Raw genomic sequence first — 538,179 nt, 5'->3', positions numbered from 1 at the left:
TCGTTTAACATGCAAAGCTCTAACTTTGTGTGTTAATATTGCTCGTAATTATAATCATCTGTAACATCATTATATCTGCGCTCATACTACTCCAAGTACATTAGGGCGGGTCGATTTAAAAATCGCTCATTGCTCTGTGAAAATCGTATTCTAGGGATCAAAATAAGAAACTTTTCCGAAGGAACCATACCTCAAAAACGAATTCTCATGTCCCCCTTTGGGTCGAACTTTTGGGTAGGGGCAATTTCAATTCTACCTGCTGTGTCTTGTAGTGGCTTAAAAAAAACAACACAAGCAATTTTACGATCTGCACTTGTGCCACAGTGATACCCTCATTTTTTAAAACGGTTGAATAAAAAAACCACACAACTATGTTTACGACATGCAAATGCATCACAGTGATGCCTTGGTTTTAAAAGGGGGTTGTAAAAACGCTAATTTCTAATAATTTTTTTATTTCTTTTCTATTACTAAGTTAAATTCATTTTTTCATTTACATATGTTCTGACTAAATAAATTTCTAAAGAGAAAAATAAACTCCAAAAAGAAGAAACATAGGCATTTCAAAGTGGGATTTTTCAAAATTTGCCCCTACGACCCAAAGGGGGGGGGGGCGTTTTAGAGGTATGGTTCCTTCGGCAAAATTTCTTATTTTGATCCCTAGAATATGATTTTCACAGAGAAATGGGCGATTTTTTTGCCTCCCCACAAATCAACCCGGCCTAAAGTACATAGTTATTTTATTCTACTCCATGCAGATATTGCGACAAAAAGTTATGGCATTAAAACGAAAACGATTTTATCAATTTCACTTAATTCGTTTGCACTGAGATGCCCCGTCCTTGTCAGGCAATTACACAGTTTGGCAGTTTGTGCTCGTCGAAATGACAGCAGCAAATAATAAAGCAAAAAAAGCGAAAATATGTTTTATATAGGAATATTATACACGCAGCTGAGGTTATCATGAAAATAAAGACTTTGTTTTTAATATAACTTCCAAGTCCCGGTTTTGTGAAATTTCGGCTTCGACCACCATAATAGGTAGAGTTGTGCAACGCTCAAGCCATTTTAAATGCAGTTCGTTCTCTAGAGAATGAAGGGTCATACTGAAAACATGAAAAAAGGTTATATTTTTTTCTAGTTTTGCAAACTGGCCATACAAACGTCCAAAGAACGATTCCACAGGATTAGAGAAAGTTCACTCCCTTCACCTTTAACTTTTTACTAGATGAAACGTTCATCTGCAAGACACGCAGCACTATTGGGCTGCTTGTCTCCCTTTTATACCCTCGTTATGATGTCTATCTCCTACACTCGCTCCTTTGGTTTAAGGCTCTCGATGTCGTTTTCTACTTCATCCTCTTTAGTGTGATATGATTGCTGCCCTAATGTCTTCACATTTCAGAGTGCTGACCCTCGCATTAGGTGGAGATATGCGCAGTATCATTCAATAATGTGGCGATATATTTGCTTCCTGACTCTGTAGAATGGCAGCATATTCCTCGACTTTGTCATGCCGCATGGTATCTTTACCTTGGTCTTGAGTTCATAGAGACTTATTTCTATCATCCACCTCAATCCGTGTCTCCGCCTTGCCTTTGGAGGTTAGAAACTCCTACTAGTCATCTCAAATTTGCTTAATTTTTTATAACCATTACTTTAACCCCGTTATAACAAGCCGCATCTATCCGAAAACTTTGCTAAAATCAATCAGCGTAACAATCAGCGGCTGCTGACCACTAAAGTCACCCCCTCGTAAAGATACAGAAACTCAGTATCATCTCCCTTTAGACTCTCCACACAAGTTTTAGTTTTGATGTTATCTCGTTTGGGTCCATCCATGCCATCTGTAGCAAGCTCTTCGACGTCGCTGGCATCTCACTATTAGGGTCCCACTGTCCTATAGATTTAAACCTACAAGTCTTGTCGATACGATTAGCCTAACTCATGATCATGGGGTTGGTCATTTCTCCCTCTAGAAAGTAGTGATGAACCTGTTCAGCCGATTGCTGCCTTTTTATTTTGCTCTGCTTCTTCTTCCTCATACTGATTTCAATACCAAGTAAACGTCATGTTAGTGACTGCATGATTCCATGAAAGGGCTCTGCAACTTTCTCTTCTTCGAACCCTTTCCCACTATTCTTCTATGTTTGGACCCATCTGACGTTCCATCCATTCTCCTTCTATACTCCTCCATATTAACGTTGTAAGGTAGCCAGATATTCATCTTTATCATCCGACAAGACCATCTCAGTGGCTCAATAATAAAGAAAAACATCGCCCCGAGCTATAATAAGCCCAACGTTAGTTCGCGACGAACTCCAATATCGAGAAGGCTTCGTTAAAAGAAATGGCCTAAACGACACAGTTGCAACTAGCTAAACTGATCGGTCGGGCGCTATGTAGTTCGGCTAGATTTTCCGTTATCGTTATCACGCTGCGGTTTCTTACTTCATATAATTTTTTTTTTTTAATCAGTGGAGACCATATTAGGCTTTCAAATTCAATAATGAATAGACTGTGCTTTCGTTGTCAATGTGAACCAATCAACGGAGGTAGGGAGAAAGAGCAAACTACACTTTTACAAAATATGGTTGTGTTGATTTAGCTAACACTGATTGGAATACTAATTTTTTAATAAGTGATACTTTAATTTAAGAAAATTAAGCTAAAATTTATACGCATATGGGTATAAAAGCTACAAAAAAAAATCACAATCAAAAACACACCACATATTTTTGGATTTTATTGTTTAAGTGTACGAAAGTAATAGAAATTTATGTTACAGTCCTAACTATTTTTTTTTTTCCTGCTCTTTTGTATGCTCCCCTCTTGTGTTACCTTTAAGTATGTAAGCTCTGCTGTTGGTTCAACGTGCTTTGAATTTTATAAAAACAACACGTCGAAATTATGTTGGTTATGGCCATAAAATTTTAATATGCGCACAGCTTACAAAAATCTGCTGAAGTACTTTTCAGCTCAAGGAATACCGAGTAATCCCTAATTGACATTCACAATTTATATTACAAAAAGATTTTTACTTTTATTTTCCATTATTATATTACACTCCGCTTTGGTGCGCGATTGTTTATGTTTTATTATCGTTTTTATGTTATTTTGAGTTCGAATATTTTACTAACCAACTTGATTGCCCATTTATGTATGAGAACACAGGGGAGCATGGATTTGGAACATGTAGTAAAGTAATTGAATTCTTACGAACTTCAGTGAAGTTTATAACTCGGAAAAAATTCAAAATAAAATCAACAAAAATCTGCAAGTGGGGAGGGGGGGTGAAATATTTACAAAGTTTCATCAAAACTTTAAAATTTCAGAATAAATTTTAAAGTAATTTTATGATTTAACAGCTTTGGGCAAAAACAAATTCCGCTAGGTGGCGCTGAGGTTGAGATACTTAAATAAATATTTAACTTGTTGTTTTATAATTTTTAATTCAAAGTAAAAAAGAAGAACCAGGCATTTCTTTGTTTGGGGCTTTCAGTTAGACGCAGCGGATGAAAGGCATTTGGTCAATAGTTTGGTGTCTAGTGATTAAGCTTGCAAGTTTTAGCAGGGTTGAGCCCACACAGAGATATGAGTGTTGAAGGCGTTGCTTCCACATTGCAATTGAAAAGAAGGTTGGTGTCACGAGGGGACTCGTAACAAATTGAACATACATTGGGTATGTCGGAGTTGATTCTCTATAAGTAAAAGTTTAACATATTACATATAGCAGTTGTGCCAGAGTGTGGGCGTCTCCCTGGTGAGATTGCTTTCCACGCCTGCGAGTTTCGGGTGTTTGATATTATTTAGAACAGGGTTCACCTACGGTGATGGCTGTAATGATGTAAGTCTCTGGGATTCACGGCCTCTTCAATCAGATATCTGTTGGGATTCCCAGGATTCTGGGGATTCAACAGAAGTCGTTTGTTCGGAGTTTCATTTCTCTTCTTTATGGGGAGGTCTCTAGCCTCGCTGGGTAAATGATATTCAGTTGACATAACTAAACCGCAGGTGGAAGCTCTGAGCGCTGTGTTTGGGCAAGCGTGCAGTTTCCTTCAGTGTGTTTCTTTTAAGCTCGACGACCATATCGAAGACGAGCAGCATACAAGCGGTTATTTAATTACTTAATAAATTTTTATGAGCTTTTTTTTGTTTTTGCCCCAAATGCTGCCAATTGGGGGTCTTGAGGAATTAGTTACAGGTCTGACATTTGGGTATGATTGAGGCTGTCTGTTCGCCAAAAAGTAGGCCCTGATTGAAAATCAAACCCAGTATTTTTGGGTTTAGGACAGGTGTAGTGCCACTCGGTAGTTTTTCCGACCAAGGGCTGCCATTTCAGTGTAGCCCGCAATAAAATTTATTGCAGCTGAACTGGTTCGTACTCTCTAGCTACGGGAAGGTGTTGAACCAAATGCCGGCTCAGAGAATCGGGTTTCCTGCGTGTGCCAGAGCCGAATATATGCTTACACCCATGTTACTGTGAACGTGCAATGGATGGTTGCATCGCACGTATTCTTCTGAGCTAGATACCAACATTCTCCCTCTAAAACTTTTATGGACCTTGCTGTTCCCGCCCCTGAGCGGTCGGTGGTTTGCGTCCTACTGCTGCGGTTTCGATATCGGCTTCAAAAAATGTAAAAAGCTATGCATAAAAATATCTACGTATATTCTATAAAATAAGCAAAATGCAAAAAATACGGATTCCTTGTATGACTAGACAAATCTTAATATTTGCTTACCCATAAAAATTCTAAGGTAAATTGAAAAGCTGAAGAATAATATCTTATTTGCTGTGAGAAAATATAATGCCTTTGTGTTTGACTTGATTGAAATGGTCATATGGACACATTTATTCACAATATCGTACATATACCTATATAAATTTAACAAATGACAAAAAATATGCTTAACAATATTTTTTCATAGCATTAACTAGCCTGTAGGGAAAATCTCTAGTTTTAAACCACTACTGTTATTTCTCTATCTAACTATTTTACGCGCTTTCAACCGGCGAATTTAATATGGCGATATCCTAGGCGGTGGAAATTCTCTATTTCCGAACCTTGCAAAACTTGTCTCTATTTCCCAACTAGATACAAATTTTTACTTTAAAACTAGTTGTTTTTTAGCACTTTTCCTATAGTTCTGAATTAGTATACAAACTTACAGCTTAGTTTTAGTTCATTTCTAGGTACTATTGTGTTGGCTCCGAACCGGATAGAAATGCTATGAAATGTTGCTTCTAGTGCTATATTACCCTCCTTTTCGACAGCTCCCAGCCGGTGGGAAAGTGAAGGAAAAAGGCTTACATAGTCTTTTATAGGGAGCCTATTTATTAAATATATATGAAATATGAACTATGAGAATCCAAACTGTAGGTTTTATAACTGTAGTAAATCAACTCACGACTAGTACTTATTTCATACTGTTACGAATATTAGCAAAACTAAGGGGTGCTGCTATCTCTAAGCCGATGCTAAACAGTGATATCATGCACATCCATAGATCAATCATTATGTATCTACATAAACGAAACAATAATTGCGTCTACACATATGTACCATGTACGTATACGAGCAGCGGAGAATCAATGCACAAACACATGCATATATCTTATCTGAATTGCTCACAAGAGACGGCAATAATTTGTGCAAGTATTACTCAAATGAGTAGTTATAAACGTATTTGTGGCTGGCGATTTTGTAGCTGAAACTAACTAGTAAGTTCTGGAATCGAAAAGCCTGGAAGTATGCAATGAGAAATCAAAAAGTATAAAAGGCGCGACAGTAGAGGCGAAGAGTGAGTTTTAGTTTGAGCTATCAATCAGTTTGGTTATTAAGCAAGCTATTCGTTGCAAAGTATAAGTGTTATTGTGAAGTACTTTAATAAAGGCCATTTTTCCATTATTCAATATTGGAGTTATTTATTCAACAGTTTAGCGATACGAACGTTGGCAGAAAATTGCAAATAAGGAGAATTGCAGTAAATTCGTTACAAAACTTTATGTCTAGTACCGAATTAGAAATTTGTGTCACTAGTCAGTGACTTTCCATCAAGGTAGGGACATGCAATGATATGTAGTAGAAGATCTCAAGGTAAATCTCTACACAAATAAAAACAACAAGCAGAAATCAATATAAATATTTGTAGTCGTACAACAACTATAAATTATTTCTCAACAGCATTCAATTTTCTTTTGTACCAATGTTTTCCATTCGGTTGTGTGCCTGAAGGTTGATACGAATTTCACCTATTCTTCCATGCTATTTTCTCAAAAAGGGAAGCAAGGTAAATGGCGCATTAGCCAAGCAACATAATAGACCTAATTGCTTCCGCTTTTTATTATTATTTTGGCGTTTTCTTTGGCCCTAGTATAATACCTTAATTTTTTCTTTATTATATTAAAGCTCTAATTTTACGTATTTTGATGGTTGAACGTCTGAAGAAACGTTAATCAGGTTAAGTGAGCATAAAGTCTCATGTTTAATTCACCACGTTATAATGAGGCATAATTTTTTGGCGCATATGTAAATAGTTTATTAAGTATGCAGTTATGTATATTAGGGTACGCACTTTTTGAGTTAGCAAATTTTTCTTTTACTTTATATTAATTTCAAAACACCTAACACCGTATTCTTATCTCTTTCAACTTATGGTGTGCTGTTACTTAATTTTTTTTTACACATTGGCGGACCTACATGTATATGGCGACTCCGATCGGAACCCGTTGAGAAGATTTTGATGGTAAAAACTCGGACGATTTGACAAGCAAGGGGCGGCCGCAAATAAGAAGGTTTTTTAAAGGCTTTTGATCTCAAATATTCCGTCGCTAATGTCGAGTAGCGCCAATTAAGTAAGTAAGTAAATAATGTCGAGTACCTTTGGTTAGTTAGGTCAGCACACTACCTCTGTAGGACGGCGACAGCGTACCTATCACTCGTTCACTCGGAAATAGTTTAGATGAGTGCTTTCCAACCTTCCGTTTGAACTAGTTCTGCCATGCATTTTAAACCGACTGCTTCTGTGTTGATTAGAATCACGTGCCCTCCAACAATTATATACGATCTAGAAGAGTAGGGACCCCCAGCGAGTTGGGGGCTTAGAATATTCGCGCGGCATTTATGCCTGTCGACTAGTTTCGAGTGGCGACTAAAATACCAAACTGATTTATGGGGTTGTGTAGCGCAACACTTTCCAGGGTTACCAGCACAATTTATAGCTTTTCCAACACAATTTTCTACCTCACCTTCCCGTGGCGATTCCTGTTCCTTTGCAGCCAAGGCTCTGGCGATCCCAAGTTCATCATGAATTCAGGGGGTAGTTGAGCGGGATGGCCTAGAAGTTTCCATGTGGTCATACTAAATCGTTTCCCAAGATGGTCGGGCTAGTACCTTAATAGTGCTTGTAACCGGAACGTACCGGATCTATATCCGGCAAAGAACCAACAACATCGATAACACTCCCCAAACCCCTTCTTGGTATTATACTTTTCAACAAGCATTTGGGTGAAGGGTCTTGTTCCTGTCAGGAACTTGAAGTCAGCCGAAAGTTTGGACTATATGACCACCAAGCGACAGTCGCCGTCATGAGTACGGTACACGGGATGCTATCCAGTATTTCATGTATTGAGGAGTTAAACATCCACTCGGGCAAACAGGTCTGTCCAAGCGCTGAGATCCAAAACTATGCTGTCGAGTGCAGTCGATGGGGGTCTGAAATCAGGAGAGGTCACAGCAAGCTACTTTTTAATAAAGACTACTTCGGTTTCACGGAATTCCCACATCCCAGGCAATTGTCCTGCGGATATTTTTGTTCGAGCTGGTACGTGTGAACTGGAAGTACATTACAGCAAGGAATTTTATACAACGTTTACCACTTGCAGCCTCCTCCTATAAGGGTGGGCTTTGGACTAGCTTAGCAAGCGCTGGGCTGACGGCAACTCTTTCAAAGGGGTGACGAAATCCTTCAGAGCGGTTGTTAATAACAAACACGCAGCGATATTACTAGATTGCACTAAGGCCCATCTCCTATATCCACTAAGGTGATTGGAGTCCGAGCGGTGCGAGTCAGTATTTTGGAAAACCCAAACTATGTTAAGTGCATCGACGATGACGAGATGGAGTCATCCAAACACTTCAAGCTTTACTTAAGGGCGTGTAAACCTCGTGGATCGTTGTTTGCCTTATGCGGGAGTATATCGTTGGTACCGTAATATGGTTTCAGAACGGAACTATAAAGTGTAAGTACACTGCTTCCCGAGTTTTAACAGGATTTGCTACAAAAATAAGAGAGGTGGGTCATATACAAAAATTTTTCTCATACAACTGGGTTTTCAGATCAGAAGATTTTCATTAAACCCTTTTGGGAGAATTTTCAATTAATCATGAAGCTATGTACACGTGCTTTGTTGAAGAAATTGGCAATACTTTATTAGTTCTTGGGAAATCCAATTTTTATTAAAACTGTTAGAAAAAGTATACCCTGATGTATGCACAAAAAATGTAGGGTTTTCAAATGCAAGTAAACAATATTTAGTAAAGCAGTTCAAATGAAATTAACTAAATGTCAACGCAAGCAAAATTGCGCATTTTCTTTTGTTTTGTTTTGCTTCGGAAAATTTTTCATATACCTACATAAGTAGTTATGTAGTATGTAAGTACCATTGCGGTAGTTAGCATTAATTACTTTGCTGCAATTTAGCAAAAACAAACGAACTACTTTTACATACACATATATATATTTAATTATGTATAAGAAAAAAAATTAATAAATAACTCAACTTTAGCCAAATGGATGTTCAACACGCAATAATTGTCGCTAATCAAATAAATTCTTACAGAGCACTAGAGCAGGGCTAACCGAAAACAAAAATGTAAAATGCGAACAGGTAGTGGTTTTTGGCCCATGCAGGTGGTTTATATATTTTCATGAAAGTTTTGTCATTCAAAAATATATCCAATTTAAAAAGAGGACGAAAGGTAAACAGACTAAGCTAACACATACCGAAGAAAATCTGACATACCCTTCGGAAAAAATTGTCAAAAATTAATGCGATTTTGAAAGACCTAAAATTGCTACACAGTCAGACTAGAATTGACTAGGCTACAAAACTACACACTCAGAACAAATCAGAGAATTTCGAATAAAAGGTTCGCGAATTTTCGAATTTTTTCGCAAACGTTTTTGCGATTGCTTTGCATAATTTCAATTACAAAATGCATAGACGTTTTCTCTTAAAATATCGAAAATAAAAAAAAACTATTTAATAATTTGGAAAAATTTAAACAAAGTAAATCCTTCCCAAATTATTAAATAAATTATAAATTAAAAATTGCTTCAAATAAATGTTTTCATACATTTAAAATCAATGAGAGCAGTCCCCGCTTAATTCATACATATAAAAAAGAATAATTAAAATAACGAATTTTGATAACCTTCAATTCGTTGTGTTACATACATACATGTAAGCTACGAGTATATTAAATGTTCTAATGCTCAGACAACTAATTAGATAAAAGCGTCAAGTCTTGGAATATGCTTAACAAGGCTTGATATTATTGGTAATGGACCAGCAATTCGTAGAGGTGTCTGGATATCTTAAAAATGCCTGTTCTACTCATCAATCCAGCGCCATATTTAGACAGTAACATCTAAAACTCAGATGTAGACAAAAATGCACCTAAATATATTGTGACGAATTTTAGCAGTGTCGATAAGTCACTATTACTTACTTACTTAATTGGCGCTTAACCGTCTAAACAGTTATGGCCGTCCAAAAAGGCGCGCCAGTCGCTCCTTCGCTCCACCAAACGGCGCCAATTGATCGCACCAATGGAGTTTAAATCATTTTCCACCTGGTCTTTCCAACGGATTGGGGGCCGCCCTCTACCTCTGCTTCCATAGGCGGCTTCCGATAGAAACACTTTCTTGGCCGGAGCATCATCTCTCATTCGCATAACATGGCCTAGCCAGCGCAGCCGCTGCGTTTTAATTCGCTGGACTATGTTGATGTCTGCGTATAGCTCGTACAGCTCATCATTAAATCTTCTTCGGTACTCGCCATCGCCAAAGCGTAGAGGTCCATAAATCTTTCGAAGAACTTTTCTCTTGAACACTCCCAAAGCCGCATCATCTGCTGTTGTCATGATCTATGCTTCTGCCCCATATAGCAGGACGGGTACGATAAGTGACTTGTAGGGTATGATTTTCGTTCGCCGAGAAAGGACTTTACTTTTCAATTGCCTACCTAGTCCAAAGTAGTATTTATTGGCAAGATTTATTCTTCGCTGGATTTCAGTGCTGATGTTGTTGCTAGTGTTGATGCTGGTTCCCAAATAAACAGAGTCTTTTACTATTTCCAAATTATGGCTGCCAACAGTAGCGTGGTTGCCAAGGCGCATATGCGCTGACTCTTTGCTCGATGACAGCAGGTACTTCGTTTTGTCCTCATTCACCATCAAACCCATCTTTACCGCTTCTTTTTCCAGCTTGGAGTAAGCAGAACTAACAGCGCGGGTGTTTAAGCCGATGATATCAATGTCATCAGCATATGCCAGTAATTGCACGCTTTTATAGAATATTGTTCCAGTGCGGTTAAGTTCTGCAGCTAGTATAATTTTCTCCAGCATCAAATTAAAGAAATCGCACGATAGGGGGTCACCCTGTCTGAAACCTCGTTTAGTTTCGAACGGCTAGGAGAGGTCCTTCCCAATTCTGACTGAGCTGGTGGTGTTGCTCAATGTCATTTGCACAGCCGTATAAGTTTCGCGGGGAAACCAAATTCAAACATAGCGGCCTATAGGCAGCTCCTTTTCGTACTGTCGAAGGCGGCTTTAAAGTCGACGAAGAGGTGATGTGTGTCGATTCTCTTTTCACGGGTTTTTTCCAAGATTTGGCGCATTGTGAAAATCTGGTCGATGGTAGATTTACCAGGTCTGAAGCCGCACTGATAAGGTCCAATCAGCCAGTTCACGGTGGGCTTCAATCTTTCGCACAATACAGGCAATAGCCTTGTTTCTCTCTGCCACCCATCGGCTTCGATTAAATTTTGAGCTACTGGAGTCCGCGAAGATTATTAGGTCAATTCAAAATAACTTTTCCTCACTTCCATAGACTTTTATATGTGAAGGAGGAAAATTTCCCTGGAAAACAATGTTTGGATTTGGGAATATCGCAGCTATTTTGTAGACCGTCCAACTCTATAAAATTTATTGTAACCCGTTAGATATTTAAACAAACTTTTATTATTTCAATTAGTTTCTTATTTTAGAAAATTTTGCGCTAAATTTCTTCATGCATTTTATATGGGAAATAAAAAAATCTAAAGCGTATCACCTTAGTTTTAGAGGCCTATTTCTAAACAAAACTGTTAAATTTTGATAATGCTCAAATGGATAGCACACTTAATACGCGTAGGTGAGCTTTGATATTTGGCCTGAATTTGTGGGTAGATATCAGTTTTGAAAAATGGTTTTAAGATCACAATCTGCTTTTAACCTACATAAGACGCCTGAAACATAAATCAAAAACCCAACTATTTTAAACTTTGAGTTCAAACCATAGACGCATCAACTCCATCATTCCACCCCACAATCGTACAATCAAAAATGTTTTCCCAAGTTGGAAATCCCAATAAATACAATTCTACTTTTATCACCCCAATCCTAATGTGCAATTGTAGCTATGCCTCTTACTTTGTACCTCATTTGCTATTGCATAGTTTTAGGCTTTTGAAACAAAACTTGAAATCACTATTGCTTCAAGCACCACCACATAATTTGCGTTTATTTGCTGCTTGTCAACAATTCATTTTACCGTTCCTTGGCCGTCTGCTTCGCTGAACCATAACTGCGCTATTTTCGCCACTAAATTTCCCATTTGGAAATTGTCGCCAAACCCCTCTACTTCATGTTGATATTAATTTTCATTGCTGCTATTATTGTTGTTGGCGCATTTTTGGATACAAATTAATGTTGGTATTGTTTTAGGTTTTGATGAATTATTTTTCCACTGATACTACAGGCCTTACACAAATTGGTAGTTATTTTGCTAAAGTTTTTGTTGTGAATGTTGTATGTGCTTTTATAGCCAGTTTCATTAGAATGCGAGGCATCTTATTATTAATCACATGAAAGCTGATTTTGACATTAAGAAATTTACTTAAATCTCTGGACTTCTAGATATTAAAATACTCGAAATTTCATAGAATCGATAGATGATGAGTAGGGGTAATTCAAATGTAATAACGCAATAAAACCATGTTTGCAGGGTTGGCCAGAACTGTTTAAAATCAAGTTCAGATAGGCCAAAGTATAAATCTTAAAGTTCTGATTTGTTGAAATATCGTTGCTGTGAAACCTCCGCCGCTATATATTTTTACAGCAGCCACCTATTTCTGCTCAATGAGCCTAACTAAACGCTTGGTTTACAAAGATAAATTTTGGGCCTTGGCACCGTATACCGTCAATCCCGAGTTTTCGTATTAAAACCTCCCAGATACTCATCCGAAACTTCATGATATTGTTCAGTATGTTTCCATATTCCTTAGCTGTGGACAATATGTTACTCTCAAGATCCAGCCATTCGATTACGTTGACTAAAACTTTTCCATTTCCGCTCAGGAAAAGAAGCTAAACCTTCCCCCAAAAGAAAATACAAACTACAGGCGTTATTTTCCTGTACGTTACTACATATTTCAGAAAGGCATTAATGTAATATTTCTTATGATACTTGGAAAATTAGTGCTGCAGATAAGTCAAGAAGCAACATTTAAATTTATGAGGGCGAGTATTGTCAAATGTGACTCCATTTTGTAATATTGACTTTACCTGTCACCGGCAGCTGAATCGTAACGTGTAAAATGATATAATTTTTATTTCAAATTACATTTTTGAACCCATCCACCAATCAACCATAAAAGATCTGGTAAATCACACATATTTTATGCATTTGGGTATACACTTATTTAATGTTTCACTTCAACGCGAACTTTTACCATTTTTTATTTTTCTGTTGTTTATATTTAGCTGTGTCCTTTTTATCTGCAGGTTGATTTATGTAATTTCTCACTAAGTGTGCTCTGTACAGGTGACCGAACAAATAAACCAGCGAGTCATGCTTAAATAAAGATGATGCTGAAAAATGTTAGAAATTAGGGGTGGCTGACCCTAATTATGAGGGTTTTTTAACAAACACTTTTGTACTGAATATGGAATTTTGAGTATTTTGCATAACAAAAACCAAATTAATATGACCTTTAATCTTAAAATATTACCAAGCTGCACTAGTACAATGATAAATAAAGACTCGCAGTAAATCAGTTTGTTTACTTTTGGGTGAAAAGTTGCACTGATGTAATGGCCCTAGGATTTTAATAATGGTCATAAGCAAATCATGCAGATATGTTAGTCTACTTTTGTAAAGCATTGCTTTAAAGATAACTTGAGCTCGCCTGGGCGTTGAAGTGTAACCACAAAAGAGGTTACTTTATCAGAAGCAAACAATTTCGGACTACTTGAGAGGAGCTTCATCGTCTTCTTATCACTAACTACCAATGCCGACAAGTTATTGCATTATTATCGGCTTATTATCAATTATTATCGTTCAGCTATCGGCTTATTATTGACTTATTCTCGCCGCGCCATCGGCTGCTTATTGGCTTCTTATCGGCTTCTTATCGACGGGTTATAGATGTGTCATCAATTTTATATTAAAGTGTAGGCGATATCTGTTTCAAACAAACCGATTCGTTGTCGATAACAAATCGAAAATATGCCTATAACAAATTGACAACACTCGGATAAGAAAACAATGACTTTACGCTAAACAATCGATAACTTGTTTACAACAAACCGATATCTTTTCTATAGGACGCCTTTTACACCGTAAGGCTCTGATAGCAAACCGATAACCTTTCGATTTCTTGCAGCTAACAACTTCGTAACGCTCCCATAACAAGTCGATAACTTTGCAATCGGAAACGATAACTTTTTTAAAACAAATCGTTAACTTTTCGATTAATAATATATAGTTTTCGCTGATAAATCGACAACAAACCAATAACTTGTCGATAGAAAATCGATAACCTTTTTTAATGATGGCAAATTTATAACACTTCGATAACAAATCGATAGCGCCTATAGCAGACCTTTGTCTTCTTTCCTTATAAGCAAATTTTCGAAAAGCGGACCATTCGATAATATTTCTATAGTTTCAAAAAATCTTTGGGGATTATTTAAAGAATATATCAGTACTACTTCAGCACCACTATGGGAATATTTTAAGATTTTGGACTACCGACTACCTATGGATCATTTCAGAACCATTTCAATATGATTTTAGGATCGCTTCAAAATCATTTCGATATTGTTTGATGGATCATAACGCCAACTAGACTAACTTTTTACCTATTTTGAGATTGTTGTTAATTGAATTTAGGAATATATGGAGACTGCTTCACGGATCGTAATAAAACTATACCGAAACTATGGCACGAATGTAGGCAAGTTTTTTTTTTTAATGGACGTTGTGGCAGCGCGCTGTCCTCAAGTGGCCCAATGTAACCAGACTAATCCTGTTCACGCGATCGATTTACCTATATATCTATATCATAACTTTTTTTTTTGTGTAGAGTCTTTGATGGACAGCGGCTTGTCAAGCGTCGAGATCTGAGACTGCTCAGCTACAGAAGACATGTCAAACGTAATGCTTAAAGAAAACCGAAGCAATCGTTTTATACATTAATTATTAAGAGTGGTGAGAACAGTCTTTTTTATAGAAAAACTGGAATCCGAGCTATCAAATGTGTTTGAGTGGGAGTTATAATCTTGGCATAAACACCGAAAAGGTTAATTTAGTTCGAAATTCGTTCTACATTGTTTCAGCAGGAGAGATTTGAAGTGCCTCGAAGTCCGAGAGGGAACACAAAAGCTCACTTGATTCATAAGGAATGAGCTTGAAATTGATCAATTTAAAAGTTTTGTCATAAATATTACACCAAGCATTTCCCTTCGACTAGCAAGAGTTGGAAGATTGATAAGCTTTAATCGCTTAGTATAAGGTTGGAGATTGTATAAAGAGTCCCATTGAAAATTTCTTAAGGGCAATAGAAAAAATTGTTTTTGTATTGATTCGAGATTATCTGCATGGACTTGATAACGCGGATTCCAGATTACTGAGCCATATTCTAATATTGGCCTAGCTAATGTTGCAAAAGTGCTTTAGTGACGTAAGAGTCGTTAAATCCTTTGACCACCGTTTAACAAATGCAAAAACACCTTTACCATTATTCACTGTAGCATTAATATTTGAAACTAGGTTTGGTATCCATCATGACTCCCAAGTCAACAAAACTATTTACAATTTCTAGACTATAGTTGTTAATTGTATATGAAGCTGGCGACGAAATTCTCCGAGAAAAACACATAACTTTTAAGATTGAGCGGCATCAAATTTGCATTGCACCAGGAAACCAAGTAATTTAAATCCGTTCGAATCAAGGAATGTTCCTCAACAGACGCGTATGATTTGACAAGTTTTACATCGTCAACGTACATCAAGATTTTTGAGTATTTTATTGTATTGGATAAACCGTTTAGGAACAACAAGAACAGAATCGGACCAAGATGGCTGCCCTAAGGAACACCAGAAGAAACATTGATGACCCCAGAAAGTGCATTTTTAAAGATAAGTTTTTGCGTACGATTACCAAAGTATGAAGAAATTCAACATATAAGACGGGGTTGAAAACCAAGTTGATTTAAGTTCATTTAACATTCCTTCTAAGGATCATATTAGTATTGCTTTACGGATTACAGTGGGAATATGTCGTGTTTATATCTGGATTGTTATCGACCTGAAAAGAGATTCTCATCAAGTATATAAAATGCTGGTATTTTACATTTTCTTCCTTCTTTTACTGGATAAATTGTACTTCCAAAATGGTGGTGAGCTTACAGTGAAAAGCTTTTGCTGAAACTTGTGAGACTTTTCGTGGGCAATCTTTTTCACTGAGTATACTCTTGGTGAATACTGTATTTTTAGTTCCGAATTTTTGGATGCAAGCGTTTGATTATTTCCTCATTCTTCAAGAAGTAAAGAACTTGTTTCTATATATGGAGATAAGATGACCCTAAACGACTGCGGCTGAGGTTCTTGTTTCGTCGAAATAAAGTTCAACCAGGGCGAAAGATTGGTTTGGAGTTTTTAGAAGATAATGCAAACATGAGGTTAAGTAGGATGTTCTTTTTGTTATTTACAATAGCTATTAAAACATACACTTTAGAAAAGGATCTTTTTGATCTCTTTCCTTGATGCGTATTCTCAAACCTTGACAAAAAATACTCTTGTTCATCGCGTTTACATATATCAACTTCACTTGTATATATGTAATTCTCTTGTAATCCAAATTATAATAAAAAAATGTTACATATACGCACCGTTACCCGTCTTATCAGGTGATGTGGATATGCTTGAGTGTAATTAGTTGGTTTTTAATAAAACTACATGCTTATTGATAAACTCACACACTGGCCTATATTGATGAACATTTCTAAGGGATATTGCTTTCCAAAACATAGTTTCACAAAAAGGAGTACCTTTATGTTCATACCTACAATCCTATACTAATATTTCATGCTCTACTGAAAGCTTTCCGAATTTAATAAAGGCGGTAAAACAGGATTGGGTTATCAAGTTTCCCTTTCTTATTGAAGAAAAACTATAAAATAATTTAGCTTTTACTTCCCTGCAGCGAATCGTACTAGTTTCGAACTAGCGCAGAACTATTTCATTACGAGACGGTGCTAGCTCTAATTCAAGTAATCGAGTGATTGCATACCTTTTAAAAGCGTTATTGTATGACTCAATCAGTTAATAGTTAGTGGCTCTGAAAGAGTAGTAATCAATTTAAATTCATGTAGCTCCAGATTGAAAGCTGTGGCTACCATAGTGTTACGAATGTTAGCAACACTAAGGGGTACTGCCATCTCTATGCCGATGCTAAGCAGTGACGTGAATGCACATCAATAATTAAATCATTATGTCTACACATATGTAGGTACACGCAGCTGAGAGCAACGCACAAGCACATGCAGATATCTTATCAAATGCTCCTAAAGGTTTGCAATTGTGATTGTGGAAGTGTCGCTCACACATACAAGCGAATGGCGTATGAGAGAAGCTAGAAAAATTATACATCTGTAGTTGTAGCTGAGAAATTTATAACTAACTAGTAAGTTCTGGAATCGGAGGTCGGACAGTATAAAAGGGCGACAACAGTGGAGGCGAGAGATCAGTTTCATTTAAGCTATCAGTCAGTTTGGTTATTAAGCAAGCTAGTTGCAAAGTATAAGTGTTATTGTGAAGTACTTTAATAAAGGCCATTTTTCATATTGGAGTTATTTCTTCAACAGTTTAGTTATTTATTCAACATTTTAGTGATTCGAACTTAGCAGAAGATTACAAATAAGAGGGTTTGCAGTAAATTCGTTACAATATGTTACGCTCTGCATCCGATAAGCACCAGTTCGGAGGTGATCTTAAACCTTTGGTGCGAAACTGGTACTTTGCGTGACTGTCTACCATTTTAGCTGCAGGATGGTCAATGGCCACCATCCAAAGTAGCGGATCGTCTATCCGTCTAGCTCCGTAAGTAAAGAACCAACCGACTTTAGGCATAATTTTGCAAGTCGGTATTAAAAAAATGAAAAATATATCTACTTTTTAGATTTGAGAGAAAATAAATATTTTGTCCACAGATAAGTATAGAAGTACACTTAAACTATAAACATAAATATCCACATATTCCATTTGATAATTGAACACTTAAATTTTTCTCTAACCCTTTAACCATTACATGTATATACGAGTAAGTATGTAAATACATACTTATAGTTGTTTTCGTTTTTGTTTGTTTCTTTAAAATGGTTAATCAATATTTCAGTTCATGGTCGATGTGTGTACGATGTCAAGTTCTTTGCTACATTTGTGCTGGACATTAGGACTCGTCGTCGTCCATTGCACGACTTCACCGTCGTCGTTAGTCATGGTCTATCAACGGTGTTTTTTGCCTTTTGCTTTGACCGGGCTACTTTAACACTTACTACACATACATCCACAATAAGTACAGTACTGTTAGCAGTAAAGTTATAAACAAAAAGAACAACTAACCAAGTGTTTTAAATATTCGTAGAATAGCTTAAAGTAAACGAAGCGGAATTCATTCTAGCAGTCGAATGAATTGGCATTGGTGGTCAGTTCGAACCTCACTCTACGTTATGAATTCTTAGTGTCAATGCCAATGTCATTTTTATAGTGCCATTGACAATTGCACTAGTGCAATATTATAAATTGCTCATAACGCCCTTCCCGCAAAAATAGTTAAGCTCTTGTCACGAAAGTTAAACAGCGAAATACGCTGTCAAGGTATGAGGTATGTTTTGCGATAATAATCTTATTCAAGGTAGATGGAAGAGATGATTTGAATTGGTGGATGAAAAGTGTTGTAACGCTAAATTGAAACTTTTAATTGAAAATCGATACAGAAATATTTGCATCGGTATATACTTTTAGCGGCAATTTCATAATTAGCTCACTCCCTAAAGAAATTTTTTCTTCAAAGTTTAGATACTGACAGTCTCCTTTTAATATTACATTTTTTTTAATTTACCACAAAACAAATACAGAGGTAAATATGTAGCAGTTATATCAAAAATATCTACCTTGCAAAAATCTGTATTTTCAATAGCGATAGCGGCCGAAGGGAAACTTCCTAAACCCTAATAATTCCTGGCACCTGACTGTGGTTCATACTGTAACGAATTTTGCGAATTTCTGATTACTATGTACTTTCTGTTAACTTTCGAATCGTTGAACTGTCGAGTAAATAACTCCAATGTTCAGTATAAAAAAGGGTTTTTATTTAGTACTTCACAAATCAAATTATCGCGTACTTCACTAAAGCGTGTTAAAATCAAACTGATTGATATTCCTCAGCTTGCCCTGCTTTTATGCTCTCTGTTGCCTCGTTCCCATATTTCTCGTAACGTCTAGACTTTTCACGAACATGCCTTCTAGAACAGTTGTATCTCGTACTTGGTTTTTTAGCTATACGCGTGTATGTGTGAGTAACAACTTCTGAACTTAGCTGATGATAACGTGATGTGTGATTGTTTCCCTTTCTTCTTCACTCTTACCCTCTGACGACATATGTGTATGTGTGGCTGCTTGCATTTGTGTGTTCATGTACATAAGTGTGGCTGTTTACTTTAATGTGTGCATGTACATAAGTGTGGTTGCTTTCTTTATTGTTGCTGTGCATTTATTTAGTAGCAGCGTAGTGATTTATAGAATTGCTAATATTCGCCACAATACGTTTGGTCATCAAACGAATTCTGGTAACACTTTGGACACAATCAGTCTATGTGAGATCTTTATTGGCCGACCAGTTCAACCTAACCTTCCTAGAAGAAAGATAACTTGTGAGTTTTTAGAAAACAAGTTTACTAGATTGGTAGAATTTGCATTCATCTATTGCAAAGCGGAAATGTACGTGGCTCCTGGTCTACAAAACTACCATCCCAAGCTCCGTACAACTAGCACCAATATCAAATTATTGCACAGTACTATACATATCTTCGCCTTAAACTCTCACATATATAAACCAATAGTTTTTCAAACCTGAAATTGATACCAAAATGCAGAAATACACGACATTGCTTTGTGATATCCTGTCAGCGAAACAAAATTTATGACATTAGAATTTCACTTAGTTTCGCCACTTTTTGTAAGACAAAGTGAAAATTGCCAAACAAAACGAAATATCAAAATAATTTTTTTTTTTGCCAGAAAGAAACTAAATGAAATAGGTAGATATGTATGTTCATATGTCTTTTTGCCTGAATTTAGTGTGCTGATATGGCAATTAGGTGTGCCATTAAAATAGTAAAAAAATTTACGTCAAACCAAATGTGGAATTTAAACGCAAATTTGGGAAACTCAAGGTCATAACCCCTGCATATATGAACAAATGTATGTCTTCATTAGAGCGTATCACTAAAAGAAATCAAAATTTTTTTATACCTTGTAAAAAAGTGAAATTATGTTTTTCTTCAAATTTCGTCTGTAGAAGCCATTTAAGAAAACGCAGCTTCTATCACCTATTTTTTGAAACCAGTACGCTTTATTTAAGAGCTTTTCGGAAAAAATATGTATGCATTCAAATAGAACTCTGGTTCAAATAAACTAAGCCGAAAATGAGATAGATAAACTATAATGAAAGGCTTAGTTTCACTGGGCAAAGTTGCAGAGTGCTGACTTTTTTGACACATCTTAGCCATCTTAGTCTTTAAGCCTTTGCGGCACGTTTTCAGATTTTTCTCCGAACGTCGTAGTATGTACTTTACCATGTATATTTAAACCTTATAGCTCCATAAAGTGTACTTATTGCATATGAAATCTCAAACTGCTATAAAACAAAATCAACATTTTACTCATAACCTCATACTTACTTACCTATCAATGTTTGTATATTTTCATTACCACTCCTCCAAGCACTTTCATAAACATTCTGATTTTGTGTAGATATGCATAAGGGTGGATAATTTTTTTTTCTTTGACGGTATACTTAACTAGCTAGACTTGACTCGACTTGACTCAACTTAATTCGACTTGACTTGGCTAGACCTGACATTACTTGACTTGACTTGATCTATGTGACTTGACTTGCCGGACTTTACTGACGTGATTCGACTTGGCGTAACTTGACTTGACTTTACTTGGTGGAACTTGACATTACTTGACTTGATTTGACTTGACTGGACTTGACTTAATTCGACTTGAATTAACTTGACTTGACTTTATATGACTTGATTTGACATGGCTTCTCTAGAATTGACATGACTTGACTTGGCTAGACTTGTCTTGATTGAACAAAGTTATAGCTTTCACAAATTTAAACACAATTCAGCCTGGTGCAAAACTTACTTCCAATCTTAAAATTGCCTATAAAACCCATATATGCCGTTTATGGCAAAAAATCCAACTAAAATGTCGCATGTACCCTAATTCATCATACAAAAACATATTTACATATTTCCTACAAGAACATTGTGTGAACACATCAACGAAATGGTAAACATTCAATGTCAACCTTTTATCGACGCTCTATATAGCGGTTTTGTGCCAGGTGGTCGTTGCGAAGCTACTTAGTGCACATATTGAAATCAACTATTTATGTACATACATACATATGTAAATACGTTCCTAACTACATACATACATATATAACACGTGCCTTCATAGGAATACAAGTAACAACAACAACTACAAAGGCAACAAAATATCACCGCCATTACTTACTTACACACATACCAGTTCGTGTTATTTGCTGGCTGGGAAAAATGAGTAAATTTTAACGAAGGACAACAGCAACCTGTTACAAGGCACAACACACTGTAAAAAGTACTAGGAAAAGCACAAAGCAAAAAAAATCAACAAATTGAAATTTGTCATTTGTAACAGGTAGTTTAGTTATACTTGCTGCTGCGCTTTGTTATTGTTCTTTTGTGCTATTTTTTTTGTCGAAAAATTTGCCGACTGTTGCTGTGGTCGAGTCGAGTCCTATCAATCATTTGCATGTAAACTTTTGAGAGCTTTAGAGCACGTTCTTAAATTTATAATTGCAATGAGGGTGATGCGTTGAGCATGAGCTTTTTCAATTGTTTACTTGAAACTTTGAGAACGCTAGAGAGCGCACGAAGGACGCATGATTTTAAACGGTGTGTTGATTTCCATAAATTTTTTCATAAAATAACTTAAAATTAAAATGACAAAAGCTTAGGCAAAGAAGCAGAATGTGCTGATAAAACAAGTTTAGGCATCACGATTTTTAATTTCATAACCTCTATCGAACACCCTAAGTTACTCTTAAGTAAAGCGTATCAACATTTCTAAGTTGATATTAAGAGTAATAGACTCTACGTATTCCGATAAAGGCAGTATGCAAATTAAAAATTTGTATGCTATGTTCAATATTAAGATTTGAACAAAAGTGAAGCTCTCAGACTCAAAGTGAAACTGTGGGAATGTAACAGAAAGTAGCAGGTTTGCACTATAATTATATAGTATACTGTTTTAGGAACATCACAAACAGTCGGAGCTGTATCTATTTCTACACACGTCCCTACTTTAAAAAGCGCTCAATAAGAAAATAAAGGCCATTAGAAAAGGCTGGAAGAAAAGTACATACAGGAGCTGAAGTCCAAATTAGGCCTGTCATTTTATGCTAGATACGTGGATGCCATAGCACGCCGAAACCGCTTTGTCACAAGCCCAAATTTGACAAGGGATGACGGAAAATCATTACAATATACGCCGTTAGACAATGTTAGTAAACACTTTAAGGCATTTCATTCGCGACACCTCGAGTGCGCAAACTTCTCAAATAGCTTATTATGACTTAAGAACAAATATTTACATGGCAAGGTAAAACTGTACCAAAAAATCTTGTGTGAACAAATCACTTCGTCCACTCTGGATAGCCACTCCGATTGCAGACCTCAGTCACCAACTAGATTTTGTGTATCACTGGTGTTGGAATGAATGCGACCTGCTCTTCGGCATCCGCCGCTACCATACTTACAAGGTAAGACCTCTGAATTAACAATTACCTCACCGTGCACCGATCCACCACGTAGCGTCGCAGCTAGTTAGAGAAGGCTATTTAGCCTGCTATCGATAAGTTCATAGCCTTTTCTCCGAAGCTTAATACTAAGCTACGCTATGAAATAAGTGCGATAAAAACACTGCCGCTTATTATAATATTTTTGCTGTACCAGCGAATTCTTGTGCTCTGCATTTGACCAATACTCCACAAAAGCTATTCCTGGCCACAGCGTTATAGGTTGCTCAAAGCCCAGTAATTTACGTTTAGAGTATATTCCTTTAAGTAAATATATAAATATTATATGTATCTTCCCCAAGATTCTAGGACTGAAACCATTTGTTACTCTATTTGTTTAACTATATAGAATATTGGTAAGGGTGCTCTTGATGGCCAGGAGTTAAGTCTTTCTTTTAGGGCCAAATATCTATGAGTCTTTTTAACACCAAAGCTGAACTGGAGGCTTAATACAGAACACAGATTCAAACGAGCCTACGGGGCTATGTATGCCTGCAAAAGAATGCTAGGTAAAAAGTGGGGTCTGAGGCCAGACCTCTTGGCCTAGATGTATAAGGCAGTTATTCGACCAATTCTGACATATGGGGCACTCGTATGGTGGAAGGCGGTAGAGGTGAAATACATAACTAACATGCTAGGGAAAGTTCAACGATCTGCCTGCGGAGCGATCACGGGGGCAATTAGGTCGTGTCCCTCGGAAGCTTTAAACGTGATTTGCAATGTTCCACCGTTAGATCTATTTATCAAGGAAACGGCATCTCAAGGGCCCTAAGGCTTCGGGAGTTGGGCCTTTGGAGGGAGCGTACATACGGGCACGGCCGTATCCTGCTCGATATTAACGACTCCCGAATTTTGTCAAAAACTGACTACATATGTCAAAGGAAAGTCTTCGACACAAACTACACAATTCTCTTCCCCACAAGGAAAGATTTGAAAGATGGGGGATCATTCAGAGATTCGACATCTCGGTTTTCACGGACGGATCCTAAATGGCTTGTGGAGTGGGAGCGGGAGTGTTTGCGACTGTCCCGCCCACTTCCTTATGTATAAGGCTTCCCGACTCGGCAAGTGTGTTTCAAGGTGAGATTTTCGCAATTCGAGAGGCGTGCAAAGCGTTAATGGATATCAAACGTAACGGTAACAGGGTAGCCATTTTCTACGCTAGCCAGGCGGCTCTTGGGGTACTCGGGTCAGAGACGATATCATCAGACCTGGTTGTGCAGTGTAGGGAGAGCGCCATGATTCTGGCGAGCAGGCAGATCGTTACCCTGATATGGGTTCCGGGATATCGAAACATACAGGGTAACGAGATGGCGGATGAGCTGGTACGGCGTGGAGCGGCTCTTGATGTCTCAGGAGCGAAGGAGGTATTTGCATCCCCTGGACTCATCAAGCGCCGCATCTCCCAGCACTGGTTGGGTGTGGCCAAACATAGGTGGAATCGGTTGCGGACCTGCAGAGTTTCCAAGAGCATGTGGCCACTAAATAACGAAAACCGATCGGTAGCTGTCCTTAAGATGAACAGAAGGGATATATGCAGAGTAGTTGCGGTGCTAACGGGGAATTGGACAATTGGGGTACATGCGGCACGGATGGGACTGGAACACAATACCTCCTGTCGCAGCTGCAAGCGTCCAGAGGCGGAAGAAATGGTTGAGCATCTGCTGTGCGAATGCCCAGCACACTGTCGAAGCATAATAAAGTTTCTTGGAAAGCCCTTTTTCAAAAGCCTCCCAGAACTCAAGGATGTTAGGGCGGGAGAGTTTCTCAAATTCATAAACTTCACGGGATGGACATATGGGGACGGGTTTTCCCTGAGGCGCGTGAAAATGTTCATTAGTATTCTTACAACACCCGGCGCAAGAGCGCTAATTGGAGTCAATAGGGACTCGCTACTCCAACCAACCAACCAACCAACCATTCTCATAAGCTATCAAATAGGTAAGGCCAGGTTGAAGTGGCTGCCCGAGGGCACACATAGGCCAGTGACAATTATCCCCGCGGTGATACCAAGAAAATATACAATTACCTTTCCTCTTTGAACTATTCCGAGAACCTGGTAAAGGCTACTAAGTCCTTGATGTCGTACTCCACAACCTGGTGCAGCGTATCTTGAAATGTGCTACTCAACGCCGCGCAGTTGCACATGTGGTCAGCAATATTTTCCTACTGCTCGTCTTCCTTATAACTCCTGTACCACTGACGATAAGACGATCTTACCCTTCTACATGGCTGTATATAAGGCAGTGCCCGGTTATTACTCCTACAAGTGTGGGAATTTTATCCCTTCTTAGGGTGTTAAAATATGGGGATCTTTTAGGATCCTATTTTGGCCACGTTTGCCATATTTCGCCGGCTTGACTATAGATGTGCTTTTTTAGTATTAGCTTTCATGTGGCAAGGGGCATACTTTATCGTTTTTTGCCAGGAAAAGTTTTCCTGGTCATACCCAGCTCGTCTGCAATGCGCTTTCCATCGATGTACCTGCGCCATGGAACCCATATGAGGTGTACACGGTTCGGTTGGGCCATTTTTGAAGAGATCGGCAACAGTTTGGTGGTAGCTCAGAATTGAGCGGGTAAAAGTCAAGTGATTTGATATCCATGTGATGGATATTATGTGTCCTTCCTGCCCTAACTGCAGCTTCTATGACGGCTGATGCTTCTGTCTGGAAACTTCTTTAATAACAGCATTTCGTCGTTTGAATTGTGAACACTTTTTAATGGGGCTGGGCTTCATCTAAGTTTCTCAGATTCTGCAGATTTTTGCATCATTACTAGGGATACCAAATCCGGAATCCCTGAACACTTCATATTGACAAAATTTCCTGATCAGTTAAAGCGTACTTTGAGTTGTATTAGGAATGTCTCCTTTTCTTATTTTAAATATCACATTGCATTTTTACATCTGGCACTCAACCAATTGAATCATAATTCAATATTATAGAATACTACTTAAGCCACATAACACTTTGTTTTTTTTTTTTTTAAATTGCATACATTTTAAGTATTTATGACAACAAAATTCTAATTTAGTTTTATTTTTTAATTAAATTTACAATTCAAATATAAAATTTATCGCACCATTAAACTTGTCTTCTTGCCATACCTGTTTATCAATTTCTGTCACCACAATAATGTCGTTAAACGTCAATGCACGTCTTCGTGATATAGAACAACAATCTGCTAGCTCATAATATAATAAAAAGTAGTTTGTTTGACTGGTGTGCGCAAGTGTAAACAATAACATACAGCAGTGCGATTGTATTTAACTACAGTATTGTGTGCAAATGTGGTAGTTTTTAAGTTTATATAATCGAAGAACTTTCCACAAGAATTGTTTAACTGTTATAAAAGAATTCTACCCATTAGCCACAGCAACTCATTGGTACTCTATAGATTTTTGATGAAGTTGGGGTCTATGTCCCTGCCTACCATAAGAAAGGTCTCATATTCTGTTTCCCGGGCAGGAACAACAGACTACTTCAGCAAATATGTTAAAATATGGGATCATGCCTCAGGAGGGGTCGACAAGCATACCCAATGAAATTGCCATAAGAAATTTCTTAGCGAAAAAGTATCCGTTCAATAAGATGCTATGCATAATTACATATGTGATGTCTATGCCATGAGATACAATGGAGGTCCCTGATATATGTCTGGTATAAACCAAATAATTCAACACTGTTCTGCCTGGAGTACCATTACAAACATGCAGTGTTTCATAAAAATAATATGAAATGAACGCACGAATGAATATGAGAATATCTCGCTAATTAATTAGAGATAATAATGTTCATATAATAGCGAACAGCGGAAGCATTGCCTATAAAGCTCTGCTAAAAATCCAATGTTACTAAGCTCTTGAAAGCGTGCCTATAAATATTCCACTTAATAATGATTAAAAAGATATATAATTAGTATGTACCTAAAGGTGCATAAAGGAATAGCAACAAAAAAACAATACTAGCGAGCAGCGGGGCATTCATATACATTAATATGAAGTATGAATGTTGGAGATTTCGATTTCAATACTCAGCTCCCGTGAAGCTAGCTGATGAAGAAGTGCAACTCAGAAACATATCCAAGTAACCATCGCCGTTTGTAAACTTTGTAATTTTTCTCTTATGTATATCAAGAAGGAAAGAATATTTGTAAGATACTACTACGAAATTAGGGCATTGTTTATTTGCTACCTTATGCTTCAAAAAAAGTCTAACTAAAAAATGTTGTATAATATTTCTCAATACTGTACACACATCAAATTTTACTTTATCTACCAACAACTTAATCGACAGTGACGCCTGCGCAACAAACTAAGCAAACCAGTCAGTATACAACTGTCCAATAATGCTTATAAATATATAGAAATCAAAACAATATAAAAGAAATAGATCTTGACATTTATATAAAATAAGTCAGAAATGTTATTGATACACTGAAAGAAAAAGACTGGTAAAATGAACCGAAATACGGGTCAATTCAACCGAAATGTTTGTTAATATTTATCCATCGCAACAATATGTTGAATCAACTGCGCACAAATCGTTGATTCGTAATTGACCGTTTTAGTAGTCAAATGAACAAAAAAGTTGTTGCGACAGCTTTGTATGAAAGTACCTATGTTGCCATATAAATAAATAAATGTAAGGCGCGATAACATCCGAAGATATCTAAGGCCGAGCTTCTCTTCCAATTTGCGTCGTGCTCCTCTTGATTTTTCCTACAAATTGCCACACGGCAACTACATGTTTTATGTTGACTTCGAACGGCATCTGCGAGGCAGATGAGTTTTCACTGAGAGCTTTTCATGGCAGAAATACTCTCGGAGCGCTTGCCAAACACTGCCGAGAGGCGACGCCGCTTAGAAAAATTTTCTTTTAATTGAAAAACCTTATGTCTAAAATTTTGATGTTGCTTTGCCGGGGTGCGAACCCAGGGCATACGGTGTGGCAGGCGGAGCACGCTACCATCAACCACGGTGGCACTTACTAACCGAACGTCAATTGGGCTTACATCAAATATGCTGGCACACATTAAACATTAGATATACACTTTATTATTTTGTTTTATTAAACGCACTTCACCAAATTTTATATTTTATAATTTGTTTAATTTATAGTTTTGAACTTCGCTTTGCAAATAGAAATGTAAATAGTAGTCACAAAACTCATTCTCAATTCTTTCGGTTGCAGCTCAACTCATTCTCAATTTCTTCTCTCGCATGTTGTTGCCACACTTGATTGCTTCGAACAAAACTTGTAGTATAAATGTTTGATATAACATTTTAAATAGAGAACTTGTAAGTTATAGAAAAGTAAAGAATCAAATCGCTAAAAGGTAATTCACCACTGGAGTAACTTTACATGTAATTCGGCAAGTTTAATTTTCATAACACTTTAAGTTGAAACGATTCCAAAACAACTCAAACTTTTATGTTGTCGAAAACATCAACATTAAAAAGGATATTTTTATTATCTTATTAGATTCGTTCGCGTGAGTGAAAATTCATAAAAACTTGAACAAAATGTTACTAACTGTGGAAAAATCCTGTTCGTTCAAACAAAACTTTTGCAAAAAGAGGGCGCAATTTTGCATTTCGCTTGGAGGAGAAGTTGCAAAATTGTACCCGATAAATAAGTGTCCCGGTATCTCATAAATGTTTGCACAGTAAATTCAAAAAAGGGTTTTTCGTTTTGTATTGATAACTGAAAAACTATTTTTTTGTTGTTTTCCCATTTTGTGTGTTTTTCGATTTGGTGGTTTTCTTATTTTGTTATTTTTTTTTTTAAACAAGTGGCACCATCATCATAAGTACAAACAAGAAAGCGCAGTGAGCGTAAAATTCTCTTTGAAATTTGCTCATGTATTGACTGTTGATCGCTGTTGAAATGACCAATGAGATCAGTTGTGTTAACAGAAAAATCAGTTAGATTGACCAAGAATCTGTCAATTTTACAGAATTTTGTTAACTTAAGAGCGACAATTTCTCTTCTGTTGAAATGACTAAACTAATGTGTTCGTTTGACAAAGAACTCGGTCGAATTAATCGTAATTCGATCAATTTCACCGAATATCCGTTAAGTCAAGAACAACAGAACCGATTTGTTGATTTTACTAGCACCATTTCTGTCACTGTAGTCTAGGGACTTTGTTTTTTTTTTATGACCAATACCTGCAAATCTTATTGTTCATATTTCTCTAAGTGAGCAACTATAGTGAACTAATATTACTAACTTTATTAATGTTTCTTAAAATGTTTATTGCATGTCTATTTAACCAAAAAAAAAAAAATGGTTGACAATGAAAATAAATTGCTCCAAGCGCAGAAATAAAATTTCGAAGCAAATAGTAACGACCAACTATCAATATATATTTTATTGTAGCATTGACACAATGGAATAATTAATTTTATTACAATGCATGATTGCACATCCAAATTAATGATCTAGTCAAGCATTTCCTGGTCTTAAAGTATTTGAAGTTAACTTCTTTGTTTTGTCAATCGCTTGTCATCCATATTTCGTTTTATTGTGCCATGGTTCTTCACACGATTCTATTTGGTTTTAAAAATATTTGTGTTATATTGCGAACTGGCACAATGATCTGTTTATACTTTCGGCAATGAAAGTATCAGCCAAACTCAATAATCGAAGCAGGGAGGACCTACGAACTCTCTACTATACGGAACACCTAAGTAAGTTAAATCTATCCGATACTCAAATTTGTCGTTTCTGTGAGCTAAAGGATGAAACACCGGTTCAGATTCTCTGCGAATATGTCGCTCTGGCAAGGCAGAGAATCTCCCATCTACGTGGCGTTACTCTTAGTCCCTATGTGATATGGAGTAAAAAGCCTGAAGAGGTACTTAAATATATCAAAAGTCTTATGTACGAACCCATTTGAATTCACAATATCTTATCTTATAACTTTAAACGAGCAATTCTTGTTTGTTTGTATAGCCGAACGATCTCGGGAACGGCTCAAACGATTTAAATAAAATTTGGCACAGGGATAACGTATCACCTTCTGAGACTTTCTACCTAGGTGTTGCCACTCAGTATGTCACAAGGTTGCCACCTATTCGGAATTTAAAAAAAATTGCATGAGATATGCCGATATGGGTTTTAAACGAAAGGTATTTCACTCCGCATTACAATAGGGACATTTTTGGCTAGGGTTGCCATTTAGGGTTGCCACCTTTTCGAAATTAAAAAAAATTGCATGAGATATGCCGATATGGGTATCAAACGAAAGGTATTTCACTCCGCATTGCAATAGGAACATTTTTGAGCAGGGTTGCCACCTATTCGAAATTAAAAAAAATTACATGAGATATGCCGATATGGATATCAAACGAAAGGCATTTCACTCCGCATTACAATAGGGACATTTTTGACTAGGGTTGCCACCTTTTCGAAATTAAAAAAAATTGCATGAGATATGCCGATATGGGTATCAAACGGAAGGTATTTCACTCCGTCTTACAATAGGGACATTTTTGAGCAGGGTTACCATTTTGGGTTGACACCTATTCGTAATTAAAAAAAAACAGCATGAGATATGCCGATATGGCATTACAATGGGGGCATTTTTGGTTAGGGTTGCCACCTTTTCGAAATTAAAAAAAATTGCATGAGATATGCCGATATGGGTATCAAGCGAAAGGTATTTCACTCCGCATTGCAATAGGAACATTTTTGAGCAGGGTTCCCACCTATTCGAAATTAAAAAAAATTGCATGAGATATGCCGATATGGGTATCAAACGAAAGGTATTTCACTCCGCATTACAATAGGGACATTTTTGAGTAGGGTTCCCATTTAGGGTTGGGGTAGTTAGACGAAATAATACTCTACTTACTCATGTTCTATTAAAGCTTTAAAGGAGAACATTAAAGTTAAAAATCTTCGTACAAAATCTTACACATAATTCGACTTAATTTTATATAATTTTCTTTTAAATGAATAAATCTCACAGATTACTATTAGAAAGATTTATCAGCACAACGAAACGTTGCCGAGCAAAGCTCGGTCGCCCAGGTACTATTGATATTAAATGAGCAAAATTAAATGATATATACGCCCACTTTTTCGAAATAAAATGTTCGAAAAATAAAAAAACGGTGCAATAACCTATTAGTAAAGACGGATTATGGCTCAAAAGGAAACTATGTTTTAAATTTGGAAAATGGGAGTGGCAGCGCCTAAATTTATCATAAGAAAACTTGAAACTAGAAGTCTTGAAAGCTGTTAATGAAAAGCCGGTGCTATTCTATGTATAATTTGAGAGCACACAGCTGGGTATATTATTTTCGGATTTGTTCGAAATTAGACTTGCTTAGATATTCAAATTATTATTTTATTTCTATTCATTGAAATAATGTATTTAAAAATTTGTTAAAATTATAATTAACTTAAATAATTTTAGGTGTTAAAATTAAAACATTGTTTGTAACAAATTTTGAAATGTGGCAGATCAATTTCCAGTTTTTATTTACGTAGGCCTAGTTTTTTTATATAATTGTTTTACCGACAGGTTTTTGTTTATTATCAAAATTTAATGTGTGGCTATATTTGTACCTACGAATATCTACATATTTATTGATTTCGTGGAGATTATTAATTTGTTGCTGTGCGCCAATTTTGCTTTCTTTAAAGCGAGTTTGTTGTATGCACATCTTTTATTTTTGAGCTTGTCTTAAGCAAATAATAAAATCAAAAATAAAAAAGTCACAAAAGCTTCAAATTAAAAAAATCTATTTAATTTTAAAATGTTGCCAAATGGTTGCCCTGCGCATCATTTGAATTTTGTGTTGGTTGTTGGCGTTTTTTTTTTTTTTTCATTTATCCAACTGTCGTTATGTAGTCAACCTTGGTAAATCAATCTGCCAACGCCAATAAATAGACAAAAAAAGTTTTTACTCATAACATTTTAACACTTAACAATATTAGCTTAATTAGACTGCACCTTTTCAGTAGCAAATGACAAAACGTGTATGTACGAGTCTTTTCTTTTCAAAATTAAATGTACAAACTTTATGATGCTCTTAAGCATTTATGAACTTGAAATTTTATATGATTTTGCATAACCTAAATAGCTTAAATCAATAAATAAGGCTATATTATATACGTATGTATGTCAGTAAAAATACAGTAATATATTTTTGTTACGGGTCACAGGCTGTCCGGTTTCTATGTATAACTAAGCAAAAAACCAAAAATGGAACCATTATTATCTAAATAAAATATAAGCTTCAAAAACAAATATTTTTTTGGATTTTTATAATAAAACTAAATAAAAAATAATTACATTTATCAATAGTCTATGCTTTAAGGAACCTATGAGTGTACCTCTTATGTAGGTATTATTACCTCTTTGGTATGAGTTTTTATACCTTTCATGAAAATGAAATGGTATATTAATTTCGTCACGAAACCGAAAATTGTAAGTCCTTCAAGGAAAATAGATAGACCCACCATTAAGTATACCGAAATAATCAGGTTGAAGAGCTGAGTTGATTTAGCCATGTCCGTCTGTCCGTCTGTCCGTCTGTCTGTTTGTATGCAAACTAGTCCCTCAATTTTTGAGATATCTTGATAAAATTTGGTGAGCGGGTGTATTTGGGTGTCCGATCAGACTTTTGTCGGAACCGACCGGATCGGACCACTATAGCATATATCCTCCATACAACCGATTTTTCAGAAAAAGAGGATTTTTGTAATATCTTACCCAGTTTAACAGATTGAAGCTTCAAACTTCACCATATACTTTCGTATATTGCACATATTGTTACCTGAAAAAATTGATGAGATCGGTCGTATATATAGTATATATCCCCCACAACCGATTGTTCAGATAAGGAACTTTTCGTAATTACTGCCCCATTTTAAGAGCTAGAGGCTTCAAATTTCAACGAATGTTTAGGTATATAGCATATATTGTTGTCTGAAAAAATCATAAAGATCGGTGGTATATATAGTATATATATGGTGGTATATATAGTATATATATATATATTTTCGCAAATTTTAGCCCCATTTTAACAGCTAGAAGCTTCAAATTTCACCGAATACTTACGTATATAGCATATATTGTTGTCTGAAAAAATCGTAGAGATCGGTTGTATATATAGTATATATCTCATACAACCGATTGTTCAGATAAGAAACTTTTCGCAATTTCTACCCCATTTTAACAGCTATAAGCTTCAAATTTCACCGATTGCTTACGTATATAGCATATATTGTTGTCTGAAAAAATCATAGAGATCGGTTGTATATATAGTGTATATCTCATACAACCGATTGTTCAGATAAGAAACTTTTCGCAATTTCTACCCCATTTTAACAGCTAGAAGCTTCAAATTTCACCAAATGCTTACGTATATAGCATATATTGTTGTCTGAACAAATCATAGAGATCGGTGGTATATATATTATATACTTCATATAAACTCTCATTTTTGCCCCTTTTTTGCTACCATCACACCACGGTGGCCGTTTTAACAGCTAGAAGCTTCAAATTTCACAAAATGCTTACGTATATAGCATATATTGTTGTCTGAAAAAATCATAGAGATCGGTTGTATATATAGTAGATATCTCATACAACCGATTGTTCAGATAAGAAACTTTGCGCAATTTCTGCCCCGTTTTAACAGCTACAAGCTTCAAATTTCACAAAATGCTTACGTATATAGCATATATTGTTTTCTGAAAAAATCATAGAGATCGGTGGTATATATATTATATACTTCATATAAACTCTCATTTTTGCCCCTTTTTTACGGCTAGCATATATTGTTGTCTGAGAAAATCATAGACACCGGTGGTATATATAGTATATATCCCATACAACCGATTGTTCAGATAAGAAACTTTGCGCAATTTCTTCCCCATTTTACCAGCTAGAAGCTTCAACTTTCACCAAATGCTTACGTGTATAGCATATATAGTTGTCTGAAAAAATCATTGAGATCGATGGTATATATAGTATATATCTCATACAACCGATTGTTCAGTTAAGAAACTTTGCGCAATTTCTGCCCCTTTTGAACAGCTAGACGCTTCAAATTTCACCATATGCTTACGTATATAGCATATATTGTTGTCTGAAAAAATCATAGAGATCGGTGGTATATATATTATATACTTCATATAAACTGTCATTTTTGTCCCTTTTTTACGGCTAGAAGCTTCAAAATTCATAACATTTCATCAAATAGTTACGTTTACGTCATATATTGTTGAAATACGTGATTCGTAGTCATAGTTTTTACACGCAGACCACAAAAAACCTGAAACTTTGCATCCTCACACAAAGTACCTACCTATTTTTTATTTTATATTTATCTTAAAAATCGTTTAGGTATGTAGATCTGTTCCTAGATATTTCTTATCTTATACATCCGATTATTCGGAGATTACGAACGGGATAAGATTATTGTTCAGCCCCATTCGGCATAGCCGAAGACAGTCCCGTCCTTACTTGTTTGGTTTACATTTTGACCAATTACCAATATGGACTATGTAAGATTTACTACTCCTATCAGTATTATATATACCCTTTCCAAAAATATCAAAAACTATCAACAGTGCGATTTTCCTTAGTCTGCAAGCATTATTGAACCATTTTTGAAATACTAACTTTTATATCATTGAAACTTAATATACATACGTGTTAAAAATTTGCGCCCAACGTGGGGCAGACTAATGTGACTTGCATCACGAAGAGCGGCTTGCTAATACAGTGAAAGAAATGCTGCTAGTAAAATCAACAAATCGGTTCTGTTGTTCTTGACTTTACGGAGATTTGGTGAAATTGATCGAATTATGGGTAATTCAACCGAGTTCTTTGTCAAACGAACAAATAAGTTTAGTTATTTCAACAGAAGAGAAATTGTCGCTCTTAAGTTAACAAAATTCTGTAAAATTTACAGATCCCTGGTCAATCTAACTGATTTTTCTGTTGACACAACTGGTCTTACAGGTCATTTCAACGGCGATCAACTGTCAATACATGTGCAAATTTCAAAGAGAATTTTACGCTCACTGTGCTCTCTACTTTGTACTTATGACGATGGTGCCACTTGTTAAAAAAAAACAACACCAAAACAAGAAAACGATCAAATCGAAAAAACACACAACATGGCAAAACAACAAAAAACTAGTTTTCAGTTATCAATACAAACAAAAAAACCTTTTTTTGAATTTACTGCGCAAAAATTATGAGATACCGGGACACCTATCTATCGGGTACAATTTTGCAACTTTTCGTCCAAGCGAAATGCACGGAAACGAATTTAATTAGAAAATAAAAAACATCCTTTTTTAATGTTGATGTTTCCGACAACATAAAAGTTTGAGTTCTTTTGGAATCGTTTCAACTTAAAGTGTTACGAAAATTAAACTTGTCGAATTACATGTAAAGTTACTCCAGTGGTGAATTACCGTCTAGCGATTTGATTCTTTACTTTTATATAACTTACAAGTTCTCTTTTTAAAATGTTACGTCAAACATTTATACAAGTTTTGTTCGAAACAATCAAGTGTGGCAACTACATGCGAGAGAAGAAATTGAGAATGAGCTGAGCTGCAACTGAAAGAATTGAGAATCAGTTTTGTGATTAGTATTTTCATTTCTATTTGCAAAACAAAGTTCAAAACTTTAAATTAAATAAATTATAAAATATAAAATTTGATGAAAGTGCGTTTAATAAAACAAAATAATAAAGTGTATAATGTTTAATGTGTGCCAGCATATTTGATGTAGCCCAATTGACGTTCGATTAGTAAGTGCCACCGTGGTGTGATGGCAGCGTGCTCCGCCTGCCACACCGTATGCCCTGGGTTCGCTGCCCGTCCGGCCAATTTGTAGGGAAAATCGAGAGGAGCACGACGCAAATTGGAAGAGAAAGAAGCCGGCCTAAAATCTCTTCGGAGTTTATCGCGCCTTACATTTATTTACAACTTTTTTTGTTCATTTCACTAATAATACGGTCAATTACGAATCAACGATTTGTGCGCAGTTGATTCAACATCTTGTTACGATGGATAAAAATTACAGAAATTTCGGTTGAATTGACCCGTATTTCGGTTGATTTTACCAGTATATTTCTTTCAGTGTAAGATTCATAATAGATGTTTCGTGGAGTACTTGCATGCACTTAAAATAGCTAATTTTGTGAGTGAAAAAAGAAAGTTAAACCCAATTTCCGGAAGTGCCACTGATATACGGGAGCCATACACGAAGCTTATGAGAAGTTTTACAGGGATTTCTGGTCTTGCATAGATCTCCAAAAATTTTAAGTTATTGCCTTTTCGCATACGCGCTGAGAGCACAATTGTTCAATGCTATGTAATGATAGTATATACATATGTAGTGGTGTGAGAGATAAGACAAAGAGAATGCTCTCCAAAATGTCAAGAGAAATTGGTAATATTTCTAATAGTAAGCGCGCATACCGAATCTGATTTGTTGCGAAAAAGAAAAGCCCATTATTTTTTAGATTTCTTCATTGAAATTTTTGGAAATTTGGAAAATCTTGATTAATTACGATGAAGAATTACGAAATTTGTATTTTGAAGATATGTAAATCTGCAATCATATGTAAGGTGTCTAAGCAAATTTTCTCCCGACAGCCGGCTTCCCCTGCCAAGTTTTGTAGTAACAGCAGTACCTAGTTTCGAGGGAGTACATGCATGGGCTGGGTTCTTTTGACTACTAAGGTAGCACTTAGGGCAGGTAGGAGGAGAATGTTTATAACAATAGCTGGGTAGTGCTATGCTAACGGTCGGCAGCAGCAGAAAAACGTTCACTGATAAGACCGAGTGGAGGGATGGGAATGTGTTAGATGACGTAGAAATGATGTGAGTTCAAATTTTGTGATACTTTTCGGCCTATGCCTATACACATCTCTGCAAACCGGACATCAGGCCAGGCAGTTCCAGCGGAGAGGATCTGCTATTCCAAAGCCTGCAATCCTTGCATGTTCATTATCAGCTGTTGGTTGTTTCTCGCTACCTATTGCTCAGCTGGCGTATATTTTCTGTGCTATTTTATTGTGATTTTAAGCGCAGGTGCGAATAGTACCATTGTAAAGCCATGCTACACATCCTTATTTAAAACATGGGAATTCCAAGAAGAGAAGAAGAAAATAAAAAGCGTTGAATTGTCAAGCACAGTTTCACAGGGAGATGCAACGGGGATGCTGCTACGCACATTTACTATGATTCATCTGGATTATTGAAATTTGAACTAAAATGTGAGCCAATATAGCCACAAATGGCAAATAATTAAGGGAAAAGGCTACCAAAAGAGTAGCTAAAATATATATATTTTGACAAGAAAACCTCTACTCTCTATTTTATTTATTTAATAAGAAACGTGTCAAGCCACTTATAATCGTCCCTTGTTAATTAACTTACTTCAAACATAATCCAATCATGCCTGCTTCTAAAAATAAACATCACTAATTTAAAACAAAGAAGTCGAACACATTTGTGCTTTGTGCGATATAACAAGACAGCCATTGCCAACAGCTAATCTGCATAACTTGCATAAAGAAAAAAGTCACAGCTCTCTAACGACAATGAGTACAGCGAAAATTCACCACACATATACAGACCTTCGTGTAAACACCAACGCGCGAAAAGTCCACAATTCCCCTGTAAACCAAATATATACATATTTACGTTATTAATCAAATTTACGCGCTCCCTCATAACAAACTCACCACAATTGAGAGCAGTTATTCTTAACCGGATTTTATACCAAAACCTATTGAATATAAAAGCGTGTTGTTGTGTCATAAGCTCTCTTATGCCAACACGACGCGACACGTAAGGAGTTTCGTAAAAAATTCGCGAAAAAAGCGTTAAAAATATTTTTTATTATTTCGTTGCAGTATTTTTATTGTTTTTTTTTTATAAAAAATTTTTTCTCAGACTTATAAAGGTACGGCAAAATTTTTTGTACGTTTTTTAGTGTGTTGAAATTGTGCATCGTGTTGAATATGCATAAATAAGCTACCACTTGTGGAACGAAAACCGTGACATTCTCATTTCCCCATACAAAAATCGTGGTGAAGAGTAGTTGTGTTGAAAACCAAAAGCTCCACAAACAAACCAGCAAGCAAAAGAGTTCAATATATTCACCACAGCTGCTGATCGTGGTGCTATGCAGTAAGCACTAGAAGTGTTAATTTGTTGTTGCAATCTTATTAAGTGTTGTTGTATTGCTTATAGTAGTAGCATTTGCATTTCATTTATTGTAATAAAAGTAGAAGAAGTCAGTCAGTGATTTCGAAGGCTGACAACACATTCGGTTTGGCCAACGCTGTTACTGTTTTTTTTTTCTTTTTTTTTTTTTTTGTTATTTATATTGAGTGTTCGTGTGTGTTTGAGTAGTACGACGTTGCTTCATTTGCTTGTTAGCGACAGTTGCTACGATCTTTGTGGTGTTGCGCTGGCGCAGTGTAAGTGGAACTTTGCTAGTGATCGGTAGGGCAAATTTTACTCTTGTGCGATTGCTCTTCTTCTACTTATTTATATTTGAAGTAAAAACACAAAATAAATTTTAGCAGTGACACTTTGTGCTGACCCTACTTTTTTCAATATTTAACACTGAAAGTTTGTGTGTGTTTTTCGAGTTATTGCAATTTCTTACGTTGATACGTGAATACCGTTCGTGAAGAGTTGCTGGTAGCGCTGATTGCTAGTGTTAAATATTTTCAACGCTAGTAAAAGTCAAAATACAAAGCATCAAACATAAACAGATTTGATAATGGCAAAACTCTTTGTAGTTTTTGCCATATTAGCTGTGGCTACTGCGACAGGTGAGTGTTAAAAAAAAATTATTGCAATATTTATTTGTTGTAAGTGTGTTAAAAATTTAATTGATAAATTGATCAGCTTAGTTTTTTACTCGCCAATTCGAAAACTGTGCTCTTTTTACCGGAGCTCGAATCTAACATTCGAAAATTGAAATGTTTTCATCTTTTCCAGAACGTAAAAAAATGTTATCTCAAATTTCAGTAAAATTAGCCAAATCGTGATTTTGTTTTATGACTAGAAGAAGCGTTGTCGAACTAAGAAAAATATTAAGTATAACGTAAATATCAATAGTTAGATCAAAAATCAATTTAAATATTAATATATATATAAAAAAATAGTTTTTTTTAATCAATTCAAGCAATTATTTCGAAAAAAACAAAAATTCCATTCCAACTAAACTTAAACTTTTGAATGAAAAAATTAGGATCAAGCAATTTTTTTTTTTTTTTTTTTTTTTTTTTTTTTTTTTTTTGATCGACACATCGGCCTTACATTTGCCGGAACAATTATAAAGATTAATTTGTTTTTGACTTAATTAAAAATTGAAAAACTTATTAAGATTAAAAAAAGAATTTGATTATTTATAAAAAAACAAATATAAATTTAAAATTGCCTTTTTATTTTAGTTAATAAATGTAAACGAATTTTTGACTGTAAAAGGAATTTTTTAAACACAAAAGGAAATTTCGAAACGATTATTTAGGATTAAAACAGAACTTGAGTTTTTGCTTAAACTTTTTACCTGAAAAACAAAACTTGAAAATGACTTATTGAATTTAGAGACAATTAAGACACATTTTTAACTTTAGTTTTGATTTAAACAATAAAAATAAAAATTTATTAAATAAATTTTATTTGATTAAAAAATAAATATCAGTTAAAAATATTTTTTTATTAAAAAATGTGTACATTTATTTCGAACATAAATTTACAGACAGATTTAGTAAAATTTTAACATTTACATATTTTTGATTTGGAGAATAACAATAAAATTTTGACTTAAAAAGTAACGTCGTAAAGTAAAATAAAAATCAAAGTTTGACTTTTACTTCTGATTGATAAAAGCATGGTTTAATTTTTATAAGTATATTTTTAAATTAAAATCACAATTTTATTATATTTGCATTTGATATTAAACAATTTTTAATAATCTCAGGAAAAATCCGCTGAAAGCTGAGATTTTGAAATATTTATCGAAAAGTTATGAAGTTTAATCAAATTTTATTAAAAGCAACTACTTTGTAATTTGGAATAAGTTTGTACATATTACATTAAACTCAAATTTAAATTCGACAAATTATTTGTATTTGAAATAAAAACAAAAACTAAATTAATCAATTTAATCGATATTCAGTTAATTTAAATAAAATGATTAGAACTGTATTAAACTAGTTTTATGAAAATTGTTTGAATGCCGTAATTTGAATTCAGAATAAAAAGCTAATTAAAAAATAAAACAAAATAAAATAAATTAACTTAACTTCTATTTAAACTAAATAAATTAAAATGACTTCAATTATATAAAACAAGTTTTACGCACTACAGTTTAATCAGTGATTTAGCTTGTTGAACAAAAAATAAATAAAATCAAATATAACCAAATTAAATAAACCAATTTAAATAAACTTTAGGTTTTAACTAAGGTCAGTAAATACAATGGTTAATTGAAACGTATGATAAAATAACATCACAATATATTTTTTTAAATTAATCAATTTAGTTTGAAAGTAAGTTCAATTAAAATCAATCAAAATCATAATTTTAATTTTGTAAAAAAAATATATTAACGAAAACCTTGCTTACGTTAAACTAATTCAGATTTCTTTCAATCAAATAAAATTACTCATCTGAATAAAAAACCTAAAATAGCAAGAAGTATATAAATCAAAAATAAATTAAGTAAATTTAAATAGTTAAAAGGCGACCACATTAGTGTGATGGTAACGTGCTCCCCTTAACACACCGAAGATCCTGTGATCATGCCCCGGGCAAAGCAACAACAAAATTAAAGAAACAAATTTTTTAAATTATAAGAAAATTTTTCTAAGAGGGCTCTCTCCCCTCTCTGTTTGGCAAGCACTCCGAGTGTATTTCTGCCATGAAAAGCTCTCAGTGAAAACTCATCTACCTTGCAGATGCCCTTCGTAGTCGGCATAAAACAAATAGGTACCTTCCCGCCAATTTGTAGGAAAAACTAAAAGAAGCACGACGCGAATTGGAAGAGAAGCTCGGCCTAAAATCTCTTCGGAGGTTTCGCGCTTTACATTTATTTTATTTTTAAATAGCTAAAAGATTTATAATCAATAATAACTTAGTTGCCTTTGATTATTTCAATCAATTTTAAAATGCGAAAACTAATCAATTGTTGATTACGACACCAAAATAAAACAGCAGTAAAGAGCTAGCACCCTTAAACTCCACATGCAATAAGGTTCGTCGAGGCTAAATCAAATTACTAGGGCTAGCTGAACGTTCTTATATCAGACAGCAATGCTGTTTCCAAAACGTTATATCCCAGAAAACGTTCCAAAAATGCTCTATTTCAGAATTTTTTTAAGAACTCCCTGTTTTAGAAGTTTATTCAAATATGCCCTATCTCAGAGTTTGTTTCAAAAAATTTGCAACTATGCCTTAAAATAAGTATGTGGGCATAGATAAGAGCAACTATATGGTTGGCTCATCTCTACAGCAACAACATACCATTGTTCAGATTGTCAAAATCGGCGTGTTAGTGTTAGGCGAATGGAATGGAATGAACACATAAAACTTAGCAGTTTTTGTGTGTTGTAATAAAATTGTGTCAATGTGTTGGTTTCATTTTGCGTTTTTCATCTCCATTGACAATCCCTACTCCGGTGAAATGAACAAAAATAAAATCAGCTGATGAGATGAGCCAACCATATATTTGATCCATTGATAAAAGCATGATAAAAATGCCTACAAGATATAATCTGACATTATTGACGTTTTCCGCAATGAAAAAAATTTAAGTTTGTTAATTGCACACATACATATTAATGTTTTCTCTCAAACAAAACCAAATTTAAATATTTTATTTTGTTTATTTTTGGTTTTTTTTTTTTGTGTTTTAAACACTAAATTGCACCAAAACTTCAAAAACAAAAGTATGACTTAGAGTAATAACTTCTGAAAATCTAGGCGATTAGTAAGTTTTATTCTGATGTAACTGATTATTTAACTTATATTAAAATTTCATAAAAATCGCTTACACGTGCGCAAAACTAATTAATAAAATTGTTTCGTGCCCTTACAAAACGTACTTGTAGATACTTTTAAAATTTGCCCTACCACTAACTTACATTATTTATAATAAGTATAAAAAATACAGCTGCAGCGTATACTTTTCCACATAACTCAGCATGTAAGGTGGTGCGGTTTTTATACAAAATTATCCAAAATTTTTTTATAATGGCGTCATTTGTCATACTTCATTCACCCACATCAACTAATCCACTCACGCATCCGCTACTTTACATACATACATACATATATATTATATACATATATCTTTATGTACGAGTATATGTAAGAGCATATGAATAATTAAATACATACATACATTCATTTAAGTAAATTTTGTGACGGTGCAAAACACCGGAAACACAGTTGCTTATGTCCGTACATATTCAGGTGCGCTTGCACTTAACGGAGTGCTGACGAATATTGTAGAAATTTGTTTAAGTATGCGCGTATGTAGACATAAAGTAGGCGTTAAGCGCAAGAAAGTCAATTTTTATACCTTTCGTGAACATCAAATGGTATATTAACTTTGGTCCGATGTTTGTAAGGTTGGGAAATATAGAAGATAGACTCACCATTAAGTATACCGAATTGATCACTGAGTTGATATAGCCATGTCCGTCTGTCCGTCCGTCCGTCTGTCTGTTTGAACGCAAACTAGTCCCTCAAATTTTGAGATTTCTCAATGAAATTTGGCACAAGGATGTATTTTTGTATAATATTAGACATTTGTCGGATCCGGTAGGATCGGACCACTATAACATATATCTCCCATACAACCGATAGTTCAGATAAGACGATTTTGGTCCTTCCTGCCGCAAGTTAGAAAGTATAAACGTGAAATTCGGTGATGTTTATTCTAATATATCATAGAAGATTTTCTGAAAAAATCACTTTGATCGGAGCTATATATAGTTATATCCCATACAACTATCGTTCAGATAGAAAGATTTTTGGCCATTTCTCCCTTAATTTAGAAAGTATAAACGTGAAACTCGCTGATATATATTTTAATTTATCATAGAAGATTTTCTGAAAAAATCACTTTGATCAGAGCTATATATAGTATATATACCATACAACCGATCGTTCAGATAAAAAGTGTTTTGGCCATTTCTCCATTAATTTAGAAGGTATAAACGTGAAACTCGGTGATATATATTTTAATATATCATAGATGGTTTTCTGAAAAAAATCATTTCGATCGGAGCTAAATATAATATATAGCCCATACAACCGTTCGTTCAAACAAGGGTGTTTTTTGCCATTTTTTATTTTATATTTATCTTAAAAATCGTTTAGGTATGTACATCTGTTCACTATATATTTCTTATCTTATACATCCGATTATTTTGAGATTACGAACGGGATAAGATTATTGTTCAGCCCCATTCATGAAACGCACAGCCGAAGACAATCCCGTCCTTACTTGTTTTCATTACCTCAAATAAATTAATAAACCTATAGGCTTGAATAAATTTTAATTGTTTCTCATTTGTTCATTTGTTGTTGTTTGTTTTTAGTAAAACTTCTTTAATAGGCAGAATATCAGTTATATAAATTATTAAATTTTGTGTTATTTAATGAATTAATTATGAAAATTATAAAAAATATCTTACTTTGTTTTAATGTCTAAATTATACAAATTTTTTCTTGCAATTGCATTATTATTTCGTTGTTAATAGTTTATCTACGTTCGACCATACCCTTCTGCTATTCAAAATTATAGAACATATTTCCGGCCTGATGATGCATTTGTTCTCTTGCACTCTTTTCTTGCTCTCCCTACCCCTTGAGTCAATATCCCCCTTAACGCAATCCACCTTCTCTATACCGCTATCGCCTTTCTCTTCGCTTTCTCTAAATCTTTCGCTTATTTTTTCTGACTCTCTTCTTATCATTGTTTTTATTTTATAATTTTCCCAACTGAATGTGATACTATTCTATGTTTCTTCTCTGTCGGTGATATTTTTTCTTACTATTTTCTTAATTGCCTATCACCATGATAAAAACAAGAACAAGGTATAACCGTTCTCTCTTCTGCTCGGCCATTACTTATTTATTGAAGATTTGCGCAATTTAAAATTTTAAAATCAATCTACAAGCAGAAGAAAATAAAAAATAAACAAAAGAAAACTATGTATTTAAATTTGTTTTTTTTTTTTTTGTTTTTTTTTTACCTTGTTAGTGTTTTTATCATGCCTATCACTTTTCAGTACTCTTAAGATACACAGCGTGCTTTGCACACAGAGCATATTAACTTTGATTGGATAACGGTTGGTTGTACAGGTATAAAGAAATCGAGATAGATATAGACTTCCATATTCAATATCATCAGTGTCGAAAAAAAAATTTGATTGAGCCATGTCCGTCCGTCCGTCCGTTAACACAATAACTTGAGTAAATATTGAGATAACTTTACCAAATTTGGTACACGAGCTTATCTGGACCCAGAATAGATTGGTATTGAAAATGAGCGAACTTCCATGATAACCACGCCCACTTTTTATATATAATATTTTGGAAAACACAAAAAACTGATTATTTAGTAAATAATACACCTAGAATGTTGAAATATGACATGTGGACTGATATTGAGACTCTTGATAAAAATTAAAAAAAAAAAAATTTAATGGGCGCCCACTTGTGATAAAATCAATTTTACAAATATCATTAATCATAAATCAAAAATCGTTAAACCTATCGTACAAAATTTGGCAGAGAGGTTGCCTTTACTATATTAACGATCTCGGTTAAAGATCACGCGCACTTTTATATAAAAGATTTTTAAAAGGGTAGTAAACGAAAATAATAAGCTATATCTTTGCAAAAAAGAGCTTTATATCAATGGTATTTCATTTCCCAAGTGAATTTGTAACAATAAATAGGAAAAACTTCAAATTTTTGAAAATGGGTGTGGCACCGGCCTTTTATGACTGTGCAATTTTCTAGGTTCCGGGAGCCATAACTTGAAGAAAAATTAACGGATCGTAATAAAATTGTGTACTCAAATTTTCCCTATAGTAGAAAATATTTTTTGTAAAAATGGACGGGATTGGTTAAAGATCACGGCAACTTAGATATAAAACAAATTTAAAAGGTTCGTAGACTTGAGTAATAAGCTATAACTTAGCAAAAATTAGTTTTGAATCAATGATATTTCACTTATCAAGTTTTATTGTAAGAGGAAATGGGGAGACATTTTTTTTTAAACGGGCGGTGCCACGTGTTGTGTAGAAAAGTAATTTATCTGAAATGAAATGTGCAATTTCGGTTACACCCGAACTTCGACACCTTTACTTGTTTTTTTTTTATTTTTTTTTTCTCTCGTCCTCTCATTTTACCACACATTATTCCGTTATATGGATCAACAATGAATGTACACGCGCGAGTTAGAACATTAAGAGCAAGTTGTTGTTGTTGTTGTTTGCTTTAAAACCATTACCAATAACGATTTTTTTGACCCACTCGAACATATGTGTCGTTGATTTTGTAGCCCCTTCCGACAATTATAAAACCTTTAACGCGCTGTGTGAGATATTCGTATCGATGATGCAACGCCTCTCCAGCCTTCAACGGAGCGGTAATTTTGTACCGTTAAAATCTTTCGATCCAGTTAATTTTTACTGGTTACTTTGCATGATATAGTTTTTAGCACCGATTACTGATCCTGTTATTCAGTACCAGGTAATTTTTCCGACCAATTACACTCTAGATGCTATCAGTTTATACCGGTTAGTTTCCCCGATCCGGTTATTTGGTACCTGTTAATTTTCCGATCTGGCTACTTGGTGCTGGTTACTTTTTCCGATCCGTTTATTTGTCACCGATTACTTTTTCTAGTCCGGTTATTCGACACCGACTTCCTTTTTGTTCCCATGATTTGAAACTGTTGATTTGAGCCGGTTGTTTTGTACCCGCTACTCTTTTGAACCGGTTATTTGTGCCGAATAACTTTATCGTTCCAGTTTTTTGTACATGTTTATTATTATTATTTGGTACCAGTTACTCTTACAGATCCGGTTTTTGCTACCGGGTACTCATCTATTAACTCCTAAAATTTTCGGACTTTGTTGTTTTCTGATATTTACTAATACGTAACTAATTACTTTATCGAATCAAGTAATACGTTACTTACTTACTTACTTAATTGGCGCCTAACCGTCTAAACGGTTATGGCCGTCCAACAAGGCGCGCCAGTCGCTCCTTCGCTCCGCCAACCGGCGCCAATTGGTCACACCAAGGGAGTTTAAATCGTTTTCCACCTGGTCCTTCCAACGGAGTGGGGGCCGCCCTCTACCTCTGCTTCCATAGGCGGGTTCAGATAGAAACACTTTCTTGGCCGGAGCATCATCTTTCATTCGCATAACATGGCCTAGCCAGCGCAGCCGCTGCGTTTTAATTCGCTGGACTATGTTGATGTCTGCGTACAGCTCGTACAGCTCATCATTAAATCTTCTTCGGTACTCGCCATCGCCAACGCGTAGTGGTCCATAAATCTTTCGAAGAACTTTTCTCTCGAACACTCCCAACGCCGCTTCATCTGCTGTTGTCATGGTCCATGCTTCTGCCCCATATAGCAGGACGGGCACGATAAGTGACTTGTAGAGTATGATTTTCGTTCGCCGAGAGAGGACTTTACTTTTCAATTGCCTACCTAGTCCAAAGTAGCATTTATTGGCAAGATTGATTCTTCGCTGGATTTCAGTGCCGATGTTGTTGCTAGTGTTGATGCTGGTCCCCAAATAAACGAAGTCTTTTACTATTTCGAAATTATGGCTGCCAACAGTAGCGTGGTTGCCAAGGCGCATATGCGCTGACTCTTTGCTCGATGACAGCAGGTACTTCGTTTTGTCCTCATTCACCATCAAACCCATCTTTACCGCTTCTTTTTCCAGCTTGGAGTAAGCAGAACTAACAGCGCGGGTGTTTAGGCCGATGATATCAATGTCATCAGCATATGCCAGTAATTGCACGCTTTTATAGAATATTGTTCCAGTGCGGTTAAGTTCTGTAGCTAGTATAATTTTCTCCAGCATCAAATTAAAGAAATCGCACGATAGGGGGTCACCCTGTCTGAAACCTCGTTTAGTTTCGAACGGCTCGGAGAGGTCCTTCCCAATTCTGACTGAGCTGATGGTGTTGCTCAACGTCATTTTGCACAGCCGTATAAGTTTTGCGGGGAAACCAAATTAAGACATAGCGGCATATAGGCAGCTCCTTTTCGTGCTGTCGAAGGCGGCTTTAAAGTCGACGAAGAGGTGATGTGTGTCGATTCTCTTTTCACGGGTTTTTTCCAAGATTTGGCGCATTGTGAAAATCTGGTCGATGGTAGATTTACCAGGTCTGAAGCCGCACTGATAAGGTCCAATCAGCCGGTTCACGGTGGGGTTCAATCTTTCGCACAATACACTTGAAAGGACCTTATATGCGATATTAAGAAGCCTGATTCCACGATAGTTGGTGCATTTTGCAGTATCTCCCTTCTTGTGGACTGGGCAAAGAACACTTAGATTCCAACCGTAGGGCATGCTTTCGTCCGCCCATATTTTGCTAAGAAGCTGCTGCATGCGCCTTACCAACTCCTCGCCGCCGAACTTGAATAGCTCCGCAGGCAATCCATCAGCGCCCACGGCCTTGTTGTTTTTCAATCTGTTTATTGCTATTCTAACTTCGTCATAATCGGGCGGGGGGACATATATTCCATGTTGTTGTTGTTGTTGTTGTAGCGATAAGGTTGCTCCCCGAAGGCTTTGGGGAGTGTTATCGATGTGATGGTCCTTTGCCGGATACAAATCCGGTACGCTCCGGTACCATAGCACCATAAAGGTGCTAGCCCGATCATCATCGATTGCGGGATCGGGTTCTTCATCTCTGCGCGGTGAATTGCTGCCTCCATTTAGGAGAGCAGAGAAGTGTTCCCTCCATAATCTAAGCACTCTCTGGACATCAGTTACAAGGCCGCCGTTTTCATTCCTACAGGAGTTTGCCCCGGTCTTAAAACCTTCCGTCTGTCGCCGTATTTTTTGGTAGAATTTTCGGACGTTATTCCTGGTGGCTAGCCGCTCAAGCTCCTCGCACTCACGCCTTTCTGCTTCTGCTTTTTTCTTCCTGAAAAGGCGTCTCGCTTCCCTTTTCAACTCACGATAGCGTTCACACACTCCTCTTGTCGCGCTCGCTTTTAACGTAGCCCTGTAGGCAGCGTCTTTTCTTTCGGTTGCAACGCGGCATTCTTCATCATACCAGTTGTTTTTTCGTGGCCGCCGGTAACCAATTTTTTCCTCGGCGGCAGTATGAAGTGCTTTGGAGATATGCTCCCACTGCTCCTGTATTCCTTCAGGATGAGTTGCGCCCTCAGAGAGCAGGTGTGAGAGTCGAGTTGCGAAATCATTGGCAGTCTGTTGTGATTGAAGCTTTTCGACGTCTAGCTTTCCTTGTGTTTTTTGTTCCTTGTTTTTAGCCGCGTTGAGGCGGGTGCGTATTTTGGCTGCAACGAGATAATGGTCCGAATCGATGTTAGGTCCTCGGATCGTGCGCACATCTAAAAGACTGGAGGCATGCCGTCCGTCTATCACAACGTGATCGATCTGATTGCGAGTATTTCGATCAGGAGACAGCCATGTAGCTTGATGTATCTTTTTATGCATAAACCTCGTGCTTGATATGACCATGTTTCGAGCACCGGCAAAGTCAATCAGCCTCAGTCCGTTAGGAGAAGTTTCATTGTGTAGGCTGAACTTTCCGACTGTAGGGCCAAAAACACCTTCTTTGCCCACCCTGGCGTTAAAGTCGCCAAGCACGACTTTTATATCATGACGGGGGCAGCGCTCGTATGTGCGTTCTAATTGTTCATAAAAAGTGTCTTTCACCTCCTCGTCTTTCTCCTCTGTCGGCGCATGGGCGCAGATGAATGATATATTAAAAAATTTTGCTTTTATTCGGATAGCGGCGAGACGCTCGTCCACAGGCGTGAACGCCAGCACTTGGCGACAAAGCCTCTCCCACCACGAATCCGACGCCGAAACTGCGCTTATTCGCATGGTCACTCCAATATATGTCACAATTTTTGATCTTCTTTCTTCCTTGCTTCGTCCAACGCATTTCTTGGATGGCGGTGATGTCAGATTTTGCTTTGACGAGGACATCAACCAGCCGGGCATCTGCACCAATCCCATTCAGGGAGCGGACGTTCCAGGTGCATGCCCTCAATTCATTGTCCTTCAAACGTTTTCCATGGTCGTCATCAATAGAGAGTGTAGTTATCCGAGGCTTGTTGTTATATTTCATTGGAGTATGGTTTTACGTGGCGGGTCCCAAGCCCAGCACACAACCCGCTCAGCGGGGGTGAAAATATTACTTGGCACGTTTATATAGCGAGCCGCTTGCTCCAAGACAGACGCCCGCTTTCAGCCGCACCTAGAGGTGTACAGACGCTGCCGATGAAATCTCCCCCGGCTAGCCCTTAAACCGATTATGTCAGAGTGGCCTAGCCAGGTTGTCGCCTTCTCACATTAGCTCACCCAGAGGATAATTGGCCGCAAGCGACCGGCAGTAGTGAGCTACTTGAACCGCATGCAAAAGAATCGCTCTGGCCATTCCCAGGTGAATGGCGGTCAGAAGCTTTCCCCACTTTCGTGGACTTCTACACACGGCCCCACCCTCAGTAATACGTTACGGGTACCTCATTTATTTTTGATAACGTCTTCTTATTCATTTTCGGTTACATTTTAGTTGCTTCGGCTATAATAATAAGTAATTCGAGAATGGTTTCGAACTTTGTTAATCAACGGTCTCAAAATTACCTGTACTGAACCAGAAAGGATTTCGTAAAGTTCCGCAATATATCGATAATCAAATAATCGATTTGAAAAGATCTCGTACTTACTTCCAAAACATTATCTAAAATTTTCCTATCTGAGCCTGGAACTGCTTCAAAATAGCACGAAAAAATTGAAAAATTGATATGGCACAGAAAGAGAATTCTAATTTACTCCGAAAATTTCCAAAAATTTCAAAATAAACCTTCATAGCATTCGTTTTTATTTATTCCAAACTCAAACCGAAAGGGCCTAAAAAAGTCTTAAATGTATCACCAATGCGAATTTGTCCAGCTATGCAGTTTCGATCACGGAAATAGCAGCAAAGGTGATAAACAAATTGGATCGAATATTTTCTCCTTTTCATTAACTTTAAGAAAAACTTCAATGACGTATGTAACGAATACAATGGAAAACCCCATTTTCAAAATGGGTTCAAAAAGTTTCAAAATTGTATTCTTTTCCAAATGGTGTTTGCATAATTACTAGCAAACAAGTTTATTTGTATAATATTTTGTTGCGAGTAGCGCAACACTGATTTCTTTATTACATTTCTATAAAAAAAAAAACTCCGCTTTTATCAAGCAAAATAAATAAGAAATATTTCAGTATGCACTAAATCATTATTTATTTCATATTTGGTAAAGAACGTATGTATGTATGTCGCAGCATTACTGTCATAGCCATAACACAACAAGCACGTTATTTTTGAGGGTGTTCTTTTATCCATAACTAACCAACTGATCGATTTCAAAAGACTTAAGAAACGAACTCTATTTGCGGTCACTTTCCATGTCATCATTCATTAAGTAGCGCCTAAACGCCAAATCGATTTTAAACCAGTTTCGCGATAGCTGACGACTTTCCATATATAATTCAAAATATTCACATTAAAAACAATATTTTGCATCCATCAATTTTGTGTTTCTGTTTTATTTGCCATTTTCTCAGTGAACTTTAATGTTTATCTGTGCAATAAAAATAGGTTTTTAGGGCTCATAAATTTTAAAGTTAACATGAAAAAACGGCCTATGTGCATTATTAGCTAAACATAAGAAAATGCATATATATATATACATACTTACACTGTTTAACACTTTCGATCAACAAATCGAACAATAACCTTAAATATTCGAACAATAACCTTAAATATTCAGCACATGTTGCTGAACTTTAGTTTTCTTTAGTTAACAAATTGACTTTAACTATTTCAAGGGCAACAATTCGTAATTCGCTACTCCCTTTTAAATAATAAGCATTACCAAGCGACCTTGCAAACTACCAATTTATTTTCCTACTGCACTGGCATTTAATAAAAACTGCATTTGTTCGGTAAGATGTGCATAGCATAACATACTTATTTTAGTACTACATATGCAGAGGTGCATACAATCCGGCTTTTAACTTAGTTTTCTTTCAATCCCCTTTCCCCCCTCTTCGCCTTTTTTTTCTATAAGTTTGCCTCATTAAGTCTACGCTTTATTTGGTTGCTTCAGTCAACCTTGACGACCGATTGTTGATTATAATTTTTTTTTTTTGCTTATTTGCAGTTTTGATTGACTGCAGAACTTTTTTGCTTAGTTTTTTTGTTGTAATTTTGAAAGACTGTTTTAAGTTTTTTTTTTTGTTAGTTGAATACGTATTACTAAATTAGCAATAATGCAACATATAAAATGTCTTGCAACGAAACACAATTTTTATAAACAAAAACCTCTCACAATAAGAAAAACTTACTAACAAAAATTAGTGCAACAAGATCCAAAAAGGCTTGAGCTGCAATTATAATTAGCATGAAAGTTGTTTCAGATTTATGGACCCTTAAAATATCAGTAAAGTATTAAAAAGTTCTAAGTTCCGAAAACTTTACAGAATCACTTCAGGCATATTTAAATTAACACGATTTATAAGGTTCCACAGGTACTACTTGAAGGTAGTGGCTCCCTGCTGTGCAGTAACCGCATCCTTTGGGATCCTTTTCTACTTCGGCAACAGCAAATATTATATTCCCGACGTTATTAGCTTTGTTAATAAGGTCAGCAGTGCCTGGTTTAATCGTCCGCTTAGTATTTATATAAAACGTCATAGGCGCCCACAGGCTGATGCTAAGGCGGTACTGCATATTTTTAAGAGTTTTGAGGCACTCACTGAATGCTATTTATTTCACAGCGCTAGGTAGTTTTTGGAAAAAATTGTATATTTAATATAGCACCGATGGTAAAGGGACTTAGAATATAACCGCGGCTAGGCAATCCTATCGTAAGGTAAGAATTAAAATCCGCAGACATCAAGGTACGAGAAGACAAAAAATAAGGTCTCCGCGGGAGTCGGTATAGTACAAGTAGGTAATAATACCGGAGCGTATAGAATCCACATCCAGAAAAGGCGGATATCAGTAGTACTTTTACATGATTGAATGACCTTAGGCGAGATTTATTGCCGAAAATCATGTATATCAAATGTTTCCTTAGCTACCCGGAGCACCACCTATCGAAGAGCGGAGTGCAACTGGCTTACAAAACATTGCGGTCATTACTGCTTGTATCTCATCTGTATTAAATTTAACAGTTTAGTTACCTCTTGGGTTGCTGAGCAAAAATTTGGCCGCCCGCTTATTGCCCGTTAAAATATAGTTAAATTTAATAAGAAAAGCTACCAAATATTGTGCTTAGACGCATTCGTTAAGAAATGTATATGTAATATCTCTAATCTCTCTAATTCTCCCTCGAGGCTATTTGTGTGGAAACCCTAGAAATTATGCCAGAAATAACTTCATATATTGCTGATTTGGGAAATAATGTTCTGGAGGATTTATACAATCCAAAAACAGCCTTATAAACTTCTTTGTAACCAGCGTTAAATGCAAGATCTCCTCACCGCAGTAACGTGAGCTTTTTCTTTTTTACTTAAGCGATGTTAAAAATCGAAATTCCTCGACCTTAGTTCCCAGCTTTCGGAATACAAATTTTCAACAACTATATAACTTAGATTTCTTATGAGTAGCTTTGGCAGGGCCTAAAATCAGCCAGTATAGTAAAATTTATAGTATTTAAACTCTTTTTGTAAAAGTAGTAAGAAAATACTGATTAACCTAAGCTGCTAACCAATTTTCATATCATTTGTAAAAGTTCACGCAATAATCTCTTTCTGCTAAAATGTAAGTGCAAAATACGAAGAAAAAGACAATGATTAACAAGTAAGGCTACGTTTGGGAGTAACCGGACACTACATGCTCAGCTACCAAATTACGGCTTGCAAAACTCTTAAATTACCTTCTTTTAAAAGTGGACGGTGCCACGCCCATTGTCCAAAAGTGTACTAATTTTCTATTCTGCGTCATAAGATCAACACACCTACTAAGAGCGATAAAGCTCTTTCGTAATGAATTATCGCATATTTCCGGCTTTTCGAAATTTTGGATACCGATTTCGTTCATTTTAAATAGTGATCTGAGATAAGTGCCCTGGAACTATGATAACAAATTTCATTAAAATACCTCAAAATTTACTTAAGTTATCGTGTTTACGGGCAAATAAATAAAAAAAAAAAATAAAAAAAAACTATCTCGTTTAGTTTATGCCGTTATGTGAACAAAATTAATATACTCTGTGAGCTCTGCTCCGCTAAGTATTAAAATATTAACACCAATCAAACTCCCTGTTTATAAACGGGCACAAATTGCTGTCAACAAATTTCTTTTCTTGCGATTATTGGGCGAGAGTGCAACAAGTAAGGGAGATGATTATGGGCAACTTCGTACTCGTTACCTTTCTTCTACGCCCTCTTGCCGTGCAATCGGCCAAAAAGTAATGTGTTGTCCATGCAGCAGGGCTCAAATCGCATCCTTGGAGAAAAATCAATAAAAAAATGGAGTACGGCATGATCGTTACAGCTATCGCTTTGTCCACTTGCTGAATGCGATTTTTTCTTAAATATTTAATTGAATAAAGGCGGTGACACAGTGACATTTTTCATATATGTAGATGCGTTTAACACAAACATGCATTCCAATAACATCGCCACAATCAACCAAGATGTGGCGTTTGTAAATATGAAGGAACTTCAGACTTGGCAATTGAAGTTTATTACGCCTTGCCCATTTACATACGAAATTTCGCGAAGCACTGTTGTAAACATTCTCCCTATACAACAAAAATACTTGATAACATATTTTGTGTCGTATTCGATTGTTATATTGCGGTTTTTAATTGTGAAAAATTTTAGAAAATTTACCAACCAGTGGGAAAAATAATTTCACTTGCAAAGTGTGCCAACACCCTTAGCCAAAGCAAATGTCAAATTCTTCTTCTTATGATTTGCTTGGAACAAAATTGGGGAGTTGGCTACTTTTCAATATCAGATGGCGCTAGTGTCGCTCATTCTACCGTTGCCCATAAAAATACGTGCAATCTACTCATAATGCAGAAGCTTGTGTTAAACTCATATATGTGTATGAAAAACTGCTTATGTGTCGGAGCTTTAAATGTAGCTCTTCACACTCATGCTCTATATACCCCAATTCAGCATATTCACTTTCATTTCATCTCATTGTCACTTTTACTTATTTCACATTCTGCTTTGTCTGGTCTAATTAACTGGTGTCTACAAATTTGATCTGCAAGGAAAACATGTTCTAGCAAAACACAATTTTTTTGCCACTTCAACTGTCAGCAATTACAAGTAATTGTTTTTTTTTTTTTTCTTTTTTGTGTTCTTTCGTTAAAATTTTTATACTTGTCATTTCAACTGGTACCATTCCGTACCATGTTCTCTATAAAATGTAAATCAGAAAAAAGTAGCAGCTAACCATCAGTAAGTACACCAACAACCAATGACCAATAACCGGCTACACAAGTTTTAATTTTACTACATCAAAATGAATTACGCTGGACCATTTACATCTTTACTTTTATTTGTATGTAGTAGCCGACGATATGGCCGGTATTTTAATGTTACAGAGACGATGGAAGCTTAAAGCTTTAAGAGTACACGTGTTTCCAAGCGCAATTGCTATTTTTAGCACAAATACCGATAGCTATGACAAGTAAATAGCCGAGTGCATAAATATGTCTGCATGAAGAAGGCATTTATTTACATGTAACATTTTTGACGTTTTTCAAGCAGGTAGCTTTAAACGGGGCGTAACTTGAAACCTAATTTTCGTCAACTTTTTAGTACTTAAGCAATTTAATCAAAAGCGCCTATATGGCATGTACAAAAAAACAGAGCTTAAGCTTGCGATTTTTAAAATTTGTTCGAGAATTACGCGATGAGCGGAGTTTTCGATTTCTCGAGTCTCGAAGTTATCTTTTGTGTCCGGGAATGCATCATAAGCTTTAAAAAACACTGTTACTTTTGGCTTAACCGGAATATTACTAGAATAGGAAAACGTTTTGGTCCGTATATGTATGTAAGGGTACCTAAAGGCAGTTTTTTTTCTTTTTGCCTCCGCCAGCTTCTCCCAATTTACCTTTTTCGTCATATTCCTCTTCTTTTTCTACATCTTCATCTTTTTTGTGTTCTTCTTTTTCGTCGCAGCTATTATGTGGGGCGAAACATTGCTACAACAACAACAAAGAAAAAAAATATGAGCAGGAAAGGAGGATAAAGAAAAAGAGGAAAAAGAAGATTCAGAAAAAAGAGAATAAGGGGAGACCACTATTCTCTTTTTTCTGAATCTTCTTTTTCCTCTTTTTCTTTATCCTCCTTTCCTGCTCATATTTTTTTCTTTGTTGTTGTTGTAGCAATGTTTCGCCCCACCTAATAGCTGCGACCGATCACAAATTGTCATCAATATCCTCTAAGGGGAGTCCCAGGAAACTTGCTGTTTCGACAGGGGTAGACCATAATGAAAGGGGTGTTAAAGGCGTTGGTTCCACATTACAATTAAAGAGATGGTTGGTGCATGTGGGGACACATTGCAAGCGGGGCATACATTTTGTATGTCGGGGTTGATTCTGGATATGTAAGAGTTTAACCTGTTACAGTATCCAGAACGAAGTTGAGCCAGAGTGACTCGCGTTTCCCTGGGGAGTCTGTTCCCTGAGTACTGGATTCACCGGGCAATTCCCGGCATAAAGTTTCGACGCCTCTTGTGGAGTTCACCAAGGACCTGCTTGTGTTTTTTTGCTTCATATGGCTGAGTTCTCAGGTGTCGTATTTCCTCAAAATGCTTACGGAGATGACTCCTTAAGTCCCTAGGCGGTGCTGGCTCATCAATCGGATGTCTGTTGGGATGCCCAGGTTTCTGGGTATTCAACAGGAACTGTTTGGTTAGCATCTCATTTCTCTCCCTGATGGGGAGTATTCTCGCCTCATTATGTAGATCGTGTTCTGGGGACATAAGAAGACAGCCCGTGGCGGTTCTGAGCGCAGTATTTTGGCAGGCCTGTAGCTTCTTCCACTGCGTAATTTTTAGGCTTGGCGACCATATAGGGGTCGCGTAGCACGCAAACCCATGTAACCCCATTTTCTCTTTGTCTTAATCTTTTATGTTTTCTCTTTTTCACCTTTTTGTTATTGTTATGCTTCGCACTCTACCTCTCTTCTTCGTTATTTGCTTTTTGCTTCGCCCTACCATCACCCTATTCCCGTCCCCCTTCTTCTTATGACGATAAGGTGACTCCCCGAAGGTGTTGGGTGCTTGTATCGCTGTTGATGGTCCTCTGTCGCAATGTTTTGATGTGATCTCGTTGTGCCTTCAATCCCTTCCCCCCTTCTCCTTCCCTTCTCCCCTCACTTTTCCATGATATACTTCCCGCAAATAAACTTTACACTCACACTTCCTAGTTTCTATAAAGCTATTCTGAAAATGTCCACCAGGCCTGAGTGCTTTCGTAGTCTATAGGCTGCATATATAGACTTATAGAGACATCTTCAACATACTAGCTTAGTTACTACATAGCATTTTAAGTAATTTAATTCTTATAGAACATAATTTGTGAACACTGGCTCGAGGTCAGGTGTATTAAAGAACATAACATTTTTTGTTTTTTTCCCGATATATTTCAATCTCCTTCGGAGCTCGTCTTCAGGGGCTACAACAAATATTCTACAAAGAATTTTCAATAAATATGTTAAACACTATCATTAACATATATATACATACATATATGAGATCAATTTAATTGTTCCCAGCAACCGCTTAGTTAGCCGTGCAATTTCGAACTGAGCTTCCAAGCGTCTTCGCAGAAGAAATACATATTTATGTAATTTAATTCTATCAAATATTCATTTATTTCCTTTTTTCCTTTAGCTTCTGCAGATCGTGTGAGACGGCAGGCATCAACAGAGGAGCCCAAAAAAGAGGAGTCCTTTGAGAAAGAGCTCTGCAAAGATAAAGATGCAGGTGAATGGTTCCGTTTGGTAGCGGGTGAAGGTGATAATTGTCGTGATGTCATTCAGTGTACATCATCGGTAAGTTAAGACATTTATTTGAAACTTGATCGACATAGAAATAAAGTAAAGGCTCAGTGAAAAAACCTTCAGAACCCAATGACAATTCAATTGGAAGTTTTGGGGTCCAGTTTTACGTAAACTCCCTATAACCTAGACACCTGAAACTTTGAGCATTACATAGCGATCGATTTTTAAGTAGCTTCTCATTGAACTAAAAACTTCAAACTTTATACCTAAGGTAGGGCACGGTGACAATGCAACCAAAGGGTTGAGGACATGGGGCGAGTCATTAAGAAAATTCATACGATATTTGGATTCTTGAGCACGATTTTTAAGTTACTTCTCCTTCTTACTTTGAGCAAAGTTTAGATTTATTCTACAATTTAAGAAAAGAATCCATTGACCCAGGCGTCGATATATTTAAAGATCATTGGAAAATCCTTACAGGGCATGTGGAATTTTGCTATCAATTTTTAAGTGGCGACTCATGGATCTAGAAACTTGAAATTTTACACTTAGATCAGTGTGACAACGTAACAAAAGGAAAAAGTTTCCGCTAGGTGGCACATAGATCGCAGTATTTAAAAAATTTATACGAGATTTGGAAGTTTGGGGCCGGTTTGTAAGTAACTTACTAATGAATTAAAGATTTTAAATTTCAAACTGAATTCAGGTCTCAATGACAGCTTAACATGTGACACAATAAGTTTCGTTAGGTGTCGCATGGATCCAGATATTTAGGAGAATCCTACTGATGGGACGGGATCTTGCGATCGGTTTTTGAAAAACTTCCCAATGAGCTACAAATGCAATACCTCACACGAAGTTGATAAAAAGGCATTAAATTAGGGGGAAATACGGATAGGTGGTGGCAAAGTCGAAATATATAGATAATACTATTTCCGAAGATGATCCCAGCTTTGATTTGGATTAGAGAATCGTTTTCATTGTTTAAATAAAACTTTATTTCAATATCATATCTATTTTCTTCCCTTCTCACTTTAACCTATTTTTTCCCTTCTCTCCTCAGGGCCTGCAAGCTATACGTTGCCCAGCGGGTCTGTACTTCGATATTGAAAAGCAGACTTGCGATTGGAAAGAGTCAGTGAAAAATTGCAAATCAAAGAATAAGGAACGACGTGTCAAGCCATTGTTACACACAGACGAGCCACTCTGTCAGGATGGTTTTTTGGCTTGTGGTGATGGTAATTGTATTGAACGTGGCCTCTTCTGTAATGGAGAGAAAGATTGCACAGATGGTTCGGATGAGAACACATGTGGTGAGTACAAAAAAGAAACATATTTATTGCCTAAACTTATTGCGCTAGAATGTGCGCTCAAGCGAAGGAATTTTAAAATTAAAACTAAATTAAATTTAACTAATGACCTCAAAATACTTTTAACGGTTTATCATTAGCAGATTGAGAGAACAAATCTTAAGCTTATCTAAAAATGTCAAAAACTTTTTTATAAGATGACAAATCGGCAAACAAGTAATTATGTTTGTCAAAATTTAAATCAAACTGGAAACTGGAATCCAACTGCGTTACTCAATTTAAAATTTGCGGAGTGTTTGCATTCCATTGAAACTCTCCTCACGTCACCTTACACGTCCACTTCACCGAACCCAAGTTCTTGTGCACTTAGCTTAAAAGTACATCAAAAAAGTTAAAAAAACGTTAAATTTTTGGAGTTGAACAGGAACCAGAGCTTAAGAGCTTATGATATTTAGTTTTCTTGTGTAGAAACATAAATATGTAAATATATTTAATTCAAAGTATTTTTTTCAATTATTGCATTGACGCAAAATATTCATAATATGTGCTTAGCAAAATCAACAAAATATTTTTTGTGCCACAGACACAAAAAAAAAAAATGAATGAGAAGCCAATAATAATAAAAAATGAACAAGAAATCAGAAAAACCAAAAAAAAAAAAAAAACATTCATACCGGTTTTAAGATTGTAGCAAAAGCCGAAATTTTTCGTTGTTGCTGCCATTATTTGTTTTTTTTTTTTTTCACTTTACCTAAATAACGAATTTTACCTTCTTCTTCTGCACATTTCGACACTTTTGTGGAAATAAAACCAACAACAAAAAATATTTCTTGCAACCTCAATATCTACCATTGCACTTTGTTCGGCTAAGTTAACCTGTGGTTGATTGCAGTTTAGTGAGGCGATAACAAATCAACATACACCGGTGTACCCAAAATACAGGGGATGCATGAATTTTATTCGTAAAAACAAAATGCACACAATTTTTTTCGGAACTCAAAACTATCAACTTAAAGTAACTTGTGAGGAAACCATCGATCGGGCTCCACTAATGTAGTTGTAGGGTAGACGCCCAAACGAGACGTACTAAAAACGGCAAGAGAACACCTTCGCAGATATAAAATCGTGTACGTAACTTCTACAAAACCTGTAGTCTACATCCTCAAAAATGTCGTTGAGATATTCAAAGATCGTAACAGTCATAGGGTTTATTACACAAATCGTTTTTTAATAATTATTTATTGAATTTTATTTTTCGCTCAGAAAATAAAAATTTTTTACTTCCTTTTTATTGAACCAATTTCATGTTTGTACGAAAATTTCAGTACAAAATTTGCAAATCTTGCAATCGATGTTAGAGCAATATCCCATGGATCTAGGGTTTTTGAAACTTATAACATTCTTCAGAGCTCGATGAAATAGCAACATGAGGGGAAAAAACTATCGCTAGGTGGCGCCGGAAATGTAATATTTAAAAACCTCATTCGAATCTAGGCAGCAATGTGACAATGCAGCAAAAGGAGACCCATTTTCGCTAGGTGGGGGACGGGAGGAACTAATTAATAATTTCATACGATATCATTAATCTTAAGATGGGCTTCCAAGTATTGTCCACAATTTATCTCTTTTGTCTACATTGGGATAGAATTGACCCTTCTCTTCCCTTTTTGGAACGGTTTTAATAAATAAGTTTAAAAATGTATGCCGCCAATTTTAAGGAGCAATAAAAAAACCGCAAGGATATGGTTAAATAAAAAAACCAAATATTTAAGAAAAATGTGGAGCCCCATACCGGACCTAAAATATTAATAACCTTTTTTTACCATCGTAGAATTTGGTTTGGGTTTATTTTACTACAATACGAACACGGAAAAGAATTAAAAATATTGCATAAGGGATCAAACAAATTTTAAGAGTTCACGTGCGAGTAGTATGAGGACTTCTCTGCAGTACCCCGAAGGCGAACAGAGAGCACCTCTCCGACAATACCTATAGCGGTAGGAAAAGGTTCTGTTCGACAGTAGCCTTAGGCGTACAAAGAGGACCAGTCGAACAGAACCCTTAAGAGCGTAAAGAAATGTAAAAACGGACCTGTCCTACAATACCCATTCAGGTATAAAAAGGCACATTTGGTCTCTCCATACGACATGCTCAAACAAAAGAGATAACTGCAACCAATATAAAGTGGCTATAGTCGCATGCTCCTTTGTGACTCATTTCCGGTCGGTAACCAATGTACCTGAATTTTGAACACAGCTTAGAGCCATATTGAAATGCTATGTTTCGATTCAAAAAATTAAAAACTTCTTATTGAGCTAAAAAGTCAGATCTCTCGTAAGTTTTGTGTTCCTTTCACAAAATATTTCCCAACGACAAAAGGGATCCCATTATCTACACATTCAACCTTTTCGCAGGCGCAAAGTTCAAAAGTAAAAAATTTAACAGAGCAACATAATAATAATATTTTTCTAGAAGAGATTAGGCCATAAGTTTCTGGTAGGTTGATAATGGTTCTAGATAATTGGAAAATTCATATTAGATTTAGATTCCAAATGATCGCCACCGTTTCTAAAGTAACTTGCCGGTGAGCTGGAGACCTGAAATTTTAAATGCCGTTCACAATCGTATGGCATTTCTTTCTGGGAAAAATGGGACCACCAAGCTGCACTTTTAAAGTTTAACTCTTGAGTTAGGTCATCTGACACTAGGCAAAACGGTTCTCTTTGAAAGAGTGAGACCCTTTTTCTTATCCTGCGGCAAATATTGTGTTAAAGGAACACACAAGCTGTAGGGAGAGCTGAGAAGAGCCAACAGGGCGTAATTATTTTCAGAAAACGCCATTAGTACGACATGCGCAGTCGAGACCCGATATCAATGCATTAAATAAAGCGACTATTTCCAATAGGTGGTGCCCGAGCGAAATATTTAGAGATTTAAATTTGTAAGCATATCTCACGCAACAAAAACTTCCTGTAGAGGGCGCGCAGACCGATGTATCTAATTATATCTTTCAAAAGGATGGGATCTTGCTATCAATCTTAAGAGAGTTGCCATTGCCATCGAATACATCGAACTAAATTTCATTACAAAAAGTTGGCATATATTACCGTACAGGAGCATTAATTCAACAATCACCCTGTACCACATCTCAAGGGTAATAAAAACAAGAAACGTAATATGAGGCAGACAAAGTGCGGAGTGTTAACTATGTAATTTGCACTGCAAACAGCTGACGAAAGTAACAAAAAAAAATTTGCAATGTGGTTGAATTTGCATGATTACATACATACATACAAACCTATATTATGAGTATAAAATATATATACTTATACGTTGTGTAAATTTAAAGAAATAATATTTGCAACAACAAATTACGTAGATACTTATCTGACAAACCAAAGTACTGGCGCAAAATAAAGTTGCACACGATTTTTGGCAATAATTATAATTTTTACTATAAACAAGAAGTTAAGCCAATGTGCTGTGGTTGTGTGATGTGAGTAATGAAGGAGGTGTGCAAAAAATAAAGGAGCAGCTGGCTTGAAGCTGCTATAAAGTGAACAAATACAAAATTTTTATTAGTTTCTTTGGAAATTGGGATATTTGTAAAATTCGTGAAATTGCTTTGTGAAATGCAGTAAATTACGAGGAAATGAAGAATATGCAGAAACGTGCAAAACAGCGAAACTTCCAGAGGTAAATAGGGGTTTAAAAAAAAACATAAAATTTATTTTCGTCATCTGTTGCGAATTAAGTAGTCGGTTAAGAGATGACATCCTAATTTGATGTATCTTTTCCATGCTGTCAGCTGGTACTACTCTCAATGTTTTACGCATTCTCATCTGTTGTAGCAACAAGTCGTTCATAGAATGCTCTCCCAAATATATAGCAATTGCGTTACACTCTGGAAACGTTTGAAGCTGATTCAAGTTCAAGTGTCACTTCTTTATAGGGAGAACTGAAATTAATTCAGCTATCGAAAAGGTAATATTTAGGTCATCGAAGTTTTGGCAACTTAATCACTTTCTTCTTAAGTTGATACAAATTTCGTTGATACAAATAAGCTTTCCAGGTGACTCTCTTGTATGACCACAACTAAGGAGCGTGGCTAACCTTTTCAACTGGAAAATGTGGCACCACCGCTTTCCGGGTGGCGTCAGATAGATTTTTGGGGTCATAGATGATACCAAACGTCAACATGAAAATACGTTGTACAAATGGAACAGCGATCATGTGAGTGCTTCCTAGTTCAGCCCATGACAATATTTTCTCAAATCGATCAACTTTTTGAGGTTATTTTTATAGGTAACTGTACTTGAATACAATGTGATATATCTTTAATCGGGTAACGGTAAGCTGTAGTAGTACATAATCATCAAACTAGATAAACATTTCATAATATCAAAACTATCAGCAGCCATATTCGTAAGTCGATAACTTGGGAAAAAATGTAGATATCTTTGCCAAATTCGTTACACTGCCTAATCTGAATCCGGAGTAGATTGGTATTGAAAATGTGAGAAATCAATCGTGAACAACCATGCCCACTTTTCAATAACTCAAAATGGGAGAAGTCCACTAAACTTACCAAATGCTGCTTACGTTAAGAAACTTGATGGGAGAAATTGACTCCAAGGAAATTTAATAAAATTAGAAAAATAGGCGTAACATCACCTATTCGATTGCCATGTGAAAACGCCGGAACTTTTGATTGATTTTGTTTATTTGGAGCAAGAGTTCGGACTAGCAGAAATTACTTTGTCACGACACAACACCAACCGCAGTCCACAACAAATCGATAACAAACCTTACCGGTCCAATAACAAATTAATAACAAATCGATATTTTTTCGAAAAGAAATCGACAACAATTCGATAACTTCCATGTGAAAAACCGATAACTCAGCGAGAATATTTTTTATCGTTTGACTTATCTACAACTCGTCTACACTTCGTCGAAAACACACCGTTAGGAAACCTATAACTCGTCAAAACAAACTTCCAACACTCACATAACTCTTCGGTTGCGGTTGTATTCGTTTAAAAAAAGCAGGGACTTCCATAACTAATCGATGCCTTGCCATCATTTCGGTTCCATTTTTCAGGTTTCCTCTTCCCATTTATATTTTTTACTTGTCTTCCCTTCTCTCTACTTTCCTCCTTCTTCCACTCCTGTAAATTACACCTACGCTTTTCCTACATTAATGGCTCTTTCTTTTCTGAAAATGGTGTCGCCCTGTTAGTTCTTTTCAGCTCTCCTGGTAGATTGTTTTTTTTTTCTTTCGCGAAATATTTCCCAGAGCGTCGGGAGATCTAGTTCAGTAGTTAGACTATAAGAGTAGATCATGAAGGGAACATTTTTTCACAGAAAAGAAAATTCCATTGCGTTCTGTATACATACATACGCTTACTAAGAAAAAGCCTCAACTTCTTAAATTTTGACTTTGCCTGTTGATGTCTGCATAAAGCCCGTACAGCTCATAATTAAACCTTCTTTGGTAATCGACGTAGCCAACGCGTAGAGGTCCGTAAATATTTCTAAAAACTTTTCTCTTGAACACTCCTAGAGCCGCTTCATCAAATGTTGTCATGTTCCAAGCTTCTGCACAAATGCGCTGACCCTTTGCTAAATGACAGCAGGTACTTCGTTTTGTCCTCATTCACCATCAAGCCCATTTTTACCGCTTCTTTTTCTAGTTAGGCCAATCTGCTCTTCCAGATTTAGTTGTGGTACTTTTAAATTTGCGGAACGGCCCCACATATTTCATGCCTAGCCAGGATGGCAAGGCTAAGGATTTTCGCTGTGAGGCTTTTCATGGCAGAAACACGAATTGTTACCACCATACTTTGGTCACTGCCCTCGAAACTTAAGTGCACTTATGTAAAGCACTGCAAGAAAACTGCAAAGCCTTTTTTCATTAAAATTATTCTGTATGTATCTATGAATATAAGACTATGCATTTTTAAAGGGATAAATGTAGCAATCGCATATAACTACAGACACATAACCAAATAAGTAAAGAAACACATAAAATTCATTTCAACTAAGTGTTTGACACACAAACACAAATGCGTAACAAAAGTTACATATGTCCTATAAATAACAATACAATTCGCCAGCTGCTTTGATAACCAAGCTTAACCGGTTCAATGATGACATAACCAAAATTTACACAGTTTTTGACTATTTTTGTTTTTTTTTTTTTTGATCTCTTTGTTATTTTTATTTTTTTCAATTCCAATAAAAGTAAAAATCCCTAAAATAAAAGCGCTATATATTTACACGGATGTACATATGTTGTGTGTGCCATGAATAAGAGCTGAAATAAGCATATACATAAATGTCCAAAAGAGAAACAAAAACTTGTCTACAAAAAACTTTGCTTTGTCCGTTGTGTCACTGGTGAAATAGAGTCTGAAAATAAGATATGGAATACAAGAGCTTTTTGAATACAAAACAGCATTCAGAAACGCATACTATCCCTACCGATATAATATATTGTTTGGTGTTTCAATTTTGTACAATAAATAAAAGCATAAATATGTAACTGAAAGAGATGCTGTAAGTGAATATATTCATATATTGTGAAAGAGCTACCGGAGCCAGATGGAGATTGTAAAATAACTTATAATATGTAAGGTAAAGGTTTGATTATACAATTTTATAGAGGCAGAAGGATAAAAACGAAGAAACTGGTTAAAGGATAGTATGAAGTGTGATTAAATAACAGTGATCCAGAGCAAAAGTATAAATGTGCATAAGTCAACATTGTATATTCGTGTAATTGTGATTTTGTCACATTGGCTCAACGATCCCGGTAAATCACAGCAGCAGCTTTTAACAACTTCCCTGTCCAATGAGTCATATGTGACTCACAAGAGCGTATTGAAATAAGTGCATGAGTCACATGTGACTCGTTTCTTTATACAACTTAAAGACGATTTCTTGGTATAAACGTGTCGTTTATATTTGTGAATTCTATGTGAGCGTATATCAAAAGACCTAAACTGTAGGAAAATGAAAGAAAATTTCGAAATTTTTTGTCTGATACCTTTTTCTTATTTCCTTCAATTTTTGTATATACTTCTAACTTCAATTAAACAAAAAAGCACACTAATACATGCTTTTGACCTTTATATATTAATTTACCGTTATTGTGATTCGAAAACTTTATGTTCACATGTGACTCATTGAACGTGGTAAACAAAATTGTTTTTGCTACTTCAGGAGTCACATTTGACTCCCAAAATAAAATAGCCAAAATAAGGTAAATATATCTCAAATTATTTATAAAAATAATATTTTATAATATATATATTCATATTATTCAATTAAGTAATACAAAAAAATAATGGGCGTGGGGCATTCTCAAAACGCTTTGTATGGGGATAGGGAAGTTGTTAAGACTGTGACGGCATCTGCATCTCGTGCGGTAGCAGATTCACCACTTATCACAATCATAGACCCAATAACAACAATATGAGGAAATGAACCTGTGATTTGTGCTCCAGTAAGCAACAGTAGTTGTGGCCTATATCCCGTAAATATTTTTAAAACTATTTTTCAATAATCCCCAAAAGATGGATGTCAAAATCATTTTGACTTCAAACTTCCGATATGTGCCTGAAATTATTCCGAAAGCAATATTTCCCAAAGTAGTCTCGAAAATTGTTCCGAAAAGTTGCAGAAAATAGGTACGAAATTCTCCTGAAATGGTTCCGAAAGATCTAAGTGCAATTATGAAATGTTCACAAAATGATCCCCGAAATGTTTCCAAAAATATTCCTGAAATTGTTTTGAAGTAGTCAATTTTAAAACAGAAATTGTATCAAAATAACCTAAAAATTATTTGGAATAATAGCCGAATTGATTGCAAAAATATTGATCACGTTAAACTTTCTAAAATTATTCTGAAACAGGCTACAAATAATTTCAAAATTATTTTGAAAAAAAAAAATCGAAAGGAACAAGAAATTGGGACGAAAACAATATTTTCAGAAGTTTCGGCCCAAAGCAAAAATATTAAACGTTTGCCTAAGAAAATGTTATAGATGTCAATCGAAGGCCTCATATGTACGACACAAAATATATTTATTCAATTATTTGGCTAATATAGAAAATATTAAAGGTTAATCAAATTTACTAAGTACTTTTTTTCTTTTTTTTTGATAAAGTGCAAAAAATAGATAAATAATGAGATTATCCATATGTTTGCTTAGAATGCACTATGTTCAGTAGGCCGGGTCGATTTGTGGGGAGGCAAAAAAATCGCCCATTGCTCTGTGAAAATCATATTCAAGGGATCAAAATAAGAAACTTATCCGAAGCAACCATACCTCTAAAACGAATTCTGATTCCCCCCCCCCCCCCCCTTGGGTCGTAGCGGCAAATTTTGAAAAATCCCACTTTGAAATGCCTATGTTTTTTCTTTTTGGAGTTTATTTTTCTCTTTAGAAATTTATTTAGTCAGAACATATGTAAATGAAAAAATTAATTTAACTTAGTAATAGAAAAGAAATTTAAAAAAATTATTAGAAATTAGCGTTTTTACAACCCCCTTTTAAAACCAAGGCATCGCTGTGATGCATTTGCATGTCGTAAACATAGTTGTGTGGGTTTTTTATTCAACTGTTTTAAAAAATGAGGGTATCACTGTGGCACAAGTGCAGATCGTAAAATTGCTTGTGTTGTTTTTTTTAAGCCACTACAAGACACAGCAGGTAGAATTGAAATTGCCCCTACCCAAAAGTTCGACCCAAAGGGGGGACATCAGAATTCGTTTTAGAGGTATGGTTCCTTCGGCAAAGTTTCTTATTTTGATCCCTAGAATACGATTTTCACAGAGCAATGAGCGATTTTTAAATCGACCCGCCCTAATGTTCAGTCAAAGTAATAATACAAGCCGAATTAAAATATAAAAGCTGAAGCATGAAATTTTTTCAAAATAAGTAATTTTTGCACGCGTTCGAATGTTAGTTTTTAACACTAAAAGGACTTTTCCACAAACACAAGCAGTCAAGGTTATAACGCTGTAACAAACTGGAACGTCTGAGTGCTTTTAGAAAGTTTGCTCTTATTTCTTTGTAAATTTATTTGAAACATATTTTCTCATATATGAGTGGTAAAATTAATTTGGCAAAATTTAATGCGAGATTCGGCATAAGTATGCAAATTTACAATAAAATATGAATATACCATTCGTTGTTTGCATTTAAAACTCAGGGTTTACTACGAAAAAATTAGAACGTCCGAACAGGAAAGTTCGAACAAGTTCAACTCCTATTTTTCAAAATACAACGCTGTAGTGAAATAAATTATGCAGTTGTAATCCTTGTATATTCTTTAATTTGCTATTCCTAGAACATTTTCGTACAGCATAAACGATTGGCCAAACTCTAAGAAAATATTATGTCACCTCAAATACGAGGTACGTTCTATTGTACTGGATCGCTATAAGGTAGCTATATATCGCTTGCGGAAAATATTTTTGAATAGATTGAGTGGAGTTCTACGAATGTCGTTTATAACAAAAGGCAATTTCTTGATCCAATCGTACTTTTGCTTTTATACCCAATAAAGTTTGCCAAGATGGAATGTCCGTAACGTTGGAAACACTGATATATTGCTACTCAGTCGACTATACAAACTTCTTCACTCGATAACTACTTCCCAACAAACACTGAAGTAAGATAAAGATAAAAGAAAGATTTGAAAACTACTTCCATTTTTGAAGCTCTGATCACAAGGAATGACTCAAATAGAATGGAACCTAATTACTAAATCGAAAAATATTATAGTTCTTCTAACGAGCTCTAATGCATTTCTCTAATGCGATTCTAATATGGGTTCAATTTTCAGTATTAAGTAGCCATTCGAGATTAGTTATCTAACGATCATATAAAAAATTGTCTAACGTTAGAAACTGTGTTTGCTGGGAAACACAAATCACAACTATGCCATAGTTTTTTGTTCTTCTGAGGCGAGAGTAGTGATTCTGAACTATGATTTAGATCATATACATGACTCTTTTATTGCTGATGAATCATAAAAAAAATAAATGTAAGGCGCGATAACCTCTGAAGAGATCTAAAGCCGAGCTTCTCTTCCAATTCCCGTCGTGCTCCTCTTGATTTTCCCTACAAATTGGCCGGACGGGACCTACATGCAAGGCAGATGAGTCTTCACTGAGAGCTATTCATGGCAGGAATTCACCCGGAGCGCTTGCCAAACACTGCCAAGGGGCGACACCGCTTAGAAAAATGTTCTTCTAATTGAAAAACCTTATTTCTAAAATTTTGATGTTGCATTGCCCGGGGTGTGAACCCAGGGCATAAGGTGTGGTAGGCGGAGCATGCTACCATCACACCACGGTGGCCGCCACATGAATCATAGTCATGGATAAAAATTAATGTGACTATCAAGTCCTAGTCACAAGTCACATTGTTCCTCAAATATCGCTTCGTATACCAGTTCTAAAACATTTATGCTTCGAAATTCGCTTGAAAAACACTTTTTCGCAAAATTATATTGAAAAAAAACTCTATCAGAAAAGACCTTAAAAGAGCATCGACTTTATCTGCGAAGTCTTGCTACCTATTGTTGTTGCTGTAGCGATAAAATAACTTGTACTGTTTCAGTTTTGAGTTTGGGTCATACGGGTTGGCTCAACAGACCGTTTCTAAAACGCAACTCCTAGACCCCAAATAGGACGATTCAAAGCGGATATTGGCCCAAAATATTGATAATATTTTACTCCCATTGCCAGAGCTCTGTTGCTGGCGAAACATTAAATATCAGCTGCTATTGTTCTCTCTACGACAAGGAGCTTTCAAATATTTAAATTAAAAAATATTTTGTATTTCTGCAAATTGAAAAGAGCTACAACCTAATACATATTCAATATTCAAGCAAAGTTTAAAGAAAAAAGCTGCTGGCAATAAAGTTTGTCTCAAAAATAAGCATTTGTTGATATCTACTCTTTGTAGGGAGCGTCTATTGATAGTAGCAATGGAACGTGTGCAGAAATTTAAATTGTTTAAAAGTGGCACTTAAAACTATTTTGTTTTTCGAGCAAATAGAAATCACAAAAAGAAATATATCTGCATAATTTATGTACCTTTCAAGCACCAGTTGTATAAGGCCTCTACATTGACAGACAAAACATCTGCAGTTTAGGCCATTACCATATGTGACGTTTAATATGAAACATCACAATTTTACTTAGCTGCAAATATTTTGCACGACACTTTAAGTGTGAATGGATACGCATAGCGTGCGACATTTGATTGGCGAATATTTTTGTTTCCTTTGATTTGTTTTTGCACTAATTCATTGAAAAATTTAACACGAAAGTGTTGCTAATTAGATTTTGACTAAGGCTAGCCTACGCCTCTAATGCAAATAATCTTCACCTTGTGCGAGTATATTAAATTTGATTGGATAACGGTTGGTTGTACAGGTATAAAGAAATCGAGATAGATATAGACTTCCACATATCAAAATCATCAGTATCGAAAAAAAATTTGATTGACCCATGTCCGTCCGTCCGTCCGTCTGCCCGTTAACACGATAACTTCAGTAAATTTTGATGTATCTTAATGAAATTTGGTATGTAGGTTCCTGGGCACTCATCTCAGATCGCTATTTAAAATGAACGCTATCGGACTATAACCACGCCCACTTTTTCGATATCGAAAATTTCGAAAAACCGAAAAAGTGCGATAATTCATTACCAAAGATGGATAAAGCGATGAAACTTGGTACGTGAGTTGAACTTATGACGAAGAATAGAAAATTAGTAAAATTTTGGACAATGGGCGTGGCACCGCCCACTTTTAAAAGAACGTAATTTAAAAGTTTTGCAAGCTGTAATTTGGCAATCGTTGAAGATATCATGATGAAATTTGGCTGGAACGTTACTCGTATTACTATATGTATGCTTAATAAAAATTAGCAAAATCGGAGAACGACCACACCCACTTTAAAACAAATTTTTTCAAAGTCAAATTTTAACAAAAAATTGAATATCTTTACAGTATATAAGTAAATTATGTCAATATACGACTCCAGTAATGATATGCTGCAATCAAATACAAAAATAAAAGAAAATTTCAAAATGGGCGTGGCTCCGCCCTTTTCATTTAATTTGTCTAGAATACTTTTACTGCCATAAGTCGAACAAAAATTTACCAATCCTTGCGAAATTTGGTAGGGGCGTAGATTCTAGGACGGTAACTGTTTTCTGTGAAAAAGGGCGAAATCAGTTGAAGCCACGCCCAGTTTTTATACACAGTGGACCGTCTGTCCTTCCGCTCGGCCGTTAACACGATAACTTGAGCAAAAATCGATATATCTTTACTAAACTCAGTTCACGTGCTTCCTGAACTCGCTTTATCTTGGTATATAAAATGGCAGAAATCCGACTATGTCCACGCCCACTTTTTCGATATCGAAAATTACGAAAAATGTAACATATGCCATTCTATACCAAATACGAAAAAGAAAAAAGGGATGAAACATGGTAATTGTTTTGGTTTATTAACGCAAAATATAACTTTAGAAAAAAACTTTGTAAAATGGGTGTGACACCTACCATATTAAGTAGAAGAAAATGAAAAAGTTCTGCAGGGCGAAATCAAAAGCCCTTGGAATCTTGGCATGAATACTGTTCGTGGTTTACATATATAAACCTTTATGGTGATATCATGAAAAGGCGTCCACCTATAGAAGTAAGGCCCACGCCCTTTTAAAATACTCATTAACACCTTTCATTTGATACCCGTATCGTACAAACAAATTCCAGAGTCAGCCCTGGTCCGCTTTTATGGCGATATCCCTAACTGACGTCCACCTATTGAGCTATGGCCCAGTCCCTCTTAAAATACTCTTTAATACGTTCCATTTGATACACATGTCATACAAACACATTCTAGGGTTACCCTAGGTTCATTTTCCTACATCGTGATTTTCCCTTATTTTGTCTCCATAGCTCTCAGCTGAGTATGTAATGTTCGGTGACACACGAACTTAGCCTTCCTTACTTTTTATTTTTTATTTATTAAGTATTTTAACTACAACTTTTACTTCACGCGCCGAACATTTGGCACTGCTTGATGAATAAAGATTGCTTTAAATGTGTTTTTGAATTAATATGTATATGGTAACGTTTAACAGGTGGTTACAATGAAATGAAGCTTTTTTTAAACCAGATATGCCGAGCGTACTACATATAATACACCGGTTATTTTCAAAATATTTCGTAAACAGTAATTTAAACTAAGTAAACAATCTGTCGCTGTATTTCTGTACAAAACAGGCATCATAGTTGGCTTTGAAAAAAAAATGTCTGTTGCAATTCCTTGATTGCCTTTTTTAATATCAAAAATGCGAGTTTTGTGAAATTGTCAAAAGTGTGAAGATGTCGCGTAATCGGTAAGAGAAAAATATTTAAGCCCATTTCGTTTTGTTCTGTTGTAGTTGTAGAAATTGAGGTACACCAATGGTGGAAATGTAAAACCCAATTATATGTGATTTTTGTTGATTTATTTGCTGGCGTGCTACATGTAGTACGCTCGGCACTAAAGTACAAAACAAATTTTAAAAACAACAAAATAGTAGGGGGACTCATGTAACCGTATAAATGCCTTATAAAGTGTGTAAACGTATAAATTTATCTAGTGCGTAAACGAGCTGTCAAATTTTGTATGAAAAATCATTTACAAAATTTGTATAAATTTACGCGCACATTTCATTGTGTAAACGCGGTAAACTCAAAGAAATGCAACCTTGCAGACATTACAGCAGGCATTTTCATCAGAAATCTCCAACATCAGCAAGTAAAGGGGTTTTAGTTCTGATTTTTCACTTAATCTTGGCATTTTTTTAATTTGTATAACAATCAAAAAACTTTTGTTTGGCAATAATACAGCTGATAAACAATCAAGTTTATCAAGAGTATTACTAAGTGGTTCATATAACCGCGTGTGTAAATTGATATAATTTTACACCTTATAAGTTTATATGCTTTCATGAGTCCCCCTAGTATTTTTTTCGGTTTTAGCTTTAAATGACATAATAAGTACTCTAGAAGAATAAAAACAAATTTTCCTATATAACCAAAAATTACTACTTCTCTTTTGTATGTGCCGAGCGTACAACATGTAGTACACCCTACAAAATCGGTTAAAAAATATTTTTATAATTATCTTAATTGCTGTAATATTTTGTGTTAAAAGAACGTTATTAACAAAAATTGTGGAAATTGCTCCACCAGGAGTTCCGTCGGCATATCTGGGTTAAAAAGGTGTGAAATAAAATAAAATTCAAAACCTCACATCAGCTGTTACAAAGCATTGGGCATTATGCCTCAAAAGCTCTGGTTTTTAAGTTAATAGCGATTTGTCTGACTTTGCTGCATAAACAAAATTGCCAGTTGTTACTCTTAAACTAGTCTCTGAACAAACGCTCTGTTTTGAGCATGGGGCCCATGAAGGCACTGGTGCCATGAAGTGTATTTATGCAACTTTTTAACATCTCTTTGATATTTATGAATAAAATTTTTGCTTTATTGACTTAGTTAAGTTGGTGGGGTCTCCAGCCCCGCATCGTTCATTGGATCTACACGGCAGTGGTGAGACCAATACTCTTCTACGCCGTCACCGTATGGTGGACGGCACTCGATATCGAATATAACAAGAGCAAAGTAACAAGAGTGCAGCGGATGGCGGCAATGTTTACTAGCGGTGCCCTTCCCTCGATTCCACCCAAAGCTCTTGCAATCATATTATTCCTTCTCCCCACCCATCTATATGGAAAATACTGTGCCTCCTGCAACGCGGCAAGGCTCAACGCATTGAGCAATGGAGGGGCTGCAGGTTTGGTCACACCCGGATACTGAAGCAGATCCCGGAAACCTTAAAGTTGGACCATACAATATCGTCTCCTTGCTGGGACAACAAATTCTCCACAAGAATCCCAGAGAGGAACGAGCGGGCAAACGGCAGGGAGCCTGGATCTCACGAAATCTCCGTTTTTACAGATGGTTCTAAACTGAACAACAGAATCGGCACCGGAATATACTCAGAGAAGCTCAATCTAAGCGAAAGCTTACGCTTACCCGACCACTGCAGTGTTTTTCATGCTGAAAGCTATCTGGGAAGCAGCCCTCTATCTTGCTAACCTGCAGGTCACCAATTCTATTTCAATTTTCTCGGACAGTCAGGCTGCCATAAAACCCCTGCAATGCAGCAACACCTCGTCACTAGAGGCGTTGAAGCGCATAGAAACCCTCAACAAGCTAGCTGATAAATGCAACTTGAGCATTATATGGGTTCCTGGCCAGTGTGATTGCGCTGCGGACGAGCTAGCTAGGCAAGGCACCAATCTGCAAACAATAACCTCCACTGGTTGGGCTTGCCCTCCTCTAAACACATCCAAGCACTGCTTGCGATTTCTATTCACGCATCAAGCAAACGCCAGATGGGCCATGGAACCTACATGTAGAATATCCTAGCAAATCTGGCCTAAGCAGGATGAAAAGAGATCGCAATCGGTGATACTGTTAAACCTTATCTATAAGCCCACTAGTGGGCCTTCTCACAGGTCACTGTCTCGTGGGCACTAATGTTGCCTATATGGGCCTACAAACAAATGACTTCTGACACAGCTCTAGGGACGAGGAGTAGATAGAAAGCGTAGAGCACTATATGTGCCACTGTCCCGCACTATCAGAAACCAGGTACTGATGCCTCCACATACACTGCTTTTAGGGTCTTTCGGAGCTTGAATCTGCACACACAAACATCTTGCGTTTTATCAGGCAAACGCGCTGGTTTAGCCTCACTGGGGTCTAAACATTCGTCGGAAGTAGGGAAACAGGAAATAGGGGACCCCGCGTGGTAGCACAACGGGCCACAATGGACTACGTGAGTCTCCGCTTGGACAGCGGAGGCAGCGGCTTCAACCTAACCTAACCTTACCTAGTTAAGTTGGAAAAGTAATATAAAAACTACATTTTTTTTTAGTTTAGGACATTTTTTTTTTATTCAGAGTAAGGGTAACACATTGTTCCGAATCATGATTCAATTACTAGAGGTTTGTTCGCCAATGATGACAGATCTTTGACACTCCCAAATTGAAAAATTTTGACGGGTTGCTTATACGAAGTAAGGAAAACGGGAAATAATGCAATCCCCTTAAGTGAAAATTGTAGTAGAAAAGTATCTTTGGTAGTATATTAGTAGTGATAATAAATTTGTAAATACCAAAAGTTTTTGGGGAATAATTCATTTTCTGCTAAATATTTCATGAATTGACAAAGTTAGGTTGGTTTGGTCATTCTTTCAGAAATTCTCTGAAGAATGCCGTACGTTAGAATTTTATTCAAAAATGCATTATCCCAAAATTTGTTTCAATAACTACCTATATGAGCATAATTTCAATGCATTTTGTCATAAGAGGGAGTTAATGAAAAGCATTATGAGATGAAGCGTTCTTCAATCGAACTCTAATATAGGGCAGTTTTGTGACAAATCTCAAATTGGGAAATTTTTGAAAAATATTTTGAGATAGCACGATTTTGAACAGGCAGCAGCCGACATGGGGTGATACTCTACTCAGCAGCCGTAATGAACTGACAAAAAAAAATAAAATAAAATGGCTTATTGCTTAGAACTTTATATTCCTACCTTGACTTTGACAGAAGAGTTAAGCTTTTGGGCGGCCCTGCTACACAAGTCGTATTCACCTTTTTATTCTGAAATTTCGGAAAGCTCTTTTCCGTTAAGTATTAAGTGGAAGCGTTTCGGATAAACCGTTAATTTAGAATATTCGGAATACGTTCATTTGATACTACCTCACGAGGTCCGAATATTCCACATAAGTATATACATAATATTCCAAATATAAAACGATTCCACAAATTCTTAAATGGAGACGTATGTTCCGAACATACGGAATGAATAAGTTAACGTGCTCAATTACTAATGACATTTTTACGCGAATCGGTTTACTAGTCGAGTTTTTGACGTTCAACGATGAATTTTTATTTGATTTAGGTTTCGTATGTTCATAGGTTTACGAAAGTGCACGATTCCTTGGTGTCAGTACTTTTCATAAAACCTATGTTCACCCACACTAATAGATCACGGCATAGTTAATAAATTCATCAGAAAATTAAAAAATGTTCTAAAGAATTATGCAGTTCAGTATTTATCGGGTATTTGTAAACTGATTGCTTCCTATTTCTACTACTAATATTTTTCGAAAATTCGCAAAGAAACAACACAGGTAACGAATGTCAATTCGATTCGGGAGCAAAATGACTGCAACTGTCAAAAAATGTGTGTCGAGCAAACCTCTTGTAATTGAATCATGGTTCCGAATATCCCTACAACAGTTGAGTGTTCGAAACGCTGACTATTATAGTATTTTTATTTTTTTATTTCTCTTTCGCACTGCCTATTGTTTTTGTTTATATTTACACATATGTTTACTCATATACATTCAATTATTTATTACCATTTCGTTCGTCGATTGAATTATGTTGGTTTCGTTATTTGAATAACAAATATCCACTTTCAAACTGTAAAGTTCATTGACAGCTATGTATTTATGTATATAGCTCCAATACCGCTATACCGACAATTGTAAACGCTCGTAATGTAAAAATTAACTGTACATACTTTTACAATTGCATTAGGAAAAGCGGTCAAAAAAAATATTTAATTGGTCATTGACTCAATGCAATGTGTAAACTGAGTGCATCAGCAGCAAACAGTGAAATCGTAAAATAAAGTATTGCTTTTACCCATCCTTACGGTAAAACGTATCTGAATGCATTAAAATCGGCACTTAAATGATGAAATTAAAAACAAATAACGGAAGTAAGAGAGCGATTTATAAATTTAAATTTTTTAAATCGAAGTACCTTTTAGGGTACTGCCATCGCTAGGTATAAACAATCCTAGGTATACCACTCTTTTTCGCACCATACAGCCTTCCTCTCTATCCCTACCCCTTCCTTCCTCCCCACGCAAATTCAAAGTACCTGGGCGACCGAGATTTGCTCGGCAACGTTTCGTTGTGCTGATAAATCTTTCTAATAGTAATCTGTGAGAAATTGCAATTATTCATTTAAAAGAAAATTATTTAAAATTAAGTCGAATCATGTGTAAGATTTTTTACGAAGATTTTTAACTTTAATGTTCTCCTTTAAAGCTTTAATATAATATGAGTAAGTAGAGTACTATTTCGTCTAATTACCCCAACCCTAAAGGGCAGCCCTACTCAAAAATGTCCCTACTGTAATGCGGAGTGAAATACCTTTTGTTTGTTACCCATATCGGCATATCTCATGCAATTTTTTAAATTTCGAATAGGTGGCAACCTTAAATGGCAACCTTACTCAAAAATGTCCCTTTTGTAATGCGGAGTGAAATACCTTTCGTTTGATACCCACATCGGCATATCTCATGCAATTTTTTTTTAATTTCGAATAGGTGGCAACCCTAAGTGGCAACCCTGCTGAAAAATGTCCCTATTGCAATGCGAAGTGAAATACCTTTCGTTTGATACCCATATCGTCATATCTCTTGCAATTTTTTTTTCGAATAGGTGGCAACCCTAACCAAAAATGCCCCTATTGTAATGCGCAGTGAAATACCGTTCGTTTGATAACCATATCGGCATATCTCATGCAATTTTTTTTAAATTTCGAATAGGTGGCAACCCTAAATGGCAACCCTGCTCTGTAATGCGGAGTGAAATACCTTTCGTTTGATACCCATATCGGCATATCTCATGCAATTTTTTTAAATTTCGAGAAGCTGGCAACCCTAAATGGAAACCCTACTCAAAAATGTCCCTATTGTAATGCGGAGTGAAATAACTTTCGTTTGATACCCATATCGGAATATCTCATGCAATTTTTTTTTATTTCGAATAGGTGGCAACCCTAACCAAAAATGCCTCTATTGTAATGCGGAATGAAATACCTTTCGTTTGATACCCATATCGGCATACCTCATGCAATTTTTTTTAAATTTCGAAAAGCTGGCAACCCTAAGTGGCAACTCCGCTCAAAAATGTCCCTATTGCAATGCGGAGTGAAATACCTTTCGTTTGATACCCATATCGGCATATCTCATGCAATTTTTTTTTATTTCGAATAGGCGGCAACCCTAAACAAAAATGCCCCTATTGTAATGCGGAGTGAAATACCTTTCGTTTGATGCCCATATCGGCATATCTCATGCAATTTTTTTTTAAATTTCGAATAGGTGGCAACCCTTATTGGCAACCCTGCTCAAAAATGTCCCCATTGTAATGCGGAGTGAAATACCTTTCGTTTGATACCCATATCGGCATATCTCATGCAATTTTTTTAAATTTCGGAAAGCTGGCAACCCTAAAGCGAAACCCTGCTCAAAAATGTCCCTATTGTAATGCGGAGTGAAATACCTTTCATTTGATACCCATATCGGCATATCTCATGCAATTTTTTTTAATTTCGAAAAGCTGGCAACCCTAAATGGAAACCCTACTCAAAAATTTCCCTACTTCAATGCGGAGTGAAATACCTTTCGTTTGATACCCATATCGGCATATCTCATCCAATTTTTTTTTTTTAATTTCGAATAGGTAGCAACCTTGTGAAATATTCTGAGTGACAGTCTTAGAAGGTGATACATTATCTCTGTGCCACATTTCATTTAAACCGGTTCAGCCGTTCCCGAAATCATTCGGCTATACAAACAAACAATAACTGCTCGTTTAAATTTATAAGATAATACTACATTTATGTTCTTTCTTTTTAACTCTCTCTTTCGTTACCCCAGATTTTCATTTTCCATAAAGATCGTTGTCTCTCAAACACTCCCAAACTACTCACATATCGAGCCAAAGCAACAAATTTATGTATGTAATCCTCAAACAAAAAATTTTCAGGAGAAGGTGTTCAAAGTTCCAGATAGTTCGAAGTAGCACTACTTCAAGGAAAACAGTTTGCATTATGCTTCTCAAATTTTTTTTCTTGGAACTTTGCAACTTGGAAACATCAGGAGGCTCCTTGTAAGCCTTCACCTGATAATTTTTTTTTTGTTGGATACACTTAATTATTAATCTCTGTTTCTTTTCTCTATTCGTCTCCATATTTTGTTCTTTCAATATCTACCTTTTTTAAACCCTTCCTTTTTTTCTTTCCTTGGATGACAATTTTCTTAGTATATCTCGCTGACCCTTTTTATCTCCCTAGCTCTTTCCTCATTCTCTTTATCTTCGCTCTAGATGTAGCTCAAATTTTGTTGAAATACTCGAATTTGATGGGTGCAGCACCAAAACTGTTTAAAATTAAAATAACTCTAGGAAATTTAGTCAAAGTATTTTCTCTAAAATATTTATCACATGAACAATAAATTTAAATTTAATTAAAATTACCAAGACTTTTCCAATTTCTTATACCCGTTTTGTTTTCTCTTTTTTTTTTTTGCAGATATCGACAATGATCCAAATCGTGCACCACCCTGTGATCCCACTGTTTGTGTACTGCCCGATTGTTTCTGCTCAGAGGATGGTACTTCGATACCCGGCGATTTGCCTGCTAAAGATGTGCCTATGATGATCACCATTACATTCGATGATGCCATTAACAATAACAATATTGAGTTGTATAAGGAAATCTTCAAGGGTCGCAAAAATCCTAATGGTTGTGACATTAAGGCTACCTACTTTATTTCGCATAAATACACAAATTATTCAGCGGTGCAAGAGACGGCGCGTAAAGGACATGAAATTGCTGTACATTCTATAACGTAAGTAAAAAAAAATGTTTCGACTCTTCAGCATTAAAATTGATTAACAGTAATGCCTCGATATGGCGAACATATTTCGATTCATAAAAAAGCTCTATTTCGAAAGCTTTCGACAAAAGCTTTCAATTTCCAAGTAAAAAAAGCAATACCTGCAGGCAATTTTGATTAGGAATTCACACAGACGAATATTCTCAAGGCAATGCCTCACATTAGTGGATGGCCAAAATAATTTTTGCTCAGTTAAATGTCAAAGTAACGGCCAAATATCTCGTTGTTAAACTTGAACTAGTTGAATAGACGGAGACTTTTTCTTTCAGCTTTTGAAAACTTCTGAGTGAACCTCTAGAACCGCAAGTTTTGGCACCCGGTGAAAGCTTGAAACTTAAGAGTGCGCAAAGATATTAACTATGGACCCAGACTTTGGTAACCAGCGATTCCTCAGTATTACAAACATATTTTAACACTAAAAAGCCAAATTTCAAAAGGTGTCTTTAGAGTCAAACAATTTTTTGGTAAATCTCTAACAGTGATTAATTTGCAGTAAAACTTTGCAAAGTTGTATTCCCAATACTATAAATATACGGGAAGAGATATAAACACAAATATGGCTACAATAGTCTTCCAAAGACACTCTGTGTATGAAACTGTTTTCAGAAACTCTATTATATTCCAAATAAAGGAGGTTGAATATTTTTCGAAAGGGGTTATTGGTGGATACCGGGGCGACTTTTGCTATAGTAATGATGAAAAGTTTCACACTAAACAAAAACAGTTAGAAAAGCTCAATTGCAAAGCTTTTTTCAACAGAATTTCAGAGTCGAAAAAGCTCTGATGTGAGTAAAGATTTGAGTAAAATTGCTTTAAACATTTTTAAGCCACCACTTTGGGTTCAAACCCCATCTTTTTACAAAATATCGGTTTTACGCTAGCCCAAGGAATTGCTGGTGTAAACTTTCGATAAAAGCTCTGAATCTCAAAGATTTGCCAACGATTTGTTTACAAAATTTGTGCTGCAAAACTAAATCTATCCTGCAAGTATTTCTATGCTGTGAAGAGTGCACAAAAAGTACTAACATTTTACAAAAAGTACTAACATTTTAACAGACAACCGATGTCAAGACATTTTTAATATTTTTTTTCCTTTCCATATTTTATCTCCTCTCTCTCTCTCGCACAGTCACAACGATGACGAACGCTTCTGGTCGAACGCCACCGTCGACGATTGGGCTAAAGAAATGGCTGGTATGCGTATTATTATCGAAAAATACGCCAACATCACCGACAACTCCGTTGTGGGTGTACGTGCGCCCTATTTACGCGTTGGTGGCAACAATCAATTCACCATGATGGAAGAACAAGCTTTCCTGTATGATTCAACCATAACGGCACCACTGTCAAATCCACCACTATGGCCATACACCATGTACTTCCGTATGCCACATCGTTGCCATGGTAATTTACAGAGTTGTCCCACACGTTCGCATGCTGTTTGGGAAATGGTTATGAATGAATTGGATCGTCGTGAAGATCCTGCTAACGATGAATATTTGCCCGGTTGCGCAATGGTCGATTCGTGTTCAAATATTTTAACTGGTGATCAATTCTATAATTTCTTAAATCATAATTTTGATCGTCATTATGATCAAAATCGTGCACCATTGGGTTTGTATTTTCATGCTGCGTGGTTGAAGAATAATCCTGAATTTTTGGATGCTTTCCTCTATTGGATTGATGAAATTTTGGCCAATCATAATGATGTGTATTTCGTGACGATGACACAAGTAATTCAATGGATGCAGAATCCACGTACTATTAGCGAAGCTAAGAATTTCGAACCATGGAGGGAGAAGTGTGTGGTTGAGGGTAAACCAGCTTGTTGGGTACCCAATGCATGCAAGTTGACATCGAAGGAAATTCCCGGAGAAACTGTCAATTTACAGACGTGTGTACGTTGCCCGAACAATTACCCATGGGTAAATGACCCAACCGGTGATGGTTTCTTCTAAGTCAGCGTAAGAAGTGGGCTCACTTTTATTATGTTTTTATTTTTACTTTTTATTTTTTTAAGTGTTCTTTACTGTAATAATTCTTAAGAGTTGCACTTTTGCTTTTAAGATGAAAAAGTCTCTCTCAATCACTTTACTTATTACAATTAATCCTCTTTAATACTTTGCATTTTGAGCTTCTTCATATTTTTATACTCTCCTTTTTGATTTCTTTTCTCCTTTTATTTTATCATTTGTAAATAGTTTTTAGCCCTATACAAGCAAAAAGCATAAATTTTAAGTTCTCAAAATGTTCAGTGTAATTCTTATTTTATTTTCTGCTTCTTTTTCCCTGTATTTTCGCAACTATTTCTATATTTCTGTCTCACTTTCTCCATCACACTATCTCTCTTTGCTCTAGTAATGCAAGACTTCTATTATTTGACTGACCTCTGAGCTGTCAAATAATTATTGGCAACTATTTTTCACACACACTTACACACGCACATAAACTTTTACATACATACTTTATATTTGCCACATACTTAGATAAATAAATAAATATTTGGCGCTCAAGGTCGTTGCTGTGTTAATTTTAATATTACATAAACCGAACAAAATGAATAAATACAAAAACACACAAAGAAACAATGAAAGTTGTTAAAAATATATTCAAAATCGTTATCAAATACTTGTATCAAAATACTCATAAAGCCACACACACACAACACATACCTACCGGACTCGTACACAAAGTGTTAAGGAAGGGAGCAATGTTGATGAGATACTCGTAATTGTACACCACAAAAGCATTAATTGCAACAAAAATGTTTAATTTGTAGTATCTATGTTTTATTGTATGTACGTATATTTAAATATTTTTTATTGCATAATTTTTAATGTATTTGAAACTTTCTATATATATTTTATATATCATTCAATTTAAAATGTTAATGTCAATTGTTTGATATGCAAATATATGAAAAAAAGAAAATAAATCAACTAAATTAAAAACGAAAAAACTAAAACCAAAAGTGTGTTTTCAATAGTTATGGAACTTTAAGGTGTTATAAATAAGTAAGCCTTAAAAATTAGACATGAAAATTAAGTATTCTCTTTCAAATTAATCACCGAACTTACATAAAACGTTAGGCTCAGCCTACAAGCTCCCTAAAATCTCACTCAGCGACAATAGCCCTTAAGAATAAACTAAAGTTATGCGAGAGCGGTCCCGTAGTAGGCGACGGTTCCAAAAGAAGGATGTTTTTTATTCCACGGACCCACGGTTGCAAAAAAATATAAAATAATTTTGAATATTTTGAAATCAACCCAAACTCAGCCAGCATTTTTTGAAATTTTTGATCAAAAAATATTTAAATATCATACCCCAAGATGATTAAAAACGTTCAAATTTAAAAGCATTTTCGAGAATTAACGTATCGTCGGCAGAAAAATGTACCATAAATGTGATTATTCTTGAATAATAATTTATGATTCCTATTTCGAAACGCTTTTTATTCATATTTGATATCATTGTAAAATTGAGCTTTACTATTTTAGAGTAATATTTGACTGCTTTTCACAGTCATTTTCTGATCATATTCGTGAATATATTTCAATCGTTTTGGTTGAAATTTTTGAATAATTTTTGAATGCCATTATAATGCATTTATTCTTCATATCTCATTCAAAATAGGATACTACGTAATAATCTTATTTCATCAGGGGAAGAAAGCATGCGAAAGTGAGCTATTGGAACCACTCGCAAAAAAACTTGACCGATATACACCTGCGACTACAACATCCAACGTCAGCATTATCGTCTGCATCTTAAAATACGGATACGATACGGGATGTTGAAGCCGTATCCAGGTATGTCAAGATAGTTTCACTTACCTGGGGTTCAAATAGCTCACAACCTATGTATTGTCCAATCATTATGTATTTTCTGGGAAGCTGAAGGGGAGAAATGGTTGGGGAAATCTTCGTTCACGAGCAGCATTACATTATTTTTGTCTTGAAGAATATCTTTTGCATAAATAATAAAAGTTTTATATATTTTTTCTTAGCTTCATGATTGAAAAAATATGTGTATGTGAAAAAAATAAAATTTTTAATGAAAAGTAAAATTTCAACAAGTATGAAATTCAATATTCAGTCAACAAATATATTCATAAAAGATTCAGAAAGCTGAATGAAAAATGATTATAAATTTTTGATCACCTAAAGTAAATACATTTGATTCAAATATGACTCCAAAATGTGACTGAAAAACTATATTCAGTTTGTGATCATCAAAGGTAAGCATATTTGATTATTCTTTTTGTTGGTTTTTATGAAATATTAAAATTTGGTCATTAAAGGACTTCAAAAATAATTCCAAAAAGTGATCGAGAAATGATTTTTAGTTTTTCATTATCAAAAGTATTCATATTTGATTATTATTTTTTTGTTCAATTGTATGATAACTCATTATTTAGTCAAAAAGAGTAATCAAATTGTATTCATATGTAGGACAATTCAAAATTTAATCACCTAAACGCTGAATGGGAAACATTTCCGAATTAGTCCCAATACAATCCCGAAGTAGTATTGAAAGCTGTTTAGCAATTATGCCATGCTCAGCCCGAAGTTATCCAGTAAACAGTTCCGAAAAGAATCCGAAGTGATCCAAAAAGAAGTGTGTAATGATTGAATGAATTTTGTTTTGTTGATTTTCCGACGGGGTGGATAAATAATGTATATTAAAACTATTTTCGACAAAGGATGACTTGTTCAATTTGATATTAAGACAAACCGGTTTCGGCGTTGTACCATCTTCAGTGCCGTTTCTCGTTTACGACTGTAGATGGCACAATGCCGAAACCAGTTTGTTTCCAAACCAAATTCGACAAACGGATGACGTAAAATTCTTTCAATATGAATGCCGTAATAATGTTGAAACAGCTACAAAGTAATCGTAAACTGTTCTCATAAATAGCATCTACATAGTTCCAAAATTATTCGATCTAAACCTCAAAGAGACTTAGACTTATAATGACATAAAAACCTTTTCTCCAACTTGCAGGCTAAACCACTCAGCAGAATTGAAATAAATTTCGCTAAAAACTGATTGCCTTCCTCATAAATGCCAACGCAATATTTTCTCCTTATAAAGCCCTCTCTGGGTAAAAAGTGGAGCTAATATGCAAGCTGGGTAGAAAGCGGAAATAACTTCAAAATTTGTTTACTTACTCCCTATTAATCTAGATGTGCGATATAATTTGGTTCATAAATCCTATCGTATTGAAACGAAGCCGTTTTTCTTAATTTCTCATATACTTAGATGAACAGGCCCAATGAGCAGAGGATTTAGGCAACCATTTTAAACGGCTCTTATTATTGCCTTGTATTAATTTTATATGAAGACGAACGGGAATGTATTTTTAAAGTGGAAATAGCACCACCCATGGACGTAAAATTTTGAGAATTTTATATTATTAAATATTGTGTTTAAATTGCATAAGTGGTCGTCAAAACTTAAACTTTGGCTCTGCTGGTTAGAGTAAAATCATCGTAGTCGTAGTGGGTTAGTCGTTGTTTTACGAGCAACGAGGCAAGTGAGTACGCCTTGCATGTTTGTTAACACTAAAAAAACAACTCGTGCTATAAAAATATTGAGTGTGATACCACAAAAAAACCTCATAACCTATCCGAACCATTTCGAGGACTTTATAAAGGCTGCCAACGCATGCCCCACGACCTGCTATAGGTTATGCAAAAAGCGAGCTCCCAAGCAACGTTGTCTGGTAAAGTGGTACCGGGTAGGGTCATATGAGATATTCCACTGTTTCCTCTTTACGACTACCACAGCATTGAAGATAGGGCACTCCTATTTCTGTGGATGCCTGTCAATAAGGCAATAGCCAGATAGGCCTCCTACAAGTATGGACATTTTATTTCTACAAATGGTGTAAAGGTGACGGGTTCTCTTAAGAGCGCTATTTGATTTCAAGGTGGATGTACCGTTTTAGCATCAGCCTGCCTTTATTTTCTTTGTCAGGAAGACTCTACTTTGTCATGCCCTGCCTAACAAGACCGTCTCAAATACAGTTTCCCTCTACACATAAAGTTTCTGTGAGACACAGCGTGACTCACGTAAGGCGTACACGGGGCTGCTGGGCCATTATCTAAAGTTATCAGCGACAGTTAAGTGTTAGTTTAGAATTGAAAGAGTGCAGACTAATGGATTTGATAGGCGCTTGGCTGTCGTAGAAAATAAAAATGTCCTAGCTGTTGATTTCCTTATCCAAACCGCGGCTTCCATGGTAGCTGATACTTCTGCCTGGAGATAATAACACAAACCAAGTAGTCTTGGAAGGAGTTTCAGGTCCATATCCTTTTAATGGACCCCTCTCTCCTATCCTATCATCTAATTTTGAATTATTGGCGTGTATGGAAATATTGCTGCGCGATGGCTTCAAAGCTTTGTTTGGAATCTCTTATTCACCACGTGAAATGAATTAACATTTGAAGTGATATAGTAGGTATAGGGTAAAATTTATAAATCATTTCTAAACGAAAACCACTCCCTATCATTTCAGTCCCAATCTCGTCCACGCATTCACCTACTAACTTATTTACAAAATATATTATTTTGTACCTCTTTAGCTCAACGAAACCGAATTTTCGAGTATTCAAACCTTCTTTTAATTTATTTCAGTTAACCCAAAGACCAATGCATATTTATGATATATTTGTAAATTAGTGTTCATAAATATGATTATTATAGCTTTTTTTTTTTATTGAAATGCTTTGTGTAAACTCCTAAATGACAGACAACAAAGAAAACCAGTCCCACCAGACGACAAGTTATGGCTCCAACGAAACAAGATTTTGTCGCCTATACGATTAACAGCTAAAAATGACTTTAGATGTAAATGAAATTGATTTTAAAATTTTAATTCTTCTTTTTATTTTGTTTAAATAAAAAGTGAAAAATTAAACAAAATGGCTAACATTAGCATACTGAACTATTGAAATGGTTTGCATATGAGCAACCAAATTTATAGGGTGATAGCGGTCGGTCGATTCCAATTTCAAGTTTTAAGCCAACTCGTACACCAAGTTTCAAAATTGTTTGACCACATTGTGTAAACAGCTTGCGGTTAGTATTGAAAGTACTAGTTACTTACTTATATATCTACGTTGATCAGAGCAAACGCTGGCGCCGTGATGGCATCAATCCGTTTGCCGGTCTAGCAGCCAGCCTACCCATGTATGTATGTAGGTGACTCCATTGTGTGGCTAAAATGTTAGTTTTTGATTATAATTTGCACACGAAATCGTGATTATACTAATTCTTTACCCAGCAGCATCAAGAGTCAATTAGGTTTAATTACGCTCATTTAGTATTCTTCAGTTGTTGCCGAAAAAATCAAAATTACTAATTTGTGATTCCAGATACTTTTTGTCTTTTTTGGGCTTAAAAACAAGTTCCATGAGTTCATAAAACAAATGAGTAGGGCAATTCACACAAAATCGATTATGCCTCGTAACAATATGGAGGATTGGAAACGCGTCCTTTTCAACCTCCCATTATATGTTGAGCTATGCTGATCGGAATCTTCATGCATTCCGACAGCGTCATTACTAAACAAAGGGTGATGGGATACCCCTTATTTCCAACATCCTAATTCAGGTTTGACTGTGTTGATCGGAGACTAATACATTCCGGCAGCTTAAAATACCAATTTAAGGGTATATGTTCCAAATTTTGCTGCCTTATGCTGGAAGCACTGGAGGATTGGAAACGTGTCCTTTCCAACTGAATTGGATGAAATAAATAGGCTGACTGTTTCGAATGAATTTAACAAGCTGACTAAAGAAAATTTTTATTCATTTTGACAACATTATAATCGTTTTGACAAAAACCATAAGATCATTTTCATTATTATAAAACAAGTAATTTTTCAGTAAGTATACAAAAATAACTTCAACACTCCCACTTAAAGAAAACGTACATAAATTTAAACCATTCCTAATTTTCCACAATGTTTCTGATGAATAATTTTTCCTAATGACTTTGTGAAAATATCAGCAGTATTTTCGTGTGAAGGAATATATTTTAAATCCATTATTCCACTCTGAAACACATCTCTAACATGATGAACCTTAATGTCGATATGTTTACTGCGTGAATGATATATTGGATTTCGTACAAGTTGCTGCGCGCCAATATTATCACCATACAAAATCGTTTCTTCCTTCGCTAAATTCTCAAAACCAAGTTGACAAAGAAGATTTCTTAAGTTAATAATCTCCTTCGCTGCTGAAGAAATGACCATATATTCAGATTCTGTGCTGCTCAGTGCCACTATTTGTTGCTTTTTCGATTCAAAATTTATTGCACTATTTGCCAATATAAAAACAAATCCTGTATATGATTTTCTGTCGATGGAATTTCCTACCCAATCAGCATCAGCGTAACCATGAAGAGGTTTTCCTGTACTTTTATAGAGAAGTTTGAAATCAATTGTATTGCTTATGTACCTTAAAACATGCTTTGCTGCTATCAAGTGTTCCATATGAGGATTCGCATTGAACTGAGCCAATTTACCCATCGAATGTAAGATGTCCGGTCGAGTACATAAATCAATATACATAAGTGATCATGCTAATGACTGATACTGTACAACGTCCACCTTTTTGCAGTCCATACATTCACTAGTACATTTTCTTAGAACTTCTCCTGGATCCAATGGTGTTGACACTTTTCTACAATTTATCATATTGTATTCTTCTAACAATTCAATAATAAGCTTCTTTTGATTTATAGTTATAGGACCGGTTGGTAATTTTCTTTCAATCTCCATCCCCAGGAAATAACCTACGGGCCCTTTGTCAACAGTTTCAATTTGTCCACTTATTTCCTCCTTAATATCTTTCAAAGTTCCCTCGTTTCAAGAGGCTATGAGTATATCATCAACGTAAACTATTAAAATAACCTTTTCTTCTTCTGTGTGCCTTGTATACGCACATGGATCAACTTTATTGCGAGAGAAATTCATTTTCTTCAGAATTTCGTCTAGCTTCTCATTCCATTTTCTTCCCGATTGCTTTAACCCGTACAATGCTTTCTTTAATTTGCAAACCTTATTCGGAAATTTTTATCTACAAATTCTTCTGGCTGTTCCATATATATATCTGTATCAATATCTCCATTGAGATAAGCAGCTCTAACATCAAGTTGGTGTAAATGAAGCCTATATTCTGCAGCTAAAGCTAAAACCAACTTTACAGTTGAGTATCGAGTGACAGGGGAAAAAGTTTCAGAATAATTAACACCATACTTCTGACTACATCCTTTCGCTACCAACCTGGACTTGTACTTCTCAATATTACCAAACTGAACTCGTTTTAATTTGGACACCCGTTTATTTTTGTTGATTGGAGCATCTTTTGGTCTATCTAACAAAACCCATGTTTCTTTTGACATTAGTGAATCAAACTCACATTTCATTGATTTTAACCATTGATCATTATCATCTCGTGACATTACTTCTTTACTGTTTCTGGATTGTCATTACATTTTAAATTGCTACTCAAATAATTATTTCGAACAATTCTACCGGATCTTAAAATTTTAAAATTTTGCTCATTTTGCACTTCTTCTCCTTTAGAAATAATGTTTTCTTCACAGGAGTTAAAATTACCACTTATTTTGGCAGTTTGGATCTGTTCTCCAAAATCCACCTCTTTGTTCATTTCTTCAATCACCTCTGCCTTTTCTCTGTGTAGTTTGAACAAGTTATCGTAACTCTCAATTGGTGAGTAATCCACGACATTCTCCAGAAATTTTACATCTCGACTCTTATGCAGTTTTCTTGTCTTTAAATCAACTAATCTATACGCTTTGGACTCTGTACTATATCCTGTCAGTACACATTCTGTTCCCTTTGATTCAAATTTTGATTCTTAAATGACTTACTGAAGGCTTGATGCCAGTCCAAATGTCAACTGGGGTTTTGTTATCTATTGATGTTGTCATACTTCGATTTCTTATATATACAGCAGTTTCGACTGCTTCCCCCCCAAAATGACTCATGTAATCCCCAACCAATCAGCATGCAACGCGCCATTTCTGTTATGGTTCCATTTGCCCTCTCGGCTACACCTTGTGTTGTGGTGTATACTCCACTGACAATTGCCTTTTAATGCCTAAATTGTCTAAATTCGTGGAAAATTTCTTACTTAGATATTCCTTTGCGTTGTCACTACGCAATAGCTTAAGTTTCTTTCCTGTTTGCTTTTCCGCCATTGCAATGAAACTACAAAATGCATTATAAATTTCACCCTTATTCTTCAAGAAATAAACAAACATCATTCTTGAGTAGTCGTCAATAAATAATGCAAAATATATAGCACCACCACACGATTTAATAGGCATAGGCCCACATATATCATTATGAACGATCTCAAGAAGTTCTTTTGCTCTATAGCTTGCCTTCTTGGGAAATGGTTCTACATGCATTTTTGCTTTATAGCAAGTCTCACATATTATCTTGTTCTCATTATTTCGTATATCTATACCTCGCACTGTATAATTTTTGGACATCTCTGATAAGCTCCTTTCATTTAAATGGCCAAAACGCTTGTGCCATAATAACATATCATCATTCGATGAATAACTACATCTTTCAATATCAGCCTCTTCATTTAAATTGCTACTACATACATTTAACTGGCCATGCTTTTTTCCTCGCAAAGCCACTCTTTCATCGTTTCTTAAAATAAACTCGTCCAGGTGAAAAAACGCCAATAACTTCTTTTCCACCATCTTGGTTATCGAAATGAAATTGAAAGCTAATTGAGGCACATACAATAACTCTTCAAGTAAAACTTCATCGCCCAATGAAGTCTTCAGCAAAACTTCTCCAATACCCTTAGAGTAAACAGCAAACTCCCCAGCCAATTCAATTTTTTCTTCATACGACTTGATTGAAAAAAACATTCTCTTTTCGCAGCACAAATGGCTCGTCGAACCACTATCGAAACCCCACATATTACGTTGTAAACCTCCAGTCTTCATACCATTCAGCATTGTTTTCGATCGATGCGTATCTTGTTTATAATGGGTATTAAACTTACCACAATCATTGCCTCGGAAACTTTTCTTTCGACATTCTTTCGCAAAATGACCAGCTTCACCACACTTGAAGCATTTCATTTTCGACTTATTACCTTTCAAAATTTTTTTATCACACGCCTTCATCATAAAAACCCCTTCTCTCTCTTGATTAACCATGTGATCCCTTCGTCTTTCAAAATCTTCTTACAATTTGATCTTGAGCGCTTCTAGTGCAGGCAGAATATCGCGTGACTTAATTGCAACCACAAAGTTCTTAAATTCGTCACTTAGGTTATTTAGTAACATAATTACCAGAAGAGATTCAGGAATATCTATTTCAACCTCGACTAATTTTTCCACGATTTCAGAGAAATTCCGAAGATGATCGGCCATCACCATTTTTTCAGACATTTTAACAGATAACAACTTACGAAAAAGCAGCAATTTCCTTGAAGGACCTTGCGGACATTATTTTTTATTTAAAATGATCCACGCCTCCCTTGATGTCTTGCAACTTTTTAACAATCCTAATTGTGATCGTTTAATGCTTAATAAGATTGCTGATAATGCTTTCTGGTCTTTGCCATCCCAATCCAATGAGTCTCCTGCTCCATCTTGTGCATTGCCTCCTGGTCTTAGTATTGATCCATCGACGTATCCCCACAAATCAAGATTGATGAGAACACAACGGATGTGTACCTTCCACCCATCAAAATTGTTTTCCTCTAGTTTCTCGATCTGATATAATGAAGACATCCTTAGTCCTAGAACCTGTGGCCCATAACCTTTGTAATGGATGAAATAAATAGACTGACTGTTTCGAATCAATTTAACAAGCTGACTAAAGAAAATTTTTATTCATTTTGACAACATTATAATCGTTTAGACAAAAACCATAAGATCATTTTCATTATTATAAAACAAGTAATTTTTCAGTAAGTATACAAAAATAACTTCATCACCAACCTCCCTTAAAAGAGTGGCTCCCAGACTCGTCCGTTTGCCACGCTAGTAAATATGCTGATCGGAATCACATGGCATTCCGACGGCATATTCAGTGGCACTAAGTGATTGTAATAATTAATTTTATTTAGTAGTTTAACTGCTAGGCCTAAACAGCCATAATAATCAATGTATAAATAAAAAAATAAATAGAAACCTCAAAAAAATTAGTGCAAGTTTGCAAGATTTGCACGGTTCACGAGCTTTGCCTAACCATCTAGACCATCTTGGCCAAGTTCTCGGAAATGATTTGGCAAACACTCCGAGTGTATTTCCGCCATGAAAAGCTTTTCAATGAAAATTCATCTACCTTGCAGATGCCGTTTAGAGTCGGCATAAAACATGTAGGTCCCGTCCCGCCAACGAGTAGGAAAAATTAAAAGGAGCACGACGCAAATTGGAAAGAGAAGCTCGGCCTAAAATCTCTTCGGCGGTTATCGCGCCTTGGACCTATTTATTTGAAAAAATCAATCTTCAATAGAATAGAGGCCTATTTAGGACGATGCTAACGATGAATGGGGATAAAATCTTGACAATGTTGTAATATCACAAAAGTTTTTCGAATTTGTAAATATGCTTCATATATAGTTCAGCTCCATTCGTATGAGTTCTACCCGAATATATAGACCGTCATATTTTTCTTTGCCTAAAATACTAGAATTAATTGATCGCTTTTTAATACAAGAAACACATGAAGCCGATAAACCAACGCCTAGCAATCTTATTTGATTCGGTTTTTTTTTAATTTTGATGTAGACGGGTGATTTCGTAGTCCCAACCGCCACTCTTGGAAAATGGTAATATTTCGCGTCAATTATACACCTGAGATTAATTTTTCATTACATTACTTTCAAAAGAGTCTTCATTCGTCTTTGAATGATGAAATTTCAAAACTACTATAATTACCAGTTAGATAGAAATTACGTAAATGTCTCACCTGTCACATGGATTGCCCCGTAAGTAAAAATATTGACGAAGAAATTTAATACGTGCTGATCTAGAGGTTTTAGGCTTCAAAGTTTTACTATTCCATGACCGATGACCTGATGCCCCTTGGAATGTAAGCATTCATTTGGCAGCAAGCACTTGGTGCTCTGAGGTATTGGTTGCATCTTGTAGTAAAAACCCCCGATTTGGGGTAATAAATATAAATTATGCCTTAGGGCTAGTTGCAAATCAACAGCCAATGAAAGAGACCAAAGAAAAATCTTCATCGTTTAAGTGATTTAACACCCAAAATCACCAAGAATGTTACCGATTTTTCATTTTTGAAACCGCAAGTCTTGATTTTTATATTTGCAGCCCCATATCAGTATTTGAATTAAGATAGGACTAACAGGCATGGCAAACGTTCAACTAGCCCAAGATCAACCTTCCTTATTCTATTGTTGTTGTAGCGATAGAGACACTGCCCAAAGTGTTTGACTGTGTTACCGATATTGATGGTTCATTGGCGCATATAGATCCATTACGTTAGGGTAAAAATAGCTAATAAGCATGATTTATTCTGACCACTTTGGACTTACTAGGTTGAAGTTTCGTTGAGAAACTATTCATGGCAGAAATACGCTCAGAATGTTTGCCAAATCACTGCCAACTTTTCTGATTCCTATCCTCTTTCTTCTCCTATTAATCTTTTTATTTTATTCTTTTTCTTTCCCGTTTCCTGTGTAGTCCATATTCTTCTTTTGTTCCTCTCCATTTAACTATTTTGAATAATATTTAATATTGCCATTCCTTTTCCCATCTACTCTCCCACTTCTCCTATTTCCTATTTCCATCTATCACTTCTCCTATTTTCTATTTCTCTTCAAATTCCTTTTACTTATTTCTATTTTTTTCAGTGATCACAAACTACAAATTTCAAAAACAACCAATTTTTTTCTGAAATCGGAACAGCAACTGAAACCGATATGAGACTCAAATAAAAACTAAAACCGGACCGAAAGTGAAATCGAAACCAGAACCAAATATTTAAAGGAATCACAGGTAAATTTTGGTTTTAATATCTAAGAATATGTCTTCTGGGGCTCCTCTGTGTAAGCCATTTTAAAATGAAGTTTTGTCTTTCCAGAACTGGTAAACTGTTTTAAATAGGCTTAGAACTACATAACTTACAGCCATATCAGACTGCAAAGGGGTATTCTAAATTTAAACAGCAATGGGCCAAGTAAACATTTCTTAGTCGTCTTTAACATATATAAAAAATTAAGGGTAATTTAACTCATAACCGACTTCCCGCTTTGATGCAATGCAAGTTTGATATAGTCTTCTAATAAGTTTGGGCATAAGGATAGCACCAAAGTTGACGAAACCCGAAAAAATTGTAAATAAAATATGTGCATTGGGAAAATTTTCACAGTTGTGCTATATTTTTCTAGATGTTAAAGCAATCGTTGAAAAGGTCTAAGTATCTTCTTGTAGAATCCGGAGAGAAACTCCTAATCGAATAATAGCCAACAATGTTATAGGCTTGCAAGATTCCAAAGGTACGAAAACTCGGTTTTTGCCCGTAACTCGATTTTGGGGATGACCGGGAAAATCTTGTGTGCATTCATTTTAAGATCTTCGAGATCAAATTGAAAAATTGTATGACTTCCTAAGTGTTTTCACTTTTCTCATTTTTGTAACACTGTGTTATCTATTTAAATAATAATCGGTATAAAAAAAAATCTTAATAGTTTATCAAAATGTCTTGTTTTTGGCGCCAACGAGTTAATTAAGGATTCAAATGCTAATAACAAGCTCTTTGAGCAAGAATGTGATTGCAATAATTCTAAAATGTTGTAATGCTCGCAAAGCCCAACTGTACAGTTATCCTATAATTAATCAAATTTAAATATGCTAACTGCACTGAAAGAAAAAGACTGGTAAAATCAACCGAAATACGGGTCAATTCAACTGAAATTTCTTTAAATTTTTATCCATCGCAACAAGATGTTAAATCAACTGCGCACAAATCGTTGATTCGTAATTCACCGTTTTAGTAGTCCAATGAACAAAAAAAGTTGTTGCGACAGCATTGTACGAAAGTATCTATGTTGCGGCATTTGCAAGGCAGGTGTGTTTTCACTGAGATCTTTTCATGGCAGAAATACACTCGGCGTGCTTGCCGAACGGTGCCGAGGGGCGATCCCGCTTAGGAAATTTTTTTTACTAATTGAAAAACCTTATTTCTAAAATTTTTATGTTGCCTTGCCCGAGGTGTGAACCCAGGGTCTTCGGTCTGCGGCCGCCATATACATACGTAAATATGTGCATACATATAGTACACAACATACATAAGTACAAAGTAGAGAGCGCAGTGAGCGTAAAATTCTCTTTGAAATTTGCTCATGTATTGACTGTAGATCGCTGTTGAAATGACCAGTGAGATCAGTTGTGTTAACAAAAAAATCAGTTAGATTGATTAGGAATCTGTCAATTTTACAGAATTTTGTTAACTTAAGAGCGACAATTTCTCTTCTGTTGAAATGACTAAAATAATTTGTTCGCTTGACAAAAATCTCGGTCGAATTAACCATAATTCGATCAATTTCTCCAAATCTCCGTTATGTCAAGAACAACAGAACCGATTTGTTGATTTTACTAGCACCATTTCTTTCAGTGTGTTTATTTCTAAATTTAATTTTTTGCATATTAATGTCGCGTTTATTTTTGATTCCTTTTTTGGTAATCAATTAGTGTGCTGTGATACCTGTTTTTGCAAATTATGTTTATGTTAAAGCTCAACATTTGTTGTTTAGTATGGACAAATTGGACAAGCAGAAAATCTCACCTTTTAAATGATATTAAATAAAATTTCAACATCAATTTTGCAAGCACTCAAGCGATCTACAAAACAGTAAACTAATGAATGTGTACAATTTTATCACTGTTAAGTTCTGTTTTGAAACGCTTGTAACCGGGATATAAAACTTACGAAGGCTACCTGGAGTCTATATTTGTAGCATTTCTCCGGCCATTCCAAGCGCGCACTCTCACGTCTGTTGGGTCCACCGCTGCCTCAAAGCGCTAGACAGTTCTTAATGTTATGGAAGGCCTTGAGTAAGCTATTAACAATAAATGAAAAAAATATGTTTCGACAAGTTGAAGTAAACAATATGATGAAAATCTTCAAATATTTTAATTGACTTAGAATTGTTATTAGGAAGCTGTTGAAAACTATGGGGTCTGTTGTTTACAAAATGTTTATTTAATTTTTTTTTTTTTTGCAAATTCGCTACAAATGTAGACTACCGGTTACATGAAGGTTAATCATCAAATGAATAACATAAATTTTAAGTAGTGAGCAAGAGATTGAATTTAAAAAAGTTCCAATAAAAATGGAAATAATTTCATATACGTGTGGTAGGAAAACATAGTTTTGGCTTAATTTCTAAAGTTATGCGTAACACAATTCTTAGAGTTAATTTCTAAAATACTAATTCTTTAGTTCGAATTAAACAATACTAAAATATGCGGAAGTTATGTTAATAGTTCAGTTGCTTTTAACTTCTGAGGGTCGTTTTCTCAATTAAACTTTAAGGTTTATCTGTCTGATAGAAAAACTTTTTGTGATCAAAATTTGTGTTTATAGGACAGATAAATTTTAAAGTTCCCATTAGAAAATGGTTCTTATTCATACAAAAAATATATTGAAAAATTGCATATAGTAGAACGTCAGCGAAAACACTTTGTTGTTTCTACATAAATTGCGACCATTCTTTTTAGTAAAAAATAGATTTAATGAGTATTTTATTTATATTTTGTATAAATAATTGGCTTTGTCCATACCAATCGGCGCACACTTATTCACTTCGTAATTTGTGTTGAATATTTGAAATTACTTTACAAATATGTACTTGCTTATATTGTAAAGCAAAAATACAATTAGGCTTTTGTTCGATATTTCAAATGTGAACAAAATTTTTGATCTAGCTTTTCAGTCTTAAATAAAACTTCATTTAACCAACTCACTGCGTATTTATACATTGGGAGCTTAATTCCCAATAGGTTATGGGCCATCGCATTATGTCGACCATTTGTAAGCTTAATGGCGAAAACTACGCTACGTGGAAGATTAAGATGGTGTTGCTATTAATTAAGGAAGAATTATGGAACGTTGTTTCACTCCCCAAGCCAGCGGATGCAGATGCAAACTGGGTCAAGCAGGATGGTCAGGACAAAGTTTCAAAAGACTCGAAAGGTTATAAGATCTGATAGAGGAGGAAAGTTTACTGAGTTAGCTGTTAAGCAGTACTTTTCAAGCCTAGGCGTGCAACAGCAGTTCACAGCACCATATACTCCGCAACAAAACGGAGTGGCCGAAAGAAGAAATCGCTATTTGACTGAAATGGTACGGTGTATTTTAGTTGATGCGGATTTGAGCGAGGAGTTTTGGGGTGAGGCGGTAGTTACAGCTAATTATATTCAAAATCATCTCCCTACAAGATCAAAAAATATTGTTCCTTTTGAAGCATGGGAAGGAGGAAAAGTTGATCTTCACATACTTGAACGTTTTGGCTCATAGGCACATGTCCTTGTACCCTCTCAAAAACCTAGTAAGTCGAACAAGAAAACATAAAAACTTATTTTTGTTGGGTATTCGGAAGAGTCAAAGGCACTTAGGTTTTTTAACAAAGAGAAGAAAACTCTTTTAGCTAGCAGAGATTACATTATCCTTAAAGAAGGCATGACAATTGACAAACAAGGTGAGGATATTTCAAAGGAAATGCACATACCACTTCAAAAGAGTAAAGAAAAATTTGTAGAAAGTAGAGAAGTTGACAAACGATGTGAAGATATTTTGGAGGAAATACCCATATTACTTCAAACTAGTAAAGAAATATATGTTAAAAGTAGAGAATTGGAAGATGATGAGTACTTTACAGCAGATGAAGATGATTCGGAAGACAAAGGGAATAGTACGGTAGAAGGTTCTAATGAGGACTCAAAGGACTCAATATATGATGATTCATATTGATGATACTATTGTTCCCGAAGAAAATCTTAGGAGATCAAAACGAATTTCGAGAGCCCCACTTAGATATGGCTATTTAGTTACAGAAGCGGATGAGCCAAGTGATTACAAAGAGGTTTTAGTTCGAAAAGATAATTCTAAATGGATGAAAGCTATGGACGATGAAATGAATTCGCATCGTAAAAGTGGAACCTGCAATTTAGTAGTTTTACTGAGAGGACGTAAAGCAATAGGTTGTAAATGGATTTATAAAATCAAGAGAGACGTATACGGAAATATATCAAAATACAAAGCAAGATTGGTCGCGAAAGGTTTTACACAAAAATATGGAGTCGATTATGATGAAGTCTACACTCCGGTGGTACGTCAAACAACTTTTCGGTTATTTTTGGCGGTAGCTGGTTCACTAAATTACACAGTCGAGCATTATGTTATTAAATTAGCATATTTAAATGGAGATTTACAAAAGGACATCTATATGCGTCAGCCACCAGGTTATGAAGTAAAGTCGAAAAATTCAGAAGTTTTAGTATGTAAACTTAATAAAAGTTTATAATGGGTTGAAGCAGTCTGCAAAATGCAAGATTTTTAGACGTTTTGCGTGCAGCAGGTTTCCATCATGGAGAAGCTGATTGCTGTCTTTTAAAGAAAAAGAGAGGTGATCATTATATATATTTATTAGTTTACGTTGATGACGTATTAGTTGCATCAAATGTAAACAGTGATTTCGAATATGCCGAAAAGATATTAGAAGGCAATTTTGAAATATCGCGACTGGGAAACATAAATTTTTATCTGGGTATCAAAATTGAGAGGGAGGAGTTTGGGTATTATTCTTTGAATCAAGAAAATTATATAGTAAATATAGCTAAAAAAGCTAGACTTCAAGATGTGAAATTTTCAAAAATCCCAATGGACGTTGGATACATAAGCTTAGACCATGGTGAAATGAAGTTGTTAGAAAATAATACCTTATATCATGAGCTTATAGGTTGTTTATTTAATTATCAACACTCGTCCTGATATTGCAGCTATTGTGTCAATTCTGTGTCGTCATGTAAGCAAACCAACTGAAAATGACTGGGTGGAGCTCAAGAGGCTAATCAAATATTTAATTGGTACGAAAGACTTCAAACTAAAACTCGTAAGCAAGCAAGCTGAAGTCTTGACGGGATATGTGGACGCTGTTTGGGCACAAAATCGTGATGACAGAAAATCAAATAGCGGTTATATTTTTAAATATAAAGGTGATTGTATTAGCTGGAGATGTGGGAAGCAAACTTTTGTTTCTCTTTCTTCAACAGAAGCGAAATACGTAGCATTAGCAGACGCCTGCCAAGAGGCCTTATGGTTACAAAAACATATTTTTGATTTTGATTTGACAATGTCAAAATCTATACCTATTTTTGAAGATAACCAAAGCTGTATAAAGCTTGTAGATAAAGAAAAGTTTAGTCGCAGAACAAAACATATAGACACAAAGTATCATTTTGTAGGTGATCTCAATGAGAAGGGTATCATAAATTTACAATATTGTCCAACATATAATATGGTTGCAGACTTACTTATTAAGCCGTTACACTTTATTAAATTGAACAAGTTTAGAAGCGAACTACTATTAAAATAAGTTTATATATTTGAGGAGAAGTGTGGAATATTTGAAATTACTTTACAAATATATACTTGCTTATATTGTAAAGCAAACAATTAGGCTTTTGTTCGATATTTCAAATGTGAAAATCAGCCTTAAATAAAACTTCCTTTAACCAACTCACTGCGTATTTATACATTGGGATCTTAATTCCCAATAATTTGTACTTTGATAAACAATCACATTCGTTTATTTTAATAAATTTGCTACATTCAATACATGAATGTATGTAATTGCATCTATAGATATCTATAAGTACTTATGTACATTTATATATGTATATATGCATGACATCCGTTGGCAAAAGTTATTAAAATTTAGTGTTAAAAGTTTTTCATGCGTTGTTACTTCTTCGCAATTTTTAGAGGACTTTTTTGTTTGTTTGCTCTGTGGTTCTTTTGTTCCCAATTAGTCGCACACCTTATTTCTTAAACACAAACCACTATGTATGTATTTTCATAGCTGCGTGTGCAAAAATGATATAAAAGTTCGTTGAGCAACTTTGAAGAAGATGTCGTAATTAATTATAGTTTTTGGATTTATCTAACAAAAGAGCGAGACTAGTCGTTTTATGACTGTTTCATGTAGTGGGCCTTGATTTTTTATTAACAAAGCTTATGTATTTTAAATTGGATACAAAAATTAATTTAATGATTATTTTTTTTTTTTTTTTTTTGTTTGTAGTTTTTATCATTTAAGATAAGTTTTAGTAGAGATATACATATATGTATACATATTTGTGTATGTAACAGATAAGCGTGCAACACATACAAATTTAATAAGCATACTAATTTTTATGCAGGTATGTTAGTAGAGTAGGTTTGGTCGGTACCCATATACAATTGAAAGTTGCAAAAGCCCTCCCCTTGGTCATGTGACATACGATTTTCAAAATTGGTGGGTCTACATTTCGATCTTGAGAGGTTATATACATAAATTGTTTTAATCATTTTTTTAGCTCTGCAGCTGTTCTTCCATAGTCCTTATTAATAGTTTCATGGTGACTCCAGAATCATACATTAAGGGGCTATGACTCTTTTAACAGACAAAGTTATATCGTCGAAACAATGCCAAAGAAACGAATGTGCAAATTTGATGCGTTGAGAAAAACGCGTAAGACATTGATAAAAAAGAGATTTAAATAAAACAGATTTAATTTTGTATTATTCAACCACTATTGGAAGGTTTACTTTTGTAAACCAGTAATGTTAATTGAAAAATGATTTTGAATTTTTTTTTTTTTTTAAATACACATTCGTTGTTTTGGCCTTGCATAATTTGAAACATATTATATTGTAACGAATTTACTGAAATTCCTCTTATTTGCAACCTTCTACTAACGTTCGAATCACTAAACTGTTGAATAAATAACTCCATTATTCAATAATGCAAAATGGCATTTATTCAAGTACTTCAAAATACTACTACTTCTCAACGGATAGCGTGCTTAAATCAAACTCATTCGTCGTGCCTCAACTGCTGCTGCTTTTATACTTTTTTTGGTTTCCTCGTTGACATATTTCTAGGCGCCTCTATTTCTAGAATTTACTACCAGCTATAACATAACTACAAATGCACGTTATAGCTTCTCATATGCGCGTGTATGTGTGAGTGATACTTCCACAGATAATTGCCTACTTTTGGGAGCATCGCAGATAAGATATATAAATGTGTTTGTGCATATCTCACCGCTGCGTGTACGTACATATGTGTAGGCATAATGATTGATTCGTTTATGTAGATACAAGTGACTGCCTGCTTTATTGTTGTTGTGGCTTCATTTACTTAGTATAAGACTAGTGATGTGAGTATCACTTAGTGTCACTAATATTCGTCACAATATCTTACAACTTTAAACGAGCATCTCTTGTATATTTGTATAGCCGAAAGATCTCGGGAACGGCTCAACTGATTTAAATGAAATTTGGCACAGAGATAATGTATCACCTTCTAAGACTTTCTGCCTAAGTGTTACCACTCAGAATGTTTCACAAGGATGCCACCTATTCGAAATTAAAAAAAAAAATTGCATGAGATATGCCGACATTGGTATCAAACGAAAGGTATTTCACTCCGCATTACAATAGGGACATTTTTTAGTAGGGTTGACATTTAGGGTTGCCACCTATTCGAAATTAAACAAAAAATTGCATGAGATATGCCGATATGGGTATCAAGCGAAAGGTATTTCACTCCGCATTACAATAAGGACATAGACGACGAAATAGTACTCTACTTACTCATATTCTATTAAAGCTTTAAAGGAGAAAATTAAATTTAAAAATCTTACAAATGATTCGACTTAATTTTCTTAATTTCACGCAAGCTAATAAAATTGAAATGCAATATCAAGGCACCGTGGCAAATTCTAGCAAAATGTATTTAAATGCATATTTTTGGCAAATATGAAATGAATAATTTCTTACAGATTACTATTAGAAAGATTTCTCACCATAGCAAAAAGATATCTCACCATGGTAATATGATGCTACCGTTGAACACTACAGGCATATGTTAAATTTGAAAACGACATATAACCATTTAACTACTTACCAACAGATGCGCTCATTCGTGAAATTTACAAGTTTTTGGAATGTAATATAATTGTGAAACTTTCATAGTGTATAAATAAAAAATGTTTGAAATTCATAATTCGGCGCATGAAGATAATCGACCTAAAAAACTTAGTTCTCGATTTCACTAATTGTCATAACAATCCCTTATACTATAGGCTGGAATTACCCATTTAAAATTTTTCATTCCTGTTCATTTTTCGGTTAGTGTTTGATATGTTTTTGAAATCTATTTTTAAGGAAATCAAATATTGGTAAGTGAAAATATATAATATATGTGCATATAAAAATAGTAGAGTTTGATTAATGAAGACATGTAGAACAAAGTATGTTATGCGGCATACTCGAATATTGCCGAGCAAAGCTCGGTCGCCCAGGTACTTTCGTTTAAACAGAAATGGCACATTCGTTTCTTTGGCATTGTACCGACGATATAGCAACGACGGTAAGAAACAAAACTAAACATTAATTTTTCCGCACGAACCCGAAACTCATTATGTGGCCAATTCAAAGAAACGACCTCTTTCCCTTATCTTCGGGTTTGAGTGCAGTCCGAATCGCAATTTTTATGCATGGCACTTATGAACCTCTTAAAAAACCCATATCATCTCTCCTAATAATACCTGGAATAACAACTATGATATACCTGCATGTTAAAATGGCCATGGCGAAGGACAGCCAACTACAAAAACAGTCAAAATTCAATACATGGCGGAAGGGAAGTGGTTGGTCAAGTTCTTCTGGTTTCAAATGAAACAAACTAAATTTTTTGTGAAAGGGCTAAGAAGCAACTTTGAGTCCCTTTATTTAAACTTTTCACTTCTTGATTTTTGCTTTGTTTAAGCTCGGGAGGTAGAATGTGGTTCTCGAGTTCTAGCAGTAGATCGCCACTAAACAGACCACTGACGAAGTCAGTGTCGAATGACGCCGTTAACTATATGCGTATGTATATCATCCAGAGGTATACTTAGTTCTGCACTTAAATGATGGATCTGGCTTCTCAAATATTCGAAATCAAAGGATTAATAAAATGGAATGGCCTGTTTTTTTCAAAATGCATTAGGTTAGCTTAGGTTGCACTGGCCGGTCCATGAGGACCTCACATTGACTGAATGAGTTCGTAGTGTTACCAGAAGTTTGTTTTAACGACCAAACTGAAAACCCCTATCAAAAACCAGGATCTATGTTATAAAATAACACCGTCCTCTTGACAAATACTAGAAGCTTCCTAGGACTTAAGCCACTTGCTCTTTCTAGATCTGACAGCTGTATCACTCCCAATAGCTGGAGTCCTAGCCTGGCAAGCGCAGGGCACGAGCACAGAACGTGCTCGATCATTTCCACCTCCAACCCGCACTACCTACATCTGCTATTACTGACCAAGCCTAATTTAAAAGCATGAGAAGCCAGAAGACAGTGTCCAGTCAGAATACCCGTCATGAGTTTACAGTCCTGTCTTTTTAATGATAGAAGCAACTTTGTTAGGCTAAAGGGCCCATTACTGATACTTAGCATAGGCTAAAGGGCCCATTACTGATACTTAACATAGACTTGACTTGGCGTAAACTTGACAACTTAGCCACGATTATACTCCACTTAGCGCATACAACCTGGCATCATAATCAGCTTTGAAATTTATTTTTAAATAAATGTCAGTTTGTATGACAAAATGTCAAAATGAATTGGGAACAAACAAATGGCATCTCAAAATGTAAACGTCACTTAGAACTTACATAGAAAATCAAAATTCAACAGGCTTCTAAGTCAAGTGTTGCTAAGTTTTGAGTAATCAGTAACATGCAATGTTCATTTAACAGAATTGTAAGTGACAGTTCTCAAGTCAAGTCAAGTCTATGCTAAGTATCAGTAATGGACCCTTAAGGCTGTAAAACCTACCCATAATTTTCGACACTGCAAAATGCATTGAATTACTCTGAATCTATTTCTCTGGTTTATTCACGAGCTGTGGTATAGAAAAAATGTCTGAAAAGACACCAAAAAGTACTCAGCCCTCCCCATCTCTGGATGATAACAGATACAAGGATTGCTTTCGCCTTTATAGAGACTTGCTGATACACGCTGTATACAAGCTTGTATATAAACAATGTGCTCATTGCCAGCTGAACGACTGGTAGAAATAATTGGAATGCTTCTTGGCATCCAAGCAAACTGGAAGTCCAGAAAAATTGAGAAAAAACTTCGATTTAGCAAGGAGTGATTTTCTTAATGGTGATTTTACTATCGTTATTTTCGAAATCACCATGATTTAACCGGAATCCTACAGTGGTGCTGCCCATATTATAGAAGTTAGCTGTCGATGAACGACGATTAAATATCAAGCACTGTGATTTGGCCATCACTGTGACAACATCACCAATACATATTTTTTTTATGTTTTTAGGTTAAATAAGTAGTTCACCCGAATTCTTCAACCGAAGATGTATTTACTACAAAAATATTCCTGTTTAGTGTTGTTGTTGCTTTCAATAATGATTTTGTTTCAATTTGTTTCCTTTCTGCGGAAAAACCAGTAAATCTTCAATATCCGGAGCAGTGTACTCATTGCTCCTGGCCCATTTCGATTACACAATTTAATTAAATTTCGCAACAACAAAAATAAGCTAAAACAAAACTTGAAAACTGCAACAGAGAAAAAACAAAATTATATAAAAAATGTAAAATAAAATACGTTGCGAGTTGTCTAAATGGTTGTTAAATGTGTAAAAATGATGAGTAAAGAAAAATTGCGAAAAAGCAATCGAAGGCAAATCAAAAATAACAAAATAATAAAAAAAATTACGGAAAAAAATCAAAATAAACTTGAAGACAGATTTTAAGTGCGAAGACATTTTTAGTATGTCGTGCGTGAGCGGACAGCCGGGGCCAAGACAAAAATCCGTGTTATGTTGCAGTTGATGATGATGACACCAACAAGAAATATGTATACATTCAAGTCTACATACATATGTACGAGGAAATATGCTGGTGCTCCTAGGCGTGTAAAGCTTTAGACTCCAAAGTTTAGAGTTTGAGGGTGTGGGTGCGGATTGGTGTTTTCTACTGTGGTATAAAAGCTTTAAGATGTACAAAAAATGTTGTAAAAACCCATTAATGTAAGCCAATGAAAGCGAGAGTGGATGATAATGGAAGGAAATACTAAATACCAAAAGCAAAATAACAAAGTGTAAACAACAAAAACCTGAGGCTTTAAGCTGAAGCCGCATTTAAGTTGTTTTAGTAATATTCGAAGAAGAAAATGAAAATTGTATTGCAAAAAGTCAACCAAAGGCATAACCAAAGTCAAATTGCATAAGAAACGATTGTTCGATGATGATCACGATGATGATGCCATGCAATGGCAACGCGACATAATGAACGACAACGAAGTGAGATGAGGTCGATGTGTCGGTATGTGTGGATGAATGCTTGCATGAAGCGTCAAAATCGAACAAAATCGAAGCCTGTACTTACTGATGCAAATACAAATATTTAAGTAAAATTGATCGAATGGAAACCAAACAGCGCAAGTAACTTGCTACCGAGCTCATGTATCCATGGAAATGCTTAGACTGAAACAAGTTGCATGTTGAAATGAAAAGATTGTCGTTGTGAAATGTCAACCTCGGCCTCTCCTGCTACCTCTCCCACTGCCACTGTCATTCCCACTCGTACTGTTCCCTCTTTCTTTCTTAATTTAGGGTGTTCTAAGTTTCTCAGTATTAATGTTCCCTTCAGCTTTAACTTGAGCCGATGCTCGCTTTATCGCTTTGATGTTCCTCATTTGCTGAAACTCATCACAACGAAACCTCGTTTTTGAATGCCTAGATCGTTAGGAGCTATGAAGTGTTTGTCAATAAGCGTAGAAGTAGCTAAATAAGACTGCGTTAACGCAGGATCATCGATGCAGGCTATGAATTTGGTTGCACGAATTCTAAGAGAAAGTCTGAATGCGCATGTTTCTTGAATAAACAATAACAAGCTCGCCGTGCAGCACATTACGATTGATCGACAGCTTTACTCAAAGTTCTACTGAACATCCGTGCCGCCATCATGATAGGTACACTGTACATTCTTAGACTGCAAGGCCAACCCTCAATTTTCATTTGAATTATGGTATGGTAGCTTCCTTATGGTGTCAGTTTTTTTAAACTTGGTTCTTGGATACGAAGACCCATTTTTCTTCAATTTGATCAACACGCTGGACAGACCCTTGAAAGTGAGTCTGTACGATGATTCTCTGCTCCTTATGTTATAACACTAAAGAGGCAGGTTTGAAATAAGGAGCACATGAGTTCCAACAATATAAAGAAAGACAAATAAAGCATCTTCCCTTTCTCTTCCCTCTTTCCTTAACTTCTAAGCTATCAGCTCAGCAAAAACTTACCACTTCCCATTTCTTGGAAAAGAAATACTTTATATGAGGCATTCCGAACAGCTATAGAGTAATACTTTATTCAAAATCGAAGTAAACCAAAAGCTAATTTTTCATGAATATGTAGAGTAGTAAATTTTGGTGGCAAAGTTCTCTGAAAAGTTTTAAAACCAGACATCCTCAGAATGACCTATTGCTTTCTGTTGAAAAATTTTACACATGGTATATATATTATATATATTATATATAGCTCCGATCGAAATGATTTTTTCATGAAATCTTCTATGATATATTAGAATAAATATCACCAAGTTTAACGTTTTTATATTGGAAATTAAGGGAGAAATGGCTAAAAATTTTCTATCTGAACGATCGATTGTATGCGACATATATTATATATATCTCAGATCGAAATGATTTTTGCATGAAATCTTCTATGATATATTAGAATAAATATCACCAAATTTATCGTTTTTATATTGGAAATTAGGGGGGAAATTGCCAAAAATCTTTCTATCTGAACGACCGGTTGTATGGGATGGATATATACTATATATATATAGCTCCGATCAAAGTGAAATCTTCTATGATACATTAGAATAAATATCACCAAGTTTAACGTTTTTATATTGAAAATTAAGGGAGAAATGGCTAAAAAATGTCTATCTAAACGATCGGTTGTATGCGACATATATTATATATAGCTCAGATCGAAATGATTTTTTCATGAAATCTTCTATGATATATTATTTATTTATTTATTTATTTATTTATTTAAGCCAATTAAAAAAGAATCTTATAGGCTAATTATAAAAGTGTAAAGTAGTTAATAATGAATAATAATATAAATTACCTTACTTATAAAAAGTATTTAAAATACTCAGAAAGCCATCTTTCGAACAAGAAAAATCTATCTCACAAAATTTAGAAATTCTATTGAACTCAATTAAGGCTCTAGTAATTGGAGCATTCCGCGCATAAAGAGCCCTGAGAACACCAATATGAAAAAACTCAGAAGCACGAAGAGCTCTAGCCGGTATATTAATGAAAATCCTCTCCAAGAGCACAGGGCAATCAACAACCCCACGTAACAAATCGAAAACGAACGACAACGATAAAATTGTCCTCCTGTCCTGCAATGATTTTAAGTTGATCAATAAGCAACGAGCTTTATAAGTCGGGACAGGATCCGAGAAGCGCAGACTGCGTAATGCAAAGCGTACGAATACTTTTTGGATTCGTTCAATTCTTGCAACATGGCAGGAATAATACGGAGACCAGATGAAACAAGCGTATTCAAGTTTGGATCGCACAAACGCAGAATATAAAAGCTTTAGCGTATACGGGTCACTGAAATCCAAGCTATGACGCCTAACAAAAGCTAGCATGGCATACGACTTAGCAATGCACACATTAATATGACTTGAAAACGAAAACTTCGTGTCAAATATTACACCCAAGTCCTTAATTTCACTAACCCGCAACAGGGGCGAGTTTGATATTTGATACACGGTATCAATCAAGTTGACACGCTTCGAAAAAGTTATTTGAAAGCACTTTTTTAGGTTAAGTGATAACCGATTATTATTACACCAGTTACTAAGTTTATCCAAAGCTTCTTGCAACAATACCGCATCATGAAGGCTATGAATAGGCAAGTATATCTTCAGGTCATCTGCATACAGCAAGAATCTTACTTTAGAGAAGCAAGAGCGAATATCATTAATAAACATGACAAAAAACAGTGGACCCAGGATACTACCTTGTGGAACACCGGAGGAAGCAACGAATGGACGAGACCTAACACCATATATTAGAATAAATATCACCAAATTTATCGTTTTTATATTGGAAATTAGGGGGGAAATTGCCAAAAATCTTTCTATCTGAACGACCGGTTGTATGGGATGGATATATACTATATATATATAGCTCCGATCAAAGTGAAGTCTTCTATGATACATTAGAATAAATATCACCAAGTTTAACGTTTTTATATTGAAAATTAAGGGAGAAATGGCTAAAAAATTTCTATCTAAACGATCGGTTGTATGCGACATATATTATATATAGCTCAGATCGAAATGATTTTTTCATGAAATCTTCTATGATATATTAGAATATATATCACCAAGTTTATCGTTTTTATATTGGAAATTAGGGGGGAAATTGCCAAAAATCTTTCTATCTGAACGATCGGTTGTATTAGATAGATATATACTATATACATATTGTTCCGATCAAAGTGATTTTTTCAGGAAATCTTCTATGATATATTAGAATAAATATCACCAAGTTTAACGTTTTTATATTGGAAATTAAGGGAGAAATGGCTAAAAATTTTCTATCTGAACTATCGATTGTTTGGGATATATACTCCGATCAAAATAATTTTTTCATAAAATCTTCTATGGTACATTAAAATATATATCACCAAGTTTCACATTTATAATTTCTAAATTGCGGCAGGAATGACAAAGATCGTCTTATCTGAACGATCGGTTGTATGGGAGATATATGTTATAGTGGTCCGATCCTACCGGATTCGACAAATGTCTAATATAATACAAAAATACATCCTTGTGCCAAATTTCATTGAGATATCTCAAAATTTGAGGGACTAGTTTGCGTTCAAGCAGACAGACGGACGATCGGACAGACGGACATGGCTATATCAACTCAGTTCGTCGCCCTGATCAATTCGGTATACTTAATGGTGAGTCTATCTTCTATATTTCTTAACGTTACAAACATCGGACCAAAGTTAATATACCATTTCATGTTCATGAAAGGTATCAATATAAACCACTGACATGGATTGAACGAAACGAAACAACAAACAACAGTGAAAAGTATTTAAAAAATTAGTTTGTGTTGGTGAAAACTTTTTTTTTTGGTATATACACAAACAATAATTTTTTCTGCTATTTTCGTGGTGTTTTCAACTTCCTAACCATGTGCGCTTGCCTCGAGCTTTGGGTTTGGTTAACGTTCGTAATGTGTGGAGGATTGTGAAATAAAAATAGTTGTTTTTACAATCAGCATTCATTGACTGTCACTCCCACAAATAATTAAGCAAACTTCTGCTTGCAAAGACAAAACTATTTTTGAGCAAAAATAGTTGCGTTTTTTAGTGTGAATCGTGCACAACCACACAAAATCTATTAGATGATCAGTTTTGTTCTGCGTGGCTTTGCCGCATGGCAACTTGTAGGAGGTGTTTTCATGTTAGTCGCAAAGAATAATCGAAATAATTTAAAAACAATATATTTTAGCACACCTTTTCGAAGCAAGCAAAACGTTAATTCTGATAAAAAAAAAAAGTAAATTAAAAAGTGCTAAAATGACTGCACTTCACGCATGACTCAACGGAACAGGGTATCTGATTAGTGTTTCAGTCAGTTTAAAGTGTTTCTTTATTAATTGGTATTGGTTGAGGTTAAATTTTAGTGCATATACTGACAGATTTGATCGGACAGACCGATTGGTTTTGGGAATTATCAATCTATGCAATGTCACAGTTGACAATATGAAAACGATTTTGCCATATAAATATCTTTTCTTATGACCCAACATCCAAGACGCACCAGATCAATATCCATCATCATCAATAATACTTCCCAAAACCTTCAGAGAATGTCTTTATTCTAACTGCAAAGGGTGGTGGTACACTATCAGATCTATATTGCCAGACCTCGGGTGCAAACCATCGTTTACGATACTAGTCCAAGTTTTCTTGGAGAAGTAAGTGAGCTGGATCTTTCGACCCGCTACTTGACAACCACGACACTCTCGCACTTTCGATCAGTCAATTCGGAGAGGAGTGTCGGAGTAAGCGGGCCGTTTATTAGCGTGCCAAATCTGGCATAATGGGACTTCCAATGTTCATCGAGTAAGCCATAACTGTTAAATCTATTGTTTTCAGAAAACTATCCCATCCATTGCCGTACATCGAAGGTTATAACTCATGTTTGGTGACTACTCTGCTTATGTCACGCGCTTTGATTTCAATTGTTCTGGCGCTCAAATGCTGACTCTAGCCTACCGCGTTGTTACGACCGGCTTGTATAACCAGCTTTATGGTCAATTTAGATGTGGAACAACTAATCTCATCATATCCGCTGCTCCCACTATCCCCAATTGTTGCTAACCACGATCATCCCACGATAGAGAAAATCTTCAACACGACAGGTTTTAAACTTCTCTTCCTAACGCTTTCCTACTATCTTGGTGCCGAACGCTACAGCAACTAACCACTCAGGCCGTCTGTGTGTGTGTCCTATATTAGCTCATAAATGCTGTGTTTTTACTTAGTGGGGCTATATTGCACATTTACCTGATCTTGGAGTGACTAAGTTCTATTTCAACCTCTGACAAAGCATCAAATTCACACCGTCACGCTTTCTTCCAGATAACCAACTCCAATTGGTAGAACCGAGGGCGATCAAGGTTTCCTTAATTTGTCTCCCCCAATCCAGGGAAAATTCCCCTCGCTTTGCTATCAAACATGAAAATCGATAGAAATACTTAAATACGTATATCCACACACATTACCTCCCAACACCATCCCCACCGTACATAAGGGCTAGCGTCGAAAGTGTGCCTGCTCAGTGCTCAGTGCACATTTGTATTTGGTTGACAACAAATATTGTCTAGGCTGGCATTTATTTCTCTCTTTTTTCTGGTTCCCAGGTAGGCGAAGTCCTCCATAGTTGTGAATTTCTATCCATCGACAGCTACGTGGCTGACATGGCGCCAAGGCGCTGTTTCTTTATTTGTTGGCAGAAAGTACTTGCTCTCGTATATGGCAAGACCCATTTTTTTCGCAGCTTCAACCAAGACAAAAAAACAGAACTTACGAAGTGTTCATAAAGGCTAGTGATAACCACCAGCACTCGCCGCAATTGTACACGTCAGTTTGTTTCTTTTGTTTAGTATCCTGCAGCTAATATGGGAGACATTCATGCAAAGCGACAGTTTCACACTACAGGTTGAATGACTACCTTCGAACTGGTGGTAGTCGGGTGACAGGTGGTAGGCACAGTTGTACCATCAACACTTAAGTCCGAGGTCTATAGATTTAATTAATCAGTTAAGAGCATCGATTATCCTAGAACCGCATACAACTCAACCAGTAAGAAACGTGTTCAAAAAGTCGTGAGCATCGCAATGTTAAAAGTGTCAGTTGGAAACATTCGAGGGCATATAATTAAAATTAGTACCGTATCTTAATGCGAGAGTTCTGTACTGGTACGAAACTAATGCGATTCGCAGCATATACCCTTCTTTTAAATACTGTTCACCCGGTTTCACGCGTCGTACTTACGGTATGCTTACATACATACATATGTACCTATTTTTAGATAAAGTTTGAGTTTTGAACAGCTTCACTTGATAATAGAGAAGGAAAATATCTATCGGATGATTTTTATATTTAGTTTATATTGTAACAAATTTTGTGAAACTCCGCTTATTTTACACCTTCTACTAACGTTCGTATGGCTAAACTGTTGAATAAATAATACTAGGTTCAAACACACACCAAATTGGCAATTTATACTATTTGGGCAATTTATTACGCAATTTGTCATATAATAAATTGTAATAATAATTGCCAATTTAAAAAAAATTGCGTAATAAATTGTTTCAAACTGCAAATGCAACATTGTAAAGTGTGTTTATTGAGTATATTTTAACGTCAGTTACGCATGGCTGAACTATGTGGTTGGCTCATCTCATCAGCTGATTTTATGTCTTTCTTTTCACTGGAGTAGGGATTATCATAAGAAGATGGCAAACTCAAAATGAAACCAAAACATTGAACACATTTTCTTACAACACACAAAAATTTCAAAGTTTTATGTTTTCATTCCATTTCATTCGCCTAATAATGTGCGTGTTCATTTTGACAGTCTGAACAAAGGTATGTTCTTGCTGTAGAGATGAGCCAACCAGCTATCAAATTACTATTGTGTAAGCTAAATCGAGTTGTATGAACAGCACTCAATTCAAATCGAAATTTCCGCAATTTATTTTTCTGTTTGAACATAGTATAACTCTAATATCCAATAATGCAAAACGGCCTTTATTAGAGTACTTCACAATAACACTGATACTTCACAACTGATAGCTTACTTAAATCAAACTGATTCCATGATTGCTCATCTTGCGCTCTTTTATACTCTTCGGTTTCCTCGTTCGCATACTTCTAGGCGTTTCTTCCTCTAGAATTTACTAGATCACTGAAGATTGTATACTTTCGTGAGTATCTCAGAAATATGCATGTGTATGTGTGAGAACTACTTTGCTGATAATAGCATACTTTTGTGAGTACCTCTCCGCTGCTGTATGTACATATGTGTAAACATAATGATTGATTTGTTTATGTAGATACAAGTGACTGCCTAGTATCGGTTTAGAGATGATAGTATGCCTTAGTCTTGCTAATATTCGTCACAATATTTTTATTATATAGCCATGACTGCACTTACTTTTATGAAATCAGGGGCAGAGCAATGGAATTTGTTTATAAGCATTATTATTACGTGTAAATGGAACTAGGATTTGTATAATAATCAGAAAAGAAATTTGCAACAAAAATATTTTCTTTCGTGTTCAATCAAATTGTCAACCCAAACGCTTCCTATGAACAGAGCAACCGAATAGCTACCTACCAATAAGCCGAATCCTTTAACAAGGAGGATTCCTTTTGAAATACTTGTTCCAGCTAATGTCCGCTAGAAATCTTAGTCGGTTTGGTTAGGGTTAGGGGTTTGGTTGGGTTTTCCAAGTTTCCTTGATTGCAATTACAGTCTTTTTTACTGTGGGTTAGAACACATTTTTACGAAAACCTTTTTATATTGTTCTGTTATATTATAAGCGCAGAACATACAACAGATCAAAACATGTGTATAGTTTATTTGCTTATATATGAACCGCATTTACCCAACATTCCTTCGCTCACCAGTTTATAAGGTATTTATTCATTTTACCTGTTTGAACACAAAGGCCCTGCATTGAGTTGCAATGTCAAGCAGTTTCTTGGAAAGATCAGTTTCCATAATGAAGTGTTAAAGTATTTTTAAATGGTGATCACTTATTGAGTGCAAATTCTTTTAACGTCAAAACAAAATACCTAGGTTGCGCAGAAAAAAATTAACTTTATTTTTACAGGTTTTATGAAATATTTCGCAAAAAGAAACCTAAAACTGCTGGCAGCTAAAGTGTGCTGTAACTCTTTCGTTTTTTTTTATTGCTTATTTATACGTTTGTTTTGTCAGATTGCTAAATGGAGCAGCAACAAGTAAGGAAGGCTAAGTTCGGATGTAACCGAACATTAAATACTCAGCTGAGAGCTTTGGAGAAAAAGTAAGGGAACATCACCATGTAGGAAAATGAACCTAGGGTGACCCTGGAATGTGTTTGTATGACATGGGTATCAAGTTAAAGGTATTAACGAGGGTTTTAAAATTGAGTGGCCCTTAGTTGTATATGTGAAGGCGTTTTCGAGATATCTACCAAAATGTGGACCATTTCTATAAGTAATACCACGAACAGTATTCCTGCCAAAATTGCAAGAACTTTTGATTTCGCCTTGCACAACTTTTTCATTTTCTTCTTTTTAATATGGTAGGTGTCACAACCATTTACAAAGTTTTTTCTAAAGTTATATTTTGCGTCAATAAACCAATCCAATTACCATGTTTCATCCCTTTTTTCGTATTTCGTATAGAATTATGGCATTTTTTTCATTTTTCGCAATTTTCGATATCGAAAAAGTGGGCGTGGTCATAGTCGGATTTCGGCCATTTTGTACACCAAAATAAAGTGAGTTCAGATAAGTACGTGAACTAAGTTTCGTAAAGATATATCGAGTTTTGCTCAAGTTATCCTGTTAACGGCCGAGCGGAAGGACAGACGGTGGACTGTGTATAAAAACTGCGCGTGGCTTCCACCGATTCCGCCCATTTTCACAGAGAACAGTTACCGTCATAGAATCTATGCCCCTACCAAATTTGAGAAGGATTGGTAAATTTTTGTTCGACTTATGGCATTAAAAGTATTCTAGACAAATTAAATTAAAAAGGGCGGAGCCACGCCCATCTTGAAATTTTCTTTCATTTTTGTATTTTGTTGCGCCATATCATTACTGGAGTTGAATGTTGACATAATCTACTTATATACTGTAAAGATATTAAATTTTTTGCTAAAATTTGACTTAAAATTTTATTTTTTTTAAGTGGGCGTGTTATTCATCCGATTTTGCTAATTTTTATTTAGCACATATATAGTAATAGTAGTAACGTTCCTGCCAAATTTCATTATGATGTCTTCAACGACTGCCAATTACAGCTTGCAAAACTTTTAAATTACATTCTTTTAAAAGTGGGGAATGCCACGCCCTTTGTCCAAAATTTTACTAATTTTCTATTCTGCGTCATATGGTCAACCCATCTACCAAATTTCATCGCTTTATCCGCCTTTGGTAATTAATTATCGCACTTTTTCGGTTTTTCGAAATTTTCGATATCGAAAAAGTGGGCGTGGTTATAGTCCGATATCGTTCATTTTAAATAGCGATCTGAGACGAGTGCCCAGGAACCTACATACCAAATTTCATCAAGATACCTCAAAATTTACTCAAGTTAACGTGTTAACGGACAGACGGACGGACGGACGGACATGGCTCAATCAAATTTTTTTTCGATACTGATGATTTTGATATATGGAAGTCTATATCTATCTCGATTCCTTTATACCTGTACAACCAACCGTTATCCAATCAAAGTTAATATACTCTGTTTGCAAAGCACGCTGAGTATAAAAATTGTTTAATACCTGCAGAACAGAACACAAATCAACCGATTTACATCGTCAAAGCCTGCATTTAGTTGCTGTAAATGAAGGTGTTACACATATACATAGTTTCTTTGTTTATACAACGATTTATATTTATTGGTTTTAAAGTTTATTGCTTTTACCTTAAACCAGGAATTGGTATGCAGAAAATATGTATTATGTCGTTTAAATTGTTTAACTTAGTAGATCTTGATTGGATTGAAATTTGTTTGAGGTATCAAACTATGACTTCTTGGCGCTCATGCTTCAATGAACAGCTAACAAGTAAACTGTCGCACGGTGGGGTATTTGATCAATCTAGCTGGCCAAAATTCGATTTTTCAAAATATTCCAATTTTTTTAAAATATACTCCCTGTCGTTCCTAGATGTCTACTGAGTAGTATACATACCCCAAAACCCATCTGCAACGTCAACGGAGCTAACCGTGCACATCTAAAATTGTATAAAAGTTGTGTGCATTTCGATTTATTTTTGGATTAAAAAGCAATACATATACCCCTCTAACCTAAACACTTGTTCATTTGTTTAGCCTTAATCAAATCTAGTTACATTTTCTTTTAGGACAGGTAAATGTGTTTTTAATTCATATGTTAGATTTTTTATATTGCATATTTTAACTGATTTATTCTACTTGTAATACTACTACTTGGCGGACATCGTGGTGCAATGGTACCGTGCTCCGCCTACCACACCGTATGCCCTGGGTTCACATCCCTGGCAAAGCAACATCAAATTTTTCGAAATAAGGTTTTTCAATTAGAAGAAAATTTTTCTAAGCGGGGTCGCCCCTCGGCAGTGTTTGACAAGCGCTCAGAGTGTACTTCTGCCATGAAAAACTCTCAGTGAAAACTCATCTGCTTTGCAAATGCCGTTCGGAATCAGCATAAAACATGTAGGTCCCGTCCGGCCAATTTGTAGGGAAAATCAAGAGGAGCACGACGCAAATTGGAAGAGAAGCTCAGCCTTAGATCTCTTCGGAGGTTATCGCGCCTTCTTTTATTTTTTTATTTTTAATACTACTACTTTTCAATATTAAATTCTTTAAAAACCTTGCAAACAAAAAGGTGTATCTTTTTTCATGTCATATTATGTCAGTAATTTTTTGGCAATACATGAGCCTGTGTTTGTTTCAAAGTTTAATACCAAAACGGCTGCGCATACCCGCGATTTTTTGAGTGGTGCCCCTACTGGCACAAGGTGGCAAACTATCCTCAGTGGCAACACCAAATTCAAAAGTCTTAAAATGTAATACTATATCGATGTAGCAAATATGATTCAAATCGGTTAAGCCGTTTGCGAGATGGTAGTGGATACACAAAGAAATAAAAAAAGGAGGTGAGGTGGCACCCCTATGTGGCAACCCTATGTTGCAACCCTACTTAAAAGTATCAATAGAAATGCGGAGTAAAATACCTTTCGTTCGATACCCATATTGACATACATATCTCATGTAATGCCAAAAAATTACCCCGGGCCCCATCCGAAACCGGTGGCTCGATCCATAGTAATTCTGCGCGGAACACCGTGAATTTACTATCAAATATTTCCTTTCATAACAATGAAGTGAGACAACTACTTTTTTAACAGAAATAACTGCTGTTTTAGTTTTGGCCAGCTAGATTGATCAAATACCCTACCGTGTGACGTAACGTTAAGCAAGTTAAATGTATTAACTAGCAATACCTTCATGCTTTTCTTCTTTGCACGTTCTTCATATTTCGTAAAAGTCATAGAGCGCGTTATTATACCTTTTCCAGTACTCGGCTTCGACAAACATACCAAGGGCTATCTCATCTTTTTCCGACTAAGATTTCCAGCCACACATCAACCAGGTATGATGCAGAAAGGCAAGTTAACTTTTTATTTTAAAGTCAACCTGACATGAAGGCTTAAACACATACATTTTTGAAACGTTTTTTGAATATACTTTGAACTAAAAAAAAAATAACTTGTCGTTTTCCAAGTGAGCCTTATAGAGCGTGAGTAAGAATTATTTTTCGTTTGAATTCTAGGCTGATATTGTGTGTGTTGTTAAAGTTGATTTACTATCCATGGTTCCCCAAGTGCCAGAGCTACTTTTCTGAATACTTTTTATAATCCAGAGAGCGCTGAGCTTACGCTGCTTTTGTTAGGGCCAAATGATATCGCTATAATGGGTATACGCCAGCAATTGAACGCTGTTATTATAGTAGATTGTATCATCGCGGCTTAGATCTTCTGTTAGAATCATCACTTCCAGCGTTGGGAGTCATTTGTTAGAAATTTGCAGGGAACTCTACTTTAGGTAAAGCAACATACATGCTATTTAGAGCCCGCTTTTCGTTACACACAATCTCGACAAATTGTATCGCTGAAATTTTGTCCTTTAATATATGCGTCATTTCAAATGTACATGGATTAGAAACTGAAGATGGATACAATTATACCGTACAAGAGAAAGTTTGCAATAAACTAGCCATGGGATCTTTCTGCAAGGTGACATCGCGGAGATACATTTTTCTGAATAAACTTAATGTCCGGCTCCTCTGGTGTACTTTTAATTCGCATTTAAAGATCCCGCTGGTCACAAGGTGTACTTTACCTAGTATTAAAGCTTTGTTTTCTAAAGAAGAGTCCTTATAAAATAAGTAACATTTAAACTTAACGCCTGGAAACTATCATTTCTCCTTCCGCCATATTTTCTGAATTATCTGCCGCAGGCCCCACATATTTATGCAACTTGTTTGTACAGATTTACTATGAATTTTCATTTAGGTAATAACTATGGAAGGACCAATTGTGGAGAGTTGAGGTGTACGATTAAAATATTAAACAGGAAGAAATGTTTTCTAGGCCACCAATGTGTATAGATTTGTTGCAACTTGATCAAGGGCCTCTTGTGACTTTTTAACCGTTAAGTGGAAATAAAAAATAGAGGTGTGCAGCGAAAATCATTTGTACAGAACGATTTTTCTGAAAAATACCATAGTTACTCTATTGAAAGAAAAAGTTCTAATTTTTTGGACTAAGTTATTAATAAACGTTAGGTTGGTGCTTAAAATTGCATATGTAAATTTGAATTAGCCAGAATTATTATAAATGATGATCTGCTTTAATGATAGGTTATAATTTTAGTTCTGTTCAACACTCAAGTTATTTATAACATAAAAAATTATTTCAAATTGAGTAATAATTTCTTTGTGGATTAAATATTATAATAGGCAGGTAAATAGTGTATTTATCATTAAGCCACTAGCACACAAATCAGCATTGCAAAAAATACTACACTGAAAGAAAAAAACTGGTAAAATCAACCGAAATACGGGTCAATTCAACCAAAATTTCTGTCAATTTTTATCCATCGCAACAAGATGTTGAATCAACTGCGCACAAATCGTTGATTCGTAATTGACAGCTTTAGTAGTGAAATGAACAAAAAAAAGTTGTTGCGACAGCTTTGTATGAAAGTACCTATTTTATCATATAAATAAATAAATTTAAGGCGCGATAACCTCCGAAGAGATTTTAGGCCGAACTTCTCTTCTAATTTGCATCGTGCTCCTTTTAAATTTTTCTCACAAATTGGCGTGACGTGACCTATTTGTTTTATGCCGACTCCGAACGGCATCTGCAAGACATATGAGATTTTTTACTGAGAGCATTTCATGGCAGAGATACACTCGGGGTGCTTCCCGAACACTGCCGAGTGGCGACTCCGAAATTTTTCTTCTAATTGAAAAAGCTTGTTTCTAAAATTTGATGTTGCTTTTCCCGGGGTGTGAACCCACGGCCTTCGCGATGTGCTAGGTGAAGCACGCTACCATCACACCACGGCGGCCGCCATATAAATACGTAAATATGTGAATACATAAATACTCATACTTGCTACATATACATACATAGTAGTCACAAAACCGATTCTCAATTCTCTCAGTTGCAGCTCAGCTTATTCTTCTCTCGCATATAGTTGCCACACTTGATTGTTTCGAAAAAAACTTGTAGTATAAATGTTTGACGTAACATTTTAAAAAGACAACTTGTAAGTTATAGAAAAGTAAAGAATCAAATCGCAGGAAGGTAATTCACCACTGGAGTAACTTTACATGTAATTCGGCAAGTTTAATTTTCGTAACACTTTAAGCTGAAACGATTCCAAAACAACTCAAAAAGGATGTTTTTTTATTATCTTATTAGATTCGTTCGCGTGAGTGAAAATTCATAAAAACTTGAACAAAATGTTACTAACTTTGGAAAAATCCTGTTCGTTTAAGCAAAACTTTTGCAAAAAGAGGGCACAATGTTTCATTTAGCTTGGACGAGAATTTGCAAAATTGTACCTAATAAATAGTTGTTCCGGTATCGCATAATTTTTTGCAGTGTTATACACAGTAAATTCAAAAAAGGGTTTGTTCGTTTTGTATGAATAACTGAAAAACTGGTTTTTTGCTGTTTTCCCTATTTGTGTGTTTTTTTCTGATGTGGTGGTTTTCTTATTTTGGTGATTTTTTTTTTAACAAGTGGCACCATCGTCATAAGTACAAAGTAGAGAGCGCAGTGAGCATAAAATTATCTTTGAAATTTGCTCATGTATTGACAGTTGATCGCCGTTGAAATGACGTGTAAGATCAGTTGTGTTAACAGAAAAATCAGTTAGATTGATTTTGCTCAAGTTATCCTGTTAACGGCCGAGCGGAAGGACAGACGGTCGACTGTGTATAAAAACTGCGCGTGGCTTCCACCGATTCCGCCCATTTTCACAGAGAACAGTTACCGTCATAGAATCTATGCCCCTACCAAATTTGAGAAGGATTGGTAAATTTTTGTTCGACTTATGGCATTAAAAGTATTCTAGACAAATTAAATTAAAAAGGGCGGAGCCACGCCCATCTTGAAATTTTCTTTCATTTTTGTATTTTGTTGCGCCATATCATTACTGGAGTTGAATGTTGACATAATCTACTTATATACTGTAAAGATATTAAATTTTTTGCTAAAATTTGACTTAAAATTTTATTTTTTTTAAGTGGGCGTGTTATTCATCCGATTTTGCTAATTTTTATTTAGCACATATATAGTAATAGTAGTAACGTTCCTGCCAAATTTCATTATGATGTCTTCAACGACTGCCAATTACAGCTTGCAAAACTTTTAAATTACATTCTTTTAAAAGTGGGGAATGCCACGCCCTTTGTCCAAAATTTTACTAATTTTCTATTCTGCGTCATATGGTCAACCCATCTACCAAATTTCATCGCTTTATCCGCCTTTGGTAATTAATTATCGCACTTTTTCGGTTTTTCGAAATTTTCGATATCGAAAAAGTGGGCGTGGTTATAGTCCGATATCGTTCATTTTAAATAGCGATCTGAGACGAGTGCCCAGGAACCTACATACCAAATTTCATCAAGATACCTCAAAATTTACTCAAGTTAACGTGTTAACGGACAGACGGACGGACGGACGGACATGGCTCAATCAAATTTTTTTTCGATACTGATGATTTTGATATATGGAAGTCTATATCTATCTCGATTCCTTTATACCTGTACAACCAACCGTTATCCAATCAAAGTTAATATACTCTGTTTGCAAAGCACGCTGAGTATAAAAATTGTTTAATACCTGCAGAACAGAACACAAATCAACCGATTTACATCGTCAAAGCCTGCATTTAGTTGCTGTAAATGAAGGTGTTACACATATACATAGTTTCTTTGTTTATACAACGATTTATATTTATTGGTTTTAAAGTTTATTGCTTTTACCTTAAACCAGGAATTGGTATGCAGAAAATATGTATTATGTCGTTTAAATTGTTTAACTTAGTAGATCTTGATTGGATTGAAATTTGTTTGAGGTATCAAACTATGACTTCTTGGCGCTCATGCTTCAATGAACAGCTAACAAGTAAACTGTCGCACGGTGGGGTATTTGATCAATCTAGCTGGCCAAAATTCGATTTTTCAAAATATTCCAATTTTTTTAAAATATACTCCCTGTCGTTCCTAGATGTCTACTGAGTAGTATACATACCCCAAAACCCATCTGCAACGTCAACGGAGCTAACCGTGCACATCTAAAATTGTATAAAAGTTGTGTGCATTTCGATTTATTTTTGGATTAAAAAGCAATACATATACCCCTCTAACCTAAACACTTGTTCATTTGTTTAGCCTTAATCAAATCTAGTTACATTTTCTTTTAGGACAGGTAAATGTGTTTTTAATTCATATGTTAGATTTTTTATATTGCATATTTTAACTGATTTATTCTACTTGTAATACTACTACTTGGCGGACATCGTGGTGCAATGGTACCGTGCTCCGCCTACCACACCGTATGCCCTGGGTTCACATCCCTGGCAAAGCAACATCAAATTTTTCGAAATAAGGTTTTTCAATTAGAAGAAAATTTTTCTAAGCGGGGTCGCCCCTCGGCAGTGTTTGACAAGCGCTCAGAGTGTACTTCTGCCATGAAAAACTCTCAGTGAAAACTCATCTGCTTTGCAAATGCCGTTCGGAATCAGCATAAAACATGTAGGTCCCGTCCGGCCAATTTGTAGGGAAAATCAAGAGGAGCACGACGCAAATTGGAAGAGAAGCTCAGCCTTAGATCTCTTCGGAGGTTATCGCGCCTTCTTTTATTTTTTTATTTTTAATACTACTACTTTTCAATATTAAATTCTTTAAAAACCTTGCAAACAAAAAGGTGTATCTTTTTTCATGTCATATTATGTCAGTAATTTTTTGGCAATACATGAGCCTGTGTTTGTTTCAAAGTTTAATACCAAAACGGCTGCGCATACCCGCGATTTTTTGAGTGGTGCCCCTACTGGCACAAGGTGGCAAACTATCCTCAGTGGCAACACCAAATTCAAAAGTCTTAAAATGTAATACTATATCGATGTAGCAAATATGATTCAAATCGGTTAAGCCGTTTGCGAGATGGTAGTGGATACACAAAGAAATAAAAAAAGGAGGTGAGGTGGCACCCCTATGTGGCAACCCTATGTTGCAACCCTACTTAAAAGTATCAATAGAAATGCGGAGTAAAATACCTTTCGTTCGATACCCATATTGACATACATATCTCATGTAATGCCAAAAAATTACCCCGGGCCCCATCCGAAACCGGTGGCTCGATCCATAGTAATTCTGCGCGGAACACCGTGAATTTACTATCAAATATTTCCTTTCATAACAATGAAGTGAGACAACTACTTTTTTAACAGAAATAACTGCTGTTTTAGTTTTGGCCAGCTAGATTGATCAAATACCCTACCGTGTGACGTAACGTTAAGCAAGTTAAATGTATTAACTAGCAATACCTTCATGCTTTTCTTCTTTGCACGTTCTTCATATTTCGTAAAAGTCATAGAGCGCGTTATTATACCTTTTCCAGTACTCGGCTTCGACAAACATACCAAGGGCTATCTCATCTTTTTCCGACTAAGATTTCCAGCCACACATCAACCAGGTATGATGCAGAAAGGCAAGTTAACTTTTTATTTTAAAGTCAACCTGACATGAAGGCTTAAACACATACATTTTTGAAACGTTTTTTGAATATACTTTGAACTAAAAAAAAAATAACTTGTCGTTTTCCAAGTGAGCCTTATAGAGCGTGAGTAAGAATTATTTTTCGTTTGAATTCTAGGCTGATATTGTGTGTGTTGTTAAAGTTGATTTACTATCCATGGTTCCCCAAGTGCCAGAGCTACTTTTCTGAATACTTTTTATAATCCAGAGAGCGCTGAGCTTACGCTGCTTTTGTTAGGGCCAAATGATATCGCTATAATGGGTATACGCCAGCAATTGAACGCTGTTATTATAGTAGATTGTATCATCGCGGCTTAGATCTTCTGTTAGAATCATCACTTCCAGCGTTGGGAGTCATTTGTTAGAAATTTGCAGGGAACTCTACTTTAGGTAAAGCAACATACATGCTATTTAGAGCCCGCTTTTCGTTACACACAATCTCGACAAATTGTATCGCTGAAATTTTGTCCTTTAATATATGCGTCATTTCAAATGTACATGGATTAGAAACTGAAGATGGATACAATTATACCGTACAAGAGAAAGTTTGCAATAAACTAGCCATGGGATCTTTCTGCAAGGTGACATCGCGGAGATACATTTTTCTGAATAAACTTAATGTCCGGCTCCTCTGGTGTACTTTTAATTCGCATTTAAAGATCCCGCTGGTCACAAGGTGTACTTTACCTAGTATTAAAGCTTTGTTTTCTAAAGAAGAGTCCTTATAAAATAAGTAACATTTAAACTTAACGCCTGGAAACTATCATTTCTCCTTCCGCCATATTTTCTGAATTATCTGCCGCAGGCCCCACATATTTATGCAACTTGTTTGTACAGATTTACTATGAATTTTCATTTAGGTAATAACTATGGAAGGACCAATTGTGGAGAGTTGAGGTGTACGATTAAAATATTAAACAGGAAGAAATGTTTTCTAGGCCACCAATGTGTATAGATTTGTTGCAACTTGATCAAGGGCCTCTTGTGACTTTTTAACCGTTAAGTGGAAATAAAAAATAGAGGTGTGCAGCGAAAATCATTTGTACAGAACGATTTTTCTGAAAAATACCATAGTTACTCTATTGAAAGAAAAAGTTCTAATTTTTTGGACTAAGTTATTAATAAACGTTAGGTTGGTGCTTAAAATTGCATATGTAAATTTGAATTAGCCAGAATTATTATAAATGATGATCTGCTTTAATGATAGGTTATAATTTTAGTTCTGTTCAACACTCAAGTTATTTATAACATAAAAAATTATTTCAAATTGAGTAATAATTTCTTTGTGGATTAAATATTATAATAGGCAGGTAAATAGTGTATTTATCATTAAGCCACTAGCACACAAATCAGCATTGCAAAAAATACTACACTGAAAGAAAAAAACTGGTAAAATCAACCGAAATACGGGTCAATTCAACCAAAATTTCTGTCAATTTTTATCCATCGCAACAAGATGTTGAATCAACTGCGCACAAATCGTTGATTCGTAATTGACAGCTTTAGTAGTGAAATGAACAAAAAAAAGTTGTTGCGACAGCTTTGTATGAAAGTACCTATTTTATCATATAAATAAATAAATTTAAGGCGCGATAACCTCCGAAGAGATTTTAGGCCGAACTTCTCTTCTAATTTGCATCGTGCTCCTTTTAAATTTTTCTCACAAATTGGCGTGACGTGACCTATTTGTTTTATGCCGACTCCGAACGGCATCTGCAAGACATATGAGATTTTTTACTGAGAGCATTTCATGGCAGAGATACACTCGGGGTGCTTCCCGAACACTGCCGAGTGGCGACTCCGAAATTTTTCTTCTAATTGAAAAAGCTTGTTTCTAAAATTTGATGTTGCTTTTCCCGGGGTGTGAACCCACGGCCTTCGCGATGTGCTAGGTGAAGCACGCTACCATCACACCACGGCGGCCGCCATATAAATACGTAAATATGTGAATTAATAAATACTCATACTTGCTACATATACATACATAGTAGTCACAAAACCGATTCTCAATTCTCTCAGTTGCAGCTCAGCTTATTCTTCTCTCGCATATAGTTGCCACACTTGATTGTTTCGAAAAAAACTTGTAGTATAAATGTTTGACGTAACATTTTAAAAAGACAACTTGTAAGTTATAGAAAAGTAAAGAATCAAATCGCAGGAAGGTAATTCACCACTGGAGTAACTTTACATGTAATTCGGCAAGTTTAATTTTCGTAACACTTTAAGCTGAAACGATTCCAAAACAACTCAAAAAGGATGTTTTTTTATTATCTTATTAGATTCGTTCGCGTGAGTGAAAATTCATAAAAACTTGAACAAAATGTTACTAACTTTGGAAAAATCCTGTTCGTTTAAGCAAAACTTTTGCAAAAAGAGGGCACAATGTTTCATTTAGCTTGGACGAGAATTTGCAAAATTGTACCTAATAAATAGTTGTTCCGGTATCGCATAATTTTTTGCAGTGTTATACACAGTAAATTCAAAAAAGGGTTTGTTCGTTTTGTATGAATAACTGAAAAACTGGTTTTTTGCTGTTTTCCCTATTTGTGTGTTTTTTTCTGATGTGGTGGTTTTCTTATTTTGGTGATTTTTTTTTTAACAAGTGGCACCATCGTCATAAGTACAAAGTAGAGAGCGCAGTGAGCATAAAATTATCTTTGAAATTTGCTCATGTATTGACAGTTGATCGCCGTTGAAATGACGTGTAAGATCAGTTGTGTTAACAGAAAAATCAGTTAGATTGATTAGGAATCTGTCAATTTTACAAAATTTTGTTAACTTAGGAGCGACAATTTCTCTTCTGTTGAAATAACTAAACTAATTTGTTCGTTTGACAAAGAAACTCGGCCGAATTAACCATAATTCGATCAATTTCACCGAATCTCCGTTAAGACAAGAACAACAGAAACGATTTGTTGATTTTACTAGCACCATTTTTTTCAGTGTACAACAAAACAAAAAGAAAACCACAAATAAGCTAGCTAATTCATTAATCAATAGTCATTATTATATTTCAGCGTGTTAAGCAAGATTTGTATATATTTTTATACTCAGCTGAGCAGAGCTCACAGAGTATATTAACTTTGTTCGCATAACGGTAATCCGTAATGGCATAAACTAATCGAGATAGATATAGATTTCTATATATCAAAATGATCTGGATGAAAAAAGAAATTCATTTAGCCATGTCCGTCCGTCTGTAAACACGATAACTTGAGTAAATTTTGGGTATCTTGATGAAATTTGGTATGTAGGTTCCTGGGCGCTCATCTCAGATCGCTGTTTAAAATGAACGAAATCGGACTACAACCACACCCACTTTTTCGATATCGAAAATTTCGAAAAACCGAAAAAGTGCGATAATTCATTACCAAAGACGGATAAAGCGATGAAACTTGGTAGGTGCGTTGACCTTATGACGAAAAATAGAAAATTAGAAACATTTTGGACAATGGGCGTGGCACCGCCCACTTTTAAAACCAATCCTTGTGAAATTTGGTAGGGACATAGATTCTATGACGATAACTGTTTTCTGTGAAAATGGGCGAAATCGGTGGAATCCGCGCCCAGTTTTTATACACAGTCGACAGTCTGTCCTTCCGCTCGGCCGTTAACACGATAACTTGAGCAAAACTCGATATATCTTTACTAAACTCAGTTCAAGTACTTTTCTGAACACACTTTATATTGATGTATAAAATGGCCGAAATCCGACTATGACCACGTCCACTTTTTCGATATCGAAAGTTACGAAAAATGAAAAAAATGCCATAATTCTATACGAAATACGAAAAAAGGGATGAAACATGGTAATTGGATTGGTTTATTGACGCAAAATATAACTTAAAAAAAAAAACTTTGTAAAATCGTTGTGACACCTACCATATTAAGTAGAAGAAAATGAAAAAGTTCTGCAAGGCGAAATCAAAAGCTGTTGCAATTTTGGCAGGAATACTGTTCGTGGTATTACTTATAGAAATAAATTAGCGGTACCCGACAGAAGATGTTCTAGGTCACCCTGGTCCACATTTTGGTCGATATCTCGAAAACGCCTTCACATATACAACTAAGGGCTACTCCTTTTTAAAACCCTCATTAATACTTTTAATTTGATACCCATATCGTACAAACATATCCTAGAGTCACCCCTGGTCCACCCTTATTGCGATATCTCGAACAGGCGTCCACCTATAGAGCTGAGGTACACTACGTTTTAAATAATCATTAACACCTTTCATTTGATACACATGGCATACAAACACATTCCAGGGTTACCCTAGGTTCATTTTGCTAAATGGTGATTTTCCCTTTTTTGTTTCCAAAGCTCTCAGCTGAGTATGTAATGCTCGGTTACACCCGAACTTAGCCTTCCTTACTTGTTATTATTTTTTTTTTTTTTTTTTGTAAAGATGTGAAATTATTAATCATTCAATCAAAAAGTAGATCAAATTAATGATTAGTTTTTGCCGAAGTTCCAAAACAAAAACCTAGAAGGTTGTATCCAACATTACCTACATAGATCAGACAATAATAATTTATTTTTCGAAAAATTATCAGCTATTTATTTATTGTCCGACACTGTTCCTTAATTTGAATTCTTACTGCACGACCAAATATTTAATACTGTCAATTATCACTTTTGTTGATTCTAGCCATGCCAAAGCAACCTTTTGATAAGTGACCCTGCGGGGTCACGACGTGCACATAATCGACCAAGTGGGAAAGGCGTGGGTTCAAGCGCGGGTCTGTAAAGTGTCGAAGATTGTGTGTAGGTCTTGCAACCTTACACTAACAAAATTGCTTCTATCATTAAAAAGAGAGGACTGTAGACTCATGACGGGTATTTTGACTGGACACTGCCTTCTGGCGTCACATGCCTTAAATTAGGAATGATCAGTGATAACAGATGTGGGAAGTGCGGGTTGGAGGAGGAAGTTCTTTGCTCTTGCCCAACGCTTGGCAGGCTAAGACTACAGCTATTTGGAGTGATACAGCTGCCAGATCTAGAAGCAGCAAGTGGCTTAAGTCATAGGATTCTTCTAGTATATGCCAAGAGGATGGAGTTATTTTATAAGTCCTGGTTTTTGATAGGAAAATTTGTAGCACAACAGATACAAGAAACCAAATTGTTGAGGCGAAGATTGACTTAGGACAATTCTCTACCAGGCTTATGAAAGAAGCCGGCAATCTAGGGCTTGTAAAAATACAGTTGTCCTTAGGAGACAAATTGTTTAAAAATAAATATACTCGACTAAACAAATTTAAGGAAATATGTGGGTACCAAAGTTCTCAAAAATGTAACAATTGCATTAACTCCAAACGTTATGCATGTAACAAATGTATACAAAATTAAAGAAATTCTTCATAAATATCATGGCCACCCAGGAATAAAACGTATGGCAAACAAAATAAGACAAAAATATTACTGGAAAAATATGAAAAGCGATATAAGAACGTATATAAAAAATTGCATTCATTGTAATAAAAATAAACTCAATAAACAAGTAAAAGAACCAATGACCATAACAGAGACACCTCCAAAGGACTTTGACATATTACAAATCGATATAATTGGACCATTACCGAAATCGATACACGGAAATGAACATTCTGTTAGTATTATCCGTGATCTAACTAAATATTTGATTGCAGTGTCCGTCCAGAGCAAACATGTTGTAGCAGTTGCTAAGGCTGTACTTGAACATTTTATTTTGATTTATGGTTGTATGAAAACAATCATAATAGATTCGGGAACTGAATACAAAAATAGTTTATTTGAGGAATGGTGCAAACTTCTCAAAATTGAGCATAACACCTCAACACCTCACCACCATCAAACTTTGGACACTGTTGGTCACAGTCATAGAACATTCAATGAATATGTGCGTTCCTACATATCAAATGACAAAGACGATTGGGATGATATCTCAAATATTTTTCGTATTGTTACAATACCACAATTTCAACTGTTCATGGATATTGTCCTTTTGAACTCGTGTTCGCAAAATCACCCTCGACTTACGAATTCTTACAAGAAAATATAATTAGCCCAATATATAATCATGGGGCTTATGATAAGGAAATTAAATATAGGTTACAAATAGCACAACAAAGAGCTAAAAAATGAATACAAGAAGCTAAACAGAAACAAGAAATAAATTATGATAGATATTTTCACAGTAAGGAAATAAATGTAGGAGATTTAGTATTAGTCAAAGATGAAACCGGTCATAAGTTAGATAGTATATATAAAGGGCCCTATAAAGTAGAAATATCGATAAGAAAAATTATATTACATTAATTCCCCATAGAATAGAAAGTAGCGATAACACAAATGATAATAAGAATAAGAAAATAATAATTCATAAAAGTAGGCTTAAACTTCTATAAAATCAAATTATTAATAAACAAAATAGTGATCTAAATAATAAGAAAATCATAGTAAAAAATAATAAGCTTGAATAAATAGAAGCATTCCAGCTTACTCATAAGTTTTTCATAAGCAGTCAAAACAAAATACATATGTACACATGTAAAAACCAAAATGCAAACAAAACAAAATAAATAATATAAAGAACGACATAAACTTCCAAATTTATTTCTTTTTGGAATCAACCCACAATTATGTCATAAATTTTGCCACACAAAAATTGAATAAACAAAAATAACAATGTCACTGAACCATAGAAATTTTGAAAGCATAAGCCAATTTAAAATTTCAGTAGGTTATATTTGTTTACGTTTGTTAATCAGTTGCATTTCCGAACTGAGTAAATACGTATATATGTATGTATATGAATATATGTATCTGAGTAGTTCGTTGGCTTGTATACTGACTCTATATGTATGTCAATAGTTTGCTCACCTGCATATATGAATATACTAGCCTTTACCCGATGCCCCGTCCGCAAGGAGAAAATAAAGTATACGATCCATTTACGTTATTCTGCTTATCAAGATAAAAAAAGGTAAATGATGAAAACCTGAAAGGCACGCTTACGTGAATAGCACAATATAGTTTTTTGGAATTAAAAAAACACATTTTGTTTTTAAGTTAAATTATTAAGTTATATTTGTTCGCAAACTAATTATGTGATCTATTGTATACTGCCATAAGTTATATTTGTTCGCAACCTAATTATGTGATCTATTGTATACTGCCATAAAACAAGATTAAATACGGAAAAGCACACATACCCCACTTATTAAGTTATATTTGTTCGCAAACTAATTATGTGATCTATTGTATTCTGCCACAAAACCATCCAGAAATGATGCCGGAAGGGACCCGAAATTATCCCGAAAAAGTCCCGAAATTACCCGAACGGGATCCCGGACGGATACCGAAATCCATCCAGAAATGATTCCGTATTAGTCGAGAAAAAGTCCTGAAATGACCCCGATGGGATCCCGGACTGAAAACCATCCAGAAATTATCCCGAAAGAGTCTCGATATTGCCCTAACGGGATTACAAATAAGGTGAAGCTAATTATAAGACCATGTTAATAAGGCAGCAGGCGCGTTGGAGCGAATGAAGAGTTACGTAGAAACATACAGCTAATAAAAGCGTGCTAATAAAAACAATTGAAGAAGGGCGGAGAGGACCACTGATCGTTTTTTCCAAAATCGTTTAGATCTCGATCTCTATGTGTCAGATACCAAAAACTATTGATTTAGGAGAAAATTTATTTTGAGTTAAACCAATTTATAGATTTTACATAAGAGAGAGGGAGAAGGGGGAGTGGGGACGAAGGGTCTCACTGCTCACTTTGTAAGCCCTCGACTTATTTGGCCCAGTGAGTCTGTAATATTGGTGAAGGCCAGTATACGTAAGTTTATAATGTGTAAAAATTATTAAAAAGTAAATGCTCGAAGGGGTCGTGAGACCCCCCACCCCCATTCCATGTTCGAAAAAAATGTTGCTAGTAGACTATTGTCTTTATCCCAAATTTCATCTGGCAAATTTTTTTCTGGCGTGATTCAGTCACAAAAACGAAAAAATATAATAATTAAATTATAACTGTTCCTAGGGGGCGGAGATCTCCCCCTTTTGAAAAATATATAGCTAGTAAATTCTTCTTTCTGGGAGGGTGGGGCCGTGTGTAGAAGTCCACGAAAGTGGGGAAAGCTTCTGACCGCCATTCACCTGGGAATGGCCAGAGCGATTCTTTTGCATGCGGTTCAAGCAGCTCACTACTGCCGGTCGCTTGCGGCCAAGTATCCTCTGGGTAGCCGCTAAACACCCGTTTAGCGGTGAGCTAATGTGAGAAGGCGACAACCTGGCTAGGCCACTCTGACATAATCGGTTTAAGGGCTAGCCGGGGGGAGATTTCATCGGCAGCGTCTGTACACCTCTAGGTGCGGCTGCAAGCGGGCGTCTGTCTTGGAGCAAGCGGCTCGCTATATAAACGTGCCAAGTAATATTTTCACCCCCGCTGAGCGGGTTGTGCGCTGGGCTTGGGACCCGCCACGTAAAACCATACTCCAATGAAATATAACAACAAGCCTCGGATAAATACACTCTCTATTGATGACGACCATGGCAAACGTTTGAAGGACAATGAATTGAGGGCATGCACCTGGAACGTCCGCTCCCTGAATGGGATTGGTGCAGATGCCCGGCTGGTTGATATCCTCGTCAAAGCAAAATCTGACATCACCGCCATCCAAGAAATGCGTTGGACGAAGCAAGGAAGAAAGAAGATCAAAAATTGTGACATATATTGGAGTGGCCATGCGAATAAGCGCAGTTTCGGCGTCGGATCCGTGGTGGGAGAGAGACTTTGTCGCCAAGTGCTGGCGTTCACGCCTGTGGACGAGCGTCTCGCCGCTATTCGAATAAAAGCAAAATTTTTTAATATATCATTCATCTGCGCCCATGCGCCGACAGAGGAGAAAGACGATGAGGTGAAAGACACTTTTTATGAACAATTAGAACGCACATACGAGCGCTGCCCCCGTCATGATATAAAAGTCGTGCTTGGCGACTTTAACGCCAGGGTGGGCAAAGAAGGTGTTTTTGGCCCTACAGTCGGAAAGTTCAGCCTACACAATGAAACTTCTCCTAACGGACTGAGGCTGATTGACTTTGCCGGTGCTCGAAACATGATCATATCAAGCACGAGGTTCATGCATAAAAAGATACATCAAGCTACATGGCTGTCTCCTGATCGAAATACTCGCAATCAGATCGATCACGTTGTGATAGACGGACGGCATGCCTCCAGTGTTTTAGATGTGCGAACGATCCGAGGACCTAACATCGATTCGGACCATTATCTCGTTGCAGCCAAAATACGCACCCGCCTCAACGCGGCTAAAAACAAGGAACAAAAAACACAAGGAAAGCTAGACGTCGAAAAGCTTCAATCACAACAGACTGCCAATGATTTCGCAACTCGACTCTCACACCTGCTCTCTGAGGGCACAACTCATCCTGAAGGAATACAGGAGCAGTGGGAGCATATCTCCAAAGCACTTCATACTGCCGCCGAGGAAAAAATTGGTTACCGGCGGCCACGAAAAAACAACTGGTATGATGAAGAATGCCGCGTTGCAACCGAAAGAAAAGACGCTGCCTACAGGGCTACGTTAAAAGCGAGCGCGACAAGAGGAGTGTGTGAACGCTATCGTGAGTTGAAAAGGGAAGCGAGACGCCTTTTCAGGAAGAAAAAAGCAGAAGCAGAAAGGCGTGAGTGCGAGGAGCTTGAGCTGCTAGCCACCAGGAATAATGCCCGAAAATTCTACCAAAAAATACGGCGACAGACGGAAGGTTTTAAGACCGGGGCAAACTCCTGTAGGAATGAAAACGGCGACCTTGTAACTGATGTCCAGAGAGTGCTTAGATTATGGAGGGAACACTTCTCCTCTGCTCTCCTAAATGGAGGCAGCAATTCACCGCGCAGAGATGAAGAACCCGATCCCGCAATCGATGATGATGGAATATATGTCCCCCCCGCCCGATTATGACGAAGTTAGAATAGCAATAACCAGATTGAAAAACAACAAGGCCGTGGGCGCTGCTGGATTGCCTGCGGAGCTATTCAAGTTCGGCGGCGAGGAGTTGGTAAGGCGCATGCAGCAGCTTCTTAGCAAAATATGGGCGGACGAAAGCATGCCCGACGGTTGGAATCTAAGTGTTCTTTTGCCCAGTCCACAAGAAGGGGGATACTGCAAAATGCACCAACTATCGTGGAATCAGCCTTCTTAATATCGCATATAAGGTCCTTTCAAGTGTATTGTGCGAAAGATTGAAGCCCACCGTGAACCGGCTGATTGGACCTTATCAGTGCGGCTTCAGACCTGGTAAATCTACCATCGACCAGATTTTCACAATGCGCCAAATCTTGGAAAAAACCCGTGAAAAGAGAATCGACACACATCACCTCTTCGTCGACTTTAAAGCCGCCTTCGACAGCACGAAAAGGAGCTGCCTATATGCCGCTATGTCTGAATTTGGTTTTCCCCCGAAAAAACTTATACGGATGTGCAAAATGACGTTGAGCAACACCATCAGCTCAGTCAGAATTGGGAAGGGACCTCTCCGAGCCGTTCGAAACTAAACGAGGTTTCAGACAGGGTGACCCCCTATCGTGAGATTTCTTTAATTTGATGCTGGAGAAAATTATACTAGCTGCAGAACTTAACCGCTCTGGAACAATATACTATAAAAGCGTGCAATTACTGGCATATGCTGATGACACTGATATCATCGGCCTAAATACCCGCGCTGTTAGTTCTGCTTACTGCAAACTGGAAAAAGAAGCGGTAAAGATGGGTTTGATGGCGAATGAGGACAAAACGAACAAAGAGTCAGCGCATACGCGCTTTGGTAACCACGCTACTGTTGGCAGCCATAATTTCGAAATAGTAAAAGACTTCGTTTATTTGGGAACCAGCATCAACACTAGCAACGACATCAGCACTGAAATCCAGCGAAGAATCAATCTTGCCAACAAATGCTACTTTCGACTAGGTAGGCAATTGAAAAGTAAAGTCCTCTCACGGCGAACGAAAATCATACTCTACAAGTCACTTATCGTGCCCGTCCTGCTATATGGGGTAGAAGCATGGACCATGACAACAGCAGATAAAGCGGCTTTGGGAGTGTTCGAGAGAAAAGTTCTTCGAAAGATTTATGGACCTCTACGCGTTGGCGATGGCGAGTACCGAAGGAGATTTAATGATGAGCTGTACGAGCTATACGCAGACATCAACATAGTCCAGCGAATTAAAACGCAGCGGCTGCGCTGGCTAGGCCATGTTATGCGCATGAAAGATGGTGCTCCGGCCAAGAAAGTGTTTCTATCGGCTCCCGCCTATGGAAGCAGAGGTAGAGGGCGGCCCCCACTCCGTTGGAAGGACCAGGTGGAAAAACGATTTAAGCTCCCTTGGTGTGACCAATTGGCGCCGGTTGGCGGAGCCAAGCAGCGACTGGCGCGCCTTGATAGATGGCCATAACCGTTTAGACGGTTAAGCGCCAATTAAATATGTAAGTAAGTTGATGTTGATGAAATCTTATTCGGTACTCGCCATCGCCAACGCGTCCATAAATCTTTCGAAGAAATTTTCTCTCGAACAATTCCAAAGCCGCTTCATCTGATGTTGTCATGGTCCATGCTTCTGCACCATATAGCAGGACGAGTACGCTAAGTGACTTGTAGAGCTTAATTTTCGTTTGCCGAGTGAGGACCTTACTTTTCAATTGCCTACCTGGTCCAAAGTAGCATTTATTAACAAAATTGAATCTTCGCAGTATTTTAGAGCTGATGTTGTTGTTAGTGTTAATGCTGGTTCCCAAATAAACGAAGTCTTTTACTATTTCGAAATTATGGCTGCCAACTATGGCGTGGTTGCCAAGGCGCAAATGAGCTTTGCTCGATGACACCAGGTACTTCGTTTTGTCCTCATTTACTATCAAACCCATCTTTACCGCTTCTTTTTCCAGTTTGCAGTAAGCAGAACTAACAGCGCGGGTGTTTAGGCCGATGATATCAATGTCATCAGCATATGCCAGCAATACGACCCTCTACATAGGTCGAAAAAGAAATGTTTAGGATCACTACCACAATCACGAGACACTGGCCGCTTGGTCTGCATGCTGAGAGACAGCATTTGCTGATTCAAAAAATTTAATTGTTAAAAAAGAGATACAAACTTTAATATAATGAATTCAATTTAAGAATTGATGAATCACGACTTTTAGCTCTTTCTTGTTTGCCGGCAAAAGTACAACTAAACTCTCTCGCTTCATGTTCGTCTCTCTCCGCTGCCCCCAGTTAGCATCGTTCGATACTAATTAACAGAAAGAGAAGAGTACATCTATATCGGGTCCCAGGGCATAAGGTAATGGATGGGAATAAAAAAGCGGGTGCTTTATCTAAAAGGGGCGCATCCCAACCTAACCTAACCATTCACGTCAATGTAATGTTGTGTCTTTCGCACAATTTAATTTTAACGCTCTGGGTTTTGCATTAACAAATAAGTAATATGAATATAAACGGAAGTTTTTCATAATCATTTAAAAAAAAAAGTATGGTGGTTATTTCCGCAACTGAGAACATTTCGCGATTTGTTGGGACTAGAGATATACGCCGCCGATTCACGACGTTTTTCGCACGCCGCCGCCGAATGTCAAAAATATCGGCGCGGCGGCGACGGCGGCGGCGTCCGGCGCGTTACTAAATTTTCTACTCATTTAAGACTGTCTAGGCCATTTATTGTTCATGTCGAAAATTGGTCGGATATGGTCGAAAGTGGTATCAACGGATGCGCATCACTGCCAGTTATAAGAAACTAATTGCGAAATTTAACTCTTTCTAACTGTCAAAAGTTATTTAAAAAAACAGGCGTTGTCGATGCCAGCTTAACACGGACTTTGCATCACCCAATTCACCAAGTTATTAAAACAAAACACTAAAAAAAAAGTTATTTAATAAATTTAAATGCTCACTTTGCATAATTTTTTCAAAAAATTAATAAAGAACAATGATTTTGAATAAAATGTCCCAAGTCGAACAGTCAAATTGTCCTCAAGTTGTTAAAAAAGCAAGTTACCCGAAAAAGGTGCGGAATTTTATATCCCGATTGGCTGAAAGAATAAGCTAAATCAGTGATGCAAAATACTTTAGTTGGCACCAGTGGTTTAAATTATCCTTTGAAATGATTCTCAGCTCACATTTAAGTTGCATATATCTTCAACACATATGAGAAGGGTTTGAAAAATCCCTTTATTTGCTGAACTATACAATAGCGTCTGAAATGTTAATTTTGAATTTTGATTTTTACACTTCATCATTCAACACCCAAGTCTCCCGGTTTGACATTTCCTAAAGTTGGCAGCCCTATCTCCAACTAAATATCGTTAAAATTGTGCAACGAGAGTCATGACTATTAGTAGATAATTGATAGCAACCGAAAGTCGCCTTTGCGCGTAACCAGAATGTAGCCCAAAATTATTCAAAGAAATCGTGCCGACGACGGATATTAGAGTTAGCCCAGAGCATCTCCTTCGGTGAAACTACGCTACTAAACTGTGACCATTTTAATTATTTCTCCCTCTCTCCGCAAGGAGCTACTCCCGAAATTTTCTGAACGATACGCGAGATTTCCTTAAATACATATAAACAAAAACGTGACTGGCGTAAACCTCTAGTTGGGACTATTCAAAGATTATTTTCTGGACGGTCTCGGTACTGTTTCCAAGATCATATATTGGTATATCGCAATGGTTTTATGTTATATTTTCTTCGCGCGGACTGGCACGCGGATACTGGCTAGTTTTACGAATATGTGAAAGATGAACAGACATTTAAATACATAACAAATTAACGTCTCATTAATACTTACGGCAAGACCTTGATTATATCAGCCCACTTAAGTTGTATGTGTTGTTACTCAAAATTTAGTGCACTGCTCCCAACTCCGGTTTTGTAGTAGTGTGCGCCGGAATATTAGCAACTTGAAAACATATAAAACTAATAAGTACTTTTCATTAAAAATACATTCATTGTACTACTGTCAATAACACACTTCGCAAATACATATGGGCAAGTCCTTGGTAACGGACGCGCCATTCGCACGCATTTCAACGTGCATAAAAGAGAACATGAGAAGCGGACTGAGCGGATATTACAGTATTTGAAGCACCAATTGTGGGTACCTCAAAAATGTAAGTACATATATATAACGAGGTTCGGTCTCGACAAGAAGTAATTTTTTAATGCTTGTGAAAGTATGCAACATTTAAAGAAGCTAAGGGGAGATTTTACATTCCTTAAATGTGAGACAGAAGGTGACATAAAGACCCTATGCCCGTAATTTTCCTAAATCTGATATATCTTTTTAAAACGCTTGATAAGATCTGCAATTTATAATATGTACTTCGGTTCAAATATTTTATGAAATGAATAGTTTAGCTTCAATTTCCATTTGTTTCGCTGTGGGTAAAATCAGCAGAAAAATGTACCTTTGTGGTATTTGAAGAAAGAATTGCGTACCTTTCGCTGAAATTTGGCAGTCTTGGTCACTATTTCATGATCACGGTTGCCACACCACATCTTTTTTCTGAACAAAAATTCCTTTTGAAAAAGCAAAAGAAGGACCAATATTTTTAAAATGTCACAAAAAAAATTATTTATATAGGCCTTCGCGAATTTCAGTCCCTACATCGCGTTAATGTGTTACTATTTGGCAGCAGTAATACATTCACGCCAGGAAATCTCCATTATTGTGGCACGCTCTGCCTTATACTATACATAATTCTACATAAAGATAAAAAAATATGTAAAATTAAGTCAACCTATAGTTCTTTGGGCAGCTCTTAGTAGTTGATGGAACCTATCTTCCTCCGGTCCGAAATTCGGTTAATGCAGCAGAAATTCTTTGAAAGTCATGGGATCCTACTTTATGAACAATGTCGAGGGAGAGTTGCTTAAATTTGGATAAAATTTTAGTATTTTTCAGCTAAGATAACAATAACAAGTAAGGTCCAATAACAAGTATAGATCCGATCTAAACGATTTTTTCATGAAATCTTCTATGATATATATATATATAAATCTAATTATGTGTATGTGCGTATGTTCGCTATGGAAACGTATTTGCAGCACTTTAATCATCACAAAATTTTGGCTATAGGTTCCTTCAATCAACACAAAGATTTTAGGCTAACAATAATTTCGATATATAAAAGGTGCGTGGCACCTCCCGTACAAATGGAATCTTTGGTACTGCATAACTCTGAAGGTATACATGCCAGAACATTGAAATTCAGTAAGGAATTATATGAGGTCAATCCCTAACACCACCAAGAAGATGTGGAGTTGGTGAAAAGGGGGCGTGACACCTTCCATACAAATGTAATATATCATACTGCATATTTCTGGATGTAGTAATGGTAGGATAATGAAAATTGGTAAGGAGCTATATGACGTTAAGTCCTAACACCCTCGGTAAAATGTGGAATTGGGAAAAAAGGGGCTTGGCACCTTCCCTACAAATGGGATTTTTCAGAACTATGGCTGTCGTACAAACTTAGGTTATTTTAATACCTAAAATTTGACTGCATTGTTGAGTTTGGCTGTTATTCATTTGGACGTTTAGTAATCTGCCGCTGTTAAAAAAATTTGTTAGCTTCAGTCTATCTACATCTTCTGTAAAAATCAAATTCTGTGTGTGCGTTCCCTATGGAAACGTATTTCCCACACTTAAATCATCACCAAATTTTGGCTGTAGCTTCCTGCGATCAAGACGAAAGTTTTACATATTTCAGAATTAAGAATTTTAAATTAAAAATTTTTTTTTGGCTATGCCAGCGAACTATCTTAGCTCCCAAAAAGGATAATGTTAACAAAATCAATGATCGCATTCAAAACCAAATTCCTGGTGAAGTGACGAAATATAAATCGATCGAAACAGTTACAGATGAAGATCAAATTGTGAATTATCCAATTGAATTTCTAAACTCTTTAGAACCACCTGGAATGCCTGCGCATATATTAACTTTGAAAATTGGCTCACCAATCATGCTTCTTCGGAATTTAGACCCAACAAAATTGTGCAATGGAACCAGACTTTGCGTTAAGAAATTAACGCCGAATGTAATCGAAGCAACAATCATCAGCGGTAAAAGCAAAGGTGAAGATGTGCTCATACCACGGATCCCAATGATTCCTACAGATTTGGCATTCAATTTTAAGCGCTTATAGTTTCCTGTACGCCTTGCTTTTGCAATTACAATCAACAGAGCACAAGGACAATCGCTTACTGTTGCAGGATTAAATTTAGAGAGTCCATGCTTTTCCCATGGCCAGCTATATGTTCTTTGCTCTAGAGTTGGAACTCAAAAAATTTGTTTATCTTTGCACCGAACGAAAAAACCAAAAATATTGTGTACCCACTTGCATTACAATAAGATACAATAATAAAATGATTTAAACGAAAATTTCACCAAATATGCGTACAAACTTCAATTCAAATTACGGAACAATAAACTAAATTATCAACAAACAAAACAGAAAAAATAATGCAACATTCGTTCGATCTCAGGCGTTACAACATACGCCGGGTAAAGCTAGCATTAGAATAAATATCACCAAATTTAACGTTTTTATATTGGAAATTAAGGGAGAAATTGCCAAAAATCTGAACGATCGGCCGTATGGGATATATACTATATATAGCTCCGATAAAAGTGATTTTTTCAGAAATACTTCTATGATATATTAAAATATATATCACCGAGTTTCACGTTTATACTTTCTAAATTGCGGCCGAAATGACCAAAATCGTCTTATCTAAATGATCGGTTATATGGGAGATATATGTTATAGTGGTCTGATCCTACCGGATCCGACAAATGTATAATATAATGCAAAAATACATCCTTGTGCCAAATTTTATTTAGATATCTCAAAATTTGAGGGACTAGTATGCGTTCAAACAGACAGACGAACGGACAGACCGACATGGCTATATCAACTCAGTTGGTCGCCCTGATCAATTCGGTAAACTTAATGGTGAGTCTATCTTCTATATTTCTCAACGTTACAAACATCGGACCAAAGTTAATATACCATTTCATGTTCATGAAAGGTATAAAAATAGTCGTGAATTAGCCTAATTGGCACATTTATAATGTTTCAAAACCTGTATAAGAGCTTTCAATACACGACCCGAAAAAACTGAATAATAAGATATCCTTTCCAACAAGTTGTTTAGGGTACACAACCTAAATTATTGTCCCTGTTTTTATAAAAATATGTATTATTATATAACACCAAAAATCCAAATAGAAACATAAAACTTTTTTCTGAGAGATACATTCTAAAAATTCTTACTGAAAGCTAAAAATCTGCATGAAAATTCGCGGAATTTTCCCGAATTTTCGAAAAAGTCTTAAGTGTATATTTGCATTGTTGGTGTTATATGAAGTTCGAAGCAAAACTTAGTAAAAACTGGAAAAATCTGAGTGATGATGCATTTTTTAGATGTGTGTTTGTATCAAAAATGTTAAGGTCACTTTATCTTACTTCGTTGACTTAAATCGCCACCCCCTCCCAAATCGTGCTGGATCCACCCCTGTTACGGACGCGAACAATTTTTTTTTTTTTGTTTAATGAATTACTCTATATGACATTGAAAACATACTATTTGCGAGACATCGAGTTTTAGGTGTAGTAGAGTAAACAAAATCAGCAAACCTGGAATTTCGAATACGCCCTCAAAGTCAGGGCTAAGGGCCCAAAACCTCCTTTTCATAAGCGGAGAAGTAGGGGAGAACGGGGTACATTTTACACATTCATTTAAAAGTCGTTTATTTTCTTTAACATATAATATCATATAATTTTAAATGTATAGAAGCTCCGGGGTTTGCGTGTGCAATAATGAAAATAAAAAAATAGGAAAAAAACTAATTTTTATTTGCATTTGAAAATTCTTGAAAATTCTTCTTCTTTTAGTTAATATATTCAAGGTATGTTTGAGCTCTAGGCCAATATATACATATTTTTATTAAAATACAGCAAATGTGCAGGTGCAGTCACAAGTTCCTGAAGATGACTTCAGATTGACACCATTCGACAAATATATATACATTGTTTAAACACATTTGCTGTATTTTAATAAACATATGTATATATTGGCCTAGAGCTCAAACATACCTTGAATTCTTAAATAATTATAAGTAGCACCATATTTTCTGCTAGGTTTTCTCTATAATTTATTTGTGAATATTTTATTAAAATAAGACGCAGTTTATTTAACGTATTTAGACTTATTATAACAAAAGATAGAATTTTAGAAAAACTATTTTGTGTATAAGCTGTCAAATTTAACATCATATAATTATTTGGTGCTGCTGCGACAAATTGATGCTGGGTTATTGGAATCGGAAGTTTAAACTCAATCTTGGTTTTAAGTTTTATAGATATGTCTTTTATAACAGGTTGTATAAAAACTCATTTGTCTGGAGATAGACTACGCAAATAATTTGTATTTTGGGCGGAATCGCAAAATATCTCTTCAAATAAAAGGTCTTCTTGCAATTTTCCCCGAAGTCGACCAAAACGTATTCTCCAACCCTTTATACCTCGTCGTCCAATAATTTAAATTTTGAAATGTTTAACCAAGCTTTTTTTTTCAAGCCTAGCCAAGCATGTTTTTTGCAGGCTTTCTTAGTGTAAGTCAAGGATTTCGCTTCAAAAATCCATAAGGCCAGCTTTCTCTAGCCGCCTTATTAGTTATCCAACTAGATGGACGTGATATATTAGTAGCGACCAAAAACTCATAAACAAATCCTCGGAATTTATCGTAAGACAATCCATATGCAAAAAACACACACTTCTGTGCATATTCAACAAATTGTTCTTGAAATTTTGTTTGCGTTTGATGGTTTGTATATTTAGAGTAATAACTAAAATTTTTGTCACAACTACTGTAGTTTCCAGAGGCCGAATCGTTCCTCAAAAGAACTAGTTTCTTCATTCGCATGATCAAAGTTGTTCTTTTTATATCATACTTCTCCGCTACGAACGTAGCTGTTTCGCGTTTATGCCTAATGTCTGAAAGGGCTTTCTTCATATCGTTCTCATTTATCTAGCATCGGGTCTTATTGTTTTGAAGAAACTTACATCCGATCTACGAAAAATTACAATAAAGATCGCGAAAATGTAAAAATACGTGTTACTTCCATAGGCATGAGATATAATAGTGAATTTTTTTGCCTTTTCTTAGAAGTAAAGTCAAATGTGCCCCAGTGTCAAATGTACCCCGCTCTCCCCTATACTGGTATACAACTTTCCCTCTGCTTATTCCTCGATAAATCTTTAGGTGATTCAATAGAGTACTTTCTTGTGCTTCTAACCATGTTAGTTTTAGAAATAGAACAAAAGTACAAAATAAATGAAAACTTTAAAGAGGCCATATTTAATTTTGAGTTCAAAAACTCAGGAATATAATAAATCCATTGAAATTTGGAAAAGATATTCCCATTTAACCATTTCTAGTCGACAAATATATATATATATATTTATTTTTTCAAGCAGATAAGATTCACAAGAAAAATGGTAATGGACTTAGCCAATAAAAATGTTACCCGAACCTTGCGGAAAAATTTTAGTAGACAGACCTATTTAACATCCGAAAGCTTTTTTAATTTCAAGTCGACGTTTGCTTACTAGGAAAATAACAAGGATAATGCCAGGATCAATTTATAAACCTCCACTTTCTAAAGTTTTTTTTAATGCTAAATAAAAGCCTATACAAAATTTTATTAAAAGCAAAATCATAGATCTGGGTTTAACAGCGCAACAATATAAAGAAAGGACGTTATACTTTGTTAGCAAAGCATCCAAATTTGCAAAACCGATGAAGCCTTTTTTTGAAACTATGTTTCTCTGTCCAGAATGAGGGGAAAGAATAAACTATTTGATTTCCACATCATACACATATTTGACCTTAAATCCCAAGTGACAGAAATAAAGTCCGACCAAATTTGATTTTCGGTTCGTGGTGGACCTTATTTGGAATTCGTCCACGTATACATAAACAAACATTTGCAACGAAATTTTGTTTCGCAAAAGTATAGCAAAATGCGTCATTTCATTTCGCCAGAATATCAATAAAGACATTTAATTTTTTATTTTGATAGAGCAAAATATGTTTGTTCAGCTAATTAAAACAAACAAAAACAAGTAAGGGTGTCTAAATTTGGGTGTCACCGAATACCATACACTCAACTTGAGTTTGATTTCACATAAATTACTTCTTCGAATTTTGTTACGATGGATTTATCTTTTTTTTTTAAAGCTCTAGGAATGTTGCCCAATGCTTGGTCGGAAACGGAGCGTGACATCGCCCATTAAAAAAAATGTCTCCGGATTTCCTCTTAGAATAAAACTCGGTAGGTGATCCAAAACTATTTTTTGCTAAGATATAGCTTATTATTCTAGTCTGCGGCCCTTTTAAATATCTTTTATATAAAATTGGGCGTGGCTTTTAACTGATCCCGTACATTTTTCCAAGAAATATTCCCTGCTATGTATAAGGAAAATATGTGAACCTAAAGTTATAGCTACAGAAACATAGAAAATTGTTTGCTCATAAAAGGGGCGGTGCCGCGCCTATTTTCAAAAATTAAAATTTTTTTTTCCTTTTTGTCGTTATAATTTCACTTGGAAAACGACACACCATTGATATAAAGCTCTTTTTTACAAAGATATAGTTTATTTTATTCGTCCACGACCCTCATAAAAACCGTTTACATAAAAATAGGCGTGGTTCTCCACCGATTTCGTTAATTTTTCTTTGAAGCATTCTTTATAGTAGGACGATATCTCTGTCGAATTTTGTTATGATAGGTTTAACGGTTTTTGATTTATGATCAATAATATTTGTAAAATTTATTTTATCACAAGTGGGCGGTGCCACGCCCATTTTCAAAAAAATGAAGGGTCTTAATATTAGTCCAATAATCAGTTTTATGTGTTTTTCAAAATATTATATATATAAAAAGTAGACGTGGTTACCATCCAATTTCCCACAGTTTTAATAGCGATGGGAGATGAGCACCAAGGAACCCGCATGCCAAATTGCAATATTTTATTCTCAATATTTACTCAAATTATCGTGTGCACCGACAGATGGACGGACGATTAGACGGCGATGGCTAAATCAATTCCTGTTTTCATCCTCAACATTTTGATATATGGAAGTCTATATTTATTTCGATTCGTTTTTTCATCCTCAGTAATTTGATATATGGAAATATATATTTATTTCGATTCGTTTATGCGTTATGCTAGCAAAGTTAATACACTCTGTGTGCAAAGCACGCTGAGTATATTTCAAATTCCGGAAATCTTATTTTTTATTTACACGTCTCAAAACAGATAAATCTAACTGAGTGTAGCCATTGTACTTTTCACTAAAACTACATTCACTGTACACGTGTCAACTTAATAACAAACTTTGCAAATACATATGGGCAAGTCCTCGGTAATGGACGCGCCATTCGCACGCATTTCAACGTGCATAAAGGAGAACATGAGCAGCGGACTGTGCGGCTATTACAATATTTGAAACAACAATTCTGGGTACCTCAAACATGTAAGTACATATATATGACGAAATCTGATGAGGTTCGGACGCGACATAAATAGAAGTACTTTTTAAAGCTTGTGAAAGTATGCAAAACTTAAAGAAGCAGAAGAGAAGATTTTACATTCTTTAAATGAGAGAAAGAAGGTGAAATAAAGAGCCAACGCCCGTAATTTTTCGAAATCTGATATATCTTTTTAAAACGCTGGATAAAAGCTTAAGTACGGTTACGGATGCGACAAATTTTTCTCAATGAATTACACAATATGACATTGAAAAGATATCTTTTGATATCAAGTTTTAGGTCTAGTAGAGTAAACAAAATCAGCACACCTGGAATTTTGAATACGCCCTCAAAGTCTGGGCTAAGGGCCCAAAACCCCGTTTTCATACGCGGAGACGTATACTGGTATATAAATTTCCCTCTGTTTATTCTTCGATAAATTTGTAGGCCATTCAATATAGTACGGTCTTGTGCTTCTAGCCATGGGCAAATGTTAGTTTTTTAGAAGAAATAGAACAAAAACACAAAATAAATCAAAAACTCACGAATATAATAAAGGACATTATATTTTGTTAGCAAATTATCCAAATTTGCAAAACCGATGATGCCTTTCTTTGAAATTATGTTTCTCTATCCAGGATGAGGGGAAAGAATAAGCTATTTGATTTCCACATTATACATATATTTGACCTTAAATCTCAAGCGATAGAAATAAAGTCCGTCCAAATTGGATTTTCGGTTCGTGATGGACTTTATATGGGATTTGCCCACATATAAATAAACAAACAATTGCAAAGAAATATTGCTTTGAAAACGTATAGCAAAATGCGTCATATCATTTCGCCGGAATATCAATAAATACGTTTGATTTGTTATTTTTATAGAGCAAAATATGTTTGTTCAGCTAATTAAAACAAACAAAAAACAAGTAAGGGTGTCTTAGTTTGGCTGTACCCGAATAATATATACTCAGAGTGAGTTTGAAATGTACAGTTCATTTCAGATAAACTACTTCTTCGAATTTTGTTACGATGGATTTATCTTTGTTTTTGTTTGAGGCTATAGAAATGTTGCCTAATGCTTGGTCGGAATCGGAGCGTGGCATCGCCCATTAAAAATGCGGTCTCCGGATTTCCTCTTAGAATAAAACTCGGTAAGTGAAATATCATTGACACAAAACTATTTTTTGCTAAAGTATAGCTTATTATTCTACGGTCCTTTTAAATATCTTTTATATAAAAGTGAGCGTGCGTTTTAACCGATCCCACACATTTTTCCTAAAAATATTTCCTGCTATGTATAAGGAAAATATGTGAACCTAATCTTAATAGTCCTTTAATTTTTCTTCGAGTTGTGGCTCGCGAAACATAGAAAATTATTTGTTCATAAAAGGGGCGGTTCCATGCCCATTTAAAAAAAAAAAACCAATACACTCGGTGTGCAAAGCACGCTGAGTATAACTAGATTGACTTTTAGTAGCTCCAACTTAAATTTAGATGTATTTTTGTTATTTCAAGTTCCTGGAATTTTATTTTTTATTTGCACGACTCAATTAGGTATAAATAGCGCCCACGAAATTAATATCGATGTACTTTATTCTTTAAAAGTGATAGAAAAGGTTTTAAAATAAAAAAATGAATCAAAAAAATAATTTCGTGCTGCTTGTTGTCCTGCTTAGCCGCATTCTAAGCTCTACGAATGCGCAGAATCGCGTTATGGGCAGCTTTTCTGAGAATGTAGCTGACAGCCGACACACAGTGGCTATATTTCATAAAGAGAACTATGAATGCGTTGGTTCTACAGTCAGTGTTAAATTGGTGCTTACGGTTGCACATTGCGTAGAAGATGAAAAAGATACTCTCTTGGTTGAAGCTGGTGCAATGAGGTTATGGTACAAAGAAGGGGACATATACTTTGTGGAGGAAAAAAGAGTTCATGGTAAATATAATTCAGAAACAGGTTTTATGGACTTAGCTGTGCTTAAAGTGTATGGATCCTTTCGAAATACACCGGGTGTACGTATAATAGAACTTTGCAATGAGCAAATACAACCGCGACAATGGATGACTGTTAATGGATGGGGTCCGTGTCCTGTAGGGGCTGTACAACCTTGTGAGTTTCTCGAAAGCAAGAGAGTGCAAATACAAGTTTGTAGGAATGCAGATAATTTGGAAGGAACAATCTTGTTTGCTCAGAGTAGCGAGGGTACAATAGATCTTCGGCTTGGAGATACTGGAGCAGGAGGCGTTCTTCAAGGAAAGCTTTGTGCGGTGGCACAACGTGCCATGGGCCATTCTCCGGATATTTATATAGATATAACAAGTGAAATTGCTCGAAATTTTATAGAACCCCTAATCGAAGAGACTAACTGTAATTAACTGTGAGTGAATTGGACATGTTTGAGAGAGCTACATTAAAAATGGTTGCCAACATTTGCGGTCTTATTAAGTAATTTTCTTTTGATAATTTAAACAATTATATTTTGTAGTTGGCTTAGGAAATATTTTAATCGATGCTATGTAGTGTACACGTAGGAATGATTATTGTTCTAACATGTAAATTTTTTTATATTTTCTTTCATTTTGCTTTTTCTTGTTTAAAATCAAAATCAATTTTGTGAATTAAGTTCAGGTCAAAACAAACTTGTATAATGCATTGAATTTGTGAATAATAATTAATTATGGGAAAATAATTTTTACTTTGCTTTGTGACATGGGAGGTTAGTGATAATAATGATAACAGGGCCTCAAAAACATCAATGATGCCAATGGCAGGGCAGGTACAGAGGCAGCCACCAAACGTTGCAACAAAGAGCGGTGAGAGATAAAGGTAAGCTGAGGTAAGGTGTGTCGTATTGGCGAAGTGTGGCATGCAAGTGCATTTGTTGTTTCTTTGTATATTGTCTTTTGGGTTGAATATCCCCAGTGTGCAAAATAAATTATCGTGTTTGGCCATTTGCTGGGGAGAGCAGTGCTGTGTGATTATCATGTAGAAGAATCCACGAAGCTGAAGCTCCGGTACCAAGCGCCAGTGCACACGTCATGGTCATTGCACCTTGCTACAGGCACTGCTGCTCTCTTGTCCATGAATGTGCCTATCGCACACTCAGTCAATGAATATCAGTTTGTCATACAAGTATGGGGGAGACTTCGTTAAGATTAGTCTGAATAAAAATATGCAACTCCTTGCCCTTTGATACTCAGTTATGTGGCAACTTAATAGACGAGATCTCCATGCAGATACATGGTCAAGTTTGTGCAAGCCATACACATACCGAGTGACGTGGTTGAAAGCAACCTCCATTTTATGGGCAGAGCTCGAGTCTAATGCATTGTATACCAACTCTGAGTATGTTATGATTGGCATAATGAGCTGTATGGCTAGCTTTCTCCTAATTTTAAAGAGAGTGTAGGCCGCGGACTGCCTCAGATAACACAAAGTGCCATAAACTTTACCCATCACGGCGTTAATATGGTATCTGCCATTAAGACTGGAATTAATCACTATACCAAGATTCTTTACTTTATTGACGGTCTTCACGTTAGAGTTGCCAATAATTATTGCAGGTATTTGAAGGCTCGATATGTTTTTCCTAGTAATAGGTAACATGTATGATTTTGAAACATTGAAACATAGGCCATTGTCATTCGCCCAACATAATATGGATGACAAATCACTATTTACTCGACAACATAAGTCACATATATCAGTAAACTCACTAGACAAATACAACTGAATATCGTCAGCGTACGCATGCACATTAACAAATTTACACACATTAAACACATCGTTTATAAAGAGACTAAATAGCAAAGGACCAAGTATAGACCCTTGAGGAACACCAGCTGTTAATTCCTTTGGCTGCGATACATCAGCACCGTTGCTCACGAATTGTGAACGGCCGAATAGGTAACTTTTTATCAAGTTGTGAGCGTTGTTACCGAATCTAAAGTATCGTTGCAACTTGTAACATAACAATGAGTGGTTAACAGAGTCGAATGCCTTGGAAAAGTCGAGTAAGCATAGAAGTGTTAGTTGGCCTTTGTCAAAGGGCACACGTATGTCATCCAAAACTTTTATAAGGGAGTTGAGCAGCTATGTCCAGCTCTGAATCCGGACTGACACGGAGATAATAAGATATGTTTAAGCACGTGTGTGCCAATTTGCTCCGCTAGTAAACCTTCGAATGCTTTAGACAAAATTGGTAAAATGCTTATAGGTCTAAAGTCTCCCGGAGAGTTTGCCTTCCTATTTTTAGGATGAAGTAGAACCTTGGCCCCTTTCCATACATCCGGAAAGCATGAGGTTGTAATAGAATGATTGATGATATGAGTTATTGTCCCTATTATGAACGGAAGAATAATTTTCAAAAACTTGGTAGGGATTTCATCCACTCCTATAGCCTTGGTTTTAATTTTGAGGATGCACCTTATGACATCAACTTCTGTTACCGCAGAGAACTCAAGCCTCTCCCCCGAATTACATGCAGGTACACAATACAGGGAATTCACAGGACTTAAACTTCACATAGGACCATTAAGAAATGCATTATTAAGGTCATCTGAATTCAAGGAGCATTCGGAAATGGCCTTTCCACAAATACGCAAACTTTTTAAATTTCGCCACAAAACACTGGGTGGAAGATCTTAACCCAAACGTGACGAGTAGAACTTGCACTTTTCCATTTTAATAATCTTTGTGGCTGTATTTCGCGTATATTTATAAAAGTCCCAGTCTGATTCCCGCTTTTTCTTTTTCCAAATGGAATAGGCCTTATTCCTCGTTTTAATTGCATCTATCACTTTCCTATTAAACCAGGGGCATGTTAAGGACTTAACCTCTCGAGTGCGCATGGGGACATGATTCTCAAGTGCATCAGTTATTTTGTTGTTAAGAAACCCCAGCTTCTCATTTACGGTTGGAGGACGCCAACATTCACACTAGACAAATGGGAGAAAAGAGCGTTTTGGTAAAGTGAGCGGTAATCTCTATAACTATATGTAGTTCCTATGCTAGGTTGGTCAAATTCCAGGTCAAGTGAACAAAATATAAAATCATGGTCTGAAATAAACGATAACTGGTAAAATTTTAGGACAATTGTAGGGTCAGCGATAATAAAATAGTCCAACAGGCTAGGACTACAGTTATGAGCATATCTAGTAGGTACACTTGTGTTAACAACAGAGATACCTGCTCTACCTAACACTGGAACACTCGCGAACAAGAAGGTTGACATTTAGATCTCCACATATAACCAAATAATTATAGTCGACTAAATATGAAGTTTGGGATCTTTCTTTTTTTTTTAATTTGTTTTTAAATGTACTTTTCGGAAAAAATACCAAAAAAAATTTAAAGTTTTTTTTTTTTGTAATTTTTCAGTTTTTCGAGATTTTTCGAATTCCACCATTTTTTTTTTTTTTTTTTCTCATAAAAAACTTCAATCAATTCTGCAATCATCCCCACTAATCCCGGAGTGGGCCGAATATTGTTTTTGTTTGTTTTTTATTTAATTGAAAAAAAAAATTTTTTTAAATTTTTTTGTATTTTTTCCGAAAAGTACATTTAAAAACAAATTTAAAAAAAAAAAGATCCCAAACGGTTAATTTTTGAAAAAGTTATAGCATTTTGAAAACAAAAACGGTGTCCAACAACTTTTTTAAAAATTCATAACCTTTATTGAGTTGGATGAAAAAATTTGAAAAAATTCTGAAAAACGTCTTTCGTAAGCTAGAAAAAGAATAAAAACTTTCAGCCAATTCTAAAAGGGTCGGGTTCAAAATTGGTCGAAATGGGATGGAATACCTCATATATTTATTTATTTATTACGACTCTAAGAGCCTACTTCAAAACTTAAAAATATGATTTGCCTTGAAATGGGGCAGTAAAATGGCTTCAAGCGTCTTGGCTACTGGCGATAGAAGATATGACTCTCCTATGCTTTGGTAGCGGGAACTTTCCATTTTTCGGGAATGACAAAGGTGGAAAGAAACAGGTTGAAGACATGTGCTAAATATTCAAAGCCTTCACTTCCTAGGCTTTTAAGCATCGGCATGGCTATGTCGTCAGAGCCCACCGCTTTAGATGGTTTAGCTTGACCGATGGCATCCTCAACCTCTTTGGCGGTGATGGTAATTGGGGACGCGCTGAGTTTATGTTTGTGCGCACGTCTGTTCGCCCTCCTCTAACTTTGTCAACCGTAGAATGCATTATATATTGTCGGCAAAAGGCGCTCGCTCATTTTTTCGCATCCGACGACTTTATCGCCAAAGGCGATGGAAATTTTGTTGTTGTGCTTGGACGGATTCGATTGGGACTTTACGGTGGACCAAAGCTTACCGACACCTGCAGAAAGGTTACAGCTTCTTAGATGCTCCCCCCATTTCGCCCGCTTGTGTTCATTCACAAGTAATCTGATGTGTTGGTTAATATCCCTTATTTGGGGTTTCGCCGGGATCGAGCTGTCTTATAAGGTCTCGTTCTCTCGCTAAATTTGCGGCCTCCGCCGGAAAATGAGGCCGAATTTCGGGAATTCTTCCGGCGGGAATAAAGCGAGCCGAGGCGGATTCAATGACCATGCGGAAAGCACGCCGCCCCTTGGCGAGCATCAGTCGGGATAGGGAGGGCAGCAAAGCGGCTGTCTGTAAAGGATTTGTATTCTTCTTATTTGTATTCTTCTGCTTATTTGATTCGTCCACGACCCTTTTAAAAATCTTTTATATAAAAGTGGGCGTGGTCCTTAACGAATTTCGTTAATTTTTCTCCAACGCAATCGTTATAGTAAAGGCAACCTCTGTGCAACCAACCGTTATCCAATCATAGTTATAATGCCCTGTGTACAATTACAGCTGTTTGATACCGAGGGCACAAGACACACGACCAGTACTCAAGTATTGGACGCATTAAAGATGTGCTTAGTGAGATACGGGTCATCAAACTCTTTGGCCCACCGTTTCACAAATCCAAGTACCTTCCGATGCTTTGTTCACAATTAGATGATAAATATGCATATTGAGACACAGTTTCGGATCAAAGCGAACTCACAGATCACTTCTTTACTTACTTAATTTGCGCTTAACCATTTAAACGGTTATGGCCGTCCAACAAGGCGCGCCAGTCACTTCTTCCCTCTGCCAACCGGCGCCAATCGGTCACACCAAGGGAATTGAAATCGTTTTCCACCTAGTCCTTCCAACGGAGTGGGGGCCGCCCTCTACCTCTGCCTCCATGGCCGGGTTCCGATAGAAGGACTTTCTTGGCCGGAGCCTCATCTTTCATTCGCATAACATGGCCTAGCCAGCGCAGCCGCTGCGTTTAAATTCGCTGGACTATGTTGATGTCTGGGTAAAGCTCGTACAGGTCATCGTTAAATCTTTTTCGGTACTCGCCATCGCCAACGCGTAGAGGTCCATAAATCTTTCGAAGAACTTCTTTCTCGAACACCCCCAGAACCGTTTCATCTGATGTTGTCATGGTCCATGCTTTTGCACCATATAGCAGGACGGGAACTATAAGTGACTTGTAGAGTATGATTTTCGTTTGCCAAGAGAGGACTTTACTTTTCAATTGCATACCGAGTCCAAAGGAGCATTTATTGCCAAGAGTGGTTTTTTTGCTGGATTTCAGAGCTGATTTTGTTGTTTCTGTTGATGCTGGCTCCCAAATAAACGAAGTCTTTTACTATTTCGAAATTATAGTGGTTTGCCAAGGCGCGTATGCGCTGACTCTTTGCTCGATGACAGCAGGTACTTCGCTTTGTCCTCATTCACCATCAAACCCATCTTTACCGCTTCTTTTTCCAGTTTGGAGTAAGCAGAACTAATGGCGCGGGTGTTTAGGCCGATGATATCAATGTCATTAGCATATGCTAGTAATTTCACGCTTTTATAGAATATTGTTCCAGAGCGGATAAGTTCTGCAGCTATTATAATTTTCTCCAGCATCAAATTAAAGAAATCGCACGATAGGGGGTCACCCTGCCTGAAACCTCGTTCAGTTTCGAACGGCTCGGAAGGGTTCTTCCCAGTTACGACTGAGCTGATGGTGTTGCTCAACGTCATTTTGCACAGCCGTATAAATTTTGAAGGGGAAACCAAATTCTGACATAGCGGCATGTAGGCAGCTTCTTATCGTGCTGTCGAAGGCGGCTTTAAAATCAACGAAGAGGTGATGCGTGTCGATTCTTTTTTTGCAGGTTTTTTCCCAAGATTTGGCGCATTGTGAAAATCTGGTACATGGTAGATTTACCAGGTTTGAAGCCGCACTGATAAGCTCCAATCAGCGGATTCACGGTGGGCTTCAATCTTTCGCACAATACACTTGACAAGACCTTATATGCGATATTAAGAAGGCTGATTCCCTGATAGTTGGTGCAGTTTGCAGTATTCCCCTTCTTGTGGACTGGGCAAAGAACACTTAGATTCCAATCGTCGGACCTGCACTCGTCCGCCATATTTTGCGAAGAAGCTGATGTATGCGCCTTACCAACTTCTCACCGCCGTATTTAAATAGCTCCGCAGGCAATCCATCAGCGCCTGCGGCCTTGTTGTTTTTCAATCTGGTTATTGCTATTCTAACTTCGTCACATCATCATCGATTGCGGGATCGGGTTCTTCATCCCTGTGCGGTAAATCGCTGTCCCCCTTTAGGAGAGGAGAGAAGTGAGTGAGAGTGTATGTCTTATAGAATGTATAATATAAATAAATGTTAAAAACATTTATGCATTATTGCTTAAGAATTTGGCCTTTTATTTTACTTCCTCTCAACTTCAATACTTGTACTCATGTTTATTTCTTCAAATTTCGAATATATCATATGCGGTGCAGTGAAATAACTCCCAAATGAAATAACTCCCATGAAATAACTCCCAATGAAACAAGTCCCAAAAAAAATGAAATAACTCCGAAATGAAATAAGTCCCAAAAAAATTAAATAAATCCCAAATCAAAACTTGAAATGGTATCTTTATACTATATAATCAGTTACAATGAGATTTGCAAAATACAGCAAACTATTATGTACATACGTAAACGTTACAATTACAAGAAAACTTGAATAGTGTCGTCGAAGTAAACGTAGTTAATTTAAAAAATTTATGAAATTAACATAATTTATTAAAAGTAAAAAATAAAAGGAGCAAGTCTGCGTAGAATACCTTTCTGCATAGGCGGCCTTCGGCCGCGCTTATAAAAAATAACCCTAGGCTACGCCATGCCAAGTCCGGGTGTGTGGTATAACCGTGGCAACCGCCTATGCTGAAAGGTGTTCTACGCAGAATTACTGTGCATCGCGCAATTTTTATTCCAAATTTTCTATTTTTTTGTAAAATAAATAAATAGAGTTGAATGAAAAAAGTCCATTTTCCTCGTTGGTACTATTTAAAAATTTTTCATTCGTTGGAACAATTTAAAGCATCTGACACCACCAAGCAAGCAGTGAATTAGATAAAATGGCTGTATGCTTGTGTTCGTTGAAAGTAAACAAATAAATCATTAAATTTTACACTAATACGCAAATTTAAACAAATGGTTTTATAAACATTATAAAATGTACTTATGTATAAAATTCTTGTGAAAGTGTTCGTATGTAGCTAAAAACTGATAGTTATACCATGGTAACTTTAACTACTAATTACTAGTAAATTCTTAATAACAATTAAAAGATACTTACTGATTCTCGTTGGGGAACTCCCTGAGAACCTATGTGCAAAATTTCAAAATTCAAACCCCTTTGGTTTACGAATAAAACCAATTGGTCCCTTAATGTATAGCCGACCCATAGAAACTGTTAGAAGAACGTCAAAGTTTTATAAAATTGTATTTTTAAGAAAATGAAATAACTCCCAACAAAAATGAAATAACTCCCAATGCCTGAATTACAAACAATGAAGCAAGTCCCAATAAAAATGAAATAACTCCCAATCTCAAAAAATTATGAAATAACTCCCAAAAAAATTTTATTGGGGAAACCACCACCAAACATAGATAGCCGCAACAACAATCAAGGTACGTGGTTATAATTTACAACGCACAATTTTTCTAAGTGAACTTTTTTTAAGTGAATTTAGTGTAAAAAGGCCTTTTATCTATCAGCATTATCCCCCCACCCGCGGTAAGGTTTTGCTGACACAGCTTAAGGTAACATAGTGCAGAATTTTTAGTAGAAACAATTTTAATTCTAACTTAAACTGCACTATTTTCGGTTTCGCATAACCATGCATTCTTTTTAGTTTCGTTGTTTGTTAATTTTCAACAACAACAACAGCACTTCACTTTGGTTCACATACCCAACAAAAAATTCCCTAGTAATTTTAACTCCTTATTTGTTGATTATTATTTTTCACACTTTGCCTTATTTTTGCGGCTTAACATATACTGGATTAACACAACGAAGTCCAGGTTTTTTGTTGTAAAAAATAACCATTGCATCTGTGTGGGTGGCGAATCGGCGTTTTTTTATATACATCCGCGCATACAAAATTACACTAAAAGAAACAGATGGTGAAAATTTAAAAAGTGCATTTTATTTTGCTTTTGTTGCCCTCCTTCCTCTAGCTCTCTTTTCAGTAGCTTAGTTAGTTATACGAGTCGGTGGAATTTTAACACCTATTATTACGCAATTGAGGGTTTTCACCTTAATTGCGTTAACACTTTGCCCCTAATAAAGCAGAAACAGAGAAAATTGACCAGCCTGCCCAAAAACAGACTGATCGCAAACACCACCTTCGCCTCCCTCGATGTGATACCGAAGTCTTCAAGGGTGACTATTTGTCTTGGCCAACATTCCGAGATATGTTTACGGCCATTTACATTTCGAATGACGATATTTACCCGATTGAGAAACTATATTACCTCAGTCAGAAAACAAAGGGGGAAGCCAACGAAATTGTTAGCAACGCACCTGTCACAAATGAAGGGTTTGAAATAGCGTGGAAGAACCTCACTGAAAGGTATGAAAACAAGCGCAGTTTGGTTAAGGCTCAGCTCGACACTGTCTTCGGAATAAAACCTACTGAAACGGATTGCGGTAAATCTATTAAAGATTTACAATTAAAATTAAATAATTGCATGAATGCATTAAAAGGGCATAAGATAGATTTGTGGGATGCACTTTTTGTGTATCTGTGCGCAGAAAAATTGCCCGAAACCAGCCTTTCAATTTGGGAACAGTATTTAGGGAACAAAACGGATAAAGCAAAATGGGAGGACATGGATACATTTTTATCCGATAGATTTCTTGCGTTAGAAAACATGGATGGTCACAGAGGTAATAAAACTTCGAAAAGTTTTAAGCCCCAAAATACCAAAACCCCTGAACCTCATAATAAAAAGGTTGGCAGCTTCCAAACAAGCATAAAGAATTTTAATTGCAAAATGTGTCGCACGAATGACCACAAACTACAAACCTGCGCTAAATTCCTCAAACTTACACCTACGCGTAGAATTGAATTTATTAAAACCAATAATAGCTGCCTGAATTGTTTGTCTTCTGGACATACTGTGTCGAAATGTACTAGTTATTATAACTGTAGTATATGCCATTCTCGACACAACACGCTCCTACATATACAAAAAATTCAGCAAAAAGCAGCAGTTCATACAAGTAAGGAAGATGATACCCCTTTAACATCGCGACAAGCACGAGAGAGGCAAAATTCAAAGTCCAATGACAAGCAAATCTCCAATGTGCAATCTTGCCATGCGCATAATACCGCTGGTGTACTGTTAGGCACCGCTCGTGTCAACATACATTAGAACAATACCAATTTGTCAGCCAGAGCCCTAATTGATTCTGGTTCTGAATGTTCATTTATTACCGAACGTCTCAAACGTCGAATTAATCTGCCATCCAAGAAAATTCGCGCTCAAGTTTCCGGTATAACTAACTCATTCTCTGCACAGGTCAAAGAGTCTTGTTCAATAGAGTTGCGGTCACTAATTGACCCATTATTTTCTTTGACCACAAAAGTTCTTGGCCTGCCAAAGCTTACAGGGGATCTTCCAACATGCCAGATGAGTGCGATGACCAGACAATCATTCCCTGATCACGAGTTGACCGATAGATAGATAGATAGATGTTGTGAGGTTAAGCACTGCGACCTATTGGTCTATTGTGCCCTCAATTCTCTTTACAACACTTCATCCAAGCCGAGTTCCCTGAGAAAATCCAGAATGGTTCCCGGCTTCAGAGAGTGTATGTGACTATTTCCTAGTTTGGATGATCCTAGGATTCTAAGTCTTCGTCTCGCGACTGCCTCACATTCCTTCAGGATGTGTTCTGCAGACTCATCTTCGACATCACAGAAGCGACAGAGGCTACTAGCTGATATGCCTAATTTATGCATGTGGCTCTTTAGCCTACAGTGACCTGTGAGTATACCTGTTACAATCCTAAGGCTACTTTTTGGGAGGTTAATCATAGCCTTATATCGCTTCGAGTTGTACCCTCCTATTAGTGCCTTTGCCTGCCGAAGTCCTGGACTCTCGCGCCAGTGTTGTTCTCTGAGGCACGCCTCCTTTTGTATAAAGTCCTCCCTTATTGTATGTGACCCTATTGGCACCATAGGCTCGGGTCCTATTGGCTTTCCGGCCGCTGCCAACTTGGCAAGCTCGTCGGCTCGCTCATTACCATCCACTCCTCTGTGTCCAGGTACCCATGCTAGACGGATGGTGTTGTTGACTCCTAGATTGTTTAACCTCTCCACGCACTCAAGGACTGTTGATGATTTGATCTCAACCGAAGCTAATGCCTTGAGTGCAGCCTGACTGTCGCTGAGTATAACGATTTTCTCGTTGGTATATCCCCGCTGTAAATTTATCTCTGCACACCGGCTTATGGCAACAACTTCGGCCTGGAAGATGCTCGGATATTTTCCGAGTGGTAGGGATATTTTGGTTCGGGGCCCGAAGATCCCCGCTCCTATGCCCTCCGGTGTCTTCGAGCCATCGGTGTACCATATTATAGTGTGTTCCTGGTGAAGCGCTTCAATCCTGGAGGTGTCCCACGTACATTTGTTCCCCAGCTCTATTTTGAAGCGCTTCTCAAACTTAATTATCTTCCTCGTATCATCTCTGGGAAGTTGGATAAGTGGAATCTGCTCCTGCAGCTTCGCCATGCTCCGTGACTGTATCACTTTGCCTCTTCCACATCCCTCTTTAGCTATGTTTACTAAAGTACTCCTGGCTGCCTGCTCAATTATTATATGTAGAGGTGTTAACTCAAGCAACACTTCTATTGCTGCCGTCGGGCATGTTCGCATGGCTCCCGTAATGCAGACACACGCTAAGCGTTGAAGCTTCGTGAGCGATTTTTGTACGGTCACCATGGTTGTTTTTGATGCCCACGCAACTGCTCCGTACACTATGATAGGTCTCACTATCATAGTGTACATCCATCTTAGGATCTTTGGGCTGCATCCCCAGGATCTTCCTGCAATACGTCTGCACACCATTATTGCTCTTGTAGCCTTTGATATGGTGTTGTCGACGTGTTTCTTCCATAAGAGCTTAGAGTCAAACGTGACTCCCAAGTATTTCACCTCAGACGTGTACTCCATCTGTACTCCATCCATTGTGATTTGCCTAATCCCTTCCAGTTTCCTTTTCCTGGTAAAGGGCACAATGGATGTCTTGTTAGGGTTGATGCTTAGCCCTACCTCAGTACACCATTCTTTCGTTAACCTCAATGCCCTTTGCATTATGTCGCAAAGGGTGCTCTCAAATTTGCCCCTTACAATGATAACAATATCATCCGCGTACCCCTGACATCGGATTCCGTTGTCTGAGAGCCTCTGTAGAAGTTCATCTACTACCAGGCTCCACAGCAGGGGTGACAGGACGCCCCCTTGTGGACATCCTTTCGTTGTTTTAATCTCTACTGTGCCGTCCCCACTTGAGGTTTCGGCAATCCTCGTGCGCAATAAGGCGTTTATCCACATACGGATTGGACGCTGTATCTCTCTTCTCTCGAGTACCCGATTCACACTTTCGTGTGTCGTGTTGTCGAAAGCCCCCTCTATGTCCAAAAATGCGCATAGAGTTATCTCCCCGCACTCGAGCGCACTTTGGATTTCTGTGGACAGCTGATACAGTGCAGTTTCTGTCGACCTGCCTGTTCTGTATGCATGCTGATCTTTATGTAGTGGCACTCTAACGAGAGCCTTTGATCTAATCTCATGGTCTACAATCTTCTCCATTGCTTTGAGAGCAAAGGATGTCAGGCTTATAGGCCTAAAGGACTTAGGAATGGAGTAGTCCTTTTTAGCCACCTTAGGTATAAAGACCACTTTTGCTCTTCTCCACATCGTCGGGATGTATGCCAGTGCGAGGCTATCCCTCATAATCCTGACCAGGTGTGGGATCAATTCCTCGCCCTGCTGCAGAAAGGCTGGATATATACCATCCACTCCCGGAGACTTGTAGCTCTGGAAAGACTTTACTGCCCACTTAACTGTGCCATCGTTGAAGAGTTCTTTAGCGAGGTTCCAATCTGTGGGTGTTGGTCTCCCTTCTCGAGCCTCCTCCGTTGAGGTATCCGAGGATGCGTCCGGGAAATGAGCTGCAAGCAGGGCACGTGCTCTTTCTTCCTCAGTCCTTGAGTAGGTTCCATCAGGGAGCTTAATTGATAGTCGTGTCTCCCTTTGGTCCTTGGCTAGGGCTTTGTGGAGCCTTGCCGCCTCTGGAACCTCCGAAATACCCTCACAAAATTTCCTGAAGCTCTTTCTTTTAGCTTTTCTAATCTCTTTGTTATATGCTGTTAGATTCGCTGTGTATTGCTCCCAGTTTCCCGTGCGCCTCGCTTGGTTAAAGAGTTTGCGCACGGTTTTCCTCATTTCCGAGAGTTTCCTCGACCACCAGGGGGTTTTATTTCCTGGGCCTTTGGATTCTCGATAGCTAGAGTTAAACGCTTCAATAATGACACGGTTGAAGTTATTAACTCTTGTCTCCAATTCCATATAACTTGTTCCTCTGTTCCTACTATCTATGATAGGAAGATTTCCCTGTATTATGTTCCTGAACATGTCCCAGTTTGTGTTCCTGGGGTTTCGCCTTGGTGGTCCTTCTATGGGCATAGCCCCGATGACGAACTGGATAATAAGATGGTCCGACATTGAGGGTTCAGAGGAAACCCCCCATCCAGAGACCAGCTCATCAGCCAGATCGTTACCCAGGGTTATGTCCAGGACTTCTTCTCTAGACCTAGTGATGAAGGTTGGTGAATTCCCAACGTTGTATATGCTTAGGTCATTACTAATAATAAATTCAAGAACGGACTCACCCCTCGAATTGGTGTCTGTACTGTTCCATACCTCGTGGTGCGCATTCGCGTCGCATCCCATGATCAACGGTATTTTTGCCCATCTGCAGTATTCCGTCAGTTTCTTCACACCCTCTGGAGGGACCTCGTAGTTGTCTCCCGCAAAGTAGGCCGCTGCGAAGACGATGTCTCTTGACTCTCCTTGTATTACCATCGTCGCCTGAACTGCTACGAGGTCTTGACTCATAAACTCTGTAATGCAAAAATAGTTAATGGAGTTGTTAAGCACTACACACGCTCTTGGTCTTTCTTGAGAAAGATCCCAAATTACCTTATTATTTCTCTCTTTTAAGCCTCTCACCTGACCTTTGTACACCCAAGGTTCTTGGATGAGTGCTACGCCCAGATCTTCCGAGGCAAACCTGCGTGCTATTACTGCCGAAGCAGCTTTAGCATGGTGCAGGTTGATCTGGGCAACCTTTGTGTATGGGCCGGTCGGTGCTGAAGCCTTACCGGCTCGTCCTCATCGGACAGCCGCTGGTTTTCCTCTCTTCTGTCCTCCAAACCTAGGTCTTCTAAGTTTAGACCTTCCAGGAGCTCCTCTGTTGATGGAGCTTGCGTATGCTCTTTACCGGTGATTAACCCGGTTGTTGACCCTGTGGCTGACGAGACACTGGTTGTGCACTGGTTGGATGTTGCTGCCCTGGATGTTGTTGCTACCTCCTCGCTTTGCTCCCCAGTGCTCTGGACTTGTCCTGGAACGTGGGGTTGTCCCACACTGGCTTGGGCTTTTTGCTTCCAAGGTCTGACCGGGACGAAGCTGAACCGGTAGTTCACCTTGAAGCTAGCTTCCTTTATTTTAATGAACGATGCCTCGTCAATTGCCATGTTTACCCGCAAGCCCCCCTCCTCAGCACTGCTGCTGATTATACGCCACATCCCAACATTTAAGAAGGTGTTCTGTGCCTTCAGCAGTTTAAGTGCGAATTCTTTGTCGCTACTTCTGGGGAGATACATAGTGACGGTGTGCGTCGGCGGTATATCATCCCCTTTCCTCGTAATAAGGGCAGGGCCCTCCCAACTATGCAGAGTTGGTGTGACTCTGGTCAGCCATTCGGCTGTTTCCTCATCCTTGCAGTCTACAAGGAGTAATCCTGGCCTAAAGTACACGCCGCAGAAAGCCAGAGATTGCTTTCCCCATCCCTTCGATACCTCGATCATTATCGTATCTTGCAGCCGCGTCAGCTCTTCCTGGCTCAAGACCTCCGCCGGGTATTGCTTTGGAAGCACCGCCATCCGTATGCCCTTTAAGGCATCCGAGTAGCCCTGCATTTTGGGCCTCCCCTGCGCAGTTGATGTACCAGGTGCTGGCAGCGGCGCATTCGCTCTTCTTGAGGTAGACGGTGTGGGGTAAGCTCTCTGTCCCCTGGTCTGCGTTGCGTCCTCCCGTCGTGCCTGACCTCTTCTTCGGTTGTCAGCGGGAGCGCTTTGCTTCTCATTACGGCTTTTTTGTTGATTCCCGCGGTTATGTGACCCGCGGTGATGCGATGCGTGCTCGCCTCTTGCCGTTTCCCTCTCACCCCGCCTTGATTTCCAGGCGGATGGGTTCTTCTTGCTCGGCCTCATGTGTTGCAGTGCCTTCTCGCGTGCACTGTCCGGGGTCCTTCCCTGCTTCAGGTATCGAAGGTACCACTTCTTTCCTGCGCCACTTAGCCCGATTCTTCTTGGGTCATCGAAGCCACCTGGCTCCCCCAGTTCGGGCCAGCTCGCACCATGGCGATGCTCTGTGCCAGAGTCCTCGAACGACGATGACCTCGCTCTGGCATTCGCACTTTCCTTTGGCGATCGTTTTCCGCGGTCTAAACTCGACCTCTTCCTTCCTCCGTCACGTTCGGCTTTGTCGTCCCTTGACTTGGACCGTCTTCTTTCCCCTGGGTACTGGCGATCATGCATTTCACCCAGGTGTCTCTTAGCTGCTGACTCCCTGCTGCTATGGCAATGTCTCTCCCTTGAGGGTGAGCGTTTGCGGTTTCGACTTTCCCGCTTCTCTTGCGTCTCCTCTCGGGGTCTCCTTTGCCGGGTTTCGCAAAGGCTGTTGCTGGCTGCGATTTTTGCCTCTGCCCGGCTTGGCCCACTGGTGGTGATTAACCCACCATGCTGTGGTTTGACGCTGCTCTCCACTTTCGTGGTGCTCTGCCCACTGTGCTGCTGATTTCTGCTGGTTGTGTTAGTCTTCACGGTGGTGATTAACCCACTGTGATGTTTGCCTTCGCTACTCGTCTTGGTGGTGCTCTGCCCACTCTGGTGCTGGTTCTTGCCTGCCGTGTCTTTTTTGAGTTTCTTGACCGTCTCGCTTCCGGACGTTTGGTCATCGTCGTCCCTGGCATGCTCCTCAAAAAGGGCAAGTTCTTCTGCAGTCAGGTTTAGGTGGCTTAGGGAGTAGGTTCTCTCGCCATGCTTTTCCCTTCGGCGTTTGTTGTTACCGCCACTCTTTGCTGTCAACTTGCTATCCCTCCCTTCAATTTGTTTTTGTTGATTTTTGTTGTTGTTGTTGGTTTTATTTGTGTTTGTATTCATCATCTTGTTCGTACGATCACATGCCTGCCGTGGCAAGCGTAGTGATCTATTCAGTATAAAAGGGGAACTCGGTTCGTCCACCGCGGCAGAGCCCCTTGACGCGGTAAGGCCATAGTTACTCCCCAAGGTGGCCCGGTGTCAGGGAGGCGCCGTTATAATACAGCCGGTGTTGTAAACCTCCTGGCTGCAAACCAGTCCAATGGGCACGGTGTCGCATAACACCCTGGATTAGGAGGTGACAGTTCCTAGTTACCGCTCGCATGCGCGACGAATCAGTCGGATGTGAGTAGCGAGGCTGCTCCCATCCGGCCGACTCGCGACAACTTGTGATCGGCGTAAGCCCCTGCACCACTACAAGGTGCCTGTCCTCGCAGGGGGAGTTGACCGATAAAAGATTCTTTGTCAACGAACCAGTGGATCTAGTTCTTGGAGGGGACATTTAACCTCAAATTATCTTGAACGGATTGCAGAAGAATGTACTTGGTACGCTCTTAGCACAAGAAACTGTTTTAGGCTGGATACTTACAGGCCGTACAGATGTTCAAGAGCAACCAAAAGAAATCGTCTCCTATTACAGTGACGTATCATTGGATAAGCAATTTTCCGCCTTTTGGGAACTCGAAAAAATCCCTAAAAACAAACGCTTTAATGCGGACGAACAATACTGCGAGGAATTATACAGAAGTACCTCCACTAGGGATAATACCGGGAAATACACAGTCTCATTAACTTTTAGACGAGAATTTCCTTCCAATATATCCCTAGGACCTTCTCTTAAAAGAGCATGCTCTCAGTTCTTCCGGGACGAGACACGCCTCGCGAAAAATCCTACTTTACAAACGGAGTACAATCGAGTTGTGACCGAATACGAGGAATTAGGACATATGTCAAGGATCAACAGCTGTGTTCCACCAGACTCCTCTGACCGTCATCAAGGAAGAAAGTACCTCCACGAAAGTTCGCGTTGTTTTCAACGCATCTAGTCCCACCGCAAACGGAGTAAGTCTGAACGACGTTTTGTATACAGGTCCTACGCTACAAGCTGACCTAACTATTCTTATACTTCGCTGGAGACTTTACAAATATGTCTTTAACAGCGATATCGAGAAAATGTATCGACAAATTATGGTACAACCTAACCAAACCAAATACCAGCGCATAGTATTCCGTACTAGCTCTGAAAGCCCTATCAGCCTTTACGAACTAAAGACTGTGACATTCGGGGTTAACTGTGCTCCTTATCTAGCAATAAGGACACTTTTACAATTGGCAAAGGACTTTTACAATTGGCAATACTAAGAGAATGCATGTATGTGGATTATATACTTGCTGGTGGACACTGCATCAGCAATTACTACCAGAGATCAAATATCTCAAGCATTGCAATCAGCCGGCTTTCCACTAAGAAAATGGACAGCCAATTCCGACCAAATACTAAAGGATATCCCTAAACAACATCTCCTTAACAAAGATTTCCTGGAATTCGAAGACGCAAGTTCAGTGAAGGCACTAGGAATCAGGTGGAATGTACAAAAGGATGAATTTTACTTCCACAAATAATTTATATGTACATATCTTGTGCCGTCGCAATGACATATTTACATATCTGTAATATGCCTTGTTTGTATGAGTGTATGTGCTCAACAATAAAACAACATCCTAGAATAATCGACCTAGTCCGAAGAGATAATCAAACTATTATGAAAAGTGTTGAATTTGTACCAACAACGATTTCAGAGTTGGTCAGATCGTAGTAGAAGTTTTGATTTTAATTTTGCGATTCTCGCCACGTAGGCTCAACCCCAGAAATATTTATGAAAAAGCAGTACTTAGTTTTTCCTTTAAGACTGTCTCTCATGAACATTGACTTTCTAATTGATTGATAATAAAATTCAATATCTTTGGCTTTAAAGTAAAACTATCTATTGCTTTTTGAACAATTTATATAAACGTAGACTTATGATAAAAAAAACTACAATATATAATAGTTTCTGACATTATTGACGTTTTTTCGCAATGAAAAAACTGCAAATTTCTAAACTACACTTTACATATTAATGTTTTTTCTCAAACAAAAAAGCTAAATATTTTACTTTGTTCATTTTTTGATTTCCTTTTGTTTGGAAATTTATTTTCAAACATTAAATTGCGCAAACACTTCAAAAATAAGTCATAACCGACCAGAGGAAAAAACGGTTATACATTGTAAGTGTTCTTATCATGGATAGTCCCATACAAAAATTGTATCATGTTTTGTCTTTTTTTCCAACGATTTGTGAATGATATGAGTCCGAAAAGAATGGACAATGTCACCTAGTATACATTTTTTTCCACATCTCTATTTTATATTGAGAAAATAAACCGAACACTGATTTGTTGTTTGTTCTGCTGGATCTCAGTAGCTGCGTTCAGAATAGATGCTAGTTGCGAGTGAAGCTAAGAAAATTCGTGTTCGCAAAATCACCCCTTACTTACCAATTCGTACAAGAAAATATAATTAGCCCAATATATAATCATGGGGCTTATGATAAGGAAATTAAATATAGGTTACAAATAGCACAACAAAGAGTTAAAAAATTAGTACAAGAAGCTAAAGAGAAACAAAAAATAAATTATGATAGATATAGTCAAAGTTAGGAAATAAATATAGGAGATTTAGTATTAGTCAAAGATGAAACCGCCCATATCATATATAGCATATATATAGGGCCGATAGAGTAAAAATATCGATAAGAAAAATAATTTTACATTAATTCCCCATAGAACAGAAAGTAGCGATAACACGAATGATAATTCATAAAAGTAGGCTTAAACTTCTATAAAATAAAATTATTAATAAACAAAATTGTCGTAATCTAAAAAATAAGAAAATCATAGTACAACAAAAAACTTGAATAAATAGAAGCATTCCAGCTTACTCATAATTTTTTTATAAGCACACAATACAAAATATGTACACATGTAAAAACCAAAATGCAAACAAAACAAAAGAAAGAACATAAAGAACGATATAAACTACTAAATTTATTTCTTTTTGGAATCAACTCACAATTATCTCATACATTATTGCCTCACAACAATTGAACAAACAAAAATAACAATGTCACTGAACCATAGAAATTTGGTAAGCATAAGCAAATTTAAAATTTAAGTAGGCCATATTTGTTTACGTTTGTTAATCAGTTGCATTTCCGAACTGAGTATATACGTATATATGTATGTATATGAATATATGTATCTGAGTAGTTCGTTGGCTTGTATATTGACCCTATATTCATGTCAATAGTTTGCTGATCTGCATATATGAATACATGTTGTACATTTAGTTTGTAAGTATTGGTGTAAATATGTATTATAGTATATAGGAAATATTTCTATAAAAAGAATCAATTTGTCAAATAAAGTTCAATTTCTGTTTGATCAGTTGAAAGAACACAACACATATGTAGCTTTATTATTATATTACGAAAAGTTCTTCTAAAAATTTTTGAGCCTCTATGCGTTGGCGATGGGGAGTACCGAAGAAGATTTCATCAACATCAACATTGTCCAGCGAATTAAATGGCAGCGTCTACGCTGTCTAGGCCATGTTATGCGAATGAAAGATGACGCTCCGGCCAAGGAAATGTTTCTATTGGAACCCATCTATGGAAGCGGGCGGTCCCCTCTCCGCTGGAAGGATGAGCTGGAAAACATTTTAAACTCGCAAGTATGTCGTCTGTTCTTCTACTATCGTAATTCGGACAGGTTCTCTTAGTTATCTTGCAGTTGTCTGTGAAGTATCAGCTAGAGACTGCTAACTCCTTGAATCTGCTATGTATGTTTATTTTGATAGAAGTAAGTTAATGATCCATCTCGAGGAGTACCCTCGCCTCATTATGTAGATGGTGTTCTGGAGACATAAGAAGACAGCCCGTGGCGGTTCTGATGGCGGTATTTTGGCAGTCCTGAATTTTCTTCCAGTGAATAGTCTTTAGGCTTAGCGACCATATGGGGGACGCGTAGTATGCAATCGGCGGGTCAATTGCTTTGTAAGTGGTAATAAGCGTTTCTTTATCTTTACCCCAAGTGCTGTCAGCAATAGATTTGAGGATTTTATTACGGCTCTGGATTTTCGGTACAATTGCGGCTGCATGCTCACCAATATGTAGATCTTGATCGAACGTCACACCCAAGATTTTGGGATGTAAGACAGTCGGTAGCGTGGTGCCATTGACGTGGATGTTCAAAATGGTTTACGTTTGGACGTACATGTTGTAAATACGGTCGCCGATGATTCAGTCAGTGACAATGTCAGGTTTCGCGAGGCGAAAAAACTGGAGAGATCAGGGAGATAGTTGTTTATTTTGTTACAAATCTCATCGATCTGTGGGCCTGAGCCTGTGTCCATTATTGTGCATGTAATTTTCGGAAGCCATGTTGATGATTGGCTAGTTGCACCTTTGCTTTAAAGTTGGGGAGCAGAGTGAAATGTTAAAATTGGGAAGACGAAAGGTTTCCGCTTGAAAGTCTGACAATAATTCATTTTATTAAAGAAATTCTTTCCTATTTATACAAAAGTTCTTAACCTACACATACGTACATACATTAATGCTTACATACTACAATGTACATAGTTTCATAATAAATAATGGTTAGTCAGCATAATGTGTAGTGACTTACATACCGTTACTGTGATTCCTGCATAAGTTGGTTGACCGATATATTGAATGGTTTGGTAAGTGGAAATGAATTCATGTGGTTATTTGAGTCAGTAAAAATGCATTGGCGTAAAGGCATACTGTATCATGCTACAACATCCGCCTTAGAAAAAGAGGCTTATATAATTGTATGAACAATTGTGTAAGACTCTTTGTTTGAGTTAAAATTTTTAATTGCTTTTTTTTTTATTGTAATTTATTGTGATTGAAGAGTTTGTTTACCTATTTTTATATCTGTTTGCATTTGCTTTACATGTGTGATTTTGTGATGACATTTTTCAATCTAACATGTTGTGGTATGTTTTTTTCTTTTGCTCATGTGCACACTTTTTATATGCTTTTACGTGAGGAACGTACTTTGTTTCTAATATGCTCACTTTGATACTTTTATTATTTTGTTTTTTTTTTTGTTTTTTTTATACGAATTACAATATATACATATATGTACATTTGTATGGTTATGTGCTTGTGTTTATGAATAATGTTTTGCTTCAAGTGTTATTGACATTTAGTTTTATATATTAGAACTTTAAGTGTGTCGACCCACCTAAAATCTGTTATGTTCGCAAATTTATTATGAATTAATAGTCACTTGATGCCAACGTTGGTTAGTATTTATTATTTACATTTTCTTTCTTACATATCTAAATTGTTGAGTGAATTGAAATGCTTATATTGCGATTGTTTTGGTTTCTTCTTTTTTTTTTTCAGATGATATGTAGTATATGTATATATATATATATAGTATTTATTATTTACATTTTCTTTCTTACATATCTAAATTGTTTAGTGAATTGAAATGCTTATATTGCGATTGTTTCGGTTTCTTCTTTTTTTCAGATGATATGTGTTATGTACTAGTGAATGTTCTATACCAATTTAAGCTTATTTTTTTGGATTACTATTTCTTTTATTTTCTTTGTACTATCTCTATTTCCTATACTATTAGGTATTAACGTATAATTATTATTTCTATCTATACTTTTTACTTTATAACTTCCTTTGTATCTATTATCTAGCTTATGAGAAGCTTCTTCTTTAACTAACACTAGGTCGCCTAATTTTATTTCCTTACTGACGCTACTTTTACGTAATTATATTTTTGTTTTTCCTTAGCTTCTTTCACTAATTTTCTAGCTCTTTGTTGTGCTATTTGAAGTATATATTTAACTTCCTTGTCATAAGCTTTGTGATTATACAATGGACTTATTTTATTTTCGTCTAGGAATTCATAAGTCGGGTGGTTTTTCGCAAATATAAGCTCGTAAGGACAATACCCGTGTACGGTCGATGGGGTCGTGTTGTAACAGTACGCGAAATACTTGAGGTATTCATCCCAATCATCTTTGTCACTGGATATGTATGAATGTACATATTCATTAAACGTTCTATGACTACGCTCTACAGTGCCCAAAGTTTGATGATGGTATGGTCTTGAGTTTTTGTGCTCAACTTTTAACAATTTGCACAGCTCTTCGAATAAGTTATTTTTGTATTCGGTTCGGGCTAAGATCCTTGACTTGGGTATCATAAGTGGTTCCAGGCTCTGGATCAGGGACTGTTATCAGTCTTAGACCGGCCATAGTGACGAATGTCACGCGTGATTAGTTATCACGTCCTGCACGAGGGGCCCCTGCTTCTACTGATAATAGCGGATCTAGAGAGGACAACTCGATAAAACCCGCACCCCTGAGTCACTGTGCCGAGCTCATGGGAGGGAGGACTCTTTAAGAGTCAAGATCGGTACACAACGGTGCCGAACTGGATTGTTTAGGGTTTTTGGTTATTGAAATTCAATTTTGACTTGATGACTTTGGGCTGGTAGGTGCGGTATTCTGCCAACTTAGTAGGTCGGGGTGAAACCCTACCGAAATGGCTGGTAGGCTAATGCTGCACCTGCCCACGTCCCGTTAAAACTGTGGCGGGCCTCAAGGTACGTTCCGGCTCCATCGCCGTTAAGTTGGTGGTGTAGGTGCGGTTGAAAATTTTCCCGCTTCGCGTCCGGTCTGGCTCTGAACGCATTACTCATAAGGTAATGTGTCAACCCTTGCGTGGCCTCCCTGCATAGCTTAGATAACCACAAGACCGTTGAAGGGCGACTACACAATCGGCTCCGAATAGCGGCCTGAGGGGGGACTTTTTAGAATGGACACGACTAACACGAATCCGCCAATGATGGGGTGCGGAAGAAGAGCGGTTTTGATGGAAATCCGTCAAATCAATCTTCAGCACTCTAAGGCGGCTGCCGCAAATTTGTTGCTCTGCCTTGAAAAAGGCGGAGTGGATATAGTCTTTATTTACTTTTATTTTAGATGAGGGACTTTGTATATGCAATAGGGGGAATGACCCGACTTTTATTACTGCGGTAAGGGAGGAGGTCCTGGACCTCACCCTGGTTAGTAGATAACTGGAAGGTCGGATATCGGGCTGAAGGGTTCTCAACGAGCACTCCTTCTCTGATCACCGATATATTCAGTTCTCGGTTAACGAAGAACGTCCCAGTAAAATATCTTTTAGGAACCCTAAAAGTACTAACTGGGACTTGTATTGTAGGAAGCTGGTGGTCGGATTCTCTTGACGACCTAAGAGCGTCCAGTCGGCGGCTCTTCAATAGAGCCAGGAGGAGTAAATTACCCTCGGAATGGGAGCTCTATAAGGTGAATAAGGATAGCCAAGCGAGATGCATGGCGAAGCTTCTGCGAAAACGTAGAAAGCTGCAATGAATCCGCGAGGCTTAGAAAAATACTCTCTAGGAATCCCGCTCCTCTAGGGTATCTGAGAGATGATGGTAGGGACTGGTCGATGAGTAGCGAGAAGTCCCTAAAGCTTTTACTGGACAATCATTTTCCCGATGTCCCAGGAATCTTTGCCTGCATGGTCGGCTATCGTAGGCCATGCAGAAGTGCCTGCCATTCCAATACGGGAAAGTCAAATAACCTGGGCTATAGGGTCGTTCAAGCCCTATAAGTCTCCGGGCCTTTATGGAATCATTCCTGCGCAACTTCAAAAGTCTTTGGGGATTGCCTGCCGCTGGTTGGCCATCATCTATACTAATTGCCTCAGGCTTAACTATATCCCGAAGTCTTGGCACACGGTTAGGGTTATTTTCATCCCAAAGGCCGGCAGAAGCTCTCATGTATCACCTAAAGATTTCAGGCCAATCAGTCTCTCGTCGTTTCTTCTTAAGACGTTTGAGCGGTTGATTGGCCTGTACCTACGGGAAAGGATACCTCGGGGGTTATTGTCGGCTTCACAGCATGCGTACTGCAAGGGCAGATTGACGGAAACGGCTCTCCATTCGATTGTAAAGTAAATAGAGGGGTCCCTAGAACACAAAGAGTATGCTATGTATGCCTTTCTAGACATCGAGGGGGCTTTTAACAATGTCTTACCGGGGGCAATCGAAAGAGCTCTGGTGGGTTTAGGAGTCGAGGCGGCTCTGGTTGAATTTATTAGCAAACTTCTATGCGGCAGAGTTGTCGCAGCGGAGTGGGGAGGGGCCATAATTGAGAGGAAGGTGTGCAGGGGTACGCCACAGGGGGGGTGTCCTATCTCCTCTCTTCTGGGTTGTGGTAGTCAACGAGCTTCTTGCGGAGCTGGAAGCCAATGGTTGTCGGGTGGTTGCCTATGCAGATGACCTCGCTATCCTAGTCACAGGCAAATTTCTGGGCACCGTGCGCGATGTTCTGCAGGGCTATCTGGATACTGTAGCTAGGTGGGCTGAATCATGTGGATTGGCGATCAACCCGGGAAAAACGGAATTGGTTCTTTTTACAAGGAGATATAAGATGCCCGATTTCAGAACTCCATCGATTGGAGGGGTACCGTTGTACTTTCTTATAGGGTTAAATATTTGGGGATTTTTTTGGACAAGAAACTGTCCTGGAGACCCAATGTGGAAGATCGGGCCAGGAAGGCCGCCATTGCCTTGTACTGCTGCAGAGGGGCTATCGGAAAGATATGGGGACTCTCGCCGGGAGTAGTACACTGAATTTATGAGATGGTGGTCAAACCGATTCTGCTATATGGGGTGCTGGTCTGGTGGAAAGCACTGTACACAGCGAACACCTCCAAAATGTTAGTGTCCGTGCAACGGACGGCGCTGATCGGTATCAGTGGCGCTCTCAGAACATCACCTACCTTGGCACTGAACGTTATGCTGAACATATACCCAGTAGATATTGCGGGAAAGGCGGCCGCGGCAAGGTCGTTGGTCAGGCTTCGTGATATGGGATATGGGTTTTCCGACCGCGGACACTCTAGCCTTCTTACCAGTTTCGACTTTATCCCTGACAGAACGGACTACTGTATGCCGATAACTGCTCTCTATACAACCTTCATCTCAGTTATTCCAGAGAGAGAGGAGTGGGGAAGAGGAATTATCTGGGGCATGGGACCGGTTAACTTGTTCACGGATGGGTCGAAGCTGGATGGAAAGGTTGGGGGGGGGGGGGGGGGGGGTGTCTTTTGTCAAGAGCTAAATTTAAGCCACAAGTTTCAGTTGGCTGATCACTGCAGTGTATTCCAAGCGGAAATTGCTGCGATTAAGCATGCGGTGGATGGAATGCTATCCAGTGCTACTACGGTTAGGGAATTTAACATCTACTCTAGGCCTTGAGCTCAACTACAGTGCGATCGAGGGTGGTCTGGGAGTGCATGACCTCGCTTGCGATTGCATCGAATTATTTTACAATTAAGATTATCTGGGTCCCGGGCCATAGTGATATCCCGGGTAATTGTCAAGCGGATCTCTTAGCCCGCATCGGTACAACTGATCCGGATGAAGATGGCTGTAGGGATTTCGGGATCCCGCTGGCCCCCTGTGGATTGCTCCTCCATAGCTGGGCTTCGAATGAGCTCAGCAAACGTTGGGCGGATACCACGTCGTGCAGGGTAGCAAGATCTTTCTGGCCAAAAGTGGATGGCAGGAGGTCTGCTGAAATAATTGGGTTCACTAAGGCTCACCTATCAATGGTCATTGGGGTTTTGACAGGGCACTGTCCCATGGGTATCCATGCGGTACGTCTCAATATACTGGAAACTCCATCCTGCTGTAGCTGTATGGAGGATGATGAGATGGAATCACCAAATCACTTTATGCTTGATTGTCCAGCTTTTGCCAGAACTAGGCGAAAGTACTTCGGTTGCGGCTCACTTGGATCTTCCGAGGATATATCCAAAGTTGAGATCGTTATCATTCGGAGCTTTATCGTTGCCAACCAACGATTCTCTAAGTAGCTAGATCTAAGTCACCGTTATTTTTGGTGTATGTGGTATCACAACGGACCTTCGTGTTGTCCAAGTGAGCTATCCTTATCAGGGCAGCTACCACCTAACCTATCCTATCCTATTCGGTTCCCATATCTGTTAGCATTGTTTTCATGGGACCATAAATCAAAATGAAATGCTCGAATATAGCTTTAGCAACTGTTATCGCATGTTTGCTCGGGACTGGGATTGTTACCAAGTATTTTGTGAGATCGCATATAATGGTAACTGCGTATTCGTATCCGTTTATTGATCTCGGTAACGGTCCGACCATATCGATCTGTACTATATCGAAAGCCTTCGGAGGTGTCTCCGTTATTGTCATTGGCTCTTTGATATGCTTATTTATTTTATTCTTCTTGCAGTGGATGCAGTTATTTACGTATTTCTTTATGTCACCTGGCATATTTTTCCAGCTATAGCTTTGTTTGATTTCTTTATCATGCGATTTATTCCTGGGTGGCCGCCACTAATAGGATCGTCATAATATTTCTGCAGAATTTCTCTAATTTTCGCGGGATTAGTCATGTACATAACCTCTGGGGTTAGTGCAATTGTTAGTTTTTTGAGAACCCTGTTTCTTGTTTCAATAAATTTGCCTACTCGAGTATAATTACTTTTAAACAATTTGTCCCCTAAGGAAAACTGTATTTTTTCAAGTCGTAAATTTGCGGCTTCTTTTGCAAGCCTGATAAAGAATTGTCCAAGTCAATTTCATCATCTACAATTAGGTTGCTTGTATTTATAGTGCTACAAATTTTCTTTCCCTTTTTGAAATATAATTTCGGGGGATTGAAAACGAGCCTGACATGTCTTTTTACTTCAAATTTATTTAGCGCTTCATATATTTTGGTGTTCTCAGTGTGACTTTCTTTAATTTTAACATTATTTTTTATATGTTTAGCTGTTGATCTAGTTGTGACTTTAATTAATTTGCATGCTTCCACTGACATTTCTATTAAGTTTCATAATAAATAATGGTTAGTCAACATCATGTAGGATCCTTCAAAATTCAACTTTTGCCCGGATGGTAAAATTATTAACTTTTATACTTTGACAATTTTTGTTGTTATAGCGGCCTACTGATTTTAAGATAGCGGGTTCGAATCGAGCTCAAGGCCTAACAATAATTTTTTATCATTATTATTGTTATGATAAATTTTTTCTTAATTGAAAAAATTTTTAAATTAGAATAAAAGAAAGAAAAAATTTAGACAACTGCCAAAGCTCGTTGTATAGATCCATTAGTTATTTTTTATTCCAGAAATTTGGAAGAATTGTTCATTGAAATGAAACAATTCCAAAGTTACGTGAACTCGAGATACACTGATGCACAAAAAACTCATAGTCATTTGTATAAGATTCTAATGGAAGATCAATTAGCCGATGTATTTCCTAACACAGAAATAGCTCTTCGGTTTTTTTACATTAATGATCACAAATCGTTATGCCGAACGATCCTCCTCGCAATTAAAAAGAATCAAAGCTGCTGAAGGAGCTACAACGCGACAAGAGCGACTTGAGATGTTAGGTATACTTTGCATTGAGTCAGATTTATTGAACAAAATCGATATTGATGATATAATTGTTGAATTTGCCGAAAACAAATGTAGAAAACGACATATTTATAACTTAGATAGTAATTTTATTGATATTATTACATTGTGACAATAAAATTTGTATAAAAGATATAAGTTTGTACTTTTTAATCGAAAAAAGAAGGGAACGGACGTGAAAAAAGTGCCCCAAATTGATGGTTGCGCAAAGTTTCTTAACTGAACAATCGGTTGTATGAGATATATACTATATATACCATCGATCTCAATGATTTTTTCAGACAACAATATATGCTATACACGTAAGCATTTGGTGAAAGTTGAAGCTTCTAGCTGTTAAAATGGGGAAGAAATTGCGCAAAGTTTCTTATCTGAACAATCGGTTGCATGGGATATATACTATATATACCACCGGTATCTATGATTTTCTCAGACAACAATATATGCTATACACGTAAGCATTTAGTGAAATTTGAAGCTTCTAGCTGTTAAAATGGGGTAGAAATTGCGAAAAGTTTCTTATCTGAACAATCGGTTGTATGAGATATATACTATATATACAACCGATCTCTATGATTTTTTCAGACAACAATATATGCTATATACTTAAGCATTTGGTGAAATTTGAAGCTTCTAGCTGTTAAAATGGGGTAGAAATTGCGAAAAGTTTCTTATCTGAACAATCGGTTGTATGAGATATATACTATATATACAACCGATCTCTATGATTTTTTCAGACAACAATATATGCTATATACGTAAGTATTCGGTGAAAGTTGAAGCTTCTAGCTGTTAAAATGGGGCTAAAATTTGCGAAAATATATATATATATATATACTATATATATATACTATATATACCACCATATATATACTATATATACCACCGATCTTTATGATTTTTTCAGACAACAATATATGCTATATACCTAAGCATTCGTTGAAATTTGAAGCCTCTAGCTCTTTAAATGGGGCAGTAATTACGAAAAGTTCCTTATCTGAACAATCGGTTGTGGGGGATATATACTATATATACGACCGATCTCATCAATTTTTTCAGGCAACAATATGTGCAATATACGAAAGTATATGGTGAAGTTTGAAGCTTCAATCTGTTAAATTGGGTAAGATATTACAAAAATCCTCTTTTTCTGAAAAATCGGTTGTATGGAGGATATATGCTATAGTGGTCCGATCCGGTCGGTTCCGACAAATGTCTAATCGGACACCCAAATACACCTGCTCACCAAATTTTATCAAGATATCTCAAAAATTGAGGGACTAGTTTGCATACAAACAGACAGACGGACAGACGGACATGGCTAAATCAACTCAGCTCTTCAACCTGATTATTTCGGTATACTTAATGGTGGGTCTATCTATTTTCCTTTAAGGACTTACAATTTTCGGTTTCGTGACGAAATTAATATACCATTTCATTTTCATGAAAGGTTTGATCACTGACTAATATAATATGGTTACTTTTTTCATATTTTTCAATTAGAATTTCATTTAGGTATTCAACAGAAGCTGCATCAGTAGTGCTCGGCGAGTGGTACAGAACTCCAATCTGCCACTTTTTATCAACCTTCTTCAGTTTTATTACACCATTACATTGCATTTTCATTTATGTTATCATTATAGATTACTTTAACATCAATTGTACTATGTACATAAACTAACACACCTCCTGTGTGCCTGCTATGGGAATCACATCTTATCATTTTATAGGTTGCTATTTTTAATTCATTGTCTAGAATATCTTTGGTTGTACATGTTTCAGAGCACAGTATGGTGCCTGGTCTATGAACTTCCGCCAACATTTCCAACTCTGATTTGTTAGCTACTAGGCTATTTATGTTTAAATAGATGCATTTAAAGTCATTGTTGATGTCCTTTGTGGATCTTTTTTGGTAATTTGATACTCTACGTTGCATAACGTTCACCAGATATATCAATCGTGAGCACAGGACTCGTAAACTGCGTCAACTGGCATCCGATTGCAACATTGGCATCCGACCACCTGCCAATACTTATTTCGCTCAAGCGCCGACCTCATCGTCACCGAAATACGCACTTTCATAAACTTTGAAAAAGGAAAGTCGTATGAATATAAATCCTTACAGATATCCGCTTTCCGCAGGGTAACTGAATCCGCCTCGGCTCGTTTTATTCCCGCCGGAAGAATTCCCAAAATTCGGCCTAATTTTCGGGAGGCCGCAAATTTAGCGAGAGAACGTGGCCGGCGACCCCCAAATAAGGGATATAAACTAACGCACCAGATTGCTTGTGGATGAACACAAGCGGGCGAAATGGGAGGAGCATCTAAGTCGTTGTAACCTCTCTGCCGGTGTGGGTAAGCTTTGGTACACCGCCGTTCCTTTGGCGATAAAGTGCTATCGGATGCGAAAAAATGCGCAAGCGCTTTCTGCCGACAATATACAAAGCATTCTACGGTTGACAAAGTCAGACGGAGGGCCAACAGACACGCACATAAACATACAGCCCAATCACGCAATCCATCGTATACTGTTTTTTCGCGATTCGTAACATTCGAATTCGTAACGTTATTGCTATCATGCAATTCGAACGTGTTTCCGAACGTCTCCGAAAGTAATAAGTAAATTCTAAGTTCGTACAGTGGCTTCACTGGGTTCACTCGGAACGTAAACTTTTGACGTTTATTCGCAATTTTCTACGACAAGTTCTTGCCAGCGGAGAAAATTTACGAAACGCGAAAAATATTTAAAACAAACAGCCCAATCACGCATTCCGTCGTAACAATGTTACGAATTCGAATATTACGAATCCCGAAAAAACAGTCTATGGTGGATTGCGTGATTGGGCTGAATATCAAATAAACGTCAAAAGTTTACGTTCCGAGTGAATTCAGTGATGCCACTGTACGAATTTCGAATTTACTTATTCTGCCCTATCACACAATCCATCGTAGCAAATTTTCGAATGGAAATGTCCGCTCCGAATCGGAGCAATTTTTTATCATGCAACCCATGTGAATTTGAAAAAGTTGTTGCCGTATGCAAATTTTATATTTTGACGTTTCGAAATCAGATGTTTTGCAATAAATTGAAATTTCAATAAATACAAGAGTAAATAAATTTAACTAAACTGATATATTTATTGGAAAAACAAAGCTTTTAAGTGTTATGGATTCTTCGTTGATATTTTCTATAATGCTGGTGGAGGCGGAAGGTGAAAGAAGTAGATCGAATATGAAAATTCAACGAAAAATATTAAGGGACGCAAACAATCCGCTCGATGTCGAGGACACAATGTAAGTATAGGAATAACTTCATAACTTCATATGTTAACTTTATTTTATGAAACAGGTTTACTAAAAATCATGGCTTGAATAAGGCAGCCTTTTTGTACGTCTAAAGTGTCCCGGATGGGAATGCACGCTCACAGAGGCCGTGCTCCATCTCTTCGCTTCATCGTTTGTCTTCCGTATTAGGTTTTTGCGGAGGGTGGGTACCAGCATGGAGTGCGAAAGAACTTTGACATTCCCATGGCTGAATCGATATTTTGTGGCGTATTCAAATACGTGTTATCCACTCTTCAATGTGATATATGTCCTCAGTGGGTGAATCTTGATTTGAGCAACGAAGAAAAAAGACAAGCAAAGATGGACTTTTATCAAAAACATGAATTTCCTGGTGCGATTTTATGTGTAGACGGAACACACATTAAAATTGTTGCGCCGGCTAAAGACAAATTCCTGAATTTTAATCGTAAAGGGTACTATAGCATCAATGCTATGATTGTAAGTCTTGCAAAAACTGATATTTCAAATATCTTTCTAATTTTTTATTTATTGCAGATATGCGATAATAAAATGAGAATTCGTTACGTGAATGCGCAGTATCCTGGCAGCAACCACGATGCTCATATTTGGAACATAAGCAGCGCGCGAAATTTTTTTTAAAATAAATACCTAAACGGCGAACGAAACACTTGGCTTTTGGGTATGTGCATACACATATATACCGTTTGAATAATTTTTTGCTAAAATGAATTTATTTATTCCACAGGAGACGCTGGATAGAGCCATGGTTAATGACACCTTTTCGTTCACCTACAACAGGAAGCGCCGAAGGAAACTACAATAAAGTACATGCAAAAGCGAGAAATACTATAGAAAGGACCATAGGTGTATTTAAGAACTGCTTCAGATGCCTTCTGGGTGCTCGTGAGCTTTATTATGAACCCATGAACGTTTGCCAAATAGTGAACGTTACCGCAGCATTGCACAATATTTGTATCCATTATCGCGTGGCTGATGATTTTTTAGAAAATGTTGAAGAAAACCATTTTAATCAAACGTATAAAGCTTCTCCTTCAACATATACTGATGCAGCTATTCGGATAAGGGAATCTATATCCTAAACATTAACACGACTATAATATTCAATTAAAAAATAGCAATACTTATACGTATAAATTCATTTACACTTTTTTATTGAAACTTTTGATAGGCACTTGTATTTAAATAAAGGAATGTACATATACATACTTACATATGTATAAATTTAAGTGTTTTTTGGAAATCGCATTTAAGCTTTTTTCTTCAACTAATAACATTTGTTTTTTTATTGAATTTTTAGCATTGATCAAATCTTCCATGGATTGGTTGTGTCTACAAGTTTCTTCCACTTCTGCATTCTTTAGGTCGCAGTGCTTTTCCATTGCCCGGTATAAGCGTCGTATACCGGAACAAATATCTTCCAGCTTTATTTCCTGTATTGAATAGTGTGCTATGGTCTTTTCCTGAAATTCCTTTTGAAGCAAAAAATGGTCTTGAAGTACTTCTGCTGTATTTGTATCAGTTGGCTTGCGCGCAGAGGAAACACGTCTCGGAAGTGCTGGACTGCGGCTTGATGACGTCATTGACACGTCAGCCTCGATGTCATTTTCAGAGTCGGCTGCAACAGGTAGCCCAACGCTCACAGTGTTTTCAATTCCATTCGTGCTAGTCTGTAGTGCTGTCAATCGGATGACAGCTTCCTCCACTTCATTAAAATGGTGCTGCCTGTTTCCACCGCCACCAGTAGCTGTCTGTTCTTTTTTGTTTTCCGCTAGCTTCCTTTTAATATACGCCTTCCAGTCTAGCCATACCTAGTAAACACGATATATATACATATATACACACAAGCAAGGCACAGTAAATTACACATTTTACCTTTTTCCCACTAGTGATGTCTTTCTGAGGTGGGCCCATGCTGTCAAGCTCCTCCGCCACCTTTTTCCAAAACTCCGACGCTTCTTCCTTAGAGCACTTTGAAAAGCCGTGTGCCATAGAGGGCTTTTCTTGCAGCAACTCCAACAAAGCCGCATACTGTTGCCTTGTTGTTATTTTGGACCTGTATTTTGACAAATTAAATACTGACTATGCATTTATTCAATAAATACTTACATTTTTATAATTTTTTCAATTTGTTTTAATTTATTTCAATTTTTCTTGGATTGTCCGCTTACAAAAATTTGTCGTAGAAAAATTAGCTTTTTGATAATTTGACATTTAGAGTGTGTTCAGTGAATGCTATTCTCCGAACTTCGAATTTACGTTCGGAGTTGTTCGAAATGCATGAATGCTTTTGTAGTAACTTCTCCGAAAAACAGTATACGATGGAGTGCGTGATAAGGCCGATTTACTTTCGGAGACGTTCGGAAACACGGTCGAATTGCATGATAGCAATTTCGTAACTTTCCCGAAAAAACGCTCTACGATGGATTGCGTGATTGGGCAGATAAATTCAGCGCGTCCCCAATTACCATCACCGCCAAAGAGGTTAAGGATGCCATAGCCAATGCTTAAAAGCCTAGGAAAAGAGGCTTTCAAATATTTAGCACATATCTTCAACCTATCTCGGTCCACCTTTGTTATCCCCGAAAAATGGAAAATGGCCAAGGTGGTCCCGCTCTAAAGCCTGGGAAACCAGCTAGCATAGGAGAGTCATATCGCCCATTATCTCTCTTATCGCCAGTAGCAAAAAAGCTTGAAACCATTTTGCTCTCCAAATTCAAAGCAAGTTTGCAGCTAGCCTGTCATCAGAATGACTTTAGAAAACTTCATAGCACCACCACAGCGCTAAATGCCATTAGCAGCCAGATAAATTGCGGTTCAAATCAAAACCCCCACCATAGAACAGTACTCGTTGCGCTAGACCTATCAAAAGCTTTTGATACTGTCAACCATAGCACGTTACTGCAAGACCTGGAAGGGTCTACCCTTCCCCTATGTTTTAAAAGGTGGACCGCCAATTATCTGGGTGGCCGGCAGGCATCGGTGCAATTTAGAAACGAATCATCAAAATCATGAAGAATTAAACAAGGGGTGCCACAGGGTGGTTTCCTATCCCCACTTTAGTTTAACTTTTACATATCAAAGCTACCTTCGCCACCAGTAAGAGTTACTATCGTTTCCTACGCTGATGACCGATTAAATCATCGGCAACCTTATTTACATCATGGACGTCCCAAATGTCTACCATTTTAAACATCCACGTCAATGGCACTACGCTACCGACTGTCTTTCACCCAAAAATCTTGGGTGTGCCGTTCGATCAGGATCTCAATTTGGTGAGTATTCAGCCGCAATTATACCGAAAATCCAAAGCCGTAATAAAATCCTCATCTCTCTTTCTGGCAGTATTTGTAGAAAAGATAAAGAAACGCTCATTCCCGCTTATAAAGCAATTTGCCTAAAGACTGCTCACTGGAATAGGCCTGCAAAAATACTGCCCTCAGAACCACCACGGTTTGTCTTCTTATGTCCCCAGAACACGATCTACATAAGGAGGCGAAAATACTCCCCATCAGGGAGAGAAATGAAATGTTAACCAAACTCTTCCTGTTGAATACCCAGAAATTTGGGCATCCCAACAGACATCTGACTGATGAGCCAACACCGCCCAGGGGCTTAAGGAGTCAGCCCGGTAAGCATTATGAGGCAATACGGCACCTGTGAGAATATAGCCGTATGAAGCCAAAAAACACAAGCAGGGCCTCAGTGAACTCCACATACAGGCATCGGACCACTATGTCAGGAATTGCACGGCTAATCCTGTACTCAAAGAACAATACCCTAAACTTGCAGAAGAGGAACGCACAATCCCTAGGGAAACGCGAGTCACTCTAACTCAACTTCGATCTGGATACTATAACAGGTTAAACTCTTACCTATCCAGAATCAACCCAGACATACAAAATGTATGCCCTACTTGCAATGTGTCACCACATGACGTTAGAGGATATTGATGACAATTTGTGATTGGTCACACCTATTGGATGGGGCGCAGCACTGCTTCAACAACAACACAAAAGAAAGAAGTACAAACTATCTTGCATTTTTCTTGTGAATCTTATCTGCTTCAAAAAATAAATATACATATTAGGGTGGGTCGATTTATATGGACGAAAGTTAACCGATATCGCGCCATCGATTTTTCGATAGGATTTGGGCTCAGGAAAAAAAGTTCCAGTATGCATACCAAAAAAATTATTTTCGAGCCTGCGAAAGTTCTTTTTTTTTCTTTTTTTCAACTTTCATTTTTAAGTTTTTTTTTTATTCTTTTTTATGACCAACTAAAAAAACTAGAAAGATGTTCATATGTATACCCGTCCGACCTAAAAATGTCCGCTAAAAACGTTGTCGATAACAGTTCTTTGAAAAAAATTTTTAGCGAACATTTTTGGGTCGGACAGGGTATACATGAAATTTAAAAATCAAAGTCGAAAAAACTAAAAAATGTTTTTCTAATTTTTTAGGTATGCGTAGTGGAACTTTTTTTTCCTGAGCCCAAATCCTATCGAAAAATCGATGGCGCGATATCGGTTAATAAATCGACCCAGTCTAAAATATATTGTAACGATTTTTACTGCAATTCCCTTTATTTGCAATCTTCTGCTAACGTTCGTATCGCTAAACTGTTGAATATATATCTCCAATATTGAATAATGGAAAAATTACCTTTATTAAAGTACTTCACAATAACACTTATGCTTTGGAACTAGCTTGCTTAATAACCAAACTGACTGATAGCTTAAATGAAAGTGATTCTCGCCTCTACTGTTGTCGCCTTTTTATACTGTATGATTTCCTCGTTGCATATTTCTAGGCTTTTCTAATTCCAGAACATACTAGTTAGTTATAAATTTCTCAGTTACAACTACAGATATATAATTTTTATAGCTTCTCTCATGCCCCATGCGCTTGCATGTGTGAGCGACACTTCCACAATTATAATTGCATACCTTTAGGAGCAGCTCAGATAAGATATCTGCATGTGTTTGTGCATCTCTTCTCCCCTGCGTGTACGTACATAGGTGTAGACAAAATGATTAAATTATTGATGCGCATTCACGTCACTGCTTAGCATCGGCATAGAGATGGCAGTACCCCTTAGTGTTGCTAACATTCGTAACACTGCCCTCCATTTAAGTCTGATCGTCCCGATCAGACAAATCTCTCGATCTAAACGTTACCAGCATCTTCAAATGTACCACTCTTCTACTTCGTGGTCTCCCAATCGTTTGTATGCGGTAGATGACATCACTGATCCTCTTCACAATTCTGTACGGGCCTTTCCAACTGCACCAAAATTTGGATGGCACACGTTTCCGTCGGTGAGGGTTGTATAACAGTACCAAATCTCCCTCCAAGAAACCTTCCGAATTATTATTCTCATCGTACCTGCGTTTCATCTTACTACTTGTTTGGCCAATGAACTACTTTTAAGAGCTTGCTCTTGACGGATTAACTTTGCATCATCAGTATCGTCTTGACGTTTCACAACAGTAGTGCGCGCTGGCTTGAAACCACTTTTGCATTCTTTCTGAAAATTCTTTCGGTCGTTTTAGTGCGTCCATTAGGGTTTGCCAATGCCAGTGTTTTTCTCGCAGGTACCTTTGGTTTTGATTTATTTGGCCCATTCCATCCATCAACCTTTGCCTTTGACTTTCGTGGCCATTGTCGGGTCTTCTCCACCAGTACTCGATTACTACTGAACCCGTTTTCCAAACTGAAGTTAAGTGGCACATCCTGGTTCTCATAACGCATCACTCTTCTCTGCATATCGATCTTGATGTCATGGTCAACCAAGAAGTCCACTCCCAATATGACTTCATCAACGGTATCCGCCACAACGAATTTGTGTAGAACTCTGACCTTTCCAATCAAGACTTCACATACCACTTCTCCCTGGACTTGGTTATACTCGCCAGTGACCGTACGCAACCTTGCTGTTCAACCTTGTAACGGTTTTACTCTCCTGTTGACCAAGTCAGATCGGATTAAGGAATGAGATGCGCCCGTATCTACAGTTAGTACACGCTCCTTGCAATCCAGCTTTCCTTCGACGGCAACACTGCTCGATTTTCTTCCAATTTGCGAATCAGATATCACAGGAACTTCAATAGCTGGGGCAAGTTTTCGTTCTTTACATCTAACACGCTCTTGCTCATCTCCTCCAGCTTTGCGTTTACGACCACCCACATTGTTGGAACTATTAGGACCAAGATCGCAATGACGTGCAATGTGATCGGGCTTCCTGCATTTGAAGCATTTGATAACTCTTCCACTCGGCTTTTGCGATCCTTTCAGCACCTCCAATATTGCGTCTGCCCACTCGTGCCTTTCTACTTCCACGAGATGAGCTTTGTACTCTGGCTTACTCAAAAGTGAGGCTGTTTCCTGAGTCAGTGCATGCGATACCGTTTCAGCAAATGTTAGCTTTGGATTCGCATATGTAGCCCGCTTCGTTTCCATATCTCGTATGCCATTTATGAAGGTCTGGATTTTTACCCTTTCAGTGTATTCCACGGGTGCGTCCGCATTTGCAAGATGAGCCAATCTTTCAATATCTGAAGCAAACTCCTGCAATGTCTCATTTGCTTTTTGGTAGCGGTTTTGCAACTCTATTTGGAATATCTGTTTTCTATGCTCGCTTCCATAACGTCGTTCTACAGCAGCGACCAATAAGCATAACTGTTCCGTTCCTACTCTGGAATCGTCTGTAAGATTTCCGCTGCAGGCCCTTTCAATGCCACGAACAATGCAGCAACTTTATCTTCCGCATTGCAGTTGTTCACTGCTGCAGTCTTCTCAAACTGTAGCTTGAAGACCTGGAAAGGAACAAAACCGTCAAAGGATGGTGTTTTTATCTTTGGATTACTCGTTGAAACTGCTGGGCAATTCAGTTGCAACTGCTCGATACGTCCTCCCAAAGCAATCACCTCGGCCTCGATTTTTTCCTCAAACTGTAAAATTTTTGTATCTTGCGCCTCCAACTTCGAGGAAATACGTCCTTCTTGCTCTTCCAGTTGAGCAGAGATCTGCGATGATATCTGTGCTGAAATTTGCGTCGACATTTCGGATATTCGTGCCTCTTGTGCTTCAATCTTCGCTGTTATACGGATCTCCTGCGATTCCAGCTGAGATGACTTTTGCGACGACATTTCGGATATACGCGTTTCTTGTGCTTCAATCTTCGATGTTATTTCAGATGACATTTCTGCAATACGTGTCTCCTGTGATTCCATCTTGGATGACATATATGTCTTCTGTTCTTCCAGTTGAGATGACACTTGCGACGACATTGATGTTACTGTTGATGTTTGTGCAGATATTGCAGCCGATATCATGTTCAAGTCTGTGCTCGTAATTGTCTGCGATGTTCCATTTTTCTCTTCAACCTTATTCTTTATTTACACGTCTCAAAACAGATAAATCTAATTAAGTGTAGCCATTGTATTTTCATTAAAAATATATTCACTGTACATGTGTCAACTTAATAACGCACTTTGCAAATACATATGGGCAAGTCCTTGGTAATGGACGCGACATTCGCACGCATTTCAATGTGCATAAAAGAGAAAATGAGCAGCGGGCTGAGCGGATATTACAATATTTGAAGCAACAATTGTGTGTATCTCAAATATTTAAGTACATAGTATATATGTATTTAAGTACATATATATGTGAAAGTATGCAAAACTTAAAGAAGCTAAGGGGAGAGACAGAAGGTGAAATAAAGACCCAATGCCCGTAATTTTTCGAAATCTGATATGGATACAAGATTAAGTACGGTTACGGACGCGACTATTATTTCTCAATGAATTACACTATAAGAAAATTGGTATTGGTTGAGGTTAAAGTTGAGTGCATATACTGACAGATTTGATCGGACAGACTGATTGGTTTTGGGAATTATCAATATATGCAATGTCACAGTTGACATTATGAAAACTATTTTGCCATGTGACTATATTTTCTTATGACCCAACATCCAAGACGCACCAGATCAATATCCATCATCATCGATAATACTTCCCAAAACCTTCAGAGAATGTCTTTATTGTAACTACAAAGGGTGGTGGTACACTACCAGATCTATATTGCCAGACCTCGGGTGCAAACCATCGTTTACGATACTAGTCCAAGTTTTCTTGGAGAAGTAAGTGAGCTGGATCTTTCGACCCGCTACTTGACAACCACGACACTCTCGCACTTTCGATCAGTCAATTCGGAAAGTAGTGTCGGAGTAAGCGGCCCTTTATTAGCGTGCCAAATCTGGCGTAACGGTATGAGGTGGGTTTTGTCTAAGGCTGGGGTAACGCTCAGTCAATCCAGAGTCGAGTAAAGGTCCCACAAACCCCTACTGAATAAATACACGATATTTATGTGTTACGAACACACGCACACACGGCTGGAGATATTAGGCGGACAGCAGCTTTCCGTCGCAAGATGGCGAGGGGGCGGAGCGTCGACTAACGGAGGTTCGGTAGGGCGGCTGAACGGGCGGGTAACGGACGGACTGGTACGGCGGTACGGAGGCAGCGGCGGGATAGAAGCAACGGCTTAACTGCGGTAGGATGGCAAGCGGCCAACGGTCGTCGTCGCAGTGGCGGGACGGATGCAGCGGCTTAACGGCGGTAGGATGGCGGACGGCCAACGGTCGTCGTCGCAGTGGCGGGACGGATGCAGCGGCTTAACGGCGGTAGGATGGCGGACGGCCAACGGTCGTCGTCGCAGTGGCGGGACGGATGCAGCGGCTTAACGGCGGTAGGATGGCGGACGGCCAACGGTCGTCGTCGCAGTGGCGGGACGGATGCAGCGGCTTAACGGCGGTAGGATGGCGGACGGCCAACGGACGTCGTAGTAGCGGCGTGACGGATGCAGCGGCTTAACGGCGGTAGGGTGGCGAACGGCCAACGGTCGTCGTAGCAGCGGCGTGACGGATGCAGCGGCTTAACGGCGGTAGGATGGCGAACGGCCAACGGTCGTCGTAGCAGCGGCGGCACCAGAGGGGCGACGATGCGGCGGTGGGCTACGGAGCGCGTACCAGGGCCGTGGTGAGAGGAGAGATGGGCTGGCGACGGGGTTTACCTGGACAGCGGCTGCGTGTTCCGGGCGGGATAGAATGGGCGTACCAGCGGACTTGTATTGGTCGGTCGGTCGGCTTCGGCAGGATCGGGCTGATCGAACGTCTTCGGCAGGCTCGGTAATCGGCGGGGTCAGTCACCTGTGGGAGAAACTGCGAGGACTCGGGTTAGTGCTGGTTTCACCGCTGGACACCCCCGCCTCCCTACTTGCACACTAGTAGAAGGTGCGTAAGGGGGGTGGGGTTGTACCAGCCGAGGCGCCGTGGGTCGACCCGTGGCGGAGGGGAAGTGCACCTTAACGGCACAGCGGTAGCCCCTTGTGCGCACGCATCGGCTCACGGCCGAAACCAGAGCTGCGGAGAGGGGGTCGTGCGGTCGTTCGGGCGGCGAGTCATTCCTTACCAGACCAGGACGACGGAGGGAAGGGTAGTCCGAAGACACCACTCGCGTCATCCTGGTGCAGCAGGGGGTGACTCGCGCCACGGCCGCACCCTCTTCTCCCCAGCTAACTAGAGGGAGTGGTTCCTCCGCTCCGGCCAGCCTACTAAAATCAGAGCTGAGGGGGGAGGTGGTTATTTGGCCATTAAGGCAGCGGGCCGCTCAACACCAGGGTGGGCGACGGAGGGAAGGATAGTCCGAAGACACCACTCGCGTCGTCCAGCCCAGGTGAAGGGTGACTCGCGCCATGACAGCGCCCCTTCCGCTCAGTCCGAGCCGCGGGGGAGGGGGGTTATTTGGTCATTAAGGCAGCGGGCCGCTCAACACCAGGGTGGGCGACGGAGGGAAGGATAGTCCGAAGACACCACTCTCGTCGTCCAACTCTGGTGGAGGGTGACCCGCGCCATGACAGCGCCCCCTTCCACTCGGCTAGCTAGCCGGAGTGGCACTTTTGTCTTTAAAAAGACAACCACTCCCGCTGGCTCACCTGCGAGGACTGAATTGCAAAAATGCAAATTCAATGTTTATATGGGTGGTGCCGCAAACTGGTTGAGAAGTCAACGCATCATTATTGTGCTTTTTCATTCGTTTGCTATCAGTGGTTGTTGACTATGCTATACAAGTGGTTTTTGGCTATGCTATAGAAACTGGTTGAGAAGTCAACGCACCATTATTGTGCCTTTTCATTGGTTTGCTATTAGTGGTTGTTGACTATGCTATACAAGCATAAGTACAAGTGGTTTATTGTAACGCTACGTTACAGTCCCCCTCCCACTTCGGTTGACGGAAAGCTGCGGTGGGGAAAGATGGATCTCCAGGCATGGCCTAGGTCTTGTGCCGGTGTGCATGTGGGCGAAGCACTTTATTTAAAAAAAAAATTTTTTTTCCAAAGATATACAGAGTCATTCCACTTATATCTAACAGAGTTAATGTTATTGTAATTGTTTAAAAAAAATGTTCCACTGTTTTGTTGTTGTTTTTTTTTTTTTTTTTTTTTTTTTTTTTTTTTTTTTTTTTTTGTCGGGGGTGGAGTCGTACTAAACTGTGTCCGTTGTCGTACTTCTCTTGTTCCCCTTTTAATGTTATGTAGATATGTATGTATTTATATATATATATATTTATTTATTTTTTTTTTTTTTTTTTTTTTTTTTTTGTGAAAATAATTTACAATTCATTTCTGACTTAAATCTAACAAGTTTTTGTAGAAGGTATGAAAATATAAAAATATAAAAAAGAAATGCGGCGGCCTCTTCTCTTGCTGTCTCATTCGACTTGTACCATTCGGTTGATTCCCATCAGCGAGACTTTCGCCCGGTTCTCGCCCATCATCTTCACCTTGACGCGCTGGTTCTTATAATAGAATTTCCAGCACTTTTTGCTCAGTTTTGTCGGGCGTTTTAGTTTTAGTTCCCCGAACAATTGTTCGGGATCGGGGTGCCCCTCTTCGCATGACGTTTTCTTTGTTTCGATGTATTCGGTGTCGCCCCGTCCCTGTGGCTCTGGTTGTGGGTCTTCTTTTATGGCCATTAGTTGCTCTATTGGTGGCCCATGAAAAATTTGGATTCTCTGAATCTTCGGTTTGTTTGCCGGCCACACTGTTGCCTCAAACGGCGGGCGCCACGGGCGTATCGGTTTCGGTGAGTCCGGTGGTGTGGGTTGCCGCTGTTTTCGACTCATTGTTGGACGGTTGGTTCCTGCAATGAGTGAGCAAAACGAGGGTTGTTTAGAATTTGTACGGCTTTAAATCTTGCAAGTGCGCGTGTTGCTGCTTTGTTTGCCCCGGGTGGCCTACTTTCACCGTGTTCGTGGAAACATATTCCATCACCAAATATGGGCCGGAAAATTTTGGTGCTAACTTCTGGGCGAATTTGTCGGCCGCGGATGAGAGTGGGTGGTCCCTTTTCATCACCTGCTCGCCTATGCGTGGCTTCCATTGCCGTCTGCGTAAGTCGTAGTGTTTTTTCTGTTGCTTTGAAGCTTTGGCTAGGTGCCCTTTTATCTCGTCCCATAACTTGGTGATGGACGGTGGTACGGTTGGTGGCTCTGCTGGTACTGCTCCCTCCGTACGCACTTGCTGCGGTGCTGTAAGGTCTCTACCGAAGTTGATTTCTGCTGCTGATGCTGTTGTCGACTCGTGGCTAGCCGTGTTTATCGCGAATGCTATTTGCGGAATCTCCTGGTCCCAGGTGCGGTGGTCGTCCTTGCATCGCTGAGCTATCATGGTTTTCACGACTCGGTTGGTTCGCTCGGTGGGGTTTTCGTGCGGGGCGTAAGCTGCCGTAAACTTGTGATCGATGCGGTGGTCGTTCAAAAACGCTGCTAATGCCTTCCCGACGAATTGTTTACCATTGTCGGTGAGGAAGGTTTTCGGGCAGCCAAATCGGTATATGACTCTTTCTTGGAGTGCTTTGATTACGCTTGTCGTTGTCGCTTGGCGCACTGGGATCAACTCCACCCACTTGGAGAATTTATCCACCATGACAAGGAGACAAGTATTTCCTTGCTTGGAACGGGGCAGTGGTCCCACGAAGTCAGCGGTTACTATTTCCCACGGCCGTGATGATTGCATGGTTGCCATCAATCCTGCTGGGCGTCTTTGCTCGACTTTGTATTCTGCGCATCTGATACACTTCCGTACGTGTTTGAGAACATCGCGGAACATCCCGGGCCAGTAATAGTTCTGTTGCGCTCTCTTAAGCGTCTTCTTCACCCCGAGATGTCCGGCGGCGGCGGCGTCATGGACTTCTTGTAGTACGTCCTTTCGTCGGTCGGCTGGGATGCACAGCTTCCATTGCGGTGACCGCGAGAGTTGATTTCTCGGGGAAATGTGGCGGAAGAGTCGGTTATCGACGATCTGGTAATCTGGATGTGCTTGAGGTTTTTCCCGCACCTGTCTTGCTTTCCTCTCGTGCCAGTCGTTTGTTCCGTTGGTTATGGTGTACAAAATGTCGTCATCGGCGTGTTGGAGCGGGCAGCGGGAGAGTGCGTCGGCTACCACGTTCTGTGCTCCTTTTCGGTATTCTATCTCGAAATTATATTGTTGCAATTCCAGTGCCCATCTTGCCAGACGTCCAGAGGGGTTCTGGAGCGAGTGCAGCCATTTTAGTGAGTGGTGGTCGGTGATGACGGTGAAGTGATACCCCTCCAGGTACGGTCTCATCTTACGGATACCCCATAGCACGGCTAGGCATTCCTGTTCGGTGGCCGAGTATCGCTTTTCCAGCTGGGTTAGGCTTCGGCTGGCGTAAGCTACTACGTTCTCGTGGTCGGAATGGCGTTGATAGAGCACGACGCCCAGGCCCTCTCCGCTCGCGTCGGTCTGGAGAAAAAACGGTCGAGAGAAGTCCGGACAACAAAGTATTGGCGCGCTGGAAAGCTTATCCTTGAGTGCTTTGAAAGCGTGATTTTGTTGCGCCTCCCATTTCCAGACTTGTCCCTTTTTCAGCAGTTGGTTAAGCGGCGCGGCGAGCGTAGAGAAGTCGGCCACGAAGCGGCGGTACCACGACGCGAGTCCAAGAAAACGGCGGAGCTCTTTGAGCGTTTTCGGTGCGGGCATCTCTTGTACAGCGGATACTTTTGCTGGATCGGTGTGAATTCCTTTCGAACTGATGACGTGTCCTAGGTAATGGAGTTGTTGCTGGACGAAGCTGCACTTTTCGAAGTTTACTTGCATCCTGTGTCTTTGTAGGCGCTCGAACACTTCCCTCAAGATCGCCAAGTGTTCTTCGAAGGTATCTCCCAATACGATGATATCGTCCAGGTAGGCGAAAACTTTTGGTTGGAGTTCGGGCCCAAGTATCGAATCCAGAGCGCGTTGAAAGGTAGCCGGAGCAGAGTGTAGGCCAAATGGCATGACTTTCCACTGGAACAACCCTCTGCCAGGAACTGTAAATGCGGTGTATGGTCGGGATGCTCTGGCGAGCGGGATTTGCCAGTAGCCGTTCTTCAAGTCAATGGTCGAGATGAATTTCGCCTCTTTCAGCTGGTCGAGAATGGCTCCAATTTGCGGCAACGGGTAAGCGTCTGGTTCGCTGGCGGCGTTGAGCTGACGGTAATCTATGCACATCCTCCACGTGCCCTGTTTTTTGGCGGACTAGCACGATTGGCGAGCTGTACGCGCTTCGTGATGGTTCTATTCTTCCTCCGGCTAATAACTCGTCTACCTCTTCGTTGATTACTTGTTGCATGGCCGGGTTGCGGGGGTAGTATCGTTGCTTCAGCGGTCGGTTGTGTTTGAGACGAATCGTATGCTCGGCTGCAGTGCTCGGTCCGATGATTTCGCCAAACCGCTTTTGGTGATGCGCCAGGAAGTTTCCCAGTTCCGTGTTTTGTTCGTCGCTCAGGTGTTCTCGGCTCGTCAATGCACATAGCGTATCCAGTTCGGGTGCTCTCTTGGTCACGGTGGCCTCTAGTGGCTGGCCATCCAGCGTGAGGATGATTCCCCTCTTTCTTAGGAAGTCCATTCCGAGGATTACCTGTTCGGCCAAGTTTGGGATAACGGACAGCATCGCGTCTGTGGCTCGTCCTTGATACACAATCCTTGCCGGGTAGGAATTTGAGGTAAAGACGCACGTTTGGTCTGCCAGCTGGATACTTCGCTTGTTGGGGCGTGCCTTGATGTTGTTCTTTTCTAGGTGTTTCCGTACGGTGTCATCTACATAGGATAGGGTGGCGCCGGTGTCCACTAGTGCGCGCACGCTCATGTCCTCGATGACCACTGGTATATAGAATCGGCCATCTACTTGTGGTTTTGCGGTTGATTTGCTGGCGGGTGGTTCCCTCGGCTTCTCTGGTCGGACGTACGGTGCTTGGCGGCTTCCTTTAATAGCGTTGGACGGCGTTCGGGATGCGTTCTCGGTAATTGGGCTAGTCGGAGGGCATGGGCAGTCCCTGGAGAGGATGTTGTCTTGGCCACACCGGGAGCAGAACTTCCTCCAGGGGCCCTTACATTGGAAGCGGTGGTGTCCGCGTTCCTTGCAGCGCCAACAGCACTCTTTGCTGTCGTATTCCATGGGTAGGTGGTATAGGCTGTGGGCCACCATTTTTCCCTGTTTCGCTTCCTCGCCTCTTAACAGCTCATACTCTTCCGTTAGCTCCAGGAGCTCCTCGATCGTCCTAACCTCGCTGCGTTTGACGAAAAGGCGGTATTCCACGCGTAGACCATCATAGATCCGTTCGAGGTGATTCTCTTCGCACATCGTCGGGTGTTGGCGGATCAGCGTTTCCAGTGCGAGGATGTAGTCCTTGGCCTTCTCTCGGCCTTGCTGTTTGCGTTGTCGGATGGCCTCTTCCAATTGTCGTATGTGTCGCTTAGGTAGAAAAAAATTTTGCACCTCCCTCCGCAGATCGCTCCAGCGGTGTATGTGTTGCTTACGGACGCGGTACCATTGCAGTGCCTTCCCACGTAGAAGCTCCGGCAGTGTTGGGAGGAGTCGGTCGACGGGGATGCGGTAGCATTCGGCAAGCTCCTCTATCCTCTCAAGAAATTCGTGCAGTGACTCCTCCCCTGAAAAGTGCAAGTCCCAGCGGCGAACGGTATTCATAAGTTCACCGTCGCTCATTTCGTCTCGTTTCGGTAATGCGTTCTCTCCCTTTCCTCCGTGCGGCTGTGGGCTGTGGATCTGGATTGAAGGGATCGGATTTGTTGTTGGCTGGGGTAGCGTAGCGAACTTCCCCTCTTCCTCGTTCACTTCTCGTTCCAGCTCTTTCAACAGGTCTTCACTGGATTTCCTGGCGCGTTTCGCTCGCACGTAAGTACTCAGGGCGCGACGCAGCTCGGCTACGGTTTGGCCTTCCACGTCGATTCGGTGTTCCTTACACTCCTCGATCAGCTTCTCCTTCCTAAGTAGGTAGATCCAATTGAGTGAGTCGGTGTTCAGCAGCGTGCCTTCCGGAGCCTGTGTGTGTGTTGTTTCTAGCGATGTGTTCGTTGAACCCGCCCCGGCAGTGTTGGTGGTGGTTGCAGTTGTTTTTCCACGGTCATCTGCGGAGGAGGGTCCCTGCTCGGGCGCCATTTATGAGGTGGGTTTTGTCTAAGGCTGGGATAACGCTCAGTCAATCCAGAGTCGAGTAAAGGTCCCACAAACCCCTACTGAATAAATACACGATATTTATGTGTTACGAACACACGCACACACGGCTGGAGATATTAGGCGGACAGCAGCTTTCCGTCGCAAGATGGCGAGGGGGCGGAGCGTCGACTAACGGAGGTTCGGTAGGGCGGCTGAACGGGCGGGTAACGGACGGACTGGTACGGCGGTACGGAGGCAGCGGCGGGATAGAAGCAACGGCTTAACTGCGGTAGGATGGCAAGCGGCCAACGGTCGTCGTCGCAGTGGCGGGACGGATGCAGCGGCTTAACGGCGGTAGGATGGCGGACGGCCAACGGTCGTCGTCGCAGTGGCGGGACGGATGCAGCGGCTTAACGGCGGTAGGATGGCGGACGGCCAACGGTCGTCGTCGCAGTGGCGGGACGGATGCAGCGGCTTAACGGCGGTAGGATGGCGGACGGCCAACGGTCGTCGTCGCAGTGGCGGGACGGATGCAGCGGCTTAACGGCGGTAGGATGGCGGACGGCCAACGGACGTCGTAGTAGCGGCGTGACGGATGCAGCGGCTTAACGGCGGTAGGGTGGCGAACGGCCAACGGTCGTCGTAGCAGCGGCGTGACGGATGCAGCGGCTTAACGGCGGTAGGATGGCGAACGGCCAACGGTCGTCGTAGCAGCGGCGGCACCAGAGGGGCGACGATGCGGCGGTGGGCTACGGAGCGCGTACCAGGGCCGTGGTGAGAGGAGAGATGGGCTGGCGACGGGGTTTACCTGGACAGCGGCTGCGTGTTCCGGGCGGGATAGAATGGGCGTACCAGCGGACTTGTATTGGTCGGTCGGTCGGCTTCGGCAGGATCGGGCTGATCGAACGTCTTCGGCAGGCTCGGTAATCGGCGGGGTCAGTCACCTGTGGGAGAAACTGCGAGGACTCGGGTTAGTGCTGGTTTCACCGCTGGACACCCCCGCCTCCCTACTTGCACACTAGTAGAAGGTGCGTAAGGGGGGTGGGGTTGTACCAGCCGAGGCGCCGTGGGTCGACCCGTGGCGGAGGGGAAGTGCACCTTAACGGCACAGCGGTAGCCCCTTGTGCGCACGCATCGGCTCACGGCCGAAACCAGAGCTGCGGAGAGGGGGTCGTGCGGTCGTTCGGGCGGCGAGTCATTCCTTACCAGACCAGGACGACGGAGGGAAGGGTAGTCCGAAGACACCACTCGCGTCATCCTGGTGCAGCAGGGGGTGACTCGCGCCACGGCCGCACCCTCTTCTCCCCAGCTAACTAGAGGGAGTGGTTCCTCCGCTCCGGCCAGCCTACTAAAATCAGAGCTGAGGGGGGAGGTGGTTATTTGGCCATTAAGGCAGCGGGCCGCTCAACACCAGGGTGGGCGACGGAGGGAAGGATAGTCCGAAGACACCACTCGCGTCGTCCAGCCCAGGTGAAGGGTGACTCGCGCCATGACAGCGCCCCTTCCGCTCAGTCCGAGCCGCGGGGGAGGGGGGTTATTTGGTCATTAAGGCAGCGGGCCGCTCAACACCAGGGTGGGCGACGGAGGGAAGGATAGTCCGAAGACACCACTCTCGTCGTCCAACTCTGGTGGAGGGTGACCCGCGCCATGACAGCGCCCCCTTCCACTCGGCTAGCTAGCCGGAGTGGCACTTTTGTCTTTAAAAAGACAACCACTCCCGCTGGCTCACCTGCGAGGACTGAATTGCAAAAATGCAAATTCAATGTTTATATGGGTGGTGCCGCAAACTGGTTGAGAAGTCAACGCATCATTATTGTGCTTTTTCATTCGTTTGCTATCAGTGGTTGTTGACTATGCTATACAAGTGGTTTTTGGCTATGCTATAGAAACTGGTTGAGAAGTCAACGCACCATTATTGTGCCTTTTCATTGGTTTGCTATTAGTGGTTGTTGACTATGCTATACAAGCATAAGTACAAGTGGTTTATTGTAACGCTACGTTACAACGGGACTACCAATGTTCATCGAGTAAGCCACAACTCTTAAATCTACTGTTTTCAGAAAACTATCCCATTCATTGCCGTACATCGAAGGTTATAACTCCTGTCTGGTTACTACTTACGCTTATGTCACGCGCTTTGATTTCAATTGTTCTGGCGCTCAAATGCTGACTCTAGCCTAGCGCGTTGTTATGACCGGCTTGTATAACCAGCTTTATGGTCAATTTAGATGTGGCGCTACTAATCTCATCCAATCCGCTGCTCCCACTATCCCTAATTGTTGTTGAACACGATCATCCCACGATAGAGAAAATCTTAAACACGACAGGTTTTAAACTTCTCTTTCTAACGCTTCCCTACTATCTTGGTACCGAAAGCTACAGCGACTAACCCCTCAGACCATCTGTGTGTGTGTCCTATTTTAGCTCATAAATTCTGTGTTTTTACTTAGTGGGGGTATATTGCACCTTTACCTGATCTTGGAGTGACTAAGTTCTATTTCAGCATTTGACAAAGCATCCAATTCACACCGTCACCATTTCTTCCAGATAACCAACTCCAATTGGTAGAACCAAGGGCGATCAAGGTTTCCTTAATTTGTCTCTCCCAATCCAGGGAAAATTCCCCTCGCTTTGCTATCAAAGATGAAAATCGATAGAAATACTTAAATACGTATATCCACACACATTACCTCCCAACACCATTCCCACCGTACATAAGGGCAAGCGTTGAAAGTGTGCCTGCTCAGTGCTCACTTCACATTTGTATTTGGTTGACAACAAAGATTGTCTAGGCTGGCATTTATTTCTCACTTTGTTCTGGTTCCCAGGTAGACGAAGTCCTGCATAGTTCTGAATTTCTATCCATCGACAGCTACGTGGCTGACATGGCGGCAAGGCGCTGTTTCTTTATTTGTTGGCAGAAAGTACTTGCTCTCGTTTATGACAAGACTCATTTTTTTCGCAGCTCCAACCAAGCCCAAAAGACAGAACTTACGAAGTGTTCATAAAGGCTAGTGATAACCACCAGCACTCGCCGCAATTGTACACGTCAGTTTGTTTCTTTTGTTAAGTATCCTGCAGCTAATATGGGAGACATTCATGCAAAGCGACAGTTTCACACTACAGGTTGAATGACTACCTTCGAACTGGTGGTAGTCGGGTGACAGGTGGTAGGCACAGTTGTACCATCAACACTAAGTCCGAGGTCTATAGATTTAATTAATCAGTTAAGAGCATCGATTATCTTAGAACCGCATGCAACTCAACCAGCAAGAAACATGTTCAAAAAGTCGTAAGCATCGCAATGTTGAAAGTGTCAGTTGGAAGCACTTCGAGGGCACATAATTAAAATTAGTACCGTATCTTAATGCGAGAGTTCTGTACTGGTACGAAACTAATGCGATTCGCAGCATATACCCTTCTTTTAAATACTGTTCGCCCGGTTTGACGCGTCGTACTTACGGTATGCTTACATACATACGTATGTACCTATTTTTAGATAAAGTTTGAGTTTTGAACAGCTTCACTTGATAAAAGAGAAGGAGAAATATCTATAGGATGATTTTTATATTTAGTTTATATTGTAACAAATTTGTGAAACTCCGCTTATTTTACACCTTCTACTAACGTTCGTATCGCTAAACTGTTGAATAAATAACTCTAATATTCAATAATGCAAAACGGCCTTTATTAGAGTACTTCACAATAACACTGATACTGCACAACTGATAGCTTGCTTAAATCAAACTAATTCCATGATTGCTCAGCTTGCGCTCTTTTATACTCTTCGGTTTCCTCGTTCGCATACTTCTAGGCGTTTCTTCTTCTAGAATTTACTAGATCACTGAAGATTGTATACTTTGGTGAGTATCTCAGAAATATGCATGTGTATGTGTGAGAACTACTTTGCTGATAATTGCATGCTTTTGTGAGTACCTCTCCGCTGCTGTATGTATATATGTGTAGACATAATGATTGATTTGTTTATGTAGATACAAGTGAATGCCTAGTATCGGCTTAGCAAGACTAAGGCATACTATCATTCGTCACAATATTTTTATTATATAGCCATGACTGTACTTACTTTTATGAAATCAGGGCAGTGCATTGGAATTTGTTTATAAGCATTATTATTACGTGTAAATGGAACTAGGAATTGTATAATAATCAGAAAAGAAATTTGCAACAAAAATATTTTCTTTCGTGTTCAATCAAATTGTCAACCCAAGCGCTGCCTATGAACAGAGAAACCGAATAGCTACCTACCAATAAGCCGAATCCTTTAACAAGGAGGATTCCTTTTGAAATACTTGTTCCAGCTAATGTCCGCTAGAAATCTTAGTCGGTAGGGGTTTGGTTGGGTTTTCCAAGTTTCCTTGATTGCAATTACAGTCTTTTTTACTGTGGGTTAGAACACATTTTTACGAAAACCTTTTTATATTGTTCTGTTATATTATAAGCGCAAAACATAAAACAGATCAAAATATGTGTATAGTTTATTTGTTTATAAGTATATGAACCGCATTTACCCAACATTCCTTCGCTCACCAGTTTATAAGGTATTTATTCATTTTACCTGTTTGAACACAAAGGCCCTGCATTGAGTTGCAATGTCAAGCAGTTTCTTGGAAAGATCAGTTTCCATAATGAAGTGTTAAAGTATTTTTAAATGGTGATCACTTATTGAGTCAAATTCTTTTAACGTCAAAACAAAATACCTAGGTTGCGCAGAAAAAAAATTCCATTTAAAGTAACTTTATTTTTACAGGTTTTATGAAATATTTCCCAAAAAGAAACCTAAAACTGCTGGCAACTAAAGTGTGCTGTAACTCTTTCCTTTTTTTTTTATTGCTTATTTATACGTTTGTTTTGTCAGATTGCCAAATGTAGCAGCAACAAGTAAGGAAGGCTAAGTTCGGGTGTAACCGAACATTAAATACTCAGCTGAGAACTTTGGAGAAAAAATAAGGGAAAATCACCATGTAGGAAAATGAACCTAGGATAACCCTGGAATGTGTTTTTATGACATGGGTATCAAATGGCAGGTATTAAAGAGAATTTTAGTGGAGGGAGTGGGCCATAGTTCTATAGGTGGACGCCATTTCGGTATATCGCCATAAAGAAGGACCAGGGGTCACTCTAGAATGTGTTTGTACGATGTGGGTATCAATTGAAAGGCTTTAAAGAGTATTTTAAAAGGGAGTGGGCCATAGTTCTATAGGTGGATGCCATTTCGGGATATCGCCATAAAGGTGGACCAGGGGTGCCTCTAGAATGTGTTTGTACGATATGGGTATCAAACGAAAGGTGGTAATGAGTATTTCAAAACGGAGTGGGCCTTAGTTCTATATGTGGACGCCTTTTCGAGATATCGCCATAAAGGTGGACCAGGGCTGACTGTAGAATGTGTTTGTACGATATGGGAATCAAATGAAAGGTGTTAATGAGGATTTTAAAAGGGTGTTAATGAGTATAGAATGAAAATCATACTCTACAAGTCACTTATCGTACCCGTCCTGCTCTATGGGTCAGAAGCATGGACCATGACAACAGCAGATGAAGCGGCTTCGGGAGTATTCGAGAGAAAAGTTTTTCGAAAGATTTATGGACCTCTACGCGTTGGCGATGGCGAGTACCGAAGACGATTTAATGATGAGCTGTACGAGCTATACGCAGACATCAACATAGTCCAGCGAATTAAAACGCAGCGGCTGCGCTGGCTAGGCCATGTTATGCGAATGAAAGATGATGATCCGGCCAAGAAAGTGTTTCTATCGGAACCCGCCTATGGAAGCAGAGTTAGAGGGCGGCCCCCACTCCGTTGGAAGGACCTGGTGGAAAACAACTTAAACTCCCTTGGTGTGACCAATTGGCGCCGGTTGGCGGAGCGAAGGAGCGACTGGCGCGCCTTGTTGGACGGCCATAACCGTTTAGACGGTTAAGCGCCAATTAAGTAAGTAAGTTAATGAGTATTTTAAAAGGGCGTGGGCCTTAGTTCTATAGGTGGACGCCTTTTCGAGATATCGCCATAAAGGTGGACCAGGGGTGACTCTATAATGTGTTTGCACGATATGGATATCAAATTAAATGTATTAATGAGGGTTTTAAAATTGAGTGGCCCTTAGTTGTATATGTGAAGGCGTTTTCGAGATATCGACCAAAATGGCGACCAGGGTGACGCAGAACATCATCTGTCGGGTACCACTAATTTTGAAATTTTCTTTAATTTTTGTATTTTGTTGCGCCATGTCATTACTGGAGTTGTATATTGACATAATCTACTTATATTCTGCAAAAATATTAAATTTTTTGTTAAAATTTGACTTTTAAACAAAATTTTTTTAAAGTACGCAATTCATCCGATTTTGCTAATTCTTATTTAGCGCATATGTAGTAATAGGAGTAACGTTCCTGCCAAATTTCATCATGATGTCTTCAACGACTGCCAATTATAGCTTGCAAAACTTTTAAATTACCTTCTTTTAAAAGTAAGGAATGCCACGCCCATTGTCCAAAATTTTACTAATTTTCTATTCTGCGTCATATGGTCAACCCATCTACCAAATTTCATCCCTTTATCCGTCTTTGGTAATTAATTATCGCACTTTTTCGGTTTTTCGAAATTTTCGATATCGAAAAAGTGGGTGTGGTTATAGTCCGATATCGTTCATTTTAAGCGATCTGAGACGAGTGCCCAGGAACCTTAATACCAAATTTCATCAAGATACCTAAAAATTTACTCAAGTTATCGTGTTAACGGGCAGACGGACGGACGGACGGACATGGCTCAATCAAATTTTTTTTCGTATAAAAATTGTTTAATACCTGCAGAACAGAACACAAATCAACCGATTTACATCGTCAAAGCCTGCACTTAGTTGCTGTAAATGAAGGTGTTACACATATACATAGTTTCTTTGTTTATACAACGATTTATATTTATTGGTTTTAAAGTTTATTGCTTTTACCTTAAACCAGGCATTGGTATGCAGAAAATATGTATTAAGTCGTTTAAATTCTTTAACTTAGTAGATCTTGATTGGATTGAAATTTGTTTGAGGTATCAAAATATGACTTCTTGGCGCTCATGCTTCAATAAACAGCTAACAAGTAAACTGTCGCACGGTAGGGTATTTGATCAATCTAGCTGGCCAAAATTCGATTTTTCAAAATATTCCAATTTTTTTAAAATGTACTCCCTGGCGTTCCTAGATGTCTACTGAATAGTATACATACCCCAAAACCCATCTGCAACGTCAACGGAGCTAACCGTGCACATCTAAAGTTGTATAAAAGTTGTGTGCATTTCGATTTATTTTTGGATTAAAAAGCAATACATATACCCCTCTAACCTAAACACTTGTTAATTTGTTTAGCCTTAACCAAATCTAGTTACATTTTCTTTTAGGACAGGTAAATGTGTTTTTAATTCATATGTTAGATTTTTTATACTGCATATTTTAACTGATTTATTCTACTTGTAATACTACTACTTGGCGGACACCGTGGTACAATGGTACCGTGCTCCGCCTACCACACCGTATGCCCTGGGTTCACGTCCCTGGCAAAGCAACATAAAATTTTTAGAAATAAAGTTTTTCAATTAGAAGTAAATTTTTCTAAGCGGGTTCGCCCCTCGGCAGTGTTTGGCAAGCGCTCAGAGTGTACTTCTGCCATGAAAAACTCTCAGTGAAAACTCATCTGCTTTGCAAATGCCGTTCGGAATCAGCATAAAACATGTAGGTCCCGTCCGGCCAATTTGTAGGGAAAATCAAGAGGAGCACGACGCAAATTGGAAGAGAAGCTCAGCCTTAGATCTCTTCGGAGGTTATCGCGCCTTCTTTTATTTTTTTATTTTTAATACTACTACTTTTCAATATTAAATTCTTTAAAAACCTTGCAAACAAAAAGGTGTATCTTTTTTCATGTCATATTATGTCAGTAATTTTTTGGCAATACATGAGCCTGTGTTTGTTTCAAAGTTTAATACCAAAACGGCTGCGCATACCCGCGATTTTTTGAGTGGTGCCCCTACTGGCACAAGGTGGCAAACTATCCTCAGTGGCAACACCAAATTCAAAAGTCTTAAAATGTAATACTATATCGATGTAGCAAATATGATTCAAATCGGTTAAGCCGTTTGCGAGATGGTAGTGGATACACAAAGAAATAAAAAAAGGAGGTGAGGTGGCACCCCTATGTGGCAACCCTATGTTGCAACCCTACTTAAAAGTATCAATAGAAATGCGGAGTAAAATACCTTTCGTTCGATACCCATATTGACATACATATCTCATGTAATGCCAAAAAATTACCCCGGGCCCCTCCGAAACCGGGGGCTCGATCCATAGTAATTCTGCGCGGAACACCGTGAATTTACTATCAAATATTTCCTTTCATAACAATGAAGTGAGACAACTACTTTTTTAACAGAAATAACTGCTGTTTTAGTTTTGGCCAGCTAGATTGATCAAATACCCCACCGTGTGACGTAACGTTAAGCAAGTTAAATGTATTAACTAGCAATACCTTCATGCTTTTCTTCTTTGCACGTTCTTCATATTTCGTAAAAGTCATAGAGCGCGTTATTATACCTTTTCCAGTAATCGGCTTCGACAAACATACCAAGGGCTATCTCATCTTTTTCCGACTAAGATTTCCAGCCACACATCAACCAGGTATGATGCAGAAAGGCAAGTTAACTTTTTATTTTAAAGTCAACCTGACATGAAGGCTTAAACACATACATTTTTGAAACGTTTTTTGAATATACTTTGAACTAAAAAAAAAAATAACTTGTCGTTTTCCAAGTGAGCCTTATAGAGCGTGAGTAAGAATTATTTTTCGTTTGAATTCTAGGCTGATATTGTGTGTGTTGTTAAAGTTGATTTACTATCCATGGTTCCCCAAGTGCCAGAGCTACTTTTCTGAATACTTTTTATAATCCAGAGAGCGCTGAGCTTACGCTGCGTTTGTTAGGGCCAAATGATATCGCTATAATGGGTATACGCCAGCAATTGAACGCTGTTATTATAGTAGATTGTATCATCGCGGCTTAGATCTTCTGTTAGAATCATCACTTCCAGCGTTGGGAGTCATTTGTCAGAAATTTGCAGGGAACTCTACTTTAGGTAAAGCAACATACATGCTATTTAGAGCCCGCTTTTCGTTACACACAATCTCGACAAATTGTATCGCTGAAATTTTGTCCTTTAATATATGCGTAATTTCAAATTTACATGGATTAGAAACTGAAGATGGATACAATTATACCGTACAAGAGAAAGTTTGCAATAAACTAGCCATGGGATCTTTCTGCAAGGTGACATCGCGGAGATACATTTTTCTGAATAAACTTAATGTGCGGCTCCTCTGGTGTACTTTTAATTCGCATTTAAAGATCCCGCTGGTCACAAGGTGTACTTTACCTAGTATTAAAGCTTTGTTTTCTAAAGAAGAGTCCTTATAAAATAAGTAACATTTAAACTTAACGCCTGGAAACTATCATTTCTCCTTCCGCCATATTTTCTGAATTATCTGCCGCAGGCCCCACATATTTATGCAACTTGTTTGTACAGATTTACTATGAATTTTCATTTAGGTAATAACTATGGAAGGACCAATTGTGGAGAGTTGAGGTGTACGATTAAAATATTAAACAGGAAGAAATGTTTTCTAAGCCACCACTGTGTATAGATTTGTTGCAACTTGATCAAGGGCCTCTTGTGACTTTTTAACCCTTAAGTGGAAATAAAAAATAGAGGTGTGCAGCGAAAATCATTTGTACAGAACGATTTTTCTGAAAAATACCATAGTTACTCTATTGAAAGAAAAAGTTCTAATTTTTTGGACTAAGTTATTAATAAACGTTAAGTTGGTGCTTAAAATTGCATATGTAAATTTGAATTAGCCAGAATTATTATAAATGATGATCTGCTTTAATGATAGGTTATAATTTAAGTTCTGTTCAACACTCAAGTTATTTATAACATAAAAAATTATTTCAAATTGAGTAATAATTTCTTTGTGGATTAAATATTATAATAGGCAGGTAAATAGTGTATTTATCATTAAGCCACTAGCACACAAATCAGCATTGCAAAAAATAATACACTGAAAGAAAAAAACTGGTAAAATCAACCGAAATACGGGTCAATTCAACCAAAATTTCTGTCAATTTTTATCCATCGCAACAAAATGTTGAATCAACTGCGCACAAATCGTTGATTCGTAATTGACAGCTTTAGTAGTGAAATGAACAAAAAAAAGTTGTTGCGACAGCTTTGTATGAAAGTACCTATTTTATCATATAAATAAATAAATTTAAGGCGCGATAACCTCCGAAGAGATTTTAGGCCGAACTTCTCTTCTAATTTGCATCGTGCTCCTTTTTAATTTTTCTCACAAATTGGCGTGACGTGACCTATTTGTTTTATGCCGACTCCGAACGGCATCTGCAAGACATATGAGATTTTTTACTGAGAGCATTTCATGGCAGAGATACACTCGGGGTGCTTCCCGAACACTGCCGAGTGGCGACTCCGAAATTTTTCTTCTAATTGAAAAAGCTTGTTTCTAAAATTTGATGTTGCTTTTCCCGGGGTGTGAACCCACGGCCTTCGCGATGTGGTAGGTGAAGCACGCTACCAGCACACCACGGCGGCCGCCATATAAATACGTAAATATGTGAATACATAAATACTCATACTTGCTACATATACATACATAGTAGTCGCAAAACCGATTCTCAATTCTCTCAGTTGCAGCTCAGCTTATTCTTCTCTCGCATATAGTTGCCACACTTGATTGTTTCGAAAAAAATTTGTAGTATAAATGTTTGACGTAACATTTTAAAAAGACAACTTGTAAGTTATAGAAAAGTAAAGAATCAAATCGCAGGAAGGTAATTCACCACTGGAGTAACTTTACATGTAATTCGGCAAGTTTAATTTTCGTAACACTTTAAGCTGAAACGATTCCAAAACAACTCAAAAAGGATGTTTTTTTATTATCTTATTAGATTCGTTCGCGTGAGTGAAAATTCATAAAAACTTGAACAAAATGTTACTAACTTTGGAAAAATCCTGTTCGTTTAAGCAAAACTTTTGCAAAAAGAGGGCACAATGTTTCATTTAGCTTGGACGAGAATTTGCAAAATTGTACCTAATAAATAGTTGTTCCGGTATCGCATAATTTTTTGCAGTGTTATACACAGTAAATTCAAAAAAGGGTTTGTTCGTTTTGTATGAATAACTGAAAAACTGGTTTTTTGCTGTTTTCCCTATTTGTGTGTTTTTTTCTGATGTGGTGGTTTTCTTATTTTGGTGATTTTTTTTTTAACAAGTGGCACCATCGTCATAAGTACAAAGTAGAGAGCGCAGTGAGCATGAAATTCTCTTTGAAATTTGCTCATGTATTGACAGTTGATCGCCGTTGAAATGACGTTTAAGATCAGTTGTGTTAACAGAAAAATCAGTTAGATTGATTAGGAATCTGTCAATTTTACAAAATTTTGTTAACTTAAGAGCGACAATTTCTCTTCCGTTGAAATAACTAAACTAATTTGTTTGCTTGACGAAGAACTCGGTCGAATTAACCATAATTCGATCAATTTTACCGAATCTCTGTTAAGACAAGAACAACAGACCCGATTTGTTGATTTTACTAGCACCATTTTTTTCAGTGTACAACAAAACAAAAAGAAAACCACAAATAAGCTAGCTAATTCATTAATCAATAGTCATTATTATATTTCAGCGTGTTAAGCAAGATTTGTATATATTTTTATACTCAGCTGAGCAGAGCTCACAGAGTATATTAACTTTGTTCGCATAACGGTAATCCGTAATGGCATAAACTAATCGAGATAGATATAGATTTCTATATATCAAAATGATCTGGATGAAAAAAGAAATTCATTTAGCCATGTCCGTCCGTCTGTAAACACGATAACTTGAGTAAATTTTTGGTATCTTGATGAAATTTGGTATGTAGGTTCCTGGGCGCTCATCTCAGATCGCTGTTTAAAATGAACGAAATCGGACTACAACCACACCCACTTTTTCGATATCGAAAATTTCGAAAAACCGAAAAAGTGCGATAATTCATTACCAAAGACGGATAAAGCGATGAAACTTGGTAGGTGCGTTGACCTTATGACGAAAAATAGAAAATTAGAAACATTTTGGACAATGGGCGTGGCACCGCCCACTTTTAAAACCAATCCTTGTGAAATTTGGTAGGGACATAGATTCTATGACGATAACTGTTTTCTGTGAAAATGGGCGAAATCGGTGGAATCCGCGCCCAGTTTTTATACACAGTCGACAGTCTGTCCTTCCGCTCGGCCGTTAACACGATAACTTGAGCAAAACTCGATATATCTTTACTAAACTCAGTTCAAGTACTTTTCTGAACACACTTTATATTGATGTATAAAATGGCCGAAATCCGACTATGACCACGCCCACTTTTTCGATATCGAAAGTTACGAAAAATGAAAAAAATGCCATAATTCTATACGAAATACGAAAAAAGGGATGAAACATGGTAATTGGATTGGTTTATTGACGCAAAATATAACTTAAAAAAAAACTTTGTAAAATCGTTGTGACACCTGCCATATTAAGTAGAAGAAAATGAAAAAGTTCTGCAAGGCGAAATCAAAAGCTCTTGCAATTTTGGCAGGAATACTGTTCGTGGTATTACTTATAGAAATAAATTAGCGGTACCCGACAGAAGATGTTCTAGGTCACCCTGGTCCACATTTTGGTCGATATCTCGAAAACGCCTTCACATATACAACTAAGGGCTACTCCTTTTTAAAACCCTCATTAATACTTTTAATTTGATGCCCATATCGTACAAACATATTCTAGAGTCACCCCTGGTCCACCCTTATTGCGATATCTCGAACAGGCGTCCACCTATAGAACTAAGGTCCACTACGTTTTAAATAATCATTAACACCTTTCATTTGATACACATGGCATACAAACACATTCCAGGGTTACCCTAGGTTCATTTTGCTAAATGGTGATTTTCCCTTTTTTGTTTCCAAAGCTCTCAGCTGAGTATGTAATGCTCGGTTACACCCGAACTTAGCCTTTCTTACTTGTTATTATTTTTTTTTTTTTTTTTGTAAAGATGTGAAATTATTAATCATTCAATCAAAAAGTAGATCAAATTAATGATTAGTTTTTGCCGAAGTTCCAAAACAAAAACCTAGAAGGTTGTATCCAACATTACCTACATTGATCAGACAATAATAATTTATTTTTCGAAAAATTATCAGCTATTTATTTATTGTCCGACACTGTTCCTTAATTTGAATTCTTACTGCACGACCAAATATTTAATACTGTCAATTATCACTTTTGTTGATTCTAGCCATGCCAAACCAAACTTTTGATAAGTGACCCTGCGGGGTCACGACTTGCACATAATCGACCAAGTGGGAAAGGCGTGGGTTCAAGCGCGGGTCTGTAAAGTGTCGAAGATTGTGTGTAGGTCTTGCAACCTTACACTAACAAAATTGCTTCTATCATTAAAAAGAGAGGACTGTAGACTCATGACCGGTATTTTGACTGGACACTGCCTTCTGGCGTCACATGCCTTAAATTAGGAATGATCAGTGATAACAGATGTGGGAAGTGCGGGTTGGAGGAGGAAGTTCTTTGCTCTTGCCCAACGCTTGGCAGGCTAAGACTACAGCTATTTGGAGTGATACAGCTGCCAGATCTAGAAGCAGCAAGTGGCTTAAGTCATAGGAAGCTTCTAGTATATGCCAAGAGGATGGAGTTATTTTATAAGTCCTGGTTTTTGATAGGAAAATTTGTAGCACAACAGATACAAGAAACCAAATTGTTGAGGCGAAGATTGACTTAGGACAATTCTCTACCAGGCTTATGAAAGAAGCCGGCAATCTAGGGCTTGTAAAAATACAGTTGTCCTTAGGAGACAAATTGTTTAAAAATAAATATACTCGACTAAACAAATTTAAGGAAATATGTGGGTACCAAAGTTCTCAAAAATGTAACAATTGCATTAACTCCAAACGTTATGCATGTAACAAATGTATACAAAATTAAAGAAATTCTTCATAAATATCATGGCCACCCAGGAATAAAACGTATGGCAAACAAAATAAGACAAAAATATTACTGGAAAAATATGAAAAGCGATATAAGAACGTATATAAAAAATTGCATTCACTGTAATAAAAATAAACTCAATAAACAAGTAAAAGAACCAATGACCATAACAGAGACACCTCCAAAGGACTTTGACATATTACAAATCGATATAATTGGACCATTACCGAAATCGATACACGGAAATGAATATTCTGTTAGTATTATCCGTGATCTAACTAAATATTTGATTGCAGTGTCCGTCCAGAGCAATCATGTTGTAGCAGTTGCTAAGGCTGTACTTGAACATTTTATTTTGATTTATGGTTGTATGAAAACAATCATAATAGATTCGGGAACTGAATACAAAAATAGTTTATTTGAGGAATGGTGCAAACTTCTCAAAATTGAGCATAACACCTCAACACCTCACCACCATCAAACTTTGGACACTGTTGATCACAGTCATAGAACATTCAATGAATATGTGCGTTCCTACATATCAAATGACAAAGACGATTGGGATGATATCTCAAATATTTTTCGTATTGTTACAATACCACAATTTCAACTGTTCATGGATATTGTCCTTTTGAACTCGTGTTCGCAAAATCACCCTCGACTTACGAATTCTTACAAGAAAATATAATTAGCCCAATATATAATCATGAGGCTTATGATAAGGAAATTAAATATAGGTTACAAATAGCACAACAAAGAGCTAAAAAATGAATACAAGAAGCTAAACAGAAACAAGAAATAAATTATGATAGATATTGTCACAGTAAGGAAATAAATATAGGAGATTTAGTATTAGTCAAAGATGAAACCGGTCATAAGTTAGATAGTATATATAAAGGGCCCTATAAAGTAGAAAATATCGATAAGAAAAATTATTTTATATTAATTCCCCATAGAATAGAAAGTAGCGATAACACAAATGATAATATGAATAAGAAAATAATAATTCATAAAAGTAGGCTTAAACTTCTATAAAATCAAATTATTAATAAACAAAATAGTGATCTAAATAATAAGAAAATCATAGTAAAAAATAATAAGCTTGAATAAATAGAAGCATTCCAGCTTACTCATAAGTTTTTCATAAGCAGTCAAAACAAAATACATATGTACACATGTAAAAACCAAAATGCAAACAAAACAAAATAAATAATATAAAGAACGACATAAACTTCCAAATTTATTTCTTTTTGGAATCAACCCACAATTATGTCATAAATTTTGCCACACAAAAATTGAATAAACAAAAATAACAATGTCACTGAACCATAGAAATTTTGAAAGCATAAGCCAATTTAAAATTTCAGTAGGTTATATTTGTTTACGTTTGTTAATCAGTTGCATTTCCGAACTGAGTAAATACGTATATATGTATGTATATGAATATATGTATCTGAGTAGTTCGTTGGCTTGTATACTGACTCTATATGTATGTCAATAGTTTGCTCACCTGCATATATGAATATACTAGCCTTTACCCGATGCCCCGTCCGCAAGGAGAAAATAAAGTATACGAGCCATTTACGTTATTCTGCTTATCAAGTTAAAAAAAGCTAAATGATGAAAACCTGAAAGGCACGCTTACGTGAATAGCACAATATAGTTTTTTGGAATTAAAAAAACACATTTTGTTTTTAAGTTAAATTATTAAGTTATATTTGTTCGCAAACTAATTATGTGATCTATTGTATACTGCCATAAAACAAGATTAAATACGGAAAAGCACACATACCCCACTTATTAAGTTATATTTGTTCGCAAACTAATTATGTGATCTATTGTATTCTGCCACAAAACCATCCAGAAATGATGCCGGAAGGGACCCGAAATTATCCCGAAAAAGTCCCGAAATTACCCGAACGGGATCCCGGACGGATACCGAAATCCATCCAGAAATGATTCCGTATTAGTCGAGAAAAAGTCCTGAAATGACCCCGATGGGATCCCGGACTGAAAACCATCCAGAAATTATCCCGAAAGAGTCTCGATATTGCCCTAACGGGATTACAAATAAGGTGAAGCTAATTATAAGACCATGTTAATAAGGCAGCAGGCGCGTTGGAGCGAATGAAGAGTTACGTAGAAACATACAGCTAATAAAAGCGTGCTAATAAAAACAATTGAAGAAGGGCGGATGGCGGGAGGAGAAGGAGAGGACCACTGATCGTTTTTCCAAAATCGTTTAGATCTCGATCTCTATGTGTCAAATACCAAGAGCTATTGATTTAGGAGAAAATTTATTTTGAGTTAAACCAATTTATATATTTTACATAAGAGAGAGGGAGAAGGGGGAGTGGGGACGAAGGGTCTCACTGCTCACTTTGTAAGCCCTCGACTTATTTGGCCCAGTGAGTCTGTAATATTGGTGAAGGCCAGTATACGTAAGTTTATAATGTGTAAAAATTATTAAAAAGTAATTGCTCGAAGGGGTCGTGAGACCCCCACCCCCATTCCATGTTCGAAAAAAATGTTGCTAGTAGACTATTGTCTTTATCCCAAATTTCATCTGGCAAATTTTTTTCTGGCGTGATTCAGTCACAAAAACGAAAAAATATAATAATTAAATTATAACTGTTCCTAGGGGGCGGAGATCTCCCCCTTTTGAAAAATATATAGCTAGTACATTCTTCTAGGCTATTGTCTATATGTGTGCCAAATTTAATCCAAATCCGTCCAGGCTCTCTTGTGTGATTGAGGCACAAAGAAAAACGTCTGCACATCCAAACATCCCAACTTTCCCATTTATAATATACTAGCCTTTACCCGCGGCCCGTCCGCAAGGAGAAAATGAAATATATGGGCTATTCACGTTAGCCTGCTTAGCAAGTTATCTGTTTAAAAATTTTTTTCTGTCTAATGCATTTTATTTCTGTAATTAATTAAAAAAAGAACTAAATGAGCTGATAACATGATAGGATTCCAAAACGATCCCGAAATTATCCAGAAAAAGCCACGAAATGACCCGACGCTATCGCGGACGGATCCGGAAAATCATCCAGAAATGCCCCGGAAGGGTATCCAAAATTTCGCGGAATAGTCCCAAAAAACCCGAAACACAATTCTAGACTTATCCAGAGAACCACACAGAAATGATCCTTTAAGGGTACCAAAATGATCCCGAAATAATCCCGAAAAAGTTCCGAAATGACCCTGACGGGCTCCGGGATGTATCTCAAACACCATCCACGAAATATCCCGGAAGGGACCCAAAACTATTCCGAAAAATTAACAAAAAAATTCCGAAATTACTCCTACGGCATCCCGGACGGATCCTGAAATGATTGCGGAAGGGTCCCCTAATGATCACATATTAGCCCCGAAAAAGTCCCGAAATGACCCTGACGGGATCTCGTAGGAATCCCTGAATGACACTGACGTGATCCCGGATAGACCCCAAAATCCATCCAGAAATGATCTTGGAAGGGTCCCAAAATGATCCCGAAATAATCTCCGAAAAGTCCAGAACCCTGACGGGATCCAGGACGAATCCCGAAAGCCGTCCTTAAATTATCCCGAAAAAGTCCCGAAATGACCCTGAAGGAATCCCGTACGGATACCGAAACCATCCAGAAATGATGCCGAAAGGCTTTCCAAATGATCCCGTATTAGTCCCAAAAAAGTCCCGAAATGACCCCGACGGGATCCCGAACGGATACCGAAAACCATCTAGAAATGATGCCGGAAGGTACCCCAAATGATCCCGAAATGACCCTGACGGGATCCCGTATAGATCCCGAAAATAATCCAGAAATGATGCCGGAAATGTCCCCAAATGATCCCCTAATATTCCCGAAATTACCCCGACTTGATCCCGGACGGATCCCGAAAACCATCCAGAAATGATGCTGAAAGGGTCCCGAAATGACCCCGTATTAGTCGGAAAAAGGTTCCGAAATGACCCCGACGGGATCCCGGGCGGAGCCCGAAAACCATTTAGAAATGATGCAGGAAAATATCCCATATTATCCCGAAATAGTCCCTGAAAAGTCCCGAATTGACCTCGACGGGATCCCGGACGGATCATAAAACCCATCCAGAAATGATACGGGTGGTACCCCAAATGACCCCGTCTGGATGCCGGACGGATCCCGAAAACTATCCAGAAATGATGCCGGAAAGGTCCTCAAATGATCCCCTAATAGTCCCGAAATGACGCTGGCGGGATCCCGGACGGATCCCGAAGACCATCCAGAAATGATGCTGAAAGGGTCCCAAAATGATCCCGTATTAGTCGCGAAAAAGCTCCGAAATAACCCCGACGGGATCCCGGACGGATCCCCAAAACCATCTAGAAACAATGCCGGATACCCCAAATGATCCCGAAATAGTACACAAATCATTCCATCATGATCCCGGACGGATCCCGAAAACTATCCAGAAATGATGCCGGAAGTGATCCCAAATAATCCCGAAAAAGTCTCGAAATGTCCCCGACGAGATCCCGAAACCATCCAGAAATACTGCCGGTGGGTACTCCAAAATGATCCCGAAATAATCCTGTCGGAATCCCGGACGGATCCCGAAAACCATCCAGAAATGATGCCGAAAGGGTCTCAAAATTATCCCGTATTAGTCGCGAAAAAGCTTCGAAATGATCCCGGACGGATCCCCAAAACCATCTATAAATGATGCCCGATACCCCAAATGATCCCGAAATAGTACCGAAATCACTCGGTCGGGATTCCGGGCGGATCCCGAAAACTATCCAGAAATGATGCCGGAAGGGATCCCAGATAATCCCGAAAAAGTCCCGAAATGTCCCCGACGAGATCCCGGACGGATGCCGAAAAGCATCCGGAAATAATGCCGGTGGGTACCACAAAATGATCCCGAAATAGTCCCGAAATTACCCAGTCGGAATCCCGGACGGATCCCGGAAACTATCCAGAATGATACCGGAAAAGTTGCCAAATGATCCCCAAATAGTCCCGAAATGACCCTGACGGAATCCACGACGGATACCAAAACCATTTAAAAATGATGCTGGAAGGTACCCCAAATGATCCCGAAAAAGTCCTAAAATGACTCGGACGGGATCCCGGCCGAATCCCGAAAAGCATCCAGAAATAATGCCGGAAGGGCCCCTAAGTGATCCCGTAAAAGTCCCGAAATTACCCCGACGGTATCCCGAAAGGATACCGAAAACCCTTCAGAAGTGATGCCGGAAAGGTCCTCAGAAGATCACCTAATAGTCCCGAAATGACCCCGACGGGATCATGGGCGGATCCCGAAAACCATCCAGAAAAGATACCGAAAGGGTCCCCAAATGATCCCGTATTAGTCGAGAAAAGTCCCGAAATTACCCCGACGGGATCCCGGACGGATCACAAAAACCATCTATAAAGTACACCTCTAAGTGCCGCTGCAAGCGGGCGTCTGTCTTGGAGCAAGCAGCTCGCTATATAAACGTGCAAGTAATATTTTCACCCCCGCTGAGCGGGTTGTGCGCTGGGCGTCGAAAAGCTTCAATCACAACAGACTGCCAATGATTTCGCAACTCGACTCTCACACCTGCTCTATGAGAGCACAACTCATCCTGAAGGAATACAGGAGCAGTGGGAGCATATCTCCAAAGCACTTCGTACTGCCGCCGAGGAAAAAATTAGTTACCGGCGGCCACGAAAAAACAACTGGTACGATGAGGAATGCCGCGTAGCAACCGAAAGAAAAGACGCTGCCTACAGGGCTACGTTAAAAGCGAGCACGACAAGAGGAGTGTGTGAACGCTATCTTGAGTTGAAAAGGGAAGCGATACGCCTTTTCAGGAAGAAAAAAGCAGAAGCGGAAAGGCGTGAGTGCGAGGAGCTTGAGCTGCTAGCCACCAGGAATAACGCCCGAAAATTTTACCAAAAAATACTGCGACAGACGGAAGGTTTTAAGACCGGGGCAAACTCCTGTAGGAACGAAAACGGCGACCTTGTAACTGATGTCCAGAGAGTGCTTAGATTATGGAGGGAATACGTCTCTGTTCTCCTAAATGGAGGCATCAATTCACCGCGCAGAGATGAAGAACCCGATCCCGCAATCGATGATGATGGAACATATGTCCCCCCACCCGATTATGACGAAGTTAGAATAGCAATAACCAGATTGAAAAACAACAAGGCCGTGGGCGCTGATGGATTGCCTGCGGAGCTATTCAAGTACGGCGGCGAGGAGTTGGTAAGGCGCATGCAGCAACTTCTTAGCAAAATATGGGCGGACGAGTGCATGCCCGACGGTTGGAATCTAAGTGTTCTTTTTCCAGTCCACAAGAAGGGGATACTGCAAAATGCACCAAATATCGTGAAATCAGCCTTCTTAATATCGCATATAAGGTCCTTTCAAATGTATTGCGCGAAAGATTGAAGCCCTCCGTGAACCGGCTGATTGGACCTAATCAGTGCGGCTTCAGACCTGGTAAATCTACCATCGACCAGATTTTCACAATGCGCCAAGTCTTGGAAAAAACCCGTGAAAAGAGAATCGACACACATCACCTCTTCGTCGACTTTAAAGCCGCCTTCGACAGCACGCAAAGGAGCTGCCTATATGCCGCTATGTCTGAATTTGGTTTCCCCGAAAAACTTATACGGATGTGCAAAATGACGTTGAGCAACACCATCAGCTCAGTCAGAATTGGGAAGGACCTCTCCGAGCCGTTCGAAACTAAACGAGGTTTCAGACAGGGTGACCCCCTATCGTGAGATTTCTTTAATTTGATGCTGGAGAAAATTATACTAGCTGCAGAACTTAACCGCTCTGGAACAATATACTATAAAAGCGTGCAATTACTGGCATATGCTGATGACATTGATATCATCGGCCTAAATACCCGCGCTGTTAGTTCTGCTTACTGCAAACTGGAAAAAGAAGCGGTAAAGATGGGTTTGATGGCGAATGAGGACAAAACGAACAAAGAGTCAGCGCATACGCGCTTTGGTAACCACGCTACTGTTGGCAGCCATAATTTCGAAATAGTAAAAGGCTTCGTTTATTTGGGAACCAGCATCAACACTAGCAACGACATCAGCACTGAAATCCAGCGAAGAATCAATCTTGCCAACAAATGCTACTTTCGACTAGGTAGGCAATTGAAAAGTAAAGTCCTCTCACGGCGAACGAAAATCATACTCTACAAGTCACTTATCGTGCCCGTCCTGCTATATGGGGCAGAAGCATGGACCATGACAACAGCAGATAAAGCGGCTTTGGGAGTGTTCGAGAGAAAAGTTCTTCGAAAGATTTATGGACCTCTACGCGTTGGCGATGGCGAGTACCGAAGAAGATTTAATGATGAGCTGTACGAGCTATACGCAGACATCAACATAGTCCAGCGAATTAAAACGCAGCGGCTGCGCTGGCTAGGCCATGTTATGCGCATGAAAGATGGTGCTCCGGCCAAGAAAGTGTTTCTATCGGCTCCCGCCTATGGAAGCAGAGGTAGAGGGCGGCCCCCACTCCGTTGGAAGGACCAGGTGGAAAACGATTTAAGCTCCCTTGGTGTGACCAATTGGCGCCGGTTGGCGGAGCCAAGCAGCGACTGGCGCGCCTTGATAGATGGCCATAACCGTTTAGACGGTTAAGCGCCAATTAAATATGTAAGCAAGTTGATGTTGATGAAATCTTATTCGGTACTCGCCATCGCCAACGCGTCCATAAATCTTTCGAAGAAATTTTCTCTCGAACAATTCCAAAGCCGCTTCATCTGATGTTGTCATGGTCCATACTTCTGCACCATATAGCAGGACGAGTACGCTAAGTGACTTGTAGAGCTTAATTTTCGTTTGCCGAGTGAGGACCTTACTTTTCAATTGCCTACCTGGTCCAAAGTAGCATTTATTAACAAAATTGAATCTTCGCAGTATTTTAGAGCTGATGTTGTTGTTAGTGTTAATGCTGGTTCCCAAATAAACGAAGTCTTTTACTATTTCGAAATTATGGCTGCCAACTATGGCGTGGTTGCCAAGGCGCAAATGAGCTTTGCTCGATGACACCAGGTACTTCGTTTTGTCCTCATTTACTATCAAACCCATCTTTACCGCTTCTTTTTCCAGTTTGCAGTAAGCAGAACTAACAGCGCGGGTGTTTAGGCCGATGATATCAATGTCATCAGCATATGCCAGCAATACGACCCTCTACATAGGTCGAAAAAGAAATGTTTAGGATCACTACCACAATCACGAGACACTGGCCGCTTGGTCTGCATGCTGAGAGACAGCATTTGCTGATTCAAAAAATTTAATTGTTAAAAAAGAGATACAAACTTTAATATAATGAATTCAATTTAAGAATTGATGAATCACGACTTTTAGCTCTTTCTTGTTTGCCGGCAAAAGTACAACTAAACTCTCGCTTCATGTTCGTCTCTCTCCGCTGCCCCCAGTTAGCATCGTTCGATACTAATTAACAGAAAGAGAAGAGTACATCTATATCGGGTCCCAGGGCATAAGGTAATGGATGGGAATAAAAAAGCGGGTGCTTTATCTAAAAGGGGCGCATCCCAACCTAACCTAACCATTCACGTCAATGTAATGTTGTGTCTTTCGCACAATTTAATTTTAACGCTCTGGGTTTTGCATTAACAAATAAGTAATATGAATATAAACGGAAGTTTTTCATAATCATTTAAAAAAAAAAGTATGGTGGTTATTTCCGCAACTGAGAACATTTCGCGATTTGTTGGGACTAGAGATATACGCCGCCGATTCACGACGTTTTTCGCACGCCGCCGCCGAATGTCAAAAATATCGGCGCGGCGGCGACGGTGGCGGCGTCCGGCGCGTTACTAAATTTTCTACTCATTTAAGACTGTCTAGGCCATTTATTGTTCATGTCGAAAATTGGTCGGATATGGTCGAAAGTGGTATCAACGGATGCGCATCACTGCCAGTTATAAGAAACTAATTGCAAAATTTAACTCTTTCTAACTGTCAAAAGTTATTTAAAAAAACAGGCGTTGTCGATGCCAGCTTAACACGGACTTTGCATCACCCAATTCACCAAGTTATTAAAACAAAACACTAAAAGAAAAGTTATTTAATAAATTTAAATGCTCACTTTGCATAATTTTTTCAAAAAATTAATAAAGAACAATGATTTTGAATAAAATGTCCCAAGTCGAACAGTCAAATTGTCCTCAAGTTGTTAAAAAAGCAAGTTACTCGAAAAAGGTGCGGAATTTTATATCCCGATTGGCTGAAAGAATAAGCTAAATCATGCAAAATACTTTAGTTGGCTCCAGTGGTTTAAATTCTCCTTTGAAATGATTCTCAGCTCACATTTAAGTTGCATATATCTTCAACACATATGAGAAGGGTTTGAAAAATCCCTTTATTTGCTGAAATATACAATAGCGTCTGAAATGTTAATTTTGAATTTTGATTTTCACACTTCATCATTGAACACCCAAGTCTCCCGGTTTGACATTTCCTAAAGTTGGCAGCCCTATCCCCAACTAAATATCGTTAAAATTGTGCAACGAGAGTCATGACTATTAGTAGATAATTGATAGCAACCGAAAGTCGCCTTTGCGCGTAACCAGAATGTAGCCCAAAATTATTCAAAGAAATCGTGCCGACGACGGATATTAGAGTTAGCCCAGAGCATCTCCTTCGGTGAAACTACGCTACTAAACTGTGACCATTTTAATTAGTTCTCCCTCTCTCCGCAAGGAGCTACTCCCGAAATTTTCTGAACGATACGCGAGATTTCCTTAAATACATATAAACAAAAACGTGACTGGCGTAAACCTCTAGTTGGGACTATTCAAAGATTATTTTCTGGACGGTCTCGGTACTGTTTCCAAGATCATATATTGGTATATCGCAATGGTTTTATGTTATATTTTCTTCGCGCGGACTGACACGCGGATACTGGCTAGTTTTACGAATATGTGAAAGATGAACAGACATTTAAATCCATAACAAATTAACGTCTCATTAATACTTAAGGCAAGACCTTGATTATATCAGCCCACTTAAGTTGTATGTGTTGTTACTCAAAATTTAGTGCACTGCTCCCAACTCCGGTTTTGTAGTAGTGTGCGCCGGAATATTAGCAACTTGAAAACATATAAAACTAATAAGTACTTTTCATTAAAAATACATTCATTGTACTACTGTCAATAACACACTTCGCAAATACATATGGGCAAGTCCTTGGTAACGGACGCGCCATTCGCTCGCATTTCAACGTGCATAAAAGAGAACATGAGCAGCGGACTGAGCGGATATTACAATATTTGAAGCACCAATTGTGGGTACCTCAAAAATGTAAGTACATATATATAACGAGGTTCGGTCTCGACAAGAAGTAACTTTTTAATGCTTGTGAAAGTATGCAACATTTAAAGAAGCTAAGGGGAGATTTTACATTCCTTAAATGTGAGACAGAAGGTGACATAAAGACCCTATGCCCGTAATTTTCCTAAATCTGATATATCTTTTTAAATCGCTTGATAAGATCTGCAATTTATAATATGTACTTCGGTTCAAATATTTTATGAAATGAATAGTTTAGCTATATATTCATTTCCAATTTCCATTTGTTTCGCTGTGGGTAAAATCAGCAGAAAAATTTACCTTTGTGGTATTTGAAGAAAGAATTGCGTACCTTTCGCTGAAATTTGGCAGTCTTGGTCACTATTTCATGATCACGGTTGCCACACCACATCTTTTTTCTGAACAAAAATTCCTTTTGAAAAAGCAAAAGAAGGACCAATATTTTTAAAATGTCACAAAAAAAATTATTTATATAGGCCTTCGCGAATTTCAGTCCCTACATCGCGTTAATGTGTTACTATTTGGCAGCAGTAATACATTCACGCCAGGAAATCTCCATTATTGTGGCACGCTCTGCCTTATACGATACATAATTCTACATAAAGATAAAAAAATATGTAAAATTAAGTCAACCTATAGTTCTTTGGGCAGCTCTTAGTAGTTGATGGAACCTATCTTCCTCCGGTCCGAAATTCGGTAAATGCAGCAGAAATTCTTTGAAAGTCATGGGATCCTACTTTATGAACAATGTCGAGGGAGAGTTGCTTAAATTTGGATAAAATTTTAGTATTTTTCAGCTAAGATAACAATAACAAGTAAGGTCCAATAACAAGTATAGCTCCAATCTAAATGATTTTTTCATGAAATCTTCTATGATATATATATATATATATATATAAAAATCTAATTATGTGTATGTGTGTATGTTCGCTATGGAAACGTATTTGCAGCACTTTAATCATCACCAAATTTTGGCTATAGGTTCCTTCGATCAACACAGAGATTTTAGGCTAACAATAATTTCGATATATAAAAGGTGCGTGGCACCTCCCGTACAAATGGAATCTTTGGTACTGCATAACTCTGAAGGTATACATGCCAGAACATTGAAATTCAGTAAGGAATTATATGAGGTCAATCCCTAACACCACCAAGAAGATGTGGAATTGGTGAAAAGGGGGCGTGACACCTTCCATACAAATGTAATATATCATACTGCATATTTCTGGATGTAGTAATGGTAGGATAATGAAAATTGGTAAGGAGCTATATGACGTTAAGTCCTAACACCCTCAGTAAAATGTGGAATTGGGAAAAAGGGGGCTTGGCACCTTCCCTACAAATGGGATTTTTCAGAACTATGGCTGTCGTACAAACTTAGGTTATTTTAATACCTAAAATTTACTGCATTGTTGAGTTTGGCTGTTATTCATTTGGACGTTTAGTAATCTGCCGCTGTTAAAAAAATTTGTTAGCTTCAGTCTATCTACATCTTCTGTAAAAATCAAATTCTGTGTGTGCGTTCCCTATGGAAACGTATTTCCCACACTTAAATCATCACCAAATTTTGGCTGTAGCTTCCTGCGATCAAGACGAAAGTTTTACATATTTCAGAATTAAGAATTTTAAATTAAAAATTTTTTTTTGGCTATGCCAGCGAACTATCTTAGCTCCCAAAAAGGATAATGTTAACAAAATCAATGATCGCATTCAAAACCAAATTCCTGGTGAAGTGACGAAATATAAATCGATCGAAACAGTTACAGATGAAGATCAAATTGTGAATTATCCAATTGAATTTCTAAACTCTTTAGAACCACCTGGAATGCCTGCGCATATATTAACTTTGAAAATTGGCTCACCAATCATGCTTCTTCGGAATTTAGACCCAACAAAATTGTGCAATGGAACCAGAATTTGCGTTAAGAAATTAACGCCGAATGTAATCGAAGCAACAATCATCAGCGGTAAAAGCTAAGGTGAAGATGTGCTCATACCACTGATCCCAATGATTCCTACAGATTTGGCATTCAATTTTAAGCGCTTATAGTTTCCTGTACGCCTTGCTTTTGCAATTACAATCAACAGAGCACAAGGACAATCGCTTACTGTTGCAGGATTAAATTTAGAGAGTCCATGCTTTTCCCATGGCCAGCTATATGTTCTTTGCTCTAGAGTTGGAACTCAAAAAATTTGTTTATCTTTGCACCGAACGAAAAAACCAAAAATATTGTGTACCCACTTGCATTACAATAAGATACAATAATAAAATGGTTTAAACGAAAATTTCACCAAATATGCGTACAAAATTCAATTCAAATTACGGAACAATAAACTAAATTATCAACAAACAAAACAGAAAAAATAATGCAACATTCGTTCGATCTCGGGCGATACAACATACGCCGGGTAAAGCTAGCATTAGAATAAATATCACCAAACTTAAAGTTTTTATATTGGAAATTAAGGGAGAAATTGCCAAAAATCTGATCTTTCTATCTGAACGATCGGTTGTATGGGATATATACTATATATAGCTCCGATAAAAGTGATTTTTTCAGAAATACTTCTATGATATATTAAAATATATATCACTGAGTTTCACGTTTATACTTTCTAAATTGCGGCCGAAATGACCAAAATCGTCTTATCTAAACGATCAGTTATATGGGAGATATATGTTATAGTGGTCTGATCCTACCGGATCCGACAAATTTATAATATAATGCAAAAATACATCCTTGTGCCAAATTTTATTTAGATATCTCAAAATTTGAGGGACTAGTATGCGTTCAAACAGACAGACGAACGGACAGACCGACATGGCTATATCAACTCAGTTGGTCGCCCTGATCAATTCGGTATACTTAATGGTGAGTCTTCTATATTTCTCAACGTTACAAACATCGGACCAAAGTTAATATACCATTTCATGTTCATGAAAGGTATAAAAATAGTCGTGAATTAGCCTAATTGGCACATTTATAATGTTTCAAAACCTGTATAAGAGCTTTCAATACACGACCCGAAAAAACTGAATAATAAGATATCCTTTCCAACAAGTTGTTTAGGGTACACAACCTAAATTATTGTCCCTGTTTTTATAAAAATATGTATTGTTATATAACACCAAAAATCCAAATAGAAACATAAAACTTTTTTCTGAGAGATACATTCTAAAAATTCTTACTGAAAGCTAAAAATCTGCATGAAAATTCGCGGAATTTTCCCGAATTTTCGAAAAAGTCTTAAGTGTATATTTGGATTGTTGGTGTTATATGAAGTTCGAAGCAAAACTTAGTGAAAACTGGAAAAATCTGAGTGATGATGAATTTTTTAGATGTGTGTTTGTATCAAAAATGTTAAGGTCACTTTATCTTACTTAGTTGACTTAAATCGCCACCCCCTCCCAAATCGTGCTGGATCCACCCCTGTTACGGACGCGAACAATTTTTTTTTTTTTTAATGAATTACTCTATATGACATTGAAAACATACTCTTTGCGAGACATCGAGTTTTAGGTGTAGTAGAGTAAACAAAATCAGCAAACCTGGAATTTCGAATACGCCTTCAAAGTCAGGGCTAAGGGCCCAAAACCCCCTTTTCATAAGCGGAGACGTAGGGGAGAACGGGGTACATTTTACACATTCATTTAAAAGTCGTTTATTTTCTATAACATATAATATCATATAATTTTAAATGTATAGAAGCTCCGGGGTTTGCGTGTGCAATAATGAAAATAAAAAAATAGGAAAAAAACTAATTTTTATTTGCATTTGAAAATTCTTAAAAATTTCTTGTATTCCGGCCTTTTAGTTAATATATTCAAGGTATGTTTGAGCTCTAGGCCAATATATACATATGTTTATTAAAATACAGCAAATGTGCAGGTGCAGTCACAAGTTCCTGAAGATGACTTCAGATTGACACCATTCGACAAATATATATACATTGTTTAAACACATTTGCTGTATTTTAATAAACATATGTATATATTGGCCTATAGCTCAAACATACCTTGAATTCTTAAATAATTATAAGTAGAATAGGGCACCATATTTTCTGCTAGGTTTTCTCTATAATTTATTTGTGAATATTTTATTAAAATAAGACGCAGTTTATTTAACGTATTTAGACTTATTATAACAAAAGATAGAATTTTAGAAAAACTATTTTGTGTATAAGCTGTCAAATTTAACATCAAATAATTATTTGGTGCTGCTGCGACAAATTGATGCTGGGTTATTGGAATCGGAAGTTTAAACTCAATCTTGGTTTTAAGTTTTATAGATATGTCTTTTATAACAGGTTGTATAAAAACTCATTTGTCTGGAGATAGACTACGCAAATAATTTGTATTTTGGGCGGAATCGCAAAATATCTCTTCAAATAAAAGGGCTTCTTGCAATTTTCCCCGAAGTCGACCAAAACGTATTCTCCAACCCTTTATACCTCGTCGTCCAATAATTTAAATTTTGAAATGTCTAACCAAGCTTTTTTTTCAAGCCTAGCCAAGCATGTTTTTTGCAGGCTTTCTTAGTGTAAGCCAAGGATTTCGCTTCAAAAATCCATAAGGCCAGCTTTCTCTAGCCGCCTTATTAGTTATCCAACTAGATGGACGTGATATATTAGTAGCGACCAAAAACTCATAAACAAATCCTCGGAATTTATCGTAAGACAATCCATATGCAAAAAACACACACTTCTGTGCATATTCAACAAATTGTTCTTGAAATTTTGTTTGCGTTTGATGGTTTGTATATTTAGAGTAATAACTAAAATTTTTGTCACAACTACTGTAGTTTCCAGAGGCCGAATCGTTCCTCAAAAGAACTAGTTTCTTCATTCGCATGATCAAAGTTGTTTTTTTTATATCATACTTCTCCGCTACGAACGTAGCTGTTTCGCGTTTATGCCTAATGTCTGAAAGGGCTTTCTTCATATCGTTCTCATTTATCTAGCATCGGTTCTTATTGTTTTGAAGAAAGCTTACATCCGATCTACGAAAAATTACAATAAAGATCGCGAAAATGTAAAAATACGTATTACTTCCATAGGCATGAGATATAATAGTGAATTTTTTTGCCTTTTCTTAAAAGTAAAGTCAAATGTGCCCCAGTGTCAAATGTACCCCGCTCTCCCCTATACTGGTATACAACTTTCCCTCTGCTTATTCCTCGATAAATCTTTAGGTGATTCAATAGAGTACTTTCTTGTGCTTCTAACCATGTTAGTTTTAGAAATAGAACAAAAGTACAAAATAAATGAAAACTTTAAAGAGGCCATATTTAATTTTGAGTTCAAAAACTCAGGAATATAATAAATCCATTGAAATTTGGAAAAGATATTCCCATTTAATCATTTCTAGTCGACAAATATATATATATATATTTATTTTTTCAAGCAGATAAGATTCACAAGAAAAATGGTAATGGACTTAGCCAATAAAAATGTTACCCGAACCTTGCGGAAAAATTTTAGTAGACAGACCTATTTAACATCCGAAAGCTTTTTTAATTTCAAGTCGACGTTTGCTTACTAGGAAAATAACAAGGATAATGGCAGGATCAATTTATAAACCTCCACTTTCTAAAGTTTTTTTTAATGCTAAATAAAAGCCTAGACAAAATTTTATTAAAAGCAAAATCACAGATCTGGGTTTAACAGCGCAACAATATAAAGAAAGGACGTTATACTTTGTTAGCAAAGCATCCAAATTTGCAAAACCGATGAAGCCTTTTTTTGAAACTATGTTTCTCTGTCCAGAATGAGGGGAAAGAATAAACTATTTGATTTCCACATCATACACATATTTGACCTTAAATCCCAAGTGACAGAAATAAAGTCCGACCAAATTTGATTTTCGGTTCGTGGTGGACCTTATTTGGAATTCGTCCACGTATACATAAACAAACATTTGCAACGAAATTTTGTTTCGCAAAAGTATAGCAAAATGCGTCATTTCATTTCGCCAGAATATCAATAAAGACATTTAATTTTTTATTTTGATAGAGCAAAATATGTTTGTTCAGCTAATTAAAACAAACAAAAACAAGTAAGGGTGTCTAAATTTGGGTGTCACCGAATACCATACACTCAACTTGAGTTTGATTTCACATAAATTACTTCTTCGAATTTTGTTACGATGGATTTATCTTTTTTTTTTAAAGCTCTAGGAATGTTGCCCAATGCTTGGTCGGAAACGGAGCGTGACATCGCCCATTAAAAAAAATGTCTCCGGATTTCCTCTTAGAATAAAACTCGGTAGGTGATCCAAAACTATTTTTTGCTAAGATATAGCTTATTATTCTAGTCTGCGGCCCTTTTAAATATCTTTTATATAAAATTGGGCGTGGCTTTTAACTGATCCCGTACATTTTTCCAAGAAATATTCCCTGCTATGTATAAGGAAAATATGTGAACCTAAAGTTATAGCTACAGAAACATAGAAAATTGTTTGCTCATAAAAGGGGCGGTGCCGCGCCTATTTTCAAAAATTAAAATTTTTTTTTCCTTTTTGTCGTTATAATTTCACTTGGAAAACGACACACCATTGATATAAAGCTCTTTTTTACAAAGATATAGTTTATTTTATTCGTCCACGACCCTCATAAAAACCGTTTACATAAAAATAGGCGTGGTTCTCCACCGATTTCGTTAATTTTTCTTTGAAGCATTCTTTATAGTAGGACGATATCTCTGTCGAATTTTGTTATGATAGGTTTAACGGTTTTTGATTTATGATCAATAATATTTGTAAAATTTATTTTATCACAAGTGGGCGGTGCCACGCCCATTTTCAAAAAAATGAAGGGTCTTAATATTAGTCCAATAATCAGTTTTATGTGTTTTTCAAAATATTATATATATAAAAAGTAGACGTGGTTACCATCCAATTTCCCACAGTTTTAATAGCGATGGGAGATGAGCACCAAGGAACCCGCATGCCAAATTGCAATATTTTATTCTCAATATTTACTCAAATTATCGTGTGCACCGACAGATGGACGGACGATTAGACGGCGATGGCTAAATCAATTCCTGTTTTCATCCTCAACATTTTGATATATGGAAGTCTATATTTATTTCGATTCGTTTTTTCATCCTCAGTAATTTGATATATGGAAATATATATTTATTTCGATTCGTTTATGCGTTATGCTAGCAAAGTTAATACACTCTGTGTGCAAAGCACGCTGAGTATATTTCAAATTCCGGAAATCTTATTTTTTATTTACACGTCTCAAAACAGATAAATCTAACTGAGTGTAGCCATTGTACTTTTCACTAAAACTACATTCACTGTACACGTGTCAACTTAATAACAAACTTTGCAAATACATATGGGCAAGTCCTCGGTAATGGACGCGCCATTCGCACGCATTTCAACGTGCATAAAGGAGAACATGAGCAGCGGACTGTGCGGCTATTACAATATTTGAAACAACAATTCTGGGTACCTCAAACATGTAAGTACATATATATGACGAAATATGATGAGGTTCGGACGCGACATAAATAGAAGTACTTTTTAAAGCTTGTGAAAGTATGCAAAACTTAAAGAAGCAGAAGAGAAGATTTTACATTCTTTAAATGAGAGAAAGAAGGTGAAATAAAGAGCCAACGCCCGTAATTTTTCGAAATCTGATATATCTTTTTAAAACGCTGGATAAAAGCTTAAGTACGGTTACGGATGCGACAAATTTTTCTCAATGAATTACACAATATGACATTGAAAAGATATCTTTTGATATCAAGTTTTAGGTCTAGTAGAGTAAACAAAATCAGCACACCTGGAATTTTGAATACGCCCTCAAAGTCTGGGCTAAGGGCCCAAAACCCCGTTTTCATACGCGGAGACGTATACTGGTATATAAATTTCCCTCTGTTTATTCTTCGATAAATTTGTAGGCCATTCAATATAGTACGGTCTTGTGCTTCTAGCCATGGGCAAATGTTAGTTTTTTAGAAGAAATAGAACAAAAACACAAAATAAATCAAAAACTCACGAATATAATAAAGGACATTATATTTTGTTAGCAAATTATCCAAATTTGCAAAACCGATGATGCCTTTCTTTGAAATTATGTTTCTCTATCCAGGATGAGGGGAAAGAATAAGCTATTTGATTTCCACATTATACATATATTTGACCTTAAATCTCAAGCGATAGAAATAAAGTCCGTCCAAATTGGATTTTCGGTTCGTGATGGACTTTATATGGGATTTGCCCACATATAAATAAACAAACAATTGCAAAGAAATATTGCTTTGAAAACGTATAGCAAAATGCGTCATATCATTTCGCCGGAATATCAATAAATACGTTTGATTTGTTATTTTTATAGAGCAAAATATGTTTGTTCAGCTAATTAAAACAAACAAAAAACAAGTAAGGGTGTCTTAGTTTGGCTGTACCCGAATAATATATACTCAGAGTGAGTTTGAAATGTACAGTTCATTTCAGATAAACTACTTCTTCGAATTTTGTTACGATGGATTTATCTTTGTTTTTGTTTGAGGCTATAGAAATGTTGCCTAATGCTTGGTCGGAATCGGAGCGTGGCATCGCCCATTAAAAATGCGGTCTCCGGATTTCCTCTTAGAATAAAACTCGGTAAGTGAAATATCATTGACACAAAACTATTTTTTGCTAAAGTATAGCTTATTATTCTACGGTCCTTTTAAATATCTTTTATATAAAAGTGAGCGTGCGTTTTAACCGATCCCACACATTTTTCCTAAAAATATTTCCTGCTATGTATAAGGAAAATATGTGAACCTAATCTTAATAATCCTTTAATTTTTCTTCGAGTTGTGGCTCGCGAAACATAGAAAATTATTTGTTCATAAAAGGGGCGGTTCCATGCCCATTTAAAAAAAAAAACCAATACACTCGGTGTGCAAAGCACGCTGAGTATAACTAGATTGACTTTTAGTAGCTCCAACTTAAATTTAGATGTATTTTTGTTATTTCAAGTTCCTGGAATTTTATTTTTTATTTGCACGACTCAATTAGGTATAAATAGCGCCCACGAAATTAATATCGATGTACTTTATTCTTTAAAAGTGATAGAAAAGGTTTTAAAATAAAAAAATGAATCAAAAAAATAATTTCGTGCTGCTTGTTGTCCTGCTTAGCCGCATTCTAAGCTCTACGAATGCGCAGAATCGCGTTATGGGCAGCTTTTCTGAGAATGTAGCTGACAGCCGACACACAGTGGCTATATTTCATAAAGAGAACTATGAATGCGTTGGTTCTACAGTCAGTGTTAAATTGGTGCTTACGGTTGCACATTGCGTAGAAGATGAAAAAGATACTCTCTTGGTTGAAGCTGGTGCAATGAGGTTATGGTACAAAGAAGGGGACATATACTTTGTGGAGGAAAAAAGAGTTCATGGTAAATATAATTCAGAAACAGGTTTTATGGACTTAGCTGTGCTTAAAGTGTATGGATCCTTTCGAAATACACCGGGTGTACGTATAATAGAACTTTGCAATGAGCAAATACAACCGCGACAATGGATGACTGTTAATGGATGGGGTCCGTGTCCTGTAGGGGCTGTACAACCTTGTGAGTTTCTCGAAAGCAAGAGAGTGCAAATACAAGTTTGTAGGAATGCAGATAATTTGGAAGGAACAATCTTGTTTGCTCAGAGTAGCGAGGGTACAATAGATCTTCGGCTTGGAGATACTGGAGCAGGAGGCGTTCTTCAAGGAAAGCTTTGTGCGGTGGCACAACGTGCCATGGGCCATTCTCCGGATATTTATATAGATATAACAAGTGAAATTGCTCGAAATTTTATAGAACCCCTAATCGAAGAGACTAACTGTAATTAACTGTGAGTGAATTGGACATGTTTGAGAGAGCTACATTAAAAATGGTTGCCAACATTTGCGGTCTTATTAAGTAATTTTCTTTTGATAATTTAAACAATTATATTTTGTAGTTGGCTTAGGAAATATTTTAATCGATGCTATGTAGTGTACACGTAGGAATGATTATTGTTCTAACATGTAAATTTTTTTATATTTTCTTTCATTTTGCTTTTTCTTGTTTAAAATCAAAATCAATTTTGTGAATTAAGTTCAGGTCAAAACAAACTTGTATAATGCATTGAATTTGTGAATAATAATTAATTATGGGAAAATAATTTTTACTTTGCTTTGTGACATGGAAGGTTAGCGATAATAATGATAACGGGGCCTCAAAAACATCAATGATGCCAATGGCAGGGCAGGTACAGAGGCAGCCACCAAACGTTGCAACAAAGAGCGGTGAGAGATAAAGGTAAGCTGAGGTAAGGTGTGTCGTATTGGCGAAGTGTGGCATGCAAGTGCATTTGTTGTTTCTTTGTATATTGTCTTTTGGGTTGAATATCCCCAGTGTGCAAAATAAATTATCGTGTTTGGCCATTTGCTGGGGAGAGCAGTGCTGTGTGATTATCATGTAGAAGAATCCACGAAGCTGAAGCTCCGGTACCAAGCGCCAGTGCACACGTCATGGTCATTGCACCTTGCTACAGGCACTGCTGCTCTCTTGTCCATGAATGTGCCTATCGCACACTCAGTCAATGAATATCAGTTTGTCATACAAGTATGGGGGAGACTTCGTTAAGATTAGTCTGAATAAAAATATGCAACTCCTTGCCCTTTGATACTCAGTTATGTAGCAACTTAATAGACGAGATCTCCATGCAGATACATGGTCAAGTTTGTGCAAGCCATACACATACCGAGTGACGTGGTTGAAAGCAACCTCCATTTTATGGGCAGAGCTCGAGTCTAATGCATTGTATACCAACTCTGAGTATGTTATGATTGGCATAATGAGCTGTATGGCTAGCTTTCTCCTAATTTTAAAGAGAGTGTAGGCCGCGGACTGCCTCAGATAACACAAAGTGCCATAAACTTTACCCATCACGGCGTTAATATGGTATCTGCCATTAAGACTGGAATTAATCACTATACCAAGATTCTTTACTTTATTGACGGTCTTCACGTTAGAGTTGCCAATAATTATTGCAGGTATTTGAAGGCTCGATATGTTTTTCCTAGTAATAGGTAACATGTATGATTTTGAAACATTGAAACATAGGCCATTGTCATTCGCCCAACATAATATGGATGACAAATCACTATTTACTCGACAACATAAGTCACATATATCAGTAAACTCACTAGACAAATACAACTGAATATCGTCAGCGTACGCATGCACATTAACAAATTTACACACATTAAACACATCGTTTATAAAGAGACTAAATAGCAAAGGACCAAGTATAGACCCTTGAGGAACACCAGCTGTTAATTCCTTTGGCTGCGATACATCAGCACCGTTGCTCACGAATTGTGAACGGCCGAATAGGTAACTTTTTATCAAGTTGTGAGCGTTGTTACCGAATCTAAAGTATCGTTGCAACTTGTAACATAACAATGAGTGGTTAACAGAGTCGAATGCCTTGGAAAAGTCGAGTAAGCATAGAAGTGTTAGTTGGCCTTTGTCAAAGGGCACACGTATGTCATCCAAAACTTTTATAAGGGAGTTGAGCAGCTATGTCCAGCTCTGAATCCGGACTGACACGGAGATAATAAGATATGTTTAAGCACGTGTGTGCCAATTTGCTCCGCTAGTAAACCTTCGAATGCTTTAGACAAAATTGGTAAAATGCTTATAGGTCTAAAGTCTCCCGGAGAGTTTGCCTTCCTATTTTTAGGATGAAGTAGAACCTTGGCCCCTTTCCATACATCCGGAAAGCATGAGGTTGTAATAGAATGATTGATGATATGAGTTATTGTCCCTATTATGAACGGAAGAATAATTTTCAAAAACTTGGTAGGGATTTCATCCACTCCTATAGCCTTGGTTTTAATTTTGAGGATGCACCTTATGACATCAACTTCTGTTACCGCAGAGAACTCAAGCCTCTCCCCCGAATTACATGCAGGTACACAATACAGGGAATTCACAGGACTTAAACTTCACATAGGACCATTAAGAAATGCATTATTAAGGTCATCTGAATTCAAGGAGCATTCGGAAATGGCCTTTCCACAAATACGCAAACTTTTTAAATTTCGCCACAAAACACTGGGTGGAAGATCTTAACCCAAACGTGACGAGTAGAACTTGCACTTTTCCATTTTAATAATCTTTGTGGCTGTATTTCGCGTATATTTATAAAAGTCCCAGTCTGATTCCCGCTTTTTCTTTTTCCAAATGGAATAGGCCTTATTCCTCGTTTTAATTGCATCTATCACTTTCCTATTAAACCAGGGGCATGTTAAGGACTTAACCTCTCGAGTGCGCATGGGGACATGATTCTCAAGTGCATCAGTTATTTTGTTGTTAAGAAACCCCAGCTTCTCATTTACGGTTGGAGGACGCCAACATTCACACTAGACAAATGGGAGAAAAGAGCGTTTTGGTAAAGTGAGCGGTAATCTCTATAACTATATGTAGTTCCTATGCTAGGTTGGTCAAATTCCAGGTCAAGTGAACAAAATATAAAATCATGGTCTGAAATAAACGATAACTGGTAAAATTTTAGGACAATTGTAGGGTCAGCGATAATAAAATAGTCCAACAGGCTAGGACTACAGTTATGAGCATATCTAGTAGGTACACTTGTGTTAACAACAGAGATACCTGCTCCAGCTACGTTATCAAGGAGCCTAACACTGGAACACTCGCGAACAAGAAGGTTGACATTTAGATCTCCACATATAACCAAATAATTATAGTCGACTAAATATGAAGTTTGGGATCTTTCTTTTTTTTTTAATTTGTTTTTAAATGTACTTTTCGGAAAAAATACCAAAAAAAATTTAAAGTTTTTTTTTTTTGTAATTTTTCAGTTTTTCGAGATTTTTCGAATTCCACCATTTTTTTTTTTTTTTTTCTCATAAAAAACTTCAATCAATTCTGCAATCATCCCCACTAATCCCGGAGTGGGCCGAATATTGTTTTTGTTTGTTTTTTATTTAATTGAAAAAAAAATTTTTTTTTAATTTTTTTGTATTTTTTCCGAAAAGTACATTTAAAAACAAATTTAAAAAAAAAAAGATCCCAAACGGTTAATTTTTGAAAAAGTTATAGCATTTTGAAAACAAAAACGGTGTCCAACAACTTTTTTAAAAATTCATAACCTTTATTGAGTTGGATGAAAAAATTTGAAAAAATTCTGAAAAACGTCTTTCGTAAGCTAGAAAAAGAATAAAAACTTTCAGCCAATTCTAAAAGGGTCGGGTTCAAAATTGGTCGAAATGGGATGGAATACCTCATATATTTATTTATTTATTACGACTCTAAGAGCCTACTTCAAAACTTAAAAATATGATTTGCCTTGAAATGGGGCAGTAAAATGGCTTCAAGCGTCTTGGCTACTGGCGATAGAAGATATGACTCTCCTATGCTTTGGTAGCGGGAACTTTCCATTTTTCGGGAATGACAAAGGTGGAAAGAAACAGGTTGAAGACATGTGCTAAATATTCAAAGCCTTCACTTCCTAGGCTTTTAAGCATCGGCATGGCTATGTCGTCAGAGCCCACCGCTTTAGATGGTTTAGCTTGACCGATGGCATCCTCAACCTCTTTGGCGGTGATGGTAATTGGGGACGCGCTGAGTTTATGTTTGTGCGCACGTCTGTTCGCCCTCCTCTAACTTTGTCAACCGTAGAATGCATTATATATTGTCGGCAAAAGGCGCTCGCTCATTTTTTCGCATCCGACGACTTTATCGCCAAAGGCGATGGAAATTTTGTTGTTGTGCTTGGACGGATTCGATTGGGACTTTACGGTGGACCAAAGCTTACCGACACCTGCAGAAAGGTTACAGCTTCTTAGATGCTCCCCCCATTTCGCCCGCTTGTGTTCATTCACAAGTAATCTGATGTGTTGGTTAATATCCCTTATTTGGGGTTTCGCCGGGATCGAGCTGTCTTATAAGGTCTCGTTCTCTCGCTAAATTTGCGGCCTCCGCCGGAAAATGAGGCCGAATTTCGGGAATTCTTCCGGCGGGAATAAAGCGAGCCGAGGCGGATTCAATGACCATGCGGAAAGCACGCCGCCCCTTGGCGAGCATCAGTCGGGATAGGGAGGGCAGCAAAGCGGCTGTCTGTAAAGGATTTGTATTCTTCTTATTTGTATTCTTCTGCTTATTTGATTCGTCCACGACCCTTTTAAAAATCTTTTATATAAAAGTGGGCGTGGTCCTTAACGAATTTCGTTAATTTTTCTCCAACGCAATCGTTATAGTAAAGGCAACCTCTGTGCAACCAACCGTTATCCAATCATAGTTATAATGCCCTGTGTACAATTACAGCTGTTTGATACCGAGGGCACAAGACACACGACCAGTACTCAAGTATTGGACGCATTAAAGATGTGCTTAGTGAGATACGGGTCATCAAACTCTTTGGCCCACCGTTTCACAAATCCAAGTACCTTCCGATGCTTTGTTCACAATTAGATGATAAATATGCATATTGAGACACAGTTTCGGATCAAAGCGAACTCACAGATCACTTCTTTACTTACTTAATTTGCGCTTAACCATTTAAACGGTTATGGCCGTCCAACAAGGCGCGCCAGTCACTTCTTCCCTCTGCCAACCGGCGCCAATCGGTCACACCAAGGGAATTGAAATCGTTTTCCACCTAGTCCTTCCAACGGAGTGGGGGCCGCCCTCTACCTCTGCCTCCATAGCCGGGTTCCGATAGAAGGACTTTCTTGGCCGGAGCCTCATCTTTCATTCGCATAACATGGCCTAGCCAGCGCAGCCGCTGCGTTTAAATTCGCTGGACTATGTTGATGTCTGGGTACAGCTCGTACAGGTCATCGTTAAATCTTTTTCGGTACTCGCCATCGCCAACGCGTAGAGGTCCATAAATCTTTCGAAGAACTTCTTTCTCGAACACCCCCACAACCGTTTCATCTGATGTTGTCATGGTCCATGCTTCTGCACCATATAGCAGGACGGGAACTATAAGTGACTTGTAGAGTATGATTTTCGTTTGCCAAGAGAGGACTTTACTTTTCAATTGCATACCGAGTCCAAAGGAGCATTTATTGCCAAGAGTGGTTTTTTTGCTGGATTTCAGAGCTGATTTTGTTGTTTCTGTTGATGCTGGCTCCCAAATAAACGAAGTCTTTTACTATTTCGAAATTATAGTGGTTTGCCAAGGCGCATATGCGCTGACTCTTTGCTCGATGACAGCAGGTACTTCGCTTTGTCCTCATTCACCATCAAACCCATCTTTACCGCTTCTTTTTCCAGTTTGGAGTAAGCAGAACTAATGGCGCGGGTGTTTAGGCCGATGATATCAATGTCATTAGCATATGCTAGTAATTTCACGCTTTTATAGAATATTGTTCCAGAGCGGATAAGTTCTGCAGCTATTATAATTTTCTCCAGCATCAAATTAAAGAAATCGCACGATAGGGGGTCACCCTGCCTGAAACCTCGTTCAGTTTCGAACGGCTCGGAAGGGTTCTTCCCAGTTCCGACTGAGCTGATGGTGTTGCTCAACGTCATTTTGCACAGCCGTATAAGTTTTGAAGGGGAAACCAAATTCTGACATAGCGGCATGTAGGCAGCTTCTTTTCGTGCTGTCGAAGGCGGCTTTAAAATCAACGAAGAGGTGATGCGTGTCGATTCTTTTTTTGCAGGTTTTTTCCCAAGATTTGGCGCATTGTGAAAATCTGGTACATGGTAGATTTACCAGGTTTGAAGCCGCACTGATAAGCTCCAATCAGCGGATTCACGGTGGGCTTCAATCTTTCGCACAATACACTTGACAAGACCTTATATGCGATATTAAGAAGGCTGATTTCCTGATAGTTGGTGCAGTTTGCAGTATTCCCCTTCTTGTGGACTGGGCAAAGAACACTTAGATTCCAATCGTCGGACCTGCACTCGTCCGCCATATTTTGCGAAGAAGCTGATGTATGCGCCTTACCAACTTCTCACCGCCGTATTTAAATAGCTCCGCAGGCAATCCATCAGCGCCTGCGGCCTTATTGTTTTTCAATCTGGTTATTGCTATTCTAACTTCGTCACATCATCATCGATTGCGGGATCGGGTTCTTCATCCCTGTGCGGTAAATCGCTGTCTCCCTTTAGGAGAGGAGAGAAGTGAGTGAGAGTGTATGTCTTATAGAATGTATAATATAAATAAATGTTAAAAACATTTATGCATTATTGCTTAAGAATTTGGCCTTTTATTTTACTTCCTCTCAACTTCAATACTTGTACTCATGTTTATTTCTTCAAATTTCGAATATATCATATGCGGTGCAGTGAAATAACTCCCAAATGAAATAACTCCCATGAAATAACTCCCAATGAAACAAGTCCCAAAAAAAATGAAATAACTCCGAAATGAAATAAGTCCCAAAAAAATTAAATAAATCCCAAATCAAAACTTGAAATGGTATCTTTATACTATATAATCAGTTACAATGAGATTTGCAAAATACAGCAAACTATTATGTACATACGTAAACGTTACAATTACAAGAAAACTTGAATAGTGTCGTCGAAGTAAACGTAGTTAATTTAAAAAATTTATGAAATTAACATAATTTATTAAAAGTAAAAAATAAAAGGAGCAAGTCTGCGTAGAACACCTTTGTGCATAGGCGGCCTTCGGCCGTGCTTATAAAAAATAACCCTAGGCTACGCCATGCCAAGTCCGGGTGTGTGGTATAACCGTGGCAACCGCCTATGCTGAAAGGTGTTCTACGCAGAATTACTGTGCATCGCGCAATTTTTATTCCAAATTTTCTATTTTTTTGTAAAATAAATAAATAGAGTTGAATGAAAAAAGTCCATTTTCCTCGTTGGTACTATTTAAAAATTTTTCATTCGTTGGAACAATTTAAAGCATCTGGCGCCACCAAGTAAGCAGTGAATTATATAAAATGGCTGTATGCTTGTGTTCGTTGAAAGTAAACAAATAAATCATTAAATTTTACACTAATACGCAAATTTAAACAAATGGTTTTATAAACATTATAAAATGTACTTATGTATAAAATTCTTGTGAAAGTGTTCGTATGTAGCTAAAAACTGATAGTTATACCATGGTAACTTTAACTACTAATTACTAGTAAATTCTTAATAACAATTAAAAGATACTTACTGATTCTCGTTGGGGAACTCCCTGAGAACCTATGTGCAAAATTTCAAAATTCAAACCCCTTTGGTTTACGAATAAAACCAATTGGTCCCTTAATGTATAGCCGACCCATAGAAACTGTTAGAAGAACGTCAAAGTTTTATAAAATTGTATTTTTAAGAAAATGAAATAACTCCCAACAAAAATGAAATAACTCCCAATGCCTGAATTACAAACAATGAAGCAAGTCCCAATAAAAATGAAATAACTCCCAATCTCAAAAAATTATGAAATAACTCCCAAAAAAATTTTATTGGGGAAACCACCACCAAACATAGATAGCCGCAACAACAATCAAGGTACGTGGTTATAATTTACAACGCACAATTTTTCTAAGTGAACTTTTTTTAAGTGAATTTAGTGTAAAAAGGCCTTTTATCTATCAGCATTATCCCCCCACCCGCGGTAAGGTTTTGCTGACACAGCTTAAGGTAACATAGTGCAGAATTTTTAGTAGAAACAATTTTAATTCTAACTTAAACTGCACTATTTTCGGTTTCGCATAACCATGCATTCTTTTTAGTTTCGTTGTTTGTTAATTTTCAACAACAACAACAGCACTTCACTTTGGTTCACATACCCAACAAAAAATTCCCTAGTAATTTTAACTCCTTATTTGTTGATTATTATTTTTCACACTTTGCCTTATTTTTGCGGCTTAACATATACTGGATTAACACAACGAAGTCCAGGTTTTTTGTTGTAAAAAATAACCATTGCATCTGTGTGGGTGGCGAATCGGCGTTTTTTTATATACATCCGCGCATACAAAATTACACTAAAAGAAACAGATGGTGAAAATTTAAAAAGTGCATTTTATTTTGCTTTTGTTGCCCTCCTTCCTCTAGCTTTCTTTTCAGTAGCTTAGTTAGTTATACGAGTCGGTGGAATTTTAACACCTATTATTACGCAATTGAGGGTTTTCACCTTAATTGCGTTAACACTTTGCCCCTAATAAAGCAGAAACAGAGAAAATTGACCAGCCTGCCCAAAAACAGACTGATCGCAAACACCACCTTCGCCTCCCTCGATGTGATACCGAAGTCTTCAAGGGTAACTATTTGTCTTGGCCAACATTCCGAGATATGTTTACGGCCATTTACATTTCGAATGACGATATTTACCCGATTGAGAAACTATATTACCTCAGTCAGAAAACAAAGGGGGAAGCCAACGAAATTGTTAGCAACGCACCTGTCACAAATGAAGGGTTTGAAATAGCGTGGAAGAACCTCACTGAAAGGTATGAAAACAAGCGCAGTTTGGTTAAGGCTCAGCTCGACACTGTCTTCGGAATAAAACCTACTGAAACGGATTGCGGTAAATCTATTAAAGATTTACAATTAAAATTAAATAATTGCATGAATGCATTAAAAGGGCATAAGATAGATTTGTGGGATGCACTTTTTGTGTATCTGTGCGCAGAAAAATTGCCCGAAACCAGCCTTTCAATTTGGGAACAGTATTTAGGGAACAAAACGGATAAAGCAAAATGGGAGGACATGGATACATTTTTATCCGATAGATTTCTTGCGTTAGAAAACATGGATGGTCACAGAGGTAATAAAACTTCGAAAAGTTTTAAGCCCCAAAATACCAAAACCCCTGAACCTCATAATAAAAAGGTTGGCAGCTTCCAAACAAGCATAAAGAATTTTAATTGCAAAATGTGTCGCACGAATGACCACAAACTACAAACCTGCGCTAAATTCCTCAAACTTACACCTACGCGTAGAATTGAATTTATTAAAACCAATAATAGCTGCCTGAATTGTTTGTCTTCTGGACATACTGTGTCGAAATGTACTAGTTATTATAACTGTAGTATATGCCATTCTCGACACAACACGCTCCTACATATACAAAAAATTCAGCAAAAAGCAGCAGTTCATACAAGTAAGGAAGATGATACCCCTTTAACATCGCGACAAGCACGAGAGAGGCAAAATTCAAAGTCCAATGACAAGCAAATCTCCAATGTGCAATCTTGCCATGCGCATAATACCGCTGGTGTACTGTTAGGCACCGCTCGTGTCAACATACATTAGAACAATACCAATTTGTCAGCCAGAGCCCTAATTGATTCTGGTTCTGAATGTTCATTTATTACCGAACGTCTCAAACGTCGAATTAATCTGCCATCCAAGAAAATTCGCGCTCAAGTTTCCGGTATAACTAACTCATTCTCTGCACAGGTCAAAGAGTCTTGTTCAATAGAGTTGCGGTCACTAATTGACCCATTATTTTCTTTGACCACAAAAGTTCTTGGCCTGCCAAAGCTTACAGGGGATCTTCCAACATGCCAGATGAGTGCGATGACCAGACAATCATTCCCTGATCACGAGTTGACCGATAGATAGATAGATAGATGTTGTGAGGTTAAGCACTGCGACCTATTGGTCTATTGTGCCCTCAATTCTCTTTACAACACTTCATCCAAGCCGAGTTCCCTGAGAAAATCCAGAATGGTTCCCGGCTTCAGAGAGTGTATGTGACTATTTCCTAGTTTGGATGATCCTAGGATTCTAAGTCTTCGTCTCGCGACTGCCTCACATTCCTTCAGGATGTGTTCTGCAGACTCATCTTCGACATCACAGAAGCGACAGAGGCTACTAGCTGATATGCCTAATTTATGCATGTGGCTCTTTAGCCTACAGTGACCTGTGAGTATACCTGTTACAATCCTAAGGCTACTTTTTGGGAGGTTAATCATAGCCTTATATCGCTTCGAGTTGTACCCTCCTATTAGTGCCTTTGCCTGCCGAAGTCCTGGACTCTCGCGCCAGTGTTGTTCTCTGAGGCACGCCTCCTTTTGTATAAAGTCCTCCCTTATTGTATGTGACCCTATTGGCACCATAGGCTCGGGTCCTATTGGCTTTCCGGCCGCTGCCAACTTGGCAAGCTCGTCGGCTCGCTCATTACCATCCACTCCTCTGTGTCCAGGTACCCATGCTAGACGGATGGTGTTGTTGACTCCTAGATTGTTTAACCTCTCCACGCACTCAAGGACTGTTGATGATTTGATCTCAACCGAAGCTAATGCCTTGAGTGCAGCCTGACTGTCGCTGAGTATAACGATTTTCTCGTTGGTATATCCCCGCTGTAAATTTATCTCTGCACACCGGCTTATGGCAACAACTTCGGCCTGGAAGATGCTCGGATATTTTCCGAGTGGTAGGGATATTTTGGTTCGGGGCCCGAAGATCCCCGCTCCTATGCCCTCCGGTGTCTTCGAGCCATCGGTGTACCATATTATAGTGTGTTCCTGGTGAAGCGCTTCAATCCTGGAGGTGTCCCACGTACATTTGTTCCCCAGCTCTATTTTGAAGCGCTTCTCAAACTTAATTATCTTCCTCGTATCATCTCTGGGAAGTTGGATAAGTGGAATCTGCTCCTGCAGCTTCGCCATGCTCCGTGACTGTATCACTTTGCCTCTTCCACATCCCTCTTTAGCTATGTTTACTAAAGTACTCCTGGCTGCCTGCTCAATTATTATATGTAGAGGTGTTAACTCAAGCAACACTTCTATTGCTGCCGTCGGGCATGTTCGCATGGCTCCCGTAATGCAGACACACGCTAAGCGTTGAAGCTTCGTGAGCGATTTTTGTACGGTCACCATGGTTGTTCTTGATGCCCACGCAACTGCTCCGTACACTATGATAGGTCTCACTATCATAGTGTACATCCATCTTAGGATCTTTGGGCTGCATCCCCAGGATCTTCCTGCAATACGTCTGCACACCATTATTGCTCTTGTAGCCTTTGATATGGTGTTGTCGACGTGTTTCTTCCATAAGAGCTTAGAGTCAAACGTGACTCCCAAGTATTTCACCTCAGACGTGTACTCCATCTGTACTCCATCCATTGTGATTTGCCTAATCCCTTCCAGTTTCCTTTTCCTGGTAAAGGGCACAATGGATGTCTTGTTAGGGTTGATGCTTAGCCCTACCTCAGTACACCATTCTTTCGTTAACCTCAATGCCCTTTGCATTATGTCGCAAAGGGTGCTCTCAAATTTGCCCCTTACAATGATAACAATATCATCCGCGTACCCCTGACATCGGATTCCGTTGTCTGAGAGCCTCTGTAGAAGTTCATCTACTACCAGGCTCCACAGCAGGGGTGACAGGACGCCCCCTTGTGGACATCCTTTCGTTGTTTTAATCTCTACTGTGCCGTCCCCACTTGAGGTTTCGGCAATCCTCGTGCGCAATAAGGCGTTTATCCACATACGGATTGGACGCTGTATCTCTCTTCTCTCGAGTACCCGATTCACACTTTCGTGTGTCGTGTTGTCGAAAGCCCCCTCTATGTCCAAAAATGCGCATAGAGTTATCTCCCCGCACTCGAGCGCACTTTGGATTTCTGTGGACAGCTGATACAGTGCAGTTTCTGTCGACCTGCCTGTTCTGTATGCATGCTGATCTTTATGTAGTGGCACTCTAACGAGAGCCTTTGATCTAATCTCATGGTCTACAATCTTCTCCATTGCTTTGAGAGCAAAGGATGTCAGGCTTATAGGCCTAAAGGACTTAGGAATGGAGTAGTCCTTTTTAGCCACCTTAGGTATAAAGACCACTTTTGCTCTTCTCCACATCGTCGGGATGTATGCCAGTGCGAGGCTATCCCTCATAATCCTGACCAGGTGTGGGATCAATTCCTCGCCCTGCTGCAGAAAGGCTGGATATATACCATCCACTCCCGGAGACTTGTAGCTCTGGAAAGACTTTACTGCCCACTTAACTGTGCCATCGTTGAAGAGTTCTTTAGCGAGGTTCCAATCTGTGGGTGTTGGTCTCCCTTCTCGAGCCTCCTCCGTTGAGGTATCCGAGGATGCGTCCGGGAAATGAGCTGCAAGCAGGGCACGTGCTCTTTCTTCCTCAGTCCTTGAGTAGGTTCCATCAGGGAGCTTAATTGATAGTCGTGTCTCCCTTTGGTCCTTGGCTAGGGCTTTGTGGAGCCTTGCCGCCTCTGGAACCTCCGAAATACCCTCACAAAATTTCCTGAAGCTCTTTCTTTTAGCTTTTCTAATCTCTTTGTTATATGCTGTTAGATTCGCTGTGTATTGCTCCCAGTTTCCCGTGCGCCTCGCTTGGTTAAAGAGTTTGCGCACGGTTTTCCTCATTTCCGAGAGTTTCCTCGACCACCAGGGGGTTTTATTTCCTGGGCCTTTGGATTCTCGACAGCTAGAGTTAAACGCTTCAATAATGACACGGTTGAAGTTATTAACTCTTGTCTCCAATTCCATATAACTTGTTCCTCTGTTCCTACTATCTATGATAGGAAGATTTCCCTGTATTATGTTCCTGAACATGTCCCAGTTTGTGTTCCTGGGGTTTCGCCTTGGTGGTCCTTCTATGGGCATAGCCCCGATGACGAACTGGATAATAAGATGGTCCGACATTGAGGGTTCAGAGGAAACCCCCCATCCAGAGACCAGCTCATCAGCCAGATCGTTACCCAGGGTTAGGTCCAGGACTTCTTCTCTAGACCTAGTGATGAAGGTTGGTGAATTCCCAACGTTGTATATGCTTAGGTCATTACTAATCATAAATTCAAGAACGGACTCACCCCTCGAATTGGTGTCTGTACTGTTCCATACCTCGTGGTGCGCATTCGCGTCGCATCCCATGATCAACGGTATTTTTGCCCATCTGCAGTATTCCGTCAGTTTCTTCACACCCTCTGGAGGGACCTCGTAGTTGTCTCCCGCAAAGTAGGCCGCTGCGAAGACGATGTCTCTTGACTCTCCTTGTATTACCATCGTCGCCTGAACTGCTACGAGGTCTTGACTCATAAACTCTGTAATGCAAAAATAGTTAATGGAGTTGTTAAGCACTACACACGCTCTTGGTCTTTCTTGAGAAAGATCCCAAATTACCTTATTATTTCTCTCTTTTAAGCCTCTCACCTGACCTTTGTACACCCAAGGTTCTTGGATGAGTGCTATGCCCAGATCTTCCGAGGCAAACCTGCGTGCTATTACTGCCGAAGCAGCTTTAGCATGGTGCAGGTTGATCTGGGCAACCTTTGTGTATGGGCCGGTCGGTGCTGAAGCCTTACCGGCTCGTCCTCATCGGACAGCCGCTGGTTTTCCTCTCTTCTGTCCTCCAAACCTAGGTCTTCTAAGTTTAGACCTTCCAGGAGCTCCTCTGTTGATGGAGCTTGCGTATGCTCTTTACCGGTGATTAACCCGGTTGTTGACCCTGTGGCTGACGAGACACTGGTTGGGCACTGGTTGGATGTTGCTGCCCTGGATGTTGTTGCTACCTCCTCGCTTTGCTCCCCAGTGCTCTGGACTTGTCCTGGAACGTGGGGTTGTCCCACACTGGCTTGGGCTTTTTGCTTCCAAGGTCTGACCGGGACGAAGCTGAACCGGTAGTTCACCTTGAAGCTAGCTTCCTTTATTTTAATGAACGATGCCTCGTCAATTGCCATGTTTACCCGCAAGCCCCCCTCCTCAGCACTGCTGCTGATTATACGCCACATCCCAACATTTAAGAAGGTGTTCTGTGCCTTCAGCAGTTTAAGTGCGAATTCTTTGTCGCTACTTCTGGGGAGATACATAGTGACGGTGTGCGTCGGCGGTATATCATCCCCTTTCCTCGTAATAAGGGCAGGGCCCTCCCAACTATGCAGAGTTGGTGTGACTCTGGTCAGCCATTCGGCTGTTTCCTCATCCTTGCAGTCTACAAGGAGTAATCCTGGCCTAAAGTACACGCCGCAGAAAGCCAGAGATTGCTTTCCCCATCCCTTCGATACCTCGATCATTATCGTGTCTTGCAGCCGCGTCAGCTCTTCCTGGCTCAAGACCTCCGCCGGGTATTGCTTTGGAAGCACCGCCATCCGTATGCCCTTTAAGGCATCCGAGTAGCCCTGCATTTTGGGCCTCCCCTGCGCAGTTGATGTACCAGGTGCTGGCAGCGGCGCATTCGCTCTTCTTGAGGTAGACGGTGTGGGGTAAGCTCTCTGTCCCCTGGTCTGCGTTGCGTCCTCCCGTCGTGCCTGACCTCTTCTTCGGTTGTCAGCGGGAGCGCTTTGCTTCTCATTACGGCTTTTTTGTTGATTCCCGCGGTTATGTGACCCGCGGTGATGCGATGCGTGCTCGCCTCTTGCCGTTTCCCTCTCACCCCGCCTTGATTTCCAGGCGGATGGGTTCTTCTTGCTCGGCCTCATGTGTTGCAGTGCCTTCTCGCGTGCACTGTCCGGGGTCCTTCCCTGCTTCAGGTATCGAAGGTACCACTTCTTTCCTGCGCCACTTAGCCCGATTCTTCTTGGGTCATCGAAGCCACCTGGCTCCCCCAGTTCGGGCCAGCTCGCACCATGGCGATGCTCTGTGCCAGAGTCCTCGAACGACGATGACCTCGCTCTGGCATTCGCACTTTCCTTTGGCGATCGTTTTCCGCGGTCTAAACTCGACCTCTTCCTTCCTCCGTCACGTTCGGCTTTGTCGTCCCTTGACTTGGACCGTCTTCTTTCCCCTGGGTACTGGCGATCATGCATTTCACCCAGGTGTCTCTTAGCTGCTGACTCCCTGCTGCTATGGCAATGTCTCTCCCTTGAGGGTGAGCGTTTGCGGTTTCGACTTTCCCGCTTCTCTTGCGTCTCCTCTCGGGGTCTCCTTTGCCGGGTTTCGCAAAGGCTGTTGCTGGCTGCGATTTTTGCCTCTGCCCGGCTTGGCCCACTGGTGGTGATTAACCCACCATGCTGTGGTTTGACGCTGCTCTCCACTTTCGTGGTGCTCTGCCCACTGTGCTGCTGATTTCTGCTGGTTGTGTTAGTCTTCACGGTGGTGATTAACCCACTGTGATGTTTGCCTTCGCTACTCGTCTTGGTGGTGCTCTGCCCACTCTGGTGCTGGTTCTTGCCTGCCGTGTCTTTTTTGAGTTTCTTGACCGTCTCGCTTCCGGACGTTTGGTCATCGTCGTCCCTGGCATGCTCCTCAAAAAGGGCAAGTTCTTCTGCAGTCAGGTTTAGGTGGCTTAGGGAGTAGGTTCTCTCGCCATGCTTTTCCCTTCGGCGTTTGTTGTTACCGCCACTCTTTGCTGTCAACTTGCTATCCCTCCCTTCAATTTGTTTTTGTTGATTTTTGTTGTTGTTGTTGGTTTTATTTGTGTTTGTATTCATCATCTTGTTCGTACGATCACATGCCTGCCGTGGCAAGCGTAGTGATCTATTCAGTATAAAAGGGGAACTCGGTTCGTCCACCGCGGCAGAGCCCCTTGACGCGGTAAGGCCATAGTTACTCCCCAAGGTGGCCCGGTGTCAGGGAGGCGCCGTTATAATACAGCCGGTGTTGTAAACCTCCTGGCTGCAAACCAGTCCAATGGGCACGGTGTCGCATAACACCCTGGATTAGGAGGTGACAGTTCCTAGTTACCGCTCGCATGCGCGACGAATCAGTCGGATGTGAGTAGCGAGGCTGCTCCCATCCGGCCGACTCGCGACAACTTGTGATCGGCGTAAGCCCCTGCACCACTACAAGGTGCCTGTCCTCGCAGGGGGAGTTGACCGATAAAAGATTCTTTGTCAACGAACCAGTGGATCTAGTTCTTGGAGGGGACATTTAACCTCAAATTATCTTGAACGGATTGCAGAAGAATGTACTTGGTACGCTCTTAGCACAAGAAACTGTTTTAGGCTGGATACTTACAGGCCGTACAGATGTTCAAGAGCAACCAAAAGAAATCGTCTCCTATTACAGTGACGTATCATTGGATAAGCAATTTTCCGCCTTTTAGGAACTCGAAAAAATCCCTAAAAACAAACGCTTTAATGCGGACGAACAATACTGCGAGGAATTATACAGAAGTACCTCCACTAGGGATAATACCGGGAAATACACAGTCTCATTAACTTTTAGACGAGAATTTCCTTCCAATATATCCCTAGGACCTTCTCTTAAAAGAGCATGCTCTCAGTTCTTCCGGGACGAGACACGCCTCGCGAAAAATCCTACTTTACAAACGGAGTACAATCGAGTTGTGACCGAATACGAGGAATTAGGACATATGTCAAGGATCAACAGCTGTGTTCCACCAGACTCCTCTGACCGTCATCAAGGAAGAAAGTACCTCCACGAAAGTTCGCGTTGTTTTCAACGCATCTAGTCCCACCGCAAACGGAGTAAGTCTGAACGACGTTTTGTATACAGGTCCTACGCTACAAGCTGACCTAACTATTCTTATACTTCGCTGGAGACTTTACAAATATGTCTTTAACAGCGATATCGAGAAAATGTATCGACAAATTATGGTACAACCTAACCAAACCAAATACCAGCGCATAGTATTCCGTACTAGCTCTGAAAGCCCTATCAGCCTTTACGAACTAAAGACTGTGACATTCGGGGTTAACTGTGCTCCTTATCTAGCAATAAGGACACTTTTACAATTGGCAAAGGACTTTTACAATTGGCAATACTAAGAGAATGCATGTATGTGGATTATATACTTGCTGGTGGACACTGCATCAGCAATTACTACCAGAGATCAAATATCTCAAGCATTGCAATCAGCCGGCTTTCCACTAAGAAAATGGACAGCCAATTCCGACCAAATACTAAAGGATATCCCTAAACAACATCTCCTTAACAAAGATTTCCTGGAATTCGAAGACGCAAGTTCAGTGAAGGCACTAGGAATCAGGTGGAATGTACAAAAGGATGAATTTTACTTCCACAAATAATTTATATGTACATATCTTGTGCCGTCGCAATGACATATTTACATATCTGTAATATGCCTTGTTTGTATGAGTGTATGTGCTCAACAATAAAACAACATCCTAGAATAATCGACCTAGTCCGAAGAGATAATCAAACTATTATGAAAAGTGTTGAATTTGTACCAACAACGATTTCAGAGTTGGTCAGATCGTAGTAGAAGTTTTGATTTTAATTTTGCGATTCTCGCCACGTAGGCTCAACCCCAGAAATATTTATGAAAAAGCAGTACTTAGTTTTTCCTTTAAGACTGTCTCTCATGAACATTGACTTTCTAATTGATTGATAATAAAATTCAATATCTTTGGCTTTAAAGTAAAACTATCTATTGCTTTTTGAACAATTTATATAAACGTAGACTTATGATAAAAAAAAACTACAATATATAATAGTTTCTGACATTATTGACGTTTTTTCGCAATGAAAAAACTGCAAATTTCTAAACTACACTTTACATATTAATGTTTTTTCTCAAACAAAAAAGCTAAATATTTTACTTTGTTCATTTTTTGATTTCCTTTTGTTTGGAAATTTATTTTCAAACATTAAATTGCGCAAACACTTCAAAAATAAGTCATAACCGACCAGAGGAAAAAACGGTTATACCTTGTAAGTGTTCTTATCATGGATAGTCCCATACAAAAATTGTATCATGTTTTGTCTTTTTTTCCAACGATTTGTGAATGATATGAGTCCGAAAAGAATGGACAATGTCACCTAGTATACATTTTTTTCCACATCTCTATTTTATATTGAGAAAATAAACCGAACACTGATTTGTTGTTTGTTCTGCTGGATCTCAGTAGCTGCGTTCAGAATAGATGCTAGTTGCGAGTGAAGCTAAGAAAATTCGTGTTCGCAAAATCACCCCTTACTTACCAATTCGTACAAGAAAATATAATTAGCCCAATATATAATCATGGGGCTTATGATAAGGAAATTAAATATAGGTTACAAATAGCACAACAAAGAGTTAAAAAATTAGTACAAGAAGCTAAAGAGAAACAAAAAATAAATTATGATAGATATAGTCAAAGTTAGGAAATAAATATAGGAGATTTAGTATTAGTCAAAGATGAAACCGCCCATATCATATATAGCATATATATAGGGCCGATAGAGTAAAAATATCGATAAGAAAAATAATTTTACATTAATTCCCCATAGAACAGAAAGTAGCGATAACACGAATGATAATTCATAAAAGTAGGCTTAAACTTCTATAAAATAAAATTATTAATAAACAAAATTGTCGTAATCTAAAAAATAAGAAAATCATAGTACAACAAAAAACTTGAATAAATAGAAGCATTCCAGCTTACTCATAATTTTTTTATAAGCACACAATACAAAATATGTACACATGTAAAAACCAAAATGCAAACAAAACAAAAGAAAGAACATAAAGAACGATATAAACTACTAAATTTATTTCTTTTTGGAATCAACTCACAATTATGTCATACATTATTGCCTCACAACAATTGAACAAACAAAAATAACAATGTCACTGAACCATAGAAATTTGGTAAGCATAAGCAAATTTAAAATTTAAGTCGGTCATATTTGTTTACATTTGTTAATCAGTTGCATTACCGAAGTGATTATATACGTATACTAGCAGACCCGGCAGACGTTGTTCCGACCTAAATTTGACCTATCTGCATACATTTTAATAAGCTTTTACCGTCTAACTCTGCCCTACCCCTCGACACTTTTTCTTAATCTTTTTATTCACTCCTCCCTCCGTCGTTTTCGCTTCATCTCCATCTTCATCTCATTCTATCTCTTTCTCAGTCTCCTTCTCTCTTTTCTCTTCTCTCAAGTTTTGCTCCTTCTTCTTTATCTCTTATTGCCAGTCCCAGAGGGTGGTATGTATTTTGTTCCAGTCCCATTCCGAGTATCAGTCCCAGTCCCACTCCGAGTCTCAGTCTCAGTCCCAGTCCTAGTCCTAATCCCAGTCCCAGTCCGTCTCTGGTATACTTCCCGGAAAAAAGCATCGTAAATTCTAATATAGGCAAATTTATATACGAAATTTCAGGCAAATCGAATAGGACGTATGTAAATAGGTATGTGGGTATTATTAATTCTTGTCTTATTTCGGCTTCGTGTGCACATCTATCAGTTTGCCAGGTTGATGCGACAGCTTTCATTTCATATCCATAATACCCACACATTCTAGGGGTATCCGGGTCCATGTTTTGGCCTATATCTCGAGACCCTAGTCACTCAGCGGTGTAAAACTTACTCTGTATTATAGCACACATCAACAGCTTCAATTTGATACCCACAATGTAAAAACACATTCCAGGGGTACCCGGGTCCACTTTTTGGGCTATATCTCTAGACCCTAGCCTCTCAGTTCTTTGAAAATTATCCTGTACTATAGTACTCATCAACAGCTTTCATTTGATATCCATATTGTATAAACACATTCTAGGGGTACCCGGGTCCACGTTTTGTGCTATATCTCGAGACCCTATGCTCCCAGTTGTATGAAAATTATCATGTACTATAGCACCCATCAACAGCTTTCCTTTGATATACATATTGTATAAACACATTTTAGGGGTACCCGGGTCCACGTTTTGGGCTATATCTCGAGACCCTAGCATCTCAGTTGTATGAAAATCATCCTGTACTATAGCACTCATCAACAGCTTTCATTTGATATCCATATTGTATAAACACATTCTACGGATATCCGGGTCCACGTTTTGGGCTATATCTCGAGACCCTAGCCTCCCAGTTGTATGAAAATTATCCTGTACTATAGCACTCATCAACAGCTTTCATTTGATATCCATATTGTATAAACACATTCTAGGGGTACCCGGGTCCACGTTTTGGGCTATATCTCGAGGCCCTAGCCTCCGGTTGTATGAAAATTATCCTGTACTATAGCACCCATCAACAGCTTTCATTAGATATCCATATTGTATAAACACATTCTAGGGGTACCCGGGTCCACGTTTTTGGGCTATATCTAGAGACCCTACCCTCTCAGTTGTATGAAAATCATCCTGTACTATAGCACTCATCAACAGCTTTCATTTGATATCCATATTGTATAAACACATTCTAGGGGTACCCTGGTCCACGTTTTGGGCTATATCTCGAGACCCGAGCCTCCCAGTTGTATCAAAATCATCCTGTACTATAGCACTCGTCAACAGCTTTCATTTGATATCCATATTATATAATCACATTCTAGGGGTACCCGGGTCCACGTTTTGGGCTATATCTCGAGACCCTAGCCTCCCAGTTGTATGAAAATTATCCTGTACTATAGCACTCATCAACAGCTTTTTTCTGATATCCATATTGTATAAACACATTCTAGGGGTACCTGGGTCCACGTTTTGGGCTATATCTCGAGACCCTAGCCTCCCAGTTGTATGAAAATTATCCTGTACTATAGCTCTCATCAACAGTTTTCATTTGATATCCATATTGTATAAACACATTCTAGGGGTACCCGGGTCCACGTTTTGGGCTATATCTCGAGACCCTAGCCTCCCAGTTGTATGAAAATCATCCTGTACTATAGCACTCGTCAACAGCTTTCATTTGATATCCATATTGTATAAACACATTCTAGGGGTACCCGGGTCCACGTTTGGGGCTATATCTCGAGACCCTAGCCTCCCAGTTGTATGAAAATTATCCTGTACTATAGCACTCATCAACAGCTTTCATTTGATATCCATATTGTATAAACACATTCTAGGGGTACCCGGGTCCACGGTTTGGGCTATATCTCGAGACTCTAGCCTCCCAGTTGTATGAAAATTATCCTGTACTATAGCACTCATCAACAGCTTTCATTTGATATCCATATTGTATAAACACATTCTAGGGGCACGCGGGTCCACGTTTTGATCTCAAGACACGGCACGTAGCGAAAAAAGAGGTAGACGTTGGCTGATTCTCATACCTACCCAATATGCTCACAAAATTCCATGAGAATCGGTTCAGCCGTTTCGGAGGAGTTTAGCCTCTAAAACCGTGACAGAAGAATTTTATATATTAGATATATGTATCTGAGTAGTTCGTTGGCTTGTACACTGAGCCTATATGCATGTCAATAGTTTGCTAACCTGCATATATGAATACATGTTGTATATTTAGTTTGTAAGTATTAGTGTAAATATGTATTATAGTATATAACAAATATTTTTATAAAAAGAATCAATTTGTCAAATAAAATTCAATTTCTGTTGTATCAGTTGAAAGAACACAACAAATAGTTCTATTATTACATTCGAAAAAGTTCTTCGAAATATGTATGGACCTCTACGCGTTAGCGATGGGAGTACTGGGAGACTTCATCAACATCAACATAGTCCAGCGGATTAAATAGCAGCGGCTACGCTGGCTAAGCCATGTTATGTGAATGAATGATGACGCTCCGGCCAAGGAAGTATTTTCATCGGGACTCTCCTATCGTGTTAACGGCCGAGCGGAAGGACAGGCGCTCGATTATGTATAAAAACTGGGCGTGGCTTCAACCCATTTCCCCCGTTTTCACAGAAAACAGTTACCATCTTAGAATCTATGTCCTTACCAAATTTCACAAGGATTGGTAAATCTTTGTTCGACTTATGGCATTAAAAGTATCCTAGACAAATTAAATGAAAAAGGGTAGAGCCACGCCCATTTTGAAATTTTCTTTTATTTTTGTATTTTGTTGCACTATATCATTACTGGAGTTGAATGATGACATAATTTACTTATATACTGTAAAGATATTAACTTTTCTTTTAAAATTTAAATTTAAAAAAAATTTTTTTTTAAAAAGTGTGCGTGGTCGTTCTCCGATTTTGCTAATTTTTATTAAGCAGACATATAGTAAAAAGAGTAACGTTCCTGCCAAATTTCATAATGATATCTTCAACGACTGCTAAATTACAGCTTGCAAAACTTTTAAATTACCTTCTCTTAAAAGTGGGCGGTGCCACGCCCATTGTCCAAAATTTTACTAATTTTCTATTCTGCATCATAAGATCAACCCACCTACCAAGATTCATCGCTTTATCCGTCTTCGGTAATGAATTTTCTCACTTTTTCGGTTTTTCGAAATCGATATCGAAAAAGTGGGCGGTCCAATTGGTTCATTTTAAATAGCGATCTGAGATGATTGCCCAGGAACTTACATACCAAATTAATATACCTCAAAATTTACTCAAGTTATCGTGTTTACGGACGGACGGACGGACGGATGGACGGACATGGCTAAATGAATCTCTTTTTTCGCCCAGATCATTTTGATATATATAAGTATATAGCTATCTCGATTAGTTTATGCCGTTACGGATTACCGTTATGCGAACAAAATTAATATACTCTGTGAGCTCTGCTCAGCTGAGTATAAAAAAAAAAAGCTTGAATGAAAAGAATTCCAGCTTACTCATAATTTCTCATAAGCACTCAAAACAAAATATGTACACATGTAAAAACCAATATGCAAACAAAACAAAAGAAAGAACATAAAGAACGACATAAACTACTAAATTTTTTTCTTTTTGGAATCAACTCACAATTATATCATAAATTATTGCCGCACAACAATTGAATAAACAAAAATAACAATGTCATGGAACCATAGAAATTTTGTAAGCATAAAAGCGGAGTCATTGGTGCCGTTTGTCGTATCGCTGTAGTCGTATCTCTAACGTAATCAGCTGTTTATCGTTGCGACGGTAAACCAAAAAACAATTTGTTGGCTACGATACGGTTACGACCTTAGCGGCACCAATAATCGATTGAATTGATTCCCATAAGGTTGGTCGAATCAGCTGTTATAAGGTTACCGATACGGTTACCGATAAAGCACCAATGTCTGCAGCTTAAGCAAATTTAAACTTTAAGTAGGCCATATTTGTTTACGTTTGTTAATCAGTTGCATTTCCGAACTGAGTATATACGTATATATGTATGTATATGAATATATGTATCTGAGTAGTTCGTTGGCTTGTATATTGACCCTATATTCATGTCAATAGTTTGCTGATCTGCATATATGAATACATGTTGTACATTTAGTTTGTAAGTATTGGTGTAAATATGTATTATAGTATATAGGAAATATTTCTATAAAAAGAATCAATTTGTCAAATAAAGTTCAATTTCTGTTTGATCAGTTGAAAGAACACAACACATATGTAGCTTTATTATTATATTACGAAAAGTTCTTCTAAAAATTTTTGAGCCTCTATGCGTTGGCGATGGGGAGTACCGAAGAAGATTTCATCAACATCAACATTGTCCAGCGAATTAAATGGCAGCGTCTACGCTGTCTAGGCCATGTTATGCGAATGAAAGATGACGCTCCGGCCAAGGAAATGTTTCTATTGGAACCCATCTATGGAAGCGGGCGGTCCCCTCTCCGCTGGAAGGATGAGCTGGAAAACATTTTAAACTCGCAAGTATGTCGTCTATTCTTCTACTATCGTAATTCGGACAGGTTCTCTTAGTTATCTTGCAGTTGTCTGTGAAGTATCAGCTAGAGACTGCTAACTCCTTGAATCTGCTATGTATGTTTATTTTGATAGAAGTAAGTTAATGATCCATCTCGAGGAGTACCCTCGCCTCATTATGTAGATGGTGTTCTGGAGACATAAGAAGACAGCCCGTGGCGGTTCTGATGGCGGTATTTTGGCAGTCCTGAATTTTCTTCCAGTGAATAGTCTTTAGGCTTAGCGACCATATGGGGGACGCGTAGTATGCAATCGGCGGGTCAATTGCTTTGTAAGTGGTAATAAGCGTTTCTTTATCTTTACCCCAAGTGCTGTCAGCAATAGATTTGAGGATTTTATTACGGCTCTGGATTTTCGGTACAATTGCGGCTGCATGCTCACCAATATGTAGATCTTGATCGAACGTCACACCCAAGATTTTGGGATGTAAGACAGTCGGTAGCGTGGTGCCATTGACGTGGATGTTCAAAATGGTTTACGTTTGGACGTACATGTTGTAAATACGGTCGCCGATGATTCAGTCAGTGACAATGTCAGGTTTCGCGAGGCGAAAAAACTGGAGAGATCAGGGAGATAGTTGTTTATTTTGTTACAAATCTCATCGATCTGTGGGCCTGAGCCTGTGTCCATTATTGTGCATGTAATTTTCGGAAGCCATGTTGATGATTGGCTAGTTGCACCTTTGCTTTAAAGTTGGGGAGCAGAGTGAAATGTTAAAATTGGGAAGACGAAAGGTTTCCGCTTGAAAGTCTGACAATAATTCATTTTATTAAAGAAATTCTTTCCTATTTATACAAAAGTTCTTAACCTACACATACGTACATACATTAATGCTTACATACTACAATGTACATAGTTTCATAATAAATAATGGTTAGTCAGCATAATGTGTAGTGACTTACATACCGTTACTGTGATTCCTGCATAAGTTGGTTGACCGATATATTGAATGGTTTGGTAAGTGGAAACGAATTCATGTGGTTATTTGAGTCAGTAAAAATGCATTGGCGTAAAGGCATACTGTATCATGCTACAACATCCGCCTTAGAAAAAGAGGCTTATATAATTGTATGAACAATTGTGTAAGACTCTTTGTTTGAGTTAAAATTTTTAATTGCTTTTTTTTTTATTGTAATTTATTGCGATTGAAGAGTTTGTTTACCTATTTTTATATCTGTTTGCATTTGCTTTACATGTGTGATTTTGTGATGACATTTTTCAATCTAACATGTTGTGGTATGTTTTTTTCTTTTGCTCATGTGCACACTTTTTATATGCTTTTACGTGAGGAACGTACTTTGTTTCTAATATGCTCACTTTGATACTTTTATTATTTTGTTTTTTTTTTTGTTTTTTTTATACGAATTACAATATATACATATATGTACATTTGTATGGTTATGTGCTTGTGTTTATGAATAATGTTTTGCTTCAAGTGTTATTGACATTTAGTTTTATATATTAGAACTTTAAGTGTGTCGACCCACCTAAAATCTGTTATGTTCGCAAATTTATTATGAATTAATAGTCACTTGATGCCAACGTTGGTTAGTATTTATTATTTACATTTTCTTTCTTACATATCTAAATTGTTGAGTGAATTGAAATGCTTATATTGCGATTGTTTTGGTTTCTTCTTTTTTTTTTTCAGATGATATGTAGTATATGTATATATATATATATAGTATTTATTATTTACATTTTCTTTCTTACATATCTAAATTGTTTAGTGAATTGAAATGCTTATATTGCGATTGTTTCGGTTTCTTCTTTTTTTCAGATGATATGTGTTATGTACTAGTGAATGTTCTATACCAATTTAAGCTTATTTTTTTGGATTACTATTTCTTTTATTTTCTTTGTACTATCTCTATTTCCTATACTATTAGGTATTAACGTATAATTATTATTTCTATCTATACTTTTTACTTTATAACTTCCTTTGTATCTATTATCTAGCTTATGAGAAGCTTCTTCTTTAACTAACACTAGGTCGCCTAATTTTATTTCCTTACTGACGCTACTTTTACGTAATTATATTTTTGTTTTTCCTTAGCTTCTTTCACTAATTTTCTAGCTCTTTGTTGTGCTATTTGAAGTATATATTTAACTTCCTTGTCATAAGCTTTGTGATTATACAATGGACTTATTTTATTTTCGTCTAGGAATTCATAAGTCGGGTGGTTTTTCGCAAATATAAGCTCGTAAGGACAATACCCATGTACGGTCGATGGGGTCGTGTTGTAACAGTACGCGAAATACTTGAGGTATTCATCCCAATCATCTTTGTCACTGGATATGTATGAATGTACATATTCATTAAACGTTCTATGACTACGCTCTACAGTGCCCAAAGTTTGATGATGGTATGGTCTTGAGTTTTTGTGCTCAACTTTTAACAATTTGCACAGCTCTTCGAATAAGTTATTTTTGTATTCGGTTCGGGCTAAGATCCTTGACTTGTGTATCATAAGTGGTTCCAGGCTCTGGATCAGGGACTGTTATCAGTCTTAGACCGGCCATAGTGACGAATGTCACGCGTGATTAGTTATCACGTCCTGCACGAGGGGCCCCTGCTTCTACTGATAATAGCGGATCTAGAGAGGACAACTCGATAAAACCCGCACCCCTGAGTCACTGTGCCGAGCTCATGGGAGGGAGGACTCTTTAAGAGTCAAGATCGGTACACAACGGTGCCGAACTGGATTGTTTAGGGTTTTTGGTTATTGAAATTCAATTTTGACTTGATGACTTTGGGCTGGTAGGTGCGGTATTCTGCCAACTTAGTAGGTCGGGGTGAAACCCTACCGAAATGGCTGGTAAGCTAATGCTGCACCTGCCCACGTCCCGTTAAAACTGTGGCGGGCCTCAAGGTACGTTCCGGCTCCATCGCCGTTAAGTTGGTGGTGTAGGTGCGGTTGAAAATTTTCCCGCTTCGCGTCCGGTCTGGCTCTGAACGCATTACTCATAAGGTAATGTGTCAACCCTTGCGTGGCCTCCCTGCATAGCTTAGATAACCACAAGACCGTTGAAGGGCGACTACACAATCGGCTCCGAATAGCGGCCTGAGGGGGGACTTTTTAGAATGGACACGACTAACACGAATCCGCCAATGATGGGGTGCGGAAGAAGAGCGGTTTTGATGGAAATCCGTCAAATCAATCTTCAGCACTCTAAGGCGGCTGCCGCAAATTTGTTGCTCTGCCTTGAAAAAGGCGGAGTGGATATAGTCTTTATTTACTTTTATTTTAGATGAGGGACTTTGTATATGCAATAGGGGGAATGACCCGACTTTTATTACTGCGGTAAGGGAGGAGGTCCTGGACCTCACCCTGGTTAGTAGATAACTGGAAGGTCGGATATCGGGCTGAAGGGTTCTCAACGAGCACTCCTTCTCTGATCACCGATATATTCAGTTCTCGGTTAACGAAGAACGTCCCAGTAAAATATCTTTTAGGAACCCTAAAAGTACTAACTGGGACTTGTATTGTAGGAAGCTGGTGGTCGGATTCTCTTGACGACCTAAGAGCGTCCAGTCGGCGGCTCTTCAATAGAGCCAGGAGGAGTAAATTACCCTCGGAATGGGAGCTCTATAAGGTGAATAAGGATAGCCAAGCGAGATGCATGGCGAAGCTTCTGCGAAAACGTAGAAAGCTGCAATGAATCCGCGAGGCTTAGAAAAATACTCTCTAGGAATCCCGCTCCTCTAGGGTATCTGAGAGATGATGGTAGGGACTGGTCGATGAGTAGCGAGAAGTCCCTAAAGCTTTTACTGGACAATCATTTTCCCGATGTCCCAGGAATCTTTGCCTGCATGGTCGGCTATCGTAGGCCATGCAGAAGTGCCTGCCATTCCAATACGGGAAAGTCAAATAACCTGGGCTATAGGGTCGTTCAAGCCCTATAAGTCTCCGGGCCTTTATGGAATCATTCCTGCGCAACTTCAAAAGTCTTTGGGGATTGCCTGCCGCTGGTTGGCCATCATCTATACTAATTGCCTCAGGCTTAACTATATCCCGAAGTCTTGGCACACGGTTAGGGTTATTTTCATCCCAAAGGCCGGCAGAAGCTCTCATGTATCACCTAAAGATTTCAGGCCAATCAGTCTCTCGTCGTTTCTTCTTAAGACGTTTGAGCGGTTGATTGGCCTGTACCTACGGGAAAGGATACCTCGGGGGTTATTGTCGGCTTCACAGCATGCGTACTGCAAGGGCAGATTGACGGAAACGGCTCTCCATTCGATTGTAAAGTAAATAGAGGGGTCCCTAGAACACAAAGAGTATGCTATGTATGCCTTTCTAGACATCGAGGGGGCTTTTAACAATGTCTTACCGGGGGCAATCGAAAGAGCTCTGGTGGGTTTAGGAGTCGAGGCGGCTCTGGTTGAATTTATTAGCAAACTTCTATGCGGCAGAGTTGTCGCAGCGGAGTGGGGAGGGGCCATAATTGAGAGGAAGGTGTGCAGGGGTACGCCACAGGGGGGGTGTCCTATCTCCTCTCTTCTGGGTTGTGGTAGTCAACGAGCTTCTTGCGGAGCTGGAAGCCAATGGTTGTCGGGTGGTTGCCTATGCAGATGACCTCGCTATCCTAGTCAGAGGCAAATTTCTGGGCACCGTGCGCGATGTTCTGCAGGGCTATCTGGATACTGTAGCTAGGTGGGCTGAATCATGTGGATTGGCGATCAACCCGGGAAAAACGGAATTGGTTCTTTTCACAAGGAGATATAAGATGCCCGATTTCAGAACTCCATCGATTGGAGGGGTACCGTTGTACTTTCTTATAGGGTTAAATATTTGGGGATTTTTTTGGACAAGAAACTGTCCTGGAGACCCAATGTGGAAGATCGGGCCAGGAAGGCCGCCATTGCCTTGTACTGCTGCAGAGGGGCTATCGGAAAGATATGGGGACTCTCGCCGGGAGTAGTACACTGAATTTATGAGATGGTGGTCAAACCGATTCTGCTATATGGGGTGCTGGTCTGGTGGAAAGCACTGTACACAGCGAACACCTCCAAAATGTTAGTGTCCGTGCAACGGACGGCGCTGATCGGTATCAGTGGCGCTCTCAGAACATCACCTACCTTGGCACTGAACGTTATGCTGAACATATACCCAGTAGATATTGCGGGAAAGGCGGCCGCGGCAAGGTCGTTGGTCAGGCTTCGTGATATGGGATATGGGTTTTCCGACCGCGGACACTCTAGCCTTCTTACCAGTTTCGACTTTATCCCTGACAGAACGGACTACTGTATGCCGATAACTGCTCTCTATACCACCTTCATCCCAGTTATTCCAGAGAGAGAGGAGTGGGGAAGAGGAATTATCTGGGGCATGGGACCGGTTAACTTGTTCACGGATGGGTCGAAGCTGGATGGAAAGGTTGGGGGGGGGGGGGGGGTCTTTTGTCAAGAGCTAAATTTAAGCCACAAGTTTCAGTTGGCTGATCACTGCAGTGTATTCCAAGCGGAAATTGCTGCGATTAAGCATGCGGTGGATGGAATGCTATCCAGTGCTACTACGGTTAGGGAATTTAACATCTACTCTAGGCCTTGAGCTCAACTACAGTGCGATCGAGGGTGGTCTGGGAGTGCATGACCTCGCTTGCGATTGCATCGAATTATTTTACAATTAAGATTATCTGGGTCCCGGGCCATAGTGATATCCCGGGTAATTGTCAAGCGGATCTCTTAGCCCGCATCGGTACAACTGATCCGGATGAAGATGGCTGTAGGGATTTCGGGATCCCGCTGGCCCCCTGTGGATTGCTCCTCCATAGCTGGGCTTCGAATGAGCTCAGCAAACGTTGGGCGGATACCATGTCGTGCAGGGTAGCAAGATCTTTCTGGCCAAAAGTGGATGGCAGGAGGTCTGCTGAAATAATTGGGTTCACTAAGGCTCACCTATCAATGGTCATTGGGGTTTTGACAGGGCACTGTCCCATGGGTATCCATGCGGTACGTCTCAATATACTGGAAACTCCATCCTGCTGTAGCTGTATGGAGGATGATGAGATGGAATCACCAAATCACTTTATGCTTGATTGTCCAGCTTTTGCCAGAACTAGGCGAAAGTACTTCGGTTGCGGCTCACTTGGATCTTCCGAGGATATATCCAAAGTTGAGATCGTTATCATTCGGAGCTTTATCGTTGCCAACCAACGATTCTCTAAGTAGCTAGATCTAAGTCACCGTTATTTTTGGTGTATGTGGTATCACAACGGACCTTCGTGTTGTCCAAGTGAGCTATCCTTATCAGGGCAGCTACCACCTAACCTATCCTATCCTATTCGGTTCCCATATCTGTTAGCATTGTTTTCATGGGACCATAAATCAAAATGAAATGCTCGAATATAGCTTTAGCAACTGTTATCGCATGTTTGCTCGGGACTGGGATTGTTACCAAGTATTTTGTGAGATCGCATATAATGGTAACTGCGTATTCGTATCCGTTTATTGATCTCGGTAACGGTCCGACCATATCGATCTGTACTATATCGAAAGCCTTCGGAGGTGTCTCCGTTATTGTCATTGGCTCTTTGATATGCTTATTTATTTTATTCTTCTTGCAGTGGATGCAGTTATTTACGTATTTCTTTATGTCACCTGGCATATTTTTCCAGCTATAGCTTTGTTTGATTTCTTTATCATGCGATTTATTCCTGGGTGGCCGCCACTAATAGGATCGTCATAATATTTCTGCAGAATTTCTCTAATTTTCGCGGGATTAGTCATGTACATAACCTCTGGGGTTAGTGCAATTGTTAGTTTTTTGAGAACCCTGTTTCTTGTTTCAATAAATTTGCCTACTCGAGTATAATTACTTTTAAACAATTTGTCCCCTAAGGAAAACTGTATTTTTTCAAGTCGTAAATTTGCGGCTTCTTTTGCAAGCCTGATAAAGAATTGTCCAAGTCAATTTCATCATCTACAATTAGGTTGCTTGTATTTATAGTGCTACAAATTTTCTTTCCCTTTTTGAAATATAATTTCGGGGGATTGAAAACGAGCCTGACATGTCTTTTTACTTCAAATTTATTTAGCGCTTCATATATTTTGGTGTTCTCAGTGTGACTTTCTTTAATTTTAACATTATTTTTTATATGTTTAGCTGTTGATCTAGTTGTGACTTTCATTAATTTGCATGCTTCCACTGACATTTCTATTAAGTTTCATAATAAATAATGGTTAGTCAACATCATGTAGGATCCTTCAAAATTCAACTTTTGCCCGGATGGTAAAATTATTAACTTTTATACTTTGACAATTTTTGTTGTTATAGCGGCCTACTGATTTTAAGATAGCGGGTTCGAATCGAGCTCAAGGCCTAACAATAATTTTTTATCATTATTATTGTTATGATAAATTTTTTCTTAATTGAAAAAATTTTTAAATTAGAATAAAAGAAAGAAAAAATTTAGACAACTGCCAAAGCTCGTTGTATAGATCCATTAGTTATTTTTTATTACAGAAATTTGGAAGAATTGTTCATTGAAATGAAACAATTCCAAAGTTACGTGAACTCGAGATACACTGATGCACAAAAAACTCATAGTCATTTGTATAAGATTCTAATGGAAGATCAATTAGCCGATGTATTTCCTAACACAGAAATAGCTCTTCGGTTTTTTTACATTAATGATCACAAATCGTTATGCCGAACGATCCTCCTCGCAATTAAAAAGAATCAAAGCTGCTGAAGGAGCTACAACGCGACAAGAGCGACTTGAGATGTTAGGTATACTTTGCATTGAGTCAGATTTATTGAACAAAATCGATATTGATGATATAATTGTTGAATTTGCCGAAAACAAATGTAGAAAACGACATATTTATAACTTAGATAGTAATTTTATTGATATTATTACATTGTGACAATAAAATTTGTATAAAAGATATAAGTTTGTACTTTTTAATCGAAAAAAGAAGGGAACGGACGTGAAAAAAGTGCCCCAAATTGATGGTTGCGCAAAGTTTCTTAACTGAACAATCGGTTGTATGAGATATATACTATATATACCATCGATCTCAATGATTTTTTCAGACAACAATATATGCTATACACGTAAGCATTTGGTGAAAGTTGAAGCTTCTAGCTGTTAAAATGGGGAAGAAATTGCGCAAAGTTTCTTATCTGAACAATCGGTTGTATGGGATATATACTATATATACCACCGGTATCTATGATTTTCTCAGACAACAATATATGCTATACACGTAAGCATTTAGTGAAATTTGAAGCTTCTAGCTGTTAAAATGGGGTAGAAATTGCGAAAAGTTTCTTATCTGAACAATCGGTTGTATGAGATATATACTATATATACAACCGATCTCTATGATTTTTTCAGACAACAATATATGCTATATACGTAAGCAATCGGTGAACTTTGAAGCTTCTAGCTGTTAAAACGGGGCAGAAATTGCGCAAAGTTTCTTATCTGAACAATCGGTTGTATGAGATATATACTATATATACAACCGATCTCTATGATTTTTTCAGACAACAATATATGCTATATACTTAAGCATTTGGTGAAATTTGAAGCTTCTAGCTGTTAAAATGGGGTAGAAATTGCGAAAAGTTTCTTATCTGAACAATCGGTTGTATGAGATATATACTATATATACAACCGATCTCTATGATTTTTTCAGACAACAATATATGCTATATACGTAAGTATTCGGAGAAAGTTGAAGCTTCTAGCTGTTAAAATGGGGCTAAAATTTGCGAAAATATATATATATATATATACTATATATATATACTATATATACCACCATATATATACTATATATACCACCGATCTTTATGATTTTTTCAGACAACAATATATGCTATATACCTAAGCATTCGTTGAAATTTGAAGCCTCTAGCTCTTTAAATGGGGCAGTAATTACGAAAAGTTCCTTATCTGAACAATCGGTTGTGGGGGATATATACTATATATACGACCGATCTCATCAATTTTTTCAGGCAACAATATGTGCAATATACGAAAGTATATGGTGAAGTTTGAAGCTTCAATCTGTTAAATTGGGTAAGATATTACAAAAATCCTCTTTTTCTGAAAAATCGGTTGTATGGAGGATATATGCTATAGTGGTCCGATCCGGTCGGTTCCGACAAATGTCTAATCGGACACCCAAATACACCTGCTCACCAAATTTTATCAAGATATCTCAAAAATTGAGGGACTAGTTTGCATACAAACAGACAGACGGACAGACGGACATGGCTAAATCAACTCAGCTCTTCAACCTGATTATTTCGGTATACTTAATGGTGGGTCTATCTATTTTCCTTTAAGGACTTACAATTTTCGGTTTCGTGACGAAATTAATATACCATTTCATTTTCATGAAAGGTTTGATCACTGACTAATATAATATGGTTACTTTTTTCATATTTTTCAATTAGAATTTCATTTAGGTATTCAACAAAAGCTGCATCAGTAGTGCTCGGCGAGTGGTACAGAACTCCAATCTGCCACTTTTTATCAACCTTCTTCAGTTTTATTACACCATTACATTGCATTTTCATTTATGTTATCATTATAGATTACTTTAACATCAATTGTACTATGTACATAAACTAACACACCTCCTGTGTGCCTGCTATGGGAATCACATCTTATCATTTTATAGGTTGCTATTTTTAATTCATTGTCTAGAATATCTTTGGTTGTACATGTTTCAGAGCACAGTATGGTGCCTGGTCTATGAACTTCCGCCAACATTTCCAACTCTGATTTGTTAGCTACTAGGCTATTTATGTTTAAATAGATGCATTTAAAGTCATTGTTGATGTCCTTTGTGGATCTTTTTTGGTAATTTGATACTCTACGTTGCATAACGTTCACCAGATATATCAATCGTGAGCACAGGACTCGTAAACTGCGTCAACTGGCATCCGATTGCAACATTGGCATCGGACCACCTGCCAATACTTATTTCGCTCAAGCGCCGACCTCATCGTCACCGAAATACGCACTTTCATAAACTTTGAAAAAGGAAAGTCGTATGAATATAAATCCTTACAGATATCCGCTTTCCGCAGGGTAACTGAATCCGCCTCGGCTCGTTTTATTCCCGCCGGAAGAATTCCCAAAATTCGGCCTAATTTTCGGGAGGCCGCAAATTTAGCGAGAGAACGTGGCCGGCGACCCCCAAATAAGGGATATAAACTAACGCACCAGATTGCTTGTGGATGAACACAAGCGGGCGAAATGGGAGGAGCATCTAAGTCGTTGTAACCTCTCTGCCGGTGTGGGTAAGCTTTGGTACACCGTAAAGTTCCTTTCGAATCCGTCCATCGCCTTTGGCGATAAAGTGCTATCGGATGCGAAAAAATGCGCAAGCGCTTTCTGCCGACAATATACAAAGCATTCTACGGTTGACAAAGTCAGACGGAGGGCCAACAGACACGCACATAAACATACAGCCCAATCACGCAATCCATCGTATACTGTTTTTTCGCGATTCGTAACATTCGAATTCGTAACGTTATTGCTATCATGCAATTCGAACGTGTTTCCGAACGTCTCCGAAAGTAATAAGTAAATTCTAAGTTCGTACAGTGGCTTCACTGGGTTCACTCGGAACGTAAACTTTTGACGTTTATTCGCAATTTTCTACGACAAGTTCTTGCCAGCGGAGAAAATTTACGAAACGCGAAAAATATTTAAAACAAACAGCCCAATCACGCATTCCGTCGTAACAATGTTACGAATTCGAATATTACGAATCCCGAAAAAACAGTCTATGGTGGATTGCGTGATTGGGCTGAATATCAAATAAACGTCAAAAGTTTACGTTCCGAGTGAATTCAGTGATGCCACTGTACGAATTTCGAATTTACTTATTCTGCCCTATCACACAATCCATCGTAGCAAATTTTCGAATGGAAATGTCCGCTCCGAATCGGAGCAATTTTTTATCATGCAACCCATGTGAATTTGAAAAAGTTGTTGCCGTATGCAAATTTTATATTTTGACGTTTCGAAATCAGATGTTTTGCAATAAATTGAAATTTCAATAAATACAAGAGTAAATAAATTTAACTAAACTGATATATTTATTGGAAAAACAAAGCTTTTAAGTGTTATGGATTCTTCGTTGATATTTTCTATAATGCTGGTGGAGGCGGAAGGTGAAAAAAGTAGATCGAATATGAAAATTCAACGAAAAATATTAAGGGACGCAAACAATCCGCTCGATGTCGAGGACACAATGTAAGTATAGGAATAACTTCATAACTTCATATGTTAACTTTATTTTATGAAACAGGTTTACTAAAAATCATGGCTTGAATAAGGCAGCCTTTTTGTACGTCTAAAGTGTCCCGGATGGGAATGCACGCTCACAGAGGCCGTGCTCCATCTCTTCGCTTCATCGTTTGTCTTCCGTATTAGGTTTTTGCGGAGGGTGGGTACCAGCATGGAGTGCGAAAGAACTTTGACATTCCCATGGCTGAATCGATATTTTGTGGCGTATTCAAATACGTGTTATCCACTCTTCAATGTGATATATGTCCTCAGTGGGTGAATCTTGATTTGAGCAACGAAGAAAAAAGACAAGCAAAGATGGACTTTTATCAAAAACATGAATTTCCTGGTGCGATTTTATGTGTAGACGGAACACACATTAAAATTGTTGCGCCGGCTAAAGACAAATTCCTGAATTTTAATCGTAAAGGGTACTATAGCATCAATGCTATGATTGTAAGTCTTGCAAAAACTGATATTTCAAATATCTTTCTAATTTTTTATTTATTGCAGATATGCGATAATAAAATGAGAATTCGTTACGTGAATGCGCAGTATCCTGGCAGCAACCACGATGCTCATATTTGGAACATAAGCAGCGCGCGAAATTTTTTTTAAAATAAATACCTAAACGGCGAACGAAACACTTGGCTTTTGGGTATGTGCATACACATATATACCGTTTGAATAATTTTTTGCTAAAATGATTTTATTTATTCCACAGGAGACGCTGGATAGAGCCATGGTTAATGACACCTTTTCGTTCACCTACAACAGGAAGCGCCGAAGGAAACTACAATAAAGTACATGCAAAAGCGAGAAATACTATAGAAAGGACCATAGGTGTATTTAAGAACTGCTTCAGATTCCTTCTGGGTGCTCGTGAGCTTTATTATGAACCCATGAACGTTTGCCAAATAGTGAACGTTACCGCAGCATTGCACAATATTTGTATCCATTATCGCGTGGCTGATGATTTTTTAGAAAATGTTGAAGAAAACCATTTTAATCAAACGTATAAAGCTTCTCCTTCAACATATACTGATGCAGCTATTCGGATAAGGGAATCTATATCCTAAACATTAACACGACTATAATATTCAATTAAAAAATAGCAACACTTATACGTATAAATTCATTTACACTTTTTTATTGAAACTTTTGATAGGCACTTGTATTTAAATAAAGAAATGTACATATACATACTTACATATGTATAAATTTAAGTGTTTTTTGGCAATCGCATTTAAGCTTTTTTCTTCAACTAATAACATTTGTTTTTTTATTAAATTTTTAGCATTGATCAAATCTTCCATGGATTGGTTGTGTCTACAAGTTTCTTCCACTTCTGCATTCTTTAGGTCGCAGTGCTTTTCCATTGCCCGGTATAAGCGTCGTATACCGGAACAAATATCTTCCAGCTTTATTTCCTGTATTGAATAGTGTGCTATGGTCTTTTCCTGAAATTCCTTTTGAAGCAAAAAATGGTCTTGAAGTACTTCTGCTGTATTTGTATCAGTTGGCTTGCGCGCAGAGGAAACACGTCTCGGAAGTGCTGGACTGCGGCTTGATGACGTCATTGACACGTCAGCCTCGATGTCATTTTCAGAGTCGGCTGCAACAGGTAGCCCAACGCTCACAGTGTTTTCAATTCCATTCGTGCTAGTCTGTAGTGCTGTCAATCGGATGACAGCTTCCTCCACTTCATTAAAATGGTGCTGCCTGTTTCCACCGCCACCAGTAGCTGTCTGTTCTTTTTTGTTTTCCGCTAGCTTCCTTTTAATATACGCCTTCCAGTCTAGCCATACCTAGTAAACACGATATATATACATATATACACACAAGCAAGGCACAGTAAATTACACATTTTACCTTTTTCCCACTAGTGATGTCTTTCTGAGGTGGGCCCATGCTGTCAAGCTCCTCCGCCACCTTTTTCCAAAACTCCGACGCTTCTTCCTTAGAGCACTTTGAAAAGCCGTGTGCCATAGAGGGCTTTTCTTGCAGCAACTCCAACAAAGCCGCATACTGTTGCCTTGTTGTTATTTTGGACCTGTATTTTGACAAATTAAATACTGACTATGCATTTATTCAATAAATACTTACATTTTTATAATTTTTTCAATTTGTTTTAATTTATTTCAATTTTTCTTGGATTGTCCGCTTACAAAAATTTGTCGTAGAAAAATTAGCTTTTTGATAATTTGACATTTAGAGTGTGTTCAGTGAATGCTATTCTCCGAACTTCGAATTTACGTTCGGAGTTGTTCGAAATGCATGAATGCTTTTGTAGTAACTTCTCCGAAAAACAGTATACGATGGAGTGCGTGATAAGGCCGATTTACTTTCGGAGACGTTCGGAAACACGGTCGAATTGCATGATAGCAATTTCGTAACTTTCCCGAAAAAACGCTCTACGATGGATTGCGTGATTGGGCAGATAAATTCAGCGCGTCCCCAATTACCATCACCGCCAAAGAGGTTAAGGATGCCATAGCCAATGCTTAAAAGCCTAGGAAAAGAGGCTTTCAAATATTTAGCACATATCTTCAACCTATCTCGGTCCACCTTTGTTATCCCCGAAAAATGGAAAATGGCCAAGGTGGTCCCGCTCTAAAGCCTGGGAAACCAGCTAGCATAGGAGAGTCATATCGCCCATTATCTCTCTTATCGCCAGTAGCAAAAAAGCTTGAAACCATTTTGCTCTCCAAATTCAAAGCAAGTTTGCAGCTAGCCTGTCATCAGAATGACTTTAGAAAACTTCATAGCACCACCACAGCGCTAAATGCCATTAGCAGCCAGATAAATTGCGGTTCAAATCAAAACCCCCACCATAGAACAGTACTCGTTGCGCTAGACCTATCAAAAGCTTTTGATACTGTCAACCATAGCACGTTACTGCAAGACCTGGAAGGGTCTACCCTTCCCCTATGTTTTAAAAGGTGGACCGCCAATTATCTGGGTGGCCGGCAGGCATCGGTGCAATTTAGAAACGAATCATCAAAATCATGAAGAATTAAACAAGGGGTGCCACAGGGTGGTTTCCTATCCCCACTTTAGTTTAACTTTTACATATCAAAGCTACCTTCGCCACCAGTAAGAGTTACTATCGTTTCCTACGCTGATGACCGATTAAATCATCGGCAACCTTATTTACATCATGGACGTCCCAAATGTCTACCATTTTAAACATCCACGTCAATGGCACTACGCTACCGACTGTCTTTCACCCAAAAATCTTGGGTGTGCCGTTCGATCAGGATCTCAATTTGGTGAGTATTCAGCCGCAATTATACCGAAAATCCAAAGCCGTAATAAAATCCTCATCTCTCTTTCTGGCAGTATTTGTAGAAAAGATAAAGAAACGCTCATTCCCGCTTATAAAGCAATTTGCCTAAAGACTGCTCACTGGAATAGGCCTGCAAAAATACTGCCCTCAGAACCACCACGGTTTGTCTTCTTATGTCCCCAGAACACGATCTACATAAGGAGGCGAAAATACTCCCCATCAGGGAGAGAAATGAAATGTTAACCAAACTCTTCCTGTTGAATACCCAGAAATTTGGGCATCCCAACAGACATCTGACTGATGAGCCAACACCGCCCAGGGGCTTAAGGAGTCAGCCCGGTAAGCATTATGAGGCAATACGGCACCTGTGAGAATATAGCCGTATGAAGCCAAAAAACACAAGCAGGGCCTCAGTGAACTCCACATACAGGCATCGGACCACTATGTCAGGAATTGCACGGCTAATCCTGTACTCAAAGAACAATACCCTAAACTTGCAGAAGAGGAACGCACAATCCCTAGGGAAACGCGAGTCACTCTAACTCAACTTCGATCTGGATACTATAACAGGTTAAACTCTTACCTATCCAGAATCAACCCAGACATACAAAATGTATGCCCTACTTGCAATGTGTCACCACATGACGTTAGAGGATATTGATGACAATTTGTGATTGGTCACACCTATTGGATGGGGCGCAGCACTGCTTCAACAACAACACAAAAGAAAGAAGTACAAACTATCTTGCATTTTTCTTGTGAATCTTATCTGCTTCAAAAAATAAATATACATATTAGGGTGGGTCGATTTATATGGACGAAAGTTAACCGATATCGCGCCATCGATTTTTCGATAGGATTTGGGCTCAGGAAAAAAAGTTCCAGTATGCATACCAAAAAAATTATTTTCGAGCCTGCGAAATTTCTTTTTTTTTCTTTTTTTCAACTTTCATTTTTAAGTTTTTTTTTTATTCTTTTTTATGACCAACTAAAAAAACTAGAAAGATGTTCATAGTATACCCGTCCGACCTAAAAATGTCCGCTAAAAACGTTGTCGATAACAGTTCTTTGAAAAAAATTTTTAGCGAACATTTTTGGGTCGGACAGGGTATACATGAAATTTAAAAATCAAAGTCGAAAAAACTAAAAAATGTTTTTCTAATTTTTTAGGTATGCGTAGTGGAACTTTTTTTTCCTGAGCCCAAATCCTATCGAAAAATCGATGGCGCGATATCGGTTAATAAATCGACCCAGTCTAAAATATATTGTAACGATTTTTACTGCAATTCCCTTTATTTGCAATCTTCTGCTAACGTTCGTATCGCTAAACTGTTGAATATATATCTCCAATATTGAATAATGGAAAAATTACCTTTATTAAAGTACTTCACAATAACACTTATGCTTTGGAACTAGCTTGCTTAATAACCAAACTGACTGATAGCTTAAATGAAAGTGATTCTCGCCTCTACTGTTGTCGCCTTTTTATACTGTATGATTTCCTCGTTGCATATTTCTAGGCTTTTCTAATTCCAGAACATACTAGTTAGTTATAAATTTCTCAGTTACAACTACAGATATATAATTTTTATAGCTTCTCTCATGCCCCATGCGCTTGCATGTGTGAGCGACACTTCCACAATTATAATTGCATACCTTTAGGAGCAGCTCAGATAAGATATCTGCATGTGTTTGTGCATCTCTTCTCCCCTGCGTGTACGTACATAGGTGTAGACAAAATGATTAAATTATTGATGCGCATTCACGTCACTGCTTAGCATCGGCATAGAGATGGCAGTACCCCTTAGTGTTGCTAACATTCGTAACACTGCCCTCCATTTAAGTCTGATCGTCCCGATCAGACAAATCTCTCGATCTAAACGTTACCAGCATCTTCAAATGTACCACTCTTCTACTTCGTGGTCTCCCAATCGTTTGTATGCGGTAGATGACATCACTGATCCTCTTCACAATTCTGTACGGGCCTTTCCAACTGCACCAAAATTTGGATGGCACACGTTTCCGTCGGTGAGGGTTGTATAACAGTACCAAATCTCCCTCCAAGAAACCTTCCGAATTATTATTCTCATCGTACCTGCGTTTCATCTTACTACTTGTTTGGCCAATGAACTACTTTTAAGAGCTTGCTCTTGACGGATTAACTTTGCATCATCAGTATCGTCTTGACGTTTCACAACAGTAGTGCGCGCTGGCTTGAAACCACTTTTGCATTCTTTCTGAAAATTCTTTCGGTCGTTTTAGTGCGTCCATTAGGGTTTGCCAATGCCAGTGTTTTTCTCGCAGGTACCTTTGGTTTTGATTTATTTGGCCCATTCCATCCATCAACCTTTGCCTTTGACTTTCGTGGCCATTGTCGGGTCTTCTCCACCAGTACTCGATTACTACTGAACCCGTTATCCAAACTGAAGTTAAGTGGCACATCCTGGTTCTCATAACGCATCACTCTTCTCTGCATATCGATCTTGATGTCATGGTCAACCAAGAAGTCCACTCCCAATATGACTTCATCAACGGTATCCGCCACAACGAATTTGTGTAGAACTCTGACCTTTCCAATCAAGACTTCACATACCACTTCTCCCTGGACTTGGTTATACTCGCCAGTGACCGTACGCAACCTTGCTGTTCAACCTTGTAACGGTTTTACTCTCCTGTTGACCAAGTGAGATCGGATTAAGGAATGAGATGCGCCCGTATCTACAGTTAGTACACGCTCCTTGCAATCCAGCTTTCCTTCGACGGCAACACTGCTCGATTTTCTTCCAATTTGCGAATCAGATATCACAGGAACTTCAATAGCTGGGGCAAGTTTTCGTTCTTTACATCTAACACGCTCTTGCTCATCTCCTCCAGCTTTGCGTTTACGACCACCCACATTGTTGGAACTATTAGGACCAAGATCGCAATGACGTGCAATGTGATCGGGCTTCCTGCATTTGAAGCATTTGATAACTCTTCCACTCGGCTTTTGCGATCCTTTCAGCACCTCCAATATTGCGTCTGCCCACTCGTGCCTTTCTACTTCCACGAGATGAGCTTTGTACTCTGGCTTACTCAAAAGTGAGGCTGTTTCCTGAGTCAGTGCATGCGATACCGTTTCAGCAAATGTTAGCTTTGGATTCGCATATGTAGCCCGCTTCGTTTCCATATCTCGTATGCCATTTATGAAGGTCTGGATTTTTACCCTTTCAGTGTATTCCACGGGTGCGTCCGCATTTGCAAGATGAGCCAATCTTTCAATATCTGAAGCAAACTCCTGCAATGTCTCATTTGCTTTTTGGTAGCGGTTTTGCAACTCTATTTGGAATATCTGTTTTCTATGCTCGCTTCCATAACGTCGTTCTACAGCAGCGACCAATAAGCATAACTGTTCCGTTCCTACTCTGGAATCGTCTGTAAGATTTCCGCTGCAGGCCCTTTCAATGCCACGAACAATGCAGCAACTTTATCTTCCGCATTGCAGTTGTTCACTGCTGCAGTCTTCTCAAACTGTAGCTTGAAGACCTGGAAAGGAACAAAACCGTCAAAGGATGGTGTTTTTATCTTTGGATTACTCGTTGAAACTGCTGGGCAATTCAGTTGCAACTGCTCGATACGTCCTCCCAAAGCAATCACCTCGGCCTCGATTTTTTCCTCAAACTGTAAAATTTTTGTATCTTGCGCCTCCAACTTCGAGGAAATACGTCCTTCTTGCTCTTCCAGTTGAGCAGAGATCTGCGATGATATCTGTGCTGAAATTTGCGTCGACATTTCGGATATTCGTGCCTCTTGTGCTTCAATCTTCGCTGTTATACGGATCTCCTGCGATTCCAGCTGAGATGACTTTTGCGACGACATTTCGGATATACGCGTTTCTTGTGCTTCAATCTTCGATGTTATTTCAGATGACATTTCTGCAATACGTGTCTCCTGTGATTCCATCTTGGATGACATATATGTCTTCTGTTCTTCCAGTTGAGATGACACTTGCGACGACATTGATGTTACTGTTGATGTTTGTGCAGATATTGCAGCCAATATCATGTTCAAGTCTGTGCTCGTAATTGTCTGCGATGTTCCATTTTTCTCTTCAACCTTATTCTTTATTTACACGTCTCAAAACAGATAAATCTAATTAAGTGTAGCCATTGTATTTTCATTAAAAATATATTCACTGTACATGTGTCAACTTAATAACGCACTTTGCAAATACATATGGGCAAGTCCTTGGTAATGGACGCGACATTCGCACGCATTTCAATGTGCATAAAAGTGAAAATGAGCAGCGGGCTGAGCGGATATTACAATATTTGAAGCAACAATTGTGTGTATCTCAAATATTTAAGTACATAGTATATATGTATTTAAGTACATATATATGTGAAAGTATGCAAAACTTAAAGAAGCTAAGGGGAGAGACAGAAGGTGAAATAAAGACCCAATGCCCGTAATTTTTCGAAATCTGATATGGATACAAGATTAAGTACGGTTACGGACGCGACTATTATTTCTCAATGAATTACACTATAAGAAAATTGGTATTGGTTGAGGTTAAAGTTGAGTGCATATACTGACAGATTTGATCGGACAGACTGATTGGTTTTGGGAATTATCAATATATGCAATGTCACAGTTGACATTATGAAAACTATTTTGCCATGTGACTATATTTTCTTATGACCCAACATCCAAGACGCACCAGATCAATATCCATCATCATCGATAATACTTCCCAAAACCTTCAGAGAATGTCTTTATTGTAACTACAAAGGGTGGTGGTACACTACCAGATCTATATTGCCAGACCTCGGGTGCAAACCATCGTTTACGATACTAGTCCAAGTTTTCTTGGAGAAGTAAGTGAGCTGGATCTTTCGACCCGCTACTTGACAACCACGACACTCTCGCACTTTCGATCAGTCAATTCGGAAAGTAGTGTCGGAGTAAGCGGCCCTTTATTAGCGTGCCAAATCTGGCGTAACGGGACTACCAATGTTCATCGAGTAAGCCACAACTCTTAAATCTACTGTTTTCAGAAAACTATCCCATTCATTGCCGTACATCGAAGGTTATAACTCCTGTCTGGTTACTACTTACGCTTATGTCACGCGCTTTGATTTCAATTGTTCTGGCGCTCAAATGCTGACTCTAGCCTAGCGCGTTGTTATGACCGGCTTGTATAACCAGCTTTATGGTCAATTTAGATGTGGCGCTATTAATCTCATCCAATCCGCTGCTCCCACTATCCCTAATTGTTGTTGAACACGATCATCCCACGATAGAGAAAATCTTAAACACGACAGGTTTTAAACTTCTCTTTCTAACGCTTCCCTACTATCTTGGTACCGAAAGCTACAGCGACTAACCCCTCAGACCATCTGTGTGTGTGTCCTATTTTAGCTCATAAATTCTGTGTTTTTACTTAGTGGGGGTATATTGCACCTTTACCTGATCTTGGAGTGACTAAGTTCTATTTCAGCATTTGACAAAGCATCCAATTCACACCGTCACCATTTCTTCCAGATAACCAACTCCAATTGGTAGAACCAAGGGCGATCAAGGTTTCCTTAATTTGTCTCTCCCAATCCAGGGAAAATTCCCCTCGCTTTGCTATCAAAGATGAAAATCGATAGAAATACTTAAATACGTATATCCACACACATTACCTCCCAACACCATTCCCACCGTACATAAGGGCAAGCGTTGAAAGTGTGCCTGCTCAGTGCTCACTTCACATTTGTATTTGGTTGACAACAAAGATTGTCTAGGCTGGCATTTATTTCTCACTTTGTTCTGGTTCCCAGGTAGACGAAGTCCTGCATAGTTCTGAATTTCTATCCATCGACAGCTACGTGGCTGACATGGCGGCAAGGCGCTGTTTCTTTATTTGTTGGCAGAAAGTACTTGCTCTCGTTTATGACAAGACTCATTTTTTTCGCAGCTCCAACCAAGCCCAAAAGACAGAACTTACGAAGTGTTCATAAAGGCTAGTGATAACCACCAGCACTCGCCGCAATTGTACACGTCAGTTTGTTTCTTTTGTTAAGTATCCTGCAGCTAATATGGGAGACATTCATGCAAAGCGACAGTTTCACACTACAGGTTGAATGACTACCTTCGAACTGGTGGTAGTCGGGTGACAGGTGGTAGGCACAGTTGTACCATCAACACTAAGTCCGAGGTCTATAGATTTAATTAATCAGTTAAGAGCATCGATTATCTTAGAACCGCATGCAACTCAACCAGTAAGAAACATGTTCAAAAAGTCGTAAGCATCGCAATGTTGAAAGTGTCAGTTGGAAGCACTGCGAGGGCACATAATTAAAATTAGTACCGTATCTTAATGCGAGAGTTCTGTACTGGTACGAAACTAATGCGATTCGCAGCATATACCCTTCTTTTAAATACTGTTCGCCCGGTTTGACGCGTCGTACTTACGGTATGCTTACATACATACGTATGTACCTATTTTTAGATAAAGTTTGAGTTTTGAACAGCTTCACTTGATAAAAGAGAAGGAGAAATATCTATAGGATGATTTTTATATTTAGTTTATATTGTAACAAATTTGTGAAACTCCGCTTATTTTACACCTTCTACTAACGTTCGTATCGCTAAACTGTTGAATAAATAACTCTAATATTCAATAATGCAAAACGGCCTTTATTAGAGTACTTCACAATAACACTGATACTGCACAACTGATAGCTTGCTTAAATCAAACTAATTCCATGATTGCTCAGCTTGCGCTCTTTTATACTCTTCGGTTTCCTCGTTCGCATACTTCTAGGCGTTTCTTCTTCTAGAATTTACTAGATCACTGAAGATTGTATACTTTGGTGAGTATCTCAGAAATATGCATGTGTATGTGTGAGAACTACTTTGCTGATAATTGCATGCTTTTGTGAGTACCTCTCCGCTGCTGTATGTACATATGTGTAGACATAATGATTGATTTGTTTATGTAGATACAAGTGAATGCCTAGTATCGGCTTAGCAAGACTAAGGCATACTATCATTCGTCACAATATTTTTATTATATAGCCATGACTGTACTTACTTTTATGAAATCAGGGCAGTGCATTGGAATTTGTTTATAAGCATTATTATTACGTGTAAATGGAACTAGGAATTGTATAATAATCAGAAAAGAAATTTGCAACAAAAATATTTTCTTTCGTGTTCAATCAAATTGTCAACCCAAGCGCTGCCTATGAACAGAGAAACCGAATAGCTACCTACCAATAAGCCGAATCCTTTAACAAGGAGGATTCCTTTTGAAATACTTGTTCCAGCTAATGTCCGCTAGAAATCTTAGTCGGTAGGGGTTTGGTTGGGTTTTCCAAGTTTCCTTGATTGCAATTACAGTCTTTTTTACTGTGGGTTAGAACACATTTTTACGAAAACCTTTTTATATTGTTCTGTTATATTATAAGCGCAAAACATAAAACAGATCAAAATATGTGTATAGTTTATTTGTTTATAAGTATATGAACCGCATTTACCCAACATTCCTTCGCTCACCAGTTTATAAGGTATTTATTCATTTTACCTGTTTGAACACAAAGGCCCTGCATTGAGTTGCAATGTCAAGCAGTTTCTTGGAAAGATCAGTTTCCATAATGAAGTGTTAAAGTATTTTTAAATGGTGATCACTTATTGAGTCAAATTCTTTTAACGTCAAAACAAAATACCTAGGTTGCGCAGAAAAAAAATTCCATTTAAAGTAACTTTATTTTTACAGGTTTTATGAAATATTTCGCAAAAAGAAACCTAAAACTGCTGGCAGCTAAAGTGTGCTGTAACTCTTTCCTTTTTTTTTATTGCTTATTTATACGTTTGTTTTGTCAGATTGCTAAATGGAGCAGCAACTAGTAAGGAAGGCTAAGTTCGGGTGTAACCGAACATTATATACTCAGCTAAGTTCTTTGGAGAAAAATAAGGGAAAATCACCATGTAGGAAAATGAACCTAGGGTAACCCTGGAATGTGCTTTTATGACATGGGTATCAAATGGCAGGTATTAAAGAGAATTTTAGTGGAGGGAGTGGGCCATAGTTCTATAGGTGGACGCCATTTCGGGATATCGCCATAAAGATGGACCAGGGGTCACTAGAGAATGTGTTTGTACGATATGGGTATCAATTGAAAGGCATTAAAGAGTATTTTAAAAGGGAGTGGGCCATAGTTCTATAGGTGGCCGCCATTCGGGATATCGCCATAAAGAAGGACCAGGGGTGACTCTAGAATATGTTTGTACGATATGAGTATCAAATGAAAGGTGGTAATGGGTATTTCAAAACGGAGTAGGCCATAGTTCTATATGTGGACGCCTTTTCGAGATATCGCCATAAAGGTGGACCAGGGCTGACTGTAGAATGTGTTTGTACGATATGGGAATCAAATGAAAGGTGTTAATGAGGATTTTAAAAGGGTGTTAATGAGTATAGAATGAAAATCATACTCTACAAGTCACTTATCGTACCCGTCCTGCTCTATGGGTCAGAAGCATAGACCATGACAACAGCAGATGAAGCGGCTTCGGGAGTATTCGAGAGAAAAGTTTTTCGAAAGATTTATGGACCTATTTTTGGATTAAAAAGCAATACATATACCCCTCTAACCTAAACACTTGTTCATTTGTTTAGCCTTAATCAAATCTAGTTACATTTTCTTTTAGGATAGGTAAATGTGTTTTTAATTCATATGTAAGATTTTTTATACTGCATGTTTTAACTGATTTATTCTACTTGTAATACTACTACTTGGCGGACACCGTGGTGTGATGGTAGCGTGCTCCGCCTACCACACCGTATGCCCTGGGTTCACATCCCTGGCAAAGCAACATCAAATTTTTAGAAATAAGGTTTTTCAATTAGAAGAAAATTTTTCTAAGCGGGGTCGCCCCTCGGCAGTGTTTGGCAAGCGCTCAGAGTGTACTTCTGCCATGAAAAACTCTCAGTGAAAACTCTTCTGCTTTGCAAATGCCGTTCGGAATCAGCATAAAACATGTAGGTCCCGTCCGGCCAATTTGTAGGGAAAATCAAGAGGAGCACGACGCTCGGCCTTAGATCTCTTCGGAGGTTATCGCGCCTTACTTTTATTTTTTTATTTTTAATACTACTACTTTTCAATATTAAATTTTTTAAAAACCTTGCAAACAAAAATGTGTATCTTTTTTCATGTCATATTATGTCAGTAATTTTTTGGCAATACATGAGCCTGTGTTTGTTTCAAAGTTTAATACCAAAAACGGCTGCGCATACCCGCGATTTTTTGAGTGGTGCGCCTACTGGCACAAGGTGGCAAACTATCCTCAGTGGCAACACCAAATTCAACAGTCTTAAAATGTAGCAAATATGATTCAAATCGGTTAAGCCGTTTGCGAGATGGTAGTGGATATACAAAGAAATATAAAAAAGAAGGTGAGGTGGCACCCCTATGTGGCAACCCTATGTTGCAACCCTACTTAAAAGTATCAATAGAAATGCGGAGTAAAATACCTTTCGTTCGATACCCATATTGACATACATATCTCATGTAATGCCAAAAAATTACCCCGGGCCCCTCCGAAACCGGGGGCTCGATCCATAGTAATTCTGCGCGGAATACCGTGAATTTACTGTCAAATATTTCCTTTCATAACAATGAAGTGAGACAACTACTTTTTTAACAGAAATAACTGCTGTTTTAGTTTTGGCCAGCTAGATTGATCAAATACCCCACCGTGTGTCGTAACGTTAAGCAAGTTAAATGTATTAACTAGCAATACCTTCATGCTTTTCTTCTTTGCACGTTCTTCATATTTGAGTAAAACTCATAGAGCTCGTTATTATTCCTTTTCCAGTAATCGGCTTCAGCAAACATACCAAGGGCTATCTCATCTTTTTCCGACTAAGATTTCCAGCCACACATCAACCAGGTATGATGCAGAAAGGCAAGTTAACTTTTTATTTTAAAGTCAACCTGACATGAAGGCTTAAACACATACATTTTTGACACGTTTTTTGAATATAATTTGAACTAAAAAAAAGAATAACTTGTCGTTTTCCAAGTGAGCCTTATAGAGCGTGAGTAAGAACTATTTTTCGTTTGAATTCTAGGCTGATATTGTGTGTGTTGTTAAAGTTGATTTACTATCCATGGTTCCCCAAGTGCCAGAGCTACTTTTCTGAATGCTTTTTATAATCCAGAGAGCGCTGAGCTTACGCTGAGTTTGTTAGGGCCAAATGATATCGCTGTAATGGGTATACGTCAGCAATTGAACGCTGTTATTATAGTAGATTGTATCATCGCGGCTTAGATCTGCTGTTAGAATTATCACTTCCAGCGTTGGGAGTCATCTTTTCTGAAGCCTCATTTGGTTTCGTTTGAAACTGACTTTGCTCAACGTTATTTGTAAAAGCCTTTTTGTTAGAAATTTGCAGGGAACTCTACTTTAGGTAAAGCAACATACGTGCTATTTAGAGCCCGCTTTTCTTTACACACAATCTCGACAAATTGTATCGCTGAAATTTTGTCCTTTAATATATGCGTCATTTCAAATTTACATGGCTTAGGAACTGAAGATAAATACAATTATACCGTACAAGAGAAAGTTTGCAATAAACTAGCCATGGGATCTTTCTGCAAGGTGACATCGCGGAGAAAAATTTTTCTGAATAAACTTAATGTCCGGCTCCTCTGGTGTACTTTTAATTCGCATTTAAAGATCCCTCTGATCACAAGGTGTACTTTACCTAGTATTAAAGCTTTGTTTTCTAAAGAAGAGTCCTTATAAAATAAGTAACATTTAAACTTAACGCCTGGAAGCTTTATCATTTCTCCTTCCGCCATATTTTCTAAATTATCTGCCGCAGGCCCCACATATTTATGCAACTTGTTTGTACAGATTTACTATGCATTTTCATTTAGGTAATAACTATGGGAGGACCAATTGTGGAGAGTTGAGGTGTTCGATTAAAATATTAAACAGGAATTGATCAAGGGCCTCTTGTGACTTTTTAACCGTTAAGTGGAAATAAAAAATAGAGGTGTGCAGCGAAATCATTTGTACAAAACGATTTTTCTGAAAAATACCATAGTTACTCTACTGAAAAAAAAAGTTCTAATTTTTTGGACTAAGTTATTAATAAACGTTAAGTTGGTGCTTAAAATTGCATATGTAAATTTGAATTAGCCAGAATTATTATAAATGATGATCTGCTTTAATGATAGGTTATAATTTTAGTTCTGTCCACCACTCAAGTTATTTATAACATAAAAAATTATTTCAAATTGAGTAATAATTTCTTTGTGGATTAAATATTATAATAGGCAGGTAAATAGTGTATTCATCATTAAGCCACTAGCACACAAATCAGCATTGCAAAAAATACTACACTGAAAGAAAAAAACTGTTAAATCAACCGAAATACGGGTCAATTCAACCAAAATTTCTGTCAATTTTTATCCATCGCAACAAGATGTTGAATCAACTGCGCACAAATCGTTGATTCGTAATTGACAGCTTTAGTAGTGAAATGAACAAAAAAAAGTTGTTGCGACAGCTTTGTATGAAAGTACCTATTTTATCATATAAATAAATAAATTTAAGGCGCGATAACCTCCGAAGAGATTTTAGGCCGAACTTCTCTTCCAATTTGCATCGTGCTCCTTTTTAATTTTTCTCACAAATTGGCGGGACGTGACCTATTTGTTTTATGCCGACTCCGAATGGCATCTGCAAGACATATAAGATTTTTTTACTGAGAGCATTTCATGGCAGAGATACACTCGGGGTGCTTTCCGAACACTGCCGAGTGGCGACTCCGAAATTTTTCTTCTAATTGAAAAAGCTTGTTTCTAAAATTTGATGTTGCTTTTCCCGGGGTGTGCACCCACGGCCTTCGCTATGTGGTAGGTGAAGCACGCTACCATCACACCACGACGGCCGCCATATAAATACGTAAATATGTGAATACATAAATACGCATGCCTGTTTATATACATACATAGTAGTCACAAAACTGATTCTCAATTCTCTCAGTTGCAGCTCAGCTTATTCTTCTCTCGCATATAGTTGCCACACTTGATTGTTTCGAAAAAAACTTGTATTATAAATGTTTGACGTAACATTTTAAAAAGAGAACTTGTAAGTTATAGAAAAGTAAAGAATCAAATCGCAGGAAGATAATTCACCACTGGAGTAACTTTACATGTAATTCGGCAAGTTTAATTTTCGTAACACTTTAAGTTGAAACGATTCCAAAACAACTCAAACTTTTATTTTGTCGGAGACATCAACATTAAAAAAGGATGTTTTTTTATTATCTTATTAGATTCATTCGCGTGAGTGAAAATTCATAAAAGCTTGAACAAAATGTTACTAACTTTGGAAAAATTCTGTTCGTTCAAGCAAAACTTTTACAAAAAGAGGGCGCAATGTTGCATTTCGCTTGGACGAGAAGTTGCAAAAACAAATACAAAATTTTGTTAACTTAAGAGCGACAATTTCTATTCCGTTGAAATAACTAAACTAATTTGTTCGCTTGACGAAGAACTTCGTTGAATTAACCTTAATTCGATCAATTTCACCGAATCTCTGTTAAGACAAGAACAACAGAACCGATTTGTTGATTTTACTAGCACCATTTCTTTCAGTGTACAACAAAGCAAAAAGTAAACCACAAATAAGCCAGATAATTCATTAATCAATAGTCATTATTATATTTCAGCGTGTTAAGCAAGATTTGTATACATTTTTATGATTATTATTTGTTTTTTTTTTTTTTTTGTAAAGATGTGAAATTATTAATCATGCGATCAAAAAGTAGATCAAATTAATGATTAGTTCTTGCTGAAGGGCAAAGTGAAGTTCCAAAACAAAAACCCAACATTACCTACATTGTATCCAACATTACCTACATTGAGCAGACAATAATTATTTATTTATGGAAAAACTATCAGGTATTTATTTATTGTCCGACCCTATTCCCTAATTTGAATTCTTACTGCACGACCAAATATTTAATACTGATAATGATCACTTTTGTTGATTCTAGCCAACCAAATAAAACTTTTGATAAGTTACTCTGCGGGGTCACGACGTGCACATAATCGACCAAGTGGGAAAGGCGTGGGTTCAAGCGCGGGGCTGTAAAGTGACGAAGATTATGTGTAGGTCTTACAACCTTACACTAACAAATTTGCTTCTATCATTAAAAAGAGAGGACTGTAGACTCATGACGGGTATTCTGACTGGACACTGCCTTCTGGCATCACATGCCTTAAATTAGGCATGATCAGTGATAACAGATGTGGGAAGTGCGGGTTGGAGGAGGAAGTTGTTTGCTCTTGCCCAACGCTTGGCAGGCTAAGACTACAGCTATTTGGAGTGATACAGCTGCCAGATCTAGAAGCAGCAAGTGGCTTAAGTCCTAGGAAGCTTCTAGTATTTGCCAAGAGGATGGAGTTATTTTATAAGTCCTGGTTTTTGATAGGAAAATTTGTAGCACAACAGATACAAGAAACCAAATTGTTGAGGCGAAGTTTGACTTAGGACAATTCTCTACCAGGCTTATGAAAGAAGCCGGCAATCTAGGGCTTGTAAAAATACAGTTGTCCTTAGGAGACAAATTGTTTAAAAATAAATATACTCGACTAGACAAATTTAAGGAAATATGTAGGTACCAAAGTTTTCAAAAATTTAACAATTGCCAAAATTAAAGAAATTCTTCACAAATATCATGGCCACCCAGGAAGAAAACGTATGACAAACAAAATAAGACAAAAATATTACTGGATAAATATGAAAAGCGATATAAGAACGTATATAAAAAATTGCATTCACTGTAATAAAAATAAAATCAATAAACGCGTAAAAGAACCAATGACCATAACAGAGACACCCCCGAATGCCTTTGACATAGTACAAATCGATACAATCGGACCATTACCAAAATCGATACACGGAAATGAATATTCTGCTACTATTATCTGTGATCTAACTAAATATTTGATTGCAGTGTCCGTCCAGAGCAAACATGCTGTAGAAAATGCTAAGGCTGTATTTGAACATTTTATTTTGATTTATGGTTGTATGAAAACAATTATAATAGATTCGGGAACTGAATACAAAAATAGTTTATTTGAGGAATGGTGCAAACTTTTCAAAATTGATCATAACACCACAACACCTTACCACCATCAAACTTTAGGCACTGCTGATCGCAGTCATAGAACATTCAATGAATATGTGCGTTCCTACGTATCAAATGACAAAGACAATTGGGATGAGTATCTCAAATATTTTTCGTATTACAATACGACAATTTCAACTGTTCATGGATATTGTCCTTTTGAACTCGTGTTCGCAAAATCACCCTTGACTTACGTATTTTTACAAGAAAATATAATTAGCCCAATATATAATCATGGGGCTTATGATAAGGAAACTAAATATAGGTTACAAATAGCAAAACAAAGAGCTAAAATATTAATACAAGAAGCTAAATAGAAACAAGAAATAAATTATGATAGATATTTTCACAGTAAGGAAATAAATATAGGAGATTTAGTGTTAGTCAAAGATGAAACCGGTCATAAGTTAGATAGTATATATAAAGGGCCCTATAAAGTAGAAAATATCGATAAGAAAAATTATTTTACATTAATTCCCCATAGAACAGAAAGTAGAGATAACACAAATGATAATAAGAATAAGAAAATAATAATTCATAAAAGTAGGCTTAAACTTCTATAAAATCAAATTATTAATAAACAAAATAGTAGTCTAAATAATAAGAAAATCATAGTAAAAAATAATAAGCTTGAATAAATAGAAGCATTCCAGCTTACTCATAAGTTTTTCATAAGCAGTCAAAACAAAATATGTACACATGTAAAAACCAAAATGCAAACAAAATAAAATAAATAACATAAAGAACGACATAAACTTCTAAATTTATTTCTTTTTGGAATTAACTCACAATTATGTCATAAATTTTGCCACACAACAATTGAATAAACAAAAATAACAATGTCACTGAACCATAGAAATTTTGAAAGCAAAAGCAAATTTAAAATTTAAGTAGCCCATATTTGTTTACGTTTGTTAATCAGTTGCATTTCCGCACTGAGTATATAAGTATATGTACGTATATGAATATATGTACCTGAGTAGTTCGTAGGCTTGTATACTGACTCTATATGTATGTCAATAGTTTGCTGACCTGCATATATGAATATACTAGCCTTTACCCGCGGCCCCGTCCGCAAGGAGAAAATAAAATATATGGGCCATTTACGTTATCCTGCTTGTCAAGTTAAAAAAAATAGCTAAATGATGGAAACCTGAAAGGCACGCTTACGTGAATAGCACAGTATAGTTTTTTCGAATAAAAAAAACACATTTTGTTTTTAAGTTAAATTATTAAGTTATGTTTGTTCGCAGAATATTATGTGATCTATTGTATACTGCCATAAAACCAGATTAAATACGGAAAAGCACACACACTCCATATATTAAGTTATATTTGTTCGCAAACTAATTATGTGATCTATTCTATACTGCCATAAAACAAGATTAAATATGGAAAAGCAAACATACCACACAAATTAAGTTATATTTGTTCGCAAAGTAACTTTGTGATCTATTGTATACTGCCATAAAACCAGATTAAATACGGAAAAGCACACATACCCCACTTATTAAGTGATATTTGTTCGCAAACTAAATATGTGATTTATTCTATACTGCCATAAAACAAGATTAAATACGGAAAAGCACACATACCACACTTATTAAGTTATATTTGTTCGCAAACCAACTTTGTGATCTATTGTATACTGCCATAAAACCAGATTAAATTCGGAAAAGCGCACATACCCCACTTATTAAGTTATATTTGTTCGCAAACTAATTATGTGATCTATTCTATACTGCCATAAAAAAGACTAAATACTGAAAAGTACATATACTACACTTATTAAGTTATATTTGTTCGCAAACTAACTTTGTGATCTATTATATACTGCCATAAAACAAGATTAAATACGGAAAAGCACACATACCCCACTTATTAAGTTATATTTGTTCGCAAACTAATTATGTGTTCTATTCTATACTGCCATAAAACAAGATTAAATACGGAACAGCACACATACCACACTTATTAAGTTATATTTGTTCGCAAACTAACTTTGTGATCTATTATATACTGCCATAAAACAAGATTAAATACGGAAAAGCACACATACCCCACTTATTAAGTTATATTTGTTCGCAAACTAATTATGTGATCTATTCTATACTGCCATAAAACAAGATTAAATACGGAAAAGCACACATACCACATTTATTAAGTTATATTTGTTCGCAAACTAACTTTGTGATTTATTGTATACTGCCACAAAACAAGATTAAATACGGAAAAGCACACATACCCCACATATTAAGTTATATTTGTTCGCAAACTAAATATGTGATCTATTCTATACTGCCATAAAACAAGATTAAATACGGAAAAGCACACATACCACACTTATTAAGTTATATTTGTTCGCAAACTAACTTTGTGATTTATTGTATACTGCCATAAAACCAGATTAAATACGGAAAAGCACACATACAACACTTATTAAGTTATATTTGTTCGCAAACTAACTTTGTGATCTATTATATACTGCCATAAAACAACATTAAATACGGAAAAGCACACATACCCCACTTATTAAGTTATATTTGTTCGCAAACTAATTATGTGATCTATTCTATACTGCCATAAAACAAGATTAAATACGGAAAAGCACACATACCACACTTATTAAGTTATATTTGTTCGCAAACTAACTTTGTGATTTATTGTATACTGCCACAAAACAAGATTAAATACGGAAAAGTACACATACCCCACATATTAAGTTATATTTGTTCGCAAACTAAATATGTGATCTATTCTATACTGCCATAAAACAAGATTAAATACGGAAAAGCACACATACCACACTTATTAAGTTATATTTGTTCGCAAACTAACTTTGTGATTTATTGTATACTGCCATAAAACCAGATTAAATACGGAAAAGCACACATACCCCACTTATTAAGTTATATTTGTTCGCAAACTAATTATGTGATCTATTCTATACTGCCATAAAACAAGATTAAATACGGAAAAGCACACATACCCCACTTATTAAGTTATATTTGTTCGCAAACTAATTATGTGTTCTATTCTATACTGCCATAAAATAGATTAAATACGGAAAAGCACACATACCACACTTGTTAAGTTATATTTGTTCGCAAACTAACTTTGTGATCTATTATATACTGCCATAAAACAAGATTAAATACGGAAAAGCACACATACCCCACTTATTAAATTATATTTGTTCGCAAACTAATTATGTGTTCTATTCTATACTGCCATAAAACAAGATTAAATACGGAAAAGCACACATACCACACTTATTAAGTTATATTTGTTCGCAAACTAACTTTGTGATCTATTATATACTGCCATAAAACAAGATTAAATACGGAAAAGCACACACACCCCACTTATTAAGTTATATTTGTTCGCAAACTAATTATATGTTCTATTCTATACTGCCATAAAACAAGATTAAATACGGAAAAGCACACATACCACACTTATTAAGTTATATTTGTTCGCAAACTAACTTTGTGATCTATTATATACTGCCATAAAACAAGATTAAATACGGAAAAGCACACATACCCCACTTATTAAGTTATATTTGTTCGCAAACTAATTATGTGATCTATTCTATACTGCCATAAAACAAGATTAAATACGGAAAAGCACACATACCCCACTTATTAAGTTATATTTGTTCGCAAACTAATTATGTGTTCTATTCTATACTGCCATAAAACAAGATTAAATACGGAAAAGCACACATACCACACTTATTAAGTTATATTTGTTCGCAAACTAACTTTGTGATCTATTATATACTGCCATAAAACAAGATTAAATACGGAAAAGCACACATACCCCACTTATTAAGTTATATTTGTTCGCAAACTAATTATGTGTTCTATTCTATACTGCCATAAAACAAGATTAAATTCGGAAAAGCACACATACCACACTTATTAAGTTATATTTGTTCGCAAACTAACTTTGTGATCTATTATATACTGCCATAAAACAAGATTAAATACGGAAAAGCAAACATACCCCACTTATTAAGTTATATTTGTTCGCAAACTAATTATGTGTTCTATTCTATACTGCCATAAAACAAGATTAAATACGGAAAAGCACACATACCACACTTATTAAGTTATATTTGTTCGCAAACTAAATTTGTGATCTATTATATACTGCCATAAAACAAGATTAAATACGGAAAAGCACACATACCCCACTTATTAAGTTATATTTGTTCGCAAACTAATTATGTGATCTATTCTATACTGCCATAAAACAAGATTAAATACGGAAAAGCACACATACCACACTTATTAAGTTATATTTGTTCGCAAACTAACTTTGTGATTTATTGTATACTGCCACAAAACAAGATTAAATACGGAAAAGCACACATACCCCATATATTAAGTTATATTTGTTCGCAAACTAAATATGTGATCTATTCTATACTGCCATAAAACAAGATTAAATACGGAAAAGCACACATACCACACTTATTAAGTTATATTTGTTCGCAAACTAACTTTGTGATTTATTGTATACTGCCATAAAACCAGATTAAATACGGAAAAGCACACATACCCCACTTATTAAGTTATATTTGTTCGCAAACTAATTATGTGATCTATTCTATACTGCCATAAAACAAGATTAAATACGGAAAAGCACACATACCACACTTATTAAGTTATATTTGTTCGCAAACTAACTTTGTGATTTATTGTATACTGCCACAAAACAAGATTAAATACGGAAAAGCACACATACCCCACATATTAAGTTATATTTGTTCGCAAACTAAATATGTGATCTATTCTATACTGCCATAAAACAAGATTAAATACGGAAAAGCACACATACCACACTTATTAAGTTATATTTTTTCGCAAACTAACTTTGTGATTTATTGTATACTGCCATAAAACCGGATTAAATACGAAAAAGCACACATACCCCACTTATTAAGTTATATTTGTTCGCAAACTAAATATGTGATTTATTGTATACTGCCACAAAACCAGATTAAATACGGAAAAGCACACATACCCCACTTATTAAGTTATATTTGTTCGCAAACTAACTTTGTGATTTATTGTATACTGCCATAAAACCAGATTAAATACGGAAAAGCACACATACCCCACTTATTAAGTTATATTTGTTCGCAAACTAATTGTGTGATCTATTCTATACTGCCATAAAACAAGATTAAATACGGAAAAGCACGCATACAACACTTATTAAGTTATATTTGTTCGCAAACTAACTTTGTGATCTATTATATACTGCCATAAAACAACATTAAATACGGAAAAGCACACATACCCCAATTATTAAGTTATATTTGTTCGCAAACTAATTATGTGATCTATTCTATACTGCCATAAAACAAGATTAAATACGGAAAAGCACACATACCACACTTATTAAGTTATATTTGTTCGCAAACTAACTTTGTGATTTATTGTATACTGCCACAAAACAAGATTAAATACGGAAAAGTACACATACCCCACATATTAAGTTATATTTGTTCGCAAACTAAATATGTGATCTATTCTATACTGCCATAAAACAAGATTAAATACGGAAAAGCACACATACCACACTTATTAAGTTATATTTGTTCGCAAACTAACTTTGTGATTTATTGTATACTGCCATAAAACCAGATTAAATACGGAAAAGCACACATACCCCACTTATTAAGTTATATTTGTTCGCAAACTAATTATGTGATCTCTTCTATACTGCCATAAAACAAGTTTAATACGGAAGAGCACACATACCCCACTTATTAAGTTATATTTGTTCGCAAACTAACTTTGTGATTTATTGTATACTGCCATAAAACCAGATTAAATACGGAAAAGCACACATACCCCACTTATTAAGTTATATTTGTTCGCAAACTAATTATGTGATCTCTTCTATACTGCCATAAAACAACATTAAATACGGAAAAGCACACATACCCCACTTATCAAGTTATACTTGTTCGCAAACTAACTTTGTTATCTATTGTATACTGCCATAAAACCAGATTAAATATGGAAAAGCACACATACCCCACTTATTAAGTTAAATTTGTTCGCAAACTAATTATGTGATCTATTCTATACTGCTATGAAAAAAGATTAAATACGGAAAAGCACACATACCACACTTATTAAGTTATATTTGTTCGCAAACTAACTTTGTGATCTATTGTATACTGCCATAAAACCAGACTAAATACGGAAAAGCACACATACCCCACTTATTAAGTTATATTTGTTCGCAAACTAATTATGTGATCTATTCTATACTGCCATAAAACAAGATTAAATACGGAAAAGCACACATACCACACTTATTAAGTTATATTTGTTCGCAAACTAACTTTGTGATCTATTATATACTGCCATAAAACAAGATTAAATACGGAAAAGCACACATACCCCACTTATTAATTTATATTTGTTCGCAAACTAACTTTGTGATCTATTGTATACTGCCATAAAACCAGATTAAATACGGAAAAGCACACATACCCCACTTATTAAGTTATATTTGTTCGCAAACTAATTATGTGATCTATTCTATACTGCCATGAAAAAAGATTAAATACGGAAAAGCACACATACCACACTTATTAAGCTATATTTGTTCGCAAACTAACTTTGTGATCTATTGTATACTGCCATAAAACCAGATTAAATACGGAAAAGCACACATACCCCACTTATTAAGTTAAATTTGTTCGCAAACTAATTATGTGATCTATTCTATACTGCCATGAAATAAGATTAAATACGGAAAAACACACATACCACACTTATTAAGTTATATTTTTTCGCAAACTAACTTTATGATCTATTGTATACTGCCATAAAACCAGATTAAATACGGAAAAGCACACATACCCTACTTATTAAGTTATATTTGTTCGCAAACTAATTATGTGATCTATTCTATACTGCCATAAAACAAGATTAAATACGGAAAAGCACACATACCCCACATATTAAGTTATATTTGTTCGCAAACTAATTATGTGATCTATTCTATACTGCCATAAAACAAGATTAAATACGGAAAAGCACACATACCACACTTACTAAGTTATATTTGTTCGCAAACTAACTTTGTGATCTATTATATACTGCCCTAAAACAAGATTAAATACAGAAAAGCACACGTACCCCACTTATTAAGTTATATTTGTTCGCAAACTAATTATGTGATCTATTGTATACTGCCATACAACCATCCAGAAATGATGCCGGAAGGGACCCGAAGTTATCCCGAAAAAGTCCCGAAATTACCCCAACGGGATCCCGGACGGATACCGAAAACCATCCAGAAATGATCCCGTATTAGTCAAGAAAAATCCTGATATGACCACGATGGAATCCCGTACCGAAAACCATCCAGAAATTATCCCGGAAGGGTCTCGATATTGCCCTAACGGGATTACAAATAAGGTGAAGCTACTTATAAGACCATGTTAATAAGGCAGCAGGCGCGTTGGAGCGAATGAAGAGTTACATAGAAACATACAGCTAATAAAAGCGTGCTAATAAAAACAATTGAAGGAGGGCGGATGGCGGGAGGAGAAGGAGAGAGCCACTGATCGTTTTTCCAAAATTGTTTAGATCTCGATCTGTATGTGCCAGATACCAAAAACTATTGATTTAGGAGAAAATTTATTTTGAGTTACACCAATTTATAGATTTTACATCAGAGGGAGAGAGAAGGGGGGAGTGCGAACGGAGGGTGTCACTGCTCACTTTGTAAGCCCTCGACTTATTTGACCCAGTGAGTCTGTAATATTGGTGAAGGCCAGTATACGTAAGTTTACAATATGTAAAAATTATTAAAAAGTAATTGCTCGAAGGGGTCGTGAGACCCCCACCGCCATTCCATGTTCGAACAAAATTTTGCTAGTAGACTATTGTCTTTATCCCAAATCTCATCAAAATCCGTGTAGCCCTTCTGGAGTGATTTAGTCACAAAGACGAAACAATATAATAATTAAATTATAACTGTTCCTAGGGGGCGGAGACCTCCCCCTTTCGAAAAATATATAGCTAGTAGATTCTTATGGGCTATTGTCTATATGTGTGCCAAATTTAATCCAAATCCGTTCAGGCTCTCTTGCGTGATTGAGGCACAAAGACAAACGTCTGCACATCCAAACATCCAAACATCTAAACATCCAAACTTTCCCATTTATAATATACTAGCCTTTACCCGCGGCCCCGTCCGCAAGGAGAAAATGAAATATATGCGCTTAGCAAGTTATCTGTTTAAAAATTTTTTTCTGTCTAATGCATTTTATTTCTGAAATTAAGTAAAAAAAAGAACTAAATGAGCTGATAACCTGATAGGATTCCAAAATGATCCCGAAATTATACAGAAAAAGCCACGAAATTACCCCGTCGCTATCGCGGACGGATTCGGAAAACCATCCAGAAATGCCCCGGAAGGGTCTCCAAAATTTCCCGGAATAGTCCCAAAAACCCCGAAACACATTTCTAGACTTATCCAGAGAACCACACAGAAATGGTCCCTTAAGGGTACCAAAATGATCCCGAAAAAGTTCCGAAATGACCCTTACGGGCTCCGGCATGGATCTCAAACACCATCCACAAAATATCCTGGAAGAGGCCCAAAACTATCCCGAAAAATTATCAAAAAAATCCCGAAATTACTCCTACGGCATCCCGGACGGATCCTGAAATGATTTCGGAAGGGTCCCGAAATGATCCCATATTAACCCCGAAAAAGTCCCGAAATGACCTCGACGGGATCCCGGACGGATCCCGAAAACCATCCAGAAATGGTCCCGAAATAGTACCGAAGAATCCCCGAGATGACCCTTACGGGATCTCGTACGAATCCCTGAATGACACTGACGTGATCCCGGACAGACCCAGAAATCCATCCAGAAATGATCTTGGAAGGGTCCCAAAATGATCCCGAAAAGTCCAGCAATTACCCTGACGGGATCCCGTACGAATCCTGAAAGCCGTCCTTAAATGATCTCGAAAAAGTCCCGAAATGACCCTGAAGGAATCCCGTATGGATACCGAAAACCATCCAGAAATGATGCCGAAAGGCTTTCCAAATGATCCCGTATTAGTCCCAAAAAAGTCCCGAAATGACCCCGACGGGATCCCGAACGGATACAGAAAACAATCTAGAAATGATGCCGGAAGGTACCCCAAATTATCCCGAAATAGTCCCGAAATGACCCCGACGGGATACCGGATAGATCCCGAAAACTATCCAGAAATGATGCCGAAAGGGTCCCAAAATGATCCCGTATTAGTCGCGAAAAAGCTCCGAAATGACCCCGACGGGATCCCGGACGGATCCCCAAAATCATCTAAAAATGATGCCGGATGGTACCCCAAATGATCCGGAAATAGTACAGAAATCACCCCGTCGGGATCCCGGGCGGATCCCGAAAACTATCCAGAAATGATGCCGGAAGGGATCCCAAATAATCCCGAAAAAGTCCCGAAATGTCCCCGACTATATCCCGGACGGATACCGAAAACCATCCAGAAATAATGCCGGTGGGTACCCCAAAATGATCCCGAAATGTCCCAAAATGATCCGTCCGAGATCCCGACGGGGTGATTTCGGTACTATTTCGGGATAATTTGGGGTACCATCCGGCATCATTTCTAGATGGTTTTGGGTATCCGTCGGGATCATTTTGGAGCTTTTTCGCGACTAATACGGGATCATTTTGGAACCCTTTCGGCATCATTTCTGAATGGTTTTCGGGATCCGTCCGGGATTCCGACGGGGTCATTTCAGGATCATTTTGGGACTTTTTTGGGACTAATACGGGTTCATTTGGAAAGCCTTTCGGCATCATTTCTGGATGGTTTTCGGTATCCGTACGGGATTCCTTCAAGGTCATTTCGGGACTTTTTTGGGACTAATACGGGATCATTTGGAAAGCCTTTCGGCATCATTTCTGGATGGTTTTCGGTATCCGTACGGGATTCCTTCAAGGTCATTTCGGGACTTTTTTGGGACTAATACGGGATCATTTGGAAAGCCTTTCGGCATCATTTCTGGATGGTTTTCGGTATCCGTACGGGATTCCTTCAAGGTCATTTCGGGACTTTTTTGTGATCATTTAAGGACGGCTTTCAGGATTCGTCCGGGATCCCGTCAGGGTAATTTCTGGACTTTTCGGGATCATTTTGGGACCTTTCCAAGATCATTTCTGGATGGATTTCGGGGTCTGTCCAGGATCACGTCAGTGTCATTAAGGGATTCGTACGAGATCCCGTCAGGGTCATTTCGGGTCTTCTTCGGGACTATTTCGGGACCATTTCTGGATGGTTTTCGGGATCCGTCTGAGATCCCGTCGAGGTCATTTCAGGACTTTTTCGGGGCTAATATGGGATCATTTGGGGACCCTTCCGTAATTATTTCAGGATCCGTCCGGGATGCCGTAGGAGTAATTTCGGGATTTTTTTGTTAATTTTTCAGGATAGTTTTGGGTACCTTCCAGAATATTTTGTGGATGGTGTTTGAGATCCATCCCGGAGCCCGTCAGGGTCATTTTGGAACTTTTTCGGGATTATTTCGGGATCATTTTGGTACCCTTAAGGGATCATTTCTGTGTGGTTCTCTGGATAAGTCTAGAATTGTGTTTCGGGGTTTTTGGGACTGTTCCGGGAAATTTTGGAGACCCTTCCGAGCCATTTCTGGATGGTTTTCTGGATCCGTCCGCGATAGCGTCGGGGTAATTTCGTGGCTTTTCCTGGATAATTTCGGGATCATTTTGGAATCCTATCAGGTTATCAGCTCATTTAGTTCTTTTTTTTAATTAATTACAGGAATAAAATGCATTAGACAGAAAAAAATTGTTAAACAGTTAACTTGCTAAGCAGGCTAACTTGAATAGCGCATATATTTCATTTTCTCCTTGCGGACGGGGCCGCGGGTAAAGGCCAGTATATTATAAATGGGAAAGTTTGGATGTTTAGATGTTTGGATGTTTGGATGTGCAGACGTTTGTCTTTGTGCCTCAATCACGCAAGAGAGCCTGGACGGATTTGGATTAAATTTGGCACACATATAGACAATAGCCTAGAAGGATCTACTAGCTATATATTTTTCAAAAGGGGGAGGTCTCCGCCCCCTAGGAACAGTTATAATTTAATTATTATATTGTTTCGTCTTTGTGACTGAATCACTCCAGAAGGGCTACACGGATTTTGATGAGATTTGGGATAAAGACAATAGTCTACTAGCAAAATTTTTTTCGAACATGGAATGGGGGTGGGGGTCTCACGACCCCTTCGAGCAATTACTTTTTAATAATTTTTACATATTGTAAATTTACGTATACTGTCCTTCACCAATATTACAGACTCACTGGGTCAAATAAGTCGAGGGCTTACAAAGCGAGCAGTGACACCCTTCGTCCACACTCCCCCTTTCTCTCTCCCTCTGATGTAAAATCTATAAATTGTTGTAACTCAAAATAAATTTTCTCCTAAATCAATAGTTTTTGGTATCTGGCACATACAGATCGAGATCTAAACAATTTTGGAAAAACGATCAGTGGCTCTCTCCTTCTCCTCCCTCCATCCGCCCTCCTTCAATTGTTTTTATTAGCACGCTTTTATTAGCTGCATGATTCTATGTAACTCTTCATTCGCTCCAACGCGCCTGCTGCCTTATTAACATTCTCTTATAATTAGCTTCACCTTATTTGTAATTCCGTTAGGGCAATATCGAGACCTTTCCGGGATAATTTCTGGATGGTTTTCGGTCCGGGATCCCACCGGGTCATTTCAGGACTTTTGCTCGACTAATACGGGATCATTTCTGGATGGTTTTCGGTATCCGTCCGGGATCCCGTTGGGGTAATTTCGGGACTTTTTCGGGATAACTTCGGGTCCCTTCCGGCATCATTTTTGGATGGTTTTATGGCAGTATACAATAGATCACATAATTAGTTTGCGAACAAATATAACTTAATAAGTGGGGTATGTGTGCTTTTCCGTATTTAATCTGGTTTTATGGCAGTATACAATAGATCACAAAGTTTGTTTGCGAACAAATATAACTTTATTAGTGGGGTATGTGTGCTTCTCCGTATTTAATCTTGTTTTATGGCAGTATATAATAGATCACAAAGTTAGTGTGCGAACAAATATAACTTAATAAGTGTGGTATGTGTCCATCTAGAAATGATGCCGGATGGTACCCCAAATGATCCCGAAATAGTACCGAAATCACCCCGTCGGGATCCCGGACGGATCCCGAAAACTATCCAGAAATGATGCCGGAAGGGATCCCAGATAATCCCGAAAAAGTCCCCAAATGTCCCCGACGAGATCCCGAACGGATACCGAAAACCATCCAGAAATAATACCGGTGGGTACCCCAAAATGATCCCGAAATGACCCATCGGAATCCCGCACGGATCCCGAAAACCATTCAGAAAGGATGCCGAAAGGGTCCCAAAATTATCCCGTATTAGTCGCGAAAAAGCTCCGAAATGATCTCGGCGGATACCCAAAACCATCTAGAAATGATGCCGGATGGTACCCCAAATGATCCCGAAATAGTCCCAAATTACCCCGTCGGAATCCCTGACGGATCCCGGAAACCATTTAGAAATGATGCTGGAAGGTACCCCAAATGATCCCGAAAAAGTCCTGAAATGACTCCGACGGGATCCCGGCCGAATCCCGAAAACCATACAGAAATAATGCCGGAAGGGCCCCTAAGTGATCCCGAAAAAGTCCCGAAATGACCCCGACGGGATCCCGAAAGGATACCGAACACCATCCAGAAATGATGCCGGAAAGGTCCTCAGAAGATCACTTAATAGTCCCGAAATGACACCGACGGGATACCGGGTGGATCTCGAAAACAATCCACAAATGATACCGAAAGGGTCCCCAAATGATCCCGTATTAGTCGGGAAAAAGTCCCGAAATTACCCCGACGGGATCCCGGCCAGATCCCAAAAACCATCTAGAAATGAAGGTACCCCAAACGATCCCGAAATAGTCTCGAAATGACCCCGACGGGATCCCGGACGTATCCCGAAGACCATCCATAAATGGTGCCGGAAGGGACCCCAAATGATCCGGAAAGAGTCCCGTAGTGATCCCGGAAACCATCAAGAATTTATCTCTCAAAGGTAGCCAAATGATCCCGAAAATACCACGACGGGATGCGGGACGGATCCCGAAACCCATTCAGAAATGATGCCGGAAGGGTCCCCAAATGATCGTGATATAGCCCCGAAGTGATCCGGAATAGTCCCATAAATCTTTCGAAGAAATTTTCTCTCGAACAATTCCAGAGCCACTTCATCTGATGTTGTCATGGTCCATACTTCTGCACCATATAGCAGGACGAGTACGATAAGTGACTTGTAGAGCATAATTTTCGTTTGCCGAGTGATGACCTTACTTTTCAATTGCCTACCTGGTCCAAAGTAGCATTTATTGGCAAGATTGATTCTTCGCAGTATTTTAGAGCTGATGTTGTTGTTAGTGTTAATGCTGGTTCCCAAATAAACGAAGTCTTTTACTATTTCCAAATTATGGCTGCCAACTATAGCGTGGTTGCCAAGACGTAAATGAGCTTTGCTCGATGACAGCAGGTACTTTGTTTTGTCCTCATTTACTATCAAACCCATCTTTACCGCTTCTTTTTCAAGTTTGGAGTAAGTAGAATTAAACACGCGGGTGGTCAGGCCGATGATATCATTGTCATCAGCATATGCCAGCAATACGACCTACTACATAGGTCGAAAAAAAATGTTTAGGATCACTACCACAATCACGAGACACTGGCCGCTTGGTTTGCACGCTGAGAGACAGCATTTGCTGATTCAAAAAAATTTAATTGTTAAAAAAGAGATACAAACTTTAATATAATGAATTCAATTTAAGAATTGATGAATCACGACTTTCAGCTCTTTCTTGTTTGCCGTCAAAAGTACAACTAAACTCTTTCGCTTCATGTTCGTCTATCTTCGCTGCCCCCAGTTAGCTTCGTTCGATACTAATTAACAGAAAGAGAAGAGTACATCTATATCGGGTTCCAGGGCATAAGGTAATAGATGGGAATAAAAAAGCGGATGCTTTTTCTAAAAGGGGCGCATCCCAACCAAACCTAACCATTCACGTCAATGTAATGTTGTGTCTTTCGCACAATTTAATCGTATCGTTCTGGTTTTTGCATTAACAAATAAGTAATATGAATATAAATGGAACTATTTCATAATCATTTAAAAAAAAGTATTTCAGGGGAGTACCTGAGCCTAGCTTTTTAAGATATCCAGCATATCATTTCTTCTAATTATCACTGTATGTTTATTTCCGCAACTGCGAACATTTCGCGATTTGTTCGGACTGTTCAAAGATAATTTTCTGAACGGTCTCGGTACTGTTTTCAAGATCATATATTGGTATATCGCAATGGTTTTATGTTGTATTTTCTTCGCGCGGACTGGCACGCGGGTACTGGCTAGTTATGCGAATATGTGAAAGATGAACAGACAATTAAATCCATAAGAAATCAACGTCTCATAAATACTTACGGCAAGACCTTGATTATGTTAGCCCGCTTAAGTTGTAAGTGTTGTTACTCAAAATTTAGTGCACCGCTCCCAACTCTGGTTTTGTAGTAGTGTGCGCCGGAATATTAGCAACTTGAAAACAGATAAAACTAATAAGTACTTTTCATTAAAAATACATTCATTGTACTACTGTCAACTTAATAACACACTTCGCAAATACATATGGGCAAGTCCTTGGTAACGGACGCACCATTCGCAAGCATTTCAACGTGCACATGAGCAGCGGACTGAGCGGATATTACAATATTTGAAGCAACTGATCTGATCTGGAACTTATGAAAATTATAAACGTTTGTTTTAATTACATATGAAACTTTAAAATTTGTAGCTTTTATGTATGTATAATCTATAATATCGTCCTAATCGCCCTCCCTCCTCCCAATATATGCAATTTATAATATGTACTTCGGTTGAAATAGTTTAAGAAATGAATAGTTTAGCTATATATTCATTTCCAATTTCCATTTGTTTCGCTGTGGGTAAAATCAGCAGAAAAATGTACCTTTGTGGTATTTGAAGAAAGAATTGCGTAATATTCGCTGAAATTTGGCAGTCTTGGTCACTATTTCATGATCACGGTTGCCACAGCACATCTTTTTTCTGAACAAAAATTCCTTTTGAAAAAGCAAAAGAAGGACCAATATTTTTAAAATGTCACAAAAAAAATTATTTATATAAGCCTTCGCGAATTTCAGTCCCTACATCGCGTTAATGTGTTACTATTTGGCAGCAGTAATACATTCACGCAAGGAAATCTCCATTATTGTGGCACGCTCTGACTTATACTATACATAATTCTACATAAAGATAAAAAAATATGTAAAATTAAGTCAACCTATAGTTCTTTGGGCAGCTCTTAGTAGTTGATGGAACCTATCTTCCTCCGGTCCGAAATTGGGTTAATGCAGCAGAAATTCTTTGAAAGTCGAGGGATCGTACTTTATGAACAATGTGGAGGGAGAGTTCCTTAAATGCGGATAAACTTTTAATACTTTACAGCTAAAATAACTAAGAACAAGTAAGGACGGGACTGTCTTCTTCATGAATGGGACTGAACAATAATCTTATCCCGTTCGTAATCTCCAAATATTCGGAGGTATAAGATAAGAAATATATAGTGAACAGATGTACATACCTAAACGATTTTTAAGATAAATATAAATTAAAAATGGCAAAAAACCCCCTTATCTGAACGATCGGTTGTATAGGATATATATTATATATAGCTCCGATCGAAATAATTTTTACAGGAAATCTTCTATGATATATTAGATAAAATATCACCAAGTTTAACGTTTTTATATTGGAAACTAAGGGAGAAATGATTAAAAATCTTTCTATCTGAACGATCGGTTGTATGGGATATATATTATATATAGCTCCGATCGAAATGATTTTTTCATGAAATCTTCTTTGATATCTATATATATAAAAATCTAATTCTGTGTGTGTGTGTGTGTTCGCTATGGAAACGTATTTGCCGCATTTCAATCATCACCAAGTTTTGGCTATAGGTTCCTTCGATCAACACAGAGATTTTAGGCTAACAATAATTTCGATATATAAAAGGTGCGTGGCACATCCCGTACAAATGGAATCTTTGGTACTGCATAACTCTGAAGGTATACATGCCAGAACATTGAAATTCAGTAAGGAATTATATGAGGTCAATCCCTAACACCACCAAGAAGATGTGGAATTGGTGAAAAGGGGGCGTGACACCTTCCATACAAATGTAATATATCATACTGCATATTTCTGGATGTAGTAATGGTAGGATAATGAAAATTGGTAAGGAGCTATATGACGTTAAGTCCTAACACCCTCAGTAAAATGTGGAATTGGGAAAAAGGGGGCTTGGCACCTTCCCTACAAATGGGATTTTTCAGAACTATGGCTGTCGTACAAACTTAGGTTATTTTAATACCTAAAATTTGACTGCATTGTTGAGTTTGGCTGTTATTCATTTGGACGTTTAGTAATATGCCGCTGTTAAAAAAATTTGTTAGCTTCAGTCTATCTACATCTTCTGTAAAAATCAAATTCTGTGTGTGCGTTCCCTATGGAAACGTATTTCCCACACTTAAATCATCACCAAATTTTGGCTGTAGCTTCCTGCGATCAAGACGAAAGTTTTACATATTTCAGAATTAAGAATTTTAAATTAAAAATTTTTTTTTGGCTATGCCAGCGAACTATCTTAGCTCCCAAAAAGGATAATGTTAACAAAATCAATGATCGCATTCAAAACCAAATTCCTGGTGAAGTGACGAAATATAAATCGATCGAAACAGTTACAGATGAAGATCAAATTGTGAATTATCCAATTGAATTTCTAAACTCTTTAGAACCACCTGGAATGCCTGCGCATATATTAACTTTGAAAATTGGCTCACCAATCATGCTTCTTCGGAATTTAGACCCAACAAAATTGTGCAATGGAACCAGAATTTGCGTTAAGAAATTAACGCCGAATGTAATCGAAGCAACAATCATCAGCGGTAAAAGCAAAGGTGAAGATGTGCTCATACCACTGATCCCAATGATTCCTACAGATTTGGCATTCAATTTTAAGCGCTTATAGTTTCCTGTACGCCTTGCTTTTGCAATTACAATCAACAGAGCACAAGGACAATCGCTTACTGTTGCAGGATTAAATTTAGAGAGTCCATGCTTTTCCCATGGCCAGCTATATGTTCTTTGCTCTAGAGTTGGAACTCAAAAAATTTGTTTATCTTTGCACCGAACGAAAAAACCAAAAATATTGTGTACCCACTTGCATTACAATAAGATACAATAATAAAATGATTTAAACGAAAATTTCACCAAATATGCGTACAAAATTCAATTCAAATTACGGAACAATAAACTAAATTATCAACAAACAAAACAGAAAAAATAATGCAACATTCGTTCGATCTCGGGCGTTACAACATACGCCGGGTAAAGCTAGCATTAGAATAAATATCACCAAATTTAAAGTTTTTATATTGGAAATTAAGGGAGAAATTGCCAAAAATCTGAACGATCGGCTGTATGGGATATATACTATATATAGCTCCGATAAAAGTGATTTTTTCAGAAATACTTTTATGATATATTAAAATATATATCACCGAGTTTCACGTTTATACTTTCTAAATTGCGGCCGAAATGACCAAAATCGTCTTATCTAAACGATCAGTTATATGGGAGATATATGTTATAGTGGTCTGATCCTACCGGATCCGACAAATGTATAATATAATGCAAAAATACATCCTTGTGCCAAATTTTATTTAGATATCTCAAAATTTGAGGGACTAGTATGCGTTTAAACAGACAGACGAACGGACAGACCGACATGGCTATATCAACTCAGTTGGTCGCCCTGATCAATTCGGTAAACTTAATGGTGAGTCTATCTTCTATATTTCTCAACGTTACAAACATCGGACCAAAGTTAATATACCATTTCATGTTCATGAAAGGTATAAAAATAGTCGTGAATTAGCCTAATTGGCACATTTATAATGTTTCAAAACTTGTATAAGAGCTTTCAATACACGACCCGAAAAAACTGAATAATAAGATATCCTTTCCAACAAGTTGTTTAGGGTACACAACCTAAATTATTGTCCCTGTTTTTATAAAAATATGTATTGTTATATAACACCAAAAATACAAATAGAAACATAAAACTTTTTTCTGGGAGATACATTCTAAAAATTCTTACTGAAAGCTAAAAATCTGCATGAAAATTCGCGGAATTTTCCCGAATTTTCGAAAAAGTCTTAAGTGTATATTTGGATTGTTGGTGTTATATGAAGTTCGAAGCAAAACTTAGTAAAAACTGGAAAAATCTGAGTGATGATGAATTTTTTAGATGTGTGTTTGTATCAAAAATGTTAAGGTCACTTTATCTTACTTAGTTGACTTAAATCGCCACCCCCTCCCAAATCGTGCTGGATCCACCTCTGTTACGGACGCGAACAATTTTTTTTTTTTTTTTAATGAATTACTCTATATGACATTGAAAACATACTCTTTGCGAGACATCGAGTTTTAGGTGTAGTAGAGTAAACAAAATCAGCAAACCTGGAATTTCGAATACGCCCTCAAAGTCAGGGCTAAGGGCCCAAAACCCCCTTTTCATAAGCGGAGACGTAGGGGAGAACGGGTTCCATTTTACACATTCATTTAAAAGTCGTTTATTTTCTATAACATATAATATCATATAATTTTAAATGTATAGAAGCTCCGGGGTTTGCGTGTGCAATAATGAAAATAAAAAAATAGGAAAAAAACTAATTTTTATTTGCATTTGAAAATTCTTAAAAATTTCTTGTATTCCGGCCTTTTAGTTAATATATTCAAGGTATGTTTGAGCTCTTGGCCAATATATACATATGTTTATTAAAATACAGCAAATGTGCAGGTGCAGTCATAAGTTCCTGAAGATGACTTCAGATTGACAATTCGACAAATATATATACATTGTTTAAACACATTTGCTGTATTTTAATAAACATATGAATATATTGGCCTAGAGCTCAAACATACCTTGAATTCTTAAATAATTATAAGTAGAATAGGGCACCATATTTTCTGCTAGGTTTTCTCTATAATTTATTTGTGAATATTTTATTAAAATAAGACGCAGTTTATTTAACGTATTTAGACTTATTATAACAAAAGATAGAATTTTAGAAAAACTATTTTGTGTATAAGCTGTCAAATTTAACATCAAATAATTATTTGGTGCTGCTGCGACAAATTGATGCTGGGTTATTGGAATCGAAAGTTTAAACTCAATCTTGGTTTTAAGTTTTATAGATATGTCTTTTATAACAGGTTGTATAAAAACTCATTTGTCTGGAGATAGACTACGCAAATAATTTGTATTTTGGGCGGAATCGCAAAATATCTCTTCAAATAAAAGGGCTTCTTGCAATTTTCCCCGAAGTCGACCAAAACGTATTCTCCAACCCTTTATACCTCGTCGTCCAATAATTTAAATTTTGAAATGTCTAACCAAGCTTTTTTTTTCAAGCCTAGCCAAACATGTTTTTTGCAGGCTTTCTTAGTGTAAGTCAAGGATTTCGCTTCAAAAATCCATAAGGCCAGCTTTCTCTAGCCGCCTTATTAGTTATCCAACTAGATGGACGTGATATATTAGTAGCGACCAAAAACTCATAAACAAATCCTCGGAATGTATCGTAAGACAATCCATATGCAAAAAACACACACTTCTGTGCATATTCAACAAATTGTTCTTGAAATTTTGTTTGCGTTTGATGGTTTTATGGTATATTTAGAGTAATAACTAAAATTTTTGTCACAACTACTGTAGTTTGCAGAGGCCGAATTGTTCCTCAAAAGAACTAGTTTCTTCATTCGCATGATCAAAGTTGTTCTTTTTATATCATACTTCTCCGCTACGAACGTAGCTGTTTCGCGTTTATGCCTAATGTCTGAAAGGGCTTTCTTCATATCGTTCTCATTTATCTAGCATCGGTTCTTATTGTTTTGAAGAAAGCTTACATCCGATCTACGAAAAATTACAATAAAGATCGCGAAAATGTAAAAATACGTGTTACTTCCATAGGCATGAGATATAATAGTGAATTTTTTTGCCTTTTCTTAGAAGTAAAGTCAAATGTGCCCCAGTGTCAAATGTACCCCGCTCTCCCCTATACTGGTATACAACTTTCCCTCTGCTTATTCCTCGATAAATCTTTAGGTGATTCAATAGAGTACTTTCTTGTGCTTCTAACCATGTTAGTTTTAGAAATAGAACAAAAGTACAAAATAAATGAAAACTTTAAAGAGGCCATATTTAATTTTGAGTTCAAAAACTCAGGAATATAATAAATCCATTGAAATTTGAAAAAGATATTCCCATTTAACCATTTCTAGTCGACAAATATATATATATATATATTTATTTTTTCAAGCAGATAAGATTCACAAGAAAAATGGTAATGGACTTAGCCAATAAAAATGTTACCCGAACCTTGCGGAAAAATTTTAGTAGACAGACCTATTTAACATCCGAAAGCTTTTTTAATTTCAAGTCGACGTTTGCTTACTAGGAAAATAACAAGGATAATGGCAGGATCAATTTATAAACCTCCACTTTCTAAAGTTTTTTTTAATGCTAAATAAAAGCCTAGACAAAATTTTATTAAAAGCAAAATCATAGATCTGGGTTTAGCAGCGCAACAATATAAAGAAAGGACGTTATACTTTGTTAGCAAAGCATCCAAATTTGCAAAACCGATGAAGCCTTTTTTTGAAACTATGTTTCTCTGTCCAGAATGAGGGGAAAGAATAAACTATTTGATTTCCACATCATACACATATTTGACCTTAAATCCCAAGTGACAGAAATAAAGTCCGACCAAATTTGATTTTCGGTTCGTGGTGGACCTTATTTGGGATTCGTCCACGTATACATAAACAAACATTTGCAACGAAATTTTGTTTCGCAAAAGTATAGCAAAATGCGTCATTTCATTTCGCCAGAATATCAATAAAGACATTTAATTTTTTATTTTGATAGACCAAAATCTGTCATTTCTCTAGAATATCAATAAAGACATTTTATTTTTTATTTTGATAGAGCAAAATATGTTTGTTCAGCTAATTAAAACAAACAAAAACAAGTAAGGGTGTCTAAATTTGGGTGTCACCGAATACCATACACTCAACTTGAGTTTGATTTCACATAAATTACTTCTTCGAATGATGTTACGATGGATTTATCTTCTTTTTTTTAAAGCTCTAGGAATGTTGCCCAATGCTTGGTCGGAAACGGAGCGTGACATCGCCCATTAAAAAAAATGTCTCCGGATTTCCTCTTAGAATAAAATTCGGTAAGTGATCCAAAACAATTTTTTGCTAAGATATAGGTTATTATTCTAATCTGCGGCCCTTTTAAATATCTTTTATATAAAATTGGGCGTGGCTTTTAACTGATCCCGTACATTTTTCCAAGAAATATTCCCTGCTATGTATAAGGAAAATATGTGAACCTAAAGTTATAGCTACAGAAACATAGAAAATTGTTTGGACATAAAAGGGGCGGTGCCGCGCCTATTTTCAAAAATTAAAATTTTTTTTCCTTTTTGTCGTTATAATTTCACTTGGAAAACGACACACCATTGATATAAAGCTCTTTTTTTACAAAGATATAGTTTATTTTATTCGTCCACGACCCTCATAAAAACCGTTTACATAAAAATAGACGTGGTCCTCCACCGATTTCGTTAATTTTTCTTCGAAGCATTCTTTATAGTAGGACAATCGCTCTGTCGAATTTTGTTATGATAGGTTTAACGGTTTTTGATTTATGATCAATAATATTTGTAAAATTTATTTTATCACAAGTGGGCGGTACCACGCCCATTTTCAAAAAAATTAAGGGTCTTAATATTAGTCCAATAATCAGTTTTATGTGTTTTTCAAAATGTTATTGTCTAAGCTTTGGTGAATCGGCGGGTGAATAGTTTTTTTGCCATTATATTAATTAAGTGGACTGTGTGTTATTTTAGAGAGAGAGGTTGCTATGCACCTGTCACACCCATATTTATTCATTGGGGGCGAGCAGTGGGGGGCTCCAAGGTATTGGCTGCGGGTTGAGCTTTGTTCGTTGGCTAAACAGAAATAAAGTTATAGGCCAATATATGGACCAACTAATGGAAGACAGGTGATGGACTTGGCCAATAAAAATGTTACCCGAACTTTCCGGAAACATTTTAGTAAACAGACCTATTTAACATCTGAAAGCTTTTTTTAATTTCAAGTCGACGTTTGCTTACTAGGAAAATAACAAGGATAATGGCAGGATCAATTTATAAACCTCGGTTTTCTAAAGTTTTTTTAATGCTAAATAAAAGTCTAGACCAAATTTTATTAAAAGCAAAATCACAGATCTGGGTTTAACAGCGCAACAATATAAAGAAAGGACGTTACACTTTGTTAGCAAAGCATCCAAATTTGCAAAACCGATGAAGCCTTTCTTTGAAATTATGTTTCTCTGTCCAGGATGAGGGGAAAGAATAAATTATTTGATTTCCACATCATACATATATTTGACCTTAAATCCCAAGAGATAGAAATAAAGTCCGACCAAATTTGATTTTCGGTTCGTGATGGACCTTATTTGGGATTCGTCCACGTATAAATAAACAAACATTTGCAACGAAATTTTATTTTGAAAAAGTATAGCAAAATGCGTTATTTCATTTCGCCAGAATATCAATAAAGACATTTAATTTTTTATTTTGATAGAGCAAAATATGTTTGTTCAGCTAATTAAAACAAACAAAAACAAGTAAGGGTGTCTAAATTTGGGTGTCACCGAATACCATACACTCAACTTGAGTTTGATTTCACATAAATTACTTCTTCGAATTATGTTACGATGGATTTATCTTCCTTTTTTTAAAGCTCTAGGAATGTTGCCCAATGCTTGGTCGGAAACGGAGCGTGACATCGCCCATTAAAAAAAATGTCTCCGGATTTCCTCTTAGAATAAAATTCGGTAAGTGATCCAAAACAATTTTTTGCTAAGATATAGGTTATTATTCTAATCTGCGGCCCTTTTAAATATCTTTTATATAAAATTGGGCGTGGCTTTTAAATGATCCCGTACATTTTTCCAAGAAATATTCCCTGCTATGTATAAGGAAAATATGTGAACCTAAAGTTATAGCTACAGAAACATAGAAAATTGTTTGGACATAAAAGGGGCGGTGCCGCGCCTATTTTCAAAAATTAAAATTTTTTTTCCTTTTTGTCGTTATAATTTCACTTGGAAAACGACACACCATTGATATAAAGCTCTTTTTTTACAAAGATATAGTTTATTTTATTCGTCCACGACCCTCATAAAAACCGTTTACATAAAAATAGACGTGGTCCTCCACCGATTTCGTTAATTTTTCTTCGAAGCATTCTTTATAGTAGGACAATCGCTCTGTCGAATTTTGTTATGATAGGTTTAACGGTTTTTGATTTATGATCAATAATATTTGTAAAATTTATTTTATCACAAGTGGGCGGTACCACGCCCATTTTCAAAAAAATTAAGGGTCTTGATATTAGTCCAATAATCAGTTTTATGTGTTTTTCAAAATGTTATTGTCTAAGCTTTGGTGAATCGGCGGGTGAATAGTTTTTTTGCCATTATATTATTTAAGTGGACTGTGTGTTATTTTAGAGAGAGAGGTTGCTATGCACCTGTCACACCCATATTTATTCATTGGGGGCGAGCAGTGGGGGGCTCCAAGGTATTGGCTGCGGGTTGAGCCACCTTGTTTTGCTTTGAAAAACCCCGCTTTGGGATAAAAAACTTAAACTATGTCTTTAGAATATTTCGCTAACCAGTTGAGAATTACAAGCAAACTCAATGGCTAATGAAACAAACGAACAAAAAATGTTCATAGTTTAAGTGACTTAAACAGTTATATATATATAAAGTAGTCGTGGTTACCATCCAATTTCTCACAGTTTTAATAGCGGTGGGAGATGATCGCCAAGGAACCCATATAGCAAATTGCAAGATTTTATTCTCAATATTTACTCAAATTATCGTGTGCACCGACAGATGGACGGATGGATAGACGGCGATGGCTAAATCAATTCCTGTTTTCATCCTCAGCATTTTGATATATGGAAGTCTATATTTATTTCGATTCGTTTTTTCATCCTCAGCATTTTGATATAGCGAAGTCTATATTTATTTCGATTCGTTTATGCATTATGCTACCACAGTTAATACACTCTGTGTGCAAAGCACGCTGAGTATATTTCAAATTCCGGAAGTCTTATTTTTTATTTACAGGTCTCAAATCACATAAATATAATTAAGTGTAGCCATTGTACTTTTCATTAAAACTACATTCACTGTACATGTGTCAACTTAATAACAAACTTTGCAAATACATATGGGCAAGTCCTCGGTAATGGACGCGCCATTCGCACGCATTTCAACGTGCATAAAGGAGAACATTTGAAGCAACAATTGTGGGTACCTCAAAAATGTAAGTACAGATATATGCCCATATATGATGAGGTTCGGAAGCGACAAGAAAAAGAAGTAATTTTTTAAAGCTTGTGAAAGTATGCAAAACTTAAAGAAGCTAAAGGGAGATTTTACATTCCTTAAATGAGAGACCGAAGGTGAAATAAAGACCCAATGACCGTAATTTTTAGAAATCTAATATATCTTTTTAAAAAGCTGGATATAAGCTTATGTACGGTTACGGACGCCAAAAATTTATTGTCAATGAATTATGCTAAATGACATTGAATATATATTCTTTGCGAGCCATAAAGTTTTAGGTCTAGTAGAGTAAACAAAATCAGCGCACCTGAAATTTTGAATACGCCCTCAAAGTCTGGGCTAAGGGCCCAAAACCCCGTTTCCATACGCGGAGACTTATACTGGTATATAACTTTCCCTCTGTTTGTTTATTCGTCGATAAATTTGTAGGCCATTCAATATAGTACGGTCTTGTGCTTCTAACCATGGGCAAATGTTAGTTTTTTAGAAGAAATGGAACAAAAATACAAAATAAATCAAAAACTCACGAATATAATAAAGAACATTATATTTTGTTAGCAAATTATCCAAATTTGCAAAACCGATGAAGCCTTTCTTTGAAATTATGTTTCTCTGTCCAGGATGAGGGGAAAGAATAAGCTATTTGATTTCCACATTATACATATATTTGACCTTAAATCTCAAGCGATAGAAATAAAGTCCGTCCAAATTGGATTTTCGGTTCGTGATGGACTTTATATGGGATTTGCCCACATACAAATAAACAAACAATTGCAAAGAAATATTGTCTTGAAAACGTATAGCAAAATGCGTCATTTCATTTCGCCAGAATATCAATTAATACGTTTGGTCTGTTATTTTTATAAAGCAAAATATGTTTGTTCAGCTAATTAAAATAAACAAAAAACAAGAAAGTGTGTCTAATTTTGGGTGTAACTGAATATTATATACTCAGCGTGGCTCTAGAAATGTTTTGCAATGCTTCATCAGAATAAAAAAAATGTCTCCCAATTTCTTCTTATAATAAAACTTGATAAGTAAAATATGATTGATACAAAACTATTTTTCGTTAAGCTATAAATAGCTTATTATTCTAGTCGACAAACCTTTTAAACATTTTTTATATAAAAGTGGGAGTGGTTTTCATCCTATCCCATCCATTTTTCCTATAAACATTTCCTGCTATATATAACAAATATGTGAACTTAATCTTAATACGATCCTTTAATTATTCTACGAGTTGTGGCTCCCGAAACATATAAAATTGTTTGGTCATAAAAGGGGCGGTGTCACGCCCATTTTCAAAATAATCAAGAGTCTTAATATCAATCCAATAATCAGGTTTTATGTGTTTTCCAAAACGTTATATATATAAAATGTAGGCGTGGTTACAATCCGATATCCCTCATTTTTAAAAGCGATTGAAGATGAGCGCCAAAGAACCCAATTGCAATATTTTATTCTCAATATTTACGCAAAGTATCGTGCGCACCGACAGATGGACGGACATGGCTAAATCAATTCCTCTTTTCATCCTCAGCATTTTGATAAATGGAAGTCTGTGTTTATCTCGATTCGTTTAAGCCCGTTACCAAATTTAATACACTCGGTGTGCAAAGCACGCTGAGTATAACAAGATTGACTTTTAGTAGCTCCAACTTAAATTTAGATGTATTTTTGTTATTTCAAGTTCCTGGAATTATATTTTTTATTTGCACGACTCAATTAGGTATAAATAGCGCCCACGAAATTAATATCGGTGTACTTTATTCTTTTATTCTTTGAAATTGGTAGAACGGGTTTTAGACTAAAAAAATGAATCAAAAAAATAATTTCGTGCTGCTTGTTGTCCTGCTTAGCAGCATTCTAAGCTATACGAATGCGCAAAATCGCATTATGGGGGGCGATTCTGATAATGTAGATGACAGTCGACACACAGTGGCTATATTTCATAACCAATACTATGAATGCGTTGGTTCTATAGTCAGTGATAAATTGGTGCTTACGGTTGCACATTGCGTAGAATATAAAGAAAATACTCTCTTGGTTAAAGCTGGTATAATCAAGATATGGTACAAACAAGGGGAAACATACTGTGTGGAGGAAAAAAAAGTTCATGGTAAATATAATTCAAAAACAGGTTTTATGGACTTAGCTGTGCTCAAAGTGTATGGATCCTTTCGAAATACACCGCGTGTAAGTATAATAGAACTTTGCAATGAGCAAATACCACCGCGACTATGGATGACTGTTAATGGATGGGGTCCGTGTGCTGTGGACACTGAAATACCTTGTGAGTTTCTCCAAAGCAAGATAGTGCAAATACAAGTTTGTAGGAATGCAGATAATTTGGAAGGAACAATCTTGTTTGCTCAGAGTAGCGAGGGTTCAATAGATCTTCGGGTTGGAGATACTGGAGCAGGAGGCGTTTTTAAAGGAAAGCTTTGTGCGGTGGCACAAAGTGCCATGGGCCATTCTCCGGATATTTATATAGATATAACAAGTGAAATTGCTCGAAATTTTATAGAACCCCTAATCAAAGAGGATAACTGTGATTAACTGTGAGTGAAGTGGACATGTTTGAGAGAGCTACTTTAAAAATGGTTACCAAATTTGCGGTCTTATTAAGTAATTTTCTTTTGATAATTTAAACAATTATATTTTGTAGTTGGCTTAGGAAATATTTTAATCGATGCTGTGTAGTGTACACGTAAGAATGATTATAGTTCTAACATGTCAATTTTTATATATTTTCTATCATTTTGCTTTTTCTTGTTTAAAATCAAAATCAATTTTGTGAATTAAGTTCAGGTCAGCTAGACTAAAACTAAACAAACTTGTATAATGCATTGAATTCGTGAATAATAATTAATTATGGGAAAATAATTTTTACTTTTCTTTGTGACATGGGAGGTTAGTGATAATAATGATAACAGGGCCTCAAAAACATGCATGAGGCCAATGGCAGGGCGGGTACAGAGGCAGCCACCAATCGTTGTAACAAAGAGCTGCCAGGCATAAAGGTAGGTTGAGGTAAGCTGAGGTAAGGTGTGTCGTATTGGCGAAGTGTGGCATGCAATTGCGTTTGTTGTTTTTTTTTTTTTTGTATATTGTCTTTTTGGTTGAATATCCCCAGTGTGCAAAATAAATTATCGTGTTTGACCATTTGCTGGGGGGAGCAGTGCTGTGTGATTATCATGTAGAAGAATCCACGAAGCTGAAGCTCCAGTACTAAACGCCAGTGCACACGTCATGATCATGCACCGTGCTGCAGGCACTGCTGATCTCTTGTCCATGAATGTGCCTATCGCACACTCAGTCAATGAATATCATAACATAGTGCGAGCACCAATTACGCAAGGGATAATTTTTATCAAAATTTTGTCGGCCAGTTGATAGGCGGAAAGGCACATAGTGTATAAATTTTCTTCTAGGGACAGCGAAGTTTATGTGACGGAAAAGGTAAGAGGAGTCTATCTCACCGATAATGAGCATGTAAAGGAACATTACCCCAAGTAATATTCTTCGGTTTCCCAAAGTTGGCAAACTAATAGGATGCAGCCCTTTTTTGTATGGTGGTAGATGAATGTTATGATCCCAGTTTAGACCACGGAGTGCGAAAATTAAAGATTGTGTCTGAACCGACTCAATTCGCTGAATATATTTTTGGTATCGATTCACGAGCAGTACTCAAGTATTGGACGTTTTGAAAATGTGAAAAGGAGCTTAGTTAATTACGGATCATCAAACTCTTTGGCCAACCATTTCACAAATCCAAGTACCTCCGCTGATTTTTTCACAATTGATGAAATATGCATATTGAAACACAGTTTCCGATAAAAGAGAACTCTCAGATCACTTACAACAGATATAAGCTCCAAGAGCATGCTATTTAAAGTATAAGATGTCAAAATTGGCTTCACACGATGAAATGTCATCAGCTTGCCTTTAGAACAGTTTAAATCTAGTAAATTCGCTGTAGACCAGCATTGAAAAGAGTCCTAGTCGGCCTGTACGAGATGGGAAGGGCATAACTCAGAGGGCAGGTATGCATAGCAGAGTTTAGCATCATCCGCATACATAAGATTTCGGGAATGTAAGATAGTTTTTGGTAAATCGATTATGAATAGGGTAAAAAGTAATGGAACCAAATGACTACCCTGAGGAACCCCGGACATTACATCAAACTTCTTAGAAAGACAATTGTTGAACAAATTTTGTTGGGTCCTGTTGGCGAGATAACTTGCAAGTCAAAGAAATAAATGCTTCCGAAACCCAAGAAAATCAACTTTAAAAATTAGAAATTCTTAATTGACAAAATCAAAGACTTAACTGAAGTCGGTGTAGATCACGTCAATTTGCCTTTTGTTTAAATATCCGTCCATTACTAAAGAGATAAACTCTAGCAATTCGGTAGTGGTTGATCTTCGAGGTACAAAGCCATGCTGCTAGGCGATAGTAAAGAGCTACACATGTGCTGAAGTTGGCGAGTAATTACTGCTTCCAAATTAATGACAATGATCCAGATTCCATGGATAGTTTGAATAATTTAGAAAAAAAAGGCATATAGTATTCCTAATCTCTTAAAACGTTTATAGAGCCTAGATTTAATGTTATTAAGTCTCACAAGTTGTTTAGAGAACCAAGGTGGCTTATCTGAGTCTACACTAATGCATCGGAGGGGAACACAGCTTTCTAAGCAGCAATTAAGAGTATCGTAAAATAAGAAAATTGTTGATTCTAGGTCATAACACGCAAACAAATCTGACCAATCATGGTTAGCAATGAATTAATTTGGTTTAAGAAAGTTGGTTTTAAAGAAATATCTCGAGCGAGATTTCAATTTTGATACATCAAACACAGTAGGAGTTAGAACAATATCAAGAGCAATTTCAAGCGTAGGGTGTAAGGGATAGGAAGAGATAATGGAGAAGCACGATTGAGAGTGGTACCCACAGAGTCATCCATAAATACCAAACCAAGAATCTTATTCTTACAATTTAACACATCGTTAGTACGAACGGGAGATGTATCCAAGAGACAGTTAAAACATTCCTGTTCAGTGATGGTGCCAAAAAGTTTGAGCCACTTATGTTTATCCCGTTCTTCGAGGGCAAATTAAAATCACGAAGAACTACTAGACGATCTTTATCTCGTAACTGAGAGTACACATTTCGAATAGCTGAGTTATGGCAAAAATAAATAAGCAAATCCGAACAAATGGGTATATATGGACAGCAAACGAATAAACTGTAACTATGGAATGACAGCTTCACTGCTATAAATTCTATGTCGGATAAGTTGTTCGACATCAACAACTCCGATGAAAAGCCCGAGTCCACAATGAGAACAACTTCACTTCTAGATATTCAATCACGCCAATGAACCACATAATTGTTTGAGAAAAGCTCAGAATTAAATTTTTCAGGTTTTAACCAGGTTGCTGTAAATGCTACAACCTGAGCTGTGAAAGCAAAGCTATTAAGAAACAAGTAAAGGTGTCTATGTTCGGGTGTAACCCGAACATTATATACTCAGCGTGAGCTTCAATTGCACATTAAATTTCAGATAAATTACTTTTCTTCATAACACGTGGCACCGTCCGTTTAAAACAAAATGGGGAGACCATTTCCTCTCACAATAAAACTTGATAAGTGAAATATCATTGATTCAAAACTATTTTTTGCTAAGTTATAGCTTATTATTCTAGTCTAAGACCCTTTTAAACTTGTTTTATATCTAAGTTACCGTGGTCTTTAACCGATCACGGCCATTTTTTACTAGAAATATTTACTGCTATAAGGAAAATATGTGTACCTAATTTTATTACGATCCGTTAATTTTTCTTCGAGCTATGGCTCCCGAAACATAGAAAATTGCTTAGACATAAAAGGGGCGCTGCCACGACCATTGTTATAAATTTGAAGTTTTTCCTATTTATTGTTATAAATCCACTTGGGAAATGAAAGACCATTGATATAAAGCTGTTTTTTACAAAGATATAGCTTATTTTATTGTTGTTGTTGTTGTAGCAGTGCTTCGCCCCATCCAATATATGTGACCGATCGCATATTGTCATCAATGTCCTCTAACGGGAAACCGAGGAAACTTGCTGTTTCAACAGGGGTGGACCATAATTAGCGGGGTATTAGAGGCATTGGTTCCACATTACAATTAAAGGGATGGTTGGTGTCATGTGGGGACACATTGCAAGCAGGGCATACATTTTGTATGTCGGGGTTGATTCTAGATAGGTAAGAGCATAACCTGTGACAGTATCCAGATCGAAGTTGGGCTAGAGTGACTCGCGTTTCCCTAGGGAGTGTACGTTCCTATTCTGCAAGTTTAGGGTATTGTTCTTTGAGTACTGGATTCACCGGGCAAGTCCTGACATAGAGGTCCGACGCCTGTTTATGGAGTTCACCAAGGACCTGCTTATGTTTCTTTGGCTTCATACGGCTGTGTTCTCAGGTGCCGTATTTCCTCATAGCGCTTATAGAGATGACTCCTTAAGCCCCTGGGCGGTGTTGGCTCATCAATCAGATGCCTGTTGGGATGCCCAGGTTTCTGGGTATTCAACAGGAACTGTTTGGTTAGCATTTCATTTCCTTTCCTTATGGGGAGTATTCTCGCCTCATTATATATATGGTGTTCTGGGGACATAAGGAAACGACCCGTGGCGGTTCTGAGGGCAGTATCTTGGCAGGCCTGTAGCTTTTTCCAGTGGGCAATCTTTAGGCTCGGCGACCATATCGGGGACGTGTAGCATGCAATCGGCTGGCCAATTGCTTTATAAGTGGTAATGAGCGTTTCTTTATCTTTTCCCCAAGTACTGCCAGCAAGAGATTTGAGGATTTAATTACGGCTCTGGATTTTCGGTACAGTTGCGACTGCATGCTTACTAAAATGTAGATCTGATCGAACATCACATCTAAGATTTTGGGGTGTAAGACAGTCGGTAGCCTAGTGCCGTTGAGGTGGACTTTCAAAATGGTCGACATTTGGGACGTCCATGTTGTAAATAAGGTCGCCGATGATTTAGTCGTTGATAATGCCAGGTTTCGCGAGGTGAAGAGAGATCAGGGAGGTAGCCGTTTATTTTATTGCAAAGCTCATCGATCTGTGGGCCTGGGCCTGTTGACATAATTGTGCAGTCATCGGCGTAGGTAACGATAGTAACTCTTTCTGGTGGCGAAGGTAGCTTTCATATTTAGAAGTTAAACAAAAGTAGGGATAGGACACCACCCTGTGGCACCCCTTGTTTAATTCTCCTTGGTTTTGATATTTCGTTTCTAAATTGCACCGATGCCTGCCGTCCACCCAGATAATTTTCGGTCCACCTTTTAAGACTTGGGGGAAGAGTAGACCCTTCCAGGTCTTGCAGTAACGTGCCATGGTTTATCGTATCAAAAGCTTTTGATAAGTATAGTGCAACGAGTACTGTTCTATTGTGGGAGTTTTGATTTAAACCGCAATTTATCTGGATGCTAATGGCATTTAGCGCGGTGGTGTGAAGTTTTCTGTGCTGTGCTGTGAAGTTTTCTGAAGCCATGCTGATGAGAGGCTAGTGGCAAATTTATACATTATATATATATATATATATATATATATATATATTTACTTATTTATTACGACTCTAAGAGCCTAGTTTAAAACTTAGAAATATGATTTGCCTTTAAATGGGGCAGTAAAATGGCTTCAAGCGTCTTGGCTACTGGCGATAGGAGATATGACTCTCTTATGTTAGCTGGTTTCCCACGCTTTGGTAGCGGGACCACCTTGGCAATTTTCCATTTTTCGGGAATGACAAAGGTGGAAAGAAACAGGTTGAAGACATGTGCTAAATATTCAAAACCCTCACTTCCTAGGCATTTAAGCATCGGCATGGCTATGCCGTCAGGGCCCACCGCTTTAGATGGTTTAGCTTGACCGATGGCACCCTCAACCTCTTTGGCGGTGATGGTAATTGGAGACGCGCTGAATTTATGTTTGTCGCACGTCTTTTGGCCCTCCGTCTAGCTTTGTCAACCGTAGAATGCATTATATATTGTCGGCAAAACGCGCTCGCCTCCGACGACTTTTACGCCAAAGGTGATGGAAATTTGTCGTTGTGCTTGGACGGATTCGATTGAGACTTTACGGTGGACCAAAGCTTACCCACACCGGCAGAGAGGTTACAGCTTCTTAGATGCTCCTCCCATTTCGCCTGCTTGTGTTCATTCACAAGTAATCTGATGTGTTGGTTTATATCCCTTATTTGCGGTTTCGCCGGGATCGAGCTGTCTTATAAGGTCACGTTCTCTCGCTAAATTTGCGGCCTTCGCCGGAAAATGAGGCCGAATTTCGGGAATTCTTCCGGCGGGAATAAAGCGAGCCGAGGCGGATTCAATGACCATGCGGAAAGCATGCCCCCTTGGCGAGCATCGGTCGGGATAGGGAGGCAACAAAGCGGCTGTCTGTAAAGGATTTGTATTCTTCTTATTTGTATTCTTCTGCTTATTTGATTCGTCCACGACCCTTTTAAAAATCTTTTATATAAAAGTGGGCGTGGTCCTTAACCGATTTCTTTAATTTTTCTCCAACGCATTCCTTATAGTAAAGGCAACCTCTCTGCCGTATTTTGTGCAACCAACCGTTATCCAATCAAAGTTATAATGCCCTGTGTACAAGTACAGCTGGGTAAAAAAAAGAGTTTAGTTTAGATCGTAAACCAAGAACATTTTGGTAGTGGATATTTAGAAAAACCAAGTCAAAATCAGCTATGTTGCTAACCCTACGACCTTCCTATTGACCTTCCATGTGTTCGGCAGAGAACGCTACTACCATCCCAGCATACATAGTATCTAACGTTAGTGCTCTAGTGTATCTCTAGTCGAAAACTAGATTATAGAACTAGGTTAGGGTTCGATTAGAGAAATATTTGGGAAACATTTGAAATGCGATGATGTCAGGGTTATCAATTATTTGTAGACGTGAGCACTCTTCCTTAGGTCAGGTATGAGAGTATTGAATTATGCAAAGCAGTACACAAATCATTATAGTGCGAGCACCAATTATGCAAGGGATTATTTATATCAAAATTTTGTCGGCAAGTTGATAGGTGGAAAGGCACAGAGTGGCTAAATGTTCTTTTAGGGATAGCGAAATTTAGGTGACTGACGAGGTAAGGGGAGTCTATCTCACCGATGGTGAGCTTGTGAAGGAAATTTACCCCAATTAATATTCTTCGTTTTCCAAAGATGGCAAACTAATAAGAAGCAGCCCTTTTTTACATGGTGGTAGATGATTTTAATTGATTTGATTGATTTTGTATATAATTTTGATACCGAGGGCACAAGACACACGAACAGTACTCAAATATTGGACGCATTAAAGATGTGCTTAGTGAGATACGGATCATCAAACTCTTTGTCCCACAGTTTCACAAATCCAAGTACCTTCCGATGCTTTGTTCACAATTGAATGATAAATATGCATATTGAGACAGAGTTTCGGATCAAAGCGAACTCACAGATCACTTCTTTACTTACTTAATTTGCGCTTAACCATTTAAACGGTTATGGCCGTCCAACAAGGCGCGCCAGTCGCTCCTTCTATCTGCCAACCGGCACCAATCGGTCACACCAAGGGAGTTTAAATCGTTTTCCACCTGGTCCTTCCAACGGAGTGGGGGCCGCCCTCTACATCTGCTTCCATAGCCGGGTTCCGATAGAAGCACTTTCTTGGCCGGAGCCTCATCTTTTATTCGCATAACATGGCCTAGCCAGCGCAGCCGCTGCGTTTTAATTCGCTGGACTATGTTGATGTCTGCGTACAGCTCGTACAGATCATCGTTAAATCTTTTTCGGTACTCGCCATCGCCAACGCGTAGAGGTCCATAAATCTTTCGAAGAACTCCTTTCTCGAACACCCCCAGAACCGTTTCATCTGATGTTGTCATGGTCCATGCTTCTGCACCATATAGCAGGACGGGAACTATAAGTGATTTGTAGAGTATGATTTTCGTTTGCCGAGAGAGGACTTTACTTTTCAATTGCATACCGAGTCCAAAGGAGCATTAATTGGCAAGAGTGGTTTTTTTGCTGGATTTCAGAGCTGATTTTGTTGTATCTGTTGATGCTGGTTCCCAAATAAACGAAGTCTTTTACTATTTCGAAATTATGGTGGTTTGCCAAGGCGCATATGCGCTGACTCTTTGCTCGATGACAGCAGGTACTTAGTTTTGTCCTCATTCACCATCAAACCCATCTTCACCGCTTCTTTTTCCATTTTGGAGTAAACAGAACTAACGGCGTGTCGATTCTTTTTTTGCAGGTTTTTTCCCAAGATTTGGCGCATTGTGAAAATCTGGTAGATGGTAGATTTACCAGGTTTGAAGCCGCACTGATAGGCTTCAGTCAGCGGATTCACGGTGGGCTTCAATCTTTCGCACAATACGCTTGACAAGACCTTATATGCGATATTAAGAAGGCTGATTCCCTGATAGTTGGTGCAGTTTGCAGTATCCACCTTCTTGTGGACTGGGTAAAGAACACTTAGATTCCAATCGTCGGACATGCACTCGTCCGCCCATATTTTGCGAAGAAGCTGATGTATTCGCCTTACCAACTCCTCGCCGCCGTATTTGAATAGCTCCGCAGGCAATCCATCAGCGCCCGCGGCCTTATTGTTTTTCAATCTGGTTATTGCTATTCTAACTTCGTCATAATCGGGTGGGGGGACATTTATTACATCATCATCAATTGCGGGATCGGGTTCGTCATCCCTGTGCGGTAAATCGCTGTCTCCCTTTAGGAGAGGAGAGAAGTGAGTGAGAGTGTACATCTTGTAGAATGTATAATATACATACATGTTAAAAACATTTATGCATTATTGCTTAAGAATTTGGACTTTTATTTTACTTCCTCTCAACTTCAATACTTGTACTCATGTTTATTTCTTCAAATTTCGAATAATCATATGCGGTGCAGTGAAATAACTCCCAAATGAAATAAGTCCCAATAAAAATGAAATAACTCCCAACTTTAATAAATGAAATAACTCCCAAAGAAGGAAATGAAATAACTCCCAATATTTGCCAGTTATTTTATAATGAAACCACAAGTCCCAAAAAAAAATGAAATAACTCCGAAATGAAATAAGTCCCAAAAAAATTTAATAAATCCCAAATCAAAATTTGAAATGGCATCTTTATACTATATAATCAGTTACAATGAGATTTGCAAAATACAGCAAACTATTATGTACATACATAAAAGTTACAATTACAAGAAAACTTGAATAGTGTCGTCGAAGTAAACGTAATTTATTTAAAAAAATCGCATTTCTTTTATGAAATTAACATAATTTATTAAAAGTAAAAAATAAAAGGAGCAAGTCTGCGTAGAACACCTTTGTGCATAGGCGGCCTTCGGCCGTGCTTATAAAAAATAACCCTAGGCTACGCCATGCCAAGTCCGGGTGGGTGGTATAACCGTGGCTACCGCCTATGCTGAAAGGTGTTCTACGCAGAATTACTGCGCATCGCGCGATTTTTTATTCCAAATTTTCTATTTTTTTGTAAAATAAATAAATAGTGTTGAATGAAAAAGTCCATTTTCCTCGTTGGTACTATTTAAAAATTTTTCATTCGTTGGAACAATTTAAAGCATCTGGCACCACCAAGCAAGCAGTGAATTAGATAAAATGGCTGTATGCTTGTGTTCGGTGAAAGTAAACAAATAAATCATTAAATTTTACAATAATACGCAAATTTAAACAAATGAAAATAGTTGATTGTGGTTTTATAAACATTATAAAATGTACTATGTATAAAATTCTTGTGAAAGTGTTCGTATGTAGATAAAAAGTGATAGTTATACCATGGTAACTTTAACTGCTAATTACTAGTAAATTGTTAATAACAATTAAAAACTGATTCTCGTTGGGGAACTCCCTGAGAACCTATGTGCAAAATTTCAAAGTTCAAACCCCTTTGGTTTACGAATAAAACCAATTGGTCCCTTAATGTATAGCCGACCCATAGAAGCTGTTAGAAGAACGTCAAAGTTTGATAAAATTGTATTTTTAAGAAAATGAAATAACTCCCAACAAAAATGAAATAACTCCCAATGCCTGAATTACAAACAATGAAGTAAGTCCCAATATAAATGAAATAATTTAATTTAATTTACTTACTTACTTAATTGGCGCTTAACCGTCTAAACGGTTATGGCCGTCCAACAAGGCGCGCCAGTCGCTCCTTCGCTCCGCTAACCGGCGCCAATTGGTCACACCAAGGGAGTTTAAATCGTTTTCCACCTGGTCCTTCCAACGGAGTGGGGGCCGCCCTCTACCTCTGCTTCCATAGGCGGGTTCCGATAGAAACACTTTCTTGGCCGGAGAATCATCTTTCATTCGCATAACATGGCCTAGCCAGCGCAGCCGCTGCGTTTTAATTCGCTGGAGTATGTTGATGTCTGCGTATAGCTCGTACAGCTCATCATTAAATCTTCTTCGGTACTCGCCATCGCCAACGCGTAGAGGTCCATAAATCTTTCGAAGAGCTTTTCTCTCGAACACTCCCAAAGCCGCTTCATCTGCTGTTGTCATGGTCCATGCTTCTGCCCCGTATAGCAGGACGGGTACGATAAGTGACTTGTAGAGTATGATTTTCGTTCGCCGAGAGAGGACTTTACTTTTCAATGGCCTACCTAGCCCAAGGTAGCATTTATTGGCAAGATTGATTCTTCGCTGGATTTCAGTGCTGATGTTGTTGCTAGTGTTGATGCTGGTTCCCAAATAAACGAAGTCTTTTACTATTTCGAAATTATGGCTGCCAACAGTAGCGTGGTTGCCAAGGCGCATATGCGCTGACTCTTTGCTCGATGACAGCAGGTACTTCGTTTTGTCCTCATTCACCATCAAACCCATCTTTACCGCTTCTTTTTCCAGCTTGGAGTAAGCAGAACTAACAGCGCGGGTGTTTAGACCGATGATATCAATATATTATTATATATTATTTATTATTACGGCTGTTTAGGCCTAAAACTTAAACTGCTAAGTACAATTCATTATTATATCATTTATTTCTATTGAATATGCTGTTGGAATGCCATGTGATTCCAATCAGCATATTTACTGGCGTAACAAACGGACGAATCTGGGAGCCAGTCATTTAAGGAAGCTTGGAAAGGACGCGTTTCCAATCCTCGAGGGCTCCCAGCTTAAGGCAACAAAATTTGGAACTTATATTTTTCAATTATATTTGTATTTTAAGCTGTCGGAATGTATTGGTCTCCGATCAACACAGCTAAACATGTCTTTGGATGTTGGAAATTGAAGTGTACCCAATCACCCCTCAACTTTGTTTAGTAAAGACGCTGTCGGAACGCATGAAGATTCCGATCAGCACATCTCAAAATATATTGGGAGGTTGAAAAGGACGTGTTTCCAATCCCCCCTGCTCCAACTTTTGTTTGACCTTATTTTGGTTACACATCATATAATTTTATTGTTATATTAATGCTGTCGGAATGCGAGTGATCCCGATCAGCAACAGTAAATATAGGCTGAAAATACCGAATTCCAACGAAATTTGTTGTTGGAACTGTGTGGAGTTACAGGTGGCGACTGATTTTCTTTTCCTTAGGGCCGGGTGCATTGTATTTTGCTGCTACCAGTATTACCATTCCCTTTTCGCGCTCCAGTATCGGTATGTCATGTAAAAAATAAAAGAAAAAAAAACTTTATCTTATTGGAAGGGTTTTACAATGCTCCAATAAACTTTTTTTAAAGATATTGAAGTTATTACTACTTTTTATGTGATTATGAAGTTCATTGAAATATTTCAGGCCCTTATAAAATATATTTTATGTTTTGAAAAGAGGTAATCTAAAATTATTATTTTCTCTGATTACGTATGATGTGCATCATTTACATATCTAAGCTTTTCGCTGAGGTATGTTGGTAATTTACCGTGCTTAATATTAAATACAAATTTCATACTGTGGTAGAATATGAGCTGTTTTATACTCAACCAGTTTAGTGCTTCTATCATGTTATTAATGGGAGTATCATACCTCATGTTTAATATAAATCTCATAGCTTTATTTTGCATAACTTGTAGCTTATCTACCTGAGTTACATTGGCCATAAAGAATATTGTGGGACAATATATGAAATGCGGCTCTATGATGGATTTATAAACTTTCAGTTTGTATTTTCTACTGATAAATTTGCATGACCTTTTCCAAAAACCAATTTTCTTGCCTATTTTGGCAACTATATAATCAATATGATCGTTAAATTTTAATTTATTATCAATCTGAACCCCTAAGTACTTGAAAGTTTAAACTTCGTTAATGTTTGAGTTCATTATTTTTAGCTCGATATTACAAGATTCCTTATTCATCGCTCTAGATATGACCATAAAATGGGTTTTATTAACATTAAGTTTAAGCTTATTGTTACAAAGCCACCTGTATAGGGTGTTCAAGTCTTCCTGCATTTTGCTCCTAGCTAACATGATATCAAGTTCACTTACTTCGAGCAGTGCGTCATCCGCAAACAGCCTTATTTTACTATGTTTTAGCGCCGAAGATATATCATTTATATATAGGTTAAATAGGACCGGTGCCAAAACCGATCCTTATGGCAATCCAATTCCTGTCAATACCTCTTCCGAGACAACCGACTCAATGACTGTTTTTTGTCTTCGGTTACCTAAAAAGCTCTGAAACCACTGCAGCTCGTTGCCCCTAGCATTTTTTCTAATTTTTTAATCATTATATTTCTGTCTATAGTTTCAAATGCTCTCTTCAAGTCGATAAAAACCGCAAGTATACTTTTCTTTTGATTTAGTTCTTCTTTCAAACTCGATATTACATAATTTAAAGCCGTTTCACAAGAGTGGCCTTCTCTGAAACCGGATTGTTCTTTAATTAGTATTTTATTTATTTCCAAGTAACTTATGAGCTGATCTTTTACTACTGTTTCTAGAATTTTTTCGATATTCGGCAACGTGTTGATCGATCTCAGATCTTCTGCCTTTAATGAATTTTTTACCTTCTTTATTGGCACTATTGTTGATATTTTCCATGCGTCAGGCACTATTCCCTCTACTAATGATTTATTTATGATATCCGCATAGAAATGTCCCATGTATGACACCGAATCCTTAATTACTCCTTCTGATAGTAAATTTGTTCCTCCGATTTTATTTTTTAACCTTTTATTCACCAATATGACACCATCAACCGTAACTTCTTGGAATTTCAGACATGTGCTAACCGTGTATTGCACACTGTCGCCACTATCCAAAGTTCGATTTCTCGATTTATGTCACCAATACTATCAACAAAGAAGGAATTCAATGCTTGAGCTATATTCTCGGGTGTTTCATATCTTATACCATTTACAATCACTTTCAGGATATTTTCACGCACCTCAGTTAAGTTTACTGCTTGCTTGAGGTGTTTCCACATTAATTTCCTATCAGAAGAATTTAAGGCAATATTTTTCTCCATATACTTAATCTTTTTAATTTTGATTAGTTTCTTATAATACTTCGCAACCGTATTATATTCCGAAAATTCACCAGATCTTCTGGCTTGTGAGTGCAATTGGATTTTTAATTTGTTAATTTCGGTCAGTTCATGATCGTACCACTTATTTGTCAACCTCACTATCCTGTCTTGTTCTGATGTAAATAAACCCATGCAGTGTGATAAGCAGGTATTTATATATTCAACCGAGTCATTGAGATGCATATTTTTAATACGCTGAAATCATAGTTTCTTAATAAGTAAATGAGGTTATCAGCAGAATAATTCTTCCAACACATTGTGGGTATCATTCTCCGCAGAGGATTTGAATTACACACTTGAAAGCAAATGAAATTGTTTCGTGATCAGAAATTCTGTGATTTTCAAGATTAGTACAGGACTGTACATCAGCATTTGCATATAATAGATCTATTCTCGTTTGGGACCTCTCAGCAATCCTTGTATATACTCCCAATCTCAAAAAATTATGAAATAACTCCCAAAGTAATTTTATTGGGAATTATTCCATTTGGGAGTTATTTCATTATGAAAAAATTACCAGCAAAAATTATGAAATAAGTCCCAATGAATTGGGAGCTATTTCATAAGGAAATAAGTCCCAATTTGTATGGAAAATATTTGGGAGTTATTTCATTTTTTTGTTGGGAGTTATTGCATTTGGGAGTTATTTCACTGCACCATCATATGCATCTACAAATACCGGCTCGCAGCACCCACCAACATTATTATTCATTTAAGTAAATTCTACAAATTTCCTGATAAAATGTCACTCCTCCATGTCGCTAGAGCAATAATAAAATTACACTACGTATATATTTCTGTCTGTCAATATGTATATGATTAAAAATGATATGCAAAGAATAATAGCGTTTCCTTTTCTGGCTAGAGTGTTACGCTTTTTGTACGCCGCGCAAGGGTTGTTCTTCTATTCTAAAAAACAGGCAACGCCTTTACGGGGTGTTTCGTTCTTTTGTGAAAAATGTGTGGCAGAGCAACTCCGTGAAAATCTCAATTCGCTCTTAAGTTATATATTCTGTTAATATGAGTACACAAGTCACCTACCCAGATTGCGCATTCACGAGTTCTGCTCCGTTTCGTTCGTTTGCTTCGTTCTGCGCAATACGTCACAGTTGACTGTTCGAGCGAATGAAAGAAAGAGAGAAAAAAACAAGAGCTAAAGGAAAATTACGTAAGAATTGCCCATCAAAAAGAGCTGATCTAATGTTTCCATGCGCAATGCGCAATCTTCTTGCTTTGTGATATGAGTGAATGTGGTGAGTTGAAATGTTCTTTGTATGCACATAATTTACTTATATACTGTAAAGATATTAAATTTTTTGTTAAAATTTTACTCGAAAAAAATTTTTTTTTTAATTGGGCGTGTTCGTCATCCGATTTTACTAATTTTTATATATTAATATTGGTAAAGTTCCTGCCAAATTTCATAATGATATCTTCAACGACTTCCAAATTACAGCTTGCAAAACTTTTAAATTACCTTCTCTTAAAAGTGGGCGGTGCCACGCCCATTGTCCAAAATTTGACTCATTTTCTGTTCTGCATCATAAGATCAACCCACCTACCAAGATTCATCGCTTTATCCGTCTTCAGTAATGAATTATCTCACTTTTTCGGTTTTTCGAAATTTTCAATATCGAAAAAGTGCGCGGTCCAATTGGTTCATTTTAAATAGCGATCTGAGATGAGTGCCCAGGAACTTACATACCAAATTTCATTAAGATACCCCAAAATTTACTCAAGTTATCGTGTTTACGGACGGACGGACGGACGGACGGGCATGGCTAAATGAATCTCTTTTTTCGCCCAGATCATTTTGATATATATAAGTATATATCTATCTCGATTAGTTTATGCCGTTACGGATTACCGTTATGCGAACAAAATGAATATACTCTGTGAGCTCTGCTCAGCTGAGTATAAAAAAATAAGCTTGAATAAAAAGAATTCCAGCTTACTCATCATTTTTCATAAGCACTCAAAACAAAATATGTACACATGTAAAAACCAAAATGCAAAAAAAACAAAAGAAAGAACATAAAGAACGACATAAACTACTAAATTTTTTTCTTTTTGGAATCAACTCACAATTATATCATAAATTATTGCCGCACAACAATTGAATAAACAAAAATAACAATGTCATGGAACCATAGAAATTTTGTAAGCATAAAAGCGGAGTCATTGGTGCCACTTGTCGTATCGCTGTAGTCGTATCTCTAACGTAATCAGCTGTTTATCGTTGCGACGGTAAACCAAAAAACAATTTGTTGGCTACGATACGGTTACGACCTTAGCGGCACCAATAATCGATTGAATTGATTCCCATAAGGTTGGTCGAATCAGCTGTTATAAGGTTACCGATACGGTTACCGATAAAGCACCAATGTCTGCAGCTTAAGCAAATTTAAACTTTAAGTAGGTCATATTTGTTTACGTTTGTTAATCAGTTGCATTTCCGAACTGAGTATATACGTATATATTGTTACGAATATTAGCAAAACTGAGGAGTGCTGCCATCTCCAGGCCGATGCTAAGCAGTGACGTGAATTCACATCAATAATTCAATCATTATGTATCTACATAAACGAATCAATAATTGCGTCTACACATATGTACACATTCCGACGAGCAACATTTACATACAAGGCAGCGAGAGATGAGATGTCACACACAGATGAATTTACTTATACGCTTATATGTGTGCGGGAGACTGTAAACTACAAACTCACATATGTACATCTGAGAAGCGCTAAAAAAGTAGACAATTGTAAACAAGTAGAAACTATATGAGAACTATACACACACGAATATAGTTGGTAAGTTCTGGAAATGGAAGAGCCTAGAAGTATGCAGCGTAAACTATAAAAGCGGGGCAGGCGAGTAAGAAGTAATTCAGTTTGAGTTGAGCAATCAATCAGTTTGATTAAGCACGCGATCTGGCGGCCAATGGTAAAGTTTCACTTGAGTTATCAATCAGTTTGGTTATTAAGCCAGCGAGTAGCAAAGTATAAGTGTTATTGTGAAGTAATTAATAAAGGCCATTTTTCCATCATTCAATATTGGAGTTATTTATTCAACAGTTTAGTGATTCGAACTTAGCAGAGGATTGCAAATAAGAGGATTTGCAAGTAAATTCGTTACAATTGGTGTCAGAAGAGGAATTGTTGAATAAATTCCAGAGGACAACAAGGACATGGCAAAGTTCAGTGAATTGAAGATCCAGCAACTAAAGAAGGAGTTGGAAGCCCGTGGATTGAATATAAGCGGCGTTAAACTTGAACTTCAGGCACGGCTACGAGAGGCAATGGAAGTAGAAGGAATTGACGTGGAAGAGTATGACTTTCATCTTGAGGAAACAACAAAAATGGAAGAGACAGTTACGCAGACAGTTACGAGCACAGACTTGAACATGATTTTGGCTGCAATATCTGCTCAAACATCGACAATGTCATCTCAACTAGAAGAACAGAAAACGTATATGTCATCACAGATGGAATCCCAAGAGACACGAATAACATCGAAGATGGAAGAACAGAAAACACACATGGCGTCACAAATTGCAGAACAATTAAAAGAACAAGAGGCACGTATAACATTACAGCTCGAAGCACAAGAAGAGGGTATCTCAGCAAAGCTGGAGGCACAGGAAACAAAATTCTCATCGCAGCTGGAGGCTGTTAGTGAACGACAAAATAAAGTGGAGGCCGAGATGGATGCTTTGAAAGATCGGATTCAGGAGTTACAATTGAACCGTCCAATCACTTCAACGTCTACTCTGAAGGTAAAATCCCCAACGTTTGATGGTTCTGTTCCATTCTAGGTATTTAAGCTCCAATTTAAGAAGACGTCGGCAGCAAATAACTGGAATACTGAAGATAAAGTTGCAGCTCTGTTCGTGGCATTGAAAGGGCCAGCAGCCGAAATCCTACAGACGATTCCCGAAGGAGAGCGGAACAACTATGAAGCATTGATGGCCGCTGTCGAGAGACGTTATGGAAGCGAGCATAGAAAGCAGATATTCCAAATTGAGTTGCAAAACCGCTACCAAAAAGCAAATGAGACATTGCAAGAGTTTGCTTCAGATGTTGAAAGGTTGGCTCATCTCGAAAATGCGGACGCACCCGTGGAATACACCGAGAGGGTAAAAATCCAGAGTTTTATAAATGGCATACGAGACGTGGAAACGAAGCGAGCTACATACGCAAACCCAAAACTGACATTTGCAGAGACGGTATCACATGCATTGACTTAGGAAACCGCCTCACTATTGAGTAAACCAGCATACAAAGCTCATAGTGTGGAAGTGCAAAGACCAGATTGGGTATACACAATTTTGGAAGCACTGAAGGGATCTCAACAGAAGAATGCCGGAGTTATTAAATGTTTCAAGTGCGGCAACCCAGGTCACATTGCACGTCATTGCGATCTTGGTCCTAATAGTTCCAACAATGTGGGTGGCCGTAAACGCAAAGCTGGCGGAAATGAGCAAGAGCGTGTCGAATGTAAAGAACGAAAACTTGCCCCGGCTATTGAATGTCCTGTGATATCTGTGTCGCAAATTGGAAGGAAATCAAGCAGTCTTACCGTCAGAGGGAATGTGGATGGTAAAGAGCGTGTACTGACTGCAGATACGGTGGCATCTCATTCCTTGATTCGATCTGATTTGGTCTACAGGAGAGTAAAGTCATTACCTGGAGCAAGGTTGCGTACGGTCACAGGCGAATATAATCAAGTCCAAGGCGAAGTGGTATGTGAGGTATTAATTGGGAAAGTCATGGTTCTACACAAATTCGTTGTGGCGGAGATCGTTGATGAAGTCATATTGGGAGTGGACTTCTTGGTTGACCATGACGTCAGGATCGATATGCGGAGAAAAATTATGCGCTATAAGAACCAGGACATACCACTTAACTTTAGTTTGGAAAAAGGGTTCAGCAGTAATCGGGTACTGGTGGAAAAGACTCGACAAAAACCACGATAGTCAAAGGCAAAAGTTGATAGATCGAATGGGCCAAATAAATCAAAATCAAAAGTACATGCGAGAGAAAGCACGCGATCTGGCGGCCAATAGTAAAGTTTCACTTGAGTTATCAATCAGTTTGGTTATTAAGCCAGCGAGTAGCAAAGTATAAGTGTTATTGTGAAGTACTTAATAAAGGCCATTTTTCCATCATTCAATATTGGAGTTATTTATTCAACAGTTTAGTGATTCGAACTTAGCAGAGGATTGCAAATAAGAGGATTTGCAAGTAAATTCGTTACAATATGTATGTATATGAATATATGTATCTGAGTAGTTCGTTGGCTTGTATATTGACCCTATATTCATGTCAATAGTTTGCTGATCTGCATATATGAATACATGTTGTACATTTAGTTTGTAAGTATTGGTGTAAATATGTATTATAGTATATAGGAAATATTTCTATAAAAAGAATCAATTTGTCAAATAAAGTTCAATTTCTGTTTGATCAGTTGAAAGAACACAACACATATGTAGCTTTATTATTATATTACGAAAAGTTCTTCTAAAAATTTATGAGCCGCTACGCGTTGGCGATGGGGAGTATCGAAGAAGATTTCATCAACATCAACATAGTCCAGCGAATTAAATGGCAGCGTCTGCGCTGTCTAGGCCATGTTATGCGAATGAAAGATGACGCTCCGGCCAAGGAAATGTTTCTATTGGAACCCATCTATGAAAGCGGGCGGCCCCCTCTCCGCTGGAAGGATGAGCTGGAAAACAATTTAAACTCGCAAGTATGTCGTCTGTTCTTCTACTATCGTAATTCGGACAGGTTCTCTTAGTTATCTTGCAGTTGTCTGAGAAGTATCAGTTAGAGACTGCTAACTCCTTGAATCTGCTATATATGTTTGTTTTGATTGAAGTAAGTAAATGATGCATCTCGAGGAGTACCCTCGCCTCATTATGTAGATGGTGTTCTGGAGGCATAAGAAGACAGCCCGTGGCGGTTCTGATGGCGGTATTTTGGCAGTCCTGAATATTCTTTCAGTGAATAGTCTTTAGGCTTAGCGACCATATGGGGGACGCGTAGTATGCAATCGGCGGGTCAATTGCTTTGTAAGTGGTAATAAGCGTTTCTTTATCTTTCCCCAAGTGCTGTCAGCAAGAGATTTGAGGACTTTATTACGGCTCTGGATTTTCGGTACAATTGCGGCTGCATGCTCACCAAAATATAGATCTTAATCGAACGTCACATACAAGATTTTGGGATGTTAGACAGTCGGTAGCGTGGTGCCATTGACGTGGATGTTCAAAATGGTTTATGTTTGGACGTCCATGTTGTAAATAAGGTCGCCGATGATTTAGTCTGTGACAGTGTCAGGTTTCGCGAGGCGAAAAAACTGTAGAGATCAGGGAGATAGTTGTTTATTTTGTTACAAATCTCATCGATCTGTGGGCCTGAGCCTGTGCCCATTATTGTGCAGTCATCGGCGTAGGAAACGATAGTGACTACTTCTGGTGGTGAAGGTAGCTTTGATATGTAGAAGCTAAACAAAAGTGGGGATAGGACACCACCCTGTGGCACCCCTTGTTTAATCCTTCTTGGTTTGGATGTTGCGTTCGTAAATTGCGCCGATGCTTGCCGAACAGACAGATAATTTGCGGTCCACCTTTTAAGACTTGGGGGAAGGGGAAACCATGGTAGACCGTATAAAAGGCTTTTGACAGGTCTAACGCAACGAGTAATGTCCTATGATGGGGGTTTTGATGTTATCCGCAATTTATCTGAGTACTAATGGCATTTAGCGCGGTGGTTGCGCCATGTAATTTTCAGAAGCCATATTGATGATTGGCTAGTTGCAACTTTGCTTTAAAGTCGGGGAGCAGAGTGAAATGTTAAAATTGAGAAGACGATAGGTTTCCGCTTGAAAGTCTGACAATAATTCATTTTATTAAAGAAATTCTTTCCTATTTATATAAAAGTTCTTAACCTACATATACGTACTTACATTAATGCTTACATACTACAATGTAGTGACTTACATACCGTTACTGTGATTCATGCATAAGTTGGTTGACTGATTTATTGAATGGTTTGGTAAGTGCAAATGAACTCAAGTGGTTATTTGTTACAAAGCTCATCGATCTGTTGGCCTGAGCCTGTGCCCATTATTGTGCAGTCATCGGCGTAGGAAACGATAGTGACTCCTTCTGGTGGTGAAGGTAGCTTTGATATGTAGAAGCTAAACAAAAGTGGGGATAGGACACCATCCTGTGGCACCCCTTGTTTAATCCTTCTTGGTTTGGATGTTGCGTTCGTAAATTGCGCCGATGCTTGCCGAACAGACAGATAATTTGCGGTCCACCTTTTAAGACTTGGGAGAAGGGGAAACCATGGTTGACCGTATAAAAGGCTTTTGACAGGTCTAACGCAACGAGTACTGTCCTATGGTGGGGGTTTTGATGTTATCCGCAATTTATCTGAGTACTAATGGCATTTAGCGCGGTGGTTGTGCCATGTAATTTTCAGAAGCCATATTGATGATTGGCTAGTTGCAACTTTGCTTTAAAGTTGGGGAGCAGAGTGAAATGTTAAAATTGAGAAGACGATAGGTTTGAGCTTGAAAGTCTGACAATAATTAATTTTATTAAAGAAATTCTTTCCTATTTATATAAAAGTTCTTAACCTACACATACGTACTTACATTAATGCTTACACACTAAAATGTAGTGACTTAAATACCGTTACTGAGATTCATGCATAAGTTGGTTGACTGATTTATTGAATGGTTTGGTAAGTGCAAATGAACTCAAGTGGTTATTTGAGTCAGTAAAAATGCATTGGCGTAAAGGCATACTGTATCATGCTACACCATCCGCCATAGAAAAAGAGGCTTATACAATTGTGTTAACAATTGTGTACGACTCTTTGTTTGAGTTAAAAATTTTAATTGCTTTTTTTTTCTATTGTAATTTATTGCGATTGAAGAGTTTGTTTACCTATTCTTATATCTGTTTGCATTTGCTTTACATGTGTGATTTTGTGCTGCATTTTTATACTCAGTTGAGCAGAGCTCACAGAGTATATTAACTTTGATTGGATAACGGTTGGTTGTATAGGTATAAATGAATCGAGATAGATATAGACTTCCATATATCAAAATCATCAGGATCGAAATAAATTTGATTGAGCCATGTCCGCCCGTCCGTTAGCACGATAACTTGAGTAAATTTTGAGGTATCTTGATGAAATTTGGTATGTAGGTTCCTGAGCACTCATCTCAGATCGCTATTTAAAATGAACAATATCGGACTATAACCACGCCCACTTTTTCGATATCGAAAATTTCGAAATACTTAAAAAGTGCGATAATTCATTGCCAAAGACGAATAAAGCGATGAAACTTGGTAAGTGTGTTGGACTTATGACGCAGAATAGAAAATTAGTAAAATTTTGGACAATGGTCGTGGCACCGCCCACTTTTAGAACTCTTTGTTTGAGTTAAAAATTTTAATTGCTTTTTTTATACTCAGTTGAGCAGAGCTCACAGAGTATATTAAGTTTGATTGGATAACGGTTGGTTGTACAGTTATAAAGGAATGGAGATAGATATAGACTTCCATATATCAAAATCATCAGGATCGAAAAAATATTTGATTGAGCCATGTCCGTCCGTCCGTTAAAACGATAACTTGAGTAAATTTTGAGGTATCTTGATGGAATTTGGTATGTAGGTTCCTGAGCACTCATCTCAGATCGCTATTTAAAATGAACAATATCGGACTATAACCACGCCCACTTTTTCGATATCGAAAATTTCGAAAAACTTAAAAAGTGCGATAATTCATTACCAAAGACGAATAAAGCGATGAAACTTGGTAAGTGAGTTGAACTTATGACGCAGAATAGAAAATTAGTAAAATTTTGGACAATGGGCGTGGCACCGCTCACTTTTAAAAGAAGGTAATTTAAAACTTTTGCAAGCTGTAATTTGGCAGTCGTTGAAGATATCATGATGAAATTTGGCAAGAACGTTACTACTATTAATATATGTATGTGTCGGCGTATTTATATGAATTTTAAACCTTTCTATGTTGCGTTAGAAATAACTTTGTGTATTAAATGAATTTATTTTCAATCCAAGAATGTTGTGAAGATATTTTTCTCACTGTATCAAAGCGAACTGTGAGTTGATGAGGTTGTCATGTTTGGATTATAGGTAGCGAGGTGAAATCTGATCGTTTTACCGAGTGTGCTCCTGTCACGTTGCAAGGCAGTTAAGAAAATATAAAATTATATTGGGATCATTTAAGAAAAAGACGTTGAAACATGCAGTAGTTCATTACGCTCAACTATGGAGAATATTGATAACCTGGAGCAAGCACCTTCAACAAAGGAGAGTTCTCCCTATTCAAATGGCGCTTTTGAACATGCGCCCGCATATGCTTAATAAAAATTAGCAAAATCGGAAAACAGCCACACCACGTCCACTTTAAAAAAAAATTTTTTAAGTCAAATTTTAACAAAAAATTTAATATCTTTACAGTATATAAGTAAATTATGTCAACATTCAACTCCAGTAATGATATGGTGCAACAAAATGCAAAAATAAAAGAAAATTTCAAAACGGGCGTGGCTTCGCCATTTTTCATTTAATTTGTCTGGGATACTTTTAATGCCATAAGTCAAACAAAAATTTACCAATCCTTGTGAAATTTGGTAGGGGCTTAGATTCTGAGACGATATCTTATTTCTGTGAAAAAGGGCGAAATCTGTTGAAGCCACGCCCAATTTTTATACACAGTCGACTGTCCTTCCGCTCGATCGTTAACACGATAACTTGAGCAAAAATCGATATATCTTTATTAAACTCAGTTCACTTACTTATCTGAACTCGCTTTGTATTGGTATAAAAAATGGCCGAAATCGGACTATGACCTCGCCCACTTTTTCGATATCGAAAATTACGAAAAACGAAAAAAATGCCATAACTCTATACAAATACAAAAAAAGGGATGAAACATGGTATTTGGATTAGTTTATTGACGCCAAATATAACTTTAGAAAAAAACTTTGTAAAATGGGTATGACACCTACCATATTAAGTAGAATGAAATGAAAAAGTTCTGCAGGGCGAAATAAAAAACCCATGAAATTTTGTCAGGAATACTGTTCGTGGTATTATATATATAAATAAATTAGCGGTATCCAACATATGATTTTCTGGGCCACCCTGGTCCACATTTTGGTCGATATCTGGAAAAAGCCTTCACATATACAACTACCACCACTCCCTTTTAAAAGCCTCATTAATACCTTTAATTTGATACCCATATCGTACAAACACATTCTAGAGTCACCCCTGGTCCACCTTTATGCCGATATCTCGAAAAGGCGTCCACCTATAGAACTAAGCCCCACGCCCTTTTGAAATACTCATTAATACCTTTCGTTTGATACCCATATTGTACAAACGCATTCTAGAGTCACCCCTGGTCCACCTTTATGCCAATATCTCGAAAAGACCACCTATACAACTACCACCACTCCCTTTTAAAACCCTCATTAATACCTTTAATTTGATACCGATATCGTACAAACACATTCTAGAGTCACTCCTGGTCCACCTTTGTGGCTATATCTCGAGAAGGCGTCCACCTGTAGAACTAAGGCCCACTCCCTTTTAAAATACTCATTAATACCTTTCGTTTGATACCCATATTGTACAAACGCATTCTAGAGTCACCCCTGGTCCACCTTTATGCCGATATCTCGAAAAGACCACCTATACAACTACCACCACTCTCTTTTAAAACCCTCATTAATACCTTTAGTTTGATACCGATATCGTACAAATACATTCTAGTGTCACCCCTGGTCCACCTTTATGGCGATATCTCGGAAAGGCGTCCATCTATAGAACTAAACCCCACGCCCTTTTGATATACTCATTAACACCTTTCATTTGATACCCATATCGTACAAACACATTCTAGAGTCACCCCTGGTCCACATTTATGGCTATATCTCGAGAAGGCGTCCACCTACAGAACTAAGGCCCACTCCCTTTTAAAATACTCACTAATACCTTTCGTTTGATACCCATATTGTACAAACGCATTCTAGAGCCACCCCTGGTCCACCTTTATGCCGATATCTCGAAAAGACCACATATACAACTACCACCACTCCCTTTTAAAAGCCTCATTAATACCTTTAATTTGATACCCATATCGTACAAACACATTCTAGAGTCACCCCTGGTCCACGTTTATGCCGATATCTCGAAAAGACCACCTATACAACTACCACCACTCCCTTTTAAAACCCTCATTAATACCTTTAATTTGATACCTATATCGTACAAACACATTCTAGAGTCACCCCTGGTCCACCTTTATATCGATATCTCGAAAAGGCGTCAACCTATAGAACTAAGCCCCACGCCGTTTTGAAATACTCATTAACACCTTTCATTTGATACCCATATCGTACAAACACATTCTAGAGTCACCCCTGGTCCACCTTTAAGGCGATATCTCGAAAAGGCGCGATGTATTCAGTTCTCGGTGAACGAAGAACGTCCCGGTAAAATATCTTTTAGGAACCCTAAAAGTACTAACTGGGACTTGTATTGTAGGAAGCTGGGAGAGCTATCTCTTTTGTCAGGAGCTAAATTTAAGCCGAAAGTTTCAGTGGACTGAACACTGCAGTGTATTCCAAGCGGAAATTGCTGCGATTAAGGATGCGGTGGATGGAATGCTATCCAGTGCTACTACGGTTAGGGAATTTAACATCTACTCTGATAGCCATGCGGCTATCAAGGCCTTGAGCTCAACTACAGTGCGATCGAGGGTGGTCTGGGAGTGCCTGACCTCGCTTGCGATTGCATCGAATTATTTTACAATTAAGATTATCTGGGTCCCGGGCCATAGTGATATCCCGGGTAACTGTCAAGCGGATATCTTAGCCCGCATCGGTACAACTGTACGGATGAAGATGGCTGTAGGGATTTCGGGATCCCGCTGGCCACATATGGATTGCTCCTCCATAGCTGGGCCTCGAATCAGCTCAGCAAACGTTGGGCGGATACCACGTCTTGCAGGGTAGCAAAATCTTTCTGGCCAAAAGTGGATGGCAGGAGGTCTGCTGAAATAATTGGGTTCACTAAGGCTCACCTATCAATGGTAATTGGGGTTTTGACAGGGCACTGTCCCATGGGTATCCATGCGGTACGTCTCAATATACTGGAAACTCCATCCTGCTGCAGCTGTATGGAGGATGATGAGGTGGAATCACCAAATCACTTTATGCTTGATTGTCCAGCTTTTGCCAGAACGAGGCGAAAATACTTCGGTTGCGACTCACTTGGATCTCCCGAGGATATATCCAAAGTTGAGATCGGTATCATTCGGAGCTTTATCGTTGCTACCCAACGATTCTCTAAGTAGCTAGATCTATGTCACCGTTATTTTTGGTGTATGTGGTATCACAACGGACCTTCGTGTTGTCCAAGTGAGCTATCCTTATAAGGGTAGCTACCACAAAAATGTTCTTCCAGGCGCCAACAGAAGCAGAGATATATAGTGAAAGATTTGGAATTTCATTCGAAATGACGCAGTGCTTAACTGGTCACAGTTTCTGCAAAGCCTACTTGAAGCGCTTCCATATTATTGATACAGACTTATGTCCATGCAACGAAGGAGAAGCACAGTCAATTAGTCACTTAATCTACTCGTGTCCCAGGTACCAGAATGCGAGAAGAATTCATGAAACCCTTTGCAAGGAGCTCAACATACAACCATACAACATAATAGATATTTCACGGAATCAAGAATTGATCGAGTCTTTCAAGAAATTTATTAGTAATATATTTAGTACACTAAAAATCTTTAATTCATTGCAATAACAAATATTCATTACTGTATGCTAAGTTAAATACCTGAAATTTAAACTCACGTCTGTATCCAGTTGCAGACAGTATAGTTTCATAAAATCATATCACCAACTATACTCACATGCATGTATATATTAAGTTATAATAATTTTAAATTCAAGTTATGTACATGAAAAGATACAAGAAAAGAAATAATACACTTTCTCGAAGCGCGGCTAGCGTGTAGAGACCTAAGGAAAAAAAAAAAAAAAAAGGGTAGCTACCACCTAACCTATCCTATCCTATCCTATTCGGTTCCCATATCTGTTAGCATTGTTTTCATGGGACCATAAATCAAAGCGAAATGCTCGAATGTACCTTTAGCAACTGTTATCGCATGTTTGCTCGGGACTGGGATTGTTACCAAGTATTTGCTGAGATAGCATATAATGGTAACTGCGTATTCGTTTCCGTTTATTGATCTCGGTAATGGTCCGACCGTATCGATCTGTACTATATCGAAAGCCTTCGGAGGTGTCTCCGTTATTGTCATTGGCTCTTTGATATGCTTATTTATTTTATTCTTCTTGCAGTGGATACAGTTATTTACGTATTTCTTTATGTCACCTCGCATATTTTTCCAGCTATAGCTTTGTTTGATTTTCTTTATCATGCGATTTATTCCTGGGTGGCCACCACTAATAGGATCGTCATGATATTTCTGCAGAATTTCTCTTATTTTTCTGGGATTAGTCACGTACATAACCTCTGGGGTTAGTGCAATTGTTAGTTTTTTGAGAACCCTGTTTCCTGTTTCAATAAATTTGCCTACTCGAGAATAATTACTTTTAAACAATTTGTCCCCTAAGGACAACTGTATTTTTTCAAGTCCTAAATTGGCGGCTTCTTTTTCAAGCCTGATAAAGAATTGTCCTAAGTCAATTTTATCATCTACAATTAGGTTGCTTGTATTTATAGTGCTACAAATTTTCTTTCCCTTGAAAACGAGCCTGACATGTCTTTTTACTTCAAATTTATTTAGCGCTTCATATATTTTGGGGTTCTCAGTGTGACTTTCTTTAATTTTAACATTATTTTTTATATTTTTAGCTGTTGATCTAGTTGTGACTTTCATTATTTTGCATACTTCCACTGACATTTCTTTTAAGTTTCATAATAAATAATGGTTAGTCAGCATAATGTGGGATCCTTCAAAATTCAACTTTTGCCCGGATGGTAAAATTATTAACTTGTATACTTTGTTTTTAAAATTTCCTTGGCAGGATCTCTGAGCTGCTAAATCTTTTAAGCGTTCTTTGCTTGGTCAGCAAGCCTTATGCTTATTGCAGATAAAACTGGCAGGATCTTTTCCTCCAGCAAGATCTTTAGCAGTTTTGCTGATTTCTGATCAAGCTGGCAGGATCGCCATGAAATGTTAAAATTGAGAAGACGAAAGGTCCGCTTGAAAGTCTGACAATAATTAATTTTATTAAAGAAATTCTTTCCTATTTATACAAAAGTTCTTAATCTACACATATGTACTTACATTAATGCTTACATACTACAGTGTACATCGTTTCATAATAAATAATGGTTAGTCAGCATAATGTGTAGTGACTTACATACCGTTACTGTGATTCATGCATAAGTTGGTTGACCGATATATTGAATTGTTTGGTAAGTGCAAATGAACTCAATGTATGATTCATACATAAGTTGGTTGATCGATATATTGAATGGTTTGGTCAATGCAAATGAACTCAAGTGGTTATTTGAGTCAGTAAAAATGCATTGGCGTAAAGGCATACTGTATCATGCTACAAGAGTGGCTTCAAGTGTCTTGTCTACTGGCGATAGGAGAGATATCGGACGAGAAGAATCTCCTATGTTAGCTGGTTTCCAGGCTTTAGTAGCAGAACCACTTTCTATTTTTCGGAAATGACAAAGGCTTTCCACCAGACAGGTTGAAGACATCTGCTAAATATTTAAAACCCTCTTTTCCTAGGCCTTTAAGCATCGTCATTGCTATGCCGTCTGGGCCCACTGATTTAGATGGTTTAGCTTGACCGATGGCATCTTCAATCTCTTTGGCGGTGATGGTAATTGGGGACGAGCTGAATTTATGTTTATGTATGTGTCTGTTGGCCCTCCTTCCAGGGCCGGGCCCCGATTTTAGGGGGCTCCCGAAAAATGAAAAAGACTTCTAAAATTTTCTTACAAACATAAAATTCTAGCGAGTGAAAGAAAAATATAATAAGAACTGCAAATAATTTTTACTCAAATAAATAAAACTCAATTGACAGCATTCAAAAGGCGGCGACCGACGAATTAGCCAAGGTTCCTAAAAAGGACATTTCCGACTCATTTGACAAATTGTATTAGCATGCAAATAAGTGAATCGAATATAAAGAATATATTGAATAATTAAAAGAATTATCTCAAAATATACACTGGTTGTTTTTGTTTTGAAAAATTTCCGTTATTTTTGGAACAGAGTGTGTAGAAGCCTTCAACTCTATTTTGACTGATATGCGTTCAGTGAGTAAGTCATTGCGAAGTGAAAAAGCAGATTTGCAAACGTGTGCTTTTTTGTACGGATCGTTAGAAGAGAGTTTAGTTTCATTCCGCTAAAATTTCAATGAGTTCGAGGAAAAAACAATACAATTATTACCTAATCGTAAAACATATTCGTCGGAGAAAAAAACAACCTAATGACGGAAATGCTCCAAAAGTAGAATTTTCGCCTCGCGATGATTTTAGGACAAAGGTCTTCCTCGAAATCATCGACAATCTTCACAGTGAAAGTATATGGAACTCGAGATACACTGATGCACAAAAAACTCATAGTCATTTATATAAGATTCTAATGGAAGATCAATTAGCCGATGTATTTCCTAACACAGAAATAGCTGTTCGTTTTTTTTACATTAATGATCACAAATTGTTCTGCCGATCAATCCTCCTCGCAATTAAAAAGAATCAAAGCTGCTGAAAGAACTACAACGGGACAAGAGCGACTTTGCTTTGAGTCAGATTTATTGAACAAAATCGATATTGATGATATAGTTGTTGAATTTGCCGAAAACAAATGTAGAAAACGACATATTTAAAACTTAGATAGTAATTTTATTGATATTATTACATTTTTACAATAAAATTTTTATAAAAGATATAAGTTTGTACTTTTTAATAAAAAAAGAAGGGAACGGACGTGAAAAAGGCCCCAAATTGATGATTGCCAAGGGCCCCGCTGAGGGTTAATTCGGCCCTGTCTCCATCTAACTTTGTCAACCGTACATTATATATTGTCGGCAAATAGCGCTCGCGCATTTTTTCGCATCCGACAGCACTTTATCGCCAAAGGTGATGGAAATTTTGTCATTGTGCTTAGACGGATTCGATAGGGACTTTACGGTGGACCAAAGCTTACCCACACTGGCAGAAAGGTTACAACCACTTAAATGCTCCTCCCATTTTGCCCGCTTGTGTTCATCCACAAGCAATCTGATGCGTTGGTTTATGTCCCTTATTTGGTGGTCGCCGGGATCGAGCTCTCGCGAAATTTGCGGTCTCCGCCGGAAAATGTGGCCAGATTTCCGGAATTCTTCCGGCGGGAATAAAACGAGTCGAGGCTGGTTCAATGACCTTGCGATAGGGAGGGCAGCAAAGCGATTGTCTGTAAAGGATTTTTACTCGCCCCACTTTCCTTTCTTGAAGCTTATGAAAGTGCGGTTTACGGTGACGATGAATTCGGCGGTAACCCCAAAATTCCAGGTATGCCGATTTTGTTTACTATACTAGACCCAAAACTTGACGTCTCGCAAAGAATATATTTTCAATGTCTTATAGTGTAATTCATTGAGAGATAGTTTTCGCGTCCGTCACCGTACTTAAGCTTGTATCCGTATCAGATTTCGAAAAATTACGGGCATTGGGTCTTTATTTCACCTTCTGTCTCTCCCCTTAGCTTCTTTAAGTGTTGCATACTTTCACATATATATGTACTTAAATACATATATATGTACTTAAATATTTGAGATACACACAATTGTTGCATGTATGAAAATTGTTGCTTCAAATATTGTAATATCCGCTCAGTCCGCTGCTCATTTTCTCTTTAATGCACATTGAAATTGCGAATGGCGCGTCCATTACCAAGGACTTGCCCATATGTATTTGCAAAGTGTGTTATTAAGTTGACACGTGTACAGCGAATGTAGTTTTATTGAAAAGTACAATGGCTACACTTAATTAGATTTATCTGTTTTGAGACGTGTAAATAAAAAATAAGATTTCCGGAATTTGAAATATACTTAGCGTGCTTTGCACACCGAGTGAATTAATTTTGGCAACATAATGAGCATAAACGAATCGAAATAAATATAGACTTCCATATATGAAACAGCTGAGGATGAAAAAATGAATTGATTTAGACATGTCCGTTCATCCGTCCTCTCTGTCGGTGCACACGACAACTTGAGTAAATATTGAGAATAAAATATTGCAACTTGTATATGGGTTCCTTTTCCCTCATCTCCCATCGCTATTAAAAATGATGGAAACCGGATGGTAACCACGCCCACTTTTTACATATATGTATAACATTTTGGAAAACACATTCGTTTTGCATACTTTCACATATATATGTGCTTCAATACATATATATGTACTTAAATATTTGAGATACATACAATTGTTTCTTCAAATATTGTAATATCCGCTCAGTCCGCTGCTCTTTTTCTCTTTAATGCACATTGAAATTGCGAATGGCGCGTCCATTACCAAGGACTTGCCCATATGTATTTGCAAAGTGTGTTATTAAGTTGACACGTGTACAGCGAATGTAGTTTTAATGAAAAGTACAATGGCTACACTTAATTAGATTTATCTGTTTTGAGACGTGTAAATAAAAAATAAGGTTTCCGGAATTTGAAATATACTTAGCGTGCTTTGCACACCGAGTGAATTAATTTTGGCAACATAATGGGCATAAACGAATCGAAATAAATGTAGACTTCCATATATGAAACAGCTGAGGATGAAAAAATGAATTGATTTAGCCATGTCCGTTCATCCGTCCTCTCTGTCGGTGCACACGACAACTTGAGTAAATATTCAGAATAAAATATTGCAACTTGTATATGGGTTCCTTTTCCCTCATCTCCCATCGCTATTAAAAATGATGGAAACCGGATGGTAACCACGCCCACTTTTTACATATATGTATAACATTTTGGAAAACACATTCGTTTTGCATACTTTCACATATATATGTGCTTCAATACATATATATGTACTTAAATATTTGAGATACATACAATTGTTTCTTCAAATATTGCAATATCCGCTCAGTCCGCTGCTCTTTTTCTCTTTAATGCACATTGAAATTGCGAATGGCGCGTCCATTACCAAGGACTTGCCCATATGTATTTGCAAAGTGTGTTATTAAGTTGACACGTGTACAGCGAATGTAGTTTTAATGAAAAGTACAATGGCTACACTTAATTAGATTTATCTGTTTTGAGACGTGTAAATAAAAAATAAGGTTTCCGGAATTTGAAATATACTTAGCGTGCTTTGCACACCGAGTGAATTAATTTTGGCAACATAATGGGCATAAACGAATCGAAATAAATATAGACTTCCATATATGAAACAGCTGAGGATGAAAAAATGAATTGATTTAGCCATGTCCGTTCATCCGTTCTCTCTGTCGGTGCACACGACAACTTGAGTAAATATTCAGAATAAAATATTGCAACTTGGTATATGGGTTCCTTTGCCCTCATCTCCCATCGCTATTAAAAATGAGGGAAACCGGATGGTAACCACGCCCACTTTTTACATATATGTATAACATTTTGGAAAACACATTCGTCCTGATTATTGGATTAATATTAAGACTCTTGATGGTTCTTGAAAATGGTCGTGGCACCGTCCACTTGTGATAAAATAAATTTTACAAATATTATTGATCATAAATCAAAAACCGTTAAGCCTATCATAACAAAACTCGACAGACAGATTGCCCTACTGTAAAAAATGCTTCGAAGAAAAATTAACGAAATCATTGAGGGACCACGCCTTTTATATATAAAGGGTTTTTAGAAGGGTCGTGGACGAATAAAATAAGCTATATCTTTGCAAAAAAGAGCTTTGTATCAATGATATTTCACTTACCGAGTTTTATTCTAAGAGGAAATCCGGAGACCGCTTTTTTTAATGGGCGCTGCCAAGCTCCGATTCTGACCAAGCATTAGGCAACAATTCTAGAGCCTCGAAAAGAGAAGATAAATCCATCGTAACAAAATTCGAAAAAAGTAATTTATCTGATATGAACTGTACCATTTAAACTCACGCTGAGTATATAATATTCGGTCTTTTGTTTGTTTTAATTAGCTGAACAAACAATTTTGCTCTATCAAAATAACAAATTAAACGTATTTATTTGATATTCTAGCAAAATGAAATAACGCATTTTGCTATACTTTTTCAAAACAAAATTTCTTTGTAAATGTTTGTTTATTTATACGTGGACGAATCCCAAATAAGGTCCATCATTAACCGAAAATCAAATTTGGTCGGACTTTATTTCTATCAGGTTATTTCTAACACTTGGCATTTAAGGTCAAATATATGTATGATGTGGAAATCAAATAGTTTATTCTTTCCCCTTATCCTGCACAGAGAAACATAATTTCAAAGAAAGGCTTCATCGGTTTTGCAAATTTGGATTGTTTACCTACAAAGTATAACGTCCTTTCTCTATATTGTTGCGCTGTTAAACCCAGATCTATGTTTTTGATTTTAATAAAATATTGTCTAGACTTTTATTTAGCATTAAAAAACTTTTATAAATTGATCCTGCCCTTATCCTTATTATTTTCCTAGTAAGCAAACGTCGACTTGAAATTGAAAAAGCTTTCAGATGTTAAATAGGTTTGTTAGCTAAAATTTTTCCGGAAAGTTCGGGTAACATTTTTATTGGTCATGTCCATTACCTCTTCCATTAGTTGATCCATATATTGGCCTATAACTTTATTTCTGTTTTGCTGATGAACAAAACTTATATGTTGTCAGAACGGGGGCATTTTTCGCTTTCAGCAGTGTATAAACTGTTAATTGGAGATATTAGAGAAATCTTACAAAATATGACGAAAATTTAAATTGTTGTATCTCTTTTTTAATTTATATATACAAAGGATTATCTGAGGAAAATCTAAAATCAGTTCTGATCTCAACAAATTATGAATTTTAAAGATTAATGTGGGTTTTATTGGTGTATTCAACAATTTCATATGCAGACCCAAAAGTCGGTTCTATTTGCCGGAGTGACTCGGGATTTGTCCCGACCAAGGACTGTCATTTCAGTGTAACCCTATTTAATTTGCTGTGTCCCTCCCACAAATTGTCATCCTCCCAGCAGCTCCTCGCAGCGGGACTGCGCCATACTCTCCTGCTCCGGGAAGGTATCGAACCCAATCCGAGTCCGTCTCCTGATCCTGGTCCGGAGAAATGGTTTTGCTGCGTCTGCCGGAAAAGAATCTTTTTAGGACGATCATACTCTTTTCAGTGTGTCACGTCCAAGGGATGGTTGCATCGGACAGGCTATTCTGGGCTAGATCCCAAAACCAGACGTCCTTGTAACTTTTACAAACCCTTTGTGGCTCCTTGCTGTTCACGCCCAATGGCGTCCCGTAGTCTGTGCCTTAGCGCCCCCACTACCTTCCAGCAGCTCTGCTGCTCAGCAAGCCAGAGCTCATACGGCCCCTCCCACTCATAACTACAATCTTCTTAGTAGAGTGGGTAGCAATGCAGAACATCAGCCCCCGCCCCGTCTTATTCCCTCTCTTTTCCGGGAGCAATCGTGTCGGTCAGGGAAACAGACTCTTAGTCCCTACCACCTTTTGCACCATTTGCCAGCACAGAATATATATGTTTGCGACATCCGCCCAATGCAGCTCCTGCCTTGGGCGATGCCACTTTCCTAGATGTTCTGGTCTCCGCGACGGAATACCCCCGACGGGCTTCATTGCGCCATGTTGCCAGACCGCAAACCCAAATACACCGGGTACCCCAATGCTTACCCAGGGACGTCTTTCCTGCTGCACTTCAGAATTATTCAGTTAAACTGTAACAGATTAACTGGCACGATCACGGAGATAGTCGAATTCATGATGCGGCACAACATCCGCATTGCTGCGATTCGAGAGACTAAACTCACAGCAAGATCTGCTCTGCAGACCTGTTCTGGGTATAATGTCCACAGAAAAGATCGCGAGAGCGGAAATGGACGCGGTCTCGCGTTTATCATACACCACTCAGTGCAATATCAGATATTTGATACCAACATCGGCCGCAGGGACAACATCCTAGAATGTCACGGCTTATCTGGCGATGTAAACCTAGGCAATGTAAACCAAGAAATTATCAAAATCTAAATCCCGCCTGCCACCTGCAGCTCCATTGGATACCGCCCTAACATTAGCGCTGGCGATAATCGCATTATCTTAGCGATTTCAATGCCCATCACGACCTATGGCATTCAAACTTGCAGGTGGACAGCAGGGGCGAGATGTTGGCAAATAAGATAGAAGAAATGACGTTCGGTACGTACAATAAACGGAGGCGCCCCCACTCGTATGGTAGGAAGCTGTCACAGTTCGCCAGATATATCAATCGTCAGCAATGGACTCGTAAACTGCGTCAACTGGCATCCGATGGCAACATTGGCATCCGACCACCTGCCAATACTTATTTCGCTCAAGCGCCGACCTCATCGTCACCGAAATACGCACTTTCATAAACTTCAAAAAAGGAAAGTCTGATGAATATAAATCCTTACAGACAGCCGCTTTCCGCAGAGTCACTGAATCCGCCTCGGCTCGTTTTATTCCCGCCGGAAGAAATCCCAAAATTCGGCTTAATTTTCCGGAGGCTGCAAATTTAGCGAGAGATCGTGACCTTATAAGACAGCTCGATCCCGGCGACCCCCAAATAAGGGATATAAACTAACGCACCATATTGCTTGTGGATGAACACAAGCGGGCGAAATGGGAGGAGCATCTAAGTCTTTGTAACCTCTCTGCCGGTGTGGGTAAGCTTTGGTACACCGTAAAGTTCCTATCGAATCCGTCCGTCGCCTTTGGCGATAAAGTGCTATCGGATGCGAAAAAATGCGCGAGCGCTTTCTGCCGACAATATACAATGCATTCTACGGTTGACAAAGTCAGACGGAGGGCCAACAGACACGCACATAAACATACAGCCCAATCACGTAATCCATCGTAGACTGTTTTTTCGCGATTCGTAACATTCGAATTCGTAACGTAATTGCTATCATGCAATTCGAACGTGTTTCCAAACGTCTCCGAAAGTAATAAGTAAATTCGAAATTCATACAGTGGCTTCACTGAATTCACTCGGAACGTAAACTGTTGACGTTTATTCGCAATTCGCACGAAACGCGAAAAATATTTAAAACAAACAGCCCAATCACGCATTCCGTCGTAACAATTTTACCAATTCGAATATTACGAATCCCGAAAAAACAGTCTACGATGGATTGCGTGATTGGGCTGAATATCAAATAAACGTCAAAAGTTTACGTTCCGAGTGAATTCAGTGATGCCACTGTACGAATTTCGAATTTACTTATTTACTTTCGGAGACGTTTGGAAACACGGTAGAATTGCATGATAGCAATTTCGTAACTTTCCCGAAAAAACGCTCTACGATGGATTGCGTGATTGGGCTGATAAATTCAGCGCGTCGCCAATTACCGTCACCGCCAAAGAGTTTGAGGATGCCATGGCCAATGCTTAAAAGCCTAGGAAAAGAGGCTTTCAAATATTTAGCACATGTCTTCAACTTATCTCTGTCCACCTTTGTTATCCGCGAAAAATGGAAAATGGCCAAGGTGGTCCCGCTCTAAAGCCTGGGAAACCAGCTAACATAGGAGAGTCATATCGCCCGATATCTCTCTTACGCCAGTAGCAAAAAAACTTGAAACCATTTTGCTCCCCAAACTCAAAGCAAGTTTGCAGCTATCCCGTCATCAGCATGGCTTTAGAAAACTTCATAGCACCACCACATCTCTAAATGCCATTAGCATCCAGATAAATTGCAGTTCAAATCAAAAACCCCACCATAGAACAGTAGTAGTTGCGCTAGACCTATCAAAAGCTTTTGATACTGTCAACAATAGCACGTTACTGCAAGACCTGGAACGGTCTACCCTTCCCCCATGTTTTAAAAGGTGGACCGAAAATTATCTGGGTGGCCGGCAGGCATCGGTGCAATTTAGAAACGAATCATCAAAATAAAGAAGAATTAAACAAGGGGTGCCACAGGGTGGTGTCCTATCCCCACTTTACTTTAACTTCTACATATCAAAGCTACCTTCGCCACCAGAAGGAGTTACTATCGTTTCCTACGCTGATGACCGATTAAATCATCGGCGACCTTATTTACATCATGGACGTCCCAAATGTCGACCATTTTGAACATCCCCGTCAATGGCACTACGCTACCGACTGTCGTTCACCCCAAAATCTTGGGTGTGACGTTCGATCAGAAACTCAATTTGGTGAGTATTCAGCCGCAATTATACCGAAAATCCAGAGCCGTAATAAAATCCTCAAATCTCTTGCTGGTAGTACTTGGGGAAAAGATAAAGAAACGCTCATTACCACTTATAAAGCAATTGGCCAGCTGATTGCATGCTACGCGTCCCCGATATGGTCGCCAAGCCTAAAGATTGCTCACTGGAATAGGCCTGCCAAAATACTGCCCTCAGAACCGCCACGGGTTGTCTTCTTATGTCCCCAGAACACGATCTACATAATGAGGCGAGAATACTCCCCATCAGGGAGAGAAATGAAATGTTAACCAAACTGTTCCTGTTGAATACCCAGAAATTTGGGCATCCCAACAGACATCTGACTGATGAGCCAACACCGCCCAGGGGCTTAAGGAGTCAGCCCGGTAAGCATTATGAGGAAATACGGAACCTGTGAGAATACAGCCGTATGAAGCCAAAAAACACAAGCAGGGCCTCAGTGAACTCCACATACAGGCGTCGGACCACTATGTCAGGAATTGCCCGGTTAATCCTGTACTCAAAGAACCATACCCTAAACTTGCAGAAGAGGAACGCACAATCCATAGGGAAACGCGAGTCACTCTAACTCAACTTCGATCTGGATACTATAACAGGTTAAACTCTTACCTATCCAGAATCAACCCAGACATACAAAATGTATGCCCTGCTTGCAATATGTCCCCACATGACGTTAGAGGATATTGATGACCATTTGTGATCGGTCACACCTATTGGATGGGGCGAAGCATTACTACAACAACAACACAAAAGAAAGCAGTACAAACCATCTTGCATTTTTCTTGTGAATCTTATCTACTTCAAAAAATAAATATACATATTAGGGTGGGTCGATTTTTATGGACGTAAGTTAACCGATATCGCGCCATCGATTTTTCGATAGGATTTGGGCTCAGGAAAAAAAGTTCCACTATAAATACCCAAACAAATTATTTTCGAGCCTGCGAAATTTATTTTTTTTTCTTTTTTTCGACTTGTATTTTTAAGTTTTTTTTCATGAGCTACTAAAAAAACTAGAAAGATGTTCATATGTATACCGTCTCCGACTTAAAAATGTCCGCTAAAAACGTTGTCGATAACAGTTTTTTGAAAAAAGGTTTTAGCGGACATTTTTGGGTTGGACAGGGTATACATGGAAATTTTACAATCAAATGAAAAATTTTTAATTACGTCATGAAAAAAACACACATATTCGTAAAACTAGCCAATACCCGCGGACCAGTCCGCACGAAGAAAATACAACATAAAACTATTACGATATACCAATATATGATCTTGAAAACAGACCCTCCAGAATATAATCTTGGAATAGTCCCAACAAATCGCGAAATGTTCGCAGTTGCGGAAATAACCGCACAGTAATAATTAGAAGGAATGATATCCAGGATATGATAACAAGGTAGGCACCAGTACTCCCCCGAAATAGTTTTGTTTTAAAGATTTTGAAATAGTTCCATTTATATTCATATTACTTTTTTGTTAATGTAAAAACCAGAACGGTAAAATTAAATGGTGGAAAAGACTCAACATTACATTGACTTGAATGGTTAGGTTTTGATGCGACTCTTTTATATAAAGCATCCGCTTTTTTATTCCCATGCCTTATTACCTTATGCCCTGGGACCCAATATAGATATACTCTTATCCTTCTGTCAGTTAGTATGGAACCAAACTAGCTGGTGGCAGCGAAGAGGGACGAACATGAAGCGAGCGAGTCGAGTTGTACTTTTGGCGGCAAACAAAAAGACCTAAATGTCGTGATCCATTAATTCTTAAATTAAATTCATTATACTAAAGTTTCTATATTTTTTTATACCTTTTATGAAAATGAAATGGTATATGAACCTCGTCACGAATCTCAAAATTGTAAGTCATTATAAGAAAATAGATAAACCCAGAAATATACACAAATTATCAGGGGATCTGAGTTAATTTAGCCATGTCCGTCTGTCCGTCTGTCTGTTTGTATGCAAACTAGTCCCTCAATTTTTGAGATATCTTGAAAAAATTGGTGAGCGGGTGTATTTAGGTGTCCGATTAGACATTTGCTGGAACCGACCGGATCGGACCACTATAGCATATATCCTCGAAAAAAACGATTTTTCAGAACAAGAGGATTTTTGTCATATCTTCCCCAATTTATCTGATTGCAGCTTCAAATTTCACCATCTGCCTTCGTCTATTGCACATATTGTTTTCTGAGAAAATGGATGAGATCGGTCGTATATATAGCATATATCCCCCACAACCGATTTTCAGGTAAGAAGCCTTTCGCAATTACTGCACCATTTTGACAGCTAGAGGCTTAAAATTTCACCGAATGCTTACGTATAGGTTGTAGGTAAAACATCCAAATTTGCAAAACCGATGAAGCCTTTCTTTGAAATTATGTTTCTCTGTGCAGGATAAGGGGAAGGAATAAACTATTTGATTTCGACATCATACACATATTTTTTGACCTTAAATCCCAAGTGATAGAAATAACCTGATAGAAATAAAGTCCGACCAAATTTGATTTTCGGTTCGTGATCGACCTTATTTGGGATTCGTCCACGTATAAATAAACAAACATTTGCAACGAAATTTTATTTTGAAAAAGTATAGCAAAATGCGTCATTTCATTTCGCTAGAATATCAATAAAGACATTTGATTTTTTATTTTGATAGAGCAAAATATGTTTGTTCAGCTAATTAAAACAAACAAAAAGCAAGTAAGGGGGTCTAAGTTTGGGAGTAACCGAATATTATACACTCAGCATGAGTTTGAAATGTACAGTTCATTTCAGATAAATTACTTTTTCGAAATTTGCTACGATGGATTTATCTTTTTTTGAGGCTCTAGAAATGTTGCCTAATGCTTGGTCTGAATCGGTGCGTGGCATTGCCCATTAAAAAAAATATCTCCGAATTTCCTCTTAGAATAAAACTCGGTAAATGATCCAAAGCTATTTTTTGTTAAGATGTAGCTTATTATTCAAGTCTACGGCCCTTTTAAATATATTTTATATAAAATTGGGCGTGGCTTTTAACCAATCCCGCATATTTTTCCAAGAAATATATCCTGCTATGTATAAGGAAAATATGTGAACCTAATCTTAATACGATCCTTTAATTTTTCTTCGAGTTATGGCTACCGAAACTTAGAAAATTGTTTGGTCATAAAAGGGGCGATGTCACGCTAATTTTCAAAAACTAAAATTTTTAAATTTTTGTTGTTATAATTTCATTTGGAAAACGAAACACCATTCATATAAAGCTTTTTTGCAAAGATATAGCTTATTTTATTCGTCCACGACCCTTTTAAAAACATTTTATATAAAAAAAGGCGTGGTCCCTCACCGAATTCGTAAATTTTTCTTCGAAGCATTCTTTACAGTAGGGCAATCCGTCTGTCGAGTTTTCTTTTTTATGATAGGCTCAACGGTTTTTGATTTATGATCAATAATATTTGTAAAATTTATTTTATTACAAGTGGGCGGTGCCACGACCATTTTCACAAAAAATCAAGAGTCTTAATATTAATCCAATAATCAGGTTTTATGTGTTTTCCAAAATGTTATATATGTAAAAAGTGGGCATGGTTAACATCCGATTTCGCTCATTTTTAATAGCGATGGGAGATGAGCGCCAAGGAACCCATAACCGAAATTGCAATATTTTATTCTCAATATTTACTCAAGTTGTTGTGTGCACCGAGAGGGAGACGGACGGATGAACGGACATGACTAAGTCGATTCCTTTTTTTATCTTCAGCATTTTGATATATGGAAGTCTATACTTATATCGAGTCGTTTATGCGTTACGCTACCAAAGTTAATGCGCTCTGTGTGCAAAGCACGCTGAGTATATTTAAAATTCCGGAAATTTTATTTTTTATTTACACGTCTCAAAACAGATAAATCTAATTAAGTGTAGCCATTGTACTTTTCATTAAAACTACATTCACTGTACATGTGTCAACTTAATAACACACTTTGCAAATACATATGGGCAAGTCCTTGGTAATGGACTCATCATTCGCACGCATTTCAACGTGCATAAAAGAGGCCATGAGCAACGGACTGAGTGGATATTACAATATTTTAAGCAACAATTGTGGGTACCTCAAAAATGTAAGTACATATATATGGCCAATGGCCATATATGATGAGGTTCGGACGCGACAAGAAGTAATTTTTTTTATGAGAGACAGAAGGTGAAATAAAAACCCAATGGCCGTAATTTTTCGAAATCTGATATATCTTTTTAAAACGCTGGATATAACCTTAATTTTGAATTTCTTGTGCTTCTAACGACGTACAATTGTTAGTTTTATAGAAGAAATAGAACAAAAGTACAAAATAAATCAAGAAATCACGAATATAATAAAAGACATTATATTTTGCTAGTAAATTATCCAAATTTGCTAAACCGAAGAAGCCTTTCTTTGAAATTTTTTTTCTCTGTCCAGCATGAGGGGAAATAATAAACTTGTAAAGTAGAATTATTACACAATTTTATTTTTATTTAAAAAAAAACGTTCTTTATTATTTAATTTATGTTCCGTTCTCCAAAATAATTTTCTTCTAACAACTGAAAAAATTTTCCTCAATGACAAAAAATGAATTGAATTTTTTTTTTTTATCAAAAAATTGTTAAAGTAGAAAATTAACAGGTAGGTATGCCTCAGTTCCCCTCTTTCTAGTGATAACGATATCTACATAACTAATTTATTTTAAAAGTAACTCTTCAAGGAATATAACGTATAAAATCTTCCTCAACATTTTCTTGATTATCCAAAAGAAAAGCTGGCTTCAAAGGGTCTATTGAAATTACTTTACTTTATCCGTATACTTGAATCTTGAAAATTTTATTGGTTATAGAAATTACTCTGAATGGACCATCGTATGGTTGCTGTAAAGGTTTTGTAACTGCGTCACACCTTTTAAATACATGAGAGCAGGTATCTAATTCTGGATGTACAAATATGTTTTTCTTTCCATGTCGCAGTGAACTGCTGGCTTTTAAAAAATTCATGTTTTCAGAAAATTCTTTCACCCATTGTGTAGAGTATTTGTTTTCCTTTTTGTTATCAAATATTTCTCCAGGAAGTCATAGATTTGTTCCATATGCCATTTAGGCTGGGGAAAAATCAATATCCTGTATAATATTTGCATGCCAACCCATCATGACAATATGGAGTGTATTAACCCAGTTATTCGATTTTTGGGATTTTAATGCAGCTTTAAAAGTACGATGCCATCTCTCAATTTGGCCATTATTCTGTGGATGATATGGAGTTGTATGCGTTATTCTTATTCCAATCATTTTAGATAATTCTCGAAAAAGTAAAGACTCAAATTATCGTCCTTGATCAGTAATAATATGAGCTGGTACACCATAACGAAAACCCCACCCAGAAAAAACGCATAAGCGACAGAGTCAGCAGTAATGTCTTCCAGCGGTATTGCTTCAGTCCAACGTGTAAATCTGTCTATGCACGTAACGATGTATCTATATTGTTTACATAATGGCAACGGACCAACAATATCTATACTGACATATTTGAAACGTTCTAATGAGGGTGTGAAATTGCCAAGAGGACTTCTTACGTGGCGATTAACTTAAAATTTTTGACAAGCAATCACGATTTATTTCATTTAGCTACATCTTTGGAAATTTATGGCCAAACAAAATGATTTCGGAGTAAATTTACTGACGCTCGCACTCCGGGATGAGAATGTCCATGCATACTTTCGAAGAGAGGTTTTCGAAATGTTCGTGTAATATACGGACGTATGTTTTTTGTAGAGACATCACAAAAGATTTCAACCTTAACTTCTGGAATTTTCATTTTTCTTAACTCAAGGCAAGATTCCGCTGAACTTAAAAAATTGTTCAATTCTGAATTCGATTCTTGTGCCAGAGCTAACGCTTTATAATCTAACGGCGATGGCATTGCTATTGCATCCACTCTAGATAAGGCGTCGGCTACAACATTTTCTTTTCCGGAAACGTGGCGAAAATCGACGGTATGCTGACCAATGTAATATAAATGCCTTAACTGCCTCGGTGATGCCTTTTCGGGCTTTTGTAAAAATGCGTATATAAGGGGCTTATGGTCTGTGTATATAGCGAATTTTCTACCCTCTAAAAAATATTGAAAGTGTTTTAAAGCCGACTATGCTACTAAAAGCTCACGATCATAAGCGCTGTATCTCTTTTGCATACTAATTAACTTCTTAGAGTAAAAAGCGTTAGGCTTCCAATTACCATGTATTTGTTGTTGTAAAACACCGCCCATTCCAGTATCAGATGCGTCAACCCAGATGATGGCGTATTAAGTGAGGGATATGCTAAAAGTGTTGCACCAGATAACTGCTCTTTACAGTTTTGAATAGCTTCAGTAAGTTCCGGGGACCAATGAATTTTCTTATTATCACCCTTTTTGTTTCCACTATATAGTGTATGTAATTTTGATTGATACTGTGCGGCTTGGGGAATGAAACGGCGATAAAAGTTTAACATCCCCAAAAATCGTCGCAAGTCTGTAGTTGTTTCAGGTGTTTTGTAAGTTTTTATAGCCTCAACTCGAGAAGGTAAGGGTTGCAAGCCATTGATTGTAACCAAGTATTCAAGAAATTGAACTTCGGGTACCGCAAAAATGGATTTCGAAGTATTTATTATAACTCTCGAAACCGTTCAAATAGAGATTTAATATGCTTGACATGGTCGTCTGTATTCTTCTATGCAATCAGAATATCGTCTATATACGCATAACAGAAATCTAGTCCGCGAATAACTTGATTGATGAAGCTTTGGAAAGTTTGCGCAGCGTTACACAATGGTATGATAACTCATCTACAGTGGAGCAGCAAGGAAGGCAGTCGGCATGATCTAGGGGTGCACTGTGGCTAGTCATGTCGGCTGGGCGGGGTTCTTGCCAACCCTGCTGTCGTGCGCCATAAACAGAAAAATTCCTATCATGCCTATTCAATACAAACTGTCAGAACTCATTCAAAACGCTGCAAATTACTTTAAAACAACATCCGGTTGAACAGGATGTCACGGAAGACCGTTAAACTCAATTCTAAATAAAATAAAGAAAAATCTAACCGCAAAAAAGAAAAACTAACGAACCGGAAATGAACGGTTACTATTGCTGAAAACCAAATAACAAAAAAAGCTGAAAAGGGGAGAAAAAGAAGAAAAGGGCGGAATACATAGGGGGCGCCGCGGGTGTTGTTGCGTCGCCCGGTGCTCGGCCCCACCCTCAAAAACCATGGCCAGGAACGCACCTATATTTCGGTGCCCCTTACCTGATTACCTTATGGGCCTTCTAAATGAATCCAGACATCAAAAAAAAACACAAATGATAACTTTTTTGTTTGTTTTGTTTTACTTAATATAACCCTACAGTCCATGGAAGCAATTCTTATCTTTCTACATACTAATTTTTTGTAAAAGGAAAAAGTTAAAGAAGAATTCTAAGCTCTTAATAAGAAACAGCTTTTTGTTTTCGCAGATTTAGCGATAAACCTACTATGCTTTCGAACAATTTCAATTGTTATCAAACTTCTACAGTATTCTCGAGAATGTTCAATACATTTGACCTGCATCTGGACAAAAAAAAAATTATATGCATGTTTTCAATGTGTTTAATTATTTCATTTGATCCTTTTATACGTATTGTGTATATCACCTAAGAAAGTTATATAATAAAAACTGTATTAAAAGCTTGTATGCAGTTCAGAATGGGCCTCATACCATCGGAAAGGTACAGACTGAACTTTTCTAAATTAATTATCTAAAATATGTAGTATGTTTACTTGCGAAGTTGAAAATTAAAGAAGCTCTTATCTAATATATAAAATTCTTCTGTCACGATTTTAGAGGCTGAACTCCTCCGAAACGGCTGTCCCGATTCTCATGAAATTTTGTGAGCATATTTGGTAGGTCTGAGAATCGGCCAACGTCTACCTTTTTTTCGCTACGTGTCTAGTGTCTTGAGATCAAAACGTGGACCCGGGTACCCCTAGAATGTGTTTATACAATATGGATATCAAATGAAAGCTGTTGATGAGTGCTATAGTACAGGATAATTTTCATACAACTGGGAGGCTATGGTCTCGAGATATAGCCCAAAACGTTGACCCGGGTACCCCTAGAATGTGTTTATACAATATGGATATCAAATGAAAACTGTTGATGAGTGCTATAGTAGAGGATAATTTTCATACCCCTGGGTGACTAGGGTCTCGATATATAGGCCAAAACGTGGACCGGGTACCCCTAGAATGTGTTTATACAATATGGATATCAAATGAAAGCTGTTGATGAGTGCTATAGTACAGGATAATTTTCATACAACTGGGAGGCTAGGGTCTCCAGATATAGGCCAAAACGTGGACCCGGGTACCCCTGCAATGTGTTTATACAATATGGATATCAAATGAAAACTGTTGATGAGTGCTATAGTACAGGATAATTTTCATACTCCTGTGTGACTGGGTCTCGAGATATAGGCTAAAACGTGGACCCGGGTACCCCTAGAATGTGTTTATACAATATGGATATCAAATGAAAGCTGTTGATGAGTGATATAGTACAGGATAATTTTCATACAACTGGGAGGCTTGGGTCTCGAGATATAGCCCAAAACGTGGACCCGGATACACCTAGAATGTGTTTTTACATTATGGGTATCAAATTGAAGCTGTTGATGTATGCTTTAGTACAGAGTAAGTTTTACACCGCTGGGTGACTACGGTCTCGAGATATAGGCCAAAACATGGACCCGGATACACCTAGAATGTGTTTAAATATTATTGGTATCAAATTGAAGCTGCTGATGTGTGCTATAATACACAGTAAGTTTTACACCGCTGAGTGACTAGGGTCTCGAGATATATGCCATGACATGGACCCGGATACCTCTAGAATGTGTGTGTATTATGGAAATCAAATGAAAGCTGTTGCTGAGAGCTCTAAAGATCATTGTGATATTCGATTTAGTCGCATCCACATGGCAAAAGTGAAAAATATGCGAAGCCGAAATAAAGACAAGAATTAATAATACCCACATACCTATTTACATACGTCCTATTCGATTTGCCTGAAATTTCGTATATACATTTGCCTATATTAGTATTTACGATGCTTTTTTCCGGGAAGTATACCAGAGACGGACTGGGACTGGGATTAGGACCAGGACTGAGACTCGCTGTGGGACTGGAACAAAATACATACCACCCTCTGGGACTGGCAATAAGAGATGAAGAAGAAGGAGAAAAACTTGAGAGAAGAGAAAAGAGAGAGGGAGACTGAGAAAGTGATAGAATGAGACGAAGATGGAGATGAAGCGAAAAAGACGGAGGGAGGAGTGAGTAAAAAGGGTAGGAAAAAGTCTAGAGGGGTAGAGCACAGCTAGACGGAAAAAGCTTTTTAAAATGTATGCAGATAGGCCAAATTTAGGGCAGAGCAACGTTTGCCGGGTCTGTTAGTAATCTATATATGTATAAGTGTAATAATTTTCGATAAGGACAAATGAAAAGGTTGGACACTTAATTAATATGTGTATATAACATACAGATTGGCATGTATAGTCTCTTAAACCTAAATATACATATGGGGTATTCCATCCCATTTCGACCAATTTTGAACCCGACCCCCTTAGAATTGGCTGAAAGTTTTTCTTCTTTTTCTAGCTTACGAAAGACGTTTTTCAGAATTTTTTCAAATTTTTTCATCTAACTCAAAAAAAGTTATGGATTTAAAAAAAAAACACCGTTTTTGTTTTCAAAATGCTATAACTTTTTCAAAAATTGACCGTTTGGGATCTTTTTTTTTTATCAATTTTATTTATATAACAAAAAAATGTAAGAAAATGATTTTTAAGTATTATTTTCTTTATATATTATGGTAATCTACGATTAAAATGACTCGTTTACTGTGTCAGTCATTAATCCTGGTGAAATGGCGAAATTCGAAAAATCTCGAAAAACTGAAAAATTAAAAAAAAAACTTTAAATTTTTTTTTTGTATTTTTTCCGAAAAGTACATTTAAAAATAAATTTAAAAAAAAAAAAAGATCCCAAACGGTCAATTTTTGAAAAAGTTATAGCATTTTGAAAACAAAAACGGTGTTTTTTTTTAAATTCATAACTTTTTTTGAGTTGGATGAAAAAATTTGAAAAAATTCTGAAAAACGTCTTTCGTAAGCTAGAAAAAGAAGAAAAACTTTCAGCCAATTCTAAAAGGGTCGGGTTCAAAATTGGTCGAAATGGGATGGAATACCCATATATAGTCAATGTATTTATCATGATTATGCATTTGATACAAATCCTTAATTTTATTCATTTGATTTTAAATTTAATAATCCGAAATTTTCAAATTGGGTTTGCCGTAAATATTAACGTTTCGACAATCATGAACAGATGGTGAAAAAAGTTCAATGCTTGTTGGCCGTCAATGGCAATAGTTCACGCCTTCAAAAGTGCGCTTCCTTACAATCTAAGTATATTTAAACGGATACGCCCTAGGCGTCATATACGTACGTAGTATGTAAAGAACAAATTTTATGCATAAAAAAAATTAAATGAAGTTCATATAATTTTATGTATTTTCCTTTCTACGATTTTGCATATACATACATTTATGTATATTTTAAATGGGGTTATTTCAAAAATCTAACATGAGTTCATTAAATTGAATAAAAAAATTTTTGAATTTTTTAAAGCAGCGAGCACGCAAATAGCATCGCAAATTAATAACAAATGTTTTTATGTTATTATCTCCCTTCACTTATTTTCGTTAAAAGTTCGAAAGTGTTCAAAAAAGAAACTTCATTAAAAGTTCAGAAAAAACTTTCAAAACCATCTCGAAACCATTACCGAAAAATCTAATGTTGGAAAACAATGTTTACGATAACCTCGCAGTTTTACTTGGAAGTATTGTTTTTTTTACTAATTTCATCTAAATTTATACAGATCGGTATTATTTATCGAAGGCTTATGCCTTGAGAAAAAAAGAATTTCAAATTTTTATCTATCCTAATAAGTAGGATAATGCAAAAAAAAATTGCATCTAAATACTAAAATCAACTGCAACTGAGCTCCAGTGGAGCTAGGCTGTAGTGTACTGAATGAATCCACGCGCGCCAATGTGCATCAAACTTATATGTATGTACTATCTTTACATATGTGCAAATAAATTCGAAAAAGGAAAAAAAACCCGCCTTAAATACAAAAATTCAAACAATAAAACAATTTTATTTAAATGCTTAGGTACACTTATACAACCTATTGGTCTACTCCTAACTTCCTTTTTCGGTTTATTTTAATTTAAAAATATATACATATTTACTTGTGTCAAGTCTCTACTGTGTATGCTACTTACTACTTGGCGGCGACTCACCCGGTGGCTGGCACTTATATAGCCAGCAAGAGTTCGTACCGTGGGCCTCTGCCGGCGTGGTTACTGGTGATGTTGTTGTTGCTGGTGAAGTTGTCACTGTTGGTGGTTGTGGCGCGCGGTGTTGGTACTGTTGGTGGTTGTGGCGCGCTGTGTTGTTACTGTTGGTGGTTGTTGCGCGCGGTCTTGGCGCGCTGTCTTGGTACTGTTGGTGGTTGTTGCGCTCGGTCTTGCCGTATTGGTGGTGGTTGGTGGTGGTTGTGGCGCGTTAGTGTGATAGTGGGGATAACGCTGATAGTGGTGATAGCGCGCGGTTTTGGCGCCCGAATATTCTCCGCAGCGGCAGCGTACCGCATAGCCAACCTATCGCAGGTCGTTTTATCTTTACAATTTATGGTTAAAATTCGCATTGCCGATGGATGCCAAAAGCGCTTTTTACGTTCTACCACATCCCGACCATTTTCTGGGGTTTCCTTTTGATGATATCAAAATAAAATTGTATGCACTTTCCGGAGCAATATGTATGATTTATATTTTTAACACTATGAGCGTGCAAACGACCAGCGTATTTTATGTGCTCCAGAGATAATAAGCATTCCTAAAATTTGTAGTTTGTGATTAACAAATGGTATTGCAGTACGTGTTTACTGTATTTTGTATTTCAATGCAGCTATGACGCCAGTTTGTACGAAGGTTTGTGTAAAATAAGAGTTTGGATGCATAACACTACAGCTGTGGAGTCTGGAGTGAATTATCTTGGCTGTGGCAGGTTTAGTACGGCCCAATAGCACGATGTTTTATTTTCACGTTATTGCCCTTTTTCCCAACGATCTTGCACCCCCTTCTACTGGTGGTATACATTTTTCACCATTAAAGGATTAGCTTCAGCTACACTTGTAGTTATTTAGTTGTAGACAAACTCCTTTCAATTCTGATTGTATTTTATTTGCAGCACCATCATCGCACTATACCTTTTTTTCTTCCTTAAGGCTAAACCACACGTTTTTCTCTAGCGTGCATATTTTTTGGGTTTTGTAAAAATGCATCAATTCTTGTTGTGGAATATTAAAAGCAAGCTAAAAGTCTCCTTTTATATCGGCAATATTAGGGAAAACCCAAGCACAAAATTGCAGCACACGCTGGTTTTATCAGCGAATTTTCTCGACTGCCGCCACACTTGCAGGTCTGTCCGACCACCACGCTTGAAAAAAAATTTCTTAATGATCTTCGCAAAATGGCCACCGGGCCGTCATGGCGTTAAAGCAAAAAAAAATCCATTACATTTTAGTGACTGCATAATTTGAAAGTCGCAGTTATATCGCTTCATCTACTGTGGTCGCCATTATTTTATGTGGTGACAATCTAGTTGGCTCATCTCTACAGCGTTAACACATACCGTGTTCAGACTGTCAGCATCTTCGTGCTGATGTTTGGCGGAAAGAATGTAGGGAATGCGTACAACTTGCAACTCTTGTGTGTTGTGGGAAATTATGCGCTAAATTAGATAAAATTTGACCCCCACGGCAGTAAATAATTCCCAATGTGTTGGTTAAATTTCGCGGTGGCCATCTCCTTTTGACAATCTCTATGCCAGCACAATGACAGAAACCCAAGTCAGCTGATGAGATGAGCCACCTACACAATTGAGCCACGTGATATTGAAAAAATCGTCAATGTTATTGGAATTTTTGGCGATGCCACTAGTATGAAAGAAAAAAATCGTTTTAAGCACCCCAGGCAGACATGAGTGAGGTGAATCCTGACCTTTTCACCTATCACTAGCCAACTAGTACTTTCAAAGGGTGAAGCTCCCAAGTGGACCATAACAACAAACCGAACGTCATACGAGGAAACTCAAACAATCCTATTGGAGTAATTATAGCTGTCTTTTCAACATCAGAACTCGCAACCGGAATTTGGTAATAAGCCATAACTAAATCAGCCTTGCTGAGAACTTTTGCGCCATGAAGAAGAAAACCAAATTCATGTATGTATATGGGGAACGGGATAACGATCTGGAATTTAACCGCCCATAATCTCCACAAAGTCGCCATTCTCCATTAGGTTTTGATGGCCTACATATGCCTTGCTTTAACATAGTATCGAACTCACGCTTAACAATTTGTAGTTTCTCAGGAGATAGTCTACGAGCTTTAGAAGAAATAGGTGGGCCAGTTATACAATTTTATTTTTATTTAAAAAAAAAAGTTATTTATTATTTAATTGATGTTATGTTCTCCAAAATAATTTTCTTCTAACAACTGAAAAAATTTTCCTCAATGACAACAAATGAATTGAAATTTTCTTTTAAATCGAATAATTGTTAAAGTAGAAAATTAACAGGTAGGTATCCCACAAACTATTTGATTTCCACATCATACACATATGAGACCTTTAATCCCAAGTGATGGAAGAAAGTCTGACCACTTTTGATGTTCAGTACGTGATGGACCTTATTTAGGATTTGCCCACATATAAATAACAAGCAATTGCAAAGAAATATTGTTTTGAAAACGTATAGCAAAATGCGTTATTTCATTTCGCCAGAATATCAATAAATACGTTTCATTTCTTCTTTTGATAGAGCAAAATATGTTTGTTCAGCTAACTAAAACAAACAAAAAACAAGTAATGCTCTCTAAGTTTGTGTGTAACCGAATATTGTATACTCAGCGTGAGTTTATAATGTACAGTTCATTTCAGATAAATAGCTTTTTCGAATTTTGTTACGATGGACTTATCTTTTTTTTGAGGCTCTACAAATGTTGCCTAACGCTTGTTCGGAATCGGAGCGTGGCATCGCCCATTAAAAAATAATATCTCCGAATTTCCTCTTAGAATAAAACTCGGTAAGTGAAATATCATTGACACAAAACAATTTTTCGCTATTGTTCTAGTCTACGGTCCTTTTAAATATCTTTTATATCAAATAAGGCGTGGGTTTTAACCGATCCCGCACATTTTTCGTAGAAATATTTCTTCCTATGTATAAGGAAAATATGTGAACCTAAATTTAATACGATCCTTTAATTTTTCTTCGAGTTATGGCTACCGAAACATAAAAAATTGTTTGGTCATAAAAGGGGCGGTGCCACGCCCATTTCCAAAAATAAAATCGCGGGTTCGAATCGAGCTCAAGGCCTAACAATAATTTTTTATCATTATTATTGTTATGATAAATTTTTTCTTAATTGAAAAAATTTTTAAATTAGAATAGAAGAAAGAAAAAATGTAGACAAATGCCAAAGCTCGTTGTATAGATCCATTTCGGGAACTGCTAAATTCCTTCATCGGCAACGTTTAGGCCCCGCTGCTATAACCATTCAGCCATCACAGCGGTTTTTTGTTTGTATTCATTAATCCTACTTCTATTCTGGTTCGTGCCAATTGATATTCACAACACTGCGACATCTGTTGCAGAATGGATGTGAAAATTGGACTTGTTTGACGGCAATGCTGCCATAGTGTCATATTTTATTGACACTTTTTTCCCCGTTCTCTGGGATGTATTAACAATTTTTGTTGTTATATCGGCCTACTGATTTGTAAGATCGCGGGTTCGAATCGAGCTCAAGGCCTAACAATAATGAAGACAAACAAAAAACCGCCGTGATGGCTGAATGATTATAGCAGCGGGGCCTAAACGTTGCCGATGAAGGAATTTAGCAATTCCCGAAATGGATCTATACAACAAGCTTTGGCAGTTGTCTACATTTTTTCTTTCTTCTATTCTAATTTAAAAATAATAATAAAAAATTATTGTTAGGCCTTGAGCTCGTTTCGAACCCGCGATCTTACAAATCAGTAGGCCGATATAACAATAAAAATTGTCAAAAATTAAAATTTTTTTCCTTTTTGTTGTTATAATTTCACTTGGAAAACGAAACACCATTGATATAAAGCTCTTTTTTGCAAAAATATAGCTTATTTTATTCGTCCACGACCCTTTTAAAAACCTTATATATAAATATGGGCGTCGTCCTACACTGATTTCGTTAATTTTTCTTCGAAGCATTCTTTGGAGTAGGGCAATTTCTCTGTCGAATTTTGTTATGAAAGGTTTAATCGTTTTTGATTTATGATCAATAATATTTGTAAAATTTATTTTATCACAAGTGGACGGTGCCACGACCATTTTCAAGAACAATCAAGAGTCTTAATATTAATCCAATAATCAGGTTTTATGTGTTTTCCAAAATGTTATATATATAAAAAATGGGCATAGTTACCATCCGATTTCCCTCATTTTTAATAGTGATGGGAGATGAGCGCCAAGGAACCCATATACCAAATTGCAATATTTTATTCTCAATATTTACTCAAATTTTCGTGTGCACCGACAGATGAAGGGACGGATAGACGGCGATGACTAAATCAATTCCTTTTTTCATCCTCAGCATTTTGATATAATGAAGTCTATATTTATTTCGATTCGTTTATGCGTTACGCTACTAAAGTTAATACGCTCTGTGTGCAAAGCACGCTGAGTATATTTCAAATTCCAGAAGTCTTATTTTTTATTTACACGTCTCAAAACAGATAAATCTAATTAAGTGTAGCCATTGTACTTTTCATTAAAACTACATTCACTGTACACGTGTCAACTTAATAACACACTTTGCAAATACATATGGGCAAGTCCTCGGTAATGGACGCGCCATACGCACGCATTTCAACGTGCATAAAGGAGAACATGAGCAGCGGTCTGAGCGGATATTACAATATTTGAAGCAACAATTGTGGGTACCTTAAAAATGTAAATACATATATACAATATATAGAAGTAATTTTTTAAAGCTTGTGAAAGTATGCAAAACTTAAAGAAGCAGAAGGGGAGATTTTACATACCTTAAATGAGAAATAAAGAGCCAACGTCCGTAATTTTTCATAATCTGATATATATTTTTAAATCTCTGGATATAAGCTTAAGTACGGTTACGGACGCGACAATTTTTTCTCAATGAATTACACTATATGACATTGAAAATATATCTTTTGATATCAAGTTTTAGGTCTAGTAGAGTAAACCAAATCAGCACACCTGGAATTTTGAATACGCCCTCAAAGTCTGGGCTAAGGGCCCAAAACCCCCTTTTCATACGCGGAGACGTATGCTGGTATATAACTTTCCCTCTGTTTATTCTTCGATAAATGTGTAGATAATTCAATATAGTATAATTATTGTGCTTCTAACGATGTACAATTGTTAGTTTTATAGAAGAAATAGAACAAAAGTTCAAAATAAATCAAGAACTCACGAATATAATAAAGGACATTATATTTTGTTAGTAAATTATCCAAATTTGCAAAACCGATGAAGCCTTTCTTTTAAATTATGTTTATCTGTCCATGATAAGGGAAAAGAATAAACTATTTGATTTCCACGATATATATGACTTTAAATCCCAAGTGATAGACATTAAGTCTGGCCACTTTTGCGGTTCGTGATGGACCTTATTTTGGATTCGCCCACATATAAATAAATAAACATTTGTTTTTAAAAAGTATAGCAAAATGCGTCATTCCATTTTGCTAGAGTATGAATAAATACATTTGATCTGTTATTTTGATAGAGCAAAATATGTTTGATCAGCTAATTAAAACAAACAAAAAACAAGTAAAAGTGTCTAAGTTCGGGTGTAACCGAACATTATATACTCAGCGTCAACTTTAATTGTACATTTCATTTCAGATTTTCAGGCTTTTCTACATAACACGTGGCACCGCCCTTTTAAAAACAAATTTCTCCCCATTTCCTCGTACGATAAAACTTGGTAAGTGAAATATCATTGATACAAAACTCTTTTTCGCTAAGATATAGGGCGGTTCCAGACCCTTAAAAAAATCGAGAGTCTTAATATCAGTCCAATAATCAGGTTTTATGTGCTTTCCAAAACGTTATATATATAAAAAGTAGGCGGGGTTACCATCCGATATCCATCATTTTTAAAGGCGATGGGAGATGAGCGCCAATGAACCCATATACGAAATTGCAATATTTTATTCTCAATATTTACTCAAACTATCGTGTGCACCGACAGATGAACGGACATGACTAAATCAATTCATTTTTTATCCTCAGCATTTTTATATATGAAAGTCTATACTTATTTCGATTAGTTCCCTTATGTTACCAAAGTTGATACACTCGATGAGCAAAGCACGCTGAGTATAACAACATTGACTTTTAGTACCTCCAACTTAAATTTAGATGCATTTTTGTTATTTCAAATTCCTGGAATTTATTTTTTATTTACACGACTCAATTAGGTATAAATAGCGCCCACGCAATTAACCTCGGTGTAGTTTATTCTTTAAAATTGGTAGAACGGGTTTTAGACTAAAAAAATGAATCAAAAAAATAATTTCCTGCTGCTTATTGTCCTACTTAGCAGCATTCTAAGCTATACAAATGCGCAAAATCGCATAATGGGGGGCGTTTCTGACAGCATAGTCAGAAGCAGACACACAGTGGCTATATTTCATAAGCGTATAAGTGCGTTGGTTCTATAGTCAGTGCTAAATGTGTACTTACAGTGGCACATTGCGTACAAGATATACAAAATAACCGTATCTTGGTTAGAGCTGCTGTAACCTATTTATGGCACGATAAAGAGCAACAGCACTGTGTGGAGGAAAAAGAAGTTCATCCTAGTTATAATTCAGGAACAGGTTTTATGGATTTAGCGGTGCTTAAAGTGAGTGAATCCTTTCAAGAGACAGCGACTACACATATAATAGAACTTTGCGAGGAGCGAATACAACCGTTAAAATGGATGGAAATTAGTGGATGGGGTACGTGTAATGAAAACTATGGACATCCTTGTAATATTCTCCAAAGAAAGTTTGTGCAAATACAACAATGTTCGAATGCAACAATATCGGAAGATTTAGCAGGAACATTATTGTTTGCTCAGAATACAGAGGGTTCAAAAGATCTTTCGGTTGGAGATACAGGAGCAGGCGGAGTTTTAGACGAAAAACTTTGTGCGGTGGCACAACGTGTCATGGAAAATTCTCCAGATATATATATAGATATAACAACTCCAATTGCTCGAAATTTTATAGAACGCCAAATTCGTAGAGGATAAATAAATAATAAATAAATATATTTATCCTCTTTGCCCTAATTAACTGTGAGTGAAGTGGGCATGTTTGAGAAAGCTACTTTAAGATGGTTGCCAAAATTTGCGGTCTTATTAAATCATTTTCTCTTGATAATTTAAACAATTATATTTTGTAGTTGGCTTAGGAAATATTTTAATCGATGCTATGTAGTGTACACGTATGAATGATTATTGTTCTAACATGTCAATTTTTTTATATTTTCTTTCATTTTGCTTTTTCTTGTTTAAAATCAAAATCGATTTTATGAATTAAGTTCAGGCCAGCTAGACTAAAACTAAACAGGCTTGTATAATGCATTGAATTCCTGAATAATAATTAATAATGGGAAAATAATTTTGTTTTACTTTGGTTTGTGACATGGGAGGTTAGTGATAATAATGATAACGGGGTCTCAAAAACACCCATGAGGCCAATGGCAGGGCGGTTACAGAGGCAGCCACCAAACATTGCAACAACGGGCTGCCAGGCATAAAGGTAAGTTGAGGTAAGGTGAGGTAGGGTGTGTCGTATTGGCGAAGTGTGGCATGTAAGTGCGTTTGTTTTTTTTTTTTTTTTTGTTTGTATATTGTCTTTTTGGTTGAATATCCCCAGTGTGCAAACTTCGTGTTTGACCATTTTCTGAGGAGAGCAGTACTGTGTGATTATCATGTAGAAGAATCCACAAAGCTGAAGCTCCGGGCTTAAACGCCAGTGCCACAAGCACTACTGCTCTTTTGCCCATGAATGTGCCTATCGCACATTCAGTCAATGGATATCATAACATAGTGCGAGCACCAATTATGCAAGGGATTATTTATATCAAAATGTTGTTGGCAAGTTGATAGCTGGAAAGGCACATAGTATATAAATGTTCTTGTAGGGACATCGAAGTTTATGTGACTGATAAGGTAAGAGGAGTCTATCTCACCGATGATGAGCTTGTGAAGAAAAATTACCCCAAGTAATATTTTTCGGTTTTCCAAAGATGGCAAACTAATAAGAAGCAGCCTATTTTTGTATGGTGGTAGATGACGGTTATTATCCCAGTTAAGGCACGGAGTGCGAAAATTTAAAATTGTTTCGGAACCGACTCACTTCGCTGTATATAATTTGGATACCGCGGGCACAAGATACACAAGAAGTATTGTTGGTACTTTCTGATAGGGTTAAATATTTGGGGATTGTTTTGAACAAGAAACTGTCCTGGAGACCCAATGTGGAAGATCGGGCCAGGAAGGCCGCCGTTGCCTCGTACTGCTGCAGAGGGGCTATCGGAAAGGGATGGGGACTCTCGCCAAGAGTAGTACACTGGCTTTATGAGATGGTGGTCAAACCGATTCCGCTATATGGGGTGCTGGTCTGATGGAAAACACTGGACACGGCGAGCACCTCCAAAATGTTAGTGTGAGTGCAACGGACGGCGCTGATTGGTATCAGTGGCGCTCTGAGAACAACACCTACCTTGGCACTGAATTTCATGCTGAACACATCCAGTAGATATTGCGGGAAAGGCGGCCGCGGCCCGGTCGTTGGTCAGGCTTCGTTATATGGGTTATGGGCTTTCTGACTTCGGACACTCTAGCCTTCTTACTAATTTCGAGTTTATCCCGGACAGGGCGGACTATTGTATGTCGATGACCGCTCCCTATGCAACCTTCACCCCAGTCGTTCCCCCGAGGGAGGAGTGGGAAAGAGGAATTATCTGGGGCATGGGACCGGTTAACTTGTTCACGTATGGGTCGAAGCTGGATGGAAAGGTTGGTGGGGGGTCTTTTGTCAAGAGCTAAATTTAAGCCGCAAGTTTCAGTTGGTTGATCACTGCAGTGTATTCCAAGCGGAAGTTGCTGCGATTAAGGATGCCGTGGATGGAATACTATCCAGTGCAACTACGGTTAGGGAATTTAAGATCTACTCTGACAGCCAAGCGGCTATCAAGGCCTTGAGCTCAACTACAGTGCGATCGAGGGTGGTCTGGGAGTGCCTGACCTCGCTTGCGATTGCATCGTATTATTTTACAATTAAGATTATCTGGGTCCCGGGCCATAATGATATCCCGGGTAACTGTCAATCCGATCTCTTAGCCCGCATCGGTACAACTGAACCGGATGAACATAGCTGTAGGGATTTCGGGATTCCGCTGGCCACCTGTGGATTGCTCCTCCATAGCTGGGCCTCGAGTCAGCTCAGCAAACGTTGGGTGGACACCACGTGTTGCAGGGTAGCAAGATCTTTCTGGCCGAAAGTGGATGGCAGGAGGTCTGCTGAAATAATTGGGTTCACTAAGGCTCACCTATCAATTGTCATTGGGGTTTTAACAGGGCACTGTCCGATGAGTATCCATGCGATACGTCTCAATATACTGGAAACTCCATCCTGCTGCAGCTGTATGGATGACGATGAGGTGGAATCACCAAATCACTTTATGCTTGATTGCCCAGCTTTTGCCAGAACTATTCGAAAGTACTTTGGTCGCGAGTCACTTGGATCTCCCGAGGATTTATCCAAAGTTGAGATCGGTATCATTCGGAGCTTTATCGTTGCTACTCAACGATTCTCTTAGTAGCTAGATCTAAGTCACCGTTATTTTGGTGTATGTGGTATCACAACGGACCTTCGTGTTGTCCAAGTGAGCTATCCTTATCAGGGCAGCTACCACCTAACCTAACCTAACCTATCGATTGCAGGATCGGGTTCGTCATCTCTGAGCGTGCTATTTTACGTATAAGATGTCAAAATTGACTTCACATGATGAAATGTCATCAGCTTGCATTTAGAACAGTTTAGGTATAGTAAATTCGCTGTACACCAGCACTGAAAAGAGTCCAAGTCGGCCTGCACGAGATGGAAATATAACTCAGAGGATAGGTATGCATAGCAGAGTTTAACATCATCCGCATACATACGAATTCTAAGATAATTTCTAGTAAATCATATATGAACAGGGTAAAAAGCAATGGACCCAAATGACTATCCTCAGGATCCCCGGACGTTACATTAAACTTCTTAGAAAGGCAATTGTTGAACAAAATTAGTTGGGCCCTGTTGGCGAGATAATTTTCAAGCGAGAGAACTAAGTGCTTCGGAAACCCAAGAAAATCAAGTTTAACAAATAAGGAAGGCTAAGTTCGGGTGTAACCGAACATTTCATACTCAGATGAGAGCTTTGGAGATAAAATAAGGGAAAATCACCATTTAGCAAAATGAACCTAAGGTAACCCTGGTATCTGTTTGTATGACATGGGTTTCAAATGGAAGGTATTAAAGAGTATTTTGAAAGGGAGTGGGCCATAGTTCTATAGGTGGACGCCATTTCAAGATATCGCCATAAATGTGGACCAAGCGTAACTCTAGAATGTGTTTACACGATATGGGTATCAAATTAAAGGTGCTAATGAGGGTTTTAAAATTGAATGGCCCTTAGTTGTATATGTGATGGCGTTTTCGAGATGTCGACCAAAATGTGGACCAGGGTGACCCAGAACATCATCTGTCGGGTACCGCTAATTTATTTGTGTATGTAATACTACGAACAGTATTCCTGCCAAGATTCCAAGGGCGTTTGATTTCGCCCTGCAGAACTTTTTCATTTTCTTCTACTTAATATGGTAGGTGTCACACCCATTTTATAAAGTTTTTTCCAAAGATATATTTTGTATCAAAAAACCAATCCAATCGCCATGTTTCATCGCTTTATCCGTCTTTGGTATAGAATTGTGGCATTTTTTTCATTTTTCGGAATTTTCGATATCGAAAAAGTGGGCGTGGTCATAGTCGGATTTCGCCCATTTTTAATACCAAAATAAAGTGAGTTCAAATAAGAACGGGAACTAAGTTTAGTAAAGATATATCTATTTTTGCTCAAGTTATCGTCTTAACGGCCGAGCGGAAAGGAAGACGGTCGACTATGTATAAAAACTGGGCGTGGCTTCAACCGATTTCAGTCATTTTCACAGAAAACAGTTACCGTCATAGAATCTAAGCACCTACCAAATTTCGCAAGGATTGGTAAATTTTTGTTCGACTTATGGCCTTAAAAGTATTCTAGACGAATTAAATGAAATGGGCGGAGCCACGCCCATTTTGAAATTTTCTTTTATTTTTGTATTTTGTTGCACCATATCATTACTGGAGTTGAGTGTTCACATAATTTACTTATATACAGTAACGATATTAACTTTTTTGTTAAAATTTGACTTTAAAAAACGACTGCGAAATTACACCTTGCAAAACTTTTAAATGAACTTCTTTTAAAAGTGGGCGGTGCCACGCCCATTCTCCAAAATTTTACTAATTTTCTATTTTGCATCATAAGGTCAACGCACCTACCAAGTTTCATCGCTTTATCCGTCTTCCGTTATCCGTTTTCGAAATTTTCGATATCGAAAATGTCGGCGTGGTTGTAGTCCGATTGCGTTCATTTCAAATAGCTATCTGCGCCCAGGAACCTATGTACCAAATTTCATCAAGATACCTCAAAATTTCCTCAATTTATCGTGTTTACGGACGGACGGACATGGCTAAATGAATTTCTTCGGCCAGATCATTTTGATATACAGAAGTCTATATCTATCTCGATTATTTTATGCCGTTACGGATTACCGTTATGCGAACAAAGTTAATATACACTGTGAGCTCTGCTCAGCTGAGTATTAAAATACTCATATTTGTGGTCCGATATGGCTCATATTTCGAACAAATATTACATACAGTGGCGGCCACCGTGGTGTGATGGTAGCGTGCTCCGCCTACCACACCGTATGCCTAGGGTTCACACCCCGGGCAAAGCAACATCAAAATTTTAGAAATAAGGTTTTTCAATTAGAAGAAAATTTTTCTAAGCGGGGTCGCCCCTCGGCAGTGTTTGGCAAGCGCTCCGGGTGTATTTCTGCCATGAAAAGCTCTCAGTGAAAACTCATCTGCCTTGCATATGCCGTTCGGAGTCGGCAAAAAATATGTAGGTCCAGTCAGGCCAATTTGTAGGGAAAATCAAGAGGAGCACGACACAAATTGGAAGAGAAGCTCGGCCTTAGATATCTTCATTTATTTTTTTTATTTTTATTACATACAGTCCGGTAGAAATGACATCAAAATACTTTGGAGTTCAGGGAGGGACAAGCATACGTGGCGCCGAGTCGAGTAAAGTCTTTGGAAGGATTATGTATTGAGGACTTAGATTGTAACAAATAATCAATAAAGAGTACTTGTAATAATGGGTCACTAAATGAACTAAATAGAATGAGAAATAATAGGCAATTAAATAAAGACTAAAAACTTGAAAATAAAATAATTAAAAAAAAAAAAAATTTAGATCGAACGAGCTTAAAAATACACAAAAAAGTTTACAAATCGACGGAACCCAATATAAAATTTTTAAGTTAATCTGTTTTATTGAAAACAATACCCACATGAAAAAATAATGATACTAAAAGCTAGAAAATAATTAGGTAGGTCCTAGGTGCTACTCATCACACTCCTCATCAATCTAGGGCCTTGATCAGACAATTAAATAAAAGCGTTGGGCGCGTGAAATTTCTAAAGATGTTAGGCGTAGCACAATGTGATTAAGGATCAGTTGGTCTTACTTTTGACTATCAATAGAAGTTTGATACGTCCAATACTTTTATTTAATTGTCTGATCAACACCCTAGATTGATGAGGAGTGTGATGACTATTACCTAGGACCTACCTAATTATTTTCTAGCTTTTAGTATTATTATTTTTTCATGTGGGTATTGTGTTCAATAAAACCGTTTAACTTAAATTTTTTTTTTAATTTTTTTATTCTGTACAGTCATAATATTTATTTGAAGGATACCGTTGTGTGTAAGGTTTATAGCTCCTATAAAGTAAAACTTACGTAAGGAATTATTATAAGCCATAAGGTAGAATATAACAACTTTATTATATGACTTATGTACCAAAAAACAGTGCTTACTTACATAAGGCCTGATTAAGGGAAAATACTTGATGTATTTGGACATTCTATATAAGACTTATATATATTATACATAAGCTGTTATAATAACGAGGTTGAATAAGGTTTGGTGTACCATAGTATAACCTTATTATAAGTTTTAAAATTCCTTAACTCATATTCACAATAACATATTTCAAAACTTTATTTAACGGGGGGTCACTCATCAGCAGTGGTTCGGCCAGCCCAGATAGTGTTATGAAAATATTCACTCTAATAACTCATTTTCCATATATCGTTTGGAGTTGGTGTAAAACATATACCAAAATCTCGAAAAAGAGGTTTTTAGACAGTGTGAAATGTAAAGTTTACATCTTTCGTGGGTTTTTTAAAAGGACAAAGGTATATTTCCTTATTGAAAATAGTTTTATCGGCGTTCTTATTTAGCAAATAAAACACCATTTATTTCAAACATATTACGAACACTTATAGACTATAGTGGAGTTTTATTTGTCATGCATCCCTTAAACGGTTTAAAAACTAAAATTATTTCGGGGAAAACTCAGGCTTTACCTTATGATGATGATTGGTTGTCCTCCTGTTGAAACCCTACTGGGTACCTCATTTTATTACCTTTATATTAAGGCGCTTTCAGGTTTGTCCCCTCATTTCCATACGAATTTTTGACCCACGGAAAAGTCTTTTTCGGTAACTTCCCGTTGAGCTAGACACCTGATACTTACAGCATAGTTCAGATCTGGGAGACACTACAATGCAAGTGAAAAAAAAAAATCCGCTAGGTGGCGCACGGATCGAGATATACAGAAAATTAGTTTTAAAATGGAAATTTTGCGATCGACTTTTAACTAACTTCTCGGTGATCCAGAGACTTGAAACTTAGCACATAGTTTGCGAGTCGATGGTACTACAATTCGTGGAAAACAAAATGCCGCCAGGTGGCAGACGAATCGAGATAAACGAAAATCCCTGAAAAAACGCAGGGAATCTTGCGATCGATTTTTAAGTAACTTCCCGGTGAGCTAGAGACCTGAAACTTGGGCCGTGAGTCAGAACCCGGTGACAATGCAATATTTGATCAAAAAAAGGTGGGCGCGTGAATCGAGATATTAAGAAAATTAACTTTGATTTGGGAATTTTTCAATCCATTTCTAACTAACTTCCCGGTGACCTAGAGACTTGAAACTTGGCACACAGTTCGAGGCTTGGTGACGATATAATCTACAGAAAACAAAATTCCGCTAGGTGGCGCGCTAGGTGAGATAACTACAAATCCTTGAAAAACGAGGGGAATCTTGCAATCGATTTTTTAGTAACTTCCCGTTGAGCTGGAGATATGAAACTTGAGCCGTGAGTCAGAACCCAATATTCCAAACGCCTTCATGTAGGCAGCACTAAAAAAGTGAAAATAAAAAGATGATAAAAAAATTTTAAGGACTACCTTTATATAAATGGACCAAAAATAGAAGGCAATTTTTCCTTTAATATAGACAGAATCTTGTTGAATTTTGACTAAAAAACGTTAACAATAGCTCGTGTAAAAGAATTTTGGAATTTAAAACTGTAAAGGTGGAGCGCAATCTTTCAATTTAAGGCAAACCATGTACTTGGGATTAACTAATTGATTATTTAAAATTTAAGCACGCGCTCTACCTTTATAATTTTAAATCCCAAAATTCTTTTACACGAGCTATTGTTAAAGTTTTTTAGTCAAAATTCAACAAAATTCTGTCTATATTAAAGGAAAAATTGCCATCTATTTTTGGTCCATTTATATAAAGGTAATCCTTAACATTTTTTTATCATCTTTTTATACTCAGTTGAGCAGAGCTCACAGAGTATATTAACTTTGATTGCATAACGGTTGGTTGTACAGGTATAAAGGAATCGAGATAGATATAGACTTCCATATATCAAAATCATCAGTATCGAAAAAAAATTCGATTGAGCCATGTCCGTCCGTCCGTCCGTCCGTCTGTCCGTTAACACGATAACTTGAGTAAATTTTGAGGTATCTTGATGAAATTTGGTACGTAGGTTCCTGGGCACTCATCTCAGATCGCTATTTAAAATGAACGATATCGGACAATAACCACGCCCACTTTTTCGATATCGAAAATTTCGAAAAACCGAAAAAGTGCGATAATTCATTACAAAATACGCATTAAGCGATGAAATTTGGTAGGTGAGTTGAGCTTATGACGCAGAATAGAAAACTAGTAAAATTTTGGACAATGGACGTGGCACCGCACACTTTTAAATGAAGGTAATTTAGAAGTTTTGCAAGCTGTAATTTGGCAGTCGTTGATGATATCATGATGAAATTTGGCAGGAACGTTACTCTTATTACTTTATGTCTGCTTAATAAAAATTAGCAAAATCGGAGAACGACCACGCCCACTTTTGAAAAAAATTTTTTTTAAATTCAAATTTTAAAAGAAAAGTTAATATCTTTACAGCATATAAGTAAATTATGCCAACATTCAACTCCAGTAATAATATGGTGCTAAAAAATACAAAAATAAAAGAAAATTTCAAAATGGGCGTGGCTTCGCCCTTTTTCATTTAATTTGTCTAGGATGCTTGTAATGCCATAAGTCGAAGAAAAATTAACCAATCCTTGTGAAATTTGGTAGAGGCTTAGCTCCTAGGACGATAACTGTTTTCTGTGAAAAAGGGCGAAATCGGTTGAAGCCACGCCCAGTTTTTATACACAGTCGACGGTCTGTCCTTCCGCTCGGCCGTTAACACGATAACTTGAACAAAAAACCAAATTATCTCTACTAAACTCAGTTCACGTACTTATCTGAACTCACTTTATATTGGTATAAAAAATGGCCGAAATCCGACTATGACCACGCCCACTTTTTCGATATCGAAAATTACGAAAAATGAAAAAAATGCCATAATTATATACCAAATACGAAAAAATGGATGAAACATGGTAATTGCATTGGTCTATTGACGCAAAATATAACTTTAGAAAAAAACTTGGTAAAATGGGTGTGACACCTACCATATTAAGTAGAAGAAAATGAAAAAGTTTTGCAGGGCGAAATCAAAAGCCCTTGGAATCTTAGAAGGAATATTGTACGTGGTATTACATATATAAATAAACTAGCGGTACCCGACAGATGATGTTCTGGATCACCCTGGTCCACATTTTGGTAGATATCTCGAAAACGTCTTCACATATACAACTAAGGGCCACTCCCTTTTAAAACGCTCATTAATACCTTTAATTTGATACCCATATCGTACAAACACATTCTAGAGTCACCCCTGGTCCACGTTTATGGCGATATCTCGAAAAGGTGTTCACATATAGAACTAAGGCCCACTCCTTTTTAAAATACTCATTAACACCTTTCATTTGATACCCATATCGTACAAACAAATTCTAGAGTCACCCCTGGTCCACCTTTATGTCGATATCTCGAAAAGGCGTCCACCTATAGAACTAAGGCCCACGCCTTTTTAAAATACTCATTAACACCTTTCATTTGATACCCATATTGTACAAACGCATTCTAGAGTCACCCCTGGTCCACGTTTATGGCGATATCCCGAAAAGGCGTCCACCCATAGAACAAAGGCCCACTCCCTTTTAAAAAACTTATTGCACTTTTCGTTTGACTCCCATATTGTACAAACGCATTCTAGAGTCAACCCAGGTCCACTTTTATAACGATATTCCGAAAAGGCGTCCACCTATAGAACTAAGGCCCACTCCCTTTTAAAATACTCATTAACACCTTTCATTTGATACCCATATCGTACAAACAAATTCTAGAGTCACCCCTGGCCCACCTTTATGGCGATATCTCGAAAAGGCATCCACCTATAGAACTACGGCCCACTTCCTTTTAAAATACTCATTAACACCTTTCATTTGATACCCATATCGTATAAACAAATTCTAGAGTCACCCCTGGTCCACCTTTATGTCGATATCTCGAAAAGGCATCCACCTATAGAACTAAGGCCCACGCCCTTTTAAAATACTCATTAACACCTTTCTTTTCATACCCATATCGTACAAACAAATTCTAGAGTCACCCCTGGTCTACCTTTATGGATATATCTCGAAAAGGCATCCACCTATAGAACTAAGGCCCACCCCCTTTTAAAATACTCATTAACACCTTTCTTTTCATACCCATATCGTACAAACAAATTCTAAAGTCACCCCTGGTCCACCTTTATGGCGATATCTCGAAAAGGCGTCCACCTATAGAAGTAAGGCCCACACCCTTTTAAAATACTCATTAGCACCTTTCATTTGATACCCATATTGTACAAACGCATTCTAGAGTCAACCCAGGTCCACTTTTATAACGATATTCCGAAAAGGCGTCCACCTATAGAACTAAGGCCCACTCCCTTTTAAAATACTCATTAACACCTTTCATTTGATACCCATATAGTACAAACAAATTCTAGAGTCACCCCTGGTCCACGTTTATGGCGATATCTCGAAAAGGCGTCCACATATAGAACTAAGGCCCACGCCCTCTTAAAATACTCATTAACACCTTTCATTTGATACTCATATCGTACAAACAAATTCTCGAGTCAGGCCTGGTACACCTTTATGGCGATATCCCTAAATGGCGTCCATCTATAGATCTATGGCCCACTTCCTCTTAAAATACTCTTTAATACCTTCCATTTGATACACATGTCATACAAACACATTCCAGGGTTACCCTACGTTCCTTTTACAACATGGTGATTTCCCTTACTTTGTCTCCACAGCTCTCAACTGAGTATGTAATGTTCGGTTACACCCGAACTTAGCCTTCCTTACTTGTTATTAATCCTTTAGTCGCGCGAGAGAACATTAACTGACTTTATTCTATGAAGAGGTTTCGATTTCAGTAACAGAGCTGTTAGTTTTTGGTGGCTGCTTCTGTCCTTTAGTTCGCAAATTCAGTGGCTCGCAACTTTTCGCAAAAGCAGCGTTTGTAAGTTAGTAAGGCGATTAACCGCCGAAAGCTCCGACCTGATTATTGGTGCTGATTTTATTTTGAGTAACAAATGCTTTTAGGTTTTACAACTACTACCCCGGTGGTGAGTGGTTTTTATATTTTATCTCAGAAATCCAAATTAATAGTCATTTTAGCAGCAAGTAAAACCGACATCCTCGACACAATGCTAGTCTCGGAGCTTAAGAGGTTCAAGGGGTTGTTGAGAACGGGAAAAAAATCGCAAAAGAAATTTTGTAAGAGATTTTGTGGCAATTAATAAAAACAGAAGAAATGGCAACTTCTGTCAGGGCAAATTCATCTGTTGGTACCGCCGTTGGCATATCGTTGCTAATCTTTTACTTTTGCCCAGCCAACTGTTGCGGTCTCCCCATCGATAATATAACCGTGCCGCTATTCAGCTCCTACAGTCTCTTCGCCCAACTGCAAATGCCCTGAATCTCCGTTATTGTATTCACTGTTAAAACAAACTTGTGGTAACACTACGGACTCTTTCATTCTATGTGAGGTCCTCAGGGACCGGCCAGTTCAACCTAACCTAACCTACCCTGCGGGGTCCATAGATTTTTAACTAAAGACACTTTTTGGAAATTCACAAACGTTACCCTCCCAATATTGTGCCTTGTGGAAACAGAAGAGATTTTGTAAAAAAGGTGATTTCAGAGGTCGCGCTCATCGTGCTTATAAACAAATTGAAATGCTCTCAACTTCTATAATGGCTCCACCATTTTGAATTTTGAAAAACTTTCATCGGGTTCAAAATAAGCTACCTACCCCGCGTATAAAGTTTCAAGAGAATCAAAACAATTTTAAAAAAATTTCCCCCATAATGGAATGAGGAAGTTATGGATATTATGGGCCAACAGATAGTGAAACATATTATAAATCAAAAAAATAACGACGACAAAAAGTATTATTCAATCGTGATGGATTCAACTCCAGATTTGTCTCACAATGACCAACTTGCTATTGTATTACGATACTGTTTTCAGGGAAATGTGTACGAAAGATGTATCTCGTTCATCAAAATTAGTAGTCATACTGGATTACACTTATTTAATATTCTACAAGACTTTTTAGAAAAAAATGGGCTAATACTGGATAATTGTAGGGGACTGTCTTATGACAACGCAGCCAATATGTCGGTTCAGTACAAAGGTGTCCCAGCATTAATTAAACAAAAAAAATAAAAGAGCGGATTATGTACCATGTGCTGCACATTCCCTTAACCTAGTTGGTGAAGAATGTGTTAAAGTTGCAACCGAAATTGTAAATTTTTTTGGAGTGGTGCAAAAAATATATGTTTTCTTTTCATCTTCAACCCATAGGTGGGAATTGTTTCATCGTGGAATGCAACTAAAATTTACGTTAAAAAGTTTAAGCCAAACCAGAAGGTCTTGTCATTATGAGGCTGTCAAAGCTTTAAAAAATCATTATTCTGAAATTATGAAAATTTTAAAAACTTTTAGCGAAAATGAGGATGAGGAAGCTGATTTCAGAAAATAGGCACGAAGTTTATTTAATAAACTGGCGTAACTCTCATTTGCAATTTTAATCACATTTTGGGAAGATTTCATGTAGTAAATAAAAAAATACAGAGCCCTTGCTTAAATATTTGCGAAGGCAATAAACTAATTGTTTCGTTGAAAGCGTTCGTATACAGCATTCAGATCAGAAGCTAAAAGAGTGCGAAGAGAAAGCTAAAAAATTAAGTACTAGTGTGGTAACAAATTACAGGGACGTTTACAAGAGACAAATGACTTCAAAATTTGCCGATAAGTCTACAGCTAAAGTCTCAGTGTGCGGTGCAGAAACATTTAAAAGAGACACGCGAAACGTTGCATTGGATAAGCTGATTATGGATTTAATTGAAAGGGGTCAAGTCTATGAGACAACCGGCAAAAAATTTAATTTGTTATTGGATTTGCAGAATAAAAACCAGGAAAGCGTGGATCTGGAAAGTATACGCAATATTGTAAAATATTATTCAGATGACGTAGATGAAAATTTAGTAAATGAATGCATTTAATTAAAATCATATTTACTACAATCCAAATCAGAATGCTACACCTCTTGCAGTGAGATTTATAAGCTTATCTATGAAAAGGAACTTGTTGGTGTATTCCCTAATTGTTACACCATTTAAAAAATTTGTTTGACGTTGCCCATCACCAACTGCGAAGCGGAGCGCTCTTTCTCCAGGATATCATATATTGAAAATAAGTATAGGACAACAATGTCGAACGATCGACTTAATCATTTATCCCTTCTTTCTATAAATTGTGATCTAACAAAGGATTTAGCAGTTGATGAGCAAAGAAAGGAATTCTTTGCACGAAAATGCAGAAAGGTTAATTTGTTTTTTAATATTATTTATTGTTTTGATAAATAAATGTTTTTATAAGCTGATTTTTTTTTCTGATAACTATATACTGCACACCATAGAAAACAGGGCCCCTGAGTAACATTAGCCCAGGGCCCCACAATGTCATGATCCACCCCTGCCCGCGCGCACGCATTCTATCCTCTCGCCTACAACCGAATGTATTCTGCTGTACCCATTAGGAACTAAACTGCTATAATTTCGTGTAAAATGACTTTTGAAATAATATTTTTGGGTATATTTTTGTTTCACGTGTACGAACACAATGAAGCTTTGTTTGATTTATTTAATAATTTAAATTTAAATTAAATTAAATTTGAATTGAACGCATGTAGAAGTATTTTTAAATGCATTCAAGAAAACAACGCGATACGTTAATTTTGAAAGCTACCAAGTCCGACTGGGTTTGTGTACGTGCCAGCGCCATTTCTGCTCGCTGAATGGTTGTAGCTATTTTTTTAGAAAACAAAATAATGAATAGACGTGCACTGACAAAAATTTATTTCCTCTCACTTGAACTTAAAATTTGAATACGGAATATACATATTAGTGAAAAGTTTGAAGTAAGAAGATAATTTAAGATTATCACTCATTTATTTAATAGAATATAATAAGTAATAGCCATGTTTTTTTAAACAGTTTTATTAACTTGACTCTGTGTAGCGAACAGAATTTTGTAATCGAAATTTAAGTAACTTCCCGATAAGCTACAAGCTTGAAACTTGGAAAATAGTTCAGAACCCGATGACGGTGCAATAATAAGAAAAAAATTTCTGATAGGTGGCGCGTGGATCGAAACGTTTCAAAAAATCGTATTTGTGCTCCGATTAGGCTCATATTTGGAACACGTATTACATACGGGTATGGGAATCGCTTTGTGAAAAAACTCCCGCTAGGTGGCGCATGGATCGAAATATTTCAAAAAATCGTATTTGTGCTCCGATTAGTCTTATATTTGGAAAACATATTACAGAAAGCGACATATGGAAAAAACTCGCCGCCAGGTGGCGCAAGGATCGAGATATTAAAAAAATCTTAATTTATGAATTTTCGAAGTTTTTACAGTGTACTTTTTACCAGCTCCGTCGCCATTTTTTTATTTTTGGATTTCAAAGTAGGTGTGGTCACGCTTCCATAAACAGCTTGTGGCGATCCCTGCTATACATCGATTAAACAATATGAAACTTGAGAGCATGTCGATTTTTTATATAAACGACGAGCGCGTCCTCTCATATAGTTTTTTTACAAATTTTTAAAAATATACGTGTAACTTTTACCAGTTTCCAAAGTAAAAAATTTTTTAACCACTCGACTCCGTATATCTTATAGGATGTACATATCTGTGGTCACAAGGCTTAACAGCACAAGTGCATTTTTGGCAAAATTGAGTTATTGTCATGGTTGAATTCCCCTTATTCGATTTCATATTGTGTCAAAATTTTGTGAAGATCACTCCAATAGTTAACGACATATTAAGAAAAGGCAAACAGCGGAAAAATAGCAACTCTAACTTGTGCCTTTATTCCATAATAAGTTTGTTGTTCGAAAACGTACATAAGTATACTTGTAATGTTTTATTCAATATATTTTCCTTCCAATGCGTATCATTACTTAACTTATGCCTTTGTTCTATGCTTTATTTCCTATTATTTGTAAATGAAATTTGGTATAGACATAAACATAAAATATTTATGCATTATTGTTTAAGACTTTGGCCTTTTATTTTACTTCCTCTCAACTTCAATACTTGTACTCATGTTTATTTCTTCAAAATTTCGAATGTATCATATGCACCTACAAATACCGGCTCGCAGCCCCCGCCAACATTATAATTCATTTAAGTAGTTTCTACAAATTTCCTGATCAAATGTCACTCCTCCGTGTCGCTAGAGCAATAATAAAATTACACTACGTATATATATCTGTCTGTAAATATGTATATGATTTAAAATTATATGCAAAGAATAAGAGATTTGAAAAAAAAACTACAAATAAAAAGTATATTACTATGCAGAAGGTGAACTACACTTTAGATTGCAAAACAACAAATGCAATGAAATGAAGAAACAATAAAAATTGGAAATACGTACATTTATATTTATACATGCATCCAAGAAAACAACACCTGCCTGCCTGCCACCCGCATTCAATAAGCAAAATCAAACGAAAGATCGACAATAAACTTCCAACTTCTACTTCAAAATCTAGGTGTTTCCATATGTTACTAGCAGTCGATATGCGAACAAGCTCTTGACGATAAATTTATATATGGGGTATTCCATCCCATTTCGAACAATTTTGAACCCGACTCCTTTAGAATTGGCTGAAAGTTTTTCTTCTTTTTCTAGCTTACGAAAGACGTTTTTCAGAATTTTTTCAAATTTTTTCATCCAACTGAAAAAAAGTTATGAATTTTTAAAAAAACACCTTGTTTGTTTTCAAAATGCTATAACTTTTTCAAAAATTGACCGTTTGGAATCTTTTTTTTTTTAATTTGTTTTTACATGTACTTTTCGGAAAAAATACAAAAACATTTTTAAAGTTTTTTTTTTTTAATTTTTCAGTTTTTCGAGATTTTTCGAATGATGACTCGCTTTCGCTTTCCTGGTTATTTTAATCGTAGATTACCATAATATATAAAGATAAGAATACTTAAAAATCATTTTCTTACATTTTATTGTTATATAAATAAAATTGATAAAAAACATTTTTATTTTTGAAAATTTTTTTTTCAATTAAATAAAAAAATTTAAAAAAAATCGGCCCACTCCACGATTAGTGGGGATGATTGCAGAATTGATTAGAGTTTTTTATGAGAAAAAAAATGTCGAAATTCGAAAAATTTCGAAAAACTGAAAAATTGAAAAAAAAACTATAAAATTTTTTTTGTATTTTTTCCGAAAAGTACATGTAAAAACAAATTAAAAAAAAAAAGATTCCAAACGGTCAATTTTTGAAAAAGTTATAGCATTTTGAAAACAAAAACGGTGTTTTTTTTTTAAATTCATAACTTTTTTTGAGTTGGATGAAAAAATTTGAAAAAATTCTGAAAAACGTCTTTCGTAAGCTAGAAAAAGAAGAAAAACTGTCAGCCAATTCTAAAGGGGTCGGGTTCAAAATTGGTCGAAATGGGATGGAATACCCCATATACATGCATACATATATACATACATGGATAACTACATTGTATGTAAATATGAAATTGTAGTGTATGTTATTCGTACCATTAGTCAATAGTTCAATCAAGTTCTTTGTAGTGTGGATAATTCCACAAAAAATTTATAAGTGCATATCTTGTGCCGTTGCAATGACATATTTACATGTCTGTAATAGGCCGAGTTTGTATGAGTGTATGTGCTCTACAATCAAACAACAACCTGAAATAATCGAGCTAGTCCGAAGAGATAATCAAACTATTCCGAAAAGGATTGAATTTGTACCAGCAACGATTTCAGAGTTGGTCAGATTGTAGTAGTAGTTTTGATTTTAATTTTACGATTCTCGCCATGTAGGCTTAAACCCAGAAATATCAATGAAAAAGCAGTACTTAGTTTTTCCTTTAAGATTGTCTTTGATGAACATTGACTCTCTAATTGATTGATAATAAAATTCAATATCTTTGGCTTTAAAACATAACTATCTATTGCTTTTTGAACAATTTATATAAACGTAGGCTTATGATACAATATATAACTGCTTCTGGCATTATTGACGTTTTTGCGCAATGATAAATATGCAAATTTATAAACTACACTCATACATATTAATGTTTTTTTTAAACAAAAAAGCTAAATATTTTACTTTGTTCATTTTTTGATTTCCTTTTGTTTGGAGATTGATTTTCAAATATTAAATTTAAAAAAAAAAAGTCATGACCGACCAGAAGAGAAAACGGTTATACCTTGTAAGTGTTCTTATCATGGACGGTCCCATACAAGAATTGTATCATGTTTGATTTTGTCTTTTTTTTCAACGTCTTGTGAATGATATGAGTCCGAAAAGCTTTTCACATCTCTATTTTACACTAGAGCAGAATAATTTGAGAAAACAAATCAAGCACTAATTTCTTGTTTGTTTTGCTGGATCTCAGTAGCTGCGTTCATGCGACGTGTAGATGACTATCGAGTCGATTTCCGACGTTCTACGCAGCTCTTTTGCATTAGAGAATAGATGCTAGTTGTGAGTGAAGCTAAAATAATCCTGATGTTCATATAGAAGCTGTAATGCTAACCTCGAGATTGAAAAGGCTTCATATTGAATATTTACAAGATCGAAATAAGTAGTTATATACACTAGGCTCTACCAAATACCATATGCAAAGTTACTAATGTTAAATACAGTGTGGCTCAAAATTTCGTCGTGGGAAAGCAACTCGAAATAATCAGCACTAGCTGTAGGATTTATGCTGAACCATCGTCCGTAGATTAATCGTGTATTGTCTGCACTACTTGATGTGGATGGAATTATCTAGCTTCTTGTGTGTCTAAGGAAGCAAAGGTTCTAACCCCAGCGGGTTAGGGGGTCAGAATATACCCGCTGTAGGTATGCCTGTCGTAAAAGGCGACTAAAATACCAGATTCAAGTGGCTGAATAGCGCAACCCTTCAGGTTGCCAGCACAATATATAGCTTCTCCAAACCCACTTGTCAACCCTACCTATCCGCGGCGAATACTGTTTCACTAACAGACGAGGCTCTGGCGAACGCAAGTTCCTCATGGAATTTGGCGGTGGGGAGGGAGGGGATGGTCTGAAGGTTTAATGTGGCCACATAAATCGTTCCCGAGTTGGTCGGGCTAGCACCTTAATGGTGCTGTGTTACTGGAGCGTGCCGGATCTGTATCCGGCAAAGGACCATCACATCGATAACACTCCCCAAGGCCTTCGGGGAACAACTTTATCGCTGCAACAACATCGAAACTTAACTTCATTCCTCTACAAAATTAAGATATGATGTCATTAAAAAATATGTATTTTTTAAATGATTCGATCTGTCCACCGCCCATTTATATTGCATGATCATCGGAGTCTGTAGAACTTTTAAAGTTTAAAGAAGTTACTTGAAAACCATTAACAATATTTCGAAATTTGCAGTTATTTTTTAAATATCAAAATCAGTGTCCGCCGTGGTGTCGTGGTAGCGTGCTCCGCCTACCACACCGACGATCCAGGGTGCACGCCCCGGCCATGGCAACATCAAAAGTTTAGAAATACATTTTTTTCAGTTAGAAGAAAATTTTTCTTAGCGGTGTATTTAGCAAGCACTACGAGTGTATTCCTGCTATGAAAAGCTTCTCAGTGAAAACTTATCTGGCCTGCAGATGCCTTTCGGAGTCGGCATAAAACACGTAGGCCCCGTCCGGCCAATTTGTAGGGAAAATTAAAAAAGGAGTATGACGCAAATTGGAAAAGAAGGTCGGCCTAAAACCTCTTCGGAGGCTAGCGCGTATTACATTTATTTATTTTTTAGTATTACACTGCTATCCGTTTCTGAAACATGTCTCACATATCACGACCCTACTCCGTGGAAGCTGACTAAAAAAATCAATCGCAACATTTTCCACCTTTTACTGCAATGGAATTGAAAAATCTTATATAAAAATAGTAAAAGGGCAACAGACATACTAGTTCTGATTAAGGTGCATACTAGTTGTGTTAACTGCTAGGAATATGTATGAATGTTTGCCGCTAACACTACGACTAGGGTCGACATTGTGTATACGTCATTTTTTCCTAATATGCAATTCTCGGTATCCAAAAGCGCAGTAGTTAACTACAAGTGTACTATTACAAATATAATAATTATTTTTTTTTTATATTACATAAACCAGTTATTTTCGAGCGATTGGTGTTGGCCTGCAAATATTACAAAAATATTTACTTGCAAAGGCCTGGCCCAGACGCAGTGGTTGCAGGCTGCGGTGGGAGGTGTTTGCACTGTGATAATATGTTGCTATATACATATATGTGTATGTGTATGTGTGGAAGAATGTTCACTAAATAATTTGCATTTTCGCGCAACAAATCGTAGTACAATAAATAATGTGCAATTGGCTATCATGACCCATTGCAAATGCCTCAAGCCAATATATAAATATGAACTCAGTTTATTTAGTTGCCTCATTTTTACAGGGTGAGATATACAATTTCTTTCTATTAAGCAAATCATTTGAGAGGGCCAAAAATATATTAACAAATATAACTTAAACGATTTTGCGGATAGACTTTTCGCTATATTAAGTTTCACGTCTTCTCACTCAAGAAGTAGTTGTATCCCCACCAACCAAGTTAGCTTAACGTAATCTATATATATAAAAAGAAGTGTACATTTTGATTGTCACTCCATAACTCGAGAACGACTCGACAGATTGCCATGAAATTTTTAGGAAAGATACAGGATGGAAAGATGATGATTAGTTGATTTTGAAATCCCAAATCGGTTTAGCCATATATATATAAAAATCAAATTCTTCGTGTGTGTGTGTTCGCTATGGAAACGTATTTCCCACACATCAATCATCACCAAATTTTGGTTATGGGTTCCTTCGATCAACGGGAAGGTTTTAGGCTAAAAATAATTTCGATATATAAAAGCGGCGTGGCACCTCCCATACAAATGGAATCTTTGGTACTGCATATATCTGAATGTCGTAATGGTAGGATAATTAAAATTGGTAAGGAGCTATGTGACGTTAAGTCCTAAAACCTCCAGTAAAATATGGAATGGGGAAAAACTATGGCTGCCGTACAAACTTAAGTTATTTTAACAACTAAAGTTTGACAGCATTGTTGAGTTTAGCTGTTATGCCTTTTGGACGTTTAGTAATCTGCCGCTGTTAAAAAAATTGTTTAGCTTCAGTCTATCTACATCTTCTATAATAATCAAATTCTGTGTGTGTGTTCCCTATGAAAACGTGTTTGCTATACTTCGATCATCACCAAATTTTGGCTCGAGGTTCCTTCGATCAAGACGAAAGTTTTTCATATTTCAGAATTAAGAATTTTAAATTTAAATGTTTTTGTTTCTTGGCTATGCGTAGAACTATCTTAGCTCCCAAAAATGATCATGTTAACAAAATCAATGATCGCTTTCAAAATCAATTTCCTGGTGAAGTGACGAAATATAAATCGATCGACACAGTTACAGATGAAGATAAAAGTGTGAGTTATCCAAATTAATTTTTATACTACTTAGAACCGAAAGGAATGACTGCGCATATATTAACTTTGAAAATTGGCCCACCAATCATGCATCTTCGGAATGTAATCAAAGCAACAATCATCAGCGGTAAAAGCAATATAATAATATAAAATAAGATACAATAAGATACAAGAATAAAATGTTTTAACAGAAAATTTCACCAAATATGCGTACAAAATTCAATTCAATTTACAGAACAATAAATTAAATTATCATCAAACAAAACAGAAAAAATAACGCAACATCCATTCGATCTCGGGCATTACAACGTGCGCCTGGTAAAGCTAGTAAGATGTACGCTCGTAGGGTGTGTTATGCGTAACCTTTTGCTGATGAGGTTTGTAGTATAGGCAATACCTTGGACGAGCTCTGCCGCCTGTTTCCTCTTTTTATACTTACGTTGTGTAATCCGATCTTGTTTTCAATTAAATTTTTTCTTAAATTAGGTAATCCTTTCTATGACAGTTATTATGACTTTGCTCTTATAACTAACTATATTTCAGACTGTGACGTTTTACAGCGCTAGTTCATATTCCATGCAACTAATACAACTGCGGTTTTTTGAAATACTGATCCGTACCGCATAGGCTATCATCGGATAGTGCCTTAATCTCCATTAAGAGAAGGGTTTCGAAACCTCGCAAGAGGTTATGCCAGCACAACGCTTGTTTAACTGGACTGACCTTTGACAACCACCTCCGGCTGTTAAACTATATCTCGGGCTGTGCGATATGCGCTTAACAATTTCCACATATGTCGTTGTGCTCTGTTTCCCCAGATAATTTTGCTGAAAAAGTGGTTCGATACGATCGTGAATCCATTCAGGCACTCACTGACAACCCTCAACCACACAGTTTTGGAGAACAGCACTTTAAGAGCTGTTCGATTAGCCGAAAACGTGTGTATACATTGATCGACTACACAATCAATTTTTTTTTTTTTTTTGATTTGAAAACTTTAATGGTGCAAACGGACCGTTTATTGTATGCAATAAAGTTGGTAGGCAGTCAACTCTTCATCAAACATCTCTCCCCACAGCATATTCTTACATATGTTTCTATCACTTCTATCAATATTGGAGACACCCTGTATAGTTACTTAAAGTGCAAGGGTATATTGATTTTTTCAAGCAACCCGCTTAAACCTCACCTTTTTTATACCTATGTAGGTAAATAAGACCACAAGCCTCAGTTCATTTTGTCGTGTTAGTTCTTTTCTTCATACACAGAATTTTTTTTTTAATTTTCATATATTTTTTTTGTGGCTTATATTTTTTTTGCTTGTATTTTTTACACTAATTGCATCAATTAATTTACGCATGGTACACCACTTCATGATTGTCATTGGCAATTTACTGTACCGCCCGGGGTGATGTTGCCAGCCTTGCACTTGTTGTCTTCCTGCATTATGCTTAGTTAGCCAATCTGTCTTCAATAAGGAAGTACGTTGGCAAGTACGCAGGCAACACTTTATTTTCTGTTTGTTTGTATTTACCTTTTATTTTTAATCTACTTTCATATTTCGCGAGTACTTACTATGTATGGAAGTGTTTCCGTCATTCGCTTAGAACCCACGTAAACGGCAATTAATCTATATATATAAAAATGAATCGTGGTGAGTGTATGTTCGGATGCTTAAAACTTGAAAACTACTGGACAGACTTTTATAAAATATTGTAGGTATATTATCTAGGTACACGAATAGGCTATAGACTATATTTCATACCGCCGGGTACCACTAGAATCTGTACATATAAAAATGAATCATGGTAAGTGTATGTTCGGATGCTTAAAACTTGAAACCTACTGGACCGACTTTTATACAATTTTGTAGGTATATTATCTAGATACCCGGATAGGCTATAGGCTATATTTCATACCGCTGGGTACCACTAGAATCTATATATATAAAAACAAATCATGGTGAGTGTATGTTCGGATGTTTAAAACTTGAAAACTACTGGACCGACTTTTATAAAATTGTGTAGGTATATTATCTAGATACCCGAATAGGCTATAGGCTATATTTCATACCGCTGGGTGGCTAGGGTCGTGAGACTAAACGTGGACCCCGGTACCACTAGAATGTTTTTATACAATATGGATATAACGAACGCGCGAAATTGCCACATCTGCTCAAATTTTGCTGAAGAACGTTATCCGCTGTCATAAAAAGTAACACTGCTGCAGCTCGAGCACACCCTATATCGAGAAAGTAAGAAACAAATAGACAAATTAGCTTTTTTTACAAATCGCTTGGCTGAGATTTTCAATTGTTGATTTAGCTTAACCTGTTATGCCAATAGTTTTCAGCCAGCTTATTTTCAAATAGGTAATTTTTCCAAAGGCAAAATAAATTACAGAGTTATACAGCCTTAAAAAGTCAGCTATGTTGAGGCGGACAGCATAGCAAAAGGTATGGTGAATTCCTCTTACAGCCGTCCTACAATTTCCACAAAGTTTTAGAACTTTACAATGCACCATCTTATATTTAAAGAGTCTTTGATTGAGGTGTTGAGAATTGATGTTATGTCGAAGATGAGTCGGTTAGTGGCGTCATTGCGCCACTGTATAACGAAACAGTGTGTTAACTTCAGTGACGCCAGCCCCCAAATTCCAACTCTCGCTAAGCTAAAATTCCATCGCCAAAAATCTCTAAAAGAAAATCAAGTGCGCAGAAAAGTGTGCAGCATTTAGTACCATGTAGTCATAAGCGATAACAGCCTAACTTCTATCACTTAGGTGGTATTTGCTATCGACCACATGGTACTAAATATTGCATGCTTTTCTGCGCATTTGATTTTGTGCAAAACGAAGTTTTCCGGGGTCAGCTAGTTAAGATTATAAATTTTAGAATGAGCTATAACCATTTTAAACCACTGAATGCATAGTTCTTTTAAATTTTTAAGTATTATCGGTTTAAGGAGGCAAGTATTCGAAAGCGGAAATTTAAAAAAGAAACTGCGTTGAAATGAAAAATACAATATGACGCCCCAAAGAAATGGTACCTTTTTTTTGTAAATTTTTGATTTCAATGCAGAGCTATTAAAACAATGAGTCTTATATACAAGAGACTGTCTTAGGGTATAACAATTCTCAACGTTTTTTATATTTTATGCGATTTTACTTACATTATTCCCATAACTTTGTATACGCGGTATTGCACATTCAACGACGGTACGTTCATATGCATGACTGCCCTACACTTCAATTGCTATTTATCTACAAACAATCAATAATGACCGTGAAATTATGATTACTACTTACCAGCTACTACTTTTTAAATAGCCGCCTATATGTTTACCAAAATATTTATAGAAAAAACAGCTCATGCAGTAATATTTTAGTTAGTAAAAGTATGATTTGCAAAAACGGGTACTCAACACTTGGTTGAGTAGAGCTTATTATCTGGTGCCCCCCATAAATTCAGAAAACAGAAATTCAGAAACACACTTTTTCAGAAAACTTTAGTCAGAACCCTTTTTGCAGAAAGACAAAACTCTGAAGTCAAAATTAAGAAGTCAAATTTCAGAAGTCAAAATTCAGAATACAGAAAAAACATTAAATTTTTCTCAAAATTCAGAAACGTTTATTTATTTGGAAAGTATTATGTATAAAGAAAAAGTAGTGCAATCTAAAATTTTAAATTGTATGCAATGGCAAGCATGTAATTAATTAAATCATTTTCGCGTTCATCTTTTTCAAATGAATTTACAATACTAAACAAACGCTGATCGAAGTCTTTGTATTTTTTCTTGCGTTTTCCATATGCTCACCTCCAGCTGAAAATTGCTGTAGTTTTGTTTCTGTTATTGGCTGTTCATTTTTTATTTTATTTATGAAATTAAATATGTTAGGGTGTGTCCCAAATGCATTTCGAATGGCGTTGTGCCACCCTTTGATAGAATTATTTGTTTGGGCTTCACCCAAACGACTTCTTCCGACGTTGCTGTGTTCCAGGAAGTGGCAATCCAATATAAGTTACCTCGAAATAATTTAATAAGTTTTGTATTTCGGAATTGTATTCGTTTTCTTCGTTATCCACATAAAATTCCAGTTCAGATATCAATCCGAATGCATCGATCACCATTTCCTCTGGAACAAATGCAAGTGCTAATAAATATTTCAAATTCATCGCGAAAATTGAAACATTTTTATAACTCTTTTGCAGCTCTAATGATTGGATATGTCTCCAAATGTTTTTGGAAAAGTGGAAAAAACATCTATGAACCAATGCTTCGGGAAACGAGTTTTTTACTGAATTAATTGCCGCCTTCTCAAAATCCAGCATCACATATTTAGGTTAAAATGAGTTTCTTTGTTCTAATAAAGTCTTCATTATGATATTATATGTTTCTTGTTTTTTGTTACATGCTAGTACATATACCAAGGGAACTATTAAACCATTTAAACCTCCTGCAAATAATAGAATTACAATAGAATCGAGAACTGTATTCAAATATATACATATAAAGGAAACACTTTCCAAGCAATGTATATAATTGGGAAAAAAGTGGAGGAACAACAGAAAATGTGCCGTCCATATGAATCGAGGAGCAACTTGCTAAAAATTTCAAATTTTCTTCTGTGGAAAAAATGATTAGCCTTTGATAATTTGGCCCATTATCATATAGCAAAAATTGTTTTCCATCTATTGTTTTGATAAACTCATTTTCAAGAACGAGTTCTTTGAGATTATTAGGATTTTTCGGAACGAAATTTAAAGCACGTGTTCGCCTGACGGTGCGCATCATTTGATCGACTGAGGGGAGAATCGATCTAACAGCTATATTTGCATTTGATATAATCTGTCCTACAATATCTCTCGAGGCACGACACTCTTCAGTAGCCTTTCGTTTTAAGTCTTTTGCCAATCGGTAACATTCCACTTTCCTAGCATCTGGTGCATGTAAATGTATGCCTATTATCTTCATGTTGTCATTATTTTCACCTGGTTCCACGTTGTTATATCGAATTAATCTGGCACCACAATTCGATTCACTTTTTTTACTAAAACATATTCACGAAAGTGAAAAAACTTCCAATTTTGTGAATTAAAATTAAGTTCTTACTTTCTACAGAAAAAATAATCTGTTTCATTATACGACCTATCGAATGTATATTCAAATCCATCTAAGAAAATTTACAATAACACGAAAAAGTGATGATAAAAAATAAAGTCAGTTATCATACATTAAAAATGGATTAGTAGTTTATACTTAAAATATTTCAAAACTAAAAAACCAAACATTTAAATAATCAGAAGGCAGAAAGACATTTATAACTTAAAATTTGGAAAATAACCAGAATGCTGAAAAAAAATTCAGAAGTCAAATTTCAAATGTCAAAATTCAGAAAGTAATCAGGCAGCAAAAAAACATAAAATTTTGCGCAAAATTTAATGTTTTTTGCTGTCTGATTACTTTCTGAAATTTGACTTCTGAAATTTGACTTCTGAAAATTGACTTCTGCAATTTTGATTTCTGAATTTTTGTTTCTGATTTTTGACTTCTGAATTTTTTCTTTCTCAAAAAAGACTTCTGACTAATGTTTTCTGAAAAAATGTGTTTCTGAATTTTTGTTTTCTGAAATAATGCGGCGACCCTTATTACCTTGTAATCAAATTGCGCATGCGCGTAGTCACTACAAAGTGTTGCGTGTGCAGATTTAAGTGTCTACGTATGAGGAATGAGAACGGAGATCTGATTAAATCCGAATATTTTGTAATTTTAAGCGACATATTTTATTCTGTGCTTGAAATCTTTTACGTTCTTGCGGTTTCGTAAATCATATGAAACTACTTTTAGGCACATAAAAATTTACCTCCAAGTTTACCCGCTATGCATACAAATGACTTGAAGTTTCTTTATCACGTTTACTCTCTATTATTTTCATTTGTTTGGTAGATAGATACAATGTGTATCCCTTATTCAATACTTAATAGTTCTTCAGCTTTAAATGTTTATTCATCTGTTGCGTATCTAAACCAGAGGTGATGAGACTTTATAAACATTGTTCTGCATAATTTAATGAAAGTGTATATGTATGTACGTTTATGGATACTATGTATATTAAAGTGTCCGCAATTTAGCAAGTAAATTTTTTCCTTGAAGACTGAAAATGTATTATCACACCAAAGAAAGGTAATAAATTTTAGTCGGGTGACCGGATTCATAATAGCATAAAAGCTGGATTCTGATAGGCGATCGGATATTCTGGAGACTCTGCCTTGTGTTAGTAATTTTACCAAAAAGTGCCCTCTCTTAATAAAAAAGAGTTGGGGTGTAGAAAATAACATGCCTGCTACATATTTCTTACATTGCAAAGTCGTTCAATATTTGCAGTTTAACAATTTTCTAATAAAAGTCAAACTTTAACTTCAATAACTTTAATTATCTTTGTAAAAATTTTTTTGGTAGGACGTTCTATTCGCTATAAGAATATCTGGATTCGATTATTATTAAATTAATATTTTCAAAAAACATTTATTTTTGGGGCAAAAGTAATGTAATGTAATAATATGGAGAAGTAGCTATTACTCGGCGCGTTGCTGCAGCTCGATAAATCACTTCTTCGTTTCTGAGTATTCCATGATACGCTTACGGGAGAGTACTTTCAAAAAATTCAAACAAATTACTTCACGGAGTACTCACGAAGCAAAGTGTGAGCTAGAGCTAGAGCTAGAATCAATAGTTCTGAGTTTTTAAATGAACTCCTCTCTTTAATTAATTTGTAGGAAAGAAAAGTGTGCATTTCCAAGCTCATACTGCTTGAATCTAGTCCCGGTGTACTAAAAAAAATAAATGTAAGGCGCGATAACCTCCGAAGAGATCTAAGGCCGAGCTTCTCTTCCAATTTGCGTCGTGCTCCTCTTCATTTTCCCTACAAATTGGCCGGACGGGACCTACATGTTTTATGCCGACTCCGAACGGCATCTGCAAGGCAGATGAGTTTTCACTGAGAGCTTTTCATGGCAGAAATACACCCGGAGCGCTTGCCAAATACTGCCGAGGGGCGACCCCGCTTAGAAAAATTTTCTTCTAATTTAAAAACCTTATTTCTAAAATTTTGATGTTGCTTTACCCGGGGTGCGAACCCAGAGCATACGGTGTGGTAGGCGGAGCACGCTACCATCACACCACGGTGGCCGCCACTAGTATGATACAAAATAGTAAACAAGATCAAAACGAATTTTACAGACAAGAGATATATTTAAAAAAAATGTTCGTTTTAGTTATGGATAACCTTTTACACTCTTTTTCCCGCTTCCTCTCTCTTTTTCCTTTCTCCTACTTTTTCTTTATACCTTTCTCTCTTGCTATACCCTTCCCCTGCCCCTCCCCTTCGATCCTCTGTCTCACTATTCCTCCCTTATCCCTTTCCCTCTGATTCTCATATTTATGACTCTGCTTTCGCTGTCGTTGGCCCTCTCAGCGCCCTTATTATAAGTATGTGATTTGTTGATGCACGCTAGCACGAAAGATATACGGTATAGCTATGAGTACCTAATTTGCACTGTGCAAGCTGAGCATAAAAAGAGATTCCACAAGCTTTTAACTAATAGCTAAGGAATATCGTTAAGATGTCCCTATCGGGAAAAATTTCTGAATTTTTATTTAAATAATTTTTTTTTTTATTTTGTTGTTTTTCTTCATTATACTTATGCTAGACAGCAAAAAAATCGAAAGAATAGCCCCCTCCATATCGTTACGGCAGTCATTTTTGGGTTTGATATAAAAGCCACACAGGACTTGTGAAGAACTTCGCGAGTAGGTCAGTAAGCCCTTTACCCCCAAATATCATAAAATAGTGGCTTAAAAATGTACTGAATTTATGCTATGTATGAACAAATTCTGAGATAGGGCGTTTTTCAACCGTAGTTTGATATATGAAATTATTCAATAAAGTTCTGAGAGAGATCGCTCTTATTAGAAAAAGCTTGTCGCAAACCTACAATTTAGTTTGTTTATAAAAATGCATTAGCTAAATAAATGAAAATTAATTTTTAGCCAAAATTTTTAGCCGGAACCTTTGATGATACCCTCTTTCTCTTAGTCATAATTATAGTTTAAGTTATTTTTTCAAAGTATTAATTTACACATGAAAAATCAAGCCGAGAGAAATCGATGATATTTTATAAGCATAGGAAAATGAAACTATCACGAGCATTACAGAAAATATAGAGAGCAGACATGTCAAATAACATTTGAAAGTAAAAAAAATTTCATATAAATGAAAAGTAAGCTAAAAATATTTAAGTTACCGTGAAAAATCGAGTACCAAGCCAACTTAGCTTACGCCAACACAAACTCTGGCAAATGTCCTACAGAAAAAATTTAACAACAGCATTAACACAAAGCACTGCACTTATATATTTTTGGTAGTTAAATATTTACAGCCACGCCAACTGCATATATATACATATGTAAGTACTCACACTCGAAAATTTTTAATTTCTTCAATTTCAAGCCATACAAAGAAGTGTTAAGTTTTTTTCATCTTCTTTCAAGCAATTATATAAATGCAGAATCGACTTTTGCACCCCTGACATTTCACCTGAAAAACTGTTGTTGATTTGGCATTTACAGTCAATTGAGCACGAATGTATATATTTACATTGCATTTACATTACATATTTACATACATACATTTATTATATTTATTTATGTTTTTGTTTTATGCTTTGTACATGTAATACGACAATGCAGTACAGCAACTTACATTCCACAACATCAAACAAAAGACTTCAACGTAAGACACGAACTTTTTATACACCACATATTTCCCCTTTTTGTTTGCGGTGAATAAATAAGCAGTAAGTGAGATTTGCAACCAACTAAACACACAGCAGCAAGAGTGGTGCTGCACATGATCAAGAGATATTTGGTAAATATTGGAATGTGCGCTATTTTAAGCGCTGCGTAATAATTTTTGCGCATATATAAATAAACTTGTTTACCATTTTCAAGAAAAAACAAAACAAACCAAGTTACAAGGCAATAAATTGCAAATTGAAGCATCGAGTACTTGTTCGGTCTTTTAAGCAAAATATGTGCATAAGAGGAGAGCGATATGTGAATATTCGAGTGAAAAGGGGAAATGGTGGATGTGGTGAATTTGCAATGAGAGCACGGTGGGCCAAGTTGGGTGCTTTTATACACTTACCATATATGTATGCATATAGAAAGAGATATGCCTTTCAGAAGGTAATTTTTAATTTTTTAAATCTCTGCAGCTTTTCTAAAAACGTTTGAATACAGAATTCTTAGCTTAGAGCTTAGATAAGTGTATTAAATTTTTTTTGTATTTATTACGTTAATTTTATTATCTTCCTTCCCCTCGCTTCATTTCCTCCATTCGCCAACTTTTGTTCTCTCTATTTCCTCTCTTTTCTTATACACACTTTCTCCTTTTATTTTGAAAATATTTGCTTTGATACTTTTGTATGCCACTTGCATAGTACAAGAAATTCACCACACTGCCCCACTCAATTGGCCATCTTAATAAATAGAACTTGTTGGCAGTGGCCAACACCTAGTGTTAGCGTGGCTGTGTATCGAGTGAAAACCTCGAGAGCTGTCCGTGCAAAAATAAAAATCAAATTTTAAAAAAGTATATAATTGTTCCGTTTTTATAGTTTTTTTTTTTTTTTTTGTAGTTTTTTCTCTCTTCAATTTTACCAATATTTTTGATTATATAAATAATAATATTAATTTTTGTTTTTGTTAATTTTCAGTTTAGTTTAAGTGGAAATACATACGCAATATGGCGTATGTTCTTAGAATATTATCTACATTTCTGTTGTGCTGTGCGCTGGGTGAGTAGAAAATTCAAATTTTTGGTGAAAAATGTTATTTATGCATAAAAAGGTTTCGCTGCTGAGTTTAAGTAAAAGAAATATATATTTTTAAGTGTGTGGAATTTTTTTAAATTGTGCTTTATAGAGACAATTTTGTGATAGTTTTTGGCAAACTATTTTTTTCGGTTGTAAACAAAGTTTAAAGTGGAAGTCAACTGGAAAAAGAAATGTTTAGTACAACAAATTTAAAAAAAAATATTCAAAGTATTTACAAAATAAAATTTTATTGGCTCCAAGAGTTTATGAGCTATATATGTATTTAACTGGAAAAAGCAATGTTCAGGTCAAGAATGTTTAAAAAACAATAATTGTTTAAAGTTTTTACAAAAAGTTATTTGATTGCCTTATTGAATTGCTTACGGGATTTTACGAATTTTAGTGCCATTTTTAATATATTAACACGATTCTTGATATAAAGGCAATTTTTTATTTTTTTTTTTATTTATATTTTTTTTTAGTCAAATTTTTATTGGAATCATAACGCATTTTCAAGAATCCAGTGACATTTTCTGAAATACGTTTGCCCAACTTAAACTTTTTCAAGTTATAAATTTAAAGGTCGCCAAAAATCTCAATAAACTTTTTCTCGTTTTCAAACTTTTAAATACAAAAATTTTAGTTCAATAAATTTGTATATGAGTAAAACTAAGAAATATTTTTTTCCAAAAAAACTGTGCTGTTTCTTTTTTCTAAGTTTTGAATAAAACTAGTTTTAATAAAAATAATTGGTCAGGATAATGTTAAGTGGGGTAATTGAACTTAAGAACCTTAATTTCCCCACCACAACGGGGCTATTGAAGCGTTCCATATATAGCGTCATTTTTCCGCCACCTTTTCAGCTCTGTGCAACGGAATTACTCGCAAAGAGCAATTATATCAGCATAACCCTATTTAAATCGTCACGTGCCGCTTAGCTTAGGGAAGAACTGTGAATTGTATGACCAATACAGCAAAAAGAAATAGTATAAGACGTCGACAACTGGTCGCTAGTATAGAGTAAAGACCTCACATAGACTGAATATGTCAATTGCTTATTCCAGCAGAGAGCCTCAGTTGTTACTTCTTCGCGATAATAAGCGAGTGCTCAGGATTGCAAAGGATTTCATTTTTGCAACACAATTCCTGCGTTTACGTTTGTCCGTTGCCATAGACTGATTATTGACAAATTTTAACTAGCTAAGGGGGCAGCCGAATTATTTGTGTAGGTATGTTTATATATGCCTTTACCTTGTGTATGTAATAGGTAATTATTCTTCGAAGATACCAATCTCAATAACGCCTATAAATCTTCCGAAGAGATTATCACTCAAGTAGTGCTGTTCGCCAAATTGTCTACTCAATCCGAAGTTGCACTTTTTACAAAAGCTGTTCTGAAGTGGCTAGATCCCAAATAACTAAAGACCTCCAGTTTAAAATGTAGCTGGCGAATTACTTTGGTAACACTTTCGCTTAAACCATGTTAAACGCATTTCTATGCTTCATTTTCACGTTTGAAATAAACTACGCTTACGCCACTCTTGGTATGACCGGAAAAGTCAATGCGTGTTTTCACAGAGACTTAGCTTGTGTTTGGCGGGGCAAGGTCCACCTGAGATAGTGATACTCCTTGATGTAGATTTGCAGTGTTGTATTAATAAGAAGTATACACCTTATTTCCCAGATTTTATGTCTCATAAGACTGTTCAATACGTAAGCACCATCTACAGAACCTTCCTTATTCCACTTGTGGAATATTAAAAGCAATTTTTTATAATATTATAAGCTGCAGCTAGCTCACGAGATTCGTGTCAAATTCACTCAAAACTCTATTATTATTCTTTATGCATATTAATAAGTGCTTTTAAAATAAATTTGCAATATTAATTGCATAAGTATTTCTAATTAACCGCAAACTGGTTTGTCTGTGTCGATGTCCATCACATTTCATCTTTTTTTCTCTCAAACTCAAGGTTGACAACCAAAGGTTGACTGCAACACTAGAAGTATCTATGAATCTGAATGCGTACAATTAAAGTTGGCATATCTCAAAAGATAAATGGTATATTTCACTACTGTGAAGGACAAAAAAAAACAATTAACATTTGCAAATATCAGTAAAACTAAGGCGAACAAATTAAATCGCAAAAGTGCACACCTCTCCAGAAGAAACGGTTAATAAATCATTATTGGCATGCAATGTCTCGAATTGTGTCTTCTGTTGGTTGTCTCCATTTGTTACAAATGCCAAGACAAAAAAGCTGGTTTTATTTCTTCAATTGTTTTCACACATGAAAAAAATGTCTGCTTCGATCTGCATTGCTGGCATATTTACTCCATATATTTTTCATACAAGTATAAGTCACGTCTTTGTGCGCTGTTTTTTAAGGTGCGGCCAATCGTAACAGATTCCACTTCCACCTCATGAATTTGTTTTGGCCTTTGGCCTTCATAAAACACTTGTAACAACTGCACCTTAAATGGACAGTTGTTTTGTTGTTTTTAAGAAATCATTGCGGAAATATGCTGTGGAAAAAATAGCTCAACCTGTTTTGTTATTATTTTTTTAGAGTGCTTCCAAAATTTTATAACGTTTTTTCTTTCAATTTGGATGAAATCGGTTTTGGTTAGTTACTGTGCGCATATTAAAGGCCGTCATACATTGAGTTTTACAGCTCCGGCTCACGCTCAATTCTCACGAGAATGGTGTGGATCATTGAGAGACTTGAGAAGCAGATGTGGTGAAATTTTCGCACACTTGAAATGTGATAGGCAGAAGTCTCCGCTGTTTTTTCATTTAACTCATACGGCGAAAGGCGCCATCTATTTTTGAAAAAGTAGGTTTATTAAAGGCAGCGTTGCCAAACTAAAGCCAAGTAATTAACAAATTATCTGGCTCACAAATTGAACCAGACTTCTATCTGGATTTATCTGGCTCAAATCGTTGTTGTTGCATTTGCATGCAAAATTATTTATTTGGCTCAGGATCTTTGCCACAGGATGATGGCTAAAGTTTTATTGAGAGCCAAGTGTTACAATGTTATGTTTTTCTTACAAACAGCCTTGACTATTTTATGTCGTCACTATTGTCTATTGTGAATGATCGCGGTTGAGCAGTGCTGCATGCAGTTAATTTAAAGAAATTTAAAAAAAATTACTTCACATGATTGGAACTTTTGTATTAGAAAGTTCGCAGTAATAGAAAACCTTAAGGCTTCAGCGCGAAATAAGGCACATCATTTTCAATATAGGCTACAAACAGAAAGTGACACTTGTTTAACATATCAGTTAAACTTTTAGGCGTTTCTTTATGGAAATAAATCAAACGAAAATCTGCTATCAGTTTATAGGTATATTTTCCCAAAAAACGGTTTAAGCCACATTTACATTCCGGGAATGTGTCGAGACTGCTGATCTGCAACTAGTACTGGAAAAAGATTTCCAGTAAGTTCCCTGCAGGGCTTTGTATTTAACTAAAAAATCAGCTTGATATTGCCAAGAAAACCAATTCATAAGATACTTTCAGCATTTTTATTGTTCAAAAATGTGTTTCAAGCTAAAGAAAGGGCACATCTGTTTCTGACTACTTTTTTTTAAACATGGATGGAGCTTTTGAACCACCTTAGTTACTTGAAGTGAAAAGAGCGTCTATCAGTTAAATTACCCTGATTTCTTTATAAACTGTGTAATTATTTGACCTTGAAATACTGGGTTTTCTAGACATGCGACTTGTGAACGCATCAAAGCAATAGACAATGTGACGGTTATAAAATTAATTAAATAAAACTTCTAATTACTTATCGTTTTGTTTTTGGCCCAGAAATTCATAGTCGGTTGTTCTTTAAAAAAAATCTGAAATAAATATCAAAAAAGCTCACCCATATCTTCGCTTTGGAATAACGTAGAACGGTACAGCAGAATATTAAAAAAAGTATTTCCGCTAAGGTCAGATCCTTAGGGAAACATTCAGTAGTAACGGCGTACTATAATATTTGGTTTCAAGGTTTTACTGTCACCAGTTCGCTGATAAATGAAAATAACCATAGTGCGCAATATCTTGCCTAATAAGATAATTAATGATAATAAATTTAAAAACTAAAGCTCTGTTTATGCCAAATTAACGATTACCCGATCTACTTTTAAGTATTACAAACATGTTTTAATTAAGGGCACTAATACAATAATTAGCAGTTACCAGTTTGCGTTGTACATATGTTTATGCAAACATATTTCTAAAGTATAACAATTAATAAGCATATTTATAGTTAATAGCTACATATTTGCATATGCATAAAAGATACGACACAACGATTAGGCCTCAACTATGTAAATATCATTTCAACACTCAATATTTATTGTATAAACAATGCATGATGACACTTTAACTTAAGCGAATTAGGTATCTATATACTAATACGCTAACAAAATTTCCATACAATCAATTGACAGGCTGTTTCGCATACTTAGCATACGTAAAATCACATAAAAGTTATATGAATCGATTCGTATTGATCAGCCGCAGTGCATAGAATTAATTTTTGAACGGTCCATTTTTTGTGGCAAATTTTACTTACACGTAAATACATAAGTCTTTATTTAACAGATTATTTGTTTTTTATTTTAGTTGTTTTCAAGAAAACATGAAATCACAAATAATGAGTTAACTTTTGTTGAAACTAACTAAATTCATTTATAAAAATTAATGGCAAATTATAATTTTATTTAATTAATTATAAATACATATGTAATAGTAAATAGGTTAAATTCCTTTAGTACATTTCTTCGTTCTTAACTAAAAATTCGCGTTTTTTGAATTATGACGCTATTGAAGTAAATGGGCGATATATGTATATGTAGTTTATATTGGTAATATAGGCCTACTGGCGAACCGAGCACCCAAAACTAACTTCGGTAGCGCGCCAACGGCGTATCTCCTGGGTGGTGTATAAAAAGCAAATTTTCAATTCAATTTCAAGTAATTTCACCACAATTCTATGTAAATTTCATTTGATTTTACATATTTGTTATATTTTTTTAAAGAGCTCCACACCAAAACTTATAATTACATTTGAAAAGTTTGTAGAAAATTTAAGAAAATACAATCAAAGATTATAACGTCTTAGGCCAAATTCAAAATTTTAATGAGAACTTTAAGTAAGATAGATCAGTTTGCTATATTTCCACTCACTGCTCAACTATTAACGCATTATTGCACTACCCCAACACTGGATGCATAGAGTGAGTTGAAAAAAATACAAGTTGGTCGAATTTCGACCACGGGCGATACTAGTGTGTATTAACCTGGGTCGATTTGTATGGACGAAAGTTAACCGATATCACGCCATCGATTTTTCGATAGGATTTGGGCTCAGGAAAAAAAGTTCCACTACGCATACCCAAAAAAATATTTTCGAGCCTGCGAAAAAAAAAATGGCGAAAGGCTAAATTTTTCGACCAAAACGCACCCCAAAACCCAACAAATACTTTTTTTTTTTGTCAAAAAACTGTTGTAAAAACATTGGCGATAACTTTTTTTCCTGAGCCCAAATCCTATCGAAAAATCGATGGCGGAATATCGGTTAATAAATCGACCAAGTCTAATATGTATGTATATAGTTTTGTCCCCGCCTTATTTCTTTTGCTATATAATTTATATTATTTACGTACAAGTGCAAATCAAGTTATTCATGATATTTTTCCTTGTTTTTTTTTTTTTTCATTATTCGATAATCGGTTTTATGCAATTCGTTCATAATCTGTAAAACGAGTTTATTTCGATTTTCTTGTCTTGCTCGATTTTATAGGTGGCACCAATAAAGCCTAGACATTACCAACAACTTTGCTAACAACCGCCACAACCGCATAACTTTTACTTTTTATGGCCATCAATAGATATTTACATACATATGTACATAAAGCGTAAATTTTGCTTTTGTGGTTGCAAACGCAACCTATCGTAACCAGTTTAATGGCATTAATTTCTACACTTCACATCACTTTTGTTGTCTGTCGCGAAATGTAATATAATCCATTATAAGCAATTGGCAATGGTTAAGAGCATTTCTCCTTTCAGTTTCAATTTTAAATTAGTTACATATTTGTCTCTAAAGACATGTCTTAAAGCCTAATGGCAACTTGTTAAGTTTATAAATGAAAAAAACCCACCCGGTAAAAACTGGTACACGGACCTAATTAAGTTACTTGGTAAGCGAAGAATAATTTAATATAATACTGTTTTCACACAGACGGCTTATTGAATAATAAAGGCAGTTTTCTACATTAAGATGCTTATTGAGCTCAATCTTCGCTACAAAATTCGAATCTATAATTATTTCATTAGTAGCTAATCGAATGCTTAATGAAGTCAAAAGTACAATGCAACTCTGTTGGGAGCGTTCAGTTTCTTAGTTTGTTGTGTGTTCAGATCTTAAAAATGTCATTTGTCAAAGTAGATGTCATTGTCTGCATGGCGGAACGATACAAGGTGGCCGCATCGAACAGCTTATTATAACCTTTTTTTTATTTGATTTGATACATCAACTTCCGGCGCAGTACGATTTTGACATTTGTCCATCGAATTTACAAAAACAAAGTACATGGAATTCTTATTTATGTATGTAGGTATGTCACCATGCTGCCACCTTGCATCGTTCCGCCATGATTGTCTGTTATATAGCATTGTCATTTTATTCGCTTGACATTTCATCCTTCATACTAATCGAGCAGTTACTTCTGTGTGAAAGCAAAAAATTTAAGATTTCATTAGAAGGTGAAATGAGATCATTAAGTTTCTGTGTGAAAACAGTATAAAGCTGGAGTCATTGGTGCCGTATGTCGTATCGCTGTATCCGTATCCCTAACGTAATCAGCTGTTTATCGTTACGACGGTAAACCAAAACCCAATTGGTTGGCTACGATACGGTTACGACCTTAGCGGCACCAATAATCGATTGCATTGATTCTCATAAGGTTGGTCGAATCAGCTGTTAAAAGGTTACCTATACGGTTACCGATAAAGCACCAATGTCTCCAGCTTAAGCCATCATGCCGTCGCAAAGATCCTGAGCCAGATAAATAATTTTGCATAAAATGCAACAACAATAATTTGGGCCAGATAAATCCAGATAGAAGTCTGGTTCAATTTGTCAGCCAGATAAGTTGTTAATTTCTTGCCTTTAGTTTGGCCTTTAATAAACCTAATTTTACTTTCGCTGCTTTGCCTTTACTATTGCCGTCATCCAGTGAGTTTTACAGCTCCGGCTCACGCTAAATTCTCACGGGAATGCTGTGGATCATTGAGAGACTTGAGAAGCAGATGTCGTGATATTTTCGCACACGTGAAATGTGATAGGTAGATGTCGCCGCTGTTTTTTATTCAACTCATACGGCGAACGGCTAAGCAGCGACATCTATTTTTGAAAAAGTAGGTTTATTAAAGGCAGCGTTGCCAAACTAAAGACAAGTAATTAACATATTATCTGGCTCACAAATTGAAACAGACTTCTATCTGGATTTAACTGGCTCAAATCGTTGTTGTTGCATTTACATGCAAAATTATTTATCTGGCTCATAAACTTGCCACCGGATTATGCTATATGTCGTATGTATTGAAAGAAATACAACAGCGACATCTGCCTATCACAACTCATGAGTACAAAATATCACGACCTCTGCTTCTGAAGTCTCCCAATGGTCCAGAGCAATCCCGTAAGAGTTTAGCGTGATACGGAGCTAGAAAACTCGGTGGATAATGGTTATACATATATGCTGCCAATAGTCATAAATAACTACTGCATTTGTATTTACCATTAAATACATTAAATTAGAATAAAATGCAAAAGATATGCTCTGTGTTATCAATTTATTATACAGTTCAATTTAGTATAAACTAAGTAAATTCAAAAACAACTGATGTATTTCATATTAGATCCGTTTAATGATAGATTATTCTGTACATATCCACGTATACGGCCGCCGTCTTTTAAGCATGAGTGAGCCTTAACAAATACCATTCAAAATAGATAAGTGAATAAGACCCAATTTTCAGTGGGAGTTTAAATTCCAGTAAAAGTTGACCAGAGTTTAACCCTGCCACTTTCGCCGTTTAAAGTAAGATGAGCAGATAAATATTATATTATTGACGAAAGTAGCAAGGTTAAGCTCTGGTCCATTTTAACTGGAAATTAAACTCGCACGAATTTATTCTTTTTTTCTTTGTTTTAACTACATTGTTGACCTTCGTTTTGTAATTTTAATTTGCACAGAAATATTGACAATTTTCTCTGACATAAAGGTAGGTTGATGACTTTATATAAATTAAACTTTACTTTTCATAAAACACCCGGAAGAAGATATAAGTCATATGCCAAACGAAAACAAATTAGTTTGGAGTGGACGTTTTTTGTAGTTATGAGGCGAAAAAAATCTTTCAGTTTCACAAATTACTAGTAGAAAGTATCCCAGCTGTTGCGTCATGAGGCCTAAACTTGTATGTTAAAAAAATAAACTAAATGTTTGAAGTAACTTTTTATTGCTCTATAGGTTTTAGTATTTTTTATTTGAATTCAAACAGCGAAACTTCTTTGATGCTTACGCCAGAACTCCACGCTAGGCCATTTGGGAATTTTAAGATGTAGTTTTTGTTATCTATTTCCTTACACATCGGCCAAAAGAGATAAAACGCTGAAACGTCTTATGGGAACATGATGAAGCCTTCTGTACTTGTTTAAGGCTATGCGATATTTTCTTTTGGCATGGCAGTCAATTCATTATATCCTACTAACCTTATGCTTATAAGTATTTAAAAAAAATAATTAAATTTTTATTTTTTTTCTCTCTAACTCAACTAGCAACATGCCAAGAAGTCAGAGACAAGCTCGAAGGTGTAGATATCGAGGAAGTATGTACCGACAGACCTGCCGATGAATATTTCCGTTTGGACACAGAAGGCGATTGTCGCGAGGTTTACAGGTATGGTTTAAATTTTCACAAGCATTTTTATTTTTTTGAGTTTTTTATTGAATTTATTATAAAAAAGTCCTAGATATAAAAATCAAGTTCGTAAAATGCATAATTCATAGAAAAGTCTATTTGTTTAGATCTTAAATTAATACATTTGAGCTGCTGCTTATCTTATTTGTTACTATGTATTTTAATGTTCTCATAATTTTCTTTGCAAATCAAAGATGTGACAAAGGTGAAACTGGCAAAACGCGCCTAGCCAATATTAAATGCAGTGGCGGTCTGGCGTTCGATATTACACGACAGACATGCGATTGGAAAACGAATGTCAAAAACTGTGATGAATTTGAGAGTAAGTCGACCATATATGGTCTGGCCTAAATGTGCAGTGTTGTTGTTGTTGTTGTCCTTTTTATTTCGATTCAAAAATTGGTTGCCCTCAATTTCCTAAAGATGCATGGGTCACACAAAATGTGATTAGTTCGGTAAACAAATTCGCTGTCAATATTACAACACATTTGCCAACAAGTTATGAAGTTTGTTCGTACATTGCATAAGCTGGTTCATTTCTGTATTTGTGGTTTACGTTATTACGTACCTTCTATTTATACGCAGTGCTTAACTCTCGAAGAGAATAAGGTTGGCTTTAATATAAAAACCTACAGGGGAAAAATAATAGAGGCTTTCAAAAATAGTATGTTTTGTAAAAGTTCGTAGCACAGCATAAAAATCAAATTGTAAGCGAGAAACCCATAAAATTGGATATTACATTAATGCATTAAGTACTTTGTTTTATCTATTACAGCAAGTAGCAAAGTACCTATCGGTTTTCAAAAGTTCTATTAAAAATCCGTATTCAACGTAGTATGGAGCTGTCTGTTATATATGCAAGACCGATTTACGCTCCACCGAATATCGAAACTTCTAAAAACGAAATATGTTTAAAGCCAACTTCATTTTCCTTGATGAGTTATCACTTTGCCTTTGTTTAGAACTTCAAACTAGTGGCTATTTCAGTACTATTGCACTCTTCTTACTATCGGATCAAAGTTCACAACTGGCATTTGTATATTTTCCTTCTTTGTAAATAAACTTTCATATGAATTGTCTTGTTTTCTTTGTCTATAATGTGTTTTCTTGTTTTCCATGTGTCTCTCTACATGTAACTAACCCAATTTATGTTTTTTTAACTTTTCAAACCATCGAATACTTTTGGTTAACATATTTTCTATTTTTTATATATAATACAATCATGAAAATTAAACCACCAAAAATACTGTAGAAAAAACCAAAGTTCTGCATATTTTTCTTTGAATCGACGAACCCTGCTGTTTGTTTTTTTTTTTTTTATAAGTGTTTTATATAAGGACTTTTGTTGCGAAAACCGTTAACTAGTAGAAACGATCTTGATACATTTTTTATTGTTTTCAATGCAAAGCATCTTTTTTATGAAAATAAGAAAACGCCTACACAAAGCCCTAACAACAGACACATTTTGCAATCTCTTTGTGTTTCTATAGATGTACGAAGTCGGGTTTGAAAGAAATTCAATGCCCCTCCGGCTTGGCCTTCGATATTTCAAAACAAACCTGCGACTGGAAAGCAAAAGTAACTAACTGCGATGAGAAAGAGAGTAAGTGTCTGAAAAACTGAATATCAACAACAAAAGTATCTGCAACAAACTTTAATGCTTCACTAGTTAAATGTAAATAGAGTAGAAATAATATTTGATTTCGCTGTGCAAATATAATGTGTTTCCAAAGGGCTCGTCTAATCGGTATAATATAATTAAAACAACATTCAATAAATATAACTAATCATAGCGTGTTATAATTCCTTTATGTATTTTTTTTTTTTTTTGTTATATTATTATATAAAATATAATTGATTAGTCAAAGTAATTTTGACTTTCCAAAACTTATGCATATTGGAAGCAACTAGCAAATTATTATTCTAAAGTTAGCTTCTAAATTTGCTGAGTGTGAGTATGAAACGGGTCTTCTCTTAAGGTTGCCGTCTTATATTTCTTCTTCACTGTCGAAGATCACTCACAATAATATGCTTTTGAAACATTAAACTTTATTAAAACCCGTTATATTATACATTTTAAAAATATCGTTTTCCGAAAAATAAGAATCAGAGCTCGTGGATACACATTTTTATGCGCATAAATATATATTTTGAAGTTTGGGGCTTAAGGCGCATATACACGCTCACATTCGATATTCACTCACTTTTGCGCACTTATTTGGAATAAAAAAATAATAATTTTTTTTGCACAAAAGAGCTATTTTCAAATTTTGGAACTTTGGTTTTGGTGATTTTACCCATAATTTACTAACCTATTTCGGCTTAAACATTTTTACAACCTACCAATTACAACTACACTACTCTTACCTTGTATATATGTCCAAAAACGAGTCACTGCAAATTAAGGGAGATAATGTGTTATATTATTGTTTGATCAGAAGAGTTGCGGTGATTCAGCTCGAAACATTCTGCAACTAACACATTTTCAAATATAACCTTTTGGTTGCAACTTTAAATAACCAAATATTCTTTCACACTTCTACACAAATTAGAACCACGTAAGGTAAAGCCAATATTGAAGACTGATGAGCCCATCTGTCCAGAGGGTAAACTTTCATGTGGTGATGGCGAATGCCTTGACAAAGAGCTGTTCTGTAATGGCAAAGCTGATTGCAAGGATGAATCGGATGAAAACGCTTGCTGTAAGTAGTACAGATGAATTATTTAACAATCGAGAAATATCTAAGCAAATAATATCCACTTTTCATGCTTTACTTTCCACAGCCGTTGATGACGATCCAAATCGTGCACCTGAGTGTGATACTACACAATGTGCTCTACCCGATTGTTTCTGTTCCGCTGACGGTACGCGCATACCTGGTGCTATTGAACCCTCACAAGTGCCACAGATGATCACCATCACTTTCAACGGTGCTGTTAATGTCGATAATATTGATTTATATGAAGATATTTTCAATGGTCAACGTCAGAATCCTAATGGTTGCTCAATTAAAGGCACATTCTTTGTTTCGCACAAATACACCAATTACTCTGCAGTACAGGATTTACATCGTCGTGGTCATGAAATCGCCGTTTTCTCTCTAACACACAAAGATGATCCAAATTATTGGACTGGCGGTTCATACGATGATTGGCTCGCTGAAATGGCTGGTGCTCGTTTAATTATCGAACGTTTTGCTAACATAACTGATGGTTCGATCATTGGCATGCGTGCACCATATTTGCGTGTTGGTGGTAATAAGCAATTTGAAATGATGGCTGATCAATTCTTTGTATATGATGCTTCGATTACTGCCTCTTTGGGCCGCGTACCTATTTGGCCGTACACATTATACTTCCGCATGCCACACAAGTGTAACGGTAATGCGCATAATTGTCCATCGCGTAGTCATCCAGTTTGGGAAATGGTAATGAATGAATTAGATCGTCGTGATGATCCGACATTTGACGAATCATTGCCTGGTTGTCATATGGTGGACTCATGCTCAAATGTAGCCTCTGGTGAACAGTTTGCACGTCTTCTGCGTCACAACTTCAATCGTCACTATAATAGCAACCGTGCTCCTTTGGGCTTGAATTTCCATGCTTCATGGTTGAAATCTAAGAAAGAATATCGTGATGAATTAATCAAGTTCATTGAAGAGATGCTGACACGTAATGATGTTTTCTTCGTAACAAATCTACAAGTTATTCAATGGATGCAAAATCCAACTGAACTCAATTCGTTGCGTGATTTCCAGGAATGGAAAGAAAAGTGTGATGTTAAGGGTCAACCTTACTGCTCGTTGCCCAATGCGTGTCCACTGACGACGAGAGAACTGCCTGGTGAGACTTTGCGTCTCTTTACATGTATGGAATGTCCTAATAACTATCCGTGGATCTTGGATCCCACAGGCGATGGTTTCTCAGTTTAAGTTCGTTAGTAGGTTAGAAAAAAATAGTACACTTACACCATAATTCATACAAGCACAGACACACACACCACAAAATGTAGAAATCTGAAGAAAGAGGAAATAAGTAATTTATACTTTAAGCAGCAAAAGTTTCAAAAAATTTATTTTATTATCTTAATTTGTAAATTGATGATTTGCATACTCGTAGTAGTTCCACCGAGAGTCTGATTTATTTAAAAAAAATTTTAACTAAAATGTAATTAGATATTTCTTCAAAATACAAAAAAATTTAACATTGTTACCGTGGAAAATACTCATTACTGTATAACATTGTATTTCTCTTGTTCTTCTTCTTCTCCTTATTCTTTATCTTCTTATGTTTCAGATTTCTATATTTGAACCTCTTATCGCTTTTTTCTATATTCTTCTTTCCACCTTACATATATTTATTATCTTTTTCTTCTGAAATTTTGGTCTATTACAGTACTTTAGCTTTTCTATATTTTATAAATCTGTTCGCATATAAAGCTTTCAATCTTCTAAGCAATCCTACTTCTTCAAATTATACTCCTCTCAAGGTTTTAATCTTTTGAATTTCTTCTACTTACTATTACTTTCCTTGTTATTTCATTATACGTTTTCCTAGCTTCTTCCATATTCATTTTACTACTCATTCCCTTCTATTTATATTCATAAATGTTTCTTATAACTTACTCTCGTCCTTAGTTTAATTATACTTTCGCGTTATTAATTTTATTTCTCAATCGTTAACTGTCTGTACAAAGTGATATATTTTTAATTTTCCAACTTGACCCCATTTTTCTTAAATATTTCTCAAAACTTTGCTCTCAGCTCTACTCATTTTCTAAATATAAAAAGCGCCAAATATATCACAACAACTTAAATTCGCTTTTATTTATGTTAGTATTTTTAACTAAGGAAAACAATAAAAAATGGTTGTTCTTAAAAAAATTACGATGTTAAAAAATAAATAAAACTTCCAAAAATTAAAAAAAAAGTCGTATTACTAATGATGTATGAATTGTGTAGTAGCAGTGGCGTAGCACAGGGGACGCCGGGGCGGTTCGCACCGGGTGTCACAAAAAAAATCGCTTGCACAAAAATTGCTTTTTCTAGGATTCCCCACTAGCACTAGCTCGACTCTACGTATAATTCGGGGAATTCCCGCAAAAGAGTTTGACGCTGCCGTGGGGGATTCCCCGTCCCTTACTCGCGATCACATTTCTCATTTATTTCGTGAAGTGTGGTGTGTTTGGTTGGCGTGAATTGTTAAACGTATATTATTCTCAGGGATGCACCTTAACGTTAAGCTAATCGTTTATCAAAAAATTTCCACCGTTTCCGTTGAAACACTTCGAAATATTATCGATAAAGAAATTATCAAGATAAATTGTATCTCGTTTTTAACCGAAACGAAAAGCTTTCGTTAACGTTAAAAACGTTAACAAAAACGTGATACTTTATGTTTGAATTGTGCTGGCAATGCTATAGCCATGGTGAAGCCGTAAGGTGGTAACAATGAGCGCACATACACACACAAACTCCATATAATTTGTTTGTGTAATTCGTTAGTGGTAATGTCAAAAACACTCTGAGAAATGTTCGTACTGTCAAAATTCATGAGAAAAGTTGCAATCAGCTTGGCTAATGCTTTCACCTTTAATGACTCCGCCATCAATCAGCTTTGCCAGCATAGTTTGAAATTAATAATCAACATAAACGATTTGATTCCGTTTTGATACGGCAGAAAACGAAACGAAATCATTTCGTTAATTTGACGTTCTTAACGTTAATAAACGAAACGAAATGACTTTGTTTCGTTTATTAACGTTAATTATCGTAACTAAATGATATAGGTTCGTTGGTTAAGCATGCCTGATTATTCTGTAGTGATAGATAATAAAAAGAAAAAGATATATTTTAGAAACATATATGCTGTTTTGTGAAGATTAAAAATATTGATTCATATCGAATATTTTACAGCTAATGCCAATTTCACGCTTAATGATATAATTAGTCAAGCTCCCTACATTACAGCCCTAACTGAACTCAGTCTTCCATACAAAATATAAATTCTTAATTATCTCATTATTGCTTTATTGAATGCCTAATCGAGTGAAAAATCCAGTAAGCTTTGCTAATTGCTTCGAATTTTATTGTCAATGTAACAAATGACAATCAAAAATAAATTATTTTTAATAATTTACGAAAAATAGAAAAACACGAAAAAAAATCAAAATTAAATTTTCGCTGCATTTGCTGCAAACGATAATATGGCTTTTCCGGAAATAGCCACATATTTGGTGAGGTGCAACGCACATCTATGAGTAATTGCGCATGTATTTTATTTTGATTGTATTTATAGTTAAGAAGGAAACGGCTGCTTTCCATTTTAACTATTTTTTGTAAAAACGAAATTTTTTTTGGGGCTGCTGAAGCACAAGGCCCTGTATGAAAAGGGAAACTTAATTATTTTATGAAATAAAATTGTGATTCGAGTAAGTTTCTGTGTGAAAACGGTATAAGATAAATTGTATAATTGAATTTCATATTGCTTAACTAGTTTATGAGAAAATGCTCTCATATTATATACCACAACAACTGACTTTTTGTTTTAGTGTAAGAAACAAACATCAAGTGAAAAATGCCCCGGGGAGTGCATACATCCAAAATAAAAAGTGGATTTCAGCAAAGGAAAGCCAAACAGGCTAGATTGGATGTATTGATTTTTAAGTATGTTACAAAAACTGATGGCAGCCCAAGTTCATCAAAAGAAATTGATTTTCACCTTGATACAAATGCAAGAGATGATTTAGATAATATCAGCTCATCTTCAGGAAGCAACATTGATAGTATAGAATTAATTAACACAAACGAAGAAGATGCTGAAAATAATAGTATCAGTACTGTTATTGTTACCAATGAACCATTTCCTCAATTAAATTATGTGTCAGAATGGAGTATTCCTGTTCCTTACAATCTTCGACCATTTGCTACTGTTTCTAGACACGGAACCAAAATAAAAGGTGACGCTCGTCATCTCGCAAAAGATTGGTTTTATAAAATTGTGCCTAATGGTGAAAAAATCCTACGGTCATGTATGGTTTATTCCATCAGCTCTAATAAGCTGTACTGTTTCTGCTATCCTTTATTTGCTGTGGCCAATAATACCAATGCGCGAACATTTACGACTGGATTTCAAAAGTGGTGGAAATTAAATCCGAGAGTAGCTGACTACGAATGTTCAAATGAACATCTAGAAAATCTTGAGAAATGGAAAACTTTAGAAATGAGACTAAAATTGAATAAAACAATAGATGATGCAGCTTTGCAATTGATGGATATAGAAAAACAGAAGTGGAAGCATCTTTTCACTAGATTACTAGATATATATTTATATCTGGCTAAAAAAAAACTTGGCGTTTCGTGGACATGATGAAGGACAAGACAATTTTTTGGAATTAGTAAAACTATTGTCAAAGTATGATGTAGTGTAAAAAGAACACATGAAGAAATTGGAGGAATATAAAACTTCAAAAGTATCATATTTGTCACCAGATATACAGAATGAATTCAATAATGTTCTATCAAGAATAAGAGTGGGATTTTACAGAATCTCTTCCTAATCTTATGGTTGCACTGAAATTGTTCATGACGGGTTACGTGTCCGTAGCTTCATGTGAGAGAAGTTTAAGTAAATTAAAATTAATAAAAGACTACAACAATTACCCAATCGCGGCTTAGCAATCTTGATATATTAGCCATCGAACACGAGGCAATACAAAATATAAATTTTGATGAAGTAATTGCTGAGTTTGCAGCTGCCAAAGCTAGAAAGAAAAAATTTTTATTGTATAACAATTCCTTTTCTGTCTTAGTTATTATTGTGCTTTGTTTCTTCAATATTATAAATAATAAATGATCCATGACCTTTATCATATACAATTTATTGCTTTTTACTTTCGATGGGGTGACACCACCAACTTCCGCACCGGGTGCCACCCAAGGTACTAGCTACGCCACTATGTAGTAGTGTATAATCACGGGAGCCTAGATTATCGCACTATTCTTCACATTTAACACGCAGACCTCCAGCCAACAGTAATGCTTAACAACTGCTTAAAACCTCAGAGAGCCTGCGCTTCTAAGGGTATAAAACAGCCAAAATAGCACAACGGCGCGAAAATATCGAAAAAAAAAAACAAGTAAAGGTGTCTAAGTTTGGGTGTAACCGAACATTATATACTCAGCGTGAGCTTCAAATGTACATTTCATTTCAGATAAATTACTTTTCTACATAACACGTGGCACCGCCCGTTTAAAAAAAATTTCTCCCCATTTCCTCTTACAGTAAAACTTGATAAGTGAAATATCATTGATTCAAACCCACTTTTTGCTAATTTATAGCTTATTATTCTAGTCTACGACCCTTTTAAACTTGTTTTGTTTGTTTGTCCCATCCATTTTTACTAGAAATATTTTCCGTTATAAGGAAAATATGTGTACACAATTTCATTACGATATGTTAATTTTTCTTCATGTTATGGCTCCCGAAATATAGAAAATTGCTTAGTCATAAAGGCGGCGGTGCCACGCCCATTTTTTAAAATTTAAACATTTTCCTATTTATTGTTATAAATCCACTTAGAAAATGAAATACCATTGATATAAAGCTTTCTTTTGCAAAGATATAACTTATTTTATTCGTCCACGGCCCTTCCCTTTTAAAATTCTTTTATATAAAAGTGGGCGTGGTCCTTAATCAATTTCGTTAATTTTTCTTCAAAGCAATCCTTATAGTAAAGGCAATCTCTCCGGAATTTTGTTACGATAGGTTTAACGATTTTGGATTTATGATTAATAATATTTGTAAAATTGATTTTAAGACATCCCCCCCCCCCCCCCCCCCCCCCAAAAAAGTTGAGAAATTTTATTTTTCAAATACTTTACAGAACAAAAATGAAATATCCAAAGAAAACATATATTCAAATGTTCAATATTTAATTTTGGCATTTCACGATGCACGGCAATTTATACATGAATACCGCTTTTATAAAAATAAAACAAAATTTATGAAACTTTTTGATACCATTCCCCTCCCCCCACAACCAAGCTCACGTTCCTCTACTCTTCACGTATTTACAACGTTTCAAACTTATTGCAGCGGAAGGATCTGCTTTATACTCTATTGATCCGGAAATATGGAGATCCTATACGCTTTCATAGCACGGTAATGAACAACGCAATAAAGCCGATGAATCAAGGGCATGTGGAGTGTCGAGGGGTTTATGTATAGGCCTGGTTTCCTCCGAAGCGGGGTCACTATGTAGCGGCCGTTACATAACGGTAGAGTATGTTGCAAAGTAAAAGTAGTTATGTCGTAACTAAACCCGGAGTCATTGGTGCCGTATGTCGTATCGCTGTATCCATATCCCTAACGTAATCAGCTGTTTATCGTTCCGACGGTAAACCAAAACCCAATTGGTTGGCTACGATACGGTTACGACCTTAGCGGCACCAATAATCGATTGCATTGATTCTCATAAGGTTGGTCGAATCAGCTGTTATAAGGGTACCGATACGGTTACCGATAAAGCACCAATGTCTCTAGCTTAAGAAGACGGTGAAGTGCATCGTAATATTGCAGCGGAGTAATGTATTTCACGGCCGTCATGACTGTACAAACTCGTTCATCAACGTTGTTTCTCACTGCTATACTCAAAGTCAAGACGAATTCAGTACCAGGTGTTGTTATCCCAACAGCTGATTGCTTCTTCTTGATTATTTTACATACAGCGCCTTGTACTTCAACAAGGCGAATTCAGTACCAGGTGGTGTTATCCCAACAGCTGATTGCTTCTTCTTGATAATTTTCCATACAACGACTTGTACACTAATATGTCAGTTAATCAAAATCAATAAACATTTTCTTTGCACTTGACATTCTTCTGACCGGCGAATTGGTTGAATTCGCTTTGCTATGACCTGGTATAGATTCGCCTTGGTACTTTAATGCCAGTTAATCGAAATCAATTAAAATGTCCTTTTGACTTGACTTCTGCTCGGCGAATTGGTTGAATTCGCTTTGCCATCACCTGGTATGGATTCGCCCGAAGCGGTGAACGTTTTGTCAAATATTTGAAATTATTCATTTTATATTAAATAGATAGATTTCGAAAATTTTGAAAATGCGAGAGGATATGAGAGATTGAAAATGCCAACAATAGCTTCCGGAGCCTTACAATAACTTGTACACCTTATAGTAAATGTATCAACAATTAAATTTTCAAAAAAATGAAGAACGTACATATGTGTCTTTGGAGAGAGACGACACATAAGCATTGGACCTAAAGCGGGAGTCATTGGTGCCGTATGTCGTATCGCTGTATCCGTATCCCTAACGTAATCAGCTGTTTATCGTTACGACGGTAAACCAAAACTCAATTGGTTGGCTACGATACGGTTACGACCTTAGCGGCACCAATAATCGATTGCATTGATTCTCATAAGGTTGGTCGAATCAGCTGTTATAAGGGTACCGATACGGTTACCGATAAAGCACCAATGTCTCTAGCTTAAGAAGACGGTGAAGTGCATCGTAATATTGCAGCGGAGTAATGTATTTCACGGCCGTCATGACTGTACAAACTCGTTCATCAACGTTGTTTCTCACTGCTATACTCAAAGTCAAGACGAATTCAGTACCAGGTGTTGTTATCCCAACAGCTGATTGCTTCTTCTTGATTATTTTACATACAGCGCCTTGTACTTCAACAAGGCGAATTCAGTACCAGGTGGTGTTATCCCAACAGCTGATTGCTTCTTCTTGATAATTTTCCATACAACGACTTGTACACTAATATGTCAGTTAATCAAAATCAATAAACATTTTCTTTGCACTTGACATTCTTCTGCACGGCGAATTGGTTGAATTCGCTTTGCTATGACCTGGTATAGATTCGCCTTGGTACTTTAATGCCAGTTAATCGAAATCAATTAAAATGTCCTTTTGACTTGACTTCTGCTCGGCGAATTGGTTGAATTCGCTTTGCCATCACCTGGTATGGATTCGCCCGAAGCGGTGAACGTTTTGTCAAATATTTGAAATTATTCATTTTATATTAAATAGATAGATTTCGAAAATTTTGAAAATGCGAGAGGGTATGAGAGATTGAAAATGCCAACAATAGCTTCCGGAGCCTTACAATAACTTGTACACCTTATAGTAAATGTATCAACAATTAAATTTTCAAAAAAATGAAGAACGTACATATGTGTCTTTGGAGAGAGACGACACATAAGCATTGGACCTAAAGCGGGAGTCATTGGTGCCGTATGTCGTATCGCTGTATCCGTATCCCTAACGTAATCAGCTGTTTATCGTTACGACGGTAAACCAAAACTCAATTGGTTGGCTACGATACGGTTACGACCTTAGCGGCACCAATAATCGATTGCATTGATTCTCATAAGGTTGGTCGAATCAGCTGTTATAAGGTTACCGATACGGTTACCGATAAAGCACCAATGTCTCCAGCTTAAGGCTAAATACATCTATGTCACTAAATAACGCGCCAAAATTGCGTATATGTACAAATTTGCGCAAATTGCTGCGTGGCGTAGTGCTGCTGCCGCTAGATGTGATGTGATACATTTGAATGCATACAAAGATTATTTTATCTTGTTGTTGTTGTAGTGAAAAGGTTTCTTCCCGAAGGCTTTAGGGAGTGTTATCGATGTGATGGTCCTTTGCCGGATACAGAACCGGTACGCTCCGGTAACGCAGCGCCATTAAGGTGCTAGCCCGACCAGCTCGGGAACGATTTATATGGCCAAATTAAACCATCCCTCCCACCCCACCCCCAAGTTCCATGAGGAGCTGGGGGTGGCCAGAGCCTCGTCTGTTAGTGAAACAAGATTCGCCGCGGATAGGTGAGGTTAACAATTTGGTTTGGAGAAGCTATATACTGCGCTGGCAACCTGAAAGCGTTGCGCTACACAGCCACTTAAATCTGGTATTTTAGTCGCCTCTTACGTGAGGCATACATTATTATTTTATCGTGTAGTGTAGTACCGCTTGGTGGGTGCTTGGTTTAAACTAGCTTTACATTTCTTCCAAATTGTTCTGTACCTGGCAACACTTTTCGACCCATTCACAAGACCATGCCGGAACTATATAAGGTGGCAGCATGGAACAGCTGATTTGTACTTTTTGATTTGATTTGATACATCAACTTCCGGCGTAGTACGATTTTGACATTAGTCCATCTAATTTACAAAAACAAAGTACATGGAACTCTTATTTATGTTTGTAGGTATGTTACCATCCTGCCAAGTTGTATGGTTCCCCCATGCAGCAGACAATTTTCATTACATTCATTTTCGAACGCGTTTAATTAGCAGCTGTCATGATTTGACAACATTAATTTATAAATTAGCTGGCTGTAAATTAGAACGTTTTTTCAGAAAAGCAAGTTTTAGAAATTATTCTTGAAAGAAATACCTTCGATTTCGATTTAAAACAATGACGGATTATCAGTTCAGTGAACGTGCTTACGCCAAAACCATTTTTCATGCTGCCAAATATCCACACTTGGCCGTAAACGGTTTGCTCTTAGCTGAAAAGCAACTCAAAGGGAACACAGTACAGATAGTAGATGCGATACCATTATTTCATCAATGCCTTTATCTAACACCAATGGCAGAGATAGCGTTAACACAGGTACAAACATATCTTATTATTTAATTAAAGAAATGGGTCACTACTTTTTTTCTATACCAAAAAGGTGGATGTATATGCAGAACGCGAAAATTTAGTTATAGCTGGTTATTATGTGGCACAAGAAAATTTCGATGACAACAGCATAGAAAAAGCACCCGCGGCAAAGATAGCAGACAAAATATTAGAACATTATAAAAATGCATGCTTTGTCTTAATAGATAATAAGCTTATGAGCATAAATCATACGCAAGTAGCTTTAAAAGTATATAACAGTAATGGTGACGTACCACGTTGGACAAAAGCCAGCTACACATTAGCCAAATCGAAGAGTACATTAGAAGCTGTGACGGAACTGTTGCAACGCGGCGCTATGCGTGAGTTAGTGGACTTTGATAATCACTTAGATAATCCCGAAAAAGATTGGACAAATGCAAATTTTAATCGTGACTTGAAACAGGTAATGGCCATGTACTAATTGGATGAAAAGGTAGTAAGTTGCCAAGTCAGAGAGAGAGGGAGGATATGTCTTTAGCTATAATTCGTGCAATTTTTTTTTTAGGTTTTTTTTTCTTTTTCGTTTTAGTCCACAATGCATTTCAGTTTTAAACGTATTTATATAATTATATAAATAACTGTAATAAGTACCGCACCGTGCTTAGTTAAAATAAAAATAAATAAAATAAAGTAAATACTGCAGTTGTATTGTATATCATGATAAACGCGATATATTTTTAATTATTTACTGAATTCTTTAGACATAGATTCTTTTGCGTTTTTAATTATATATATAATAAATTTTAGAAAGTCCCACATATGCTTGCTTGCAAGTGATTAAACACATTGACGCTTGAGTATAAACATCATAAATACAAACATATTTATGCAAGTGCTATTTGTTGCTATTTTCAATTCATAGCCATAGACGCACTTGTTGATCCCAGCTGGTGGATGCCAAGCACATACCATTCGGCGAGAGGCTGATGCATGTAATACGATTTTCATGCCCTTGTAACATGGCTATAAAAAGTTAATGGTATTATATTGTTCCTGAAATGAACAATATCTGTGGCTTACCATTGTGTTGTACTTTTACAGTATCCCAAGCATGAATATTTCCTTCAATGCCAGAGCACATCAAATAGCGGCCGCTGGTTGAAAGCGCTGCGGGAGCAATATAAATATTAGAAACAAATTTTGATTAATCTCATTTACCGCAAGAAGTGAAACCCGTATTTTTCTGTGGTGGCTCATATTGCGCTATTTGTTGATCTGAACGTATATCATAGAGCCGCGCTGTTTGATCCTCCGAACAAGATGCGAAACCATTTCCACTGGGATGATACTGGAACGATTTGAAATGATGAGGCATTAAACGATATAAAAATATATTTACAAATTGCTGTTGAGGGAAAACGATAAAACTGCACTGGGTGGCGCAAAAAGTGCTCGCGCAGACTAACAGATACACTCTAATTTAACGCGGCACGCATGCATGACAGAACTACTTCAGATGGGGCGAAGTACAGTAAATACAACAACAAAAACGTGTACGGAATTATTTCGCTGTCACACAATTCCCAGCGAAATTTCATCTACTAGCAGATGCCGTTCGGAATGGCTCATACAAAAAAGGAGGACGCGCCCCGCCGATTTGTCGCATTGATAGAACTTTTTTGAGTTGTGACTGTTTTCTTTGATCCAGGGTGCTGTAAAAAACACTTTTACTTACGCACACAGAATTCACGTCCATGTCATGACCAAAGAACATTTGTTTATAAGTATCTTCACGTACATCCCACAGTTTAGCTGTCTTATCTACCGAACCCGTTATATAAGTATTCATATCGGGTGAGAGACTTAAACCAGCAATATCACCGGCATGTCCATTAAAGTCCATTGTCTTTACACCTTTCTCAAGATCCCAATGGCAGCTGAAAAATTTTTTGTATCAATGAAAGGCTCAGCAGAATCAAGACTACTTACATTTTCATATCACCCGAACCAGTTATGAGGTGGCCATCGTCTAAGAAACGACATGAACTTAAAAAACCTTCATAACCCAAAAGTTCGCGTGTCATCTTAGCCACACCCGAAGCATCGCGATTATTCACATCGTAAATGGTACATTGATTATCCATACCACCACATGCTACGAAATTACCTGAGGGGGAGAAGGCCACTGTCATAACCCAAGCCGAACGGAGTGGTATAACCTATTAAAAAAATATCCAATAAATCGATATGATCTTTGTTATGGTAATTCATAACTAGAAATCAACTGCACCTGAACTTTGTTCGCCGTCCATGTGTCCCATATAATTAATTTTCCGTCTAGAGAGCCAGTGACGCAGTGTCTGGCATCGCCAGCAAAGTGTACGGAATTTACTTTGTTTATGTGGCCTTTAAGGACCTTCTTCGGACACAATCGCAGTTTGGGCACATCTCCCATATCGCCGCATTTCTCCTGTAGCGTGCAGTCAGCTTTAGCTTTTTGGTCATCCTTAGGGTTGCGTTGTGAAAAATTAATTTAATTAGCATTACTCTTTTTGCTTTGAAATTTTCAGTATATTAGTATTTTTTTATGGAGGGTATTTAATTTAAAAAAAAAAAAGCCTTTCCTTTACATGAACATAAAAATACAATTACGGTTAAGAAAGGGTTAAACGCTGTTTAAATTTGATCTAATTTAAATTGAGTTGCCACCTTGAATTTCTGTATCATTCCATTTATCTCATCGTGCAGCTTTTGTGTTTCTGGATCGATTTTTGGCATTTTGCTTGTAAATTATTTGAATTAATTTTTTATAATGTTAAGCCTAAAATCAAACTGTATAATAAAAAAAAACAACACAAAGTTGCACTTTGAACACCGTTCAACAACCGATAAGTGTGCCCGCAGATGTAGATTCAAAGTCAACGCCAGTATGCAAACTGAGTAGCCAAATTTGTTTACAATTTGCTTTCACTCTGTTGATGTACGGTTATAACAGCAAAGTAAAAACATTAATGCAATTAACTAATTGGATTTTAATTTTGGAAGTAAGAAATTGTACGAAAAACGCATGCGCTTATAGAAAGCTTGAGGTTCATAGCGCAAATATATCGCTTCCAACATTACTTGACCTAAGACCAGGAGAAATGTACGGAAAAAGTAAGGAATTCTCAAGTTTCTTTCAGTACAATATCTCTTTGTGACATTGATAAAGAATGAGGGCTGTGAGTGTTATTGAGATATATTCATATATGCAAGGCAAAGGTTTTGTAAGCAACTGTAAACATGAATTTAGGACACATTTTGTCTTCGTTTTTTTGCTCATCATGAGACATAGAAAGGTGTAGCTCGCGACCTTAGTCCGATTTACTTACGTGCTTGAAAAGTGCCTCAATAAGCTGTATTGTTCAGATGGAGATGTTAAAACAGCTGTTTGTATTTCTATACTCCGCTGAGCATAGCTCGCAAACCGAGATATGTATAAACTTACATATATCAAAATTATCAGAGTGAAAACGAGAATTCATTAGGTCATCTCTATTCGTCTGTGATAAACATTTACTTGAATAGTTTTTTTAGATATCTTGGAGCTAACCTCCCCCCCCCCCCCCCCCCCCCAGGCGCGTCTCCTGATTTATGGATTGTCCCGTACTGAAGTTTAGTACGCAGGCTCTTTGGCATTTATTTCCGATCGCAATTAAAATTGGTAAAATCGTAAGACAACCGTGCCTATTTTTTATATATATACTATTTTTGAAAACACAAAGCATTATTTATGCAATAATGAATAACTAAATTGCATGTGTGAATTGAAATTGCGACTTATTTATAGTATTGAGCATTTTTAAAAAGAGGCCTGGCACGGCCCATTGCTGAAAGAATCAATTTTGAAAATATTAGTTGTCGTAAGGAATTTGTCTGAAAAAAATAGACTAAGGGCCGTTTTCACCATCTCTAGTTAAGTTAAAAACAAGTAAGGAAGGTTAAGTTCGGGTGTAACCGAACATTACTTACTCAGTTGAGAACTATGGTGACAACATAAGGGAAAATAACCATGTAGGAAAATGAACCGAGGGTAACCCTAGAATGTGTTTGTATGACATGTGTATTAAATGAAAGGCATTAAAGAGTATTTTATGAGGGAGTGGGCCATATTCTATAGGTGGACGCCATTTAGGGATGTCGCCATAAAGGTATGTATGTATGTATGTATTTATTTGAAAATTTGTTCCTAGCACAACAATTTTGACAAATTATTTAACAGTGCTAGTCATGAATAGCATGAGCTATAAAAATTGAACATTTATAATAATAAATTAGATTAATCAAATTAAATTAAATATAGCGGACAATAGTGAAATATTTATGTATGTAAATGTAAATCTTAAAACTAAAGAAAAGTAGTTAATAAATATTAAAAGACAGCAGTAGTGATGATAACCTTTGGCTGGTTATAGATTGAATAGTATTTAACAAACAAAGAAAGAAGACACAGAGAAAGGAAAAGGACTTAGAAATGAACATTTTAACAACAACAATTTGAGATCCAGTTTAAGAGTCGTTAAAAAATGATGTTAGCTCTTTTCTGAAGTGCAGAGCATTACTTAAGAGTTGAAGACTAGTAGGTAGCGAGTTCCAAAGACGTATTGCAGTAACAAAGAATTGGCGCTCAGAGGTTAGCGAGCGGTATCTGATGTGCTTAAGAAGAAGCACCGATCTTGATGATTGCAGAAAAATAAGCTTACGATATAGATAGTCAGGTTCCTTCGTGTGTATCAGTTTATGGAGGAAGGACAGTGTTTTGACTTTTAAAAGATTTTCGAAAGAAATGTTTAGCAACCTTTCAGCATGTTGAGATACGTGGTCAAATCTTTTCAACCCATAAACATATCTAGCAATGTTGTTGTAAACAACATTTAGTTTGTTCTTGCACAGATAGTCACAGTTTGAGTAAATCACACAACCATGGAGTAGCGTAGGTATTAAGTACGCTTTAGCCAGAAGTAGTCGTATGTGCAAAGGCGTGAAATACTGTGTTAACCATAGTGTACGAAGCATTCCATACACTTTCCCAACCGTTCTAAAAATATGGTCTTTCCATGTCAATGTTTTGTTAAAAATTACACCTAAGTTTTTCGCCGTATCTACGTATTCTATAACGGAATTGTCGAACACTACATTCTCTAAATCATTAGTGGGAAAAGACCTTCTATGAATAACAATACATTTTGACTTATTCGGGTTTATACATAAGCCATTCATAGCAGCCCATGAAAATATTTGATTCAAATCGTGGTTTAAGTTACTTATGCACAAGCTAGTTTGATCACGAGGACAACACGTAAATAACTGCACATCATCAGCGTAGATATGAACATTACAATACTTAAGGACATCGGGTAAGTCATTGATGTACAGAACAAATAACAGAGGACCCAGGATAGAGCCTTGAGGGACGCCTCTTAAGACATGAAGGAAGTCAGACTTTTCACCATCTATACATACTGCTTGAGTCCTATCGCCAAGATATGATCTTATAAGGGCAACTGCATGACCAGAGAAGTTAAATAGGTTTTCCAGCTTCCTACAGAGCAGAGTGTGGTCTACAGAATCGAAAGCTTTGGAGTGGTCAAGAAGTGTTAAGAAGGCAATGTAACTTTCATCCACTCGCTCACGAATTTCTTCTGTCACAGATAATAGTGCCGTTGTACAGCTCCGCTTTGACCTGAAACCGGACTGACTATCTGACAGGAGCTTGTATTCATGTACATATGATACGATTTGCCCATGTAGAATACGTTCAACGACCTTAGAGAGGAAAGGGAGTATGGCTATTGGTCGATACTCATTATTTTGTTTACGGATTGGAATAACTTTTGCAGCTTTCCAGTATATTGGGAAGACACCGGTCGTCAAAATTGAGTTGACCAAGTAAGTAATGTGGGGAAGGATTTTGGGAAGAATGACTTTTAAAAACTTTGAACATATACCATCAAGCCCCATTGCGTTAGACTTCAAAGAAAGTATGGCTTGGATAACATCACAATTATCGACACAAACAAACTCGAAAGGGCTAGTGTCAACATTAACACGCACGGAGTAGTTATCAATACACACATTGTCGGCTGAGTTTGGTAGTCTTACAAAAGTATTATTTATTTCGTTGATGTCGACATCAGGGGGATGAGACAGGTCACTTTTGGGCTTACCAATTCCTATTTGTTTGATTTTGTTCCACTTTTCCTTTGTATTCAAAGCAGAACTAAACTTATACTTAAAATAATTTGCCTTGGCCAGCCTTATGGCTTTGTTTGCAATAAGCCGAGCTGTTTTAAAGCAGCTATGCGCTTCGACTGTTTTGTACCTTTTCCACCGTGAATAGGCTTGGTTACGAAGGTGGATAAGGTGTTTTAATGCAGCATTGAACCAAGGGCTATTCTTGTATTTAAGTGTTTTTATTTTTAGTGGAACGTGATCATCGAATAACTTATTTATATTATCCTGCAGAAACTTTGTCTGGTCATCAACCGATGTTAACGTACGAATCAAGCTCCATTCAACCGACTCAACGGACTCAGCAAGGGAATAATAATCTATACTTCTGTAATCGCGATACGCGAACGAACTTGGCCTACATGATGTTTGGAAGTTGTAGTTTAGGAATATCAGGTCGTGTTTTGAGAAGCAGGAGGCGGATAGTTGCGTGTAGTGAATCATTTTATGAAGATCATTGACAAAAAATAAATCTAATAGAGAAGAGTTAGTATTTGTGAAATGCGTTGGTATAGCACAGTTTGTGGGAAAAAGTCCCAGAGATTCCATGTTTTGTTTTAAAGTGGCATCCACCAGTAGGTTACTATTAAAATCTCCAGCGATGATAATATTGTCATAGTCTAATAGTAACGATTGAAGAAATTCAATAAACGCGGAAAAATCTATTAGTCGATTCGGTCTATATGCACAGCCGATAAGAAGCCTACTATTATTATCAGAAAACATATGAACAAACACATATGCATCAGGGTTGACTCTAGAATTTGTTTGTACGATATGGGTATCAAATGAAAGGTGTTAATGGGTATTTTAAAAGGGAGTGCTCCTTAGTTCCATAGGTGAACGCCGTTTCGAGATATCGCCATAAATGTGGACCAGGGGTGACCCTAGAATTTGTACGATATGGGTATCAAATGAAAGGTGTTAATGGGTATTTTAAAAGGGAGTAATCCTTAGTTCCATAGGTGGACGCCGTTACGAGATATCTCCATAAAGGTGGACCAGGGGTGACTCTAGAACGCGTTTGTTCAATATGGGTATCAAACGAAAGGTGTTAATGAGTATTTTTAAAAGAGAGTGGGCCTTCGTTCTATAGGTGGTCGCCTTTTCGGGATATCGCAATAAAGGTGGACCAGGGATGACTCTAGAATATGTTTGTACGATATGGGTATCAAATGAAAGGTGTTAATAACTATTTTAAAAGGGCGTGGGGCTTAGTTCTATAGGTGGACGCCTTTTCGAGATATCGCCATAAAGGTGGACCAAGGGTGACTCTAGAATGTGTTTGTACGATATTGGTATCAAATTAAAGGTATTATTGAGAGTTTTAAAAGGGAGTGGTGGTAGTTTTATATGTGAAAGCGTTTTCCAGATATCGACCAAAATGTGGACCAGGGTGACCCAGAAAACATCGTCTGTTGGATACCGCTAATTTATTTATATATGTAATACCTGCGAAGTTTTCATGGGTTTTTTATTTCGCCCTGCAGAATTTTTTCATTTTCTTCTACTTAATATGGTAGGTGTCACAACCATTTTACAAAGTTTTTTCTAAAGTTATATTTCGCGTCAATAAACCAATCCAATTACCAGGTTTCATCCCTTTTTTCGTATTTTTCGCATTTTTCGTAATTTTCGATATCGAAAAATTGGCGTGGTCATACTCGGATTTCGTTCATTTTTTTTTACCAAGATAAAGTGAGTTCAGATAAGTACGTGAACTAAGTTCAGTAAAGATATGTCGATTTTTGCTCAAGTTATCGTATTAAGTGCCATGCGGAAGGACAGACGACGACTGTGTATAAAAACTGGGCGTGGCTTCAACCGATTTCGCCCATTTTCACAGAAAACAGTTATCGTCATAAAATCTATGCCCCTACCAAATTTCAAAAGGATTGGTAAATTTTTGTTCGGCTTATGGCATTAAAAGTATCCTAGACAAATTAAATGAAAAAGGGCGGAGCCACGCCCATTTTGAAATTTTCTTTTATTTTTGTATTTTGTTGCACCATATCATTACTGGAGTTGAATTTTGACATAATTTACTTATATACTGTAAAGATATTAATTTTTTTGTTAAAATTTTACCTTAAAAAAATTTGGGGGGCGTGGTCCTTCTCCGATTTTGCTAATTGTTATTAAGCGTACATATAGTAATAGGAGTAACGCTCCTGCCAAATTTCATCATGATATCTTCAACGACTGGAAAAAGTAGTCGTAATTATAGTCCGATATCGTTCATTTTAAATAGCGATCTGAGATGAGTGCTCAGGAACCTACATACCAAATTTCATCAAGATACCTTAAAATTTACTCAAGTTATCGTGTTAACGGACGGACGGACGGACGGACATGGCTCAATCAAATTTTTTTTCGATCCTGATGATTTTGATATATGGAAGTCTATATCTATCTCGATTCCTTTATACCTGTACAACCAACCGTTATCCAATCAAACTTAATATACTCTGTGAGCTCTGCTCAACTGAGTATAATTAGCTAGAGGATAGCAGTCCTTCAGATAGGTTCATTTGACTTTCATCAACACATGGTGGCTCAATCCCTTTTTAAAGCAGTAATTATGATAATTTGTAGAACAAATCCAAAAAACCCTTGCGCATAGTCATAGTCAAAATAAATAAGGTTCTTATGTTAGTTGCAGTTTTTTGACAAATATGTAGCTCATTGAAAGTTATGTCAAAACTCCATTAACACCAAATATTTTCACGACATTTAAACTTGAAGGTGCTTTGCTCGAATATAAGCTGTGTATTTTTACATTTATCTATGTTTACGCTTAAACTTTATGTGGACTGTTAAGCGCTAAACTTTACTCTTCTGAAATTGCAGCGAATAAAATTAGTACTCCTAAATTTCAATACGCATTATACTCCGATGCAAATTAAAAATATGTCTATGTTTCACTTCTGCACTAATTCTATGTGTCACCTCTACAAATGGTGCGTGTCCACTATTCATCGCTACCGAATCAGCTATATGTTATACACTATGGGGCACCAGAGGTTTGTGTCTGCGCTGTTCGGTAAAACATGTTCTATAGCTATTTGCCGCTAGATGGGTCTCCTAAGCATTATCTAAGCGAGGATAAGCGTTTTTTTACGCCCAAACGTAAACGTGTACGCGTATAAAAAACGGCTATAATATCCAAACAAAAAGGGTCAGTTCTGGGGGTCAATTCCCTAACTGTGGAAAACTGAAAAATGTACACTCGTTGAAAACTCATTTGCACACACAATTTATACTTTAAATTTTCATGCGATTCTGTAAATTATTGTGCACATTGTTTTGCTGAATGAGCGCTGAATGCAAGAGTCTTATGTCAGTGAGAAAATATTTATCAAACGCCATGAAAACAAAAAAGTAATTCTGCAACGATGCGTATGAGTTTTGAATGTCACAATAGTGTACACTGGCTGCCAAGAAATCTCACGAAGTTTTTATCAGTGAGTTTTTTTGTTCACAGTTTTGCTTTACAGAATCAGAATTTCAAAGTTTACACAATTTCTTGTGTACACTTTAAAACTCACAGTTAGCGAATAGGGCCCCTTCTCTATCACGACTTTTTAGCATGTGAACGAATTGTAAAGTGCTTGACCATGTTTAGGTGGCAGCACAAACAACCCTTAACATTTTTGACATTTCACACAAATGAATATTTGACATTTTCTTTTATCATATTGCAGAAAGGTGAAAAAATTGTTTTTCGCGAGTTCTTTTGCCTGATAATTTATAAAATTTTTACAACTATAAAAATGTGGCTAAATTCATAGATGAATTAATAACGAAAATGTACATTATATAAAAGTGACGTGTACAATACAAGTTTGCGATAATGGAAACTCTCACACTGACTGAAACAGGTAATAATACAACAATGCATGTGCAAGTCCATCTGGATGGATATTCACCTACTTTGGAACACCAGCAAGGGTTACAATTAAATCAAGAAACACATCATCAGTTGGCTAACCTTGGAAATATGGGCGATCTGACACACGATTTACACGATGATATTGTATCCATACCAAAAGAGGTTATGCTCATATCGTTGGTAGCGCAAGAGCAGGCACTCTATAATCCGAAACATGAATATTATCGTAATACGCATCGGAAAGATGTTAAATGGTTGGAAATAGCAGAAACTGTTGGTTGGACTGGTGAGTGGTTTTTGCGGGAAAAACATTGCTCATATTTGTTTATCATACTATCGTATGTTTTTCCTCACAATTGCAGAGGTGCAGTGCAAATCTAAATGGAAGGCTATGCGAGATCAATATTGTCGTGAGCTGAAACGTAGCAAATTCAATACCAAAGCACATGTGAAATGGAAGTATTTCAAGGAATTGGAGTTTTTACGGCCGTTTGCTTTATCAAGAAAGTAAGTCATGTACTATGTCTGTACTGCAATAGTATTGCTGTTACAGCTAATATTCGTCTGTGTTCGCTGGTTTTAAAACCAAAAAAAAAAAAAATGTAAAAATTTCTCAAAAAACTTCTTTCCTTTCACAGCAATAATAACTTGATTCAATGTCCTTATATATTTATCAAAACTATGAAACTTTCTTGTCTATCGAACAGTAAACATGGTCATATATTGATCATATATATCAATGTCCCCAACATTTGAAAACACCACACTGAAGCGCATGCGCACTCAGCATTTTAGAAGTGACATTGAACTAGTCTAAGTACTAAAGGCCCTGCGCTGACAGATGAGTTGACTGCATGTGTTTGTATGGGGACCGTCAAATAGGCTATTCTTATGTATTCGGGCTTTAAAGGCGGATTTACAGAAACGCTTTAGTCGCTCCAAAGCAAAGAAAGCGGCGACGCGTTTCAGTTTTATCTTAGGACGGTGTCAATGCGCCAAAAGTGGCAACGCGACCTCATAGTACTTACATATGTAAATCCGACTTAAGAACATAACTTCGGCAGCACCTCCCAATACTATAGCCAATTTTTGAAGCCCCTAATAAATTTCTTTGATCCCCACGTTCTCCAGGAAGGTTTTATTATTAACACAACAACACATTTTACATTACTTATATATTTTAGTTATCGGCCGCGCACCATTGCAACGACAACAACTACAGCCACAACAACGACAACGTCAACAAAAAATAATAATCTAACAATATCTGTTGCAAACAGTAGTCTTAACAATTGCAGTAAACTACCAAGTATCAAAATCGAAAATGGTCAATTCACTACTAGTTGCGATTTCACAACCGATGATCATGTTTTGGGCACAGATGATAAAAGTGATGCACGTCTATTACTCACAGATGAACAGTTAAATTCAGTAATGCAACAACATGGCGCAAGTTGGAATTATCTCACCACCACTAGTACAACAACAGCTACAACAGATGTAAGCACTATTCAAGGGAATCAGCATAATGCAAATGATTTGGACGATAGCAATTTATTGCAACATTCACAACAACACACGGGCGCTGATGATATGCTGTGCGCACTGGTGGAAAGCGTAAGCGCTGTAGCTGAACAAATTCAACAAGGCCAAATGCACAACGACGAAGATGATGATCCAATTCATACTTTTTTGAATATGGAAAGTTTTTTCGAAAAAGACCTGATTGTCATGGTACAACAAGAAGATATTTTATATAATAATTTTCATCCGAGTTATCGTAACGCGAAGCTTAAGCTTGAGATATGGGATGAGATTGCAAGAAAGCTAAAAAAACCAGGTTAGTTAAGCTGAAAATGTCAATACTATTTTTCTGAATGATTATGAAATTTGGTTTCAGTTGGACGCTGTCGCTTGAAATGGAAAGCACTAAGGGATCAATATATACGCGAACATAAACGTTTAAAAGATCGTGAAAATTCACAATCGCTGCCACGTTGGAAACACTACGATGCACTTTGTTTTCTACAAAATTTTATCAAACATAAAGCAAGGTAAACTTTATTTCTACATTACTACGAGTTTAGTGATATTTTGTTCTGAGAAAGTGCATTCGAGTCCGACAATTTTTGATTTGGAGTACCTTTCTCGAAAATCCCCACTCAAAAGGTCAATATTTTTTATGAAACTATGATAAACAAATGCCTTATACACTCAATGTAGACTCAACCTCATTAACAATGGTGAATAGTGAATGAAATCTTAATGAACTCATTTCTTTCCTTGTTACGTTTCAGTGATTTTGATACAAAGAATGCAGTTCAACTAAGCAAAAACGAAATCGGCTCAGATATAGATGATCATATGATTGACAGTTCACCGCTGCAATCGCCAGCTGATGTTTGCGAAGTTGGGCATGATTTAGAACAGAAATCGTTGCCAACACTTTCCGGCCCACATACACAACATCAACAGCAACAACAACAACAACAGCAATTACATTCAAATACTCATGATATTTGTATTGTAAGCGGCAGTAGCGTTGGTGCTTATGATGACATGGATATTGATGATTACATCATTGGTCATGCCAGTGATGCAGGTGCAAATGATGGCGATGATATGGATGCAGATGTTGTTATCGATGGTGATGAAGATCACAAATCACAACAACATTTTCCTGATTATACAACGCCATCGACAAGCAATTCAACTACCAATAATAAATCAAATCAACTAGATAACGGTAATGATATAGAGGTGGAGGATCATAAGTTTGTTGATATAAAAGAGCATCGTACAATGGCACAACAAAATATTGTAGCTGCGTTTCAGCAACAGCATCAACGAAAACAACAACAATTGCAACAACAGCAGCAAATGCAACAACAACACCATCATCAACAAGAACAACAACACCAACAGCAAACATTTGCAAAATTAGCAGCACAGACACAGCAACATCAGCAGCAACAACAACATCAACATTTGCTTACTTTAAATGTTAGTGGAGATACGCACACTGCCACACTTAACTCAAGCGATGACGCCATTCAATCAATGCAAGATCACCAAACACAACAGCATCACCAACAACAGCAGCATGACTTTACCAATGACATAAAACCACAACTTCAACAATCACAACAAACGCATACAAGTAATGTTATGGTTAACAACGTCAATACAAATTTAACTGCCAATGATGTTGCGAATGTATTGGGTGCCAATTGTGGTATAACCGTAATGAGTGCAAGTGGTGCACTCAATATGGATAGCATAAGTTTGCATACTTTAACTGCCAATAGTGGTAGTATGGCTAATAGCACATCCACAATAACGGCTACAACAACAGCAACTATGAGTACCACAACTAGCGCTGAAGCTGTGCCGACCAACGCTACTTCAACAGCATCAGTAGCAATAGTACAGGGTGCTGCAGCACCACCAGCAACATCACAAGCTAATACGACACCAACGACTGACAATGGTGGCGATGATGAAGTTGGCGCTTTCTTTAAGGCAGTCGCCATGAAAATACGTAATGCAAAAATGTCGCCGGTAGCATTTACAGATTTGCAAATCGATATATTACGTGTAATAAATGAAACCTTGCGAAATCATTAGTTACGTGTAAAAAATGCAACGGCAAAGCGAAAACAAAACAAAAATATAGTTAGAAACGTCCACGACCTTTTACGCTTCATGCGTGTTTTTAAATTATTTATATTTACCAATTAGTTCATTTTTAAAAGAAAAACATAAATTTCTTTAACGATACGAAATTATATGTATATCTTAAACATTTGCACTATTAGTACGATTTTATGCACAATTAGTAAAACTTTCGATTTTTAAACCCCTATCTATGTATACAAATTTTTAACTTTGTATAACGAATATTGATTGCTCTAAGATGCTTTTTAAGTAATACGAGTATGTTTGATGTAGTTGAGTACACGATTATGTAACTTAAGTAGCTTCTCTATCCAAATCAGATTTTATAGACTCACCTGCGTGGCGTCACAATCTGTCAATTTTTTCTTCTTTGGTAACATTAATTTGAAAAAAAAAACAACAAGTTTCAGCTTCAATTAAAGTGAAAGTATCAGAGTTCAACATACTTTTTTTTATAGGGGAAACTAGTTTCTTTCTATGCTTCTTTTAATATAAACAAACTACTGATTCAGTTGATAACTTTTTAATGTTTTACAGTGAGATTTCCTACAGTGTTGCTAATTTATTTATATTTCATCCTAAATAATGCTTTCAATTTGTTACAATTTTTAAAATGAATTGTGTTGTACAAATGTACGTAAAAAAATATGGCCAGTTTTTAGTACGTATGTATTCGGTTTCATATTAAAATGAAAGGAAAAAAGATTTTATGTAAATAAAAATTTTAGCTAAACTAATAAACTAGCTTGCTTATTTATTGTATTACCAGCCGAAGCAGCAGAAATTGTTATACCCGAAATTAGCTCTATTACTTTTCGTTTTTTCTAATACTTTTACAGAGTTCTGGTGTGTAGCTGTAGCGATGACCTTCGCCAATACGGCTCACAACGATATAAGATGAGCACCTGAGAGTTCTGCAGCCCAGGAACGGAACGTGTACATATGCTCTACTTCGCGCCTAGAAAGTCGAAACCTCAAAAGGGGACAGACAACGGATTATTTAAAACTGTGACTTAAGTCAAATACTTGGGAGCCACTGTTTACTCCAAAGCTTTGTGGAGGAAACTGTTGACCACATCACATGGAATCTTATTGTTGTTATAACGATAAGGACATTTCCAAAAGATTTTTGGGAGTGTTATGCTGGTGTTGTTGTAACAGCACTTCCCCCCATACAATAAGTGCGATCACTCACAAATTATCATTAATAGCCTCTGACGGGAGTTCGAGAAAACCTGGTGACATAAGAAGACAACCCGTTTAAGTTGTGAGCGGCCTTGCAGTTTCCCTCAATGTTTTTATTTCACATTCAGCGACCACATCGTAGACGCGTGTCATAGAAACGGCTGGCCAATTGCTTTATAAGTGGCTATGAGCGTTTATTTGTCTTTTGCCCAAGTGCTGCTAGCGAGGGACTTGAGGTTTCTGTTACGGATCCTAACTTTAGGTACAATTGCGGCTGCATGCTCGCCAAAATATAGGTTCTGATTGAACGTCACACCTAGTATTTTTTAGGTGTACGGCAGTCGGTAGCGTAATGCCCAGGGGCCTCGCACTATATCATCAACTGACAATTCTCCCTTCAATTTACCTACCTAAATTTTACATAGCTGGGTGTTTGTGTATAGTATAGGAAATGGAATCCTGTAGCTTCTACCTATTCGGCTAAGGATTGGCTGAATAACTGAGTCCCATGCTTATGATGAGCGACAACTATGAAATGGTGCTCGAGCAGGTACCTCTACGGGCGGTAATGCAAATGCTATACTGCAAAGCAATCTGGCACGAAAAAAAAACGACAGACAGGTAGGGTGGATAACTTGGGCCGTATTTAGTCGTAAATGAGGTGAAACACCGATTGCGGACTATCGAAGAGTTTATAAACTAAAAGACCGTTTGACTTTCTAAGCTTTTAAAAGTTCGTGCCAATGCGTCCGCTTATTGCGTTAATTCTTTGATATTCCGGAATTCCGCTTGTTTGGCAGGTATTGGTAGGTATCATATTAAATTATGGGTTATTACAAAACTATTTACTTTTTCTTTCTTGTCAGCGCTACAATATGCTTTTGATTCCTCTTTAAACTTATGCACATTTCTTGTTTCCAGGGATCGTAACAGTTGTAATATTATTATCGATATAGCTTTTTAATAGGTAACTATTTTTATACTCAGCTGAGCAGAGCTCACATAGTATATTAATTTTGTTCGCAGAACGGTACCCCGTAACGGCATAAACTAATCGAGATAGATATAGACTTCTATATATCAAAATGATCTGGGTGAAAAAAGAAATTCATTTAGCCATGTCTGTCCGTCAGTCCGCATGCCCGTGAACACAATAACTTGAGTAAATTTTGAGGTATCTTAATGAAATTTGGTATGTAAGTTCCTGGGCACTCATCTCAGATCGCTATTTAAAATTAACGAAATCGGACTATAACCACGCCCACTTTTTCGATATCCAAAATTTAGAAAAACCGAAAAAGTGCGATAATTCATTACCAAAGACGAATAAAGCGATAAAACTTGGTAGGTGGGTTGATCTTATGACGCAGAATAAAAAATTAGTAAAATGTTGGACAATGAGCGTGGCACCGCCCACTTTTAAAAGAAGGTAATTCAAAAGTTTTGCAATCTGTAATTTGGCAGCTGAGTATATAATGTTCGGTTACACCCGAACTTAGCCTTCCTTACTTGTTTTTTTTTTTTTTAGTTCCATTTCAAGTTTTTTTTCGAGTGATATGCAAAAATAGTTAAGTTTAGAGATTTTTATTGCGCTCTGAGAATATGTAATAACAATAATAATTAAAAAATAAAATTATTAAAAAATAAAAAAAAAATACTAGAAATTAATGAATATTATAAAAATAAATAATAAAAATTAAATAATACAAAAATTAAATAATAACAATAATAATGAAACAATAAAATAGTACGGAAAAAAATTAATAACATAAAAAAAAATAATAATAATACAAAAATTAAACAAAAAATAATAATTAAATCATTAAAAGGCTAATAAAGAAAAAAAAATAACAAATAGTAAAAAATAATATGAAAACCAAATTCTAAAAACCAAAACTAAATAATTACAAAGTACATAAAAATTTGGTAAAGCAAAAATAACAGAAAATATAAAGTCAAACAATATTAAAAACCAGCAAAAAGTAATGAAAAAATTTAAGTACATTTAAATAACTCATAAATATAAATCATGCGCTCTCTAATCCCCGATTTGTAAAGTAGACATAAAAATATACATTTACATACAGATATAAAACATTCAGTAAAAACTAAAAACAATTATTATTCATTTGGCAATTTGTATTTTTAGGTGTAATACATGCAAACTTACATACATACAAAAAAAATATATAATAACAATTATTGATTACATTATATACATACATACATACACTTATTGCATACCATTTACTATACATACATTTTTACATAAATATACGATTTATTAATTATAATTATGTATACCATAAATACAAAAACAAAAATTTACATCAAACATAAAAATTTGCATATCATGAATTTTCTTAGATGTAAGCGTATTGAAATACAACAACAGCAATATGCAGTTGATAAATTAAAAAATTGCGAAAAATGTTACACGAGCAAGCTAAAATTACACAAATGCATACGTACATTAAAAAAAAATATAAAAACAAGTAAATAAATAAAAGCTTAAAAAGGCATTCAAATTAAAATTTTTTTGCAAATTGTCTTTCGTTTTTATTTTCAATTCAAAAGTCTGGAGGTAAGTTAGTTTTAAAAATTAAACTAGACTAGCTTTAAGCTATGACACTAGTAAATAAATGCTTCACAATCTTTTGAACAGTTAATGATCTTGCCCTTTAAGCTTCTGCGTAAACTCCAATGAAATACAATATAAGCAGTTCTTGGTCTTGAGAATTAATTAAAAATACCTTAGGAAGGTAGTGTGTCACATACTCTCCAAGAGAAACCCGTTCAACTGTTCTGCAAGTTCATCTCTATTGTCTGCAAGCAATGCTCCATAGCCTTAAGAAACTCCTCATTAAATGCAATGGTGTTATGGAATCGTAAGGAATTGGCGTGAGTTCATAAACGGAGCCCCAAGCAGTATCTACACACACTCCAGTAATACCATCATGTCCGTTGGCTTAAATACTGTAGGTAATCACGATAATTATATTGCACTGCTGGAAGAGAAGATCCCTCATAATGTCTAGTTTTTTCCAACTCTGTGGTTTTTTAAATCCTCCATAACTGGAAATTGAACTCAGAATCTCTGCTAAGTATCTTTACCAACTATAACCATATCGACGTCAGAATATCATCACATCAACTCATCATATCCCTGGCGGCAATTTTTTTCGATTCTCTTTTTTTGTCTACAGCGATCACAAATATCAAAAAATACCAGGCGCGCAGAACTGCATAAGCGGACGCCACTCACTAATACATGTGGGTGTGTGTGTGTACAAATTTGTTTGTTTCCTGTAACTCATTAAAACGGGCATTGCATACTTATAGGCTGCAGATGTTAACTTGTGTGTATGCACTTCCGCTCAAATATCTGACTTGGCTTTGAAATATATGATATCTGCCTAAAAGTATGCAATGTTTGTTTTCATGGATGAGATAATTTAACAGCAAGTTAAGTTCCCGCGCCTGTAGTTCTGCGTGCCTGGTAATAAAAGCGATCGTGGTAGATGCGAATGGAAAAAATTTACCGCCAGTGAAATTATGAATTTTCTGTACTGTGGACGTTAATTTATGGCAAACCCATTCATGAATACAGATAGACAGTGATTGTTTCTGTGGCGCTACAAGGGTTAATCGGTTCATCGACAGTGACTGTCAATTTGTGTATATAACTAAGCAAAGTTTGTAAATTTTGTTTGTTGCAGCTACTTACTTGTCGATTAATCCACAATTTGATATAAAGTTACATCATTAACCAACCCTTCAAGGCGAAAACGGAATTTATCGGTACACAAATGGCCCAGCACCAAATCTCTATAACCAATCAAGATTTTTTTTCGTATTATATAGCCACCTATTAGTAGATTAAGATACGATTTGATTCAAGGTTGCATCGTTAACGGCTCGAGAGATGGACGGTAATAATCGAAATACCGATTAATGCACTTAGTGCCTTAACCGTTAATGATAGAACCATGAGCCAAATTTTTTCTTAGCCTACAAGTGAGTAGCTATGTAATGAAATAAAAAAAATGTTGAAGTTGTTCTTGGTTCAAGAAATATACACAATAATCGGTTTGGTCGTTAGTAGTTGTCGACAGGCCGATTATTGCGTATATCTCTTGAACCAAGCCAAATAACAAGGTTTTTGTTTTTACAATATGTAGCTACGACCTTGCGGTTTAATTTACTATTTGATATAAGGTTCTATCATTAACCCTTCAAGGCGAAAACTGGAATTTATCGGTACACAAATGACCCATCACCTAAATCGGCCCATATCTCTTAAACCAAGCAAGATTTTCAAAAAAAAAAAGTTTGCCTTATATAGTTGCATATTTGTAGATTTATCTTCAACTTGAAATAAATTTCCATCGTTAACCCTTCAAGGCGAAAATTGGAATTTATTGGTACACAAATGACCCAGCAACTAAATCGGACTATGTATCTTGAAAAAAGACAGATTTTCTAAATTCTCGTCTTGCATTATATAGCAACTTACTTGTAGATTAATTCAAAATTTGATTCGAGGTTCTATCATTACCGGTTCAAATTTTTTGAGCGACTTACCGATTGATCGATCAATGCGGACTAACAACAGCTTTTTGTGTATCTTTCTTGAACCAAGTAAAAATTAAAATTTTTTTTATTTCACTATATAGCTACACACTTGTAGGTTAAGAAAAAGTATGACTCATGGTTCTAGCTTTAACCGTTAAGGCGCCAAGTGCATTAATCGGTTTTTCGATTATTACTGTCCATCTCTCGAGCCGTTAGCGATGTGACCTTGACTCAAATCATGTCTTAATCTACTTATAGGTGGCTATATAATACGTAGACAAGTTTTTGAAAATATTGAGTGGTTCTAGAGCTTTGGTGCTGGACCATTTATGTACCGATAAATTCCGTTTTCGCCTTGAAGGCTTAAAGACGGAACTTTATATCAATTTGTGGATTAATCCTCAAGAAGATACCTATATGTTGCAGAAAAAAAGTTTTACACTTTGCCTGGTTAAAGAGATATACACCAAGGAACAGTAATTATCGGAAAACCGATAAATCCACTTAGCGCCTCAACCGTTAATAATAGAACTTTGAATCAAATTGTGAAATAATCTGCAGGTAGTTTGCTGTATGATGCAAAACAAGAATTTCGACAATCTTGTTTGACTCAAGAAATATACATAAAAACCTGTTGGTAATCAGCAAGAATGGATCAACTGATAAATCGCACGTAGAAATTGAACCGTTTATGATATAATCTTGAATAAAATTGTGAATTAATATATAATTTAAAACAAGAGTTTAGAAAATCTTGCTTGGTTCAAGAGATATAGTGAAGTTAAATGCCGGGTCATTTGTGTACTGTTAAATTTTCACTTTTGCCTTGAAGGGTTAATGATGGAACTTTATATCAAATTGTAGATGAATCTACATACATGTGGGTACAAGATATACAACATGAAAAAAGTTAATAAAATCTCGTTTGGTTCAAGAGATATAGGTGAATTTTTGTGTGGGGTCATTTGTGTACCGATAAATTCTCATTTTTTCATTAAAAATACATAAAAATCGATAGAAATACATTAAAAAAGCCAAAAATGAATCAAAAACTTCATAATATTCAGCGATGTGCAATGATTTTTTTTAGCCTCATGATAGGTATTGAAAACAGCGTTTAAGATTGGTGATTTATCCGATTTGATATAGCTGATTGCAGATGGCGCGGCGCCACATCAAATTCTAGGGCTAACCGCTTCCCTTGAACACCTTTGTCAAGCGTTTCCAACATCTGAGCTATGCTTTCCAAAGACAAAATATTTTTCTTACCATTATTTGGCATTTCAGCGATTTACTTTTACTTTTCAACAAACATTGCCAAAACACGTGCACGCGTATCGAATTTCACACAAAAACTGTACAGAACCGCGACAAAAATGGAATGACTACCGAGCGTAACATGAATAAATTGGGGATTCCCCTTTTTATATCTATTTTTGCAACAAAAAAACAAAATACGCTTAGAAATTAGAATTTTCGATTCTTTTGTTTTTTTTTCCTTAGGAGCTTCCATTTTTATTAAAAAAAGGACTTAAAAAATAACCATTGTTTTCTGAGCAAAACAAAAACTCGGCAAATTATTTCTTTCGATTTTTATAGTGAGTAAAATAAAAAATTAGTTCATTTATTGATATCTAGTTAGCGTAATAATTGACCATTAAAAGTTATTTGCAATCCCTGCTTGTGTCCATAGTCTTCATATTTTTAATTTTTACAGCAAATAGTTTTTGAATAACTCTCTTAAACAATTCATCATTTAATTAAATTTACTGACTTTTATGTGAGCGCACAACAAAAACCACTCAAGCTCACCCCTTTTAAGTAGATACCTACCTACCTACCAGCATATAGTCACACTATGGTATGTACATACCTAACTAATTTTGTTAGTATGTATGAGTTATGAACGCAAACATGAATATGCAAGCACTACAGGCTCTTCACGCCTTCTCTGCATTAAATCAAGAGTCAACGTCATCTTTTTGTACCCACTACAACAATGCAGTCGCCAACATTGTGGAGCTGTCACATATCAAACTCAATGCAGCGCAATAAATGAAGACGATTGTCAGCAACAAAAACAACAAAATTTACCAACATACATGCGTATAAGCATTCACAGAAAAACTCTTGACTTCTTTAAATCTACTGGAAGCAAGTGGAAATATATACGAACGAGCTACCATCTTTGTAGGAGCAACGAAGCGGTAGCCACTTTATATATTCAAGTATCTTTACTTTATATACATGCATACAAATACAACGTATAACAGCAGCAGCACCTATTCGTGTAATCTGCACAGGTGTGACCGAAATGGTGCTTCATGCACTCAACAAAGTAAACGCAAATTTACTCCTTCTCTCTCGTTTGCGTATGCTAGTCAAAAGTGTGAGTATGAGTGCTTCCTTCATCTTTGAATTAATGCAAGAACCAGTTTATAAGCAACAACCAATCACAGCGTACAAACACAAGAGTGCAAAAGAGATATGAGACAGATGAACTCAAAAGCTGCAGCACGACGGTACGTTTGTGTGAGTTTATTTACTTTGCACTGCGCTCCTAGGCGTGGCTACGTTACAAATGAGGGGAAATGCTGTATTTAGCGATGGTTGCTCGCTGTGGGTTGTGTAGTGCAAATATGCAGGGAGATATGTAATAACAAATAGAGCAGAGTTTTTCAGGTTCTTTTTTTTTATTAATTTTTGTTAGTTACACAACGGAAGCAGAAATCATAGTCGCTGAAATTTTTGCAATAATCAATGTTATTTTTTCAATTTTGTTTGTTGGCTTTTTGCCGTTTGTTCATGTGATTTGTTAGATAGTTTTTTTGGCGTAGTTTACTGACGTTCATTTCGGTTGCGCCACAGTTGATTGATTTTTCATGCGCACACCCACTATGAATCGCCAAATTAATTCTCATTGCTGCATTTATGAGTTCGTATGAGTTTGTGTTTGGTTTTATGAATGCACTAACATGGCGTCAGGGGCGGAAATTCTTATTTCTTTTATAATATAATTCCTTGCAAAACTATTAATTTTGGACTTTTAATATATTTGGATCAAGATAAAAATTATTTTCGGATTTTTATTACCTGAGTCCGATAGAACTAGTTAAACTCGGACTTTTAAAAATAAAAGTCCGGAAATAAAAGTTAAATGCGGACATTTATTTTTTAAGGCCAAAATAAAAGTCCGGTTTGATAACAAAGAAACCGCTTATCCGAATTAAAAACAATTATTTCGGATAAGCCGGATTTAACTTTTGTTTCCGGACTTTTATTTTTAAAAGTCCGAGTTTAACTAGTTCTATCGGACTCAAAAAATAAAAATACAGATTTTACTGTTATATGTGTACTTTTAAGGAAAAAGTTCGAAAAATAAAAAGAATGCATGATTCGACATGATATTGCTATAGGCATTCTTGAGAACTCAAACATTTTCACCTAGGACAATTTTTTGAGCCGAACTTTTTCGACTCCGAAAAATAAAATAATTATTATTTTCCGTCCCTGCATGGCGTTGTAGTTTGTAGTTTGAATTAATGACAAATAAAATTGTTGACTATTCATATGATTGTAAATAATGGGGGAATTTATAATGTTATAGAATATTTCTATGTTGGGCCTACTTATTTATAGATTATGTTTTTCCAAAATAATGGAGGGTTAACGCTTTTATTAAAGTTCTACAAGTCACTTATCGTACCCGTCCTGCTATATGGGGCAGAAGCATGGACCATGACAACAGCAGATGAAGCGGCTTTGGGAGTGTTCGAGAGAAAAGTTCTTCGAAAGATTTATGGACCTCTACGCGTTGGCGATGGCGAGTACCGAAGAAGATTTAATGATGACCTGTACGAGCTATACGCAGACATCCACATAGTCCAGCGAATTAAAACGCAGCGGCTGCGCTGGCTAGGCCATGTTATGCTAATGAAAAATGATGCTCCGACCAAGAAAGTGTTTCTATCGGAAACCGCCTATGGAAGCAGAGGTAGAGGGCGGCCCCCACTCCATTGGAAGGACCAAGTGGAAAACGATTTAAACTCTCTTGGTGTGACCAATTGGCGCCGGTTGGCGGAGCGCGCCTTGTTGGACGGCCATAACCGTTTAGACGGTTAAGTGATTAAGTAAGAAGTAACGCTTTTATTAGATGTAAGATCTACTTCATATATGTATTCTAAAAGTCGGACAATATCTAAAATATTTCCATTTTTTGTAGACATTATGCACAAATTTGCCCCATTGTAAACATTTCTTCGTTCTTTACATATTGTCAAGTTTGATATTTCGGTAACAATTATTTTGTGACCTAAGGCGAAAATCGCAGAAAACGGTTCCGTGTATTTGCGTGAAAAATAATAAACGAAATAGGTACCTCATACATAGGCATAAGGAAATTTGGGTGTTGGGTCATTTGTGTACCGATAAATTTCCCTTTTTGCCTTGCAGGGTTAATGATAGAACTTATATCAAATTGTGGATTAATTTACAAGTAGGTACATACCTATTAGACATATACGTCGCCGATAAACGCCGCCGCTAACGCCGATTTTGGTCGTTTTTCGCACGCAGCCGCCGAATGTCAAAAATATCGGCGCGGCGGCGGCGGCGGCGTCCGACGCGTTACTATATCCTTGCAAAAATCGCGAGTACTCCATGCACGCATGTATGGACTACTCGCTATGGACCAACCGAGTGCTCCAAAATTAACCACAATTCATACAAAAAATATGGTCCAATTAACATTCCGATGTCCCAGGACTGGACCATATACTCCAGCTCCGCATTACATCAGAGTAATCCATGAAGTACCCACAGCCCAATAAACATCGTGTAGTGATTACAATCGTAAAAACGAGCAATGCTCGGCTTACAATATGTTCGTGTAGAAACATGAGTTGGTCCATTGCTGCATTACAGTGGAGTATAATGGTAAGTACTCCAGTGGACCACATGATCCAATGATTTTTGCAGGGTATTTTCTACTCGTTTAAGACTCTTTAGGCCATTTATTGTTCAAGTCCAAAATTGGTCGGATATGGTCGAAAGTGGTATCAAGGGATGCGCATCACTGTCAGTTATAAGAAACTAATTGCGACTGTTCAAAAGTTATTTAAAAAAACAAGCGTTTTCGATGTCAGCTTAACATCGACTTTGCATCACCCAATTCACCAAGTTATTCAAACAAACCACTAAAAGAAAAGTTTTATAAAAAAACTTATATGCTCACTTTGAATATAAAAAAAAAATTTATAATGAACAATGAGTTCAAATAAAATTACCCAAGGCGAACATGTTTTCAAATTGTCCTCAAGTTGTTAAAAAAAAGCAAATTACCCAAAAAAGGTGCCGATTTAAAAAAAAATTTACATTGCGATTGGCTGAAAGAGTAAGCGAAATCAGTGATGCAAAATCCTTTAGTAGGTTCTTCGGGGTCTTTGCACCTCAACTAGGGTGGAATCTATCCTTTAGCTTACCCGATCATTGCAGCGTCTTTCAGGCCGAGGTGGTTGCTATAAATGAGGCCGCTGATCACCTGAGGAATGCTGTTCACGACTGTAATAAAATTTGTATTTACTCTGACAGCCAGGCTGCACTAAAAGCGCTTGGATCGGTCACATGTAAGTCCAGGACAGTAGAGAAGTTCCGCAAATCGCTATCACTGAGCAAACTGCCCTTAGGGTATGGGTGCCTGGACACTCCGAAATACCGGGCAATGAGATGGCGGACGAACTTGCGTTCCGCTTTCGGAAGGGATTGATCATGCTGCTCGCTACCTGTAAGCTCACTTTGAAAGGAATTTTCCTTAGTGAAGCGGGTGTGAGATGGAGCAATCTCGAATCCTGCTACCACATTTAGCTCGTGTAGCCTGAATGGGATGCGAGACGAACAAGAAGTCCCCTTCTTCTTGGAAGGGGGGGGGGGGGGGACATATCTCTGGTGGTTGGATTTATTACTGGCCAGATAGCATGCACAACGGCTGGATGCTCCTTATAATGATTACTGCAGGAGCTGCAAAGACGAATAGTAGATAGAAACAGTTAAGCATTTTTTGTGCGACTGTCCTACGCTTTGGCGCGAGAGAAAGAAATCTCTGGGATCTCCCTTCTTTGACGATCTTTGTGATCTGGCTAAGTTGGAACCTAAGAAACTCCTGATATTCGCTGAATCGACCGGTTGGTTTGAGTAGGGGAGAGATCCACGTGGTATCACAATGGGACCTTTTAGGCCTAAGTGCACTGGTGCTCGCACCGGTGGCCACTCTAACCTAACCTAACCTTCTAGGGGCATAAACACTTCTTTGAAATGATTCTTACCTCATACTTAAGTTGAGGATATATGTACGTTGAGAAGGGTTTGAAAAATCACTAAGTCTTGCATTCAAACATCTGTTGTTTATTTGCGAAACTACACAATAGCGTCTGAAATGTTAATTTTGATTTTCACACTTGTTACGGTCTGCTGTTATGGTCTACGGTTACGGTCCACTTGGGAGCGTGTTCGCGTGAACACACCTAGTGACTGGCGATGGGGCGAAAGTTTCGATACAAAAGTATCGAAAACAAGAAAAAACAGACCGGCGATCACTCGCGAAAATTGCCATGAGTTTCCGGCAAGAAGAAAAGGAAGAAGAATTGTGATTTTACTGCAGCTAAATTTGTGGCGGCCCGGCGATAGAAAAAAAAGGATCGTGTAACATCTGTTGGCACAACTTCAACAGTAAGGCGCCAACTGCTTTATTAGCACTATTGCTACATCAACTGCACATCCCCACGTATATTTAACTAATCGCCAAACACCCTAGCCGGCTGTGCACGTATTCAAGCGAGCATTGTGGAAGAACCAAAAGACTGCAACGAGGAATTGCAGGCCGATTCCTTATCCCAACTACTAGAAGAACAAACAGGTGGTAGTAAACCTTATCACGGTGGTGTCGTGTTGACGCAAGCTCAACGTATATAATATCCAGTGAAGTAGGTCGGCGTTTCACAGTCACACTTAGTGAGGAAAGTTCTAGTGATTCCGATTCGGATTCGGACGGCACTAAACTAATTGTTGATGAGAACCATTGGTATCCGAGAATAAACCCCTTTCTCTACGTTTACGAGGTACACTACCACCTTTGGAAAAAGCGTCCGACACCAATTCCGCCTCCAGGGCCAGCAGTACGCTGCCGCGTAATACAATTAACGCCAAAATTACCAAGTCATTCAGATCGTAAAGGTCAGCACGAAGCTTTACCGCCACCAGGTTCATTCGATTACCTCGGACCAGAGCGCAACAACCACCAACAGTACGAACACCAACCTGCAACGACAACGACAACGGCAGAGCCAACACCAATGGCCTGCAACCTGACTTGGGTGAGTTCGTTCCAAAAAAAATAAAGAAAATACAAAATTTTGATTTGAATGAAAAAACAGAAAAAATGGCGCTTGAAACGCCAATCTAAAGTTGTATTTAAAATTAGTTTTTAAATTTACATATATAAAATTGTTTTCTTCGTTTATTAGCTTTACAAAAATGGCATACATCTTTTTTTTTTTATCATTTTAATAATATATTTTGTCGCTTTAAAATGTTTGAAGTTATAAATATTATAAATTTTATTGATAATAAGCCGTCTCTATCACGTGAAACATTTTAGCGATAAATTTAAAGAAATTTTTTTTTGCGACAGCAGCCATTCGTCGATTGTGCACGAATTGGCAAAAGGATTTTGAATTAAATTTTTTTTCTTATATCTTACAAATGCAATATATATATATATATATATATATATACATATGAATCCATATTGCGGGCAATATCTTTTGAACAACAAGACGAAAGTAATCTACGTGCACGTAATACATATTGCTATCGCAATTTCATCTTTATGGCTTTTGTAAATACTCTTATTAGTACATATTAGGTATTATTATCATTATACTATGCGCATTATACCAAATTGATATTTAGTAACACTCAAAAGTAAGTTCTACTACGACCACATAATAATTTTGTAAGAGAGCCCCAAATATCGAAATTTGTATCCAAACTTTATAGTCTTAAAATATGTTTTGTGAATGAAAAAGAAAAAAAATTCAACCAAATTCTTACTTTGTAGGTAGTATATTTACAATACATAATAAGTACATTTAATTACATATTTTTCTCACACATAGCGTTTATAACGATTATAAAAAAAAGGGGAGACATGAATAATTGTATAATTTAAAATATTACGAGCAAAAGTAAGAGAAAAGAAAAGAACCCCCAATAGAACAAGGTTAGTCAGACTTAAGTATTCATATTAGATTTCGTTTCAATTTTGGTGTGATTTGTTGGATCATTTTTTTTTTTCTCTCACTTCATACACTACACACACTTACCTACATTTTCATAGTGTAATTAGCTATTCGTAGTTCAACAATGCTGTAGCCCTGGTTAAGAAACCGGCATTATTTTATTTTTTTGTTGCTTACATACGTTAATAGAAATGAATTGTAAATAAATTAGTATTTAAAATGGGAATGCTGGCGTCGCCATTTATTTAGAAGGCACGTAGGGTTAGCAGGTAAGGGGCCACCGAAATTTTAGGTGCGTCGGTGGCCGTGGATTTTGAGGGTGGGACATAGCACCGGGCGTCGCAACAACACCCGCGGCGCCCCCAAGATATATTCGGCCCTTTTCTTCTTCTTTTTGTTTTTCACCTTTTTATTTTACTTTTTAGCGTTTTTTTAATTTCAGCAGTTAGTAACCGGTCGTTTCCGGTTCGGTTAGTTTTTTTTGGAACAGTTTTTTTTTTAAATTTTCGTTTTTTTTTTGAATTTAAATTTTAAATGTTTAATGGTCCGTCCGTGGCATCCGGTTCTGCCGGATGTCGTTTTCTTTGAATTTCAAGCGTTTTGAGTCGGTCTCTGCGCTTCTGTCAGGTTTTTTGAATCTGAAAGCTGAGTTTTTTAAGGCATGATAGGAACTTTTTCTGTTTATGGCGCAGGAACAGTAAGGTTGGCAAGGACCCGCCTCAGCCGACAATGACTAGCCAATGTGCACCACCACATCATGCCGACCGCCTTCCTTACTACTTCCACCGAAAATGCGAATCCATAACACACTTCATATTTCAACACCCAAGTCTCCCGGTTTAACATAAAGCTGGCGGCCCTATCCAAAACATTGATTATAGCCTATCAACCAAGTTTAAATGTCACCTACACGTTACGGCTCCTTTTACAAATGTGAATACGTAGGCACATATATTTACCAGGTGAGGCTTTGTCCTTCGCAACAACACTCAAAGTGGTGAAGGAAAAGCTTTCCCAAGACAGTCGAACTAATGACCGTGTGTGCTACTACCCTAACGTAGTGGACAGTCGAACTAGTCTGAAAACTGAACCTACGCGGTCATCCAAAATAAGCTCTTATATCACAAGGCCGGAAAACAGCAGTTAACATCTTTCAACTTAAAATCCGTCGACTTTCATTCTAAAATATTTTTTTTGATTTAACGAAGACTATTGAAATCAATGTTGTGAACACAAACGTCTGCAGATTTTGGTCTCCATTTTAAAGATTTTATCCAGAGTTCTTGTGAAATTTTAATTATGTAGATGCGCCGAGGATTATACAATTTTCACCCATGAGTTATGCAATGACAACCACTTAGACTGCTTATGATTTCGAGGGCGGCATCCTTGGCCGAATAGTCAATCCCTAACATTTCAAGGTGTTTCTCTGGTGTAGCTCGGCAGCATAGCGCGACAGAACCATCCGTTAGAAGTCTTCGGAGCTACACCTAGAACTTCTAGGAAAGTGACGTCGACGAAGATATGAGTTCGAATCCGCAGTCCTATAGCTTATGTGCTGACATATAGTGTGAGGGTCAGCATGCGTGGTAGCGACTGGTGGTCGGGATTGCTATTGTTCGCACAACGGGAATTGTAGCTCTTAAAAACAGCCGAAAAAACTGGAGACGCCCGGTGCCACGAGAGTCATGAGTATTAATAGACCATTAATAGCAAACGTAAGTCGCCTTTATGGAGCCACAAATGATTTAAAGAAGTTGTGTTCGCGACGTTTATTACGAGTTAATCCCAGGTGAAACTGTGCTTTGCGCGAGATATACAGGCAAAAGTATGGCCATTTTATGTATCTCTATTTATTCTCAGCAGACGCAGCAGTACCAATTCGAAAGACCGGGGTTAGGTTCGAAGCCTCTCTAGAGTAAGTGAACTAGGGACAATCCCTCCGCAAGGAGATACTCCTGAAAATTTTTGAACGATCTGCTGTTTAAAATAAGAACACCGGCGTACGTCGGCGCCGCCGATAAAGTGATCGACGTAAACCTCTAATACCTATGTATACATCACTGAAGCTTAAGGCTCTACGTGGGCTAATGCGTTTATCGATAACTTCTGTTGATTTGTGTATACCTCTCTCTTTTACCAAGAAAAATGACAAAGTTTTTATTTTTGCAATTTGTAGGTACCCAATTGTAGACTAACCCACATTTTGATATAAAGTTCCAGCCATAACTTTTCAAGGCAAAAATGGTAATTCATCGTTACAAAAATTACCCAGCACACAACCAAGCAAAATTTGTTAAACTATTAAATTGCACTACATACCCACTTACTTGTAGTCTAATCCAGAATTTGATTCAATGTTCTATCATAGACGGTTAAGGCGCTAAGTGGATTAATCGGTTTTCGATAACTACAGTAAATCTGTATGTCTCTTGAACCAAGCGGACTGACAAAGTTTTCGTTTTTGCAATATATAGGCACCTCTTTGTAGATTAATTTGATATTTGAAATAAACTTCTTTCATTCCCTTCATGGCAAAATGGGAACTTATCGCTACACAAAAATGACCCAGAGCCTAAATTATCCTATATATCTCTTCAACCAAGAAAGACTCTATAAACGTTTCTGTTGAACTAAATAGTTACCTAGGTACTTGAAGATTAATCCCCAATTTGGTATAAAGTTCCCTCGTTAACCCTTCAAGGCGAAAACTGGAGCTCATCAGTACATACATGACCCAGCACCTAAATTGCAATATAGATATCACTTGAACCAAGCAAGATTTTTTGAACTCACGTTTTACATTATATAGCTACCTACTTATAGTTTAATCCGCAATTTGACCCAAGGTCCTGCCACTAACGGTTCAAGCGCTACGTGAGATATACGGTTTGTCGACAACTACTGACGACTAAATCGATTATTGTGTATATCTCTTGAGACACACAATATTTCAAAAAATTTTTTGCTTGCATTATGTAGCTACCTACTTGTAGATTGAGGCGCAACTTGATTCGAGGTTTTACCGTTAGCGGTTAAGGCGTTAACTGCATTAATCAATTTTTCGATTAATACTGTCCATCTCGTGAACCAAGCAAATAGGAACGCTGAGTCAAATTGTGTCGTCATCTGCAAATAGGTACCTATGTATATAATGCACAAAAAAAATCTTGCTTGGTTGAAGAGATATAAGGCAATTTAGGTGCTGGGTCATTTGTGTACCGAGAAATTCCCATTTTGCCTTGAAGGGTTAATGATGGAAGTTTAGGTTATAGTGTGGGTTAATCTACATGTTCGTACCTAAATATTGCAAAAACAAAAACATTGCCATTTGCTTTGGTTCAAGAGAAATACACAAATCGACAGTAGTTATCGAAAAACGGATTAACCCACTTAGCGCTTTTACCGTTAAAGGTAGAACCTTGAATGGCGTTGTGCCTCAATCTACAAGTAGGTTGCTACATAACGCAACAGAAGAAACTTTAAAATTTTGCGTAGTTCAAGAGATATATACAATAATCAGTTTAGTCGTCAGTAGTTGTCGATAAGCCGGATGTCTTATGTCGCGCTTTAACCGTTATTGATAGGTGCTTGGATCAAATTGCTATATATAATGCACAACAAGAGTTTAGGAAATCTTGCTTGGCTTTGTGTACCGATAAATTTCAATTTTTGCCTTGAAGGTCTAATGATGGAACTTTATGTATAGCTGTGGATTAATGTACAAGTGCGTACCTATATACTGCAAAACAAAAACTTTGTCATTCAAGACATATACACAAATCGCCAGGAGTTATCGACAAACCGATTAACCCATTTACCGCTTTAACCGTCAACGACAGAGCAATAAGTCAGATTACGGCTTAATCTATAAGCAGAAAGCTATATAATGTGACAAAAAAAGTTTGAAATTTTGTTTGGCTCAAGGGATATACATAAACATTAATCGGTCCAGTCGTCAGCTATTGATAAACCGGATATCTCACGCAGCGCCTTAACGCTTAATGATAGAACCTTCAAATAAACTGTGGATGCATCTGCAAGTCAGTAGCTATATGAATGCAAAACTAGAATTCCGATAATCTTGCTTGGCTCAATAGATGTATTTCAATTTATGTGCTGTGTCATTTATGATAAGCTTCAATTTTTGCCTTGAAGGCCAAGGTCTTGGTGGCAATGATTTACCGAACTGACCAGGAGAACGAGCGTCTGGCATAGGACCGTAAAGCAATGGAAGCGAACATCCGCGAGATAAGCTTGATCAAAGTCCGTGGAGGAAAAGTCTATCAGCGGGAAAAAGTGGGGGCGGCAGAAAACAAATCGCTCATTTACTTCAATAGTGACACAACTCAAAAAACATGACCTTTGAGTTAATAACATATAAACGTACCTATTATCGTGATCCATGTCGTATAAAAAAATCTTTGTGGTCAATTAAAAATTTACCACGTGCTATAAAAATATGACAGCTTAAATCTTTGCATGGCTCTACTGGAAAATTGTGTTTTTTTTAGTTATGACACTATTGAAGTAAATGAGCGAAATAAACACCTGGGTCCAAGAGGCGGAAAGAAGCGGGTGACGGCCCAGTCGTAGAATTTCAATTTGGGAAAACCGCAGGCATAAGCCAATATTACCAATAGAGCTGCAAAGCAGAGACATAGATGCAATCGAAGTAGCAACGATTCTTGCGTGTGAACATGTATCAGCTCAGATGGCATTTTTAACTAGCCCATCTATGGAAGCAGCATATAGTGAAGCCGCCACTGCCTTCAAAGTCCTAGGTGGAGAGCAATCTGCAATGTTTTGAAGTTTCCCATTGGTGTCAAATTGCAAAAAGTACAAGAGCCCCTCCAAATTGGTGGACGGCCAAATCCGTTTAAAACTCTAAATGCTAAATAAGCAAGCTATTACGTCCCGATGTCAGCTCCAGACTATGAGCTCAGTTTTCAATCCCTCTCACAAAAACTAAGTTGTAGTGTCTCAAATTGGAACTCCCTTTGTTGCTGGCAACAACTGTAAACTTTTTAAGTACTATGGCTTTAGTGCTTGCACCGGCAGTGTCGGACATGACACTTTTAGGGGAAGACAGCACTTCCCTAGTGAGGGCAGATCACCCTGCAGGTAATACGATGAATGAGGCGAGACAAAAATCCGTCCATGCTACGTCTAATATGCTGGTCTTGTGGAAAAGTAAGGGGGCAAATAATGAAATCGCGAAGTCTTGGTTTTGAATTTATGGTGGGCGGGTGACTGTTCACTCAAGTACAATGGTTCATTACTAAAGCCAATCGACTTAAGGTTCGTCCCTTGGATAGGCGCTCCTAGAAGAGACATACGACCGCAGGCTCCGCTATGTCATCAAAATTCCGCTTGGCGACTTTAACACTAAGGTGGGCAAAGAAGGAGTCATGGTATTGCAATCAGAAAATTCAACTCCATGACTAGTCTTCTTGCAATCGGAATAGCTAAACATTTCTGCTTAGCTAAGTTTGTATACATAAAACGGTGACCCAAATCGAGCACGTGGTGAACGGTCACAAGCAAATATGCTATAGCAACTGTAGTCTTGATGGTCGAGGTCCAAATATTGATTGGAACCAAGATACGAAAAAAAGCGAGACAAAATCCGCCAAGATGTTCAAATAAGAATTTTGTTTGAAGAATGCTCTATATCAGCATACAGTCTATATACATATGTACATATTTTAAGCGGAGATAGGGAGCTTATGAAAAAATTTTGAGATAGGTTTTCTTGTCAAGCACAGCGTTTTCGAACGTGCAGCCGAAATCGGTTTATGTTTCCTTCTGACGTCAATGTGGCAAATAATCCAATACATAACCTTTCTTAATAAATCTTTATATATAGTACGTAGTAGGTATCAGTGGCGGATCGTGAACTTGGCTGTGGGGGGGAGGCAAATGGTATCAAAAAGTTTCATAAATTTTGTTTTTTTTTATAAAAACGGTATTCATGTATAAATTTCCATGCATCGTGAAATGCAAAATTTTTCTTGAATGCGCTTAATAATACCGCGGAGAGGGATGATTTTAAGTTAGATAAACGTTTTTGACACAATTTTATAAGCGCTATCTGTCAAAAATGCTTCAACTAACTTAAAATCACACTTTATTTCGACTTCCGAACGACTTAAGTGGTCGCCATTTCCTTCAAATCACAATCCATACTACTCTAAAAAAAAAACGGAGAAAAAGTAAAGCGTGATTGGCTCGTTTCGAGTGCAACAAAAGAAGCGGTTTTTTGCTTCCATGCCGGCTTTTCAGCAAAATTTCCGAAAATACCCCATCAGCTTTGACAAAATCTTCAGGTTATTCTAAAGCAAAAGGTTGGAAGAGGTTACACGACAAAATTCCTGAACATGAAAATAGTCAAAATCATAAAACTTGCTATATAGATTGGCGCCAATATGAAATGAGAATTCGAAATGCAAGTTCAGTGGATATTCTCTTAGCGGAAACCATTAAAAATGAAGCAGCTCGCTGGAGTATTTTGAAACTGATCAGCAATTATGACCCCCTATTGCATGAACATTTGGAGAAGGTGAGGGAATCTCAAACGAAAAAGAATCGTCTCCAAGCACATTATTTGTCTCATGGAATACAAAATGAGTTCATAGAAATCTGTGTAAGTCAAGTAATTAGAAAGGTAGAAGGCGAGAGAAAGGCCGCCAAGTATTACACAGTAATAGTGGATGCGACCCCTGATTCGGAGCATATTGAGCAGATTGTTTTTATATTGCGTTATGTTTTATTACACGGGGACTCCGGGAAATGGAAAATCCAAGAACGCTTCTTAGAGTTTGTCGATTGTAACGCAAAAACAGGAGAAGCTATCGCTGAGCTGATTCGCAGCACTCTAAAAAAGCACAATATTCCCCTGGATGACTGCCGTGGGCAAGGGTATGATAATGGCAGTAATATGAGCGGTCATTACAAAGGAGCGCAGGGTCATATCCTGAGAGATAACTCCCTGGAAATATTTGCACCTTGTGCTTGTCATAGTTTAAATTTATGTGGAGTGCAAGCTGCTGAATGTTGTGCAGAAGTCATCACATTTTTTGGTATTATGCAGAAATTGTATAATACCTTTAGCGCAAGCCCTCAGAGATGGAAAATTCTCAAGGAAAAAACTAATTGCTCCTTGCACAGCATGTCACAAACACGATGGTCCGCTCGTGTGGATGGTGTGAAACCTTTCCCAACTCACATTCCGCAAGAAAGCTATTGATGAAATCAAGCTTTTAAATCTGAGTTCAGAAACAGTAACGGATTTGGAAGGTATTGAAGCATATATGGGGAAATTTGAGTGTATCCTCTTAGCCTCCATTTGGCTCAAAGTGTTGACGGTAATCAACCATCGAAATCTGGTACTGCAAGCTAGAAATGCCACACTGGACGTGGAAACAGAAAATATACGTAGCCTCATTGATGAGTTGAAGAAGTTCAGGCATCAATGGTCGATAATACTTCAAGAATGTAAGGTTCTGGTAGAGAAAAGAAGGAAGATAATAAAGCGCCAGTTCGATGAATTACCTGGCGAATCACCTGAGTGTGATTCCGAAACTCAATTCAAACAGCAAGTTTTTTGCGTTCTTTTGGACTGCTTGATTGGTAACATGACAAGACGTTTCGAAGTAAATGACATTGCGTTTAAATTTAGTTTTTTGTGCAAGTATCAGGATCTGACGGAAGAAGAGCTCAGAGAAAAGGCAGCGGCATTATGCACGATTTATTGTATCGATATTTCTACGGATCTAATAGATGAAATCATTCATCTAAAAGCCATCCACTTAGCAAATTTGGGATGTGATTCGCTGCCACCATTTCAACTTCTGAACAAATTTCATGACTTGAAGATGGAAGTATTATTTCCGAGCATCTCAGCAAATCAAACAATGACATCTAACATTTCATTTATGTAAGTGCTCCAGTAAATCTAATTTTATATGAAATAAAACTGACAATGTGAATTGAAAAATTTATGTATGTTATGTTATTATTTTACTGAATTGAGTTTATTTTTCACATTATTATTGTCGAGGTCAATACGCGTCTTTTAACACCTTTCTCGATATTTTTGCTAGCGTATTAGCAGTCGACCCCTCAACTAGACTTTTACCGGCAATTCAAACACCAATTTTCTTGTAATTAAAAACTCTTTAAGAGCACTTTTTTTATTTCTGTGAAATAAATTTCTATTTTTAAAATTGTTGCAAAAACCGTGCAAAAAAATTGTTCTTGAGCACATTTTTGTACGCAAGGAAAAGCACATACGCAAAATTTTACTCTCTATGATATTCCGTTGAGAAAACAATGGCCTGCAGTATTGATGCTAGATATTTTCATTCCACACCTTAGACTTAAAGATTTCCCATACAAAATTTTATTTTTCAAATACTTTAAGTATTGAACATTTGAATATTTTTTTTCTTTGGATATTTCATTTTTGTTCTGTAAAGTATTTGAAAAATAAAATTTCTCGACCTTTTGGGGGGGAGGGAAATGTCCCCTATCCCCCCCCTAGATCCGCGCCTGGTAGGTATACAGAACATCAAATAACAAAATAAAATATTAAAAAATCGGCTTTAATAAGGAAATGAGTCCATCTCCGAAAGCTCAAAGTAAACTTTTCGTTACGTCGACAAAATGATAAACGAAATTTATTTTTTTTTTGCTTTGGGATATAAAAATGATTATTTTTCTGAAAAAAAAATGCAACAGTTATAAAAAGGATATGCATTTGATGCTGAGAAAAAATAAGGAAGTAAAGAAGCAAAAAAAAAAAAAATTTAAGGAGTTTTGCACATTTACCCGCAGCCTGAGGCAATCAATGAGGCATCCAAGCGCACTAAACGCAATGACACTTGCTTGGCTTTTGAGATGTTACACTTTTTGTATGTATGTGCGTGCCGTGCCATAAGCCTTCCCAATTGCAATTGAAGCCCACTCAATAGATAACGTGCAAAGGTAGCAACCTTAAGAATTTCTCTTGACAAAATTGAATTCTTGAATGATTTCAGCGCGACAATTTGATTTTGAGCGTGTGTGGGTGAAGCGTTGAACCATTAAAATGTACGCTTAAGTGCTATAGCTTGAAGACTTCATAGATAGTTGCTGCAAAAAAAAAAGTATAATATTATGCTTATGTATCTATAAAGTTCTGAGAGTTCTACAGAAATTTAAAAAAAAATCTGTAACAAAATTCACTTTAATAAAAATCCATTAAGTGCACATTAGTGCAACTGAGTGAAAAAAATAGTTTCCGGCTGAGCACAAATAAGGAAAAAGTTATGTTTATAAAACTTGATAGGCAATTTTGTTTTAATTTCTTTCTTACGCCTCTATTCTGAGCGTTACCGGTAAAATAGTACCCAGAACATTATGTAACCGAATATCGTTACCAGTTCTTTTATCCGCGATTCTGGCCCAAGTGCTAACGCTGTCATCACCGAAAAACTCAGCAGCGTCTGTGGAGAAATTTGAAAGGTAGTTTTCTTCGCTTTCACTGTTGCCATTTTGGTCCATTTGTACCAAAAATGGTCCCTTTCAACGCCATTTGGTCCGCTGGTCCCTTTTCTTCAATTTTGGTCTTTTTTAGGCAGTAGTTATGATTGGTACTCTTCTTTCTTTTTCACTCAGGTAAAAATTCACAATATTGCCCAAAAATTCGCCACACTTTCGTTAGGTCCCATATAATTTTGAATTCACTTCAATGGAACTCTCACCATAAAAAATTGCTCAGTCAATAAAATGTACCAGAACAATAACATTTCACCTAGGATATAATTTATGCCAGGCATTAAAAAGAAAAGTGTTGGCAAATACATTGTCGTTAATTGTTGATAAAATAACCGACTAATCAAAAAAACTCTTGTTTTATAATAATATTAATAACGGCTAGATATTTCGATCTGTTATCAAGCACTATGTAAATATATGAAAATAAAAAATGCTTCTCGCCCAGCATAGCTTATAGCGAGCACTCCGCCGTGAGCCTAACACTTTCAAAGTTATACAAGGAAATTCTATGCATTACTTCTGATTTGGCACGTTGATATTTAAATCTTTCTCACCCAGCTCAATGAGTTCAAGGAATTCCAGGACTAATGTGGTGTTAAGCTACGCAAGGTAATTGAAAATTAAGTATCTTGGCACAAGAAATATTTTAACTCGAAGACAGAAGGAAGCAAATGCAAAGGGGATTTGATTTCGGAAGAAATGTTTTGTATAAAATTATTCCCGTAGGTGCTAGCAGAACCCCTGAGAACTGGGATCAAAACTCACACTTACTGAATCTAGTAGACTCTGATATGAAGTTTAAACGTTAAGGGAAAAAGTAAGCATCTATAAAAATAGCACTAACAGCAATTTTGCTTAGTTTCATTTATGATTTACTGAGTTTTCCACATACATAGTTCGGCAACAACAGAACGCAAATTTTGAACCGTTTCTTATTTCATTGCCACGAACAACATATTGCTAGAACCAAGACCTATGTGACCAAAACTTGGTTCACAACGTTTGGTTGGTGAAAGACATAGACTTTTCCTATATCAAAATATAGTACCATTTTGGTTGCATCCACATATATTCGTTTGTTCAGCTTGAATTGAAGGAAAGTCTTCACTATGTTCAGTAAAATTTTATATGGAAACATCCTAAAATTTTGTATTTTATACTAATAAAATAAAACAAAAATTTGGTCCTTTTTTCGACGAATTTTGGTCCCAAATGAAAATATGGTGTGGCAACCGTGTTCGCTTTACCGAAAATGTCTCACTTGTAGATACGAGGTCAATGAATAAACGGGACGATGTGTATATGCATATTAAGCATAAGTTTCTACATGGGTAAATTGTAATTTATTCTGTGAAAGTACATAACGTAAACAAATATGTATAGCAAGAGGCAACATTTTTTATACCTTTCATGAAAATGAAATGGTATATTAATTTCGTCACGAAACCCAAAATTGTAAGTCCTTAAAGGAAAATAGATAGACCCAACATTAAGTATACCGAAATAATCAGGTTGAAGAGCTGAGTTGATTTAGCCATGTCCGTCCGTCCGTCTGTCCGTCTGTCCGTCTGTCTGTATGCAAACTAGTCCCTCAATTTTTGAGATATATTGATACAATTTGGTGAGCGGGTGTATTTGGGTGTCCGATTAGACATTTGTCGGAACCGGCCGGATCGGACCACTATAGCATATATCCTCCATACAACAGATTTTTCAGAAAAAGAGGATTTTTGTCATATCTTACTCAATTTAACAGATTGAAGCTTCAAACTTCACCATATAATTTCGTATATTGCACATATTGTTGCCTGAAAAAATTGATGAGATCGGTCGTATATATAGTATATATCCCCCACAACCGATTGTTCAGATAAGAAACTTTTCGTAATTACTGCCCTATTTTAAGAGCTAGAGGCTTCAAATTTTAAGGAATGCTTACGTATATAGCATATATTGTTGTCTGAAAAAATCATAAAGATCGGTGGTATATATAGTATATATATGGTGGTATATATAGTATATATATATATATTTTCGCAAATTTTAGCCCCATTTTAACAGCTAGAAGCTTCAAATTTCACCGAATGCTTACGTATATGGCATATATTGTTGTCTGAAAAAATCATAGAGATTGGTGGTATATATATTATATACTTCATATAAACTGTCATTTTTGGCACTTTTTTACGGCTAGAAGCTTCAAAATTCATCAAATTTCATCAAATAGTTACGCTTAGGTCATATATTTTTGAAATACGTGATTTGTAGTCATAGTTTTTACATGCAGACCACAAAAAACGCGAAGCTTTGCATCCTCACACAAAGTACCTACCTATTTTTTATTTTATATTTATCTTAAAAATCGTTTAGGTATATAGATCTGTTCATTATATATTTCTTATCTTATACATCCGATTATTCGGAGATTACGAACGGCATAAGATTATTGTTCAGCTCCATTCATGAAAGGTATGAAGTCTTCGGCACAGCCGAAGACAGTCCCGTCCTTACTTATCTTTACTATTATCTTTGCTTATTTGCGCTTACAATTCCTTATTTTTCAGTTCTGCCTTTTTCTAAACAACAGCTGTTTTGTGGTTATTTCGATATAACCACCTACTTTTGTGGGTAAAAAATTATCCGGCTACTATCGCTGGTAGAATACCAAAAGGGTGTAAAAGTTGCTACATGATTTCGTTACCGTGGTGAAGAATGTTGTTACCACACTAGAATCGGGGCGTTATTAAGAAGTTTGAAGATGGTTTTAAAGAAGGAGTTTAGCTATATAAAGTTCCATAGTTTATGTAGGCACTTCATATCGACGCCTGAGTGGAAGATCGTCCTAGGTGAGAACATCTTTCATAGAACGCCCTTTTTCAGAATTGGATACATTGAACTGGTTTGTGTTAATTTCTAAAAACTTTTTTTCTGCATATCTGCTGATGAGGGGAATATTTCAAAACGCTCTGTGTTTGTCTACTTCTTTGCTTTCAATTGCCATCTTCTTTCCAGCGCTAATCGATTGATGGGGATTTTTCCTGTCATCACATGTATGGCTGGCGGTGTTGTTACGGCGCAATAAGCGGAGGCTATTCTCAGAGATAAGGCGATCCTAAATGTGATGTTTGTTTGCCAACAGTTGGGGGCCGTACAGGAGAATGGATGGTTGATGTCTATCAGCAACTAGCTTTTGCTTTTTGTTGGTCCTCCAATATTTGCCACCAACCTGCTTACCGACGATACCTTTTTCGGGAGTCTAATCTTACGCCTAAACAGTTAACTTGCTATTTTGAGCCTATATATATCAAGGGGTGGCTTCGAAGCTACCGCGATGTGTTGCTTTGTTAAGAGTATCGACTCTGTTATGCAATTTTGCTGGCAGCTGAGGTCCGGGCGAGTCTAGCCACTCCTTCATGCGCATCATAATCTGGTGGAGCTTTCTCCGTGTTTGTTCTGTAGTTCGGACTGTAATGACTATGTCTACGCAATATCGTCAGTGCTTTCAACTTATAATGTATCATCCGCCATTTCAAAATGGAAAATTTCATCGTAGCTGACATTACGGAGAAATGCGAATTGCTCTGCATTAGACTTTCATAGAAGGCGGGGTATATAGGAGTGGGGTTATCTATACCTTCCCTGATTTCCGGGGTAGGGAGGGAAGCGTTTTCTTACTTTTTTATATATTATGATTGAATGGGGCCCTACTCTTCGCCGTGTTGATTTATTCTCGCAGCTCGACCCATTTCGCGTTAATACCATACATGATCTTTTAAGCTCGATTATTTTGCTAAACATACGCAATAGTTTGCGCATTCAGTGCACTCTTTCAGTTTATGTCCGGGACCACCGTACCGGATACATAAGCCTTGAACTCTGCTGGCTGGACCTTTGCGGTTCCAGGTTGTTTGATTTGAGGTTTATTCAGCAATACAATCATATGATTTTTCAATAGTGGCTTGGGCAATAATATTCCAGCTTTCTCCTTGGTTATTGTCACATCGGCTTGAGTGTGTTTCGTTGTGCTTGGAGCTGTTAGGTTATGTTGGCGGATCCACGGGGGGAGCTTGAGAGAAAGTCGGATATACCCTCCGGCTGCCTACCCTAAAACCCTCAGACAGATATAAAAAGTGGGAGTGATTTCATACCAATTATGCCCATTTTTAGCAGGAGTATTGTAAACAGACGTAGTCAAAAATTTTAATTTTTTGGGAGAACGCAAACAAAGATTGTGATCTTTTTGGGCATTCTATAAATTTCAGAATAATCTCGTCAGTTGGTTATCTTTGTGGGTCATAAAATATAAAAAAAATCAAAGTTTCGAGTTGAATCAGTTTACAATAAAACGTGCGATATGTTGAATTTCATTAAAAAACATTTCTTTGGTGTTCTCATCCCGTTGACGTTTTCCCTTGTTCTGACAATTTCGGCGTGCATAATTTATAGGGTTGTCTATCATAACTGCCTTTGAATTCTACTACGATCGGAGTAAATTTTACTATAGTGTAACGAATTTACTGCAAATCCTCTTATTTGCAATCCTCTGCTAAGTTCGAATCACTAAACTGTTGAATAAATAACTCCAATTTGTAATAATGCAAAATGGCCTTTATTAAAGTACTTCACAATAACAAACTGTGCAACGAATAGCTTGATTAATAACCACACTGATTGATAGCTCAATGAAACTCTACTATTCAAAATAACACTGCTATTGCTCGCTAGATATCGTCTTAATCAAACTGCTTGACAACTCAAATCAAACTGAATTCCTTCTTACTCGCCTGCACCGCTTTTATAGTTTACGCTGCATACTTCTAGGCTCTTCGATTTCCAGAAGTTACTAGTTAGTTCGGCTACAAAATTGCCAGCCACAACTACGTGCACAAATTATTGCTCTCTCTTGTGACCACTCAGATAAGATATATGCATGTGTTTGTAGTTTACAGTCTCCCGCACACACATAAGCGTATAAGTAAATTCATCGGTGTGTGACATCTCATCTCTCGCTGCCTTGTATGTAAATGTTGCTCGTCGGAATGTGTACATATGTGTAGACGCAATTATTGATTCGTTTATGTAGATACATAATGATTGAATTATTGATGTGAACTGCTTAGCATCGGCCTGGAGATGGCAGCACTCCTCAGTTTTGCTAATATTCGTAACAATAGGTTTAGAAATATAATAACTACATATGTAAGCCGCTACCAGAATTTTTAGACATAAATATAAACATAACTTTGTATTCCCCAAAAGATTATAGACAAAATTTTGCAGAAAACTTAATTTTTTGAGGAAATTTGTAGGAAAAATTTAGCAATAAAAATTTAGTACTTTTGTAGTACAAAACATGTGAGGATGATTTTTCGGATGGATAGGCCGACGGAAGGCGATGAATGGATAAGCAATGCAAATTTTTTGACTGCGGCTATCGAAAAAAAAACGCTAGACTCTACCAGCGATCAAGTCAATAGAGAATACCGGAAAAATCGAATTTTTTTTCGTTTGCAGCCAAAGGACAATCAAAATGGAAACCACTCCCGAAAATCTTGGGAGAGTGTCGTTATAAAAAATAAATAAAAGTAAGGCGCGATAACCTCCGAAGAGATCTTAGGCCGAGCTTCTATTCCAATTTGCGTCGTGCTCCTCTTTATTTTTCCTACAAATTGGCCGGACGGGACCTACATGTTTTATGCCGACTCCGAACGGCATCTGCAAGGCAGATGAGGTTTCACTGAGAGCTTTTAATGGCAGAAATACGCTCGGAGTGCTTGCCAAACACTGCCGAGGGGCGACCCCGCTTAGACAAATTTTCTTCTTATTGAAAAAACTTGTTTATAAAATTCGGATGTTGCTTCACCCGGGCCGTGAACCCAGGATCTTCGGTGTGGATGGCGGAGCACGCTACTATCACACCACGGCGGCCGCCAGTGTCGAGTGTCGTTATAATAACCATAAATTCGAACCACGCTCATTATTAGGAAGGTTTAATATCAGAATTAAATTTTCATACTTTAGCTGAAGTTGTATTCAATTTGCATAGAGCGTTTTAAAGCGATTTCAGGAATAGGCCCCTTCTTAACTTAACGTAAGTAATATCACCCTCGCCCGGGCACCGAAAAAGTCAATATTACCTCAATATTGTTGTTCGTGTTCCTGCTTAGCACAGGAATGAAATAAAATCAGCATTTATTTAATTCCGTCATACATATCTACTAATATATGTATACTTACTATGACTACCAAATTCTTCCAAATTAGTTTCGAAAATCTCAAAGTAATTTGCCTCCATGACTAGAGTTTTTAGTTAGAAGTTTTTACAAACGACTTATTTTAGTATAAATTCTTTAATATCATCCCCTGCAACCCTTTCCTTTTCAAATCTCACCGAATGTGTTATCCAAGCCATGAATGTACTCTCACTAGCTGAGTTATTAAAGGACCCAAACTTGTAACGCTAAACTTAAACACCGTGTAAATGTGTCCAACACTTTGTCAAGCGTAAAAAGGAAATCTTTTTTTTTATATCACTTCAGTCAGTGGCTGTAACGAAAAAAAAAGAAAGCAAATACACATGTCAAAGTAACAATCTAACTTACAAAGAGGCTTGGTGTTCTTTTACAGCACAATTGCACGAGTATTCGTAACTCACTGACTCCAAATGGCTATTTTACTCGCATACTAAAAAATACGCAAAATAGTGTGAAAGTACCTACCCTTTTTACCCCACAGGAATGCGACGCAACGCGAAGTGCCAGCAGCTGTGATGGTGTCAAAGTACATTTTTCAAATGTTTTTAAACGTTTGAAGCACACAAAAGTTATGTACACATACATACACAAAGTAACATCATATTTATCTCTTAACTCTCCCCGAACCACGATGCAATCCATCCATGCTAGAGCATACGAATATTAGGCGTCAATTTCAAACGGAAGCGGATGTGTGTGAATTGCGGTTACTGATTCGGATGTGGATATGGTTGTGGTTGTTGTTGTTCGTCGGTCATTTGTCGATTGTCGTTGGCAGTTGTAGTAGCTAAGTGATAGTGCTGTAAAGAGTTTGGTTATGGTTTTTGTTGGTGTGGGGCGAGTGTTATGTGGCGGAAAGTGGTAATTGTCGCTTTTGTGAATTTCAGTTCCGCCGTTGAGTTTGTTGGAATTGTTTTTGTTAGTGTTAAGCCTCTGTAGTTTGCAAAAACGATTTGTTGTACTTTTTTATATTTATTTCTGCCCCATTTGAGATTTTTTAAAATATATCTAGACAAGTTGTAAATTTAGCGATAAACATCCTTTTTTGTGTGCTTAGGAAAGCTTGTTTTGGTTTTTGCTTTGCTTAAAAAAAATTGTTTCAGCATCCCGTTTAGCGATATAAAATGTGAAGGAATTATTTTTTGTTGGAATACCTTAATGGTTATTTTGATACAATCGCATATTTTTCTAACAGTGTGATATTGCGTGTGATTTTGCATATGATAAGGAGAGTGTGACAAGCCCAAAAAGTAGCCTCAGCTACGATTAAATTAAGTTGTCCTGCAAACCGTAAAGCCTGCGTTAAATTATATTGCTCAATATCACAAGCTTCGTCAAGATTTGCAAAGACTTCTTCGAGCCGTTTAAGATGACGGGTGGTTTTAAAGAAGAATATTTGCTATCTTGCAATTGCAGCAGCAGAACTACTTCAGTAGGGAATCAAGTGAGCAAAACCAAACTGAGAAGGTTTCCAGGGCAAAACCACTGGGAGCGCTAAGTGAGTTGAAGTCCCATATATGTGCTTGCAATGAAGTCGGGCCTACCTCTTCCAATGCTTCCATTTGTAGGTTCCTATAAAAAAAAACATTCTGAATCGAAACATCTTCATCTATTCCGATAATACGGCAAACGCTAGGTTAGTTAGAGACAATACTGTCTCAGTTAATGCTGATCCCTAGGTTTAGTTTGTTCTCACGTAACAATAAGGCTATAGTTTTCTCTTCTTTTTGGAGTTAGCTGAACTTATTGCACGGTTGTTATAAGACTAAATCAATACCGTGAACATACGTCTGCAATTCTACGTTTTTAAAAAATATTGTTTAAAAAAAAAATAAATGTAAGGCGCGATAACCTCCGAAGAGATCTAAGGCCGAGCTTTTCTTCCAATTTGCGTCGTGCTCCTCTTGATTTTCCCTACAAATTGGCCGGACGGGACCTACATGTTTTATGCTGACTCCGAACGGCATCTGCAAGGCAGATGAGTTTTCACTGAGAGCTTTTCATGACAGAAATACACTCGGAGCTTGCCAAACACTGCCGAGAAGCGACCCCGCTTAGAAAAATTTTCTTCTAATTGAAAAACCTTATTTCTAAAATATTGATGTTGCTTTGCCCGGGGTGCGAACCCAGGGCATACGGTGTGGCAGGCGGAGCACGCTATTATCACCCCACGGTGGCCGCAAAATATTGTTCCCAAGCGTTAAAATACCGCAGCTTGCAATATTTTTTTCCAGGACTACTTTAAAGAAATCGTACGATTACTCTGTCTGAAACCTCGTTCAATTTCGAAATGTCTTAGAGAGGTCCTTTCCAATTCTGGCTGAGAAGGTAGTGTTGCTCAGCTTTATTTTACAGTTTTGTAGGAAAGCTGGCATTAATTTCATAATTTTTCGGTGTCGGATTCAGTATCATATCAGAACGCTTTACCACTGCTTCCGTTTTAAAGGGCAGATCTGTGATAGCTCTATAATTTAACCAATACTTCATTCCTTACTTTCCTATCAGTTTTCGCCTAGCTTTTTTTTTTGCAAAATTTTCTGTGCGATTCCTGTTGGCTAGGTGCTTAAGTTTATCGCTTAACGGTCTTCTGCCTTCGGCCAACTGATCTGAAAAAGCAGCGTTTGACGTGGTAGCTGAATGGACAAGGGTCCTCCCTACTCCTGCTTTCCATTTGGTTGACTTTTACATATTTCCATAATTTTCGATCGAGGATGGAGGCAGCGAGCTGACTTTGTCAATTTCTTTCTTCTGTGTAATTCTTATGGAGTATTTTATGAATGAAATCGTTGTGATCTGATTGCAAATTTTCAATGTCCCTCTCAAATGTCCCACGACAGTGAGCCGCTTTCCATTTGATTTAACTTATTGTTATATATTTTTATTTATTTATGTATGTATGTATCTATCGGGCAGTTTGCCAACTGTTTGAGGAGCCTACATTTGTTGTTGCAGCTGATACCGGCGGTTGCACTCAATGTTCGCGCGGGTGCGATTTTGGAATGCAATATCCGAAGGGAATTAGCATAAAATAACAACAAAACATGTAGGGTTGATGTCGGAGAACACAAAAGTCCAAACGCACTGAGCATCATCAATTCATGAATAAAACATTTAGTTTGAGTTGCAGCATTTTTGCTGTCATTGTGATCGCCAATGATGGCCACATTGTTGTTATTGTGCGAATGTTGTTCTTTTCGTTTATTGTTCGTTGTACATAGTTGCTATATGGTAAATGATGGGGGAACATTTACAAACTTCCGTACAAGTTCTCGCAAGTAACTCCCTTTATTTATTCCATCAAACATTTGTTGTTTATCGACCACTTTGTTTGTTGTTGCTACATTTTTATAATATCAATTGTTATTCTTTTTGGCAGTTTATTTAGCCAGCCCAGCCATACTGGCGGCAAAGGCAATGTGAGAATCTCATAAGTATTGTTTCTTCTTTCACGGCATGTTCAAGCTTTTGGCTGCCGCCTGCCACAGCTCCTGTTGGTAGTTCTTGTGGTGCTACTACCAACATATTGGCGTTATTCTGAGAAACAATTCAAATTGCGCCATCATATGTCGTTATGTAGGGTGACGGCCTACTGCGCTTGTACTTTATATATCTATGTGGGTACACTCAACTCTTTCGCTCTGCAGCACTTTTCTTGTTTCTTTGATGGCTGCATCTTGGTTGCATATTGTGGATGTTTATTAACAGCAATAAATCATTTTCAAAGCGCTACCAACGAACTTGGCAAGTTTGGTTTATTGCTCTTCCTTTTGGCTACACCTTTTGCTTGACGCATAAATACGCGTACAAACATATATAGTAGATACATACATATGTACATATTCGTCGGGTGTAGATATTATATTTACTACTTAATGTACGGACGTTTTTTAGAAAAAACTGTCGATGTCGGACGCACTAACTTCGGCTAGCTTTCCAACACAAGACCCATTAACTTTACCTAAGTTGTTTTGAATACTGACGTCCACGTCGCAGGAGTATATATACTTCGTGGATGAGATTGTGCTACATGGAGTGGCCCTCAAGTTGAAGGTAGCTCTTGATAGTAAACAGTTTATCCCGCCTGCGTTCCTGAGCTTAGAGGGAACCTCAAAAGAGTTTAACCGAGTTATGTAAGGTTTAATTGGCACCTTCATTGTTACTTCGAGTGTGTTAAGGTATTTCAGAGAGTAGGCTATGAACCTTATGGATCGAAGTAGCATTTCGAAATGAAATTATTGACTTATATCAGATCTCGATGTTACGGGGCAGAGAAATTTTATATGAAGCAATGTCTTATGAGGGGTTATATTTATCAGTAAGGCATAACTCGGTAAAAAATGGAAAAAACGCATGCTTTACTGGAGCGGATCTATAGGTATATCTACACTATTTAGATGATAAATACTGTCCCACTGGAGTACATGCCGAAAGGATAGGATGGGAATACAATACATGACATTGACAACCTGCGGAGGTGGTAATGACTGCCGTAATAAATAAAAATAAATAAATGTAAGGTTCCTAAGAGATTTTATACCAAGCTTAACTTCCAATTTGCGTCGTGCTCCTATTTCAATTTTTCCTACAAATTGGCGGCACGGGATCTAAATGTTTTTTGCCGATCCGAACGGCATCTGCAAGATAAGTTTTTACTGAGAAACTTTTCATGGCAGAAATACACTCACTGAATGACCGCCATAAGAGGTGTCTAAAATCAACGGTCCTCGAGGTTCAAGGGGAAAAAATTGTTTTCAATACATTAGGGCTGGTAGCGGAAGGTGCTATTACCGGAGCGTACCGGATTTAGTTTGGCAAACGACTTCCCATATTCGTAACACTCCCTAAGCCTCCATGGAGTGTTCTTGCTGTTAAAACAAAAGCTATGATAAACCTATAGAAGTGTTTTTTTTTTTTTCAAGCTTAAAAAATGAGGTTATGTATCGAGTCCAATATCGAAGATCTTAGAGTTCCCAATAAAGCAATCAATATGAAGGTTACTCACTGCCCTTATACCCAAGCCATGTTAGATTACCGGATAGTTTTCGATACTTATTTACCAGCTCAGAATGCTATAGGCGGGAAAAAGAAGTTTATTTGGGTGACAGTTTATTGCAGATCGGATCATACTTGAAGATTTAGAAGCATATTAATTGCATAGAGTCCTATAGATCCAGGACCGAACATCGACCTAGATCATCTATTTGCAGAAAAACAGAGAGTTGGCGAAACCTACATAGGAGACCTACATACATATATGGCGTATGTTACTTTTGAACAAGTTATTCGAAATTTACAAAACTTCACGTTTGCCTCAGAATATCGATCAAATGAAACGTTCAACTATTTTTGATATATTTTTATTGTTTAACGCTTGAGTGCACTTTACGTTTCTACAAAGCTAAACAATAAAGCCTTCTGCAGTCCGTTCGAATTATGTACTATATATAGAAGGGATGAAGTTTATGTGAATGTATGTAAAAACATATAACTAATTTAGAACAAATACTACGTACATGCATATGCATTAGCCCGGGTCGATTTGTGGGGAGGCAGAAAAATCGCTCATTGCTTTGTGAAAATCATATTCTAGGGATCAAAATAAGAAACTTTGCTGAAGGAACTACACCTCTAAAACGAATTCTGGTGTCCCCCAATTTGGGTCGAACTTTTGGGTAGGGGCAAATTTTGAAAAATCCCATTTTGACCCATTTAGAGTGCTCCAATCGAGTCCAAATGTATGACCGATCCCTACTAACTTTGGAGGCCCGACCCACCGATGCCAGTGGCACACCCCCTGGAACCCCCCTTGGGGTTCACCAGAGCTTTTTAAATCGACCCGCCCTAATATGCATGTATTTAAAACTTTTTATCCTTTTTTTATCCGCTATGTAAGTTTAAAGATTTAGTAAGCTGATAAAAGCTCGCGAGTAATAAATCCAAGACTAAACAATACGACATGCATATATGTGGTATTTGGGCGCACGTGCCACTCCCCAAGCCACATGCGTTAAATACTGAAAAAAAAAAAACTCACACAATATTGTAAATATATGAATGTATGTTGCAAGATCAATAACTTTAAAGTGAAAGTAACCTTTGCTTTATTTTTCTGGCCTAATAGGTGGAGGACTTCTAAAACCTCACAGCACCAAGCTTAGTCCTTTTTATATTCGCTATCCTAAAAACGTGATGATAGTTCTAAAGAAATCTATCTAGTGATATTGAAGCTGAAGATATTTTCAGGCATATGCCGAATAATTGCTTGTAACGGTGATATTTCCAATTAGTTTGATCTCCGCCTATTATCAAGGGTTCCAAAGTAGCCTATATAGAATACTTTCGAGGTTATGCTTTATAGGTGCATGGAGTAAGATCTTGACAAAATCGGGAGTGGCAGTGAAAACGGGAGCGGAACTTTGTATTAGGAGCAGCAAGGAGAGTGGGAGAGCAAGGGAGTGGGTATGAGATTCAAAGTGAGTGTTGGTGTGAGAGTAGGATGTAGAGTAAGAATGGAAGAGGTAGTGGGAGTCTCGGTAGAGTGGTAGTGGGATTTTTTATAAATATTTGATTTCGTCTACTTACTTCAATGACACTTAACCGTTTAATGGTTATAGCTGTCGAGAAAAATGCGCCAGTCGCTTCTCGTTGTGATAACAGCGAACTTAAATTAGGGCATAGATATGGCAGTCTAAGCAATTTTGGTGAAGTGAGTAGTGCCACACCAAACTCGAAGAGCTCTTTTCGGTCAAATATCTCATACGTAGAAATTTGGAAGCAAATGTGATTTCTTCCCAAGTTTCGCTGCCTACTTTCAGTCATCTTTAGGATAAATCAACCTACTACGGCTACCGAACTCAACTTTGCAGTATTGCACCCTAAATGTACTCGTGCTCTTCCGAGGTTTACTTTTTCAAAAGCTCAAGTCAAGTATTTGTTTCATGCAGATTTGTTCTGACAAAATTACTCTGGTGTGAGTTAATTTATTTAGTAACGGCAGCCAGTGAAACCCTGGGTGTCTGGATTGCTTAGAAGACGTTCCGACATTCTTGGCAATTCAAGTTTTGAATCTGAATTAAGCAACTAATAGCGAGTCAACAGGCATTGTTTTGACGTCGCACAGTGTTTCGTGTAGAACAAGCTAGCTGGACAAAAACAAAGTTCTTATTCCAAGAAAAGTGTAATGAGAAATGAAAGAAAACAAACAAAATAACGGGATTTTTGCTTTTTTTTTTTTGATATTTTTGCTCATATATATTGAGTAATTGAAGTAAGAAGGCAGGAGTGGCCGTAAAATGCATTGATTAATTTTCAAAATTCTTGTTGAATATTAAGCTTCATATTTCTTTTAAGTGAACACTTTTACATAATTTTTTTGATGGATTCTAAGCTCGAAGGTAAGTAAAATTTTTTAATAGTAATTCTTTCGCAATTAGAGTATTTTCAATATATTTAACATTCCGTTATTAAGAAGAAAAGGTATTTTTTCTCTATATTTTTAAATTTAAGGATAAAAAAGTTACATACATCCGCGGACATCCGGGCTATATTTTACATATGTTATAGTCGCAAGTATTCTCTAATAGTCGAAAGAAAAAACCATTGCGAATTCTTTGCACATCTATTTTTAATTTTTTTTGTAGATTTAGTTATCTCTACATATCAAATAGGATGTATGTACGTACCAGCTCCGACGAGATATTTGAACCTTTAAAGCTGATCTACAAACGGCAAAACCAATTCCTTCGCGCATTAGCATCTGGTTATAATATCAATATCCAACAATTTGAGATATTTGCGAGTGAGACTAAAAACTATACACAGATCTCTATCCGTGGTTTTATATGCCTGTTACAGTTCATAAAATCTTAGTGCATAGTACTGATATTATAAAATCAGCAATTTTACCTATTGGTCAACTTTCTGAGGAAGCACAGGAAGCCCATAACAAAGATTTGAGACGATTCAGGGATGATAACACACAAAAGCAGTCGCGTGAAGCCACGAATAGAGATCTTATGAATATGTTGCTTATAACATCGGATCCTTTAGTAAACAGTTTTAGGGAGATACCCAAGAAAAAATTTAAAAGCCTGACTTCAGAAGTCTTACATTTACTGTCCTCCGATAATGTTGAGGAGTCAATAAATACCGCAGTTGTTTCAAGCTTTCACAGTAGTGTTGCTGACTATTCCACAAGTGACTCATCCAATGAAAGTGATGATAGCGAATAATAACATAATTATAAAAGATAACCTACCCTATAACTTTTTTTTGGATCAGGTTTTATTCAATTTAAATCTATTGTCTTTTCTACTTTGTATGATACTTTACTTTTAAGTTTTTGTAATAAGTAATTTTCACATAATTAATTTAATTATTTACATTGTTATTATTATTATTGTAATTCACTTTTACATTCCTGACTGGTAATATAAAATAATTTTGTAAAAATTGTAGTGCCAGGATAAATACTCAAATAAATACAAAATATGTATGTACATATGTACAGTCACTCACATAAATAAGTAGACACCCTTTTTGCACAATTCTTACAATTTTCGCTTTCGCAAATTTATTTTAACTAATTTCCCATAAGAAAATTTGTCACGATCTATAACAAAAACTAAATTATATTTAAAAAATTCGACGAATTTTCATAAAAAAATTTTAATTTTTTTTTTCCGAATTTTTACAATTTTTTAGAGTATTGATATTTGTAGTCCATTCAATTTAAGTACAATAAAGTAATATTCTTAAGTACTTTACATTTTTTTGGATCTATGTCACTTATTCACATGAGTTACTGTATATGAAATAAGCAAATGTATGCATATGAAGTAAAATTTTAGAAAAAAATTAAAAAAAGAACATATGGCTGAAAAAAATGACGTAGTTGTAATAAATGACTGCATATGAAACGGAAGATCTCATAAAATAATTTTGTCCAGCTAGCTTGTTCTACACGAAACACTGTGCGTCGATGGTTTAAAACCAGTCACTATATCGCCTTCTCCTTTCACCTTTTATATTGTAGCATTGTAGCTTGGAACTTGTTAACAAATCATTTACTAATTTACAACTACTTCGTCTGTATGTCCCTTCTTCATACATTTCTACACCTATCTATAAACAGCAAGAACAGAAACGAGTCACATGTGTAATCATTGACATTGATTAAGCATCAATTTTGTAAATCTCAACACTGTCACACCCACTCACACCAGTAACGACATACCTACACGTACATAGAGCAACCTTACGCCTTAAGTGCCCCTTATAGTTGTTAGTGTGCGTTGCATGTCACTGCTGTTGCCTGCTTAATCGTGCTTATCACATATTTAATGCGTTTACCGCAGTATGCGAAGTATTTGAACAAATCGCCTTCGTACTGATGACATTTCAGTTTTTGTAGCAATTAGCTCCCCCACCTGAGTTCCAAGAACTTTTTGTTTTTGTTACTCAATTTTGTACCATTTTATATGCAAACGCAACACAGCATGACGAATTGCTTGCAATGTTGCACATTGTACTTAATGCAACACATGCATACGCGTTGCAACAACAAACACATTAGACAAATCACTTTTTGATGATAATAAAATTGGTCTGGTGATAATTAGACGCGAGTCTACAAAATGTTTGTGCAAATAAACTTAAATGATACTGCAGTGGATAACAAAATCGTACATACTATTAGTATATATCAGATGTTTAATTGAGTTTGTAATGTGCACAGTTATTTGTGATATGATGTTATGTATGTGTAGGTTTGCAGTAACGAGTCGAGGAAAGGTCGCTACACAAGAGTTAATTTCTATAGCAAATTTTTTTGCGGAACGTGTTGGGGATTTGGTGATATGGAATAATGATGAATGGACTTAAATGATGTGTTTCTAATACTTTTCAAAAACTGCTGTGCTATTATTGTTTCGAAGGGGAACTCTGCCGCTTTTAATTTCAGTAAAGAATGCGTAAGAAGCCAGTGATACTCCGAATTGAAACTGTGACTGTATTTGTAAGAGAAAGATCATAGTAGTGGTGGTGTTTTGATCGTTGATTAACAAGCAACGAGGCAAGATACATGCACGCATATATGTTAACATTTATTTTTTTGTTTGGCGACCTCTAGTATAGATACATGCACTCCATAAATTACGTGACTGGAATCTCGCCTGTTGTTGTTGTTGTTGTAGCGACTCCCCGAAGGCTCCGGTAACACAGCACCATTAAAGTGCTAGCCCGCCCATCGCGGGAACGATTTATATGGCCACATTAAACCTTCAGGCCATCCCTCCCTCCCCACCCCAAGTTACATGAGGAGCTGGGGGTAGCCAGAGCCTCGTCTGTTAGTGAAACAGGATTCGCCACGGATAGGTGAGGTTGACAATTGGGTTTGAAGAAGCTATATATTGCACTGGTAACCTGAAAGGGTAGCGCTACACAACCCCTTGAAACTGGTATTTTAATCGCCTCTTACCTCTACCCTACCGCGCGTATATTCTTACCCCCTAACCCGCTGGGTTGGTGAGCTCCAACAGGTGAGCCTCTTCACGAACTCTATCTCTGTGAATTTATAAGGAGCCCTCACAGCACAGCTTTTCCCACATACATATCTTTAAATTCATTATCTTAAAAAAATATTTAATACAAATACTTTAACTTATTAGCAGTTAATCCTCTCCCAATGCTGCCAGACTGACAGACGCCGTCAGTGCCTTTGATGAACCGTCATTTTTTGGTTTTACCGTATACTCAAAACAACTGTCAACCAAAATTCCTAATTTGCTCATAACAATAGTGAATTCGTGCAAAATTAATCGTCGCATTCCATCCTGCAGACTGTGCTATCGTTGGTACTGATCAAAGTTGTGCAGTCACAACCCATTCCATTGGCTACTGAGTAAGTAGTCCGCCAACAATATAGACTCGCTGCAAATGGTGTCGTCCGGTTTTTTTATTGCCGCAAAGTGACAACTTTATTAAACGAAATTATAAAATGCGATCCTTGCAAAAGTGTCGCCGCTTGCTGAGAAGCCCCTGAAATTGCAACACGCACAAAATTCCAACATCACACATCATTATCAGCGCAAAAAAGGGTGCTGCAATGGCAGGTAGACATCGGAAGATGGCGAAAATCGAATAAAAAAGAAATCACACTACAAATAGAAAAGATAAAAATTGACGACAGGAATTTTTGCACATGTGACAACAGAAATTGCAATTATTAATGTACAAAGCTGAAGGAATAAGCTGCAAAGCGGCGTACTATGGGTTAAAATCCATTACTTTTGGGAAATTCATCGTAAAGTGCATCATATGTTTTTCTTTCAAGATTTTCAAAGTAGGAGACGATGTGACATGAGTAATCAATTTTGGTTGAATAAAAGTCCCAAGTCGCTAGTCCCGCCCCTTTCCCCCTACATCCTTGAAGATAGTGATAACATTAATAATTTTGTACTCTAGGAATGGGTTTTTGTGCTGTTGCCCTACGGTAAAAGTTGTCCGCGACCTGGCTATAGTAAACTGGAGAATGAAAAACCCACAGTACCTTTAAGGGGGATAAGACGGCCAAAGAAACAATGCACGTGAAGGGTAAGAAGCAGGTGGAACAGCGAATTCGCGGAGTTACGGAAAAATGTGCCAATATAAATTCCGTCCACCGAACCAGCTGAGAGACGAGGACAATTGATTCAACCCTTTTAAAGTGTTGCCAGCGCAATTTATAGCTTTTCCAACCCAATCGTCAACCTCACCTATTTTTCGCGAATCCTGTTTCTTTATCAGCCGAGGCTCTGGCGACCTCAATTTCCCCATGGATCTAGGGGGTGAGATGGCGGTATGGCCTAGAAGGTTGCATGTGGTCATACTAAATCGTTCCCGAAACGTACCGGATCTGCGACCCCAAAACCTTACGGGAAATGTCCTTATCGCTACGACAATAACAACAAGGGACGAGGACAATATAAGAAACACTGTGCAGGTTCTGTTTTTTTTGCAATCACCCAGAGAGGAAGGACGCCCAAGAAGACTTCGTAGAAGTGCAAGAACAACAACAAGTGCAAGAAGAAATATACGTCATCGGAGTAGTAGCAAAAAGAGATGAGGTTGCCGAAAAGCCGCAATTGGAATCGATCCGACGCTGGCAACAACAGTTCAGTTGCAGTTTTGAAGGACATTGGACCAATGGATCAATTACCGAACTCAACCTATGGATGAAGCAACCACGTTAAGGGGCCGACTTTTACGTCGTCCAATTTTTAAACGTTTACATAAGTATGTATTTGTCTTCACAGAATGTGGAGGGATGAAAACGCAAATATAGACGATGTATGCGCCACCTTCTTCGAATAGGAACATTTCACCCAACAGCAAAGGAGGGTGGAAGAGAGACTTGCTGACTTATCCTGCGAAGAACTGTAAGGGCCGTAAGAGGTTAAGTTTTAAACGGAAAAGAGCAAGGGAGTTCTACGCACGGAGAGCCTCTTAGTGTGGCTTGATACATTCCGGTCAGTGTATATCTTTTGACCCCACTGTACAGCAGTTGTAAAGAAAAAGTATACTGAAGTTAGTTGCGGCTACAAAAAGCATACTCAACCATGCGCTGAGGTGACGCTACACGATGCGACTTTTGTTACACCTTTTGTCATTCCAGACGCACGCTTCTTTTTGCCACAAATCGGTACAAACCTTGATGTGTAGCAGCGACAGTGATGGACAACTAGCTTGGACACTGTTGCTGTTATTGTTGTTTTTTGCTATTATTAGTATTAGTGATGTTATTGTTGTGTCTGTTTAACGGACTGACATTTATGATGAGGTTCTTAGGACTGCAAAGAAAATTTAATTGAAATACCGAAAATGGATACAAGGAAACGCATTAAATTTGCAGCGGATGTATGACGGAATCGAGTTTCAATCTTCAGTCTCTTGGATGTAGGTAGTTAGCTATTTGAAGGGACGTGGTATTGTGGTACAGCAACGCGATTGCAGCTCACAAAATTATGATGAAGACGTCAAAATGTCTGCAATTGTTGTCGGCAATTGAGCCGTTGATCAGAGAAACTCTTTTTGTGCAAAACTTTTTAATGCGAATTTTTGTTGAAAAGTGATAAGAAAAAGAAAAATGTTTTCGCCTTTTTATCTTTGTTTCGTGCCGGCTAACTTTGTATTACCTGGTTTCGAGCAATTTTCGCAAAATTTTTTACTGACTCGCGGTTAATAAAATTGAGTTGGAGCATCGATCACTTGCACAATGATGACAGCGGCGACAACAATAACGTTGGTCTTTCTTTTTTATATAAAAAACAAAAAATAATAAATTGAAATGTCAATTTCGGTGCAACTCTTGAACACCAACCAGTCTCCGAAGTAATACCAAAAAAGTTCAGTTACTGCTCAACAGTGATCTTAACAGCTACATATCAAATCCCAGCAAAGAATGCGATCGGAGTTTCACTTGCTTAAGGTACATACTCGTATGTATCTCTCAAACATGGCGGTGCAATAGCAGAAGACATCCGTCTTAACAATCTCATCACGTCACAAATTCATTATTGATTTTTTACTGATTTTCCATTTTGTATCTTGTTAATGACGATCATTATGACCATAATAATTAAGTATGTATGTAGTTAGTTCTTGAAGTTGGTTGTAAAAAAAAACTTTCAGATAGGGTGTGGAAGTCTGCAATGGTTTTCACGCGTCGAACTCAGCATGTGACTAACTAAATGGAAAGGAAGGGTTGCGAGAAATAAAGATGTGTTGCTTAAGCGCCAAATACACGACACGAACATTTCCGCGAACATTCCCGTTATGTCATGTTTCTGCGACCTTTTCTGTCGTGTATGGTGGTGTTTGCCAGTTCGCGCAAATGTTCGCCAAAAATCAAAATATTTTAATTTTTGGCGAACATTTGCGCGAACTGTTCGTGCGTGTATGGCGAAATAGCTCATAATCGTAGTAATTTCTGAACGGAACAGACGTGCGCGGAAAAGTAAAATGGACAATAAAAAATTTCTAAAAAAAACTAATGTTCGGCCAAAAGTTCGTATGGTGTATGGCCAAAGCTGCGAACAAGATTGCGGAATGTTCGCGGAAATGTTCGTGTCGTGTATTTGGCGATTTACATTCCACCTCATACTCCTGTCCACAATAGCCATCATCCGGTGGCAAAGAGCCTGAGCCAGATAAATAATTTTGCATGTAAATGCAACAACAACGATTTGAGTCAGATAAATCCAGATAGAAGTGTGGTTCAATTTGTGAGCCAGATAATTTGTTAATTACTTGTCTTTAGTTTGGCAACGCTGCCTTTAATAAACCTACTTTTTCAAAAATAGATGTCGCTGCTTAGCCTTTCGCCGTATGAGTTGAATGAAAAACAGCGGCGACATCTACCTATCACATTTCACGTGTGCGAAAATATCACGACATCTGCTTCTCAAGTCTCTCAATGATCCAGAGCATTCCCGTGAGAATTGAGCGTGAGCCGGAGCTGTAAAACTCACTGGATGGTGGCAAATACGTTCTTGTGTCGTTTCCTTGACGAAGCGTACCCATGGGATCAAAAAACGATTACTGTCATAGCCAAAACGGTTATTTACTCACTTCACTGGACTATTACAAAGCTATATTCTTCATCTTCTTGTAGCGATAAGGAGACTTCCCGAATGTTTTGTGGAGAATTATCAATGTTGATGGTCCCTTGCCGGATATTGAATCTTCTGGGCCATTAAAGCCGAGTGCTAGGGGTTGACTCGCACTGCATGTTAGTGTTCTGCTGAGTGTTATTTCCAGGTATTTTCTGGTACCGCCATGGATGGATAAAACATGGACATTATTGTTTTCCTGGTAAAAAAACACCAGGATAGTTAGGAACAATAGTTAGCCCTTTTCTATCACACCATCTCTATATGATGTGCAGTGCTTGTCGATGTGATATTGTTTGCTGTAGGTGAAGAAGGTTATCTATGACCACCCTTCACAAAAGAGCAGAGAGTACAACTTCTTGAGTATATCGCCTAGAAGCCACAATTTATTCAGTTGTTTTCTCCTATCTCCACAACGGTTTTTCTTCTATTTAGCATGACCGAACCCAGCGAATAATCATATGTTGGTAGATTGATGTGTCATGTTGTCGATAGTATGCGTATGTTTTGGTTGAGTCTGGATAAGTAAGAGACAGAGCAACACGCGATATCTATGTAGTCTGGAATTCTATTATCCAATGTTAAAAAGTTGGCTCTGATAACGGGGTTAACAGGGCACGAATTTCCCAGGGAGTTGACCGAATGCAAAACAGATGAAGCGCTGCTCATGTTGTTCCAGACAACACGGCTGGGTTATATGATGACCGATCTTATGCAATCGGTTCGGAGATTTCCTCTCATTTGCCTTGGCATGCGAATAGGCGTCAAGCAGATGTCGGCAAAGGAGCTCCGGTTTTTGACAATTCAGCGCAACTATTTGCTCAGCATTTTCACATCGGGCATCTAAATAAGCCTTAACAGAAGCATGCACTTATAAATTTCTCTCATTGATTTGTATCGTCACCTATTTTTACGCGTAACAAAATGGATTGCTTTTCAAACTTCTTTCCGTTGTGTAGTTTCAGTTAGCAAATGTCGAAAACAATTTACAAAACCATTTTTACAATGACGATTTATTTGTTGACATATACGCGATACCAACCAAATATGTTGATCAATACAAAGCTGATATGCTAATATTACAAACGCGTAGAGGTTGAATTTGGTCGCGATCCAAGAGATGTCAAAGCGTTTACATGAAAAACAGTTCAGATTACATACTTCAATAGACACAAATATATGGATAGCTGTGTTTATGTAAATGTAATGGTCAAGCCGAAGTTGTAAAGTCAAGTGAATCAGCGGTCAGTTTGTAGGTATGTAAGGCAACAAAGTTACATACTTACATTCTCTTACACACACACATACATAATTGCTGAAAGCAATAAATTCTCCAAATGTCAATATGAAATCGCGGAATGAATGATTTGTGCAATGTAAGCCATATACACTCAATCGGAGACAAAATGGGACGAATGAGTAAAACTTGCTTACGCAAATCTCTTTGAATACACCTTGACGTCCTCTTGACCACCTTTTTAAATTTGTAAATGCCATTTTAGGAAATTTCCCCTTGATCTTATGACCATTTCTGAAAAAAAACCACAACCATTAGACTGGGTCGATTTATTAACCGATATCGCGCCATCGATTTTTCGATAGGATATGGGCTCAGTAGTGGAATTCACTAACTTATAAGGATGCGATTTGTCGAGATTTTAATTAAAAATTTTGTCGCTTGCCTTATCGATTGTACTATTCACTAACTTAGTTTTAACGACTCGAAATAAATGACCCTTAAATTTCGTTTTAATAGCAGAAAGGTGGCAGCACAGCTTAACGAAATCTAAAAAAATGCGAAAAGCACAAAAGGAATGCCAAAAATAAATAAATTCCGTATACTAACTGCTTTTAAAAGTCATTATTGTGCAAGTTTTTACATATTTTAACAAAAGGTAAGTAAATGCGGTATTAATTTCTTTTTTTTCTCTGTTGTTATCGCAGTTATTCTTGTACCCCTTAATTGACCATCAAGTTGAAAAATAATATCATGAACCAAGTCTGGGGTTAGTCGGTACAGCTTTCGAAACTCTGTTGTATTCAAGTGGAATGGGTTATCTACTTCTCTAAGAAGGTATCTGTCCACTGGCAATGGACTTAGTAAGTCTTCATCTTGTGATAAAACGTACGCCAAGTACTCAAATGCCATTTGATTTATAAAGCTGCTTTTCGTGTTTGAAAGTATTTAATAAAAGTTCCTGTTTTCTTTTTTTACTAAAATTGTCAGAAATATTAATTTCGTTATTTTTAACGCAGCCAATTCACTTGCCGTTTATTCAACAACACAGCTGATCGTCGATGAACAAATATCGATACAAAATAATGACTGGATAACGAAATCGTTATAGTTATCGATTCGCAAATTAAGCGATGGCAAATGACGTTAAAAAAGTTAGTGAATTCCACTACAGGAAGAAAGTTCCACTACGCATACCCACAAAAGTAATTTTCGAGCCTGCGAAAAAAAATGGCGAAAGGGTAAATTTTTCGAGCAAAAATCCCTCTCAAAAACCAAAAAATATTTTTTTTTTCAAAAACTGTTATCGTCAACGTTTTTACAACAATTTTTTGAAAAAAAAAATTTTTTTTTGGTTTTGGGGAGTGTTTTGGTCGAAGAATTTCCCCTTTCGGCATTTTTTTTTCGCAGGCTCGAAAATAATTTTTTTGGGTATGCGTAGTGGAACGTTTTTTCCTGAGCCCATATCCTGTCGAAAAATCGATGGCCTGATTCGGTTAACTTTCGTCCATACAAATCGACCCAGGTTAACAACCATACTTTACTGGATTGAGTCTAGCACAACAAAAAAGCTTCGCATTATGAATTAGACGTTATGTTGGACCAGTTTTTTAATCCAATTTTTCTCTGCAATGAAATCAAAATATAGAAAAAGCCGCATACTATCTCTTCGAAACCCATTTATGTATTCGAATTCTAAAAATTCTATGAAGCGAAAATAATGAAAGGTTATTGTAACTGTAAACACACCAGTACACTTACGTGTCAAAATAATAAAATTTGGTCTTAAGTACTCTTGAAAATATATGAGCTGGCTTTACGACCATATGACCCTCGTCTCCCTTGATTGGTCAGAAGGTCAACTGACATTATGGCCGGTGACCTTTCATGGCACCCCTTCCATCAGTAATTAAACTCGATTAACTAAAACTTTATCAACCAGCTTGAAAATATGGCAGCGTGAGGTAGGACTGACTTTTACACAAGAAAAAAAGAAAAATAGTTTAACCTACCCTAATGTACACTAACCCTTTTAAACTGAGTTTGACTGTATGAAGTTATATCTATACAATTTATAAATTTCAAATGAATTTTGAGTATTTCATGTGGTATTATTTAGATTTCATCAATAGCCTTAATGCTCTGCTTCACTTCTTTCAAATTGATTTAATCTTAATAAAATTGAATAACAACAAATATGATTTCGCTTTTGTCCTTTCAGCTTTTGTGTATTTACATAGATATTTACGTAGATACATATTCCGCCAAAATATACTTTCCATTACCAAAATTGCCATCCGCAACCCCCTGTGTCATCCATCCTCATCCCTCCCGAAAATCAAAATCGTTTATTTTGTTGTCTTTCAAAACTCAATTTGCGCCAATAAATCGCCAGCGAAATTTTTTTTTGACAGTTTACGCGGTCCAGCTTGGTGCGGCTCACCGTTTACTACTACATGGCGCGTATAAATCTTGATTTTGATATGTGATTGCGTTTCCTTTGATTGCCGTACACCACAAACGCTCCACTTCGAAGCCATCACCAACAATTTGAACTCCATCTCCATACACACATACATAACTCAAGTGCGGCTGGAATCGAGCACTATAGATATTGGACGTTGTGGTCATTGTCGTCGATGTTTGTGGCATTAGCGGATCCACTTTAGTGCTTTTGCTACTAAATACCTTTTTCAGATTTTTTTTGTTTGTGTGCTATAAACATATTTAGCATTATTTGTTTATTTTATGCCGTTTAACATTCCACGAATACAACAACAATAAAAAAATTACAATGGTATATACCAAGTCATAACCTGGGCTACATATTGCTGCGCTGTTACTGTTGCTACTGTTTTTGCGATCATACACCTTTTCAGCGACCTCTACCCCTTTTTCCTGCCTCACTCTGCTCTACAATACAGCACTACAGTGTTGCTCAATTCGCATTGTATTCAATTCGATTTCTTGTTTCTTGTCGCTTTTTTTTTGGATGTCGCTCGTGGTCTTGTCGTCGCTTTGTCTGTCAGTGGCAGTTAAAGGCGGCCAAATGTAATGTTCCATAATCGATTTTGGCTTCTGAATGCAAAGTCTCCAAGAAACGGTGTTCATATTAATATTTGTAAAGTAATGATATTTGTACATTAGGGTGCGCCTTATTTGTATGATAACATGGAAATATGTATGTCTTATACTGTTTTCACACAGAAACTTAATGATCTCATTTCACCTGCTAATGAAATCGTAAATTTTTTGCTTTCACATAGAAGTAACTGCTTGATTAGTATGAAGGATGAGACAGACAATCATGGCGGAACGATACAAGGTGGGAGCATGGTGACATACCTACAAACAATAAAAATTTCATGTACTTGTAAATTCGATGGACAAATGCCAAAATCGTACTGCGCCGGTAGTTGATGTATCAAATCAAATAAAAAAAGTTATAATCAGCTGTTCAATGCGGCCACCTTGTATCGTTCCGCCATGCAGACAATGACATTTGCTTTGACAAATGACATTTTTAAGCACTGAACACACCAAAAACTAAGAAGCGGAAACGGAAGCGGAAAGCTGCCAACAGAGTTGCATTGTGCTTTTGACTTCATTAGGCATTCGATTAGCAACTAATGAAATAATAATAGATTCGAATTTTGTAGGGAAGATTGAGCTCAATAAGCGTCTTAATGTAGAAAATTGCCTTTATTATTCAATGAGCCGTCTGTGTGAAAATAGTATTAATTTTACTCATTACTAAAAATTTGAGGAAACATTTGTATTCGTAAAATTTAATAGGCTTTGTGACGTATTGTGCAATAATTTGTTTATTAAATTATTGAATTGTATTACGATATAAAACATAAATATACTGTAACAAATTCACTTGCAAATCCTCTTATTTGCAACCCTCTGCTAAGTTCGTATCGCTAAACTGTTGAATAAATAACTCCAATATGTAATAATGCAAAATGGCCTTTATTCAAGTACTTCACAATAACATTTATACTTTGCTACTCGCTGGCTTAATAACCAAACTGATTAATAACTCAAATGAAACTCTACTATTGGCCGCCAGATCGCATGCTTAAGCAAACTGATTGATAGCTCAACTCAAACTGAATTACTTCTTACTCGCCTGCCCCGCTTTTATAGTTTACGCTGCATACTTCTAGGCTCTTCGATTTCCAGAACTTACTAGTTATTTTCGGCTACAAAATCGCCAGCCACAACTACGTGCACAAATTATTGCTCTCTCTTGTGACAACTCCGATAAGATATATGCATGTGTTTGTGCATTGCCGCTCCGCTGCTCGTATACGTACATATGTGTAGACGCAATTATTAATTCGTTTATGTATATACATAATGACTGAATTATTGATGTGAATGTTTGTAGTTTACAGTCTCTCGCGCATACATAGGCGTATAAGTAAATGCATCTGTGTGTGACTTATTTCGGCTGCCTTATATATGTATGTGTATACATGATTTGATTATTGACGTAAATACTGCTTATCGTGGCCTTGGCATCGCCTTAGTGATGGTATAACTTAGTGATGTTAATATCCGTGACAATACAAATTATTGTGCAATACTTTTACGACCCATTAAGTGTAACGAATGTAATAGATGAACAGACGAAAAAAACCTGCTAAAAGTCGCCTTTAATTCTGTCGAAAATTTTAAGTTGGAAAATCGTACAGGGTGGGGCAAAAATTCAAAATAAAGTAAACCCTAATGTATGTATTCTTATAAACAAGCCTAGTGACTTTATATTATACTCGTAGGGCTTGCAGTAAGAGTCTTGATTCCAAATAAGAAAGGTCTTACTTCGAATAAATGAAAAAGAGGTTGCAGTCAATTAATTCTTTTATTACCCCGTAAAACTACGGGATGAGAAAGGAAAGTGTAAATATACAACTTGACAAAACGAAGGCAATCGTGCAATCCTTACCTAAGCGGTGGCTGTGATTATTGATGTTTTCCGATTTGTGCTCGTTTTAAAGGCAGTCTAACCTAAGTACCGGAACGACTCGGATTCAAGTACGGATAAGATATATCGCTACGCCTGAGTTCCTCATTAACTTGGGTAGTAGTTTTGCTCTTACCAAAATGGGTCATAAAACGCGGAGGCACGATGTGTGGGCATGAAATAATGTCTACACTAGCTGCCAACGCACCTGGCTTGAGCGATTTCCATTCTGTGGAGTGATTCAATGAAAATGAATTTTCATACATTTGAATGTTTGTGAAATTTTTTTGTCATGTGATTACTTCACAGAATTTGATTTGCCTAGCTGAGCATGATAACTAGGTAAGCAAAGTCTTACGGATTGCCCGCAGTCTTAAGCCCGATCACTGTAGCGTCTTTCATGTGAAAGTTCGCGCACTTGAGGATGCGTTGAATGTTATGCTATTCAGGGCTTCTGCAGATAGGGACTTTTAGATTAACTCGGACAACCAAGTGGTAAAGAAGGTCCTGAGGACAACTGTAGTGTAATCGAGGTTGGTCGTGAATATCAATATAAGCTATACATTGGCTCAAGCTGTTTCATCACCTGCGTTTCGGAGCATAACGTCTCGGGGGATACACACCTGCCACTTAACTCGCTAGGAGGAAATTTCACGAGAGTCATGAGTATTAATAGACCATTAAATAGCAATCGTAAGTCGCCTTTGTGCGTGATCGCCAAAGAGCCACAAATGATTTAAAGAAATTGTGTTCGCAATGATTATTAGGTTTTAACTCTAGGTGAAACTACGCTTTGCACGAGATATATAGACAAAAGTGTGACTATTTTATGTATTTCTATTTCTTTTCAGCAGACGCAGCAGTACCAATTCCAAAGACCGGGGTTAGGTTCGAAGCCTCTCTGGAGTAATTGAACGAGGGACATCCGCTCCGAAAGAAGCTACTCCTGACAATTTTTGAACGATCGGCGAGATTTTGAGGCAAAAACCCCAGATCTTTCCGAAATGGCCAAAGCGTTGATAAATACATACAAACAAAACCTTTCCTGAATATTATTTTTTTTAAATAGAAAAATCAAGCTTTTTAAAGTAAGAACAATAATAGAGCCTACGCCGCCGCCGCCGCCGATAAAGTGATCGGCGTAAACCTCTAATTCGCACATAACATAGTGAATTATTTCAAGACTCCAATAGAGCCAAAGGCGATTATGACTGCAAGTGCTTGTGAGTATTGCACCTCGATTAGTTAACAAAAATAAAAAGCTATTCCATGTTTCATAGACAACAGAAGCGCCAATCAAGAAAGAAAGTGGAAGAAATAAGTGGCATGTTGGCTTTCGCAAAAAAAAAAAAAAAAAACCTAATTGTTACCCATTCCAATCGAATTTTATATCATTTTAACTACTCAAAACGAATTTATAACAGCAACTCACAACAAATTCTGCTGATGTGGCGTGACTAGCGTTTATGAGCTGGAAATGCGTTAAAGCTTATTGCTTTTGAAGCTCACTCTTGTAAAGCTTACGTTGGATATTGGAGTCTTGCAACGGCTGTAATTGACGCGGTCATTTGCGCACAAATTTCGCAATTGACTTTTGTTGCATTGCTGCAAATACATGAAGACTTTACTAGCGGCATACGTTTGTTATAGCAACAATTGCCAATGCATTGCAATAAATGTGTCAAAATGTTGTTGGCTAAATAAAGCGCAAGGTAATTTGGTCTAGTCATTGCACTTGTGCGACGAGTTGAAAACAGTTCAATTTTGCATTTTCTTTTTTAAAAAAAATCCCTTGTATGTTTAACTAACGAAGTATGCGTATACATACATACAGATCTACTAATACACATTTCAACCATTAGTATTGTCCCTTTGCGACACCTTATGACGCGCTTCAACAACAACAACTCATCTCCATTGAATGCCGTCAATTAGGCACATTATAATCCCCCCTTTTAACCGCTTCAAAACAAATCAGCCACATCATCATCGTCATTGGCATCATTACCACTGTGCGCTATAGTGAAATTGAAACCGATTGGCAACATATGGCGCCAACTTGCCACACGCCGATGCATGCGGTACTGTGCGTCTTACATATCATTTACTCAAAACATTGTTTAAATACAATTTCCAAAGTATGAGCAAACAATCAGCCGGTTAAAGCGAACGAGTAGCGAGACACATATGTAATAGAGTAGTGGCAGCTAAAATTAAAGACAACAATGAAAAAGATTAAAGCGGCAATTACCCACCGACGTGTGCCGTACGTACGGACGTTTGTCGTACGAAACATGTTTGACCGAACCCTCAAGCCCGTAGGAATCAATGTGTGCGTCTGTGTACATGTACATAACATATTTGTGTGTGCACTGTTTACAGATAAGCACTGTTGCCATTGACCAGTTTGCATGCATGCTTATGGAAACATCAACTATTTCCAATTTAATTTTTGATGTTGTAAAAGGCTGGAATTAATATTAAATAAATTTAAATAGATTACATATTTATAATCTGCACTTTTACATAATTATTTCGAATTATTTTCACAATTTTTCAAACTTTAATTAGGTGTTTTTGCATAAAACTGCAAACGGTCAAAAATTAGAGCACAAAAGTTTACTAGGCAACTCTATCTAGTGAGAGAGCGATCAGCTGACACGTTCTTACGGAAAAAATCAAAATTGTTTTGATTTCTACGTTCCGGCCTACGTACGTACGGGCGTTGCACGTCGATGAGTTTTCGTTTACATTGCACACTTATAAGATAGGTCGTGTCAGCTGACACGTTTTTGGTACGTACGTTCGTGAGTAACTGCCGCATAAGAAGTACTTAACCCATTCGACAGATTTCTGACGCACTTTCAAATATATGCACATACGAAGAAGATATCAGTGTTGGCACTTTTGACATAGTTTGGGGTACTAAAATTTCAGTTTTTGGTACATAATATTAAACAGTACCATTCCTAGTTATGAAAATACAATAATTTGTTGGAGAGGACCGGCGAATTTATCAAAATCTTAAAATCCTAATAAACCTTGCAAACGTCTTTGAAATAATGCTGGATTACAGGGCTGGTGAGCCTTGCCACAGATATGAAGAATTTATTGAATAACCCTAGTATAAACGGGGTTTATTTTAGGTTACATGGAATCCTCTTATGGAGGTATGACATTCCTCCTTATCAGGAAGCTCCGGCGTTTCGTCAATAGTATGATTTTCGTAATATGAGTAGTAGTAACAAATCCGACACAAAAAAAGTCAGTGGAGGCTACAGATCGCTGTTGCGATATCTTTAGAAGGGCTAAAGAAACAGTGCCGAAAGTCTGTGTGCATCTTTTCTTTTAAAGGGGTAACTACTGCAAGAAAAATACTAAAAATGCGTATTGGAGACTTATATAACGTGATATCTCGGTAACTTGTAATAATACAATTCTATAATTTAAGCGGAACAATCTCGTAGGGCGATGTCCAGCGAATTTGGGTAGCGATATCTCAAGAACGGTTAAGGATATAGTGATACAATTTCATATGCATCTTCCCTATTCTATGAAAATAAGCAAAGATATCATATACATAAAATAAAGTAAAACAAAACAAAGTCATTAAAACATTCAAGAAAAATAAGATAATAATGCCAATTTCACACAGCGGCTTAATGAAATAATTAGTAAATTTTTCTACATTACAGCCCTAATTGAACTCAATCCTCCATACAAAATACAAATTCTTAATTATCTCATTATTGCTTTATTGAAGAGTGAAAAATCCAATCGGTTTTGCTTGGTGCTTCAAATTTCATTGTCAATGTAATAAATGACAATCAAAAATAAATTGTTTTCTACAATTTACGAAAAACAATAAAAATTTCAAAATTTAATTTTTGCTGCATTTGCTGCAAAAGTTACCTTTGGCTTTTTCGAAGATAGGCACATATTTGATTGGGTGCAACATCTTTGGGTAGTTGCGCGTGCATTTTATTTTGATTGTATTTATAGTTAAGAAGGAAACGGCTGCTTTCCATTTTAACTAGTTTTTGCAAAAATGAAATATTTTTTAGGGGCTGCTGACAGATGTTCGCTTAATGAAGCAAAAAGCGCTGTGTGAAAAGGGAAACTTAATTATTTCATTAAACAGAATTGTCATTCGATTAAGTTGCTGTGTGAAAACGGGTAAAGTAACAGAGAAAGTAAAAAAACTGAAAAAAGGGAAGAAGCCGATGGACAAAAACCAGTATAGTTATGATAACGGCAATGATAAGGATGATGAAAATGATATCACAGTTATGGAAGGAAAGGAAATCAAAAATGAAAAGGAGATAAGAAGCGATGAAATAAAAGGAAAGGAAATACCAGGAATATAGTCGGCCACCGTGGTGTGATGGTAGCGTGCTCCCCCTACCACACCGTATGCCCTGGGTTCACACCCCGGGCAAAGCAACATCAAAATTTTAGAAATAAGGTTTTTCAATTAGAAGACAGTTTTTCTAAGCGGGGTCGCCCCTCGGCAGTGTTTGGCAAGCGCTCCGTGTGTATTTCTGCCATGAAAAGCTCTCAGTGAAAACTCATCTGCCTTGCAAATGCCGTTCGGAGTCGGCAGGTCCCGTCCGGCCAATTTGTAGGGAAAATCAAGAGGAGCACGACGCAAATAGGAAGAGAAGCTCGGCCTTAGAACTCTTCGGAGGTTATCGCAACTGGGATTGTGTTGGATATAAAGACGAACCGCATGAGCCCGCATTGGGCAGTGCTTTGTTAACACTTCAATAATCAATAATAAACCAAAATAGCTCAGCCGAGCGCTTAAAATACAACTGGCCAGAGAGACCTTGATATCTGGCAATTATAAATTATGTGTGCACTGAATCCCAAAGTCTACTGGCGGCCACGTTCAGCGCGTAAGTTCTTGCTCGGGCTATGATATCGGCGTGACATGGGGTATTCTTATCTAACCAGACAATTTTTTTTCAAAAAGTAGTCCAATGACCCTTAATAGCGGTGACCTCCAATTAAATGCTTTCAGATATTTTAAATGTATCCGAAGCCCACCACTTTTTTCTTTATTCTAACTACCAAATAAATCATTAATAAAAATGTTCAAGTCCGAACACTGCTTAGAGTGTGCTGCTTGCCCAAAGTATTTGTGCATGACAAAACTAAACAAATTGAATATATCAACGGTGTGGCATGAATAAAGATGCCAACCATACCAATGCAACGCTATGAAGGGGTTAATATAAAAATTGGAACAATTTAATTTGTGCGTAAATTCTCAATCTTATACGGCTATACAAACTGCCAAGTCTGCACCCAATCACCCGCTCATCCGTTCATTGATGGTGTCTCGTACGAAGGACGTAAGTGTATATGTTTGCACATTAAGCCCTGTGAAGCAGAGCAAAATTTATGTTTGGCTTTAGCTGAGTTGGCGCTCAACAAGCGTGCGGTTGGTTGGCTTTTAGCATGCGGCGTGTGGCATGCCACAACAAGACAATCACCACATTGAAACACTTTAGCATCGTGGTACGTGTACGTGGTTTAACTTTAGCTCGCCACCAACAAAGTGTTTACAAAGTTTGTCCCCCACCCGCTTTGGTGCACCCTTTCGCAAGAGGTATCAGTGTGTGGCATGTACAAGCACACACACACTCAGGTTTACACACGTATGTGTGTGCGTGAGCATCCGTTCATCTTCCTCTATCCCCATTCTACACTTAATTACGCTCATTATTTTTGATGTTGCTTGTTGTTTTGTTATTTTTAAAGTGATACACTTTACAATTGCTTGTGTTTGTTGTTGCTGTTGCCGCAGTCACCTTGGTGTTCAATGTTCATTGTTCGTAAAAATGCTCCTCTTACAAACGTACATATTATTTGTTGCTTTTATTTTCTTGGTTGCCGTTCACTATTGATATGTTTGATATATATTTTGTCCATTTCTAGCATAAGTCTGCCACCCTCTTGCTCTCACCCTTTTGATTACACTGCTCTACAAAATTAAACTTTTTGCATTACCCTGGATCACCACTATTTTTTTTTTTATTTGCTATATTCCCCTAATTATAAAAGTGGCCGAATTTAAAATTCTATGGATACGTCTTTGTTTTTTTTTTTCTAAAATTTGCCTTTTTTGAAAAGGGAGATCCATTGATTTTATCATATCTCTGGAACGGGTTGTCCGATTTTGTTAGAGATAACAGCATATAATAGCAAATGAAATAAAATTAAATACTTATTGGTTTCAGAGTTATTTGCATCGCATTATAAAAAAATCGTTTTTTTTTTGTATTAAAAATTTCTATTTTTTTTTTCTTCTATAATTCGTAAAAATTGAAAGAGACAAAAACTTATAACTTTTATTAGATGGTCGTAAAACTGTGAACCTTCCAAATAAGGCAAGCTTTATTTCATGAAAATCCATGGATAAACGGTAATATTGTTAACAATTAAGTGAATGAAGGGAAAATACGTATTTTTAATATTTTTGTTTATTTAGCTATTTAAGATACCTTTATTAAAGAAATTCTACAAAAGTTAGTACTTGAAATATTTAAAAATAGTTTCTACTTTTCGCTTGTCTACTGTAATTTTCTGAATTTGATTCTTGTATAAGAAACCAATTATAATCCCCCATCATATTTTCGTTTCAGAATCCTTGATAACGCTCCTCCATTGATTTAAGTTGTTGGTGAAATCGTTCTCCATGCTCGTCACTGACATCATCAAGATTTGAAGGGAAACAATTCATATGGGAGTGTAAGAAATGCATTTTTAGAGACATGTTTGTACCTGAAATTATATGTATATGTAATTTGGAGGTTACAATTATGATGAATATACAAAAATCTTACCGATTTTCGAATAGTTGGTTAGTAAGTCAGAAATGATATCCTTATAATTTGGATCCCGATTATTTCCTAAAAAGCTTGAAACAATCAGCCTAAATGAGTTCCAAGCAGCCTTTTCATCGGGTGATAGTAACGTCTCGAATATTGAGCTCTTTAGTAGTTTTCAGATTTGTGGACCATCAAAAACACCTTCAGAAATTTTTGAAGCGGATCATTTTGGAAATATTGTTTGAATATAATCGAATGCTTTTTCATAAGGCGCTAACTTAACAAAATTCTTGACTAATCTAAGCTTGATGTGTAATGGCGGAAAAATCACATTCTCCTTTTTTATTAGATCAGCGTATTTTATATTGTGTGTGTCTAATTCGTGATTTGTTCTTGCTGGCCAGTCCTTCCTTACATAATGTGCGCTTCGATCTCGAGTATCATAAATATTTTTAATTAATAAATGTAATTGTTACTTACTGAGGGTAGGATTTCCATTTCTTTAAAATATATATACAGCTATCACAAATTGAATTTGGCGTCCAATATTGGTTCAAATTCTCAACACCTATTTTAAAATAATCCTTATATGAATTTTGTGGTGAAATAATGAAATTTTTGTGTAAAGACCACATACATAACAAAATATATTCGGGTCATTTTTGCAGACAAATTTTCTACTGTTATTATTCATTTTTTTAAATTTCACTAACCAATTAATAGTTTTTTGCTGTTGTTGACAACTTGACTTTTCGCGATCAGGAATGCTAGTTTAATAATATTGCATGAACTAAATGAATTACTTTAAATAGTCGCAGGCCACTTCGATTTTCAAAAGTATGTATCTTTTTTACGTTAAGTTTGTCACAATCGGCGACAATATACCATACAGGGCAGGCATCTAATGAGTCTGTAAATTTTTTTAGCCACTACCCGCGAAAGGGTTTGAAAAAAGGGGGTTTCAAAAAATTCATATGCTATGGGAAATGGACTGTGCAGGCTGGGATGTTCATTAGGTAGGTATAACAGTTTCTATGACGGAGTGATAATTTGATTTTTATGTTTTTATTATTTAAGCATTCTAAAAACATCGCAAGAAATGCCTCAAGGAAAAAGTTGTATATATTTGATAACAAATATATATGACCATACTTCTTTCTTACGGAAACCCGCGTTGGGAACTTCAATTTTCCATACAGTATGTGGCATTTTTTCTTATGATCTGCGTTTTGCCTTAAGAAAAATTGACGGGGAAAAATTTCTTGAGTGTCATTATTGAGTTTTCTCATTTCTGGCGATGCCCGTAGTAAGCTTTAAAAAGACAAAGTTGCTCAAAATGTCATACCTAAATAATTTGTTTGTCAAAAACAATAATAGGCTTGATATGCAAAATTTTCGCTAAATTGGGTATTTTCACTTTATTGTCAATATAACAAACATTTATTCATGTATTTTCACGAAATAAGGTTTCAATTATTTACAATATTTACAGTTTTAAGACCGTGAAATAAAAATGGTAAGTTTTTAAAACCTTCGATTTTTTATGAATTTTTTAAAAATAAAAAAATGTTCGATTTTGTAAAAAAAAAATTTTTTTACATTTTTATGTGAATAACTCCACAACCGTCGATCATGTAAAAAAATTTTCTTAAGACTTGAAAAAAATTTTGCCGTGAATCCACTGATGTTTCTCTCAACGAATTTAGATAAGTAATTTCCAAGATATGATAAAATAAATGGAAAGACCTCTGTAAAAATTCGTGATTTTAGAAAAAGAAAAAAAAAATCGTATCCATAGAATTTTAAATTTTTGGTGTTTTTGTACTTAGGGGCCATAATACATCGAAATTGAATAGTTAGACTTCAAAGTAATTTCTCTTGTTGACTAGTGTTATCATTGCGCATTTTCCAATTAGTCACATTCTTGTTTACAATATGATTTTCATTGCTGCAATTTGCTGTTGTTGGTCCCATCTGTTGCCAAAGTCCACCGGCTGTTTGCAGTTGGTTTTGAATCATTTTGTTTAAAGTTTGTTGTTGTTATTTCGGGTTGTTGTTGTTAGCTCGTTATTTTTATAAAGCATTTGAAATTTCAATATCTTCTTTCAAAGTATTTAACGCCATGCGGAATGTAAACATTCTTCTCTCGTTCTGTTCTAATTTATGTCCACTCGTAATTTTTGTTTTAAATGCCCTAAGCGCTAAAAGGGGCATAAAAATGTTGGAGTTACACATTTTTATTGCACATCAACCATAATCACATAATTAAATTAAGATATCCTTCCATGCATTCTTGGATACACTTCTATAAGCGAAAATAATTCGTGGCTCAGGGAACTTGTGTGGTCGCTAAGGCTGGATTAGGTTGGCTGCCATCTGATCAGGGTTGATAAGGACGCTTGGACCTGTTGACACAGTCTGATACCACTCGCATGAGCTCTGAGGCCCGTTTCACAAAATATAAGTCTTGTAATACAAGATAGGTTGGGGTAAATGTAATTCCATTATATTACCAATAAAATTACCCAGTAATTGGAAAAAGTTATCACTTTCTTTTCTCAACAGCAAAGGAATTGATTACATTCCAATTCCTCAACGACACTTTATATGTGTATGTAAAGGAATGTTGGGGCGTACGAATGGTCTATCACCCTCTCTCTCTCATTGGATATTTACAACGATTGTAAAACCCTATGGAGTTCTTGTTTGACGAACAGTCACTGAAAACAGAACGCACTTCAAAAAACTAGGAGGGAGCTTAGAATATACCCGCTGTAGGTATGCCTGTCGTAAGAGGCGACTAAAATACCAAATTGACTCAAGGGGTTGCCAGCGAATATATAGTTTCTCCAACCCAATTGTCAACTTCACCTATCCGTGGCGAATCCTGTTTCATTAAAAGCCGATTCTCTGGCGACCCCAAGTTCCTCAGGGAACTAGGGGGTTGGGAGGGCGGGACGGCCTAGAAGGTTTAGTGTGGTCATATAAATCGTCCCAGAGATGGTCGGGCTAGTATCTTAATGGTGCTTTGTTACCGGAAAGTACCGGATCTATATCCTGCAAAGGACCATCAACATCGATAAGCCTTCGGGGAGGGCTTTATCATTCATACAACAACAACAACATCAACAACAACAACAGGAGAGTGGGAGGGGGGGCGTCAATGATAAAGATAACGGGCTGCGCTGTATGCCATTCTGCACATTCCACTTGCAGACCTGCATTAACTTCAACGTGACTTAATGCCTCGGGACAGCTTGAGCAGAGATACTAGGGTCAGAGTAGTATAGCGTTATCAAATATTGGACAGACAGACTACCTAGTTTCCTACCTATACTTCGATGGATATCTTAGAGCCACAATAGAGATGGAAGTTTGGCGCAAGCGAGGCGATTCACGTGTATACCGATGGTTCCAAAGTAATGGAAGGAGTCGAATCTGTGGTATTCTGCGCAGCTCCGGGAACGAACAAATCCTACAAGCTGCAGATCACTGTGGTGTTTTTCAGGTGTAAGTAGAAGCCGTGACTAAAGCAATAGAACCAATGGAAGAAAATAGTTTAAACTGCATTCGCGTCAATTTTTACATAGCAATTAAGGCTATAATCTCACACAATATTTAAAGGGTGTTAGAGAGCAAGCAATCCCTGGAAAAAACAGCGATAGAGAGAAATATACATCTGTATTGGGTCCCTGGGCATATTGGAATACATGGAAAACAGGACGCATCGCTCGAAGCTTGTGCCGTTCTAATAATATTGAGCGAGCCTAAAAGAAGACGATAGCTGTACGTAATCGACCAAGCAGAATAGGCGTGGAACCAAGCGCGGGGAAACAAATTGTGGAAGAGAATGTGCAGGTACAACAACCTTAGACTAACCAATTTACGCAAACAAAAATGGACACGCATCACCTCTTCGTCGATTTTAAGGCTGCCTACGACAGCACGAGAAGTAGCTGCCTATATGCCGATATGTCTGAATCTGTTTCTCCCGAAAAACTTATAAGGCTGTGGAAAATGACGTTGAGCAATACCATCAGCTCAGTCAGAGTTGCCAAGGTTCTCACCGAGCTATTCGAAACAAAACAAGGTTTCAGACAGACCTTTTATTTGATGCTGGAGAAAATAAGACAAGCTGCGGGGCTTCACCGTTCTGGAAGAATATTATGTATAATTATCTGACGAAACATTTTTCAAACCGAATTCACTTGTGTTGCAGACCTTGATTTTTTGAAATGGGCTCTGGCCTACTACGTTTCTTTGAAGTCCATACAACTGAGCCACCTCGCATTGTCCTATAGGAAGACGATATATAATAGTAAGTCTAACAAGTTATGACAGGTAATTGCTAGCGTAATCATGAATTTATTTACCGTAATAGGCATGTTTTTCTACTCTTTAGGCATAACCGATAAAACATTTTCCTACCGGATCTGCATTAAAATAGGAACCAAAGAACTTATTTTCTACGTTTATATTTTGAAACAAAAAAAAAACAGTTTCTCTAACTTTCTACAAATCGTCAATTAATATGCATACATGTTGGTAAATTCTAAATTAATCAAAATAAAAGAGAGATAAATTGGCGTATCGTCTACGAGCTTGCAGAGTGATTGGCGACCCTCCCATTTCAAGAACAAAAAAGGTCAAAGAAAAGTATGAAAAACCAAAATGCATACAAAAATCAAAATGAAAATGTCAAGCCATTCAAAAAAGATGAAATAGAAAAGGATAAATCAGAATGCTCACCACAAATATGGGAAGGAAAAATTTACAAACTCGTAGACGAATCAAATTACGATAACTATTTGCGTGCCTTAGGTGTTGGTCCAGTGTTGCGTAAAATTGAAAACTCAGTGCGTCCAGTAATCGCTTTGCGTAGAAACGAAAAATATTATGCGCTGATAACGGTGTCAGATTTCGCTACAACGATACTACGATTTCAGCTGTGCAAACCATTCGACGAGGAAACCTTAGATGGTCGTAAAATGAGAACAACCATGTCCATGTTTAATAATGTGCTGATCCAACATCAATTGGGTGATATGCCGTCGACGATAGTGCGTGAATTTCACGATGATAAAATGATAGCCAAATATATGGTGGGTGACGTTCAGGCGGTGCGTATATTTCAAGTTGCCGATGAGCTAATGTGCAAAGAAATGTGGGAAGCGAGGGAAGCGAATGAAGCGAAACCAGCAGAGCACGAGAGTGATCGTGGTAGTTGTTGTGGTTGTTTTGGCAAATCAAAAAAACCAAAGGAATCGCAAAATACCAACAAATCTGAAAAGGAAATTTAGTGAAGGAAAACCACATTGCATGTTCAAAGTTATATATATATGTATGTGTGGCTTTGTAAAGGTTAAAGAAGCACGCGATACAAGTGTTGAGTATGTAGACTAAATGTTTTAGGGCTATTGAATAGTAAAGAATAATTTTATCCAAGATTATTTTATTACTAATTATTATGGTCTAAAATATTTTATCGCATAACAACAATTTTAGCGTGTTTCCGTAATGTCATCTTCATGTTGTTCCCTCAAAAATGTACGTACGGTTTTCGATTTTGTCCGGTTACACTGTTTTCACAAAAAAAAAAAAAGAAACAATTCAATAAATGTAAATACGTAAAATATTGTACAATATACATATGCAGTTAAGTTGCTAATACAAAGGGTACTTAATTTGGTTGCCTTAGCAACTTGAAAACGACTCGACGAGTTGCAATGAAATGAAAGTGCAATGAAGCGAGTTAGACGAACTGATAGAACATCGGAAAAACAAAAGCAATGATGCGTCTTAAACTATCATAGCCACAGAGTTTGCAGAAACTGTCCAAAAAGCTAAGCCCTTTGAAGCCATGGTCAGTGTCAGCATAGCCATCCCTTATCAATCTAGGGCGTTGATCAGACAATTAAATAAAAGCGTTGGGCGCGGGAAATTTCTAAAAATGTGAGGCATAACGTGATTAAGGTTCAGTTGGTTTTACTTATGACTATCAATAGAAATATGACACGTCCAACGCTTTTATTTAATTGTCTGATCAACGCCCTAGATTGATAAGGGGTGTGATGACTAGTACGTAGGACCTACCTAATTATTTTCTAGCTTTTCGTATTATTATTACTTCATGTAAGTATTGTTTTCAATAAAACCGTTTAACTTAAAACTTTTTTTTTAATTAATTTATTTTCAAGTTTTTAGTCTTTATTTAATTGCCTATTATTTCTCATTCTATTTAGTTCATTTAGTGACTCATTATTACAAGGACTCTTTCCTGACAATTTGTTACAACCTAAGTCCTCAATACATAATCCTTCCAAAGACTTTACTCGACTCTACACCACGTATGCTTGTCCCTCCTCCAACTCCAAAATATTTTGATGTCACTTCTACCGGACTGTATGCAATATTTGTTCCAAATATGAGCCAAATCGGACCACAAATGCGAATTTTACGAATATCTCGATCCTTGCGTCACCTAGCGGCGATTTTTTTCTTATTATTGCATTGTCATCGGGTTCTAAACTATATTCCAAGTTTCAAGCTTGTAGCTTATCGGGAAGTTACTTAAATTTCAATTACAAAATTCGTTCACAACGGCCGTGCATGCAGCCTGCCTGTCAACTCAAGCTAAATAAAACCGTTTAAAAATAACAGGTACATTACATACCACCTTCTTTGTAAATCCTGAAAAATTATGAAGGCAATGGTGGTACACTGAACCAAAAACGTACATGTTTTCTTACGAAAAAGTTTCATAGAAATTCACTTCGATTTTTTCTCAAAATTTAAGAAAAATTGCATGTAATTTAAGAAAAGTATATTTATGACAAAACTTCGTTCTTATAATATAAGAAACCATGGATATCTTAATGTATTTATATTCTTAAATTCTATGAATACGGTTTTTTGAGAGGTTTTCTTAAAATATACGCACTTTTTCTTAGTAAACATGCACTTTTTTGGTTCAGTGTACCGCTGTTAAACTCTGGGAGTATCATATCGAACAATTTCTATAATTTCGCCAGTAACGAACACACAACTGTTCTGCTCCCTTTTTTCGCCGCAAATCATCAGTACACTAAACATTATCAAGCCTTAAGGAAGTTTTTTACGTGGTACGACACGCGCTGCTGTTCCAATACAAAGCGATATCATCTTTCACGCCAGTCTAAAGAGGTTGACCGCAACCTGTATGCAAATTCTGTGCAATTCAAGAATGAAACATCTGAATCGAGACGAAGAAAATTGGAAACGTTTTCCGCCGTGGTTTGCTATATAGACGACTTTACTGTGTTGACGAAGCCCCTCTATAAGTATGTACTGAAAAAGCATTTCAACCCCAGCGGACAGGGTATGTTATCAAAACCGATTTGGCCGGATGATGAACATTAGGGAGGGTCTATTTAAAAATCGCTCATTGCTCTGTGAGAATCGTATTCTAGGGATCAAAATAAGAAACTTTGCAGAAGGAACCATACAAACATTTATGGTGAACCCCCAGGGGGGTTCCAGGGGGTGTGCCACTGGCATCGGTGGATCGGGCCTCCAAAGTTAGTGGGGGTCGGTCATACATTTTGGGTCAAAGTGGGATTTTTAAAAATTTGCCCCTACAAAAAAGTTCGACCCAAATTGGGTGGAGGGGGACATCAGAATTCGTTTTAGAGGTATGGTTCCTTCGGCAAAGTTTCTTATTTTGATCCCTAGAATATGATTTTCACAGAAAATGGGCGATTTTTTTGCCTCCCCACAAATCGACCCGCCCTAATGAACATACTTTTCTTCTTTTTAATGGGGTCAGATCAGCCTGGTAATATTGCACATGGGTTTTGTGTGCTTGTAAGGAATTTGATTGCCCAATTAAGGCTAAACTGAATTTAAGCTTTCGGTATGTGAAAGCAACGTGTACGTCCAGCGTTGATTGACCGACCTGTACCTTTTATTGGTAGATTATCTGCTCAAGTTGCTATGTATGTTATGTACCAGCGTTGTACGTTGTATGCACATAGTGTACTTAGTACCCTGGTTATCATAAAGGTGCTGATATAATCGGAATTTAAAGGATTCATAATTGCAAAGAAAGCTTTTATAGCCCATTTGTTAATTTCAAGTACACGAGGGGAATCATGTGGCAAATATGAATGTATCATACACATCCATATGTATGTATTTAGCAGGCGAGGTTCTGGCGACCCCAAGCTCCTCATGGAACAATGGGGTGGAAGCAGTGTGACCTTGGAGGTTAAATGAGGTCATATTAAAGCGTTCCCGAGACCGGATCGGCAAAGCACCATCAACACCGATAACACTCCACAAAACCTCCCGGGAGTGTCTTTATCGCTAGTACAATAACACCAAGGAGCTCATGTTCCCCTAAACGGCTCTTATTGCAGCTTGGCGTTTATAGCAGATCACGATGTAGCATATGATCTATTAGTGTAATCATATAGGAGTAATTGTGGTGTGAGTAAAAAGCTACTCAAGCCAGCTTTTCGATGGGAGGATGCTCGGCATGTCGTAGTTCATCTATTACGGTATCCAGCTTCTGTCTGATTATCTGGCGGCTGTCATGGTGTGGTGGTAGCATGCTTCGCGTACTACACCGAAGATCCTTGCTTCAAGTTCCGGGCAAAGCGATATAAAAAATTTAGAAATTAGTTTTTATTAGAAAAAATATTCGTGACGTCATTTTATATCTATACAGAAGATTCACTGGTGACGATTACCCTGCAAAAATCGTTGGATCATGTAGTCCACTGGAGTACTTACATTTATACTCCACAGTAATGCAGCAATGGACCAACTCATGTTTCTACACGAACATATTGTAAGCCGATCATTGCTCGTTTTTAACGATTGTAATCATTACACGATGTTTATTGGACTGTGGATACTCCATGGACTACTCTGATGTAATGCGGAGCTGGAGTATATGGTCCAGTCCTAGGACATCGCAATGTTAATTGGACCATATTTTTTGTATGAACTGAGGTTAATTTTGGAGCACTCGCTTGGTCCATTTTTGCAGGGTAGTTCTTTCATTATGTTTATTTTAGTTCATTTAGTTCCTGCCACAACTTGTAGAGTTTTCCTTGTCCTCTTAAGGCTTTCAGTGCATGAAGTGGATGAATGAGTTCCAGTAAACTCAGACATATCTTTCAGTATTTGTGTTGATATTTTGCAGTAATGTTTCTAGTTGATTTTCCTAACCTTCCTATAGGAGCCTAGCCCATATGAGCCCATCTGGTTAAAGGGCTTGGAATATTGAGACGACTAAAATTCAAACACTCCATGCTTCGAGGCGTCAAAAAATGCGTTCCCTGGGCTATCGGCCTATTGGCAGAAGGTGCTAATACGGGAACGTACCGGATTCATAACTCGAAAATATTAATATAGCGACCTGAAAGCCAGATTACAAGTATTTTTAAATCAATTTCGTATAAAATATTTTCGTAAGCTTTTAAAGTTACAAAAATTAATTAATTCCCTATGGGTAACACTTTTTAGCTGCAAAAGTGCGAGAAAAAACAAGCATTTCTCTACAAGTAAACTAATCCCTAGAGATACAGTAAACCAAGTACGAACGACATTTGCATTTGCTGCAACCAAACCAAAAACAACAAAATAAAATAGAATTTTTCGTTGCACGCATACATACTCAAAGTTCAATTCCTTTTGTAGCCATATGGTAAATACAACAACACAGTCATAGTCTGCAAACTCATTGTCCAGCAAACACAGTGAGCATTGTATGAAAATTATGTAAGTTCGGTAAGCTCTCAAGTACAAGTTGTCTCACCAAACTGTAGTGTTGCAAGTTATGTACCTTGAACACTTCCAGCTCGTACAATACTCACGTCGAGTACAATGAGACAAAATGTTGGTATGCTACTGAAAAAATATAAAACAAAAAAAATGTTAAACAAAGAAAACTGACTTTTCGATTAATATTTGCTATTCATATGCAAAAATGTAAGTTATTCGATAAAGAACCATCCTCACATAGGTTCGAATGCTTATGCAGACTTCCTAGAATTCAACTCAATGCTAAACGCATTTTCTTCACATTTTCCCTCACCCCAACATGATCACGTTGCAAATTTGGAACATTTGTCGCTTCCCATGATCAAATACAGGTGTTTGATAATAATTTTGTAACAACTACAAGCAAACAATAAACAGCAGCGTTAAGAGGACCACACTTGATCAGCCTTGGAGCTATTGAAGCGTTGCTCCACTTTGGTGCACCCAATCTTCAGAGGAGGATCCTCCCCTACAGAGAATCCGAGTAGTTATGAACTATCTCACCTGCTTGAATACTAGTGCGGTCAAATCAGACATACGAAGTGGGTAGGTTTGTTTTAAACATCATTAAAAGTGGCATCTGATAAACCACAGTCAATCCGGTCTTTGGAAAAAACTTGCTAGACGTCAAAGCCCACAAAGCGATACCTGCTTGAATACTGCCGGAAGTCTCATCTTACTCCTAAATAGTTATCTTTGATATTTTATTTTTGGTGAAGGTTTCGAAACGGGCTTCAAGGGGTTTGTTCTTTTGTGTGTACGAGGTTTTCTTCGAAACTACTCTACCGATTGTGGTCAAATTTGGTAAGCACCGACAATTCAGACCAACTTAAGCTTAATACTTCTCATCTAAACTAATAACTATGTCTTTAATTTGCTATGACTCAGAGTCTATTAGGTTTAGGTTAACGACGACAGAAATAAAGGGCGGAAGAAGTAGGGCGAAAAGGAGTGGGAAAAATATCTAAAAGTAGAATACGAGTATTTTGATAAAATGAGATATAAGTATGTATCTTTCAGATAAAACAGTATGCAATTTTGAGAAAGTGGGTGATGCCACGCCTACTTGATAAAAAATTAATTCACTACACCTTTGATAATCTTTAAAGTAAAAGTCCAATGGTGATCCCATAAATGAAGATGAACATTAGGGAAATGTAAAAGAAACAATGTAGAGAGTATTGGAGAATAACCTGAAGATGGTGTGAGGAAAAGAGAGGGAAAGGAAACGACAGACGGAAAAAATTAAAGGGAATAGAAAAAGGCAAAGAAAGGTGTGAAGAGAAATGGAAAAAAGAAATGAAATAGTTAAGAAAGTAGATAGTGGGAAGGTAGAAAGAGGGAGAGGGAGCTAAAAGAAGAGGAACTGATAGGGCACGACAAAACAAGTGGAGGAGGAAGGAAAATAAAATAAGAGAGGAGTGAAAAGGTTGGTGGAAGAGGAATAGAAAAGGAAAAATGTGAAGAAGTGAAAGACGAATACATAAGAAAAATAATGAGGTAAAAAGAAAGATGGGGCGAGTAGAAGAGGAAGAAATGAAAGGGAGGGAGCTTCACAGCGCCATAAAGCTTGAGGTAGGGAAGGAGACGGTAAGATCGAAAGGTATGCGAAGAGAAAGGGGAGGGGAAATTGGAAGAAAAAGTAAAAAGGAGAAGTTTAAAGTTGAGGGAAAGCTAAGAGGTAAAAGAAAGGGAGTCAAAAAGGAGTGCAAAAAAGAAGAGAAAGGGAAGCGAAGACCGAAAGAGAGCGAAGGAGAACGAGACAGAGTACATTGTGAGAGTAAAAGCAATAACCAAGCTACAAAGAAAAGGGTCGAAGGTATCCTGACCTGAAATTATTATATCATTCAGTTTTCGGCTGCAAAGCAGCTCATATAAGGAGCTACTCAAGGGAAGAGTATGAGGGCGTTCGAGTAATTACAAGAATTCTAGGACCTACGCTGACCCTTCGAAAATGAAAGTGAGAGAAACAATACTCGAAAAATATTCACACCACCAAGCATTTATCAATATTCAAATTTATTCTGGCTTCCATAGAAAAGTGGCGTATTAGTCTATAACGAGGGGATTGTGCAGAAGTCGTTGTTGAATTTTATTCCGAAAAGAACGTGGTCCCACGTGAATGGATTATCATTAATTTCCATTCACGATATCATGCAACACTATCATGACTTTGTAGTAAGAAAGTATAAGGTCTGCTCGCTTAATTGTAAGCAAATTAAAACTGGCAGAGAAATTGCTGAAGCAGAGGGCAGTCCACGGGACTTCCTAGGAAATCGGTGTTTAGATTATGCCCACATCTCTGAACATTCAAACATTCTCTAAAACCTTAGATTTTAAGCTATTGCATAGATTTTATCGCGGGCTTGGCGACTAAATCAAAAAAAAACCGTAACGGATATTTGTCAAAAAAGATCCGAAAAGGCTCGAAAAGGTTCGTAAAGGTTCGGTGTTAGCAACAGGCCATCTCTATCATAAACAGCGGTGGGCACCACTACATTTACATGGTTACCAAATTGAGAATGTATTAGTAAACACGAACGCGTAGCGAGCACGAATGCAAAATCACTTAATTATTTAGTTTGATTTCAATGCTTGAACGGTGAACACGCGTCACACGCACTCTTTGGTACTCTGTTTTAAGCGCGCGTGCAACACTTCATGAAGTAGCCATTGTGTTATCGTTTATCGTATACATATATGGTCGCTTACAAGCCAACCTAATAAAAGCGCATTGCGTTTTTTTAGTGCACGCAAACAACCGGCGTTTTTTGCCCTAACCCAAATAAGCATGCGTTGCGACAATGTAAAGCATATGTGCAAACGTCACGCAGAACAAATGTTGGAAATCGAGTTAGGTTCTCATGCAGCAAATTCAATTTGAGTTGCTCTCATACAAGTTGTATGTGCATGAGACATTTTTGACAGAAAATGACTTGCGTGCGTTTCTATTAGGTTGGTTTGTTAGCAGGTGCTAAGCTCACGCCCACCCCGGATCATAAAGTTAAAGTTAGAGTTAAAGTTAAAGTTAAAACTAAAGTTAAAGTGAATATTAAGGTTAAAGCGAAAGTTAAAGTTAAAAATAAAGTTAAAGTTAAAGTGAAAGTTAAAGTTAAAGTTAAGGTTAAAGTTAAAGTTAAAGTTAAAGTGAATGTTAAAGTTAAAGCGAAAGTTAAAGTTAAAGTTAAAAATAAAGTTAAAGTTAAAGTGAAAGTTAAAGTTAAAGTTAAGGTTAAAGTTAAAGTTAAAGCTAAAGTTAAAGTCAAAGTTAAAGTTAAGTTAAAAATAAAGTTAAAGTTAAGGTTAAAGTTAAAGTTAAAGTGAATGTTAAAGTTAAAGCGAAAGTTAAAGTTAAAGTTAAAAATAAAGTTAAAGTTAAAGTTAAAGTTAAGGTGAAAGTTAAAGTTAAGGTTAAAGTTAAAGTTAAAGCTAAAGTTAAAGTCAAAGTTAAAGTTAAGGTTAAAGTTAAAGTTAAAGTTAAAGTTAAAGCTAAGGTTAAAGTTAAAGTTAAAGTTGAAGTTAAAGTTAAAGTTAAAGTTAAAGTTAAAGTGAATGTTAAAGTTAAAGTTAAAGTTAAAAATAAAGTTAAAGTTAAAGTGAATGTTAAAGTTAAAGTGAAAGTTAAAGTTAAAGTTAAAAATAAATTTAAAGTTAAAGTGAAAGTTAAATATAACCTTCTCATTTATTCAATAAAAGTAAAAAATTTGTTTTCTTATCGGTCACCACGCTTAAAAAGGTTAACTTGAATTAATATCAAAGACAAAACTTGAATTAATATCAAAGAAAACAAAATGTTGCATAAATATTATAATTGCATAAGTTGATAATATGCAATAGCTTTACCGCGGCAGTCCCCGAGTGCCACACGTCCTTTTTTTTGTTGGAGAAAATGTCCTTCTTCCTGGTCTAGTTGGAATTCATCAAAATGCTCTAGTTGCACACTAGTTTCTTTTCAGACAAGTTCAACATTTCACTGCTGGCTTCAAAAGCATTTTATATGACTATGCAGTCTCCCGTTTTTTCGTTTTTTTTTTTGCAACATAACAAAATTGTTCGCGCTACTGTTCGCCAGATTTGCTTTGCGATTTCGCAAGCCACAATAAAAACTACATTATTTGCATATCGCCAATTGTGTATGCAAATATGAATGCAATGCCTAAACTGAAACGCGCACACGATACCATTGGACATTGGAGATTGCAGTCATCTTTGACCAACATTGACACTGCCAAACAGACCATGATGCGGCAAGAAAAACCCATTGCTTTGGCGGCATTATACTCTCTCTATTGTGAGCGCTGAATCGAATTGTGAATTGGCGTGTCAATGTGTGTAAATTTTTTAAGCTTGAGCGTAAAATGATGGGGAGACTACGGAGACCAAAGACGTGTGTCGATATCAAGGTAAGCGATCTTGTATATAAATTTTTCTCTGAAATCATATGCGCCTATTTTGAATTCACATTAGAAGATAGGGTCAGGCGTTCACTGAGAACCTCCCTGTAGCACTTATTACACCCTATAATTTTGTTCAATGGGTTGTCTTTACGTACATCGATCGTATTTATGCAGAACATAAGCAACAAACCGATTGCCCTATACGTAAGATCCCCCTTCCTATAATTATTTCTCTACAAAGGAAACAAATTTCTTTTTCTGAATATTTTTCTTAATGAAGTGGTAAACGGCTTACCATGGCTTTTAATAGAAAAAAACTCAATTTCGTGCCTGCTTTTCATACCTCCTTAAGAAAAATATTAAAATTTTATTCGTTTAAATAGCTGGGCAAGTTCCTTAGAAAATTATCTCTTCACATCTTTACTGGTGTTAAATTCGCTAATTCACTGACACTTTGATGTTTGAACCGTTAAAATTTGCTTTGGCTTGAAGTATTCCCAGCTGTCGCTTCCTGATTTTAAGCTACTCGTCTCTTTGATTTTTATCTTCTTAAATTTTTTTTATGTAGTATCTGCTTTACCATATTTATTAGCAGGTGGTGTTACCTTCCTCTTCCCCTTTCTCTTGCTAATTGTAATTTTTTAAGTAGCACATTTTTATACTCAGTTGAGCAGAGCTCACAGAGTATATTAAGTTTGATTGGATAACGGTTGGTTGTACAGGTATAAAGGAATCGAGATAGATATAAACTTCCATATATCAAAATAATCAGGATCGAAAAAAAATTTGATTGAGCCATGTCCGTCCGTCCGTCCGTCCGTCCGTTAACACGATAACTTGAGTAAATTTTGAGGTAAATTGATGAAATTTGATATGTAGGTTCCTGAGCACTCATCTCAGATCGCTATTTAAAATGAACGAAATCGGACCGTAACCACGCCCACTTTTTCGATATCGAAAATTTCGAAAAATGAAAAAAATGCCATAATTCTATACCAAATACGAAAAGAGGGATGAAACATGGTAATTGGATTGGTTTTTTGACGCAAAATATGACTTTAGAAAAAACTTTGTAAAATGGGTGTGACACCTACCATATTAAGTAGAAGAAAATGAAAAAGTTCTGCAGGGCGAAATAAAAAACCCTTGAATTTTTGGCAGGTATTAAATATATAAATAAATTAGCGGTATCCAACGTATGATGTTCTGGGTCACCCTGGTCCACATTTTAGTCGATATCTGGAAAACGCCTTCACATATACAACTACACCACTCCCTTTTAAAGCTCTCATTAATAACTTTAATTTGATACCAATATCGTACAAATACATTCTAGAATCACCCCTGGTCCACCTTAATGGCGATATCTCGAACAGGCGGCCAACTATGGAACTAAGCCCCACACCCTTTTAAAATACTCATTAACATCTTTCATTTGATACCCATATTGTACAAACAAATTCTAGAGTCACCCCTGGTCCACCTTTATGGCGATATCTCGAAACGGCTTCCACCTATGGAACTAAAGATTACTCCCTTTTAAAACCCTCATTAATACCTTTAATTTGATACCCATATCGTACAAACACATTCTAGAGTCACCCCTGGTCCACTTTTATGGCGATATTTCGAAACGGCATCCACCTATAGAACTAAGGCCCACTCCCTTTTAAGATACTCATTAACACCATTCGTTTGATGCCCATATTGTGCAAACACATTATAGAGTCACTCCTGGTCCACCTTTATGGCGATATATCGAAAAGGCGTCCACCTATAGAACTAAGGCCCACTCCCTTTTAAAATACTCATTAACACCTTTCATTTGATACCCATATCGTACAAACGCATTCTAGAGTCAACCCTGATCCACCTTTATGATCCACCACTATGGCCCACTCCCTCATAAAATACTCTTTAATGCCTTTCATTTGATACACATGTCATAGAAACACATTCCAGGGTTTCCCTCGGTTCATTTTCCTACATGGTGATTTTCCTTATTTTGTCTCCATAGCTCTCAACTGAGTATGTAATGTTCGGTTGCACCCGAACTTAACCTTCCTTACTTGTTTTATTTAACATTTTTCGTATTTTTTATCAAATTTTTTTGGGTCGAAAATCACCCCAAAATAAATAAGAGGCAAATTGTTGCTTAATTAAATTTTTGCTTTGGCTTATTGCCTTCACTAAGTGGAGGGAGTTAAATGCGGTATAAACGAAAATTTAGAAGATTGGCATTTATTCTTTACAACTTGTCTAACTAACTGCAAGAGACAGTTTGGTGGTATCGTTAACGGTCTGTTAGGTGTTGTTGGGGTGATAATAATGTGCATTTGAAAATTCTTCAGCATTGATTACTTTGAGGTGTAAAATTCGTTTCATTATCAATAACAGAGGATTTTATGTTAATTTGAAGCCTAACTAAGCAGAAGTGAAGCGGCTGTTTGAAGGTTTCAAATAACACCGGAGCTGTGCTATTTCTTAAAAAGAGAAAAAAGATTATTTGCAAATAATATTATTATTTCCTATAACTCTGGAAAAATATATATGACGAAAGTAAGTTGGATGTTATTTGGCCGTACAAAAGTCGCGGCAGCCACCTTTTCGCGGGGCCTAATAATAAAGCTCGTACAGCTCATCATTAAATCAACTTCGGAACTCATCATGGCCAAACCGTAGAGGTTCGTACTTCTGTCGAACACTCCCAAAGCTGCTACATCAGTTGTTGACAGTGTCCATACTTCTGCACTATAAAGCAGGACGGGCATGATAAGTGACTTTTAGAGCATGATTTTTGTTTACCGAGAGAGCACTTTAGTTTGCAATTGCCTACTTAGTCCAATATACCAATTATGACTCATATTATTATACGTTTACTATGGCCTTTAATATGATAATTATGATTCATATTTTAATTTATGAGCATGAGTGGATTTCTGGTAGACTTTTTTGTTTGTGTTAATGCTGGTTTCAAAATAAAAGAAGTTCTTTACTATATCGAAACAGTGGCTGCTCACAGTGACTTGGCTTGAGGACAGCAGTTAACTCATTTTGTCCTCATTCACCATCAAACCCATATTTTAGGTTTCTTTTCCCAGTTTAGAGTAAGCAGGCCTTACGACGCAGGCGTTCGGACGCCACGCTCTTATAAAACGTTGTTCAACATGGCTGAGAGCTCTCATTTAGTACCGAATCACGGCGAGAGGTACTGAGTTTATGTTAATATTGCTTAACGTGATTTTGTACAGCCTACAGGGAAATCAATTTAAAACGTAACTGCATATAAACAGCTCTTTTTCGTGCTGTAGAAGGCGGCTCTAAAATCGACAAGTCGTGAGTTCTTTCCAAGATAACGCGAGGTATGAAAATCTGGTCGATATTAAGAAGGCTGATTTAGCGACAGTTGCTACAGTTGGCAAGATTCCCTTCTTTTTGACTGGCCAAAGAAGCATATTTTGCATAGAAGGTGAGGTGTGCACTTCACGAGCTCCTCCCCGCGTGTTTGAATAGCTTTTCATGCAATCCATCCGCGCCTGCGGCTTTGTTTTTTTTTTTTTTTTGTTTAATAATAATAAACCCAACGGATCAATACCCTCCAAAGCCCGCCCAACCAACACGAGGGGCGAATCCGCATGACGCACGGATTTTCTTTTTACCGAGTTGTTGATAGGCGGTGGTTTGTTAAGCGTTGAGATCTAAAACTGCTCAGCTACAGAATAAATATCATCAGCTGAATATTATACATAACAGTTGGAAATAATACACATACTACATAGTTAAATAAGTGAACATTTTATATAAAGATTTATTTTTATTTTATTTTTTTTTTTATTTTGGTACGAGTTAAGACAGGATAGGACAGTTTTCTTTATAGTAAAAAGTGAATCTGTTATATCAAACGAGTTCGAATGGGAGTTGAAATCCTGACACAAACACCGAAAAGGTTCATTTAATTCGAAATTACTTCTGCACTGCCGCAAAAGAAGAGGTTTTTAATGTCTTGACGCTCGTGACGGGACATTGAAGTTTACTTCGTTCAAAAGAAAGTGGCTAGAAATCAGTCCATTCAGTAGTTTAGCCATGAATAATACGCCTAGCATTTCTCTACGACTTGCGAGAGTTGGAAGATTGATAAGCTTTAACCGACTAGTATAAGGTGGAAGATTATACCTAGAGTTCCAATGAAAATTCCTTAAAGAAAAAAGTAAAAATTGCTTCTGTATTGACTCTAGTCTATCTGCATGAACTTGATATCGCGGATTCCAGACTAGTGATCCGTATTCAAGTATCGGTATAACTAATGTGGTAAAAAGGGATTTAGTTGCATAAGGGTCACTAAATTCTTTAGACCATCGTTTCACGAATGATAGAACTCCTCTAGCCTTATTGACAGCAGTCATAATATGAAGGTTGAAACTAAGTTTAGCATCCATCGTAACTCCCAAGTCAACAAAATAATTTACTGATGCAAGACAAAAATTACTAATTACGTAAGAGGCTGCTGGCAAAGATCTTCGAGAGAGGCACACGAATTTACATTTATTGAGATTCAGCGGCATTGAGTTTGCGTTGCTCCAAGCAACTAAGCAGTTTAAAACCGCTTGAAACAAGGGACGTTCATCAATAGACGCATAGGAACTAAAAAGTTTTACATCATCAGCATACATTAAAATTTTGGAATATTTTATTGTGGTACAGATATCATTAATAAATAACAAGAACAGAATTCGACCGAGATGACTACCCTTTGGGACGCTAGAGGGAACATTAATAACATTTGAAAGAGTATTTTTAAAAATTACTTGTTGCATTCTACCGCAGAGATACGAAGAGATCCACTGGGTGAGACCAGGTTGGAAGCCAAGTCGATCAAGCTTGTGGGTAAGCAATGAGTGGGAAACTTTATCAAATGCTTTACTGAAATCAGTGTATATAACATCGGTGTGAAGATTTTCTCTAAATCCATTAGAAACATGAGTTGTGAATTCAAGTAGATTAGTAATGATAGATTTGCCTTTACAGAACCCGTGTTGTGAATCTGTAATCAACGTAGAAATGGAAAATGTTAGCTGATTAGTAACAATGGCTACAAATACCTTTGGGATGGCAGACAATTTTGCAATTCCTCGATAATTTTCTGCACATGAACTACTTCAGTTTTCTATGAAGGGGTATAAGAAAAGATTCCTTCCAAGCAGCATGAAAAACACCATGTTTTAGGGACATATTCAATAAGTCAGTTAGGGGCTGATAAATATGTTCAGCGCATTTTTTTAGAAACCAAGTGGGAATAAGATCAGGACCGTATTTGTAAGATTCCTTCAAAGACGTTAAATGTGAAAAAACCTCCTCAGGAGATATTGTTGCGATATTAATTGCGTTAACTGATTTAAGTTGATAGGGGTATTCATTAGACAACGAAATTGATTCAGCGGAATAGTTGGAATTGAAAAATTGTGCAAAGAAGTTGGCAATATCTTGATCGTCGCTAGAGAAATCATCACGGTATTTCATACCAGAAGGAAAGCCTTTAACCCTGCGTTTAGAGTTCACGAAATCATAGAAAGCTTTCGGATTGCAAGTTATTTTCTTTTTCATCGTACAGAGATAGGTATTGTAACACTTTTTGTTTAATTCAAAATATTTATGACACAATATAGAGTACTTCAAGTAGTCAGAGTGTGACCACGTCCTTTTGTACAGCTTGAAAGAACGCGATTTTTTATTTTTTTAAAGATTTCAACTCTTTGGTGAACCATATTTGGACTAGTTCAGAGGAAACACGTTTACGCTTAGGTACGTGTCTTTCCAGAATAGCGTGAATGATGGTGTTGAAGTCCGAAACGTTTTTGTCAATATCTGCACCGTATTTGAGCCAAACCACTGTAGATAAAATTTGGTTAAGTTTATTAAAATTAGCCTTCGCGAATTCGAATCTTAAACTATAGTCATTTTCTGTGTTAGTGCAACTCCGAGAACTTTTTTTCAATTCATAAACTATTTCCAGGGAATAATGGTAAGGGTCTTCAGGTACAGCAAGAGGTTCACCCCTCCTAAGAGTGCATTTTGATGCATCATCAACAAATACCAAGTCAAGGACCCTCCCGGACATGTTAGGAACTAGGTTTATCTGTCTAAAGCGAAGTTCAGTTATTTCGGCTAAAAAGTCGTTGCTCGACAATTTGTAAGAAACGGGTAAAATATTTGTTTTTGTTTTTTAATCTGGTTCTTGCTTTTCTTAACTCGTCGATTGCGGAATAAGGTTCAACCTCTTCGCTGAGTGTTTCATCGCTGTCTCTGTTAAAAATGGCATTAAGTGCCTTCAATATTCTAAGTATTCTCTGTATATCGGTCACCAGGCTGATGTCTTTGTTATTCGGTCTTTCGCCTACATTTTTTGTAGATTTTATTCCTGATGGCTAGCAGCTCAAGCTCTCGCCACTCACGCAATGCTGTCCCTTCTTTTCTCTTCCCATATATATATATATACATACATATATATTTTATATTCGATTCCTGGCATACTCAGAACATCTTGCCTAGTAAATAACTAGAGTACAACGAAAGGTGTATTTTCAACGCGAATCTGCAGCCGAGCTGAACTTTCGGTTTTGATATAATACACTGCCTACTATCGTAACCGAAAACGGTATTTAACGTCAATGATACATTAAAATATTAAAAACATATTACTGGTTCACAGCTAAAGTTTTTTGCAGAAATCTAATCATACGGGAAAAGACTAAGCTATTACGAAATAAACTTGAGAATTTTGGCTAATGCTGGTATGTAAACTTTCAAGAGGCACTTTTATTTCAATTTTGGTATTTCGCACCCATGACCTCTACCATGTGGGCCAAATAGTTATCCACCATGCGCCAAGCAAACACCGACGCCTTCAGAAACATTTTTTTGATTAAAAGAAGAAACAATTGGAAAGGTTTGTTTTAAATTTTGAATTGAGCAATTGAAAAATTAACAAAATTTTCTTTTCTTTAGGAACATGCCATCGCTGTAAATAATTCTTAAGCCAACGCCAATCACTCGTACTTTAGACTTTTTTGTTTTTGGTGTATACAAATTAAAAAAAAAAACTGTAAAAAATTGTATACTGCATTTTACGTTCAAACATGCTAGAAGGTATCAACGACTCCATAGTGGTACACAGAGTTGAAGGTGGTATACGTCTTATACCAGCGTTACTATACCTTCATTCCAAAATAGTCAGGATTCGTTTGTGCCTTTGCATTTCACTTTTCCTTAAATGCCTTTTTAATACAATATTTGTGAATGTAATTTTCGCAGGATTTATGAAACCACATATGATGCCTAATAAAAAACGCCTTCCAATATTTCATAATGTATAAAAGAAAATGCCACCAAACCAATGCACAACTCGCACCACCATAAAACGAACAACAACGAGCTTAAGTGAGCTCAACTTATCAACCATGAAGGCCAGCAGCATTGATTTTTTTTGCAACTATTGCAGCAGCTATCACCCGGTGGGTGGTGTGCAACAGGAATAAAGTTTTTATACTCAGTTGAGCAGAGCTCACAGAGTATATTAACTTTGATTGGATAACGGTTGGTTGTATAGGTATAAAGGAATCGAAATAGATATAGAGTCCATATATCAAAATCATCAGTATCGAAAAAAAATTTGATTGAGCCATGTCCGTCCGTCCGTCTGTAAACACGATAACTTGAGTAAATTTTGAGGTATCTTGATGAAATTTGGTATGTGGGTTCCTGGGCACTCATCTCAAATCGCTATTTAAAATGAACAATATCGGACTATAACCACGCCCACTTTTTCGATATCGAAAATTTCGAAAAATCGAAAAAGTGCGATAATTAATTACCAAATACGGATTAAGCGATGAAACTTGGTAGGTGAGTTGAACTTATGACGCAGAATAGAAAACTAGTAAAATTTTGGACAATGGGCGTGGCACCGCCCACTTTTAAAAGAAGGTAATTTAGAAGTTTTGCAAGCTGTAATTTGGCAGTCGTTGAAGATATCATGATGAAATTTGGCAGAAACGTTACTCCTATTACTATATGTATGCTTAATAAATATTAGTAAAATCGGAAAACGACCACTCCCACTTTTAAGAAAACAAATTTTTTTAAGTCAAACTTTACCAAAAAATTTAATATCTTTACAGTATATAAGTAAATTATGTCAACATTCAACTCCAGTAAAAATATGGTGCAACAAAATACAAAAAACAAAATTTCAAAATGGGCGTGGCTCCGCTCTTTTTAATTTAATTTGTCTAGAATACTTTTAATGCCATAAGTCGAACAAAAATTTACTAATCCTTGTGAAATTTGGTCGGGGCATAGATTCTATGACTGTAACTGTTTTCTGTGAAATCGGTGGAAGCCACGCCCAGTTTTTATACACAGTCGACCGTCTGTCTTTCCGCTCGGCCGTTAACACGATAACTTGAGCAAAAATCGATATATCTTTACTAAACTCAGTTCACGTACTTATCTGAACTCACTTTGTATTGGTGTAAAAATGGCCGAAATCCGACTATGACCACGCCCACTTTTTCGATATCGAAAATTACGAAAAATGAAAAAGAAAATGCCATAATTCTATACCAAATACGAAAAAAGGGATGAAACATGGTAAGGTAAGGATTGTTTTATTGACGCAAAATATAACTTTAGAAAAAAACTCGGTAAAATGGGTGTGACACCTACCATATTAAGTAGAAGAAAATGAGAAATGTCTGCAGGGCGAAATCAAAAGCCCTTGGAATCTTGTCAGGAATACTATTCGTGGTATTACATATATAAATAAATTAACGGTACCCGACAGATTATGTTCTGGGTCACCCTGGTCCACATTTTGGTCGATATCTCGAAAACGCCTTAACATATACAACTAAGGTCCACTCCCTTTTAAAACCCTTTATTCCTTTAATTTGATACCCATATCGTAAAAACAAATTATAGAGTCACCCCTGGTCCAGCTATAGAACTAAAGCCCACTCCATTTTAAAATACTCATTATCACCCTTTTTTTGATACCCATATTGTACAAACGCATTCTAGAGTCAACATTGGTCCACCTTTATAACGATATCTCAAAAGGGCGTCCACCTATAGAACTAAGGCCCACTGCCTTTTAAAATAATCATTAACACCTTTCGTTTGATACCCTTATCGTACAAAAATTCTAGAGTCAGCCCTGGTCCACCTTTATGGCGATATCCCTAAATCGCGTCCACCTATAGAACTATGGCCCCCTCCCTCATGTCATACAAACACATTCCAGGGTTACCCTAGGTTCATTTTCCTACATGGTGATTTTCCCTTATTTTGTTTCCATAATGTTCGGTTACACCGGAACCTAGCCTTCCTTACTTGTTTTTATTCATTTATGCGAATACCATATAAATACCCACGCACACACATACACATAAATGCAAAAGGGAAAAACTGATGTTTGCAGGAAATTTGTGTGGAATTTTTGTATGCGACTACTAAATTTGATGTATAAAATGCGGAAAAAACATGATTAGCCAACGCATTAACATATCAGTCTGTGATTTTTGCTAATTTCTAATTTAACATGCTGCCATTTTTTTAGTACTCACTGACCAACCTCCCATGACTCACCCCTTTGCAATAAACTATTGCATAGATTTTATTTGTACGCAAGTATGTATTGCATTGGAGTTTGGGTTTTAGTGTGACAAGTTGAATCTGCATTTATTATGGGTATTAGAATATCCTCTGCAGGTTTTTTGGGTTGAATCAACATGCAACATAAATTATAACAGCTTGTGTGAAGCGTTTAACAAGTTGGAACACAACAAAAAAGATAAAGCAGACAATAATAACAAGTGCCTTAGCTGTTTGCACCCTACCGACAATCAAACTTTTCATTTCCTTTTTATACCTAGCTGTGCTAACACAAATAATTCAGTTTGCAAAAGCTTGCAAGGATATAATGAAATGTGAAGATATCCCTTGCGCTGTGGAAACACTTTGCTAATGAAATTAGAAAGGACTGGTTGCCACGTCGTCGCATATGCAGATGACATAGCTCTTACGACAACGACTTCAAACCATATAAGAGCTACAGCAGGTTGCGTTAAACCTTCCGGAGGAATGTCGACGTGAAAAGGGCTTGAAGTTAATTCTGTACAAACTGGATATATCGTCGGTGTTGCCATGAACAGTAAACTAAACTGGATCAAACTTGTTCTAAAGAGGCCGGAGATAAAATATGGGGACTAAAGAAAAATACATTAGACCGGGATTACCGCGTTCGGAAGACGCATCTGATTCTATGGCATCATAGCCAGCTAACCGATGCTCGAGGAAAACAGCATCGTAAGGAGGATTACCAGAGTGTAGAGATCAACCGAAATGCTTATATCAGAGGGACTTGTAGATTTTACTATGCCAGCATTTTGCGGTTCATTCCCAATAAAGGCTACAGGTGCTCTACTATGTAGAATGTCAGAGAGAGGCGATTGGGATGATATCTCAAATTTAGACCCTATAATATATCACTCTCTTTAATAATAGGGCTGCCGTTGTAACGTCTATCGGGCGAAACTAACAGCAGTAAAAGAGGCCGTTCTTTGGATGCTATTTAGGAAACTTGAACCTGTGCCAATTTACTCCGAAGGTGAAGCGGCGTTCAGAGCACTCTACGTGAGGAATACTTCATCGAATAGCAATGGATTGAAGATGGTAGCTAAACGAACTGGCCTCTTGGTGGGTCACTGCGATGATATGGGCCCCAAGTCACAACAGTGTACCTGGAAACGGTTCTGTACATTCTGAGTTAAACCAGTGTTCCTCCTCTAGCTGCGTAAAAATACTATTCTGTGTCTGTTTTCACGAAGAAAGCCAATGCCAAAAAGACCATTGAGCACATATGTGTGGAGCTCAGACAAACTTGGCTTCGCATTAATCTCAATCGTCTTCTCCTTTCATTCCGTTGATGAGTATAGTAACGCTTCATTGTCTGATCGGAGTACATGGCAAATGCGTGGAAACTTTAACAAAACATTTCTGTAGAGGGTGTTACCCTTCTCTGGCTTGGCCACGTATGGCGTATCTGAATAAGGAATTCATCGACTTTTTAGAGGAGCTTGGCTCTGCGGAAATCATCTCAATGACTAAGAAGGAAGGCACTAACTCATCTAGTAGTATCACAATTAGGGAGCCGTTCTAAGTATCCTATGCCTTGATATGGAGCAACCGCTCCTAACCTTACCTCATCTCCGGTGAAAAGAGATACATTTTTTTGAGCCTTATCCGTCTGTACTTCGTGTTGTAGAAAAAGTTAAGCATACTAGAGAAGGTTTATTTAACGTGAAAATCCAAGGATATGATGTGTTCCACCTTTATAAACAAATATTACTCACTTTGTATGTTCCATATCTTTGTAAAACTCCACAACAGTGTATAGTCCGAAAGGTCACACCCAGCTATATTTGTATAAGTTGTTTGTATCTATTTTTTTATTTTTGTTTTTACTTTACTGTTGTCCAATTTCACCCAGTACCCACATAAAAGTTGCTACGACTTGGTATGGTCATTTGCTGTTAATCCGTCAATGATAAGGTCAATTTGTTGCATCATCTTGCTATTATTGTTGTTGCTGTTGTTGCTGTTGCTGTCTACACTCTGTGGTCACTGGTGTTTCACATATCCTGTCTGCAGGATATTTAGCTATTAAAGTTGTATTATAATCCCATAAAAACCAAACTTGTGCAAAGAGAAAGTGTCAGTATTAACTTTCTCAGTTTTTTTTTTTTGTTGTTGCTTGCCATTGTAGACAATGTGTAGTAAATCAGTTATTGAAGCATTTTGTGTCATTTCTAATACCCTCAGCCTGACAGTGTTACATACATACACATTAGGCCGGGTCGATTTGTGGGGAGGCAAAAACATCGCCCATTGCTCTGTGAAAATCATATTCTAGGGATCAAAATAAGAATCTTCGCCGAAGGAACTATATCTCTAAAACGAATTCTGATGTCCCCCCCTTTGGGTCGTAGGAGCAAATTTTGAAAAATCCCACTTTGAAATGCCTATGTTTTTTCTTTTTGGAGTTTATTTTTCTCTTTAGAAATTTATTTAGTCAGAACATATGTAAATAAAAAAATGAATTTAACTTAGTAATAGAAAAGAAATTAAAAAAATTATTAGAAATTAGCGTTTTTACAACCCCCTATTAAACCCAGGGCATCACTGTAATGCATTTGCATGTCGTAAACATAGTTGTGTGGGTTTTTCATTCAACCGTTTTAAAAAATGAAGGTATCACTGTGACAAAATTGCAGATCGTAAAATTGCTTGCGTTGTTTTTTTTAAGCCACCACAAGACACAGCAGGTAGAATTGAAATTGCCCCTACCCAAAAGTTCGACCCAAAGGGGGGGGGGGGGGGGGGGGGGGGGAGGGGGGACATCAGAATTCGTTTTAGAGGTATTGTTCCTTCGGCTAAGTTTCTTATTTTGATCCCTAGAATACGATTTTCACAGAGCAATGAGCGATTTTTAAATCGACCCGCCCTAATACACATGTATGTGTATACATGAATATGTTATTAGTATTCTTTGTCAACACGAATTCATCACACATGTTGAAAGTTAATATTTTTTCGCGAAATTACTAGACGTATTGTCGACGTACTGGCTCTTATTACTTACCTTAGCTTTGAAATTCTTGCGTAATTTTTATGCGGCGTTGTGCGTAACAAAGTGTTTGTACGAAGAGTAATTTAAACTTGGCTGTCATTCATCATAATCATCTGGAGCTGGCTTGGAAAATCACAGTTACTGATTTCTTGCTTTGTGTCATTAGTCGTTAGTGTGAGAAAAACTCGTTTAGAAGTCGACTGTTGTTTCGACTTTATTATAAAAGTTTTTGACGTAAGTTTAGTCCCGCTGTCACCATTGTTTTATGTATACTACATATGGGGTATTCCATCCCATTTCGACCAATTTTGAACCCGACCAATTTAGAATTGGCTTAAAGTTTTTCTTCTTTTTCTAGCTTACGAAAGACGTTTTTCAGAATTTTTTAAAATTTTTTCACCCATCTCAAAAAAGTTATGAATTTAAAAAAGCACCGTTTTTGTTTTCAAAATGCTATAACTTTTTCAAAAATTGACCGTTTGGGATCTTTTTTTTTTTTAAATTGTTTTTAAATGTACTTTTCGGAAAAAAATCAAAAACATTTTTAAAGTTTTTTTATGTAAATTTTCAGTTTTTCGAGATTTTTCGAATTTCGCCCTTTTTTTTATAAAAAACTTCAATCAATTCTGCAATCATCCCCACTAATCCCGGAGTAAGGCGCGAATTTTTTTTTTTTTTTATTCAATTGAAAAAAAAAATTTTAATTTTTTTGTATTTTTTCCGAAAAGTACATTTAAAAAAAAAATGATCCCAAACGTTCAATTTTTGAAAAAGTTATAGCATTTTGAAAAAAACACCGTTTTCCAACTTAAAATAAGTTTTAAATATTTTGAAAAAAAACGGTGTTTTTTTTTTCAAAATGCTATAACTTTTTCAAAAATTTACCGTTTGGGATGATTTTTTTAAATATGTTTTTAAATGTACTTTTCGGAAAAAATACAAAAAAATTTTAAAGTTTTTTTTTTCAATTAAATAAAAAAAATTCTCGGCCCACTCCGGGATTAGTGGGGATGATTGCAGAATTGATTGAAGTTTTTTATGAGAAAAAAAAACGGGCGAAATTCGAAAAATCTCGAAAAACTGAAAAATTACAAAAAAAAAAAACTTTAAAAATGTTTTTGAATTTTTTCCGAAAAGTACATTTAAAAAAAATTAAAAAAAAAAAGATCCCAAACGGTCAATTTTTGAAAAAGTTATAGCATTTTGAAAACAAAAACGGTGTTTTTTTTTTTTAATTCATAACTTTTTTGGAGTTGGATGAAAAAATTTGGGAAACTTCTGAAAAACGTCTTTCGTAAGCTAGAAAAATAAGAAAAACTATCAGCCAATTCTAAAGGGGTCGGGTTCAAAATTGATCGAAATGGGATGGAATACCCCCCATATTTTTGCTGATAATTTAATATATGTATATATAATACTTACATATCTTTCATTCAGTACGTGAGTTAGTGCCACTGTACCTAAAGTGAAAGGTTAAAGCATTTGACGCACCCATGCAAAGATAATGCGAAGAAACGGTCAGAATCCTTCGAAGTTCACAAAATTACCAGTTTCTTACACATTGCACAGGATGGTTGATGATTGGTGTGCTTCGAGACACCCGAGCACAAGTAACACACGTAGCGTCTTTTCTCCTGGAGCCAATTGATGTTGTTTTTATAAGGCTTGCAGCTTTACCGCTTAGGACAGTTAATAGTAGAACTCAAACTGTCAAGTCATCTTTATTGATGTGAGAACAGGTAGTTTGATTGTTTCCTTGCTGCCCCCTTCGCCACAGCTTCTGCAAATGCTGCTACCCATCGGTGATTGGGGCCGCGATGCTAAAGATTTCTTTTCTTGACCTGTTTACGAGCTCCTCTGTTCTCCTACTATCGTAAGTTGGCAAAGCTTGTTTGGTTATCGTCTAGGTGTCCGATAATTGCCAGCTGGAGACCGCTCTTGACAACTGCTATGTACATTTGTAAACTCTGATTGATGTGATCGCCCGCCTCCGCAGCGTTCAGCAGTGCTCCTGACTTCTCGTTGCCCTTAGTGTTACCGTAACCAAGAAATTATTTTATTAGTTATATTTTCGAAGTAATATAATAACGCGGTTTGAAGCGTCCTTTTGCAACTGCTGACGGCTTTAGACGAAATGATAGGGAAGTTAAGCACAATGAGCACTGCATTGCCCTCTCTACACCCAAAATTTCTGCTTAGAAGTCCATTTTGGACCCGTCGGTGTAGAGTGAAACTGCACCCTGCGTTTCTATCTCTATCATCTTTGGTCATCTTTGTACATAGCAAATTTAGAATATACATACGCTTTTCACCATTTTTGGCTGCATATAATTCGTAGTCGAAATTGTGTTAAAGTAAATTTATCACACCCAAAATTGCAACACTAATGCCCACTAATTGACACCCTAATTGACAATAACATCAAAATAAACTGGGATAAATTTGCAGTTAAGCATGTCTCTTAGATTAAACCTATCCACACACTCATACAAACATCAAGTAATTTCAACATCCTTAACTTAAACACCGCAATCTTTACTGTTATCGCACAAATATTTGCCAAAAATGGCCAGCAAGTCATCCTTTTTCCGGTAATTTATTATCATTTGTGGTCGAAGTGAAAGTTATCGGAAGTCATCGTTGCTTAATAAACAGTTTCCTGTAATGTCAATGACACAAAACAACAAAAACATTTACGAACTTAACAACACTTTGTAAGGACATTATCCACAAACTAACAAGAAACTATTGACTAGTGTCAGGCGTTTGTATGTATGCAAAGTGTTGGTAAGCTAAGTATTTGTTTATGTGTGCGTGTGTTTGTAAACAAACCTTTGACTTATTGAACTTTTAACCGCTGCTGGGCTTAAAATGTCAACATGCCGGGATTGTTGGCTTAAACAAATGTTGGTCAAGGAGATAAATAAACAAAGCTCTTCTCATTACACAAAAGATTCTCAGTGGTTGGAAAGGATACTTTAAGGATAAGGCAAGATGTGGTAGCTTATGAATGAGCTGAGGGCTATTTCATTCAACCAAAATTGTTGGGTATTGTAACATATTTAGCTTCACGGTATTATACAATTATGTCCATAAGCCAAATAAAGGCGTGCATTACTCTGAAACAATTTCTAAATTTGAGTAAATTTAACACTAACGTAATGAGACCATAAACAATCCTTAGTATCGGAAAATTTGCTCCAAAAGTAAGACCGAAACTTGATCTACGGAAGGAAAGTCGGCAGGCAGTCGTCTGGTTGACGCAAATATGAAAGGACCTGAGGACAGGTTTTAACAACTTCCCTGTCCAATGAGTCACATGTGACTCACAAGAGCGTATTGAAATAAGTTCACGAGGCACATGTGACTCATTTCTTTATACAAATGAAAGACCCCTTCTTGGTATGAACGTGTCGTTATATGTTTGTGAACTCTGTGTGAGGGTATATCAAAAGACCTAAACTTTAGGAAAATGAAAGAAAATTTCGAAATTTTTTTTATAGCTTTTTCTCATTTTCTTCAATTTTTGTATATACTTCTAATTTCAATTAAACAAAAAAGTACACTAATACACGCTTTTGACATTTATATATCAATTTACCGTTATTGTGATTCGAAAACTTAAATTATTTCTTATGGTTCTGTATGTTCATATGTGACTCATTGGACGTGGTAAACAAAATTGTTTTTGCTACGTTCGGGAGTCACATTTGACTCACAAAATAAAATAGACAAAATAAGGTAAATATACGTCACATTATTTATAAAAATAATATTTTATAATATATATTCATATTATTCATTTAAGCAGTACAAAAAAATAATGGACGTGGGGCATTCTCAAAGCGCTTTGTATGGGGACAGGGAAGTTGTTAACTATTATTTCAAATGTTACGCCTACCCCGAGAAATTTTAAAAATATTTACATGAAGCATTCATTTTGCTACCTTTATATTAAGCCGCTTTCTTGTTCGTTTGCTTCTATTTAAGTGCTCAGAAAAAAACTTGGCATACGAATTTTTCGCGCGCTTCTCATAGTCGTAACTGCCAGAATCCTGACAAGAAGTAATTCCGACAAATTTCAGAAAATCTCGAAAATACGTAATCCAGAAAATATTTCTGTTATAAGAAACATCTGGACTAGTGAGTGAAATATGATCTTATCTCGGTTTCTACTTCAAAAACTTTATATTTGAGTATGTTTTTCAAAAGTAAATTATGAAGTGCGTTGTGTGTTCCTTGAAGAAATTCTGAAATAGGATGTTTCTTTAAATTTGGGGCATTTTTGAAACGGCAGCCGCAGTAGGGTGATATTCCACTCATAAGTCAACACACCTAATGGTGAAAATTTAGGAGTTTTGTGTGGTCGCAATTATACACGTTTATATTTAGGTAACATTTTTAGGTAACACTCATTTACCTTGAAGCTTGTAATCAAAAAAGTCCGATAGGTGGTGCGCAGGTGAGATTTAAGTAACTTCGAATTGTGTTGCACTGGCTTTGTTAACGTCGCCAAAAGTCGGTCGTCAATGTAAAAAGGCGTTGCCAGCCCTGGCTTTAATAAGCGCCATGCAGTAGCGCAATCAAGCCGTTATTTCCAAGCGAAGAACTACATTTAATTGTTATATGTTTCTTATAGAAATCTTAATTAAGATAATCAAATTCTATGATTCAAGTTTTATTAATATTTCGATGCCTGAGTGGAGTTTAGTCTTTCTCTTCCAAGAACGCGCTATATCACCCAACATTTGAAAAATAAATTTGATTGAAAAACGTCTTACGACATATTTTTTTTTTTCAAATTCGCCCTATCTCAGAACTTTAATGTATAATGTTATAATTAAAAGCATCGCTGAAGAATACTATACCTTAAAATAAATTCAATACATTTTGAAGTGAGATGGGATTTTCTTTAAACAAATTATAAGATTAAGAGATCAGCCGAGATACGGTGATATTTCATACAGGTGTTTTAAAATTTTCAAATATTTCGAATCAATTATCAATCTGAACAAGTAAGGAAGGCTAAGTTCGGGTGTAACCGAATATTTCATACTCAGCTGAGAGCTTTGGAGACAAAATAAGCGAAAATCACCATGTAGGAAAATTAAGCTAGGGTAACCAAGGAATGTGTTTGTATGACATGGGTATCAAATGGAAGGTACTAAAGAGTATTTTAAAGGAAGTGGGCCTTAGTTCTATAGGTGGACGCCTTTTCCAGATATCGCCATAAAGGTGGACCAGGGGTGACGCTATAATGTGTTTGTACGATATGGGTATCAAATTAAAGGTATTAATGAGGGTTTTAAAAGGGAGTGGTGGTAGTTGTATATGTGAAGGCGTTTTCGAGATATCGACCAAAATGTGGACCAGGGTGACCCAGAACATAATCTGTCGGGTACCGTTAATTTATTTATATATGTAATACCACGAACAGTATTCCTGCCATGATTCCAAGGGCTTTTGATTTCGTCCCGCAGAACTTTTTCATTTTCTTCTACTTAATATGGTAGGTGTCACAACCATTTTACAAATTTTTTTTCTCAAGTTATATTTTGCGTCAATAAACCAATCCAATTACCATGTTTCATCCCCTTTTTCGTATTTGGTATATAATTATGGCATTTTTTTCATTTTTCGTAATTTTCGATATCGAAAAAGTGGGTGTGGTCATGGTCGGATTTCGGCCATTTTTTACACCAATACAAAGTGAGTTCAGATAAGTACGTGAACTGAGTTTAGTAAAGATATATCGATTTTTGCTCAAGTTATCGTGTTAACGGCCGAGCGGAAGGACAGATGGTCGACTGTGTATAAAAACTGGGCGTGACTTCAACCGATTTCGCCCTTTTTCACAGAAAACAGTTATCGTCCTAGAATCTAAGCCTCTACCAAATTTCACAAGGATTGGTAAATTTTTGTTCGACTTATGGCATTAAAAGTATCCTAGACATATTAAATGAAAAAGGGCGGAGCCACGCCCATTTTGAAATTTTCTTTTATTTTTGTATTTTGTTGCAACATATCATTACTGGAGTTGAATGTTGACATAATTTACTTATATACTGTAAAGATATTAACTTTTCTTTTAAAATTTGAATTTAAAAAAAAAAATTTTTAAAAAGTTGGCGTGGTCGTTCTCCGATTTTGCTAATTTTTATTAAGCAGACATATAGTAATAAGGATAACGTTCCTGCCAAATTTCATCATGACGTCTTCAACGATTGCCAAATTACGGCTTGCAAAACTTTTTAATTACCTTCTTTTAAAAGTGGGCGGTGCCACGCCCATTGTCCAAAATTTTTCTAATTTTCTATTTTATGTCATAAGGTCACCGCACCTACCAAGTTTCATCGCTTTAGCCGTCTTTGGTAATGAAGTATCGCACTTTTTCGGTTTTTCGAAATTTTCGATATCGAAAAAGTGGGCGTGGTTGTAGTCCGATTTCGTTCATTTCAAATAGGGATCTGAGATGAGCACCCAGGAACCTACATAACAAATTTTATCAAGATACCGCAAAACTTACTCAAGTTATCGTGTTTACAGACGGACGGACAGACGGACGAACGGACGGACGGACGGACATGGCTAAATTAATTTGTTTTTTCACTCGGATCATTTTGATATATAGAAGTCTATATCTATCTCGATTAGTTTATGCCGTTACGGATAACCGTTATTCGAACAAAGTTAATATACTCTGTGAGCTCTGCTCAGCTGAGTATAATTAAAAGAACAAAATAACCAAATATAAACGAAAACTTTTCTGGGAAGCAATAGAGCCATTATAACTCTCAGCCAAGCATAATTGATAGTTCGGAATCACTTTTTAGCCTTAAACAATCGTCTCATACTAATTAGCAATTCGCTTACATTACCAACTTGCTAATTGTTATTTTCTACCTACTTAGATGCCAATAGTATTCAACCTACCTGATGAGCCTAACAATTATCTATGGCTAAGCAGTTTTAGATCTCGATGCTTAACAAATGTCTGCCTTTCAACGACTCGCAAACAAAAATTCAAATCCGTACGTCATGCGGATGCGCCATTCGTCTCAGTTGGGCGGACTTTAAAGGGTAAAACGGTCGGGAATAATTATTATTTTCTAAATTTATATGGACGGGAATATTATTTTTTAAACACCCAATAATTACATTAAAATTTAATTCATTACAAAACTGTGTTTTCGATTTTTAACTTAAAGTATTTGAAAACTAAACATTTTCTAACATTTAGAGCCTTTAAAAAATATTTAGAAATTTCAGAGTGCTTTTAACTGAGATCTCTATAAAACACATAAATATTAAAATTAAACCAAATGAAAAGCAAAACTCGTTCAAACATGTCTATTCGTAGTCTGATAGAGCAATATCACACACCGAATGTAAAGCTAACATTCAGAATCTCTTTATTAAGTGAATAAAGAAGGAAGTTGATATTCATGTCAGTCAAAACAGAAATAAACCCAAAAACTTGACATTGAACGAGACGCATCGAAGCTATTAAATTATTTCATTCGTTGTTGTTGTTGTAGCAGTGCTTCACCCAATAGGTGCGGCCATTCATAAATTGTCATCAATATTCTCGACTCCCGTTAGAGAATAGCAGTTTCAAAAGGGGTGAACCTCTGTGGGGGTTTGTTAGGGGCGTTGGCGCCACATTGCAATTAAAGATATGGTTGTTTGGACATTTATTATGTGTGTCTCGGTTCGCCTGGCAATTCCTGACAAAGAGGTCCGACGCCTTTTTGTGTATATCATTGACGAACTGTTTGTGTTTTTTCCTTCGTTTTTTTTCTTTTTTCTCAGGTGCCATATTTCTTCATAACGCTTCCAGGAGATCACTTCTTAAAAGCCCATGGCAATGCCTACCCACAATTTAGTAGATACACAAAGTTACATGTTCAACAAAAAAAAAAAGAAAAGGTGTCTAAGTTCGGGTGTAACCGACCATTATATACTCAGCGTGAGTTTCAATTGTACATTTCATTTCAGATAAATTACTTTGCTACATAACACGTGGCACCGCCCGTTAAAAAAAAATGTCTCCCCATTTCCTCTTACAATAAAACTTGATAAGTGAAATATCATTGATTCAAAACAATTTTTTGCTAAGTTATAGGTTATTATTCTAGGCACGGCCCTTTTAAACCTTTTAAACTTGTTTTATATCTAAGTTACCGTGGTCTTTAACTGATCTCTTCCATCTTTCCTAGAAATATTTACTGCTATAGGAAAAATGTGTGTACCCAATTTTATTACGATCCGTTAATTTTTCTTCGAGTTATGGCTCCCGAAACATAGAAAATTGCTTAGTCATAAAAGGGAAGGTGCCACGCCCATTTTATAAATTTGAAGTTTTTCCTATTTATTGTTATAAATCCACTTGGGAAATGAAATACCATTGATATAAGGCTCTTTTTTGCAAAGATATAGTTTATTTTATTCGTCCACGACCCTTTTAAAAATCTTTTATATACAAGTGGGCGTGGTCTTTAACCGATTTCGTTAATTTTTCTTCAAGGCATTCCTTATAATAAAGGCAACCTCGCCACCGAAGTTTGTTACGATAGGTTTAACGGTTTTTGATTTATGATTAAAAATATTTGTAAAATTGATTTTATCACAAGTGAGCGGTGCCACGCCCATTTTAAAAAAAAATTTTCCAAATTTGTATCAAGAGTCTCAATATCAGTCCACACATCAAATTTCAACAATCTAGGTGTATTATTTACTAAATTATCAGGTTTTTTGTGTTTTCCAAAATTTTATATATATAAAAAGTGGGCGTGGTTATCATCGGATTTCACTCATTTTCAATACCAATCTATTCTGGATCCAGATAAGCTAGTCTATCAAATTTGGTGAAGATATCTCAATATTTACTCAAGTTAACAGACGGACGGACGGACGGACATGGCTCAATCAAACTTTTTTTCGATACTGATGATTTTGATATATGGAAGTCTATATCTATCTCGATTCCTTTATACATGTACAACCAACCGTTATGCAATCAAAGTTATTATACTCTGTGTGCAAAGCACGCTGAGTATAAAAAACAGGTTTAAAAAATTTTCAGTGATATGAGCAAAACTTGCAACCATTTAAACGATTAAAATTAATATGAATAATTTACTTTTAATTAGGTGTAAACACATTTGGCACAACGTATATGAGGGAAAATATGTATCAAAGTTATTTGAATCAATACAAAGCTCAATTTGAGATCCAAAGGGAAGTAAAATTATTTGGCGTGGGATTTTTGTTATTATTTTAAAATGCTGTTATATGTGGTAAAATTATGACTAATTGCAAACCATTTGTGGCACTTGCGCTTCAATAGCTTGAATATTTTTGTAAACTGTCGAATGAATATTTACGTATGAAAATAATGTATGAATAAAAACCTAAGCGAAATAATTTTGTCAAGTGAAACGTAAAGACCACAACATTTTCAGCAATATATTTTATTAATTAGCGAAGCCAAACATAATTGTATTAGCGTAAATAAACAAATATGTAGTTGTTAATTTTATTGCATAAATGAAGGCGCGTTGGCTGGACCCCTACCCTCATACCTTTTTGATTTTAGAAAAAGTGGTAGAGATTGAAAATTGAAAATTCCGTTTCGCATTGTGCTGCGTAGTTTCATTTTTAAATTAAGATGGATATATTGCATTCTTGTAAAAAAAAAGTTTAATTTATCTGGATATCTACCTATTTCACTTTTATTAAAAGGCAAAGGCATTACAATATACATACATACATTGGCCCTATATCAGTATAACTACTTGGCGTATGCACATATACATACATACAGTGCGGCGAATAAATATAAACTCAAATATACTTTTTCTAATATTTTTTTATTAAGAAAATTTAATTAAATTAAACTTTCGTACATGTGTACTTCCTAGTTACAGCGACATATTAAACATAATTTATTAAGTACATTTAACTATTTTTCGTTTAAACTAAACAGAATCCGCTTATTCGTCCAAAAACCTGAGAATAATTATAAACTCGCTATCATATTTTTCCCTAATATTTTGTGGACCGACCATGGTTTTTGAGTACATCCACTAATCGGCGTAGGACACTTTGAACAAGCTTATTAAGAGTACCACCAGTAATCTACCTCCACGAGTTTATGATTCTGTCTTTGAGTCAGACACTGTCTCAATAGAAGGTATTTCCGGATCGTAAACCTTTCTTGACAGGATTCCCCACAAGTTTTCTATGGGGTTTAAATCTGGGCTTAAATCTGGTCATGCTAAAACCGGGACACCGAATTCCTCAAACCACTTCTTTGTTGTTTTTGCTGCGTGAATGGGCGCGTTATCTTGCTGGAAAATGAATTCTTTGTCTTTTGATAACGTTATGAAAGGAAGGACGTATTCAAATAATGTCAAATGCAATTTCGGATTTAAGTTCACTTTTAAAAGCTGCCCAGACCATGACAGATCCTCCTCCCTGTTCACGTTTAGACATTATTCGAAACTCGTTGCGTAAATCATGCCAGTAGTAGCGATATCCATCTGTACCATCCAAACTGAACTTTTTTTCATCACTGAATATAAAGTGTGACCAGTTTGTTCCATTTTGTATGTGCTCTTCCGCAAATTTAAGCCTTGCCTCAATGTGCCTTTGTCTTAAAGCCGGTTTTGAAATGCATTTTCTGTATTGTAGATTTTCTGAAGACGCTGCCCATTTTCTCAGGGTACTAGGATGACAGTTTAGGTTCAGTCGACTTACAACTTTGGATGACGATGCTCCAGTGACCGACATTTCCCGAAGGGCTGCCCGTTTTGTGGTGGAAGAAATTGTTTTAGGACGGCCTGAGCGTTTTTTCTTGGCATAGTTTTCACGACCAAGCTTCAACAAATTTTTAGCAACACCTTGTGACCTATTTATTTCGAAAGCGATTTGTCTTTGTGTTTTTCCGCATTTTCGTATGTATGTCTAATATTCTTTGAATTTCAATTTCACTCAACTGTTTTCCACGTGGCATGTCGTTCTTCGATAAACCAAGCAAGGAAAGCGTTCTAATAAGAGCACTGCACGACTAAGACTGGCCCTTAATTCTAAAAGAGAAATGGCAATAACCACCATTCAGTGAAAAATCCTAATAAAACAAAATTTACAGTTACAGAGTTTAATTACGTATAGAGTTTATAATTATTATCAGCAGAAATGCGTTCTCACTCCTCATTTTTGTTAAAATAACGGACAACTTCTACTGGGTAAAGGCATCCAGTGAGGTAATTTTTCCCCAATAACGGAAATACTATTTATACACAGTAGCTTGCAAAAAAAATGTAAACATCTCTACATAGCAAAAGTAAATAATATATTTGAGTTTATATTTATTCGCCGCACTGTATGTATGTACATATATCTACCACGTTGTATTGTAAGCAAACATCATAAATCACATTGTGCCAGTTGTCGTTTAATAAACATCATTTTTGGTTACTCATCATGTTGTGATCGGTGGTCATTTTGTGTTGTAAATGTTGTAAATGCATTCATTTTGTTTTTTACTGCTTTTCTTTGTTGATTTTTTTATGCATTTTACCCGTATGTTTTAATACCATTTTTATTTAAGCCATTTTTAATTCATGTCAACTACGATTTTATATATAAACCTCATACACAAGCAAAATAATCAACGGCCATCCATATTGTAAAGCGGTGTAGTATTTTTGGGCATCGGCTGCAATTAAGATGACCGGACTTGTCGGCCAGACTGTGGCTAGCGGTCGATTACTGTCGTTGAATTGCTCACAACTCTTGCTTTTGGTGTTTGTCAATCGAAACCGATGACTGTTTGGCCAGCTGCGTTTTTTAATTCGATTCATAGTAAGTCTCGCACATTCTTCACTTTTTACCATTTCAAAAAAAAAAAAAAATATAAAAATTTTTTAAATTGCTGGTAAAAAATTTGCTCATAAAAGTAAACATATGTACGTACATTGTACATAAAAGTCATAATTTCTGCAAATGGGCGTGTACACAATGGATTTATCGACTGAGAAAATTTATTTATGTCAACTTAATGAAAATATCATTGACAGCGGTGAAGCAGGAAACAATGTTGACCATTTTGATTTTACTTTATAAACGATTTTTTTTTGTTTCGGTAGATTCTTGAGAAATTAAAATGGTTCTTCGTTCGGGTATGTTTAAGTCTTTCATCCTCGATGAAAAAGTGAGCATTTAAGTGCGTATAGCCTTTAGAAATATTCTAATAAAATCGTCTCAGTTAAGGTATTTAATTTCTCACTTATTTTGTTTTGCTGATTTTCTGACAGGTTGGATTAATGATGTATATTGGAGCGATTTTCCGTGTTCCCTTGCCAAATTTGGTTTAGAGACAAACCGGTTTCGGCGTTGCGCCATCATCAGTGTCGATTTTCGTTCTCGAAAGCCTAAACTTCGAGTTGATTTAAAATCATCGTCCTCTTAAGCGCTTTTAAACACAAAAAAGAGTTTAGAATATAGTATTGAAAAATGCCTAGAATTGAAAATCGTACGACCAACCTGAAACGAATTTCTCATGTTTGTCGTGTGGGTCTCCGGAGTCTGGCTAGGTTAATTGTTTTTTCCTAATTCTTCTGTTAACATAGCATTGATACTAGTTCCTCCGTAAACTAATCTTACTGGTCTAAGCGGAATGTTTTTAAGACATTAATCTGGTTATTAGTTTGGATAATATAATAATATAATATTTCGATGTTTATATGGTTAAAGATAGTGTCAATAACACTGCACAATAATTTAAGGGTAATTATATGGGGCGAAGTAATTTCCAGTCTAGATCAGAGAGTGCTGGAATGGAGGTACTATCCATTCAGCCACTTGAATACTCCACTGCACGCTTTGCTATTTTGACAAAGGGTTTCTCTGAGAGCACCCCGAGTGAAATTGTCCGGCAAATAGTTTTCTGGAACACTATAACCCCCTAGCTACCGTTGCTGTTTTATGCGGCAGTAAACATTCGATTTTTATTTTTTCAGTTAGATAATACCAGTTGAACCAAGCCAACTAATATTTTTGTCAAAAATAAGGGGTTTTCTCAAACTGAGATCAAAATAATAAGCCTATGTAACATTAGCGACATTAAATTTCTCCAAGACAATATCTAAAAACAAAGTGTTTCGAGTAACTTTCTTGAACCGATCACATTTTTGTAACTGATAATCGGTTGCAGAAAATAAGACCAACTAAAAGATTTCAAAAATGTGACGGTTTAGGTAAGTCGGGAATGATTTTGTCTGGTTATTGTCTTCTCGTGATTTTGTTTTGTATATAATTTTTAAAGCTTTAACTTTTGCGGAAGGGGTATTTTTTCGAAATGGTTCCTTTTGGACTGGATACTTTTTTCAAATCAGTCACTTTCCCACATCCGGTTACTTTCCTAGAACTGGCGACTTTTTTGAACCTGTTTTTTTTTTTAACTGGGGTCTTCTTCGAAAGTTGTTTCTTATTGAAACTGGTCTCTTCTATGGAACTGGTTTCTTCTATGGAACTGGTTTCTTCTATGGAACTGGTTTCTTCTATGGAACTGGTTTCTTCTATGGAACTGGTTTCTACAATGGAACTGGTTTCTTCTATGGAACTGGTTTCTGCAATGGAACTGGTTTCTGCAATGGAACTGGTTTCTTCAATGGAACTAATTTGTTTCTTGGAACTGGTTTCTTCAATGGAACTGTTTTCTACAATTGAACTGGTTTCTTCTATGGAACTGGTTTCTACAATGGAACTGGTTTCTTCTATGGAACTGATTTCTGCAATGGAACTGGTTTCTGCAATGGAACTGATTTCTTCAATGGAACTGATTTGTTTCTTGGAACTGGTTTCTTCAATGGAACTGTTTTCTGCAATGGAACTGGTTTCTTCAATGGAACTGGTTTGTTTCTTGGAACTGGTTTCTTCAATGGAACTGGTTTCTTCAATGGAACTGTTTTCTGCAATGAAACTGGTTTCTTCAATGGAACTGGTTTGCTTCTTGGAACTGGTTTCTTCAATGGAAATGTTTTTTGGTTATCTTTTCTATAGTTTTTTGAACGACTCGGATCGCAGCTAGCCCACCCGCCAACCTTCTCGAAGAAATATAAACAAACAGAAAAATATAAATCATTATATCTGTTTAGCCCACTAAATTGGGCTGTATTTGAATTCATGTAGTTTTTCTTTAAAAATGTTTGTATTTCTGTATTTGCGTGTATATCTCTGTTCTGTAAAGTACAGTTTTTTATATACAATTAATTATACTCAGTTGAGCAGAGCTCACAGAGTATATTAAGTTTGATTGGATAACGGTTGGTTGTACATATATAAAGGAATCGAGATAGATATAGACTTCCATATATCAAAATAATCAGGATCGAAAAAAAATTTGATTGAGCCATGTCCGTCCGTCCGTCCATCCGCTCGTTAACACGATAACTTGAGTAAATTTTGAGGTATCTTGATGAAATTTGGTATGTAGGTTCCTGAGCACTCATCTCAGATCGCTATTTAAAATGAACGAAATCGGACTATAACCACGCCCACTTTTTCGATATCGAAAAACCGAAAAAGTGCGATAATTCATTACAAAAGACAGATAAAGCGACGAAACTTGGTAGATGAGTTAAACTTATGACGCAAAATAGAAAATTAGTAAAATTTTGGACAATGGGCGTGGCACCGCCCACTTTTAAAAGAAGGTAATTTAAAATTTTGCAAACTGTAATTTGGCAGTCGTTGAAGATATCATAATGAAATTTGGCAGGAACGTTACTCCTATTACTATATGTACGCTTAATAAAAATTAGCAAAATCGGAGAAGGACCACACCCACTTTTAAAAAAAATTTTTTTTTAAAGTAAAATTTTAACAAAAAATTTAATATCTTTACAGTATATAAGTAAATTATGTCAACATTCAACTCCAGTAATGATGTGGTGCAACAAAATACAAAAATAAAAGAAAATTTCAAAATGGGCGTGGCTCCGCCCTTTTTCATTTAATTTGTCTAGGATACTTTTAACGCCATAAGTCGAACAAAAATTAACCAATCCTTTTGAAATTTGGTAGGGGCATAGATTTTATGACGTTAACTGTTTTCTGTGAAAAGGGCGGAATCGGTTGATGCCACGCCCAGTTTTTATACACAGTCGTCCGTCTGTCCTTCCGCATGGCCGTTAACACGATAACTTCAGCAAAAATCGACATATCTTTAATGAACTTAGTTCACGTACTTACTTGAACTCACTTTATCTTGGTTTGAAAAATGAACGAAATCTGACAATGACCACGCCCACTTTTTCGATATCGAAAATTACGAAAAATTAAAAAAAGCCATAATTCTATACCAAATACGAAAAAAGGGATGAAACATGGTAAGGTAATTGGATTGTTTTATTGACGTGAAATATAACTTTAGAAAAAACTTTATAAAATGGTTGTGACACCTACCATATTAAATCCACATTTTGGTCGATATCTGGAAAAGCCTTCACATATACAACTACCACCACTCCCTTTTAAAACTCTCATTAATACCTTTAATTTGATACCCATATCGTAAAAACTCATTCTAGAGTCACCCCTAGTCCACCTTTATGGCGATATCTCGAAAAGGCGTCCACCTATAGAACTAAGCCCCACACCCTTTTAAAATACTCATTAACACCTTTCATTTGATACCCATATCGTACAAACATATTCTAAAGTCACCCCTGGTCCACCTTTATGGTGATACCTCGAAAAGGCGTCCACCTATAGAACTAAGGCCCACTCCCTTTTAAAATACTCATTAACTCCTTTCGTTTGATACCCATATTGCACAAACGAATTCTAGAGTCACCCCTGGCCCACCTTTATGGCGATATCTCGAAACGGCGTCCACCTATGGAACTAAGGATTACTCCCTTTTAAAAAACTCATTAACACCTTTCTTTTGATACCCATATTGTACAAACAAATTCTCGGGTCACCCCTGCTCCACCTTTATGGCGATATCACGAAAATGCGACCACCTATACATCAACCACCACTCCCTTTTAAAACCCTCATTAATACCTTTAATTTAATACCCATATCGTACAAACACATTCTAGAGTCACCCCTGGTCCACCTTTGTGGCGATATTTCGAAACGGCGTCCACCTATAGAACTAAGGCCCACTCCCTTTTAAGATACTCATTAACACCATTCGTTTGATGCCCATATTGTGCAAACACATTATAGAGTCACTCCTGGTCCACCTTTATTGCGATATATCGAAAAGGCGTCCACCTATAGAACTAAGGCCCACTCCCTTTTAAAATACTCATTAACACCTTTCATTTGATACCCATATCGTGCAAACAAATTCTAGAGTCAACCCTGATCCACCTTTATGGCGATATCCCTAATAGCGCCCACCTGTAGAACTATGGCCCACTCCCTCATAAAATACTCTTTAATACCTTCCATTTGATACACATGTCATACAAACACATTCCAGGATTACCCTCGGTTCATTTTCCTACATGGTTATTTTCCCTTATGTTGTCACCATAGCTCTCAACTGAGTATGTAATGTTCGGTTACAGCCGAACTTAACCTTCCTTACTTGTTTTTCTTTAAAAATGTTTGTATTTCTGTATTTGCGTGTATATCTCTGTTTTGTAAAGTACAATTTTTTTTATACACAATTAATTAAACTTGTTTTGAGCGTTTAAAATTAAAATAACTGCCTTAAATACATAAATAAATAAAATTCCACTTGTCTCTCGAAGAGAAAAAACTGCAATCACGTTTTTTAAATTTCAAACGCATTATTTCTAGTTCGTTAACTTTCAGAATATCAAATGTCATATCATCCGCAAGTCAAACATAATCGAGTATGCAAAATACCAAATGCAAACGAGGGGATGCAGTTTTATGAGGATGAGTGAGTTATAATCAATGCGGTAGGAGGCTGAATAGAGTGACGTCAATGTAAACGAAAATCGGTAGTAAAATGAATGCCACTGCCCAGTGCAAGTACTTCGAGCTTAAAAGCAACACAAACAAAGTTCACAGATTTGCAATTTATGCAAAAATTAGCCAAGGATTTGGTTTTACAATTGGTTGCAAAGCCGTTGAGAAAAAAAATGTTTGTATAGCTGCTATGAAGCTTTCAGAGATGACACGTTGTGGTCTTCGAAGGAGGCTGCTTAATAAAGTATACTTAAAACTTGTTGATTTGAACCTTTGTGAATTAAGCTAACGATATTTTAGTGTAATATCGTCAACTCGTTTATTAATGAATTGCTTTAATAAAATAGGTTAATTGTTGTACAAAAAATAATAAAAAAATAAATTTTTTTCAGATGAGGGGAAAAGACTTTATCGCTTTTATAAGGGATATATGATATTTTGTTATTAGTTTCAACAAATTATTAATAGAGCTGTAAGTTGCAGTCTAAATTTCATATTTGCAGACAGCTCCTGGTAAAATCAACCGAAATGCGGGTCAATTCAACCGAAATTTCTGTTAATTTGTATCCATAGCAACAAGATGTTGAATCAACTGCGCACAAATCGTTGATTCGTTATTGACGGTTTTAGTAGTCAAATGAACAAAAAATGTTGTTGCGACAGCTTTGTACGAAAGTACCTATGTTGCCATATACATAAATAAATAAATAAATGTAAGGCGCGATAACCTCCGAAGAGATTTAAGGCCGAACTTCTCTTCCAATTTGCGTCGTGCTTTGCCTGGGGTGCGAACCCAGGGCATACAGTGTGTCAGGCGGAGCACGCTACCATCACACCACGGAGCACATACTAACCGAACGTCAATTGGGCTTACATCAAATATGCTGGCACACATTAAACATTATACACTTTATTATTTTATTTTATTAAAGGCACTTTCATCAAATTTTATAATTTATTTAATTTATAGTTTTGAACTTCGCTTTGCAAATAGAAATGAAAATAGAAGTCACAAAACTGATTCTCAATTCTTTCAGTCACAGCTCAGCTCATTCTAAATTTCTTCTCTCGCATGTAGTTGCCACACTTGATTGTTTCGAACAAAACTTGTACTATAAATGTTTGACATAACATTTTAAATAGAGAACTTGTAAGTTATAGAAAAGTAAAGAATCAAATCGCTAGAAGGTATTTCACCACTGGAGTAACTTTACATGTAATTCGGCAAGTTTAATTTTCGTAACACTTTAAGTTTAAACGATTCCAAAAGAACTCAAACTTTTATGTTGTCGGAAACATCAACATTAAAAAAAGACGTTTTTTGTTATCTTATTAAATTCGTTTGCGTGAGTGAAAATTCGTAAAAACTTGAACAAAATGTTACTAACTTTTGAAAAATCCTGTTCCCCAATTTGTGTGTTTTTTCGATTTGGTGGTTTTCTTATTTTGGTATTTTTTTTTTTAACAAGTGGCACCATCGTCACAAGTGCAATGTAGAGAGCGCAGTGAGAGTAAAATTCTCTTTGAAATTTGCTCATGTATTAACTGTTGATCGCTGTTGAAATGACCAGTGAGATCAGTTGTGTTAACAGAAAAATCAGTTAGATTGACCAGGAATCTATCAATTTTACAGAATTTTGTTAACTTAAGAGCGCCAATTTCTCTTCTGTTGAAATGACTAAACTAATTTGTTCGTTTGACAAAGAACTCGGTCGAATTAACCATAATTCGAACAATTTCGCCGAATCTCCGTTAAGTCAAGAACAACAGAACCGATTTGTTGATTTTACCAACACCATTTCTTTCAGTGTATAAAGCGGATATGACTGAATAAACTCAGCGCGTTTTTCTCGTTATTTCAGTATACTTATTAACGGCTCTATATCTTTTTCTTCCCGCACTTGCAAATTTTGTGCAGCGGACTAAAGTTATAATACCAAGGTATGACCATGAAATTATAAAAAGCTAAGTGAATAATTCACTCAAAGTTTTCTTTTATTAAAAAAAAATTATTATGATTTCCATTATTGCAAAATTATTTGTTTACAAAATTATTTTGGAAAAATTTTTTTCTTTGAATACCTCATAATTATTTCACACCTATAAAAGATATGCAAGACAAAAAGAAGAAACGTTTGAAATTCCCACTTAATTCAAAAGAAAACGCAAAAACAAAAAAAAAATATATATATGTTTCGTTCTTTAGACTTGATCCCTTACATAAGCAGATGTGCACACAAAGTGCCATAACGAACTCAACTTCACTGAGAACTATGTGGACTACTTACCACCTTATACTTTTTTGTTAATACTCTACTTCTTTATATTTTGTCTTCTACAAGCATTTTGGCCAACTTCAAGCATTCATGGTCACTCCATAAATTAGCTGCCACTTTGCTAACAAACATGGATCAACATACATATGTACTAACTCTCACATATACATACATATGTACATATGTGCTTACTTCTATTGCTAAGACGAAGAAATATGACGAAGTACACACATACAAGTAAGATAATACTCCATACAAATCCACATACATAAATTTATGCGAATTTACTGAAGATTAGCCAACAAAAACTCATAAAATGAATAAATGCACCAATACAAACACATAGTCACCATAAGCAGGACAAAAAAAAATTAACTGTTTGTGAGAATATAATTTATAAAAAATAAACTAAACAAAGTATCTAAGTATGTATTTAATTTGCTACTTGATACAACATAGTAACTGTCATAGTAATACAACACGTATACGCCATGGCGGCCTATGTATTGTACAAGAAAGAGCACAGTGAAGCCTTGATATTTTGTATATGTTTGTCAAACTCCTGCCCATTCAGCCTTTGTTTTCTATTTAAAATCAGCTGTTAAAAGAAGGTGTTGCGAAAACATGCATTTGTTTGACATTTAGCTTTTTATGACATTTTATTTGGGGTGAAAATTGATTTTTATATCAGTTTGAAAAGGAAAATGTAAGCAAAGACACTTCGGAGAACTTTTTCAACGTTTTTGGTAAATATTGTTGGTATTTAGTTTTTTTGCTTGTATTTTGGTTAGCTTTTTAATATATTTATTAGAAAACAATGAATCGTCAGCGTTTTTTAACAATTGAACAAATTGCATCATATACTAATACATCAGTGTGGAGGAAGGTGAAGAAACATCGGTTTCTGCTAAACGAAGGAAAATTAATAAAGTTGTTTCGAAAAAAATAACTTCTGTTGTTTACATTCCACCAGCAGATGTTGATACAGTGAGTGATGAAGAACTTATTGATGATAATGAGTTGCTAACAGATGTACCAGCTATGACGGATGTATGTGGAAAGCTAAAAGTCGAGGTTGAATCAGATGTGAAAGAATTTGGGTCACCGCCACCATATTTATCTGAAACACCTGACGACCGGCCATCTTGATCTAGAAAAAACATCACGCATACTGCAGAAAAAGATTTCGGTGCACCCAAATGGAAGAAAACCAAAAATATTGAATTTAATTTCGGATGGTACCATATGACAAGAAAGTAATTTTAGGAGCATCTGTCATGCTATTATTGCTGGAAAATATTACAAATGCAGATCAACATGCTATTTATTTTGATAAATTATTTTCGTCATATTATTTGTTTTGTTTATTGAACGAAAGACCTTTTAGAGCGACTGTAACTGTCAGAGCAAATTGTCTTAGAGGTGCTGCAAAAATGCTCAAAACTGGCGGAAACCTCAAGAAACATGAATCTGACTACTGTTCCAAAATAAATAACAAGCTTTTTATAGCTCGATGGCAAGATAATGCTGAAGTAACAGTAATGTCTAACTTCAGAACTGTTGATCCTGTTACAGAATCACACCGTTGGTCTAAAAGTGAGAAGAAAAAGTTACTGTTTTCCAATAAATCGAGGAAATTTTAGTCTGATATCTATTTGCAACTTCTTTTCATACTGAAACTCAAAATGGACGTGCAGGAACTCTTCACGAAGTGCCACTCGTTTTACTGCTGCTCATTTGTTTCTTCGACACTTGTGCGGACATATCGATCTGGCAGCTATGCGCTGCGAATAAAGTTAGCTTTGATACGATGTGTTCTAAACTCAATAAAAGTGAATGTTAATAAACGAAAATCATTTATTTCATTTTCAATATTGCCTGAAGATAATGCACAATCTTTGCGCGTGGCATTTGTATCATAGCAAGGCATATTTCATAGAACATAATTAGTAAAAACTGGCTCGAAGTCATATGTATTTAAAAAGGCAAAGTTTTTTGTTTTTTCCCGATATATTTTAACCTCCTCAGAATTGCGCGGCTAACTAAGCGTGACAATGTTTATCTCTCGATTGGAAATAAGAGTCAAGGGATTGTTCACTACTAAGTGATTATTCAACGTTATATTTCTTTATCAGATTCATTGTACAGGAATTTCGCCATGGATCATTCTTAATCAAATTTTGCAGCAACTATTTTTAAAAAACTCTTTATGCCTTTTATCACCTCACTTCTCTCTAAGATATCTGCATATTTGCAATCACAAAAACGACTAGTGGTATAAAAACGTCGTACATTTAGCAAATGTTCTAGAAAACGATGCCTTACAGTATTTATATGCGCCACTGTATAAATTTCCTAGCGTAGGTGCCAGCCTTTTGAAAACGACTACTACTTTCAGGGTTGTAAATAGGAATGTACTAAGTAAGAACAACATAAATAAAATGAAAAATCTACTAAGAAAATGCACTGTTGTTTACATACATAAGCGACTAACTTTTCGACAAGCAGCAAGGCGGTTCGTGAGTTACACGAAATAGATGTTAAGGGAACCCAAGCTAAGTTCACTATATCCGAGCCTAGGTATATTTAAGACAGAAGTTGGTATGCGTTACGGCACATAAGTTGAAGTGGTAGGGCGGGCTATAAAAAAGGGTTAAAATGAATTTGTATTAGGCATGACTACAAGATACATAGGTATATATGTATGTATGCATTTTTTTGTATGCATATAACCGATTTTACTGTAGGGCACTGCTGTACATAAGAATATCCTAAATTAGGGAGCATGCGCCGCGCGGAAAACCGATTTGCTTAAAACAAAAAGAATTTACTTTTGAAATAGGGCGCAGAGAAAGTATGAAACAAAGACAGAGAGAGAGTGACTGGGCGAAGGTGAATGAGTGTAAGAGATGGATTCGCTAGGAGTGGAAAATTTAGGCATTTAGAAAAAAAAATTATGATAAAATTACTACCAAGGCAACGTTATCAAAACAAGCAGAGAAAATAAGCGCAAACGGTGGCAGATTAAGTGTTTTTTTTTTTAGCTTTTACAGCGTTTCTTTCAGTCTTTCCCAAGAAACTGATTCAGTGAAGATTATTAAGTTGCATAGCTTTCACTACTGCACAGCTATTGATATGTATGTATGTACCTCCATACGTACATAAATGAGTTTCAAAGTCTGCCCAAAGTAAAAACAACCTGCAACTCGAACCACAGCAATAGAAAATTCACTCACAAAACCTAATTAAAAAGCAAACTTTGTTGATAACAAAAAAAGGCGGTGCATGATTATATTTCTCCACACATAGTATGTCTGTATGTCTGCATGATTTATGTATGCTATGCACAATGTGCATTTTACTTACAAGGTGTGGCAAAACAGCAGCAGTACTTTTCTGTACATACTACGCTGCATAGTTGTGAAATTACTTGACTTTGCTGCCATTTCAGTGCCTCTAGTTAGTTGTTGGTTTTATTTAATTTAGACGCAAGCATTTTTTCTTCAATACTGATGTATATGGGAGCTAACCAAAGTTCGTTACATTTTTATACTCAGTTGAGCAGAGCTCACAGAGTATATTAACTTTGATTGGATAACGGTTGGTTGTACAGGTATAAAGGGATCGAGATAGATATAGACTTCCATATATAAAAATCATCAGGATCGAAAAAAAATTTAATTGAGCGATGTCTGTCCGTCCGTCCGTCTGTCCGTTAACACGATAACTTGAGTAAATTTCGAGGTATCTTGATGAAATTTGGTATGTAGGTACCTGGGAACTCATCTCAGATCGCATTTGAAAATGAACGATATCGGACTATAACCACGCCCACTTTTTCGATATCGAAAATTTCGAAAAACAGAAAAAATGCGATAATTCATTGCCAAAGATGAAACTGGGTAGGCGGGTTGACCTTATGACGCAGAATAGAAAATTAGTAAAACGTTGGACAACGGGCATGGCACCGCCCACTTTTAAAAGAAGGTAATTTAAAAGTTTTGCAAGCTGTAATTTGGCAGTCGTTGAAGATATCATGATGAAATTTGGCAGGAACTTTACTACTATTACTATATGTACGCTTAATAAAAATTAGCAAAATTCGAGAACGACCACGCCCACTTTAAAAAAAAAATTTTAAAGTAAAATTTTAACAAAAAATTTAATATCTTTACAGTATATAAGTAAATTATGTCAGCATTCGACTCCAGTAATGATATTGTGCAATAAAATACAAAAATAAAACAAAATTTCAAAATGGGCGTGGTTCCGCCCTTTTTCATTTAATTTTTCTAGGATACTTTTAATGCCATAAGTCGAACAAAAATTTACCAATCCTTGTGAAATTTGGTAAAGGCTTAGATTCTAGGAAGATAACTGTTTTCTGTGAAAAAGGTTGAAATCGGTTGAAGCCACGGTCAGTTTTTATACACTTTCGACCGTCTGTCCTTCCGCTCGGCCGTTAATACGATAACTTGAGCAAAAATCGATATATCTTTACTAAACTCAGTTCACGTATTTATCTGAACTCACTTTGTATTGGTGTAGAAAATGGCCGAAATCTGACTATGACCACGCACACTTTTTCGATGTCGAAAGTTGCGAAAAATGAAAAAAATGCCATATTTATATACCAAATACGAAAAAGGGATGAAACATGGTAATTGGATTGGTTTATTGACGCAAAATAAAACTTTAGAAAAAAACTTTGCAAAATGGGTGTGACACCTACCATATTAAGTAGAAGAAAATGAAAAAGTTTTGCAGGGCGAAATCAAAAGCCCTTGGAATCTTGGAGGGAATACTGTTCGTGGTATTACATATATAAATAAAGTAGCGGTACCCGACAGATGATGTTCTGGATCACCCTGGTCCACATTTTGGTCGATATCTCGAAAACGCCTTCACATATACAACTAAGGGCCACTCCCTTTTAAACCTCTCATTAATACCTTTAATTTGATATCCATATCGTACAAACAAATTCTAGAGTCGCCCCTGGTCCACCTTTATGGCGATATCTCGACAAGGCGTCCACCCATAGAACTATGGTCCACTCCCTCTTAAAATACTCTTTAATACCTTCCGTTTGATACACATGTCATACAAACACATTCCATGGTTACTCAAGGTTCATTTTCTACACGGTGATTTTCTCTTATTTTGTCTCCATTGCTCTCAGCTGAGTATGTAATGTTCGGTTACACCCGAACTTAGCCTTCCCTACTTGTTTTTATATATATTCGTATTAAAAAGGAATAATGACCATCTTGTTAACGAGCAATAACACAATTTGTGAAGAAATTTCACTAATTATTTCTACAAAGGATGTACTAGAACTACGTTGTACTGCTGGGTCCGTCTTGGTAGATGTGTCATTGGAACCCTCAGTTAGCTCATTTATTCCGTCTACTATTTCTCTTCGTCTTGCTGTAGTTGCATAACTCCCCTATTCCCACAGGTCGAGAAATTTTATTTTACAAATACTTTACAGAACAAAAATGAAATATCCAAAAAAAAAACAAACATTCAAATGTTCAATAGTTAATTTGGCATTTCACGATGAACGGCAATTTATAGATGAATACCGCTTTTATAAAAATAAAACAAAATTTTTGAAACTTTTTGATATCATTCATCAAAATTATTTGTATTTCGTCAAAATAAGATTTCTATTGCCATAATATGCGCGCGTGGTTTAAGGAACCCGGTTTCAGAAATCTCTTCAACGTAATGGACCATTATATTTTCGTTCCCCCGTTCTTGAACCAAACTGTTAGTAAGGAGTGGTAGCCACCATGCCAGCGGAAGCTCACTGGCAACGACATTGTTTTGAATAAGACCGATGTCGACCCTATATAAGTCCTTTGGAGACCCAAGTGAATCGAGAATGTAATACTTGTGCCAAGTTCTGCAAAAAGCTGAACAGTCAAGCATAAAATGTACCGGCCGACAGAAATGGTTTTGGCATTTTATTGTTTATTTTTTAAATTTATTTTTTGGAAAAATTGTTTCACAATAAAAACAAGGAAATAACAATGAAACATTATTTGGTGCTCTGTTGTTCACTTATTTCACAAAAAATGTGGTGTTTAGTTGTGTATTTGTGCATAAAATTTTCTTACTAAAGTCCACATTTTATTTTTCCAGAAAAAATAAAGAAAACAAGTAAGGAAGGTTAAGTTCGAGTGTAACCGAACATTACATACTCAGTTGAGAGCTATGGTGACAACATAAGGGAAAATAACCATATAGGAAAATGAACCGAGGGAAACCCTGGAATGTGTTTGTATGACATGGGTATCAAATGAAAGGTACTAAAGAGTATTTTAAAAAGGAGTGGACCATAGTTCTAAAGGTGGACCAGGGGTGACTCTAGAATATGTTTGTACGATATGGGTATCAAACGAAAGGTTTTAATGAGTATTTTAAAAGGGAGTAGGCCTTAGTTCTATAGGTGGACGCCTTTTTGAGGTATCGCAATAAAGGTGGATCAGGGTTGACTCTAGACTTTGTTTGTACGATATGGGTATCAAATGAAAGGTGTTAATGAGTATTTTTAAATGACGTGGGGCGTTAGTGATGGTAGTTGTATATGTGAAGGCGTTTTCCAGATATCGACCAAAATCTGGACCAGGGTGACCCCGAATATCATCTGTTGGATACATGTAATACCTGCCAAGATTTCAAGGGTTTTTTATTTCGTCCTGCAGAACTTTTCCATTTTCTTCTACTTAATATGGTAGGTGTCACAACCATTTTACAAAGTTTTTTCTAAAGTTATATTTCGCGTCAATAAACCAATCCAATTACCTTACCATGTTTCATTCCTTTTTCGTATTTGGTATAGAATTATGGCATTTTTTTTATTTTTCGTAATTTTCGATATCGAAAAAGTGGGCGTGGTCATAGTCGGATTTCGTTCATTTTTACACCAATATAAAGTGAGTTCAGATAAGTACGTGAACTAAGTTCAGTAAAGATATGTCGATTTTTGCTCAAGTTATCGTGTTAACGGCCATGCGGAAGGACAGACGGACGACTGTTTATTAAAACTGGGCGTGGCATCAACCGATTTCGCCCATTTTCACAGAAAACAGTTAACGTCATAAAATCTATGTCCCTACCAAATTTCAAAAGGATTGGTAAATTTTTGTTCGACTTACGGCATTAAAAGTATCCTAAACAAATTAATTGAAAAAGGGCGGAGCCACGCCCATTTTGAAATTTTCTTTTATTTTTATATTTTGTTGCACCATATCATTACTGGAGTTGAATGTTGTCATAATTTACTTATATACTGTAAGGATATTAAAGTTTTTGTTAAAATTTTACTTTAAAAAAATTTTTTTTTTAAAGTGGGCGTGTTCCTTCTCCGATTTTCCTAATTTTCATCATAATATTTTCAACGACTGCCAAATTACAGCTTGCAAAACTTTTAAATTACCTTCTTGTAAAAGTGGGCGGTGCCACGCCCATTGTCCAAAATGTTACTAGTTTTCTATTCGGCGTCATAAGTTCAACTCACCTACCAAGTTTCATCGCTTTATCTGTCTTTGGTAATGAATTATCGCAATTTTTCGATTTTTCGAAAATTTCGATATCGAAAAAGTGGGCGTGATTATAGTCCGATATCGTTCATTTTAAATAGCGATCTGAGATGAGCGCCCAGGAACCTACATACCAAATTTCGTCAAGATATCTCAAAATTTACTCAAGTTATCGTGTTGACGGACAGACGGACGGACGGACATGGCTCAATCAAATTTTTTTTCGATCCTGATGATTTTGATATATGGAAGTCTATATCTATCTCGATTCCTTTATACCTGTACAACCAACCGTTATCCAATCAAACTTAATATACTCTGTGAGCTCTGCTCAACTGAGTATACAAACGAAATGGTTATTGGCATTACATAAATATTTTGTGAAACTGCCCAGAATATGTGCTTTATTGGTAAAAAGCTCACAGGAAATATTTTAGGGCGCGTTTATCGGCCTACTGACAAGTGATGCAGTAGTCAATGGGTGTATCAAAAATATTCAATTACTTGCATGCA

The 538,179-nt window shown here is 37.2% G+C and overlaps 8 protein-coding genes, 1 long non-coding RNA gene and 1 pseudogene across 12 annotated transcripts; 7 read left to right on the top strand and 3 right to left on the bottom strand.

Moving 5' to 3' along the window:
- Positions 1–37,500: 37,500 nt before the first annotated feature.
- Positions 37,501–82,092, top strand: serp (chitin deacetylase-like protein serp). 3 transcript variants are annotated; one of them, XM_067789913.1, is made up of 6 exons: positions 37,501–37,638; positions 38,264–38,518; positions 56,847–57,007; positions 58,020–58,269; positions 78,755–79,073; positions 80,251–82,092. In XM_067789913.1, the coding sequence occupies exons 2-6, from the start codon at positions 38,467–38,469 to the stop codon at positions 81,077–81,079; spliced, it is 1,611 nt and encodes a 536-aa protein (XP_067646014.1). In that variant the 5' UTR covers positions 37,501–37,638; positions 38,264–38,466; the 3' UTR covers positions 81,080–82,092. The 3 variants fall into 3 exon arrangements, with proteins under 3 accessions (XP_067646014.1, XP_067646015.1, XP_067646013.1); XM_067789914.1 differs by having other exon boundaries at positions 37,508–37,638; positions 38,267–38,518; XM_067789912.1 differs by lacking the exon at positions 37,501–37,638 and having other exon boundaries at positions 37,913–38,518.
- A 10,930-nt stretch (positions 82,093–93,022) lies between these two features.
- LOC137253842 (uncharacterized) lies at positions 93,023–390,315 on the top strand. The gene is made up of 4 exons (XR_010953899.1): positions 93,023–93,158; positions 359,217–359,298; positions 389,840–390,017; positions 390,101–390,315. It is a non-coding gene; the product is annotated as an uncharacterized lncRNA (long non-coding RNA).
- Positions 177,458–178,596, bottom strand: LOC137252689 (uncharacterized). Its single transcript, XM_067788736.1, has 4 exons — positions 178,496–178,596; positions 178,262–178,442; positions 177,600–178,197; positions 177,458–177,480 (listed from the first exon to the last, which is right to left on the bottom strand). Coding segments are annotated over exons 1-4 (804 nt in total). The 5' UTR covers positions 178,498–178,596.
- On the bottom strand, positions 262,042–263,180 carry LOC137252686 (uncharacterized). The gene is made up of 4 exons (XM_067788734.1): positions 263,080–263,180; positions 262,846–263,026; positions 262,184–262,781; positions 262,042–262,064 (listed from the first exon to the last, which is right to left on the bottom strand). Coding segments are annotated over exons 1-4 (804 nt in total). The 5' UTR covers positions 263,082–263,180.
- A 302-nt stretch (positions 390,316–390,617) lies between the features above and the next one.
- On the top strand, positions 390,618–404,889 carry verm (LDLa and CE4_CDA_like_1 domain-containing protein vermiform). 2 transcript variants are annotated; one of them, XM_067788926.1, is made up of 6 exons: positions 390,618–390,743; positions 390,868–390,948; positions 399,816–399,936; positions 401,448–401,560; positions 402,510–402,659; positions 402,742–404,889. In XM_067788926.1, the coding sequence occupies exons 2-6, from the start codon at positions 390,897–390,899 to the stop codon at positions 403,890–403,892; spliced, it is 1,587 nt and encodes a 528-aa protein (XP_067645027.1). In that variant the 5' UTR covers positions 390,618–390,743; positions 390,868–390,896; the 3' UTR covers positions 403,893–404,889. The 2 variants fall into 2 exon arrangements, with proteins under 2 accessions (XP_067645027.1, XP_067645026.1); XM_067788925.1 differs by lacking the exon at positions 401,448–401,560 and adding an exon at positions 400,152–400,279.
- A 1,647-nt stretch (positions 404,890–406,536) lies between these two features.
- LOC137254114 (zinc finger MYM-type protein 1-like) lies at positions 406,537–481,520 on the top strand (annotated as a pseudogene).
- EMC8-9 (ER membrane protein complex subunit 8/9) lies at positions 412,281–413,333 on the top strand. The gene is made up of 2 exons (XM_067757455.1): positions 412,281–412,614; positions 412,679–413,333. Exons 1-2 carry the CDS (start codon positions 412,417–412,419, stop codon positions 413,087–413,089), a joined length of 609 nt encoding a protein of 202 aa, XP_067613556.1. The 5' UTR covers positions 412,281–412,416; the 3' UTR covers positions 413,090–413,333.
- Gbeta76C (guanine nucleotide-binding protein subunit beta-2) lies at positions 413,312–415,549 on the bottom strand. The gene is made up of 7 exons (XM_067757454.1): positions 415,318–415,549; positions 414,899–415,114; positions 414,598–414,827; positions 414,344–414,545; positions 413,827–413,956; positions 413,689–413,775; positions 413,312–413,631 (listed from the first exon to the last, which is right to left on the bottom strand). Exons 1-7 carry the CDS (start codon positions 415,384–415,386, stop codon positions 413,525–413,527), a joined length of 1,041 nt encoding a protein of 346 aa, XP_067613555.1. The 5' UTR covers positions 415,387–415,549; the 3' UTR covers positions 413,312–413,524.
- LOC137233645 (uncharacterized) lies at positions 422,639–427,189 on the top strand. The gene is made up of 5 exons (XM_067756847.1): positions 422,639–423,056; positions 423,133–423,277; positions 423,955–424,610; positions 424,671–424,824; positions 425,068–427,189. Exons 1-5 carry the CDS (start codon positions 422,732–422,734, stop codon positions 426,395–426,397), a joined length of 2,610 nt encoding a protein of 869 aa, XP_067612948.1. The 5' UTR covers positions 422,639–422,731; the 3' UTR covers positions 426,398–427,189.
- Positions 481,521–488,461: 6,941 nt separating the features above from the next.
- LOC137254013 (sodium/calcium exchanger regulatory protein 1-like) lies at positions 488,462–489,617 on the top strand. The gene has a single exon (XM_067791670.1). It carries the CDS (start codon positions 488,648–488,650, stop codon positions 489,287–489,289), a length of 642 nt encoding a protein of 213 aa, XP_067647771.1. The 5' UTR covers positions 488,462–488,647; the 3' UTR covers positions 489,290–489,617.
- Positions 489,618–538,179: the final 48,562 nt, after the last annotated feature.

Source organism: Eurosta solidaginis, chromosome 5 (assembly GCF_040869045.1).
Source record: "Eurosta solidaginis isolate ZX-2024a chromosome 5, ASM4086904v1, whole genome shotgun sequence".
NCBI classification, from domain to species: Eukaryota; Metazoa; Arthropoda; class Insecta; order Diptera; family Tephritidae; genus Eurosta; species Eurosta solidaginis.
The sequence above is the reverse complement of the archived record's forward strand: the minus strand, read 5'-3'. Positions and strand labels throughout refer to the sequence as shown.

Excerpts from the sequence above, each read along its gene's own strand:
- serp (XM_067789913.1), top strand. The coding sequence starts at position 38,467 with ATGGCAAAACTCTTTGTAGTTTTTGCCATATTAGCTGTGGCTACTGCG. Across the intron at positions 38,519-56,846 it reads AGCTGTGGCTACTGCGACAG|CTTCTGCAGATCGTGTGAGA; the intron begins GTGAGTGTTAAA and ends TTTTTCCTTTAG. Across the intron at positions 57,008-58,019 it reads TCATTCAGTGTACATCATCG|GGCCTGCAAGCTATACGTTG; the intron begins GTAAGTTAAGAC and ends TTCTCTCCTCAG.
- LOC137252689 (XM_067788736.1), bottom strand. Across the intron at positions 178,198-178,261 it reads ACATCACTAGTGGGAAAAAG|GTATGGCTAGACTGGAAGGC; the intron begins GTAAAATGTGTA and ends CGTGTTTACTAG. Across the intron at positions 177,481-177,599 it reads ACACTTAAATTTATACATAT|TCGTGTTAATGTTTAGGATA; the intron begins GTAAGTATGTAT and ends TGAATATTATAG.
- LOC137252686 (XM_067788734.1), bottom strand. Across the intron at positions 262,782-262,845 it reads ACATCACTAGTGGGAAAAAG|GTATGGCTAGACTGGAAGGC; the intron begins GTAAAATGTGTA and ends CGTGTTTACTAG. Across the intron at positions 262,065-262,183 it reads ACACTTAAATTTATACATAT|TCGTGTTAATGTTTAGGATA; the intron begins GTAAGTATGTAT and ends TGAATATTATAG.
- verm (XM_067788925.1), top strand. The coding sequence starts at position 390,897 with ATGGCGTATGTTCTTAGAATATTATCTACATTTCTGTTGTGCTGTGCG. Across the intron at positions 390,949-399,815 it reads TCTGTTGTGCTGTGCGCTGG|CAACATGCCAAGAAGTCAGA; the intron begins GTGAGTAGAAAA and ends TAACTCAACTAG. Across the intron at positions 400,280-402,509 it reads AAACTGTGATGAATTTGAGA|AACCACGTAAGGTAAAGCCA; the intron begins GTAAGTCGACCA and ends TACACAAATTAG.
- EMC8-9 (XM_067757455.1), top strand. The coding sequence starts at position 412,417 with ATGACGGATTATCAGTTCAGTGAACGTGCTTACGCCAAAACCATTTTT. Across the intron at positions 412,615-412,678 it reads CAGAGATAGCGTTAACACAG|GTGGATGTATATGCAGAACG; the intron begins GTACAAACATAT and ends TATACCAAAAAG.
- Gbeta76C (XM_067757454.1), bottom strand. The coding sequence starts at position 415,386 with ATGCCAAAAATCGATCCAGAAACACAAAAGCTGCACGATGAGATAAAT. Across the intron at positions 414,546-414,597 it reads GGTTCGGGTGATATGAAAAT|CTGCCATTGGGATCTTGAGA; the intron begins GTAAGTAGTCTT and ends AAAATTTTTCAG. Across the intron at positions 413,957-414,343 it reads TGGACGTGAATTCTGTGTGC|TATCATCCCAGTGGAAATGG; the intron begins GTAAGTAAAAGT and ends AAATCGTTCCAG.
- LOC137233645 (XM_067756847.1), top strand. The coding sequence starts at position 422,732 with ATGGAAACTCTCACACTGACTGAAACAGGTAATAATACAACAATGCAT. Across the intron at positions 423,278-423,954 it reads CCGTTTGCTTTATCAAGAAA|TTATCGGCCGCGCACCATTG; the intron begins GTAAGTCATGTA and ends TATATATTTTAG. Across the intron at positions 424,825-425,067 it reads TTTATCAAACATAAAGCAAG|TGATTTTGATACAAAGAATG; the intron begins GTAAACTTTATT and ends GTTACGTTTCAG.
- LOC137254013 (XM_067791670.1), top strand. The coding sequence starts at position 488,648 with ATGAAAAACCAAAATGCATACAAAAATCAAAATGAAAATGTCAAGCCA.